The 576,716-nt window shown below is 40.7% G+C and overlaps 1 protein-coding gene, 1 long non-coding RNA gene, 2 other non-coding genes and 1 pseudogene across 8 annotated transcripts; 3 read left to right on the forward strand and 2 right to left on the reverse strand.

The window, feature by feature from the left end:
* Positions 1-731: 731 nt before the first annotated feature.
* LOC133087003 (ferritin heavy chain-like) lies at positions 732-20,928 on the reverse strand (annotated as a pseudogene).
* Positions 20,929-21,953: 1,025 nt separating this feature from the next.
* LOC133087953 (uncharacterized) lies at positions 21,954-23,066 on the reverse strand. The gene is made up of 3 exons (XR_009700471.1): positions 22,984-23,066; positions 22,600-22,650; positions 21,954-21,998 (listed from the first exon to the last, which is right to left on the reverse strand). It is a non-coding gene; the product is annotated as an uncharacterized LOC133087953 (long non-coding RNA).
* A 478-nt stretch (positions 23,067-23,544) lies between these two features.
* Positions 23,545-294,127, forward strand: COP1 (COP1 E3 ubiquitin ligase). Of its 5 annotated transcripts, none has more exons than XM_061185680.1 (20): positions 23,545-24,153; positions 52,109-52,168; positions 61,795-61,892; positions 68,419-68,483; positions 69,166-69,285; positions 86,801-86,869; positions 99,182-99,241; positions 99,957-100,033; positions 117,461-117,518; positions 142,709-142,823; positions 146,706-146,841; positions 173,371-173,514; positions 175,875-175,983; positions 176,371-176,452; positions 193,215-193,331; positions 224,764-224,881; positions 227,597-227,721; positions 228,777-228,937; positions 291,558-291,602; positions 293,766-294,127. In XM_061185680.1, the coding sequence occupies exons 1-20, from the start codon at positions 23,735-23,737 to the stop codon at positions 293,781-293,783; spliced, it is 2,196 nt and encodes a 731-aa protein (XP_061041663.1). In that variant the 5' UTR covers positions 23,545-23,734; the 3' UTR covers positions 293,784-294,127. The 5 variants fall into 5 exon arrangements, with proteins under 5 accessions (XP_061041663.1, XP_061041664.1, XP_061041665.1 ...); XM_061185679.1 differs by having other exon boundaries at positions 23,546-24,153; positions 68,419-68,495; XM_061185681.1 differs by lacking the exon at positions 291,558-291,602 and having other exon boundaries at positions 68,419-68,495.
* LOC133089311 (small nucleolar SNORD12/SNORD106) lies at positions 188,068-188,150 on the forward strand. The gene has a single exon (XR_009700684.1). It is a non-coding gene; the product is annotated as a small nucleolar SNORD12/SNORD106 (small nucleolar RNA).
* LOC133089310 (small Cajal body-specific RNA 3) lies at positions 254,100-254,240 on the forward strand. The gene has a single exon (XR_009700683.1). It is a non-coding gene; the product is annotated as a small Cajal body-specific RNA 3 (non-coding RNA).
* Positions 294,128-576,716: the final 282,589 nt, after the last annotated feature.

Below are 576,716 nucleotides of genomic sequence, written 5' to 3' on the forward strand. Positions count from 1 at the left end.
CAGGTTTGTTGGTTTGTTTGAACTCCTATATATCCTGGCTCCTCCCTTACCTCTTCAGTGTAGTCCCCAGAGCTATCTGAGAGGTTGCCTCCTGTAGCTGAGTCTTCAGCAAGTCCGCCGAATAAAGCATAATCCTCAACTTTTAGGTTGTGCATTTTTTTTTCCATCAACACTTTCAACTTCAAATTCAAAGGAATTTGCATTTGGCTTTTCTTTATAATTTCTATCTCATTATTGTTATTCTATTTGATGCCACACTGTCATCATATCTTCCTTACATCTTTAATCATGCTTTCGTTTAGTTCCATGAGCATATTTATAATGGCTACTTTGAAGTCTTTTTCTCTTAAATCTCTCATCTACTTACTCTCACAGACAGTTTCAGTTGTATGTATAGGTCACAATTTCCTGTTTTTTTGCACGCCACAAACTTTTTTGTTGAAAAATAGACATTTTTCATAATATATTGCAGCAACTGCTATACTGCAATACTGGTCCTCCCAGCCCCTTTCCAGGGCTATTTTTGTTATTTGCTTTTTTTTTCTTTTCTTTTTTTTTTTTAAGAGGGGGGTGGGTACCAAATTACTCTATTTGAAAGAATGGTACTAACGAAAAAACTTAGGTAGATGTTTTGGTACAACTTATAGAAAAGGTAAAGGAAACTCAAGCATGCATGCACTGCCTTGGTGACCAGGGAAGTCACCCATGGCTACAGGAAGCCAGCCTAAAGCTTAGCTCTCGTTGTCACTGTTTCCCAGGGCGTGCTTGTCAAAGAGATAACTCTGCCATGCCAGATTCGGAAGGGCCCCCATCTTTCGCAAGTTGGTTACATGGTTACTCAATTCTTTAATGGATTTCACCTACTCACTCAGGTAATGGGTCTCAATAAAGTCACACAAATGGGGGTCATTTTTGTCAGTGGCCATTTTGTGCAGTTCCAGTAGTGACTGATTTACAATTTTTTCCAAGTGTAGCGCACATTCCATTGCATTCAGCCCATTCTCCCAGTCTTCACAGTCTGGTTTCTTGATATCCTGAAGGAAGATTCCGCCACCTCTCTGGTTCTGCAGCTTCATCAGTGTCTCAGCATGTTCCCTCTCCTCAGGAGATTGGTGAAGAAAGTATTTGGCAAAGTTCTTCAAAGCGACGTCATCGCTGTCAAAGTAGTCTGACATGGACAGGTGGCGTAGAGCTCCAGGTTGAGCTGGCGGTTGATGGCGGCCTCCGAGTCCAAATGGCAGCTCTGGCGCACCTGCGAGGGGACCGCGGTCCTCCCTGCAGGCAGCTGAGGAGAAGAGGCTCGGGTGCTGGAGCGGACGTGAAGGCCCTTGAGGCGGTGACGAGGCGGGCTCCCTCCAAGCACTGTTGAAGCAGGAAATCGAGGCGACTCTCCAGCGGAGACCGTGAATTGTTTTTTATTTATGTATATAAAAGTCTTCTTTACTCACTACTCACTGAATACGTGTGTACTTTCAGTACTATTTCACTTTTAGTCACCGTATTTGGGAGTTTTCCCCACAGCAAGCAATTGTGCAACGCCAGCTGGGTGCCCTACAATTTAATTCAGTTTTGTATCTACCTGGAGTCAACATCAGATCCCACAGGTTAAGGACACAGCCTCACAAGACTGCCCCCTTCCTTCCCCGCCTCACTTTAGATACTACTTACCAAGTTCAGCATATTACCTGTACTTCTGAAGGACTGACTGGCTATAAATCAGAGGGTTCCACAACCTCCTCAGGTTTGATTAATTTGCTAGAGCACCTCACGAACTCAGGAAATCAGTTTACTTACTAGATTACCAATTTATTACAAAGGATATTAAAGGATACAAATGAACAGCCAGATGGAGAAACAGGTAGGGCAAGGTCCCAAAGGGTTCCAAGTTCAGGAGCTGCTGTCCCCATGGAGTTTGTGGTATGCCACCCTCCTGACACATGGATGCGTTCTTGTTCACCAACCTGCTTTTCAACCCTCTAATTACCCTGATTGGTTCCCCTGGCAACCCACCCCCATCCTTAGGTTATCTAGAGGCTTTCCAAAAATGTCCTCACTCACATAAACTCAGGTGTGTTTGAAACGGTTTGTTATGAATAACAAAATGCACCCAGTTTACCTTTATCACTCTAAAACTATTGCAGGAATCAAAGACAAAAACCAAATAAAACAAAAGATGCCCCTACTGCTCTAATCACTTCGGAAAATACAAGTTTTGAGAGCTGAGAGGCAGGAATCACAGACAAGCACCAAAATATATATTTCTTATTATATCTCAATATCACGGGCCACCCCCTAGTTTTTGAACACAGATCCCTTACAGCAAAATGATCATACCTATCAAAGCACTTACATTTGGTGTAACATTTACACTATAGAACAGTTCTAGCAATAGTACTTACTGTTAAATAACAAAAATTCAAGTGAGGAAATTTGAAGATCCAGTTGGCTTCATTAAATGACTCATGAAATGGGCACCATCCAACCTAGCAAACAGAAGGAGCTTCATCTAGCTGCAGAAAAGGAAAGGTTTTCAGTTTTTTTAAGGCAGAGAGGGAGCAGGAAAAAGGAAATTATTAGCAAAGAATGCATTGTTTTAGGTAAGGCCACTCTCCTAATGGGAACGGAAGGGCCTGTTGGCCAAATACCTCAGTGCTAACCAGGTAATTCCAGGTTGACTCATTAAAGGTTACACTTCTGCGGGAGGTTGTAACTGCAATTAGGTTAGGTATTAAGTCTTGGTTTGCTGATGTGGGGCCTTAACACAAGTGACTCCATTTCAGACCTGTTGTTTAACAGAACCAATACAAATATGCCTAACGTTTGAAGAAGCCAGTGTGGGGTAGGGACAGATTTAAAGAAACAACTAATTCAACTAATTTAAAGAAACAACTAATTCAACTAATTCATCCTATAAAACCATTATAAACATCTTCATATTTCATATTCTTGCATTAGTTTGATTATTTTTTTCCCTTGATCTATTGCTATTTATACCTTATGATAAACTTGTGCAGAACTATTTAGCACAGAAATCAGCTTATGGTTAGCTAGATCTAGTTCCTCCTTAGGTATTACATCCCGAGGAGGCTTTAACTTAATCTCACAATACATTTGATCATCAATATCAGTATTATAGGACACATTGACATGAGGCAGTTGCATCTTTCCAACAATACCACACTGCCATATGGTCAGTGCAATTCAGCTTCCTTACAGAACAAATCGGTAAGGATTACAGAGGTGTATGCTTTGTGTTCCCAACAAGATCTACCCTTGCCCACATACCAGAAATTATTATAAAAAGACAGGTATCATTACAGCTGGCCATGGCTTAGTTTTATCTGGGTTAATTCAAGTTAATTGGAGGGAAAAGTCAATCACCCTCCCCATCTCGTAGGCTTGTACTGAGACTGGTTTTCATTGTGTATAAATATAGCAGAGCCCATCTTCCTCCAAAGGGGAGGACATGAGCAGTATTTAGAATAGTTCCTATCCCTGCTAACTATACTGCAGGATATGTTTTATTTCAACTTATTCTGGGGGCAAGCACAGTCATTATACATTGGTGTAAGTTACAAGTGCCCACAGAGAACTTCCATAAGCTCGCAGGCCTTAAGATTCCCACAGGTGTGCCCCCTTGAGGCTCAGGGACTAGGATAGAGGACCATTGCTTCCTGAGCACTTCAGCCTCTATCCATATTAAAATAGTCAAGAGGACCTGTCAGGTCAGGGTGCAGGCCCTTTCCCAACCCTGGGTTCTAGCATTACCAAGCATTACTTGTGGAGTCGGCCTGATGCAGTTTGCTGGTGCTTCTTTATCTCTCCAAGCTGCCTCTTATCCTTTACCTTCTGCCTGGAAGAGAACTCCCTCTAATATGCCTATTCTAGTGAATAAATCTTCTTTCTCTGAATGCCGCTCCTCATTAAAAGCAAACTCCGCTTGTCCCAGGATACCTAGACTGGCATCTATCTCCCCTTTTCTGACTTGTGGCCCATTGTTGTTTAATCCACCATGCACGTTGTTGTTATCGCCTATTAACAGCCTGGGTGCAGTTAGGATACATATTTTGTAACCAAAAATATTGGGCACCCCGTAATAGGGTTGGTTGGTCAAAGCCAGCTGTAATTTAGTTTGAGTATGTCGTAAGCCCTCCCACAGCCTTCCTGTCTGAGTGGGACTGTTCCCCAGGGGACCCAGATCCACCACATGATGCCCACTGCTTTAATCCCAGTAGGAACCCATTGTTTCTCCCCATTCTGCTTATAGCTTTCCATCCACAAAACCCAGGACGATTGTGTTTGTGCATAGCACACCACACTGTGGCATGTTGGGCAGGCTGCCGTTGTATTCTGTCTATTATAACCAGGGACCTTTCTAAGCATTTGCTCATCAAGGTTTATAGCTACACAGTAATCAGTCTGCTGGGAGCCATCCACCACAGGGTCTGAAATTCCAGTAGGAAGCAGTTCTCAGAAATCCCTTCCCAAATGATATCTTTTATAGTATTGATAGATGGAGCCTGAAAACTAGTCAAAGATACTGGAACATTATTAGGGCTTGATTTAGTCAGTAACATTGATCCTGCTCATCAAACATATCCTATGACCAGAACGTCTCCCAGACTCAGGTTTGCAGGCTGCCATCTGACTTTGTCAGGTATCAAAAGCAGGGGTGGTCTTGGCAAACATAGCTTTGCCCGTCTGGGCATCTGGTATAATTATGCTAAGAAATAATATTATTCTCTTTCTCTGAGTCTCTCTTGAGGTTGGATTTCTCTCATTGCATAACCCACTTATACACTCCTTTACTCTCAGCTATTATTTCTCCTTCTCTCATTTGTCATTTATTTTCATCCAGATTTTTCCACATTTGGAAGGGACATTAAGTTCAGCCACTGTGCTGGTCCAGATTGCTAGCAGCAACACTAGTCTAGCAAGTGCCTCCCCACTCAATTTGTTACGTGATTGGCTGGATTATTTTAGTGAAGTCTAGTCTCCCTGCCAACTCATGTGCATACACACACACATAAACACACATATACACAGTGTTAAACTTCTCATATTGCTCCTTAAGGCGTGACAGTTTTGGATATGCCCACAGTCACTCTGGGATGAACTTGTTCTCTTCCTCTCTTTCCCTGACCACACCCAGATGTCCAACTCCACTAACTGCTCGTTAGTTGCTTTATTTATTTATTTATTTGCATCGAAGTCCTGGGGCATAAATTGCTCTATAAACTAATCCCATCAAACTGTAACTCCTTTAAAGAAATAGTTTCTGAAGGTAGTGTTCTATATTTTTTTCTGACTCCAAAAGGAGTCCTCCCAGCTGTCCTGTTCCTCAGTCCTCTCTCGTAAACCAGCCAGCCTACAGTCTGATCTGTATCCTTATTAAATGCATGGGTCTCTATCCAACTTCCTCTCATCACAGCCTCTACTGTTCAGGCCCATAGACTTGAACTCCTCCAAACTCTGCTACAAATGAAGTCATTTCCTTTGGGAAAAGATCAGGAGCTATCTGTTTTATGGCCCACTTCTCTCCCCAGGAAAAATTTCTGAGCCCAAGCTCTGAAGCTAGGGTTGGGAACAATGGCAAGTTTCTCTCTGAGTGACACCCCTGCTGTAAAAACTGAGTGCTCAGTGAAGTGGGGGGGAAGCAAGAGCCTGAGACCCTCTCAGCTTGCCTCTCTTGGCATGGAACAATTGCTCCTAAGCTGGGGCAAAGACAATTGGGCCCCAGTCTTCTCAGCATGCTGTGACAAAGGCCCTGGATTTCTCTTAACTCACACAATAGCCCCTACTTCCTAAGTTGGCAGTCCTTTAGGTCTTTAATACGTCATTGGCACAGCAGTACCACAGACACCTACACAGATTCCTCTGATATTAATAGAATGTCTCAGTTCACTCTCTTTCTGCCTACTGCCATCAGGATGTCCACATTTATAAATTATTCCCTCCTAACAACCAAAAATTCTCCAGTTAACTCAGTTGTGGGAAGTTGGCTTACCTGCCTGTTTCCATTGGAAAGTATGAAAAAATCATGTCTTCACTGACATGCAAGGCTTTCTCTTACCAGAATGAGGGATCACTTTCTCCCCAGGCTCTATTATACTTATCCATTCCTAAAAGATAGTGAAACCGAGCAGGCCCCTGTGGGACCCTCCTGGGTAAAAAAGCCTTTCCATGTCCCCTGTTTTCTTGCTTATAGGAAAAAGGCTTCAGCCTCCTAGAGCTTCCCTGAGTTCCAAAGGTCAGATTCAAACAATTACTAATTATGGAGGGAATGCAGAAACAAAGGAAAAGCAGTCAAGAAACAATAATGGAGAAACAAAGCAGAGTCCTGGTTCCTCCTCAAGGGATATACATAACAATAGATCTTTGAGTTCTTCTATAGGAACTAAGCCCTCCACCCAGGTGAAGGTTGGTAACTGCAGGCTGAGCACAAGATTTCTGGAACACCACCCTGTTACTTCGCCACCAACCAATCAGTAGAAAGTCAGACACCCTGTAGCCCTCACCCCAAATTTTGCCTTTAAAAACTCTTCTCTGGGGACTTCCCTGGTGGTGCAGTGGTTAAGAATCCACCTGCCAATGCAGGGGACATGGATTCTAGCCCTGGTCCGGGAAGATCCCACATGCTGCGGAGCAAATAAGCCTGTGAGCCACAACTACTGAGCCCACATGCCACAACTACCGAAGCCCACGCACCTAGAGCCCATTCTCCACAACAAGAGAAGCCAATGCAATGAGAAGCCTGCGCACCACAACGAAGAGTAGCCCCTGCTCGCCACAACTAGAGAAAGCCTGTGTGCAGCAATGAAGACCCAATGCAGCCAAAAATTCAAAAAGCAGAATAAAAAATAAAGAAATTTATAATAAAAAAAAAACTCTTCTCTGAGATCCATTGGGGAGTTCAAGTCTTTTGAGCATAAGCCACCTGCTCTCTTTGCTTGGCCTTTACAATAAACCATTCTCTGCTCCAAACTCTGACATTTTGGTTTGTTTGGCCTCACTGTGTGTTGGACTCTTGAACTTGTGTTCGACAACAATAGGACTTTCTGAGGTTTATTATAATAAAAACAAGGTAACACTTTGAAGGGTAGCAGAATATGTCATCCCAAAATATGCCTCTTTGGCATAAGGATTAATTTGAACTGATTATTTTTAAGAAACTGTAGATATAGGAGAAGCTCTGAAAACAGAGTAGAAATACACTTTTGTAAGAGAAATCTACATTTATAAAGGAAATCTACATTAGAAATGGAGCCTACACCAGGAAGAGAGTTATTTCTAGAGATAATTTTTTCACTTGAGAGACTTATCTGCACAGCAGGGTAACCTTTATTTACCAAACACTTTCTCTTCTCAAGGAACCAAGAATTGACTTTTCCTCTTTGAAGCCACATAAGTATATAATTAAAATCATTATTTTTCCTCCTGTTAATCTGTCTCCTTACTCCAGGCCCCTACACTTTGGCTCACCCTCAATCTAAGCCAGTATACATCCCCTCCTGAGAATAAACTGGCCTCAGGTAAAATAAAATATTCTCTGGTCTACTACCTGAATGTGCCACGCATTCACACACATCCTGTTCCCCACACCTAGCTCTTTCTAGCTTTGTTTACTCTTCTCTTTTTGCCTAACTCTGGAGTTGCTTACAGATAGTAACCTCCCTCCTCAATTTGCAATAGTTCATTTCCCTCTCTTGCAATAATCCTTTCTAATACAGTCTCAACTTCACTAAATCCAGATTTGATTTTTATTCCAGTCTCATCAATGATTTCTCTTGGTATTGCCTACTCTGTGACATCCCAAACATAGGGTTTTATGTTTTATGGCTAACCTTGAGTTAATACTCAGGATAAAATAGAGACACCACATAGAGTAGAGCAGATTGCTGCTGTCCCAGCTGAGGTCATCATATACCATCCAGCCTCCAGCCAATCCAGCAGACACAGGAGAGAGTCCAAGTGAGACCTGAAGAACTTCCCAGTGGAGCTCAGTAGAAATTGTCAGCTTGTAAAGTCATGGACTCAAGTGACTGTTAGTGGTATTGTTTTAAGCGTCTAAGTTTGTGGGTATTTGTTATGCAGCAGTAGATTGATGATACATTGACTGAACACATGAATGAAAGAATGAACAAATGAATAACATCAGTCTGGAGACTGTATTCCTTCCCAAGTAGGAGGAAGGCAAACAAGGACTTCCAAAACAGATTGCAACTGGGGCTTCTGATCTGAGATGATATATAGTATATAAACTGACAAGGATGAAAATATGACTTTTGAGTGTATTTTTGAAACTTCAGTTGCCATGGGGGTGTTTGGAAGTGTATCAAATATATCACCCACCAAAAATATATGGAGTCACGATACTAAGAGGATATTAGTGAGTTCTCTGAGTCATGCATTCACGCTAGACTAGAAATTATCTTCATGATATTGTAAAAACTCAAAATCACAAAGGAAGTTGGATAAGTCTTTAAGGTATCTTTAAAATATGGGAGCATCTTAATTCAATATCTATTTAGTAAAAAATATATGAACCTTGTCCTCTATATACCACACACTTTGCCAGATGCTGGGAATAGACCAGAAAAGACATAGTCATTGCAATCAAGAATCTGACAGTCTAAATTTTAAATACATAATGTATACAAAATTTTTCCTATGTCCAAGAGATCCAAGTTTTAAATTATCATTTATTTTGTGTAGGAAAGTTTATAAATTCTGATCTCTATCATAAACATCTGAGTCAGAGTAATTCAAACTTTTCATGGATCTGGAGAGAGATAGAAATGGAGAAGATCATGGGCTTTTGTCTCATTAAAGCCAATGCTGTCCCAAGCATTATTTTTTTTTAAATTAATTAATTTATTTTTTGGCTGCATCGGGTCTTCATTGCTGTGTGCGGGCTTTCTCTAGCTGCGGCAATCAGGAGCTACTCTTCATTGTGGTGCGCAGGCTTCTCATTGTGGTGGCTTCTCTTGTTGCAGAGCACGGGCTCTAGGCACGTGAGCTTCAGCAGGTGTGGCACGCGAGCTTCATTAGTTGTGGCACACGGGCTTAGCTGCTCCGCAGCATGTGGGATCTTCAGGGACCAGGGATCGATCCGGTGTCCCCTACATTGGCAGGCGGATTCTTAACCACTGCACAACCAGGGAAGTCCAAGCATTATTTATTCCACTCAGTGTTTTATTTCAAATTTACTCTCTGAGTTGTAATATGCTATGAACATTGTTAGTATACTTAATTTACCGAAGTCACTAATTATGATACCACATTGCCAAAACCATTGATGACAAATTGATTTTTAAAAATTTTTGTTTCTTCATCACTCTAAGCAATCAGAATGGATGATTGGTCAAACTAAAACTGATATTTTTATGTCATAAATTATAAATATTTTTCTGGAGTTTTGTAGACAGAGAGTTCCTATAATTTTACATATGAATCAATAGAGAACCAGAAAATTTAAATGGCCTTCCCATGTTCAAACAGCTAGTGGGTAGTAGAACTGAGGAGGGGATCCAGTTATTCTCTCTTGTCATGAGAAGTGTTCTCTCTTTTATATCATGTTTTCTCTGATTGTCTAAGGTTGCCTACTTTATGGTGACTTCTCCCCTTCAGAATACAGTATTAAAAAGTGGTAACTTGGCAAAATATAATAAAGATGTAAATACATTTATATTCATTTATACTTTCTGGGAATGTGCTTTCAGGAAACAAGAGAGATGCAGAAATTAAAAAAAAAAAAAGAATCTGACAGTCTAGTTGAAAGATACTGACGATTACAATGTTAAGTGCAATGAGAGCAGTAAGAAATTTATTGCCTGTGTAACTAAATACTTTGGGTCAGTGCTGATATCAGGTATGGCATGATTCAGGGCTGAAACGATTGGTTAGAATTTCATTTCTCTCCATTTATTAATTTTGCTTTCGTCTATGTTGATCTCATTCTTGGGTTCCACATGGTAGCAAGATGGTATCAACATGGTGGCAACAGCTATGACTTCTTTGGCTTCAGATCCAAAGAGAAAGGAACAAGCTCTCCTTCCTAGACGTCCCAGGAAAAGCTCTTCTTTCTTGAGTAATTTATCCATTCCTGAACCAATAACTCTGCTGGGAACAGTGGGGGAGGCACTAAGAATGTGATTCACTGATTTAAGTCTGGATTATATGTTAAATTTGCTGGAATTTTGAGTTTTGGCTCTCTCTCCCATGGACTCAGTCTCATGGACTGAAAAGGATAAAGGGCACAGATCCCCACATGTCACCAGCTTGTGGGATCTTAGTTCCCTGACCAGGGACTGAACCCATGCCCTTGGCAGTGATAACGTGGAGTCCTAAGCACTGGACCACCAGGGAATTCCCACCACATCATTGATTATGCATTCTTTTCTTATGGGAAAAAAATGGAAATAAACTGTGAGTCTTAATACAACATCATTCTCTGGAAAGTCCCACCAAGTACACCATTAAAACAAATGGAACATATAATTTTGCACAGTTTCTATGAATAAAATCTCTATTCAAATTGTAACAGTTTACTATTAAAAATGGCTCCTGGCCATCTATTAGTTCACTAGGGCTGCTATAACAAAATACCACAGACTGGGTGGCTTAAAAGACAGACATTTATTGTCTCACAGTTCTGGAGGCTAGAAGCCTGTGATCAAGGCATCAGCAGGGTTGGTTTCTCTTGAGGCCTCCCTCTTTGGCTTGTAGATGGCTGCCTTCTTGTTGTGTCCTCACGTGGTCTTTCCAATGTACATGCCCCTGGTATCTCTGTGTGTCCAAATTTTTTCTTCTTATAAGGACACCAGTCTTATTGGATTAGGGCCCACCCTAATGGCCTCATTTTAACTTAATCACCTCTTTAAAGACCCTATCTCCAAATGTCATATTTTGAGGGATGAGGGATTAGGGCTTCAACATACAAATTGGAGCGGGGAGGAATATAATTTAGCCTCTAATATTACCTTCTGACCTCATTTCTTCTCTCTCTTTCTCTCACTTTCTCTCTCCCCCTAACATGCTGCTCCAGCATACTGGCTTTTGAGCTTCAAATACTAAGCATTTCCCCTGCTCAGGGTCTTTACACATGCTCTGATAATCCCTGCCTAGAATGATCCTCCCCTGCTGTTCCCTTGGCCCACTTCCTCTTTTATTTCAGATCTCTGCTCAAACATTAGTCTCAGAGATGGTTTTGACCAACTTAATCAAAATAGCATTTCCATCAGTCAACTTTGTTTCACAGAACTTGGCTACTGACTTAAATGTTAACTTATTTTTTTACTAACACATAAAACACATGAGGAAGGAACCTTGTGTAAGTACTCTATCTCCAGAACTCAGCACAGTGGTTGACACATGGTAAGTGTCCGACAAGTGCTTGTTGAATGAATGTATATAATTACTGAAGAATAGAGAAAGACTGACCCACTGAACCTCCTACAAATGAGTAATTAATTTATGATTGGATGTTATCTACTAATCATATCTGTCTCAGGAACCAAAAGTTATAAAAAAAGAACCAAGTGAAAATATTTGGTAGGAAAAGTATAATAATCGATAGGATAATAGCAGATGGATGCAGCCATAAAACACATTAGTGAGATAAGATAGACAAACTCTACTAGAAGGTAAAAAATAAACAAAGAGAATATAAGTATAAAATTATATACATATATATATATGTAAGAGGTAGAGAGGATAGAAATAAAAGTACTTAACTGAAATTTCAATTAATCGAAATCTTAGAAGGAAAGAAAAAGGAGGAAGTATGTGATGAAATATGCAATGATCAATTTTCCAGAATTAAGGAAAAATAAAATAACTCAGATTGAAAAGGTACATAGATTGGTAAATGAAAGAGGTAAGAAAAAAGGATGTATATTAACAAATTGAAGGATAAAAACCATATGATCATCTCAATAGATGCAGGAAAAGCTTTCGACAAAATTCAACACCCATTTATGATAAAAACCCTCCAGAAAGTAGGCATAGAGGGAACTTACCTCAACATAATAAAGGCCATATATAACAAACGCACAGCCAACATCGTTCTCAGTGGTGAAAAACTGAAACCATTTCCACTAAGATCAGGAAAAAGACATGGTTGCCCACTCTCACCACTATTATTCAACATAGTTTTGGAAGTTTTAGCCACAGCAATCACAGAAGAAAAAGAAATAAAAGGAATCCAAATCAGAAAAGTAAAACTGTCACTGTTTGCACATGACATGATACTATACATAGAGAATCCTAAACACGCTACCAGAAAACTACTTGAGCTAATCAATGAATTTGGTAAAGTAGCAGGATACAAAATTAATGCACAGAAATCTCTGGCATTCCTATACACCAACAACGAAAGATCAGAGAGAGAAATTAAGGAAACAATACCATTCACCATTACAACAAAAAGAATAAAATACCTAGGAATAAACCTACCTAAGGAGTTAAAAGACTTGTACTCAGAAAACTATAAGAAATCAAAGATGACATAAACAGATGGAGAAATATACCATGTCCTTGGATTGGAAGAATCAACATTGTGAAAATGACTATACTACCCAAAGCAATCTACAGATTCAATGCAATCCCTATCAAACTTCCAATGGCATTCTTCACAGAATTAGAACAAAAAATTTTACAATTCGTATGGAAAGACAAAAGACCCCGAATAGCCAAAGCAATCTTGAGAAAGAAAAATGGAATTGGAGGAATCAGGCTCTGTGACTTCAAACTAGACCACAAAGCTACAGTAATCAAGACAGTATGGTACTGGCACAAAAACAGAAATATAGATCAATGGAACAGGATAGAAAGCCCAGAGATAAACCCACACACATATGGTCACCTAATTTACGACAAAGGAGGCAAGAATATACAATGGAGAAAAGACAGCCTCTTCAATAAGTGGTGCTGGGAAAACTGGACAGCTACATTTAAAAGAATGAAATTAGAACACTCCCTAACACCATACACAAAAATAAACTCTAAATGGATTAAAGACCTAAATGTAAGGCCAGACACTATAAAACTCTCAGAGGAAAACGTAGGCAGAACACTGTATGATATACATTACATCAAGATCCTTTTAGACCCACCTCCTAGGCAAATGGAAATAAAAAAATGGGACCTAATGAAACTTAAAAGCTTTTGCACAGCATAGGAAACCATAAACAAGACGAAAAGACAACCCTCAGAATGGGAGAAAATATTTGCAAATGAAGCAACTGACAAAGGATTAATCTCCAAAATTTACAAGCAGCTCATGCAGCTCAATATCAAAAAAACAAACAACCCAATCCAAAAATGGGCAGAAGACCTAAATAGACATTTCTCCAAAGAAGATATACAGATTGCCAACAAACACATGAAAGAATGCTCAACATCATTAATCATTAGAGAAAGGCAAATCAAAACTATAATGAGATATCATCTGACACTGGTCAGAATGGCCATCATCAAAAAATCTACAAACAATAAATGCTGGAGAGGGTGTGGAGAAAAGGGAACCCTCCTGCACTGTTGGTGGGAATGTAAATTGATACAGCCACTATGGAGAACAGTATGGAGGTTCCTTAAAAAACTAAAAGTAGAACTACCATACGACCCAGCAATCCCATTACTGGGCATATACCCTGAGAAAACTGTAATTCAAAATAGTTATGTACCACAATGTTCATTGCAGCTCCATTTACAATAGCAGGACATGGAAGCAACCTAAGTGTCCATCGACAGATGAATGGATAAAGAAGATGTGGCACATATATAGAATGGAATATTACTCAGCCATAAAAAGAAACGAAATTGAGTTATTTGTAGTGAGGTGGGTGGACCTAGAGTCTGTCATACAGAGTGAAGTAAGTCAGAAAGAGAAAAACAAATACTGTATGCTAACACATATATATGGCATCTAAAGAAAAAAAATGGTTATGAAGAACCTAGGGGCAGGACAGGAATAAAGATGCAGATGTAGAGAATGGACTTGAGGACACAGGGAGGGGGAAGGGTAGGCTGAGACAAAGTGAGAGAGTGGCATGGACTTATATATACTACCAAATGTAAAATAGATACCTAGTGGGAAGCAGCCACATAGCACAGGGAGATCAGCTTGGTGCTTTGTGGCCACCTAGAGGGGTGGGATAGGGAGGGTGGGAAGGAGATGCAACAGGGAGGAGATATGGGGATATATGTATATGTATAGTTGATTCACTTTGTTATAAAACAGAAACTAACATACCATTGTAAAGCAATTATACTCCAATAAAGATGTTAAAAAGAAATTACACTGTAAAAAAAAAGGAAAAAGGATGTGATCTCAGGTTTAAATATTAAGAGGGTGAGAGATGAAGGTGGGGAATGATGCAAATACAGGCAGTCTTACTCTAAAGCCTGAACCCCATTCACTATGACCTAAATGTCACAGTACACTGATATCACAAGGTTATGAAAAAGGTTATATTAGGCTCAGTAATGATATATCAAAAATATTAGCTATTATTTGATAATTATTTTATATTTAATCTTCAATTTATGTTGAATATATATATATATATTTTTTGCATGGTGTGAAGGACTTCATTTATAATCCTTCTCAACAATTTCCCCAGCATGATTTACTGAATAATATTAGCACTGTCTCTAATATTTATATATCTTACTTTTTTTTTCAGTGCTCGCTAAGAATTTGAAAAGCATATTGAAATTTTTGTGAATTATTAGCTAGGGTAATTTGCACTAGTTGCTGCAATATACTTTCACATTTCAATGACTCTTCCTCGTTCTGTGTGAGCTTTGGGAGTGGTTCCCCTGCTACTTTGGGTGGTTCTTTCCCTAACTATCCTCATGCAGTTTCCTCACATGCTTGCCCTAATCAGTAGTGAGCTGAAGACTTGAGGAAGAAAGTCTTCAGATTGTTGGAGCTCTCTCTTTGCATAGCCCTTTCCTCTCTGCAACTCTGCCCTGAAAACGCTAGCCACTGGATTCTCAGCCACTTCTCAGACTCCCGCTTCTCTTTCCTTATCTGAGACCTGGGTCCCCCTCCCTGTAGTGTGGCCTGGAGCTGTTCTTCAGGCAGTAAGCTGGGGCAGTTGTAGGGCTCACCTCACTTTTTTCCCCTTTCTCAGGGATCACTGTTCTGTACTATCTGATATCTAATATCTAAAAGCATTGTTTCATTTAGTGTACCCTTTTTAGTTGTTTCATGTGGAAGGACAAATTTGGTCCACGTTACTCCATATTGTTCAGAAGAAGAAGTTCCTCGGGTGTGTAAATTGGAGTTCATTCTTAAGCAATCTTTTTTTTTTCAGACTGTGTAGAGCATGAGATTGTGTTCCCTAGAAGCAGAGCCTGAGATGGGAATTATTATGAAAGTGATTTAATGAGGGTTTGCTCTCAGAAGAACAGGAGTGAAGGAAACAGGATAGGGTAGGGGAAGAAAACTAGGCAAGATTGAGGTCTCAACTGGAGACTACTTTCAGTCTAGTCCTCCAGGGAGCCCGGGAGCACCAACTACACTGCAAAGTTGGTCCCAAGGAGGATGGATTTTCATTTACCCTCGTGTCAATCATTGGCCATTGGCTGCCAGGGTGGGAGGGGTGGTAGAGGGATAGGAGCAGGCTAGTAAGGTTAACATTCCAATACACAGAAGAACAATTTTCCAGAGCCCCTTGCTCCCAGCTCCAGTATCCACAATGGCAATCCTCCAGAGAAGAAAGCAGCTGTCAGCCATTAGCAGCCAACACTCAGCAGCTGGGTGCCAGGTAAACAGAATCTGGGTTGGGCACCATCAGTATCTACAATAGGTGGTAAGAATTTCATGTACTTTGATGTATGAAAATATTTTTATTTTGCCCTCACACTTGACTGATAATTTAACTGGTTTAAAAACTTTAGGCTCAACATAGATTTCTTTCAGAACTTTGAAGGCATAGTTTTCTATTAGCATGTAGCTATAAGACATCTGTCTTAGCTTGGGCTGCCATAACAAATTTCCATCGAGTGGATGGTTTAAACAACAAACATTTATTTTTCACATTTCTGCAGACTGGGAATCCAAGATCAAGGAGCTGGCAGATTTGGTGTTTGATAAGAGCCCAGTTCCTGGTTTGTAGATGGTTGTCTTCTCCTTGTATTCTCACATGGCAGAGAGCAGGGAGAGAGAAGGCAGCAAGCTCCTCTATCTCTTCTTTTTTTTTGTTTTTAATTTATTTATTTGTTTTTATTTTTGGCTGTGTTGGGTCTTCGTTGCGGTGCACGGGCTTCTCATTGTGATGGCTTCTCTTGTGGTGGAGCATGGGCTCTAGGCGTGCGGGCTTCAGTAGTTGTGGCACGTGGGCTCAGTAGTTGTGGCTCGCGGGCCCTAGAGAGCAGGCTGAGTAGTTGTGGCACCCAGGCTTAGTTGCTCTGCGGCATGTGGGATCTTCCTGGACCAGGGCTCGAACCCATGTCCCCTGCATTGGCAGGAGGGTTCTTAACCACTGAGCCACCAGGGAAGCCTCTATCTATAATCTAATTAGCCCCTAGCACTAATCTCGTTCATGCAGGCTCCACCCTCATGACCTCATGATCTCATGATCATTTCCCAAAGGCCCCACCTCTTAATACCATCACACTGGAGGTTAGGATTTCAACATATGAATTTGTGGGTGAGGACACAGGCATTCAGACCATAACAACATGCAGTGTCAATCTGATTCTCATTATTTTTTTTTTATTCTGTATTTTTAGATTTTTGGCCACATCGTGCGGCATGTGGGATCTTGCCTGGGAGTGAACCTGTGTCCTGGCCAGGGAGTGAACCTGTGCCCCTGCAATGGAAGTGCGGAGTCTTAACTACTGGACCTCCAGGGAAGTCCCTGATTCTCATTACTCTTAAGTAATAGTTAACTTCCTCTATATTGAAAATAATTTAGTATTTCCTTTTTATCTCTGATGATCTGAAATCTCATTGGCAAAAACATTTTTTTCATATTTTTGTTTGGCATTTGTTGGGTCATTTGATCTTACCGTAAAGTTTTTATTCTGGTCTGGGAAGTTTTCTTCTAACATTTTTGTCTATTTTTGCCCTCCAATTATCCCGTATCTAATACTCAAACCCCTGGAAATTTATTTATTTATTTTTATTTCCATGTGTTTTTAAAAATTATTAGACTTCATTATTTAGAGCAGTTTTAGGTTTACAGACATATTCAGCAGAGTACATACAGCTTCCATATCTCTCCTCCCTGCCAACAGTTTCCCCTACTATTAATGTACTACATTAATGTGCGCTTTTAATTTTATCAGTAGATTATGGATTATGTGGTAGGCAGATTAAAGCCCCAGGAAAGACGTCCCCGTCCTAATCCCCGGAACCTGTCAATTGTTAATGGTACAAGGTAAAAGAGATTTTGCAACTGGAATTTGTTGACTTTAAGATAGGGAGGTTGGGAATTCCCTGGCGGTCCAGTGGTTAGGACTCCATGCTTTCACTGCCAAGGGCCCCAGTTTGATATCTGGTTGGGGAGCTGAGATCCCACAAGCCTCCCAGCATGCCCCCCCCACACCCCCCCCCCAAAAAAAGATAGGGAGGTTAATTTAGGTTGGTTCAATGTGATCACATAGGCCCTTAAAAAGTAGAGGAAGAAGGCAGAAGATTCAGAGAGATACGGTGTAAGAAGGTCTTGACCCACCTGCTGGGGCTGGTGATGGAGGAAGGGGGCTGTGAGCGAAGGAATGCAGGTGACCTCTAGAAGCTGAGACTTTTCTTAGTAAAGAAAAACGAACATCAGTCCTATGATCACACAGAATTCAATTCTGCCAACAACCTGAATGAGCCTGGAGGCAGAATATTCCCTAGAGTCTCCAGAAAGTAAAGTAGGCCTGCTCACACCTTGATTTCAGTCTTCTGAGATGCAGGCAGGGAAACCAATGAGCCTAAATTCTGTTACTATAAACTCTTAAATTTGTGGTAATTTGTTTTGGCAGCAACAGAAAAATCATACACTGCTAGTGGTCCTGCAGTGGATACCAGTACTCAATTAGATTTTCAGCATGGAATTCAGCTTGTAATTTCTTCAGAGGTATTATCAACATTGGTTACATCTTGGTACCAACCAAGCGTTTGAGAGTTATGTAGTATTATACAGCAAAGGAAGAATGAAGAATGGTATATGATACTCAATTTTAATTTATGATTTGGGTTTAACTGACTCAAAACCATTACATGCTCTTGTATCAGTTCAACTATCATCAGAGATCACCCAGATTTAGCCAACCTCAGCTGTGGAACATAGGGTGGAGTGCTGGGATTTTGGCCAGCAGCTTTACTGCTTTGACCTAATTTTTCTAAACTGAAGATGAGATAATACCAGTTTCTACTGTTTCACAATAAATTGATAAGTGCAAATGCAGTTGATGAACTGGTTTAATGGAAGATGCCCAGGGCTCTGTGTGGGAGGACTCAATGAGGGTTGAGAAAAGAAATACCTGCTATATCTGAGTAGTCACATTTAGAATATAAGAATTACCATAGGAACTCAGGAAAAAGAGGAAACATATTGGCAGATGGAATATTTTGTTTTACTTGACATCACCTTCAAAGGTTAAGAATAGACTCCCAAACTAACTTCTCTTCCAACTTGATATAAATCTAATTATAATCATTATACCCAAATACTCTTCATCCTTCATTCTAGGTTGTTTACACAAATTCATAATTCAGTGCTACTTTAGCATTCCCAGTTTCTTACAGAATTCAATGGGTGATAGGAGTGGGTATTGGAGGAGATATCATAGTATGATTTGCCAGCAAGTACATCCTAGTATACTCAGGGTACTAGGCAGAAAGAAATATCACTCATGATCTAGGAAGAGACTTGATGCAAATTACAGTGGATAAGGTACTGTTTTAAATCTTTCTTGATTCTAGCTATACATACGTTCCCAGATCTCTTAGGTATGTGACACTACATGCATGGATGGTCAAATCCCAGGGGCAAATGACTTGCAATGTTATATGCTTCAGTTTCAGTGTGAGGTGTTTTTTCTTTGGCTCTTTAATATTACCTGGTCTCCACCTCATGATGACATCAATTGTTCTGTTTTTGCAGAATGCATTAGACATCATTTTGGTTTACGATCTTTAAGTGGATCTAAACTTACCTAAACATAAACTTATCTAAACATAAAAACAAGTTTATGTTTTTCTAGTCAATGTTGGCTTTTCCCAATCTTGTTTTTTGTTTTTTTTTTTTCAGCTGACTAATCCTATTCAGTAACTTGCATTCACATTCATACAGCTCTGCCTATAATTCTTCATTGTTACAATACTTCTGATTGGCTTAGGCCGTATTTTACAAGTACTTTGACTAAAATTGCTAGCAGTGGGTTGCAAAAGGAAATTAACTTCTTTTAATAGGATGACTGACTTACTAAGGTATTAATGCTGTTAGTTTACCTTCTCTAAAAAGTGCTTGTAATTTTATACAGAAAGACTAGAAGGGCATAAAAGCTAATGATGCAATTCCAGCATTGAAAACAGCGTGGTAGACATTTTCAGAAAAGAGTTGTCCTCAAATTATAAGAAATTAGTTCTCCACAGGTAACTATCTACCTCTGGTTTTAATGTATAAATTGGAGCTTTTAATTTTACCAGTGGATTATAGATTATTTTCTGCTATATGCATTACTATGTTATTGCGTTTCATAAACTTTTCTATTTCTTTCCTTCCATTCACATGGACAGAAAATATTTTTCTCCTTTTTCTTCTCAATTTAGCTGTTCAATAGCATGTTTATTTCACATCCCTTATGTTCTTGTTACAGGGCAACCACATTAAATTAAAAAAAAAAACTTAATAGAAAGCAGTCATTCATTCACAGATTTGGTTAGACAGCATACAGGGCTAACAGGAAGCAAACCCTTCAGGTGAGTCAGGCAGATAAAGCTTTTTAGGGAGGATCTTTTTGGGAGATTGGTTACCAAAGGGCAGGGTTAGTTGAAGATGGAAACCACTGGCCATATTTCCCTAAAATATTGTATTTAGATAAGACACCTTAGAAATAGGTCTGGGAAGTTCATTCCTCTTGGTAATTCCATTCCATCTTAACTACATGAGACTTTACTTTAAGAGAAGTGTTTTTGTAGAAGACTGGAATTATTAGGGCTTAGTTTTTATTTCACTTTTACTTTTATTTTTCATTAATGTTCTCTTCTCTTCTCCTGTTAGCTACTTGTCCTGAATTGGCTGACTTCCTGTGTGTGTGTATGTGGGTGTGTGTGTGGGTGTGTGTGCGTTTTGCCATTCTTCCTCTTTTCTCTTCTGCTTTCCCAGAAGATCTTGCCATTAGAAACTAGAAAGGACTGTGTACTTTCAGAATAGTCTTTATACATTTATCTGATATAAAAGGGAAATTCTATTGCATCACATTCCCTCAGCTTCCTTTTGTGAATTCAGATTTTACTGAAGATAGGTTCCAAAGAGATACAAATAAGCACTGATAATTTTTTCCTAGGAGACTTCTCAGCTGGGGTCATATCACTTTCTGTCCCCTGAATAAGATAACGGAAGGAAGAGGCTATTTTACCTATTTCTCCTATACTCCCTACAATACTAATCACAGTATTTCTCAAAAGGTTACCTGCATCAGGTTCACCTGGGTGATGATAAGAATGCATATTCATAGGTCCTAGCCCAGAACCATAGATTCAATATCTCTGGAGACAGCGCTCAAGAACCTGAAGTTTTATTTCAGTTATGTGCTGAATTTTCTCCTGTGCCTTAGCCTAAATTTTCAGTCACTGGCTAGACATGCTTACTTGAATGTATTTTCATCCCACGCTCACTTAACACATCCAAAATTAAACCATCCACTGTCCATCTCTAATTCTGTCATGCTGGTATACCTGAAGCCATCATTGGAGTCATTCATCCTCGTGTTCCCTCATTTTTACTTAATCAACTTACTGGCCTTTGTGCCAAGCACTGGGAAAGACAGTGATGAACAAGACAGACATGGGTCATGCCCTCAAGGATCATGAAGATTCTTTTACAGAGAGTAACTTAATCCTGTAGATTCTTTTGTGTTTGTTTGTTTTGTTTTTCAGAATACTTCTTTACTTTCCTTGTCTGCACCCTAATCTAGAATCTCATCACTTATGCTTGGACTGCTATAATATTTTCCTAATTAGTCTCTTTGCTCCTAATCTCCCAGCTCTTCTCAAAGATTAATCTGCTGAAAATGTAATCTTCAAAACACCACTTTCAATATATTTATCCCCACTTAATGGCTTCATTATTTCCAATTGCTTGTAGGCTATTTTTCAAAGTAGAGTCAAGGCTCTTTACAATATGGCCCCCAAATGAATTTTTACTGAATGAACTCTTTTACCCCTATCAAATAGACATCTGAACTTGATGTAAGCATTTTTTACTTATTTATTTTCTGGGCTCATGACTTTAATTACACTTTGACTGACCAAGCCATACTTGTCTATTCAGGCCTAACTTTCCCTCCCTCAGCATGGCTGGCCCTAAGCACTTGCTCTTGCTTCAGTTCCTATGTTGATTCTCTGTTTTACATATTAAGCATGTGCACCTTGGTAATATTACTCATCTTTCTATGTATTTTTCTAATTCTTCAATTATTCCATAAACTTCCTGAAAGTAGAAGCAATGTTTTATATACATCTTTATCTCTTCCTTGCCTAGTCCAGGCCTATATGTAATAAATGTTCAATAAATATTCATCAAATTCTTGACATTCATTTATTCATCCATTCTTTCATAAAAAAATTATGGAATGCTTACTGAGAATATTGTCCTCTTTTGCATGGAGCTTAAATTTTAGTTGGAAAGACAGAGTTTAAGCAAATAATTAAGATAAAAATGAGATCAATTGCTTTATTTGTTTGCCAAGAAAAATTTAACAAGCACTTACCATAGGCCAGGAATTGTGTTACTTGCTGAATTCGCTGGGAATACAAAGCTGAACTTGATAGGCTAGTAGAGGAGAATTATACATATAAGCTACTAAAATACAATGTTATAAGTGCAAACAAAATATCCTAGGGGCACAAATGGGGGCAACTCTTTCTGCCGAGGAGTCAGTAAGCCTTCACATTTTAGATGGGTCTTGAAAGTGAATTTAAACAAAGGGTTGTATAACACAATATTCATAAAAGGAAGGTGGTTGTTGGAAATCTGACATGCCCATTCTTATATCATTATTCTGAGCAGAAACCTGATCTGGGAACATGAAGGTGAGCAGCTAAGGCATACTTGAGCCTTACAATGGTTCACTGCCAGGTGAATGGCTAGCTATTGTTGCTGGGCCTTCATCTAGGCCCTTCCCTGGCCCTGGCCCCTCAGCATGGACAGCTGTTCCTAGGAAAGGCCGTCTAGTTGCCCCGATAGTCTTCAATACCCAGAACAGAATTAACTCTGAGATCTTTCCCTCTGATAATCATAGAATGATAGTATTGTAAAGGATACTGAAAATCACAGTTTAGTTGTTTCTAATTTACATCCCCCAGAATCTTAAGGAGTCTCAAAATGGCAAATGAAAATCTGTAATCAACTTTCAATATTTCAAAAAGCCTACCATAAATTCCATCTTCTGGTGGTATTAACTGCCAGGTTTCCTTGTTTTGTGCTGAAAATCATATCAGACTCACGTTAGACGGAGGTTTTAACTGAGCTGTGGTCCGATTAAGCATGATTTGTTTTCCCATTATTATTATGCTTAATTTGGTAAATAACTTTTCAAAACAAGAGATCATGGTCGAACGCATACAATTGGTGACACTTGCTACAATGTTTGCAATTTACAAAGCACTATTCACTGACTTCAATACTGTGGAACGGCTAACAGCAAAGCCCAGAGTCCTTGACTCTCAGTCCAGTGCTCTTTTCAACTGCTCAGAGCTTCTAGATTCTTTCCGCGTGCCCCAGTCTTCAGGGCCTTCAATCCCCGATTCGGAAGTACCTGTCGTGCCCTCGCCACTGGGTCATACTGCCTGCCTCCCAAGCGACAGCTACCGCTCCCGGTTAACGTTCAGGAATGCAGTTCGCCCTCACGCATGCGTGGTGCAACTGCCCCGCGCCGGCTCCGCTCTTCTTGGCCTGGAGCGGGGACTTTGGGTAACCCGCAAGGGTCGGCGCCCAGGGCGCGCGTGCGCAGTCGCTTTTGGAGCGCTTTCCCCCACCTCCCCTTTCCCCAACCCTTTTCGCCACCCCTACCATCCGTTCCTCTCTCCGCAGCCCTTTCACCCACTGAGACGGCCCTACCCTCGGGCACGTCACGAAGGAAACCAGCTCTCGACGAGGGCGGCGGTCGCTACTAGGCCGCCGCCGCCCAGGGCACGTTGTGCTTGTCTGAGCGCCGCCCGGGCCGTGTCTAAAGTTGTATCCCCCGCCGCTCCCGCCCCTTCCGCCGCTCGCGTGCCCGCACGGCCGGCCCACGGAGCGCCCGGGTTGGCTGCGGCGGCGATCGCGGCGGCGGCGGCCTAGAGAGCGGTAGTGGTTCCTGCTCTTGTTTTAATAGTTCCCTCCGCCCCCTCCCGTCGGACGCTGTTGTGTGGTTGCCGTACAAAAATCAACTTTATTGTTCCTCAGCCCCACCTCCCGGCGCGGCGCGCCTACTCAGGATGTACTGAGGCAGAGGGGAGGGAGGCGGCGGCGGGTCGCAGTCGCAGTCCCTCTCCTCCGAGCGCCCGGCCGGAGGGGAGGGAGTCACGATGTCTGGGAGCCGCCAGGCCGGGTCGGGCTCAGCCGGGACCAGCCCTGGCTCCTCTGCGGCCTCCTCGGTGACTTCCGCCTCCTCGTCCTTATCATCTTCCCCGTCGCCCCCTTCCGTAGCGGCTTCGGCCGCGGCGCTGGGGTCCGGCGGGGCGGCCCAGGCCGCGGGCTCGGGCGGCCTCGGGGGCCCGGGGCGGCCTGTGCTGGTGGCGGCCGCAGTGTCCGGCAGCGGCGGCGGGAGCGGCGGCGGGGCGGTGTCCGCGGGCCTGTCCCGGCTCAGCTGCGCAGCCAGGCCCAGCGCCGGCGTAGGAGGGAGCAGCTCCAGCCTAGGGAGCGGCAGCAGGAAGCGACCTCTGCTTGCCCCCCTGTGCAACGGGCTCATCAACTCCTACGAGGACAAAAGCAACGACTTCGTCTGGTGGGTTGGACGAACAGCCTCCTAGCCCTCTCTGCGTTAGGAGTTTCTGCTCTTGGGGCTGCTGGGGTCCGGGGTGAGGGCGGTCTGTTGGGCGCTGTGGCGGTGTCTGCAGAGGCATTCGAGCGTTTGCAGCGGTTGGTGGGCTGAGGTGGAGGAAGGTTGGAGTCCTGAGGCAGGGTGGGAGTACTAAAGAGGTCAGTGGTGGTGGGGAGAAGTGAAGGGAGGTTAGGGAATAATAAAGAAGGGGGGAGATGAAAGGCCAAATAAATGGCTGTGCATGAAAAGGGAAAGTTGGCCACGGAGGTTGGGCCTTGAATTTTCTGCCTCGCTGGTGAATTAGGTACCCTGTCAGTCCGCATTGCTCGTTGAGGTGAATTAAACTTGTAAAGGGAGAGGATTAAGCTTCCCGGGATGCTGAGGGAGGGAGTTGTGGGTCAGAATTTGCTTATTGAAGCATGGTAGATGATGCTCTAAACATGGGTATGGCTGTTTTAAGAAGTGGTATTTGATGTAAATATCCATCGTGTGTACGTGTAAATTATCTCCTTCCGCTTCAAAGGCTGGGTCACTTTTAAATCTGTTGTTGAGGCTCCTGTAGTCAAGAAAGTCTGTTGACAAAAACTTACACCTCTCAGCTGAATGTCTTGAAAGAGGGGGCCACGTTTATTAGGTATCATCCATGTGTCAGATGTGACTGCACTACACTTGTATTAACACATCAGCGTATACTGGAACTTCGGATTTGAGAAAAGCTAGGAATTAGACGTGTTGTCATCGTAGTTAGCATCTTGAATGCTACGCAGTAGTCCTCAGTTATGACATTTGGCATAGAGGGATTATACATACTAAGTGAAAGATGGAGTTGATTGTCTTGCTTGAGAGTGTTTCGATTTTCGCTGGGTTTTGTGTTCAATATCCAATTCAAATGGTAAGATTGCAAGAAAGGATTTGCTTTTAGCTGAGTGAGAACTGGTAGGATTTTGTGCTTTTCCTCTGGAGGAAGTTGTTGATAGACTAGAATACTAGTGATGTAGGAAGTTGGCTTGCACTATCACTATAGGGGAAGTTGATTCACTTCAGGGTTGAAGGTGGTCTGAGTTGTCATTAAATATGATAAGACTAGAAGTTGGGACTGTAGGAAAGTTATTAATTAGACTTATAGTTTCTAGTTCTTGCAGTAAAAATATCTTTATTCATACTTTTGCTTTTGTCATAAATTATTCTGGATTCAGAAGTGATTCATTTTTCACTGAAACTGGGCTATAATTGTAATTGTTATTTATAAATAACTTGAGCAGCTCATCGTTGGGTATAAGATGTGTTTGTGTTCATAGCCAGTAGAGAATCCCATAAGATAAAGTAGAAGCTAATGAAACAAAGTGAGGGTTTGCACAGTTTGTCTTTTTTAGCCACCGTTTGCATTTCACTTTTTAGTAGGTTAAAAGAAAACAAACACGCCAGCATCCATATAGGTACACTAAGATAGTGTAAAAGGTGTGAGAAAGAAGGAAATTAATCATTCATTCAACAGATATTTCTTTGGCACTCACTGTCTGCCAGGCACTGTTTGCACTTCATTATACGTACTATAAGCCATTTTATAGGAAATTGGAGAGGGATGGGAGAGTATAAGCAGCTGGCACTAAGTTTTATTTTTTAGGGGTAAGATTATTAAAATTTTTATTAGTCTGTCAACTAATTTTTAAAAATTAAAATCCGATCTCTTGAGTCTTAACCATGTTGTTTAGATTTTTCTGCTTGCTTTTATATTCCAAGTGGAAGTGTCCAGTGAGAGTCATGAGTTAAAAATTCCGAATATTTCACTTTCTAAGACTCTCATAGTCCTCTGTTTCTTTTTCTGGTGAGGTTGAATATTCAGAAGAGTTCATTAATGGAAATCAGTTTTCCTCATTCTCAAGCTAGATTTGATTTGGCCAAGCATTTGGGGTAGGAAGGTGAGGATTAGGCAAGGCCCAAGGAATCCTTTTCATTTCTAATTGGCTCTGGGTGGTTGGTCTTGTCTGCTTCAAGGTCAAACTGTGAACCAATCCAAATTATTCTAAGCTTTTACATCTAAATGAGGCTTAAGTTTGAATAATGATAATTCCTTATTCATCACATTTTAAAGATATGTTTATACTTCATGTTTCATTTTATCCTAGAGCAATTCTGTGAAGTTATATAGAACTTCCAACTTCAATATAATACTAATATAATTGTATTCTCATTGAGGTACAGAGAAGTTAAGTAACTTGGTTTCAGATTGGACAGCTCAAGGACCAAATTAAAACTCATATCTCCCAATTCTCAATTTAGTGCTTTCTTTGTATGGAATTTAAAAATTTCATATCTATAAGTTGAAATACATGTATTTAGCCTCGTGGTTCTTAAATGTGGTAGACTGAAGGGAAACAGCTGTTTCATAATCACAGGAGATAAATGTTTTTATCCTTAACTACTCCCTCCCCTTGCCTGTCTGCCTGCCCATATCCCAACAGGACAAAACTGAATTGGAGGCTGGAGTGGGCAGTGTAGTTTGCAGAAGCTCCCTTGGTAATAATGACATGTCCTCTTCCCCTCCTTGAGAATGGTTGATTTAAGGTCAAATGCCTAATTATCAATAATACATATTGGCCTCTCCTGACTCATATTTGAAAGTAAGTTTATATTTAATTGCAGAATTGATGAACATTTTAGGGATTTATAGTTTTTACTTTAATATTTCTTTCAAACAAAGGATTGAAAGTATCATCAAGTTGCAGATAATTCTAACAGTGTTTTATAGATGGAGAATCTGTAGTACAGTAGAGAGTGGTATATAGCTTGAAGTTGGATAAATCTCTGACATTCAAAGGAAGTCTTTGTTACTTTGGTTTTTCAAATTTTTCTTACATGATTCGTTTAAATTATGAGTATAGCCTGTGTTTGGGAGACTTCTTTCTTTTATGTTATCACATTACTACTGCCTCTGCATTAGCTTTTCCAACCCCCTGAAATAACCTTTTCTACCTCTTCAAGTCCCAGGTACTCTCTGAGTTGTAGCAGAAGTAAGTATTTTTAGGTAGATAGTAAGCCCCTTGTGGGAAGGTTACCTCTGCCTGATGAAATGTAGGTAGAATCTACATGAAGTCCATCTATCATTTAATAAATTCTCATGTCAAACTATTAAAAATGGACTATCCTGAAGGAGCTCACGATTTAACGTGAAGAAAGACTTTTAATCACATAATTATAGTATCACATCCTGGCATTATTGCTTCTCTTAGTACCATGACAGATGTTAAATACTCTTCTGAATTCAGATGTTGTCTCACGGTCCTCAACATAGCACTGCAGGCAGCCACTACCTATTAATTACATTTAGCCCTAAAGATGAAATCTGTTGACCATTCTTGCTACTATAACTGTTTTCCAAACTATTAAAAAGTGAAATAAAATAGCAGATATCATAGAACCTGTCATTATAAAGATAGTTTGATGAAACTTTTGGTTACATATTTATGTACAATGTATAAGTACTTACTGGGTATGAAAAGATAGTTTGATGAAACTTTTGGTTACATATTTATGTACAATGTATAAGTGCTGACTGGGTATGAAGCCTCAGTTTAGTTTAAGGATGGACTTTTGGCTCAAAGCTCAGTTCGTATAGTTAATAATTGTGGTATCAGTATTTATATCAAGACGTTTTGGCTCAAAGCTCAAGTTCTTAACCACTATATTCCTTTGCCTTTCAGAGGCTGGAGATTTTGTTTAAAATCACCTTTATTAAGATATAATTTGCATACCATAGCAGTCACCAGTTTTAAGTGTATAGTTCAATGAATTTGACAAATGAATGCATCTGTTTTACCACCCTAATCAAGATATAGAACATTTCCATCACACTAGAAAGTTTAGTGTGCTACGCCTTTGCACTCAGTCTTCGAACCTCATCTCTGACACCTGGCAACTGGTCATCTGTTTTCTGTCAATATAGTTTTGCCTTTTCTAGGATTTTATATTAATGGAGTCATTCAGTATGTAGACTTTTGTGCCTGACTTCTTTTATTTGGAGTAATGTTTTTGAGATTCAATAATGTTGAATGTCTCACTAATTTTCTTTTAATTGCTGAGTAGTATTCCATTACATGGATATAACGTGATTTCTTTATATACTCATCAGTTAAAAGATATTTGAGTTTCTTTGTTTCTAAAGTTTTCGGTGATTGTAAAGAAAGCTGTTGTAAACATTCACATTCAGGTTTCTGTGTGGACCTGTCTTCACATCTCTTGGGTAAATACATAGGAGTGTATTGCTGGGTTGTATTGCCAAGTGTATGTTTAGCATTATAAGAAACTGCAAAACTGTTTTCTAAAGTGACCATCATTTTGCATTTCTACCAGCAATGTATGAGTTTCAGTTCCACATTCTTGCCAACACTTGCTGTTTTCAGTCTTTCAAATTTCAGTCATTCTAGTAGGCGTGTATAGTAGTATCTTATTGTCATAATTTGCATGTAAGTCCTAAATATTGTGATGTTTTCTCCCAGTCTGTTGTTTTCTTTTTAGTTTTCTGAGCAGTCTTCTGAAGTGCAAAAGTTTAAAATTTTAAGTCCAATTTATGGATTTTTTTCTTTTACAGTCTATGACTTTTGTGTTCTATCGAAGAAATTGTTGTCTAAGTCTTCTTGTATACTCTGGAAGCTTTATAGCTTTTTTGTGGTTAGGTATATAATCATTTCATGTTAATTTTTATATACTGTGTGTGGTAAGGGTTGAAGATTTTTTCCCTCCACTGTAGATGTCCAGTTATTGTAGCACCCATTTGTTGAAAAGACCATCTTTGTTCGTTGAATTTTCTTGGAACCTATCTCAAAAATTAATTAATTTGTATAAGTTTATTTCTGGTTTATTATTTCTAGTTATTATAGTTTATTTATTTCTAGTCTTTATTCTGTTCCATTGATCTATGTGTTTATCCTTATGCCAGTACCACACTGTCTGGATTTCTGTATCATTGTCGTAAATCTTGAAATCAGATAGTGTAGTTTTGTTCCTCTATTTCAAAGTTGATTTAGTTATTTAGGGTGTTTGCATTTCCACATAGATTTTAGCTTACCAATTTCTTTAAAAAAAGCATGCTAGGATTTTAATTTAAGTTACTTCCAATCTATGACTCAATTTGGGAAGATTTGACATCTTAACAATATTGAATCTTTGAGCCATAAACATAATATCTTTCTCCAGTTATTTAGGTCTTTAATTTCTCTTAGCAGAGTTTTATAGTTATCAGTTTTTGGATCTTGCACATGTTTTGTTAAATTTACTCCTAAGTAGTTCATGTTTTTGATGCTGTTGTGTTATTTTCATTTCTAATTAAAAATTGCTGATTTGCTATTCAATTTCTAATTGTTGCTAATATAAAAATAAAATTATTTTTGTGTATTGACCTTGTGTCCTGTGAATTGTTTAGTTCACTTATTACTTCTAATAGTTTTTTGGTAGAACCGATGTGATTTTCTGAGAAGACAATCATGTCATCTGAAAATCAATATAGTTTTACTTTTTTCTTTTCCAATTTTATGCCCTATTTACTGATTTTTTTAAAGAGATATTTTGTATTTTTATTTAAGAGTGATATTGGTCTATGGTTTTCTTATACATATATTTACTTTATATATTTTGGTTTTGATATCAGGGTGTATTAGTTTGCTAGGGCTGCTATAACATAATTACAGACTGGGTAGCTTAAAAAATAGAAAGTTATTTTCTCAACAGTTTTAGAGGCTAGATGTCCAAGATCAAGGTGTTGTCAGGTTTGGGTTCTTCTGAGGCTTCTCTCCTTGACTTGCTGATGGCCACCTCTTGTTGTGTCTTCACATGGTTGTCCCTGGGTCTGTGTGTTGTCTGTATCCTAATCTCTTATAAGGACACCAGTCATATTGGGATTAGGTCCCATTTATATGACCTCATTTTACTGTAATTAGCTCTTTAAGGCCCAGTCTCCAAATACAGTCTTCTGAGGTACTGAGGGCTAGGATTTCAATGTATCGATTTGGGAGAGGATACAGTTGAGCTCATCTCTGTCTTCTGAGAGAGTTTGTGGAATTGGTATGTTTCATTCTTAAGTGTCTGGTAGAATTCATCAGTGAAGCCATAGTTTTTGTGGCAAGGTTTTTATTTACTATTTCAGTTTCTTTAATTGATAAAGGGCTATTCAGGTTCTTTATTTCTTAAGTGAGCTTTGGTAATTTGTCTGCTAAGGGATTTCTCCATTTCACCCAAGCTATTGAATTTGTTGGCATAAGTTCATAATACTTTTTTTGTTTTTTGGAATTTTATTTTATTTATTTATTTTATACAGCAGGTTCTTATTAGTTATCTAGTTTATACATATTAGTGTATATATGTCAATCCCAATCTCCCAATTCATCCCACCACCACCACCACCACCCCCCCCTCCCTGCTTTCCCCCCTTGGTGTCCATACATTTGTTCTCTACACCTGTGTCTCTGCTTCTGCCTTGCAAACTGGTTCATCTGTACCATTTTTCTAGATTCCACATATATGTGTTAGTATACAATATTTGATTTTCTCTTTCTGGCTTAGGCTTTAATACTTCTTTATGTTTTAAATGTTTGTAGGATTTGGAGGGATGTCCCTTCTTTCATTCCTGATACTGGTAATTTGTGTTTTCTCTTTTTTTTTCCTTGAACAGTTTAGCCAGAGGATTGTCAGTTTTATTAATCTTTTCAAATAACTGGTTTTGGTATTATTGATTTTCTAAATGTTTATCCATTTTCTATTTCACTGATATTTGGGTTTATTTTTATTTTTATTATTCTACTTTGAGTTTCATCATTTTCTGGCTTCTGACTGCAGAATCTTAGATTATTTTGACCTTCTTTTCTAAGAAAAACATTTAATTCTATTAGTTTCCCTTTCTAATCCCAGCATTAATTTTCATTCAGTTTAATATACCTTTTGTCATTTCCACTGATATTTTTTTAAACTTTTTTTTGGTTATTTATTTATTTATGGCTTCGTTGCTGCGTGCAAGCTTTCTCTTGTTGCGGCAAAGGGGGTCTGTTCTTCGTCGCGGTGCGTGGGCTTCTCATTGCAGTGGCTTCTCGTGTTGCGGTGCACGGGCTTCAGTAGTTGTGGCATGTGAGCTAAGTAGTTGTGGCTCGTGGCTCTAGAGAGCAGGCTCAGTAGTTGTGGCACACGGGCTTAGTTGCCCCATGGCATGTGGACGCTTCCCGGACCAGGGTTCTAACCTGTGTCCCCTGCATTGGCAGGTGGATTCTTAACCACTGTGCCACCAGGGAAGTCCCCATTGTGATTTCTTATTTGAAGAATGGATTATTTAGAAATGTTTTAATTTCTAAATGAGAATTTTCTGGATATCATTCTGTTATTGAGTTCTAATATAATTCAGTTTTATTCAGAGAATATGAATTTTGTGAATTCAGTCCTTTTAAATTTATTTAGACTTGTTTCATGGTTCACGATAAGCTTTATCTTGGTTAATGTTCCATATGTATTTGAAAAAAAATGAGTTTCTGCAGTGTGTAGACTGGTATATTCTATAAATGTCAAGTTTGTTGATGTGTTAAACTCTGTATACTCCTACTGATTTTCTATATACTTGTTCTGTCAATTGCTGAAAGGGGTGTTAAAATCTTTAACCATTCCAAGTGTAATTGTGGGTTTTGCTGTGTTTCCTTGCAATTCTGTCAATTTTGTTTCACGTATTTTGAAACTTTATTAGTAGGGCACATGCATTTAGAGTTGGTGGATTGATCCCTTTATTATTTTGAAATGTCCTTGCTTATTCCTGGTAATATTTGTTGTTCTGAAATCTATTTAGTCTGTTAGCATAACCTCTCCAGCTTTCTTTAAGTGTTTACATGGCATGTTTTTTTGTCCTTCACTACTTCTATATCTGTTTTAATTTTTAAAGTAGGTTTCTTGTAGATAGCATATGTTTGAGTCTTTCGTTTTTATTTATTATGACAATTTGCCTTTTAAGTGGCTTGGTTAGACTTTTTGCATTTTAACATAATTATGATGTGCTTGGTTTTATGTGTATGTCTTGCTTGCTCTTTGTTTTCTGTTTGTCCCCTCTCTTCTTCTATTCCTTTTTTGTCTTTTTTCCTTCTTTTCCTGCCTTCTTTTGGAGTAATTGGGTGTTTTTAAGATTTCTGTTTTGTTTCTACAGTTGGCTTATTAGTGATAGTTGTGTGGGATGTGTGTGTGTTTTGGGGGGGAGTGTTTGCTCTAGGGTTTCAGTAGTGACACTCTTTGGCCATATTTGGTTTCCTGATCCAGCCTACTTTTTGCGGGGGGGTTGGGGGGACGGAACTCCAGAGATTGGTTTCCCTGCTTAGCTTTTCATGCCTATCACTTATCACTTGTATTAATCACGGAGTCCTTTTTTCCCTAGACTATGTGGTCTCGTTTTTTTTTTTTTTTTAAAGAAAACTCTGCCCCTGAAGCTAGCACACAGCTATTTTGAATACCCCCCCTTTTTTTTTAAAGATTTCATTGTTAAATTAGAGTCTAAGAAGTTTGCCTTCTATTCCTTTTCTTCCTTACCTTTCCTATCCTTATTCATAGAATCCTGTGACATAAGCCAAAGTTAAATGCAGGTATTAGTGGAGATAGGAAAAAAATCTCATTGCAAAATACCAAATAAATTTAATTTTTATTAAAAGAGACTTTTAAGATTTTTAGGGCTTTTTATCATATCAAATGAAGCTAGGAAGGAGTGAGATGAATGGACAGAGGCTGGAACTTAACTGCTGCCTATGAAGATTGGTGCTAGGGATCTAGTGTTACCAGTGTAGGTGCTAAAAAATGATTTGAGGTTTATTATTTTCCTTTTCATTTATTTCCTTGTCTTTCCGTCCTGAATCCACCTGGGGCCAGTTGAGAATGGAGGATGGCTTGGGGATGGTCACAAAGCAGCTGGTTTAAGGGGAAGGAGGCAGCTAGAGAAATGTCAAATTTTGTACATTTTGAGAGGAAAGAAACATTTCTGTGGCTACTGACTTTTGCTGGGTGTCTTTCACTCTTGAAAGGATGTATATAAATTTCAGCATATTCAAAGTAGTTTTTTTCAAGGTTTTCTATATGTTTAGTGATTTGAAATTTCATGGTCACAGTGATGCATGTAAGTATTTGTTTCCTTTATCTCCTGAGATCATAGCATGAGGCAAAGGGCACTGGACTTGGCATTAAAAGCCCTGAGATTTAACTTCCGGCAAATGTATGTTTGACTTTGAGTATGTTTTTTCATTTATAAATTGAGATGTAATGGTATTCCATTATAGGATTGTGAGGTTTAGATTATATAATGCATGTATAAAGACATTGCAAATTATAAAATCACGGAAAGGAATCAGGTGGTGTTTGCCAGGATTTCACATTTGGTACCAAAATATGAAAGTGGTTCTTTGGTTCTGTTAGGTAAGATGTAACCACTCCCTATTTTCCTAAATAACTCTAAATTGTACCTGGCTCTGAGTATCTTGGTGATGTTATGTTTTTTAGTACTTAACCTTTGAAAGATTGAATGCTTGGTTACTTAGAACCAGTACTACCATGAGACAGTTGACACATTTTGTGGAACTGTAATGGAGTTAGTGTCAGTACCAAAATATGTATGGATTGAGTAATGTCGTTATTATTGTACCATTTATTATTACTATACCATTTGATAAGTTTGGACACTGCTTTTGAAGCAGGTAATACATTAAAAAGTTAGGCAGAGTATAAATAAGGCACTGATTAAAAGTTTAACTTGAGAGTCAAATTGATTGCCATCAGACCCTTGCTTAACTGAGATGATGTGCCTTATAAATAGAAAATAGTAGAATTAAATAATTTTCTGTATCTATATCTATTCTGCATTGTTGGTTTTTAAATGCAGTTAAATGACACACATAACCTTTTGGCAAGCTTAAGGTTGTGCAGTATAATATTTACCTTTAGTTTTGGCAGTTGGTATGAAAATGTCTTCTTCACAAGATTGAACTGAAGATCATTATTTTAATAAAACAGTGACAAGATGAAAAGTTCAAATAATCACTACTAATAATGGTTTGAATAGTACTAGGTTCACTTTGTGGTCTATCTAAAGTTCTGTGGTAAGGTTGCAAAATCAGATGCCTAAAATGACCATCTAATTTTCTCTTAAATCAGTATCCATTATGCTTATTTGCTCTTATGTCTTTCTTTTTCTTTATTTCTAAGTTTTTCTGAGTTCTTTCACCTCTTTTCAGGTAAGTTTTTCTTCCTAATACTTGGTTTCTGAGGTTATCTAATTGAGAATTTTCTTTATCTTTCAATGCTTTTGTCATTTTCTTTACTTTTTTTAGTACATCTTAAAATATTAGATTTTAATTTCCATTTATCTTGTTTTCCTGTTGTGCTTTCATTGTTTCTAGGGATGGTATTATGCTCCATATTCAACTGTGAACTCTTTGTGCTGCTTATGTTTTAGAGTGATTAAACATAAAATATGTTTCATGTTTATATTCATTGTTACCATTTTTAGAGCTCCTTTTTTATTTCTTTGTGTATATTTGCTGTCCCACTTTGTATTCCTTCTTCCCTTAGAACTTACATCAATATATCATGCAGTGAAGGTCTGTGTACGATGAATTCTCTAAGTTATTTGTATTTGAAAATTACTTGTTTTGTCTTCATATTCAAACTTTTTTTTGCTGGGTATAAAATTCCAAGTTTAAAGTTTTTTTCATGCAGTATTTTGAAGATGTCACTCCATTGTCTTTGGCGATATATATACAGTGTTTTTTAGTATCAGGTATACAGCAAAGTGATTCAGTTGTACATATATATATATCCTCTTTCAGATTCTTTTCCATTATAGGTTATTACAAGATATGGACTACAGTTCCCTGTGCTGTACAGTAGGTCCTTGTTGTTTACCTATTTTATGTATAGTAGTTTGTACCTGCTAGTTTCAAACTCCTAATTTATCCCACGCCCTTCCTGCCCCATTATCCCCTTTGGTAATCATAAGTTTGTTTTCTGTGTCTGTGAGTCTGTTTCTGCTTTGTAAATAAGTTTATTTGTATCATTTTTTTAGATTCCGTGTGTAAGTGATATCATATAATATTTGTTTTTGTCTGACTTCACTTAATATGATAATCTCTGGGTCCATCCATGTTGCTGCAAATGGCATTATTTCATTTTTTTATGGCTGAGTAATATTCCATTGTATATATATACCACGTCTTCTTAATCCATTCATCTGTTGATGGACATTTGGGTTGTTTCCATGTCTTGGCTATTGTAAATAGTGCTGCTATGAACATTGGGGTGCATGTTTCTTTTCAAATTAGAGTTTTCTCTGGATATATGCCCACGAGTGGAATTGCAAGACCATATGGTAACTCTATTTTTAGTTTTTAAGGAATTTCCAGACTGTTTACCATAGTGGATGCACCGATTTACATTCCCAACAGTGTAGGAGGGTTCCTTTTTCTCCACACCCTCTCCAGCATTTATTATTTGTAGACTGTTTAATGATGGCTGTTCTGACTGGTGTGATATCTCATTGTAGTTGGGATTTGCATTTCTAGTAATTAGTGGTATTGAGCATCTTTACATGTGCCTGTTGGCCATCTGTATGTCTTCTTTGGAGAAATGTCTGTTTAGGACTTATGCCCATTTTTTGATTGGGTCGTTTTTTGTTTTTTGTTTTTGATATTGAATTGCATGAGCTGTCTGTATATTTTGGAAATTAATCCCTTATTGGTAGCATCGTTTGCAAATATTTTCTCCCAGTCTGTAGGTTGTCTTTTTGTTTTGTTTATGGTTTTCTTTGCTGTGCGAAAGCATATAAGTTTGACTAGGTCCCATTTGTTTGTTTTTCTTTTTATTTCCATTTCTCTCGTAGAGGGATCCAAAAAGATATTGCTACGATTTATGTCAAAGAGTGTTCTGCCTGTGTTTTCCTCTAAGAATTTTGTAGTATTTGGTCTTATATTTAGGTCTTTAATCCATTTTGAGTTTATTTTTGTGTATGGTGTTAGAGAATGTTCTAATTTCATTCTTTCACTTGTACAGGTTTCCCAGCACCAGTTATTGAAGAGACTGTCTTTTCTCTATTGTATACTCTTGCCTCCTTTGTTGTGGATTAAATGATCATAAGTGCATGGGTTGATTTCTGGGCTTTCTATCCTATTTCTTTGATCTATATGTCTGTTTTAGTGCCAGTACCACACCGTTTTGATTACAGTAGCTTTGTAGCATAGTCTGAAGCCAAGGAGCATGATTCCTCCAGCTCTGTTCTTCTTTCTCAAGATTGTTTTGGCTATTTGGGGTCTTTTGTGTTTCCATACAAATTTAAAATTTTTTTGTGAAAAATGCCATTGGTAATTTGATAAGGGTTGCATTGAATCTGTAGATTGCCTTGAGTAGTATGGTCATTTTAACAATAGTCTCAACCTTGGAGAAGTGACCCTCCATAGGAGACGTCTTACTCATCCCAGCAGTGCACTCCCCTCTCCACCCAAGGGCCAGGTGCTAGACGGTCCCAGGGTAGAATCTGGCCTGCTTTTGCAGACTTGGTCTGCAGGCTGTGGGACTGTCATTTTCTTGCTTCTGGTGTCTGCCTTCTGGTGGGTGAGGCTGGTCTAGAGGCTTGTGACACTTCCTGGTGGGAGGGGCCGATGCCTGCCCCCTGGTGGGTAGAACTGGGGCCCTCTGGTAGGCAAGGCTGTGCCTAGGGGCATGTCTAGAGGCAGCTGTGTGCTTAGGAAATTTTTAGGTAGCTTGTCTGCTGATGGGTGGGGCTGTGTGCCTGCCCAGTTTGTTGTTTGGCCTGAGGCATCCCAGCCTTGAAGCCTATAGATGTTAGGTGGGACCAGGTCTTGGTGCCAAAATGTCAGCCTCTAGGAGAGAGCTCCCTTGCCCTTGGTCCCGGTGGGTGTGAGGTTTTGTGTGTGCCTTTTAAGAGTGAAGTCTCTATTTCCCCCAATCCTGTGGAGTTCCTGTAATCAAGCCTCACTGGCCTTCAAAGCCAAATGCTCTGGGGGCTCTTCTTCCTGGTGCTGGACCCCTGAGCTGCGTGACCCGACTTGGGGCTCAGAACTTTCCCTCCTGTGGGAAAACCTCTGTAATACAATTATTCTCCAGTTTGTGGGTCACCCACCTGGGAGGTATGGGATTTGATTATATCACGAATCTGCCTCTCCTACTGGTCTTCTTGGGGTTCCTTCTTTATGTCTTTAATTGTAGAAAATTTTTCTGGTATGTTTCAGTCTTTTTCAAAGATGGTTGTTCTGCATATTGTGATTTTGGTGTGCTTATGAGAGGAGGTGAGCTCAAGGTCTTTCTATTCCACCATCTTGGCCACTCCCCCCAACCCAGTTTTTTTAAATGGGCAAAAGAGTTGAAATAGATACTTCCTTTATGGAGTATTGCAGCAACCAGTTCCCCTCTTTGCAGATGATCCATCACCTCTAAAAGTTGGATAATGACTATTACTGGTTTACTGTGAAAGGATATAACTCAGGAACAGCCACATGGAAGAGATGCGTAGGACAAGGTATTGGGAAAGGGTGCAGAGCATCCACGCCATCTCCAAGTGTGCCACTCTCCCCAAATCTCCAAGTGTTAACCAATCTGGAAGCTCTCCGAACTCTCTTGGCTAATATAGTTTCTGATGAGAGGTCTGCTGTATTCTTATCTTTGTTCCTCTATATGTGATGTGTCTTTTTTCTATGACTGCCTTCAAGATTTTCTCTTCATTTTTGCTTTTATCAGTTTAAATGCATTGTATGTGTCAGGGTGTTTTTTTTGTTTTTTAAAATTCTGGTTGGGTTTTTCTGAACTTCTTGGATATGTGGTAAAATGTCTTTTTTTGTTGTTGTTACTTAAAAAAATTTCAGCCACTGTCTCTTCATGTATTTCTTTTGATTCATTTGATACTGACCCACAGCCCATAGATGCTGTTTTCTTTTTTTCCCTTTGTGTTTTAATTTGGATACTGTCTGTTGACATCTTCTGATTCACTGCTTCTTTTCTTAACTTGTATTTCATGTATTAATGAACCCATGGAAATGATCCTTTGTCTCTGATGATGTGATCTTGTGGAGTTTTACCTTGGGCATGTGTGACTAGTATTCAACAATGAACTTGATGAGAACACTATGTAGATTTTTTAGGATTTTCTTCTTGTAGCTCCTCCGTCTCTGGTGTTCTGCCCTGTAAATTCTTTCCCCTTTATCCTTCCTGAACTCAGCAAGATGGTGGTGCTCTGCTTTTGTGCTCCCTCCTTAGGCCTGTGAAACTTTCTGTGAAGGCAGAAAGCTGAATCTATGATAGTGTTCACTTCATTTGTTCCCCTTCCCTCAGAGATCTCAGTACTGTGTTGCTTAGTGTCCAGTGTCTAAAAGCAGTTGCTTCTTTTATCTTACCCCCTCCCCCATCTTCTAAGTGTGTATAGTAAGACAGTAAGTTCGCATCAGTTAAATTTTGACCTCAAGTGCTAATCATGAGCTAATCATGTTCACATTGTTCATTCACCACCCAAGGCTCCTCTTTTGCTTTGTTTTACTTTGTCATATTTCTTTGATTCTAATTTTTGCTTCATTTACACTTTGACATATTTGAAAATTGGGTTATATGTTATAGATGATGGAATTAAGAAAAATTCTTCTTGGCTAGGTGGCAGTTGGAGATAGCTGTCATTTCATACAGATGTGTCAGCAGAGAAAATGCCTGCCTCAAAATATGAATCTATATTTCAGCAGATTGGAAGAAAGTCTCTCAGACAATTGTGAATTACTATTTTATTCCCTGTGAACTAAATGTTTGAATGTGGGAGAGAGAGGTGGAGGAGATTTTGGAATTTGGTGAATTAGAAGTGTTTAACAACATTCCTAAAGCTGGAGTCAAATGTAGGTGAGCTGACTGAACGTAAACTTGGCTTACAATCCCAAGAACAGTAGCTTTTAGTTAGTTCTATTATGGATTCTCTCAATAAAGGATACTTTACCAAAGTAATAGACAATATTATGTGGAAAAATCTGTGTATCAGTGACTTAGTCAAAAAGTGATTCAGGAATGTTAGACCCTGAAGAATGAGACTTTGTTGGAAAACCTAATTATTATTATTATTTTTAAATTTTATTTTTATTTATTTATTTGGTTGGTTGCGTTGGGTCTTCATTGCTGTGCGTGGGCTTTCTCTAGTTGCTTCGAGCGGGGGCTACTCTTCGTTGTGGGGCACAGGCTTCTCATTGCGGTGGCTTCTCTTGTTGCAGAGCATGGGCTCTAGGTGCGCGGGCTTCAGTAGTTGTGGCACATGGGCTCAGTAGTTATGGCTCACGGGCTCTAGAGCGCAGGCTCAGTAGTTGTGGCCCACGGGCTTAGTTGCTCTGCAGCATGTGGGATCTTCCTGGACAAGGGATTGAACCCACGTCCCCTGCATTGGCAGGCAGGTTCTTAACCACTGCGCCACCAGGGAAGTCCCGGAAAACCTAATTATATATAAGTATATGTGTGTGTGTGTGTTTTTTCCACAAGAGTGGTGTATGATAAAACCTGTTTAAGTCTAAAAGAACTTTTTAGAAAAGGGTAAAATTCCTAACTGATAAGAGAGTATTATCATAGTTTAATTAGCAGAGTTGTTTCTTTTTTAGTTGCATATGATGGTACATCTTATTATTGATGTCATTTTTAGATTCTGTTGAATAAGGTATTATATTCCTCCCCTTACTTCATTTCTTATTCTCCTGACCTCTTCTCTTGGTTTTCTATTCTGTTGTGATTTATATATGTTTTTGAATGTATGTATACCTGTGAAATAGATTTTTTTGTATTTTAATTTTATGTAAATTGTATTGTGTCACAGATCTTATTTTAATTTCTATTTTCACTGGACAAAATATCCAGCAATGGTGCTCCATGTACCTTTGGTTCATTCCTTTTGACTGTTGCATGATGTTTTGTAGTATATATCTAGGTACATTTTATTTCTCCATTCTAGTAATTTTGAGCATTAAGGCTGCCTCTAATTCCCTACTGTAACAAGAAGTATCCAGTTTGTTGCAAGTATCCTCATAGGTATACCCTATTGACAGATGTGGATGTTTCTCTCTTAGCTGTACACACACATACACAGACACACACAGAGCCACATATATATACATAAATGGAAACACAGCTATACGTATATATTTACATATATGTACACACATGCTACACATATACTCCAGGTTGTGTATATGTTTATATCTGTAACTATTTACAAATAATCTCAAGAGTGGGATTACTGGGTCATAAGTATATGAATATGCAATGTAGGTTGCTAGCTAGAGTAACTCTTCATGAAGATTCTTGTTTCTCCATATCCTCCCTAACATACTTGGTATTCTAATTTTCTAATAACTTAATGGGAGTAAAGTGTTATTTTATTATTTTAATTTGCATTTTTTGATTACTAGTGAGTTGGAACATCTTTCCACGTACTTGAAAGGCAGTGTGTTTTCCCCTGCTGTGAATTAGGAATTGACATTCTTTCCCATTTTTTCTATTGGATTTTCTGTCTTATATGTTGATTTACAAGAATTGCTTGTGTTATGGTGCTACAAGAGACATGAATGGTCACAGCAGGGGCTTTAATCCATTTGTGATTTCTTCCCCCTTTTTGATGCTGCCACTTTGTCAGATGTCCATAAAAAGTTTTGAGGGGCGTCCATAAACATTTTTGGGGGTCTGTATAAAGTTTTGGGGGTTGTATAAAATTGCAGGTGTCTGTATAATGTTTAGCCTGGCTGCCAATTCATATACTTGCTATGCTTGTACTTATGCTTAGGTCTTCTAGCTCATCGTCCTTCAATGCTATTGATAGGCAGAGTAGAAGGGGTTCTAAATTGTTTGTTTACAGTTTTTCCCAGAACCTACTCTGGGTATGTTCTTGCTATTCAAAATTGGGAAGAGCTGGGAGCTGGGAATTCCCTGGCAGTCCAGTGGTTAGGACTCACGCTTCCAACTGCAAGGGTCACGGGTTCAGTCCCTGGTTGGGGAACTAAGATCCCACCTGCTGCACATCATGGCCAAGAAAAAGAACAAAAACAAAAACATAAAACAAAATTGGGAAGAGTTAGTTGTGTTTTGTTAGTTGTGTTTTGTGTTTGTTTCTCCTCTGTATTTCTATATTTCCTGCATATTTCAACCCTTTCTTGGGAAGGGGAGTGATCAGTTAGTCCTTTTCTTCCTTTATTCTATTGTAGGCATTTCTTCAAAAAAAATTTTTCTTTTTGAAGTACAGTGTCTATTGAATGTGTATCATAAAGTCAAAAAATTGTAACTCAAATCACTGTAAGTCAGAGACCATCTGTACAAGCTTTTTGCCCAGTTTTTAAATTGGGTTGTTTATTTTTCTGTTGTTGAGTTGTAAGAGTTCTTCATATATTCTGGGTATAAGTCTCCTCTTGGATATGTGATTTGCAGATTTTCTCTCCAGTTATGTGGGTTGTCTTTTGAGTTTTTTCACAACGTCCTTTGATGCACAAAAGTTTTAAATTTTGAATAAGTCAAATTTATCTATTTTTTCTTCTGTTGCTCATGCTTTTGGGGTCATATCTAAGAAACCATTGCCAAGCCCAACGTCAAGAAGATTTATTGTGCCTTTTTCTAATAGGAATTCCTTCAGGTTTTTAGCTTGGGTGGATTCTACTCTTCCCACATTTGTATCATTGATACAGATTTTTCCATTTTTTTCTTTTTGTGTATTCTGCCATTTATTTAATATTGTAAACCAGGAATTGTACTAAGTACTTAATAGATATTTTGTTAATCAGTACAGTGATTCTGTGATGTAAATATCATCCCAGTTATACCAATGAGGAAACAGGGTTAGAGAGATTAAACCACTTGTCCAAAGTCGGAAAGCTGTAGGTAGCATAGCTAGGATTAATTTCAGTTGAATTCCATTTTTATTGGCAGTCTTGACCTTTAATGTGGTTAAAAAGCTAGCTTTTGGTGAAAAGAATGGAGACTTTCTTCTCTTTAATTCACATGGTATTCAGAAGCCATTCCTTAAAAACTGCTTGTTGAAACTGATCTGATAGTAATTTTTAGGTACTGCATGCAATTTTTACTATTAGTGGAACATATTATATGACAAGTTATATCATGTCCTGCTCTTTGTTTTTTTTTTTTTTTAAAATAAACTAATGGGTGATAGAGCTCTATGTGAAATAAACCTATTGTCAATTCTTTTTGTTTTCAGGCCAAAATTTTGATTCATTTTTTCCTCATACCCAACATCTAATCCATAGGAAACCAAAGCTCTACCTTCAAACTATATTTAGATTCTGACTAACCCTATTGCTATGCTACCCACTTAGTTTAATCCAGCACCCAAATTATTATAATAGCTTCTGTTTCTACAATTGCTTTCCTTAAGTCTTCTTTCAACATATAGGGTAGAGTGATCTGGTTCATCACAGTGTCAAATCATATCACTCCTCTGTTCCAAATCCTTCAGTGAATTCCTGTTTTATTCACTGTAAAAGCCAAAGTCCTTAACTTGATTTAAGGAAGTTCTTTGATATGACCCCTTGTTACCTCCCTGGCTTCATATTCCACTATTTTCCCACGTGCTTATTCTACTCTAAACTGACCATCTTGCTAGTCTTTGAACATGGCACCTCAGGACATTTGCACTTACTCTTACTGCTAGGTTGTGGTTGCCCCAGATTTTTGTGTGGATCATTTTCCTGCTATCTAGAAATAGTTACTCAAATGTCAACTTCTCATTGAAGCTTCTCTGACTACTCTATGTAACCCAACCCAACACTTCCTATCCCCCTTCCCTACTTAATTTTTTCCTTATCATTTATCACTATCTAGCCTTACTGAATAAGGTCTTTCTTATTTATCTCATTTATTATCTGTCTTTTCCACTAGATTGTAGAACCATGAGGGATTTTTGTTTGTTTTATTCACCTCTCTGTCCTTGGTATCTAGAACAGTGTCTGGTATATAGTCAGTACCTTTTATATAATTTGTTAAATATGTGACTGTTTTAAGATTTTTGGAATTTTCTGAGAGAGTATTGATAAGTATTCACAGTTGATTCATTCTGGTTGCTAAGGCCAGTCCTAAAATATTTATTGTTGGCACTGTTGGAAGTCTAGACTGAGAGATCAGTCTGTTAAGATATTTTGCATCTTCTAAGCTTCATTTAATGCAGTATAAAACAGATGTGATGGTATTGTTACTCAGACTTACAAGCATACTTACTTTGGGAACAGAAAGATCTCTTCCCCCAAATCTTAAAAATACTTTATTAGCGGTTTAAAAGGTTGGTGTTTTAATATCTAGACCTTCTGTAATAGAAGAATTGGAATGTTTACTCTTGTTCACTTAACAGTTGAGTTTTAGAAATTAACCATTATTGGGACAACAAAGTTTCATCCAAAGGAACAGTTTTTTAAAATCAAAATAATATATGGAGTTATTAAGACAATGTGGTGTTGGCAAAAGAGTAGACAGTTCAATATGAACGAACAGAGAGCCCAGAAATAGACCCACGTAAATGTAGGCAACTGATCTTTGACAAAGAAACAGAGGCAAAACAGTGTAGAAAAGATAGTCTTTCTAGCAGATGGTGCTGGAACAACTGTTCATCCACATGCAAAAAAAAAAACAAAACAAAACTAAAAACAGACCTTATCCCTATTCACCAAATTACCTCAAGGTGTATCACAGACCTAAATGTAAAATGCAAAACCATTAAATTCCTAGACGATAACAAGGGAAATCTAGATAACCTTGAGTTTGGTGATGACTTTTTAGACACAACACCAAAGGCATGATCTATGAAAGAAAGGATCAAAAAACAGAACTTCTTGAAAACTAAAAATTTCTCCTCAAGGTGAGAGACACTGTCAAGAGAATGAAAAGATAAGCCACAGATTTGGAGAAAATATTTCTAGAAGACATATCTCATATAGGATTTTTATCTAAAATATACAAAGAATTCTTAAAACTCAACAGTAAGAAAGCAACCTGATTTATTTATTTAAAAAAATTTTTTTAATGTTTATTTATTTATTTATTTTCTTATTAGTCACCTATTTTATACACATCAGTGTATACGTGTCAATCCCAATCTCCCAGTTCATCACACCACCACCCCCACCCCCTGCCACTTTACCCCCCTTGGTGTCCAAACGTTTGTTCTCTACTTCCGTGTCTCAATTTCTGCTCTGCAAACCGGTTTGTCTGTACCGTTTTCTAGGTTCCACATATATGCATTAATATACGATATTTGTTTTTCTCTTTCTGACTTACTTCACTCTGTATGACAGTCTCTAGATCCATCCACGTCTCTACAAATGACCCAATTTCGTTCCTTTTTATGGCTGAGTAATATTCCATTGTATATATGTACCATATCTTCTTTATCCATTAGTCTGTCGATGGGCATTTAGGTTGCTTCCATGACCTGGCTATTGTAAATAGTGCTGCAGTGAACATTGGGGTGCATGTGTCTTTTTGAATTATGGCTTTCTCTGGGTATATGCCCAGTAGTGGGATTGCTGGGTCATATGGTAATACTATTTTTAGTTCCTTAAGGAACCTCCATACTGTTCTCCATGGTGGCTGTATCAATTTACATTCCCACCAACAGTGCAAGAGGGTTCCCTTTTTTCCACACCCTCTCCAGCATTTGTTGTTTGTAGATTTTCTGATGATGCCCATTCTAACTGGTGTGAGGTGATACCTCATTGTAGTTTTGATTTGCATTTCTCTAATAATTAGTGATGTTGAACAGCTTTTCTTGTGCTTCTTGGCCATGTGTATGTCTTCTTTGGAGAAATGTCTATTTAGGTCTTCTGCCCATTTTTGGATTAGGTTGTTTGTTTTTTTAATATTGAGCTGCATGAGCTATTTATATATTTTGGAGATTAATCCTTTCTCCTATGATTCATTTGCAAATATTTTCTCCCATTCTGAGATTGTCTTTTCGTCTTGTTTATAATTTCCTTTGCTGTGCAAAAGCTTTTAAGTTTCATTAGGTCCCATTTGTTTATTTTTGTTTTTATTTCCATTACTCTAGGAGGTGGATCAAAAAATATCCTGGTGTGATTTATGTCAAAGAGTGTTCTTCCTTTGTTTTCCTCTAAGAGTTTGATAGTGCCCGGTGTTACATTTAGGTCTCTAATCCATTTTGAGTTTATTTTTGTGTATGGTGTTAGGGAGTGTTCTAATTTCATTCTTTTCCATGTGGCTGTCCAGTTTTCCCAGCAACACTTATTGAAGAGGCTGTCTTTTCTCCATTGTATATATCCTTGCCTCCTTTGTCATGGATTAGTTGACCATAGGTGCGTGGGTTTATCTCTGGGCTTTCTATCCTGTTCCATTGATCTGTATTTCTGTGTTTCTGCCAGTACCATATTGTCTTGATTACTGTAGCTTTGTAGTATAGTCTGAAGTCAGGGAGTCTGATTCCTCCAGCTCCGTTTTTTTCCATCAAGACTACTTTGGCTATTCGGGGTCTTTTGTATCTCCATACAAATTTTAAGATTTTTGTTCTAGTTCTGTAAAAAATGTTATTGGTAGTTTGATAGGGATTGCATTGAATCTGTAGATTGCTTTGGGTAGTATAGTCATTTTCACAATATTGATTCTTCCTATCCAGGAACACGGTATGTCTCTCTATTTGTTGGTATCATCTTTAATTTCTTTCATCAGTGTCTTATAGTTTTCTGCATACAGGTCTTTTGTCTCCTTAGGTAGGTTTATTCCTAGGTATTTTATTCTTTTTGTTGCAGTGGTAAATGGAAGTGTTTCCTTAATTTCTCATTCATATATTTCATCATTAGTGTATAGGAATGCAAGCGATGTCTGTGAATTTATTTTGTATCCTACAACTTTACCAAATTCATTGATTAGCTCTAGTAGTTTCCTGGTGGCATCTTCAGGATTCTCTATGTATAGTATCATGTCATGTGCAAACAGTGACGGTTTTACTTTTTCTTTTCCAATGTGTATTCCTTTTATTTCTTTTTCTTCTCTGAGTGCCGTGGCTAGGACTTCCAAGACTATGTTGAATAATAGTGGTGAGACTGGACATCCTTGTCTTGTTCCTGATCTTAGATGAAATGCTTTCAGTTTTTCACCATTGAGAATGATGTTTGCTGTGGGTTTGTCGTATATGGCCTTTATTATGTTGAAGTAGGTTCCCTCTGTGCCCACTTTCTGGAGAGTTTTTATCATAAATGGTTGTTGAATTTTGTTGAAAGCTTTTTCTGCATCTATTGAGATGATCATATGGTTTTTATTCTTCGATTTTTTAATATGGTATATCACATTAATTGATGTGTGTATATTGGAGAATCCTTGCATCTCTGGGATAAATCCCACTTGATCATGGTGTATGATCCTTTTAATGTGTTCTTGGATTCTCTTTGCTAGTATTTTGTTGAGGACTTTTGCATCTATATTCATCAGTGATATTGGTCTGTAATTTTCTTTTTTTGTAGTACCTTTGATTTTGGTATCAGGGTGAAAGTGGCCTCATAGAATGAGTTTGGGAGTGTTCCTTTCTCTGCAATTTTTTGGAAGAGTTTGAGAAGGATGGGTGTTAGCTCTTCTCTAAATGTTTGATAGAATTCACCTGTGAAGCCATCTGGTCCTGGAGTTTTGTTTGTGGGAAGATTTTTAATCACAGTTTCAATTTCATTACTTGTGATTGGTCTGTTCGTATTTTCTATTTCTTCCTGGTTCAGTCTTGGAAGGTTATACCATTCTAAGAATTTCTCCATTTCATCCAGATTGTCCATTTTATTGGCATAGAGTTGCTTGTAGTAGTCTCTTAGGATGCTTTGTATTTCTGCGGTGTCTGTTGTAACTTCTCCTTTTTCATTTCCAGTTTTATTGATTTGAGTCCTCTCCCTCTTTTTCTTGATGAGTCTGGCTAATGGTTTATCAGTTTTGTTAATCTTCTCAAAGAATCAGCTTTTAGTTTTATTGATGTTTGCTATTGTTTTCTTTTTTTCTCTTTCCTTTATTTCTGCTCTGATCTTTATGATATTTTTCTTTCTGCTAACTTTGGGTATTGTTTGTTCTTCTTTGTCTAGTTCCTTTAGGTGTAATGTTATGTTGTTTATTTGAGATTTTTCTTGTTTCTTGAGATAGGTTTGTGTAGGTATAAACTTCCCTCTTAGAACTGCTTTTGCTGCATGCCATAGGTTTTGGATCATCGTGTTTTCATTGTCATTTGTCTCTAGGTATTTTTTGATTTCCTCTGATTTCTTTAGTGATCTCTTGGTTTATTTTTTATTTTTTAAATTTATTTATTTATTTATTTTTGGCTGTGTTGGGTCTTCGTTTCTGTGCGAGGGCTTCCTCTAGTTGCAGCAAGCGGGGCCACTCTTCATTGCGGTGCGCGGGCCTCTCGCTATCGTGGCCTCTCTTGTTGCGGAGCACAGGCTCCAGACGCGCAGGCTCAGTAGTTGTGGCTCACGGGCTTAGTTGCTCCGTGGCATGTGGGATCTTCCCAGACCAGGGCTCGAACCTGTGTTCCCTGCATTAGCAGGCAGATTCTCAACCACTGTGCCACCAGGGAAGCCCAATCTCTTGGTTATTTAGTAACGTATTGTTTAGCCTCCATGTGTTTGTGTTTTTTATGTTTTTTTTCCTGTAATTCATGTCTAATCTCATAGCGTTGTGGTCAGAAAAGATGCTTGATATGATTTCAGTTTTCTTAAATTTACTGAGGCTTGATTTGTGACCCAAGATGTGATCTATCCTGGAGAATGTTCCATGCGCACTTGAGAAGAAAGTGTAATCGGCTCTGTTTGGATGGAATGTCCTATAAATATCAATTAAATCTATAAGGTCTGTTGTGTCATTTAAGGCTTCTGTTTCCTTATTAATTTTCTGTTTAGATGATCTGTCCATTGGTGTAAGTGAGGTGTTAAAGTCCCCCACTATTATTGTTACTGTCGATTTCCTCTTTTAGAGCTGGTAGCAGTTGTCTTATGTATTGAGGTACTCCTATGTTGGGTGCATATATATTTATAATTGTTACATCTTTTTCTTGGATTGATCCCTTGATCATTATGTAGTTTCCTTCCTTGTCTCTTGTAACATTCTTTATTTTAAAGTCTATTTTATCTGATATGAGTATTGCTACTGTAGCTTTCTTTTGATTTCCGTTTGCATAGAATATCTTTTTCCGTCCCCTCACTTTCAGTCTGTATGTGTCCCTAGGTCTAAGTTGGGTCTGTTGTAGACAGCATATATATGGGTCTTGTTTTTGTATCCATTCAGCAAGCCTTTGTCTTTTGGTTGGAGCATTTAATCCATTCACATTTAAGGTCATTATCGATATGTACGTTCCTATTACCATTTTCTTAATTTTGGGACTTTGTTTTTGTAGGTTGTTTTCTTCTCTTGTGTTTCCCACTTAGAGAAGTTCCTTTAGCATTTGTTGTAGAGGTGGTTTGGTGGTGCTGAATTCTCTTAGCTTTTGTTTGTCTGTAAAGCTTTTAATTTCTCCATCGAATCTGAATGAGATCCTTGCCGGGTAGAGTAATCTTGGTTGTAGGTTCTTCCCTTTCATCACTTTAAGTATATCATGCCACTCCCTTCTGGCTTGTAGAGTTTCTGCTGAGAAATCAGCTGTTAACCTTATGGGAGTTCCCTTGTATGTTATTTGTCATTTTTCCCTTGCTACTTCCAGTAATTTTTCTTTGTCTTTAATTTTTGCCAATTTGATTACTATGTGTCTCGGTGTGTTTCTCCTTGGGTTTATCCTGTATGGGACTCTCTGCGCTTCCTGGACTTGGGTGGCTATTTCCTTTCCCATGTTAGGAAAGTTTTCAACTATAATCTCTTCAAATATTTTCTCGGGTCCTTTCTCTCTTTTCCTTCTGGGACCCGTATAATGCGAATGTTGTTGTGTTTAATGTTGTCCCAGAGGTCTCTTAGGCTGTCTTCATTTCTTTTCATTCTTTTTTCTTTATTCTCTTCCTCAGCAGTGAATTCCACCATTCTGTCTTCCAGGTCACTTATCCGTTCTCCTGCCTCAGTTATTCTGCTGTTGATTCCTTTTAGTGTATTTTTCATTTCAGTTATTGTATTGTTCATCTCTGTTTGTTTGTTCTTTAATTCTTCTAGATCTTTGTTAAACGTTTCTTGCATCTTCTCGATCTTTGCCTCCATTCTTTTTCCGCGGTCCTGGATCATCTTCACTATCATTATTATGAATTCTTTTTCTGGAAGATTGTCTATCTCCATTTCATTTAGGTGTTTTCCTGGGGTTTTATCTTGTTCCTTCATCTGGTACATAGCCCTCTGCCTTTTCATCTTGTCTGTCTTTCTGTGAATGTGGTTTTTGTTCCACAGGCTGCAGGATTGTAGTTCTTTTTGCTTCTGCTAGCAACCTGATTTAAAAATGGACCAAAGACCTTGATTGTCACCTCAGCGATATACAGATGGTAAATAAGCATGTGAAGAGATGCTTCATATCATCATAGCCATCAGGGAAATGCAAATGAAAATAACAATGAAACATCGCTAAAACACCTATCAGAATGGCTAAATCTTGAACACTGACACCACCAAATACTGAGGAGGTTGTGGAGCAACAGAACTCTCATTTTTTGTTAGTGGGGATAAAAATGGTACAGGCACTTCGGAAGACAGTTTGGTTGATTTCTTACAAAAGTAATCTACTCTTAGCGTATGGGTCAACAATTATACTCCTTGGTATTTACCCAAAGGAGTTGAAAATTTAGGACCACAAAGAAGCCTGCACAAAGATGCTTATAGCAGCTTTATTCATAATTGCCAGATCTTGGAAGCAACCAAGATGTCCTTCAGTAGGTGAATGGATAAATAAACCACAGTATACCCAGTCACTGGAATATTATTCAGCACTGAAACGAAATTAGCTATCAAGCCATGAGAAGATATGGAAGAACCTTAAATGCATATTACTAAGTGGAAGGAGCCAATCTGAGAAGGCTACATACTATATAGTCCCAACTATATGACTTTCTGGAAAAAACAAAACTATGGAGACAATAAAAAAATCAGTGGATGTGGGTAAGGGGAGAGAAACGAATAGGCAAAGCATAGAGGATTTTTAGGGCAGTGTAAATAATATGTATGATATTATAATGGTGGGTATATGTCATTATACTTTTGCGTAAACCCATAGAATGTACAACATGAAGAATGAACTCTAAGGTAAACTTTGGACTTTGGGTGATTATGATGTGTCAATGTAGGTTCATGCTTGGTTAAAAAAAATGCCCTGTTCTGGTGAGTGATGATAATAGGGGAGGCTGTGCACATGTGGGGGCAGGGGAGATCTCTATACCATCCTTTCAGTTTTGTTGCAAATGTAAAACTCCTCTAAAAAAATAAAGTCTTTAAAGGGGGGGGGGGATAAATATTGCCTCTACTCTGGGTTTTGGGCCTTAAGATACCTGCTTGAGCACCCACTGTACCAGTGTGAAATGAAATTTGTCTATCTCAGATCTGTTCTTCAACATCGTGTAGTTGCAAACTGAGATCACAGAGCAGCCTCCACAGCTCATCCACATGTTCTCAGGAGGGAGCCCCAGCCCTGCTTCCTTAACTTCATCAAGCAGGAGCAAGAAGGACTTTGTTCCAAAAGAAAAATTACCAAATCCCCACATTCAGGAGATTTCCCTTTATTCTGAGTCTGGGAGAGTAAAGACTGACAAAACCAGTGCAGTCTAAGCCAGCACACTATACATGATGAAACTCTGAGCTTGTGCAACATTGAGATTTTATAACTTATTTATAACCTCACATTCTAAGGTAGTATTTATGCCCAGGAAACTTTTCTTGAAGGAAATGGGTAAATTTTCATTTACAGTTTAATTGTCACGTGACATCAATAAGCATTGGATTTGTATACCAGTAACAGGAAACTCAATAATTACTGGTTTAAAGAAGTTAGGATTTACTTTTCTCATGTAATGTGTAGTCCAGAGATTGACAATCCGTGGATGATGCAACTGCTGAAGGATGTTATCAAGGAACCCATATCCTGTCTTCTTAGCTTATGGTTGTTGTCTTCATGATCGCAAGATGGTTGTATCTCTGGAGACTTCATCAGAGTTTTTGGAGGGAGGAAGGGGGAAGGATAAAGGGAAATTGCTTCTTACAAGGCTTTGCATTTTTCTGGTAGCCCGTACCCTCTCAGAGATTGATAACCCCCTTTCCTTGGCCAGAACATGTGGCATAGTTGGTATGACTTGATATTTAACTCATGGTATCTGGAAGTAGTATAGAATAGTGGTTGAGAACATGGATCTGAGTTTGAAAATTGGCTGTGTTACTTCCTAGCTGTGTGACTTTTAACATTCTGTGTCTCAATTTCCTTATCTATAAAGTGGGTCTAGTAATAGGTACCTATGCTGTTGAAAGGATTAAGTGAGTTAATATATGTCATTGTTTTAATGGACATGCATAGTTTGTGTTAAGTATTAGTTATCATTAGCATCGTCACTACCTAGAAAAGTTATTGAGATTGGAACTGTAAATTTATCACTCAGGAAATTCATTTTCTTTGAGATAGGAAATAGAGCATTTAGATGGTTTTGTACCAGGGATGATTGAAAAAGATGGTAGAACTTAAGCACTCGTGATTGCATCTATCAAAATTTATGGTCAAGTTAAAGTATTGGAGTCAGTTAAATTATTCATTTAATTCATCTTAGAACTTGGTGGTGCTTAAGGCCATCTTGAACAAATTGTCATTTTACCAGCAGTCCCCTAAAGTTCATTCAGCTCAATAGAAATTTCATCAATAGAAAGTTTGAAGACTTAGCTATGTATTGAAATATGATTTTGTTGGTATTGTTACTGACTTTTTCCAATTTTTAATCACTCTACTTAAAAAAATGTATTAATTATTTTTCTATTTTGTTTTTAGCCCTATCTGCTTTGATATGATTGAGGAAGCATACATGACGAAGTGTGGCCACAGCTTTTGGTAAGATGATTTTATTTAGTGAAATTGTCTTTTGACAATTTTTAACTTGTGTGTAAATGTAGCCAGTGAGAAGTTATGTTTTTAAAGCTACTGTTGCTTATTTTGAATCATATTTCCTTGACCGATATACCTTTACAGGTTTGACAGCTCAAGGCAAACATGTGGTTGGTGGTATAATTTCTGTGAAATACTTAGATTTACTATCAGCCTTATAGATGAAACTATAATAATAAACTTTTGGGTTTCTTAATTGTTTAAAGAGCTTTGACTGCTGTTTTAGGAAATTGGGGGGTGCTGGGTAATTAGGATGAAGCATGAAGCACCTTTAACTCACTTGTGGGGGATAGATGCGAGGGCCATTAAAGCAGGCTGGAATGTCATTGGAAAAGGATATTAGAGGATTAAAAAGTTCTGTGTTCTTTAACACTTTGCTCAGTGCTGTCTTTAGGTTATATGTCATGCTGATCTGTATATTTTAAAAGATTTTCAGTTGTGATAAAATATACTTATCTTAACATTTACCATCTTAACCATTTTTAAGTGGAGTAATATTGAGTATTGTAACGTTGTTGTGCAAATCAGTCTCCAGAACATTTTTATCTTGCAAAACTGAAACTATACCCATTAAACAACAAGTGCCATTTCCCTCTTATCCCAACCTCTGTCAATCACCATTCTACTTTTTGTGAATGTGACTACTCTGGATACCTCATATAAATGGAATCAAACAGTATCTGTCTTTTGTGACTAGCTTATTTCACTTAGCAGAGCGTGCTCAAGTTTTATCCATGTTGTAGCATGTGTCAAAATTTCCTTCCTTTTTGAGGCTGAATAACATTCCATTGCATATACAGTTGGCCCTCTGTATCTGCGGGTTCAGCATCTGTGGGTTCAACCAACCACGGTTCCAAAGTATTTGAAAAAAAAATTCCAGAAAATTCCAAAAAGCACAACTTGAATTTGCAGCTCACCGGCAACTATTTACATAGCATTTACATTGTATTAGTTATTATAAGTAATCCAGAAATGATTTAAAGTATACAGTAGGATGTATAGTAGGTTATATGCTAACACTACACCATTTTATATAAGGGACTTGAGCATCCTTGGATTTTGGTATCTACGGGGGTCCTGACAGCAATTCGCTGTGGATACTGAGGGATGACCATATATATCATATTTTGTTTGTGCATTCTTCTCTCTATGGACACTTGGGTTGCTTTCAGCTGTTAACTATTGTTTATAATGTTTCTTTGAACATTGGTGTATAAATAGCTTCTTGAAATCCTGCTTTCAGTTCTTTCAGGTATATACCTGGAAGCAGAATTGCTGGATCATGTGGTACATCTGTATTTAATCTTCTGCAGAACCTCCATACTCTTTTTCATACCTGCAGTACCATTTTACATTCCCACCAACAGTGCACAGGGGTTCCAATTTTTCCACATCCTTTCCAACACTTGTTATTTTCTGTTTTTTTTTTAATAGTGGTCATCCTAATGGGTATGTAATTTGTGTATGTTTAATTCCTTTAGTTTATTTACCTATTTATTTGATTGGGGGTGGTATATTCTACTTGCAATCAGTCATCTCCCTAAATTATTTACCCTCTTTGTTTAGTATTTCTGTTGTGTTCTAATATACCTTATTATTCTAATTCATGTTGAAGTTAGACCCACAATTTTATACTGAGGTTGAATATGATATCTGGTAGGTTGATATGCATTAGTGAAGATGAGTATTGTTACCAGTTTGTAAGTCCTTTAGTTTGATCTGGAGTGCAGTGCTTTGTTGATAGGTATATCCAATCTGCCAGTCATTTAAAAAGAAATTTTAGAATAAAAATAGCTTTCTTAGCTTGCATTATCTATGTCCTTTATTAAAATAAAAGTTATTAAAATGATAAGAACAATGTATACTGTTGGCTATAAAAACTTTCATTGTACAGAAAGGTATAATATGAAATGTAAATGTTTCCTTTCCCCTAGCCTTTCTTTTCTACTTCCTCAAAGATTATCTCTGGTAAGAAGTGATTGTGTATTCTTTCAGAATCTTTTTGTTGGTTTTTAAAAAAAGGCCATCTTGCCTTCTTAAATGATTTTTATTTCCTGGTGTATATTGCATTGACATTATTATCATTTGTGAATCACTTTCTTCTATATATTGCTACTGAAATTCTGGTCATGTGGATCTTGACACATGTATGGTTTTGGTCTTTTCAGGCTGATTGTTTAGCAGTAGTGTTCTCTTTGGTCCATTAATTGATCCAGCACCTTAGCATTCCATAGGAAATCATATACTTCTCTTAGAGACTTTGGATTTTGATTATTCTGGAAAATTGGGTGATTTATGGTAGGCTTTCTCAACCTTGGTAGTATTGACATATTAGACCAGATAATTCTTTGTTGTGGGTAACTGTCCTTGGTATTTTAGATTGTTTAGCAGTATCCCTGGCTTCTGTAGTAACCCAGTAACAACCCTTCTACTCCCAGTTGTGACAACCAAAAATGTCTCCAACCATTGCCAGATATCCCTTCGAGGACAAAGTTGCCCTTAGTTGAGAACTACTGATATAAAGCTAAAAGAGCAAGTTCTTGAAGTTGGTGGACCAGGAGTCTAGGTCTGGGTCTAAAACTTACTTTTGTCAAGTCAGTCAACATATCATCTGCTGCTGCTCTCTGGCCCCCAACCCCCATTGTCTTCCTACCCTTTCACCTCTCTTCTTTCACAGATTGGAAGGTGTTGAAGTGTGAAACAGATTGTAAAGTGAGGTTTCCATTTTTCCTAACTGCCCTTCTCTAACATATTCACTGTGGCATTTAAAAAAGCTTAACAGTCTGCTGAATCAGTTCAGTGATCTTGCTTCACTGTGTTGTGAAGTACAATAAATTACTGATTGACTTTATAACTAGACAGGCCTGGCCTTTTCAGTGAGTCCTGTAATCTTCATGGTGTGAGTTTAGTTCGTTGGTTTCTTAAATACCTTCTTTTTACCTTCAAATAAAAATAAAGTTTAGATCTTTGTTACAATTCAAGTTACTTTGTTATACTCTGATGTGATTGTGTTTTTTTAAAAAAATATTTATTTATTTTTATTTATTCATTTTTAGCTGCGTTGGGTCTTTGTTGCTGTGTGCAGGCTTTCTCTAGTTGTGGCGAGTGGGGGCTACTCTTTATTGTGGTGCGCAGGCTTCTCACTTGTGGTGGCTTCTCTTGTTGTGGAGCACAGGCTCTAGGGTGTGGGCTTCAGTAGTTGTGGCTCGCGGGCTCTAGAGCGCACGCTCAGTAGTTGTGGCGCATAGGCTTAGTTGCTCCGTGGCATGTGGGATCTTCCCGGACCAGGGATCGAACCCGTGTCCGCTGCATTGGCAGGCAGATTCTTAACCACTGTGCCACCAGGGAAGTCCCTGTGATTGTGTTTTAAAATACCTACCAGAAAGCAGGTGTTGGTAGGATAGGGATGATAACATTCGTAGGAGCCAATAAACCTGGAAGCTGACAGTCCCATTGCCAGGCTTGTTAAACTGTGAGACATTTTGTTCTTTTGTTGAAAGCAAAAGCTTTTAATTATTTACCATGAGACATGAGAGGCCTGTGGAACTTCAGTCATTAACAGTAGCCTGTTGTATCAACTGTTTGCTAACTTGAACCCTGGCTGGTTACCTGGAGCCAAGCAGTATACCACTTCAAGGCTTCATCCAGATTATTAACACTAAATCAAATTGGGCCATATCAACTGTTTATTCCTTGTCCCACTTAAAAATGATAAGTCTTTCCTAGTAACAGGTTGGAGACATTATAGCGGGAAGTTCTTTCACTTTAAATCATTCCCACTTCACAGTGAACCTGCTATTAGCTATAATCTAACTGAAACTCAATGATATAATTTTAAAAATCTGGCTTCTGTATGACATAGAGATGAGGTTTGCTCTTTCTCTTTCCCCTTTGCTGCCTCCAGCTTGTCCCCCGCCCTCTGCTTCTCAGACCTCATGTATGTCAGCTCCTGATTTACTGTTTGCTTCAATACAAATTAGTTATAATTAACAGGGTTCCTCAGTGTTGTCATCTTGCAGCATACCTGTGATCAAGCCTGGGTGTCAGTTTGCCTTTTGGGACTTTTGACTAATCCATCATCTCGTACCTTACCATTAGTTTTTTTTTGTACCTGGTTCTTATATACAACCACTGGTACTGATTTTTTTTTTTCTGTTCTTTTTATAGTTCCTTCTTTTTTGAGAATTTTCTAATTATTCAGTTTTCTGTATCTACTCATCCCTGTTGACACAGACAGAAAAATCAATTATATTTTGTAGGTAGGTATATACTTAATAGAAGAAACAGAGCAACTGTATACATCTGTGGAGGAATATTCATTCTTTGTGGTCAGATCTACACATATCAGGGGACATAGGTACCATTAGCACACTGTGGTACTGAATAAATTTTTTTAAGAGTTGCAGTGTGAGTAGCTATTGAAAATTTCTCAGGTAGACCCAAAATATATATCCTTCTTATCTCTTTTTGCCCACCTATTTCGATCACTAGTTTAGGCATATACTCTTCTTTTGGAATCCAAAACATTGCATTTGGGCTGATGATGGTCAAGGAGATAGATGAGTGAGAATGAATTAGAGTTACTGTATTGAGACTTTCTCGCAGTGTTTTATATGACCCAGAAGGCAGCAGAAGTATGTTTCTTTTTTGGTTATATCTACTTTCTCATGCATTCAGAATTTATTGAGTTCCAACTCTTTAACAGGATATTGTGCTAGATATTGAGGGTACAGAGATGAGTAAAACAAATCTCTGCTTTTAATGAGCAAATAGAAGAGGGGCTGACAAACACATACACAGATTAAGTACAGAATAAGACAGTTACTATTTCTCAGACTAGGGAGGGTCTACCCAAGGTGGTAGTGAGGCAATAGATGTTATAAAATAAGCTTGATACATCTTGTTATCACTGCAGTTTTATACAGTGGCGTGTAATTTGATTCATTTAAATTTTATAGTATAGATGGATGTTACCAAGTACAATGCAGAAAAGTCATTTGAGCTTCTGTTTCTGAGGACAGTTCTTTCTGGTTGTGTCCTAGACTATTTTTTTCTTCTAGGAGAGGATGGTCTGGTAGTAAGCTTACTGACAAGGGATATGATTAGGATGCTGAAGAAGGGAGAGGAGAATGTTCTATTGGATTCAGGAATAATTTCTTGTATATTGACACACTCTTTCTCTGGCTTAACAATTTAGCTTGTTTTCCTTGTCATTTTATTTGCTCGTTTTCTGACTACAATTTCTTTTCAAAAGCCATTTGCTAAAACCCCAAATGTCTTTCTTCTGCTTATCTGTCAATCCCTGTCTCCTGTCTTTAATAACTTTCTCATATCCTCTCCTTCATGACTTGCTTTATTTGAACTTGCAGGGTGTTTTTGTTTTTGTTTTTTTTTTTTTTTTGGCTGCACAGCACAGCTTGTGGGATATTAGTTCCCCAACTAGGGATTGAACCTGGGCCACAGCAGTGAAAGCACTGAGTCCTAACCACTGGACTGCTAGGGAATTCCCTGCAGGTTTTTTTTAAGGATTAAATCTTGTCATGTTGGCATGTATCCTGGTAATATTAACTCATTTCCTTTTCCCCTAAGCAGACTATAAATGTTCCCATGTTGGAGCTCTTAATCTATTGTATTTGCATATCTTCTTTATGCTTTTCCCTTGCAATAAAATGAAAAAAAATTTAGTATGTTATTTCTTTCATTGAAATTTCCAAGTAGGAAGTTTCCTCTCAGATATGGAGCCTATCTTTTGGTAATATGGTATTCCTAGCCTTGTCATAGTTGCAGGAGCTGAAGATATTGTTTCTGGAACACTGTGCAAGTCATTTGTTCTGTATGTAATATTTGAGTACCTGTTATATGCCAGGTGTTTAATCTTTGGGCCCCTGTACTGTGCCAAAGACCACTGCTACATTGATTCCCTATAATGTCCTTCTTTTTGCTTGTCTTGCAAGTAACAAATGTGAGATGAGAAAGTAGATGATAACTAGAACAGAGCAACCTGATGGATGTAGCGTTTTGTTTTGATAAGGTGGAGGGAAGTAGGTAGATATAAAAATCTGCTTCAGTTTATGAAGCTGAAGCAAATTTATAGTAATTTGGACACAGGATAAAAGAGGTACTGTCTTTTTAGGGATCATCTTATATGTAAATCACCCTTTTAATTTCTTAGAAGTAATTTTTTTCCCTGATTGTTAGGAGCAGTACATGTTTACTATAGACACTTGTAGACACCTACAAAGAAAAAGTTTCCCATAATTATATTACCCAGTGGCACATACTGTTAACATTATGGTGAATGTCTTTTTCGGTTTATTTTAAATGTTCACATTTAAATGCTTTCAGTTTTTGTGTGGAATCTTTAGGATTTTCTATATGGAGTATCATGTCATCTGCATACAATGACAGTTTTACCACTTCCTTTCCAATCTGGATACCTTTTATTTCTTTTTCTTGTCTGGTTGCTGTGGCTAAAACGATTAGAACTAATAAATGAATTGAGCAAGGTGCAGGATACAAGATCAATATACAGAAATCTGTTCCATTTCTTTACACTAACAATGAAATATAAGAGAAAGTAAAAAAAAAATCCCATTTAAAATCACATCAAAAAACTAAAATACCTAGGAATAAACCTAACCAAGGATATGAAAGACCTATATGCTGAGAATGATAAAACATTGATAAAGGACATTGAAGATGATATAAAGAAATGGAAAGATATTCTCTGCTGTTGGGTTGGAAGAATTAATATTGTTAAAATAGCAATATTCCCCAAAGCAATCTACAGATTTAATGCAATCCCTATCAAATTACCCATGATATTTTTCACAAAGCTTGAACAAATAATCATAAAATTTATATGGAACCACAGAAGACCTTAGACTTGCCAAAGCAATTCTGAGGAAAAACAGCAAAGCTGGAAGCATAACCCTCCCAGACTTTAGACAATACTACAAAGCTACAGGAATCAAAACAGTGTGATATTGACACAAAAACAGATATATGGATCAATGGAACAGAATAGAGAGCCCAGAAATAAACCCACACAACGATGGTCAGTTACTCTTTGACAAAGGAGGCAAGAATATACAATGGAGAAAAGACAGTCTCTTCAGCAGGTGGTGTTGGGAAAGCTGGACAGCTGCATGTAAATCCGTGAAGTTAGAACACTCCCTTACAGCATACACAAAAATAAACTCAAAATGGCTTAAAGACTTAAATATAAGACATGACAACATAAAAATCCTAGAGGAGAACATAGGCAAAACATCCTGTAACATAAGTTGCAGTAATATTTTCTTAGTTCAGTCTCCCAAGGCAAAAGAAATAAAAGCAAAAATAAACAAATGGGACCTAATCAAACTTATATGCCTTTGCACAGCAAAGGAAACCGTAAACAAAACAAAAGACAACCTACAGACTGGGAGAAAATGTTTGCAAGTGATGCAGCTAACAAGGGCTTAATTTCTTAAATATACAGAGAGCTCTTGCAACTCAATATCAAAAAAAACAAACAACCATTCAAAAACTGAGCAGAAAACCTAAATAGACATTTCTCCAAAGAAGACATACAGATGGCCAACAGGTCACCTGAAAAGATGCTCCACGTCGCTAATTATTAGAGAAATGCAAATCAGAACTACAGTAAGGTATCACCTCACGCTGGTCAGAATGGCCATCATCAAAAAGTCTACAAATAAATAAGTGCTGGAGAGGGTGTGAAGAAAAAGGAACCCTCCTACACTGTTGGTGGCAATGTAAATTGGTGCAGTCACTGTGGAAAACAGTTTGGAGGTTCCTTAGAAAACTAAAAGTAGAGTTACCATATGACCCTGCAATCCCACTCCTGGGCATATATGTGGAGAAAACTGTTAATTCAAAAAGGTTCATACACCCCAATGTTCATAGCAGCACTATTTACAATAGCCAAGGCATGGAAGCACCCTAAATGTCCATCAACAGATGGATGGATAAAGAAGATGTGGTATATATACAGTGGAATATTAGCCATTAAAAAGAGTGAAATATTGCCATTTGCAGCAACATGGATGGACTAGGGATTATCATACAAAGGAAGTAAGTCAGGCAGAGAAAGACAAATATTATATCACTTATATGTGGAATCTAAAAAATAATACAAATCCACTAACTTACAAAACAGAAACAGACTGACAGACCTAGAAAACAAACTTACTACCAGAGGGGAGCGATAAATTAGGACTATGGGATTAATAGATATACATTACTATGTATAAAATATATAAACAGCAAGGATTTGCCATATAGCACATGGAACTATATTCAATCCCTTGTAATAACCTATAATGGAAAAGAATCTGAAGCTGTTCATCTGATACTAACACAATATTGTAAATCAACTATAGTTTAATAAATAAAATTTAAAAGTTTTAAAAAATACACATACATAATTTTTTAAAACAAATGGAATTGTATCCACTGTGTTAGAGGTTATTTTTATTTAGTAACATAATTATATAGTGACTTTTTTCCTAATGTCGATTTGATATTTCTTTGGGGTTTAGTTGAATGACATTTTCAAAGTTTTTTGTTATAAGACAATACACAATTGTAAAAAACCAAACATTACAGAAATATATAATCTAAGAAGGCAAAAATTTCTCATAATCATATTTCTCCAGCTGTACCTATTAATAGTTATTAGATTATTTTTCATGGCGTATAGTTACATATTACAGTGTGATTTTTATTGGCTGTATACATTGCATTGGATTGATGTTTACAAATTTATGTAGTCAATTTCCTAGTGTTTTGGTTTCTTCTAATTTATTTTGCTATTTACAGATAACTTTGAATTGAACATCTTTCTACATATATATATCTGCTTATTTCCATAGGATAAATTCCTAGAAGTAAAATCACTACGTCAAAGAGGATACACAGCCTTAAGGTTTTCCATACAACTTGCCTTCTAGAAAGTGGCAGTTCCTGCAGCAGTACATGAAATTATTCATATCTATATGTACTCCTTAACTCTGACAGTTTTTTCTTTATTTTTCTATTCTGATTGATAAAAACTAATATATAATTTTAAATCAATTTTTCATCCTAATGAAAGTGATGATTTCCCATGCTTATTGACTAATTTTTGTCTTGCTGATTTTTCTGTTCTTATTTTCTTTTCATTTGAATGAGCTCTTTTTGTATTGAGGATATCAGCACTCCAAGAATACAGATAGTCTGTTTGCTTAACTAAATTACAGGCATTTGTTTTTCTTGGTGTTTTTATATACTGTTTAAATTGCATAAACTTAAAAGCTAGTATATCTTTTAAAATGTTATATCCAGTAGGCTTGTTATTTGAGTTTATTTTTAAATAATATTTTAAAATAACTTTTGTATACTATTATCTAATAAATGCGCTATGTATCTTCTTTATAGTATAAAAGTATAAGCTGAAATAAATTTGATAACTGCTAGATAACATGTTGAAAATGAGGAATAGAAAACTAATAGGCATTATTTTGTGACTAGTTTATTAATTTATCACTGATTTAATCAAGCTATTTTATTTTTTCTCTTGTTAATAGCTACAAGTGTATTCATCAGAGTTTGGAGGACAATAATAGATGTCCCAAGTGTAACTATGTTGTGGATAATATTGACCATCTGTATCCTAATTTCTTGGGTGAGTCTTTGGAATGGTTTTTAATTTTTAAAAATATTTAGTTCCCAAAAGGGTGTGTTAGCACTAATTTATTTAGAGAACGTAGCTTAGAGGTAAGCAATCTCTCTCTCCTACTCACCAGGGTGCTTTTCTCAATCTTCCCCGGGTTGTGAAATTGATTCTATACCATATGTACCATATCATATTATATTTAAGTTTCATTAAAAAAAAATTGGTACAACTCTTAGATTCTTACGTTGATGGCTGGACAGAATGTGAGGCTAAAGGAGAATGCCAGAGTTCCAGATACCTGTCTCTATATCATGTTGTGTGTTCCTGTTGTTTCTACTTCTGGGGCAGAAGTTAGAAGCAATGGAGGAAAAGGTTAATGGAGAGGCGGAAGGGAGATAAAACTTGTATATGAGGACTCCTAGATGGGGGAAGAGAGTCTGTGACCTGGGGAGGCAATTGAAAAGTAAAACTGGGGAAAGAAAGACATGGATATGGAACTTTTGAGGGAGGAATGGTGACTGGAGAAGAGAGACACAAATAGGGAACCCTTAAGGTAAATGGTAAGTGATTGGGAATAGTATCTAGTCAGAGACCAATTATGAAAAATCTAAAAATTCTACATGTTGAAAAGCCTAAGATATTGTGGAAAATCTTTAGTTTGAGTTTTTGGGAATGAAGATTAATTTTCCAAAGATTAATTTTCAGGTATGGGTAGGCATGAAGTAGGGCACTATTGGGTATGTATATCAGAAAGGATAATTCTTCGTTCTAAAGAGTAACACACTCAGAGTTAAGGATGTGATGTCTACTTGTGTATTAGATTCTGACTTGCCAGTGCTTTGGTTGCAGTTTGATTTGTTTGGTGGTTTATAATACATCATGAATTGGAACCTTTTCAGCCATGGCTTTCCTTTTTTTATCTCTGCTCTAAAATTACATTGGCTTCAATCCTTTTTTCTCTTTCACTCTTCAGTACAATCCAATATCTTTTCATAAAGGAAAATCATCAGATGATTGCATAGCAGAAAGGAACCCTGAAGGAAATATTTTGAAGATTTTCTGTTGGAATACCAAGTTCTTCTAGGTAGATAAAGTCTTGTGGCAAACTAGGAGAATGAACTTAGGAAAAGAAGAAACACTGAGTGGTATGATACTCTGTGGGACTGGACTTCATGAGCTAAGTTAGGTGAAATGGAAACCGAAGTCCCACAAAGCAGAACCCTTTGTCCATGAACTGACAAACATGGATTGATGCTGCTTTGTGCATCTAGAATCACTTTTCTATGAGTTGTCATAACTTTCGAAAATTACTTCTTCTTTTGGAATGGTTAAATACAGAAAGGAATCCAATGGTCTGAAGATTTTGGTATTGATATTTACCAAATTTAATGAGTCCAAATTCTGTTATGTGAATTTCTGAATAGTGAGAGAGAGAGAGAGAGAGAGAGAGAGAGAGAAAACACCATTATACTGATATGGAAGGAATATGAAAATACAGCACTAAGATGTAAAGTAATTTCATACTTCATATATTCTCAAATGTATATATTCAGTGAATAGTGAAGTCATAATTACTGATTTCCTAAGCTAGAAATTATCTTGGCAATGATACAGTTTTTTTTCTTTTTTTAAAAAAGTATTTATTTATTTATTTATTTGGCTGTGCCGGATCTTAGCTGTGGCACGAGGGATCCTCACTGCTGCACACGGGATCTTTGTTGCGACATGTGGCCTCTTAGTTGCGGCATGCGGTGTCTAGTTCCCTGACCAGGGATTGAACCCGGGCCCCCTGCATTGGGAGCGCGGCGTCTTAACTGCTGGACCACCAGAGAAGTGTTTTTAACCTTCTCTTTATATGGATAAAAATTTTTGGTTTTGGATAATTGGAGTGTGTTTTATGCCCGTATTTGAAGTCTTTTAATTATAGTGCAGCTTCCAGTGTGATTATTTATGTCAGCCATAGAAATAACATTTCATCCTGATATAACTATTTCTGTTTTACTGCCCATCACCCTTTCCAGTCTTTACCTTTGTACAGATGGTCAAGATGGTCTAATCCTTCGGTTCCCGTGCACTCAGGATGCTACTAAGATCTGTTTCTGAAAGTGGAATATCATTTGTTTTTTCTGTACTGAAAAAACTATTCCCATTGCTTTAGTCTGAGACTACATGATTTGTGTAGTGCCTGTAGTTCTTGGTTGGATTAAAAAGACCTTGAGCCTTTTAAAAGTAATTTCAGATTTCCTCTTGAGCATGGTAAAATAAGTATAAGTTCTATGATTCTGAAGTGTTCTTGGTAGACTTGCACCTTTTTTATTGCTAGGTTAGGACCCTTCACTTTTAATGCTTTATGTTTACCTTAGTCATGGATAGAGGGCTGGGCTACCCATTTTCTGTAGCAGTGGTCTTCAAACCTTTTTGCTTGGGTGACCCATATAAAAATTCTGAAAAATGATGTACTTCTTCCCACATTGATGCCACATTTTAAATGAGCATCCACATTTTTTCTTTATAAGTTTAAGTGTTTGTAAAGGATATAATTTTAGGAGTGTTGTAAATATGGTTATTTAAAAATAAGCTTTTATCTCTTTTTAAAATGTATCCAGTAGAATCTGAATAGTATAGTGATTTGATACTTATTATTGATTCAAAAATAAATGCTTTTCATTAACAATGGGAAATTTCATTCTTTGTCTCTTTGAATTTATACTTAAATTGCATATTGCTCACATAATTTTATCCTTATATAATATATTTTCATGCTTGAAATTCTTATTGATTTATCTGTCATACTTTTCTGTAACAGAAAATAGAACTTATAGACCTTGAAGTTTCTTTTGAACATAATTTTCTATTAAGTATTTTAAAAATCTTAAATGTTTTATCTGAGTTGTTATTGTAATTATTAGACATGCAATTGATCAAATAAATATTTACAAATTTTATAAAGTATTCGACATAAAAATTTATTGAAAATCGGCTGCTTAATGTGTGATGGTGTCCTTCTCAATTAGTTCCATTGCCATTTATGGTTATTACTAGGACAAGGATTCAGTTTCATTTGTATTCTTTTTATTTATTTATTTAGGATCATCACAGCTTTTTAAAAAATTGAGATATAACTGACATATAATATTGTGTAAGTTTAAGATTTTTCCTTTTTATTTTTGAAAGGGTAAGTCATGAGAAACTTTGCTTACGTAAATAATTTGATGGGGATTGAAGGAACTTTGTTCCTGCTACGTCACTTAGTTCTTTGATCTCCTTCTGAATTATGTGCTTCAATAAAAGCACTTAGTCAAAAAAATTTTTTTAATACCCTATTAACAAGTCCACTCCTTTCTTCAATTTTAATGAAAGCAAAGAATTGGAAGCCAAACACTCAAGTAGGATTAGGTTTTCTGGTCATTAGAGTCATGCGCTTTTTTGTCAAGACAGATATTTTGATTTTTCCTTTCATGCCCTAAGCACTACAGTACAGTCCCTCGTTTTTGGTCTTCCTCTACCCACCCCCCGCTCCAAAAAAAAAGAAGGCACACTCTCACTCTTCACCTTTCTATCCCCTTGGTCTTGAGAACTCTCTCTCCTGATCCTGGAAGGCTCATGTGGGGTGAGGGGGTGTCTCTCCTCCCACCTCTGCAGTTGCTCTCCTACACTCCTGCCAAGGCTTAGCTCTCCCAGTCCCTCAGTGATGCATGATCTCTCCAGCTACCAACCCCTGCCCCCCACCCCCCAGCAATCTCTTTTCTAACGTTCTCTGTGTATAAAATTTGTAAATTGAATAGTTTTATCTCTCTAATGAATGACCCTCTTATTCTTTAATGTAAAAGGCAACATACATGCAAAATTTAAAATCCTTGTTTAAACAAATGTAGGCAGCTCACATAATGTCTTTACTACTGCCAAGTGCTTTCCCAGGTGCTTTATGTATGTTAACTCATTGAATTCTCAGTCCTATGACATAGGTAATTGTTGTCATCCTCATTCCTCCAGCGAGGAAACTAAAGCACAGAGAAGTCAAGTAACTTGTGTAAAGTTATACAGCCAGTAAGTGGCGGAATTGGGATTTGGTCCTAAGCAGTCTGGCTTGAGTATGTGCTTTTACTATACTATCCTGCCTCCGAAAAGACAATTGCTAGAATGAAAGCTTTAGCAGTAGAAAGGCATTATTTGTGCTTAGTACTATGGCTATTATAAGGATCCAGAGAATTATAATTATGGATATAGAATATTCACGTTCAGTGGTATATGAGATTTCTTGGTAAAATCCAATGTGGTGCACATATTTAAGTATTACAATTATTTAAGTTACAATTTTTATTTAAAAAGCTAATTCTATAACTGAAACATTAAATTCTTATTCACATACTCCTCTTTATTCCCACTACGTTATTTCAAGTTCTCTCCTTTATCTTCCCTGGATTATAATAATAACTGCTTGTGAGATACCAGGCTCTTCAGAATCAGGCTCTGATCTGTCTACAGTTCCAGCCTTAGTTCTTAGCCCCTGTTAATCGTTGACAAAATCACTCTGACCCTGTATTTCAGCTGTATTGATTTTTTTTTAAATTATTAGCACCTTTAATTATTATTTATTTTATTTTATTTTATTTTGGCTGTGTTGGGTCTTCGTTTCTGTGCGAGGGCTTCCTCTAGCTGCGGCAAGCGGGGGCCACTCTTCACTGCGGTGCGCGGGCCTCTCACCATCGTGGCCTCTCCCGTTGCGGAGCACAGGCTCCAGACGCGCAGGCTCAGTAGTTGTGGCTCACGGGCCCAGTCGCTCCACGGCATGTGGGATCTTCCCAGACCAGGGCTCGAACCCGTGTCCCCTGCATTAGCAGGCAGACTCTCAACCACTGCACCACCAGGGAAGCCCAGCTATATTGATTTTAAATCATCTTATCTCCTGCTGTTTTATGACTTTATCCCCTCCACACACACACCCTTTTTTTTGGCGGCGGAATCTTAGTTCCCCGACCAGGGATTGAAACCAGGCCAATGACAGTGAAAGCGCTGAGTCTTAACCATTGGACCGCCAGGGAATTCCCCCCACACACCCTTAATGTGAGTTCTTTTCCACTTCTCTTCCTGTTTAGTAAGTCCCTGCGTGCCTGTTATGGCCCAGTTCTAATGTCACCTTCTGTGTGAAGCCTACTTGTTAATATTTTAATTGATCCTTGTCCTTTGTTCTTTTTAAATCTATTTCAATGATAGTACTGATTATCATAACTGCTGCATCACATATATTTGTCTTCCTACTCTGAGTTGCTTGAGTCTTGGATTAAGTCTTAGTTAGGTTGAGTCTTACTTATCTTTAAAGCTTGGCTCCTAGTGTGGCCCTGGAACCTCTCTGATTTGTTCAAAAATATTTGTAGTAGATTGTGGTATAGTGGGAAGTATTAGATAGTTGGGTTTGTTTCCCAGCTCTGTCTTGTATTGTATGTCACCATGAGTAACTTCCTTATGCTCTTTCTAATATTTCCTCATCTCTAAAATGTGAAGAATAACCCATAGGATAATGTCTATAAATGAAAGGCTAATAAGGTGACAAGCTTAGTGCTAGTTGTCCTTTTCTTTATCAGTTTATTTTTTTTATCAGTTGGGTGTTAAAAACAAAAGAATCCAATTAAAAGTGGCTTGAACATTAAGGAAAATGTATTGATTTATACAGAAAGAATTTTTAGAATTAGTTAAGTTGGTATCTCAGTGATATTGTCAAGTTCTTTCCATCTTTCTGACCTTCCGTCTCCAGCAGATGTGTTGGTCCTTTGGCTAGCTCCCCTCAAGATTGCAAGATGGCTTTAAGCAGTTCCAGATATCATCCCTTAATGAAGGGAGAAAAATAACTTGTTTTTCTTCTATCCTTCTCTTCTGAAAGACAGCATACCTTTCGTTGGTCAAAACTAGGTCACATAGTTTACCCTCCATCAATTGCTGGCAAGAGTATATGACTAGATTGGCTTAAGTTAGTCAAGATTCATACCATGGGGCCAGTGAGGGATCTAGCCTCTCTGAAAGTATGTGACAGTTGGCATTCTGACATTTGGAAAAAAATCATATTCTTATTTTTAAAAAAGGTTAGAATGGTTTATGGATAGGTAACTGACAGTGTTTGCCATGATATTTATAGAAAAGTCAAACAAAAAGAACAACAAATAAAAATCTTTAGTGCCTACCTCATAGAATTGGCCAGTTACCCTGTAGAGCATGGCACAGTCTCATACGGTGAAGACTTGTCTTTCTCCAAGTGCTGATAGTGTCATCATTGAGACACGTAAGAGAAAGTACATATTCTGAAGAATTCTCCTCTTGCAGTAATGGTAGTGGTAATAATAGTAGTAGTTGTAGTAGTAGTAGCTGCGGCAAAACTGTTTCTAATTTGAAATAAAATAAAAACTTAGCATTTTCTGCTTAGCATTATTTAAGGTTTGGGACTTTTTAAAGTTAAATAGAATCCATCTAAATAGAACAATTGGACGATACATTTAATAAAAATGTAGATTATGTGTGCTTTTTGTTTTGTTTCTATTTTCAGTGAATGAGCTCATTCTCAAACAGAAGCAAAGATTTGAGGAAAAGAGGTTCAAATTGGACCACTCAGTGAGTAGCACCGTATGTTTCAACTCTTATTACTATTTTTAATTATTACTATTTTTAATAAATCTCAATTTGCTGTTTTTATGGGTTTAATATTAATTAGGTATTATTGATTTTTCTTAAAGGAGATTTAAGATTCTATTCAATAAAGAACTTTCTTACCTGCATTGTCTAAAATTTACTCTTATCTTTTGAAAGGTCTGGTGGGATTATATTGAGTCAGAGTTTGCTTGTAATACATGACATTTGAAGAATTATATGGCAGGGTGAAACTATGGATGGTAATTTGAAAAAAAAGACTCTCAGTTTAAGAGGATTAGCCCAAATTATTGAAGCAAATGAGCTTAAATTAATACCGTACCAAATACAAAGTTGAAAATATGGTTAGACAAGTAATTAAAATCCAGGCACTTATTTTGAAGAGAATTATACCTTTAGAGATGCTGACTTAACATGTCTTAAATATGCCTTTCATATCCATTGTTTAAATTTATTTAAGGGAGAAATAGTGATTAAATTATGATTAGAAGGCCTTGGGGAGACACTAGCTGGGAAGGAATAGGTTGGAATGTTATAGTTTATTTTTGATATGTTATCTAATAAACATATTAGGAAGTAGCAAACATTTATTTTTGACTCTCTAAAACAATTGTCTTAGGAAGTTGTGTTTCTTCTTTGTTTTTAGAATGGCCACAGGTGGCAAATATTTCAGGATTTGTTGGGAACTGACCAAGATAATCTTGATTTGGCCAATGTCAACCTCATGTTGGAGTTACTAGTGCAGAAGAAGAAACAACTGGAAGCAGTAAGTGGCCCCTGAACTTTAAAAAATTTTGTTTTAAATGGTGCTCTTTCAGTTGCATTGAAAAAGATCTAGAAATGTTTAAAAATAATAGGGTAGTGTTACTCAGTCCATCCAGTTTTATTCAACAAGAAACATCTGCAAGCTACTACTTCTAACAGGTTCCCCTTTTTCAATTCAAAGAAAGAACAAATTCCTTATAATACAACTTACTTTCAATGGCCAGTTTGTATTAACAAAAGCTGAATGTTAAGATCATGAGAAAGTACAGTTTCATTTTAATAGGGAACAATTATATTGGTTATTTTTTCTTCTAGTGAATCTTCCCCTCTTCACATATGGGATTTGGAGGAGAAAACAGTGATTATTTCTATCTACATAAAATCCTTCCAGCAGGTGTCGATTGGCAGTAACAGCAGTCTGTGGCTTAACTAAGGGCATTTAGAAAGATGGGAACTGGAACGAAATTGTATCCTGTTTCATGTAATGGAATCTAAATAAATGAAAAATTGCATTTATTTCTGGTAAATAAATGTAAACAGTATAAAATGGGAATTTGCATGTGTTCGTTAGAAATTGAGTATGCTTCATTATAAAGAATATATACCTTAGCACAAGCAAATACCCACCCTGACCTAGCTTAAACAAAAAGGGGATATAAATTGACAGAATAAGGGACTGAGTAGCTCACACACATAAAAAGGAAGAGCTTAACAACCAAATGTCGGGAAGATTGGAAGCATCACTTCTCTGGAGACTATATGGAAATGAAATCAGACACTTGAATGTTGTTGGGAGTTTTTCTTTTTTACTTTTCATGACTGTTTCTTTAGGACAGGTCTGATTTTCTTTTCTCAGCTTTTATTACATGGCGGATAATGTGGTCACCTGTACTTCCTCATTTATATTTATGTTTTTTGATCAAAGAAGAAAAAGAGCTTTGTAGCTTGATTTTTAAAAATTCTGTGGATAGATTCGGATTAACATAGCTTGGATCTGGATACCACTTAATAGAATGGGAATCTCTTAGTAGGAGAAAGGAGTAGGTGAGGTTGAGCTGACCAAAATGAGTCTCCCATGCTGTGTCTTTTTTGTGGTGGGAATTTCTCCTGTGTTTTTGGAGGGGGGCGTGGGGGGGACTTTATCTTTCATTTATTTTTTTCTTTCAGTTTTGTTGAGATGTAATTGATGTATAGCACTGTGTAAGTTTAAGGTATACAGCATAATGACTTGATGCATATATTGTAAAAGATTACCACAGTAAATTTAGTTAACATATGTCATCTCATATAGATACAAGAAAAAAGAGGAAGAAAAAGTTTTTTTCCTTGTGATGAGAACTTTTAGGATTTACTCTCTTAGCAACTTTCAAATATACCTTCCAGTAGTGTTAACTATAGTCATCATGTTGTATGTCATATTCTCAGTACTTATTTATCTTAAAACTGGAAGTTTGTGCTTTTTGACCTTCATTCAATTCCCCCATCACCTGCTCCTAGTAACCACAAATCTGATCTTTTTCTGTGAGCTTGGTGTTTTTAGTTTTTTTGTTTTCTTCTTTTAAGATTCCACATGTAAGTGAGATCATACAGTGCTTGTCTCTTTTTCTGACTTATTTCATTTATACTGCTCATGAAGTCCATCCATGTTGTCGCAAGTGGCAGGATTTCCTTCTTTTTTATGGCTGTATAGTATTCCATTGTATATATACCACATCTTTATCCAATCATGCATTGATGGACACTTAGTTTATTAGCATATCTTGGCAATTGTAAATAATGCTGCATGAACATGAGGGTGCAGATATTTCTATGACATAGCAATTTAATTTCCTTTGGATATATACCCAGAAATGGGATTGTTGGATCATATGGTAGTTTTATTTTTAATTTTTTTAGGAACCTCCATACTATTTTCCATAGTGGCTATACCAACTTACATTCCCACCAGCAGTGCACAAGGGTTTCCTTTTCTCCACATCCTCACCAGCATTTGTTCTTTCTTGTCTTTTTATGGTGGCCATTGTGACCTGTGTGAGGTGATGTCTCCTTGTGGTTTCGATTTGTATTTCCCTAATGATTTGTGAGGTTGACCACCTTTTCATGTACCTGTTGATAATTTGAATATCTTATTTGGAAAATCCTTTGCCCATTTTTAAACTGGCTTATTTGAGGGTTTTTTTGCTATTGAATTATATGAATTCTATATATACAGTATTTTGGATATTAACCTCTTATCAGATATATGATCTGCAAATATTTTCTCCCATTCCGTTGGTCGCATTTTCATTTTGTTGATCATTTCTTTGGTTGTGCAGAAGCTTGTAAGTTTGATATAGTCATACTTGTTTATTTTTGATTTTTTTGCTTTTGCTTTAGGTGTCATATCCCAAAAATTGTTGCCAAGACTCTCCTATGATTTTAAACATAGTTTTCTATTAGCATCTACTGTGTGCAAGATGTTGTGTTAAGGGTAGTGGAAAGGACGGGATTCTGCTATGTGTGTGTGTGTGTTGGGGGGGATAGGGTGGAGTAGCTGAGGAGATAAACTAAAGTAAATATTTTCACATAGTGGTAAGTGATATAAATATACTTCTCTATGATAGACTGAACAAACATATGTAGTTATCTTACTCCCTTAATGCTATTAAAATGACAGTAGAGATGAGCTTCAAGATGGTGGAAGAGTAAGACGTGGAGATCACCTTCCTCCCCACAAATACATCAGAAATACAGCTACATGTGGAACAACTCCTATAGAACACCTACTGAACGCTGGAAGAATACCTCAGACCTCCCAAAAGGCAAAAAACTCCCCACGTACCTGGGTAGGGCAAAAGAAAAAAGAAGAAACAGAGACAAAAGAATAGGGACGGGACCTGCACCAGTGGGAGGGAGCTGTGAAGGAGGAAAGGTTTCCACACACTAGGAAGCCCCTTCGCGGGCGGAGACTGCGGGTGGTAGAGGAGGGAAGCTTCGGAGCCACAGAGGAGAGCACAGCAACAGGGGTGCGGAGGGCAAAGCAGAGAGATTCCTGCACAGAGGATCGGTGCCAACCAGCACTCACCAGCCCGAGAGGCTTGTCTGCTCACCCGCCAGGATGGGTGGGAGTTGGGAGCTGAGGCTACGGCTTCAGTCGGATCCAAGGGAGAGGACTGGTGTTGGCTGTGTGAACACAGCCTGAAGGGGGCTAGTGTGCCACAGCTAGCCGGGAGGGAGTCCGGGAAAAGGTCTGGAACTGCCTAAGAGGCAAGAGACTTTTTCTTGCCTTTTGGTTTCCTGGTACGCGAGGAGAGGGGATTAAGAGCGCCGCTTAAACGAGCTCCAGAGACATGTGCGAGCTGCGGCTATCAGTGCGGACACCAGAGACGGGCATGAGATGCTAAGGCTGCTGCTGCAGCCCCCAAGAAGCCTGTGTGCAAGCACAGGTCACTATCCACACCTCCCCTCGTGGGGGCCTGTGCAGCCTGCCACTGCCAGGGTCCTGTGATCAAGGGACAGCTTCCCTGGGAGAACACACGGCGCGCCTCACGCTGGTGCAACTTCATGCTGGCCTCTGTCGCCGCAGGCTCGCCCCGCATTCCATACCCCTCCCTCCCCCCTGCCTGAGTGAGCCAGAGCCCCCGAATCAGCTGCTCCTTTAACCCCGTCCTGTCTGAGCGGGGAACAGACACCCTCAGGTGACCTACATGCAGAGGCGGGGCCAAATCCAAAGCTGAACCCCAGGTGCTGTGCAAACAAAGAAGAGAAAGGGAAATTTCTCCCAGCAGCCTCAGGAACAGCGGATTAAATCTCCTCAATCAACTTGATGTACCCTGCATTTGTGGAATACCTGAATAGACAATGAATCATCCCAAACTGAGGAGGTGGACTTTGGGAGCAACTATATATATATATATTTTTTTGTGAGTGTGTATGTGTATGCTTCTGTGTGTGATTTTGTCTGTATAGCTTTGCTTTTACCATTTGTCCTAAGGTTCTGTCTGTCCGTTTTTTTTTTTTAAGTATAGTTTTTAGCGCTTGTTATCATTGGTGGATTTGTTTTTTGGTTTGGTTGCTCTCTTCCTTCTTTCTTTTTTTTTTTTATTACTTGTTAAATTATTTTTGATAATTATTTTTTATTTTAATAACTATTTTATTTTATTTCATTTTATTTTGTTTTATTTCATTTCATTTCATCGTCTTTCTTTCTTTTTTTCTCCCTTTTAATCTGAGCCGTGTGGATGACAGGATCTTGGTGCTCCAGCCAGGCGTCAGGGCTGTGCCTCTGAGGTGGGAGAGCCAAGTTTAAGACATTGGTCCACCAGAAACCTCCCAGCTCCACGTAATACCAAACAGCGAAAATCTCCCAGAGATCTCAATCTCAACGTCAAGACCCAGCTCCACTCAACAACCAGCAAGATGCAGTGCTGCACACCCTATGCCAAACAACTAGCAAGACAGGAACACAGCCACACCCATTAGCAGAGAGGCTGCCTAAAATCATAATAAGGTCACAGACACCCCAAAACACACCACCAGACATGGACCTGCCCACCAGAAAGACAAGATCCAGCCTCATCCACCAGAACACAGGCACTAGTCCCCTCCACCAAGAAGCCTATACAACCCAATGAACCAACTTTACCCACTGTGGGCAGACACCAAAAACAACGAGAACTACAAACATGCAGCCTGAGAAAAGGAGACCCCAAATGCAGTAAGTTAAGCAAAATGAGAAGTTAGAGAAATAACACAGCAGATGAAGGAGCAAGGTAAAAACCCACGAGACCTAACAAATGAAGAGGAAATAAGCAGTCTACTTGAAAAAGAATTCAGAATAATGGTAGTAAAGATGATCCAAAATCTTGGAAATAGAATGGAGGAAATACAAGAAATGTTTAACAAGGACCTAGAAGAACTAAAGAGCAAACAAACAGTGATGAACAGCACAATAAATGAAATTAAAAATTCTCTAGAAGGGATCAATAGCGGAATAACTGAGGCAGAAGAACGGATAACTGACCTGGAAGATAAAATAGTGGAAATAACTACTGCTGAGCAGAATAAAGAAAAAAGAATGAAAAGAATTGAGGACAGTCTCAGAGACCTCTGGGATAACATTAAATGCACCAACAATTGAATTATAGGGGTCCCAGAAGAAGAAGAGAAAAAGAAAGGGACTGAGAAAATATTTGAAGAGATTAGAGTTGAAAACTTCCCTAATATGGGAAAGGAAATAGTTAATCAAGTCGAGGAAGCACAGAGAGTCCCATACAGGATAAATCCAAGGAGAAACACGCCAAGGCACATATTAATCAAACTATCAAAAATTAAATACAAAGAAAAAATATTAAAAGCAGCAAGGGAAAAACAACAAATAATATACAAGGGAATCCTCGTAAGGTTAACAGCTGATGTTTCAGCAGACACTCTGCAAGCCAGAAGGGAGTGGCAGGACATATCTAAAGTGATGAAAGGGCAAAACCTACAACCAAGATTACTCTACCCAGCAAGGATCTCATTCATTTGACAGAGAAATTAAAACCTTTACAGACATGCAAAAGCTAAGAAACTTCAGTACCATCAAACCAGCTTTACAACAAATGCTAAAGGAACTTCTCTAGGCAGGAAACACAAGAGAAGGAAAAGACCTACAATAACAAACCCAAAACAATTAAAATGGTAATAGGAACATACATATCAATAATGACCTTAAATGTAAATGGATTAAATGCTGTAACCAAAAGACAGACTGGCTGAATGGATACAAAAACAAGACCTGTATATATGCTGTCTACAAGAGACCAACTTCAGACCTAGGGACACATACAGACTGAAAGTGAGGGGATGGATAAAGATATTCCATGTAAACGCAAATCAAAAGAAAACTGGAGTAGCAAATCTCATATCATACAAAATAGACTTTAAAACAAAGAGTATTCCAACAGATAAAGAAGGACACTACATAATGATCAAGGGATCAATCCAAGAAGAAGATAGAACAACTGTAAATATTTATGCACCCAACATAGGAGCACCTCAATACATAAGGCAAATGCTAACAGCCATAAAAGGGGAAATCAACAGTAACACAATCATAGTAGGGGACTTTAACACCCCACTTTCACCAATGGACAGATGATCCAAAATGAAAGTAAACAAGGAAACACAAGCTTTAAATGATACATTAAACAAGATGGACTTAATTGAAATTTATAGGACATTCCATCCAAAAACAACAATACACTTTCTTCTCAAGTGCTCGTGGAACATTCTCCAGGATAGATCATATCTTTGGTCACAAATCAAGCCTTGGTAAATGTAAGAAAATTGAAGTATCCAGTATCTTTTCTGACCACAACGCTATGAGACTAGATATCAATTACAGGAAAAAAATGTAAAAAGTGCAAACACATGGAGGCTAAACAATACACTACTTAATAACCAAGAGATCACTGAATAAATCAAAGAGGAAATCAAAAAATACCTAGAAACAAATGACAATGAAACCACGACAACCCAAAACCTATGGGAGGTAGCAAAAGCAGTTCTAAGAGGGAAGTTTATAGCAATACAATCCTACCTTAAGAAAAAAGAAACATCTCAAATAAACAACCTAACCTTATAGCTAAAGAAATTAGAGAAAGAACAAAAAAGCCCCAAAGTTAGCAGAAGAAAAAATCATAAAGATCAGATCAGAAAAAAATGGAAAAGAAATGAAAAAAACGATAGCAAAGATCAATAAAACTAAAAGCTGGTTCTTTGAGAATATAAACAAAATTGATAAACCATTAGCCAGACTCATCAAGAAAAAAAGGGAGAAGACTCACATCAGTAGAATTAGAAATGAAAATGGAGAAGTAACAACTGACACTGCAGAAATACAAAGGATCATGAGAGATTACTACAAGCAACTATATGCCAATAAAATGGACATCCTGGAAGAAATGGACAAATTCTTAGAAATGCACAACCTTCCGAGAGTGAACCAGGAAGAAATAGAAAATATGAACAAACCAATCATAAGCACTGAAATTGAAACTGTGATTAAAAATCTTCCTACAAACAAAAGCCGAGGACCAGATGGCTTCACAGGCGAATTCTATCAAACATTTAGAGAATAGGTAACACCTATCCTTCTCAAATTCTTCCAAAATATAGCAGAGGGAGAAACACTCTCAAACTCATTCTACGAGGCCACCATCGCCCTGATACCAAAACCAGACAAAGATGTCACAAAGAAAGAAAAGTACAGGCCAATATCACTGTTGAAAATAGATGCAGAACTCCTCAACAAAATACTAGCAAACAGAATCCAACAGCACATTAAAGGGATCATACACCATGATCAAGTGGGGTTTATCCCAGGAATGCAAGGATTCTTCAGTATACACAAATCAATCAATGTGATACACCATATTAACAAATTGAAGGAGAAAAAATATATGATCATCTCAATAGATGCAGAGAAAGGTTTTGACAAAATTCAACACCCATTTATGATAAAAACCCTCTGGAAAGTGGGCATAGAGGGGACTTACCTCAACATAATAAAGGCCATATATGACAATCCCACAGCCAACATCATCCTCAATGGTGAAAAACTGAAACCATTTCCACTAAGATCAGGAACAAGACAAGGTTGCCCACTCTCAGCACTATTATTTAACATAGTTTTGGAAGTCTTAGCCACAGCAATCAGGGAAGAAAAAGAAAGAAAAGGAATCCAAATTGGAAAAGAAGAAGTAAAGCTGTCACTGTTTGCAGATGACATGACACTCTTCGTAGAGAATCCTAAAGATACTACCAGAAAACTACTTGAGCTAATCAATGAATTTGGTAAAGTAATGGGATACAAAATTAATGCACAGAAATCTCTTGCATTCCTATACACTAATGATGAAAAATCTGAAAGTGAAATTAAGAAAACACTCCCATTTACCACTGCAACAAAAAGAATAAAATACCTAGGAATAAACCTATCTAAGGAGACAAAAGACCTGTATGCAGAAAATTATAAGACACTGATGAAAGAAATTAAAGATGATACAAATAGGTGGAGAGGTATACCATGTTCTTGGATTGGAAGAATCAACATTGTGAAAATGACTATACTACCTAAAGCAATCTACAGGTTCAGTGCAATCCCTATCAAATTACCACTGGCATTTTTCACAGAACTAGAACAAAAAATTTCACAATTTGTATGGAAACACAAAAGACCCCGAATAGCCAAAGCAATCTTGAGAAAGAATAACGGAGATGGAGGAATCAGGCTCCCTGACTTCAGACTATACTACAAAGCTACAGTAATCAAGACAGTGTGGTACTGGCACAGTAACAGAAATATAGATCAATGGAACAGGATAAAGAGCCCACAGATAAACCTATGCACATATGGTCACCTTATCTTTGATAAAGGAGGCACGAATATACAATGGAGAAAAGACAGCCTCTTCAATAAGTGGTGCTGGGGAAACTGGACAGCTATATGTAAAAGAATGAAATTAGAACACTGCCTAACACCGTACACAAAAATAAACTCAAAATGGATTAAAGACCTAAATGTAAGGCCAGACAGACACTATCAAACTCCTAGAGGAAAACATAAGCAGAACACTCTATGACATAAATCACAGCAAGATCCTTTTTGACCCATCTCCTAAAGAAATGAAAATAAAAACAAAAATAAACAAACGGGATCTAATGAAACCTAAAAGCTTTTGCACAGCAAAGGAAACCATAAACAAGATGAAAAGACAACCTTCAGAATTGGAGAATATATTTGTAAATGAAGCAGCTGACAAAGGATTCATCTCCAAAATTTACAAGCAGCTCATGCAGCTCAATATCAAAAAAACAACCCAATCCAAAAATGGGCAGAAGATGTAAATAGACATTTCTCCAAAGAAGATATAGATTGCCAACAAACACATGAAAGAATGGTCAACATCATTAATCATTAGAGAAATGCAAATCAAAACTACAATGAGATATCATCTCACACTGGTTAGAATGGCCATCATCAAAAAAATGTACAAACAACAAATGGTGGAGAGGGTGTGGAGAAAAGGGAACCCTCTTGCACTGTTGGTGGGAATGTAAATTGATACAGCCAGTGTGGAGAACAGTATGGAGGTTCCTTAAAAAACTAAAAATAGAACTACCATACGACCCAGCAATCCCACTTCTGGGCATATACCCTGAGAAAACCATAATTCAAAAAAGAGTCATGTACCACAATGTTCATTGCAGCTCTATTTACAATAGCCAGGATATGGAAGCAACCTAAGTGTCCATCGACAGATGAATGGATGAAGAAAATGTGGCACATATATACAATGGAATATTACTCAGCCATGAAAAGAAACGAAATTGAGTTGTTTGTAGTGAGGTGGATGGACCTGGAGTCTGTCATACAGAGTGAAGTAAGTCAGAAAGAGAAAATCAAATACCGTATGCTAACACATATATATGGAATCTAAAAAAATAAAATAAAATGCTCATGAAGAACCTAGGGGCAAGACGGGAATAAAGATGCAGACCTACTAGAGAATGGACTTGAGGACACGGGGAGGGGGAAGAGTAAGCTTGGACAAAGTGAGAGTGGCATGGACATATATACACTACCAAATGTAAAACCGATAGCTAGTCGGAAATAGCAGCATAGCACAGGGAGATCAGCTTGGTGACTTGTGACCATCTAGAGGGGTGGGATAGGGAAGCTGGGAGGAAGGGAGATGCAAGAGGGAAGAGATATCATGATATATGTATATGTATAACTGATTCACTTTGTTATAAAGCAGAAACTAACACACCATTGTAAAGCAGTTATACTCCAATAAAGATGTTAAAAATAAAATAAAATGACAGTAAAGGGACTTTTAAAAGGCAAAAGAATGGGAGAAGAGACAATGGCAGCAATGGATGAAAAGTAATAGATTAGGAGATCTGAGAAACCTGAGCCAGCAGTGGGGAAGAGCTAGGAACGAACCCTATTTATATTGTGGAACAAAGGCCTTGGAATTGGGAGCATGAGATAGCTCACACAGTAAAGGCTGAAAACAGGACGATTTGTTGAGAATCTGATTAAGAAGCAGTTGGATTCTCTGATCCCTTCCTGTACTACTCATAGCAAATGATTCTCCCTTTTGCACCGTAAGAGAACACTAGAATTTTTTTTCCGTGGTGGTGGTAAAAGAGAGACTTTCTGGACTATTGCACCACAGGCTCACTTAAGGGTGTGTATGGGCTATTTACTGAAGATAGATAAGTTTACATACTGAATATGAGAGCTGTTAACCTTATTCCCCCTTTGACCTGTCGACATTAATCTTTGCATGCTTTTTGTCTCTGTCTTAGAATTGAAGAAGTACAAGTATCTTAGTTTTAGAACTCAGGTCTTTTCTGTTATTTTTTGATGAGGGAGCCAGTTCAGAAGCAAACTTCCTGTCATAGGTATAACATTTTTCATTATTGTTTTCCTGTTTTACTTAGCATTATTATTTAACTTGATGAATATTTCTAACATACAGAAAAGTACAGAAAATAATGAGACTCTTGACTTACCTTCTTTCAGTTTTAATAAATAGTAACACTTTACCATATTTGTCTTAGGTCTGCCTTTTGAGAATTAAATATTTTTTTATACTTAAAACCCTCTCATCTCATTCCATTCTCCCAGAGTAACCACCATATGAAGTTGGCAAGGATCCTTCTGAAGCGTGTATAAGCTTTTATTAAACATATACTTGCATCTACAACCGTACATAAAGTATTGTTTGTATGATTTAGAAGTTTATATAAAGAGTTTCAAACTGTAGTTATCTTTTTGACCTATCCTTTTTTGTTTACTTTTTGAGGTTCCTGCTGATAAATATAGATTTAGTTTAATTATTTTCACTTCTCTATAGTAATCCATTGCATGAACATTTCTATTCCCCTGTTGATGTGCATTTAAGTTGTTCTGAATTCATAATTATGAGTGTCAGTACTGCATTTAGTATCATTATTCATGTCTCCTTGTGCTCATATATATATACTTAGTGATTTAAGGAGTGGAATTGCTATTCATAGGGTTTGAATGCCCATTTTAACCGTATTAAATATTGCCATATTGCTCTTCTGTGGGTTTGTACCATATCAACCCTTGGTATTTTTTTTTAGTTTCTGCCAGTCTGATAGTTGTCAGATGCTTGTGTTTGTGTGTGTGTATGTGTGTGTTTTGTTTTGTCATTTTGTATTTTTTGTATTTCTGTGATTACTAGCAAAGAGAATTTCTTCATTTGTTTGTCTGTCTTGGTTTCTTATTTGATGAATTGCCTATTCATAGCCTATACCCATTTTCCTAATAGATTGTTTCTTTTTTCTTATTGATTTGTTAGAAGTGTGTGTGTGTGTGTGTGTATTTTGGATATTGCTACTTTGCCAAATGCTATTTTGGTAATTGAATTCTAGTTGAATTGTATTGTGGTCAGACTGATTTATATGATTTTAGATTGAGTATTTTTCATGATTTCATTTTATTTGTCTCGTTGGCTTGTCAGATAGAACATTTTGTTCGGTTTCTTAGTGGTTGCTTTTGGGATTTTAATATAATTGCTATTACATTGTACTTTTGAGTAATATTATCTTACTTCATCAGTATTAGAAGAACCTTACAACAGTATACTTCCATTTCTTCTCTCTCAGCCTTTGTACTATTTTTTGTCAAATGTTTTACTTCTTTATATGTTATAACCCCCCCACATAAATCATTATTAATTTTGGTTTAAACAATAAATTATGTTTTATGGAGATTTTTTAAAAGTTCTATATATACATATATTTATCATTTCTGGTGTACTTCATTGTTTTGTTTTCCGGTCACTCTTTCATTCATTCTTTCGTGTGTGTTTTTTAAAAATAAATTTATTTATTTATTTATTTACTTACTTATTTACTTATTTATTTATTTATTTTGGGCTGCGTTGGGTCTTCGTTGTTGCACGCGGGCTTTCTCTAGTTGAGACGAACGTGGGCTCCTCTTCTTTGTGGCGCGTGGGCTCCTCGTTGCAATGGCTTCTCTTGTTGCCGAGTACGGGCTCTAGGCATGCAGGCTTCAGTAGTTGTGGTGCACAGGCTTAGCTGCTCTGCGGCATGTGGGATCTTCCTGGACCAGGGATCGAACCCGTGTCCCCTGCATTGGCAGGTGGATTCTTAACCACTCTGCCACCAGGGAAGTCCCCATTCATTCTTTTGAATTCCATCTGTAATTTTCCTTCCGCCTGAAGGACAGCTTTTATCATTTCTTTAGTGTAGATCTGCTGGTGATGAATCTTTCACCTTCTATATCTGACAAAGTCTTTATTTACCCTTTATGCCTGAAATACAGTTCCAAATGAGTATAGAATTCTAGATTTACTTTTTCTCTTTCAGTATTTTAAAGATGTTGCTCCATTGTCCATTGTCTTGCATTGTTTCAGATGAGAAGTCTTTATCCTCAGAATGAAATGTATTTCTCTCAGTTTAAAATGTTCTTTTTGTGGTTTTAAGTATTTTGACTTTGATATACTTTGGTATAGATCCCCCCCCCCGCCATGTTTCTTGTTCGTGGGGTTCTTTGAGATTCTTGGATTGGTGGGATTATAGTTTCCGTAAGATTTGGAAAATTTTTGGTCATTATTTCTTCAAATATTTTTCTGTCACCTTTTCCACTTTGGGAACTCCAATTACACATCTGTTAGGTTGGTTGAAGTTATACCACAGCTCATGCATAAACAGCTGTGCTTATTTATGTTTTATCTTTTTCCCCTGTCTAGTTCATTTTGGATAGTTTCTATTTCTGTTGTCAAGTTCACTACTTTTTTCTATAATCTTTTGTCTCTCCTTAACTTGGAGAACACATATAGGTAGTTATAGTAACTTTTTTATGGCTGTATTTGCTTATTTTATTATTTGTGTGATTGCTGCATCTGTTTTTATTGATGGATTTTTTTGCCTTATTTTGGGCCGTATTTTCCTTATTTGCATGCTTATTAATCTTTTGATTGGATGCCAGAAATTGTACATTTTACCTTGTTTAGTGTTGTTATTTTTGTATTCCTTTACACATTTCTAAACTTTATTCTGGCATGTAGTTAAGTATTTTTGAAATAGTTTGATTCTCTTGAAGCTTGTTTTTTAAGCTTTGTTAGGTAGAACTAGAATAGATTTTTGGCAGTCTCATTGAGTGTTCTACCTGATGCCTGTGTATTTCGAAGTTTTTCCACCTAGCTCCTGGGATAATGTATTATTTCTGGTCCTTTGTCTGAAATTCATCCATTCATATAACTAGCCTGCTGTTTTGTTGTTTAAAGTAGGAATTCTATCTTTCTCATTGCATTTTAGCCAGTAACTTCAATTTGTTTGCTTTTGGTCCATTGAAATTTATTGTGATTTTTTTTTTATGGCTCACTATATGGTCTGTTTTGTTAAATGTTCACCTTCATTTAAAAGCAATGTGTTATTTGCTGTGCTTTATAAATGTAGAGTTTGTTGATATTGTTCAAAAATTTATTTTCTCCTTGCTCCATCAATTATTGATTGGGGTATGTTAAAAATACAATTTTTGATTGTTTATTTTTCATGGATTTCTGTGATTTTTACTTCATGTATTTTGAAGCCCGTTATTAGGTGCCTACATGTTTAGGATTGTTATGTCTTCTGGATGAATCATCCCCTTTGTCACTATGAATTGTATATGTTTATTGCTGGAAATATACCTTGTTCTGGAGTCTGCTTTTATATTTTCTGATGTTAATATAGCCTCAGTAGCTTAGTTATGACTAGAGTTTCTATGGTATATTCTTCTGTACCCTTTTACTTTCATTCTGTTGTTTTTATATTTTAAAAATGTGTCTCTTAACTGTATGTAGTTGAGTTTTTAATGCAATCTAATAAGCTCATTAATTCAAATACTTAAGTTCATTTAAATGTAATATATAATAATTATCAATGTGGTCAGGTTTGAGGTCTACCATGTTGGTATTTGTTTTCTGTTTTTCCATATATTCCTTATTTCCCCTTTCTCCTTTCTTGCTTTCTTTAGAGATCATTGAGTTTCCAGAGTTTCATTTTAGTATACCATCTTCTCTATTTTTCACATATTGCTTATTATTGTATTTCTAGTGGTTTCTCTAAAGATTACAAAATGCCTTTTTTACTTTTCACAGTCAACCTTGAGTTTATAGTATGCCACTTCAAGGACATTGTATTCACAGTCGACATTGAATATACAGTTGACCCTTAAACAATGCAGCTATTAGGCGTGCTGACCCCTGCAAAGTTGTAAATCCGCATCTAACTTTATAATCAGCCCTCCATATCCACGGTTCAGTATTCATGGGTTCAACCAGCTATGGATCGTGTAGTACTGCAGTTTGTATTTATCGAAAAAAATCCATGTATAAGTGGACCCATGCAGTTCAAACCTGTGTTGTTCAAGGGTCAACTATATACCATTTTATGGAAAGTGCAAGACCTTATAGTATTTCAATTTACCAAGCTCCTGCCTTTCATGATTCAAATTATGTTATAAACCCCACCAGTTATTTTTGCTTTTAACAGTTAATAGTCTTTTGAAGAAATGATGCAAAAAAAGAAAAAAAAAAAGACCCTTTTAAACCAAAATATTTACCCTTTGAGTTGTCTCCATTTTCTCTTGTAGATCTGAGGTTCCATCTGAGTCATTTCCCTTTTGTCTGTATAATTTTCTTTACTATTTCTTGTATAGCTGATAGTTTTGTTCTGCATAGAAGTCTAGTTTTTTTTTTCTTTTAACACTTCAAAGACATATTTTCATTTTCTATTTGCTCCTTTGTTTCTGATGAAATTTTCAGTCATTCTTAATGTTCTTCCCCTAGTGTATCCTTTTTGGCTGCTTTTAAGATGTTCTTTTTGACATTAGTTTTCAGTTTGACTGTGATATTCCTAGCTTTCATTTAAAAAATATTTATCCTGCTTGTGTTTCACAGAACAGGAGGATCTGTTTGTTGAGCATGTGAACCATTATTTATTCAGCCCTGTGCTCTCTCTCCTTTTCCTTAGGATTCCAGTCATATGTTTTATTGTTTCATATTATCCCACATATTTCTGATGCTCTGTTTTTATTTTTTCCTCTCTCTGAACTGGGTTAAGTAATTTATATTGAACTGTCTTTGAGTTCGTTATTCCTTTCCTCTGTTCTGTCCATCTGTTCCAAACTTCATTCATAGTTTTTTTATTTTTATTTTTTTATTTCAGACTTTTTATTCTTCATTTCTAGGTTACACTTTGTTCTTTCAGTTCTTTTCTAATACTCCATTTTTTTTGCTCATTTTGTCCATTTTCTCAATTCTTTTTTTATTTCATTTTTTTATACAGCAGGTTCTTATTAGTTATCTATTTTATACATATTAGTGTATATATGTCAATCCCAATCTCCCAGTTCATCCCACCACCACCCCCCCATTAATTCTTTAATAATATAGAGACATATTTTAAAGTCTTTTTTGCTCATTCCAGCAAGTGTGTCATCTGTGAACTTCATTCTTTTGCCTGTTTTTTTTAAATTTATTTTTGGCTGTGTTGGGTCTTCGTTGTGCATGGGCTTCTCATTGCAGTGGCTTCTCTTGTTGCGGAGCATGGCCTCTAGGCGCATGGGCTTCAGTAGTTGTGGCACGCAGGCTCAGTAGTTGTGGCTCGCGGGCTCCAGAGCACAGGCTCAGCAGTTGTGGCACATGGGCCCAGCCGCTCCGCGGCATGTGAGATCGTCCCGGACTAGGGCTCGAACCTGTGTCCCCTGCATTGGCAGGCGGATTACCAACCCCTGGGCCACCAGGGGAGTCCCATTTTGACTGTTTTTTTCTCTTGACTTTTCCTACTTCTTTCCCTGTCTTGTAATTTTAAAGTTGTATTCAAGAGCAGTACAGAGACTAAAGTAGTTAATACTTTCTTCCTGAATGGTCTTGCCTTTTCCTTTGTCAGGGAGCAAGGATAAGACACTGACCTCTTTGGTCTAATCAGTAATTTAGCTGAGTTGGTGCTCAGTTGTTGCTTGAGCTAGTTTCAGTTCATTGAAAGTGAAGTGGGGAATTCTATGGCAGTCCAGTGGTTAGGATTCTGTGCTTTCATTGCTGAGGGCCTGGGTTCATTCCCTGGTCAGGGAACTAAGATCCTGCAAGCCGAAGTGGCCGTGCTTTTTTATAGTATGTGCAATATCTCAGTGAGTCTTCAAATTTTGACTGGCTTATTCTTATCAATCTATAAACATACAGATTCCTGGAATCTTTTCTAGAGTAACAGAATCATATAAAATCCAGCCCAGTGTCTATTTTAAGAAATGCCTCAAATAATTCTGTTGCATAGCCAGGTAAACAAAAGTTTTATTAATCTTTCTTATTTTTGTTTGTTTTAGAAATGCTCCACTGGACTTTTTTATTCTTTTAAAATATGTATAGGAAAGTTGGAATTGTAGTTGTTCATAAACCATGTCTTATTGTTATTCCACTTTTAGCTTTTGATATTCTTTTTATGCATATTTGTCAGATGTAGCTGAAATTCATTGGTTCATTGTGTAAATTTTAATACTAAAAGGTATCTTTTTGTAATTTTATTTTATTTTATTTATTTATTTTGGCTGTGCTTGCAGGATCTTAGTTCCCCTAACAGGGATTGAACCCACTCCCTCGGCATTGAAAGGGCAGAGTCCTAACCATTGGACCACTAGGGAGTTCCCCTGTAATTTTATTTTTTGATAACAAAAAATGTTAAACTTATAATTACCATTTATCTGTTACATCTTTGTTTCAGTTACCAATGTGTGTTATTTACCCTCCCTCCACTTGATAATATTAAAATTTTGTTTTAAAATTTTTGAGTTTGACTGAAATCTTTCATAGAAATATATTAATTCTCACATCTGTGTAAGTAATGACCAGAAATAGTAAATTAGATTTCTGAAAAGCATGAATTTCTTCCTATTTATTATGCTTCTTACTCCCCTGCAAGTTAAATTCTTATGGGGAAAGTGATTTCAGTGTCTAGAAACTACATTGGCTCCACTGTGTTTTTGTTTTTTAATTAAAAACAATTTTTTTGGCCACACCACACAACATGCGGGATCTTAGCGCCCCAACCAGGAATTGAACCCCCACCCCCTGCATTGGAAGCACAGAGTCTTAACCACTGGACCCCCAGGGAAGTCCCTCCACTACAGTTTTTGTCTTGATGTTTTATTAGTTTGGTTGGGGAAGAGAAAGCCAGGACAGATAATAGAATTGCCATTTCCCATAAATAGTTTTTTCTGCATGGTCGATGAGAAATGTAGTTGAAAACACCTGTTGTTTTCAAGTTAGTTTTAGGGGAAATGGCTTGCTTTTAAAAATGCCAATTAGCAAGTGGAAAACTTACTAAATAGAAATGAGACTAACTTAAATGGATGAATTAAGTTGCTTCATACTGATTATACTGTGGTGTTAAAGAAAACTTTGAACTCAAAGTTATATTTTTAAAAGAACAATTATAATTTTCTATTATAGGAATCACATGCAGCCCAACTACAGATCCTTATGGAATTCCTCAAGGTTGCAAGAAGAAATAAGAGAGAGGTATATTATTTTGTGTATTTTACATAATGTGTCATTTACTATTGTTGACTCTTCCCATTTTTTCCCCATTTTTGTGAAGGCATTTCAGGTTAAAAATTTTATTTAAACATTTAAAAGCATTTGAGTTTTCAGGAGTTTTATTTTTTTTAAGCGTTGTTATTTTAACTTCTTTTACGTTTACAACTTGATATTTTAAAAATCCCTTTTTGGAGGTGTGCTAAAAAGTTTTCTATAGGAGTGAATATAATGATGTTACCTCAAAGCTATAAAGAATAGATAGTGGAATTATCAAATGGCAGTCTAACTTTCACCCTGAAAAGAAAACGTAGGAAAATTTAGATAATGAAGTCTTAAGTAGAGAGGGTTACAATTTTCCTATGATTAAAATACATCTTGGGGGGTGGAAACAAGTAAAAATACAGCTACCTATTTAGAACTTGGAAAGTGTAAGTCATGCAGGATAACTAAAAGATTACTTTTTATTAATAATTTTATAACAGAATGTCCTAATTTAACATTTAAGATTCCTCAGTCATTTCACAATAGTATAAAATACGGGAAAATGAAAGGCAAAATCCTGTGTTCTTGGTAGCATGCTAAAATAACTTTGAAAACTGTTTTATATTTAAATTCCCAACTGTTATATTTTTACTTTCAGTTGTCTAATTAGGACATTTTTTACTCAAAAAAATATAACCATATTTGTTAGGTTCCAGGCCATCTTTATTATTTTTGAAAATAAAAAGATGAGAACTTATTTTGATGAAGTACTTTAAGAGTGCATTGCCAGAACTTTACATTATCTTAGTTTGATATTTCTCCTTTTTTTGGACTATTCATGATGTCTGTTTTTAACTTTTTCTTTGTTCAGATTGGATTTTTCTGTGTTATGCTATTGTTGATAGCTAAATGTTCTTTACCTGGTTTATGATTGTATTTTTCTTTAACTTTTGCTGAGGTAGCAGTTGTGATTTTAATGTTTTAGTGTCTATTAAAAATTATCTTCAGTATGAATTTGAGTTTTATATATTCTTCTTGATTTTTAATTTTATTTTTTTGGTGGGTACTTTAACTTCAATTTGCATAAGAATCACCTGAGGATCTTCTTAGAATCCAAGTTCTGATTAAGAGGGTGTGTGTTTGAGCCTGATAATCTGCATTTCTAGCAAGCTCCAGGTGATGATGCTATTGGTCCGTGGACCACACTTTGAGTAACAAAGCTGAACATTTTATAGCATACGGAAACAAAATTATTAATTCAGTATGTACACTCAACCGTCTTTGCTATAGCAAATTCTTTGGAAAAGTGATAATTTTTGATATTCCGTACATACCTTCTCTCCTTTCAAAACAGAATGTGAAATTGTTTTGCCTTAGTTTTATGTGGTTCTTTTTACCTTAGACTTTGAACTCATCGAGTGAGATTTGGTACATAGGAAATTACCTGATAATGAATCAATTAAGTGAACAGTCCAAACATACGGATATCTGGGGGTTAAATGAAATGGCTGATCACTATGTATGATCTGAATTATTTAAGGTTTTCATTAGCCTCTGAGGTTTTTCACACTTCTCTAGTGTCTGTTAATGCTTGCAACATATTTAGATTTGAAATTGTCTCAGGTAAGAAGGATGCAGCATATAACTATAAAATAAACGACTATGAACGTTCTGGGACTTTTACTAGCAAGCTGACAAGTTAGCCCGCCACAGTTTCATAGATGCTGGCAGAAGACATGAGTCTTCTGGGTTGGAAATAAAGTCTTGATTACTCATGGCATATCTGGCAGCATCAGCTTCATGACCTGCAAGTCCCTCAGGGGCGGTTTAGAGATGGGCCTTGGTAGATTCTGCATATACAATGGATATATATTACAACCAAAGAACCTTGAACTTAGGATACCCCAGTCTTTTAAAGGGGTCTGCTAGCAAATCTGTTCAGTGTTTGCCCTGCAGGGAGACACTATTTTTATTTTATTGATCAGAAAACAAATCTGCCCTCTCTCCTGGAGGAAGTCACTACTTCTGTCTTGCCAGGGTGTTCACTAAACAAACATCCTTGAAAAGATAATTTGGAACAAAAGTTATCAAAAGATGTGCAGAAATGGGAGAGATCAATGGAGAATGTTTCCCAACGATAGCTCTTCCTTGTTATATTAATTTGTCCTCTCTCTGATGTGGTGGCCCGTGGCCTCCAATAACTCCTTCTGTGATATTGCCTTTGATCATATAGCCCTTAGTATCAGTGTTCCTATATTTTTGTTATTATGTCTGGGTTAATTGTGCTTTAGAATTTTTTAGCTTGAGTTTAGTTTGAATCTTATAAGATCCTTGTGAATGATGGATTTCTTTTCTCTCTTGGATCATATTTTCTTATGGTAGGCGATTTAACCAAGAAACATACTGGTTCCAAGTACTTCTGGATATTGGTGCCTCTTAATATGCAGTGATTATACTGTTATTAATACATTTTGGTTTTCTTGTTTTTAGTGTATCCATAATTGAGTGATTCTGAGTATTTCAGGTTTAATTACACAAGGGACTCTGAGGAGCTAGGTTAACAAAGTTTTAAAACTTTGAAAATTTGGAGCTAGGTTAACAGACTTAAAAACTTACCAGTTACTTTGATTAAATTTCATAAATTTTTCCGTGATTGGAGTCAGGTACACTACAGATTTGGAAATAGTAAACTTTAGTCTAGAAAATGTAGTTGATTTAATTTACTCATGATTTAGTACAGACAGAATGAAGTGAGTGGTTATTTTTTTTTGCATATATTATGAAGTATATATTTGTGTGTTTAATCCTCAAAGTGAATATGGTTGTTAAAGGTCTTATCTCCTGTAGTATAATTTATACTTGAACTTATTCAAGCAAAATACAGACTGACCGGGAGACAAACTACTGCTTCTGATTTTTTTTTTCCTAAGATTAACATGCAGACTTTGAAAATTAACTTTGTGATTTTATGCTTGACTTTTAATTGCGGTTATGATGAGTCTAAACCAAGACTATGAATCTGCTTTTCAGATTTAACATACTTATTTGTTCCAATGTCACATCTTGCTGTTAGAATCCTACATTTAATTTTTATTTGTAATTTATTTTTTCCTTGACTCTCCTTTGAATATTAAGAGAAAGGAATGTGCGAGGCACATAGTAGGCATTTTCATTAGTTATCTATTGCTGTGTAACAAGTTACCCTCAAATTTAATGGCTTAAAAACACCATTTAATATATTGTGTCAGGAATCTTGGTGCAGAGTAACTGAGTGCCTTTGCTCAGGGTTTCTCACCAAGCTACGCTCCAGATGTTGGCCAGGGCAGCAGTTATCTTAAGGTTCGACTGGGATAGGAATGCTTCCAAGTTCACTTGTTGGCTGTTGGAAAGAGATACCATATTCTTACCACATGGGCTTCTCCATAGGATAACTTACTGTGTGGCAGCTGACTTCCCTCAGAGGGAGCAAGAGAGGGTTTTGAAGACAGCAGTCACATGCTTTTTGTAGATTAATCTTGAAAGTTACATCTCAACAAGTGTTCTGTTTTTTCCATTAGAAGCAAATCTTTGGGTCCAGCCTACACAAAGAGAGGGAATTACACAAGGGTGTGAATTCTGAGGTGGGAATCTTTGGAGGCTTTCTTAGAGCCAGCCTACCACAGCACTTAATAAATATATGTTTTTAAATGAACATGTTATTCTTTCTTCATGGTCAGATTGAACAAAAGGGCTTTGGGTTCCATGTAAAAGCCAGTCTCCTCTGTGCAAATTTGTACCAGCATTTGAACAATTGCCTTATATTTCATACGATTTAATTTTAAAATATACTTTTGGACATTTGTGGTACCTGTTTAATTCATTGTAATAGGACAGTTTTGATGAGTCTTGGTTTCCTTTTGGTTTTGTTTGGAATTTTATTTTGAATATTTGAAAGAATTGCATTTTACAATGTTTTTATATGAAATAAAGCACAGAAAACTTCGTAAAACGAATTTACAGTTTAAAGATTCATAGTAGAGTGATCATCCATGTAACCATCATCCTGATTAAACAATAGATTTTTGCTAGACCTCCTGAAGCTCCCTCCCTACCCTTTCCAAATTATAGCCTTCTCCCTTGCCCATTAGGTAGTCAATATTCTGATATTTATAGTAATCACCTGTCTGTTTTTCTTTATTGTTTTGATGCCTAAGTATTTATAAGTCTCTTCTTTTGAACTAATATAAATTCACTTTTGCATTATATAATGTTTTGTTCTTGTCTTTGGCTCAGTGTTAAGATTCATCCCTATTGTTGTATATGGCTATAATTGATTCATTTTTGTTGTTGTATAGTATTCTATTAAATGAATACACCCCATTTTTGTTGTTGATGGACTTGTGAGTTGTTTTTGGTTTTGAGCTGTTTACAAACAATGTTACTATCTTATATATTTATCCAGGTATATATTAACATATATCTCTCTATGCTACATATGTAGAAGTGGAATTAATGAGTCATAGGATATGTAAATCTTCTAATTTAATAGATAATGCCAAACAATGCCTGAGCAGTTGTATTGGTTACTCTTCCTACAGGCATTGTAGGAATGTTCCTATTGCACTATATTCTTGCCAGTACTTGGTGTCAATAGACTTTTTTCAGTTTAGCAAATCTTAGGATATGTATTGCTATCTCTTTGTGGTTTTAAGTTGCATTTCCCTGAGACCAGTGAGGTTGAGTACACAGTACTATGAATTGGCCATTGGGATTTTTGTGTATGTGTGAAGTACTTGTTTAAAGCTTTGTGCATCTTTTCTATTTAGTTGATTTTCTTATTGGTTTATTGTCTATATATTCTAGATAAAAGTTCTTTGTTCTATCTATCTATCTATCTACTTATCTGTAGCAGATCTTTCCCCCCTCTAATTGGGCTGCTTTTTCCATTGTCTTAATGATGTCATTTGATGAGCAGAAGTTTCTGTCTATAATAGAGTCAAATTTATTAGTCTTTCCTGTTATAATTAGTACCTTTTATGTTAGGTAAAGAATTCTTCTCCACCTGAGGTCATGAAGACATTTTGCTGTATTACCTACTTGAATCTTTACCTTTTATTTTTCATACTTGCATCTGTAATCTACTTGGGAATTTTTCATATGGGTGTCCAGATGTCCAAGCATCCTTAATTAAAAAGTCCATCCTCTTCCCATTGCTTTGAAATACCGCATCTGTCATACATCATGTGTCCATACATGTGTGGGTCTGTTTCTAGGCTCTCTTCTGCTCCACTGGTCTGTTTGTCTATCTTTCTGGCAATACCGCATTGTATTAAATACTAGAACTTTAAAGTAAGTTACTATTCTTTTTTAGGAAAGTCTCAGCTATTCATGGCTCTTTGTATTTCTCTATAAATATTAGAACCAGCTGATACATTTCCATGGTACACCTGCTGTGATTTTTATTGGGATTACTTTGATTCCATAGATGAATTTGGGAGAGTATCTTTACAATATTGAGTCCTCTAGCTTTTGAACATGGTATTTCTCTCTGTATATCTAGGTCCTTAAGAATGTCCTTCAAAATTTTGATGTTTTTCAGGGTATTATTCTTACACATCTTTATTTTAGAGTTGTTCTTAGGTCTTCAATAATTTTTATGCTATTGTAAGTGATGTCTGTGTCTTTAATTTCAGTTTCTTATTATTCATTGCTGGTATATAGAAATGCAGTTGATTTTGACACTTTTTTTTGGTATCCAGCAACCTTGTTAAAATCATTAATTCTAATAATTTATTTGTAGGTTATTTTATGTTTTCTGTGTACACATCATCATCTGCAAATAATAACAGTTTAGTTTCTTTCTTTATGATCCTTATATCCTTTATTTATTTTTCTTGTCTTACTCTGCTGGCTAGGACATCCGGTACAATGATGAATAGAAGTGGTGATAGCGGGGCATCCTAGTCTTGGTGCTGATCTCAAAGTGAAAGCTTTCGACGTGTCACCATTAGGTATGATGTTTTCTGTAGGTTTTTGGTAGGTATTTTTTTTATCATTCAAGGAGCTAAGTTTCTATTCCCAGTTTCCTAAGAGGATTTTTTTTTCTAAATTATAAGTGGGGGTTGAGTATTCTCCAAAATTTTTGTGCAGTTGAGATGATTTTTTTTTTCATTATGTTAAACTGGATAATTACATTGGTTTAACATTAAAAATCAATCAACTTTGCACCTAGGGTGACCAACTGTCCTGATTTTCCCAAGAGTATTCTAGTTTTATCACTGAATGTTCTGCATTCTAGAAACCCCACCAGGACAGTTGTTTGCCCTACTTGCCCTCCTTATTGCATCTGTATTCATTAATGAGGTTGTTCTTTAATTTTTTTTTTTACACTGATCTTGTCCAATTTCGTTATAAAGATAGTTTTATCAAATGAGTTGAGGAATGTACCCTCTTCTTCTATTTTCTGGAAGAATTTGTATAATCTAGGATGGATGTCTTTGCTGAATGTTTAAGGATTTTGCTGGAGAAGCTATCTGGACCTGTTGTTTGCAGAAGCTTTTAAAGTATTGATTCAGTTACTGCTTATTCAGATTTTTGTTTTACATACCATTTTTGACATGTTATACTTTTTCTAAGTGTTGTCTGTTTCATCTAAATTTTCAAATTTATTGGTATTAGCTTGGTCTTAATACTAAGTTTTTAATGTCCCCAGAGTTTTTAGCGATGTCTTTCATTCCTGACTCTGCTTATTGGTGCTGTGCATTTCTCTCTTTTTTCTTGATCAGTTCTTGCCAGAGATGTAACAATTTTGAGTTTTATCTGGGAACCAACTTTCAGTTTTATATTCTCTATTTTGTTTTCCATTTTATTAATACCCTCTTTATATTACAGTTTCCATCCTTCTACTTTCTTTGGTTTTATTTTGTTGTTTCTTTTCTAATTTGTTAATTTGGATATACATATTAGTAGGCAGACTTTTTTCTAATATAGGCATTTGAGGCCACAATTTTTCTTTTAGTTGCATCTAATAATTATGATATGGCATTTTGTTTGTTATTCCTTAGTTCAAAATAGTTTCTAATTTTCATTATAGTTTTTCTTAGGCATGTAGGTTATTTAGAGATAAACTCATTACTTGGATGTGGGGATTTTCTTTTTTTTTTAATTATGGATTTCTGTTATAATTGCATTGTTATCAGAAAATAATTAGTTTTTTTCTTAATATGATATTTGCATTATCACCCGTTAGTTCATTAAATTTTGAAATACTTGTGCTTGAAAAGAATGTGTTTCCTGCAGTTGCATGGTGTGGTGTAAAGTTCGTTAAATGTATGGTGAGAATTTTTTGCATCCTTACTGAGTCTTTGGTTCCTTGTTATATCACTTAACTTATTTGAGGTGATTTTCTTATAGACAGCAGAGGTTTTTCATTCACTTTACCTGACTCAAAAGTCTTAGAATTTTGTATTTAGACCATTTACATTTAATGTAAATTTAGAGTTTAAGCCTGCCATTTTATTATTTGTTTTATGTTTCTTTTCTCTTTTTTTGTTCTTATGTTTTTTTCTTTAAGGGTTACTTGAATATATTTATATATTTTTAAAGACTTTGTTTTTTAGAGCAGTTTTAAGTTCACAGAGTTGAAAGGAAGCTACAGAGATTTCCCATACACACCGTAGTAATATGCATTTAAGTTTCCTCCATGTCTTCATGGATTGAAAGCTCATTTCTTCTTAGCACTGAATATTATTCCATTGTCTGGATGTACCACTATTTATCCATTCATTTTCTGAAGGACATCTTGGTTGTTTCAAGTGTTGGTATTATTAATATAGCTGCTATCAATGTGTTTTTTGGGAATCTTAAGTTTTCAACTCCTTTGGGTAAATACCAAAGAGTGTAATATTGGATCATATGATAAGAGTATGTTTAATTTTTTAAGAAACTGCCAAACTGTCTTCCAGAGTGGCTGTACAATTTTTCATTCCTACCAAGAATAAATGAGAGTTCTTGTTGCCACACATGTTCATCAGCTTTTGGTGTTGTCAGTGTTTTGGGTGTTGGATGATCTAATCAGTGTACAGTGCTTTCTTTTTTTTTAAATTTTTTTTAGTGCTTTCTTGTTTTTATATCCATATATTAATTTTGCTACTCTTTTTTTAACCAACTTTTTTTCTGAAAGTGTATCAGTATTCTTTTGTTCAGTTTTGAATATGTCAGATAATTGAAGAAGTCTTGGCAGCTATAATGTATTCTAATTATATTAGCTCTAAAAAACAAAATACTGAATTTAATTCTTAAACATATTTTTATCAAATCATAGTGATGGTCAAATAAATGAGTGCCAATAATACCTACCTGCACCAAAGCTAATGTCAATAAAAGGGGGCTCTATTTTTGAATTCTTTTATGTTTTAGTCTTAAGGGATTCTGAGACTTTCTTTCTTCACTTTTTAAATTTAAATTTTTTAAAAATTTTCTTTGGGTTTTGGTACAGTATGCTGTGTTAAGAGAGTGCTTGCTGTTGATGGCTTAGGACTGTGCTCTCAAGTAGCATTTCTCCATCTTATGTATTTATTATTATTATTTTTAGTAGCCCCCAAACTCATAATAGTGTTAAGGCAGATTTGATCCAGAGGTTTATCTATTATCATTCCCAATTTGTGATCAATTTTCATTTAGATAATGACAGTTCAGCTTTATGGACTTCCTTCATATATCTCCAAAACATTCTTGGACTCTCATTCATGCTTTTATTCTAGATTCTGCCTCTCTGGCTTATGAAACATATTTGCAGAGTGAAGTTAGCCCAATTTTCTTTCTGCTTTTTAAAATGGTTATCCTTTGTCTTTCTTCTATTTCCTCGTACTATAATGTCTTATATTGATGCCTGAAAGGAGAACACTTGTTTTCATTATTCATCACCACTCTCCATATTTCTGGCCACCAAATGTGTAGGTCATTTCCCACACCAATTTTCCAGTTCTCTTTGGACACCAACTGAGTGTCCTACAGTTCAATTCAATTCAGTTCAGTTCTATCTAACACTGTCTACCTGGAGTTAGCCCCGGATTCCACTGGTTAAGGACTCAGTCCCACAAGACTGAGCTGCCCCTTCAGATGATAATTGCAAGTCCAGGAAGTCACATGTGCATCTGACCTACTGGCTCTAAATTGGTAGTTCCCATGTCTGCCTCCTTGGGTTTGATAATTTGCTAGAATGGGTCACATAACTTAGGAGAATAGTTTACTTACTAGAGTACCAGTTTATGGTGAAAGGATACAACTCAGGGGGCATGGAGCTTCCATACTCTCTCCAGGTGTGCCATTCTCCAAGCATCTCCATGTGCTCACCAACCTACATGTTCACCAACCCAGAAGCCCTTTGAACCCCTTAAGTTAGTGTTTTTTATGGAGGCTTCATTCCATGGACATGATTGATCGGCCATTGTTGATTCAACTCAGTCTCCAGCCCCTCTCTCTTCTCTGGATGTTAGAAGGTGGGGCTGAAAGTTCCAACCCTCTAATCACATGGCTGGTTCCCCTAACAACCAATCCCCATCTGGAGGCCCTACAGGAGGCTGTATTTCTTATTATAAATCAGAATAACACAATGTCTTAATAATTTAGAGCTTTAAACTTTTTCAGAATTTTGTCTTGAAATGTAAACACCTCATTTAACATGTGCTCTCTAAATAGTTTCCATTCTCTGAAATTTAAGAAAAAATTTCTTGTCTTGACACCTTTTCAGACTTTTTCACATAAGTAGGTTACATCATTTTATCGATACACTATACCTATGTATTTATTAGGGCAGCCCTTGTACCTTGGTTGTTTTATTTTAAATTGAACCATATGAAATTGCTGCTTTTGGAAGTAAAAATTGTTTGGACATTGGTAGTTTTATGTAGTTCATCTAATATACGGCCTTCATATATAGTAATGGATGTATTATCCAGCAAAGCTTTGGGGCACTGGAAGGATGGGACATTATCTTCAGAGGGTTGGGCATTAGCATTTAGTATTTTGAGACTTCAGGTGATACTGGGTTTTTTTTCTTGGTACTTCAATTGCAGAAGTGGAATGAAAATTGTTAATTTGATCTTAAATATGTATTATGTATCATATAAGTGATATTGGCTGTCTCTGGATGTTGATATTTTAGATGTTTACTTTCATCCTTCTCTTTAAATGTGTTTTGAAAACAATCATACTAAAGACCCCGTCAGCATTTGTTTAAATAAGGATTTCAGCAGTGGAGCATTTCAAGCTAATTAAATGAAAAAAGTTAAGGGGTGACCATGGGATGTTTTGCTGAATTAGAGGTTAGGATCAGCGGAGTCGAAAATGGCTATGGACCAAAAGGCAAAAGGATTTAATGATGATAGGAAATAACTGGGATATTTGTAGATGTCTTAGATCTGTTGACAGTGATTTGGCTGCTTGGACTGAGCCAGACCAGAGTGTTTTTTATGTTAGAGTGGAAGACTAATTATTGGGAATGGCCAATGAATGCAGTAGAAGTGGAAGTCCCCATCTAGTCTGGGGCATGAGAGAATTTATCACTTGACCAACTTTTATTTGAAAGAGTTCCAAGGCAGACTGTGTCCTTGAGGGAGAGCAAGGTTTCAGTTAAGGTAGGAGTATTGTGTGAAAAATTTTAGGGTGGAGTAAAGTTTATTAAAGTAGATGGAAGAATTGAAAGAATTTGACAATGCTAATCACTTTTTTTTTTTAACCCCCTCCCCCTGTCCCCACCATGGTTTCTGTGATACTGTGCTGTCTTTTCTCCTGGCTTTTGCCCTTGCCCTTGCCCTTATTGATGGTTGACATAGAGCTGCTCCTTCTTCCTTTGCCTATCTCTTAACCGTTGGTGTTCCCTACACCCAGTTTTTGTTCTCATCTCTTCTGACTATACTGATTGACATTGGGTGATTTCATTCATTGTCATAAATTCAGATTTATTATTTCTCTTTCTCATAGCTTTTAGGTCTTTGTGTGTATTATTATTTACTCTGTTTATTCTGTCTTTTCCCACGTTTTTTCCACCTGGCAAATTACTGTTAGTCCTTCAAGGCTCAGCATTTCATTTAATTTCAGATCCTATTTCAGTTATCCAGTTGCCTTTTCCCTCTCCCCAAGTTTTCCATGTAGGTTAGGGGCAGTCTGTGTACCTTTAATTCTTTGTACATAATATCATCATAATGTTTTCTATGATATTTCAACTATTGGTTTACTTTTTGCCATCTTCCCTAGACTGAGTTCCATGAGGGCAAGGGCTAGAGTTTTCTAAATCCTGTTCTTCACAGTGCTTAGCAAAATGCTTAGGATTGGCAAATATTTGAATTAATATGTTACCAACTATGTATGTATTGCCACAGAAGAAAAGGTGCTTAAAAATCTGTTTGTCTGCCATGTATTTGCTGAATAATCTTGGACAAGTCACTTAATCTTTCTGTGCTTCATTTTCCTGTGTAGTAGTTCCTATTTCACACCTGGCAATCGATATTACATAAGTATTCATTATTGTTATTTTACATTTTAAAAATTGGCTCAATATATTTGGGTTAGATTACGACAGCCACTTATACGTAATAGTGATAGAAATTTAAATTTGATAGTGTTTCTGAAAAGCAGTTTTGTTTTATGCAGTGAAGATTTGCTGACTATTTCTTTTGATTGAATAATTTCATTTTTAGTAATCAGTGAAATTTGAAATGCAGACTCATATGTTCCAGAATTACTTATGATAGTTTGCAAACAACTTAAATCTCTGATGGTTAAATATATTGTTGAATGTGATGCAACAATTAAAATGTTTGCATTTTAATGGCGTGGAGAACAGTTATGGTGCAGTAGGTAAGATATCAAAGATAAAACATTATCTTAAATATGTTTTAAAAAATGCTTAAGAGGCTAACTTGTGATTGCTTTGGGGTGGTAGAATTTAATCTCTGAGACTTATTTTTATTTTTAAAATGGGGTTAACTGACATGCTGACATTAATTGCTGACAATTAAATGAGGTAATTTGAAAATTCTTCGGATGTCTTCTGTTTTTATTAAGTCATATTGTCATTGTTGTTCATCTTTAATATTTTTATTATAAAGCCAATCCTTGTATTAAAATACTGTTTTCTTAAATATTAAGTCTTTACATTTACTTTTTAACATAGGAACTTACAGCACTTTTTTGTCTGCAGTTTTTCACCCTGACAACCATTAGTGCACATTTTCCTAGAAATCATTTTGTAAACGTTAAGTTATTTTATGATTGTGGTGACGCTTGTGTGGTTTGGTTTAGGCTTTTTATTTCCTCCTCTCTAATCTACAGCAACTGGAGCAGATTCAGAAGGAGTTAAGTGTTTTGGAAGAGGATATCAAAAGAGTGGAAGTAAGATATCAAGAATTTCTCACGTCTCTAGTAATTTTTCAATTTCATGAAATTTTTGCTTTTCCTTTAAATTGCTGCATTAAATTTATGGGATTGGTCTCCATTGTATAGAAAGTCACAGTCATAATTTATGCAGTAATAGTTTATTAGGAGGCCTTTTCCTCTAGTTAATGATCAAAGTTAGAGTTTAATCCATTGTTTACTAGAAAGCTAATATTTGAATCAAGAGGAATGCTACTTAATGTTTGCAGAGAATATTTTTAAAGTAGAGACTGACATATCCTGTTTTTCTGTACTTTGGAGAGTTGAACCTAATGATCCAGTTGCCATACTGTCATATTTATCTTAATATTTATCAATAGGGTCTCACCTGGATTAATGATTAGCTAGTTCACTGTTCACATAGTGTACTGTACATCTCATTCAAATTATTTACATTTGTCTTTTTCTGCATTCGGTAGCTTCATTAGTGATGAATATTTATTAAAGTGTTTCTGGTTCTTTAAGAATGTGTATCATAGAAAAGGCTTGTCTCTTAACTTTCAGATATCCTTGCTTTTGTACTCTGTGGAAAGGAAGCCTTGAGAAATTTGGGTGTTGAGACAAAAAGGGACTGATAAAACCTGGGATTGGAAAGGAATATAATATCATAACTCCTTCTGATTTATACATCTTCTCTTTGGAGTGTCTATAACTCTAATAATTGTGCTTCCAGGAAATGAGCGGCTTATACTCTCCTGTCAGTGAGGATAGCACAGTGCCTCAATTTGAAGCTCCTTCTCCATCACACAGGTACAAAGCTTGAAACTTGTAATTGCTTAGGATTTATGTTGCAGAGTGCACATATGGTATTAGTCCTTGGGAGCCTTTTCCATGTAATGTACAAAACCCCTGAGAAATTACTTTGGTCATGATCTAGAAATGAGATTGAGATAGCCTGTTTCCTTAATGCTTTGAATTTTCATGCCAGGGACAGTTAGTGAGTAGAATATTATAATACTGTGAATTCACTTTTGGATTAAAAGTTTGGTGGATTTCTTAAAATAATGGCAGCTTTAAATACTTTTTGAATTAAAATCAGATGACATTAAAAATCTGTAAGTGGAGAACATGAAATGGTAATATTAGGGAAGAATTAGATAAACTAATACCTTTAACTTTTCCACTAACCGGTTGAATTTTCTTGCAGATCTCGTTCCCCAGATTTAAAATGAGGCCATTAGATAGATCTGTTAGTTTAGATATCCCTGGTATTTTCTTTATAACTCCCCATTATTAATTTGTCTTCCCTTCTGTACCCTCTATTAGAGCAGGAATTACATCTGTCTTGCTCGTGACTGTTCCCCTAGGTTTTAGAGTAGCAGTAGTGACTGGCCTCCTTCAGTAAGTTTTTGTGAAATATAGTGAATGTCTGTGGTCCCTATATAGCTCTGAAGTTCTGTTTGAAATATCTACTACCTAAAATTTGAATTTGAACTTTTTTGCTGTGTTCAAAGCAAGAGCAATTTTACATGTTTTTAACTTGCTAATCCATTTAAGATAGTGGTCTAATGTAAGCTTTTCAGACAGATAGTTTTAGGATAACACATGGATTATCAGGCAGTCCAATGACAGTACTAGAGATTACACTAACCTTCAGAGCCAGTGTCAGTTCAGGAAAGCTATTTTAGATCTAGTTTGGGGCAATATGTGGGGAAGGGGCACAAGGGATATTCAGTTAAAGAACATTCCTGGGATGTTTGATATTTTTCATTAACCGTTTTATGGAGAATCCTCGTGAGTACTAGGTGATTCTGGGGTCACTTTACCAGTGTAATTCAGCTTGTTTTTGTCCATATTTTATTTTATTTGAAACACTTGGGAATGACTCAGCTGTGGGATATTATCTTTAAGCTTAACATTCACTTCCTGATATACATGGAATCTTTGTCAGTGGAATATTTATTATGTGAGTGCATGCAGGCAAGTAAAAGTTGTCATACCACAAAATCTTCTCTAATAAACTGATGGTTCTCATCGTCCTATGACTCTCTGTCACAGCCTTTAACAGTAGTGTTTCTTTCTGTCTGTGTGTCCAGGTCTTTGTTAATCTTATTGATGACTTATAATAACTTGTTGACAATATAGTATTATATTCACTTAACTGGCTCTGTTTATTTATTGCCTCTGATGCACTGGGCACTGTTCGAAGTGTTGAATCTAGCTGGCAAATTTCCTGCCTTTATGGAGCTTACCTTTTGGGGGGTGTGTGTGTGGAGGTTGGGGCAGATGCTAAATAATCAAAAATATAATATACTAGTAGTACATAACATGTAAGTAGTACCCTAGGAAGGAAATTAGATGTATTAGAGAGCTGACACATGAATGAAGTGAAGAGATAATAAAAAGTCATGGGGGAGTTTTGAGTAGGATCTGTTTTAGATTTTAAAATATTTACTGGGGTTCCCATGTAGAGAGGATAGAGATTCTGTGTCCCTCTCAACCCCCTGCCATTGGAAGCTAGGAGGAACATTAGGAACATTGCAAGGGTCCAGAAGAGAGGAAATGGTGGAATTTTATTGGATTTTATAGGATTTTATTGCTGGAAGAGAAGGGAAGTGGTTGTATTGTAAAGTAAAATAGCTGATCTCATAAAAGATAGAGGATTTCATGATGTCTATGAAAACTTCGTTGAATCGCTAAAATCGTATGGAACACTATTGTCAAATGAGATTTGGGCAGAGGTGAGACTGGTTAACAGTTGAAGATGGGAAAATAGACAAACATGATATTTTCTTCGAAAGAGTGTTTTGATATTTTCTTGAAACAAGTAATTTGATTATCACTCAAGGTTTGAGAGAGACACTTGGGAAAATGATGTGGCTTTAAATATTCTTGGGAAATGACCCTTAAGATTTGGATGTGAAATTAAACATGGGAAGAATGTTATGTTATACTATCAATATTTAAGTTTTTTTTATTTTTAAGAAATAGCATGTAGTTGAATTATAATTTTTCCCTCATAATTATTAGCTTCATTATTTAAATGCCAGACAGATTTTTTTTTTTATTTCTCACTGTAATGTTTTGGTCTCGCTTTTAATTGGTTTACTTTAAAAAAAGACTTTTTGTGGATTCTTTTTTTTTTTTTCTTTCTATAATGAGGACCTTTTTAATAAGATCATTAAATCCCTTAGATAGATTTTGAGTTTATGGTCAGGTTTATGTATAAAATGAAAATAAAAAGAAAAGACATATAACTCTTACCACCCCCCATCAGTTTGTTTTCTTTTCTTTTTTTTTTTAACATCTTTATTGGAGTATGATTGCTTTACAATGTTGTGTTAGTTTCTGCTGTATAACAAAGTGAATCAGCCATATGCATACATATATCCCCATATCCCCTCCCTCTTGCGTCTCCCTCCCACCCTGCCTATCCCACCCCTTTAGGTGGTCACAAAGCACCGAGCTGATCTCCCTGTGCTATGTGGCTGCTTCCCACTAGCTATCTGTTTTACATTTGGTAGTATATATATGTCAGTGCTACTCTTTCACTTTGTCCCAGCTTACCCTTCCCCCTCCCTTTGTCCTCAAGTCCATTCTCTACCTCTGCATCTTTATTCCTGTCCTGCCTTTAGGTTCATCAGAACCATTTTCTTTATTTTTTTAGATTCCATATATATGTGTTAGCATACGGTATTTGTTTTTCTCTTTCTGGCTTACTTCACTCTGTATGACAGACTCTAGGTCCATCCACCCTCACTGCAAATAACTCAACTTCGTTTCGTTTTATGGCTGAGTAATATTCCATTGTATATATGTGCCACATCTTCTTTATCCATTCATCTGTCAGTGGACACTTAAGTTGCTTCCATGGCCCGTCAGTTTGTTTTCTGTATACCATGATTAGCTGTAATTGTCATATCCTATCAGTTCTCTTCCTGCTGCCTTGTTTAGACCCCAAGTATCTCATGGAGTCGAGCAGTGGTCTTTTAATTATACTTCTACAGTGTATTGTGAGAAATCTGCTCTTACTTTCCTGCTTAAAATCGTTCAGTTACTTTCCATTGCATGTAAATTGGTTTAGATCTAACTCTTTTGCATGGCCTTCCATAATCCCCTGTACCCTGCCTACTATTTTTGTGCTTTAGAATTGAATTTAACTTCCCAAGCAGGATGTTAGGGTACCTTTGCTTATATTGTGTTTTGCCTAGAAACTCCTCCTGGATTCCTCTCTGTTTTTTTTTTTTTTTTTTTAATAAATTTATTTATTTTTGGCTGCATTGGGTCTTCGTTGCTGTGCGCGGGCTCTCTCCAGTCGTGGCGAGCTGGGACCACTCTTAGTTGCGGTGCACGGACCTCTCACCGCGGTGGCCCCTCCTGTTTTGGAGCACGGGCTCCGAGCACGCGGGCTTCAGTAGCTGTGGCACGTGGGCTCAGTAGTTGTGGCTCGCGGGCTCTAGAGCACAGGCTCAGCAGTTGTGGCACATGGGCCTAGTTGCTCTGCGACATGTGGGATCCTCCTGGAGCAGGGCTCGAACCCGTGTCCCCTGCATTGGCAGGTGGACTCTTTAACCACTGCGCCACCAGGGAATTCCCCTGGATTCCTCTCTTAAGTAGCTATCCCACCCCACCCCACCCCACCCCACCCCAGCTGCTCCCAAGAATCCAACCAAGGGTGAGCTTTTCTCTATTTTTTTTTTTTAATTTTTTAATTTTTTAATTCTAATTTTAATTTTTGGCTGTGTTGGGTCTTTGTTGCTGTGTGCAGGCTTTCTCTAGTTGCCGTGAGTGGGGGCTACTCTTCGTTGTGCTGCGCGGGCTTCTCATTGTGGTGGCTTCCCTTGTTACGGAGCATGGGCTGTTAGGTGTGCAGGCTTCAGTAGTTGTGGCACGCAGGCTCAGTAGGTGTGGCTCGCGGGCTCTAGAGCGCAGGCTCAGTAGTTGTGGCACACGGCTTAGTTGCTCTGCGGCATGTGGGATCTTCCCAGACCAGGGCTCGAAACCATGTCCCCTGCACTGGCAGGCGGATTCTTAACCACTGCGCCACCAGGGAAGTCCCTGTGTGTCTGTCATTTTTGCCAAAGGTCCAGATGAATCAAACGAAGGAAAAAGCAAGGGGTCACTTTATGGATGTTAGAAGTATTTAACTATTATAAAGAATATATATATATATAAAAATAACGGTGAGTTAGTACCTTGTGAATTTGTATATTTTATCATTTCAGTGAATAAACTAGTAAAATTCAAGGAATTTGATATTGTGTAATGGCTCCTGGACTAGGTTAAGAAATTCCTCTTTAACTCACCCACACAGCTCTATGCAGTTATCCTTACCCCCGTGACATGCCCCCTCCCCCAAGTCATTAAAAAAAAAATGTGTGATGGGGAGAGGGTGGTTGGTGGTTAGGGATGGCTCTTTGGTATAGTGGATGGAAATGGACCCATCTTCTCTGTTATTGCATATTGGGTCTTTGGCTGGATTATGACCACTGACCAGAGCAGTGTTAATGGCTTCTTCTTCACATATTAATGCTTAAGTTTTTGGTACTTTTTGGCAATTATTATTAGTTTAACTGCTTTGTTTTACTTGGGAAGATAACTTTTTAAATTTTATTTTAATTTTTATTTATTTATCTATCTATTTATTTTTTTATTTCATTGTCTTTTATTTATTTATTTTTTGGCCACATTGCGTGGCTTGTGGGATCTTAGTTTCCCAACCAGGGACCGAACCCTGGCCCTTGGCAGTGAAAGCGCGGTGTCCTAACCACTGGACTGCCGGGGAATTTCCTAAGATAACTGTTTTGAAAACGTAGGAATTGAAATGTTCTTACGGTCAAGTCTAACTCTAATCCTTACAGATTTGTCCCTAATTTATTATATATTTTAAACAAATCTTCTACATAAACCTAAAGAGTTTTTAATATAACATTTATTTCCCTTTATCCAGGAGGGGAATTATACAATATAGGAAATTTTCCATACACAGCCTGACACTATTTTCCATACAGTAAGTCTCCTACATACGAACGAGTTTCGTTCCTAGAGAGCATTCGTAAGTCCAATTTGTTTGTTAAGTCCAACAAAGTTAGCCTAGGTACCCAACTAACACAATCGGCTATATAGTACTGTACTGTAATAGGTTTATAATACTTTTCACACAAATAATAACATAAAAAACAAACACAAAAAATAAAGAAAACATTTTTCATCTTATAGTACAGTACCTTGAAAAGTAGAGTAGTACAGTACAACACCTGGCATACAGGGGCTGGCATCAAGGGAACAGGCAAGAAGAGTTACTGACTGGAGGAGGGAGAAGAGGTGGGAAATGGTAGAGCTGAAGGATCATCAGCACTAGGAGTCGGAGGGCAAGCTGCTCACTCCTGAGTTTGATGGCACAGGTTCTGGTTCCTTGCTGGATTCAATTCTGTCTACTCTCTTGAAAAAACAATCCAGTGATGTCTGGGTAGTAGCTCTTTTTTTCTCGTCATAGATGACACGGTAGCACTGGATTGCATTCTGAACGGTAGCTGCAACCTTCATGTACCGTTCTACATTCAGGTCCTATGCCTCAAAAACTAACAGTGCCTCCTCAAAGAAAATCCCCTTGCCATTTCCTGTATCGTGAATCTCTTCGGTTCTTCAGTTACTTCTTCTTCCTCTTGTCTCTCTTGGTGATTCTTAGCAGTACCAGCTACATCACCACTGCTTTTACCATTGCTTCTGGACATCCTGGGCTTGAAATAAACATACTGTACTACTGTACTCTATATAGTACTGTACAGTAAAGTACACAAAAGCACAACCACTTATAGAGGAGGCATGCGTGTGACAATGTACACCAGACACGTGAACTAACTTATGTGATTGGACATGAGAACACATGTTTGCATCTTTGAAAGTTCGCAACTTGATGGTTCGTATATAGGGGACTTGTATTTCCAAGGTTACATGATTATGAACAGATCTTAAGAAATCTCTACTACACTTGCATTTATTGTTGCGAGTACTGAGGATTACTTGCCTTAACTCTGACCCTATACCATGCAGAGGATGCCATAGGCGATGGAGGATACTGAAGAATCTTATGGAATTTTCAACTTGAACAAACACAAAGAAACACAAACACAGAAAACAAATTTCCTTGGCAATAATGTAAAGGATACTCTTCATACATCTGTAGTTTCTCATTAATTTGATAGGTAATAGAATTGCAGCAAGTAATGAAAAATTTTTTTGAAATAGTTCAATTTCCTTTATTTAGAATATTTGAACAATTCTTCAGTCACTCAGACAGTTTTTGGAGGTGTATCAGGCATGTATAAAACACAGTTTTAGGCACTGGAGATACAGCTGTGAATATGACAGACCCTAGAACTCTGCTCACATGGTTATATAAAGGACGGAAAATAAGTTATGCTGTCAAATTAATTATTCTGCTTAAAATGTGGTGTAAATAGACTTTTTGATTCCAGTAATTAAAATAATCAAAATGCATTTAACTTTAAAACTTTAGTAATTATGTTTGATGAGTAGGTATTTCAGGATTTTTGAAAAACGTCTTTGGGTTCTTGTTATAAACTGTAATTGTCGCTGCTTGGTGAAGATACTACCAGTCCTTTCTAATTCTGAAATCTGAGGTGTGAATAGGACAGATTTCGATGTGCATGAGTATCAACCAAACCTCTTGTTTGACATGCAGATTTTTGAACCCCACCCCCAAAATCTGATCATTAGGTCTGAGGTGAGTTCTTGAGATTCACATGTAGGCCTGGAGGATCATACTTTAAAAATACGTAAATACTGGTTTAGTGGGCAGTGAATATGTCTGTATTACTGACATGTTTTAAAAATCTCTAAGTAAGATATACTTATTTTCTTTTTCATAAAAGAAAGCTCTGACATTCAACACTAAAGTTTTATAACTATCTTAAGTTTATTTCATCTTTGGGGAAGATAGGGTAAAATTTTCTATTTATTTTACTCTCCACTTTGTAAAGTTACATATCCTTCTGTAATGTCTTAAAAATGCCTCGAGTTATGTTCCTGGGCTTGAGAGAGCCAAAACAGTTAAAATTAAGTTTCTTGGAAGGAAGCAAATTATTGGTATTTAACAACCATTCCCTGTTGATTCCAATCGTATTACTGTGATTAGACCCTCTTGCTTATGGCCTTGTGCGCTTTCAGGTTAGAGTCGTGTAGGAAACTTTTCACCCCTTTGCTTATTATAGGTGTACCTTGATTCTGGGAGGTCAGGGATGGGAGAGGCTGGGAAAACCAAAGCTATACATTGTAACCCTAGCTTAGATATAAGGATAATTGAATGCAAGCATAAAATTTCATGTGCTGTCACCATTTTCTATTTCTGCTGTTTACTGTCTCTCCCCTACCCAAGTTCCAGTATATTTTTCCCATTCAGATCCTCTACCTTTGAATCTTTTGTTGCTATTTTTGGAATGCTTCCTCTGCTTTCTTTGTTTTTAAAACCTTTTTCTGAGATGATTTCAGAGACCTGGGTTTTTGTAACACTAAGATTTGTGGCAATTACATCATCTGATAATTAAAAATTTCTCCTCTGCGAATTATAACTAAATTGTAACTATTATAACTATTCCCACTCATTGATAAGTGGTTAGAATATAACGGAGTCAAATGCAACACTTAGCCTAACAAACTGGGACTTTTATTATCCTTGTTGGAGACAAATGAGTTTTGTCAGTCTTTTTCTTTTGAGCTTATTATTCTGTTTTTGAAATTCTACCAAGCAAATTATTTACTTCCAAAGGCAGTAAAGCAGTAGATTCAGACCTGTTCCAGCTTTCAGAAATTTTCCATCACATTTGCTTTTCACATCTGCCAGCAGTAAGTTTCTCCCTGAGGAAGCTCTTATAATGAAAACTTTAAAATGAATTGCCCTTTTGCTTTTCTTTTTAAACTTTAGTAATATTATGGAATTACAGACCTTTTAAAAGGCAGCATAATATTAGGTTCATACAGTCCTCCTATGTACCGTATATCTACAACCCTTTCTAACCATCTACCATTAAAAGGGGACAAAGGGTGTTGGGGGAAGTTTTTCCTGGATATTTGAAATACTCTGATAACTTCTGTTCTTTGAAGAATAAATTGAATCTCTTTTTCCTAAAGATCATAGATATGTACTCTGGAGCCCAATAATTTTATTATTGAACTACCCTTACGTTCCTGAAGTAAATCCAAAGCTTGTATGATATATAGGTTTTCATAACCTTTTTGGGAAACCTTTGGAGTCAGATGTGTTTCATTATGTAGTGTTATGTCTGTGCCCCCATACCCTTCCCTCCCCAATTTAGAAACGTAACACAGTACATATGCCATATATTACATATACTGGAGGAGGAGTAAAACACGGTTCCATATAATCAAGCACATTAATATTTCAGCATTGAAGCATGCATGTTAGCAGTCAGTGAGATAAACGGTATCAAATCTGTTCAGGTCAGGTTTTCACTTCAAAAAGTTACAAAAAGTGTTTGATTTTCATAGTTTTGGGTTTTAGGAACTGAAGTTTTAGGTAATCTTTTTTTTGTTTTGTTTAACATCTTTATTGGAGTATAATTGCTTTAAAATGGTGTGTTAGTTTCTGCTTTATAACAAAGTGAATCAGTTATACATATACATATATCCCCATATCTCTTCCCTCTTGCGTCTCCCTCCCTCCACCCTCCTTATCCCACCCCTCCAGGTGGTCACAAAGCACTGAGCTGATCTCCCTGTGCTATACGGCTGCTTCCCACTAGCTATCTATTTTACATTTGGTAGTGTATATATGTCCATGCCACTCTCTCACTTTGTCCCAGCTTACCCTTCGTCCTCCCCATGTCCTCAAGTCCATTCTCTAGTAGGTCTGCGTCTTTATTTCCATCTTGCCCCTAGGTTCTTCATGACCATTTTTTTTTCCTAGATTCCATATATATGTGTTAGCATACGGTATTTGTTTTTCTCTTTGTGACTTACTTCACTCTGTATGACAGACTCTAGGTCCATCCACCTCACTACAAATAACTCAATTTCGTTTCTTTTTATGGCGGAGTAATATTCCATTGTGTATATGTGCCACATCTTCTTTATCCATTCATCTGTCAGTGGGCACTTAGGTTGCTTCCATGTCCTGGCTGTTGTAAATAGAGCTGCAATGAACATTGTGGTATATGATTCTTTTTGAGTTATGGTTTTCTCCGGGTATATGCCCAGTAGTGGGATTGCTGGGTTGTATGGTAGTTCTATTTTTAGTTTTTTAAGGAACCTCCATACTGCTCTCCATAGTGGCTGTATCAATTTACATTCCCACTAACAGTGCAAGAGGGTTCCCTTTGCTCCACACCCTCTCCAGCATTTATTGTTTGTAGATTTTTTTGATGATGGCCATTCTGACCAGTGTGAGATGATATCTCATTGCAGTTTTGATTTGCATTTCTCTAATGATTAATGATGTTGAGCATTCTTTCATGTGTTTGTTGGCAATCTGTATATCTTCTTTGGAGAAACGTCTGTTTACATCTTCTGCCCATTTTTGGATTGGGTTGTTTGTTTTTTTGATATTGAGCTGCATGAGCTGCTTGTAAATTTTGGAGATGAATCCTTTGTCAGTTGCTTCATTTGCAAATACTTTCTCCCATTCTGAGGGTTGTCTTTTCGTCTTGTTTATGGTTTCCTTTGCTGTGCAAAAGCTTTTAAGTTTCATTAGGTCCCATTTGTTTATTTTTGTTTTTATTTCCATTTCTCTAGGAGGTGGGTCAAAGAGGATCTTGCTGTGATTTATGTCATAGAGTGTTCTGCCTATGTTTTCCTCTAAGAGTTTGATAGTGTCTGGCCTTACATTTAGGTCTTAATCCATTTTGAGTTTATTTTTGTGTATGGTGTTAAGGAGTGTTCTAATTTCATTCTTTTACATGTTGCTGTCCAGTTTTCCCAGCACCACTTTTTGAAGAGGCTGTCTTTTCTCCATTGTATATTCTTGCCTCCTTTATCAAAGATAAGGTGACCATATGTGCGTGGGTTTATCTCTGGGCTTTCTATCCTGTTGCATTGATCTATATTTCTGTTTTTGTGCCTGTACCATACTGTCTTGATTACTGTAGCTTTGTAGTATTGTATGAAGTCATGGATCCTGATTCCTCCAGCTCCGTTTTTCTTTCTCAAGATTGCTTTGGCTATTCGGGGTCTTTTGTGTTTCCATACAAATTGTGAAATTTTTTGTTCTAGTTCTGTGAAAAATGCCAGTGGTAGTTTGATAGGGATTGCATTGAATCTGTAGATTGCTTTGGGTAGTATAGTCATTTTCACAATGTTGATTCTTCCAATCCAAGAATATGGTGATCTCTCCATCTGTTTGTATCATCTTTAATTTCTTTCATCAGTGTCTTATAATTTTCTGCATGTAGGTCTTTTGTCTCCTTAGGTAGGTTTATTCCTAGGTATTTTATTCTTTTTGTTGCAGTCGTAAATGGGAGTGTTTTCTTGATTTCACTTTCAGATTTTTCATCATGAGTGTATAGAAACGCAAGAGGTTTCTGTGCATTAATTTTGTATCCTGCTACTTTACCAGATTCATTGATTAGCTCTAGTAGTTTTCTAGTAGCATCTTTAGGATTCTCTATGTATAGTGTCATGTCATCTGCAAACAGTGACAGCTTTACTTCTTCTTTTCCAATTTGGATTCCTTTTATTTCTTTTTCCTCTCTGATTGCTGTGGCTAAATCTTCCAAAACTATGTTGAATAATAGTGGTGAGAGTGGGCAACCTTGTCTTGTTTCTGGTCTTAGTGGAAAGGGTTTCAGTTTTTCACCATTGAGGACGATGTTGGCTGTGGGTTTGTCATATATGGCCTTTATTATGTTGAGGTAAGTTCCCTCTATGCCTACTTTCTGGAGGGTTTTTATCATAAATGGGTGTTGAATTTTGTCGAAAGCTTTCTCTGCATCTATTGAGATGATCATATGGTTTTATGTAATTTTTTTGAGCCCAATATTTTTATTTTTTTAATTTTTATTTTAATATTTATTTATTATTATTTTTAAAAATATTTATTTATTTGTCTGCTTCGGATCTCAGTTGCAGGATCTCCGTTAGGGCGTGCGTGATTTTAAGTTGTGACATGCAGGCTCTTAGTTGCGGCATTCGGGATCTAGTTCCCTGACCAGGGATCAAACCCGGGTCATCTGCATTGGGAGCGTGAAGTCTTAACCACTGGACCACCAGGGAAGTCCCAAGCCCAATATTTTTAAAAGCCAAACTGTATATTGCTGAAAAGGCCATTGAAATCACCGATGTTTATTTGTATAAAATCTGTTGTATAAAATTTGTTGTAATATCTTGTTGAAATTCTTACAAATACCACAAGATGAGTAGTAGTACTGTCTATTCTAGTGAGTCCAAGACACTGTAGAAGAAAAGATTTCATGTTAATTTTCAGTTGAATTTTGCATCAAAATCAGGAAATTATTACTGTCCTAGAGAATTGCATTTGCAAAAGTTGTAACTGTCAGAGTAACATACATATGTGTATTAGGTACTGTTTTGTAATTTACATGTATTATCTCATATAGCCCTCAGAATAAATGCCGTGTGTTCTTTTCATTTTACAAATGAAGTAAATTGAGTCATAGAGATGAAGCGTTTTGCCCAGCATCACATAGTTAGTAGCATAATCAGTATTCTAAAGCAGACATCCTTACTCTGGAGCCTGTAAAACCTTGGGAGGTAAAACGGTTTTGGAGATCATCGAGTTAATAATAAAACATCAAAAAGAAGATCAATAGAAACTTATAGTGCAAAAATGGCAGGGCAGTGATTCTTCAAGAAGAGAAAACATATGTCACTTTGGCAGTCTTACATAAGGATTCTGGAATTATACTGCCTGGGTTCAAATTTCAATTCCACACCTTATTAGCAGTTTGACCTTAGGCAAGTTTATTATTAACTTCTGTACACCTCAGTTTTCTCATTATTAAAATGAGGATAATAATACCTGTCTTGACTGATAAAATGTGGTAATACATGTAAAGAAGTGAGAGAATAATACCTGACACATAATAAGCACTCAGTAGATGGTAGCACTCAATAGATGAGTCATGTTGATTTTGTATGATTTGTTTGAATAGTTTTGTCAAATGTTAAAGGGTATGTGGAATTAGAAAGGAAAAATCAAAACTGAAGAGTGATTTCTGGTATCTCCTGAGGTGTCTGCAAAACTGGGGCCAGGAAAATTTTGGTTCTTTAGTAAGTGGCGTTTACCATTAATTTGAAATTCAATGCTTCTATATTAAGTAAGTGACAGAAAAGCATTGTTTTGAGGAGAGCAAGTGATTTAGCTTTCATCTGTTTATAATACTGGGGATTACTGCCTTGGTAGAAAGGGAATAAAATAGTCACAAACTTTACTATTTAAAAAAAATTAAAGTCATATTTGGTTTTAATTAGTCATTATTAAAATTTATAAGTCAGATTATTTTCATGTTACACGTTTCTCACATTGCTCAGTTTTGGGAAACTGGTTCAGTAATTTTACGTAGAATACTGGAAAGGAACGGGGTTTGGCAGTAGCCCCATATTGTTTATTGAATGTAGAGTTTATTCTGTCTTAAGTTTATACTAATGGAAAAACAAATCAGTGACAGAAATTAGTCTAATTTCATGTGTGTACACAGATTTTTTTTTTTTTTTGGTTCATTCAATTCCATTATTTATTTAAAAACCTCATAATGTTATTTTCTTTATGTTCAGCCTTAAATTATCTCAATACATTTTATTTTGCTCACATAATTAAAATCCTCTATCATTTAATTAATTTTGTGCCTATTGGTATTTGAATGTGAATTATCCTTTTTCAAGTAAAAGCCCAGTCTAAAACTAGTTACCCACTATTTTTACCAAGAGTGAAACACTGTTTTCTCTTAGCTTCCTATTCATTATAGATATAGCTTATATGTGAAATTGACTTAACAGTCTTTTTTTATTATTTATTTAAACATATTTTTTATTTCTTTTTTTTAAATTGAAGGATAGTTGATTTTCAATGTATTAGTTTCAGGTGTACTGCAATGTGATTCAGTTATATATATATATATATATATATATATATATGTACACACACACATGCACACATATATACACAAATACACACATAAATACATATATATACACACATAAATACATATACATATATATTCTTTTTCAGATTTTTTTCCCTTATAGGTCATTACAAAATAGTATAGGTCCCTGTGCTGTACAGTAGGTCCTTGTTGATTATCTATTTTATATATAGTGGCGTGTATCTGTTAATCCCAAACTCCTAATTTATCCCTTCCCCCCATTTCCCCTTTGGTACCATAAATTTGTTTTCTATGTATGTGAATCTGTTTCTGTTTTGTATATAAGTTCATTTGTAAAAGTCTGTCTTTTAATTACAAAGTATATCTTTGCCTTTGGAAGCAAATAATTTAAGTGACAGTAAGTAGTTTTGTGACATCTACTTGCATAACTGTGAATTTCCCTTGTAACTTGGATTAACAGCTGTATAGTTTTCATATGTTTTTAGCTGAGCTCCTCGTTGTCACTAGCAAGAACATTAAGAATTTTTTTATCATCTTATTTTCCCCATCATGAATAAAGTGTATTATTCCTAACTCAGTTTTAGTTACTATCTTGAAATTTTCTTCTTGCCCTTGCCATTTTTGGTGGCTTTATTTTTATAATTTATTTGAAATAATTTCAAGTTATTTATTTGACATGTATTTGAAATAATTGATGACTCTCATATTTATAGGTTGCCGTTTTTTTCACTTTTCTCCTTAAATTATGTCTATGAAGTGGGTTGGGCTAATCCAGGATTTCCTCACTCTTCAGTTGTAGAATATGATGTGCCTAGGGAGCATAGCATGGTGGTTCAGTGTAGACTCTAGAACCTGACTGCATGGCTTTGAATCCTAACTCTGCTATTGGCTAACTTTGTTAACTTGGGCCAAATGCATAATCTGTCAGTGGCTGAGTTTCCTCACTTGAGAAATGGGAATAATAATAGTGTCTACCTGAGTTATGAAGTTTAAATTACTCAGGGCAATGCCTAGAGCATGGTAAATGCTCAATAAATGATAGCTATTAATATTGCTGTTGTCATTACCATCTGTGGATTGTCGCTAACTCAGAGATAAGAAGTAGAATAGCACCAGAATCAAGAGAACCCAGCCCAGGCAGTGCTTTCTAATATTCTCTTCTAATCATGTTACTTTATACACACATAGAAACACACACACACACACACACGCACACACACACGCACACACACACATTTTAAAAAGCAGAATTAAAGGGATTTATTTTCTCAGATTGCTTCTGTTGCAGTTGTGTATGCATTAATAAATTTTCTTAGTGAATAAGATTAAGATCTGAAATAAAATAAATTTCAAACTCTGCAGTTATTATTAATAAAATACCATTTAATACCTGTAATTTCAATACCTTCAACAATCTGATGAGTACTATTTTTAAACATGTATTTGAAATGTAGTGTTATCTCACTATATACACTGATATATCAATATCATTGTTCCAGCCTGCAGTCAAAGAAGTCTGAATTACAACACCATAAAATAATTATATCTAGAAATAGTTCTGTTCTGTCAACCTCTAAATGTGCAGCTTCATAATTTTATTAATGTTTATACAGATAATAGGGAATTGGGTTTCATTAGTGGAAGGAACACAGATTTTTTTTTTAACATCTTTATTGGAGTATAATTGCTTTACAATGTTGTGTTAGTTTCTGCTGTATAACAAAGTGAATCAGCCATATGCATACATATATCCCCATATCCCCTCCCTCTTACGTCTCCCTCCCACCCACCCTATCCCACCCCTCTAGGTGGTCACAAAGCACCGAGCTGATCTCCCTGTGCTATGCAGCTGCTTCCCACTGGCTATCTATTTTACATTTGGTAGTGTATATATCTCAATGCTACTCTCTCACTTCGTCCCAGCTTACCCTTCCCCCTCCCCATGTCCTCAAGTCCATTCTCTACATTTGCGTCTATTCCTGTCCTGCCCCTAGGTTCATTAGAACCATTTTTTTTTTTTTTAGATTCCATATATATGTGTTAGCATACGGTATTTATTTTTCTCTTTCTGACCTACTTCATTCTGTATGACAGTCTCTAGGTCCATCCACCTCACTACAAATAACTCAATTTCATTTCTTTTTATGGTTGAGTAATATTCCATTGTATATATGTGCCACATCTTCTTTATCCATTCATCTGTCGATGGACACTTAGGTTGCTTCCATGTCCTGGCTATTGTAAATAGTGCTGCATGAACATTGTGGTACACGTCTCTTTTTGAGTTATGGTTTTCTCCGGGTATATGCCCAGTAGTGGGATTGCTGGGTCATATGGTAGTTCTATTTTTAGTTTTTTAAGAAACCTCCATACTGTTCTCCATAGTGACTGTATCAATTTACATTTCCACCAACAGTGCAAGAGGGTTCCCTTTTCTCCACATCCTCTCCAGCCTTTATTGTTTGTAGATTTTTTGATGATGGCCATTCTGACCAAGGAACACAGATTTTTGAATGCATGGCATTTCCTCATTTTTAGCCCTGTTAGTCCCTGGTTAGAGTATACTGAAAATAGCATGTGATCCTGTCATATCAGTTCATGACTCTGTGCAAGGAAAGTGAGCATTGGTTATATTTCATCAAAAGAAATTCATTGCAAGATTGTGTTAATTGTTTAATTTGTAGTATAAGTGCTTTGAAGGGTCTTTCTTACATAAGTCTTACTATAGGAACGGTTAAGAACACAGTGAATATCTATTATTATGTATTGCTTTATAAAAAAAGACTACTGTGAAGACAGTTGCATCTCATTTATTATATTTTTGAAAGCGTAAGGTTGTATGTTATTGACGAATTTTATTAATAGAGGGTAAAATTTATTGAACATCTACCGTTTTTTGGCATTGTACTGAGAAATTAACCCACTTAATTAAATCTTATACCTCTCTGAAGTATCTTACTCATTTAGCAGATGGAGAAGCTAGAGGCCAAATAAGATCAATAACTTGCCCAGAGTCATTTAGCTGCTAACAGGTGAAATTCAAACCCACTCTGTACTCTTAAGAGTGCCTCTCATATTGTAACCTTTGTGATTATTTGAGAACTGAAGTGAATAATGATTTTGTATATTTATGTAAAGAGACGCACTGAAATTAGTACACTTAATTGCTTAAATTTCATTAGGGTAGACAAAAATATAAACATTTCTATAATAGAAATAGGGAAGAATTTTTAAAAATGTAAAAAACTGTTGATCTGTCATGGTTGATATATAAGTTATATCATTTTCAGGTGTTAATAGTCCTCATAGGCTAATTTATTTAAAGAAGGGTAGGAGATAAGAGTGAAGTGATAAGATAGATATGGTAAGATAGAACTCTTAGGAAGAAAAGCTAGTCGGGACTTCTAGAGGTTTTTCTAGGGTTAGGTAGGAAAATGCACAGAGAATATAATCAAATAGAAAGAACCAATAGAGAAAGTAGATTATGTTCCACTAGGGCAGAGGTAATTAGAATATAGACTTTGGGTTATGGAAGAAAGATTATTGGTATTTTACCATTTCTTCCATTCCTTTGATAGTTTTCTTTCACGTGAGGTGATTATCATAACATTTTGGAGCTTGAAGGGACTCTAGATATAGGTAGAGATAGCTAGTCTCCACTCATCTCACTTTGCAGATACGGAAACAGTTATTATAAGGTATTTGTCCAAGGGCAGTAGCTCTAGTGTCATAACAGGATCTGTTAACCATAGCTTTTGATTTCATGCTTGTGCTCTTTTCCCAATATTCTAAGTCCTCTTTTCCTTAGAGTTCAAACAACTTATTAACCTATCTGAAAATGAAATTGTAGGAAATACTTCTATATATACACCTATCTTATGATTATTCCCTACTGACATTCTTTCAAGGTGGGTATATTTAAGGTTGTGGGATGAAGGGGTAAATTGTTTAAATATTTACTAGTTTTTTGTTTATGGGATATGTATTTATTTGATGTCTAATTAAATTATTGGTAATAAATATTTTCTTTGCTTAGAAATTAGAAATATTGGATTTATATATGATATATTTTAGATTTACTTTTTCTGTTGCTAAGAGAATGTAAAAACTGAAATCACATTTTTCTTTCTTCATTTTGCAGTAGTATTATTGATTCCACAGAATACAGCCAACCTCCGGGTTTCAGTGGCAGTTCTCAGGTAAATGATACATCTAACAGTATGTTCTAGTGGTACCATAAATATAATCACCTGAGTTGTAAAATCACAGATGAGTTTACTGGAATGTCCTGTCATAAAGACAGCTGTTTTGAATGCTGTGGCATTGATTAGGACTTGAATAGCTCTGATACATAATCAGATATATATTTGCTCATCACTGAGTTAAAAAATTTTTTTAATATACTGGTAACATCAGACCTTGAGAGGAAGGAAATACCATAAGAGGAAATTATGAGTAATCAGGGCATTGTTTCTCTCAGAGATAGGAAAGTTGTAATTTATTGATGAATTACCCATTATTATGTTGAAACATGTAGCTTTTCTGTGGAAAGTAAACTACAAGCTTGAGTAAAATAGACTCTGGCTTCTCCTTTTCTTTAATTAATTGTATGATTATTTTGATTTTTACTGTCTTCATCTCTGACTTGGGTATGCTGATATTTGTCAAATATAATTTTTAGGCCAGACTTTTTTTTTTTTTTTTTTAAACTTTTCACATTGAAATAACTTCAGACTTAGAGAGAAGTTACAAGAATGGTAAAAAATAATTCCTTTATATACTGTATGCAGATTATCCACATATTAACATTTGATCACATTTGCTTTATCATTCTCATTCTGTCTCTCTTTTACATATACACACGTAAAATTTTTTCTTTGGATGTTTGAGCAGGGTACAGACATAATGTTCCTTTATCTCTAAATACCCCAGTGTATATTTCCTTAAAAACAAGGATATTGTCCTATGTAATCACAATATAACTTTAAAATTCAGGAAGTTAATGTTGATATGGTGCTATTATCTAATCCCTGTATCTTACTCAGTAGATTTTACAAATTGTCCTTACAGTATCCTTTATAATATCCTTTTTTCCTTAAAAGGAAAAAAACATAAGGCATTCAAATAAGGCATGTTCATTTGTATATTCATTTTATGTGATAGTGCAGTTATTTTTATCAAAGTGGAAAGAAAATTCTTTCGGATCATACAGCTTTTATTTGTGTTTTTCTTTCCCCACTACTTAAATAACTGCCTCTATTACTTTTATGGTTAGTTTGTGTAACTACTCTGTATATCCTGTGTTATCTTCAACTGCATGCTTGGATTTGGCCTATTGTTTTTTTATAGTAAGTTTATAGATTGGTTTGTATCTGTTTCTGAACAGCCATGAAAGCACCAGATCTAGGTGTTTTTTTAATAAGACAATGGGATATATCAGGAGAAATTTTTAAGAATTAAATTGAAACATCCTTAAGAACTTGAACAGGAAAAGCAGTCTCTGAACCTGGAAACAGGCTTGGCATTCACAGCTGGGCCTTGATGTTCTCCTTTTGAACATAATCTCACAGAACATCAACATCAGACATAGTCACTCTGGGACGGTGATGAAATGAAACAAAAACCAAGATCACTTCATAAACTTATTAAGCACATACAAAAAGAAGTCACTGTGCAAGCCATATAAAATACCAAACACACCTCTATCATGGCTAACATGAGCAGTTGCTGTTTCTTTACTAATTACAACTTTAGTCTCACTGTAGTTTTCTGTTCGTCTAGGTAAGATTTATTAAGGTACTCAATCACAGAATTATCCCCACTTCTTGACAGTATCCAATCCAGAGCAAAGCCTTACTTCCTTGAACCCTCCCCCAAATCACTTAACATGGGCCTATATCCTATAAGTAGTTTGTAACATCCTCTTACCTTAACCTGTAGTGTGCTGTATTCTTCACTGCAATGAGCAATAATAAAATTTGTTCAACTACAGGTGTGTTCCTATTGCTCTTTGGCTGCAGGACTTTGACAAAGTCTACATAGAGGAACAGAGAAGATTTTCTACTATTGCCATTTATAGAACATTAATATGGAATTTCTAGCAAATTCCATAAGCTAGAAACAATAGAAATTGAATAGAAAAAAAAAAAGCAATCAGAATAGTGGGTTTTTTTTTTTAATTTTTACTGTTTGCATATAATAAAGGAGACTTCTGGTTTGAGATTGTACACTAAGCCAATGTAATCCCTCCAACTTCCACCCACTAGAAATCCCATTGACATGTTGCTATCCTCACACTGAAAACTTAAAAAGAATTTATAAAGATAAAAAGAATACTTAGGAAGTCTACCTAACATGTGAGTCACTGTATGCAGAGTAAAAGCGTGCTTTTGGGTGAAGTAGTCTGGGTCTCTCAGGAGACTCCAACCTTAGTATCTGCTGGAGGACAGGGAAGTTGCTGAGGAGGAAGACCTACTAGTGCTTATGGGATAGAACTAATATGACATACTGTGCCGAAGTCCTTAGGCTTCATTTCTAGGTATACTCTTTAGAAGAGACAGACTTAAAACAGATTGACACAGAAAGACTTGAAAACAAAGGAGTAGTTGAGGATAAGCCTGGCAAATATAAGAATGGTAAGGAATACAACAAAAACAAACAACAAAAAAGGAAAGAAAAGTACAGACCAAAGTAGAACTCAAGGAAAAAATCATATAAGACAGATACAGGTTTTCACATAATGAAAGGTATAATCCCACAAAGTAGTAGTAATTTGTGTGACATAATATAAAGCATTGGTATTTATATAAAGCAAAACCTATTAGAAATTTTCAAAAATTGATTAAAAGTTAAACATGGTAAGAGATTTTAAGGTATAGTCATCCTTCAGTATCCATGGGGGATTGGTTCCAGGAACCCCTGCAGGTACCAAAATCCAAGGTTGCTCAAGTCCTTGGATAAATTGGTGTGTATTTGCATATAACCTGGGTAGCACATCCTCCTATATACTTTGTCATCTCTGGATTACTTGTAATAACTAATATAATGTAAATGCTATGTAAAAAGTTTTAAATATGATGTGAATACTGTGTAAATAGTTGCCAGTGCAGCTGCAAATTCATTTTGCTTTTTGGAACTTTCTGGAATTTCTTCTTTTTTTGGGGGGGGTGTGTGTGTGGATTTTTTTTGTCTGCGTTTGATTGAATTTTTAGATGCAGAACCTGTGGATATGGAGGGGCTACTGTATAATTCAAGAAGTAATTAAAGTAGAAATAAAAGTATTTAGGTAACATTTATTTTGCATTTACTATTCATGGACATTGCTCAATGAACTTTACATATATTAACTACTTTAATTCTTAGAACTTCCCTATGAGATAAGTACTATTACTATTATTTTCTATTTTATTGAGGAGGAAACTAGGGCAAAGAGAAGTTAAGGAGGTTGCCCAAGGTAATATAGCAGAGATTTTAACTCAGGCATTATGGCTTCAGGGCAGGTGCTTTTAAATATTAATTTATTCAACCAAAAGTTTTTTTGAGTACATCCTATTTACCAGACACTATTATAGGCTCTGGTTATTGAACAAAAACAAAACAGACAAAAATTCATGCTGTAGGGGCTTCCCTGGTGGCGCAGTGGTTGAGAATCTGCCTGCCAATGCAGGGGACACGGGTTCGAGCCCTGGTCTGGGAAGATCCCACATGCCGCGGAGCAACTAAGCCCATGAGCCACAACTACTGAGCCTGCGCATCTGGAGCCTGTGCTCCGCAACGGGAGAGGCCACGACAGTGAGAGGCCCGTGCACCGCGGTGAAGAGTGGCCCCCACTCGCCGCAACTGGAGAAAGCCGTCGCACAGAAACGAAGACCCAACACAGCCAAAAATAAATAAAATAAATTAAAAAAAAAAAATTCATGCTGTAGCCAAACTTTCATTCTAGTTGGAGAGATACTAATAGTAATAAGAATAGATTACCTTTGAACAAAGAGGAGGTGAGGGAGCAAGCTATGTGAATATCTCCGGGAAGATCTAGGCTGAGTGAAAATAAGTACATAAGCCTTAAGGTACAAGAATGCCAGACACAGTCCAGAAGTCCAGTATGGCTGGAGAGGAATGAGGAAGGAGGAGAAAAATAGAACTGAGGTAAGAAACATGACAGAGGCCACTTTGGTGCATGATTTTCTTACGTCATTATAAAGACATTGGATTTTTTCTTTGTTTGAGATGAGTCAAACTTGGTTTAATAGGTACTTGTCTCACTTTATACTTTGCATCAAGGGATATACATTACTTATAGTAATCCTGGAGCATTTAGAAAACTGGATTGATTCTAAAACAGAATAAATTGTACCATTTACATTCTCTGAATCAGAACCTCAAATAGGTAACTACTGAGACAATCCGGAAGAGAGTAAACTAAAGACTTCTCTTAATACCTTTGTGTTAAAGAGTATATAGACGTTGCTAAAAACAATTCAGAAAATAATGCTAGTGAAAATATTATATATCAAAATTTATGAAATTTTGGTCAGAATTTTCCTAAAAAATTGTATCATTAAATGAATTCATTTTTAGATGCGAATAAAAATAAATGAACTAGGCATTGAACTCAAGAAACTGGGAAAAACTTAAGATGGCAAATGTAGAGAGAAATAAAAAAGATACTGTATGTTACAATATATAATTGAAATTGGCTATTATAATATTGACTAGATTAAAATAACTTAGTGCTGATGCATATTAATAAAAATAGCAGTCTTAATAAAATGTATAATTTTCAAGGAAAATAAAAAATATTAAAATAGGGTAAAGCAATTGTTGAACATTTTGAATAGACCAATAACCATAACTTAATGTGATTCCAATTAAAAATCCTCAAGAATATTTTTTAAAGGTCGGTAGAGAGTGTGCCCAATTGACTTTAATGGTTATTTATAGAATGAATGCTTCAGAGGTATAATAATTACAAGGGCAATTACCCATTAAGTTATTATAATGTATTCTAAGACTGCTGTAACAAAAGGGGCACAATAAAAAATGTAAAATCTAACTGAAAGGTAATTAAGAGTTGACCCTATGGTGAAGGTGGATATGCAGATCAGTGGTGAAAGGGAAGGTTTGTTTTTTGAATTTTAGTTTATTTATTTTTTTATAGAGCAGGTTCTCATTAGTTATCCATTTTATACATGTTAGTGTATATATGTCAATCGCAATCTCCCAATTCATCCCACCCACCCCCACCCCCTGCCACTTTCCTCCCTTGGTGTCCATACATTTGTTCTCCTCATCTGTGTCTCTATTTCTGCCCTGCAGACCAGTTCATCTGTACCATTTTTCTAGGTTCCACATATATGCATTAATATATGATATTTGTTTTTCTCCTTCTGACTTACTTTGTATGACAGTCTCTAGATCCATCCATGTCTCTACAAATGACCCAATTTCGTTCCTTTTTATGGCTGAGTAATATTCCATTGTATATATGTACTACATCTTCTTTATCCATTCGTCTGTCGATGGGCATTTAGGTTGCTTCCATGTCCTGGCTATTGTAAATAGTGCTGCAGTGAAACTTGGGGTGCATGTGTCTTTTTGAATTATGGTTTTCTCTGGGTATATGCCCAGTAGTGAGATTGCTGGGTCCTATGGTAATTCTATTTTTAGTTTTTTAAGGAACCTCCATACTGTTCTCCATAGTGGCTGTATCAGTTTACATTCCCACATTGCAACAATGCAAGAGGGTTCCCTTTTCTCCACACCCTCTCCAGCATTTGTTGTTTGTAGATTTTCTGATGATGCCCATTCTAACTGGTGTGAGGTGATACCTCATTGCAGTTTTGATTTGCATTTCTCTAATAATTAGTGATGTTGAGCAGCATTTCATGCGCTTCTTCGACATCTGTATGTCTTCTTTGGAGAAATGTCTATTTAGGTCTTCTGCCCATTTTTGGATTGGGTTGTTTGTTTTTTTAATATCGAGCTGCATGAGCTGTTTATATATTTTGGAGATTAATCCTTTGTCCATTGATTCGTTTGCAAATATTTTCTCCCATTCTGAGGGTTGTCTTCTCATCTTGTTTATAGTTTCCTTTGCTTTGCAAAAGCTTTTAAGTTTCATTAGGTCCCATTTGTTTATTTTTGTTTTTATTTCCAATACTCTAGGAGGTGGATCAAAAAAGATCGTGCTGTGATTTATGACAAAGTGTTTTCTTCCTATGTTTTCCTCTGAGAGTTTTATAGTGTCCGGTCTTACATTTAGGTCTCTAATCCATTTTGAGTTTCTTTTTGTGTACAGTGTTAGGGAGTGTTCTAATTTCATTCTATTCCATGTAGCTGTCCAGTTTTCCCAGCACCACTTTTTGAAGAGACTGTCTTTTCTCCATTGTATATCCTTGCCTCGTTTGTCATAGATTAGTTGACCATAGGTGCGTGGGTTTATCTCTGGGCTTTCTATCCTGTTCCATTGATCTGTATTTCTGTGTTTGTGCCAGTACCATATTGTCTTGATTACTGTAGCTTTGTAGTATAGTCTGAAGACAGGGAGTCTGATTGCTCTAGCTCCGTTTTTTTCCCTCAAGACCGCTTTGGGTATTTGGGGTCTTTTGTGTCTTCATACAAATTTTAAGATTTTTTGTTCTAGTTCTGTAAAAAATCCCATTGGTAATTTGATAGGGATTGCATTGAATCTGTAGATTGCTTTAGGTAGTATAGTCATTTTCACAATATTGATTCTTCCAATCCAAGAACATGGTATATCTCTCCATGTGTTTGTGTCATATTTAATTCCTTTCATCACTGTCTTCTAGTTTTCTGCATATAAGTCTTTTGTCTCCCTAGGTAGATTTATTCCTAGGTATTTTATTCTTTTTGTTGCAATGGCAAGTGGGAGTATTTCCTTAATTTCTCTTTCAGATTTTTCATCGTTAGTGTATAGGAATGCAAGAGATTTCTGTGCATTAATTTTGTATCCTGCAATTTTACCAAATTCATTGATTAGCTCTAGTAGTTTTCTGGTGGCATCTTTAGGATTCTCTATGTATAGTATCATGTCATCTGCAAACAGTGACAGTTTTACTTTTTCTTTTCCAATTTGTATTCCTTTTGTTTCTTTTTCTTCTCTAATTGCCGTGGCTAGGACTTCCAAAACTATGTTGAATAATAGTGGTGAGAGTGGACATCCTTGTCTCATTCCTGATCTTAGAGGAAATGCTTTCAGTTTTTCACCATTGAGAATGATGTTTGCTGTGGGTTTGTCATATATGGCCTTTATTTTGTTGAGGTAGGTTCCCTCTGTGCCCACTTTCTGGAGAGTTTTTTTCATAAATGGGTGTTGAATTTTGTCAAAAGCTTTTTCTGCATCTATTGAGATCATCATATGATTTTTATTCCTTAATTTGTTAATATGGTGTATCACATTGATTGATTTGCATATATTGAAGAATCCTTGCATCCCTGGGATAAATCCCACTTGATCATGGTGTATGATCCTTTTAATGTGTTGTTGGATTCTGTTTGCTTGTATTTTGTTGAGGATTTTTGCATCTATATTCATGAGTGATATTGGTCTGTAATTTTCTCTTTTGTAGTATCTTTGTCTGGTTTTGGTATCAGGGTGATGGTGGCCTCATAGAATGAGTTTGGGAGTGTTCCTTCCTCTGCAATTGTTTGGAAGAGTTTGAGAGGATGGGTGTTAGCTCTTCTCTAAATGATAGAATTCACCTGTGAAGCCATCTGGTCCTGGACTTTTGTTTGTTGGAAGATTTTTAATCATCGTTTCAATTTCATTACTTGTGATTGGTCTGTTCATGTTTTCTCTTTCTTCCTGGTTCAGTCTTGGAAGGTTATACCTTTCTAAGAATTTCTCCATTTCTTCCAGGTTGTCCATTTTATTGGCATAGAGTTTCTTGTAGTAGTCTCTTAGGATGCTTTGTCTTTCTGCGATGTCTGTTGTAACTTTTCCTTTTTCATTTCTAATTTTATTGATTTGAGTCCTCTTCCTCTTTTTCTTGATGAGTCTGGCTAATGGTTTATCAATTTTGTTTATCTTCTCAAAGAACCAGCTTTTACTTCTATTGATGTTTGCTATTTTCTTTGTTTCTATTTCATTTATTTCTGCTCTGATCTTTATGATTTCTTTCCTTCTGCTAACTTTGGGTTTTGTTTGTTCTTCTTTCTCTAGTTCCTTTAGGTATAAGGGTAGATTGTTTATTTGAGACTTCTTGTTTCTCAAGGTAGGCTTGTATTGCTATAAACTTCCCTCTTAGAAGTGCTTTTGCTGCATCCCATAGGTTTTGGATTGTCGTTTTTCATTGTCATTTGTCTCTAGGTATTTTTTGATTTCCTCTTTGATTTCTTCAGTGATCTCTTGGTTATTTAGTGAAGTATTGTTTAGCCTCCATGTGTTTGTGTTTTTTACATTTTTCTGCCTGTAATTGATTTCTAATCTCACAGCGTTGTGGTCAGGAAAGATGCTGTGGTCAGGAAAGATGCTTCGTATTATTTCAGTTTTCTTACATTTACTGAGGCTTGATTTGATGTGATCTATCCTGGAGAATGTTCCGTGCGCACTTGAGAAGAAAGTGTAATCTGCTGTTTTTGGATGGAATGTCCTATAAATATCAATTAAATCTATCTGGTCTGTTGTGTTATTTAAAGCTTGTGTTTCCTTATTAATTTTCTGTTTGGATGATGTGTCTTTTGGTGTAAGTGAGGGGTTAAAGTCCCCCACTATTATTGTGTTACTGTCGATTTCCTCTTCTGGAGCTGTTAGCAGTTGCCTTATGTATTGAGGTGCTCCTATGTTGGGTGCATATATATTTATAATTGTTATATCTTCTTCTTGGATTGATCCCTTGATCATTATGTAGTGTCCTTCCTTGTCTATTTTAAAGTCTATTTTATGTGATATGAGTATTGTAACTCCAGCTTTCTTTTGATTTCCATTTGCATGGAATATCTTTTTCCATCCCCTCACTTTCATCCTGTATGTGTCCCTAGGTCTGAAGTGGGTCTCTTGTAGACAGCATATATATAGGTCTTGTTTTTGTGTCCATTCAGCAAGCCTGTGTCTTTTGGTTGTAGCATTTAATCCATTCACATTTAAGGTAATTATTGATATGTATGTTCCTATTACCATTTTCTTAATTGTTTTGTTTTTGTAGGTCCGTTTCTTCTCTTGTGTTTCTCACTTAGAGAAGTTCCTTTAGCATTTGTTGTAGAGCTGATTTGGTGGTGGTGAATTCTCTTAGCTTTTGCTCATATGTAAAGCTTTTGATATGTCTATCGAATCTGAATGAGATCCTTGCTGGGTAGAGTAATCTTGGTTGTAGGTTCTTCCCTTTCATCTCTTTAAATATGTCATGCCACTCCCTTCTGGCTTGTACAGTTTCTGCTGAGAAATCAGCTGTTAACCTTATGGGAGTTCCCTTACATGTATTTGTCATTTCTCCCTTGCTGCTTTCAGTAATTTTTCTTTGTCTTTAATTTTTGTCAATTTGATTACTATGTGTCTCGGCGTGTTTCTCTGTGGGTTTATCCTGTATGGGACTCTCTGCACTTCCTGGACTTGGGTGGCTATTTTCTTTCCCATGTTAGGGAAGTTTTTGACTATAATCTCTTCAAATATTTTCTCAGGTCCTTTCTCTCTCTTCTTCTTCTGGGACCCCTATAATGTGAATGTTGTTGTGTTTAATATTATCCCAGAGGTCTCTTAGGCTGCCTTCAGTTCTTTTCATCCTTTTTTCTATATTCTCTTCCTCAGCAGTGAATTCCACCATTCTGTCTTCCAGGTGGTCACTTATCAGTTTTTCTGCCTCAGGTATTCTGCTATTGATTCCTTCTAGTGTATTTTTCATTTTAGTTATTGTATTGTTCATGTGTTTGTTTGTTCTTTAATTCTTCTAGGTCTTTGTTAAACATTTCTTTCATCTTCTCAATCTTTGCCTTCATTTTTTTTCCGAGGTCCTGGGTCATCTTCACTATCATTATTCTGAATTCTTTTTCTGGAAGGTTGCCTATCTCCACTTCATTTAGTTGTTTTTCTGGGGTTTTATCTTGTTCCTTCATCTGGTGCATAGCCCTCTGCCTTTTCATTTCATCTATCTTTCTCTGAATGTGGTTTTAGTTCCACAGGCTGCAGGATTGTAGTTCTTCTTGCTTCTGCTGTCTGCCCTTTGGTGGATGAAGCTATCTAGATGCTTGAGCGAGTTTCCTGATGCGAGGGACTGGTGGTGGGTAGAGCTGGCTGTTGCTCTGGTTGGCAGAGCTCAGTGAAACTTTAATCCGCTTGTCTGCTGATGAGTGCGGCTGGGTTCCCTCCCTGTTGGTTGTTTGGCCTGAGGCGACCCAACACTGGAACCTACCCATGCTCTTTAGTGGGGCTAATGGCTACTCTGGGAGGGGTCACGCCAAGGAGTACTTCCCAGCACTTCTGCTGCCAGTGTCCTTGTCGTCATGGTGAGACACATCCACCCCCTGCCTCTGCAGGAGACCCTCCAAGACCAGCAGGTAGGCCTATTTAGTCTCGTATGGGGTCATTGCTCCTTCCCCTGGGTCCCAATGTGCACACTACTTTGTGCTTGCCCTGCATGAGTGGAGTCTCTGTTTCCCCCAGTCCTGTCGAAGTCCTGCAATCAAATCCCGCTAGCCTTCAAAGTCTGATTCTCTAGGAATTCCTCCTCCTGTTGCCGGGCCCCCAGGTTGGGAAGCCTGACGTGGGGCTCAGAACCTTCACTCCAGTGGGTGGACTTCTGTGGTATAAGTGTTCTCCAGTTTGTGAGTCACCCACACAGCAGTTACGGGGTTTTGATTTTATTGTGATTGCGCCCCTCCTACCGTCTCATTGTGGATTCTCCTTTGTCTTTGGATGTGGGGTATCTGTTTTGGTGAGTTCCAGTGTCTTCTTGTCGATGATTGTTGAGCAGTTAGTTGTGATTCCAGTGCTCTCGCAAGAGGGAGTCAAAAGGGAAGATTAAGTAAATTATGAAGTGTTAGCCAGGATACCATTTGCAGGAAATTTAGCTTTCTGTTTTATCTGTTACTGTAAGAGTCCAGGTCAGCTAAATAATGATTTAAATAATAATAGAACTATAGAAAAAAAGAGGGCTGTATATAAGAAAGCACCATAAACAAGCTTTTAAACCCAAACTGGGAAAGGTTTTGTCAGTTGCTTCACATTGCTTCAAAATGAAAAAAGTTTCTTAAACCAATTTCATTCTTTTGATGAAAGCTCCAAAAAAAATTTTTTTAAAAAGATGAAGAACATGGGGGAAAAAGGCAAATTCAGATGGTCAGCTCACATATGAAATAATACTCAACTTCCTAAATAATAAAAGCACAATATGAAGTAGTATAAGGTACCAAAGAAGTCACCTAATAGGTATGGCTAAGGATGTTTCAAAATGGGAACTCTTCTTACTTGCTGTGTGCATGTACATGTAGTGTTGAGGGTGGGATGGGGGACTGAGAGAGGGGGAAAAGGGGAGGGGGGAGAGAGTTGGTTGTCTTCCAGGAAGACTATTTGGTGATATATACATATGAGAAACGCTAAAAATGTGTGATTTGGTAGTGATAAACATAGGAATTTCTTATAAGAAATGATTCAAAGTACTATGTAAAGATTATATACCAGTATTATTTATAAAAGCAAACATTCTAGAAAATAAATATCCCCAGTCATAGTAGAATAGCTATGGAAACTATGGTACAGCTATCGGGTATATTATTTTACTACTCTTAAAAATAATGTTTATAGTTGAAATTGAATTGAAAAAAATGTTAACAATATAATGTAGGTGAAGCCAGAAACAATTTTTTTATGCCACTGAAGTTTTATAATTGCCTGTTCATCTTGCTTTAGAGTTTTTATATAAGGTTAGTACAGTTAGTAAAATCAGGAAATTTAATGTTAATGCAATATTATTATCTGAGATAATGTAGTTAAATTTCAACAGTTTTTCCACTAATATTCTTTTGTAGCAAAAGAAAAAAATTTTCCTTCTCCAGTATGAATCCAGAATCACTGGTTACATTTAGTTGTCATGTTTCTTCAATCTCCTCTAAATTGTTATAGTTCTTTAGTTGTGCGTGATGTTGACATTTTTGAAGAGTATAAGTTATTAATTTTGTAGAACGTTCCTTAATATGAGTTTGTGTGATATTTCCTTATAACTAGATTCAGAGTATCCATTTTTAATCAGGAATACTACAGAATCGATGTGGTATCCTTTGTTAGTTTGTCGTATCTGGACCCATATGATATGAGTTTGCTCAGTACTGGTGATGTTAGCTCTGATCACTTGATTAAGGTGGTGCCTGACAGATTTGTCCACTGTAAATTTACCATTTTCTCCCATTTGAGCATCTATTAATAAATCCTACTTGAAATAATTATTAATGTGTTTTGCCCAAATGATAATTTTTAATTCATTTTTTCTTCCACATTTATTTTTTTAACTTTTTTATTGAAGTATATTTAATTTACAGTGTTGTGTTAGTTTCAAGTATACAGCAAAGTGATTCACATATATATATGTGCACTTTTTCAGATTCTTTTCCATTATAGGTTATTATGAGATATTGAGTATAGTTCCCTGTGGTATACAGTAGATCCTTGTCATTTACCTATTTTATATGGAGTAGTTTGTATATGTTAATCCCAAACTCCTAATTTATCCACCCCCACTCTCGTGCTATCCCCTTTGGTAACCGTAAGTTTGCTTTCTATGTCTGTGAGTCTATTTCTGTTTTGTTAAATAAGTTCATTTGAATCATTTTTTTAGATTCCACATTTAAGTGATATCATACAGTAGCATCTTTCTCTGTCTAACTTCATTTAATGTGATAATCTCTAAGTCCATCCATGTTGCTGCAAATGGCATTATTTCATTTTTTTTAATAGCTGAGTAATACTTCCACATTTATTAGTTAGCATTTCTACTGAAAGGATCTTTCCCTCCCTCCCTCCCTCTTTGTTTGTTTATATGGTAATGGAATCATAGAGTTTTAATTTTTTCTGTTAATCATTTTGAAACTCAAATTGTTCCCTGTTTGTCTAGTTGGAACTCCTTCAAGCTGATTTTCATGTTCTTATCATTCTTTAAGTAACTTCTTACATTCTTAGATGACAAGATATACCAGCATCATTTTGTACTTACCTTGCCCCGGTCCTGGAATCAGCCGTGTATCCAAGAAACCCTGTTTTCTTTTAATGGAGAATGGTATTTCAAAACAAATATCTGGGTTTTAAGTGTGCTCATTGCACTTAGAGCGTCATTGCTTGTAGGCCTTCTCAGTGGACAGAGCTAGGAAATATGTATATCTGTATATATAACATATTATAATATGTATCCATTAATTATATATTAATCACCTTAAGTGTTTGATGAAAGGACTCACAGGAATCAAGCAGTTTATACTTCTGGAACTTCATTATAGGCAAAGGATATAGTACAGCCAAGCGGAAGAAGAGTACTCATTGAAAGGGATATGAAGACTTTAGGCACAGTCTTCTTTGTCCTTCTACCACCGAGTCACAGAGGAATTGCTTTGTCTCCAGGTTCAGAACCACTACTAGCTTGCATCTCAAGCACCTTAGTAATGGGAAATTCAAATTTGGCTTGAGGTCGGATCTCTTATTTTAAGCTAGTCACATGGGCAGTGCATTCTAGTTATGTGACCAGCCATTAAGTTACAGGCTCCACTGAAATCAGGTGAATCATAAATTCACTTATTATTACTAAACAATGCTGACAGACTGATGCAGTCTGCTCCCAAACAACTCACAGGCCCATGGTTATGGAATATCATTTATCTTTATTTAGTACATTTTGTGGGCTTCCCTGGTGGCGCAGTGGTTAAGAATCCGCCTGCCAATGCAGGGGACATGGGTTCGAGCCCTGGTCTGGGAAGATCCCACATGCCGCAGAGCAGCTAAGCCTGTGCACCACAACTACTGAGCCTGTGCTCCAGAGCCCGTGAGCCACAACTACTGAGCCTGCGTGCTGCAACTACTGAAGCCCAGGCTCCTAGGGCCCGTGCTCCGCAACAAGAGAAACCACCGCAATGAGAAGTCTGTGCACCACAACAAAGAGTAGACCCCACTCGCCGCAACTAGAGAAAGCCCGCGTGTAGCAATGAAAGACCCAATGCAGCCAAAAATAAATAAATTAAAAAAAAAAAAAAAGAATTGTTAAAAAATAACAACATTTTGTAATGTAGGTAAGAATCAGCTGTTCTGGAGATAACCATGTGGGCAATACAAACTAGCTGAGATTAGTCTATGCTATTCAGTTTACGAACATAATATTTATGTAATCATATATGTAAATAACATGTCTGTGTTTCTGTATCTGTCATAAAAACTATGAGTTCATACTGATGAGCTCTCATTGCAGTTCACTATCACAGGGTTCGTTGTAGCTTTACATTGTACCCTTTCTATATCTCTAATTCTCTTTTCTGACAGAAACCTAGCTCTCATTATCAAAATACATTTTACTTATTGTCATAGTCTTACTATATATATATATATATATATATATATATATATATATAAACTAGTATGGAAATTACTAAGAAAACAAATCTACTAACTAGTGATAAATATTTATTTAAATTTCTTTTTGTCTTTAGTCTGAGAGAATATAGTGTGAAAATATAGTGTGTTCATAGTTTACTTGGTTTTGATTGTTAATTTTCATCAGTATAAACTGTGATATTTCTTTGAAATACAGTTAAGTTCATTTGCTTCTGTTTGTGTTCCACCCCACCCCATTTTTATGACATACAGACTTTTTTGAATATGTGAAATATTAACCTGATTCTAAAAGTCAGAGCTATGCAAAAAGTCATACTCAATAAATACCACCCCTCCAGCCCTTCTACCAATTCCCATATCCTTTATCTTTTCCCACTACATTGTTTCTTAACCCCTGTTGGTAACCAGTTTTATTAGTCAGGTTTTCATGATACATATGCATATTCTCTTATTTCTTTTTTCTTACACAAAGGGTAGCTTTCCTAGTGATTCTCTGCTGCACTTTGCTTTTTTATTTTAACAATTTATCATGAAAACAAATCCACAGAAGTTCATAGAACTCTTCCTCATTGTTTTTATAGCTGCATAGGATTATTTAATCAATTTGTTACATAAAAACAGGTAGTTTACATTATCTTGTAATTACAAGTAGTGCTGCAGTGATTCACTTGTGCATATGTATTTTCATATTGTTGGACAGTGTATCTTCAGTGTAAATTCCTAGACATGCGGTTTCTGGGTCAAAGATGTAGATGGATGAATGGATGGATGGATGGATGGACGGACGGATGGAGAGACAGACAGAAATTGATATTGCCAAATCATCTTCTTCCCCCAAATAATTGTACCAATTTTCATTTTCCCCAGCAATATATGAATGTGCCTGTTTTCCTAGAGTCTTTCTCAGAGCCTCTCTAAAAGAATGAGTTTTACTTTAAAATTTTTGCCAATCTGTCAAGTGAGAAATACATCTCAGGATAGTTTTATGTTTCTGTAATTATGAATGAAGTTGAACAAACATCATATGATTACTGGTATATTAATATACTTATTAGTGGATTATGTATTCATATTTCTGGCCTATTTTTTCTATAAAGTTTTTTATCTGTTTTCAATTTTTAAGATTTGGCGGTATATTAAGAATATTAGCCCTTTATCTGTGATAAATGTTGCCTATATTTGCCTCTGTTTTTTTTTTGAAACACTTCAAAATTTTTAAATTATTATTTAAAGTTACCAATCTTTTGTTACCTCTGGGTTTTGAGTCATAGTTCAAAATATCTACCTGTAACTAGGACATAGAGAAATTTACCCATGTTTTCTTAAAATACTTGTCTCATTTCATTTTTTACATTTAGATTCCTGTTCTGTTTGGAGTTTATTGTTGTGTATATTTTGAGGTGTGGATCTAATTTTATCTTTATCCAAATGTCTAGTCAGTTGTCCCAGCCCACTTTTTAAAAATCTATCTTTGATCGAGTGTTGTGATATGCAGCCTTTCTCATATCAAAAGTTCTGTGTGTAAAATGGATTTATTTCTGGTCTTTCTCTTCTATCTGCTGATGTGTTTCTCTTTTCACTGTCACCTCTTTATGGTATGTTTTAATGTCTGATAGAACTAATTCATCCAACCCCCCAGCACTTCTTTTTCAGTGTTTTACAGAATATTCTTTCCTGTTGGTTTTTTCACATGAACTTTATTATTTTTTAAATTTTATTTAATTTATTTTATTTTTGGCTGTGTTGGGTCTTCGTTGTTGCACGCAGGCTTTCTCCAGTTGCAGCGAGCGGGGGCTACTCTTCATTGTGGTGCGTGGGCTTCTCATCACGGTGGCTTCTCTTGTTGCAGAGCACGGGCTCTAGGCACTTGGGCGTCAGTAGTTGTGGCTTGCAGGCTCAGTAGTTGTGGCTTGCGGGCTCTAGAGTGCAGGCTCAGTAGTTGTGGTGCACGGGCTTAGTTGCTCCGCGGCATGTGAGATCTTCCCAGACCAGGGCTCACACCCGTGTCCCCTTCATTGGCAGGCGGATTCTTAACCACTGGGCCACCAGAGAAGCCCTCACATCAACTTTAGTATCAGTTTCTCTAGCTGCATAAAAAAGCTTCTTGGTATCTTTATTAGAACTGCCTTTAACTTATAAATTACCTTAGGGGGAATTGATATGTTTTTGATATTAAGTTGAGTCTAGGTTTTATTTATTTCTTCATAAGTTTATTCCTAAGTTTCTTTAGAGTTGTAAAAATAAATTTTTAAATTTTGAGATAATTGTAGATTCACATGCAGTTGTAAAAATTAATACAGAGAGAGCCCATGAAAATTCCCTGGTGGTCCAGTGGTTAGGACTCGATGCTTCCACTACTGGCAGCCTGGGTGCGATCCATCCCTGGTTGGGGAACTAAGATTGCACAAACTGCGTGGTGCAGCCAAAACAAAACAAAAAGCATTAAAAAAAACAAACAGAGAGAGCCCATGTACCATTTACCCAGTTACCATAATGGTAACACACGAACAATATTGAGCTTTCCAGTCCATGAATATGGTATATCTTTCCATCTATTTTGGTCTTTTAAAAATTCCTCCTGGCAGTGTTTGTGTTTGTAATATAGAGGTCTTCCATGCTTTCATTAAATTAATTTCTAATTCTTTTTGATGCTATTATTGATACAATTATTTTACAATTTTTATTTTCTAATTTGTTGTGAATATATAAACGTACAATTGATTTTTGTACGTTAGCCTTGTTTCTTATTAGCTTGCTAAATTTATTAATTTTCTTTCTAAATTTATTAATTCTAGTAGTTTTGTAGATTCTCAGCAATTTCTATGTAAAATCATATGATCAGCAAAAAGATATTTTCACCTTTTCTAATCTTTGTGTGTTCTCTTCTGTTTCCCCTCACCTCTTCCCCCCTTTCTCCTCTCCTTCTTCCCTCCCCTCCTCTCCTCTCGCCACATCTCCCTTCTCTTCTTTTTCCTCTTTTTCCCTCCCCTTTCCGCCTTATACTTCAACTTATATGTTAGCTCTACATTTTGGTAGATGCCCTTTATCAAGTTGAGGAAGTTTCCTTCTGTTCCTAATTTGTTGAGAAATTTGAACATGTATAGGTGTTGAATTTTGTCAGATGCTTTTTATGCATCTCTTGAAATTTTTTTTTAATTTAATTTTATTTATTTTTTTATACAGCAGGTTCTTATTAGTCATCCGTTTTATACACATCAGTGTATACATGTCAATCCCAATCTCCCAATTCATCACACACACACACCCCCCCCACCCCGCCGCATTCCCCCCTTGGTGTCCATACGTTTTTTCTCTACATCTGTATCTCAATTTCTGCCCTGCAAACCAGGCAGAAATTTTTATATGGATATCTCCTTTATTCTGCCCACTTGATGAATTGCATTCATTGATTTTCTAATATGAAAACAACCCTGCATTCTTGGACTGAACTCCATTTAGTCACGATGAGTTATTCTTTTTACATGTTGTTGAAATTGATTTGCTGTTATTTTGTTGTGGGTGCTTGTTTTCATGAAGGCGCTTATTCCCCTTCTTCTTTCCTTCCCTTCCCCAGTGTCCTTGTTGGGTTTGGGTATTACAGCTATGCTGGTCTCAGAAGACAAATTGGGAAGTGTTTTCTGAAAGAGTTTGTGTACAATTAATGTTATATCTTCCTTGAATATTTGGTAGAATTTTCATGTAAAAGTATCTGGGCCCTCTCTTCTGACGTATATGCTGGTTTTCGGTGTATTTATTCTGTCTTATTCTTGAACCCCATAAATTAGATATTATAATTAATGTATGTAAACAATATTTAAAATCACTTACTTGGTTACTAGTTTCCTTGCTTCTCTTTCATTTTGTGTCTCAGACCTTCTGGTTTGTGTTGTTGAACTTATCAATTACATGGTTTCAGAAATTTTTTAAGAAGTAGCTTATTGGTGATAAACCTTGTTTTCATTTACATGAAAAAATACTTTGCTCATGTTGTTGCAGGACAGTTTTGTTGGAATCTGAATTTTAGGTTGGGGTTATTTTCTTTCAACTTTTTAAGGATAAACAAAGTTTACTTTGTTCTAACTTCTCTTATTGCTTTTGAGAAGTATTTTGCTTGTTTAATTGTTCCTGTTAGGTAAATTAACTTTTCCCTTTGTCTGATTTTAAAATCTTTCTGTTTTGTACAAAAACATAGTTTTGCTTTAGTGTGTCTAATTGCAGATTTTTTTTTTTAAGTTAACTTATTTTTATTTTTATTTATTTTTGGCTGTGTTGGATCTTTGTTGCTGAACGCAGGCTTTCTCTAGTTGGTGGCGAGCGGGGGCTACTCTTTGTTGCAGTGCGGGGGCTTCTCATTGTGGTGGCTTCTCGTTGTGGAGCACGGGCTCTAGGCGTGCGAGCTTCAGTAGATGTGGCATGTGGGCTCAGTAGTTGTGGCTTGTGGGCTCTAGAGCGCAGGCTCAGTAGTTGCGGCGCACGGGCTTAGTTCCTCTGCGGCATGTGGGATCTTCCTGGACCACGGCTCGAACCCGTGTCCTCTGCATTGACAGACAGATTCTTCACCACTGCACCACCAGGAAAGCCCCGCAGATTTTTTTAATTATCCTTCTTGATAGGAATAATTTCTATGTCTGTATTCATGTATGTTTTCAGTTCTGGAAAATTGTCAACACCAACTCTTCAGATATGTCTTCTTCAGTCTGTTACTCTTTTCTGGATCTCTGGGGGCCCATATTTTAAACCTTATTATTATTTTCTTTTTACGTTTCTTTCTCTTTTTTTTTGAATTTTATTTAATTTATTATTTATAGAGTAGCTTCTCATTAGTTATCCATTTTATACATATTAGTGTACATATGTCAATTCCAATCCCCCAATTCATCAACCCCCGACCCCCAACCCCCCCCCGCCACTTTCCCACTTGGTGTCCATATGTTTGTTCTCCTCATCTGTGTCTCAATTTCTGCCTTGCAAACTGGTTCATCTGTACCACTTTTCTAGGTTCCACATATATGCGTTAATATACGATATTTGTTTTTCTCTTTCTGACTTACTTCACTCCGTATGACAGTCTGTAGATCCATCCATGTCTCTATAAATGACCCAATTTCGTTCCTTTTTATGGCTGAGTAATATCCCATTGTATATATGTACCACGTCTTCTTTATCCATTCGTCTGTCGATGGGCATTTAGGTTACTTCCACGACCTGGCTATTGTAAATAGTGCTGCAATGAACATTGGGGTGCATGTGTCTTTTTGAATTATGGTTTTCTTTGGGTATATGCCCAGTAGTGAGATTGCTGGGTCCTATGGTAATTCTATTTTTAGTTTTTTAAGGAACCTCCATACTGTTCTCCATAGTGGCTGTATCAGTTTACATTCCCTCATTGCAACAATGCAAGAGGGTTCCCTTTTCTCCACACCCTCTCCAGCATTTGTTGTTTGTAGATTTTCTGATGATGCCCATTCTAACTGGTGTGAGGTGATACCTCATTGCAGTTTTGATTTGCATTTCTCTAATGATTAGTGATGTTGAGCAGCTTTTCATATGCTTCGTGGCCATCTGTATGTCTTCTTTGGAGAAATGTCTATTTAGGTCTTCTGCCCATTTTTGGATTGGGTTGTTTGTTTTTTTAATATCGAGCTGCATGAGCTGTTTATATATTTTGGAGATTAATCCTTTGTCCATTGATTCATTTGCAAATATTTTCTCCCATTCTGAGGGTTGTCTTCTCATCTTGTTTATAGTTTCCTTTGCTTTGCAAAAGCTTTTAAGTTTCATTAGGTCCCATTTGTTTAATTAGTTTTTATTTCCATTACTCTAGGAGGTGGATCAAAAAAGATCGTGCTGTGATTTATGACAAAGAGTGTTCTTCCTATGTTTTCCTCGAAGAGTTTTATAGTGTCCAGTCTTACATTTAGGTCTCTAATCCATTTTGAGTTTCTTTTTGTGTATGGTGTTAGGGAGTGTTCTAATTTCATTCTATTCCATGTAGCTGTCCAGTTTTCCCAGCACCACTTTTTGAAGAGACTGTCTTTTCTCCATTGTATATCCTTGCCTCGTTTGTCATAGATTAGTTGACCGTAGGTGCGTGGGTTTATCTCTGGGCTTTCTATCCTGTTCCATTGATCTGTATTTCTGTGTTTGTGCCAGTACCATATTATCTTGATTACTGTAGCTTTGTAGTATAGTCTGAAGTCAGGGAGTCTGATTCCTCCAGCTCCGTTTTTTTCCCTCAAGACCACTTTGGCTATTTGGGGTCTTTTGTGTCTTCATACAAACTTTAAGATTTTTTGTTCTAGTTCTGTAAAAAATCCCATTGGTAATTTGATAGGGATTGCATTGAATCTGTAGATTGCTTTAGGTAGTATAGTCATTTTCACAATATTGATTCTTCCAATCCAAGAACATGGTATATCTCTCCATGTGTTTGTGTCATATTTAATTTCTTTCATCAGTGTCTTATAGTTTTCTGCATACAGATCTTTTGTCTCCCTAGGTAGGTTTATTCCTAGGTATTTTATTCATTTTGTTGCAGTGGTAAATGGGAGTGTTTCCTTAATTTCTCTTTTACATTTTTCTTCGTTAGTGTATAGGAATGCAAGAGATTTCTGTGCATTAATTTTGTATCCTGCAATTTTACCAAATTCATTGATTAGCTCTAGTAGTTTTCTGGTGGCATCTTTAGGATTCTCTATGTATAGTATCATGTCATCTGCAAACAGTGACAGTTTTACCTTTGCTTTTCCAATTGGTATTCCTTTTATTTCTTATTCTTCTCTCATTACCATGGCTAGGACTTCCAAAACTATGTTGAATAATAGTGGTGAGAGTCGACGTCCTTGTCTTGTTCCTGATCTTAGAGGAAATGCTTTCAGTTTTTCACCATTGAGAATGATGTTTGCTGTGGGTTTGTTGTATATGGCCTTTATTATGTTCAGGTAGGTTCCCTCTATGCCCACTGTCGGGAGAGCTTTTATCATAAATGGGTGTTGAATTTTGTCAAAAGCTTTTTCTGCATCTATTGAGATGATCATATGGTTTTTATTCCTTAATTTGTTAATATGGTGTATCACATTTATTGATTTGCGTATATTGAAGAATCCTTGCATCCCTGGGATAAATCCCACTTGATCATGGTGTATGATCCTTTTAATGTGTTGTTGGAATCTCTTTGCTAGTATTCTGCTGAGGATTTTTGCATCTATATTCATCAGTGATATTGGTCTGTAATTTTCTTTTTTTGTAGTATCTTTGTCTGGTTTTGGTTTCAGGGTGATGGTGACCTCATAGAATGAGTTTGGGAGTGTTCCTTCCTCTGCATTTTTTTGGAAGAGTTTGAGAAGGATGGGTGTTAGCTCTTCTCTAAATGTTTGATAGAAATTCACCTGTGAAGCCATGTGGTCCTGGACTTTTGTTTTTTGGAAGATTTTTAATCAGAGTTTCAATTTCATTCCTTGTGATCGGTCTGTTCATATTTTCTATTTCTTCCTGGTTCAGTCTTAGAAGGTTATACCTCTCTAAGAATTTGTCCATTTCTTCCAGGTTGTCCATTTTATTGGCATAGAGTTTCTTGTAGTAGTCTCTTAGGATGCTTTGCATTTCTGCGGTGTCTGTTGTAACTTCTCCTTTTTTCATTTCTAATTTTATTGATTTGAGTCTCTCCCTCTTTTTCTTAATGAGTCTGGCTAATGGTTTATCAATTTTGTTTACCTTCTCAAAGAACCAGCTTTTAGTTTTATTGATCTTTGCTATTGTTTTCCTTGTTTCTATTTCTTTTATTTCTGCTGTGGTCTTTATGATTTCTTTCCTTCTGCCAACCTTGGGTTTTGTTTGTTCTTCTTTCTGTAGTTCCTTTAGGTGTAAGGTTAGATTTTTTATTTGAGATTTTTCTTGTTTCTTGAGGTAGGCTTGTATTGCTGTAAACTTCCCTCTTAGAACTGCTTTTGCTGCATCCCATAGGTTTTGGATTGTCGTGTTTTCATTGTCATTTTTCTCTAGGTATTTTTTGATTTCCTCTTTGTTTTCTTCAGTGATCTCTTGGTTATTTAGTAACATATTGTTGAGCCTCCATGTGTTTGTGTTTTTTTACGTTTTTTTCCCTGTAATTGATTTCTAATCTCATAGCATTGTGGTCAGAAAAGATGCTTGTTACGATTTCAGTTTTCTCAAAATTACTGAAGCTTGATTTGTGACCCAAGATGTGATCTGTCCTGGAGAATGTTCTTTGCACACTTGAGAAGAAAGTGTAATCTGCTGTTTTTGGATGGAATGTCCTATACATATCTGTTAAATCTATTTGGTCTGTTGTGTCATTTAAAGCTTGTGTTTCCTTATTAATTTTCTGTTTGGATGATCTGTCTTTTGGTGTAAGTGAGGGATTAAAGTCCCCCAGTATTATTGTGTTATTGTCGATTTCCTCTTTTATAGCTGTTAGCAGTTGCCTTATGTATTGAGGTGCTCCTATGTTGGGTGCATATATATTTATAATTGTTATATCTTCTTCTTGGATTGATCCCTTGATCATTATGTAGTGTCCTTCCTTGTCTCTTGTAACGTTCTTTATTTTAAGGTCTATCTTATCTGATATAAATATTGCTACTCCAGCTTTCTTTTGATTTCCATTTGCATGGAATATCTTTTTTCCATCCCCTCACGTTCAGCCTGTATGTGTCCCTAGGTCTGACGTGGGTCTCTTGTAGACTGCATATATATGGGTCTTGTTTCTGTATCCATTCAGCAAACCTGTGTCTTTTGGTTGTAGCATTTAATACATTCATGTTTAAGGTAATTATCGATATGTATGTTCCTGTTACCATTTTCTTAACTGTTTTGGGTTTGTTTTTGTAGGTCCTTTTCTTCTCTTGTGTTTCCCACTTAGAGAAGTTCCTTCAACATTTGTTGTAGAGCTGGTTTGGTGGTGCTGAATTCTCTTAGCTTTTGCTTATCTGTAAAGCTTTTGATTTCTCCATCGAATCTGAATGAGATCCTTGCCGGGTACAGTAATCTTGGTTGTAGGTTCTTCCCTTTCATCACTTTAAATATGTCATGCCACTCCCTTCTGGCTTGTAGTGTTTCTGCTGAGAAATCAGCTGTTAACCTTATGGGAGTTCCCTTGTATGTTATTTGTTGTTTTTCCCTGCTGCTTTCAATAATTTTTCTTTGCCTTTAATTTTTTCCAGATTGATTTCTATGTGTCTTGGCATGTTTCTCCTTGAGTTTATCCTGCCTGGGACTCTCTGTGCTTCCTGGACTTGGGTGTTTATTTCCTTTCCCATGTTAGGGAAGTTTTCGACTCTAATCTGTTCAAATATTTTCTTGGGTCCTTTCTCTTTCTCTTCTCCTTCTGGGACCCGTATAATGCGAATGTTGTTGCGTTTAATGTTGTCCCAGAGATCTCTTAGGCTGTCTTCATTTCTTTTCATTCATTTTTTTTTATTCTGTTCCGCAGCAGTGAATTCCACCATTCTGTCTTCCAGTTCACTTAACCATTCTTCTGCCTCAGTTATTGTGCTATTGATTCCTTCTAGTGGATTTTTCATTTCAGTTATTGTATTGTTCATCTCTGTTTGTTTGTTCTTTAATTCTTCTAGGGTTTTGTTAAACATTTCTTGCATCTTCTCGATCTTTGCCTCCATTCTTTTTCCGAGGTCCTGGATCATCCTCAGTATCATTATTCTGAATTTTTTTCTGGAATAAACCTTAGTATTCTGTCTTCTATGTCTCTTTTCTTCTCTTACAAATTTTTCTGTCTTCTTGACTTTATTCCTTCATTTTGAGTTGTTCTTTCAGGTTTATCTTCCACTTTGCAAATTCTCTTTTTATCCTCCAAATCTAATACTTGTTCTTTTGTACGTATTTGTCCTCAAATCCGATTGTCCTCTTCTTTCCCTTTTTCTTCATCTTATATTTTGTTTACCATTACCTGAGTTCAGCTTCCTGTTTTGTTGTTTATCTTTTGGAAAATAGTCTTTTTTTCTTGTGATCCAAGCACAGCTTTAAAATAATTCTTACTTACCATCTACTTTTAGCAGGAGTTCACTTCAGATAAGTGTTTTTTGTTCATTGTAGTAACTTAATATTTCTTAGTTAATACATTTGCAGTTCTGGTATTCTTATTGGTGAACTTATGTCATCTCAGGATCTCATTATGTGTCTTATCTCTTTATCTGTTAATGTGCCACAAGCATAATAGTTAGTAACCATTTGTGGAAGAATTTTCATACCCTTTTAATTAACATGGTGTTGGTAATATTATATATTTAGGATTATCGACTTTTTAAATAAGGTTTATATGCCAGTGTATTTCAGATTTGTTGTTGTTCTCTAAATATATATATATGTGATTTAGTTATTTGGGTCTTCTAATGTATATGTCAAACTATTTAGTACATACATATTAAACTACCCCTTCACCTAATAATCAGTGTTAATTTAAATACCTATTTTGTACAGCCAAGCAGTGTTCCTATTATTCACAAGGTATAGGGTGCAATATAGGGATGATGAAGCAGTAATTAGTTTTCTTTTGGTAATTGTTTTCTAACAATTGATGCATATTAAAGTAAAATTCTCAAAATTCTAAATTTCAGAATAGCCCTTATAATGGATTCTATCTCCATTTAATTTGGAGAGTTGAAAGAAGCTTCTCATTTTATTCTCATAAAATTGGCCTATTTTCCCTTTAAATTAAGAATTCGAAATGTGGTCTAAGAACTACGGGATTTTGCTATTTGTAATTATTTTAATGTGAACTTTTGAAGTTAAATATTCAAGCATTTGGATATTCTGTGTAGAAAAATAGTATGATTTGTTCTGAGTTACAAGTGTCTTTTCTTGTTATCACCTTAGACAAAGAAACAGCCCTGGTATAACAGCACATTAGCATCAAGACGAAAACGACTCACTGCTCATTTTGAAGACTTAGAGCAATGTTACTTTTCTACAAGGATGTCTCGTATCTCAGGTACATTCAGGACTTCTTAAAATATCTCAGGTTCATATTTCATATCCATATCTAGCTTCTTATGCTGGATTTATGGAAAGCAAAAGTGTCTATTTTCAACATAGTCTAGCACAGCATTGTGGAGGTTCTTAGACATCTTGGAGAACATTGCTTTTCCATATCTATTTTTGTTCTCTTTCTTTATTTGGGAGTTTTTAATCTGTATATAGTGAGCTGTATAAAGTTAAAAACAAATCAGCCATGAATATGTAGCTAACAAAAATAAGTTCCATTCAGTTGCCTTCTATTCTTCAACATTTATTAAGTTCTAAGCACTATCCTCTGTGCTAAGAATAAAAAGATGAAAGTACTTGTACCTGTCATCAAGGAGTATTATGAATTTAGTGGGGGAAAGCAATAGGTGAATAATTCTATGTGATATTTTATGTTATATACATATGCAAAGGGTATTAAGGGAATAGAGAAAAATATCCACTAATATAACTGGGAGTGAAAAAACCGTGCCACGTTGAAAATGGAGAAATGTAAGAGAATGATTCCTGTAGGGATTTCAGAGATGTTGTATTTAGTCAAGGCTAGTATTAATTAACTAAAAAAGGTAATTAGAAACATATTCAAAGTAGAGGAAATAACTTATGCAAAGATTTGTACACAATAGCATAGAATATTTTTATTGCTATAGAAGAGTAATGTAGTTCTGTGCCCATTTTCTTAGTTCTGTGATCTTTAGCCTTTCTTGGTGTCTTTGCTCACCAGTGCAGTAGGGACATTTATACAGACCCAGCAGGGTTTTTTTTTTTAAGGTTTATAGATGATGCATGTAAAATACAATGCTTGGTATAAGTTAGATTCTCAATTAATTGATGTCATTTGTAATACACCTGCTCAAAATGAGGACCGCCAAGGAAAAAAATGTCTGATATTTTATTAATTGTTAAAAATTTTGCCTTGGTTTTCTCTTGAATAGGCATGTTTGTATTATAATCCGCACATTATAGAGAGAGAATCTTTGGAGAAATTTGCCTCAGGACTGGAGGTGGCAGAAAAATGTATATAGATTCACATAGCATTTTTCCTCTGAAGACTAGAAGAAAGCCAAACTTTGTTTATAAGTGTGTTTGAAATTAATAGTCAACAGTTTTCATACAGATGGAAAGCTCTCATTGTATTGTCTTGAGAATTGAGCCCCTTATTAAACTTCTGTAATAGTCTATAAACTATAGTAGAAAGCTGTAACATTGAAAGTGGTCTGAGACCTACATTCTACTGACTGGCAGAGGGTTCATGTTAACCCTTTCAGATGTTATTTGTTGGTATGATGTTGAAATACAACCACAGGCAAATGGCAGACATTAAAAAAAGCGAGAGAGCAAGATGGGAAAGAGAAATTGGAGTAGGCTATTGATTAATAATTTGTAAATAACTATAGCATAGGCATGCTGTAGGATAGTAAAGGTAATCACAAACCAATTTAATTTATTTTGGAGATATAGCTTTATAGGGAGGTAGACTAGTAAGTTAAAACCAGGAGGAAGATTACATTTTTATTTTTGTAGACATGGCTGTATTGTACTTAACACATGTTGTCTTTAGTTTTTAGGAATCTCAAATTTAACTTAACAAATTTGCACAGTGTCTACACTAATCATATTGCTGAATATGGAGTCCCTCCTAGTGTCCTTGGCTGTAAAGAGGAAATTTAAACTTCTTTGTAATGGGGTACCTAAGAGTTTGATTGTCCTTTTGTATATTTTCAAATGAGAATCCACTCCCCATCCCCAACTTTTATTTTCATCTATGAAAATGAGACATGAAGACTAAGAAATAAATGCTTTGAACTCTTAATTGTAATTGGAAGAGAAGCTCAATTATAAAGCATTAGAAGAGAGAAGAGACACTGAACACACTTTTGCAAACTAATCTGTAATTAGGAGAGGTGATACGCCATCAGATATGTATGGGTATTGATCATAAACCAACCAAGCAAACAAAATCCTACCTTTTTACAACCAGATAAGTGAAATCTAATCCCTATGCTTTCAGATACTGAAATAACTGCTTTTAGTGTTATTTTGATAACTTCTGTTGAAAGTAGGTGTCAAATGAGTGGATATGATGGCCAGAAGTTCAACTACCCTAGAAAAGGATTGTGATCTTCTACAGAATAGACATTCTTGAATGCTTGTGAATTTTATGTACTTAGGGATTGATGTCAAAATGTTGAAAGAATATATTAATATTAAAACAATTTTTAAATGGCTAGCTAAAGTAACTGTCTTTTCAGTATTTACTACATTAAGTAGCTCACAGTAATAGGGTTATATATAAAAAGAACCAGTTACATGGTTGGATGCATGTTGTATCCAAACCACTTTGCTGTACAGTTGATACCCACCCCCCTTTTGCAATAACCTATGTTTTATTTATAATTTGTTGAATTTCCTGAGAATAATTTTTGTGGACCAAGTACTTTAGCTCAATAACATTTTGATATTTCATGCTAATTGGGTTTGTTCCTTTTGCGTTTTCTTGAATGGAAATACTACAAAATTGAGCCCTTTTAATGTGGGTCGTTAGATGACTATGTTAAGTTAGTGTTTAAATCTTTAAAATGTAAAATATTAGGGACAGAAGCTTACTTAGTTTCCTCAAATAATTGTTTGTTTTTCTTTATAATAATTGTTAGATAAAGTTCTTCATGTCAGCAATTCAAGATAACTGGAAATCTCCAGATAAAATAAATAAATTCTTTATTATATATCATATAGTAGAGTAATAGTAACTCTTTTGACTTAATGATTCTTACAGCTTAATTTCTTTTTGCTTACTAGTATTTTCAGAGGACATTTAAGAAGGGAAATCACAAAAGTTTACCTTAAAAAAGTTCTGTGTGTGTTTGTATGTATATGAGCTAAGAATAAGGAAGAAGGTATGAAAACACAGTGTTGTAACAGGCTTATTTCAAGTTTCAATATAGAAAGCTAACTAAAGTAATTGTGTTCTTTTCTTTCTTTGGAAGGGAAAACGCAAGTCCAAACTTTAAGCGGTTTTGAAAAACAATGTTTTTATTCATGCTTCCACTGTAGGCCTGTTTCTACATTGGAGAGTAAATTAGCTGTCTTCTCAGGTCCTTTATAACCTGATTTTGTGTTTTAAATTCTACATCATTTAGTTATGAATAGTTTACTGAAATGGACTTTACTCAAAGTATTTGTAAAGAGTTCTATTGGATGGAATTATTGTTTTCCATATTCCACCAAGACATTTGAGTGAACCTATTTTAAGTTTGATTTTGAAAATTAATAATTCATACACTGCAGTTTTTTACTCTCGTCCCATAATTGGATTTGAAACACTTCAAAGTATTATGTGAACAAATATTTCACTTTCTTTTTACTTAAAAATCAATTTTTAATCTAAATTATGTTATTATTAATTGTGTTTTGACTATAAGTAAACATGAACATGAAGATGTATCCCTGTAAACATGTTCCTTTAACAAATACTCTGTCCAGTATATATACTTGTCTCTCCACCCTCACCTTCTTCACTGATAAGGGATTTTGTTTTAATAAATGATTTAACTTCTCTTGATCAGAGGTACTTTTTTTTGTTTTTGCAAGAAATTATTGCTTAAAAAAGAAAAAGAATTCACAGTATGTTCTTACTGGTGTTGAAAGAGACAGTGTCTTTCAAGAACCACTGAGAAAGTTTTCTTAAAAGTTGAAAGATCAGCTCATTAATTTGTATATGTTAGTCCTCTCTAAGTACTCTTGAAGAGTTGTTGTTTGTGTTTAGAATATAGTTTTTAGTCTGTGGATATTGCTCTTTGACTTATGTTGCAGTTCAATTCATTTATTTTATTTTGTTTTCTTCATATAGATGACAGTCGAACTGCGAGCCAGTTGGATGAATTTCAGGAATGCTTGTCCAAGTTTACTCGATATAATTCAGTACGACCTTTGGCTACATTATCATATGCTAGTGATCTCTATAATGGTTCCAGCATAGTTTCTAGGTAAGTATGGGGCAGCATACTATTTTCTTACTATTTTCTTTTGCAGGAGTGTCTAGAATTTAATTGAATTTGAGAAGCAGTTATAGTGTTATGGTTAAGAGCCTCTGTTCTGAAATCCAGGTTGCCTGCCAATTTTTAGCTCTGCGGTCTTAGGCAAGTTTCTGAATCTCTTTAGTCCTCAATTTATCTCTAAAATGTAATGATTGTTAGTATCTGCCTCATAGGGCTGCAGTTTGTTTTCTTGTAATTCTTTTGTGTGGTTTTAATGACAAGGTGTGCTCCTAATAAATGCTCTCTCCTCTTCAGTTTTTTAGAAGAGTTTGTAAAGAATTGGTGTTATTTCTTCCTTACATATTTTGTACAATTCCCCAGTGAAGCCATCTTGGTCTTGAGTTTTCTTTGAGGGAAGATTTTTAAATACAAATCCAATTTTTAGAAGAAATATAAGGCTAATCAGGTTATCCATTTCTTCTTGATTGAGCATTATTTTTAGTTTGTGCCGTTCAAGGAATTTGTCCATTTCATCTAGGTTGTTGAATTTATTGGCATACAAGTGTTTATAGTATTCCTTTATTATCCTTTTGATGTCTTTAGATTCTGTAATGATTTTTCCTTTCTCATCCTTGATTTCAGAAATTTGTTTCTTTTTTTTTTTTTTATACTTAATAGTCTGGCTTAGAAATTTTCAATTTTACTTATCTTCTCAAAGAACCAGCTCCTGGTTTATTGATACTGTCTATTTTTCTGTTCTCTGTTTCATTGATTTCTACTCTTAACTTTATTATTTCACATTTTCTGCTTTCTTTAGGAGTAATTTGCTCTTATCTTGCTAGTTTCTTAAGGTAGAAACTGAAGTGATTGAGTTGAAACCTTTCTTCTTTTCTAATATAGATAATTTGTGTTATAAATTTCCCTCCAAGTGTTGCATTAACTGCATCTCACAAATTTTGATGTGATTGATATCTTTTCTTTTTTCCAAAAATTTTTTTATTCTGGTAAAATACACATGACATAAAATTTACCATCTTAATAAGTGTACTGTTCAGTGGTATTGAATGCATTCATAATACTGTGCAACTGTCATCACCATCCATCTCTTTAATACTTGACATCTTGTAAAACTGAAACTCAGTACCCATTAAACAATAACTCCTTGTTTCCTCTTGCCCCCAGTCCTGGCAACCACCATTCTACTTTCTTTGTCTATGATTCTGACTATTGCAAGTATCTCATATAAGTGGAATGGTGCAATATTTGTCTTTTTGTGACTGGCTTATTTCACTTAGTGTGGTATCATCAGTGTACATCCATGCTATAGCATATGTCAGGATTTCCTTCCTTTTTGAGGCTGAATAACATTCCATTGCATGTATATAACACATTTTGGTCATCTGTCTGTCTGTCAAAGGATACTTGTGTTGCTTCCATGATTTAGCTACTGTGAATAAGGCTACTATGAACATGGGTGTAAAACTATCTCTTTGAGACCTTGCATGCGATTCTTTAGGGTATATACCCAGAAATGGAATTGCTGGATCAAATAGTAATTCTATTTTTAATTTTTTGAGGAACTGCCGTACTGTTTTCCACCAGGGCTGTACCATTTTGCATTTCTACCAGCAGAGCCTAAGGGTTCCAATTTCTCCACATCTTTGCCAGTATTTATTTTCTGTTTTTTTGATAGTAGCCATTCTACTGGGTATGAGGTTAGGTTTGATTGCTTAGATTTGATTTGAATTTCCCTAATGATTAGTGATGTTAAATGTCTTTTCATGTGCTTATTGGTCATTTGTATATCTTCTTTGGGAAAATGTCTTTTCAAGTCCTTTGTCCATTTTTGAATCGAGTTTGTTTTTTATTGTTGGTTTCAGGAGCTTTCTATATATTCTGAATATTAATCCTTTATCAGATTTATAAATATTTTCTCTCATTCTGTGGGTTGCCTTTTTACTCTGTTGATATTATTGTCTGTTGTCAATGCATACAGTTTAAAATTTTTTATGAAGTCTTATTTGTCTATTTTTTCTTTTGTTGCTTGTGCCTGTGGTGTCATATCCAAGAAATCATTGCCAAATCCCAAGTTGTGAAAAGAGTTTTATGGTTTTAGATTTAGGTTTTTGATCCATTTTGAATTAATTTTTGTATATAGTTTTAGGTAAGGATCTAACTTCATTCTTTTGCATGTGAATATCTAGTTTTCTCAGAACCATTTTTTGAAAAAACTGTCCTTTCTCCAGTGAATGATCTTGGCACTCTTGTCAAAAATCCTTTGACCATATATGCAAGGGTTTATTTCTGTGTTCTCTCTTCTATTCCATTGGTGTATATGTCTGTTTTTATCTATGTTTTTTGATTACTGTAGCTTTGTAGTAAGTTTTGAAATCAAGAAGTATGAGTCCTCTAGCTACTTCAGGTCCTTTGGAAATCCGTGTGAATTTTAGGATGGGTTTTTCTATTTCTGAAAAAAAAGTCATTGGGATTTTGATAGGAATTGCATTAAATCTGTAGATCACTTTGGGTAGTATTTGACATCTTAACAATATTCAGCCTTCCAGTCCATGAACATGGGGTATGTTTTCATTTATGTCTTAGTTTCTTTCAGCAATGTTTAGTACTTCTCATTGTACAAGTCACCTCCTTTGTTAATTCCTAAATATTTTTTTGATGCTCGTGTAAATGAAATTGTTTCTGTAATTTTCTTTTTAGATTGTTCATTGTTATTATATCAAAGATATGATATTTTTCATTTTCACTCATTTCAAAATCTTTTAAATTTCAAATTTGATTATATTTAGACTCATGGACTACTGAGACATTAGTTTTCAAATATTAGGGTTTTCTAGTTATCTTTTTGTTATTAATTTATATTATTTTTATCTTCATCATCTTGACCATTCTTTAGAAATTTTTAATAAATTTTCTAATATACATAAAGATGGAAAGAATAGAATCCTTTATACAGTCATCTCCCAGACTCATCAGTGATCCAAATTTTGCTGTACTTGCTTTGTTTTTACTCTTCATTCTTACTTTCTTTGCTTAAGTATTTTGAAGCAAATCCCAGGTATTATGTCATTTCAACTGTAGATTCTTAAGAATCTCTATGTCTTAAAATATGGATATTGTATAACCATGGGGCTTTATCACCTCTAACACAATTAGCAGTAGTCCCTTGGAATCATCAAATTGCTAGTCTATGTTCAAATTTTCTAGAGAGAATGAAGAAGCCTTAAAAAAGATGTTTTTGATGTGGATCAGGAATTTGGCAATTTTTACCTTTTTAAAAATTACTGAAACTACATGTGCTTTTCCATTTTCATGACTGAGGTTTTTATTTATGTATATGAATATTGATCTTGAAATTCAGGCCATTAGCTAAAGAGACTATTGCATTAAATCTTTTATTGTATTCAAGCTTGTTGTTTAACTTGGTAACAAGACAAAAATCATACATTTATTTATTTTTCTATTTGTTGGCAGTGTAAGTTTTCCTAATCAGGCACTGGAGTGATTAAAGTTTTAAAATGCAGTAAATTGTGGGTTTTGTTTAACTAATTAATTAAATTAGTAATTAACCTATTTAACAAAAATTCATTGACTACCTAGTGTGGGAGAGGCTGGGAGTGTAATCATGAACAGGCCAGCTTTGATGCTTGGATTCAGGAGAGCTCTCAATTTTATTTCAGTGCCTTTATAGAAGAAATAATACTGATCTGGTATGTACACATTTATTTATAATTATATGGCTCTACCCAACTGAAATGTAATACAGATTAGAACTCTGTTGTAATAACGATTAATGTCCCTGACCATTGTGAATTCATCCTATATTGTATTTCCTTCTCCATTTAAAAATGAACAAAAAACCAAAAACAAAATAAAAATTTCCTTCTTAACTTCATATTACAAAAGCAGCATTTCTAGTTAGAAAATGTAGGATTGGTTATACATCTCTAGGTATTCAAAACAGAGTAAGAACTATTCTTCATTCCTGAAAGCCATTTTAGCTTGATATAATGTAATTCTGTTTTTTAAAAAATAAGTAAACCTTGATCATATAAAGACATTTATATCAGAGTGCTGTGTTTTCTGAGGCAGACATTTACTGTTATAGGAAGACTTAAGATTTCAGTTTAGAAATATAACTTACTGAAAGTGAGATTAGTTATATCAAAATATTTCAAGCAAAATAAAAAATTTAAAGGTACCTTTAGTTGTTTCATCTTCATGTTGACATCCATTCTTTTCTCTTATTTACATTGAATTAACATTTCTGAAGGAAACATTTCCAGTTTAAGAAGTTTATCAGGCAGAACGTTTGAAGGACTATAGTAGGCAGCAGCAAAGGAACATAGTATCCATAGTATATTGAAGGGACTTTGAAACTTTCACAATCCTGGTGATTTTTTGCTTTTTCTAGTTTCTCACATTCAGACACATCATTGATAATAAATTCATTTTAAAGGCTTTTAATTCCTTGCAAATTAGGACATTTAACGAAGAATTTCTTTTGGGAAGAGAGGTGAAGACGTGTTAGAGATGACAGTGTTGAATTTGGTGCATTATTTCATTACATTGTAAAAAAAACTATTCTTACTGTAAAATTGCATGACATGTATTTAGTGTTGGTCATTTATTGCAGTGAGAATCTCACTGAGAGAAAAAGCTGAACCGGAAACTTTCACTTTTAAAATATGTCTTCCTTTGCTTATGGATCACTTTGGGTTATTTAACACCATACTCATGAGTCCACAAGGTGGCAGCATTTGTTTACTTTGACACTGTCTCAACTAATAGACAATAGAAAAGGTATGAAATCAGAGGCTTATAGTGAAGTTCATTCTCATAAATACTAGATGGTCCTAGGTTAACGTCACCAAGTAAGAGAAAGGATAGAGAACTTTTCTTACACATAGCAATAATGGAACATTTTGCATTTTTTCTTGAATTAGGTATTCATGACCACCAGAGAGGAATGAAACTGCATTGTTTAAACTTACTGAATACTTAGTAGCAATGGCTGTTGAATTCTTGGTTTAAATGTTGCATACCTAGATTGTTTTGGTTAAAATTGTTACACACTCCCTCTGTAGTTTACAGATTATGTTAACATTTTTGCTTATATTTTCTCAAACTCTTGAATTAGACTTACATCAGGCATTAGTAAATTCATAAGAAGAAAATGATTATATATTGTGGCATTTTTTTGCTGCTGGTAATGTAGTGTTTGATTACTTTTCTTCAGACACCATTGTAAGTATTTTACATGACCTTGTAAGTATTTCACTAACTCATTTAATCTTTACTGTGGAGTAAGGCATTGCTATTAATCTCATTCTACAGATGAGGAATTGAGGTAGAGAGAAATTTTCTAACTTGTCCAAGATCAACACAGTGCTAGTAAATGACAGAACTAAGATTTGAACTAAGACATTCTGGGCTCTGTGTTCTGCTGTTCTGTTGTCCCTTCAGGATCTGTTGAAACCTTGGGAAAAGTTTCTGAAAGCACTTTACTTTTGAGACAAACAAAAGAAGTAATTCTTTTGAGTTTCTGATACTTTGTATCCCTATTACTGTCTTGTCTAACTTGGCCTCGATAATGAAAATTTTTTATTTTTAATTTAATGTAGATATGACGTTCCAGTGTCACTTTTGCCATAGTTTGAAAGTATTCAAATTAAATATTTATTTTTTTGTAGTAGCCAGTTATAAGGATTGTTTTTTACTAAACTTCAGTTTATAATGACAATCAGTGCTGATCCAGGTTTAGGGTACCTTTTAATATATTCTTTGTTGTAGAATGCCATGAGTTTTAAATTTGTACTTAAAAATAGGTTGCCTCCAGGTAATTAATTACTTGGTAAGGAAGAAGTATGATTTTTAGGATGACTTACGCACTTCTCTTTTTGTCAAAAGATATTTCTGTTAGTGTCTAAAGAGCTATTGGGCCATCTGGGGTTGATGAGAAATGGGAGGAGTGGGAGTGCAGAGGAAAGGATTTTTTTTTTTTTTCAGAATTTGGCCCAGGACCAATTTTTTAAAGCAGTAATTTAAAAAATTGTGTTCTAGGCTTGACGCTTCATCAGGGAGGGAGTCTTATCTGCCTTATTTCCTGCTGCATCTCCATGCCTGGCACATGGTAGGTGCCCATTAGCAAATAGTTGTTGAATGAATGCATGAATGAATGGAAAACTTTCTGCATGCTCTGGGAGGACCCAGAGCAGGCGGGGCTCTAGGAGTTGTCTACCTTAACCTGCTTTTACATATTTGCTTTCTGATAAGTATTCCTTTGAAGAAAGTATCCCTAGGCTAAAAAAGAAGTCTGTAAATCACCAATGACACATGACAGAAAAATAAGTTAATGTTAACAACTTAAAATAGAAGCGTCCAAGATTGTCAGCATGTGTTAATGAGTTTCCTACTTCTGTGACAATTCAAGATACAGGCTAAAGATGAAATACACACAGTCTAAGTTTAAGCGTTAGAAATTGCTACATCCTCTCTCTTCCCCATAGCCTCTTTCCTACCTTTTTCCTCTTCTCATCTCAATTCCTCTTATTTTTCCTGTTTATTTTCCTTTGCCCTTGCTTACGCTGAGGCTTGTCAGTAGCACATAGTGAAACCATAAACTCAAATCATTTTATGCTTATTACCACAAAGAAAGTGTTAGTTAGGCTAGCATTTGAGATTTTAGTAGACTAGTAAGTTTGTCACTAATCAGAACATAAAATAGATGCCTACAACAAAGGCTTAGAATTAGAATGCTGCCTTTTATTCATGATAAAATTATTTACCTGGAGAAGAGTAGAGTTTGTTAGCCTAATGACTGTCTTCAAATAATCAAAGTAAAAGAGGAATTAGAGTGGTTCTGTTTGGTACCAAGAGATAAAAGTAGGACTAACGGCTGGAAGCCACATTTTAAGGTTAATATAAGGAAGATCTTTGTAGTCAGCAGTGTGTAGAAGTGGAATAGGCTTCATCGGGAGGTAGTTGCCATATGCTCTTCTTAGTTTTTAAAACTAAGCTCTAGTTTTTCTTTTCTTTTTTTTTTAATTGAGAAAAATTTTCTGCAATCCTGAGATCAGTTATATGTATATGTTCACCTGTATTTTTCTAGGATATTGTTTTTGTTTTAACTTTTCAAAATTGTACCTATTCATAACAAATACTTTAAGTGCTGAGAGTACAAATAGGAGTGATACACAGAATAGTGGAGAGACAAACCGATAAGCCAATATATAGAATAAAGTGTTGTGAGTGCTATGAAAGCATCTACTGGGTACAACATGGAGAATGGATTTGAAAGAAGCAAGAGTAGGAAGTAGGGAGATCCAATATATAGGTGGTTGTTGAAACTGGCCAGGCATAGCATCAATACATGATGATGGCTTGTGACCTGTACTAGGGTAAGGTCAGTGAGGCTTAGGTGAAGAAGTATTTAAAAAATATTTGGGGACTGGGGACTTCCCTGGTGGTCCAGTGGTTAAGAATCCTTCCTTCCAATGCAGGGGATGCGGGTTCATCCCTGATCAGGGAGCTAAGATCGCACATGCCCCAGGACAACTAAGCCCATGCACAACAACTACTGAGCCCACATGCCACAACTAGAGAGAAGCCCATGCGCCGCAGCAAAGAGCCTGCGCACTGCAATGAAAGATCCCACGTGCTGCAGCTAAGACCTGATGCAGCCATAAATAAATAAATAAATAAGTAAATAAATAAATAAATAAATATTTTTAAAAATATTTGGGGACTAAGGTAGACAAAACTTGATGATTGATGGGTGTTGTCCTTGAAGGAGAGGAAGATAGCTTCCAGGCTTTAGGCTTGAGGAGCTCACCTGAAAAATATTGGTGTCATTTACAGAGATAGGGATACTGGAAGAAGAGTAGGTTTAAAGGTAAGGAGGCACATGGGAGATTATGCATAGGCTCTTTGGTTGTACAGAGAAGAGGTCTATGAATATGGGAATTTGTACAGTTGATAATTGACATCATGGTTGTAGACTCATAGAGCGCCAACATTTAAACATCAGGTAGACGAGGAGGAACCCGTAAAGCAGATCAAGAAGGTTCTCAGATGAAAATGAAAACTAGGAGAGTTTATTGCCATGAAAACCAATGAGGAAACATGAGATAATTTGTAGAATTAGATCATGTACAGGATTGAATCCAAAGCAAAGTAAGACTTTTTGCTTTCATTAAAAGGGAAGGGGCTTCCTAGGTGGCGCAGTGTTTGGGAGTCTGCCTGCTAATGCAGGGGACACGGGTTCGCGCCCTGGTCTGGGAAGATCCCACATGCCGCGGAGCAACTAGGCCCGTGAGCCGCAACTACTGAGCCTGCGCGTCTGGAGCCTGTGCTCCGCAACAAGAGAGGCCGCAATGGTGAGAGGCCCGTGCACCACGATGAAGAGTGGCCCCCGCTTGCCACAACTAGAGAAAGCCCTAGCACAGAAACGAAGACCCAACACAGCAATCAATCGATCAATCAATCAATAAATAAATCTTTAAAAAAAAAAAAGGGAGGACACTTCCTCCTCCATAATAGGAGGGAAGGAGAAGAGAATGGGTTCAAAGGCAGGCATGTTTGTATATTTAGTGACAAGGAGATAAAGGAGTTCTTCTCTTAAGAGTTTATGCTTTTTCCATATGTCATCTCAGAGTGACAGGTAGAAAGGGTGGTTAGCGTTCATGTTTGACTGTGAAAGAGAAAGATATTATATGACGAAAATGATTAAACTTATGGACCGTGGAATTTAAACTGCAGACTGAAGGAAATAAAGATAGGAGAGGTCTGAGAAAGAGGCAAAAGTGGTGGAATCAGCTTTGTAGAGGACAAGAATGAAGGGTTTTGAGAATAGAGAGTAAGTGGCGGGGGCGGGGGTGCTATGGAGACTGTGGTCAGAGAGGTATTTGCATCTTTGGCAGGGAATTCTTTTTCATCTTTGTACTTGTAACACTGGGTAGTTTACCTGATATCTAATGGGCTCTCCTGTTTGTTGACTCAGTTGTAGAATAAACTAAAATGCAAGGTAAAAAATAAATAATAAATGCTTGTGGGGATCTGATAAAATGCTGAGGGAGTTGACTAAAGAGGGAGTTCACTTTAGGCTATGACTTTCAGGTTCCTGGAGGTATTTGAAGTGGTTCTTTTAAGTTTTTTCTTCTGAATTTCTATAGATTATTATTTCTCTGCTTGATTTTTAAGATAGGAAGTGCCATTAATATACTTTCTGCTATTACTTCATTGTGTTCAAAATCCTGTCTTTGTAATGTCTTGTTAAAGTTTGTGGTAGAAGTAGTAATTGTTGTTAAAGGCTGGCTATCATTGTACTTGCTTAAGTTTAGGGGGAAGATAAAGCTTGGTTTGCAACTTCTCTGGATAAAATATGTGGAGGAGAAATAAGGGAATATAATTATTCACACGTGTTGAATGATATAGACTACCTCTATAGGGGAAGGCCTTTGTAAATCTTTATAGTAAAACTACTAATTTGGAATGGGGACAAAGAAGACCAATTTGAATGAGTGAAGTCTCATGTAGTTTAAAAAAATAATTTTATTTATTTCAGCTATCTAGCCTAATTAGCAGTAGTTTCAATTCATCCTTTTAAAATGAGATGTAATGAGAACTTATTTGAAATTTTTTAGCATTTTGTGTGGCACACTGTAACTACTAAGTAAATGTTAGGCAATATTCTTACTGTTTCAGATTTACTAACATGCCTAAGGACAATGGTTCTCAAACTTTGGTAGGCCTCAGATATAGCTGGAGGGCTTGTTAAAACACAGGTTGCTGGGCCCACTCCCAGAGTTTCTGATTCAGTAGTCTGTGCTGGGGCCAAGAATTTCTAACATTCTCAGGAGATACTGATGCTGCTGGTCTGAGATGGCACTTTGGGGACACTGTCTTAGGTTAAGAGCTTTACAAAGAAGATATTTACTTCCAGTAGAAGAAATTTACTTCTAATAGGAAATATTTATCATTTTAATTCTTTAGGAGAAGACCATCATTATTTATTTTTTATAGTTTATGAATCAAAGAAAATAAGGTTAAAAAAAAAACCCATTTAGTCTATAGTTTCCTAACCAATAAGTTGTCATAGTGTGCTGTGAATGGGTTGCATTTGTACCAAGACATTTATTCCTTCTGTTCTTGGAACAGTTGAGTGAGGGCTGGGTTGGAGAACCAGCTTATAATCAACTGTCCTAAGGACAGAGGGGATTAATCACATGTTTAACTTAATTTGTTTTGCCTGCTGCACAGTGATAGGGAAACTCTGGCTTAGAGAACCAAGAACAAATAAAGTATCTTATTTTCTCTCCAAGTTGTTGTAGTAATTTTTGGTGAACGAAGTTTATAGTGAAAATTGGGGTTGAGGTCTTTAACATATAAAATATTGATATTTCATGTTAATAATTACCCTGCAAAGCTGAGTTCTTAAAAGGAAGCCTACTTTTACTCTTGCTGGAGGACCATCTCACTTTGATATAGAAGTGAGTCACTGGGCTGCCAGTAAGTAGGGTACACATTTTGGGGGGTTGAGAGGGAAGTTTTGAACCTTTTAAAATTTGAAAAAAATATGTTCTTAAATGTAATCTTTTTATTCACTCTTTCTTACACTTTTGACTTAATCAGGAGGTTATGTAGGGGAGGAAAAATCCGTTTCCATCTACCTTTCTGAGGTTTTGGCTGGGATCCCTATAACAAAAGACAGATTAACAAAAGAAAAAGAAGTTTATTAATTTATATATTTCATATATACATGAGAGAGACGCAGGGAAATGAGTAACTCAGAGAGGTGGCTTAGAACTCTGGCTTATGTTGCATCTTTAACAAACAACAATAATCTGTAGAATAAAGACAGGACAGAGAAAAGCAGTTTTAGGCTTCCAAGGACAGCAAGCTGTGGAAAGGTAAATATACAGAGGGAACTAGTTTGTTTGCAGATTCCTCTAGTGCCATCTGTGGGCTGGTAAGAGTCTAGAGTGTCCAGTAAAGAGCATTTATACCCTGCTTTTAGGCAGAAAGAGGGGAAGGATGGAGAGAGCTTTTTCTTCATTTGCTGCTTTTTGGTTGCCTTCAGCTCAAAATAATTTTTATGTCAAAGAGGCATATTTGAGGGTGACATATTCTGGTTTCCTTCAAATAAAATCAAAGTCTCTGTCCATCTTGTCACTAGTGTGAATTTAGTAGGACTGCAGTTAACTGCAACTTAGAAATAACTGTGATATCAGTATACAGAAAACATTCTGGTGAAGTGTTTTATAATATAAATATTTGACAAAGGCAACTTCAGTGTACCATTATTTGCCTTAGATGTGGTAATTTGCCTATATATTGCTAACATCAGACATTTAAAACTTAGGTAAGAATGGCTGTTACTCTAAGAGCAGTTGTACACATGTACCATTTTGATTTTTTCCCCTTTATCTGAGTTAAATCTACTGTTCGTAATAGTTTCATATTATGCTCACACTTCACCTATACAGAATTTAACCTCTGGCAGTCTCATGGCTGAAACGTAGTCAGTAACCAAGGCTGAAATGAAAAATAAAAAGGCTTTAGAACAAAATAAATGCTATTAAATTAATGACTAAAGCTCATACATTCACAAATGGCCAGCTTCTTGGGTTACTTCATGTCTGTTGACTTTTTTATATACAACCCCTGTAATCTTAGTTGTCTGGTTTGTGTCTCTTCAAATTATGAAGGGAAGGGAAATTTCAATAGATAGGTTCAATGACAGCAGCAAGAAGTGATAGCTACTAGCTTGACAAAGGGAAGAAACGATGAAACTGCAAATAGGAGCTAAAAAATAAAGCCGTTTGTTTCCATTGAATATGAGGTCAAGTGGTTTGCCGTATCTTAGACTATATCTATAGACTCTGAGATCACTGAGATGTAATAGAGTGAGTGTGGTGACTAACGTCAGTAGGGCTGTTCACCTTACTATGCTCAGTGTGTTCATATAAAGATAGTAAGGAATATATTACATTTGACAGATTACACTCATAGGGAATCAAAAGTTGGTTCTGAAATGTATTTAACTAATATTTACTGGGCACATACTCTTGTCTTAGAGCAATGGACACATATGTCTATAGACAATGTCCAGAAAATACTATTCTATTATCCTTTAAAAATAATTTTAAATGTAAATACCGCCATTGGTATAAATGTAATATGAAAAAATTCATATTTCTTTGTAATTACTTTAAAATTTTTGGTATTTGTAAGTTTCAAGTTTTGCACTGGTTTTATTTATATAAAAGAAGACATTATGAATAAGAAAAATACTGACTTTTATACCTAGTACAGGAATCAGCAAACTATGGCCCATGGGACTCGAATTTGGTCCATCACCTATTTTTGAATGGCCCATGAACTAAGCATGGTTTTTATATTTTTAATTGGTTGAAAAAATCAAAAGAAAAATAATAACATAATGATGTACAGTAACATGACTTATAATAATGACATGAAATTTAAATTTCAGCGTCCATAAGTAAAGTTTTGTTGGAACACAATCATGCTCATTCCTTTACATATTGCCTATGGCCGATTTTGAACTGCAACGGCAGAGTTGAGTCATTTCAGTAGAGACCTGCACAGCTTCTCTGACCCTTTTACAGAACAGGTTTGCTGACTCCTGACCTCATAGATTTGCTGAGGCTCTAAGGACATACTACTACATTTGATTAAAGTTCTGTCATATTTGGGGGGGCCTTAGTGTGTCTATGAAAAAAAAAAGGGTTTGTATCGGATTTTCTGATCTCTTAGTGATGACTGGCTGACTATTTTATATGCTTCATCATTACTTAACACAAATGACCTATCACTCAGCCTGTCGTACGGTAAGCACTCCATCATTGGTTGAGTGATAACTACAGATTTTTAGTACTCTTTTAATTACAAATCCTGGTTTGTTCAGCGGAAAGTTTCCTATGTGTCTTTTAAAAATTATTTATCAAGTGGAGCTGAAAAATGCCTTGAAATAAGACAAAAGCTTGCACTATGATTAGCTATATCATACTAATCTTGAAACACGGATGCTTTTCTACCACTAATGGTTTTTGTGTTTACATTCTTTCTCTTACCTTTTCCTCTCCCACATTAATAGGTAATTTTTGTTGATAGCATCTAAAATTATAAAACACTGTTCTTTGATCCATCCTTGAGAGGGCTTAATTTGTTGTTCTATTATTTACATAACTTAAGTTTAATAAATGTAGAATCACAAATTGGGTAGTTTTAAAAATCACCCTTGTTGAGGTACAATTTACATACAATAAAGTGTTAAGTTTTAATTTTGGCAATTGTATAAACCACAATCAAAATACAGAACATTTCCAAAAATTTTATTTCCTGCCACTTTGCCTTTAATTCTCCAGACTCCTGTCCCAGGCCACTGGTTATCTGCTTTCTGTCATCATAGAATAGTTTAGTCATTCTGGAGTTTCTTATAAATGGAACCATACAGAATGTACTCTTGTGTGTCTAGCTTTTTTAGCTCAGCGTGTTTTGAGATTCATCCATGTTTTCTGCATCAGTAGTTAGTTAGTTAATTATTTAGCAATATTCCATTTAATGAATATTCCACAATTTGTTTATCTTCATGTGTTGATGGACATTTGAGTTACTTCTAATTTTTGACTATTATGAATAAAGCTGCTATGAATATTCACATACAAGTCATTTGGATATTCACATTCATATTTATTTCTCTTGGGATTGAAATTGCTGGGTTGTATGATTAGTTTGTGCTTAACATTTTAAGAAACTGCCAAACTGTTTTCCAACGTGATTGAGTTATTTTAACATTCCAGTGAGCAATGTAAGAGAGTTCCATTTGTCCCAAATCCTCAGTAACTCCTGGCATTGTCAGTCTTTTTATTTGTGTGTATATAGTGATATTTCCTTGTTATTTTACTATATGTTTCCCATACGACTAATGCTTTTTAATTTGCATATTGGCCATTTGTATATCTTTTATGAAACATCTATTCAAATCCTTTGCCCATTATTTAAAAGTCAGGCCCTTAATATCATTGAATAGTGAGAATTTTTTATGTATTCTAGATATCAGAAATATGTATTGATAGTATTTTCTCTGAGTCTGTGGCTTGCCTTTTTATTAATGGTGTCTTTCAAATAACATAAGTATTTAATTTTTATGAATTCCAGGTCATCAGTTTTTTAAAATGATTTAAGCTCTTTCCTTCAGAAATGTTCACCTGTCCCAAATTGTGAAGATTTTTCTCCTTTTTTTCTTCTATAATTTTAATAGTTTTAGCTTTCACATTTAAGTCCATAATCCATTTCAAGTTAATTTTTTTAAATTAATTAATCTATTTATTTATTTTTGGCTTGTTGGGTCTTTGTTGCCGTGCACGGGCTTTCTCTAGTTGCAGCAGCGGGGGCTACTCTTCGTTGTGGTGCGTGGGCTTCTCTTGTTGCGGAGCACGAGCTCTAGGCGCATGGGCTTCAATAGTTGTGGCATGCGGTATCAGTAGTTGTGGCTCACGGGCTCTAGAGCGCAGGCTCAGTAGTTGTGGTGCACAGGCTTAGTTGCTCCACGGCATGTGGGATCTTCCTGGATCAGGGCTTGAACCCATGTTCCCTGCATTGGCAGGCAGATTCTTAACCACTGCACCACCAGGGAAGTCCCCAAGTTAATTTTTATTAGATTGTGAAGTAAGGGTTGGAGTTCAGTTTTTCCCCCAATATGGATATCCACTTGTTCCAAGCATTATTTGTTTAAAAGATGAATTTCCCATTGGCTTCTGTGTTTAAAATCAATTGAGCCAGATATGTATGAATGTACTTCTTGACTCTCTGTTCTATTGTATTGACCTATATGTCTGCTCTTAGACTGGTACCACACTCTGTTGATTATTGTAGTTTTATAATAAGCCTTTAAATCAGGTAATGCAAATCCTACAACTTTGATACTCTTTTTCATAGTTGTGTTTGCTATTCTAAATTCTTTGCATTTCTGTAAATATTTTAGAACAAGAGCTCTCCCCCCTGCTCTCTCTCTCTCTCTCTCTCTCTCTCTCTTTTTTTCTGCTGTGATGGTTTGAAAGGATTAATCTAGTAAGAGTCAAATTTTCTCTATTACATTTTTCTTCAGTGGTTTTGCCTACTTGTTTCTATAAGAAATATGAGATGAGTTTCTGATTTTATTAAAGTCTGTCTGGCTAACTGATATTTTGGGGACACACTTTTATATATTCATTATGAAATTTTTTCTAGATTGTACATTTTCACTTCAGATTAGCCCTCTGTAGCATTAAATAGTTTCTTTTTATCGTAGTTATATGTTTTGTGATGAAGCATCACAGCAGTGACATTAATGATTTAATATTGTAACCTCATTGGTTGCTTGTAAATGCTACCCAAGGATACAGAACTGAAAAGTTAGATGTATCTTCTACTTCAATTTCAAAAGTAAAGAATTGGAACTTTTACTTGCATATCGTTCCCTCCACTTTACTAAATATAGACACATTCCAAAAAGGACAAAATGTCATAGTAGCTTTGGGGACAAAAGATATTTTGTTTTTTAACTATTGTGTTTTTCTCTAGTAGATGTTTTTATAAAATCTTTCTGTTAATCTTTGCTTCATAAGTTATTTTCAGTTTTCCAAAGTTCTCTAATAAACACCATCTGTCATAGGATATTGTTATACTGTGCACAGAAAGGTGTTTTAGGACAGATGAAGAGTCTACAACTAAGTTAATTTAAGTGAGTATAAATTATAACTTGCTGTAGACTTAGATGAGAAAAATTTGATAATCAGTATATTGATCTTAAAGTGCCTCAAGTTGCATCTTTAATTTTAAATGCTTTAGTAGAAAGACATTTTATCACAGTGTAAACACTTGGCATTCACAAAAGTGTTCCAGAATATATGTCAGATAGTGTACATATTTGTTTTAGCTATTCAGTGATAGCCAGAGGGGACAGAAAAATTAAAAATTTTAAAATAGTTGTTTTAAAGCAAGATCTTGTGGCTTTATATGGGATTAAAACTAAAACCAGCAGCTAATGAAAATAATCATACAAATATATACGTAGACTTTAAATGTGGCTTCACTTTAGTGCCTACAGAATAAATTCAAGTGTATCCATTCATTCAAGACAGGGGTCAATAAATTAAGACCTGCAAGCCAATTCTGACTCACTGTCTAATTTTGTACAGCAACAAGCTAAGAATAGTTTATATATTTTTAACATGTTGAGAAAATATAAAGAATAATTTTTTGTGACGTGAAAATTATATGAAATTCAAGTTTCAACATCCATGAATAAAGTTTTATTTGAACATTGACGCTCTTCTGAAATAAAATTAATAGATATTGCAACCTATACACACATTAAGAAAATTATAGTGTCCTAACTGTAATATAAGGGAGAAATAAGAGGAAAATAATTTAAAATCTAATGTATATTTTAATACATAAATTTCTTGATATGACTGCATTAGACAGTATAATGGAGTCGTCAGATACTTGAACCTACTTATAATAAATAAGTTTGGAACGGTCAGTGAATATTAGAAATGCATGGCTAGTTTGTCTTTATATGTATAATGGGATTCATGTCTATGCTCAGATAATTATTTATAGGTTTTTCACTTACACAAGAATGAGTGGTAAAAATATCTTTGAATGTATATATTCTAAGATAATCAATGTAATCAATAGGACGGGAAGAGGGAAGGCAAAAATAATTTTGTCCTCTGTTCAGATTAGAGACTTAATAGATACATTGAATCCTTTATTTCTTTCTATAGTAATTCATAAAGTCATAAAAATAGCCACTAGACAGAAATACTACAGTTCCCATTTATGAGAATAGCACACAGAAAGCAGAAAGAAATCAAATGGTCAAAGATATTTTTTAATTAAAAATGCAGTTGGGGACTTCCCTGGTGGTCCAGTGGGTAAGACTGCACGCTCCCAGTGCGAGGAGCCCGGGTTCAATCCCTGGTCAGGGAACTAGATTCCGCATGCATGCTGCAACTAAGAGTTCGCATCCTGCAACTAAGAAGTCCTCATGCTGCAACAAAGATCCTGCATGCAGCAACTAAGACCCAACGCAGCATGCATAAATAAATAAACAAATAATCACAAAAGAGAAATAAAAGCAAACATGTCCTTGATAAAAAATGTAAATAGGCTAAACCTCCCATCAAAAGGAAAATACTTTCACATTAGATCATAATATGAAGCATAAATCTGTACTATATATAAGAGTTCCTAAAACTTGGAGCTGTGAATGTTGAAAAGTAAGGTTTAATTCAGGCTAGAAATCATTAAATCTCATTTTCTCTCCACAGCTCCCCATACCCCCCGCCCGCCCCAGCACTTCATAATGATCAAGATTCAGTCCATGATGAAGTTTAAGTAGTTGTAAATATCATTATGCATTGGAAAATTTCTTTGTTAACTGTAAGACAAAATAGAAACACTAGTTGTATGAGACTTTAAATCAGATCAGATCTTAGTTCATGACAGGCCAGACATTGAGTGGACTAAAAATAAAACTATAGAAGCCCTAAATAACATAACAAGTTAGAAGACTTATACAAACATGTATAAAGAATATGACTTCTTTTAAAATGTCCATGGGACATTAAAAAATGTACAGAGTGATATATCAAATGTCAAATTACAGAAAATAAAAATAACAGAGACAGCATTCTCTGATCACAATACAGTAAGATGAGACATTTATAACTCAATAAGAAAACAGAAAAAAACCCACCACATAGAAATTTAAAAGCTATTTTGGCAACTCTAGAGTCAAAGTGGAAATGAAGCCACTTTGGTGAAGCTTTTATATATTTGAACCTATGGGATGCAGCTAAAAGTGCTCAGAATAAAACTTCTTGTTTTACGTTCTTAACTAATGAAGAAGAAAGCATGAAAATAAATTAAATATTTAATTGAAGATGTTAGAGAAAGAACAAAATAAACCTAAGTAAACTAGAAGGAAACTAATAAGGTAAATGTGAAAAAATGAATGAATTATAAAAAAAAAAATGATTTTCAATCAACAAGCTTTTTAAAAGAAATAAAAGATGCATGTTAGCCTAATCAAGTAAAAACTAGGAGAAACTTCAAGTACATGAAATAAGAATTGAAACTAAGGAAATAACTACAGGTACACTGAAAGAAAAAGTAATAAGGAACTACTTTGCTGAAATCTATTGCAAATAATCTTGGGTTCTTAAATGACAGAGATTATTTTGTAGGCAATGTAGATAATCTGAACTGGCTGTAGAAGGGACAAAACTCCACACAGGCTAATTACAATGGGAAAATTAGGGAAAGTTGTCAAATAGAAAATAATAAACCTAACTGGCAATGTAGGAGATCTAAAAGAAGAAAAATTTTTAAATACTGCTGAGGAAGCAAAATTTGAACAAAGGAAAGATACAGGATATGCCTAAATGGAAAGGCTAAGCATCACAAAAATACTGTTTTCCTTAATTAGTGTATGAACTTAACATGATTGCCATGAAAATATCATATAGGATATATTTTTTTTGTTTTTTGGAAATAAGTTGGTGTTAAAAATATAGTTACAAGATGCTTGGGAAAATTCTGAAGAAAACAGTTAATAAAAGGACACTAGTTCCTACAAGATGCTATAGCATATTATGATGAATCAGTAATTAAAACTGTGTGGTACGAGTCCATGAACAGAGAACGTCTACAGTTATTCTTATAGGAACTTAGTTTATATGATATAAACTGCATTTCTAATAAATGGGGAAAAGAGATTATTCAGTAAATGGGGTTACTAGGTAGTGATGTGGGAAAATATAAATTTACATCTCTTCTCACAGTTTAAAATAAATTCCAGATGGAATGAATATTTAAATGAAAAAAAAGAAAAAGAAACTGGCAAAGTATTAGAAGAAAATACAGGATATAAGTTTTTTAAATCCTATGGAAAAAAATAAAGCAGAGGGAGATAATTCAGCGAAACAGGGGGTAGAGTGTAGAAAGCTGCAGTTTGAAACAGATAAGACCACTTCAGGGTCAGAGACTATCAGATGCATTGGCCCGGAGGTGGGATTAGGTTCGGAATTTCCTAGGTTTACCATAAGGCCAGTGTAACTGGAACAAGGGAGAGGGGGAGGCAAATCACATACACCGTTTTATAATTACTTTGCCTTTTTCTTGAGACCAGGTAGAAAGCCATTAAATGATTTTGAACCAAAGGAATGTTGATTGGACCTGTTTGAAAATAGACTGTAAGGGTCAAGTATGGAAGCAGGGGTACCAAGAAGGAGCCTATTATGATAATACAGACATGGGATAATAGTAGCTTGGATGAGAGTGGTGGCAGTGAGAAGTGGTTAGATTCTGTATGTATTTTGAAGGTTGGGCTGAAAGATTTGATGTTAAAGTTAATTAAAAGAGGGATGGGATTAGTTAATAAGATGAAGAAGATTTTGATGGGGAATTCAAAAACTCATTTTAGGACAGATTAAGACGCCTGTTACATTAAAATTGGAGCTGTCAAGTAGGCATGAACCACTAGTGCAGAGAGAGGTCTTGTATGTGAGATAAACATTTGATAGTCATTAGTGTATATATTTAAAGCCTCAAGATTAGATGTGATTCCCCAAAGAAGTCCATGGAGATTAAAAGGAGGTGAGGGACAAGGACTGAGCTCTGGGATGCTTGAGTGTGAAAGTGGAGACAGGAGGAGGAATGAACAATGCATACTGTGATGGAGCTGCCAGTGAGGTGGGAGAAAAGTCAACTCTGTTGAGGAGGACGGAGTGATCATCTAAGTCAGGTGTTGCTGATATTCAAGTAAGATAAGAACTCAGACTTGACTATTAGATTTAGCAAACTGAAGGTCATTGTTGACCTTGATACAGCATTTTCAGTGGTGGAGGTGAAAACTTCATTCCAGTGGGTTAAAGGGAAAGGGAGGAGAGGAATTGGAATTGGTGAGTATGGACAACTCTTTTGGTAAATTTCTGCAATCAGAAAGGAAAGGAATAGGATGGTAGCTAAACAGAATTAGGGTTGCAAGAGATGTTTTGTTTGTGTTTCACTTAAAGGAAGAAAACATATTGAAAGGCTTATGGGAAAGATCCAGGAGAATGGAAGAAATGAATGATACAGGAGAGAGGTGGAGAATTGAGGAAGCAATCCTAGAGTAGGCAAGCAAAGCTGGGATCTAGTGTACAAGTAGACGTGTTGGTCAGATCTAGGAGCATGGATCCTTCACTCAGCGACCAGAGGATGTGATGGTGGTAGTCTTTGGAAATTACCTTCTCATTCTTTTTTTTGTTTCTTTTTGATAAACTAGAGGGCGAAATAATCTGTTGAGAGTGATTAAGAGGAAAGATATATGGGAAATTTGAGAAGAATGAAGAAAGTATGTACCTTTCTTTTAAGCAAATGGGAAAGTATATGGGACAAGGGAAATTTACCATAAACCTAGGCAGTGTTAGGGCTCCACCTGAGGATGGTGATCATGCATTTAAAATGTGATGGGAGAACATGTTTTTTTTCTCTAGCCATGTTCAACTGTGCCAGTTCAAGCGTAGAGTGAGTAGAGAGCTAGATTTAACTAGGGTTAGAGTTTTGCCAAAGAAGTTAGGTATAAGAAATAAGAGAATTAAAAATGGTAAAGGAGTACAGAGTTATATGTGAGGGAGTCCTAATTATTGGCTACATAACTTGTGGTGGATAAAGAAAAAGTGAATGTGGAAGGCATGGAGGAACAGTGGTGATAAAATCAGTGAATTTTTAGATCCCCATGGGCTTAAAGGCCTGAAGGATTGTTGGAGCCAGCGAGTTAGCTGGAACAAATGGAAGTGGTTGTCAGAAAGCAGTGTGTCATAAATTGAAATTACGGAGGGAATGAAGTTATTGGTAATCAAAAAGTCTAGGGTATGATCATGGTTGTGAGATGGAAGTGAGCAGAATAAAAGATCTTTGGAGAAGGGAAAGTCAAGAAACTGATAGACTAGAGTATTAGAATAATCATCTATAAGAACTCATGGATTGGTAGAAGGAGTAACAAGGATCAAATTGCATGATATAAGTTACAGGAGATTTTGAGCCTGGCAGGTTTTAGGGAGGAGGGAGAATGGCTGGAAGAAGCTGTGCATAGCAAGGAGGACACTGACTTTATCTCCAAGTCTATTTGGACATGGAATGTGAGAGGGCTTTAGGGGAATCGGCATTTTCAGGGAGGAGCTGGGTTTCAGTTAGATTTAGAAAATAAATGGAACATTCAGAGACGAAATTGAAATTATTAGTGGTGTTAATCTGGATGGAGAAAGGTTTAGCTTTATTTAACTATATTAAAAAGCATGTGATTTTTAACCTAGCACTTCATAATCCAGGTATATTTAAGGATATTCTTGCATATGTGAAAAATGACATGCATGGAAGGGTATTTATTTTATTGCAGCATTGTTTAACAGTGAAAGACTAGATAGTAAATGTTCCTTGCTAGACTGGTTAAATAAATTATGATATACCCATATGTTGGAACATCTGTACAACCACTGGGGAAAAATGAGGTAGCCCTAATATGTACTGATGTGACATGATTGTCAAGATACTATTAGGGGTGGGGGGAAGAGGGTGATGTGCAAATCAGTATGTACAATATCATCCAATGTGTTTAATTAAAAAAAAGAATATGAATACACATATGCTTATTCATGCATAGGGTAACTCTAGCAGGATGCACAAACTGTAACTATTAATTGTCTCTAGGGAGGCCAGTCGGGTGCTTATTTGGCAAGATTGTGAGGGAGACTTGTTTTTCTCTGTATGCTTTTTGAACCATTGCCTATACATATATGTATTTTTAAAAATAAAATAAGTTTTAAGAAAAGATTCAAGCCAGGTTGTGAAGGATCTTCGGTAATGGAGTTTGGATTTTTCATGGTAGTAAATGAAGATAATTATGTGAATAGAGCTGTGTTTTAGGAAATGTTACCTAATATCAGTCCTTCAAATGGATTAGAAAAGATAAAAGTCAGGACTGGCAGACTTGTAAGGAGGCTATTCCAATAGTCCAGGTTTGTGTTAATGCATCTTTCTGCAAATGTCTCAAATGTGTTTTGGTTTAACGTCCTGGTTTTCCGTCAGCTAGGTCAGTGTTTGGCACATAGCAGGCACGCTGGTTATTTGATGGATGAGAATATTCAAGCATCATCCATTTTCTTCCAGTGGGCCTTCGTAATCATTGACTCTTGAATTCCTCTGGCATGTTTTGTTCTTATCATTTGGCATTTGCTTATTTTAATAATAATAATAATAAATTTTTCCCACTAATTATAAACCCTGTGAGGCTACTTTGCTCTTTTTTTCTCCCTCCATTTAAATTGTTGCACAGGATGAATTATGATATGTCATTACTATCATATATAAAATGTAGTAGGTACCATTATTTTATGTTATTATTACTGTTTATCTTGCCTTTGTGTGTGTTCCTTGAAGACTAGCCCTTTTGTTCTCATTAAAATGGGAGTTTTGCATAGTGATTGAGAGCATAGACTCTGAAACTAGATGACTTGACTTAGAATTATCCAGTGAACTTTGAGCGAATTACTTAACGTTAGTATACCTCAGTTTCCTTATCTATACAGTAGAGATTAGAAGATTAAATATATTTTATGTAAAGTGCTTAAAACAATTCTTGACACATAGTGTTAATTATGTTATGGAAGTTTTCGCCGTTACTGTTGATTTGGAAGAAAGTCAGTTGAATAACCTCAGTTCTTATGTACTTTACCTGTGTTTGTGTTCTTTAAAGTTCTGCTCTTTTCATTAAAAAGGCCATTTCTGAACCTCTCTTTGTTTCCTTGAAATTATAGCAGCCCCTGTCTCTTGGAGCACACTAACATGGTAATTAATTGGACCTTTAACAACTTTGTTCACTTTACATTTTCTTTTTTTTTTATTTATTTTTTATTTCATTCTATTTTTTAAATTTATTTTTGGCTGCATTGGGTCTTAGTTGCGGCACGCGGGCTCTTCCTTGTGGCGCTCGGCTTGTCTCTAGTTGTGGCATGTGGGCTTCTTTCTAGTTGGGGCACGCAGGCTCCAGAGTGTGCAGACTCAGTAGTTGCAGCGTGCGGGCTCCAGTGCACATGGACTCTGTAGCTGTGGCACACAGGCTTAGTTGCCCCGCGGCATGTGGGATCTTAGTTCCCCGACCAGGGATCGAACCTGTGTCCCCTGTATTGGAAGGCGGATTCTTAATCACTGGACCGCCAGGGAAGTCCCCACTTTACATTTTCTTTTGATAAATTGGATTCTAGTGTTCAGGGATATTAATTCACCTTGTTCGCTAATACATGTTTTATAATTACAAAGAAATATGACAGTGAGAATACTGACAAAATTCCCTTCTTGAGGTATTGACGTCTTTACATTGCTTTATGCTTTATGTACTAGATGTATGCATTAATCAGGTGTCCTGTGTGGCCTGTTGCCTTGATGCTTAATCACGTGACTGATGGCCCTTTTGACAAAGAATACAGCCAGTTTCCCACAGCTGAATTACATTTTACAACTGCTTAAATAAATCACTTTTTAAAAACAGTTGAAACAATCCAAGTGTGAAAGACAAATGCAGTTTATTTTCATGTTTAATTAAGTCCCCATTCATATAATTTTTCAAAATGTTTATTTTTTAAATTTAAAAAGTTCTATGAAACTGAATTTATTATTGCAATTAACTTTCATAAACCACTTGTTTTATTACTGGTGATAGTGGATAGCAGAAATGAATTTTGTATAACAAGACTTCTTACAGTTCTTTTTTGAATTTCATTGCACAAGCAAGTATGTTTTAATTTGTTTACCTTTTATTTCGTTTTTATTTCAGCCTAACTAATCATTGTTTATTATTTTTGTTTGTTTTATCAGATTTCATAAATTAAAACAGTTGAAATACTGTATTGTGAAATAAAAACCCATCTATTTTGGATTAGCTCTCTGCACCTGAAAACTACATTATTCTTTTGAGTTATTCCATGATCCGTTTCTAGAGTCTAACTTTGTTTTCTTTGGGAACAAATATGATTAAATCTGTGTGAGGTTGGGAACAAATGATTCATGTTTGGAAGTACTTAAATTCTGAGTCTTAATTACGTGGAAGTACTTGCATTTTTTTTTTTTAAAGGAAGCTGTTTGTCTTCTTTTTCCTTTTAACCAGAATTTACTAGAAATAATACTATTCTTTATACTTTTTGATCAATATTTCTATTAAAATCTTGTTTTTAAACTACAGAGAACCTCAATATCATAGAATATTAAAAAAGGATACTCTCTAGGTCCTTGTAATACTAACATATTAAGAAGAAAACATAACCAGAATGTAAGAAAATAATAGCAGTAAAGTCAAAACAAAAAGTTAATTTTTTAGTATGAGAGTTAATAATGATCTGATATAGCTAAAAAGTAACCTTTGTTGAAAAAAGAGAGCTGTGTTGAATAACGGGGTAGCAAAGGAAGAAATAATAGACTCAATTACTTATTTAATACCGTCAAATCCATTTGTTTGACAGCATTTTAATTTATATGCCAGTTTTCTTCCTGCAGTATCTTTTGACTTTTATTTTAATAAATTAGTGTTTAAACTTTTTTTGTATTAAAAACAAATAATTTGGAAGTGGCATGTTGACATTTACTGGTACAACATTTGGAATGTTTTTGACTTATTAGCCATGCATGTTTGTAGGAGGAGGAAAAGTATTTAGAGATAACATAACTGGTATTCCCTTGAAGTCTCAGCCATAACAAGATTTCCTAAGTTAAGGATAGGATTTCAGTTCTGATAACTCTGTCCTTTGACAGACACAGTAATATTTCTCCTTCTGTGGCGTGAGGCTGTGAGTATAAATTGAGTTGGGATAGATGAATAGTTGCCATCGATACAGTTATGTTGGATTAGAGTCCGCAGGGCAGATGACGTTAGCTGAGACAGCAGTTCAGCTGAAATTGTTGTACAGATAAATCTATTGCATTGCTACATAGTCATACTGTATTGGAGGGAGCATTTGCTGAATTGTGCAATAGTCAATGACATTTAATCAAATTCCTTTAAAAAATTTATAAAATTAAGGAAGGATTTAAAGCTATAATGAAAACTGAGCATTTAAAAGTGTATTTTTATGGGAAGTATTCTTAATGTGTCCTTATTTTCCTTATTCATTATCAGCTTAGCAAAGATTCTTACTATATTATTAACTAACCATATATTTTTTGGTAAAAGTATATCACAGTTAATCTATGCAGAAAAGTATGTCATGTAGGTATTTGTATGCATTTAGTAAATGCTTGAAATATGCAGAGTACTAGCATATCATTTTAGCCACTTACAAGATGCTTTGGGCAAGTTACCTCAACTCTAGTCCTCAGTTGTCTCATATGTAAAATGTGGTTAAATTAATACCTATCTCATAGGGTTATGATGAGAATTAAATGAGTTAGTATGTGCAGTGGTTATAGTTAGTGAGTGGTCAATGAATGTTTATTATTATTATATAATTAGTTGAAGATCAATAAGAATTCTTATGTATTCTCTAATTTTATGAATAAGCTTCTAGAAAGATACTTAACTCATTGAGAAATAATGTATGTGATGATTCATTTTACTCTTAATTCCATTAGGTCACTTAGTATTCTTGCTGATTATGTAACAACTTTTTTAGGACTCCAAGTTGAGGTCTATAAAGGTGAATAAAGCCTTGTGCTCTGCTTTGAAGTAGCTTATTTTGAAACTTGTATTAAAAAGTCAGAGAGGGGTGAATTTCGTAAGTAACTTGAATTGGAGAGATTTTTAGTTTTTCCCTTGTTTGTTTGTGGTTCATAAATCAGAGAGATCATATTTGATTGGGAGATTAGAAATGGATTGGGGGAAACATAATGATTATTCAAAGTTTCCATTCTTATGTGTATTTTATCCTTTTGTCATCACCTCTTCCTTAATTGCTTCAGTAATTCAGCTTGTGTACTCATTTATTTATTAAAATAACTTTAAAAATTGTGAAATCCTATCATCCCCATTGTATGGTAGGAAGGGAAATAGCTAGAATTTATGAAAAGATTTATTGGCAATTCTCTTTTGACGTATTTTTAATATACCAAACTATTGAATCTTCCCTCACTACTTTTACAGTATAACTTATTAGCCTTGACAGTTGGGTATGTTGTAATATGGTTACTAAAGCCAAGTTGAAAAACATGTCAAGTTACTAGGAACACAAGAACCATCTATGGTTCAGAATTGTGTAACTGTGCACAGTTCTCCACCACTTGTAATTTTATATGCCTTGATAATGACTTAATCTGGACATAAGGCCTAGTACAATTTGAGGTTATTTCAAGTAGATCTATTATCCTTGTAGACAGAATCACTTTAGAAATAGAAAAAAAACAAATTCTGAAATGTTGTCACTGTAAACATCACAAGGGGAGGTAAATAGTCTTACTGACCCACATATGTACTTTTTCCCTTAGTATTGAATTTGACCGGGATTGTGACTACTTTGCAATTGCTGGGGTTACAAAGAAGATTAAAGTCTATGAATATGGCACAGTCATTCAGGATGCGGTGGATATTCATTACCCTGAAAATGAAATGACCTGCAATTCCAAAATCAGGTATTTACATTATTTCCTTGGCATAATGCAGTGTGTATATAACAGTTAGTATCTATAATTAGTATGAGTTTGTTATGGTACCTTTTCATGAGACTCCTTACTTATTCATGGTGAACACTTTAATTGTATACAGAGGATACGTCAGAATATCTTTTTTATCGACATGGGTTGCTTTTTCCCTGTGGGGGTTAGTAGTTAGTGTTTTTCTGTTTGCCAAATGAAAATCCTCTTTCTTTCACTTAATCAAATAAAGGTCTTTATTGTAGATGGCCTTTCATGGGGTATTGCATGAAGGATTACTGTAGCCCAAAGAATAGTGTCTCAGAGTCAAGAATTTTTCCTCTAGCATGCGTATATCTAAACATTATAATTGTTTACAGTTTTAAGAATTCTTTTCAGAAGAACATTTTGCTTCTTTTCATGAGGGCATAGTATTTAAGTTTCATGTATTAGGGATTAGAGTTCATAATGAGTGCTTTTTAAATCTGGAGTACCGTTAAGGCTGCAGAAACTGGACCCTACTTCTGATCTCCACCCCCGCCCCACGCCCCACCCCCAAATCTTGGAGGAATCCTAGAATCTGTATTTTTAAAACAAGCTTCCCTGTTTTCATAGGCACTGGCTTAAAAGGGAGTGATGTAAGGAAATCACTTAATAATAAATTTATTTAGAACTTAGAACATTTTCCAGTCATCCTTGTACCTTTTTTATCTGGATGAATGACACATATAGTCTGTGTGTATATGTGCTCCTTTTAATAATGTTAATAATATAGCAAGTATTGTAGTCTTTATTTGTTATAGCTTTCTTTTTTGTTTTCTAATTCATTCATAAAAATGGTAGGCTGGTAGTGCTCATTCATCAGTGGTGCTCATCATTGAGAATCTGTTATAGTTATTAGTTTATATACTTTATTCCTAAGTGAAAAGAATACAACGTGAGTAAGACATAACTTTATTGAATTCCTATGTGGCAGGCATTGTCCTAAGTGCTTTGTCTTAAGCTGACCGTTGTTGCCCCATTTTATACACAAGGAAGCTGAAGCACAAAAAGTTTCATTAACTTGCTTAAGATTGCACAGCTATTCTCTGGAGGAGCCAGGATTCAAACAGAAGTCGTTTGGTTCCAGAATCTGTGCTCCTAACCATTTCATGCTACTCATTTATAAAATAGAGGCTCTAATAGTAATACCTATTTCATAGGATTGTACTTTAAGTAAATCCACATAATGCACTCAGCACAATACTTGGCCCACATCAAGTAAATGTTACTATAATGAAAATATGGATTAGAGGGTTTACCTTTTCTGTCTTGACATATGTAAAAATTATGGCAGTACTGTATGCACCTTGGAATAAAGAGAAAGAAACAGTTCAAGGCTGGAAACTATGGGCTTGGGGCTGAAAGGATCAATATGTAAGCTTGCCTAAAACCAATTTGGAGCACACCAATTGTGAAAGTGAACTAAATTACCCAAAGCCGCAGCTAGTAAGTTGCAGATCTGGAATTTAAGCTCAGGTCTATCTAAATCCAAGGCTCTTAACTGTTCCATATAATTTCTCCCAGAAATTCTAATAAGTATATTTAAAGTTGCAAATGAACTCTTCCAACCCCTAAAATTTAGCATGAATGCAACTAGTAGAGAGCAAAAAAGCTTTGTGTTCAAATGCTTGGAAATCACCTAGGTTGATTGCTTTGCTTTCTAGGTGACTTTTTTCTTTAATATACATTAGCTTTACTGTATGCATGATGTGCATATGTGTCTAACCAAAAGAGTGTATTTTGAGATGTCACATTCTCAGTTTTGAAACATTTGAGAATAGCTGAAACCATAAATGTTAAAAGTTTAATTCTAACTGTTAAATGCATTTAATTGAAATTTCAGTTGTACACTTATATTAGTTAAGATTTGGGTGTGAATACAGATATCCAATTCAAACCAGTTTATTGGTTTATATGATTGGGCACAACTGGATCCAGGGGCCTAAACAGTCTGATTAGATCTCTGTCATTCTGCCGTGGCATGTTCGTGCCCTCTTGGCCTCTATTATCTTCACTTACAGACATGCTTTTCTCACGTATCAAGGATGGCCAGTAGTAACTTTAGGCTCATCATATCCATCTTCCAGCTCGTGACAAGTGTGAAAAGTGGTTACAGGTCATAACTTAGTTTCAATGGAAAAATCTGGGAATTATTTGATACCTTTCTTCCCAGATGTATTGTGGGCAGAATAATGATTGTGAACTCATGTAAACCATTTTGAAAGGGTTCTAATCTTTCTGAACACATCAAAATTCTTTGTACCCATTGTTATTTATTTTTATGTAAAATGAAGCTTAACTGTATTCCTTTCTTTCAGCTGTATCAGTTGGAGTAGTTACCATAAGAACCTGTTAGCCAGCAGTGATTATGAAGGCACCGTCATCCTATGGGATGGATTCACAGGACAGAGGTCAAAGGTCTATCAGGTAAATAAGGATACTAGTTACTTGTTTTAAGAATCACATTTTCAGTTTTTAATAATTGTAGAGCTTCATGTGTTTTATAGTTACAAATTTAAAGTCATTATTTAGCATTTCCTATACTATGTAATTCCGAAGAGATGCTTCTCTGAAGCATCTCTTCAGACTTTTTGCATTTGTAGAATGTATCAATGAATTTCCAAAAGCAGTAATTTTGTAAATGTGTATATAAAAAGTTTAGGAGCTACTTTGCATCTCATTTGTTTTCATAGCCAGTTCTTTTCCCTCCCACCATAGTGACAAATTGGTATCAAGTTTGTTTGTTTGTTTTGCTTTATTTATTTTAAGATCTATATTCTGTTTGAGACTACTTTGTCTTCCTTCTCCATCCAGGAGCATGAGAAGAGGTGTTGGAGTGTTGACTTTAATTTGATGGATCCTAAACTCTTGGCTTCGGGTTCTGATGATGCAAAAGGTACTATTTGAGTCCCCTCCCCCAACTTAATTCCTTTTACTGACAGAGATGCAGATATTTATTGAAACTCATAACAATCCTTTGTGATTACTGATTATTCTAAAAATAATCTACTAAGCACAAAAATCTATATTTCTTGGAGTGAAAGAAAAATGAATATGCTGCATCTTCATTATGATAATGTTTTCTGGGTTCATGCCACACTGTGACATTTTTATAACCAGTTCCTTTATATATACCATGAAATGAACTTTAGACATCTCTGTATTTTGAATTATATTAAATTCTGAGTACATACCAAAATCTTTTAATGAAGTTTATCATGTTTCAAGGCAAAAATTCTACATCTCTTTCTGCCAATTTTTTTTTAAATAAATTTATTTATTTATTTATTTTTTTATTTTTGGCTGTGTTGGGTCTTCATTGCTGTGTGCGGGCTTTCTCTAGTTGTGGTGAGCGGGGGCTACTCATCGTTGCAGTGCACGGACTTCTCATTGTCATGGCTTCTCTTGTTGCGGAGCACGGGCTCTAGGCGCGTGGGCTTCAGTAGTTGTGGCACGTGGGCTCAGTAGTTGTGGCTTGCGGGCTCTAGAGCGCAGGCTCAGTAGTTGTGGCGCATGGGCTTAGTTGCTTCACGGCATGTGGGATCTTCCCGGACCAGGGCTCGAACCTGTGTCCCCTGCATTGGCAGGCGGATTCTTAACCACTGCTCCACCAGGGAAGCCCTCTTTCTGCCAATTTAATTGACCTCTCTCTTCTATTTTTTTTGGTATATCCATCTTTACTATTCATTATTTTCTGTTAACCTTACTGTCTTGTTTTGGCCTGGTTCTTCTCATCATTAGATTTATAAAGCCCTGTTAACAAGTTTCTTTTATCTTAGAGTTAGTAGCCTTAATTTCTTTGCCCTTTCCTTCTTTTCAACATGTAACTTGCAGACTAGTGGATAGGCAAGGGTGGCTCTACCATTGAAAACTTTATTTCACAATGATAGAGCTGTCCTATTCTGTAAAAGGGAAATGACATGACTGGCTTGACCCCCAAAAAGTTTTAGATCAAAAAGTAGCAAGTTGTTTACCCACAGTATATATAGATTGTAATACTTTGCTTCGCAATTGCTTTAAGAAATTATCTTCGAATTTCTGAATTATTTAGAGCATTGTGCTACAATTGACATTTTTATGTTGGAATACAAAGTTTCATTAATTAAACTTCTTTTTTTTTTTAAATAATGGACTGGGGTAGCCTTTATTGAGAATACTTGTGTACTTCCTCAGGAAAATAGAAGTAATTTAAGTAGGAAGAGATTTTTTTTTAATTACTTACTGATTTTATTTTTTTTAATTTATTTATTTTTGGCTGCATTGGGTCTTCGTTGTGGCGAGCGGGAGCTACTCTTCATTGCGGTGCATGTGCTTCTCATTGCAGTGGCTTCTCTTGTTGCGGAGCACGGGCTCTAGGTGCATGGGCTTCAGTAGTTGTGGCACGTGGTCTCAGTAGTTGCGGCACACGGGCTTAGTTGCTCCGCGGCATGTGGGATCTTCCCAGAGCAGGGATTGAACCCGTGTCCCCTGCATTGGCAGGCAGATTCTTAACCACTGTGCCACCAGGAAAGTCCCTTGATTTTAAATTGTATTAAGATACACATAAAATAAACCATTTTAACCATTTTAAAGTATACTGCTCAGTGGCATTAAGTACCTTCACATTGTTTTGCATCCTTCACCACTGTCAATCCATAGAACTTTTTTCATACTGCAAACCTGAAACTCTGTTTCAGAAACTGTTTCTGTTTTACTGAAACAGTAACTCCCCATTCCCCCTTCACCAGCCCCTGGCAATCACCTTTCTAATTTCTGTTTCTTGTGACTGGTTTATTTCACTTAGCATAATGTCTTCTAGGTTCATCCATGTTGTAGCATGTGTTAGAATTTCGTTCTTTTATAAGACCGAAAAATAATCTATTGTATGAATATACCACATTTTGTTTCATTCATTGATGGATAGACACTCGGTTGCTTCCCCTTTTTGGCTATTGTGAATAATGCTGCTATGAACATGAATGGCAAAATATCTCTTCATATCCCTGCTTTAAGTTCTTCTGGGTATATACTCAGAAATGGAATTGCTGGATCATATGATACATACTTAATTTTTTTAGGAACTGCCATTCTGTGTCCCACAATGGCTGCACCATTTTATATTCCCACCAATAGTACCCAACTATTTCCATTTCTCCACATCCTTGCCAATACCTGTTCTTTTATTTTTCCTTTTTTTTTTTTAATAATGATTTTAATGGGTATGAAGTGGTATCTTACTGTGGTTTTGCTTTGCTTGCATTTCCCCAGTGATAGTGATGTTGAACATTTTTTCATGTGCTATTAGCCATTTGTATATCTTCTGAGAAGAAAGGTTTATTCAAGTCCTATGCCAATTTTTTAATTGGGTTTTGTTGTTATTGAGTTTTAGGAGTTCTCTATGTATTCTGAATATTAATCCCTTATCATGATTATCAAATATCCATTAAATATGATTTATTGATAGTGTGCTTTGATGCACACAATTTTTTCGTATTGATGAATTCCAAATTGCCTGTTTTTTTCGTTTGTTGCCTGTGCCTTTCGTGTCATATTCAAGAAGTCATTGCCAAATCCAATGTAATAAAGTTTTTGGCCTATGTTTCCGTCTAACAGTTTTATAGTTTTAGCTCTTACATTTGTGGCTTTGATCCATTTTGAGTTCACTTTTGTATATGGTGTAAAGTAAGGGTCTGACTTCATTTTTTACATGTGAATATCCAGTTTTCCCAGAACCACTTGTTGAAAAGATTGTCCTTTCTCCATTGAAAGGTCTTAGCACCCTAGTTAAAAATCATTTTATCATATCTGTGAGGGCTTATTTTTGGACTCTATTCTTTTCCATTTGTCTATATATTTGTCATTATGCCACTACCATACTGTTTTGATTACTGTAGCTTTGTTTTGAAATCAGGAAGTGAGTCTTCCATTATTTTTTCTTCTTTTTCAGATTGTTTTGGCTATTTTAGGTCTATTAAGATTCCACATAAATTTTAGGATGGATTTCATTCTATTTCTGCAAAAAAACTTCATTGAGATTTTGTTACAGATTGCATTGAGGCTTATGGATTTAATTGATCTTTTCAAACCAGCTTTTGGTTTCATTGGTTTTCTCTATTGACTTCCTGATTTTAATTTATTGACTTTTGCTCTAATTTTTATTACTTCCCTTTTGCTTACTTTAGATTTAATTTGCTCTTCTATTTCTAGTTTCCTAAATTGGAAGCTCGGATTATTGATTTTGCATCTTTTTTCTTTGCTTAATATGTGCATTCAGTGCTATAAATTTTCCTCTGAGTGCTGCATCCCACAGATTTTGATAAGTTATATCTTCATTCTCATTTAGTTCAAAATATTCTTAAATTTCACTTGAGGTTTTTTATTTGACTTATGTATTACTTAGAAGCATGTTGTTTGATCTCCAAGTATAATTCCATTGTGGTCTAAGAAATACATTGTATGATTTCCATTCTTTTAAATTTGTTAAGGTGTGTTTTATGGCCCAGAATGGATGAATGTTGCATGTGACTTTGAGAAGAATGTGTATCCTACTGTTGTTGGATAAAGTAGTATGTAGATATCAATTATATTCAGTTGATTTATGGTGTTGTTGAGTTCAACTGTGTCCTTACTGATTTTCTGCTTGCTGGATCTGTCCATTTCTGATAGAAGGGTGTGACATTTTTTAGATTCTACATGGATCTATGTATTTCTTCTTTTACTATACCACATTGTCTTGATTTGTAGCTTAAGTCTTGAAATCATTTAGTGTGAATCCTTCATCTTTGTTCTTGAAAACGATTTTAGCTCTTTACTTTCTCTGCTTTCCCATAAACAGTTTAGAATCAAGTTGCCAGTACCTACAGAAAATCCTGCTGGGATTTTGATTGAGATAGTATTGAATCTATAGATGAATATGGGATGAGTTGATATCTTAATGTATTGAGACTTCCATTCCATGAACATGGTTTATCTCTTCATATTTAGTCCTTTCTAGATTTCTCTTATCGTAGTTTTATTGTTTTATAGGGTTTTTTTCAATTAATTAATTATTTATTTATTTATTTATTTTTGGCTGTGTTGGGTCTTCGTTTCTGTGCAAGGGCTTTCCCTAGTTGCGGCAAGCGGGGGCCACTCTTCATCGCGGTGTGCGGGCCTCTCACTATCGCAGCCTCTCTTGTTGCGGAGCACAAGCTCCAGATGCGCAGGCTCAGTAGTTGTGGCTCACGGGCCTAGTTGCTCCACGGCATGTGGGATCGTCCCGGACCAGGTGTCGAACCCGTGTCCCCTGCATTGGCAGGCAGACCCCCAACCACTGCGCCACCAGGGAAGCCCTGTTTTATAGTTTTTGAATGCAGATCTTGCACATTATTACAACTAAATAGTTTAATATTTGGTGCTATTGAAAATGGTTTTTAAAATATTAATATCCATTCATTTTTTACTAGTTTATAGAAAAACGATTGATTTTTTAAATATAAATTACATTTCAACAACCTTGCTAAAGCACTCTTTACTTTTTTTTTTTTATAAGTATTTTAATTAATTAATTAATTAATTTTATTTTTGGCTGTGTTGGGTCTTCGTTTCTGTGCGAGGGCTTTCTCTAGTTGTGGCAAGTGGGGGCCACTCTTCATCGCGGTGCGCGGGCCTCTCACTATCGTGGCTTCTCCCGTTGCAGAGCACAGGCTCCAGACGCGCACGCTCAGTAGTTGTGGCTCACGGGCCTAGTTGCTCCGCGGCATGTGGGATCTTCCCAGACCAGGGCACGAACCCGTGTCCCCTGCATTGGCAGGCAGATTCTCAACCACTGCGCCACCAGGGAAGCCCGACTTTTAAGAGATTATGTGTGGAGATTCCTTGGGCCAATCATGTTGGCAAACAGAAACATTAATACCTTTTCATTTTCAACATGTGTGCCTTTCATTTTTTTTTTTCTTGCTTTATTGTACTTGCAGAAACTTCCAGAACAAGAGTGGTGACAGCAAATATCCTTGCCTTGTTCCTGATCTTATGGGGAAAGCTTATAGTCTTTCATCATTAATATGATGTTAGATTTAGGTTTTGCATGAGGCATTTTTTTTTTGTCAAGTTAAGGAAGTTCTATTCTAGTTTGCTGAGAATTTTTTATCATGAATGGATGTTGAATTTTGTCATGCTTTTTCTGTATCTATTGAGATGATTCTATTGTTTTTCAATATCATGAACTATAATGATCTGGGTTTTTTTTAATTAATTAATTTTATTTTATTTATTTTGGCTGTGTTGGGTCTTTGTTGCTGTGCACGGGCTTTCTCTAGTTGCGGCAAGGGAGGGCTACTCTTCGTTGCGGTGCGCAGGCTTTTCATTGCAGTGGCTTCTCTTGTTGCGGAGCACGGGCTCTAGGCACGCGGGCTTCAGTAGCTGTGGCTCATGGGCTCAGTAATTATGGCTCGCAGGCTCTAGAGCGCAGGCTCAGTAGTTGTGGCACACGGGCTTAGTTGCTCCTCTGCATGTGGGATCTTCCCGGACCAGAGCTCAAATCCGTGTCCCCTGTGTTGGCAGGCAGATTCTTAACCACTGCACCACCAGAGAAGCCCTGTAATGATCTGTTTTCAAATCTTGAGGTAGCCTTACATTTCCAGAAAAAACCTCATCTTGGTCATGATGTATTATCTGTCTTTTCTGTATTGTTAGATTTGATTTGCTAGTTTTTTGGTGGGGATTTTTACATCTATGTTTATGAGGGTTATTTTTCTATTCTTGTAATATCTTTTTGTATCAGGATAATGCTGGCCTCCTAAAATGATTTTCCTTTTCTGTGTGTGTACCCCTGGGTGGGGTGGGTGGAGGGAAGTGATTATTTAGAATTGTTACTGTTTAATTCTTAAATGTTTGGTAGAATTTGTCATTAAAGCTTTCTGTCCTGGAGTTTTCTTTGTTTGAAGGTTTTAACTAAGAACTTAATTTCTTTAGTAGATTTAGGACTGTTCAATTAATCTATTTCTTTTTGAGTGAGCTTTGGTAGTTTGTATCTTTCAGGAACTGGTATTTTGTGTCCTTTCTTTTTTTTATTATTTATGTACTTAGATCAGTGTGATGTTAGGTTTATCAATCTTATTGATCTCTTCAAATATCTAACTGATTTAATTGGTTTTTCTGTTTTTCTGTTTTCAGTTTCATTGATGTTTGTCCATTAATTTTTTCTTCTTGCTTTGGGTTTAATTTCTTCTTTTTCTCGGTTGTTACAGTTGAAGTTTATGTCATTGATTTGAGCATTTATCTTTTCTAATATAAATATTTTTTGTTATACATTTCCCTTTAAGCACTACTTTAACTGATCCCACAGGTTTTCATATAATGTGTTTTTCATTCAATTTAAGATTACATCTGTGACTTCCCCAGTGGTCCAGTGGTTAAGACTCCCAGCTTCCACTGCAGAGGGCACAGGTTTGATCCTTGGTCAGAGAACCACATGCCGCGCGGCACAGCCAAAAAATAAATAAATAAAAAATATAAAAATAAATAAAATTACATCTAATATCTCTTGTGATTGTCTTGCTTGGCTAAGAATTATTTTAAAATATTTTAACATTTTCCATCTTTTTAAAAAAATGTCAGAGCTCTTACTGATACCGATTTATAGCTTAATTCTTTTATAATTAGAGAACATATTTTTATATAATTTTAATCCTTTTAAATTTGTTATGATTTGTTTTGTGGTCCAGAATACAATCTACCTTGGTACATATTCCAAGTGCATTGAAAAAATCTATACTCTGCTGTTTGATGGAGTGTTCTATAAGTGTCAGATCAATCTTGTTGATAATATTTTTTTGATTTTCTATATCCCCCCTTTTTTGGTCTCCTTGTTTTATTAATTATGAAACAGGAGTGTTTTATTTCTCCTTTCAGTTATCTTGGGGAAGAGGGTGTTTTGCCTCATTTTGTGGGGAAGCTGTATTGTTAGGGTCAGGAACATTTAGACATGTTATATTTTCTTGGTGAACTGACCCTTCTATTAGTATTTAATGTCACTCTTCATCCCTATTGATATTCTTTCTTCTGAAACTGCTTTGTTAGATATTCATCAAACCAGTAATTTCATTCTTTTTTCCTTTGGGATTCCAACTGCATGAATGTTAAACCTTTTTATTTTGTCTTATAGGTCCCTGAGACTCTGTCCTTTTCTTGTCAATATTTTTTCCTTTCTTCAGATTGAGTAATTTCTCTTCTGTCTTCTCATTCACTAACTTTTATGTGTCCATCTCCCTTTTGCTATGAATTTACCTCAGTGAATCTTTTATGTAAATTACTGTAATTGTTTTAAAATTTTCTATTTTGTTCTTTTTCATGGTTTCTATATCTCTTCTGAGTACGTCTATCTTTCCATTAATTTTAAATGTGTTTATTACTTTTACCCCATGGAACATAGTTACAATAGTTGCTTTAAAATCTGTTTTATAGCATTGCTCTGTTGATTGCATCTTCCTTTGAAAATTCTTCACATTTTCCTGGATTTTTGTATGTTGAGTTATTTTGAGGTTATATGTTAAGTATTTTGAATATTGTACAACTCTGGGTACTGTTTAGATTTTCTGGAGAGTGCTTTGTTTTGTTTTTTTTAAATCGGGCAACCAGTTGGTTTAGATTTTGACTGTAAGTTCTATCTTGCCTATGTGAGTGGTTGTTTTACTGTCAGGTCAGTTTTCAAAGCCTTTGCTGTGCTCCATTGGTTTGTCTGATGCATATGCCAGTCAGAGGTTAATCTGGAAATTAGTAGGTCTTTTCAAACGTAGTTCAATGCTCATGACCTTTGCCATTCTACTTTGTGTCCATCTTGCACATAGAACTCAGAAGTAACTACAAGATTTATGCTGTTCATACACAGAAGTATGGGATCTCCTTTTCCAGTGCTTTCTTTTTGAAGTTTCTCCTGCACACTCTTCATCCCCCAGAGTCTTTTTTACTGAGGGTTTCTCAAGAAAGTAGGGTTTTCTGTACAGATGAGTGACTCCTTTTTATGGCCATGGAGATGGAGTTTCTCTTGGTGCATTAGCTTCCCATACTGATGCAGCTCTGTGACTAAAGCCCTCCCTTGGGGAAAAGTTGAAAGAGTAAAAGGATGAAACAAAAGAAAAACAATGAAAATTACTCCCAAACCTCTGGCTTGCAAGAACCCCTTTTATTAGTCTTATGGCCAGATACACAGGGATTTTCCTTAGTTTTTGCTGATTGAGGTACTGACTTTGCCTCTCTATGGGAGAATAGAGGGAGGAACAAAACGGTGTTCTCACCTCCATGTTGGCCACTTCTTAAGTCTTGAATTTCCTCCCCCGAATGACTGGTTTTCCTTATTATTCACATTCCTCAGAGAGTCACTTTCTGTTTTCTTGATAATTGTCCAGAGTAAACTCACAGTGAGAGAGACTGACAGATTACTCTGTCTTGGTTGGTACTAAAATTCCCAAATGCATTTAAGCCTCTCTCAAAAGTGTTACAGGCATACCTCGTTTTATTGCACCTTGCTGATACTATGTTTTTTACAAATTGAGGGCTTATTGTAACCCTGTATAGAGCAAGTCTATTGGCACCATTTTTCCAACAGCTTTTGCTCATTTCATGTCTCTCTGTCACATTTTGGTAATTCTCACAAAATTTCAAACTTTTTCAGTATTTTTATATGTGTTATGGTGATCTGTTATCAGTGATCTTTGGTGTTTCTATTGTAATTGTTTTGGAGTGCCACACACTGCACCTATATAAGATGGCAAACTTAATCGATAAACGTAGTGTGTGTTCTTATTGCTCCACCCCTGTCCGTTCCTCTGTCTCTCTCCTTCTCTTCAGGCCTCCCTATTCTCTGAGACATAACAATGTTGAAATTAGGCCAGTTAATGACCCTCCGTTGGTCTCTAATTGTTCAGTTGAACAGAAGAGTTGCACATCTCATTTTATTATTTATTTATTTTTTATAAATCGAAGTATAGTTGATTTACAATGTTTGTGTTAATTTCTGCTGTGCAGCAAAGTGATTCAGTTATACATATATATACATTTTTTTTATATTCTTTTCCATTATGGTTTAACTATACTGAATATAGTTCTCTGTGCTATACAGTAGGACCTTGTGATTTATCCATCCTATATATAATAGCTTACATATGCTAACCCCAACCTCCAACTCCATCCCTCTCCCATTCTCCTCCCCCTTGGCAACCACCAATCTGTTCTCTAAGTCTATGAGTCTGTTTCTGTTTCATAGGTAAATTCATTTGTGTCATACTTTAGATTCCACATATAAGTGATGTCATATGGTATTTGTCTTTCTCTTTCTCACCTCGCTTAGTATGATGATCTCTAGGTCCATCCATGTTGCTGCAAATGGCATTATTTCATTCTTTTTTATGGCTGAGTAGTATTCCATTGTATATATATGTACCACATTTTCTTTATCCATTCCTCTGTTGATGGACATTTAGATTTTATCCATGTCTTGACTATTGTGAATACTGCTGCTTTGAACATAGGGGTGTATGTATCTTTTTGAATTATAGTTTCGTCCAGATATATGCCCAGGAGTGGGATTGCTGGATCATATGGCAACTCTATTTTTAGTTTTTTGAGGAACCTCCATACTGTTTTCCATAGTGTCTACACCAACTTACATTTCCACCAACAGTGTAGGAGGGTTCCCTTTTCTCCACACCCTCTCCAGCATTTGTTATTTGTAGACTTTTTGATGATGGCCATTCTGAGCACTGTGAGGTGGTACCTCATTGTTGTTTTGATTTGCATTTCTCTAATAATTAGTTATGATGTTGAGCATCTTTTCATGTGGCACATCTAACTTTAAATCAAAAGCTAGAAATGATTAAGGTTAGTGAAGAAGGCATGTTGAGAGTCAAGATAGGCTGAAAGCTAGGCCTCTTGCACCAAACACTTAGCCAAGTTGTGAATGCTAAGGAAAAGTTCTTAAAGGAAATTAAAAGTGTTATTCCAGTGAACACATGGATGATAAGAAAGTGGAATAGCCTTATTACTGATATGAAGAAAGTTTTAGTGGTCTGGATAGAAGATCAAATATTCCCTTAAGCCAAAGCCTAATCCAGAGCAAGGCCCTAACTCTCTTCAATTCTGTGAAGGCTGAGAGAGGTGAGGAAGTTGCAGAAGAAAAGTTTGAAGCTAGCAGAGGTTGGCTCATGTGGTTTAAGAAAAGAAACTGTCTTTACAACATAAAAGTGCACAGTGAAGCTGCAAGTGCTGATTAGAAGCTGTTGCAAATTATCCAGAAGATCTAGCTAAGATAATGAAGGTGACTCCACTAAGCAACATATTTTCAATGTAGATGAAACAGTATTATATTGAAAGAAGATGCCATCTAGGATTTCCATAACTAGAGAAGAGAAGTCAGTGCCTGATTTCAAAGCTTTAAAGGACTGGCCGACTCTTGTTGGGGCTAAAGCAGCTGGTAACTTGAAATTGAAGCCAGTGCTCATTTGCCATTTTGAAAATTGTAGGGCCCTTAAGAATTATGCTAAATCCACTCCGCCTGTGCTCCTTAAATGGAACAACAAAGCCTGCATGACTGCACATCTGATTACAACATGGTTTGCTGAATATTTTAAGCCCACTGTTGAGACCTCCTACTCAGAAAAAAAGATTCCTTTCAAAATAGTACTGCTCATTGACAATGCTCCTGGTCATCCAAGACCTCTGATGGAGAGAGACAATGAGATTAATGTTTTTTTCATGCCTGCTAATACAACATCCATTCTATAGCCTATAGATCAGGGAGTAATTTCAACTTCCAAATCTTATTATTTAAGAAATACATTTTGTAAGGCTGTATCTGCCATAGATAGTGATTCCTCTGATGAATCTGGGCAAAGTCAATTGAAAACAGAGAAATTGTTCATGAAAGGAAGAGTTAATAGATGGGACAGACTTCACTGCTGTCTTACTTTAAGAAGTTGCTGCAGCCACCCCAAGCCTTCAGCAACCACCATTCTGATCAGTCAGCAGCCATCAACTTAGAGGCAAAACAGTCTACCAGTAAAAAGACTCAGATGATGGTTGCCATTTTTTAGCAATAAAATATTTTTTAATTAAGGTGTGTAAAATTTTTTTTTTAGATATAATGCTACTGCACATTTAATAGACTGCAGTATAATGTAAACATGGATTTTACATGTATTGGGAAAACAAAAATTTTGTGACTCCCTTTATTACGGTACTTGCTTTATTGTGGTGGCCTGGAACAAAACCCTCAATACAGGAATGCCTGTATTTACTGTTTCTTAAATATATTTATCACTCCTTGACTGTTTGGTGATTTTACTTATAAAATATAGCCTTTATAATAATTTTATAGTAAGAATATTTTAAATTAGTTTTAATGTATTTTACACAAAAATATTTAACATTTTTTATATTTGTTGTTTAATCAGTTTTTAACTATTATTAACAATGGAAGTTATTTTTTCATTGCATAATTGAATACTCAGTCCTTACAAATAATATTTTTCTGATCTGTATATTTTAAAAATAGTTTAATTCCTCATAAATGATGACTGAACTATTTTCCCCGACAGATCAACCATGTTGATCTAACTTCTCTAAGCCAGTTATAAGATAAAGAGTTTAAAAAATAAATAAATAAAAACAGTTTACCTCCGATTATATGTGCACATATTTGCATGTTAAAGAACTGTCAATACCTAGCAAGGTAATCAGAAAAGAGTTTCATGAGCCATTTTATAAGTTCTTTTGGGAAAATGTATTTTCCTTTTAAAATACATAACCTAAGAGTCATTTCCAATAAATAATCTTGCTTTTGAAATAGAATAAGCACATTCTTTAAAGGTTTTTTCCCCTCCACATACGAGTTTGAAGAATTTAGGCTTTAGGACACCCTAAATTTAGCCTGATTTATTCCAGATTTTCATAGTTGTATATGTTAATGTAAATGTAATATAAAAGTGCTGAATTTGAAATCTTGGTAAATTTTAAAAATTAATTTTACTTAACTCATACTGAATGAAATGCTTCTACTTCTTATCATCAGAGGACTAAAAAATGAACTGCAACATAATAAATAAACAGCATTATGATAACAGTTATCATTCCCATAAGTTATAACTCTACTAAGTATAATATCTCCTGGATCCAAATGAAATTAAAAGGCTTGTGTTGGCCAGCATCCCAGATGGACCCCAGTGATCTTTGGCTTCTATTATTCCCATACTTGTTTAGTTCCCCTGCTTCCCCATTGCTCCAGTCTGCATGATACCAGAATACTGTAGAAGTGAAGGTATGTCCCTTCTGAAATTAGTTTATCTGTCTTCATCATTCTCTTTCCATTCACTTGGTTTGGGAGAAGCTAGCTGTGTCATAAGCCCAAATGGTGGGGAACCGAATCCTCATGCCAAGAGCTGTGTTGAGTGAGCTTTGAAACGAATCCTTCAGCTCAGCTTTACTGTGACCTCTGAACCTTGAGACGGTGAGCCAAAAGCACCCAGCCAAGCTGCTTGGAGATTCCTGATTCTCAGAAACTATGTGACATAGTAAATTTTGTTGTTTTAAGTTGCTAAGTTTTGGGGCAATTTGCTGTGCAACAATAGCTAACTAATGCGACAAGGCCTGTTTTCTCTTTGATGAAGTTTAAAAGAAAAACTTATGTTTGATAATTAGCATTGTCAAAGTACACATCTTTGTGTTTAATCTTTTACACTTTTTTAGACTTATCAAATAGTATAGATGTTTATGATAGTTTTGGGTGAAGCAGCATTCTCCCTTTTAATTCATTCTGTTTTCTGTAGGATCTAGACAGTAGTTCAGAAGTGCCTTCAGGAGTACCAGATATGAATCATACTCATACTTGCACATTCTCACTAAAGACAGACTTTCTTACTGTGTCAAACTCCTGGGCCTGTTTCCTTTATCTTTTACAATGAATTCTTTCTTAGGAAGCTTTGTGCAAATAGATATACAGTGGACCCAGTCTGAAAAGCTCAGAAACATAAATCCTGCACATTGAAATTGGTACTGACATTATTATAGATATGTAATGTGTTCTGTTTTTGGAAAAAATAATTTTGAACAAAAGAACTTACGGAGTGTTTAACCCAGACTGTAAAGATTTATAGATGATAAACCTCACCAATCCTCTAGGGTAGTTGGATTTTTTAAAATTCAGGACTTTTTAATGGGACTTAAGATTCAGGTGATACTCAAAAAAACCAGAAAAACAAAAAAACAAAAATCTTTTCTTTACCTATTAACATTAATCAAACTTGTAATAAAACACTTAGTTATAAGTAAAAAATTCATTTCCTAAAGGCAGCTAGATAGTATTCAGAACAAGGTTTTTTTTGTTTTTTTTTTTTTTTTAGTCTCCTACATTTTGACATGATTTTCCTAAGGGTCACTATATTGATTTTTTGCTGAGTGTCACAGGAGACTATATAAATAAGGGCAATGTGTTTTGTTTGATTTAATTGCCTTAGCTCTTCATCTTGAGGATATTTTCTTTTAAATTCGCTTTTGTTTTTTCTTGCCAAAAGGAATTTTCACAATAAATGTTGAGACTGTAATTTTGTAGTTAAAAGAAATTCTTACTATCAGACTTTTAAGGAGAAAGGAACCATAGTTCCTTATTGTGAAGAACATCTCATTTATATTTGTCTTAGACATTTTCTTTTTTTTTTTTTGGCCACACCACGCAGCTTGCGGATCTTAGTTCCTCTTAACAGGGATCAAACCCAGGCCCCTGGCAGTGAGAGCGCCAAGTCCTAACCACTGGGCTGCCAGGGAATTCCGTCTTAGACATTTTCTTCTGGTACTTTTATTGATTTCTTTCTCCAAAAGATTATACTATTTTACCTTTTGACCTATGATGTTATCTTAGGATATTAAGTTGATTTTAATGTTATTTCATCATATCTGTTGTATTAGTTCCCTAGGACTGCCATAGCAGTGTACCACTACCTGCCTGGCTCCTACAATAGAAATTTATTCTCTCACAGTACTGCAGGCTTAGAAGCCCGGAGTAAGGTATTGGCAGGGCCATTCTCCCTCTGAAGACTCTAGGGAAGAATCCGTCCTTGCTGCCTTCCTAGCTTCTGATGGTTACATAGCAGTCCTTGGCATTCTTTTACTTGTAGCTGCATCCAATTTCTGCCTCTCTCTACACATCGCCTTCTTCACTCTTTGCCTCTGTAGCCAAGTCTCCCTCTCCTTATAAAGATATAAGTCATTGGATTTAGGGCCCATCCTATTCCAGTATGACCTCATCTTAACTTGATTACATCTGTAAAGACCCTATTTCAAAATAAGTTGACACTCATAGGTACCTAGTGTTAGGACTTCAACATATCTTTTTGGGGAAAACAATTTAACCCACAATACCTGTTCCATTTAATAACTAATAACTTAAGAACAGCATTATATTCCTTGTGCATTTTTCTTTTCTATGCTTTATATATTCAGTGTATCTTTATAGTATTTTAAACCTTAGGTATCCTTACAGTTCAGACAGTTATATTAGATTCTAATATCTTACTTGTTGAAAATTATAACCATGGTGGTTACCATTATGTCTTATTTTTAAAATGTAAATGATTACTCCATTGAGAAAATTACTTTGAAATAAAAAAGAAGACCTCACTTCTAAGTTGGCTGTTGTTCTGTTAGTTCTGGTTCATTTTTGTGACTACTCATATTTAATAGTCATAAAACACTGATATATAGCCCTTGTTTGTAAAGGTTCTTAGTGATTAGTAGTGAGGTTATGGGATTAGTAGGTGCTCCATAAATATTTGTTGTGGATTAACTTTGGCTTGCCACACTGTTAGAGTACAGTTCTACCACTTGATATTCTAATCTATAAGTACTATTTGACATGCAGACTTTTAATTACAGCTAGCCATCTCATCTCAGAATTGTGTATCTTAATTGCCTGAACAATTGTATGCTGACTGAAATAGCACATGATTCCTATTGGAAAATAACGTGAAACAAATCAAATATTTCTATTTAAAACTGTTATTTTTTTGTTTTAGTAATGAGTATCTTATGTTTCTCTGGGAAGGCTAATAGATTCATCAGGTTTTAAATAACTTTTTTTAATGATTAATTTTTATTCAGAGGTTTCACATATTTAAAGAAATTTTCTGTTCTTGTGAAATTCTATTCATAGAAGATAAATGATCCTGTTCACACAGAGGAAGTCTCTATTCTTATGAAATAACATTCATAGAAGTGGTAGTTGTTGGAACCATTTCTGTGTTTTTCACTCCTATTTAAAGATCACTGTATTAATAATCCTAAAAAGATTCTAAAATTTTATTATGCCTCCAGCTCTATATTTTGGTTTTCAATTCTGCTTTACACATTAGAATCACTCAGAAAGCTTTTTTTTTTAAATTAATTTATTTATTTTTGGCTGTGTTGGGTCTTCGTTGTGGTACGCGGGCTTCTCATTGCGGTGGCTTCTCTTGTTGTGGAGCACGAGCTCTAGGTGCGCGGGCTTCAGTAGTTGTGGCACGTGGGCTCAGTAGTTGTGGCTCGCAGGCTCTAGAGCTCAGGCTCAGTAGTTGTGACGCACAGGCTTAGTTGCTCTGCGGCATGTGGGATCTTCCTGGACCAGGGCTTGAACCCGTGTCCCCTGCACTGGCAGGTGGATTCTTAACCACTGTGCTACCAGGGAAGCCCCCAGAGAGCTTTTTAAAAAACCACCAATACCTGGACCCCATCTGGGCACTGTCCTGACGAGACATTGGGACCCATAGAACGATGGGTTAGGAAGGCTTTTGTTGTTGTTATTGTTAATGTTTGTTATTAATCCTAATGTGCAACCAGGATCGTAACCTATATCTTGAAAGTCTATTTGTATTCTAGTGTCTACTAAGACATTTTTGTTTAAAAATGATATGCTTGCTCTGGTAACTCACAAGATAACATCTCACTTTTATACTTCTGTTTTCAGATCTGACCGGCTCTGATCAGTCAGCTTTTCCCTCCCTAATCCTTACAAATCTCAGTATATACCATTGGAATGGACTAAATATCAAATATTAAAGCAAAATTTTAAAGTTTAGCTAAGCAATTCTGTCACCTGTTACTTTAGACGTACTAAATCATACAACTAAGTTCCCATGTAAAATTTTAAAATCATGGAATTCTTAATTGAAAGATGAAATAAGAACTGATCCCACGTACTTTAAAAGATATTTGTGTATATATCATATATACAATCTGATATATATCGTACATGTGAAAATGTGTGTGTACGTGTGTATGTGAGGTTCTCAAAAGTGTAATAGGTTGGACGATAAACCATGTAGTTGCCCTACTCATACACACACACACACACACACACACACACACACACACACACTATTTAAAGAATACTAAGGCAAATACACATGTATTTCAGATTGCTTTTTTTTAACCTGTCTTTTATGCCTTAGTTATGAGATATATTGATTATATAATGTTTTCTGACTTTGAAACTAAGCTCTGTTGGTTTAAATATACTGTTCTATTATTCATTCATTCAGTTTAAACATTTTTGATCCTAGTAAACCAAAATGCTTAGATTAGTATGAAAAGACAGCTGTGGCAATAAGCAGACTTTCTCAGTTACAGAAGCATTGGCCTATGTATTGTTTATTTTCATTTTTATTGTTCCTTACTCTTAGTGAAGCTATGGTCTACCAACCTAGACAACTCGGTGGCAAGCATTGAGGCGAAGGCTAATGTGTGCTGTGTTAAATTCAGCCCCTCTTCTAGATACCATCTGGCTTTCGGCTGTGCAGGTAAGAAATGAAAGATTTGTCTTCTTTTCTGGTAGGCTTTCATGACTAAGATAAAAGAACGTTTTAAAATGAATAACTTTCTTTGTAGGTTTGAACTTTATTTTCATTATTATACTCTAAATTAGAACTATGTAGTATGCCATTTTTACTCATTAATTGCTGTGCCTTAATTTCAGTGTTCTGTCTCCCATGTCTAATACATAGAGATGGGTTTATTGATTATTTTTGTTGTTGTTCCTCTGAGTCTTTGCATGCATGAATAATGCTTATTTGTTTACAAACTTAGGTCATAATGATGTTTAAACAATAAAGCTGTATTGTTTAGACACAGGAAACCTTTTTTTTTTTTTTTAATTAAAGGAAACCTAATAATTCCTTCAACAATTATTCATTGAGTGCCTACTGTGCACAAAGCACCCATCTAGGGGCAGTGAATAAGACAGATAAAGTCTTGTATTGTGGAGTACATGCTAACATAGTAAGTACTCAAAAAAAAATCATACCAAGGAATTTTTTGTTAAAGTAGTTTTCTTAACTAGGGTGACCAAATGTCTGGATTTGCCTGGAGCAGTCCTAGTTTATATTATATTTGTCTTACCATCATAATTACTGATAGGGATTTCTTTCATTCTCAAAAGTGTTATGGGTTGGAAGATAAATTATATGGGCACTTTTACTCATAATTCCTTTGTCTTCTATATCTGATTTCCTACCTTGAATGTTTACTAAAGCAGTAAACACCTGTAATTTAACTTTAGCATTGTTAAATCTCCTTGATTCTCGATTCCTTTTTTTATTGATAATCTCGAGTAAAAAAAAAAAAAAAAGATAATCTAGCACCATATCATGAACACAATATTACCTTTTAAAAAGGTAAATTTAAATCTTAATGTGTCATAGCATCTTTTCCTTATTCCAACTTACTATTTATTTGACTTGCATACTGACATAATTCCATAATTAAATTCCAGGAGGGTATGGATAAACATGTATATGTGGGTAGAATTCTCTTTTCATTAGCAGATAGATTTTTTTTTTTTCCCACATGCTGCTCTTTTCCATTGGGACCTACTATTCCCTTATTTAAATCCCTGTTTTGTCTCTGACTAGAAATGTTACTTTGGGCAAATTGATTAACTTCTCTCCCCAAGTTCCTTATCCTTAAAATAGAGATAGCCTTTTGGGTCTCTTACAAGGATTATGAAAGGAAGATGCTGTCTGTAAAGCTCTTCGAACATGATGCTCAATAATTACTTAGTTATTATTATTAATTAATATTTTATCAGTCATTTAATTAGAGTAGCTTTTTGAGTTTTTAATATTATAAACATACCAGTGGCCATCATTTTTTTTTTTTTGGTTCTGAGTTTTTCTTTTTTAACATCTTTATTGGAGTATAATTGCTTTACAATGGTGTGTTAGTTTCTGCTTTATAACAGAGTGAATCAGCTATACATATACATATATCCCCATAGCTCCTCCCTCTTGCATCTCCCTCCCATCCTCCCTATCCCACCCCTCTAGGTGGTCACAGAGCACTGACCTGGTCTCCCTGTGCTATGCGGCTGCTTCCCACTAGCTATCGATTTTACATTTGGTAGTATATATAAGTCCATGCCACTCTCTCACTTCGTCCCAGCTTACCCTCCCCCCTCCCCGTGTCCTCAAGTCCATTCTCTACATCTGCATCTTTATTCCTGTCCTGCCCCTAGGTTCTTCATAACCTTCTTTTTTTTTTTTAAGATTCCATATATATGTGTTAGCATATAGTACTGTTTTTCTCTTTCTGGCTTACTTCACTCTGTAGGACACACTCTAGGTCCATCCACCTCCCTACATATAACTCAATTTCGTTTCTTTTTATGGCTGAGTAATATTCCATTGTATATATGTGCCACATCTTGCTTATCCATTCATCTGTCGATGGACACTTAGGTTGCTTCCATGTCCTGGCTATTGTAAATAGAGCTGCAGTGAACATTGTGGTACATGACTCTTTTGGAATTATGGTTTTCTCAGGGTATATGCCCAGTAGTGGGATTGCTGGGTCGTATGGTAGTTCTATTTTTAGTTTTTTAAGGAACCTCCATACTGTTCTCTATAGTGGCTGTATCAATTTACATTCCCACCAACAGTGCAAGAGGTTTCCCTTTTCTCCACACGCTCTCCAGCCTTTATTGTTTGTAGATTTTTTGATGATGGCCATACTGACTGGTGTGAGGTGATACCTCATTGTAGTTTTGATTTGCATTTCTCTAATGATTAGTGATGTTGAGCATCCTAACATGTGTTTGTTGGCAATCTGTATATCTTCTTTGGAGAAATGTCTGTTTAGGTCTTCTGCGCATTTTTGGATTGGGTTGTTTGTTTTTTTGATATTGAGCTGCAGGAGCCGCTTCTAAATTTTGGAGATTAATCCTTTGTCAGTTGCTTCATTTGCATCTATTTCTCCCATTCTGAGGGTTGTCTTTTCGTCTTGTTTAGTTATTCCTTTGCTGTGCAAAAGCTTGTAAGTTTCATTAGGTCCCATTTGTTTATTTTTGTTTTTATTTCCCTTTCTCTAGGAGGTGTGTCAAAAAGGATCTTGCTGTGATTTATGTCATGGAGTGTTCTGCCTATGTTTTCCTCTAAGAGTTTGATAGTGTCTGGCCTTACATTTAGGTCTTTAATCCATTTGGAGTTTATTTTTGTGTATGGTGTTAGGGAGTGTTCTAATTTTATTCTTTTACATGTAACTGTCCAGTTTTCCCAGCACCACTTATTGAAGAGGCTGTCTCTTCTCCATTGTATATTCTTCCCTCCTTTATCAAAGATGTGGTGACCATATGTGTGTGGGTTTATCTCTGGGCTTTCTATCCTATTCTGTTGATCTATATTTCTGTTTTTGTGCCAGTACCATACTCTCTTGATTACTGTAGCTTTGTAGTATAGTCTGAGGTCCGGGAGCCTGATTCCTCCAGCCCGTTTTTCTTTCTCAAGATTGCTTTGGCTATTCGGGGTCTTTTCTGTTTCCATACAAATTGTGAAATTTTTTGTTCTAGTTCTGTGAAAAATGCCAGTGATAGTTTGATAGGGATTGCACTGAATCTGTAGATTGCTTTGGGTAGTAGAGTCCTTTTCACAATGTTGATTCTTCCAATCAAAGAACATGGTATATCTCTCCATCTGTTTGTATCATCTTTAATTTCTTTCATCAGTGTCTTATAGTTTTCTGCATACAGGTCATTTGTCTCCTTAGGTAGGTTTATTCCTAGGTATTTTATTCTTTTTGTTGCAATGGTAAATGGGAGTGTTTCCTTAATTTCTCTTTCTGATTTCATCATGAGTGTATAGGAATGCAAGAGATTTCTCTGCATTAACTTTGTATCCTGCAACTTTACCAAATTCATTGATTAGCTCTAGTAGTTTTCTGGTGGCATCTTTAGGATTCTCTGTGTATAGTATCATGTCATCTGCAAACAGTGACAGCTTTACATCTCCTTTTCTGATTTGTATTCCTTTTATTTCTTTTTCTTCTCTCATTGCTTTGGCTAAAACCTCCAAAACTATGTTGAATAATAGTGGTGAGAGTGGACAACCTTGTCTTGTTCTTGATCTTTGAGGAAATGCTTTCAGTTTTTCACCATTGAGAATGATGTTGGCTGTGGGTTTGTCATATATGGCCTTTACTATGTTGAGGTAAGTTCCCTCTATGCCTACTTTTTGGAGGGTTTTTATCATAAATGGGTGTTGAAATTTGTTGAAAGCTTTTTCTACATCTATTGAGATGATCATATGGTTTTTCTCCTTCAACCTGTTAATATGGTTTATCACATTGATTGATTTGCATATACTTAAAAATCCTTGCATTCCTGGGGTAAACCCCACTTGATCGTGGTGTGTGATCCTTTTAATGTACTGTTGGATTCTGTTTGCTAGTATTTTGTTGAGGATTTTTGCATCTATGTTCATCAGTGATATTGGCCTGTAGTTTTCTTTCTTTGTGACATCTTTGTCTGGTTTTGGTATCAGGGTGATGGTGGCCTCGTAGAATGAGTTTGAGAGTGTTCCTCCCTCTGATATCTTTTGAAAGAGTTTGAGAAGGATAGGTGTTAGGTCTTCTCTAAATGTTTGATCGAATTCACCTGTGAAACCATCTGGTCCTCGGCTTTTTTTTCTTGAAAGAGTTTTAATCACACTCTCAATTTCAGTGCTTGTGATTGGTCTGTTTATATTTTCTGTTTCTTCCTGGTTTAGTCTTGGATGGTTGTGCTTTTCTAAGAATTTGTCCATCTCTTCCAGGTTGTCCATTTTATTGGCATATAGTTGCTTGTAGTAATCTCTCATGATCCTGTGTATTTCTGCAGTGTCATTTGTTACTTCTCCTTTTTCATTTCTAATTCTGTTGATTTGAGTCTTCTCCCTTTTTTTCTTGATGAGTCTGGCTAATGGTTTATCAATTTTGTTTATCTTCTCAAAGAACCAACTTTTAGGGTTATTGATCTTTGCTATTGTTCCGTCATTTCTTTTTTTTTTTTCTTATAATCATGTCATGGGGAAGGTCTTATTTCTTTTTTTTTTAATTTAATTTTTTAATTTAATTTTATTTATTTTTTTATACAGCAGGTTCTTATTAGTTATCCATTTTATACATATAAGTATATATATGTCAAACCAGTCTCCCAATTTATCCCACCACCACCCCCCCCACCGCCACTTCCCCCCCCTTGGTGTCCATACGTTTGTTCTCTACATCTCTGTCTCAGTTTCTGCCCTGAAAACCAGTTCATCTGTACCATTTTTCTAGGTTCCACATATATGTGTTAATATACAATATTTGTTTTTCTCTTTCTGACTTACTTCACTCTGTATGACAGTCTCTAGATCCATCCACGTCTCTACAAATGACCCAATTTCGTTCCTTTTTATGGTTGAGTAATATTCCATTGTATATATGTACCACATCTTCTTTATCCATTCGTCTGTCAATGGGCATTTAGGTTGCTTCCACGACCTGGCTATTGTAAATAGTGCTGCAGTGAACATGGGGTGCATGTGTCTTTTTGAATTATGGTTTTCTCAGGGTATATGCCCAGTAGTGGGATTGCTGGGTCATATGGTAGTTCTATTTTTAGTTTTTTAAGGAACCTCCATACTGTTCTCCATAGTGGCTGTATCAATTTACATTCCCACCAACAGTGCAAGAGGGTTCCCTTTTCTCCACACCCTCTCCAGCATTTGTTGTTTGTAGATTTTCTTACGATGCCCATTCTAACTGGTATGAGGTGATATCTCATTGTAGTTTTGATTTGCATTTCTCTCATAATTAGTGATGTTGAGCAGCTTTTCATGTGCTTCTTGGTCATCTGCATGTCTTCTTTGGAGAAATGTCTATTTAGGTCTTCTGCCCATTTTTGGATTGGGGTGTTTCTTTTTTTACTACTGAGCTGCATGAGCTGTTTATATATTTGGGGGATTAATCCTTTGTCCGTTGTTTCATTTGCAAATATTTTCTCCCATTCTGAGGGTTCTCTTTTCATCTTGTTTTTAGTTTCCTTTGCTGTGCAAATGCTTTTAAGTTTCATTTGGTCCTATTTGTTTATTTTTCTTTGTATTTCCATTACTCTAGGAAGTGGATCAAAAAAGATCTTGCTGTGATTTATGTCAAAGAGTGTTCTTCCTATGTTTTCCTCTAAGAGTTTTATAGTGTCTGGTCTTACATTTATATCTCTTATCCAGTTTGAGTTTATTTCTGTGTATGGTGTTAGGGAGTGTTCTAATTTCATTCTTTTACATGTAACTGTCCTGTTTTCCAAGCACCATTTATTGAAGAGACTGTTTTTTCACCACTGTATATATCCTTGCCTCGTTTGTCATAGAGTAGTTGACCGTAGGTTTGTGGGTTTATCTCGAGGCTTTCTATCCTGTTCCATTGATCTCTATTTCTGTTTTTGTGGCAGAACCATATTGTCTTGGTTACTGTAGCATTGTAGTATAGTCAGAAGTCAGGGAGTCTGATTCCTCCAGCTCTGTTTTTTTCCCGCAAGACCGCTTTGGCTATTCGGGGTCTTTTGTGTCTCCATACAAATTTTAAGATTTTTTGTTCTAGTTCTGTAAAAAATGCCTTTGGTAATTTGACAGGGATTGCACTGAATCTGTAGATTGCTTTGGGTAGTATAGTCGTTTTCACAATGTTGATTCTTCAAATCCAAGAACATGGTATATCTCTCCATCTTTTTGTGTTGTCTTTAATTTATTTCATCAGTGTGTCATAGTTTTCTGCATACAGGTCTTTTGTCTCCCTACCTAGGTTTATTCCTAGGTATTTTATTTTTTGTTGTTGCAGTGGTAAATGGGAGTGTTTCCTTAATTTCTCTTTCAGATTTTTCGTCATTAGTGTATAGGAATGCAAGAGATTTCTGTGCATTAATTTTGTATCCTGCTACTTAACCAAATTCATTGATTAACTCTAGTAGTTTTCTGGTGGCATCTTTAGGATTCTCTATGTATAGTATCATGTCATCTGCAAACAGTGACACTTTTACTTCTTCTGTTCCAATTTGTATTCCTTTTATTTCTTTTTCTTCTCTGATTGCCATGGCTAGGACTTCCAAAATTATGTTGAATAATAGTGGTGAGAGTGGACATCCTTGTCTCGTTCCTGATCTTAGAGGAAATGCTTTCAGTTTTTCACCATTGAGAATGATGTTTGCTGTGGATTTGTCATATATGGCCTTTATTATGTTCAGGTAGGTTCCGTCTATGCCCACTTTCTGGAGAGTTTTTATCATAAATGGGTGTTGAATTTTGTCAGAAGCTTTTTCTGCATCTATTGTGGTGATCATTTGGTTTTTCTTCTTCAATTTGTTAATATGGTGTATCACATTGATTGATTTGCGTATATTGAAGAATCCTTGCATCCCTGGGATAAATCCCACTTGATCATGGTGTATGATCCTTTTAACGTGTTGTTGGATTCTGTTAACTGGTATTTTGTTGAGGATTTTTTCATGTATATTCATGATTGATATTGTTCTGTAAATTTCTTTTTTGGTAGTATCTTTGTCTGGTTTTGGTATCAGGGTGATGGTGGCCTTGTATAATGAGTTTGGGAGTGTTCCTTCCTCTGCAATTTTTTGGAAGAGTTTGAGAAGGATGAGTGTTAGCTCTTCTTTAAATGTTTGATAGAATTCCCCTGTGAAACCATGTGGTCTTGGACTTTTGTTTGTGGAAGGTTTTTAATCACAGTTTCAATTTCATTACTTGTGATTGGTGTGTTCATATTTTCTATTATTTCCAGGTTCAGTCTTGGAAGGCTATACCTTTCTAAGAATTTGTCCATTTCTTCCGGGTTGTCCATTTTATTGGCATAGAGTTGCTTGTAGTAGTCTCTTAGGATGCTTTGTATTTCTGTGGTGTCTGTTGTAACTTCTCCTCTTTCATTTCTAATTTTATTGATTTGAGTCCTCTCCGTCTTTTTCTTTTTTTTTTTTTTTAATTTATTTTATTTATTTATTTATTTTTGGCTGTGTTGGGTCTTCGTCTCTGTGCGAGGGCTTTCTCTAGTTGCGGCGAGCGGGCTTTCTCTAGTTGCGGCGAGCGGGGGCCGCTCTTCATCGCGGTGCGCGGGCCTCTCACTATCGTGGCCTCTCTTATTGCGGAGCACAGGCTCCAGACGCGCAGGCTCAGTAGTTGTGGCTCACGGGCCTAGTTGCTCCACGGCATGTGGGATCTTCCCAGACCAGGGCTCGAACCCATGTCCCCTGCATTGGCAGACAGATTCTCAACCACTGCGCCACCAGGGAAGCCCTCCGTCTTTTTCTTGATGAGTCTGGCTAATGGTTTATCAATTTTGTTAATCTTCTCCAAGAACCAGCTTTTAGTTTTATTGATGTTTGCTGTTGTATTCTTTGTTTCTATTTCATTTATATTTGTTCTGATTTTTATGATTTCTTTCCTTCTGCTAACTTTGGGTTTTGTTTGTTCTTTCTTTAGTTCCTTTAGGTGTAAGGTTAGGTTGTTTATTTGAGATTTTTCTTGTTTCTTGAGGTAGGATTGTATAGCTATAAACTTCCCTCTTAGAGCTGCTTTTGCTGCATCCCATAGGTTTTGGATTGTCATGTTTTCATTTTCATTTGTCTCTAGGTATTTTTTGATTTCCTCTTTGATTTCTTCAGTGAAGAAATCAAATGTGTTTGTGTTTTTTACGGTTTTCTCCCTGTAATTGATTTCTAATCTCATAGCGTTGTGGTCAGAAAAGATGCTTGATATGATTTCAGTTTTCTCAGATTTACTGAGGCTTGAATCGTGACCCAAGATGTGATCTATCCTGGAGAATGTTCCGTGCGCACTTGAGAAGAAAGTGTAATCTGCTGGTTTTGGATGGAATGTCCTATAAATATCAATTAAATCTGTCAGGTCTATTGTGTCATTTAAAGCTTGTGTTTCCTTATTAATTTTCTGTTTGGATGATCTGTCATTTGTTGTAAGTGAGGTGTTAAAGTCCCCCAGTATTATTGTGTCACTGTCGATTTCCTCTTTTATAGCTGTAAGCAGTTGCCTTATATATTGAGGTGCTCCTATGTTGGGTGCATATATATCTATATTTGTTATATCTTCTTCTTGGATTAATCCCTTGATCATTATGTAGTGTCCTTCCTTGTCTCTTGTAATAGCCTTTATTTTAAAATCTATTTTGTCTGATATGAGAATTGCTACTCCAGCTTTCTTTTGATTTCCATTTGCATGGAATATCTTTTTCCATCCCCTCACTTTCAGTCTGTATGTGTCTCTAGGTCTGAAGTGGGTTTCTTGTAGACAACGTATATACAGTCCTGTTTTTGTATCCATTCAGCAGAACAAGATTTTTGACATAAGGGTAACGGTGTTTATTAATTGTCTTGTTAGTTGATTACTACATGATGTTTTCTTATTGAGTAGAAAAAGGTAGAAAAACCATTTTTTTCCAATTCATCTTCTGTAAAGCCAGTTTGAGAGAACACTGTAAGACTAAAGTAAATAGAACTACTAACAATCTGTGGTTTTAATAGAATGGTAGAGTTGCTTGCTTACTTACTTGAAGCATTTTGCAAGTTTTAAAACTGTAATTAGTATAACAGATAGGAAGTGGGGGTACTCCTAAGTTATACTCTTTTAAGTAATAATAGTTTTGTTTTTCCCCCCAGAAGTTAGTGATATAAATCAAAGGTAAGATTCGTATTATTCTGATTCAAGATTGATATTTATACTAATAACATATTCACTGGGAAGGAATAATGTTTCTATAACAAACAAACAGGAATTCTGAAATATTCTATTTAAACTGTGTTCTCAACAAACATTTTCAGTTTTGGTTGCTGTAAACTCTTTGTTACTCTCAGCAAACTAAACAGTTCATACACATAAACATATACCATTTGTTTTCCCATTTTCAATACTTTCTAGTTTTTGTGATTTGATATGTGATAACTCTTAGTCTTCAAAAGGAAAAAATAACCTTTTTGTTTGGTTTGGTTTTGTTGATCAATTAATTTTTAAGTACTGATATTACTTTCCTGACTCTCAAACTTGCAGTGGTTTCTTGTTGTTTAAAGAATAAACACAGAGCCCTTTGCTTTCTGTTCTAGGCGCTCCATGATTGCCTTCAGTATTCCTTATAGTTGACTTATGTTGTTTATTCTTTGAAAATTTTCACTCAGAAGAATTTTTATAAAGCTTCATCTTTCATAAAGATTTCTTGATTCTCAGTATAGTTGAGACTACGTATCTTACATATGTATCTTCCACTTTTAAAAATGTATGTAATCATTTAAAAATTGTTTATATTTAATTATACAAATAGTACAAGGTTAAATCCTCATTCTCAACTTTCATATGTTACAGATAAAGCTTAAGTTCCCCTTGATCACACATTATTAAACTGTCTCTTCAGAGGTACTTTTTAAAATACTTTTACAAGTGTCTTTCCAAAGATAGGGAGCATTTTTTGTGGAGATGGCCAATAAGTATTTTTCTTTTTTAGAATATTTTTTGTTTTTAAAAATCAAGATGGATTCTAAAAGATGAACATGCACATTATGTAAAATATACATAGTTTTAGGTTATCTTTAGATCTCTGACTTGAATTTTTGGACTACCTTCTGCTCTTCCATGCCCTCCTCCTATATCTGTCCCCAAAATATAATTCATCCCTTTCAACTTAAGAACCTGGTGTTTAGTTTAGTTTCATTTTATAGAGCTAACATGGAGAAACTTGATAGATATGTAAGTGCTCGGGATATCTTTTATTACATTTTTTCTGTCTTATTTATTTAATGGGAAATATTTTAGGTTTGTTAGGTTCATAAATCTGCCTTGTTTTTTATTTTATATAGTGGTTGCCAGTGGGGATGTCTTTTCCTTCACATTTAAATAAATTAAATGTCTGAATATTTATTTAATAAATCTTAATTAGCATCACAGCATTCATGAACATGTGTTTCAGTTATCTATACTACATCAAGGACATTTTGTTTTCAAGTTTCTAAGTAATCTGTGTGAATGCAAATGGAAGTGGCGTGCATAACGCCAATATTCAAGAAACAAACTATTCTATTATTTTGTTGTAAAATCTACTCTTGATAGTCTAGAATTTAAGAACAACTTTGAGGCACCTAGTAAATCTTTCACCTGTTTGTGTCTGTCTTGCCTTCCAGGCTGTAAGTGTCGTTTAGCTAGATCTTTTTTAAAAATCGGCTTCACAGGAAATTTTATATTCATATTAAATGCAGAGATATTTTAAAGTCAGGCATTTATTATTCAGTTGTTACTAATATGATAGACATGATCATTCATTTTTTGAAACTAATATTGAGCAGTCACTACAAACACGGGGAAGTACAAAATACATGATACGCTTTCTAGAAAGATCATAAAAATAATAGAAGCAAAGCACAAAATTCAAATTATTATTGGGGTCGGGGGGGAGGAGTAGAATATTTGGCTAATCAAAAAGAAAATGAGAATGGAAAGGGGGGGAAGCATAGAAAATTTGGGATAGTTAAAAAACAGAAAATAAGCTGATAGAAATTCAGATGTATCTAATTATTGTAAATGGAAACGACTTAACAGCTGCAAGTTAAAGGTGCAGATTAACAGACTAGATAAAATGTTCAAAATGCAATAATATACTCTTTACAAGAGACACATTTAAAACAAGGATAAGGAAAGGTAAATGAAAACAGTTTTATTTTGGCACAGGAATAGACTAGTGGAACAGAACCAAAAATAGACTTACAAATGCATGGATATTTGATACCTGGCAAAGATCGTATTGCATAGGAGTTTGGAAAATATGGAATTTTCATAGTTGGACAATTGGTGTGGGAAAATGATGTCGTAATTCATACGCCATACAGTACACAATCGATTCCAGGTGACCAAACAACCTAGATGTGAATAGCAAAACTATAAAGTATTTAGAAAATGAGTTAAGAGGGAATATCTTCATGATCTTATAATAGGGAAGGCTTTAAGATACAAAAAGTATAAGCCGTAAATGAAAGGTAGATAAATTTGGCTACAGTAAAATTAAAAACTTCTGTTTACCAAATAATACCTGGAAAATAATTTCTTAAAAGGTCATTAATTTAGAGAAAATATGTAGAACACATATAAATGACAGAAATCTTCATATCTATATTACATGAAGAACTCTTTCAAATAAATAAGGAAATGATAAATACATCCTACAGCTTTGCTCTTCAAAGTATATTCTGCACAGCATCAGCATCAGCATCACCTAGGAGCTTGTAAGAAATGCAAATTCTAACACCCTGACCAAGACCTACTGAATCAGAATTTCTGAAGGTGGACCCCAGGAACCTGTTTTTTAACAGGCTCCCCAGGTAATTCTTATGCACTCTAAAGTTTGAGAAACCTTGCCCTAGAGAAACATGTATTTAAATAATGTATGTAGTTGCATTATTTGCATATTCACACTGTAGAATGTATTTAACAGTGAAAATGAATGAACTGCAGCTCCATGAACTAATGTGGATGAGTAACAAGCATGAATGTTGAATGAAAGTCACAGAAAAACACACATTACAATTCTATTCATGAGCATGCAAAACAAACTACACTGTTTAGGAATATGTACATTGACCATAGGAATATGTGGTCAAACCATTAAAAAAAAAAAAAAAAAAAAAAGGAAATAATTGTTCTAACTTCAAATATATAGCAGTTACCTCTCAGAAGGAGGAAAAAAAAATGTGATGCACAGGAGGCTTTAATATTGTAGTTGTAACCACTGTAGTAGTTACAAAGATGTTGAAACTTTTCACATGTTTTATAAACTGTCTATATACAGGCTACTTTCCAAATCAGAAAGAAATTTTTTTAAAAAGATGGAAAAGATGTAGACTAATTTAAACAAATGCTAAAAATTTAGCATATAGAAAATTCATAAAATATATCATTAAATACTTTTAAGATATTACAATAGAAACTTCTTATAATTGAGTTTTTGGCAGTTATAAGTGAAAATGGTTTAAGTGAATAAACATACATGGTAGTCTCTCTTAAGTTTTTTTTTTTTTTTTTAATAAAAGATTGAGACTTTATCAATTTTTGTTGTTTCTCTTCCCAGTAAGCCACTAACACTTCAGTTTCAGCTACAGCATTTATGTTCCTTTCTGCAAGCACCTACAGACAGCTAGGATGGGTTATGTTTAAGGGAATTTTTAGAATAAGCTTAATGCCAGAGTAAATAAGATTGTCATTGTTTATTCAGATATTCACTCAATAAGAGAAGGTTTTTACATCCTGATATATGTGATTTACTTAAAGGGTTCCAGAAAATGTGTTTTTCCTCATTGAGGTTTTAAAAAATTGACTTCTAAATGTGGCTTACTGTTGTAGATTATTGTAAATCTGTCATATGAAATACTTTAAATATTTTTGAAAACCTGTGTTAAAAAATTGAAATCATTTTTTCTGAATTTAAATATTTATTTGGTGTTTTCACATTTTGTTTGCAAGGTTAGTTTTTTTTTTTAATATATTGATACTAAACACAGTAGTAGAGTGATGAATCATGTAATTTATAGATTATTTCTTTAGTGGGAGAATTAGAATGAGGATTGGAGAAGAGGCTATATTATAAAGGGCTGCTCCAGAAAATATAAAATTTAGGTACTAGTGTCTGAGTTGGATATCATTAGACAGAGACCATGTTTAAAATATTATCTTAAAGGGCTTAATTGAATTAAATAAAATGTGACTTTTCTTTTTCCCCCTAGAGATCTTAGTTTAAAATAGAACATATAGATTGCCATGTCAGTATTACAAACCAAAAGCTCGAAAGCCTATCTAAGCTAGCTTTGTTTCCGTTCAGTGATAATTATTTCATCTTTCTGTGACCGTCTAAGGTGTAAATTCAGTGCTTGCACCTCTTAGTATTTTAAGAGTCACTTCTTCCTCTAGTGTTTCTGAATTCATCTTAAGCTATATAAACTGTTTTAGACTCTACAAATTTTACTTTAACAACAGAGCCAATTTAATTGGTCTCTATTAATCAATATTAAGCTATTATAAGATGCTGAAAGATTTGTTTCAGATTTTAATATTTATATTAAATTGCATTTTTGGTTTCAGTTCTTTATCCTTCCCTGTATTTATGTACTTTGACACTAAACAGTGCTTTCCCACTGTGGCAAACAACTCCATCCTGACTCTGGACTTGGCCATGTGACTTGCTTTGGCCCAAGTGATGGTTAGGTGTGAAATTGACCAGAAGTTTGAAATATGCTTTCACAGTTGGGCTTGCTTACTCTTACCCCTCTGCCATCACCATGAAGAGAACATGCTCAAGCTAGCTACTGGTCCCAGGGGGAGGAAGAAAGCCACTTGGAGTGGCACTGACTTGCCCCAGCCAAATCATCCAACATCCAGACAAATAAATAAGCTCTACTGAAATCAGCCAACCCTAAGCTGTCCCTCAGATCTGTGAAAATAAATGACGGTTCTAAGCTACTAAAATTTAGAATAGTTTGTTACACAGCAATTTTGTGGCAATGGCTAATTAGTACACTGTTCTGGGAAATTTTATGATATTGAATGAATAAAGGCTATTTCTCTACATAATTATCAAGGCTCTAATCATCTTCTGTTTATAAAAAATCATCACTTATAGAGTATCAGTTTACTTTAGCCAACTATATCACCTTCCCTGGATTCTACTTGTCTGAAAGCACAGGAAAAAAATCTACGTAAAAATACTCTGCTACGTTTAGGCACATGCTTTACAAAATCTTCACATATAGAAGTACATGCTTAAATACTTGACATGTAATCTGAAGCAAAGGTCTCCAAACTGGAGTAAGAAAACCCTGATGGAGCACTAAAACCATTTAGGGTTTGTGTAGAAACTTACAGATTTAAGAAAATCAACTTTTAGGTCCTCAAATTTCGTATGTAAGTTGATATGCCTGACAGTGAAGCCTGAGGTATCATGCCAGTTCTCCTTTTCCACTTCAACTTTTTTTTTAAAGATTTTTTTTTTTTGATGTGAACCATTTTTAAAGTCTTTATTGAATTTGTTACAATATTGTTTCTGTTTTTTGTTTTGGTTTTTTGGCCGCGAGGCATGTGGGGGTCTTAGCTCCCCTACCAGGGATCGAACCCGCACCCCCTGCATTGGAAGGTGAAGTCTTTTATTTTTTTTAAATTAATTAATTAATTAATTTATTTATTTATTTGGCTGCGTTGGGTCTTCGTTGCTGTGCACGGGCTTTCTCTAGCTGTGGGGAGCGGGGCCTACTCTTCGTTGCAGTGTACAGGCTTCTCATTGTGGTGGCTTCTCTTGTTGTGGAGCACAGGCTCTAGGCGCGTGGCTTCAGCAGTTGTGGCACTCGGGCTCAGTATTTGTGGCACGCAGCCTCTGGAGCGCAAGCTTCAGTAGTTGTGGCGTACGGGCTTAGTTGCTCCACGGCATGTGGGATCTTCCTGGACCAGGGTTCGAACCCGTGTCCCCTGCATTGGCAGGCGGATTCTTAACCACTGTGCCACCAGGGAAGTCCCCAGAAGGCGAAGTCTTAACCACTGGACCGCCAGGGAAGTCCCCATACTTCAACTTTTATAATAGCTTTTTTTTGTTTCACAAGAGAAAAACATATTTCTCATTATCATGAACCTTAACATAGTACATTTTACCAGGTTGTAAAAACCTCAGGATTATCTGACAAAGGGATGTTTCTTCTTAATGTTGTTACTAGAGTAACTTGCTGTCATTCTTTGTCTTACAGGTATTTCTATTAAGAGTGAAACATGGCATTAGAAAAAGTATATTTTGTACTTTGAGTTCTTTTACTTTAGGTATTTGTTGAGTAAGAGAGTGAAAGTGGGTGAAGTTTTTTTTTCTTTAAAGGACTTCTTCTGAGTATTGTCAAAAAACGTATGCATTGTTCCTTATTCTCAAGCTCCATGGGAGCAAAGCAAAGAAGCCATTAGTACCAAATATTGAATGTAGATCTTCTTACTTCAGTTGGACAAATAAACAGGTATAATTAATACTGGTCCATAGTCCATTATCTGCAATTTGAAAATATAGAAAGCTCTGAATACCAAAAACTCATTTTCATTTGCTGGCGTGATTAGATATAGAGCAGAGCTACTTATCTTTATATATCCTACTTCATGTAATTGTTCATAAGTTTTCCAGTAGAAATATTAATGTATTTGATTACAGAGTGTGGACACAGACCTTACTTGGAGTGTTGCATAATATGAAGCATATTTCCTTTCAAAATCTGAAAAATTCAGAATTATGAAACTTATCTGCCCCAAGTGCTTGGGATAAGGGATTGTGTTTCTGCACATTTGATTTGATGTTGGTAAACCCGTTTTAGTACTTTGCAAAAATTCTGATTTTAAAATACTCTTCATTACTAGGTAGCAAGGTAGATGGTTCTAGTTCTTTGTATTCAATAAAAAATTAAAGAGTGGTCCAGTAAAGATGTCAGATCATTAAAAATATTTTTGATAATAAATGGCTGTGTGATTTTTGGCACAAACTTGGGATTTAAAAAATTGAATGACATTACTGTGAGGAAATTTTACATTTCTATGACGATATCTGTATAAATATATAAATGAACTATAGGAATAGAATTAATGCTGAACAATAAGAATGGAATTCTAAGAGTAGGTAATATTCATTTGTAGTTACCAGAACACAGTCAGTACAAAAGGCAGCGGGAGAGGGTGTGCCACAACCTGTATTTCTAATAAAATACTACTTCTGTTTAATAATTACCAAAATTTGTTGTTTTTTATCAATTGTATACTGATAATTTTAATAGTAACTCAAGTGGAGAAAATATCTTACAATTAGAGCATTTTGGTCACAGAAAATTAAATTAATGTTTGTATTATATACATCCTTTTTTCAAAGAAGAGAGAATGCTAAATAAGACTTAGTCTAAAAAGACAGTATAAAATCAATGGAATACATTTTATTTTGCAAGGGGGACGAAAATACAAATTCAAGGAAAAGATTATGTGAAGTTTTCCACTCTTAAAGAATATCTTGTTTATGTATATTTTTTAGTGGATGATGTTTGACATCAAATTACTGTGGTGTTTAGATTTCATTAGATATACTTAATTCATATTTTAAAATGTCATTTAAATATGTTATAAATGGCAAATGATGAAAAATTTTAGACATTGATTTAAAAATTTATGAGGTTATAGTTTTTTAGTATTCTTTTAGCAAAAAATTAGAAGTCTACTTGGTTAGTTAATTTTGGGACAGATATAGATAGATCATTGTAGGTGGCAGAGAATCAATGAGTGGCTATTCCTAGTCAAAAATTAGGTGCTAAATGCTTTAATTGTTAGATTAGTCTTTAAATGAGTTATTGCACAACATTAAACAAAATAAATATTTTTAATTGTAAAGAAATATGTATTTTTATGATATAAATCAAGGAGTTTTAGTAAGATGTGGATTTTTTCATAAATTCATGCATGAATCTGAAAACCTGAACTCTCTCAACTATTGTAGAGCCATCTGTGGTTGTAGAAAGAAGTTCAGAATCTCAGAAACTTTTTTCCTTGCCTGTACATACACTGACTCTTGCTTGCTCATGTTCTCTAGTGCTCTCTCTCAACTCCCCTTACTTCTTTTCCATCTTTTTATCTTCCTCCCTTTTATTTCCTTCTCTTCTTCCTCTTTCTTCTTCCCCTCCATCTTTTCCTTTTCACTTCTACCCTTTTTCTCCCTTATCTTTCTCACTCACATATTTCTCCTCTCCTCCCTCCTTCCTTACCACCCTATTTCCCTTCTTCTATCACTCCCGCTCTTTCTCCTAGATTCATTTTAAGATGAGAAATGTTACCCTCATCTTAAAAACAGAAAACACTATATGAGCTACAAAATTATAACTTTTCTTGACCCCTGCCTGTCAGAGAGCTGAGGTCACAAGGCAGGGTAACTGAATTCCAAGGAATGCCAAGCCCCTCCAAGGAAAGATAGGACATATGAACAATTTCACCATTTGCAGACCACAAGAGGAAGAAGTAGCCACCATAGAAGCTGGTAAGAAGAAATGAGCTAAAATGTTAACGCATTCTTAAAGGCTGTGGGCTGGCATAGCAGTGTAGAATAATTAGAAGTCCAGAACAAAAGAGGAATGCACACTTATTTATAAGCTTTTCTCCATGGCCCTCTACTGGCTGCTCACAAAATGAATGAGGCAAGACAGTAACCTGCATCAGTGGCAGTCAGAAGTTCATGAAGTGATGAGTTCCTGATGAAAGACCAGCACAAAATAATCACCTTTTTCTCTAGACCCTCTTCTCATATCGAGCAGAAGCTTTAAGCTCTTAGGAGAGAAGCAGGAAAACTTCTTGGGCTCAGGATCCTGCATCATACAAAGCAGAGATCTACTACCACTGATTGAGTGGCATGAAAACTCTCTCTTGTCTAAGACCTGCCTCAAATGCTATGTAGAATTTGCCTGCCGTGATGGTGAGGGGTTGGAATGCTTAAGAAGCCCCATACCAGAAACTCAGGCATGTGCACCCTTCCTAGGACTCATGATGGAACAGAAGAACTGAGAACCCCTCTCCAAACAGAATCCTACCACCAGAAAAACAAGAAAGAGTCCTCTACCACTGGGGGAGGGACAGTAGCATGGAGAAAGACCCTCTCCTAGGCTCTGACATGCAGGAATTGTTGAAAAGTAACAGTAGAGCAGGAATACTGAGCAGAGTTTCTCTTGCCCCAGGACCACACTAAGCACAAAGTGATGACAGCTCATTGCTGGAAAAATTTGAAGTCTGTGATGCACTTAACAACAGTGAGCTTAACAACCAAAACCAAAACTCAGCTCAACCACTGACTAGGTTAGTTGATTCCATCACACTAATGGCCTGACAGAAAAAGAGGTACTCATTTCGAGGCAGAAATACTGTTTACCTCAGAGTCTACTGTTCTATGTATGATCTCTTACCTTTAATTTAAAAGTACGTGGTATACAAATAAGTAAGAATAAGCATCCTGTTGTCAAGACTCAAAGGACTCATTCGTTTTATAGATAACCCAGATGTTGGGGTATGAGACAGAAATTTTAAAATAAATGATTACATGTTAAAAGATCTAGTGGGAAAGATAAACAATGTGCTTGAAAAGATGAAGAATTTCACCTGAGAAATGCAAAGTATTTTTTAAAAGTGAAATGGAAATACTAGAAATACAAATCTTAATGTCAGAAACAAAGACTTCTTTGATGTGCTTATCAGCAGATTGGATACAAACTAAGAAAAAACTAGATGAACTTGAAGATAGGTCAATAGAAATTATCCAGAGTGAAACACAAAGAAAAGAGTGGGAGGGAAAGACAGAACACAGTAGCGAAGAGTTGCTGGACAATGTCAAACAGTCAAACACACTTGTAATTGGAGTTGTAAAAGCAGAAGGAAAGAAAAGGAAAGAACAAATATTTGAAGAGATAAAGACCAAGAATTTTTCAAGATGGGTGAAAGATAACCAACCTTAGATACCAGAAGTTCACTGAACCTCAAACATGATAAAAACAAAAACAGACCAAAAATACCTAGGTATGTCATAGTCAAAATGTCCAAAACAAAGAGAAATCTTGAAGACAGAGAAATATTATATACTGTGAAAGGTAAAAATTATAGCAACCCTCTCATTATAAACTATACAGACCAAAAACCAATGGAACCACCACACATCTAAAGTGCTAAAAAGTTTTTTTAACCCCTAATTCTATATCCAGCCAGAAAATCTTTTTTTACAAATAAAAACAAAGATTTTTCAAACAACCAAAAACTGTGGTTTAATTAACTCCGGAACTGTGATAAGTTTAAGATGTTAATAACCCTACTTGCATGGATGGATGGACAGATGGTTAGGTGGAGGATGGATGCATGGATACAAAAAGATGGTTCTATTCCAGATATAAATTGCAGAAAATAGAAACAAAAGCAGCCACTTGATTTTGTATAACTCTAGAATACTGAATTCTGAATAAAAGTATATTAGAAGACACATAGAAGACACATAGTAGGGGTGTGTTAGTATTAGGAAGCTGTGGTCATTCTGGGTTGAAACATCTGTGAGACCACCAGGTAAGTGATACTTAGCTGCACTCTGGATCCACAAATAGAATGTTATGATACTGATCAGCCTAAGCACAATGAACTTTGTAGTCTCCACTTTAATTACAGATCTGCTTATCCAATGTGTAACATATATCTAAAGATTTCTTACAGTCCCTAAAAGGAAAGTAAATAGTGATTAGAGGAACTAGACCATGTGCCATTAAAAAAAAAAAAAAAAAAAAAATTCCCCCCTCTATCACATTAATCAGTATACCTGGAATTCTTTTCATCAGAATTATATCATTGATTTTTTAACTTCACAAACACTTATTTTTAAAATAACTTTGTATTTGTTACTATGTATACAAAAATAAAAAATAATCTTACCCCTCAAGATGTCACAGTTAGGTAAGGCAGACAAGCAAATAAGTTTTAGTATGTTGTAAAAAATAGCATTAGAATAGTGTTTTTACATTCTGAGACATATCAGTCTTTTTTGAGAAGCTGAAACATTATTCATGTCTGGACCCTATCATAGACCTACTGAATTAGAATCTTCAGAGAGGAGGCCAAGCATTTGTATTTTGCAATTGCTCCTTATATCATTTTCATGTGTACCCCTCTGTCTTCTCCTGGGACAAGAATAACTATGCTAAAAATATTTACAGGTTCCTGAATTGGTGGAACAAGAATTTGGAAATGTAGATATAGGCTAAATAATGAAGACCCTTTATATGTCATAGTAAGAAAGCTGTTTTTGTCTGATGAACATAATTGAATTAAAATACTAAGTCTCTGTTTTAATAGCATTTAGCAAAACATAAGGACCAAATCTGTCTAGTAAAAGAGAAAAACCAAATTGTTTTTTCTTATGAACTATTATTATTGAGATAATAGGATTCATTATGACTTTAAAAAAAGCATAAAGGAGGTCATTAAATAGACTAAACCCCAAATCTACATTATCTTTTGCACTTAAATTCTCCATTTTAGATGAGTTTTCAATCATTTACTTGCATGGAGCCTACCTATTATATTACTGCTATAGAAAGACACTTGCTATAGAAAGACACTTAATATAGAAATATACTTTATATTAATAAAAATCCCTGGGTTGGATGAAAGTACCTCTGGAAATGGAGAGACAGCTGTGAAATACACCAGAAAAGTAGTTACTTGACGTAGTGAAGGGTTAATCAGTCTTTTATTTTGAAACTTGCTTCAAATGGTTATACCAATTGAAGTAATAAGATTCTCAAAAGGGAGTTCTGGTTCTAACAGTGTGATAGACTAGATAAACTGAAAATCCTCTGTCAATAAATATTTTATTTATTTTACATAAACATTATTTTAGGTTAAATATATAAAATATTATTTTAGATGCATAGCTTATAAAGTATTGAAATCACAAAGGGTCACAAACAAAGCAGAATATAAAAACCAGAGAAGTAAACATGTGAGCTGAAGTTATGTTGCCTGGTGGTGATGGAAAGTTGCTGGCCTCAGTAATCCAGAGACCTGGATATTGAAGAGTTATTGGGGAGGGAACAGGTGGTGTGGACCTGGGAAGTGTGTACCTAGGGTGTTGTAATTGCCTATCTGCGTATCTACATGGGGAAATCTCCAGAAACTTTGTCTTAGCCTGGGCTCTGAGTGGTGGAGAGGAGCTGGACCCCTGAGAATTCTAACCACTGACTTCATGGCATAGGATGCTGCTTCTTCCTGCCCCCACCACAGAGAAACAGACAAAAGAAGAGAATTAAATCAAGAATTGAATAAAATACAAAGAGTGAAATCTTGTGAGCAAAGAAATTCATAAATGTGGGTAAATCTTAGCATTGACTGTATAAAACAACAACAATAATAGAAAAATAAGACCAATTTGGACGTTTTAAAAAGATGGAAGTAAAAATTTGGACAATCAAAATGTAACCCAGGTTTTGGAGGAGTATTGATGAAATGGAAAACAATCTAAGGTTTTTGTATAATCTGTGTAACAATATTAATTAACTTTGTCCTTCAAGTCATATGTTCATTCTACAATTTTAAGCATAATCATTAAAGAATAGAAATAGAATCTCTACTTCCAAACCTACAGTAGGAGAGAAAACTCAATCTGTATTAAAAATAACAATCTATAGCAGGCAGGAAACGAGGAAATGAAGAACCATAGAAAAACCCAGGATAAAAAGTAAAAACTAAGGTGATGAGAGTTAATCCAAACATCTGACTAATCTGAACACAGTAAATTGAAACAGATTAAATTTACCAGTTCAAAGACCAAATCCCCTGATTGGGTTATTTTATTAAAATTTTAAAAGTTTTCAGCTAAATGCTGTATGAAAACTATTTAGTTGTTTTTTTTTTTTTTCTTTTGGTTCTTTCCTACTACCATTAATTTAGACAGCCATTTTGTGAAAAGAGATTGAAGTAAAGCAGATCAGTAAAGACTGAAGCAAATTAATTCTCACAAAATAAATATTCACATATTTTTACAGGTGCTTGGTTTGGCTATATGCAAACTTAGCAAACTAGGAAATAATTTTCTACTACGTTGAGGAAATAATTTTCTACTGCGTTTTGAGTATGTATTTCAGTCTTTTATTTCTAGTGTGGGCATGCCCATTTTATATTTCTAAAGCCATTTAGATTTGCAAGACATTGCCTCTGAATTTAGATTTATGATGTTTGAATAATTTTATAAAAATCTAATTTTTTAAAAAATATCACCTACTAAGCAGAAGAGGAAAACAGATCCTTAAATTTCCCTGGTAATTAGCACACATTTTATTATGTAGAAACTGATTCTAAAGAAGGCAAACCGTAAAACCAGGAAATTTTGCCCACATTTTGTGCTTATTTAATGTTTTATAAGCCACTGTGAATATTTTAGATTGTGTGGTTTATGTTTATCTGTAACCTACTACAGTAATATAGTAATAAAACTGTATATTCTACAAGTAATTCATTGTGTATACTTTCAGATGAATTCAAATAACAAACACAAACATTAAAACTTTTCTATACATGATACATATTTTTCTGCGTTTCCAAGTGATAAGCTTACAATGATATCATTGTTTAGCCACTAATGTCTATGTATAGAACATTGTACTGGGTCGTATTAGTGAGTATGAAGATTTACACAATATTTTCCCTGTTGCCAGTCTAGTTTTAGAGACAGCACAAGAGAAACTCTTTTAGAGGAAACACATTTTCTTCCATCAAAGATAATTAAAACCAACAAATCATGAACATACACAAATAGATATTATTGGAAAAAATAGGTGTTATTAATATTTTGAACTGGATTTGGGGGTGGTCATAGTAGCGATTTGTAAAAGTTTTTATTTGCCCATGAACTTTGGAATTAAGCATTAAAAATTCATTAATATACTCTCTCCCTACCATAAAAAGAGATAGATTTGGGAAAAAATAAACGAAGTCAGTTTTTCATAGTGATCAATAATAAAATTATTAATTTTCAAATTCTGTCTCATCAGATTTCTCAAGAGTTAGCATGTGGGAAGGAAAGCCAAATGTAGGGAGAGAAGAGGCTTAGAAAAGGGCTCCTGTTCCTCCTTGGGCTCTAACCAGAGCAGCTCTTACTTTAATCGGTTTTATATCCTGAGGTTCTAAGTAAGTTAAGCCAGAGAGGATATTGTTATAAATGTTTCTGCTACTTTTTCTTAACTGAGATTTTGTTTTTGTTTTTAATTTTGGGAAAATATGTTGATACATAACTGAGACTTCTTTTTAAAGACTTTTTTTTTTTTTTTAGTACAGTTTTAGGTTCACAGCAAAATTGAGAAGGAGATAACAGAGAGTTCCCCTATGCCTCCTGCCCTACCCATGCATAACCCCCCATTATCAGTATCTCCCTCCAGAGTGGTACATTTGTTACAATTGATGAATATACATTGACACATCATAATCACCAGTTCACTTGTGGTGTTGTACGTTCTATGGATTTGGACAAATGTATTCATCATCATAGTATCATACAGAGTATTTTCACTGCTCTAAAAATCCTCTGTGTTCTACCTTTAAGAACCTGATCAAGCTTCTAGAAATAAATCTGACAAAATTATGGAGGACTCCTATGACTGAATCCTTCTGGAATTTTTAACTCTCAGACTTGTCCACACTGAGCCTTCAGCAATTCACCTGTTACAGTTCAAATTTTTGTACCGAGATTCTGGTTCCCCATGGCAATTTCTCCTTGTGAGTCTCTGCTCTGATAAGCTATGACTCCCTGTATTTGCTTTTGGCTTTCCAATCTTTGTGTCAGCGGTTGACCTTGGCCCTCACGTCTCTTATGGATCCTAGAATAGTTGTTGATTTTTTAGTCTGTTCACCTTTTAGTTGTTGTTAGGATGGAGTGTTAACTTCTAAGCACCTTATGTGTAGAACTGGAAAACTTATTCGTTTGTTTTTAACTGCTGCTGATTTGATGATTGTGGCTTAATCTCTAATGTACAGATAGATAGTTGCTACTTCTGTGACACTAGGGGAATATCACAGTTGCTTGTGCATCTTTTGCAGACTGGTAAGGAGGGGTGACTCATAAAGTGAAGCGTACATAATAGTGGGCTAAAGTTAATATGTCTTTCTAGGGTTTTATATACGGTAAAAAAATAAGCAATGACAATTTCTGATTCTTTCTCAAATGATGAACACAGATCTAACAACCAGATTCAGAGCTGGTGTTAAAAGCAAATGCTCCCAAAGTATTCCATGTGCATTTGTATCATTTAACTTATAGTTGCTTGATCTTTCTGTTTCCAAAGATTAGCTTTCTTTCAGATCTCTGAGGTGGTATGTTAGGATATCATCAAAGGCTTAAAGGAGGTAAAAATGATTTAATTATTGTTTTTAAGAACAGTAATGATAGCTATATGAGATAAATATCAGTAACCAGTGGACCTGTTTGTTTTTAAATACTAAAGTTATTTGCCCTGCCTAAGGAAAGCTTTCTAAGGATTTCTCCAACTTGCTTTCTCATCCCAACCCTATCTTGGTGATATCCAAAAGCTGGAACATTGAGAATTTTTATAAATTCTCAAGCATCTGGGAAACCTGAAAATAGAATGGAGGATTTTAAAAATTCAGTTTGATCTCTGATTGGCCATATTGTCTTCTTGCTTTTTGGAACGCAGTTTAGAGTGGCTGTGTCATAAACTGTATTTAAAAACTTTGACTTATAGTTATAGTTTATTCTTACTTTAGTAGAAGGTAATGAACCTTCTACTAAACCTGTTTAACCTGTTCATTAAACATTAAGTTCAATAAGATATTTCTACATCTATTCCAGACAAATTATTTCCACCCTATTATTTTAGCATATCAGCAATGATTACCTTATTAATGGTGAAACTGTGTTTGTTTGGGTGTTTTGCTTTGTTTTGGTTTGGTTTGGTTTATTTTTTTTAGTATCCCTATAGGAAAATTATTCATTGTACTGGAAATTGTTCTTTGTTGGTATTCCTCTTCATGGTTTTACAAGTAGCATAGTTTGATTAAAAAATTGAAGAAAAATAAAAAGATTCTGTTTACATTGACAAGGCCATGGGGACATTTAACTAAGCAATCAAATTTAGGGCCACCAATGGAACAAACATTATATGCCTCCTGATGTGATGCAGTAGGAAGGACCATCAGTTTTATAGTAATCTTGTCAAAGCTATGTAATAAGAGCATAATAATGAGAAAACATTCAGACAAATTTAGACTTGTGGAACACTTCGCAAAACAACTAGCCTAGATGCTTCAAAAATAATAGTATTATGAAAATGTTATATATAAAATGACAGTCATAGAAACTAAATATAGTGTGTGACCCTTTAGCAAAATTAAATAAATAGTTTTCAGGATATTTTTTAAACAGTTGGGATATTTGAATACAGAATACATATTAAATTCTATTCTCATGTCAATATTAATTTCTTGAATATGACATATGATATTCTTGAAGAGTTTTCTTCTTTTTAGAAGGTGGGTGCTGACATTTTTATGGGTAAAGTATCCTGATATTTAAAACTTACTTTCAGATGGTTCAAGGGGAAAAAAAAGTACGTGTGCTTGTTTGTTTTTAGAAGGGAGAATAAAGCAAATTTTGTAAAATGCTTACAGTTGGTGAGTCTAGACTGAAAGGTACAAAGGTATTCATTGTATTATTCTTTCTACTTTTCTGCAAATTTGAAATTTTTCAAAGTAAAAAAGGGGGAAAAGAAAGGGGGATCATATACTAAATCTTCAAATTATTAAGACTATTAGAATTATAGTGACACTTCAGAAAGACTTCCCTTTTATAAAGGAAAGAATTATTGAGGACTTCACCTACTTACCTAAATTATTTATATCATAATATTGCTAAAGTATATGCACAAATGTACAACTGAAGATCACCTTTGTGTGTTCCTAGCTCTTAAAGCAACTATAAAGTCAAGTCAAATTATAACTAAATACAGTGAAAATATAAAACCAAAAAAAGAAAAGAAACCCAACATGATAACATAATAACAGTAACGTGATAGCTAGTATATATTTTGCTGAAAATAAATCGCACATGGTAAGCTGGTTCTGAGTACTGCAGTACAATTTCTTTTGAGGCTGCCATGTCTACAGAAACACCTGCATTTCTTTTTTTTTTTTTTTAAACAACTTTATTGAAGTATAATTGCTTTACAATGGTGTGTTAGTTTCTGCTTTATAACAAAGTGAATCAGTTATACATATACATATGTTCCCATATCTCTTCCGTCTTGCATCTCCCTCCCTCCCACCCTCCCTATCCCACCCCTCTAGGTGGTCACAAAGCACCGAGCTCATCTCCCTGTGCTATGCGACTGCTTCCCACTAGCTAGCTATTTTACATTTGGTAGTGTATATATGTCCATGACACTCTCTCACCCTGTCACTTCTCACCCCTCCCCCTCCCCATATCCTCAAGTCCATTCTCTAGTAGGTCTGTGTCTTTATTCCCGTCTTGCCACTAGGTTCTTCATGACCTTTTTTTTTTTTTTTTCCTTAGATTCCATATATATGTGTTAGCATACTGTATTTCTTTTTCTCTTTCTGACTTACTTCACTCTGTATGACAGACTCTAACTCCATCCACCTCATTACAAATACCTCCATTTCATTTCTTTTTATGGCTGAGTAATATTCCATTGTATATATGTGCCACATCTTCTTTATCCATTCATCCGATGATGGACACCTAGGTTGCTTCCATGTCCTGGCTATTGTAAACAGAGCTGCAATGAATATTTTGGTACATGACTCTTTCTGAATTATGGTTTTCTCAGGGTATATGCCCAGTAGTGGGATTGCTGGGTCATATGGTAGTTCTATTTTTAGTTTTTTAAGGAACCTCCATACTGTTCTCCATAGTGGCTGTATCAATTTACATTCCCACCAACAGTGCAAGAGTGTTCCCTTTTCTCCACACCCTCTCCAGCATTGTTTCTAGATTTTTTGATGATGGCCATTCTGACCGGTGTGAGATGATACCTCATTGTAGTTTTGATTTGCATTTCTCTAATGATTAGTGATGTTGAGCATTCTTTCATGTGTCTGTTGGCAATCTGTATATCTTCTTTGGAGAAATGTCTATTTAGGTCTTCTGCCCATTTTTGGATTGGGTTGTTTGTTTTTTTGATATTGAGCTGCAGGAGCTGCTTGTAAATTTTGGAGATTAATGCTCTGTCAGTTGCTTCATTTGCAAATATTTTCTCCCATTCTGAGGGTTGTCTTTTCATCTTGTTTATGGTTTCCTTTGCTGTACAAAAGCCTTTAAGTTTCATTAGGTCCCATTTGTTTATTTTTGTTTTTATTTCCATTTCTCTAGGAGGTGCATCAAAAAGGATCTTGCTGTGATTTATGTCATAGAGTGTTCTGCCTATGTTTTCCTCTAAGAGTTTGATAGTGTCTGGCCTTACCTTTAAGTCTTTAATCCATTTTGAGTTTATTTTTGTGTATGGTGTCAGGGAGTGTTCTAATTTCATACTTTTACATGTACCTGTCCAATTTTCCCAGCACCACTTATTGAAGAGGCTGTCTTTTCTCCACTGTATATGCTTGCCTCCTTTATCAAAGATAAGGTGACCATATGTGCGTGGGCTTATCTCTGGGCTTTCTATCCTGTTCCATTGATCTATATTTCTGTTTTTGTGCCAGTACCAAACTGTCTTGATTACTGTAGCTTTGTAATATAGTCTGAAGTCAGGGAGCCTGATTCCTCCAGCTCCATTTTTCGTTCTCAAGATTGCTTTGGCTATTCGGGGTCTTTTGTGTTTCCATACAAATTGTGAAATTTTTTGTTCTAGTTCTGTGAAAAATGCCAGTGGTAGTTTGATAGGGATTGCATTGAATCTGTAGATTGCTTTGGGTAGCAGAGTCATTTTCACAATGTTGATTCTTCCAATCCAAGAACATGGTATATCTCTCCATCTATTTGTATCATCTTTAATTTCTTTCATCAGTGTCCTATAATTTTCTGCATACAGGTCATTTGTCTCCTTAGGTAGGTTTATTCCTAGATATTTTATTCTTTTTGTTGCAGTGGTAAACGGGAGTGTTTTCTTAATTTCACTTTCAGATTTTTCATCATTAGTGTATAGAAATGCAAGACATTTCTGTGCATTAATTTTGTATCCTGCTACTTTACCAAATTCATTGATGAGCTCTAGTAGTTTTCTGGTAGCATCTTTAGGATTCTCTATGTATAGTATCATGTCATCTGCAAACAGTGACAGCTTTACTTCTTCTTTTCCAATTTGGATTCCTTTTATTTCTTTTTCTTCTCTGATTGCTGTGGCTAACACTTCCAAAACTATGTTGAATAATAGTGGTGAGAGTGGGCAACCTTGTCTTGTTCCTGATCTTAGTGGAAATGGTTTCAGTTTTTCACCATTGAGGACAATGTTGGCTGTGGGTTTGTCATATATGGCCTTTATTATGTTGAGGAAAGTTCCCTCTATGCCTACTTTCTGCAGGGCTTTTATCATAAATGGGTGTTGAATTTTGTCAAAACCTTTCTCTGCATCTATTGAGGTGATCATATGGTTTTTCTCCTTCAATTTGTTAATATGATGTATCACGTTGATTGATTTGCATATACTGAAGAATCCTTGCATTCCTGGAATAAACCCCACTTGATCATGGTGTATAATCCTTTTAATATGCTGTTGGATTCTGTTTGCTAGTATTTTGTTGAGGATTTTTGCATCTATGTTCATCAGTGATATTGGCCTGTAGTTTTCTTTCTTTGTGACATCTTTGTCTGGTTTTGGTATCAGGGTGATGGTGGCCTCGTAGAATGAGTTGGGGAGTGTTCCTCCCTCTGCAGTATTTTGGAAGAGTTTGAGAAGGATAACACCTGCATTTCTTACTCAGTCTCCACAGTACTTTTCTCATTCCAGCTACTGAAAAATCTTTTTGCAATACACAATGACATAATTTAACCTTTACTTATACCCCTATATCTTTTACATATTACATCCCCTTTTGTTTTTTTTATTAGCCTGAGAATGAGGTAGTATATCATTATACTGTAGTATGCTATTTTATAGTATCATTATTTTCAGCTTATAAATTAACTTGAGAAATTAAAGACTTATTTTACTAAAATGTTTTTCAATTTTGAATTATTTACTGCAAGAGAGAAGTTTACTGTCTTTTACTGATAAATTTAACATGAGCACAGCGGATGAAGGAGGATTTTTTTCTTCCATTTTTACTCTAACACATGCCGAACAGATTACAGCTATACATTTGTACTTCCACAGGATAAGCTGAATGCTGTCATTTGAGGTGATCACTTAATGCAATTACAATAATAAACATAAACTGCAATGTGGGAATACTTTTCCATATAAGCAACAAAAATACTGGCAAATTTATAAAAATGAACTAACATTATAGTTATGGAAGCTTTGAAAACCAGCAGCCTTGTTGTCACCACTGGGGTAAAAACTGGTTTTGGAGCTTCTCAAAAATCCCCATTTCCAGATCACTTTCACTATTCGACCTGACTTACAACTCACTAGAAAAGAAAAAGCTCCATTTGCAAGATGTTGTTTCTGTTTGACCTGATTCAGAGTCTCCATGGGAAAAGACCTGTACCCAGGGTATTGTTGAAAACAATCAGATGTAGTATCACAACTATCAAAGGCTGTGATACCAGTTGGGGCAAATAAGAGCAAAACAATTTTGAGGAAAAAGAAAAATTTGAGGACTTTTTCTTCCCAATTTCAAAATTACAAAGCTGTAGTTATTAAGGCATTGTTGTACTGGCAGAAGAGTAGACATCTGTGGATCAGTTGATTAGAATTAAGAATCCAGAAGAAAATCCTTATTTATAGTCCATTCATTTTCAACAGAGGTGCCAAAGCGGTTCATTGGGGAAAAAGTCTGTTCTCAAATGATACTGGGACAACTGGATTCATATCCATCCATGTGCAAAAAGATGACCTAAGACCTTTACTTCACACCATACACACAGAAATTAACTTAAAATTGATCACAGACTTAAACATAAGAACCAAATCAATAAAGCTGTTAGAAAAAAAAATAGAAAAATCTTTAAGACCTTGGATTAGTCAGTTTTCATATTTGCAACACCAAGAGTGTGTTCTATGAAAGAAAAAAAGATAAATTGGACCTTATCAAAGTTCAAAACTTCTGTAGTTATCTAAAAAGATAAGCAACAGAAAGGTTGAAAATATTTGCAAAGCACATTTTGGATGTGTATCCAAAATTTTCAAAGAACTCAAGTAAAGGAATTGGAACCATCATGTATTGCTGGTGGGAATGTGAAATGGTACAGTGACCAGTTTGTCAGTTTCTTAAAAAGTTAAACACAGAATTATCACGTGACACAGTAATTACACTTTTCAGATATCTACCTGAGACCTAAATAAATGTCCACACAAAGATTTGAATGTGATTGTTTATAGCAGCATTATTCACAATAACCAAAAAATGGAAACAAATATCCATAAACTGGTGAGTGGACAGACAAGATGTGGTATATCCATGCAATGGATACTGTTCAGCAATAGAAAATAATAAACTGCTGACACGTGTTAAAACATGGATGGGCTGCAAAAACATCATATAAAGTGTAAGAAGCCATGCATACATAAAAGTCACATATTGTATGATTTCATTTATATAAAGTGTTCAGAAAAGGCAAACTTATAGAGGTAAAATATAGTGGCTGCCTAGGGTGGTGGGTGGTAAATGTGCATGAGGGATCTTACTGGGATGAAGAAAATGTTCTAAAACTGATTTATGGTGTTGGTTGCACCACTGGGTAACGTTACTAAAAATCATTGAATTATGTACTTACAGTGAGTAGATTTTTATTATATGTAAAATGTGTCTCAAGAAAGTGTATTTTAAAAAGCAAATGTGGGGAATAAAATTATATTGCATTTTGTTTAACCAGAAACCCAAAATGTTTACATTACTTTTATAAAGCCATCAAAATGTAAGGATACGTTAAAATTTTTCCAGTTATTTTGAATCCTTAATACTGTTTCTAGAGCCAGGATCTCAAGAAATATCAGTGGAACTCCCTTTCAGACTGACATTGGCATATGTATATACACTTTTTTACACAACCATAGTCTCCTAGATTCAAAACAGAAAACCTGCTGTATCTTCTTATCTTTGAAAAGGAGTCATTGCCCTTAGTTTTCTGACTGTTATAGGTGGGATGTTGTTTCTTAAACATTTGATGAAAAACACCCAAACCAGTTAAAATAAGCTTTGCCTTCCATTTCTTCATTTACTACATTTTTCTCTTTTTGTTTGTTTTGTTTTATTTTAGATCACTGTGTTCACTACTATGATCTTCGTAACACTAAACAGCCAATCATGGTATTCAAAGGACACCGAAAAGCAGTCTCTTATGCAAAGTTTGTGAGTGGTGAGGAAATTGTCTCTGCGTAAGTATTACCCTTTTCAGAAGTTGAGCTTAACATGCCATCATTTACCAGTTTGTAATGTCACCGTGGGTTTTGTGAAGAATAACACTGTGGTATATGCACTTTTTCTTAAATAGTAGATTTTTATAACTTGTCTAATTAAAATACATGTATATTCTAGTCTGTATTGCTCACTTTTATATGTTATTTGTGAATAAAATCCAGATGATACTATTTTTTAATGTTGCCCCCTTAAACATTTGAACTTCAGATTGGATTTCAGCTCCTGCTCCTTAAAAAGAGAGAAGCAATATAGTCGATGCAGTAGAATGAGAAGTGTTTTATTTATTTAAGACCACTAATATGTTATTATATATTTATCTATATTGCAGTATAGTAGTATCATTTTTGGTTTTAAACAATATTTGGTTGACTTTCATGATTCCATGTTATTTGATCTCCCTATGATTTCATGGTGAGTTTTAAATATGTTTTGAAGAGAACTTTCTAAATATGACTGCTTACACCTGATGAATATCCTTTGAGAAACCTTCTGAACTAAAGAATCATAAAATAAGCTTTTAGTTGTCTTTTATTTTGTTGAAGGAAACAAGGTGTCAACCAGGTAAATCTCAATTGCTAAAATACTGTTGAGTAAGCTTTTCTACTAAGAGACAGTCTCTTCTTTCTGTTATCCATATCATTGTTCTCTTTATTTTGTATTATTCTAGTAAATACCCATTCTCAGTCTCCTTTTTTTCATACATATTATTTCTTCTCAAGCCTAATTGTACATTGTTTTCTTTCTTTCACATAGTTTCTAATATCTCTTAGGAGATTATTAATGCCAGTGCCTTATACTTGGGATCTCCCACCACATCTGCCTCCATACTGGTTGCTCTAGATAAGAACTTGGTAATTTGAGTTGATTTAACAAGGTAATTTGAATTGAGTTACAAAAAGGGAAAAAAAGAAAGTGAGAGCTGAGCTTTCTAAGAGGAGTTAATAGAGGAAATTAGTTCACAAATCTAAATTAAGTGGTAACCAGTCAAAAAGTATACCATCTTTAGGAGTAATAATGGGCAGTAAATAATTAAAATTTTATTCAGATTCAAATATGAATGATAGATTATATGTTAAAAGTATTTTTCTTAAATTACAGATTTATAAGTGTTGAATCAATTAGTTTGATTTCAACTAGTTGAAGTATATGTATACTTAATTGTATGAATTGGAAATCTTAGTTGACCTTTTTAATGCAGATTTGTGGTTTGTATATTCACCAGTCTTTTTTCCTTCTTAGTTTTTATAAATCATGATGATTTTCCTCTTGGACATATTTGTGTTAGAAGTATGTAAGACATTTACCCACAAGTATGTTTGAAAATATTAAAAAGTAATATTAAACTATATACATATTGCTGCAGCCTCTGAATTCTTGGACTATGCACAAACACACACACACACACACACATATAAAGGGATTTTCAGTGCAATATTGTTGAGCAAAAAACAAATTTAAAACAACATAAATGTCAGAAATTCCCTGGCAGTCCAGTGGTTAGCACTCTGCGCTTCTACTGCTGGGGCCTGGGTTCAATCCCAGGTCGGGGAACTAAGATCCCGCAAGCCACGTCGCATGGCCAAAAAAAACCAAAAAACAACATAAATGTCTAAGAATAGATGTTATGTTGAAAAATGATGAGAAGCAATAGAGAAGTGTTTGGAGTTTGGCCTCTGAAATAAGACAGTTTCAATCTTGGCTCTACTATTTACTAGCTGTGGTACCTTGAAAATATCCTTAACCTTCTAAATCTGTTTCCTCACCTCTGAAATGGAGCTAATAATACTACTTATGTTGTGAATCTCTGAATAAAATAATCTATGTAAAACATTTAGCGTGTTGCCCTATGCTATGAATGTTAGAGCAAGAGAAAAGATGATTTATTGTATAGTCATTAATAAAGATATAGAAACATATTTATTTTACATAAACAATGTAAAACAAATTGTTGAACGAGGAAGAAGCACTTTACAAAATAATATATGTTGTATGATCCAAATTTTGTAACAAAAAGTCAGAAGAAAACAAAAACATGGTATTTTATTCAAATCCTAAGACTGTGTGATAGGATTAGCAGTGATTTTTATATTCAGTTATTTTTTGATTAATAGCTGCATTTGCGTATTATTTTATTAAGATAAACTATATAGACCATTCAACCATTCATAGTATTCCACCCCTGTAGGTACAACTAAGCTGTGAAAATATCAGTAGTTTATATTCAGTATACTAATATAATTCAACAGTTGAAAAGTAAATCAAATCAACTGGAACAACTGAAATTAAGCACAACTGCCAATAGAGCTCTCTTGTTGTTTGATGATGATGGTATGATGGCTAATGTTTGTTACTTCCTACATGCCCAGGTACTATTGAAAGCATTTAAAATGAATTAATTTAATTTTTGCAGTATCTTATAGAATTCATCTAATTCTGTAAGATAGGAATCATTATATTTCACATTTAACTGATGAAAAAATTGAGGCCAAAGAGGTTGTATAACTTTCCTAAGGTCAAAAGCAAACTAATGGCATATTGACCATTCTGAGTCAAGACAGTGTAGCTCCAGAGTCTGCATTCTCAACCACCAAGCTGGATTGCCTCTAATTAGTAGTGATGGGTTTCATGTAATGAGATCTTAAAGTTGTTCTAACTTTTTGTGTTTATCTCAGTTCAACAGACAGCCAGCTAAAGCTGTGGAATGTAGGGAAGCCATACTGTCTACGTTCCTTCAAGGGTCATATCAATGAAAAAAACTTTGTAGGCCTCGCTTCCAATGGAGATTATATAGCTTGTGGTAAGTGAAACTGTCGTTTCCTGGAACTTTTAAATAGATATCTGTCACTGAAATTGCATTCAGTGGAATAGACTACATACCAATTCAGGAAATGATCTATACATTCAGAAGGTAGCATGTTGAATTTTCCTCGGATTAGAAAAAGCATTAGCCCTTCTCTCCTTCACTGAGCACAAGCCCTGACCACATGAAATAGCATAAGATTGTTAAATACGTTTTGTAGTTGTTCTCCGGTAAAATATAATTTCTATAGATGTTATGTAGAAGACAGAAAATATTAGTTTCTGCTGATATCTTAATTTTGGAGACATTTGTCTTCTAAAGCTTGATGTTCATTTTCCCCTATATAATGTTCCCTTCAATAAACAGTCTGTTTGGGTAGTCTTGATCTGTTATTCTAGGACTTTCATTGTTGATAATTTATACAAATTTAAATTAGAAGTAGAAAAATCAAATTTGGTACTGTTCAAATGCTTTAATACATCTGATGCCTGAATATATGAACGTTCGTCAGTACTTTCAAGTGACTTGGCCTTTTATTCAGTAAAGTTGACTATCTCTACATATATATGAACCTAAACCCTGTCAAAGCAAATCTCTTACTTTGATAGACTGCTCAAAAATATAGGTTTCTAGACTACTCATCTTTTATTGGGGAATGGGAAATAAGTTTTGTAGATTATTAAAATCTGCCTTTTTAAGTGCTATAACTTTATTCCCCTCTAGATAAAAATCTTTATAAATGTAATTCAAGGTCATGCTATAATAACACACTTCTGGTTCTTCTCTAGACCTCTGCTAAAATGATTTTTGTATCAGTATTGTTATATCATTTGACAGTGGGTTATTTCTTTAGATTTGGAAAGTATAAGTTTTTTTCTGTGAATCCTTTTCTCATATGATTCCCAAGAAATCCTGGGCTCTGGTCTTTCATATTTACCATAAAAGATTATTAGTCTTTGACCTTAAACATTGAGTGATAGTTACCTTATGAATGTGATATCCTAATTCTAAGTTCTCCCACTCTAAAAAAATTATTTTTAAATTTTTTTCAGGCAGCGAGAACAACTCTCTTTACCTGTACTATAAAGGACTTTCTAAGACTTTGCTAACTTTTAAGTTTGATACGGTCAAAAGTGTTCTGGACAAAGACCGAAAAGAAGATGATACAAATGAGTTCGTTAGCGCTGTGTGCTGGAGGGCACTGCCAGATGGGGTGAGTTTTTATATCAGTTTTTTCACCTTGGTGTCTCATATAATGCATTGTATTTACGTATACACAGGTAAGTTTTTTTAAGTTTAAAATATAAATTGATATGTTATATACATTTTCTTTTTTGCTTAGTATTGCATCACCAAAGGAAACAGGCATTTTAGAAAGTAGTCATTGAAGTGTCACTAATGGAACAGTAATTGGAATGTCACTTCATGCTGACATGATGTCTCTCCTGTGTGCCCATAGCATCATGTACATACCTCTGTTACAGCATTATCACATTATCTCTATCTCTTCTCCCATAGGACTGGAAATTTCTCCAGAAAACACACTGTGTCTCATTTTCCTTATTAGTCACATGCAATATAGGCTCAGTAAACATTCAGCTGAACCTGGTATTGTATTAGAAGGAAAACAATTGATGTAGGTAAAGGAGAGAGTGGCCTGTATATATACCTAATTAAATACTATTTCAGGATAGAATTGCTCTCTACAAAATACGTTTATACAAGAATATTTAAACACATTCAGTTAACAAGCAAGTTGCACTTCTAGGTTGCCCCAAAAAAAAGTTTCCTCAAACTTTTCATTTATTCATACATTTTAAAGTACAAGCTTTCTCATAAGTTATATGAAGAAATAATCGTTTTTATTGTCTTGATTTTGTAAACATTAGTCATGCATTAATGTCATCTTTTTAAAAATTAGCTTTTTAGGTGCTGACTTGGTTTTAGTTTCGACACCAAAAAATTCTACTTGATGGTTACTTTAAGACATCTGAGTTCCAGGTACAGTTTAATTAGGTATATTCAAGCTATCTTGTTTACAGTTCTGTTACTCAACTTCAGTTTTGGCAATGGCAGACTAGGTGATTTGGACCAACTCTCCCTCTAAGTAGAAGTGGAAAAGTTAGACCAAGTATTCAATATATATATTTTAAAAACCAAAACCTGTTTTAAGTCATTGGAAAGTAAACAAGATAGGAAAGAATTACCAGTCTAGGAATGTGAGCCTGGCTTTTGAGTATTCTTTTCCCCTGGGAGCATTTGCCAATTTTGGTAGAATGGCTGAGAGCACTTATGGTAGCTTCACGGGGGCACAGGGAATGGAGTCTAGTGCTCACCACCATATGGGTGAACTCACCTTGGTTTATGTCCCCAAAGGGCTCTAGTCTAGGGTAAAGCAGTAGAAGATAAGCCCCCAGTGATTTTGCAACTCAACTTCAGATCATATCAATCCTGAGTAAATTGAGGTGATCTTAGATTGCTAGTGTTAGCAAATGCAAAATTAAATCCTCTCTGCAAGAAAACCTTCTAAAGAAGATCATCTCAGAATTTTATTTTTTTCAAAATTGCAAATATAACTAGGACACAACAAAAAATAAACAGACATAGGAAAAGGCAAGACGACATGAATAAATTTAGTATAAGCATTGAACAATAGAAACAAAATCACAGCAGCTCTGGATATTATCAGACATAGCCTAAAAATAACCATGCTGACAAGATGAAAGACAAGGTTGAAAATTTCAATTGGGAAATGAAAAGTATTTTTAAAATGAAAATTCTAGAACTAAAAAAATATAATTACCAAAATTAAGAACTTAGTGGATGGGTTGAGTGGAAGATAAGACACAGTTGAAAAGAGAATTAATGAACTTTTAGGAAAGTTAGAAGAAAATATATAGAAGGAAGCATGAGAGACAAAAAATGATGGGAAAAAAAGAGAACAGAGATAGAGCTTGAAGTAAGAAAGTTGAACATATTCAATAGGAGACCTAAAAGGAGGGGAGAGAAATAATGCAGCCAAAGCAGATATTAGAAATCATTATTGTTGAAAGCTTTACAAAATTGCTGAAAGACAGTAAGGCAGAGATTCAATAAGCCTTCATACCCCAGAGAATAAATGACTTGAAACTTACATTGTGAGTACAGATTTAATATCAAATCTGGACCCTGAACAGACCTAGGCCTGCTGAAAATCTGACCTTGGGTCTGCCTTCTCATAGCACTCTTCTGTGGAAATAAATTAAGACAAATAAGGAATGTTATGTGCTAAGAGCTAGTTATCTCTTAAATTTATTATGAACCCTCATCTGTATTGCCTCTGGACTGAGAGAATTGTGAGTTGACATGTTGGCCTTACATCTATGCAATGTGAACAATACAAGACTGGCAGGAAACCAAGGCACATCTCTGTATTGAGGTGAACCACCTGCACTTCAGCTGTCCTTGGCAGCTGTGCTCACTCTGTGTGGTTTGATCTAAGAAGCTATGCATGTGAATAGTTGCTTGGCCTCCTGATGAGTGTGAAGATGCTGTGCATGCTGAATATCCTATCTTATATCCTTCTATAAAGCTAACTAAGTGCTAGATTAAAACTAACTGCGCCTGATCCTGTGACCCCTGTTGGTGGTGGGACACATCATAGCGAAACTGCTGAAAATAAAATACAATGGGGGATTCTTAAAGGAAGGCAGAGAAAAACTGTCTTCAAAGGATGAGTGATTAGGCTGACAGCCAACTTCTCAATGAAGCAGCAGAAATCAAAAGATAGTGGAGCCAGATCTTCAGTGTGTGAAGGAAAATACCTGCCAATCTAAAATTCCATATCCAATGAAAATCTCTCAAGACAAAGGTAAAATAAAGACATTTTTAGATGAATTAAAATGAAGATTTTGCCACCAGCAGACTTACACTAAAGAAAATTTTAAAGGTAATTCTTAAGGCAGAAGGAAAAAAATGCAGAAAATGAAGACAAAGGTAAGACATGCAGAAAGGAATGTAAAGCAATAGAAATGGTAAATATGCAGTAAATCTAAATGCATGTTGACTGTATAAAGCAGTGATGTCTTGTTGGACTTAATACACACATAGAATTAAGTACTTGACAATAATAACATAAGTCAGAAGAATAAATGTAATTAAAATGTTCTCAAGTCCTTGTTTTGTCAAGGAAGGTGGCAAAAGAACTAATTAATGTTAGACTGAAAGGATGCATATTGTAGTTCATAGGATAACCCCCAAAGTAAGTTCTTAAAGTATGCTACCTAGACCAAAACAGCAGCATCACCAGGGAACTTGTTTATTTCACAATAAAAAGATTGAAAGTTCTGTAACTCACTTCAGTACCATTCCAGATTTAATTTAAATCTGACTTTTATATAACTGTCACTTTGATTAGCTACAAAAAATAACTTCGTTTCCTTATTTTAGGTGAGGCAGAAGGAGTGAGACACTCCTTTGTTCATTTATTCAGCAGATACTTAGTATGTGCAGTCATAGTTTTAGATCCTGGAGATAAACTCTGAACAAAACTGTAAGAAGTCCTGGTCCTCTTAGGAGACTTAGAATCTTATGTGCTGGAGCAGACAAAAAAAATACATATATATGAAGGTGACAAGTGCTTTGGGGAAAAACTAAGCAGGAAAGTGGGATGGGGGTGCTAGAGTAGTGAGTTGTAATTTTCAATTGGTGGTGACAGAATTCCTTACTGAGTAGCTGAATTAGAGCAAAGACTAGAAGGAGATGAAGATGTAATCCATGTTTAAATGTAGGAGAAGAGTATTCCAGGTGTAGTAAACAGTTCAAAGGTCTTGAAGTAAGAATGCGATTAGTGTTCCAGGAACAGAAAGAAGGCCAGTGTTGCTGTACTACAGTGATCTAGGTGGGGAGTAGTAGATAATTTCAGAGCAGTGAAGAAGAGCTGTTTCAATAGAGCATGTTTACCGTTGTAAGGACTTTTGTTTTTCCTGGGAGTTGGGAGCCGTTGTAAGATTTTGAGCAAAGTAGCGATACAATATGACTTAAATTTTTTAAAAATCAGTTTGGCTGTTTTGTAGAGAACAGACATAAGGGATCAGGAAGGCTGTTGTAATAATCCAGGTAAGATTAAATAGTGGTAAGCCAGTGAGAAGTAGTCAGATCTTGTTCATATTTTGAAACTGGAATAAATACAATTGCCAATAGATTACATGTGGAGAACGATAGAGAAAAGTCTAGGTTGACACTGAGGTTTTTTCCCCAAGCATCTTTAAGAGTGGAATTGCCGTTCCTTAAGATGGAGAAGACTACCAGAGGAACTGTCTTATGGGAGAAGATCGGGGGAGAAGACCAGGATTTGACCTCTAGACCGGCCTGATTTGAGAGTTACTAAAAATACTAAGTGGAGATGTCAATTTTGGATTCACAGGAAAGTTGTGAACTGGTTAAGTTTGAGGTATTACTTGCCGTGTAAGTGGACCTGCCAAGTTGGAGTTCACAGCAGATTGTGGGGCTAGGCATATAAATTTGGTAGCTGTCAACATATGATATTTAAGCAAGAAATGGGATAAGATCTCTCCAAGGGAGTGTAATCAGAGATTAGAAGTAGTATGAGTACCTTACTTGAGGGTACTTCAATGTTCAGTGATTTAGGCAATGCGGAAGAATCAACAAAAAGACTGAGGAATAGTTATCAATAGTAGGAAAACTGATGCCTGGGAAGCCAAGTGAAGAAGGTTTTTCAAGGAGGAGGAATTGGCCATTGATATGAAAGTCTAGAAGAGGGAAATCTATAGAGACTAAAAGTAGATTAGTGGTTACTTAGGGCTGAGGCGGGCGAGAGATAGGGAGATGATAGCTAAAGGGTACAGGGTTGCTTTCTGACATGATGAAATATTCTCAAATTGAGTGTGGTGATAGTTGCACATATCTATGAATATACAAAAAACCATTGAATTGTACACTTAAAATGGATGAATTGTATAGTATGTGAATTATATCTCAATAAAGCTGTTTTAAAACAATAAAAATAAAGCAGTAATGATAAAATTTGAATATCTCATTTTGCAACCTAACCAATGGATCTGAGCATCCAGCTACAGCATCACAGAGAGAGAGAGAGAGATGCCATACATTGGGCCTCCTGACAGAAGAGACCCTATGAAGTCAACTAAACCCATGTTTGATTAAGCCTCTAAACTTAACCGCTTACAGGAAATACAGAGGAAAAAGGAATATGGTAAAGAACCATGGTAATGAAGGAGAAAAATCCCCAAGACTATCAGAAATTGTTAAGCAGTCAAGTTTCTTCAACACATAAATTGCAAGGGAGAAAAAGAGATGAAAGGAAACCTATAAATAAAAAAAGATTTATAAGACATGACAACTAAAAAAAAAAAAAAAGTAGGAATTGGTTAAGCTTTGTCAGATGCTACTAATACAAGTAAGATGAGCAAAAAAATGACAGGAGTGGTAAGACAAAAGTTTGACTGGAATGGTTTTAAGAAAGAGAGGAAAGGGAGACAGCTGGAGATGGTGAAGTGCAGAGAACTGTTTTGGGGAATAAGAAAATAATACAATGTTTAATCTCACCTAGATTACTTTTTTTTTTTTTTAAACATCTTTAATGGAGTATAATTGCTTTACAATGGTGTGTTAGTTTCTGCTTTATAACAAAGTGAATCAGTTATACATATACATATGTTCCCATATCTCTTCCCTCTTGCATCTCCCTCCCTCCCTCCCTCCCTATCCCACCCCTCTAGGTGGTCACAAAGCACCGAGCTGATCTCCCTGTGCTATGCGGCTGCTTCCCACTAGCTATCTGTTTTACATTTGGTAGTGTACATATGTCCATGCCACTCTCTAACCCTGTCACATCTTACCCCTCCCCCTCCCCATATTGTCCAAGTCCAGATTACTTTTTTAAGACATGAAATCAGTAGCCAAACATTTCATTGTCTTTCTATGCTTTATTTCTATCCTACATAATTTTGATCACAAGGAAGAGATCAGTTTAAGGGCACTTATGAAATAGGTTAACTTTGAAAGTTTTTTTAGTGTTTGGACATATATTAGTGGTATATCAAATCTACTGTATGAATGAATAGAAAGCATAAAACTATTCAGTTAATGATGGTATAAAAATTACATATATCTTTATGTTACCATTTATGGTAGTGATTTAGTCATAGAGAGGGAATGAGAAATTAAGAATGAGTGGTAGAGGAAGAGACACAAATACAAATAGATATATTCTCTTAAGACAGTATCTTGGTTTTATAAAAATTTAGGATATTTTCCTGCAGATTAAATTTTTGTCTAGCCTTGTTTTTTCCTATAATCTAGATACATTTATTTTTCTTTTTGGCTACTTCTGGCTGAAAATGAACCAGTAATCTCAAGTCCTGTTTTGAGTAATCAGCCAAGATTATATATAATTTCTACTCTTTTTATTTCTACCATTCTGCATATAAAACGGAAAGAACGCTATACACTGCCCTGTTTTAAGATGCTGGTTAAGTTCATTGTATTGCGTTTCTCCTTTTATTTCACAGTGCTGTGGAAGTTAGCAGGATGCTTCTCTCCCACCTTCATCTTTGCCATGTAGTCTACTTTTTCTTCTAGGCTTACAATATTTGCTTTTAATTACTTCTGTTTAAAGACAGAGAATATGTCTAAAGTTGTTTCTTTTAATCTGAGGGACAGTACTTTGTCCTTTCTCTTTTTCTTCCTAATACTTTCCCTGTGTCTAAAAGCACTTTTATTCAGTCACTTTAGGGTTTGCTGACCGTCTTCTGTCCTTTGTTCTGTAGCTTTGCTTGCGAAGGTAGTGGCTCCAGCATTTCTACCATTAAAGTGCCACAACCTCTTGTACCACATTTACTTTTCAAAGGAGTTTTAGGATAAGTTTTGTTTGAACTGTATTGAAAATGCTTCTTTTTAGAATTTTTTTTATTTTACAACATAGGTCCTCCCTAGAATACTTAGAGATGGTAATAGTTACTCTATACTAATGAAGAATGCAGAATTCTTCATTTTATATTTTGTTTTTACTTTATTATTTTAATTAATTTGAAGATATTTTAATTAAACTTTAGTAATTTAGAATTATTGACATATGGATATTCTGTTATTGCCAAATTCTTAGGATTTTAACCCCCAAGAGTAAATCTTATTTGCATTGCCTATTTCAGTTTTAACTTCATGATTTTTTTTTTACAAAAAGGAGGAATTTATGAGAAATAACTACTTGGAATACCACATATCACTCTATTTTTATTTGGGCTTTGGAATTTAATTTCCCCACTGCTTATTTTTTAAATATAGCTGAAATGAGCTTGTTTAACTTGATGTAATAAGAGAAATTTACTATTCATTTATTTGAAGAAACAATTGTAAATTCTAAAACTGTGTACTTGAATGTATTATATCCATATATGATTGAACATCCAAATACATTCCATTTGAATAATTACCCTATCTTTGAAATAAGTGTAGTTTGCTTTATTTCCATATACAGCAGTCAATTATACTTTTGAATATAGAGAATGGTGGGCTATTAGACTACAGTTTCAATTCATTTTGTGACTTTACTTCCTTGAAAAGTACCTCATAATTTATTTTAACCTCTTGTGTCCAGATGTAGTAACGTTTGCTCTCTGATACTTACTGGACACAGCCATTATCTGGATCATTAAAGTCTGTAATCAACAGTTCATGTTTGTTCTAGTTTCAATCTTTCTTTCTAAAGTATTCTGTTTACTCACAATTTCTAGCAGGTATTAATGTAGACTAACAGAAGATTTATTTCTTCCTTCCCTCCCTCCCTTCCTCCTGAAAGGCAGTAGTGATATGATTTGGATAATTCATTAAGTAATTATCCTTAAAACTAATTTAGAGTTGATTCAAAAAAAGTTTTTTGCAGCTTTATATTAGGAGAGTATGGAGTCAGAGTGATTGAATCTACCTGGCAAGCGCATTGGTGGAGAATATTGCGATCATCTTGGAACATTATCTCTTAGGTTTTGTTTTGTTTTGTTTTTTAATGATTATAGTAGCTTATTACTGACAGAAACAATTAGAAGTGAATACATGTATGTTTTAGAGAATTTAGAAAAACAAAAAACAAGAAAATATCAGATAACACTTTTCCCATAAATAAGTAATATGAACATTTTAATGTAATTAACCACGTAATTTTTCCATTCAAAGGAACTTTTTTCCCAATAACAGTGAATATTTTATATATTATCATGTATTCTTTACCTTTTGCCTTTGTCATGAACATTTCCCAGGTCTGAATATATTTTGTAAAGAGTGTTTTCAATGGTTCCATATTATTCTAGTCTAAGGATTTACCATAACTGGTATACCGTTGTTTTGTTGAAGATACTCATGTTTACTTTTACTACTTCTTGAATATTTTTGCAATAAATCTTTAAATTTCTAATTAATTCTTTAGAAGAGAACTTGAGATTTATTAAATGAATAGCTTTATTCATATAGCTTCTGATAAAAACTGATAGATTGCCTTCTAGAACAATCTATTTCCATTTGGTCTTGCACTGAGAAAGTCCAGGGGTTTCAGTTTGACCATGCCCATAAAACATGGAATATAATGCCAGTATCTTTGCCAGTTTGAAAATATCTTGTTAGTAAAATAATCTTTTTTAATCACTTGTTTCCATAAACAATTTTCTAAAACATTAACTTTTGATTTTTTACAAATTGTGTGCTTACATACTGAGAACTGGTTTTTTTGTTTGTTTGTTTCTTAAGAAATTCTTGCTTGAAAAGGAAATACTATGCAACTGAGATATTGTTTTATAATTATAGTCCTTTGGCAATTTGGTATTAGTCATTTATATCTATTCCATTATTTCCTACACCCCACATCCACCTTGAAAGTAATGCTACAAAGCAAAGGTAAATTTGGACAATATTGTTATTCTTTATTTCTGTCATATCTTTTTTTATCATCACTGCTTTATTCAGAGATTGGAAGTTAGGTAAAGGAGATTATATATGTTCTGTATCTGTGGAACAATTCTGTGGCGTAATTCTTATCTGAAACTATTGGAACGAAATATAAATTAATTCAAGAATGCAAGTTACTTTCTGTAAAGTGATCATGTCTATGTAAAGGGACACCATATTTTTGTTGGAGGCAGACCTTGAGTCCATGGTGACTCCCGCTGAGGCTGTTACATCGTACAAGATTATCTAGCCTTGGGTCACCAATTCTAAATAGATATCTAATGGTAAAAGGCAATGCTTGTAAAGGACACTTAAGACTCTCATAACTCTTCAGGAGTGACGTGTGTGTGTGTGTGTGTGTACACACATTGTATCCTCAGAAAAAGCTTTGGTTATTAAGGGTGGGGTTTTTTTCTCTTGTGGATTGAAACACCAGAAGTCATATTGGAAGTTTCTCTAACTCAGTAGTGAAGGATGTCAGGATAATGATTTCCCTAATTTCCCTCCTTTGAAACCAAATCCAGCAAAACTTAGCCTGGGAATTTGTTAACAATGTTATCATCCGTACTGTACAAAGTTATAATTATATTAGGCAAGGGCATCTTTTTTAGTCATACAGTGAAATATATTCTTTCTGTCCTTATTTCTAACAAATAAAACTTTATATAATGAAACATTTATTGTAAAGTGTTTTTAACTAAAACTTTGTGTTCTCATGGAGATCTTTTCTTCACCTAAATCTCTCATGATTCCTATCCATTAAAAATATTTCCTGAATGAATTAATACACTGCCTTGTACTGTTATTTGTGTTCATGTCTCCTATCCTCTGCTGGCTTGCAAACTACTTGAAAAAAGGCATCATAGTGTATAGAGTAAGAGCAAAGACTACGGAGCCAGACCACTGAGGTTCAAATCAGATTTTCCACTTACTAGCTCTGTGACCTTGCTCAAGTTCCTTAAGTACACTGTGCTTCAGTTTCTTCATCTACAAAGTGCTAATGATAGTAATAACCTCCCTTTAGGGTTATTATAATGTTAAAATAAGTTAATGTACATAAAGGGTTTAGAATAGTTTTTGACCTATAGCGAAAGTTAAAGTGTTTGCTATTAGTAACATTCATTTTTAAATTACCACTAAGCAGATGGTTTGCACATAATGTATCATTAATATATAATTTTTGTAATGAATGATACAATCCTTCAGACTTGTCCTTTATCTTGTTTGTTGCATGATTAATTAAATACTGGTTTTTGAAACCAAGGAAATGCTGGAGTAGAGGTGATAGATACTTCTAATACTTAAAACTCAGTGGTAATATCAAGACTACATCAATTTAAGAAAAGTAGTTTTCCTGACATGAACATTCATGGGTACCTATATAATTATTTCATAATTACCATTTTGTCCTTGGGATATAACCCCCAGGCTTTTGCATATTTTCAAAAGCAACAAAAATGTTAAAGTGCCTGCACCTATGGAGGAATTGGTATTTATTACTGGTCCTTCCCTTTCTCCATTGCATTTGTGCTATTTCACAATTCAGTCTTCCCTCAAAAAGACTTACATATCTGTTTTCCAATTTATATATGCTTTTATCCAAGAGATAGGCATCCCTCTCTGACTTACTAAGCACTGTGTATAAAGCATCAGATTGCACTAAACTAAGGAAGCTAAAATATATGTGAAAAGCCAGTCTTCGTCCATTAAAATGCAGAAGGCATCTATGATAAAATTTATTTATCACAGTGATTCTCAAACCAACTGATCATCAGAATCACCTTGGGATCTTTCAAAAAATATACATAACAAAACAGTTCTTTTCTTAGACCCCTGAGTCCGTACTCTGGGGGAGGAGGGGAAGAGAGAAGAGATTTGTATTTTGAAAAGTTCCCCAGGTCTCCATAGAAAATTATGTGAACAGTCAAGTTTGGAAACAGATGACTTAATGTTACCACTGGAGATTTGTACACATGATAACCAAGAGGCATTAATGGTTCTCAAGCATCTGTTAAAGGGGGGATAATTATACTTATGAATACCTAATGTCTGTTAGATTTTGCTACTCCCTTACCCTTTTCAGGAAGAAACACACAAAAGAATAAGATGCGGTCTTTTTTCTTTTCTTTAATTAAAAAAAGCTACCTTTAATATATATTGATTTCCCACATTTATAAACTATTTCTTATCCTAAATTCTTCAGTGAACACTGAGATGACAACATAGGAACTTCTTTTTCTTTCTTCTCTCCTTTCTTCATTTCTGTTTCTTTCTTTTTCTTTTATCTTTCCTTTCCTTTCTTCTTCCCTCTAGCCGGATGGTTTATAACACTTTAGAAAATTTTCCTGACTGGAAGAGGGCCAATCTGAATGAACTCTTGTCTGTCTTGGGCGTGGAAGGAAAGAAGATTCTGAGCATGGACCCTGACTTCCAGGAAGACTGTGGCTCCCATCTTCTCCTAAGTGCCCCACTCATCCCTTAGTGTCCAGACTAGAGTGGGGTGGGGGAGTAGAAAATAGAGGAGACAAGAAGGTTGTGGAAAACTGAAGCAAACCTGTAATTTATCTCTTGTCTAAATTTCATTAAGTTCCTTAACCTTAAGGTGCACTACTGTATTGACAGTTCCTGTGAAAACATTTCTTGCATTAAATATTTTATGGTGAAAATGTAATGAAATCAACAAGATAATTTAGTGGGTCTATAGGTCGACATTTTAAATATTTCATTGTTTTCATTTTTATATGTACTGTAATGGAATTTGACTTATATTAGAATGGTTCTTATAATTTTTTTTCTCGTTAAATACTTCTTTAAAAATAGTGTTTGTCCTGAAGTATGCCAATTTTGAAGAATAGAATCGACACAGATCTTTAAGCTACTTGGTTTTGGGTTTTGTTTTACCGTTTTTAAGGGAAAAAAGAAATACACTAATTTGAGAGTGCATTCTGAATTATGCCATTAACCTATAAATAATTTTCATTATTATCCCACCATGCTTAAGAGTGTCCAAAATATTTTGAGATGGGAAGGAATTTAACTTTGGTTTCTAAATGTTTATCTTTTGATAATTCCTACAAATTTCCGTAGCAGTAGTGAAAGGAAAGAGAATGAATATTGGGTATCATTTCCTTGACTTAAACATTTTTAACAAATACTACTTGAATTGGTTTCATATGCTGAAGTGCATATATGAAAAAATGTGATTATTCTTTTCTAATAGAGTAAAAATACATTTAACAATTACTTAAAGCAGAATTAATCAAGGGCAGCAACTGTTTAAGAGAAAAGTGTTTCCTGCTAATTCAAACTTGCATCTTATCTGGGGAAAAGAAATATATTTTTGTATTTTACTTCCACAGTCTCACATTAATCTCTGTGGTTCTTATGACAGTCTCCTATATTTATATGATCCCTACAGGGGTTTGTGCCTTTCATATCTCTTATTACTCCGTTGTATCTTAAATCCCATTTTATGCAGCATTTTTCCACATAAAGCTATCAGAATTTGGCATTGGCTATTCCCAGAATGGTAGAAAAGTTATTACTACTGAACACAGGAATAATTTGATTATGTAGAAAAGTCAGTCTATTACAATTGCTGTAAAGAAGCCATTTAATTTTGTGCCTGTTTAGTCCTTTTTTATTCTGTAGATAAAAAGATCAACTTCGATGAAAATATAGATTCTTTATTTGAACTGTGATAGCCAACCAAAAAATGAAGATGAGGTAGAAGATAAATCTAAATTATTTGGTTTTAATGACAAAGTATTTACACATTGTTGAGAATTAAATAGGTAGTTAGTTATGCTTGTATTTGCCTTGAAGATCTTTGACTCTCTGATGAAAGTAGGAAGCTTTAGGGATAGATTGTATAAAACATCAATCTGACTTCAAGATTCAGTTCCATTTTGTTAATTTGCTGTTTTAAATCCTAAGTATCTAGAGCTATGGCTTTGTGATTCACCACACATATCTTTGTGAGTTGCTTTCCAGAGATTGGGAGAGAAAAATAGTAGTAGTTGTCTTTTCTTTTAGTGTATTTTTATTTCTCACAATATTCCAAACATTGGTTTATTTTAGGAGACCCAAGAGTTTATCTTTTAAAAAAAATTGATAAGAATTATTTTATCTCTCAAAAAAAGTCCTTATGGATTGTATGGTAGTAGTATCACCTGGTAAATAAGAATTAAAATACTTTATTTCGTGCCAGAGTATCTAAATATCTTTGTCTAGTTTGAAATATGTAACTGAATATATATAATCCCTATTTTTAGCAGCCAAGAGTCATTTAAGTTTCACAAATCATACTCATGAGCCCTTATAATTTTTTACTAACCAAATTTGTAGTTCATATGATAATCCTTGATGTTTGTACTAACGGAAGACAGTAGTGGTTCAGATTAATCCAAAATGTCAACTAATAAGAATGGATAATTGATCTAGAGATTTATGTGAGTATTTACATTTGAAAACATTTTTATCTTATATTTTGAAAAGAATAAATTATAAGAGGGTTTATGCCTCTTCCAATTAATAAGTTAGCCTTGGAACTTCAAAGTTCAATAAGGAATCTCTATTTATAAGGAATATTTTCATTTCCTCAAAGTTTCTGTTTTGTAAAGGGTTAAGACCTTTTAATTCTATGCCTTTTACATTTTGTGGGATTTTAAAGATCTGACAACTGTGTTTCCCTTCAGTAATGGAAAGGATAAATTATTGATAGCAAAACAAATTGTAGGTTCCTTTTGGGGATTTCACTGGTCTTATTGGTAGGGAAAAGCCTGGTTACCCTGTAGATTTTACATTCTCCATAAGAGTACTCATCATTTTTAAAAACCAGTTTTCAGTCATTCTCTAATGAAGTAGAGTGAAGAAAACCACTTAATTTTGACCAGTGTGTGTTGTTCTATATATTTAGTGCATGCTTTTACTTATTTCTCTTTTTCCTTTTCACTCTATCCTTTCCAAATCATTATTTTAGGGATATGGAGAAAAAGATCACTGTTCAAGGTTAATAACTTGGAGGTTTTGGGGTTTTGGTTTCTTGTTAGTCTTTGTGTAAATGTCATTAACTTTAAACGTACTCATTTAATACAACTAATGTGGGGGAAAGATTTTGTTTTGTTGATAATATTAGTAAATTGTTGGAAGGTGTATTTTTTCTATTGGATAAGGTTTATCAAAAACGTAAGTTACTTTTGAGCTTTTTACGTCCTGTTTTTTAGATGTAAGGGTTTTCATCAACCTAAGTTAAGAGTGAAACTATTGGCTCGGAATAGATGCGAATAAACCTTTAGGAAGAGATTCTCTCATACAGTTTAGGTGCCATGTTTCTTTCTAATTGATAAGTGGCAACTACTTTTTAAAATAAGCATGAGGTTTTTTTGGTTCTTTGCATGAACAATTTGCGTTTGAATTACTGTGCAGTGTTCTTTTATTATTCTTGTTAAAATATACAAGTTATATATCAGTAGAGTCAAAAAAACTACAAGCTTCCTTCTCAGCCTGTTGTAATGTATAAAGTAATGTCTGACCAAGCAGAAACTTATTTTCAGCACTTGGACCCTCCAAATCCAGTTATATCTTATTCAAGAAACCTAATGACCTTTCTTAGCCCTTAACATCTTTGCTTCACAGTGTTATGTATTTCTCCACTAATCAAAACTTTTACAAAATAGAGAATAGGGAAACTTGACCTGTAATTCTACCACCTGAACAGAACTGCAGTTAACGTTTTGATGTTGTCCTTTCAGTTTTCAGCCTACAATTTTAGTTTTACAGTATGTACAGGTATATTTTGTATCTAGCTTTTTACATCTAACTACATCTAAGCATTTTCTCACCTTGCATCATAATATTAATAGAAAGCATTTATATATACTATCAATTACTATTTGTCTGTTATTATGAAACACTTAGGCTACCTCTGATTTTTTCTCAATTCTAAGTTTGTGTTGTTTTCAGACATATTGTTTTTCCCCTTTTATCTTGTAATATTATATTTGTAATATAAAATCCCATAAGTGGAGGGAAAAAACTGGAACAAAGTGTTCAGATATTTTTTTAGCTTTTAATATCTATTATTATTTTGATTTCCAAAAAAGACCAATTTTTAAACTTCAATTTCCTTTAACTGTGCTAACACTGGTTTTGGGGGAGGGGAGATGATGGTAGGATAAAGAGAGATGATTCATGTGTATATGTTTATATTTTCATGTAGCTCAGTCTTTGAGATCTGATCTCTAGGTATAAACCTTGGTTTTGTCACTAGTTATGATACCTTAGGAAAATTCCTTATCGTCTGAGTCTACCTCTTCATTTTTGCAGTGGGTTAATATGAATATTTAAATACAGTATTTAAAGTGTTGTTAGGAAACAAATGAGATCATGCACATGGAACATTTGCACATAGTAAATAAATGGTAGCTACTACGGGTAATAAATTAATGTGTAAAAATTGGAAAATTAACATTTGGGTATCCTGTTTCAGTATCTTGCTTACTATTTTGCATAAGTTATCCAAATCTATTCCAGGTATTTCTAGACAGAGGGAACAGCATGTGCAAAAGCTTGAGAACATGAAAGAGTGCAGTGTGTTTGGAGACTGCTAGTACTTAACGGCATAAGTGGAATGAAGTGAGAAATGGTAGATTAGGAGGAGTGATTTTTAAGGGTCATTCTAGACTCTGTTAAGAACCTTGAATCTTATCTGTGCAACTGTAAAGGACTGTAGAAGAGTGACTGACTTCAACTTTGTATTTGTAGTTTTAGTTGTGTTAAAAAAAACCCCACAAAGGTAGTGCTAGCAGAAGTGCAAACCGTAGGCTAGAATAGGAAGGCACCGCTGACAGGGTTTTCCTTTTGGTTCAAGAATTTGGAAGATACGTTTGAGGTTAAATTGGCAAGATATGCTGTTTCATTAAAGGGATGATGCCTCTAGGTTTATAGCAATTAATTAGCTTTTTTTCATTTTAGGTAAGTCACTTAACATGTTTGAATTTCATTTCCCTGTTTAATTTGAAGGAGTTGTATACTAGATTTCTGTTTCCCAGTGGCCATTTGTAAGACCAAATATGCTTATAGTAAGACCATATTGTTTATATGTAAGTCAACTAACAAATCAAACTTTGTTTTACATCATGTGTAGCAAACTGTCTGAGAAACTCTTTGGTTTGCATTATTTCTCTCTTGATTCAGCTGTTAAACTCACTCACAAATGAAATAACTGCTTCCAATTCCAGGGTGTCCTTTAACCCCAAGGAAAGAAATCCTCTGCCAGTTGGACATAACTCACCTCAGAATAGAAACTTTCTTGATGTTGAGAAGATGGGGCAAAAAGTTTACTAAAGGCAGTTTTCAAAGAAAAAATGAATTTTGACTATTTTTAGAAATTCTTATTGAGTGAATTGCAACACCTTCCAAGGACTATAGCTCTTACACATGAATATTTTACAAATAGCAGTGGTAAGAAAAATAAATATAAGTCATTAAAAAAAAACTCTCAGATGTTTTGAATGTCCTTTGTTCCTATGTTCTTTACTAATTAACTCTTAATGTGATATTTCTGTTACTGTAATTACTGCATTATTTTTTGCATTAACTGGCAACTTCACACCATCAGTGAATGTTCTGATAGACTCTTACTGCCACAGATTAATAGAAAGTGTTGTATTTTAGTTTATATTGCACCTTAATAACATCTGCTTCTGTCATGTTCCTCTAATGAAGAGTTTCTGTTCTAATCACTTAGTATCTTAAAGGATTATTATGAAATGGAAAAACCATAGATTGATGCTGTTTTCCTTTCTAACGTTGCTCTGAAGTTTTGATTGTACGACTTAACCTATGTGTAAAATGAAAGCACTGATGCAGAAGTGTTCACATTTTGTACATATAACTAATAGTCTTTAAATATTTTCATGAGTTAGCACCCTTCTCACTGCTCTGTTAATATTGAAATACTAAAAGGGATAGAATGAGTGGTAATTCTGACACTTCATACTAGTGCTGAGTTAGTTCATACAATTGACTAGTTTTCCAGGACTGAGCTTTTTTCTTAAAGCTCCTTATTAAATCAAATGTGTATATCAGGTTAGCAGTTACCACTTTTGATTACTCTTTATGGTCCTTTGGGGCTTTTCGGTTCCTCTAGTACAAAACTCTTAACTTTGGATTCATGGAACCCACCCCACAAGGATCTTCAGGGCCCAGTAAAAGCATGTGAAAAACTAAAAGAATATGAAAAACTCACTTTGGATTCATGGAACCCACCCCACAAGGATCTTCAGGTCCCACTAAAAGCGTATGAAAAAGTTTGTCATGTCCATGTAATTATTTTTCTGGAAAGAGAGTTTATTGCTTTTATTGGGTTCCAAAAAGGGATCAAAACATTAGTAATTAAAAATCAGTGCTGAAAAAATGTAGTCTGGCAAGTGTCTTGATAGGGCTGTGAATTAAATTGTACTAGCAATACCAATTATTAAAAATTATAAATATTTTTTCTGCCCTCACTTTGAAGTTTACATTATTTTTTTAAAAAGTTGTATTGAAATATAGTTGATTTACAATGTTTCAGGTGTATAGCAAAGTGATTGTTACACATATACATGTATGTGTGTGTGTGTGTGTGTATACATATATATATATATATATATATATGTGTGTGTGTATTCCTTTTCAGCTTCTTCTCCATTATAGATTATTACAAGATATTGACTATAGTTCCCTGTACTATGCAGTAGGTTCTTGTTGTTTATCTATTTTATATATACTAGTTTGTAGTGTGTATCTGTTAAACCCAGATTCCCAATTTACCCTCCCCTCCCTTCCCCTTTGGTAACCACAGATTTGTTCTCTATATCTGTGAGTCTGTTTATGTTTTGTGAATAAGTTGATTTGTATTGATCTCGAAGAGACAGCAGCAAGTGGTCTTGAAGCAGGGTCTTAGTTCCCTGCCCAGAAATTGAACCTGGGTGGCCTGGCTGAAAATACCAGGAATCCTAGCCACTAGACCACCAGGGGTTAGAGGCTGGAAGCAAAGTTCCCCCGGCTCTTGCCCATTTGAAAACTGAATTTCTCAAAGAGGCAAAAACTGCAAAAACAGGCACAAAGTTTACTATTAGAGACAGAGCATAACATGCGGGAGAGCACACAGAGAAACAGTTTATTTATTTAAGACAGAAGCAAGGCAGGAATACACACCCAGAGAGAAAGGGTGTGGGTGTCCTCCCTAATGAGGAGCACAGTAAAGAAGGGGTTAAATCATTTATATAGGGCAGTTCTTCCAGGTCTTTGTTTACCTTTGGCCAGTTATCTTGTTTCTTTTTTCACACCTGACCTGCCCTAGAAATCTCTCCAACATGCATGCACATCTTTTTGCCAAGATGGATTTCAGTGCAGAGGCCTGTGGGAGATTTGACAACATTTATTATGGGGTCGTTCCCCTCCCTTTTTGACCCCTGAGGAGCTTTCCTGCACATGTGCAGTTGGGGAGGTAATAGATGTGGTCGTCTTATTATCTCTTTACTCTAGCAGAGCTCAGCTCCGGCCCTAACTTTGTCTTTGGAGTGTCAGGGAAAACAAAGCTCCAATTTACTCCGCTCGACAAACTCCAGCTGTCCAGCCCAGGGCCCCATCTACCTCCTATCTCAGTATCATTTTTTTAGATTCAAAATACCTTTTTTTCCCATCTAAGATATTAAATGTGTTTGTGAAAATAAGTTTCAACCTCAATTAGCTATCTTTAAAGGTATATTTTCTAGGGTTATGCCAAGAGTTATTAATATAACTTTGAATAAATATAAAGCATGTTTTAACTTTTAACAGGAGCTTTGTGGGAAGAATCGTTTATAGTGAAATATCTGAATTTGAAATAAAAGGACTGTATCTATAATTTGTGTCCTGTCTTACAGTCTGTTGATTCAGTATGCCTGGTGATAGATTCTGCGAGTATTTATAGGGAATATAAAAAAAAGAATGTGAAATGAAATGTTTGTGTTATATAGGTAAAAAGTAACAAAAAAGGATGTTGAGCTATTTATATATATTGGCTTTTTTATATACTTGCTGTTTTTGTAAATGGAAAATCATTTATTGTTGTGTGCATAATTGCCTTACTAACTGCTTTGCATTATCATGAGTTTTTTGATGTAATAATCTTGAAACAAAAGATCCTTCCTTGGAAAACTTAGTAGGTCAATGGTTAAGAAAATACAGTAACTATACATTTTGCATGACCAGTTACACACATATTTTTCAGTAAGATTCTTTTTTCTGTTTAAGTACATAAAGTTCCATTTTCATTCCTCTCAAAACAAGTAGGACATGATAGAGACATAGTAGATGCGCACCAGGGTGGTTTTAGGAGAGGGTCGCTAGTCCCTTCCTCCAGCCAACACCACATGAGGTTTCTCAGGATTCTCTCCAGTCTTCCCTGGTGGGGTTCATGGAGGAAAAGTTTGAAGAGGATTGTACCGCCCGCCCCCCCTGCCCCATACACACACTGTTTACAGCAGCAGGGGCCTCACGTGCTCATGCTAGCTACCCTGTAGCATTTTCTTAAACATTAATCTCCCTACTGGCTTATCCAACTATTTCTGTGCCAGGTAAGCAAATACTCTGGTATTGTCTCTCCCCGCAGCTGCCAGTTTCTTCTCATTTTAGCTTATTGTGCCTGTGACTCAGTTCTCTAGTAGTTTCAAGAAATGTCATTAATTTGAGGTTGTCTAGCTCTTGTCGTAAGCACAGGAGCAGTACTGTTTCCAGGTTTCTCCATCTCTAAGCTCAGCTTTCTAGTTTTTAAGACTCGTATGACGTCTACAGATATAAATAAATACAAGGGGTTTTTAATAATCAGTTATCATAGACTTCTGTTCTTGCTCTTTAAACTTGTGTATTGTCAGCATATTTCAGAACTATGTTAAGAGTAAATAGATGTTTTATTTCTTGTAACATTTTAGAAATGATTACTTTTTCAAAATATGATTTATAGTATATATCCATCCGTAACCACCACCCCCCCCATATCACATGTAATCATTCAGTCTAGTGACAAAAGTAATCTCAATTACAAAAGGCAATCCAGTATCTGAATTGGTAGTGGCAATGGAATCATCTATTTAAAATTAGTTTTCTAATGAAAGTCTCAATATAAATTTAGCCAGAGGCAAGAATTTTAAAAGTGTGAGGAAAATATTTAGGCTATCCAGAAATTGTGATGTGACCTGATCTTAACCATTAGGAACTTTTTAATTATTTAATCTCAAATATTGGGTGTTTCTATAAAAATTTGCCAGATTTATTTTATGCAGCTGACAGGTGTGAAGACACACATTCATGCCAATTTGGCATTCTACTTATGAACTGCTGTAGAAATTCCAATAATATAGGCTATTGCTATGACTTACTATCACAGGAAATGTTGGATTGATTTTTTTTAATTTTATTAAGCACAGTCCTATTCTTTGGCATTTTATAAGTTCAAAATCAAATTTATTCAAGTACAAAGTTATAACCATTAAAAACTGGAGTCTTAAGTTTTGGTATGTGATCTAAGCACAAATGTGATCTCATTTTCTTTTTAACATATCTTGAATCCATCATCCATTTCTACCCCTGCTACTCTGACACCACTAATTCAGGCTTTCATCATTCCCTGCAGTTACTTCTCAGTAGTCCCAGGCTCATTTACCCTGCGCTGCTTAAACTCCTTCAGTGGAGTCCCAATGCTTACAGAATAAAATCTAAGCTTCTTGATGTGACATCTAACAACACCCTCCTTCATCAGGCCCCCCACGTACCTCTCCAGTATGGTCACCTACCACGTGCATAGACATTATTTTATACCTCAGCAACACTGAACTGCTTATAGGTCCTCAAACACCCCTGATGGAGTTTTTAGTTTGTTTTTTTGGATTTTAACCTTTGTGCCTTTGACTTTGCTGCTCACTGTGCCTAGTTACCCTTTCCTGCACCTCTCTTTGTTACATATTGTAATGTCATTAGACTGGAAGCCCTTTAAGTACAGTGCTGGGTTTTGTAGCCACAAAAGTAGTGGCGCGTTCTTTGAGTGGATGGCTGCCATTTGATTGATCTAGCCGTACCTTTTGCCCATCGTTGAAATGATTTATATCATATTTCTAATGGAGTATCCTTCAAACTTTTTGAACACTTTTGGTGACAGGGAGCTCCTGATTCATAAGGAAGTCCATTGTATTTTTCCTTATCTCTAAATCTTACAGAGTTACCCTATAAGAACAGCTCTTATCTTTTTTTTACCCATCACTTCATAAACAGTAAATATCTTTAAATGTGTAATGTTCAAGAACTTGTGGCTCTGCATACAGTAAAGGTCAACATTTTTTGAATAATTTTCATTATTCAAAAAACTCTTTACCTCAGATTTACTTGAACCCTTTGGGGGTATAATGTCGCTTGAAAAAGTAGGCAAAGAGTTCAAAACTGTATTCTGTGAAGTTGTGCTGATTTCATGTACTTTACACTTTCATGGACTAGTTTAAAATATGGGAATAGGAGACTGAAAGGAAAGAGAAGAATAAGACAATTACTAGTGTATGTAAACTACACTAGTATAGGTAACAACCCAATATTGTTTCCCATTCCATTTTATTTCTTTTAAATTCTCATAGATTTCCATTTGGGAAGTTAACTTTACTTCTGAATTTCTGTGAGTCACTTGTGTAATTCAAATACCAGTACTGAATATAATATCTTTTAACCAAATAAATTTATATAGGTTTGTAAAAGTATTATGAATAACCTTTACATGTATAATCATTCTCATTGAACTCAAAAGCTTTCATAGGTTAAGAAGTCTTGTCCTATTTATCTTGGTATTATGTTGGCCTTGCATGGGATCTGGTAAATAGGCACTCAGTAAATTAAAACAAACAAACAGACAAACAAGTAAATCTTTTCTCTCTACTTCCCTCTCACCAGCCCCCTGACCAAAAGTAGAAAGATGCAGATTTCTCCTTTCTTTGACTTCAACATTTATAGACAGTTTCCAGTATCTATACTAGTGTTTTTCAAAGTATGGTCTACTGATCATCTACTTCAGAATTACTAATTACCTGGGTTATGTATTAAAAATGCAAATTTCTAAACCCCAGACTTACTAAGCCAGAGTTTGAGGGAGAGACCCAGGAAGCTCCATTTTTTTTTGTTGTTTTTTTTTTATGGGATGCATAATTCTCTTTCATTTTATTAAAAAGCCTAGAATTACATGAAAGAAGCAGATTTTCATTCCCTACATAATCAGCCTTGTGGAAATTTATAGAGATCCAATAGTGTTTTCATCTGGGAAGGGGGAAGAAAAGTGTTTTTAAAGTGTTTCTAACAGTGACCACCACAGACCTGTTCTTCATTTCACAGAAGTTGTTAGGTACTATCTCAAACCCTTCCAAGAGCCACATAGGAGGCTTTCCAAGGTTCCTTTGGAAGTTGGTCACTTTGGAAGCTCTAAAGACCAACTGTAAGGGAAGCATTGGGTAGTAGGCTGGGGTTCTTGTTGATCTCCTCAGTGGCAGAAATAAAGGCTAGAACATTCTTCTGGTGCTTGTGGAAAATCAGGATCTTAAAGCTGATCAAAGCTTTAAGTCAAAGATCTATCTCCCAAAAGGTAAAGATCTATCTCCCAAAAGGCTGCACATCCTTACGTTTAATCAGCCTAATTTGACCAAATGTTTATCAATTTATGATAAAGGATACAACTCAGGAACAGCCAAGTGGAAAAGATGCATAGGGAAAGGTATTGGTGGGGGTGTAAGGCATGGGGCTCCCGTGCCCTCTCTGTGCAAGCCATCTTCTCATCACTTCCATGTATCACCAAGCCAGAAGCTCCAGAACCTCCATTTTTAACACACTACTCATGGAATTCATATGTAGTAAAGTGCTGTAAGATATCAGTTTTTGAGTTTTTTCCCCCTTTTTATATTTGCTTTGTAAATATTTATTGAATTTAACAAATTAGATTTTATCAACCTATCTTTTTTCTAATTATTCATCAAACAATACTTTTTTTCAAATATCTCCTATATTTGTCTCTTTTCATTCATTTTTGCGTTTCGTCTCCTCATTCCTGTTTCTTCTTTTACCCCCACTCCCATAGATTACTTCTAATCCCTTTATGTCCTTAATCATTTTACAGAGGAATTCAGATAGAGTTAAACATTGCTTATTACTATTGCCTTTGATTGATCCAGAAAAGTTTCTTTCAAACTCAATATTTGCATGTAACTCCAACTTGTATATTTGACCCTCATTAAAAATTAGGGGAAAATTTGATAAATATATTATCTGAACTTGTCAATTATTTTATCTTTTTCACTTCAGATACCTTTATCTAGTAAAAAAAATTATATTTTGCCCTCATTATTTAATATGAGCCTTTAAAAAATCCAATTCCAATTATAGAAAAAAATACAATAGAAGAACTGATTCAAAGGTTAGCTCAGAATTAAATTTAGTAGTAATGAATTAAGAGGTCAGCCTTTAAAATAAGTATAATCATAGACGTGATTTTTAATTGTTACTCCTCTCTCTGCTTTTTTTTTTTTTTTTTTAAATTACTCATCATTCTTTTAAATTTTATTTATTTATTTATGGCTATGTTGGGTCTTCGTTTCTGTGCGAGGGCTTTCTCTAGTTGCGGCAAGTGGGGGCCACTCTTCATCGTGGTGCGCAGGCCTCTCACTATCGCGGCCTCTCTTGTTGCGGAGCACAGGCTCCAGACGCACAGGCTCAGCAATTGTGGCTCACGGGCCTAGTCGCTCCGCGGCATGTGGGATCTTCCCAGACCAGGGCTTGAACCCATGTCCCCTGCATTGGCAGGCAGATTCTCAACCACTGCGCCACCAGGGAAGCCCCTCTCTCTGCTTCTTTAATGATTCCTCTTTCCTTGTGTATTTGATCTTAGGCATCATATCTAAAGTGTTGCCTGTGTTCAAGATTTTCAAGAATCTAGAATAACGCTACTTGTCCAACCTTATTTCTGTTTTTTTTTTTAAGCACAAAACATCTATTAGAAAATTTTCTTCACTGTCCCATCCTATTCCTATTTTTACCTCTGAACCTGTGCTCATCATTGTTCCTTATATAACTTTATTGCCTTGTCCTCTCTCTCCCATTTATCTAAATCCTCTCATCCTGTCCCAACGCAACCCCTACTTTTCTATCCCTCTCTTAACCATTTCATTTCCTTGGTTTCTGGTTTCTCACAGGTACTCATGCACTTACAGAATGTACTGTACCAGCTGTCATTCAAGTATATTTTTCTCTAAGGTTGTACTTCATTAGTGTTGCCTTAGTTATATTTCTTGCTTCTACTTTGAGAGCAAAAAATGTCAACACTAGCAACTGCCATAAGAAAAGGTACTTCGTTTTCTAGGAAAGAGTTACAGTTAAGATAAAATTTAAGTCTTAATCTGGAGAGCATACATTATGTTTTTAATCAATTTTATAAGATCATAAATCTGGTGATGAAAATAATACAGTAGTACAGTCATACTTGAGAAAACTGCCCTTTAATTGTAAAGAAATTTAGGTTACAACGTCTTAATAAGAAAAACTGCCACTTATTTGTTTGGTGCCTAAAATATGCCAGATCTTTTTTGGTTAGGTAAGTTACTGTGTTTTCTTTGAGTCTTCATAAAAATTCTATGAAGTACTTAAGATTATCTGTTTTATAGTTGAAGAAATTGAGTTTCTAAGAGGGTTGGACAGTACTATGGCAGAACCAAAATGCAGGTCCAGTTCTCCTTAAATTAATTGGTGTTTCTACTGTGTTACATGGTATTCCTAAAATAGTACAGAATTCTTGGAACAGCTTTGCCAGAGTACTCTAGAGGAATTTTGCAAATAGCGCCCTTAGAAATGCATAGTTCCATGCTCAGAGACCCTCGTTTATATTAATCAGCAATAAAGAGTCATTTTTCCCTGTCAGATATGCCATTGCAAGCACATTGTTCTCAAGCTTTATTCAGGAGTGCTTCCAAGGTCAAGAGGTATTGATACGTGAGGGAAGTTGTCTGGCATTGCAAGGAAAATTAAGTTGATTAGGCTGCTTGGTGAGAAGGGAGAAGACTTAGGAAAGATTTGGAACGAAGGAAGGATCGTGAAAATGATGTGATATTCTTGTGTATCTCAATCCTCTTTCTCTTGTACATGGCTTTTACAACCTTTTCTTCCTGAATAAGGATCATTTTGAGTTTGTATGCTAAGTGTACCTTTTTAATCTTTCTATTCTCTGAATCATGGTGTTTTTTGGGGGTTTTTGTTTTTGTTTTTCCTGTAGCTTATTTGAATGCATAAAGTGTATTTAAAATGAGGATTTGATGCAGACAGGAGGTTGGTATAGAAAAGACTGGATAACAAAAGGCTTCTTAATAATGAAGCACAGCAAAAATGGAACCTGCAGGAACCAACCATGTGGACAAATGAAAAAATGCCTTTTGTCTACAAATTGCAGTGATCCTACATTAACATGGAGGTCTCTGTCTGGCTTAGGACAGCTGGCTAAGTCTGATCGTTCCCCTCCATACAGCCTTTAAAACCAGCACTCCAAGTACTGCTTTCCTTGCCATTTTGTTTACTATCTCTACTGATTAAGTGTACTACATTATTAACAGACTACCAGGTGCGGTTACTTCTGCATCCATCTTAACTAGTTTTTGAGGTATATTATCGTTTCTACAAAATAGATATTATTATTTTTTTGTTTGATTAAGGAAACTATAACCAGGAAGTAGAATGAACACAGAAATATTATTTTTCTGAGGGACCACATTGGCTTAACTAATCCAGGGTTATCAGTAAAGGTCAATCAATATTTTAGATATGAAGCTATTTAGAGTTAGCTTCCGTGAATCATTAAGAATTGATTTGTCATTAAGAAAGTGATTTTTCCAAAATACAGTTTATGTAATCTTATAAGTCTATAACCAAATTTCAGGAATGACTGTTTCCGGGGAAAAGCTTGCTACCAAGTATTAACGTAGTACTAAATTTGAAATCTTAGTTTTTCATCGTGTGTGTTCTGCAGTAAGTTGTGGGGAGGGGTACGGGAACAGGGGGAGGAGCTGCCGTGGCATTTCTAATGCACTGAGGTGTGATATACAGCACCAGGGTATGTAAGCCATTGCTGGGTTTATTTATAACTAATTGTGTGAGAATCCTTGGTGGTGGTTCTGAAATCCCAAATTTCTGATTCTGACCGTTTATTGCATTAGACCATTGTTGAATAAGTAGTCTTATTTTTCTAGGCTCTTTAGAAGTCTTTAGTCTACTCTGATCTTCATTTTAATAAACGATTTCATGATTTTTTACTCACTTATGTTATTTTTGCTCTGCACTTTTATGGCCAAGGATATACTAAAAACAGGGACAATCAGATATGTAATGGTATAGCTGTACGATTTTTTATGATAGGTTGGTGCCTATGCCTGTTGTTAAATTTTTTTTTTTATTGAAGTATAATTGACTTACAATATTACATTGGTTTCAGGTGTTCAACATAGTGATTTGATATTTTCATACATTACAAAATGATCACCATGATAAGTCTAGTTAACATCTGTCACATACAAAGTTATTATATTATTGATTATATTCCTGTGCTGAATATTACAATCCCATGACTCATTTATTTTATAACTGGAAGTTTGTACCTCTTAATCTCCCTTACCTGTTTCACTCATCCTCCAACCCCCCTCCACTCTGGCAGCCACCAGTTTGTTTTCTCTACCTGTTAATCTGTTTCTGTTTTGTTATGTTTGTTCCTTTGTTTTGTTTTTTACCTTTCACATATAAGGGAAATCATACAGTATTTGTCTTTCTCTATCTGACTTATTTTATTTAGCGTACTACCCTCTAGATCTATCCATGTTGTCGCAAATGGCAAGATTTCATTCTTTTTTATGGCTGAGTAATATCCCATTGTGTGTGTGTGTGTGTGTGTGTGCGCGCGCGCGCGCATGCCACATCTTTATCCATTCATCTATTGATGGGCACTTAGGTTGCTTCCATGTCTTTGCTATTGTAAATAATGCTGCAGTGAACATGAGGGTGCATATATCTTTTCAAATTAGTGTTTTTGTGTCCTGTAGGAAAATACTTAGAAGTGGAATTGCTAGATCGTATGGTAGTTAAGTTGTTAATATTTTTGAGGAACTGTTTTCCGTACTGTTTTCCATAGTGGCTAGACCAGTTTACATTCCCATCAATGACGCAGGAGGGTTCCCTTTTCTCCACATCCTTGCCAGCAATTATTTGTTCTCTTTTTAATAATAGCTGTTCTGACAGGTGTGGAGTGATATGTCACTGTGGCTTTTATTTGCATTTTCCTGATGACTAGTGGTTATATCTTTTTATGTGTCTGTTTGCCATTTTTATGTCGTCTTTGGAAAAATGTAAGTTCGGGTGTACTGCTCATTTTTTAACCAGATTGTTATTTTTCAATGTTGAGTTGTATTAGTTCTTTGTATATTTTGGATATTAACCCATATCAGATATATAATTTGCAAACATCTTCTCCCATTCAGTAGGCTGCCACTTTGTTTTGTTGCTAGTTTCCTTCACTATGCAAAAGCTTTTTAGTTTGATATAGTTCCATTTGTTTACTTTTGCTTTTCTTTCCCTCATCTGAGGAGACATATCCAAAAAAATATTGCTAAGACTGAAGTCAAAGAGCATACTGCCTATGTTTTCTTCCACAAGTTTTATGGTTTTAGCTCTTATATTTAAGTCTGTATCCATTTTGAGTGTATGGTGTGAGAAAGTTGTCCAGTTTGATTTTTTTGCATTTAGTTGTCCAGTGTTTTCAACACTGTTTACTGAAGGGGCTTTCTTTTCCCCATTGTATATTCTTCCCTCCTTTGTCATAGAATAATTGACCATATAAGTGTGGGTTTATTTCTGGGCTCTCTATTCTGTTCCATTGATCTATATCTGTTTTTATGCCAGGACCATACTGCAACTTTCTAGCATACTTTGAAATCAGGGAGCATGATACCTCTAGCTTTTGTTCTTCTTTCTCAAGATTGCTTTGGAGTTTTTTGTGTTTCCATATAAATTTTAGAAGTTTTTGTTCTAGTTCTGTGAAAAATGCCATTGCTATTTTGATAGGAATTGCATTGAATCTGTAGATTGCCTTGGGTTAGTATGGCCATTTTAACAATATTCCTCTAATCCATGAGCATGGTATATTTTTCCATTTGTTTGTATCATCTTCAGTTTCTTTTATCAGTGTCTTATAGTTTTCCAAATACAGGTTTGTTTGTTTTTTTTAAACCTCCTTAGTTAGATTTATTCCCAAGTATTTTATTCTTTTTGATGCAATTGTAAATGGAATTGTTTTCTTAATTTCTCGTTCTGATAGTTTTTTTTTTTAAACATCTTTATTGGAGTATAATTGCTTTACAATGGTGTGTTAGTTTCTGCTTTATAACAAAGTGAATCAGCTATACATATACATATATCACCATATCTCCTCCCTCTTGCGTCTCCCTCCCACCCTCCCTATCTCACCTCTCTAGGTGGTCACAAAGCACTGAGCTCATCTCCCTGTGCTATGCGGCTACTTCAGCTAGCTATCTATTTTACATTTGGTAGTATATGTAAGTCCATGCCACTCTCTCACTTTGTCCCAGCTTACCCTTCCCACTCCCTTTGTCCTCAAGTCCATTCTCTACGTCTGCATCTTTATTCCTGTCCTGCCCCTAGGTTCTTCAGAACCTTTTTTGTTTTTTTTTTTAGATTCCATATATATGTGTTAGCATACGGTATTTGTTTTTCTCTTTCTGACTGACTTCACTCTCTATGACACACTCTAGGTCCATCCACCTCCCTACATATAACTCAATTTCGTTTCTTTTTATGGCTGAGTAATATTCCATTGTATATATGTGCCACATCTTGCTTATCCATTCATCTGTCAATGGACACTTAGGTTGTTCCATGTTCTGGCTATTGTAAATAGTGCTGCAGTGAACATTGTGGTACATGACTCTTTCTGAATTATGGTTTTCTCAAGGTATATGCCCAGTAGTGGGATTGCTGGGTTGTATGGTAGTTCTATTTTTAGTTTTTTAAGGGACCTCCATACTGTTCTCCATAGTGGCTGTATCAATTTACATTCCCACCAACAGTGCAAGAGGGTTCCCTTTGCTCCACAGCCTCTCCAGCATTTATTGTTTGTAGATTTTTTGATGATGGCCATTCTGACTGGTGTGAGGTGATACTTCATTGTAGTTTTGATTTGCATTTCTCTAATGATTAGTGATGTTGAGCATTCTTTCATGTGTTTGTTGGCAATCTGTATATCTTCTTTGGAGAAATGTCTATTTAGATCTTCGGCCCATTTTTGGATTGGGTTGTTTGTTTTTTTGATATTGAGCTGCAGGAGCTGCTTGTAAATTTTGGAGATTAATGCTCTGTCAGTTGCTTCATTTACAAATATTTTCTCCCATTCTGAGGGTTGTCTTTTCATCTTGTTTATGGTTTCCTTTGCTGTACAAAAGCCTTTAAGTTTCATTAGGTCCCATTTGTTTACTTTTGTTTTTATTTCCATTTCTCTAGGAGGTGCGTCAAAAAGGATCTTGCTGTGATTTATGTCATAGAGTGTTCTGCCTATGTTTTCCTCTAAGAGTTTTATAGTGTCTGGCCTTACCTTTAGGTCTTTAATCCATTTTGAGTTTATTTTTGTGTATGATGTTAGGAGTGTTCTAATTTCATTCTTTTACATGTAGCTGTCCAGTTTTCGCAACACCACTTATTGAAGAGGCTGTTTTTTCTCCATTGTATATCCTTGCCTCCTTTGTCATAAATTAGGTGACCATATGTACGTGGGTTTATCTCTGGGCTTTCTATCCTATTCCATTAATCTATATTTCTCTTTTTGTGCCAGTACCATACTGTCTTGATTACTGTAGCTTTGTAGTATAGTCTGAAGTCAGGGAGCCTGATTCCTCCAGTTCAGTTTTTCTTTCTCAAGACCGCTTTGGCTGTTCGGGGTCTTTTGTGTTTCCATACAAATTGTGAAATTTTTTGTTCTAGTTATGTGAAAAATGCCATTGGTAGTTTGATAGGGATTGCATTGAATCTGTAGATTGCTTTAAGTAGTATAGTCATTTTCACAGTATTGATCCTTCCAATCCAAGAACATGGTATATCTCTCCATCTGTTTGTATCATCTTTAATTTCTTTCATCAGTGTCTTATAGTTTTCTGCATACAGGTCTTTTGCCTCCTTAGGTAGGTTTATTCCTAGGTATTTTATTCTTTTTGTTGCAGCGGTAAGTGGGAGTGTTTTCTTAATTTCTCTTTCAGATTTTTCATCATTAGTGTATAGGAATGCAAGAGATTTCTGTGCATTAATTTTGTATCCTGCTACTTTACCAAATTCATTGATTAGTTCTACTAGCTTTCTGGTAGCCTCTTTAGTATTCTCTATGTATAGTATCATGTGATCTGCAAACAGTGACAGTTTTACTTCTTCTTTTCCGATTTGGATTCCTTTTATTTCTTTTTCTTGTCTGATTGCTGTGGCTAAAACTTCCAAAACTATGTTAAATAATAGTGGTGAGAGTGGACAACCTTGTCTTGTTCCTGATCTTAGTGGAAATGGTTTCAGTTTTTCACCATTGAGAACGATGTTGACTGTGGGTTTGTCATATATGGCCTTTATTATGTTGAGGTAAGTTCCCTCTATGCCTATTCTGTGGAGGGTTTTTATCATAAATGGGTGTTGAATTTTGTCGAAAGCTTTCTCTGCATCTATTGAGATGATCATATCGTTTTTCTCCTTCAATTTGTTTATATGATTTATCACATTGATTGATTTGCATATATTGAAGAATCCTTGCATTCCTGGGATAAACCCCACTTGATCATGGTGTATGATCCTTTTAATGTGCTGTTAGGTTCTGTTTGCTAGTATTTTGTTGAGGATTTTTGCATCTATGTTCATCAGTGATATTGGCCTTAGTTTTCTTTCTTTATTACATCTTTGTCTGATTTTGGTATCAGGGTGATGGTGGCCTCGTAGAATGAGTTTGGAAGTGTTCCTCCCTCTGCTATATTTTGGAAGAGTTTGAGAAGGATAGGTGTTAGCTCTTCTCTAAATGTTTGATAGAATTCTCCTGTGAAGCCATCTGGTCCTGGGCTTTTGTTTGTTGGAAGATTTTTAATCACAGTCTCAATTTCAGTACTTGTGATTGGTCTGTTTATATTTTCTATTTCTTCCTGGTTCAGTCTCATGATAGTTTATTATTTATAGGTAGAAACACAACAGACGTCTCTATATTAATTTTGTATCCTGCAACTTTACCAAATTCATTGATGAGCTCTAGTAGTTTTCTGGTAACATCTTTAGGATTTTCTGTGTATAGTGTCATGTCGTCTGCAAACAGTGACAGTTTTACTTCTTCTTTCCAATTTGAATTCCTTATTTCCTTTTCTTCTCTGATTGCCATGGCTAGGACTTCCAATACTATGTTGGATTAAAGTGGCAAAAGTGCGCATCCTTGTCTTGTTCCTTATCTTAGAGGAAATGCGTTCAGTTTTTCACCGTTGAGTAAGATGTTGGCTGTACGTTTGTCTTATATGGCCTTTATTATGTTGAGGTATGTTCCCTCTGTACCCACTTTGTTGAGAGTTTTTATGGTAAATGTATGTTGAATTTCATCAGAAGCTTTCTCTGCATCTATGGAGATGATCGTATGATTTTTCTTCTTCAGTTTGTTCATGTGTTGTGCACATTGATTTGCAGATATTGAGCCATCCTTGTGTCCCTGGGATAAATCCCCCTTGTTCATGCTATATGATCATTTTAATGTATTGTTGAATTCAGTTTGTTAATATATTGTCAAGGATTTTTGCAGCTGTGTTCATCAGTGATACTGGCCTGTAATTTTGTTTTTCTTGTGATACCTTTGTCTGGGTTTGGTTTCGGGGTGATGCTGGCCTTGTAGAATGCTTTCAGAAGCATTCCTTCCTCTTCAGTTTTTTAGAATAGTTTGAGAAGTATAGGCATTGATTCTTCTTTAAATGTTTGGTGGAATTCACATGTGGATCCATCTGATCCTGGACTTTTGTTTGTTGGGAATTTTCTTTATTACTGATTCAATTTCATTACTGGTAATTGGTCTGTTCATATTCTGTATTTCTTTCTGATTCAGTCTTGGGAGATTGTACATTTCTAGGAATTTATCCATTTCTTCTGTGTTGTCCATTTTATTAGTGTATAATTGTTCATAGTAATTTCTTATGATCCTTTGTTATTTCTTTAGTGTTGATTGTAACTTCTCTTTCATTTCTGATTTTATTTATTTGGGCCCTTTTTCTTTTTTACTTGATGAGTCTGGCTAAAGTTTTTAAAATATTTTTGATAACCACCCCTGATAACAGTACATGTTAGGTATGTTCTAATTGTGAATGCAAGTTCCTTCGGATACCAAATAAAACGATTACGTCCTACCAGAAAACAAGTAAGTTGGGGGCAGAGAGGAAATATGGTAATCTGATGATTCTGGTGTAGGTAGGTCCTCTGTGTGTGTGTGTGTGTGTGTGTGTGTGTGTGCTGTGTGTGCTGTGTGTTTCTGTCTATACATACATATCTTTCCAAATGGACACTTAGACATGATTTTTTACTACTTTGAAGTTTGAGAAAGTTCTTGCTGTATTAAGTTAGACTTTCAAAATAGCCAAACATCTTAGAGGAAGCCCTACAAAGAAATTATACTCACTAGACTAATCTGTATATGTGTATATGGCTGTATTCCCAGAGAGAGAAGCACGTTATACCAAATTATGTTTAATGAATGCTGATTTTCATACTTATTTGGTAGAGACAGATTCCAGTGGTAAAATTTAATGGGCTGTCATTTTGTGTTTATATTCATGATCACCTTCGGCTCTTTTACCTTTAGATAAAATTTGAATTTCATATGCACTTATGTCTTCTGGCTGATTAATGCTGCTGTTTCTTAAATCTAGTCATGCAATGTAAGAGATATCCAGCACCTAGAACACCATCTGTTTGCCATAAAAATATGTGGTCCACCTTGTCTTAGAATGATTATAAAAAATCTTCAACATGGAATACTTTCATTATTTATAGAAAACTCTTATTTATAAAGCTTAAGAATTTTAGAATTGAAAATATAATAAGCCAGCCAGCAAATCTAGAAGTTCTTTCGATTAGCAGTGTAATTCATTTCCTCCTATTAGGTAAGTTAGTTATAAGAGTAGGTATTTGTTTAAATGAGTCAAAAAGAGTTGAAGTGTGATGACGGTAATATATTTTACTAAAATAATGACCCATTATTCTGTTAATCATAGATTATGACTATATGTTTCTATTCATAATAGTCTTTATAGTTTGGGATTAGAAAGGGACCCAGTATCATCCTAAGAAAGGATACCAGTGGGGAGGAAAGAGAGCATTTGTGTTTAACTGGGTAGTCTTGAAAGTGTTCCCTTGTGACAAAGAAACTCCAGTCTCCAAGATCTTAAATTGGGTTGGAGGGGTGGGTATTAGCCTGGCACCGCCACTGTCTGTACTGACTACATAGTATACTCCCTTCCACCTTATTTCTGTGGCCAAGTCCTTTTCTCTAATGATATTACTTGAAATCATACTTGTGGGGAGATAAATAAAAGACCAAATTCTTCATATAATAAGCCTTTTAGGAATCTAGGTATATGAGACTTGAGATGTAATATCCATATATAATGTCTGAGAGATGAGGTTCTCCCATACATATCAAATGCTCACCTAAGACTCTTTTCTCCTTCCCTTCTGAGTTTATAAATTCAGGTCAGGGCCAGTCATGTGATAAACTTACCAAATCAATATGCTAAAAACCATCAATTGGTGTATTTTATCGGTCTCCATATGTTGATCATGGCTTTGCTATGCTATAGTTGTGTGTATGGTTTTGGACAAGTTATTAAGTCCCTTTAAGACCATGTTTTTCCTTTGTTAATTGAGGATAAAAATAGATTAATATCTGTAATAGATACAACAGATTGGTATGTGGATTAAGTGAAATAATTTATATAGTCCTTAACAAAGTAACTGGCCTATAGTTCTCAACAAATAGTTATGTGATGATGATAGAAGTTTGTTTTTTGTTTTGGGGTGTTTTTTTTTTGTTTTTGTTTTTGGTTTTGGTTTTGTTTTTTAACTATCTCTGTAAGGTAGTAAAATGAGACAATGAGATAAGTAAAATAAGAACCTTAGATTCTAGGATCACAAATTTTATTTATTGTCTGTTTTGAAAATACAGTTCAAACAACCAATTCACTCAGTTTTACATCCTTTATAGAATGCAGGAAGGCTGACTGTAACATTTTAAAGAGCAGGACCTCTTATTGATAGATTGTGGTTTTGTATTCATTCCCTCTTAGACATATTTACATACATTTTTACTAAGTCATTTCTGAAAAACCACATGCTGAGAGAAAGGTCAGGGACAAAAAATACTGTTTGTCTTACCAGTGGCATTTATTTAAAAACCATTGGAGATCATCTTGGAACCAATGTTTGAATATCTTTCTGTGGGCTCTCCCCATGTGCAGCATAGATCTATGTCTGTATTAAGGTAAATAACCACTCTGGGTAAATTGGGGGACTCTCCTTATAAATCAGATCCAGACAAAAGTGAAATGCGTGTAACTCCGAGATCCAAAAACAAGAGAAACTCTGGCACAAAAACAGAAACATAGATCAATGGAACAAGATAGAAAGCCCAGAGATAAACCCACGCACCTATGGTCAACTAATCTATGACAAACGAGGCAAGGATATACAATGGAGAAAAGACAGTCTCTTCAGTAAGTGGTGCTGGGAAAACTGGACAGCTACATGTAAAAGAATGAAATTAGAACACTCCCTAACACCATAACAAAAATAAACTCAAAATGGATTCGAGACCTAAATGTAAGACCGGATACTATAAAACTCTTAGAGGAAAACATAGGAAGAAAACACTTTGTCATAAATCACAGCACGATCTTTTTTGATCCACCTCCTAGAGTAATGGAAATAAAAACAAAAATAAACAAATGGGACCTAATGAAACTTCAGAACTTTTGCACAGCAAAGGAAACCATAAACAAGACGAAAAGACAACCCTCAGAATGGGAGAAAATATTTGCAAACGAATCCACGGACAAAGGATTAATCTCCAAAATATACAAACAGCTCATGCAGCTCAATATTAAAGAAACAAACAACCCAATCCAAAAATGGGCAGAAGACCTAAATAGACATTTCTCCAAAGAAGACATACACATGGCCAAGAAGCACATGAAAAGCTGCTCAACATCACTAACTATTAGAGAAATGCAAATCAAAACTACAATGAGGTATCACCTCACACCAGTTAGAACGGGCATCATCAGAAAATCTACAAACAACAAATGCTGGAGAGGGTGTGGAGAAAAGGGACTGCACTGTTGGTGGGAATGTAAATTGATACAGCCACTGTGGAGAACAGTATGGAGGTTCCTTAAAAAACTAAAAATAGAAGTACCATAGGACCCAGCAATCCCACTACTGGGCATATACCCAGAGAAAACCATAATTCAAAAAGACACATGCACCCCAATGTTCATTGCAGCACTATTTACAATAGCCAGGTCATTGAAGCAACCTAAATGCCCATCGACAGACAAATAGATAAAGAAGATGTGGTACATATATACAATGGAATATTACTCAGCCATAAAATGGAACGAAATTGGGTCATTTGTTGAGACGTGGATGGATCTAGAGACTGTCATACAGAGTGAAGTAAGTCAGAAAGAGAAAAACAAGTATCATGTATTAATGCATATATGTGGAACCTAGAAAATGGTACAGATGAACCGGTTTGCAGGGTGAAATAGAGACACAGATGTAGAGAACAAACGTATGGACACCAAGAGGGGGAAAGCGGCAGGGGGTGGGGGTGGTGGTGGGATGAGCTGGGCGATTGGGATTGACATGTATACACTGATGTGTATAAAATGGATGACTGCTAAGAACCTGCTGTATAAAATAATAAATTAAATTAAAAAATTTTAAAAAAAAAGACCTTGAGGGCAGGCCCCATCTGCCTTGCTCATGGCTGCATCCCCAGCACTGAAGCTAGAGCCTGACACTGAGCTCAGTAACTATTTGTGGAACAAGTGAAACAGCTGTGCAAAGCCTGACCCTGGGTCCTGGCGTCCCTGAAGACAGAAAGCCTGGGTAAAAAAAAAAAAAAAGAACAAGAGAAACTTGATAAAAGAGAATCTCTATAAGTGGTTTTAATAGAAGAATGATTCTGCCTGTCAGGAAATCCACTACAGCTCCATAAGGTGAAGCAACAAAATGTTAGCACTTGGAGTATTTTCTTTCTTTGTATTTAAATCAGAGGGTACCATAGGGAAGTATATAAAGGCTTTGGGATGGTTTGAAGGAAATACAAAGGAGTGGAAAAATTGGACAACTGAATAGTATCACTTAACAGAACATTGATGGAAGAAAACCTCCTAAGAGTCTCTGCATATTATATTTGCGTTTCATCTCACAGGAGAGGAAGAGGATGCTCATAAGGCAACTGTAGGTCATAAATAAACAGAAAAGCTTAAAGGGCAAATTCATTTGAAAGTGTTCTGTGGCTATAGGTTCCTGAATGAAAATCAGATTCAGCTGTACACAGAATCCATGAACTCCTACGTGAGGAGAAAAGCCATTTTAATTTTCAAGATGCATTTTGAATACAAATGTTACCACCCTCTCACCCCACCTCAAAGAAAGAAAAAAGTGAGGCAAGAGGCTCTACTTCTATTTTTGTGTTTATAACCTTGGTATGAAAAGAACCTGAAGTATGTATGGTCTTTTATTTGTAGTAACACTGCAGTCGTACTCCAAATTAACACTCTTTATTGGCAATGAGCAAACAAGATATCTGTGTTCATGAAAAAGAGAATGAGCCTCTATAGAGAGAATATTAAGGAATTAACATATAAGGTAGATTGTGATATAACAGATATAATGTGGTTGTTATTGTTTGAAGGCTAGTTATCTCAAATTTTTATATACTTCTTTCTTCATATATTTTTAATATTCCTCCTTAAAGACATATGTATATCTTTAAGGAAGAATATTAAATTCAGCCATCTTCTACACTTCTCTGTGTCCCCTAGGGAATTGTATTTGCAGGTACTGTATGTCGTACATAGTGATTTATCTTTTTCATCATGTCAGGTGCTTGTCTAAAGGGCTTAAACGCATGTACAGTTTTAACTTAGTGAACACTTTAAGAAGAAAGTTCAGTGCCTGTAGGACAAACTTGAAGACAGACCGCTTACATTAGTTTTTGCTAGCTATCTCAACTGCAGCTCTTGCTTTTAGAGGACAAATGTGAATAGTATTTCAGTATACTTCACATTTGCCATGTCACTAATAGTGTTCTATCACTTGAAGGAGAGACTCAATTTTAAAGATTATATGTCTAGGTGTTTTTTTCCCCCCAAAAAAGAGCTTCAAGGAACTTTCCTTCCTTAGTTTTATAACACAGACCATAAAGTTGTTTTGGGGGAGAAAATGTTTCTGAAATTTTTGAGATCCTTATTGAGCAAGGTTGTGCTTTAAACATCTAAATGGTGGGTGGAGGCGTGTGTCATTTCTAAGTTCTGTCTTAGGGTGGTGTTCTGATTAAGATTACTGGAGTCAGGTTGCCAGGTTTCCTTCCTCTCTCCTCTAAATATTAGCTTTGAACCTTTGGGAAAGTTACTAACCTTTTCATGCCTCAGTTTGCTCTTCTGTGAAATCAGAACAATGCTATCTTCTACGTAATATTGTGGAATAAAATTAGAAAATATATAGAAAGTATTGAGATAGGTGGGGAACTCAAGGTAAATGATTATTGATAAATAATAAATGTTGCTGTCATCTTCAATATTTTATACATTAATCGACATAGCTAGATAGCTACTTGTTTTTAATTGATCAAATATTAATTTTGCAATGTAAAAAATATAATGTCTGCATTTAGATGGTTTACAACCTAGGAAACACAAATATTTTTAAACAAATAACTGTGGTATAAGCCTGAATGAAAGAAATCCTTACAAGAGAATTATCACTGAAAATATTGGTCCTAGAGGGGAGAGATTACTTCCAAATGGGAGAATTATAAAAGGCTTTATGAAGATACTGGCTTTTGTGCTGGTCTTCATAAATACAAAAAGAGTTTCAGAAGGCTTAAGACAATGAAAGGACATATCTGGACAGAAGACCATAAACCAGCATCTGGTTACTACCAACCAGGCAGTATATAATAAGTGTTATCTTAATTCAAAATCATCACTATAAATCTTTTAAGTTATATACTTTTGATGTCTGTTTACAAGTGAAATTGAGGTTCAGAGAGGTTAACTCATTTACCCAAGAGAACACAACTGAATAAGGAGTAGTAGAGTTGAAATTTGAATCCAGGTCTACCTTACTCCAAAACACATACTCTTTCTGCTACACTGCCTTCAGGTTGGAGAAAAGTGTGAACAAAGGTGTGGATAAGGGAAACCGTAGCAGATGTGTAGGAAACTTTTAATATAGTACACGTAGGAAGTTGCGATAGAAACTCTCTTGGGGAATAAGGCTGGAGAGGTACCAGAGTATACAGTCTGGAATGCCATACAGAAAGAGAAGTTTGGGCTATCTTCTATAGGGAGTAGTAAGCTGCTAAAGCCCACTGTACAGGGAGATGAGGTTATCACATGAGAATATTTTCATAGCAGTTATGTAGAGTGCATTGTAATGAGAGGAGATTAGAAGTAGAGAGTTCAGTTAGATAGGTTATTAAACGATTTAATCAGTATTTTTTCTGTATTCAGTTTCCTTTTAAAAATGTTAAAGTTGACCTCACATATTACAAACATGTTTATTTAAAGGTATTTCAATATATTCACTTCAAAAAAATCTTTTGAACTATTTTGAGGATACAGTTATTATCTCCCACCTACTGGCACACAACTTAAATTTTTTATTTTTTTACTTTTTCCAAGAATTTCAGTTGCTGAACTTAATACATGTGAATTGAAGAGTTTTGTTAAGGGATAGGATTAAGGATGACCCTAGGGCCTGGGGCGTGGGGTCAGGGGTTGAGACATCACTGAGGGAATAGAACACCAAGAGTAAATCTAATCCTATCTTCTCCTTGCTACTGACTCCTTGTTATCCATAAATAAAATCCTGACTCTGGTATAAGAGAGTTAGTTTGCATGTTTACCCCAACCTATTGTTCTTATCTCATCAACTAATACACAGGCTGATTCAAAATTTCTCATCACCCCAAAGCACCATTTTCTTTCAAACTCATGGCATTTCCATGACCATGTCCCTTTGCCTAAAATATCCTCCATCTAATCTCTTGAGAAATCTCAACTATTACTCTTCCATGTTCCATTTGTGGCCTTGTCTGTGAAACCTCTCATCTCTCCCACTTTCCTTCTTGCTTCCTCAGTTACCCTTTGAACTCTGTATTTCTTATACTATAATAATACACGTAGTAGTTTTCTTTTTAAAAGTCCATTTCCCCTTCTAGTTTATAATCTCAAGATCAGACATCATGTCTCATTTATCTTCAGAACCCCAGTAACCAGCACAATGCTTGGCATGTAATATCTACCCTAATGATGATAAATGGATGGATAATGATAGATGAGTTTAAATGGCATGAAATTAATTAACTTTATGGTGAAGCCACTATCATATCCTGAAAGTGCTGGGATAATGGACATTTATTCTCTCTGTAGAAGCAATTTGGTGAATTACCGTATCACCTTGGAGATGTGGGAAAGCTTTTTCCAGAAGCTTCTGTCAAAGCTAAGTTCTAAAGGCTGAGTTAGCTCCAGGGACTTGTGCAAAGGCCCTTTATCCTACAGTTTTGACCATTAGGTAGAGTTGCCTCTGAGGTCACTAATATCATCTAATGCCCAAATCTAATAACCTGTTATTATTAAACAATCTTTCATCTTCTCATGATTTTTGACAGTTTTGACTACCTTCTCTTTTTTAAAAAGAACTTTCCCTCACTTAAAAACAATCACTTATAAGATGCATTCTATATGCCAGATACATATGTGTCTCATTTAATCATAACAACTCAGCTCAAGTTTTTCTTTTTTTCTTTTCTTTTTTTTTTAAAAAATAAATTTATTTATTTATTTTTATTTTTGGCTGTGTTGGGTCTTTGTTGCTGTGTGCGGGCTTTTCTCTAGTTGCGGCGAGCAGGGGCTACTCTTCGTTGCGGTGCATGGGATTCTCATTGGGTGGCTTCTCTTGTTGCAGAGCACGGGCTCTAGGCGCGCGGGCTTCAGTAGTTGTGGCTCGCGGGCTCTAGAGCGCAGGCTCAGCAGTTATGACGCATGGGCTTAGTTGCTCCGCGGCACGTGGGATCTTCCCGGACCAGGGCTCGAACCTGTGTCCCCTGCATTAGCAGGTGGATTCTTAACCACTGCGCCACCAGGGAAGCCCTCAAGTTTTTCTCCCTTCCCTCTTCCCTCTTCCCTCTTCCCTCTTCCCTCTTCCCTCTTCCCTCTTCCCACTTCCCTCTTCCCTCTTCCCTTTTCCCTTCCCTTAGCTCTATTAGCTCAGTTTTCATTAGCTCAGTTTTATTTTACAGTTGAGGAGACTGAGATTCAGAGAGGTTTGGTAACTTGTCCAAGATGACATAGTTTGGAAGTGTTAGAGCTTTGAACTCAAGTGTATCTGACTACAGTGACTGTGTTTATTCCACTCTGCCACTTGAGCTCTCTGTATAGCATAGTGTGTCTGCATATTTTGTTAATTTGACTTTAGGGATACAGATTTAGGCCCATTTCGTTCTGATGGCCAATTACTAGTATGTCCCAGAATACAGAAGTGAATTCTGTGGAGCTGCTTTTTTTGGTAAGAGAGGCCGAAAGACCTCTCTTAGGTGATCAGGGGGCTTAGAATTGAATATAAAATATAGCTTGTCACTTTAACAAGGATGAGATTCCAAATTGGAAGTAGAGTTGTTTGATACCCTAAACTCAAACAAGATAAGAAGAGGAAAGAATCAGTAGATAATTACCATACAATTGAACTTCACAGTAATGATGCTAATTTATCTGGAAAGATTTCATATCTAATCATAGTAATTGCTTCAGGGACTCAGAACAGGGAGGTGGGAGATGCTCACTTCTCTATTCTTTTGTACTGTTTGGACTTTTACCACACATGTATTCTGTCTATTCAAGTAAACCAATTTTTTATTTTAAGAGAGAAGGTATCATAACAGTCCCTGAAGGGTGGTGCATTATTGTCCCCATTTTTAAATCCAGCAATGTTGCTAAACTCTTATCAATTTTAATTACTCATTTCTACATTTTCTTGTATTTTTTTATGTACACAATAATATGATCCACAAGTAATGAAAGTTTAATCTACCTTTCCAGTTTTGGTACCTTGATACATTTTATTCATTTTGACTTATTCCAATGGCCAGGAGCTTTAGTATAATACTGAATGGAAATGTTGATATCTGGCATCATTATCTTGTTACTCACCAAAGGGAAAACTTTTGAATATGTCATGATTATATATGATTTCTGCTTTAGGATTTTTGTAGATACCCTTAGAAGGAAGTTTCTTTTTCAGTTGTCAGCTTGTTAAGATTTATTACCATAAATGAATGCTGAAGTATATTATTGCTTTCTTTTGTACCTATTGAAGATGACATATTTCTCTTTGAAATATTGATGTAAAAATAGGTAACATTTTTTTTCTAATGTTAAACCAATCTTGCATTGTTGGAATAAGCCCAACTTGTTTAAGATGTATTATCCTTACACATTGTTAAAACCGACTTCCTGCTATTTTGTTTAGGATTTTTCCATCTATTTTCATGAATAACATTGGCCTATAATTTTTCTTTATTGCATTGTCCTTGTCAAGTTTTGATTTTATAGTTACATTAGCTTCATAAAACAAGTTAGGGAATGCTCCTTTCTTTTCTTTCCTGTGGAAGATTTGTGTACGATTGGAATTACTCCTTTCTTGACTATTTGATTGAAATTGTAGGTAAAATCATATAAGCCTGAGGTGGAAAAATTTTTTGACAGTTGATTCTTTTTTTTTTTTTAAATGCCTGTAGGATGATTCATGTTTTCTATTTCTTCTTGATCAACTTTTTATAGGAATTTTTCCACTTGGTTTAAATATTTGATTTGTTAATATAAAATACTTCCATTTTTTCTACAGAATTATTTATTATTCTCATTCTGAGAGGAGAAGTCAGTTTAACATAATGCTTATTAACATTTGGAAAAAAACTAAATAAGGAAAGGGGTATATTCTGATTTTGTTTAATAGGTATCTATTTCTTCAGGTTAAGAAAAAGTTGTTTATCATCATGAGTACCAAGGCTTATACATAAAACCATCCTTATTTTATGGGAGTGTCTGGTCCATGAATATGGTATATATGTCAGTTTATTTAGGTATTCTTTAATATCTCTCAGTGTTGTTTTATAATTGTCAACACGTAAGTCTTACTTATATTTTAGGTTTGTCTCTAAGCAGTTTATACTTTGATGTTATTATAAGTGGTGTTTTTTAAAAATTTCATTTGCTAAGTATTCACTGCTAGTTTATAGAAATAAATTGATTTTCATATAATGACCTTATATCTGACAACCCTACTAGGTCAGTGTATTAGTTGTAGCAGCTGTTTTGAAGATTTTTAAAGATGTTCTACATAGGCAGCCATGTCATTTACAAATAAAGACAATTCTTTGACGATTGCACTGGGTAGGACCTCTAATATAGTGTTAGATAGAAGTGATGAATGCACGCATCCTCCCCTTGCTCCCAGTCTGAGAGAGAAAGAGTTTAACATTTCACTATTAAGTATAATGTTAGCTGGAAGTTGTTCATAGGTATTCCTTATCACCTTGAGGAAATTCCTTTCTATTCTTAGTTTCCTGAGAGTTTTTATTATGAATATGTGTTGAATTCTGTCAAATGCATTTTCCATGTCAATTGTAATTACATGATTTTTCTCTTCTATTCTGTTAAAAATGTTAATTACATTCATTGTCTAAAAAAATTGTTAAACCAACTAGAATATCTGGATAGAAACCACTTGGGCATGATACATTATTCTTTTTATATATAGCTGATTATGTTTACTGAGATTTTGTTACAGGTTTACACGTCTGTTTATAAAGGTAACTGGTCTGTAATTTTTTAATAATGTCTTTTGCTTTGTTTGACTTGCAAACTGAATTTGGAAGTGTTCCTTCCTCCTCTATTTTCTGATTTGTTCTTTGATTTGGGGGAATTGCATCTTTCATAGGATTTATTTATTTCACTATATGTCAATTTTATTGGCATAAAGTTGTTTCTATTTATTCTCTATCTCTTTTAATATCTGTAGGATGTCTAGTGATATACCCTCATTCCTGATATTGTTACCTTACATTTTCTCTCTCTTTTTGTAGAGATTTATCAACTTTATTTCAAGAACTAGCTTTTGGTTTTAATAATTTTTACCTATTTTTGTCTTTTTATTTTATTGGTTTCTGCTTTTTATTACTACCATATTTATACTTGTGTTTTCTGTAATTTGCTTTTTCCCTAGCTTCTTAAGTTAAGGTGCAAGTTATTACATTATTAATGTTAAACTTTCTGCTTTACTAATATAGACATTAAGAGATACAATTTTCTGTCTAAGCACTGTTTTAGCTGTATTACATAAGTTTTAATATATTGTGTTTTCAATATCTTTTAGTTCAATACTGTTTCTCATTTCCTTGTGATTTCTCTTTTGAGCCCTGAGTTACTTAAGAATGTGTTTTTAAATCTCCAAATATTTGGAGATTTGTGCCAGGTGTCTCTTGTTATTGATTTCTACTCTAGGTCTGTTTGGTCAGAGACCACACTTGTATAGTTTCATTCTTTTAAATGTACTGAGATTTGTTTAATGGTCTGGCACATAGTCTGTCTTGGTAAATCGTTTACAGGCACTTGAAAAGAATGCATATTTTTGCCATTTAAGATTTTATGTAAATATTAATTTGTTCAATTTGTTTCTGATACTATTTTTCATCTTTTATATCTTTTTTGACTTTCTCTCTACTTATTCTTTGAACTATTGACAGAAGAGTATTGAAATCTGCAAACACAAGTGTGGAGTTATCTGTTCCAATTCAGTTCTGTCAGTTTTTGCTTTGTGTATCTTGAAGCTCTGTTTTACATATATACGCATTTAGGATTTTTTTAAAAATTGACCCTTATTTAATTATAAAATATTACTCTTATTCCTGGTATGTTCCTTGTCCTGAAGTCTACTTTTTCTTTTTTCTTTTTTCTTTTTTTTTTTGGGGGGTGCACCACACAGCTTGTGGGATCTTAGTTCCACGACCAGGGATTGAAGCTGGGCCACAGCAGTGAAAGCTCCAAGTCCTAACCACTGGACTGCCAGGGAATTCCCAGAAGTCTACTTTTTCTTTTTCTTTTTCTTTTTTTTTTTTTATTTATCAAGTACTAGTTCATTTATTTATTATTTTTTAAAATTTTTATTGGGGTATAATTGCTTTACAATGGTGTGTTAGTTTCTGCTTTATAACAAAGTGAATCAGCTATACATATACATATATCCCCATATCTCCCGCCTCTTGCGTCTCCCTCCCATCCTCCCTATCCCACCCTTCGGGTGGTCACAAAGCACCAAGCTGATCTCCCTGTGCTATGCAGCTACTTCCCACTAGCTACCTTTACATTTGGTAGTGTGTATATGTCCATGCCACTCTCTCACTTCGTCCCAGCTTACCCTTCCCCCTCCCCATGTCCTCAAGTCCATTCTCTATGTCTGCATCTTTATTCCTGTCCTGCCCCTAGGTTCTCTAGAACCATTTTTTTCTTTTTTTAGAGTCCATATATATGTGTTAGCGTATGGTATTTGTTTTTCTCTTTCTGACTTACTTCACTCTGTATGACAGACTCTAGGTCCATCCACCTCACTACAAATAACTCAATTTCGTTTCTTTTTATGGCTGAATAATATTCCATTGTATATATGTGCCACATCTTCTTAATCCATTCATCTGTCGATGGACACTTAGGTTGCTTCCATGTCCTGGCTATTGTAAATAGAGCTTCAGTGAACATTGTGGTACATGACTCTTTTTGAACTATGGTTTTCTCAGGGTATATGCCTAGTAGTGGGATTGCTGGGTTGTATGGTAGTTCTATTTTTAGTTTAAGGAACCTACATACTGTTGTCCATAGTGGCTGTATCAATTTGCATTCCCACCAACAGTGCCAGAGGGTTCCCTTTTCTCCACATCCTCTCCAGCATTTATCGTTTGTAGATTTTTTGATGATGGCCCTTATGACTGGTGTGAGGTGATACCTCATTGTAGTTTTGATTTGCATTTCTCTAATGATTAGCGATGTTCAGCATCCTTTCATGTGTTTGTTGGCAGTCTGTATATCTTCTTTGGAGAAATGTCTATTTAGGTCAGAAGTCTACTTTTTCAGATATTAGTAGAGCCATCACAGCTTTCTTATGATTAATGTTTGCATGGTGTATCTTCTTCTCATTTTAAAAATCTTTTTTTTTTTTAATTTAAAGTATGTTTCTTACAGACAGCGTAGAGTTGCTCTTGCTCTTTTATCAAGTCTTATCATCTCTGCCTTTTAATTGTAGTATTTAGACCATCTACATTTACTTGTTGGGTATTTGTCTGCCATCTTGCTATTTGTTGTCTATTTGTCCTATCTGTTCTTTGTCCCCGTATTCCTCATTTTCTTTTTTTTAATTGAGTATTTATAATTCATTTTATCTCCTTTAATAGCTTATTAGCTATACTGTTTCTTTTACTTTTCTAGTGGTTTCTCTAAGGTTTATAATATTCACGTTTAACTTATCACAGTCTGTCATCAGATTATACCACTTTGTATTACAGAAGAACCTTCCAATATACATCTATTTTCCCCTTCTATCCTGTGTACTTTTGCTGTCCTATATGTTACTTCTGTTTATTATAACATAACATAATGCATTGTTATTATTTATGCTTTAAACAGGCAATTATCTGTTAAGAAAATTAAAAAACAAATAAGCAAACATCTTTTATATTTACGCACATATTGATCATTTCCAGCACTCTTCATCATTTTGTTTAAATCTGAGTTTTCATGTGTTATAAGAACTTCCTTTAACAGTTCTTACAGTGCATATCTGCTGCTATCTCAGCTTTAGTTTGTCTCAAAATATCTTTATTTTTAAATAATATTTCTAGGTTGACAGGTTTTTTCTTTCATCATCTTAAAAAGATATATCGTATTGGCTTGCATTGCTTCTGCTGACAAATTGGTGATCTTGTTCCTCTATTTGTAATTGTTGACCTAAAACAGATTGCCAGTTATTTCTCTAGCAAAAATGGGTTTATTCAGGATCATCAAAGAATTGCAATTCAGAGTTTGCAACTATGGTGAGTCACGTGCAAGTCCCCAACAAAATGGAGAGGAGAACTCTTTATAGAGGGGAAAAGGAAGTTGTGAGGGCTATAGTAAACAAAGAGTCTTTGTCCTTTTATTGGCTGAGTTGTGACTGTCTCTCATTGGCTGAACTGTTGGCAGGCAACAAGAAAGAGTCTTTCTTCTTCCTCTTGGGCTCTGCTCTCGTCATAGGGTGTGAGAGCTGCCCCTTCTGGTCTTCCAACTCTATTTTAATTGAGGTTTCTATTTAAGTCTTTTACGTTTCCCCCTTTTGATCAAGATCTTTCTGTGAAAGCATTGCTGAACATGAATCAGGTTTTCCAGTTTCAGAAGTTTTTTCCCCTCGATGCCAGGAAAGACTTTTCCTGGTTGTAGTGTCTCACATCAGAGGGAAAGTGCAGAGATTGGAAATCTATTGAGGTCACATTTGAGTAACAAGGAGAGATAGGAGGGAGACCTCTTACGCACTTTTTAATGTAAAGACCATATGGTGACCAGTCCCTCCCATCAGGAAACCTGCACAAGCCCCTTAGATAGCCTCATCCACCAGAGGACAGACAGCAGAAGCAAGAAGAACTACAATCCTGCAGCCTGTGGAACAAAAACCACATTCACAGAAAGATAGACAAGATGAAAAGGCAGAGGGCTATATACCAGATGAAGGAAGAAGATAAAATCCCAGAAAAACAACTAAATGAAGTGGAGATAGGCAACCTTCCAGAAAAAGAATTCAGAATAATGATAGTGAAGATGATCCAGGACCTCGGAAAGAGAATGGAGGTAAAGATTGAGAAGATGCAAGCAATGTTTAACAAAGACCTAGAAGAATTAAAGAACAAACAGAGATGAACAATACAATAACTGAAATGAAAACTACACTAGAAGGAATCAATAGCAGAATAACTGAGGCAGAAGAACGGATAAGTGACCTACAAGACAGAATGGTGGCATTCACTGCTGCAGAACAGAATAAAGAAAAAAGAATGAAAAGAAATGAAGACAGCCTAAGAGACCTCTGGGAAAACATTAAACACAACAACATTCGCATTATAGGGGTCCCAGAAGGAGAAGAGAGAGAGAAAGGACCTGAGAAAATATTTGAAGAGATTATAGTCGAAAACTTCCAAAATATGGGAAAGGAAATAGCCACCCAAGTCCAGGAAGCGCAGCGAGTGCCATACAGGATAAACCCAAGGAGAAACACGCCGAGACACATAGTAATCAAATTGGCAAAAATTAAAGACAAAGAAAAATTATTGAAAGCAGCAAGGGAAAAACGACAAATAACATACAAGGGAACTCCCGTAAGGTTAACAGCTGATTTCTCAGCAGAAACTCTACAAGCCAGAAAGGAGTGGCATGATATACTTAAAGTGATGAAAGGGAAGAACCTACATCCAAGATTACTCTACCCGGCAAGGATCTCCTTCAGATTCGATGGAGAAATCAAAAGCTTTACAGACAAGCAAAAGCTAAGAGAATTCACCATCACCAAACCAGCTCTATAACAAATGCTAAAGGAACTTCTCTAAGTGGGAAACACAAGAGAAGAAAAGGACCTACAAAAACAAACCCAAAACAATTAAGAAAATGGTCATAGGAACATACATATTGATAATTACCTTAAACGTGAATGGATTAAATGCTCCAACCAAAAGACACAGGCTTGCTGAATGGATCCAAAAACAAGACCCATATATATGCTGTCTACAAGAGACCCACTTCAGACCTAGGGACACATACAGACTGAAAGTGAGGGGATGGAAAAAGATATTCCATGCACATGGAAATCAAAAGAAAGCTGGAGTAGCAATACTCATATCACATAAAATAGACTTTAAAAAAAAAGAATGTTACAAGACACAAGGAAGGACACTACATAATGATCAAGGGATCAATCCAAGTAAAAGATATAACAATTATAAATATATATGCACCCAACATAGGAGCACCACAATACATAAGGCAACTGCTAACAGCTATAAAAGAGGAAATCGACAGTAACACAATAATAGTGGGGGACTTTAACACCCAGCTTACACCAATGGACAGATCATCCAAAATGAAAATAAATAAGGAAACAGAAGGTTTAAATGACACAATACACCAGTTAGATTTAACTGATATTTATAGGACATTCCATCCAAAAGCAGCAGATTACACATTCTTCTCAAGGGCGCACAGAACATTCTTCAGGATAGATCACATCCTGGGTCATAAATCAAGCCTCAGTAAATTTAAGAACATTGAAATCATATCAACCATCTTGTCTGGCCACAGCTCTATGAGATTAGAAATCAATTACAAGGGAAAAAACGTAAAAAACACAAACACATGGAGGCTAAACACTACGTTACTAAAATACCAAGAGATCACTGAAGAAATCAAAGAGGAAATCAAAAAGTACCTAGAGACAAATGACAATGAAAACACGGTGATCCAAAACCTATGGGATGCAGCAAGAGCAGTTCTAAGACGGAAGTTTATAGCTATACACGCCTACCTCAAGAAACAAGAAAAATCTCAAATAAATAACCTTTCACCTAAAGGAACTAGAAAAAGAAGAACAAACAAAACCCAAAGTTAGCAGAAGGAAGGAAATCATAAAGATCAGAGCAGAAATAAATGAAATAGAAACAAAGAAAACAATAGCAAAGATCAATAACCCTAAAAGCTGGTACTTTGAGAAGATAAACAAAATTGATAAACCATTAGCCAGACTCATCAAGAAAAAGAGGGAGAGGACTCAAATCCATAAATTAGAAATGAAAAAGGAGAAGTTACAACAGACACCGCAGAAATACAAAGCATCCTAAAAGACTGCTACAAGCAACTCTATGCCAATAAAATGGACAACCTGGAAGAAATGGACAAATTTTTAGAAAGGTATAACCTTCCAAGACTGAACCAGGAAGAAATAGAAAATATGAACACACCAATCACAAGTAATGAAATTGAAACTGTGATTAAAAACCTTCCAACAAACAAAAGTCCAGGACCAGATGGCTTCATAGGTGAATTCCATCAAACATTTAGAGAAGAGCTAAAACCATCCTTCTCAAACTCTTCCAAAAAACTGCAGAGGAAGGAACACTCCCAAACTCATTCTATGAGGCCACCATCACCCTGATACCAAAACCAGACAAAGATACTACAAAAGAGAAAATTACAGACTAATATCACTCATGAATATAGATGCAAAAATCCTCAACAAAATACAAGCAAACAGAATCCAACAACACATTAAAAGGATCATACACCATGATCAAGTGGGATTTATCGAAGGGATGCAAGGATTCTTCAGTATACGCAAATCAATCAGTGTGATACACCATGTTAACAAATTGAAGAATAAAAACCATATGATCATCTCAATAGACGCAGAAAAAGCTTTTGACAAAATTCAATACCCATTTATGATAAAAACTCTCCAGAAAGTGGGCATAGAGGGAACCTACCTCAATATAATAAAGGCCATATATGACAAACCCACAGCGAACATCATTCTCAATGGTGAAAAACTGAAAGCATTTCCTCTAAGATCAGGAACAAGACAAGGATGTCCAGTCTCACCGCTGTTATTCAACATAGTTTTGAAAGTCCTAGCCACGGCAATCAGAGAAGAAAAAGAAATAAAAAGAATACAGATTGGAAAAGAAGAAGTAAAACTGTCACTGTTTGCAGATGACATGATACTATACATAGAGAATCCTAAAGATGCCACCAGAAAGCTAGTAGAGCTAATCAATGAATTTGGTAAAGTTGCAGGATACAAAATTAATGCACAGAAATCTCTTGCACTCCTATACACTAATGATGAAAAATCTGAAAGTGAAATTATGGAAACACTCCCATTTACCATTGCAACAAAAAGAATAAAATACCTAGGAATAAACCTACCTAGGGAGACAAAAGACCTGTATGCAGAAAACTATAAGACACTGATGAAAGAGATTAAAGATGATACCAACAGATGGAGAGAAATACCATGTTCTTGGATTGGAAGAATCAATATTGTGAAAATGACTATACTACCCAAAGCAATCTACAGAATCAGTGCAATCCCTCTCAAATTACCAATGGCATTTTCTACAGAACTAGAACAAAAAATCTTAAAATTTGTATGGAGACACAAAAGACCCTGAATATCCAAAGCAGTCTTGAGGGAAAAAAACGGAGCTGGGGGAATCAGACTCCCTGACTTCAGACTATACTACAAAGCTACAGTAATCAAGACAATATGGTACTGGCACAAAAACAGAAACATAGATCAGTGGAACAAGATAGAAAGCCCAGAGATAAACCCATGCACCTATGGTCAACTAATCTATTACAAACGAGGCAAGGATATACAATGGAGAAAAGACAGTCTCTTCAATAAGTGGTGCTGGGAAAACTGGACAGCTACATGTAAAAGAATGAAATTAGAACACTCCCAAACACCATACACAAAAATAAACTCAAAATGGATCCGAGACCTAAATGTAAGACCAGGCACTATAAAACTCTTAGAGGAAAACATAGGAAGAACACTCTTTGACATAAATCACAGCAAGATCTTTTTTGATCCACCTCCTAGAGTAATGGAAATAAAACCAAAAATAAACAAATGGAACCTAATGAAACTTAAAAGCTTTTGCACAGCAAAGGAAACCATAAACAAGACGAAAAGACAACCCTCAGAATGGGTGAAAATATTTGCAAATAAATCCACGGACAAAGGATTAATCTCCAAAATATATAAACAGCTCATGCAGCTTGATATTAAAAAAACAAACAACCCAATCCAAAAATGGGCAGAAGACCTAAATAAACATTTCTCCAAAGAAGACATACAGATGACCAAGAAGCATATAAAAAGCTGCTCAACATCACGAATTATTAGAGAAATGCAAATCAAAACTACAGTGAGGTATCACCTCACACCAGTTAGAATGGGCTTCATCAGAAAATCTACAAACAACAAGTGCTGGAGAGGGTGTGGAGAAAAGGGAACCCTCTTTCACTATTGGTGGGAATGTAAACTGATACAGCCACTATGGAGAACTGTATGGAGGTTCCTTAAGGAACTAAAAATAGAATTACCATATGATCCATCAATCCCACTACTGGGCATATACCCAGAGAAAACCATAATTTAAAAAGACACATGCACCCCAATGTTCATTGCAACACTATTTACAATAGCCAGGTCATTGAAGCAACCGAACTGTTCATCGACAGATGAATGGATAAAGAAGATGTGGTACATATATACAATGGAATATTACTTAGCCATAAAAAGGAACTAAATTGCATCATTTGAGACGTGGATGGATCTAGAGACTGTCATACAGAGTGAAGTAAGTCAGAAAGAGAAAAACAAATATCTTGTATTAACGCATGCATGTGGAACCTAGAAAAATGGTACAGATGAACTGGTTTTCAGGGCAGAAATTGAGACACAGATGTAGAGAACAAACGTATGGACACCAAAGGGGGAAAGCTGTGGGGAGGTGGGGTTGGTGGTGTGATGAATTGCACGATTGGGATTGACATGTATACACTGATGTGTAGAAAATTGATGGCTAATAAGAACCTGCTGTATAAAAAAAAAATTGTGATCAAATGTATTCTATTCGAAAGAAGCAAAAATAGACCATATTTACTGTCTAAATTATATAATAATTTAATGAAAAAAAAAAGACCATATGCTATCAAGATCATAGACATTGGAGATCATCTGAAGTGTTATGTCATCATCAAAGGTTGTTTAGACAAATTTCCAACAGGCGTGGTCCAGATACCTTGGGAAAGCTGTTTCATCAGATATCATCTGCTTCAATTCTGGGAAGTCTTTACTTTCAGGTCACCAGATGATATACAGGTCCAGTTAGGGTTTGGTACTTTTTTTTTGGGGGGGTGTGTCATGTGAATCAAGAGTCTATTCCCTGGGGTTTGGAAGCACAAGGGTTGTTTAGCAGTACCTGATAGGGGACTTTCCAGCAAGGTTGAAGAGAGTCTTTCTGGGAGGTATCTTTTCCAATAGATGAAATCTCTATGTTGCGAAGTGTGAATGCTTAAGGTCTTCATCTTCTGGGAGTACATTGTGAAAAGATTGCTGTACTAAAACATGGTTACTTTTAATAGAAACAATTGAGTTTCCTTTTATCAGTTTTGGGTAAAGAAGCAGGAGCCAAGGGCATTGAGCATCCTATGACTATCTCAAAGCGTGAGAGTTTTTGAGTTCCAAAAGGGGGTGGATCTAAGATTTAGGAAGACCAATGGCAGTGCTTTTGGCTAAGGAATTTGGAGGGCCTTTATGAATTTTTCCAGTTTAGTCTTAGTAATGCCATTAGTGCATTCGACTAAACCAGAGGATTAACAGTGGTAAGTGTAGTGAAAGTGTTGTCAATCCAGCCAAACAGTGCAGACTTGTTGAAATACCTAACCAGTGTAATGGGTTCCTTGATCATTATGAAGTTCAAGAGGAGTTCCCAGGTAGGGATAATCTTTTCCAAGAGCACTTTAGCCACAAAAGAGGCAGTAGCCTGTCTGTAAGAAAAGGCTTCAGTCCAGTGTGAAAACATACAGACCATGACTAAAATATATTTATTTCCACAAGACAAAGAAAGTTGTATGAAATCCACTTGCCAGACCTTGAATGGTCCATTAGGTAGTCTGGAATGTGTGGGAGCAGAATGAACAGGCTACCCTGTGTTGTATTTTAGACAAGTGGGACAAGTGAAGTAGGCACTTTTTGCGGCCTTTTTAATGTTTTCCCCACCAATATTGATTCATGAATGCTATTATTTTATCAATAAACCAATAGTTTAATGCATGTACAGTGGTTTGGAGTGGGAATTTTAGAGTCTCCAATAGGACTGGATTGTTACCTGGTCCTAACCAGAGGTTTCTCTTTTTATTGAACTAATAACTGTTTAATTTCCAATCTTATTTTTCCTTTTCTGAGGTCAATTGTTGGACTTCTGTAGCCAGTTTTTCTAAGTTATCATTTGGAGAAATGTCCCTTTGGACCATGACAGGGGTATCACTGCTCTTGGTTCCTTTAAAGACAGCATACCTCATTAAAGGGGATCCCACAGATAGTGGTGTGCTGAATTGGGCGATTGGGATTGACATGTATACACTGATGTGTATAAAATTGATGACTAATAAGAACCTGAAGTATAAACAAACAAACAAAACAACTAATACTAAACTTTCATTGGGTTATTTGTATGGAAATATATTAATATAAATGTTTCAGACATTACATGAAATTTCTAAAAATCTTATATGTTCTGGTATAATGTTATAAGTCATAATCCTAGTTATTACTTTAAAATGTATATCTCAGAAATAACTAAAAAAAAAAAAAAAAAGGGGGGGGATCCCACAATGATTTTTTTGGTGGCCATAATGGCTATAAGGCAAAGAAGTTATCCCCATGCCACAGGGTCCAGTTGCTGCCTATAATACCCTCTGGGTTGATGGTGGTCCCTGTGTTATGGGGTGAGTACCCCAGGCACATTTCCTTTTTTTCTTTTTTTTTTAATTATTTTATTTATTTATTTTTGGCTGCGTTGGGTCTTCATTGCTGCACACGGGCTTTCTCTAGTTGCAGCGAGCGGGGGCTGCTCTTCGTTGCGGTGCACGGGCTTCTCATTGCGGTGGCTTCTCTTGCTGTGGAGCACAGGCTCTAGGTGCACGGGCTTCAGTAGCTGTGGCACTCGGGCTCAGTAGTTGTGGCTCGGAGGCTCTAGAGCACAGGCTCAGTAGTTGTGGCGCACAGGCTTCGTTGCTCCGTGGCATGTGGGAATCTTCCTGGACCAGGGCTCGAACCCATGTCCCCTGCATTGGCAGGTGGATTCTTAACCACTGTGCCACCAGGGAAGCCCCATTTCCTTCCTTTTCACAAACAAAAAGGAAAAAGAGAATCTGGTAATTGGGATGCCCAAGGGTAGGTAGGTTCATCAAACTCTCCTTTAAGGCCTTTAAAGGCTATGTCATCTGGTTTTTCCCATAAAATTGGTTCAGGGTTGTTGCTGTTGTCAAGTAAAACATATAGAGGTTTGGCCATAAGAGAGAAATTTGAAATCCAGCTTTGGCAGTAACCAACTAGACTGAGTTTGGGGTTTTGATAAACTTAGGACACCATGAAACCTTCTGGATCTAGGTGTAGCCCTTGTTCTAATATTAGATACCCTAAATATTGAGTCATCATCTGGGCAAGCTGCAATTTTTCCTTGGCAGCCTTATGTCCCTTTAATGCTAAAAGCTTTTGCAAGTGGATGCTATCTTGTGAAGAGGCTTGAGAAGGAGAGTAAAGAAGCAAATCATCCATATATTGCAACAAAGTAGAACCTCTAGGGAAATTTATATCATGCAGATCAGCCTTCAGGATTTGTGAGAAGTAAGGACATTCAGTAAAACCTTGAGCAAGCATTACTGCCCAGGTGAGTTGTTTTTCTTCCCAAGTAAAGGCAAAATGGTATCGGCTAGCTTCAACTGGAATACTAAAGAATGCATTATATAAATCTGTTACAGTAAAGAATTTGTTTCCAGTGGGAATAGATGTTAGTAACATATGAGAGTTCAGAACAACAGAGCATGGAGGGATAATGACATTGTTTATCACTCAAAAATCCTAGACAAAACCCCACCCTCTGCCCTTAGGTTTTCTCACCAGTAAAATGGGAGTATTACAGAAACTAGTACAAGGGATAATGAGACCTTGAGCCTTGTAATCTATCAGGGATTTTATGCCTTGAAGAGCTGCTGTATTACTTAAAAGATATCGGTTAATTTGGAGAAGAGGTTTTGAGGAATCTGTTTGAACCTTGATGGGAGGTGCACTGTGAATTTTGCCAATATTAGTTAGAGATTTTGCCCATAAGGAGGGTGGTAGCTGATTCAGTAGTGACAGATGATCAGTGTTTCCAGGGTCAGCTCTAGTACCATCAGAAATGGAACAAATAAAAGATGTCAGAGTCATTTGTTTTTTGGGGTTTTTTTTAATAAATAGATTTATTTATTTATTTATTTATTTATGGCTGTTTTGGGTCTTTGTTGCTGCGTGCGGGCTTTCTCTAGTTGCGGCGAGCAGGAGCTACTCTTCGTTGTGGTGCGCAGGCTTCTCAATGCAGTGGCTTCTCTTGTTGCGGAGCACCGGCTCTAGGCACGCGGGCTTCAGTAATTGTGGCTCACAGGCTCTAGAGCGCAGGCTTAGTAGTTGTGGCACGCGGGCTCAGTAGTTGTGGCTCACGGGCTCTAGAGCGCAGGCTTAGTAGTTGTGGCACACGGGCTCAGTAGTTGTGGCTCGCGGGCTCTAGAGCACAGACTCAGTAGTTGTGGCACATGGGCTTAGTTGCTCCGCAGCATGTGGGATCTTCCCGGAGCAGGGCTCAAACCTGTGTCGCCTGCATTGGCAGGTGGATTCTTAACCACTGTGCCACCAGGGAAGTCCCTCATTTGGTTTTTATAAAAGTAAATTTAGGGATTTCAAAAGTTCCCTATAATGGCCATTGATGTTCTAAATTGTCTTTGGTTAGGTTGGTCCATTTAGTTAGAAATGTGCATGAAGAAGGACCTTGGTTTTTAAATATAAAATTGGCCAGAGTCCCCTAGGGCGGGAGACACCCTCAAAATATTTAGGTAACTGGGATCCAAGTTTTTCTCTAGAATAAAAGAATAATTTTCAAACAGCCTAAACAGCTCAAATAGCCCAAACAGCCTGCAGACGTAATATCAGCCAGTCCTAAGGGAACAGTCTGGTACAGAAGGAGCCACGCTGAAGACTGCACAGCTCTAATGAAACAGCCTAATTCTGAAGGAGGCAGGCTGAAAGCTTAATAGCACAGTTCCACTAGAGCAGCTCAGTCCTGAAGGAGTCAGGCCAAAGGCTTAACTGGCACAGTTCCAATGAAACACCCCTGTTCCAAAAGGAACAGGCTGAAGGCTCACAGTTTCAGTCAGAACAGCATGATTTCAATAATCAGCCCAAAGTGCCAAATGAGTACTTACCTACAGAACAGGGACTTAACCAGAAAGGACAAAGCCTTACAATATATCCTGAATAAAATCTTGTGAGCTTCAAAACCACAAAGAGGGTGCAAGCTCAAATCCAAGAGAAAGACTTACCCTCAAACCCCAAGGTCTGCAAGAAAAGCAGTTAGTGACAATGGGTTCAGTGTGGGTACTGCACCTATTTGCTCACCAGCCTTGGAGTTGTTGGGGGATCTTGTCTGGATCCCCATATGGGCCACTGAAATGTTGACCTGAAACAAATAGACCGTCAGTTATTTCTCCAGCAAAAGTGGGTTTATACAGGATCACAGAATTGCAATTCAGGGTCTACAATCATGGCAAGCCACATGCAAGTTCCCAGCAAAAATGGAGAAGAGAACTATTTTATAGAAGGGTAGAGGAAGTTGGGGGAGCTATAGTAAACAAAGAGTCCATGACTTTTTCTTAGCTGAGTTGTGATGGTCTCTCATTGGCTGAGCTCTTGCCAGGCAAGAAGAGGGAGTCTTTCTTCTTCCTGCTGGGCTCTGCTATAATCATCATAGGATGTGGGAGCTCCCCCTTCTGATCTCCCTACATAATGTGTCCTTTTTTTCTCTGGCAGTTTTCAAGATTTTCTCTTTTTCACTCATTTGTAGTAGTTTATGATGTGATGTCTTAACGTGGTGCTGTGCTTTTTTCCCACTGGAATATTGAACTTCTTAGATTGTGGGTTTACAGTTTTCAAATTTGGAAAATTTTTAGTCTTATATCTTCATATACCTTTTCTGCCCCTTCTCCTTTGTTTGGGATTCCAATTACACATTTACTAGATTGTATATTGTCCTACTGTTCACTCAAATACTAATCTATTTTTTCTTTCTTTCTTCCCAGACTTTTCTCCCTCTGCTTCAGTTGGGATTTTTTTTTTTCTGTGTTGTCACATTTATTGGTGTTTTATTCTTCACTGTTTTAACTATTGTTATGCCCATCCAATTAATTTTTCATTTCAGATACTGTACTTTTCAGGTGGAGAAATTCCACCTGAAATACTTCTGTCTTCCATTTCTCTTCTCATTAAGTTCATTGTTTCCTTTTAAATATTTGAATATAATTATACTTGCTTTAAAAGTCCTCATTTGCTACTTTTATAGTCTTTGTCATTTCTAGATCTGTTTCTGTTCATTGAATTTTTCCTCATTATAGGTCATGCTTGTTGCCTCTTGAATGCTACACATTGTGAATGCTTTATTGTTGAATGTCTAGATTTTGTTGAATTTTTTTAAGAGTATTGAAGTTTGTTTTGACAGAAAGTTAAGTTTTTGGAGATAAACTTGATTCTTTTGACACTTGTTTTTAAACTTTATTAGGATGACTCTAAAGTAGCAGTTAGCAAAACTTTTTCTTAAAGGACTAATATTTTAGTCCTTGCAATTAAATATTGCAAATATTTTACACTTTGCAGGCCATATGGTCTTTGTTGCAGTTCCTCAGTTCTGCTACTGTAGTGCAAGAGCAGCTATAGACAATATATACCCTCAGTCCTTGGTATGCACAGGAATTGGTTTAAGGACCCCTGACAGATACCAAAATCTGTGGATGCTCAAGTCTTTTATATAAAATGGCATAGTATTTACATATAATCTAGCACATCCTCCTGTATACTTTGTCATCTCTAAATTATTTATAATACCTAATACAATGTAAATGCTATGTAAATAGTTGTAAATGAAATGTAAATAGTTGCCAGCAAATAGCAAATTCAAGTCTTGCATTTTGGAACTGTATAGATTTTTTTTTTCCAAATATTTTTGATCCACTGTTGGCTAAATCTGCAGATGTGGAACCAGAGGGCCAACTGTAAACTAATGACCATGGCTGGGTTCTACTAAAACTGAAATACAAAATACAGGCAGTGGGCTGGATTTGGTCCACAGGATCAGTTTGCTGATCCCTGGTCTAGAGAAACATTTGCCTTAAGGCTAGTTTAGCCCTACTGATAAGGCATGACCCTTCTGCGGACTCTGCTAAATGCCCTGAATGTTCATTGAGGGCATTGAATGTTCTCTTCACTCTGGTTGGTCAGAACTCAAACATCTCCTAACCCTGTGTGAACTCTGGCATTTGATAATGTAGATTCTCAGTAGTTGTACTTTCCCTGTTCATTGTTATTTGCCTGGCTTTGTGTAGTTTCACCCTATGAACACACAGTTGTTTATTCTGATGTACAATCAAGGGGACCCCAGTACAGATTCCTGGAACTCTACTTTTAAGTAGCTTTCTCTTCTGTGGTACTTTGCCCTACAAATTCCAGCTGCCCTACAGATACTCTGTGCTTACACTTCTGTCTCCTCCACTTAGTCTGCTGTGGTCTGCTCAGATTCCTCTGGGCTCTATTTGGATTCCCCTTCCCTTGCTGTGTGTTCCAGAAGTTGCCTCCAGGCAGAAAGCCAGGGTGATGAGAGGACTGACCTTTTCTGTTTCTCCTCTTGCAGTGATCACAGTCCAGTGCTGCCTGTTGTCCAGCGGTGTCTCATGTATTTTGTTCAGTTTTCTAGTTGCTTAAAGTAGGAGAGCAAATCCATTCCATTTATTCTGTCACAGCCAGAAATAGAAGTTTTTTAAATTACATATTCATATATCTAGTGAAATTGCTTCACATTTAAAATCAATTATCTATCTCTAGGAATAAATCCTCCAATTGCAAACTAAGTGAATAATTGTTAATTCTCAACTTGCTCAGGATTTTAATGTAGTAGCTATAATGGCACTTTTATAGGCAAGCTGGCAAAGAGGAAACTGTTCCAGTGGATGCTAGTTTTGTTTTAGTATAAGTTAACGTATATCTCTGGCTTTATAAGCAAGTTGGTATATGTTTTTGTATGTGTCTTCTACTTTTATAAAAAACTTGCTGCTGATTTTTCTATTGTCTTTTCTTAATCTCTTAATCTTAAGAAGAAAATAGTAGTTGCATTATTATCTTAACCTTGAGGAGGGCTTTGCAGCAAAACTGCCAGTTTCCAAGAAAGAGGGAGAAAATAATGAGAATTACTGGCTGGCATTTTAATTTTATTTAGCAAGTAAAAACAACCCATTCAACCAGAACTTATATTAGGGCTCTGGCAGGGTACAGCTACAGCTAAGACTTACTAGTCATTCAAAATGCAAACAAGGATCACTCAAAACCTACAGTGATAACCTTGTACATATCACTTCTGTACCTCTATGCTAAAGTAAAATACCTGGTTTTGTTTTTCTGTTGCATGTAAAAATTCATTTATCTTAAGCTAATATCTAGCTATCTGAAAGACAGTTTAATCCTAAATCCCTTTTTAATAAGTTCATGGTCTTTGGAGGGAGGGGCATACTGAGAAGTGAAGCTATTATTTTTCTTTCATTGTTCGTTAATTTGAATAGTTTTGAGTGTTTCTAAAATTTCCTTGGACACTCTGTCACCTATATGTTAGTCCTAAAAGACGATTCCAACTGAGCAAATCACTTTCTGCGTTGGCTTATTTGTAAATGAGATATTTATCTGTCTCCACAGGAAAAGGTGTTTAGAGTTAACTCTGGTAGCACCTAATATGGCCACCTCTTAATGCCATAATAGTCCTCGGGTTATAAAAAGACATCGTTTATTTATGTTGGGTAGTCATCAGATGTCTTCCTTCTTGGGTTTAGTGTAGTAATTGTACAGACTTCAAATCCCTCTTATGTAGTGATCCAACTGGATTTTTCTAATATGTATTGAGCATACTCTTTCATACTGTATGGTAATATATCACATTTTTCAAACATTCTTCCACTAAGAATTACAAATTTGTGTCATTCATAATCTCTATAACTGGCAGAAGTGGATTCCCCCTTACCCTCAGGGTGAATCTTCATCTCCACCAGGTTTTTCTACCTTCTTCTGCATTAAAAGGTGACTAGAACCAAAAGGGCAGAAAGAGAGAGAGAGCTTTGGCTTATAAATTTTTCATTATCCTGACATTATGTGTTCCCATAGCAGAGGGAGCAATTCTTGGTGACTGCAGCATCTAATGATGGTAGTTGCTTTCTTGGAGACAGGAGTCTTTCTTCAAACAGAAACTAGATTGATCTGTTTGTAGCTTCGTTTCTGGATGGTGCTCACAGAAGAATCATTTCTGAGTTCTCTGGTGGCAGTTGTGATGTAACATAGCTTGTTTAAAGTTCTTGCTAGAAAGAAATCCACATTACACCACAGTGCCTCTTTTTGTTTTCTGAGGCAGACATAGAAATTCCACCTCTGGAGCAGCTCAGAGTGAGTTATTATATTCCCTAAGGATACCTCAAACTCACTCCAGCCACTTTCTGAACTCAGTTTACTAAAAGAGTTGTTAAATAAGGGGCATTTGGGAATATCCCTTATTCCAACCACACACCCCCCCCCCAATATGGAAGTATTAATTCTATGCACATTCAGCCCCAGTAATAGCCCATAATTCCCCGAAGTGGATATTAAAACTAATTCTACTAGTGAATGTTATATTACCTGTGTTACTATTTTCAAGAATACATGTGCTGATTTAAGGGAAAAGCTCAGCTAGGAAAATATCAGTGTAGGGGAGAAAAGTATTCCCTAACCCTCTTAGGGTCCTTGGCTGGGTCTGAAGATTATGCTGACAGAGACAAATTAACAGGAGAAAAGCATACAGGTTTATTTAATATGTTTTACATGACATGGGAGCCTTCATAAGGAAATGAAGACCCAAGGGTATAGACCTGTGTATTTTCTGCTGTGTTTGTGAAGAGTGGGTAGTCATGTAGCAATGTGATAGGTTCAGGGGTGTGAGGTAATTGCACTCAGGAGTAGTAAGCTGCGGGAAACTTGGCAAGGCCTGTCGATTTGGATTCTTCTTAGCATTCCTTTGTCGTTGGAGATAAGGATGCTCCTTTACTCTGGTTATAGGGAGGGCACCTCCCACATGAGGGTTTTATGAACTGTTTTAGGGGAAAAGGTGAGGGATATGGGAGGTCAGAGTGACCTTCCTGCTTCTGCCATTTTCTCAAACTCCTTTGGCTTGAAATATTCAATATGCCACGGTGCCATATTTGGGGGTTGTGTGTTCCAAACTCCATCATCAGCAATTCCCATGCCCACCTCCAGAAGAAACATATGTCTTTATTCCTTCTTGATACAACTGACCATTGATGCTATCACCACTGACTGCATTCAAGGAATATTCTGATCCCCCAAATTTGGGGGTTAGTGGAAGAAATTATTTATTTCCTCTTCACCAGTAGCAACAAGGTGAGCATTTTTCAAAAGTAACTCTACTAGGAATCAAAGAGAAAGTTAAAGGATAGAAATGTAGAAGTTTGTAGAGCACAGATGCCTTGTGTCAAAGAAACTAAGGTTTAACTCAAATTGGCTGAAATAACTTTCCCAGAATACAGATCAAGAGTTTTCTTTCTTCTCTCATCACTTTCTGATGAAACCTGTAGGGTATTCAGACAGATCCTATCCTTCAGTGAAGTTTGACCACTTTCTCTGTTTCTGAAAGCTATTATTTGAACTTGGTCTTCCCATCAGCCATATGGCCTCTATGGCAGTTTTGAGTCTGTTTACCTCCTTCTGGCTGCCTGCTCTTAAAAGCAAAAAGACTTGTCTACACTCCCAAGCTCAGAGTCTATTAGACTCTGTTTCCAGTGGAAGGCATGTCCTAGCTCTTCCTATTCAATGAGATTCTCTCTGGTAAACTCAGTCTTGTCTATTTCTTTTTCCACCCTTTCTACCTTCCAGAGATAGTTTTTTCTTAAGGCTTAGAATATTTTAAAAAATATGTTACCACATGCATTCTATTTCAAGTAATCACCAAGGTTGTTAAAAATGCATATAGTGAGTGATAGAATAATTAAAAAGAAAGATAGCCTTTTTTCTCCCAGATGAATATTCACATTCTGTTTCATTTTGTTTTTCTAATACCGAATAGCTAGCAATAGAGGTTTATGCCAATTACTGGTGTCTTATGGGAGAAAGTGAATGAAGGGGGAGTTTTCTGTGGAAAGGATTGTGTACTTTGTTTTTCTCAAGTTATTCTTATTTTTATTTCAGTCTTTGTTTCTCTTGGCTTTCCTCCTAGTGGCAATCTGTTTCTCTTTTATTTTTCTTTACATTTGAAAGTTTCCTACTCTGCTTCCAACTTAATTTTTTTATTAAAACTTAATCCTCAAAATATTGGATTTTGTATTTATAATTCGTAGTTAAAAACGTGTTAAAGTTGGTTTTCCAGTTTAGATTGTATTGGCGTCTTAGGGTGAAGTGAAGAAAGAAGGATGAAGATTAAATTATTCTCCTGGACTGCCCTCCAGGAAATCCTTCTCTGTACTCTAAAAGTTCTTGTTCTTTTCTAGGAGTCCAATGTGCTGATTGCTGCTAACAGTCAGGGTACAATTAAGGTAAGCTATTTTATACATCTCCATTTTTAGGCTATAACAGACTATAACTATAACATGGAAATGCAGAGTTGTACTAAGCCTTAGAGAGCATGCCAAATCATGGGTCTCTGTCTGCTTGGAAATGGCTTTGATTGAAGGGGAAAAGAATAGGTAGCTTGCAACTATGGGGAAGATGATAGTACTTGTTAGAGGTTATACGAATGCTGAAGAGATTGAAAGGCGGTCAGGATGAAAAACAGATGAAGACCGTTAAGCATTCACGGCGGGGCGAGCACTGCTGAGCTTCTATCATGCCAGTGCAGCTACCCCACAGGGTGTTCAGGGAACACGGTCCAAGGTACAGCAGCAGATGCTTAGACGTTCACCAGGTTTTAAAATGTCTTACTCTGATTTTACTCTTCTCTTCCTCGTGTTTCTCTTCCTTCTCTTCCATGACAAGGAGATTTTTCCTCAGTTGCTAGGGGAAGAAAAGGTATTCTAGTGTTCCGTTGAAAATTGATTGATCATGTGATCATGCCATTGGTGTAATCTGAAAACTTTAATGTCTCTTTACTCACAGTCTCATTCCCAAATTCATATATAGTTTTCCACATACTTTGTAGTTAGGAGTTCAAGGAAGTAAAAATTTTATCTAGTTATACCATTGGATATTCAGCACTTGGGCACAATACATTGGATAAATAAATCCTGAGCTAAGCAGTTAGCTTTTAAACAAAACACCATTTTGGAGGGGGTTTTTAGTACATGGGTTTGATTAGCACTTATTCTGTGGGTACCAGTTCTTTCCACATATTCTCTGCTGATACAGAAGTGTCAGGATGTATTTTTTAAACAATATGTATCTATTTTCCTGCCAATTAGCATTAATTTTGCCATGGCTTCCTTCCACTCATCCTGAGTGGAGAATGACCCAGCAACCAAGAGAGCAAATCCAAGCCTCACACATTGTCCTACAGAGATGAAATGAGCAAACTCAAAGCAGAACTGCACTGTTAGCTGGTCAAATTAATTTACATGGTATACTTCTTTTTATGCAGCCAGTTTCTCCATTTGGAAAGCCTCATTAGAGAGCCAGGGCTGTGTTCTGGAAGCCTCAAGCAAGATGGTAGAAGGTCTTGGAATCTGTTTTAAGTGGCTCTCTATAGTCTCTCAGTTTTTCTTTACTTTATTCTCATGGCAAGGCATGTATTGAAAAAGCTGTACTGTATTCTTCAACAAGTTTGGCCTTTGAGGCAATTGGGATTGCTAATGTATCTACAGAAAGCTCAAAGCTACATACATACTTACAGGATCTCAGCGACAAATCTAAGATTTTTGTTCAACAGCATTGACCTCTTATGAAAAGTAGCCTGCTTGGCAAATGTAAAGACAAAAAGCATTATGAAAGCACAGATATAAGTCAAGCCTTAGCACGGCAGAAGATAAGTTGCTCCTTTAATTCTTTGCCACCTAGAATTACAGTCTCCATCTAACATAATCCTTTTTGACAGTGCTCATAATTGTCCGCATGTTCGATGTCCTTTCTCAGCCATTTCTTCTACTCTTTTTATAACTGATCATTGCTTCTTCTTATTTTTATTTATTTTTTGTACATCTTTATTGAAGTATAATTCTTATTTTTAGTTTTAGCACAACTTTTTCATATGATAAGGTACTACTTTAATAGCTAACAAAATATCTCGACACCCAGATGCTTGACTAGAAAATAAATGAAGCAATAGGAAAAGACAAGATTTTAGGTCCTGTATACCTTGATCACTATAAAATGTTTATCAGTGCAAGAAGTAAATGGATTAAAATTCTAAACAACAATACTTAAACTTTTTCTTATGAATGTGGAAAGATACCAACATAATATTCCAAAAATGTTATGTTCATGCTATGCATCAGTCAGTTCATTTATCTATATGTTTTATGTAGTTTATCTTGAAGGCTCCTTTGTTGACTGTGGAGATAACTAATCTGAAAGAGTTCATGCAACTATTGAATTGAAAGTAAGAATGGATTAATGTCTAATCCCTTAAAATTCTTTGATTTTAGCCAAAGCAGTTGGGAAAAGTCTACTTGATTTGGTTCTTCATTTACAATATAATAAAGACTGATTAAACTCTTCCTATATTTTAAAACTATTTTATTATATTGATTCTTTTTTCTTCCTATTAGGTGCTAGAGTTGGTATGAAGGGTTTACTCAAGTTGAATTGTACTTGATCCGGCTGAAGTACATCTGCAGCTGACAATAAGAGAAGACAGAAACTGTCATGTGATGTCTCTCCCCAAAGTCATCATGGGTTTTGGATTTGTTTTGAGTATTTTTTTCTTTTCCTTTTTTTTCCTCCTTTATGACCTTTGGGACATTGGGAATACCCAGTGAACTCTCCACCATCCATGTAACTCTACGGACTTTGCTGCTGTTGGTGGTATGGTTATCTAATTTTTGTGATAGGGAAACAAATTCTTTTGAATAAAAATAAATAACAAAAAATAATAAAAGTTTATTGAGCCACAGCTGACCTGGGAAATTTTTGTCCAATGTGGCAAGAGATAATTTTATCTTTTCAAGAAGTAGCACACATGAACTATAGTATAATGTACTGATGAATAATTTTTAAGGTCCATATTTCCCCACCTCTTTGGAATTATGCATATCAACATAAAGTGTATGGATTCTTTTCTGTGAATTTAATGTTTACAGCAGGTAGAAAGATTAATTACTTTATGAAGTTCTCTCTTCATTCTCTGACCAGATTTATATTATCAGCAAGTACCAGATTCCTCAGTCCCTCTGGATCTGGCCAAGGGTCTAACATTTTGACCTGTTGAGACCACATTCAAACAGAAAGGGAATATCAGTCTGTGACAGCTATCTCTGTCTTTTCCTTTGAAATGTTACCCATAAGGCCCTAAATAAGCCCTAAATGTAGACAAACCAACTTATTTTATAAAATCATGGCTATCTGATAGTCATAGGTATTAGTACCATTGTGGGGTGATCAACTTTGAGCAAAGGTCAGCAAACTTTTTCCATAAAGGGCCAGATAGTAAATATTTTAGGCTTTGCAGTTCATATGGTCTCTGCCACAACTACACAACTCTGCCATTGTGGCAGAAAAGCAGCCACAGACAGACCATATATAAACAAATGGGCATAAGCTGTTTATGAAATAGGTGGAGGCCCACAGACCATGGTTTGCCAGCCTCTCACTTAGAGGAAAAGAAATTGAAGCCCTATTATCCAAATTTCCAAGCCATATAATCTCTTAGACTGTCTAGTTAATTTCACACATTGTTTTCAATTTGTAAAAGGAAAGAACTTAAGAGTAGCAGGTCAAGCAAAAGTAATGTGAAGCTTTCTGTTTGAGTTACTTTAAGTCTGAACACTTTTTAGAAAAAGATATAAACAGAATTATATGCCACATGTATTTTATAAAAATAGACACTTGGAAAAGCTTGGTGTGATAAGTATATGGATAATAAGGGTGATCAGAATATCCCATGTATCCCTCTATTTAAAATTATTGAAACCTACTGCAGGTCCACATTTCATTATCTGAAGCCCTTGGGCCAAATGCGTTTTGGAATTTAGATCTTTCTGACTTTTAGGAAAGTAATAGGGTACATATACTATGTATTATATAACACCCGCCAACAGAGTCTAGAGCAATACTGTTTTCAAACACATTAATATTTCTGCAGCAAAATGTATGAATGTTCACATTATATGAGATTAATAAAGACTAAAAATAGTCTTGCATTAGTTCAGGTCAGTTTTTACTGCCAAATGAGTCAGCCTCAAACTTAAGTGAAATTTTTCAGTTTTTAGAGCTTCAAGACAATTATATCTTAACTAACTTCTGGGAGATAAGACCCTGATAACTTTTGGACTCAATTCTGAGAGAAAAAGTCACTATCATTCAAAAGTTACACTTGTCATCAACCAGAACAATGTCAGTTGGGCTTTTTTCTGAGATTAATGAATGTCCTTTTGCAAAAATGTAGAAAGAATATTCACATGTAGATTCTTCACTTAAAGAACTTTACTTAGGCAGATATGTCCAGAAAGTCATCAAAATAGAAGCAGAGAGTTAATGCCTCTTTGAATGTGTTTAAATAGAAGCAGATTATTATGGTTTTTGTTTGGTCTGACTCTTTTTGTTTTATTTCAAGTTGTTAGCATTGTAAGGTTATGTTAATTTCCATACATTTGGAAGGTTGCAATAAGGTACCTTTAGTTATCAAAGGGACTCAATTTTTTAATAACTTATTATTTTAAGAAGGCAGTGTTGTTTTATTTAAATTTGTGTTTAACTCTCTTTCTTGTAAATAGAAACCATTTTAAAATTTGAGTTAGTCTTTGCAGGATGTCAAAATCAAACAAATATTACTGTTTCTTAGAAAAATAACATATTAGTTAACTAAAGCTTAAAGATAATATACATTTTAACACCAAAAAAGCTTCTAACTCATGAAGAATATGGGTTTTTATATTTTAATCTAATCTTTATTTCAGTGTATTTGTAGGGGTTTCTTAGACAAAGTTGCCTTTGTTCTTAGGTACACAACTCATGCATAAGAAACATTAAGGACGGAAAAACTTTGAAAAGTTCTTGTAAGAAGATTGAGCTACTAGACATCAAAAATTTTATGGGACCGTGCCACGACCTCAGAAAGATGAGCATGGCTGGACCATTACTAGTCAAGGAAGAGATGAGTGTGGGATGAGTTTGAAGAGGTGTAGGAGCCCAAAAGCTATGTGGAAACTTCTAGGGCATGCTTGAAAATTTGAATTTTGTTATAAAAGCAGTTAAGTGGAAGTGTTAAATGGAATGACACAATCTCATTTATGGTAAATGGATAGATGGGGGCAAGAGTGCAGTTAGGAAGGTGATCAGTCAAGAGTTAATGGTGGCTTGGACTAGCATGATCCAACCTAAAAACCTGTTTCAGCTTATTAGAGTTTGTCTTAACTCCTATATCTTGGAAGATTCTTGATTAATTTTTAAAGTCATTTTCTCATAATATGTATTGACAACAAAGAATGCAACTCAGCAGATTTATTTCTTCAGTGGTTATGCAGTCCTCAACCAGCAGCAAGTCACTTGGGAACCTCATGACCCAAATTCCCTGTGTGCTGTTTTGAGGACACCACTTCTCTAAGCTAAGCAAAACTAGAAGCTGCCTACCCTTGGTTCTAAATATAAAGGTAATTTGTCATTGCCCTTAATGTAATTATGCCCACATAACTGGGATTAATAGTCAGGAAAAGTCTGCTTACTTAGAAATGAGACGTGCAGAAGTGTTAACTTAGATCCTGAGCCTATTGTATTACATGTGTTTCATGACTGACATTAATACTTAAAATAGTAGCACCTTGTAATTCCTACCAGAGCAGTTAGTAACCAACTCCTGTGTGGCTTCTGGTTAACATGTTAGGCACTCCTGGATTCTTGGACTAAAGAGAAAACCATAGTGATCATTCTAGAAATATTTGTTGAGCTCCTGCTTTGTGTAAGCAAGGCACTATGTACTATATATATACTAAGCGTATGAAATAAATAAGACATAATCACTGCCCTCAAAAAGTTTATTGTCCAGTGGGAGAGACAGATAAGTATAAATATGTAAGTACCATAGTAGACATAAATTTTAGATGTACCAGAAAAATATATAATCTAGAGTGGTGGGAGATTAGGATCAGGATAGGGGACTTAGGAATATTTTTCATCTCAGCTGAATCCTGAAAAGAGGTAAAGGAACATTCAAGACAAAGGGAAGCAAAGAAAAAGGCTCGAGTAGCTTCTAGTAGCCAAAGTTGGAACAATTTGAGCAAAAAATAAACTAGTGTTGGATTATAGATTATAACCCAAAATATAAATATCCATGAGTCCATGCTTATATAAATAAATGATTGAATAAATAAATGAAAAGTTTCCCATGCAGAATTCCACATTACATAGCTATTCCATCCTCAAGGAGATGGAACATAATTCCCCACTCCTTAAGGACGGGCTGTGCATAGTGACTTCCTTCCAAAGAGTCCAGTATGGAATGAGAGAAAAAAAAAAAAAGATTAACTTTACAGTGGAGAAACCTGACAAATACTACCTTAGCCAGGTGATCCGGGTCAACATCAAAAGTTATGTTGTGTTGATACTATGTACTCTGGATATCATACAATGAAAATGACACTTTAACTCTGTGATCTTCCTCCCCCAAATTCATAAATCCAGTCTAAATGAGAAGAATATCAACTAAATCCCTAGTGAAGGACATTCTACTAAATACCTGACCAGTATTCCTCAAAACTGTCAAGGTCATCAAAACAAGGAAAGTGAGAAACTCACAGCCTAAGGAGACATGACTGAATGTAATGTGATATCCTGGATGGGATCCTGAAACAGAAAAGGACATTACATGAAAGCTAAGGAAATTTAAACAAAGTATAGACTTTAGTTGACTGATCAGTATTGATTCATTAATCAATCAGTATTGATTCATTAATTGTAACAAATGTACCATACTAATGTAAGATGTTAATAATAGGGCAATTGAGTGTAGGCTATATGGGAACTCTTTCTTTGCAATTTTTCTGTAAATCTGAAAGTGCTGTTCTAAGGTAAGTTTATCAAAAACAAAGGTTAAGAGGATAGATTCAGTATGTACAAAACAAAGTTCAAGACAGTAGTGTGAGTTGAAGCTGGAGAAGTACACAATAAACCACAGTGATCTGTTTCAGTGACCACTTTCAAACAAAAATGGAGGCAAACATGGAGTTTAGAGGAGTTTTAAGTTACAGTCTCAACTTTAAGAAATTGTATAGTTTTGCAAAAATAAACCTCTGTACTCCATATTTATCTCTAAATTCTACTTAGAATGATATGCTAATCTCTGTTAATAAATAAGATTATACTATACAAATTCCATTGTCATTCTTATGATTTAGTCACTAAGACATCTGAGTGCCTACAATTATTTATTTCTTTTCACTTGAGATCATTACAGCTTCTCAATATGAGAATTAAGAAATCTTCCCATTTGTTTATGGTTTTAATTTGCCCTCCTTTCTCTGGGAGTCATTTGTCCTTGATTAGTTTTCGAATCAAACTCCCTAGTGCCCAAGTTCTGAAGGAGATCTTGCATTGGAAGTGGGTAGGGATTCTCATGAATTCTAAGTTAAACTTCCCAAAGGTGGTAACAGTCTAGGTTAATCAATTATTGTGTGATATATTTTGCAGTCTCTCTGCAAATGATTTTATGGATTTTCCTATATGCCCTGCTTTCGTCCTACTGTCAGTACTAATCTGTGACCAGAGGTTTAGGAGCCTTTTGGAAGAACCACATAAAAAATAGTCTTCAGGATTTTCAAGGGAAAGAACCAAGGCAAACACAAGTAATTGTATATTCTAAATGTAAGGCTTCACCTTTAGTTTTATACGGATGAAAGAATGTTTTATTCCAGAAACTTTTTTGTGAGTGAGCTTCAGTGGAATAGCAGCCTAATAATAATCCAGTTCACTCCCAGTTTGGTACCCTCAGCTAGTGGTCTGTAATGGATATGGGCTGTTGCTCAAAAGAGATGAGTAAGGTCCGATAGCCATTTGTGTAGGGTGGCTCTATTCATTCAACAAATAGTGCCTATTATGAGGTAGTCTCTTCCAGGCTAAGACTTTTTCTGTAAAGAGCCAGATTGTAAATATTTTAGGCTTTGTGGGCCATACGGTCTTTGTCACGACAACTTCACTCTGCCATTGTAGCATGTGAAAGCAGCCCTAGACATAATGGAAACAAATGAGTGTGGCTGGGTTCTAATGAAACTTTATGAATGGACACTGAAATTTGAATTTCAGTTAATTGTCATGTATCACAATATTTTCAAAAATTATTTCCCAAGCATTTTGAAATGTAAAAACCATTTGTTGCTCATGAGCCATACAAAAATCCACCAGCTGGATTTGGCTTGCAGGCCCAGGTTTGCTGACCTGTATTCTAAAGTGCTCACCATACAGCAGTGACAGGGGAAAAGAAAAAAGAAAACCAGGAAAAATCCAATTGCTCCTGAGCTTGCATTCTAGTAAATAAAAGTATTTCTGCAGTAATGGGGTTCTCTTTCCATAATGGTGTGTCTCTACCACAGGAACCTGGAAGGCCATTTTGGAGGGCACACCACGTGACTAAAGCTTTTTTTTTTTATAGTTGAGGTTTTTCCTTTTTTTTTTTTTTTTTTTAATTTATTTATTTAGTTTTGGCTGTGTTGGGTCTTAGTTTCTGTGTGAGGGCTTTCTCTAGTTGCGGCAAGCGGGGGCCACTCTTCATTGCGGTGCGCGGGCCTCTCACTGTCGCGGCCTCTCCCGTTGCGGAGCACAGGCTCCAGACGCGCAGGCTCAGTAGTTGTGGCTCACGGGCTTAGTTGCTCCGTGGCATGTGGGATCTTCCCAGACCAGGGCTCGAACCCGTGTCCCCTGCATTGGCAGGCAGATTCTTAACCACTGCGCCACAAGGGAAGCCCCGACTAAAGCTTTTTTGTTGCTGGATTGATAGCAGTTCCACAGGAGTGCGCACAAGCAGTGTTGACGTACCTTGGTACGTGCATTTGCACAGAACCAGGGGGCACTCTTTCTGCTAAAGCTCAGTAAACAGCAAGACATTTTAGACGTTTTACTGTTTGAATGGAATATGAAGATCTTTACTCCTTGAACAGAGAGACCTGAGAGGTTTGGGGTTGAGATTATGTTCACTGAATACTCTGAAAGGTTTATGCTTAAGGCAGTCTGTTGTCCGTGGGAAAGCAGAGGATATTTTGCAAAGCTGGCTCCCCCCAATCCCCCCGCCCTTTCCTTTCTGGTTCTTTCATCCTCAGCTATTGAAATTTCTTTTCTGAATGTAAAAGAAGCTTCTCAAGCTCATAGCACTTTCATGGAGACTTGGAACCTGACTGATGTTTCCTTGGAATGCCTGAGTCTCTTAGAAGTATTCATACATATTTTATGGCAAATTTTGAGGGTTAAATTTTGAAAGATGCAACGAAATGACTTTTTTCCTAAATTAAGCAAATTAACCGCTGTTAAATGCCAGCCCGGTTAGTAAGCACTTTATATTTTTTCAATATTTTTCACGTTTAAAGACCAAACTCTGGTCAGTGTTATACCATAAGAAAGAGTCCTCATTTCCACTTTTCAAATTCTGTTTGGCCAGTCCCAGGAGAGACTTCTCATGAGCTCTATGGTTCCCTTGGGAAAGGCACCCTTCTATTCTTAGAACTGGGGTGTGATGTTCCTGTGTTACTGAATTGCAAAGCTTTGCAGTTTCAGTAATATATCTTCTCTGGAAAGGCCTCTGGCACTCTTGGAAATTAAAAAGCATTCCTTGAATACAGGGGTAGTATTAGCATATGCATATTAAAATTGTAACCACTCTTCAATTTCTTTCCATTATGAAGAATAATGAAGTATAAATTATAAAAATCGCAATCAACAACAAAAGGATGGAAGGTTGAAAGGTTAGATTAGCTGTTCTGGAAATTTCAGTGTGTCCGTAAAATGGCTTTATTCCTGTGCTCTCTGAACATGACATCTGCCTGTGAGCTGACCTGCCAAGAGGCCACCATCATAGCTGCCATGAAAAGTTAGGTTAGGAAAATGCCCACAGTGAAATTTCTGAAATGTCCCTTCTCCTACCACATGCTTAGTGCATTCTCTCCCTAGAGAAGATTTAGAGTAGGATTTAGGTGACTGCAGGCTAAAAACCTGCATCACCTTTACTGGGGTCTTTTCAGTCTCATTTCTCTGCACAGGCAACAAGAGTAGAGAAGGGAGGGGGAATTGTGACTGAAGGCAAGAGAAGAGATTGGCTATCGTGGCAAACAGTCACATCCATAGAGCCACAAGTGGAGGCCAAAGATGTTGTCCCAAGGTTTCATTCCCCAGGAAGTGTTCTTACCTTCCAGCATCGAGCCACACTCTGTTTGTCTAATCGCATCGTAACAAATCTTTATGGCAGAAGAGGAATGTCTCTTTGTCTCTCCCTTTCCTCACCTCTCCTTGGTATATGAGGGTAAGCAGTCTAGTGACACCAAGTGTTCATGTAACTCTGCATTCTTGTTTCTCCATTATCTGAGAATCTCCAGAGGACCTTGACATTAGTTTCGCCTTTCCTCTGGACTGAGGGGGATGGAGAGCTAAGGCCATTAGAGCAGAAATCCAGCCCTCATGACCTCAGTCGCAGTACATTTCATTAAGTAATCCCTTCTTTTTTCCTCTCAGAGTCAAAAAGCCAGTCCTCTCTCCAAAGCAACCAGTGAACTGAACACCCTACTCAATGTAGGAATTCCTCATAGGGCACCATGATTGGTAGTCTTGTAGTCTCTACTGAAGTACCTCTAGCATTTGAGAGAGCTCACTGGTTCCTGAAACATCCTGCCTGGATGGTTCTAATTGTTAGGAAGTTTTTTTCCTAGATTGAGCTGAATTCTATCTCAATGGAATACCCCTTCCCCACCCCACTAGGCCTGGTTCTTACTGCTAGGTGTTCTGGAAAATATCAAATAGTACAGGACATGATCCCTTCATGGAGCTTTAGGCAGATAAGATACACACCTGTGAAAATAGTTCTTATATAGCATAGTACTCCTGTGAAGTAAACATTATTTTTTTTAAACAAAACAGATTCAAAAGGGTTAAATTAATTACTACGTATAGTGAAAAGGTTATTAAAAGGGCAGATTAGAGTGTTAAATGGGTTGTATAGAGGATGTAGGATTTAAGTGGCACTCTAAAAATATTGAACCATATGTCTAGATTACTTCCGCTGACCTGCTAAATGACACAGGTGAGAGTTATCTTCAAGGACGAGAACAGGTACACATCTCGACCCTGTCAAAACAGCGAGGAATCTTCTAGTTTTGATGATAAATTAATTATCTAATGCTATTCATCTGATAATTTATGGCAGAAAGGACTTCAAATAGGCAAAATAAAACTCTGAACCTATCAAGTTGCTAAAACACTGAAAGCCACTACCAACATTGGTGGGTGACATCTCCACCTGAGAGAACATCAGAGGTGATCAGACAGCTATTGGTCCTAAATGATTTAGACACTCAGCTGCCAGAAGGCAGGGACCTAGATGGAATCATTCCTTCAGATCTATTTCAGATCTGAAAATATGATCCTGATTCATTGATTCAGAGGGAGAGAAAAATGGGCAGAATACTTGTCTGCCTACTGCAAGGGCAAATACAAATTAAAAAGAAGAGGCTTAATACTTCCTGTTGAAAATAAGGGGAAAGACTTCCTCTCCTTTTTCTTTCAGAATTTCTTTCTCTGTCCTTTTCAAATATGTATAACTCTTCATAATGGCTAAATAAGCCTCTTGCCAGCCTCATGACTCAGGAATGTGGGAATTAAAGGTGTTTCCTCTTTGACAGAAACCTCCACCTTTCTCTGCTGTCTCATCCCCTCTGCTCCTCCTGCCTCGCTTTACCCTCCCTGCCTCAAACTGACTCCTGGGAATGTGTAGATGATGATCTTTTAGACAGTGGTTCCCTTGGTGAGTGGTTTCCCTAAGAAAGATTCGACTTTCCTAAACTGATAATGTGTTACCTGCCCTGCTTGAGGATGCAGAATCGTGTGCCTGCTGGCCTAGCCCTGAGTCCACTTCATGTCCTAGACCAGACTCCACCTCCAGGAGTCCCTTTTTATACACACACCATGTAGCTGGAAAGGCAGAAATGAGAAATGATCAAGATCCTGGGATGATTGAGAATTGTGTCCCCATGAACACAATTCATGATTGAGAATTGTGTCCCCATGAACAAGCCTGTGAAGGCAGCAGGATGGAGAGTAATCACACTAGTTACTTGGAGAAAGAGAAACGAGCAAGGAGCTAGGCTGATAAATACAAATATGGGAAAAGAAACCAAGGTGCCATATAATCCTACCTTTTTCCTACCTCAATGTGAAGAAAACCAGCCCTTCTATTCGGATCTCTAGCAAAGCTGACGCAGCTGAGAAGCTACCCAAGCCCCTCGGACACAGGAAATGCTGAGTTCCTGTGCCCATCTCCCCTGCTGATGTCATTCATCTAAAGGCTTTTTTCGCTCCCACGCTCCAGGAAGATCCACAAAAGTTTGCAGTAGTGCTCCTCAGCATGTTTTCAGTTTACAGCCCCGCATGGGGATGTGCACTAGCTACTGTGGGGTCTTCTGGGACCAGCAGATTTTGAGTATTTGATGGAGCAAGCTCCTTGTGGACCGGAAAGTGATCCACCTAGAAGAGGGCATAGTGCTGAGAGAAGTCGACTCTCCACCACTCCCTACAACCACGGAAGAATTGATGGCATGAGAGACCCGTTGAGAGAGGTTGCTGATGGCAGGACTGGACACCTTTCCAATCAAGGTGAGCTGGGAAAAGTTGTGGGCAGTGTAAGCAGAAGATGTGAGTCCTCTGTTGACTTCCATCCTCAGTTTGTTGCTTTCTCTAATTTTATGGGCATGGACCCAGGGGCAGATCAAATCCACACTCTAGTCTTAACAACCTTTCTCTTGGCTCTCTTGCCACCTCTCCAAACCCAAATTAAGGAAAAGGTGGCAGGATGGCAAGCATAGACTAGTGTTCAAATCTTAGCAGCTGCTACTCAGTTTGGGGATAATCCAGAGAAAGACAAAGAAGAAAAGGAGAGATTAAAGACTGCTGTGTTGGCTGCTTAGTTAGAACTCTTCACTAAAGGGAATAAACCCTACTCTGGCCAACCTATGAAGACAGCAAAGGAAGAGGAGAAAACTGCTTTGCAAAATGCCAGGGTATTGGAAGGACCATAAAGGGAAATGGGAGCACGTGGAGGTTACAGAGACAGGCAGATCCCTTTGCTAGGAAATACTTGGCAAATGGCTCAGAATGGACAGATTGAGGGAATCTCAGAGGTGGGAAGTGAGGAACCAAATATGTCAACAGCTTTTATTTGGGTTATCCTTGCCTTTTCTGGTAGATATTGGTGCTACTTATTCTGCAACTTCCTCAGAAATTTCTCACTTTCCATCTGACAAAAGATAGTACAAGCTGTTGGTGTTTCGGGTTAGCCCTCTTGTTCCTTTTCCTCTGTGATTCCCATACAGACAGGTGCCTTACTGAGGAGCATGTGTGCTTTACTTTCTCCAGATTCTCCTGTAAACCTATTAGGGAGAGACCTGCTGTGCAAATTGAAGGCCACTATATTCTGTACTCTGGATGGAGTGTTCGTGGAGCTCCCTGAAAAAAGGGGGGTGCAGGTGAATTGGTTGCTATGTAACCTCTGGAAGAAAAGGGGGATGGCAAAGAGTGGCAGTTTCACACCATGCTGGAAAAGCACCCCAAAACAAATTGAGGCATCACTCAGAGCCCTAGGGATTAATGGGATTGGTTTAATTCGAGATTTGGAAACAATAAAAATAGCTTACAGGAAAGATAAGCTATGGCCATGTATAAACAATATCCTTTGTCAAGAGCTCAATTAGAAGGAATAAAGCTGAGTATAAAAGAATTAGAAAATTAGGGATAATTAAAAAGGGACATTCACCCTTTAATACTCCCGATACTTCCAGTAAAGAAGGAATGTAAATGTGATAAAAATACTCGATCACTATATAGATTTGTAAAAGATCTTAGAGAAATAAATTTGTTGTCACATTAACCCCTGTAGTCTCTAACCCTGCAACTATTCTGACTTCAGTACCATTGTCTGCAAAGTATATTTCTTTCTGATCAATCTGTGTTCTGCCTTTTCTTTTTCTGTCCCTCTAGTGGGCAAGGCTAAATTTTTGTTTCCTTTTACTTATGAAGGAACCCAATATTTGTGGGAAAAAAATTCCTTAAGGGTTTCAAGACTCCCCTACTATTTTCTCTCTTCATTTACAGGAAAAGTGAGAAACAATTTGTCCCACCAGAGGGATCCGTGATCATACAATGCATAGATGATTTGCTGGTAGCCTCAGAAACTAAAAAACAACGCAGAACTGCTACTTTGGCTTTATTGCAGTTCCTTGCTTCATGGGATCCTAAGGCCTCATTAGACAAAACTGCAGTATTGCCAAGCCGAAGTAAATATTTAGAGCATCTATTGTCAGCTGAAGGCCTTAAAGTGTCACAATCCGGGAGTCAGCCAAATTTGCATATAAAACAGCCAGCTACAAGAAAACAACTTGGACAATATTGGAGACTAGTTGGGTGTTATAGATAATGGATCCCAGCTTTTGCCAAGCATGCATAACCTCTGACAGAGCAATTCCATGATAACTCTCCAGAACCCCTGGTCTGGTCCTTAGAATCTGAAGAGGATTTTGAACAACTGAAATTGGCTATAGCCTTTCCCCCAGCTTTGGGGATTCCAGATCTTGAAAAAACCTTTCCACTTGTTTGAACATGCACTACTACTTAGTAGAGTATTGACTCAAAAATTGGGACTAGGCCATAGACAAATAGCTTATTTCTCAGATTTTCTAGATGCTGCAGTACTGGGAATGCCTAGATGCCTCTGAGCATGGCAGTGGCAGCAGCCACCATTCTTAGTGAAAAGGCCCAACCTCTTACCTTGGGTCATTTGACTTATATGCATGTCCATCTGCTGTGACAGTGATCTTACAAGTGCATAAACCCAGCATTTGTCAGTGCACCATCAAGCTAACTGTGAGTGAGCATTGGTATCCAGTCCTACTATTGTGCTTGGGAGGTGCAGTCTCCTAAACCCTCTTTCAAGATCCTGTCAAGTAGATGATCATGATTGTACATTAGTAATAGAAGAATACACTAGGCCTCGACCTGATTTATCAGATGTCTCAGATCAAAATACAGATTTGATCATGTTTGCTGATGGGTCATGTACCCAGAATAAGAATGGCAACTTAAGCCTTCCTTATGTAGTGACTTCTCACGAAATCTTGGAGGCTTATGTTCTGTCTGGAATTAAATCGGCACAAGCTGCTGAGTTAATAGTTACTAGAGCTGCAATTTTTGATTCTGGAATTAAAATGAAAATTTATATTTGTAGTAAATATGTGTTTGGTATCTGTCATGCAAAATTTTTTTAAAATAGAGGACTTTTGACTTAAATGAGAATGAAAAAAATCTCATGTCAAATCGAAAGCTGATTTGTTAGGGGCTTTACAACTGCCTGTTCAGATATCAGTGGTTCATTTTGCTGACAGCTGCAAAAGCTGCTGTTAAAACATAGCAGAGCTCCACTTTCTTTTTTTTTTTTTTAATTAATTAATTAATTTATTTATTTATTTTTGGCTGTGTTGGGTCTTCATTTTTTTTTTTTTGTACGAGGGCTTTCTCTAGTTGTGCCAAGTGGGGGCCACTCTTCATCGCGGTGCGCGGGCCTCTCACTATCACCGCCTCTCTTGTTGTGGAGCACAGGCTCCAGACGCGCAGGCTCAGTAGTTGTGGCTCACGGGCCCAGTTGCTCCGTGGCATGTGGGATCTTCCCAGACCAGGGCTCGAACTCATGTCCCCTGCATTAGCAGGCAGATTCTCAACCACTGCGCCACCAGGGAAGCCCCGCTCCACTTTCAATACAACAAGAAATGTTTGTTCATTTTTAAAACCATGCTTTGCAAAAGAAAATGGACAAAAAGAATATAAAAGGGGCTAAAGGAAATTTGACTGGACTAGGGGAATTACCTAACACAAACTAGTGCCCTTTTGCTTGGTTGATGTTGTGTCATCAACAAAATCACCTGAATAAAAGAGGTATTTTAAAGGCACTGAACTCATACTACACTTACCACAAAGGTAAAATTATTCAAAACATGTTAAAAAAAGATGTGTTATTTGGAGATGTGTTACTTGGCAACAGAATTCTTTACAGGCCACTCCCAAAGTAAGCACAGAAAGTTCTCCTTGACCAGCTTTAACAGGAACCTGGTGGCCGTTGGATTTCATAGAAGTAATGCCTGCGGAAGATAAGAGACTGTGTCTACTTATGGTGTGTACCGTGTTCGGGTGGTCTGAAGTGTTTTCCTCTTCAAAAGCCGGTGTCCGGGCAGTGGCAGAGGCTCTCTTACTATACTGAATCAGAGGAAGTCACTTTATTTCTACATTGTCCAGGAATTATACAAACGTTTGCAGATTCCTATAAGCCCCAGTCCTCTAGACAAGGAGAACAAGTGAATCAAACTTTAAAACGAAACAAAAACACCTTGAATAAAATTCAGCATCTAGCAGGTTAACATTGGCCTAGAGCTTTATCACTAGTCTTGTTAGAAATTAATTAGAACGGCCCCTGCAAGCAGGCATGGAATGTCTTCTTTTGAGCTTATGTTTGTCAGGCCTATGAATTTGGGTCTGAGGCCATATTCTGTGTCCAGTTTAATGGAATCCACTCATAATTATGTTCAATACTTAAAATTGTGTTCAAGACTTCTCTTTTCCCAGAAACCTTGAGACTTAAAGTCACAAAGATCTGAAAGGACCTGCCAAGAGGAAGTCGGCCACCCCTGTCAACTGGGAGACTTCATCTACATAAAGGTGTTCCAGAAGAAAGACAGCTGTCACCGAGTTGGAAGAGACCCCATCTGCTGGTGCACACCCATAGGCTGCCAAAGTGAAGGGACAACTCAGCTGGATTCATGCTTCCCATGTGAAGCCAGCACCACAGGAGGACTGGGCTGTGGTTCCCTCAAAGGCCCTAACACTTAACTTTTCCAGAGGAACCGGTTGGTATTGACCTCAACTGAAAAGAAATAGTCTAGAAAATGTATTACTCTTCTCATAGGCTGCCTGGCTGTCCTCCTCACGGCCACGATTATTCCACTTACTTTGAAAATCACATTCCACTTACTTTGAAAATCACATTTACAAGAAAACAAACCCTACTCTTTCTTTCTGCGCTTCCAGTAACGGTCCCCACACCACATATTTCTCATCAGCTCTAAATTGTACTCTCAGTATGAACACGGTCTGGACTTAAGTCCAGTAGCCCGATTATTAGCAGAGTCCAAGTGGGACCATCTTTAGTAGTGGTTTTTGATAATAACAAAGAAACTAATTAATATGCACCCAGGTACTCAAGCTCTAAATTTTACACACACACAAAAATGTTAACTGGTTTGTTTGGAAAGATGATGTAGAAAAGAAGAACATCTAATTAACAAACAGAAAGACTGAAAAAGACTGGTCTAATGGCACTAGTTTAACGTTGGGTTATTCTGTATATACTATACTGAATATTTAAATTCATCTTTACATTAATTGCAATTCTGGTAATTGCTTTGTTAGCATTTTACTATGGACTTACTGGATATTTAGGCAACTGTAAGTTGCCCAGAGAAAGGTAGACACCACAATGGAAATAATTAGAAGATTATAACATTATTATTTTATAGTAACACAGGGAGGAAATTGTAAGGACAAATAGAAATTATAAATGAGGCTTGGGACTTCCCTGGTGGCACAGTGGTTAAGAATCCGCCTGCCAATGCAGGGGACACGGGTTCGAGCCCTGCTCCGGGAAGATACCACATGCCACGGAACAACTGAGCCCGCATGCCACAACTACTGAAGCCCGCGCACCTAGAGCCTGTGCTCCGCAACAAGAGAAGCCACCGCAATGAGAAGCCCGCACACCACCACGAGGAGTAGCCCCCGCTCGCTGGAAGCCCACGCGCAGCAACGAAGACCCAAGGCAGCCATAAATAAATAAATAAATAAATAAATAAATAAATGAGGTTAAATCTCCATGTTGAAAATAAGGGAAAAGACACATGCTTTTTTCTTTAAGAACTTCTTTCCCTGTCCTTTTCATATGTGTATAAATATTTATAATGGCTAAGTAAGCCTCTTGCCAGTGTCCCAGTTCAGGAATGTTTTCTCCTGGACCTGGGAGACATTTTTTGAAACACAAACGTCCAAGAAGCTAGCTCCCCTGTCTCCGTAAGACCCTAACTTCTGTGGGCATCTTGCTCCAAGTTGCAAAACTACCTTTTGTTCTAAAGATATGAGGTTTGTTTCTCCTCCAGATCAAGCCAACACAAGTGGTCTCCCCAGTTACCAAAATAAAGTTAGAACGAGCTATGCATGACACAGATGTTGTCAAGTTCTCTTACTTGAAGACTAGTGATTGATCACCTTGGGAACGTGTATGTAATGGGCCGTGTCCACTTGGCTAGATGAGGGGGAGATTCCTTTCTGTCTTTGCAGTCTCTTAGTGGATTGCCTGTGATGCACATCACATTGTGGCTTCACACCTACTCAGTCATCGCAGGGGTTTCTTTCTCTACTACCTTTGTGGAGAGGATGTCTGGGTTAGGTGACCTTGTTTATAATTATATTATATTGTATTATAATCATATTTCTCCAACACTCTCCAAAATCATCAGCAAATATGCTACCTGTGGTATCACTATATTCTTACATATTCTTGTGGAAAAGGTATGAATTCCACTCCAAACAGCCATATGGTGGTGTAGCTTTAATACCTACCACCACCCAGCCTGCAGATGACGTTAAAGCACAGGCCTCACCCAGCTTCAAGAAGAGTGCTGGCATGTCACTGTTGTTTTCTTTCTTTTTTTTTTTTTTTTTATTTTATTTATTGATTTTTGGCTGCATTGGGTCTTCGTTGCTGCGTGGGCTTTCTCTAGTTGTGGTGAGCGGGGCCTCCTCTTCATTGCGGTGTGCGGGCTTCTCATTGTGGTGGCTTCTCTTGTTGCGGAGCACGGGCTCTAGGCACGTGGGCTTCAGTAGTTGTGGCACGTGGGCTCTAGAGCACAGGCTTGGTAGTTTTGGCGCATGGGCTTAGTTGCTCTGCGGCATGTGGGATCTTCCTGGGCCAGGGCTTGAACCCATGCCCCCTGCATTGGCAGGTGGATTCTTAACCACTGTGCCACCAGGGAAGCCCTGTTTTCTTTCTTTATCTCTCTTCTTGTATGTTCAGATCCCGTTAGCGTTCTCCAGAAGAACGCTCCTTCTGCCAACCTCAGGTGTGAGGCATTCATCTTTCATGTGGCAGGACTAGGTCCCCAAAGCTCCTGGAATCCAAAGGCTTGATTGGTGGCAGGCTCCCTACGCCTCCTCTGAGCATTGCTGTGACCCCAGTTTCCTTTGCCTTTTTTCTGCAGAACTGTATTGGCTCCTCCTGCAATGAAGCTCTGTGTGTCCCCCTCCTTCCCTCATTTAGGGACTTCTCTTCAAAGGATCAGGCTAAGGACCCTTGGAGGAAAGGGACATGACCTTAGTCATCCCCTCACTGGTGATCTTTGCCCCATCCCTCCTAGTTTGTTCAAAGATATTTGCTTTCTCAACTTGGTTTTCAAAGTCCTCATAAAATGGGCAAGCCCTACCTTTCTCCCCATTCGACTTCTGCTCTTCGCCCTGACATTTGAGCCTCTAACACCCAGCAGTGACACATAATGGGCACCCAGGTATTTGTTGGATAAATAAACGGTTTCTAGCCTCTGTACCTACCACCCTAGAACATCCTTGAATCTCCCATTACTCAGCCTGCTCACAAGCTAAGCCCTCTGCCAGGAAAGCCCTTTCCCCGTGGAAACCGTCCATGATTTCACAGCCCACTCTCCCTGCCCCCTTTCCCCCACCAGCACTACGTCCACCGTGGAAATCAGCCTCTGCCACGTACATCCACAGCACTCTGTGTTGGGTGCCATGAAAAGGGTGGATCTGTGATTTACGTAGGCACACGTGTCCCCACCACACGGGGAGCATCACAAGCGCTGCATCTGCCGTTGGTTCCCTGTTGAATTGCCATATGCCTGTGTGTAGCAGGCGATAGGCGAATGTTAGAACTGAATTGCTGTTTCTGCCCTTTCTGCGGGAGAGGAATGCACGGAGTCCCCAGCCTTCTCTCCTCTGACCCAGCAGCAGCCTGTGCGGGAGCTGCCCTTCAGCGGAGCGAAATGAGAGATTATGACCGCGTCACAGCGCCGAGGCACGTTCGTATTGGGTTGGCCCAAAAAGTTCGTTGGGGTTTTTCCATAAGATGTTCCGGAAAAACCCGAACGAACTTTTTGGGCCACCCCAATATTTACAGGCTGGGTTTATTTATAGACCAGAAGAGTTTGACGGTTCTGCTTCAGTTTCCCTCGCTTTAGCCACGCGGGGAGAGGAACCCAGGCAGCCCTCCCACCTTCCAGCTCCCCAGGCACCCAGGGAGGCTCTGGACGAGCCCCACCTGGGGTGCTGACCATTCTGGGCCCTGAGTCTTGGGCACCTGAGATGCTTGCGAGGCCGCAGGGTGTCTGCAGAGCCTGAGGTTCACCTGGAGGGAGGAGCTGGGTACGTGTCACCAAGTCCCAGCCCTACTGTATCTAGAACAGGACCAAGTCGGTAGCAGGTGTTCCGTAAAATGTGTTGAATAAATAGTTGCTTCCAAGATAGTTGATTTGTTTCGTTTTGTTTTGTTTTTTTCCTATTGGGAACTCCATGTGTCCTGTTCTCACAGGTACCTGCATGCTTCAGCTAAGTTTTAACCTGTCCCCACCTGGTCTGTCAGCATTATCCTCTTTATGTCATGTCCTCCTTGGGAAGTCAGAGGTGCTGCCAGTTTCCATAAAGGAAAAGATGGAGGGTGTCAGTTTCTGATTCCACCACGGTCTGGGAGGCACCAGAACTGATAACGCCTCCAGCCCTCCTGCCTTATTTCCCACTAAACTTCACGCTGTCAGTGGAGCGCTCCCTATGGGCAGCCACTGTATTTTTCATTTTGTTTTTTGTGTTGTTTTGTTTTCTTCCCCAGCACCTACTGTGGTACTTGGCACACAGCAGGCGCTCAAGACAACTTTGTGACTGAGAACTAGGTCCCACACCCTGAGAGGCATGCTCCCACCAGACTGCTGGAGCGCCAGGGCCTCGCCACTCTCCCTCGTCCATTGGCCCTCCTGTGGCATGAATGTGGCATCCTCAGGAAGGTCCCCTTGCCAGCCCACCAAAGGAGCCGCTATCCCCAACACACACACACACACACACACACACGCTCTATTTTCCCAGTTACTTCTTTCAGAGCACCGTTCACCAGCTGAGATGGCCAAATACGATCGTCAAGATCAACTAGTCCATTTTACAGATGAAACCCAGGCAGGTTAATGTGCATTTGCCCCCAGATAACGGCTGGTTACTGGCAGAGGAGGAACAAGATGATGAAAACCTGGCTGCCAGGAGGGTCTCCTTCCTCCCCACCCTGAGACCACCTCGTCGGCCCCTCTCGGCTTCCTGGAAAGAGATCTATGAAGTAGCTCACACCTGGCGAGGGCGGTTCCTGGTGGAGCCGAGCAGGGTGAGGTAAGAAGCACACATCCTCCCCCCACCTCCCCTCCTCGACCCTCCATCCACCTAGAGGTCTGGTGGTGATAAAGGAGTTCAGGGTAGCATGTTCAGGACCCATGTGGCCGTGCTCTCTCATGCAGCCAGTTCTTTAGCTGCAGCTTCCCCTGCTCACTATCTTTTTTTTTTTTTTAAGTGGATAGAGAGAGAATTTCTGAGTTCGAGTTTGAAGTGGGAGAGTTGACTGACCTGATTAAAAACTAACCTCTCTTATGGCTAGCAGGGGGTGGGGGGAGAGGGATAAACTGGGAGATTGGGATGGACATATACACACTACTATATATAAAGTAGATAACTAATAAGAACCTGCTGTATAGCACAGAGAACTCTACTCAATGCTCTGTAATGGCCTATATGAGAAAAGAATCTAAAAAAAGAGTGGATATATGTATATGTACAACTGATTCACTTTGCTGTACACCTGAAACTAACACAACATTGTAAATCAACTATACTCCCCCCAAAATTTTTAAAAAACAAAGAAAAACTAACCTCTCTGTCCATGTTCAGGCCGCCAACCAAACTGTGGTTTGATTCCCCTTGAGTCAACTGCCCACCCCTGGTTCGGTCACCTGTAGCTGGGGGGTGAGGGTAAGGATGGAGACGAACAGTCAGGGGCACGTGACGGCCCAGCGGCCCATTCCACAGGGACTGGTTTGCTTTGCTTTCCTTCTTCCTGCAGAAATGGCAGAAGATGGATTCCAGCTCAAATCTGCCCTTGCCTTCTGGATCCTAGACCCACTCACTTCCTACCACCTCTACTCCCACCCTCCTTCCTCCACTCCCTACCCTAGAGACAAGAGAGAGGGGCTCTGAGCAACTGTCCAGGATCTCCCCGGGTGGGGCTTAAAAGCAAAGAAAGAGGCATCTAAAAGCAAAACAAAACACAAAGCAGTCCTGGCTCCGATGATTAATATTCATTTAGGTCTGGCTAAATTTGCAGCTCCCAGAGTGTCTGGGAGCAACATAGTTTACAAGCATTGGACTCAAACCCATCATTAGGGCCATTACATCCAGGAATGCATGGCCACCTTGGAGAACCATCAGTGTTTCTGACTCTGGTTAGGAGCAGAGAAGCCAGGCCTGGGAGAGTCCTACCCCTCTCTGCATCCCCTAAGGAGGCTCTCTGCTGCACACTTCCCCACCCTTTCACCAGAGGCCTGAGCAGGCTCCAGAGGGGTCACCTGGAGCCCCTTCGCTTGTCATCCCAGCACTTTTAAGCACCACACTTTTGATCCCACCCCCTCCCTATATGCCCATGACCTCACACTGAAGAGCACTTGCACTTCTCCCTGGACAAAGCCAGTGACATACAACCCATCCACACATGCCCTGGGGCTGCGTTCCTCCCTCTGGCCTAGAAAACGTATCAGAGCAAGAGCAGTGGAAGTGACCTTATTATACAGACTAGCCTGAGTGGTCTCTGACATCTGATATGTGTATGTCTGAAATATTTCATAGTTTTTAAAACATCATTGCTAACTTAGGTTCTGAAACTGTGTTTAGTAGCTGCTTATTTGTGACACAACTGGCAAACTTGACACCTTATAACTTGGTTGAGAAAGATGCCGTAAAGGATTTCTGTGCCGGGAGGACAGACAAGATGTAGCAGGGCTGCATTAAGACGTTTGAGCCCTGGCACTCACACACTAGGTGCTGGCGACAAAAAGAGAGTGAATACAGCGCCTGCCCTTGGGGAGCACCGCACTGAGGGTATGTTTAGAGAGAGGTGTCTCCCACCTGCCACCATAGACAATTCAAGTTAAGCGATGGTACACCATAAAATAACAAATGACAAAAACACACTTCTATGCTAAAAATCAAATGTCTTCTTGGACTGAAGCTTTGGCTTTTCTAGATGCCTGTCTTATCTTTTTGTTGGGTAACCCAGTGCTGATCTAGACTGTGGGTTCCCTGAGGGCAAGATGGGGGGTGTGACAATGTTCCACGTGTCTTACGGCTCACCTCACCCAGGACCTGGCATGTACCATGTGCTTCCTACATCTCTGTGAATAGAGTTGAACTAATTGTTCCTGGGTGGTTGTATTGATGCTGGAGGGGAAATGGTCTGAGAAACCCTTTTCCCATCAGAAGTCAGTTTTTTCTCATCTCTGGAAGTACTGAGGGGACCTGAGAAAGTGGGCAGTTACAGACATGCTCCCATCTGTAACTCACGGCTCATTGGCACATTTGCTGGACACCTCATCAAGGGATGATGTGGCTGGGCTCGCCACTGAGCACAGTTTGAGGCAGGACTGGATTCAACATCTTTATTCACCCACCTGCTTTCCTACTATTTGCAGCTTCATATCTTTGTGTCTTGAAGGCTTTTGGACCACTTAAGTCTCCTCCTAAGGGGCAGCCCCTTAAACTCTTGTCAACTTACACTTTAGATAACAGTAACCTCAGCTGAGTTTGGCAGAAATAAAAGTAGGCCCAGGAGAGTGTGGTAACGTGGGTTGCCTGACCCAAGCCCCATTCCTAACCTATTTCCTACCAGTGCCCTTTCCCATGATGTAGCCAGGAGACACAATTCTAGCTAATAAGACACAGATGGGGGCTTTCCTGGTGGTGCAGTGGTTAAGAATCCGCCTGCCAATGCAGGGGACATGGGTTTGAGCCCTGGTCCGGGAAGATCCCACATGCCATGGAGCAACTAAGCCCGTGCGCCACAACTACTGAGCCTGTGCTCTGGAGCCCGTGAGCCACGACTACTGAGCCCATGTGCCACAAATACTGAAGTCCGGGCGCCTAGAGCCCGTGCTCTGCAATAAGAGAAGCCACCACAATGAGAAGCCCGTGCACTGCGATGAAGAGTAGCCCCCGCTCACCGCAACTAGAGAAAGCCCGTGTGCGGCAATGAAGACCCAACACAGCCAAAAATAAAATAAATAAAAAAAGAATAATAAATAACGAATAATAAAAAATAAAAGACAAAGATGAAACTCTACTGTGAGGTTCCTGATCCTTTCTCCATTCTTCCTGTTGTGAATAAGAATTTGATGGCTGGTGCTTCAGCAGCCATATTGCAATCATGAGGGAATGATCAGAAGACCCTTAGAGACATTAGCGCTGAATGAATGGAGCCACCTAATTAGCACCAATAGTAATTATCCACCTCCAGACTTCTTGTTAAGTGAGAAGAATAAATCCTTATTTCAACCTCTATCATGCATTTTCTCTTATTTTCAGCCAAAGCTCTATTGACAAATATACATAGACATCTGGAAAGTGGGAGGGGGAGCACTGCCATAGCCATGCTTGCCTACAGGGACCGAAAATAGTCATTCCCAGAGTAGTGTCTAGGTTCAGACTTGCTGGATAAAAGACAGGGTCCTGAGTGACTCAGATCCCTACTCTGAGACATGATTTCCAGGACAGCTTGGTGTCCTGAGTGCCTGGAACATAGTTGGTGCCCAAAAACGTACTGCTTATAAAGTGATGCTGGGACCCTCATGGTCTGGTTTCTGAGTAGCACCCTATTTAACAACCAGTGTGTCACTTAAAACTTTACTTGACTGTCTTGAAGGGAGATAGGTAGACCACAGCAAAAATTCTTAAAAACCTTCATTTCCTCTCATAACTGCTTCCCTCACACACTGTGGTTCATTTTCTCATGCCCAAATCTCTCTAGGGGCAGGGGGGTGGTGAGTGGAGAGTCGACATTGACCCCTGAGCATGGCTGTCATCCCTGTCCCAATAGGCCCCTCTTCTCTGTGGCCCGGCTGCCAAGCAGGGCAGGCCTTTCTCTGTGGGCAGGGAGAGGAATACGCCACGTGGCACGGAGCACGCCTCCCCTAGTGATGTACGAGGAAGGGGAGTGGAGAGAAGAGAAGAGGAGGAAGGAGTGGGCTCTGTTCTTCCACTGACACATCCTGAGCCCTGGACAGGTCACTCCCCACTGCAGGCCTCCGTCTCCTTATCCCTAAAGCCCAGCTTTTGGTCTGACTTGTAGCTAAGGGCCCTTTCCCACTTTTCAGCGTCTGGATTTATCTCATGGGGGTGTGCCTACTTGATCTCTTTTGTCTTTTTAGCTTCTCCAAGGAATTCCAAAGTCATACACGGAATGTATCTTTGACAAGCACAGGGTGTTACCCCAGGAAACGGAGAGTGTTTAGAAGAAGGCAGAGCTGGGATCCGACCCTGGTTGTCTGGTGCCAATAGCTGGGCTGCTCCACTGCCTCCTGCCGGGTGCCTGGTTCCCAAGGGCCTCTCCTGCCCGCTTCTGGGCACTGGCTTGTTTGTTGGCATGTGAGGGAGGGAGGGATGGAGAGGGCAGCGCCTGCAGTCACTTGTTCATCCTGTCCACAGCTCTCAGGACAGGCTGAGAAAAGTGAAATAGACAGTATGGTGCTGGCTTTGGTGTTGGACTCCGTGGAGCCAAGTCCTGGCCCCTCTGCTTACTGTGTCACTTTAGGGCAAGTTCCTAAATGTCTCTGTGCCTTGGCCATCATCTGTAAAATGGGGACATGCCTATCTGGTGGCATTCTTGAGGACTATGGCACGGAAAAGCCTGTAGAGTAGTGTCGGGCTCTCAGTAAGCCTCTCTCGGTGCAAGCTACAAGTTGATGGATTATCAGCAGATTTCGTTCTCCCCGTTCCCCCTGAGGTCTGGGTCTCATGTTGCCAGCAGCTTCTCTAGAGAGGAGGAAAGATGCTGTGCTTTCCGCAGGCTGCCTGGACCGCGGGGTTGGGAAGTGGTCTATTCAATATGAATGAAGTGGGCATCCGACAGGCCAGAGGTAGGAAATCACTTTTAAAAAACAAAACAGCCACACTTTAAAGACCTACTGCACAAGCCCTAATCCCCAGAAGAGAATATGGTGAAAATGCCTTTTAGAAAAGCCTTAGGGTGGTGTACAAGGGTATTGTTTAAACAACCAGTTTATCTTGATTATGCTATCTAATCCAAGTCATCAAAATTCCTAGAAGACAATTTAGGAGGAAAATAATAGACAGGAAGAGGAGGACCAAGGGGTTCCCGGGAAGCCTCAGCTGCTCTCTCTGTGACAACTGAGGTCAGCAGTGCCTGGGGCAGGGTCTGTTAGTTCATTCATTCATTCATTCATTCGTTCCATAGTCATTAGGTGCTTCCTATGCACCAGACAGGGGACAAGACAGACTAGATCTGACCCCCATAGAGGTCACATTCTCCCGAGAGGAAGCACTAAATAAGTGACAGATGCCAATACCCTCAGTAATAAAAGCGACAGGGGAGTCGTGGGGGTGTTGCTGGGATAGACAGGGGCCGGGAGCTCCAGCTACTAAAGGTAGGCGGGTGAGGCTTTTCCGAGGGTGATGCCTGGAGGAACCAGAGCTGAAAGAGAAGAAGAACGGCCTTGGGGAGATTTGGGGGAAGAGCTTTCCAGGCAGAGGGAAGGGCAGGTGCCAAGGCCCGGGGGCGGGAGCGGGACTGCAGGGGCCGCTGCACAGACCCCCGGCTGGCAGGTGAGAATGTCTCTCCCCTAGCGGGGCAGGGCAGGAGGGACAGAAAGAGGGCCCAGGGTGGGCCTGGGAGGGGGTGGGGGAGCGCGGCAGATGAGGGGCCATGGGCAGGCTCAGGTCTCAGGAGCCTTGCAGACCATAGTAAGGCCTGGGCTAAGGTGGTGGGACCCCCGCAGGTGGGCGCAGGGAGTCCGTTCAGTCAAGGTCAGCAAACATTCCGGGGCACCAGCTGTGGGCCGTACTCTGAGCTAGCAGCAGGGACGGGAACCTCTTCAGCTCTCTCCTGTCCCTCACAGCGGCTGTTTCAGTCCCTCACCTCTGCCCTCAAGCTTTTGCCTGAGTCACCACCCATTGGGGGGATTACTGTCTCCATCACAGAGAAGACAGAAGTAGTAGCTGAGACTCCCTGGCTGCGTCTGCTGCCATGCCTCTCGCTGGAGTAGTGAGCGGGAGTTGTCTCCTCGCCCTCCCCCCATGCCTGCAGCCTCACCCCAGCCCTCAGCCCTGCCCTGCGCTATTGATCCCCCTCCCTCCTCCCTCCTGCATCCTCCACCTCTCCCTCTGCACAGCATCCTTTCCCTCTGTGTTTAATTATCCTCAAATGTCTCTCACCCAGAAAAGCAAAGCAACAACCGAATCACCCCACTTTAGCCTCTGCTCCATTTCCCTTCCCCTCACGGGAAAAGAGGGGAACATTGAAAATGTTGCCTGCCCCCTGTGTCTCCACTTCCTCCCTCCCCCGGCAAGCCTGGCCACGGGTAGCACGGACAGCGGACAGCGTGTTGACATCCACCAGGTCCCTAGCAGGCTCGCCTCCCCAGCCTCTGACCTTCTGGAAAGCTCTTCCTGACCATGGCTCAGCTGCCTGCCCCTGCCGGCCTCCTCTCTGTATCCAGCTCCCCTCCTAGAATGCATCGTAGTCGATGATACTAGTTTCTTTCATTGTCTCGGCCACCCAGCCCTGCCACCACTGGCTGTCGGTTCCATGATAGGGACAGTGTGTCTTAGTCCCTAGCCTTGCTCCTGGCACAAAGTAAGTGCTCAAAAAACATTTAGTAAATGGATCAATGGAAGGCATGCTCTCTGCTTTAGGGGGTCGACTTTTATTGGAAGAGACAGGCAGTACACACACCATTACGAATACCAAGTGTAAAGTGTCAGAAGTGGTGCAGATCTTACACAGGCCTGCGGAGGCCAGGGGAGCAGACCCAGTGCGGGAGCCCAGCCTGTTCCTGCTCCGGCAGTGACGTCCCCATGTGTCTGTGAAGCTGCCTGTTGGTGGCAGTGCACCAAACGTTGCCCAGGACAGACAGCACCGGCAGCTGGTTCATGCTCTCAGTATTCTGAATGTAAATGGAGCTGTGTTTGTATGATAAATATGCAATTCAACAATTCTATATGACACTGGAGAGGGAAACAGCCTGATGGCACAGCCCATCTGGCAGCTCCAGCACCAGCAAATGCACTTGCGCTATCTTCTTCTCAGTATAGGTCCAGGACCCGTTTTTATCAAAACTAAAGTCCATGTCACAGGCTGGAGAGTTGCTTTCATGCTCCAGATCTGCCTGGTTTTGCCCTTTTTGGCTGTGTGATCTTAATTCTCTGGCCCTTAGGTCCCTCACCTGTAGAAGGGGCGTAGTAATAGCATTTCCCTTATGGGCTTGTTGTGAGCATTAAATGAAGTAATACGGGTCTGCACTTACAACAGTGCCCAGCCCATAGAAAGACCTAGAAAGCACCAAGTGTTATCTGTGACTGTGCTTTCACTACCTCTGTGATTTGGGACATTTGTGATCCTCTCTGTACATGTGTGAACACTCTTTACAGGATTTGAAAAATGCAGGCTGGTGGTTTCCTGGGGGCCGTGGATTAGAGATTGGTGCCCTTGGGAAGTAGGGTTGCCAGATGTAGCAAATAAAAATGCAGGGTGAGTAGTTAAATTTTAATTTCAGATAAGTGGCAACTAATTTTTTAGTACACATATATCCCATGCAATATTTGAGATATATTTATACCATCACTGCCAGCCGGGTTTTTTCAGGGCATGGCCCTCTGACCTGATGGCCTGTAGTGATGCGCACGTGGACGAAGAGACAGGAGCCAGGGTATAAAACCTAAGGGCCCATCCCGGAGTCTCTAAGCACTCTTTACTGTGTCCCCCAGTGCTCTGTTGGATTGACTGACTGACTGAATGATGGAGTGGGCCTGAGGCTTGTGGGTGTGACTTGAGGGGACTTGGAAGCCTCTATTTTACCCCAACATTTCTAGCTCATGTTTCCCTGGAGGTCTGCAGAATTTATCACCAGAGGACCAGTCCTCCGAGCTATCTGTCCCCAAGGAGCCTCCTTCAAAGTGGAGTGGCCCTGGAGGGTGGCCCTGTACACATACACCAAGCCACCATCAGCCACCAAGTTGACAGTCTCTGTGAGCCTCCCGGGGTGTAGTTAAGCTGGGGGGCTCTCGGGGCTCCATCAGAGATTTGAATCTGGACCCTCCAGGCACCTGGATGTAAATCCCACCTCCACTCACTGAAATGTGTTTATTCTCCCTCTATTTCCCCACCTCCCATTTCAGCCTGGCAGCCTCAGAAGTTGCTGCACGCCTTGGTGCAAGATTTAACGTGAACTTGTGCCAAATGCCATTGAGGGCACCAGGAGAGGGGAAGGACAGGGCCTCCCCTAGAACAGCCTGGGGCAGAATGAGAAGCTGGGAACTATTTGGTGAAAGCAAATTGGGAAGACAGCGAGAGCTTAGAGGAGCTTTCTGGCTTCTTCCTGAATGTTCCTGGGCCTTAAGAGTGATGTGGGCCTGAAGGGATCATGAAGGCAGGAAAATGGGTGTCTCAGTAGTAAACAGTATAGACAGATCAACAACAACAATAACAGTTATTGAGTGCTCTGTGCCTGGCCCTGGTCTATATATCTTACAGGTATTAACTCACTGCCTCCTCACAGCAGCTTCTTCTGTTTCCCACAAGAAAACTGAGGGGTGGACCGTTCCACTGAGGAGCCACCAGAAGATCTTCCTTGAAACCTCAGATTGTGGAAGATCCTGGGTGACAGGAGCAGCTTTTATACTGACTGAGGGTAAATTTATTCAAGTTGGACGAAATGGAGACTTGAACTTCACTCTAAGAAAAAAAAATGTGATATTCTGTTTGTCAGCTGAAATTCAGACTCTCCGTACACATTCATTAGGAATATGTGGTTTCAACTCCGCTTTGTCTGCTTTTTGATCTGGCTTGGCAAGTGCAAGGAGGGAGAATTCTTCCACCCTCCCAAGGGAGTGGCTGGGAGGGGTTCCCCATCAGAGCATCCCTGGGCGGGGTGCAGGGGTTGCTGGGTAGGAGGAGGGTGGCAGCTGCGTTACATGCAAGCACCAAGCAGAGCCCAGGGCCCACAGCTGCGTCTCCCCAGAAGGGCTCGGAGCACCGTGTCTCCAAGGCCACTAGGGGCAACGTCAGCCTGCGGTTCCCAGGGCCGGCCTCGCTCCCTGCCTCAGAACCCGGAAGAGCTTTTCCAAACACGCAGATTCTGATACAAGGCTGGAGACTCTCATTCCGTGGGTCTGGGGCAGAGCTCCAGGAATCTGTGTTTTCCTACCCCAGCCCACCCCCCAGCTGATTCTGATGAGCCAGGGATCCAGGTCCACCTCCTGCTGGCTCCTCCCGGTCCCTCCCCCGTCCCAGCCCCCTGACCGCCTGTCATCCATCCATTGCTTCGCAGGAGGTTCTGAACGCTGGAAAGTTCTTTCTTACGTGAGCCAAAGGTCGGCCTCGCTCCGCCCCCTCTGCTCCACATGACGCCCCCCGCCCCCCCCCACCCGCTCCTCCCTGGGGGCCAGGCTGCACTGCCTTCCAGCACCTTTTCACCTGCCAACCCTTCACCTGGGAGGACCAGTGAGGGTCGCAGCCTCCCACACAGCCCTCCTGGACTGCCACCTGGGGGGCCTGTTCATGGGACACGTTTGGCTCCATCCCCGTAAAATACACCTGCCGTCAAACCTGAGCCTCACCCTCCAAAGGGTCCGGTCAGGAGAAGAGGCAGAGACCCCACCCCCCGTGCAGGCACCGCCCTTCGGATGAGGCACATTTTATGTCGAGAAGCTAATGACATTTCTTTTCTTAGGTGAAATGTTTTATTGATCACAACTGCTGTATCAATTGCTTAGGACCTCAACAGCGTCATGGAAGTCTGGGAAACGATCATGCTGACTTAAAATGGCCCCATACAATAGTACTAGCAACCCTCAGGGAAGGCTTTAAAAAAAACAAACAGGTTGGAAAATGGCTTACACGAAGCAAACACAGCACCTGCTGTATCAACTCAGAATAGTCCTAGCCTCACTCTCACACTCGCCTAGTTCCACAATTGCTTTTTCTTACCTTAACATTTTTATTTAGTTGCACCCAGAGTGTGTGTACTGCTTTATAATTCTGCCATTTTCATAAAGTACCATTTTCTTACATCTCTGCAAATTCTTCCTAATTATCATTACGGTGACCACACAGTACAGCGTCCTTCGGCCTGGGTTCAGATCCCTGTCTTCCACCAGCCTGCTGCAGACGCCCAGGCTAGAGCTCCTCTCCATTCCCTTATCACATCTCCATGTGCCCAACCCTTATGTCTGGTCCATTGTTCTGTCCTCCGGCACCTGTGCTCTTAACCATGATGCATTCCTGCCACTTGGGACAGTAATAGGATGTCACACCCTTTATGCCATTGTCCATTGGGGACCCCAAGAACAGCTATTTGAGATGTTACCTATTAGGATACCCTCTGCCGATAACCACCATTGCTTATGGAGCTAGGCTACCACGGGCCAGCCAAGGGCTGGGCACCTGGTTTACCTTATCGCAGGCAATACTCCAGGCAACCATGAGATAGCCACACACAGCTCCTCATTACAGATGAGAAACGTGGGGCTCAGAGAGGTTCAGCAAGTTATCCAAGACCACACAGCCATCACAAGACAGAGCAGGGCCTGAGATGCAAGTCTGTATAGACTCTCAGCCTATGCTTATGCCACTGTTCTACAGGGCGCATTCCAGGAAGCGTGATCTGGCTCACTGGGTATTTGAGCCCTTGTAAAAATGAACTTCAGTATAATGGAGCTGCAGCAAACTTTGCCAATTTTGTACTTCTCCATTCCAGGCTGAGAGACACGCGTTTTCTCTCTTATGATGTGTGAAAGACACGCCTCTCAACCCACTGTGCAGATGGAGCCCTTGAGGCACAGACACAGGAGGCAGCTAGACCAGAGAAGGATGGAGGATTGGCACTCAGACCCCACAGGCCCAGAGAGCAGGTGGAAGGTCAAGGTGAGGGTGGGGTCGTCGGCGAGAGGATGCCCATGGTGGGCGGACCCGTCTGCAGTTCAGCCCCTGGGAGCTCCAGGCGTCAGAGCCAGACCCTCCCACCTCTGCCCCTTGTCAGGAACACCCTTCGCCCCGGCTGTGCCCTGCCCATTGCTGTCCTCACCGCAGGCCCATCTCACACAGCCCTCCTCCCGGGCCTCTCCTGACCGAGCCCGCTCGCAGCAATCACACGCTCCTCTGAACTCCTCTGCAATTATAATGTCAATACTTCATTTGGCAATGAATCATACCCTGCCTTGTGACATCTCTTCTATTCCATGTTGAGCTGTTATTTAGAAGTGCAATTGTTTAAGTTCCCATGAGCAGCATATGCTGCCTTGCTAATCTAGCCGGGCTTTTTGTTGTTTATTTTCCGGCAGTCAATCAAACCAGGAGGAGAAGTTTGAGGCCCACACTGAGGGGTGGGGTGGTGGTGAGGGGGGTGAGCCGGGATCCTCACTGAGGGGGCGATAGGGGCAGAGAGTTGGAACCCTTCTGACAACAGCTTCTGGGAGAGCTAGACAGCTTATCTCACCCCTCAGCCTCCTTCCCTCTGGATTCCCCAGTTATATAACAGTCTCGGGAATTTTCCATGCATGTATAGTCTCCTTGACTGCATTACATTTCCTGTGGGCAGGGACCATGCATTCTCTTTTCACTGAAGCTGCTTAACGTGATGAGGCGAACTCTGAAATTAGAGAGACAAGTCCCAGACTGGAGTCTGGGCTCTGCCACCTCCTAGTTGGGAGACTGGGGAAGTCATTCACTTCTCTCTGCCTCAGTTTCCTCATCTCTAAGATGGGGTTAAAATGCCTATCTTATGCACTTGTTATGGGAATCCTGAAACAAACTCATCAGCGCTCTGTGCATTCTAAGAGCCTTACAAACACAACTCCTTTCATCTTCACAGTAACTCTTATGAAGTAGATTCTGTTACTATTTCCATTTCGCACAAAGAGATTCATGGGTGAGGGGCAGGAGGAGCATGGAGAGGGTGCTCTGGGGCGCACAGGGAAGGCCCACCAGCAATAATGGTGCGGGATGAGTTTCCATGCCTGTGGGTGTCTGGGTGTGAGCGAGGGAGACGTGGTCGGAAGGAGTGGTGGATGGGAGCAGGGACTGGGTGAGGGGTGATGTCTGAATGTCCCACAGAAGTTTCCAGGCTTCAGGTCTGGTGTGGGGTAGTAAAGGGTGACAGTGGGGAATGTCCCAGGCTTAAGCAAACTCCAAGATCAATGAATTTACTTGGGATGAACTTGACCAGGGCCGAGAGGAGCAGTCCGAAGTGAGGTCACAAAATCCTGGGGAGAGTGAAGTGAAAGAAAGGGGGGCAGGGGAAGTTTTCTCCATGCCCGTCCCTTTTGAACCCTAGATCCTCCTAAAGCCAAGGCCCGGAAGGGGCCATTGTAATAGAATTCCAGGCGGGAAGGGAACTCTCACTCTTTTTAGCCTGATCAGGTGCGGGGGTTACACAAGTATGAAGGTCACCTTTGGTTTTCTTTTTTTTTTTTTTTTTAATAAATTTATTTATTTTCTTTTATTTATTTTTGGCTGAGTTGTGTCTTTGTTGCTGTGCACGGGCTTTCTCTAGTTGCAGCGAGTCGGGGCTACTCTTCGCTGTGGTGCGCGGGCTTCTCATTGCGGTGGCTTCTCTTGTGGCGGAGCATGGGCCCTACGCGTGCAGGCTTTATTAGTTGTGGCTCGCGGGGTCTAGAACGCATCCTCAGTAGTTGTGGCGCACGGGCTTAGTTGCTCTGCGGCATGTGGGATCTTCCCCGACCAGGGCTCGAACCCGGTCCCCTGCAGTGGCAGGTGGATTCTTAACCACTGCGCCACCAGGGAAGCCCCACCTTTGGCTTTCTTAGACGCCCTCACAACACCCAGAACAGCATGCCCTCTACTTCCCCCTCTGCCCCACCCTCAGGATTGGAAGTGCCCTGTTTTCCCCTTCCCCAAATGCAGCCACCTAACCAGGCCATCAGACAGGGACCGTGACCATGTGCCAGGACAGAGGCAGATGGGATTCTGAAGAGGAAAAGAAGGTGTTAAAAAGAGGGAGAGGATGGGAAGGGAGAGGGAGTGGCCCTGGGGGAGGCTCCCTCCTGACCCAGGAGATGGATGGCCAAGTGGGATGCCCAGGGATTCAAGACCAACTAGGACCCGGGAACACCTGATAAACTGGGAAAGCTACCTGACCCCAACGCCTTCAGGATCCAGTATAGCAGCCACTAGCTACATGTGGCTACTGAGTCCTTAAAATGTGGCTTTTGAAAATTGATATGTGCTGTAAGTGTAAAGTACATACCAGATTTCAAAGACTTGGTATGAAGAAAAATGTACATCTCATTATTAATTTTTATATTATATGTTGCCATGATATTTAGGCTATATTGAGCTAAGTAAAATATACAGTTAAAATTACTTGCACTTGTTTCTTTTCATTATTTTTCTTTTTTACTAGAAAATGCAGAAGTGGCTCACAGGATAGTTTTTGTCAGGCAGGGCTGCTCAGACCCTGTGGCCCCCAGGAGGTTGACTGGCTAAGGGGAAGGTGCTCTGTCATAGACTTTACCCTATCCCCCCTTCCTCCTGAGCAAGGTCACAGGAATTAAAAGACTGCATGGAACATGGCCTTGACCTACAGGGAGAGAACAGTGGGAGGGAGGGTGGGAGGACACGAGGGAAATGGGTCCAAGAAAAATAATTCTGGTTCTCCAGTCTGTCTGGTTGCCATCTACAAAATCCAAAGCACTGTTCTAGAAGCTATGGGGTTAAAGAGATGAGAAAATGCAGCCGCTTGTTTCTTACAGTCAGGTAGAGGGTGGGTGACGTTGAGGCATCTTAAATGAGCCTCTGTAAGAAAGTCATCAAAATAAACACACAGCCTAGGGGCCCTGCATGATTCAGAAGCATCTTAACTGGAAGGCAGGCGCTGGAGAAAGCCGGGACGCGACATCAGAAAAGAAGAGAAGGGGCCTAGCATCTGTTTAGAGCCCCTTGTCTCATTTGATCCTCAGAAGAAAATCTTGTCTGATGTTATTGTTTGATGTGTGATGTCTGATCCAATCACAGATGAGGAACAGAGGATTCAGGGAGTAACATGCCCAACGTCAATAGTCACAACCTCCCAGAAGATGAGTTCTTCTCTAGGCCCTTCTTACTGGCTTTGTGAGCTCAGGAAACTCGCTGGACTTTACTGAGCTTGTCTCCACCCAACTCTAAAGGCTGTGGTGAAGACCAGAGGACACGGTGAATGGGAATAGAGACTGGAAGGCCTCCGTGTGCAGCTCCACACCCATCATGCATGTCCACTCCCAAATGTGTCTGCCTGGCCTCCATGTCTAACAGGCATCTTAAACTTAACATAAGGTACTCAAAATTAACCCACAAGAGTCGCCTCCAAGCCTTCTCCACCTTCTAGTTGCTGAGGCCAAGTCCGTGGAAATATCTTTGACCCTTTTTTTTTCTCAGCCCCTTGCTGAGCCACCAGCAAATCCTATTGGCTCCTACCTTCAAAATACACCCAGAATCAGTACTTCCCTGGAGGTCCAGTGGCTGGGACTCTGTGCTCCCAGTGCTGGGGGCACGGGTTCGATCCCTGGTCAGGAAACTACGATCCTGCATGCTACGCAGTGTGACCAAACAAATGAAACACCCAGAATCAACCACCACTGTCACCGTGGCCTGAGCTGCAGGCGGCTCCTGCCCAGGATCCTGGCGAAGCTTCCCAATTTGTCTCCTGGCTCCCATCCTTGCCTCCTTGCAACAATACTCCACGCAGCAGATGTGTGTTTAAAACACATCAGATCCTGAACTTCCTTGAATGATCCCGTGGCCCTCAGAGTAATGGCCAGGCACTGGGGCAGCCCTCGGCTACAGTCTGATCTCCCGTCAGCTCCCCACCTCACCCTCTGTCCCTTGCACTGTCTCACTTCAGACACTCTCACCTCCCTGCTGCTCCTCAAATACAGCAGGTTCGCCCCACTTCAGGCTTCACATTTGCCGGTCACTCCTCCTGGATTGCTCTGACCCCAGACACCTGCCCTACTTGAGTTTTCACCTCCTTCAAGTCATACTTAAACTTTCACACTAACCCTCACCTAGGACTCTATCCTTTCCGTATGCTTTATTTTTCCTCAGAACGCTTAACACTTCCAATACATTCTATAACTTCTTTCTTTCTCTCTGATCCAACTGCCCCTCCACCACACGTTGGTTAAGAATTTCGTTTCTTTTTTTTCCCCTGCCATGTCCCTGAGTTTTAGAATAGTGTCTGGCATGTGGTAGGCTCTCAGAGAATGCTTGATGAATGAGTGGCTGAGCTGCCGCCACCCCAGCCGTGCAGGAGGGGTGAGTGTAGGCCCTGCAGCGCTGGGAGGGGGGCCCCGGGCTCCAGGGAGGTCCAGCCTGCTGCTTCGGAAATGCCGAGCCTGCCATCTCACCCTCCACCATAAAGACACGTTTCTCCCCTTCCGGCACAATCAGTTCAAAATCTGTAAAACAGAGTCTCTCTCTTGCTCTCTGTGGGAGCCCCTTTCTTTGGGTAAACCCTGCAAGGCAGGTCTCTCTCCAGGCTGGGTAGGTCTGCACACTTGGTTGAGGCTGGATATTTGGGAGGCCAGGGGAGTTTTCCTGGTTCAGTTGGAGCACAGAGCAGAGACGTCTGCCCCCTAGGGCAGGGGCAGCCTGAGCTGCCAGGTTTGAATGGGAGGGCTCTTGAGAGGGGGGCCCAGGAAGGAAGCAGAGGCCGGCTGCAGAAGTGGCCTCCCGGGACTCTTAGGGAGACAGGTGTGGGGAGGTGGGACGGGGCATGGAGATGTTTCCCCAGACAGGTAAGGTGACAATAAATTGGGACCATCTGTGTTGTTGTTAGACCTTCCAAGTAGAGCCAGATTCCCAGAACAAAGAAAACAGCCCTTCGGAGAGAGGAGAGAGAGAGAGAGAACACAACAGCAGCAAGCAACCTGCACACACACACACACACACACACGCACCCCTCATCTAATCATAAAAACATATTCCAAACAGGTTCCAGAGCTGTCTTTGAGAGGGATGTTTGAAATATATATATACACACACACACATCCCTGAAATGTTAACTGTCAGATCTCTCAGGAAGTGGCTCTGCTTGAACAGAGTTTCCTGGACCTTCATTTCATGACTGTTGAAAACAGAATTTTTATAAGACGAGGCCAAACAGAACTGGTGACAATTGTTCTTGAAGGCTCTTTCTTATTTTTTTACACCAGTCGCATTTCTCTCATGCCCAAAGCCACCATGGCTCTTCTGGAAGCTCAGAGGCATTTTTCTCATTACAAGGTGTCAGGGGGATGTGGAGGGGGAGGCGATCGTGGGGACAGGCCCAACCTCAGGTGCAGTGAGAGAGTGCAGAGCAGCGATCAGAAGTTCTGATTCCCGCAGGGCAGGTGAGCTCGGCCCCTAACCACCTTGAGCCTCAGTCTTCTCATCCGTGTAACGGGAATAATGCCCAGGGCTAAGGTGAGGCTTTGAGGAGATAGTGCATGTAAAGGGGCAGTGAGTCGTCAGGTCCTTGAGAAAGACTTTGCTGTGAGGACCCTTTGCTTCCTGAGCATGGAGGCAACACCAGGAGGCTTCGCAGCCAGGAACTTCTCTGGCCTCTTCTTGACAAAGAAGAGGTGGGCTTGGATGCAGGTAAGGAAAAAGAGTGGAGGGGGATGAGATGAAAGAGCTTGGGGCTGTTGACAGGGAGGGAAGGGACCAGAACAAACATGTGTTTAGAAATCTCTCTGTGTCAAACACTGAGTGTGACACTTTATTAAATCTCACCCAAGCTCCCCACCTCCCTGCCAGGAGACTGACACCCTCACCCCATATTCCAGAGAGGGAAGCCAAGGCTCAGAGTTGAAATACTTCGTCAAGAATTACAGAGCTGGGATTCAATTCAAACCTGTCTCTTCTTGGCCCCGATCCCACATCTAAACTGGAAGGTCATCAGTACACTTGGACTCTAGCCCCTCCTCATCCACTGATTGCTGTGTGACCTCAGGTATATCGTTTCCTGTCTCTGAGCTTTCTCCCCCACACCTGTAAAATGAGAGGAGCAGGCTAGAGGACCACTGTAAGTCTTTACTATGGGGACTGTGCTATGGTCGGGATACTCACTGTCTATCCCTGTGGGAAGATTATGACTCCTCTCCCTCTGTGGCAGGCTTGACCATGTGACTTGCTTTAGCCAGTGAAATGTCAGTGGAAGCTATGGGGACTAGGTCCAAGCGGAAGCCTGGAGAACCATTGCACAATCCTATCATTGCTTCTTCCTCAGCCGGGTAGGGCTGCTCTGCATCAGCCCTGGTCCTGGAGTGGAGAGGATGTGGAGCAGAGCTCTGCAGACCCACCAGGAACACGAGGGTGAGCAAGAAAGAACTCCTGGCTGCTTGAGCCACTGAGATTTAGGGCCATTGGTTACCACTGCTGGACTTAGCTTAAACTGATGGGTACAATGATTACGTGAGGAAAGGCGGAGGAGAAAGGGAGGACAATGCCCTAGGGACTGATTGACTCTGACCTTGCTTGAGTAAACCTGGGAGCCATGGAGGGAAGGGCAGTACCTAGGAGTTCCCCTGAGATGTAAATGGCTCACTGAGTTACCTGAACCTCTATTGATCTTCCAGAACAGGGTGTCCAAAGACTGTGGGACAGACAGACAACACTGAGGGTGGGGAGGGACGCCAGCATCCCAGGAACAGTGGGGCAACATTGTTCTTACATGGTGTGAGGTCAGTAAACACAGGAAATAGACGAGAGATGGTACTTAGAGGATGTTGCAAGATATTTCTCTTGTTTCTAAGAGGAAACAGTATTTTGGAGGTAGGGGAGCCTCTCCAGGCTTGTTTAGGACTGTTCTGTTATTTGACAGGTGAGGAGATTGAGGACCTGGGGGTGCTGAATGGCTTGTCCCAGGTCACACTGTGAGTCTTTGTTGGAGCTGGGACTCGGGCCTGGGCCTGATCAATGCTAGTTCTGGTTGCATCTTTTCTGTTTCCCTTTAGTGATTAACAGTGAGACTTTTCCAAAGAAAAGGGCAAATTATTTGACTTGAGGGATAACAAGGAAGGTGGGAGCTGGGGTTTGGGTTCCCCCAGCCCACTGGGAAAGTGATGTTTCGGGGAGACAGATTAGGGAGACAGGCCACCGAGTAAACCTAAGGTGCGGGCTCCCCAGGAGGAGAAAGGAGCAACCCAGCTACCTGGTGTTGAGGGCCTGGAACACATAGGCTTCAGATCCCCCGCTTACCGCATCTTACCTCACACCATCAGAAGATTCCCAATAATTATAGGAGCCATTTGAGGTTCAGGGAAGTTAAACAACTCGCCAAGATCTCAGAGTTTATAAGTGGCAGAGCTGGTGTTTGAAGCCAGGTCTGCATGATCCAAATATCCTGCTGAGGGAAGGTGGTCGAGAGAGCGTGGGAACGGACCCAGAGCAGGAGGAAACGGTTACTCACGCCCAGGCCCCCTAGGTCCCAGTAGCCCCAACTCAGAATGGTTGTCAGAGCTTTCAGTCAGCAGCTTCCAGCCAAGACCCCCTGGAGCTCACCCAGAAGGGCTCAAGCCCCTGGCCAAACCAGCCTGGGATCCTTAGTCACATTAGCTTGTGTGGCGTGGCCAGAGTCTCCCTGGTGGCGCCCCTGCCGCCCTCGCAGCAGCTGAGAAGGAGCCAAGGTTGCCTGTTTGTTCTTGGCTGTGTGGAAACTTCCATTCGGACCCCTGCAGCCCCTAGGCCACCTGCATGTGACAGACCCCAGCCTATATATCCACCAGTACAGGAGACCTAGAGGGCAGCCGAGGGAGGGCTTGATGGAGCTTGGCTTTGGCCCAAGGGCACGTTTGTGGCTGGACATTTTCTCCCAACTAATAAACAAACAATCATTATTTTTCTCCGGCCTAATGGAAGCTGGCCTCAGCGCCCTCAGCAAGAGAGCCATAATACTGGGTTATCGACAGGCAGGGAGCGCTTCATAGGCCACAGACCGATGAGGATCCGAGATGGATGAGGGCTGTGCTGTGGATTATCAGGGCCCCTCCAGCCTTCCCAGGGGGGCTCCCCGTTCTGTATTTTCTCTCCTGGGCTGGACTCCAAGAGCTCCCCAAGAGATTAGCTGGATTGTGGGGAGGACTGTGCCTCCTGCATGCACGGCCCTCTGGGAAGGAACGTGTGTGTAACTGTGAGAAACAGGGCAGGCCATCCAAAGTGCTTGACTTCAGCCACAAATCCCGGGTACGCCAGTCACGGCTCTATTTTTCTTCTACAGCCGCGCAAACTAGCAGACCTTTCACCAGGGTAGGAAACAGCAACCACAGAAGGAGTGCCCTCTACCCATTCTTATCCCTTAGTAGCCAGAGTCAGAGACTGAAGGCAAGTCCCTCTCGTCTGGCTGAGCCCAGGGTCCTTGGAACGTCTTGTTCCCAGGAGTTGGGGCAGAAGGAGGGAGGTGACTCCTGCCCACCCAGGAGTCACAGTGTGACCGCACTGTGCGGCCAGAGAGTAGAGTGACGAAGCAAGAGGGAACGGGGGAGGCCAGCCGGGCAGATCTAGATCCATGGGGCCCCGGCAGTTCAGCCACATCCCTAAAATCGTGGGCAAGCTTTTGTATGCATGGTCCATAGCATCGAGGAGATTTTCAAAGGGGTCGATGCAAGCTAAGCACCAGGATCTGGGCCACCCCCTCTGCTTTACTGATGTTGGGGGTAGCTCCTGATGGTACTTAACTGCACAGCTGTGAGAAGAGGCCCAAGCTTCGCCTCGCCCCACCCTCCCATCCTCCGGTGTCCAGTGAACAGCTCCGTGTCCTGTTTCCCAAACACAGGGGCACCTCATGCTGAGCCAGGGAAGCCCCTGAGGCCCCATCCCATCTGCCCACCAGGCCACGACCTCCAGACCCTCCTGGGGAGGAAAGCCCAGCCCCACCCATTCCTAATCTTCAGAGAACCAGAAGGGATGATCGGCCCGCTAGGGCAGCTCCTGCTTGCCCTTGTTGAGAGCCCACCAGGCTCCCACTGGGAGTGGCCCAGGCTGCATGCCTGCAGGGTGGGCCGTGTGCCCTGTGGGCAGTGCTCCTGGATGAGGAAACACCCAGTGGCTCTGATGTCGCTGAGGAGCCTCCACTCAGGTCACCCTAAAGGAAGGACTCACAGTCTGGGTTTAATGATGGCTTTCGGAGTCTTGAGGAAAGAGTCTCCAGGATGATTAGGGCCCTGGAAATGGTCCCGGGGGGGAGATGGAGGAACTGGAATTAGCCTGAAGAGGGGCAGGTCTGGGGTGAAGGGATGAGGGGTTTCTTGTGTGTCGGACGGCTGCCACGGGCCAGTTTCCTCCTTTGCCAGGAAAGCCTTGGGTTGGGCAGTGAGTTGGGAAGTCTCAGCTTCCTGGGGGAGACAGGTGCTTCCAGGTGGCATCAGTGAGGGGAATTGCCATCTCCCTTCGGGGTCACTTTAACAGGTGAGAGCTCCATTGACTAGAATAGTGTGTGTGCAGTCCAGGTGGGAGACTGGACAGGATGACCTCCCAGGCTTCTGTCAACTTCTGATTGTGGGCGGAGGGGTCGGGGCAGCCGCGGGAGGGGCCCCTGGTGACAGACAGCAGGGCTGCCAAACACGACGGGGCTGAGCATGCGGCTGCTGCAGGAGCCGGGAGAGCCAGATGGACGAGCTCAGCTGCTTCCAGGTGGAGAATAACAGGGAATCAGACCAGAGCTCGAAATGGCACGACCTGCACAAGATCATCAGCTGAACTGAGAGTCTGGGAGAGGCTGCCGGGACAGGCAGGGAGCCGGGAAGTTACAGGGTTACAGGCAGCGGTGGAGGAGGCTAGTTTGGGGAAAGCCTCCGGGTAGCCAAATAAAGTGGTGGCATGAGCCTTGAGGGCAGGGCAGCCTGGGCTCCAGCCCCCGCCCAGCCCGTCACGGTTCTGTGATGTTGGGCATACTAATTCTCAAGATCTGGTGTGTGATTCAAGAAACAAAGAGTCCAGTCAAGGCTTTAGAGTCCTTCCTGACGTCCAGTTCCTGCCCCGGGCTCCTGCCCTGATTCCTAGACTCCACCTGGATGCCTGATCTGCGTTGCACCTGGCCTTCCTGGCAGGGAAGCTGTAGACGGTGATGGGGCCCCCAGGAACCACCACAGCAGCATCAGACAGCAAGATAAATGCAAGCTGAACATTTAGGCTTTGGGGACCAAAGTACGAATAAAAGGATAATTAGCACGTTTCTTTTTTTTTTTTTTTTAATAAATTTATTTATTTTTATTTTTAGCTGCACTGCATCTTCGTTGCTGCGCACGGGCTTTCTCTAGTTGTGTTGAGCGGGGGCTGCTGTTCGTTGTGGTGCACAGGCTTCTCATTGCGGCGGCTTCTCTTGTTTTGGAGCACCGGCTCTAGGCACGCGGGCTTCAGTAGTTGCAGCACGCAGGCTCAGTAGTTGTGGCTCACGGGCTCTAGAGTGCAGGCTCAGTAGTTGTGGCGCACGGGCTAAGTTGCTCCGCGGCATGTGGGATCTTCCCGGACCAGGGCTCGAACCCGTGTCCCCTGCACTGGCAGGCGGATTCTTAACCACTGCGCCACCAGGGGAGCCCAGCACATTTCTAATTGCTCTTTCCCCCTGTGAACAACAGGCACAGACACAAAGTGCCCGAGTCACACACACACCTTGCACTAGATGCAGGAAACAGGAGTAAGCAGAGCACCCAGACGTGTGTGAGTCAAGTCGAGGAAAACTGGAAAGAGCTGTGACCAAATCCAACCCACTTAACATTTCCAGGCATGTCTTTCTCTGTGGTTATTGTCTTATCAAAGATTTATATCTGTCTCATAAGTATCTTTAAATCCTTGGTCTCTTGTGAGACCTAAAGCCAAGAATTGACATTTTTTTCAATGTAAATAGGAAATATTACAGAATGAGTTGAGGTCAGTTTTTTAAAAAATTGCTTTCCTGACTTTTAACCCTGCAGTCTTGCTGACTGTTTAATTCTCCTCGCAGTGGCTCAGGAACAAGCCTGTGACTGCTTCAGTGTGACACAGGGGTTTCAAAACAAACCATCCACCTCTCCAAATAGTGGCTCAGGCCCACCGGTGCCAAGTCACAAAATAAACCCAGTTACCAGAGGGAGGGCGGATGGGTCTCGAGGGAGGGTCACCAGCTATGGGCGCATGGGGCAGCCCCGGCCTCTACAGGAATCGCATTCATATCTCCCATGTCAGTCAGGTGCTGGGCACTAGGAAGGCCTTTCCCGGGGAACCAAGTCTGTGATGCAAGCTGGGTCTGCGTGCCAGTTTCCAGGCACAGATGAAACCCATGATGTCTCCAAGGTCATTCTGTGCAATTGCTTTGCACCCTTTATTGAACAGCTGCCCTGGGCCATGAGAATATTATCCCAATACTCACAGCTGTGTGGGGTTGTCTCATGAGCCCCCATCAACAAGGCAAACGCCGAGGCACAGGGAGGCTTAGGGTCTTGCTGAGGCCACACAGCTCTATGGCCACCTCTGACTACAGTCCTAGGAGTTTCACTGGAGACCAAGACCCCACCCATGGCCACTGGAGAGCCTGGCCCATGTGCTGGTTTTTACATCTGTGTTGGGGAGCTCAGACTCCAGGATATGGGGTGGAGGGTAGTGTGTGTGTGTGTGTGTTTGTGTGTGTGGTGTGTGTGTGTGGTGTATGTGTGGGTGTGTTGTGTGTGTTGTGTGTGTGTGTGTGTGTGTGAGGTGGGTCTCTGGGGTAAAGCGCAGGAAGAGAGGAGAGGGGACTGAGGAAACAGATGGAAAGGAAGAGAAGTGAGGACCACGTACCTCCCCTTCTTCCCCTTCTGTCTCCCTTGAGTCCCAATTGTCATCTCCTTGTCTCAGTCCTCCCTCTCCCCTCCTCTCTCTTTTCCCCCTCACCTCCTCTCCATCCCTCAGCTGCTGTCTCTGCCTTGGGTGACCTCCAGGGTGATGGAGAGGCAGTGGGGAGGCCCTACCTGATAGCAGCTAGAATGGCACAAAGACACACCTCCGTGGCCAGCACACAGGGGACGGAAGCCACCCAGGATGTACTGAGAATTGGGGCTCCCTTCTTCAAAGACGTCCAAGCCTGAGGTGGCCAGCTTCTAGAAACTCATAGTGAATCTTTTAGGCTGATGAAGCAGGCAAAGTGTGGTGCCTCTGTGTGTGTGTGTACAGGGGGCACAATTAGCTTCATCACAGACAAGCTGTTGTAGGTCATCTTAAATATGGAGCCCCTCCTGGTGCATTTAAAACATGACTCAAGCAATTGGATTAAGAAGATATGATATATACATACACAATGGAATATTAGTCATAAAAAAGAATGAAATTCTGCTGTTTGCGGCAACATGGATGGACTTAGAGAATATTATGCTTAGTGAAATAAGACAAACAGAGAAAAACAAATATGGTATGATATTACTTATATGTGGAATTTAAAAAATAATACAAATGAATGTATATGCAAAACAGAAACAGACTCACAGACCTAGAAAACAAACTTATGGCTACCAAAGGGGAAGGGGGGAAGAGATAAATTAGGAATATGGAATTAACAGATACAAACTACTATATAGAAAATAGATAAGCAACAAGGATTCACTGTATAACACAGGAAACTATATTCAATATCTTATAATAACCTATAATGGAAGAGAATCTGCAAAAATACTGAATCACTACGCTGTACACCTGAAATTAATATTGTAAATCAAGTATACGTCAATAAAAAATATTTTAAAAACCTGCTTCACGCAAATGGTGGATGGATGTTCCATCTACACACCCACGTGCAGAGATACTGAGAGAGGCGCCTATGGATGAGAGAGCTGAGCAACTACATCAGTTTCTTTGCTTTTCTGAGGATTTCCCCCCTTCTCTCTTTAGGCTCCATTTCCCCAAACCATGCAGGTATTCGGTTTCTATTCCTCACTGAAGGACAGCGTTCTGCGCGATTGCCTGCCTCCTGCTCTGTGGGCTTAGCGGACTCCGGGCTCCCCGCGGGCAGGCCCGTGTCTGTCCTCACCGTGTTCCTCCAGGCCTGGCGCCCTGCCTGGCAGAGCAGAAGCTCAGAACACGCTTCAGGGAGAATGAACATCAGCCCTCCCGCTGCATCCTCCTCCCTCTGGCTCATGCCCCCTCCTTCTCACCCCCAAGCTCAGGGAAAGTGGTCTTATTTTCTGTCTTTGCCTTCTTCCTCCCTGCCCCCTGCCCTCCCCCCGCCCCCGGCACCGGGGCTCCAGACAAGCTTGTGAGGTGTGGCGTGGCCCTTGGGGATGCGGCAGGAGGTGGGGAGCTGGTGGCCCTGCTCAGTGTCCAGCGCTGCTGGACTTCCAGGGCTGCTGCGAGGGGCTGTTTCTGGATCAGAGGACAGGGCTGCTGGGGCCGGCCAGGCGGGTATTTATAGAGCCAACCTTGCAGAGCTGGGATGCTCACATGCCTGGAACCTTCCCTCATCTCAAGGTTTCTAAAGATAGAGCAGTGTGGCATCTGGTATGAGACAAGGTACACTAATTCCTTGTAAATCCACCAAGAATTTTCTAATAAATGCTGACGACTTTTCCGGTGCTGCTTCTTCCTTCTCCCCTTGCTACTCTGCTCTGTCCTGCCGCTAGTTTCAGTTATTGGTGGATGATAGTCAGTCCACTGCCAGGGAGACTGAGGGATCAAAGGGGTGAGCACCTTGCTTAGGATGAAGGTCCCCAGCCCAGGGCTAGAATCAGCAGCAGGGGAGGGAAGGGGAGAGCAACTCACATTTTTTTTTGCCATTTGCGAGCACTGTGTTGGGTGCACTATGACATCTAATCCTTGCACCATCTCTGTGAAGTAGGTGTTCTAATGCCCATTCTACAGGTGGAGAAACTAAGGCTCAAGGACTTGCTTAAAACTGCTCTAAACTGGTGGAGTTAAGAAGCTACTAACCCCACTCAGCCTAGGACCCTGGGGAGGAAGGTAAGAGAATAGCATCACTTGTCTACATATTTCAGATGTGCATTTGGAATCCTTATGCCCAAAGCTAGTGGGCTTTAAGGCCATGTTGGGTGATTGCTCTTCTCTCTCATCTTTTGCACTAAACTGAGAACAAACCAGGCTTGGTGGAGCACAGCTTCTAGGGGTGACAGATCTTCCTCTTACCCCAAATGGGAGACCCTTTTATGTACCATATAAAATGCCCCATCCCACTACTTGTCCATCACCATTGAAAAAACGAGGATATAAAACAAATGGATGGATAGTTACTGAGCACCTACTGTGTGCTGGACACCATCTTTGTCCCATGAGAACACATATTGCTCCATCTCCTCCTGTCCTCCTGGCAACCCTGGGACGTAAGTGTTTTCCCTCCCGTTCGCAGGTGAGGAAATTAGGGCTTGGAGAGGTGAACTCACTTGCTCAGTGTCCCCACAGATCTAAGAAGCACAGCCGGGGTGCCCAGCTCTGGACCGTCTGCCCCAGTTAGGGCCCATTGATTTCCTGGTTCTGGCAGCATCTGGGCGCGGCAATCACATCCAGCACTGCCTGTTTTCACCCCTTCTCAATCGACCAGTTCATGTCTGACAGCATCGCCTTTGTAGTGGGTAATGGGACCTGATGGTTAAGGTGACCCACACTGATCCAAGCTGCAGTCCATTTGCCCCCATCACAAGCACATGGTGCCCTCCAACTCAGGCTTGGCAGGGCAGACATCACACTCTTCAGAGTCTGAACGTGCAGCTGAGTGGCCAGGGCTGCTGCAGTGGGTGGTTGGAAGCCTGCCTCGCTCCAGGCCCGGGGAGCTCCTCTTGAGGCCTTGACTACCTGACCTCCATGTGCCGTCTTGGCACTTCTCCTGGGAAGTCAGCAGCAGGAGGCCAGGGTGGCATGACCACCCACGAAAAAGGGAACTTGTCCTGCAGCTTCCCTGCTGAGAACGTTCCAATCTGTCCTTTCTGATGACTCAACCTCCACTCATCTTTAAAGGCCTGTCTGAGGCCCCCTCCTCCTGGAAGTCTCATTTCTCCCTTTCTCTCCCTACTAGATCATGTGTTGTGTGCTCTACACATTCTGGAACTATAACGTCAACGAATTCTGCAAAGCACAGTCCAATCTCCCAGCCAACTCTGGAATTCCTTCCCCAGCATCCTGCAGTGTCCATCCTCTGCTTGGCTCCTTACCCCTCAAGGCAGCCCATTCCTTGATGAGCTAGCACTAAGCATTCCAACAGTCTTCCTCTCTTTGAGCAGAAATACATCTCTGGTGTCTTGTACTGACACCTGCCCTCTGGACTTGGTCCCTGGGCAGCCTCCAGGTCTTTGAAGAGAACTCTCAGAGCCCCTCCAGGTCTTCTTTTTCACAAACAAGACCAGGACAACCTTGGCAAAAGTGTGATCCAGTAGAAGTGAGAGGGAAGTAAACCTTGAAGGTGGTGTTGCTTCACGTACATACTCTAGCCTGGGCTCTGGAGAGTGAGCTTCTTGACAGAAGGGTCTGTTTTGTATTTCTGAAACTGAGCAAGACCCCATGGGGCCTTCCTGGGGATAGCCCCCACGTCCCCTGCCTCTTGTTTGTAGAAAAACTTTAGTCTCCTAGGCCTTCCCCAAGTTCCAAAGAGAAAATTTATTCAGAGAAGTGAGAAAATGAAGAAACAAAGGAAAACAGTCAAGCAAGACAAAAAAATATAATAGTTTAGCCATAAAACAAAGTGAAGGACTTTTAGTTCTTCCTCAAGCATTCTAGATTATACCCTGGACCATATCCTTGAGTTGTTTTACAGATACTAAAACCGCCACCAGGTGGAAGAAGTAAACTGCATGCTAACCACCAGCACGTAGACCCCAGGCTGGTTGGAATGGAAAAGTTGATGATTGAGATTTCTGAAACATCACCCCGTTACCTTACCACCAACCAGTCAGAGAATTGAGCTCAAGCTGATCACACACCCCATGACCCTCTCCCTAACACTGTCTTTAAAACCCAACCCTGAAAGCCATAGAGGAGTTCAGGTCTTTTGAGGATGAGCAGCCCATTCTCCTTGCTTGGCGTCCTGCAGTAAACACTGGACTTTGCTTCACTACAACCGGTATCAGTAGATTGGCTTTGCTGCACATCGGGTGAGCGGACCCAGATTTGATTCAGTAACATTCTTGTTTTCTAGACCCCATTCCTGGAAAAAAGTGGGTGCCCACACAATTCATTCATTAAATCTGAGGTCGTTCATTTTATTCACTAGTTCATTCACGGTAGGCAGGTCCTTGGCTTCACAGCTTGTGTTTGCAGAGGGCTCCATGCTGCCAGCACTCCCCAGGCCTCCTCCTCAGAGAGAAACCTGGTGAGCCCAGTCACGGTGGGGACTTCCCTCCTCTGGACCTCGGTTCCCTCTACATAAAATCCTGTAGTTAGGCTAGATTCTTGGCAGTTCTCCCAGCTGTGACATTCTCGAGCCTTGGGGTGGGACTTGCCTACTTGGCTCTCTGGGACACCATTGCTGGCCTTCTGGAGTGGTGCTGGGACCATTAAAACCCTGCCGCCAGCAGGTGACTCCTAGCACAGCTGGGAAAGTGAGCTGCTTCTTCTGCCCTGATAGCAGGCGCTGGAATTTATTCAGGAATAACAAACAGGCCAGAAACATTTGCATAAGGAATCACGCAGAACAATACATGTTATTTAAACCATCTCTGGTTGGCAACAGAAGCAAAAAGCAGCTGAGACAAATCTGCAATGCAAATCAGCCTTCTCTGGAGCAGAGCCTCAGCTTGTTTTGGGGAGTGGTGGGTGCTGCAAGGGACTGGGAGAAAAGAAGCCTCACTGTCTCCACCTCCCCAACTCTGCTTTCTCCGCCTGCCTTTCTCCTGCTCACGTACATGTTCTCATTTCTCTCTTTCCCTCCCTTCTTCAGAGATTAATGGAGACAATTTGTCTTCTAATGTGACTACAGCTTATGAATTCGTTGTCTCACTCTAATCTTTTAAATTATCCACATAATAAAATATGTATCCAGTGATTTCAGGTCATAATTTGATCTTCTAGGGAAAGTGGGGAGGGGGTAGGGGAGCTGAAGCGAGCCCTTCGCATAGTTTGCTCCTCTCCATTTGTCTTTATTTGTCATTCTTTTTTTTTTTTTTTTTGCTTACTGCTCTCTGACCACGGCACTTCCTTAGTGCGTCTGAGGTCCCACCTAGGGCACAAGAAGGGCCATTGCAGAACGCCGGGGGGCAGAAGGCAGCCCCCCTGGGTGTCTCTCTCCTTCCTGACCTCAGGGCCCCCTCTCTTAATAGCAGCAGGAAGATTTCTGACTCCTCAGGGGCCAGCCAGTTCTAGAAAACTAGGCTTTGACTACCTAAGGGCCAAAGGGGTCTTTAAAAGTTCACTGGTCTGGGCGTTGCCCCTCATCTGCATGACATCCAAGGACAACTCCCTGCAAGACACACCCGTCAGTCCTTCTGGGGAGTGTCTGGCAAGCTCACCATCACTTCGCTGGGGATCCCCCATGTTGACTGCCCATCAGGGCCATTTGAGGGAGGACTTCCCACTGTCTAGTCTGAGAGAGGTACCCCTGGAACTGCAAACCCACCCCCGGCCGTGCACTCAGCCTGCTCCCCTCAAAGCCCCCGTATTCTACGTGAAAGTCAGGAAGGCCACTCCTCGGGGCCACTGTGTACAATTACACACCTGGTGTCCTGCCCATGGGTGGGTTCTGAGCCAAGGGACGGGCTGGACCGTGGTTCTGGAGGTGCCTGCCTAGAGGGGGAGCCTTTTTATAATTTGCACTAAGGCATCATAAGGGCAGGCTTGGTCCTGCCCTCAGCCCCATTTTAGTTTGCTCGCTGTGTCCTGGGCTCCACAGTGGCCTTGCCTGTGCTCATGACTCGGGGCATCCATGGGCTAGTTGCTCCTTTGGCACCTGCCCTCAGGCCTCAGGCTGAGGCTGCACACCCTCGTCCACCCAGCAGGCAGTGCCGGGGGCGAGCACCGCCTCAACGTCTGCCTCCGTCTCCTTTAGCGATTCCGCTGTCTTAACAAGCACCCCGTCTACACCTGCCGCACCGTCAGTGTAAACCTCTCGCGCGACGGGACAAAGAATCGCCCAGCTTCACCCTCCGAGGAGCCTGTGAAATAAGAGGCTGCGCACTGCTGGTGGGAGGCCCGTGAGCCTGGCGCTGGCCTGGGGAAGAGCGGCCCAGAGAGGGGAGGGACGGGACTTGCGTTCTCAGGGGCAGTGTGGAAGGTCTCAAGCAGACGAGCTGCAGGATGAGCCACAGGGGCTGCAGGCGACCACCGGGGCCTAGCAGGGACTCCGGACAAAGGAGGGAGGTGATGATCAGGAGGTGAGTGGGGAAAAGCCCAGGTGTAAGGTGAGGCCAGGACTGACTGAGTCAGGCCCTCACTCTCTTATCTACAGAAACCAGAAAACAGAGTCTTTATGGAGCTCATTTGGAGGCAAAACCTGCCCTGAATAAGGCTATTTATAGTCTTTTATTTATCCCCGCTTGGCGTGAATATTCATGGGTCTCCCTGAAGAGGTATTAATGTGCCTGATTGCAGGGAGTTGGTCCCGACCTTGCTGGGATGTTAGACACCAGAGGGGATAAGCAACATGTCACCTCCCTAAAACCTGAAGCCTGAATTCTGAAGCACATCAGGCCCCATGTGTTCGGGATGAGGGGTGTGGGCCTGTGATGTATGTGAAAGCACGTTATGTGCAGGAGGGGGTGGCGTTGTGCACAGAAGGGCAGGGCCAGATGGGGCAGCGTCTTTGAAGGAGGCCTGATTGGGTCAGGGAATGAGAGGATGGAGTGGACCAGGTAGGGGCAAGAAGGGTAGAGAGCAGAGCTCGGTGAATAACCAGAGGGCAGAGGCGGGAGCTCCTTTCTCTTTTTCCTGGAATGGTGATGAGTTTCAAGTTAGATATTTCTCTACCAGAAACTCTGAAGAAGGCGCTGCCAGGGTGGGCTCTCTCCCCTGTGAGAGCAGGCTTAGATTGTAGGAGAAGAGGCTTGGGAAGAGCTGCAGGGGTCCTGACCACTGAATGACAAAGGGCTCAGGGCGGCTGATTTGCGTCTGGGGTGCCTGCTGGCTGCAGGCCTCTTCTTGGTCTCTCCGACATGAGGAGGGTGCCCCCTGTGTGGGGCTGCAAGGAAAACACATCAGTACCCAGGACAGATGAGCCCCCAGGCCCTTTGCTCAGGGAGTCACAGAGGGTGGGCCCTCGGGCTTGGGGCTCAGTGGATCTCACTTGGGAAAACAGGGCTTCAGGCAATGCCCTTTCCAGAACCAGGATTAAGCCCTCCCCGGAGCGTCCCCCTCTGTCTCCCCATCCTACCCTCTCCCTCTCTAGGTGAATTTCCTCACCTTGCAGTCCCAGGAAACATCCCGGCTCAAGTAGACTGTGAGGTAGGGGAGCCAGAAGAAGCAGGAAGTGCATCACGCGGTGGTTGTGATACCCCATGCCTGGGACCCTCTGGGCAACAGGAATTTCTCGGGAGACCATTCTTTTCTCTGCTTCCCCTGAGGGACAGGCAGCACCTTGACATCAGATGTACAAGCTGTAATTTTTTTCCAAAGAACACTCCAGACTTGGGCTGACCTCAGAGAACATTCAACCAACACCCACCCCCCCGCCCCACCCACTTACAGGGGGAGAAACTGAGGCAGAGCCAGGGGAAGGGGCTCTGGGCCCGACATCTGAGTTCCTTCTCCTCCTGAATCCTGTACGGTTGCTCCCCACCAGCCCCCTCCCCCAGTGCCTCCCCTCCTCATTTCAGGCTAAAAAAAAAGTCTCCTTCCTGAGGACTCACACATTTTAAATATTTGGAGAGTGTTGTCATGTCACTCTGGCTGTTGCTTAGCCCAGCGGTCCAGCAGCGCATATTTAAAGACTTTGTTTTTGGTCTCACACAGGCTTCCCTGCTTCCCTTTTCCCTTCCTCCCATCCCGTGGTTGCCCAGCTGGTCTCAGGCCTCTTGCTCCAGAAGCCAGGGAATGGGGATGGGCTGGCCTCTGGTGGTGTGTGTATGTGTGTGTGGGGGTGGGTGGGTAGTTCTCAGGGTTGCTGGGAACAGGGAAGAGCCTCTGACCACCCTGAGCAGGACCGAAGCCCTGTGGGCAGCTCAGGGTTTCCCAGAGACCCTTCACGTCAGTGAGGAAGTTGGAGTATGGCCTCTGAATCCAGACTAGGCAGTGGAGTCCAGCTCTTGTGTGATCCTGGGCCAGTCACTCAACATCTGAGCCTCAGTTTCCTCATCTATAAAATGGGATAACAATTGCCACCTTAAAGGGAGATCAGGGCTAGGACCTCCGTGGTCACCTGGATCTTGTGACTGATGGCATCTTCTGACACCCAAAGCAGGACAGACTTGACAAGGCAACTTAGAAGAACAATGGGGGAGATTATTTGAAACTGGATTTTCCATGAAAAATCCAGAATGCATAGTTTGGTTGTTCTTTGCATTGCTGAGAATAGGTACTTAATTATAGTTATTAACTAATAAATGTAATTATTTATTCTGCATGTTTTAGTTTAGTTTAGTTTAATTTACATACTACATTTTTATTTAATTCCCACAAGTATTAGGGCAAATATTATTGTTATTATTGAGATTCTCATTTTCTGGATGAAAAAGCTGAGCTCGGAAAGGTTAAGTGACATTACCAAGGTAATCTAGTGGACAGAACCAAGGCTAAATCACCAAGCCTTGTCTTCTTGGCTAGTTAAGGCTTGTTCCATATCACCCCATTCTAAAACTGGGAAGATAAATCACCTCCATACCTACCAAACCCATTCCCTTGTAACGATTTTATGCCTTCCAGAATTGGAGTTAGAATAGATAGTAAATTGTAGTATATTCACACTATGGAATACTATACATCAGTGCAAATAAATAAGCTAGCCACATGTATCAACGTGGATAAGCTTGAGGGAACATATGCTGAGAGGGAAGTCAGTTGCAGAAGAATAAACACAGTGTGATACCAATATATGTTTAAAAGAAGTGAATCAGTACCACATAATACTGTGTGTGTTCACCTTACAACTCAGGAAGTGCAATCTTAGCCATTCCATCAGAAGAATAAAAACTTAAGTTCACACAGAAGCTTCTACACAAATGCTCATAGCATCTTTATTTGTAACAACCCCAAACTGGAAACAATCCAAATATCCTTCAGTGGGTGAATGATTAAACCCACTGTGGTACATCCATTCACCGGAACAGTGCTCAGTAATGACAAGGAACAGATTAGTGATAGATGTAACAACTTGGATGGATTTCAAGGGCACTCTATTTAGTGGGGGAAAAAAAGCCAATCTTATATGGTTACCTATTATATGATTCCATGTGTATGACTTAAAATGGCAAAATAATAGAAGTGGAGAACAGATTAGCGGTTGCCAGGAGCTAGGGAGGGGAAGAGAGACGATGGCCGTGAGTGTGACCGGGATCCTTGTGATAGAACTGTTCTGTATCTGACGGCGGTCGTGGTCACACAGATTTTCACAGGAGGGAAACTTGCATGGAACTAAATGCACACAGACTTGCACACATGCACCTACACACACACACACAAATGCACGTCACGCTGGTGAAATCTGAATAAGGTCAGTGGGTTGTTCCAACATCAATTATCTGGTTGTGATATTGTGCTAAAATTTTGCAGGGGTGACCACTGAAGGAAACTGGGTGAAGAGTATACAGGCTCGCTCTGTTATTTCTTATAACTGCATGTGAATCTGCAAGGATCTGGAGATAAAAAGTTAAAAGAATAATGTAGCATATAAAGACACAGGGGGATAGTAAGAACCTAATTTAGGATGGTAGCAACACCTGGGCAGGAGGCAAGGGGATGGGATGGGCTTACACTGGTAGTTTTCAACACATTCGTTATTTCCTTTAAGGGGGGTGGTGTGTACACAGTTGCTTACGATATATGATATTTCTTTAAGTGAATTATTCCATCATTAAAATAATAATACAATTTAAAAAATTCCCCGTGTTTTAAGAATGAGAACTGAAGCAGAGTAAAAAGGATTCAAATCTGGTTGTGAGTCTGTCTCGTCCTGTTCTTGTGTAAAGTCTTTTTTGAGTGAAAAGCTGCCATCTTCTGCTATTTGGCAGACAATACTTGAAGTAGCCCTGGAGCTCTGCAACATTGAAATGGTGGATCTGCACATCCCAGCCAGGTCCACCACTGGCATTATTGCAGCAACCTGATAAAGCTCTTACAAACAGGTGATGTTATTATAAGCAGCATAAATCAGGGCCTGCTGCACCATCTTGCCAGCTTCTCAGAGGGCTCTTGGAGCTGAACTTGGCCCCCCAGACTGAAGCAGGGACAGGGAAGTAGAGCGGGCAGGGAAGGGGTAGGATGGGAGGGAGGGGCTGGAGGGCGAGGGCCTTGCTGAGCTGGGGATTGTTGGCAATCAGTGAGGACCAGCTGAGCAAAGCCTGGGGAAGCAACGGAGTGTTTCCCGGGAGGCCTGGGATCGGAGCCTCAAGATTTTGTTTGGAAATTGCTAGGATCTTGTGTCTGTCAAGTGTCATTACTGCATTGGGAACTGGGCCGGCCTTGAGAGCCAGGCTCTGTCCTTGCCTGGCTGGCTCACCGGATAAATGACGTGGGGACTGAGACTCAACAACACTTAAATGGAAATAGCAGCAGCAGCCTCCAAGGTTTCCTGCTTCAGCTTGGCTTTGAGTAAAATACCTCATTATCCCCCAACATCCTTTGTCTACCTGGTGGCTGCTATAGCTCAATCAGGCCCCCAAGGACGCAGGTGATAGAGCCCAGACCTAGGGCCAAGGAAGGCAGCACACTTTGTCTCAAAAATCAGCCACTGGCCCTAAAAAATGCGACAAAAGATTTAGGTAAACCTTGAGAGAAGAAGGAAAGAAACTCAGACTGCCTTCAGTTTTGCCCACACTGCCTTCCTGGTGACTACACCATTTTGGTTTTCCATCAACGGAGTGATTAAAAGCTGGGGAAAGAGGAAGTGAAAGGATAGGAAGGCCAGCCGAGAGTCAAAGTCAGTAGGGATGTTCTAGGGTGATGTGTGTCTGTTCTGAGTAAGGGGCAGGCCCTCAGCAGGCCTACCACGTACAGTGGTGTGGGATGTGCACTGCCCAAATCCAGGAAGGGTCGTGCACAGCATAGTGTACGGGAACGGTGTCTCCTGGAGTTGGGCAGCGCACAACATGAGTGGTGGCGTGTGAGTGGACCTGGGAGGGGTCCAAATGCAGTAACGTAAAGCTAACACCTGTTAAGCAGCTACCCTCTGTCAGGCACCTGGGGAGGGGTTTTATGTATGTGACTTGATCCTCACAGCAATTGGACAGATTTTGCCCACTGTTATAGATGCAGCAGGGAAGATGCCAAGTGTTCAATTCCCACGTAAAGCGGCTCTGTTTTCCATTGACTTATGCACAAGTTTCACACAGTATTAAAAGTGTGGGTCTTTGTAGGTATCCATGAGCACACATGTACCAGAGAGAGAGGTTGAACAAGCCATAGGCTGAGTCTGGATTCATCCTGGGTGTTGGTTATGAGACGCCTGAGTCCTCACTTTTCCTAGGCCTACAATTCCCTTCAAGCCAATCTTTCTCTACCTGAGTTTCCTGCCCCCTTTCTCTGCCTCCAAAGGGCTGGGAAGCTAGGTGGGGTCATGTCTAATGACAGTAGCTGTGTTTCTCGGAATCAGGGTGGGAAGCCCACAGGTGGTGGCTTTCCCCTGTGCTCATCCACACCCAGGGAAGAGAAAGCTTCCAGCTGTCTCTGCTTTGGCCTTTCTCTGACAGAGGCTCTGGGAGCTATCTTGTGGGGACCACGGGAGCTTGTATGATGGCTTAGCATCCCCAACTGCCTGCATCCTCAGGTCCGGGTGGAGGGGTTTTCCTCAAAGACCATGGGTCTTCTAAGGGAAGTATGATGAATCTCCTTCCGTAGGTAAGGTGACTAAGGCTCAGTGAGGTTAAGCAGCTTGGCCTAGAATATCTAACTAGTACCTGAGGTACTAGCGGAATCCAAACCAAACCTGAGTTTGACTCAGGCTAAACCCTGTGTGACATGTTGCCTCCCTTCAAAGTCTGCAGGTGGCTCTTTTTCCCAAGCTGAAAAGACAGAGGAGCAGACCTTCACTGTGGGTGATGACCGGCCCCATCCCAGGACTGCTCCCCCTCTTAGGACATTAGAACCCCTCCTCCCTGGAGCCCTGACCTGCCTCCACCTGTCCTCCCCACCTGTGTTCTCATTTACAATACCTTTGGGAGGGGCCCAGTGCAGCGACATGTCGCTAACATCTGTTCAGCAGCTATTCTGCATCAGGCACCGTGTGAAGGGTTTGAGGTATGTGATTGAACCCTCACAGCAATTCTGCAGGCAGGGATTTTGCCCACTGTATAGATGCAGCAGGAAGATGCCAAGTGTTCGCTTCCCACATGAAGAGCCCATCGAGACTCTCGCCGACACGGCACGTCTGGCCACTTATAAGATGGTGGGAGATGGGGACGGGGTGCTTCTATCATCCGTCAGCTGAAACTCAAGAAGGTCACAGCTCCTTAAAAATCTACCACCCACCAGCAGCCCTACCTTCTCATCCTGGAATATCAGAAAAGCTTGTGAGAAACCTTCCAGGATGCCCTCACATCAGAGGACCCCAGCCCTAGTTAGAGGTTCCATGCACTGGGGGACCAAGAAGAAAAGTCAGGTCCCTTTCTGCAGAGCAGGTCCCTGGGCTACCACCTTATTCTCATGCTCCTCTTCTGGATTAAGGTACCCCAGCTGCTGTCCTCTGAGGCTCTATTTGGAAAGCAGGAATGATTACGGGGTTGGGGGAGTCTTGGGGAAGAGACCACAGACTCCGAGCAAAGGGCAGGTAGGCAGCACTGATGATTCCCGGTTGGCCCAGCTGCCATCCCTCTGTAATCTCCAGGGTTTATCCTCTGGACCAGCAGGGCTCCCTCTCAGGGTTCTCAAGGAACCCAAGGGCCTTCCTGCCTACACTCCAGGCAAATCCTGTATTTTAGAGTGCTCCCTTTCTCTTTGCTGGAGGCTCCCAGCCTACGCTGAGTCCAGCAGCCGCCCTTCTTTAGCCCCTCTGTCCCCACAAACTAACACGCCTCTTTTTACTTTCCATCTCCTCTGTTAGCCGCATCCAAACCCCGGGCTGGTTCGTCTCCTCTCGGTCCCCGCCACCTCATCTTGGATTTCAGGCATCCCAGGGTGTCTGTTTGTATCATTCTGTTTTCAGTGGGTTAACTTCTTCCTCGTTATGCACACTGCTCCCCACACCCACACTACAGCCGCCTCTCACGGTCACGGGGCGGTTCTTCCAAAGAGTTCATAACACGTGTAGAAGTCTGATCCCCTACCTGCTCCTTGTGAGCCGGGGAGGGGCAGGGAGAGAGGGAATAGGAAGGATTTCTACTTCACTGCATTTGTTGCTTGCCAAAGAATTAATCAGTTATTTGACTCCAGATAACATGGTAATTAATAATGTAATAAGATGCAATTTATAGGCACTCATGCCTGAAGGCCTCTGGTCCCAAGGCCCTTGGTAAAAAGCAAAATTAAAAGCATCCATAATCTCAAAGAGGACAACATGACCAGAGCTCACGGAGGCTGAAAAGAACGGGGGGCCTCTGATGCTCCACACTCAGTGGACAGCAGCCCAGGCTCTCAGCTCGCAAGAGAACCCTCCACCCAATATCTAGGCTCAGCGGAGTGGGAAGTCAGTCATACGCACGTGGCCGCCAACCCCCCTCAACAGACTCACAAGAGACTCCTAAGAAGAACCCTCTCTTATTGGAAGGGGAGGTACAGGAAAGTCACAGCCAGGTATCCGTTGGAATCCCAGGTCTATGGTTTAATGGCTACTGACCTTGGATATCTCTCTGCACCTCAGTTTCCACTTTACAGTGTTGTTGTGAAGGTGATTGAGAACAGCTGCAAAGCCCTTCTGAGTTTACCAAGTGCTTATTCGTGGGCATTATTTCCTGTAGTTCTTTAACAGCTCCCTGAGGTTTTACAGCAGACTGCCTGCCCAGTATCTACGCTCATCTGCTTCCTTCCTAAGAGTCTCCTCCTTTTACCCCCCGGGGGCAATGTGCAAAGCTAAAGACATTTCCCAGCCTTCCTTACAGCTACGAATGGTCAATGAGATGTAAGCAAAAGTTGTTGGGGGGTGGGGTCCCAGGAAACTTCTTTAGGAGGCTGACTCAGCTGCGAGTATGCCCCTTTGCCCATCCCTTCTTCCTTCTAATTTCTACCTAGGATTCAGACATGATGTACGGTGCTCCGACAGCCTTCTTGGACTATGAAATGAACTTGGAGCTGGAAGCCATGTGCCAAGGATGGTGAGATAGGAAGATAGCAAGAGCCTGGAGCCTCCAATGACTATGAAACTGCCATAGGAGCGAGAATGACCTACTTCTAGATTTTTGTTACATGAGAGGACAATAAACCTCTGTCTTGTTTAAACCAATGCAATCCATCTTCTACTGGTAGGTGTGATTATCCTGCCTTTCAAAGTGGGAGATTGCTGCTAAGCAAAGTTAAGAGACTTGCTCAAAGCCACCTTTTTTGGTTGAAGGGGCCATAGTCACATTTCCTGAAAGAGAACATTTCCAAATGTTTTTCAGTTGGCAAAGATCCACAAATTTTAAATATCAGATGATGTTCTTCTTTTGCCTGAAGATCGAAGCATCTTGCTGCTTTTCAGAGCTGCCGTTTCCTGAGGGCTCTTTTTATCTCTTTGGCTTTCTTTTTTACTTCTCCCTCCTCTTTGCCCTTGGTCCTTCTGCCGTTCAGTGCTTCCCAAAGCCTTTTACCTACCAGTAGGAGAATTCTGTTTGGCAACCCTGAGCCCTGGACTAAGTGTGTGAAGTCAAGGACAGTGGCAGCCCCTGCCTTCAGCCCCTGTCCCTGGAAGAACTGAGACAGAGCGAGCCCCTCCCTGGAGCTCCCTCTGGAGTTTCACAGCCCTCGCTCCCCAGCGTTGCAGGCAGTAGAGGACTTGTCTTCCTGTCCTCAATCAATCAACCTCCTCCCACCTACTTGCATGTAGAAGGAGTGGACAGATATGCGTGAATTCTTGGAAGTCCGTGGAACTTCTTGGAAGTCCATGAGAGGTTGGCAGTGGGATGACAGGTGGCCTGGCACAGGAGGATGAGCTGGGGGTCACTCAGGCCCCTGGCCCTTTGTGGCAGAGAGAGGAGCAGACTTTCCCTGTCCTGGGAAGATGTGAAATTTAAGAAGGAAATGCCGGGTTTCCATAATGCCTCTCAAAATGAAGCTTTGAAATGGATAGGCGGCTTTTGCCATCCTCTGATCCATCCATGGGCTAAAAAAACCCTGCATGTTGGTCTTCGGTTTGGCAGGGTGGATTCAAGAGTGCTAAGTCAGACAGGGGCAACCTAAGAGAGCCCCCCAGAGTGGAGTTGGAGTGTACAACATGCGAGGGGCAAGTCCCATTCTCGGTCCTGGCTGGTGTTTGAATTGCCATGTGGTGGGGGAGGGCGAGGTGGAGATGTCCTCAAGAACGGGGCACTCGGAATATAATAAAGATATTTTTTACTTCTATATAAAGTATCCCGAAGGGAGAAAAGAGGTTCATATTGAGTTTTTCACTCCTCACTCAGCCCCGGAGCAGAGGAGCTGGGGAAAATGTTCTCTCTCCTACTGATCCAGCAGGCAATTGAAGCAAAGAGTAGCCATAGCCAACACAGACCATCTGCTGTGTCAGGTGCTGGTGTGTTTCACACGTGTTAACTCATTTCATCTTTACAATAACTGTCTGCAGTAGGTTCTATTATTATACCCATTTTATAAAAAAAAAGAACAGTAAGAAACAGAGAAGTTTAGTAACTTGCCCGAGGTCACAGAGGAGGAGACCCAAACTGAGACAGTTTGTGTTCTTAGCCATTACAGGAACTGCTTCTCAAACAATGCTGGACTTTGGGGTTCCGGGAAAGCAAGGAGGCAGAATAACTTTGGTTCAATCCCTAGCTCAGCCATTCACTAGACTGGTTTAATTAAAATATTAAAATCTATTTCATATGTGAAATGCCTGGACCCACTCATTCCATGATAATCCATTACTTTTGAATATGATCTTGTTTTTCTCCAGACAGGTGCTCATTTTGCCCCTTCATTTGAACCTCACAACCTCCAGTGAAAGAGCGAGGTCAGATGTGATTATCCTCACTTTATATATGAGAAAAATGAGGCCTAGCGTATTTCCTGAACTACTTCCAGAACATTCTACTATCTCTCTTTCTTACCTTTTAAATATCAAATCTTTTAAATGGCTCGAACAGTACAGAAGAAAGCAGAGCAGCTTTCCCACACCCTTCCTTGGAATTCACCGTTATTAGTATTTTAGTATCATGTCAGCATTTTTTTCTAAACACAGAGCATACTCATGTATGATTTTTAACGAGCACACACGTGATCGTGCTGCAGTAATTGCTTGCCTTGTGCACTTCACAATATGTCACTGACTAGAGGTCTGCTCCATTTTTTTTTTAATGGCTCCATGATATTCTACAGCATAGATGTATTATTACTTATTTATCCCCTCTCCTCTTGTTGGTCATTTAGGTTAGTCCCAATTTTTATGATTATAGTAAATGCTGTAATGATTACTCTTACTCATACATTTCAGTGCACAAGTTCACGTGGTTTTTGTAAAATGAACTTCTAGGAGTGTAACTCTGGGTCTAACAGTATGAACATTTAAAAATGCTAAGTTCTACCAAATTATTAATCCAAACAAGTTTTGCCAAACGCACATTCACACAGGGTCTAAGAGTAGCCATTCTCTATTCTTTTGTCAAAGCTGAGTATTTTCAATTTTCTAAGTTTTGATTTCTCTAGTGGGTGAAAAATAACACCCTATTGTTTTAAATTGAATTTCCCTGATTACGAGGTTGAGTATCCTTTTGATATACTTATTAGCCATTTGTATTTCTTCTTCTACAAAATCTCCTTTGTATCCTCTCCCTCTCCTTCCATTGGGTTTTGGCTTTTCTCTATTGATGCAAAGTAATGCTCTATCTTCTAGACATTGATTTTTGTTGTTGTTGTGTATTACAAGCATCTTCCCTCTGGTATTTATCTCTTGTCTTTTAACTTTGTGATATCTTTTAACTTTGTGATGTCTTTTAACTTTGTGATATCTTTTGATGTAAAGCTGCTTTAAATTGAGAGTATTGCCTCTCAGTTTTTCAAATTATGAGATGTTCCAAGCTCATAGACAAATATAAAAGATAATATACAACCTGTATACTCAACACCAGCTTTGTAAAACCTTGACATTTTGCTACGTTTAAGTATCCCCACCATCTTGTAATTTTCATTTGCAGTTTACTTTTACCCTTTTTAAAAATGAAAAATAATATTTATTTTTTTCAGTAAATTGCAATTGCATTTACTGACATGTTTTATAAATTTCTCTGCTCCCCATTGCTTCCTGGGGTTCAGATCTTCCCTCTGGGTTGACTATTTCTAAATGAAGTACATCCTTGATAGTGCTTTTAGTGAGAGGCTGTGGATGTTAAATTCTTTTAGTATTTTTTAATGGCTAAAAGTGTCTTTATTTTGCTTGCACTCTTAAATAGTAGCTGTGGCAGTAACTGTTAGCTGCCCAGCCCACATCTTGTCTCTCTCCTTCCTTAGAAATGGAATTGGAACACTGATTTTATTTAGGGCAGCTGTATGCTCAGCAGAAAGCCTATGTTTTCTAGACTCTCACAGCCATGAGTGGCTAATGAGATAGAAGCAGAAAACACTGAAGCGGGGAGATCTTCCTAAAGGGAGCTGACTTAGCTACGAGGAGCATACTTTTACCCTTGTCCTTCTTTTGTGGGACACAGGAGCCTTCGTGGGACAATGAAGAGAGAAGCCACAAGCTAAGGAAAGTAGAGCAGAAGCATGGGAATGGACTTGGGTTTTGTGATGCCCCACCCACTCCTGGGCTGCCACTTCCATGCCCCCTTGATGTGAGACAATGAAGCCTTTATTTGATTTGTTTAAGCCTGTTATTAGGTCTCTGACGCTAACAGCAAAATTCAGTTTTAGGTTGATATTTGGTTTCCTCTTACCCTCTGAGGCTGATATTCTATTGTTCTTAGCATTGGTTATTATGGACGAGAGGTCTACTGTTAGTCTAATTGTTCTATCTTCCTATCTGATCATTTTAAAGATTTCCCCATGACCCTTGTTATTGTTTTTTAATGCATCTGTGACTGGATTTATCTATATTTATCTTACTAGATTTTTAGAATGCGCTTTCTGTTTAATGACTCATGTTTTATCCAATTTGGGAAATATTTCAATAATTATCTCTTAAAATATTGATTCTCTGCCATTCCTTTCATTCGCTCTTTTTCTAGAATTAGATAAATGTTAAAACCCCTCTCTCAATTGTTCCTTCTTGTCGCTTAACTGCATTACATATAGTGTGTGTGTGTGTGTGTGTGTGTGTGTGTGTGTGTGATTCTGGGTGAGTTCCTCAGTTCCTTCTTCTAGACTATGAAATATTTCTTTAACAGTGTCCTGAGTTTTTATCAACTATGGAATTTGTAAAATTTGTTGACATTTTTCTTTAATATCTAGGATTTCTAATGAGTTCTCTCTTAGAACTAAATTTTAGGATTTTAGTATCCTTATTTTATTGCTGCCTAGTTTTGTTTAATGATATCTTATTCTTTACAATATGGAAGTTATAGCTTCCCTTTTCTCTAAGAACATACTAAAGATACTATAATTAAAAGCCTTTGTCCAACTGTTGTACAAAATTAGTTTCATCTAAAACATTCTTATCACAAATAAGAAAATTTGTAACTATGTGTCATAATGGATGTTAACTAGACTTACTGCAGTAATCACTTCAAAATATATACATGTATCAAATCAATATGTTGTACACTTGAAACTAATATAATGCTATATGTCAATTAAATCTCAATTTTAAAAAAGTTGTACCAAAAAGATAGAAAAGCCATAGCTAGTTATTAAAATACTATTGGAAAAATACAAATAGAAGGATAGTTGCTAAATACATGCTCTACTTCTGCTTAGAACTATTTATAGCTTTTTACTGAACATAGAGTAAAATTATAAACCTAAGCAAGGTTTGCATGAACTCACCCCTGGTTACTATACAACCTCATATCTCACCAATACCCTCTTCACTCTAGCCATACCGACCCATGTTTAGTTCCTTAAACACAAGACCTTTCCCACCTCAGGGGGAAAGGTCTTTGCACATACTGCTCTCTTTCTGCAATGCTCTTTGCCCAGTGCTTGAAAAGCCTGGCTTTTTTTGTCCTTCATGTCTTAACTGAAAAGGCATCAAAATGAGAGCAGCGATTATCTATCTCTACATGGTAGAATTTGATATAATTTATTTATATTTCTTTCTTTTTATTATTATTATTTTGTTTGGTTTGGATTTAAATTTTTTTTACTCCATATACATTATGTTTTAAAAAGCAAAAAGGCACAATAAGTTATTTTAATCTTTGGTATGCTTGAAATGTGCTTGGCAAGAAAGAAAATATTGATATTACATTTCTCCCTAATGCCATTTATCGAAAAAATAATTTCATCAAGAGTGAATTTGTGTTACAAATGCTTTGCTGGCTGTCTGTATTAGCTTTTTTTTTTTTTTAATTGAAGTATAGTTGCTGTACATGTATTAGCTTTTAATTTCTTTATGTATATTGGGATTTTGGTTTGAAGGCTCATTTTGAGTGGGAAGTTTTTTGTTTTTTGTGCTTTTTTCTCTCTCCCTCTTTTTTTATTCTTACCCCTCTCTATCTAGCTTTTTTGTGGTTGCCCTTACCTGACTAGAGCTGCCAGATGAAATACAGGATGCCCTGTTAAATTTGAATTTCAGCTAAATAACAAATGATTTTTTAGTGTAAGGAAGTCTTGAATATTGAATCAGATGTGCTTATAAAATTGTTCGTTGTTTAGCTAAAATTCAAATCTAAATGGGTAAGCTGCATGTTTATTTGCTAAATCTGGCAACCTTATACCTGACCTTCTATACCCCTATCCAGAACCAGATTTTATTTTTCACATCTTTATTGGAATATAAATGCTTTACAATGTTATGTTAATTTCTGCTGTACAACAAAGTGAATCAGCTATACATATACATATATCCCCATATCCCCTCCCTCTTGCGTCTTCCTCCCACCCTCCCTATCCCACCCCTCTAGGTCATCACAAAGCACCGAGCTGATGTCCCTGTGCTATGCAGCAGCTTCCCACTAGCTATCTATTTTACATTTGGTAGTGTATATATGTCCATGCCACTCTCTCACTTCGTCCCAGCTTCCCCTTCCCCCCGCCCCCGCCCTCAAGTCTGTTCTCTACATTTGCGCCTTTATTCCTGCCCTGCCAACCAGATTTTCTTATGGGGATCTGGGCTCCATATGATAGTTAGGGCATCAAATAAATAAATACATACATACATAAAGTAAAACAAAACAAAAAAAGCTGCCTTTTTAGGGTCATGAGAAAATTCTTGCTACCTGAGAAATGAGAATTTGCTCTTCCGGGATAGGACCTTTCTGCTGCTTACAACCTGTAAAAGACTGGTGCTGGAGGCTCAGCCCTTCCTCAGCTCTCCCCGCAGCCTCAGAACAGCGCCTTCTCTCTGATGTCACCATGATCATCAGTTGTAAATCCACCCAGTCAATAGAGCATTGTCTGGTACACAGGTCAAGAGAGTTAGATGTTGTGAAATCGTGATTTACAAAAGAAAGAGAAGAGGCAGTTCCTATCCCCAAAGAGTTTAAAATCTAGTTTGAAGTCCGAACAAACACAAGAAAAAAGACAAGAGGAAATTTTCAAAGCGGAAGCAAGAGTCAGTGTTGACCAGTTAGACTGAGTCTGATACTGAGGAAAGCAGTGAATTGAGACAGTGTTCCAAAAAAGGAACCAATATTTACTGAACATCTATTATAAGCTCTCTTGATCATCTCACTTAATTCTCATTACAGTTTTATGAGGCAGGACTGATCATCCTGATTTGATAGAGGAGGAAATGGAGGCTCAGAATTATTAGATGTCTTGTCCGATGTCACAGGATTGATCAGTAGGTCTTCTAACGCCACACGCCTTTCACTAAGCCATGGACCGGTGCTGGTTAGTTAGTGCTGGGAAATGTTGGGAAGGGAGGTCAAATAATAGTGGTCACATTTTAAGACCTTAAAATACAAAGTTAGAAAAACATTACAGCAAATCTTATTCTAAAAGGACTACCCTGCAACGTTTTCCATCAGTTTTTTCCTGGGCTTTCCAAGAGACAGACCTTAGATGGATCAAAAGGTATTGACCAAGGTCTTGGTAGAACAGGAATGGAGTTCAGAACTATGACTGTTGACTTTTTTGGTAGTCTGTTTAGATGTCTATCCCTGACTTCTTTGAGCCCTAGACTATTTCTGGAGGGCTTATAGTAACTTGAATCACCACACTAAATGCTGTTATGAAATAAACTGGATTTTGATGAATTCCCATGGAAAGTGAGTTATCATGTTCTGAGAGAGCTGGGTGCTGTAACGTTTATATTCCCGAGCTGGGAATGACTATGTTTCATCAGAGTGGCAAGGATACCAGCAGCTTACTTCTGTCTCCACAAATGTGTGGCAATGAAGTTTACGGCATCACCCACCGTCAACCTTTATGCAAACACAGCTCTTTTCTGGTGCCTTCTCAGCCTCTTCCATAGAATGGGGAGCACAAGACAGAGATAATATTTGCTACAAGTTGAGTTTGCAGCCTGCCCACAAGTAAGATAGAGATTTCACAAGTGCTGCCAATGTAGAAAATGATAATATTTATGTGAGGTTATTCTGAGGACTGAATTGGGGGAAGTGGTAAATTGTGCTGGAAACAAGTTGGGAAACCTTACAACTGTGTTTGTGGGCCTGAACTTTTTTCAAGTGTAGGAGAAATCGGAGAGGCAGAGAACGTTTTCCCATGAGCTTGCCCCTCCCCGCAAACAGCCTTGAGAAAAGCAATAGAGGGAATTAAGCCAGGAGAGTACAGACTTAAATTCTGCCCACCACTACTTCTCAGTGTAAGCAAGTATGATTAGGAGATACGACTGAAGCTAATCATAATAGGACCTGATGTTTGTGCTTATAATTTTCCATTTCCATTCACTCGTTCTCTTATGCATGCATTTATTCAGTAAGTGTTTATTGAGTGTCTACTATGTATCAGGCAGGTTAGTGAGGCCTTGGAGACGATGATGAGGAAACACTGATATGGTCCCCACCCTGATGAAGCTTATAATTCAGTGAAAGGGGCAGGTATTTATGCAGTCAAAAACCACTGTGAGATTACTACCAATAAGAGTTCATGGTATTCTAAAGCTCTATTCTATGTATCAGGAACTGTTCTAGGAGCTGAGAATACAGCAATAAACAGGGAAAAATCCTGTCCTCATTAATTTTATGTCCTAGTACAGGAGACAAAACACAACTGAACATAAAATTTCAAAATAAACAGAGAATGTAATTTCAGTGCTATGATATATAAGTGCCATGATAAAAACAAAGCAGAGTAAGTGGTTAGAGTGTGACTCTAGGCAGGATGGTATGGAAGGGCCCCTCTGAAAGGATGACTCTTGAGCAGGGAACCAGAAGAGCTGAGAGAGAATCCCACAGAGATCTGGAGGAAGATCATTCCAGGTGGAGAGAACAGCACGTGCAAAGGTCCTCAGGCTGGAAGGACAATGGCTGCATGTGGAAACAGACTGTAGGTGGGCAACAGTGGTGGGAAGGGGGTCAGCAGGAGCCCGTTGCAGGAGCCCAGAAGGGAGATGGTGGGGGCTTGGGCCCGGATGATGGTGGTGGAGGAGGTGAGATGGTGTGAGCTTTGGAATTTCTTCTATTATAAGAGGGTTCCACCTGGTTAGGGAGGTCAAGGCAGACTTTCCTGAAGAAGCAACATTTACACTGAGATCTGAAGGCTGAGTAGAAGTAGCTAGGTGAAGACGGGCGCAGGCCCTGTGAGGGAGCAAGTCAGGGCTGAGGCACTGAAAGAAGATCTGGGTGCCTAGGCAGAAATGAGCAGGGAGGGGAAGCTGGAAAGATGGGCAGCACAGACCCCGTGGGGCTGTGTGAGCCCTGTGGAGGACCTTGGGCTTTTTTCTAAGGGTAGTCAGGAGTCATGGAAGGGTTTTCAGCAGAACAAAACTAACAGATGTGTGTCTTGGAAGAGCTTCTGAATGCAGGAGGGAAGAAGCTCCCTTTTCTTACTGACATTCACCCTCTGAGGGAGGCTCTCCTGTACCCATTTTACAAACAAGGAAACCGAGTCTCAGACAGTTGATGGCACTCGGCAGGGCCCAGAGCAATGGCTGACTCTGGGGTCCAGAGCCATTGCCCTTTGTACCTGTTTGCCTTTATTGCCCCTTCCCCTCAGCCCCAGCAACACCCCTACCGGTGGCCAGAGCACTCAATAGTGACAATACAATTATGGTTATTTCTGCCTGTTCGTTCTCAGTCTGGGCATTACTGTGTCCCCCTTTCCACATTTCCAGGGCTTTGACTTCTTTCTCTGCGGTGGAAATTTCCAAACTTGCAGGTGTGGTCTTCATTTTCCTACCCCAATTTGCATTTTAGAATTAAGCATTATTTTTTTTATGGAGTCCAGGAGGAGTAACATACTGTTACTAACATTCATTCATTCCTACCAGCAGCACCCCTCTCACCTTCCCTTCCTCTCTCCCTCAGACTTTTACTGGACTCCATCTATGCACCTGGCATCAGGTTCACAGAAATTATTCTTGTCCAGTTTGGAGAAAAAGATATGAAAACCAACTGTCACAGATTAAACTGATAATGATGTGTGAAGAAGTTGGCCAGATGTTTCCCTTGCTGGAGACCCAGGGAAGGTAAGAGGTGAGGAGAGAGGCAAGATTGGGTCAAAAGAGGGAAAAGGATGCAGAAAGAGCTTCCCAAAGAAACTTGCAACTTGGCTGCAATCTAATCCAATAGGAGACACTGTATAGGAAAAGTCTCTTTAAAAATGTTCTCGGTCCTTCCTTTCCTCACAGATTGTGATAACAAGGAAGATGTGGGCTGACAGAGGATGAAATTTTCAGCAGCTATGGAATAAGAGGTCCAGAAACGGGGGCTAGTGCTTCTTGAGACCATGTGGTGAGAGAGACCCCGAGAACAGTAGATGATGGGAGGCATGGGGATGGGGTACCCTCAGTCTTTCCCACGTCTGCCTCTTCTCCCCTGCCCTGCCAGGCACGAAGATCAGTTGATCTTATGGGGTAAGGAGAGCCGCTTGGGTGTTATTGTTTCCGGTGGCTTCGAGTTGTGTTTATTTATTTACTGATTTATTTTGCCAGACTCAGGTTGATTGACAGGACTCAGCCAGCCCCTGGGCTCTTCCAGCCCACCGACCACAGTGCACAGAGAAATAATTAGTTGCTGAGGTGTCGGGAACAGATGTCCAACTGACATCTTCCCTTCACCAGAGTCAAATTCAGCAGTTTTCCTGCCTCCCGATAAATTACCAGCCTCGTGCTGCCTTCCTCTCCCCGCCGCCTACCTGGTAGGGCTTTTCTTGCTCATTAAGAGCAGAGCCAACCCCTCGGCCTGACCTTGATCTATAATGTGTCCCCCTTTTCCCCTTTTCAGCTTTTTCATCTTATTTATTCCTTTCTGATGGGCGTGGGAAGGGGAGAGTGCGGCTTGGGTAAGCTCTGATTCCCCCCCACTAAGAAAAGCTGGGCTTTCACTGTTTCTCTTGGAGACCTCGGGAATCGGTAGGCTGTTAATTACTTCCTATCGGGGCAGTAACGTTTGTCTCCTTGGGGGCATCCTGAGGCTTTTTTGCAGATGTGATCAAAGTAGGGTGCACTTCCGAAAGCCATGCTCTGTTCTGAAGAGTATACACCTTCTGTGTTCCGAAACCTCTAGAAAAGGCAGGGTGGAGTATTGGGGGGTAAGGAGAGGAATGACTGGGGCTGTGGAGGTGGTGGAGAACACTTCAGAATACAGAGATGTGCTAGGCATGTGCTTTAGAGATGTCAGTTGGGGCTGACAGAGTGGGTAATAACAGGGCTGGCAGGAAATTTGTTTATTCATTCACTCAGCTAATATTGGTGGAGCTCTTTTATGTGCCAGGCATGGAGCTAGGTCCTGGGGATGCTGGAATTAGCTGCGTATCGTCCCTACAGCTGGCCGGCTGGGGAGTCTGGGGAGTCATACTAAAGAAGTCGACCTTTATTATCAAGGCGCTGGAGAGCCTCTGAACAAGTTTAAGAAGGGGAATTATGTGATCCAATTTGCATTTTAGAAAGATCACTCTGGAGGCCAGGTGGAGGAGGGATTGGGGGTGGGACACTGAAGGACACCAGAAACCTCATGAGAAAACTCTTGTAATAGTCTGGCTGAGAAAGGACTAGGGTCCAGCAGAGGCTGAGGCAGTAGGTATAGAGGGAAAAGACGTTTTGGAGGTGCAGTCAGTAGGACTTAGAGGTTGGGGTTAAAATAGGTTTAAACCTCTTATCTTACAGCTTAGAGAAAGTTCAAGGATCTGTTTCAGGTCCTGTAGCCTGTAAGAGTTGGCAGAACCAAGATGTGACTTCAACTCCCTGACTTACCCCTGAGGATTCTTTTCACCACTTAGAAGCGGCTGCCTCCCCCCCAGACGAAGACCCGGAAGTTGCCTCCCCTTACCTTACCTCACAGAAACTCAGTACTGGAAGATGTTCTTAAAGGTGGTCTCATCCAACAGTTTATATAATCACCAACCCTGTCTGCAGTCTTCCCTCTTCCCACTTCTTGGGCTGCGCACTCTATCCTTGGAAAGCTTTCTTCCAAAACTATACCCAAGTCAATCTCCAACAGATTCTGCCCATTATTGTTAGTTCCACTTTGGGAGGTCACAAAAACCAAATAAAACACAACACACAGCAGATTGGAAAGCTCCTGATGGCTAGTGAATTCTCCTCCCAGAACCAAATCTACTCGGGAGAAGGATATGACTGCAAACTTTTGTCAAGCATCAAACATCAGGCATTGGGAGGGTGGGTAGGTCACCTTCTAAGAGCAGTCACTTGACTGAGCCACCCCTATCACTGGGTGAGGGCTCTTGTCATCTGGGCAGTGCAGGAAACACTTTGATAAAACATTGCACACTCTAACTCCTGGATTTCTTGATTTCACACCCAGTATCTCCCACCTCCTGCTGTCTGCAATGTACAAAACAATCCACCAGGACCTTGTTTGTCCCTGTGAACTATCCCCTCCTACCTGAGGGTGAGGAGTGAGCCCGTGTGAAATCAGAGAGCTGCAACTCTGCCGTCTTCACTAAAACTCTGCAACCAATCTAATTACCTGATTTATCGGCTTAGATACAAACAACAGTTAGGCTCCAGTTCTAACTTTTAATTGGCTATACAGTAGTGTGCGATCATGACCTCTTACTAAACTCTTCCCATTAAGCTTTCATGTTTACATAGCACCATAAATTCAGCTCATCAGTCTTCTGGAAACTTCTCCAATTTCTGCCTCTTTCTGTGGAGCCAATTATTTCCCTGTTTGTCTTGCAGGTCTATTTGAAGCCTGACTTCCTGAACTATAGACACAGAGCATGTGAATCAGCTCTTCCCTCTTCCTACTGCCCAAACTGGAGATGCTCTAGGTCTGCCCTTTGCCCCATCAATTTACTGCTGCAACCATCCCCTGGTTTCCTCTTCTTCAAGCATCTCTTGGTCAATGAACCCTTCTCCTCCTTGGGTCACTTATGACTTTCATTGCTTGGACCTCTTCTCAGCCAGGCAGTGATATATTTCAACTTTGTTCAAAGGACCCTGTGCCCCTCTCCCTCCTGAAGTAACCCAAACTTATTAATACAAGTTTTGCAGCAGAAAAAAAAGTAAATAAAGCGTTAAAAGCTCAGGAAAAACATAGTGACAGAAATGAAACCAACATATCCCCACGCCAGGGTTCAGGAAATAGAGAAAATATGCCTGGAAAAAAATAAAAGAAAATTTAAAGCTTATTGATAATAATAATAATAACAAACACAAATAGGTGGAGGCTATAGTTACATAATAGATATCATAAAAATGGAATATTTTTAGAAATGAAAAAGATACTAAAATTGACTCTGGATGACAAATGTGTGAGATGTAGGATAAGTTGGTAAATTAAACAAAAACATAGAAGGATTAAATAAACAGATAATTATAATGCATGAAAAAAATAATAGACTAGCTGTACAGGAAAATTCACTCTATAGAGAATAGGAATCAAGAAAGCTTAACAAATAAGGAAATAGTAAATAAAGATATAATGGTAGAAAGTTTCCCAGAGTTTTTTAATAAAGAATTTAATCTGTATAGAGTCCCTTTTAGAATTAATTACCAGAGAAAGATGATCAGAAAGTATCATTGTAAAGCTTTAAAGACAAAGAAAGTATATATCAAGTAAATAAAAAGGAGAGAAACAGAATTTAACATCTCTGGGATCTTGCAACCTAAACGACAGAAGCAAAGGGGATTAGGAAGGCATGTAAGATTATTAATTACAATGTCACATAGCTGCACTCTTACACTCCAATCAGAAAGAAGGAAAGCTCCTTTTTTTTTTACATATATAAATTTATTTATTTATTTATTTATGTTTGGCTGCGTTGGGTCTTTGTTGCTCCGTGCAGGATTTCTTTCGTTGTGGCGAGCTGGGGCTACTCTTCGTTGGGATGCGTGAGCTTCTCATTGCTGTGTTTTTTTTTTTTCTTGTGGAGCACAGGCTCTAGGTGTGCGGGCTCAGTAGTTGTGGTGCACGGGCTTAGTTGCTCCGCGGCATGTGGGATCTTCCTGGACTTTTGAATGACAAGGCAAGTACAGTAGATGACAGTATTCTCCAAGTTAACTTACAGTTTTGATCCTATTAAATAAACAGTGAAGATATGGAAACTATTGTAAATTATGATACATAAGAATAAAAATAATTTGGAAAGCTTTGTTCATTTCTTCCATAAACATTTAATGAGCTTCTACTGTATGTCATGCTGCTTGCTAGAAACTTGCACTCACAGGTATTTTTTATTTCACAGTGACAATTATTAAGATGCTATAGTACTGACTTAAAAACAGAATACAGGTCATTTCATTGGGCGATAACAGAGATTCCAGAAATAGACTGTAAAGAGGAAATATTTTAAAAATATGTGACAAGAGCAGTATAAGGAACCACAGGAAACACATAATTGTATATTTTGTTGGGATCACTAGAAGCAACGTGGAGAAAAATCCAGATCCATAACTTACACCATATAGCACTGTATGTCTGAGTGGATTAGAGGCACAATATTGAAAAAAAAAAAAAAGAATAAAATAGAATCTTATCCTTCCTAACTGTGGAGGGGAGCTGATTTCTTCCTTGCTTGAATCATAACATTTTCATTAATAAAAATGTCAGGTTAAGATCCATATAGAGTTAAAACTGCATGAAAAACAATAAAACCCAGATATTAAGGAAATGAATGGGAAATGCGTATCACAGATAACAATGGAGAAAAACCTGTGAAAAAGTTTTATATTCTACATAAACAGAGAGCCTACACACATCTACAAGGCATAAAACCACATGTCTATTGACTCTGTAGCTGGAGAATGTAAACAAATATCAAATGCAATAGTAAACTCAGTGAGGAAGATGACCCATGTCATATGTAGTTAATTTCTTTTTTTAAAATTTTTGGCTGTGCCACACGGCATGCGGGATCTTAGTTCCTTGACCAGGGACCGAACCCACGCCCCCTGCAATGGAAGCACAGAGTCTTAACCACTGGACCGCCAGGGAAGTCCCTGTAATTAATTTTTAAAAGAGAAAGATAAAGCAACTGTGAGCTCCCACTTCACGTCTATTAGCAAAAGCAAGCTAAAATAATAAAACCCAATGCTGGTGCAGCTCTCTGCAGACAGGAGTTCTATCACCAGTGTCAATGTTAATATTCTGGAGGACAGACCATAAGTAACCCATAGATGAGGCCATCTTCAGGCTTGTGTTTCCCCTTCTGGGAGAGTCTGTTATGTATGGGAACACTGCTTGTAATAGTGAAGACCCAAATCCTCACAAATCAAGGAGAGGTTAAGTAACTGGAACCTCAACCATTCAAAGAAATATTATAAAACCATTGGCCACAAATTGAAAGTTATTCAGATACCTGGGAAAAGTATATACAGAGATTTTAAGAGCAAAGTACAGAATGCAAGATCCACTGAGCATAACAAATTTGAAATTCCATGTATTTATGGAAATCCATAGAAGAGACTCTAAGAAGTGGTGATGGCTGGGATGATAATAAAAGCCAGTGTTCATTGACCCTTTATTTTTGCCATGCTCTGTCCTTCATATGCAGTAGGCATGCTCTCCAGAGCAAACATGCAAAGGTAAGTAACTTGCCCAAGGACTGTGGTGTGTCTCAGCTAAAAGCCTGGGGAGTCATCATCAGAGGGAACCCCACTTTCCTAACAACTCCCCCTCAGCTCTGTGGCCGAGGCCACATGGAATAACAGCCCTGTCCTTCTCCCTCCTTTCATATATACAAGCCCCCAGCCCCATGACTGTGGAATTGTCTGTGGTGTTTACTGTCCTGTGACCCCCTTTTCCAGCGAAGCCATTTCCAGAAGACTGGGCTCCACGGCATTCTCTTCTAACTCACTTCCCTTTCATGCAACCTCCTCTTTCCCAATGAATATTTAGCACCAACCTTCTTTTAAATTATCCTAAAAGCATTCTTTATAATCAGGCTCTCTGTCTGAGCCAAACATCTCCTGGAAGGCCCTTGGCCTCCCCACGCGCCTCCTGCACGCTTTCATCACATTCCAACAGGCAGAATAGAAGCACTTTGGAATACTTAGACAAGGTTTCCTCGCAGAATATTGCATTTGAGGTCAGGCGACCAAAGAAGCGTGAGCTGGGATGCAGCCCTCCCAGGGTTAGTCAGCCACCCCCAGGGTTTGGGGAGCTCCCTTTCTGCCGTGAAGCGTGTCTGGGCCTCGCATGCAAGTGCGGGAAAGACTCCATCACAAAGCTGTTCAGTCCACATCAGGGGTTGAGAAACTAAGGCCCTCTGCCTGTTTTCATACAATCTGCTAGCTAAGAATGCTTTTTACATTTTTAAATGGTTGGGAAAAAAAGCAAAAAGAATATTTCATGTGTGTGACATGAAACTAATGTGAAATTCAAATTTCAGTATCCATAAATAAAGCTTAATTGTGTACACGGCCACACTCATTCTGTGCCCATTTGGCCCATATGGCCCTCAAAGCCTAGAATGTTTACTACCTGTCCATTCACAGAATCTTTGCCAACTCCTGGTCTAAAGGAATGTCTGTTCTCCTTGAAGGCTGCCCCCGCGCCCTGACCTGCCAGCTCAGTGCCCGCCTTTGTAGGGTAGAAGGAGCCCGAGGCTGCTGTGGATTCATTGTGCCCCTGGCCTCAGCTCTCCTGTCTAGGTCTCAGTGGAAAGCACTCCTGCTCTCTTTCTTTTGGACCTTGCTATTCAAAAACCTCCCATCCCCATAACCAGGGAGTTATATATATTAATATACATGGTGTTTATTTTCCTGTGACTTCTTTTTTTTTCATTCTAGGGCCATGGAATGAGTCCCTGCAGAGGAAAAATAGTATTTGTCACCATACAGCCACTTATTTACCCATGGCCCAGAGAGGGGACCTGGATGGAGAGATGGAGGCTGGCTTTAAAGGGCTTAGATGTTGCCTCGCTGGTAGAAATGGAATGACTCGAATGTTCCCAGTGCAAGAGATACGCGCTTGGTGTCCAGTGGGAGTTGAATCATAACCATCAGAGCAAGCCAGCCCACTTTCTTCATCAAGAATGTGACGAGATCCACCCACTGGTCTTGATGTCAAAAGCTTGGCCTCTGTGCACTGGTGCAGAATCAAATCTCAGAGACAGAGTTTTGGGTGAAGTAGAAATGAATAGCTTTATTGCTTTGCCAGGCAAAGGGGGACACAGTGGGCTCCTGCCCTCGAAAACTGTGTGTCCCCACCCAGGAGGATTTGATGAGGGGTTTTATAGCAGTGGTTCAAGGGTGGGGTTGCTGGTAAGATTAGGGTGTGTGCAGGGCCTCCACTCCCTTCATCTCCTCTCAGGTGGTGTTCTCCTAATCTTAATGAGCTTCTCTGGTCCCTTTAGTCTTTCCTCAGGTGGTTTCTTGGCTGCTTCTCCCTCGATTAGCAACTGTTCGAAACTGCCCTTTGTAACTCAGGGAAGGTCATGGAGGCTGGAGTCTTGCCTACCAGAAACAGGCAACAAAAAGGCCTCCGGGCAACAAAAGGGCCTCCGTGCCCACGAGTCCCACAGGGCCTCCCTTGGTTTCAGTCTCAGCACACTAGAGGTCCTTTTTTTTTTAAAAAAAATCTCCTGTCTCCCAACCCTTTCCTTGGAACTCTCAAGAAGAGGTTTTCACTTTAATAAAAAAAAAAAAGTTAGGTCCTGCTCTCAGTCCAGAGAATTTATCTTACAAAGATGTCTCAAGAGAATAGAGAAGCACTATGACTCATTGCAATAAGGTAGATATTGTGACAAGAAAGATGTTAACATCTTCGTGAAGGCCCTGAGGGGAAATTTGCATAAAATAGTCTCTTTGTTGCTTAAAGAGCCACTGATGTCTTATTGAAAAAAATCAAAACCCAGTTTTGTTAAATATTCAGTCTGGGAATGATTTGGAGTATTTCCCTTATCTCCTGGGGGTCTTTTTTTTTTTTTTTCTTGACAGAATCACAGATGCTTAGAGTTGAAAAGGTCCCAGTCATCCCTCAGCTCATTTTCCTTGAGGGCCCTGGGATGGGCACACTGTCTTATTCCTTCTGGAACCCATGCTTCCTGAAGTCTTGGAAGAACCAGAGGACAGAGACTTGGAACTCTGAAAAGATAACAAGAAATCCCTTTGCTCAAGCCTTCCTCCATTTATACACTCATCCATCTCTTCCTTCAACTCCATTAAAAAAGAAAATCTCAGTTGGATTTGGAGTCTCCTGAAATTTATTTTTCATTTTTGAAATTTGCCTGATATTTTGGACAGATTGTTTCTTGAACACCCCCAGTGGCAGGGAGCTCACCACCTCTTAAGGCAGGAAATGTTACTTTGGGCAGGAATCTGCCTCCCACTTACCTCCCCCAGTGGTTTTAGCCCTTCCTTTGGGATTAATGAATGACTTCTTCTTTGTGGCTGCTCTTCATATGGTTGTAGACAATGGTTGTATATCTTCATAGGGCCCTACAATAGCAAAGTTTTTTAAAATTTTTATTTTGTTTTGGTTTTTTTTTCCCCAATCATATAGTAACATTAAAAAGTTCCACTGAGCCCCATCCCTCTAGCTGCTTTCTGATGGTGTCACAATGTCAATAGATGTTCCACAAGAGAACATCTCCATCCCTGAAAGCCAGGTGGTTCTCTTTCTTAAGCAGATGCTCCTCCAAAAGGAAAGACTGAAGGAAAAGCAATGGCTAGACCTGTATCATCCTAGGGTTTGAGGCAAGTCACCCGAGGGCAAAAGACTTCAGCTGCAATGGCATTTAATAAAGAGCTGAATTTACACTCTGCACCTTACTGGGAGATATGGCAAGTTCTTGGGGGAGCTGGGCTCTATAGCTGTAGCTGGTGTCAGGCATGATGGGAAGTTTGGGGGAAATGCTTGTATCCTCCTGGGTATCAGATACCCAGGCAGGGGACTTTGCTGAATGCCAGGAGATAAGGGGAGCCGAGTGTCCTTGCTATGGGACAGGGACATTTGATCAGTGAGGGATCATTGGAAAGGATGAGGAGGGGGAAGGTCCTAATCAAACCAAGTCAAGGTTTTTAGCCTTTGCCAAAGCCAGGAGGTGGCTCAGAAGTGGGTGGTGAGCAGAGGTTTCCTCCCTCATTCATTCACCCAGCCACATCCCCCTCCCCAGTCCAAGGAAGTCTATTTATCACTTCCACACATCCAGAATGTATTTTTTAGCAGAGCGCCAGCAGCACCAAAGGCAGCCTGACTGCCCGTGGGCACCAGGAATCGTTACTATGTTACCTGCCTCTGCCCCGGTGTCCCAGCCGTGCACCCTGGCCCACGGCTGCAATCATTATTCTTTGCAGAGATTCTAGGGGGGACAAGAAGCAAACAAAAACAAATGGCCAGCCCTTCTGTGGCCCAGTTTCTAAGGCAGGACATCTATATATAGCCCTTCCAGAGTAGGTTTGCTGCAGGGGTAGCTGGAGGCCGAGCCAGACCACAGAGGAGAGGTGAACTCCCAGTGGAATATTCTGGACTCCATTTTATTTCAAACCAACAGCCAATCTCAATGTGACTTTATGAATCAGGGAGAAAACCCTGTAAAATGATCCCTGTGTTTTTCTCCTACTTCATGGTCCTACCTTGCTCACTGTCTTATGAAGAGAGTACCAGTGTGATGGCCAGAGTTTGTCCTTTACACTTCCCTTTCCTGTTTCCTCCTTTTTACTAAATGAGCATCCAGGGGCACACAGAGCACTGACAGATATGCTTTGACAACTGTGGCTCTAGATCTGGAAAGGACTTCTAGACCTGGAAAGACCTTTGTGGTCATGTACTCAACCCCTGTGTTTTTTCAAATGGAACAAGGATGGGGGGCTGCTGAGAGCAAAGCCTCTCAGATGTTAAGAGAGACCTGGGGTACTTCAATTTTTCAAGGCTCCTTGTATATTAAAATAAAAGAAACAATTATAAATGAGAGTTATAAAAATTGTACAATATCTCAAATGTTTATATTTTATAAATTAGAGCTCTTTACAGAAAACAGACAATGCAATATATTTTAATAGTCACAAAACCTAGAAAAATATTAATTCACAGTCATCCTGCACTACAGGCAGTGTTGTATGGTCACAAAATCAAGTCTAAAAGTTTGAACCATGAACGTCTTCTTCCTTCAGTCCCATCAGTGTATCTTTAGGACTGTGTATAACTTTTTTAAGAGAAGGTCAAAAGTCTACTTTTAGGGCATAGTGAATGTAGAGGCCAACTAGCTCTCTTGCCCTCTTTGTCTCTTCTGAGTTCTTCCAGAAACCAGCTGTGTGATGTTGACCACCTCATCTTCATCAGGGTAGAGGACCTAACTTTGCGTTTTTGGCTTTCTTTGATTTAATATCTTACTAAAGGTCTGCTTGTTTAAAACACATAAAAATCGAAACTTTTATTTCATGCTGGAGTCATCAATGAAGCAAACCTGGGGCAGAGGAAAGATCCTGGTCATAGCAACCCACCGGTTTGTGGTAGTCACCTCCAAGATGGTACCCAATGATCCTAACTTCCCATATACCCTCCTACATTGTGTAGGACTGGCCTCATTACCAGCAGGATACTGTGGAAGGGAGGAAGTGTGAGTCCCAAGGCTGGATTGGCAAAGACATTGTGACTTCTGCCTTGCTTGCTCTTGGAGCCCTCACTCTGAGTGAAGCCAGCTGCTGTATCCTGAGGACACACAAGTAGCCCATGGAGAGGGAGGCTTAAAGGGTAATGAACTGAGGCCTCCTACCAACAACTAGCACCATGTGAGTGCACCATCTTGGAAGTGGATCCTCCAGCCAGCCCCAGTCAAGCCTTCAGATGACAGCAGCTCCAATGGACAGCTTGACTGCAACCTCCCAGGACACCCTGAGCCAGACCACCCATTGAAGCCACTCCCAGTTTCCTGACATTAAGAAACTGTGTGTGAAAATAAATGTTTACTGTTGTTGTAAGTTGCTAAATTTGGGAGTAATTCATTATGCAGCAATAAATGACTAATATCGTCATTTTACATACCATACATAAGCAACTAACCTGGGTCACCTAAGTTACTGCTTATAGTTATAAACCACCTTCTCCTTGTCTGGCCTGGTGTCTAAAATTCTTGCACTTGAAGGTCATTCTCTTCTAGACATCAATTTTCAGGAGTGTCATCTTAAAAGGCGAAGACCTCTGTACATGCCTTTATCTTAACCCTTAAACTGCAATGAGCTAACCTCTGAATGAACATTAGTTCATAGCCAGCTGAGAGGAGAGTGTTCCTGGGAGATGGGACTTGTGGGTAAGAGATGGGAACAAACTTTTGCTGTTGATTAGAAAATAACTGAGTATAGACTCAAAGTCAGACAACCAGCTTGAGTTCTTGCTTCATCTACAGGCTGTGTGGTCACAGGCAAGCCATGTAACCTCATGAGCCTTAGTTTCCCCATCTGTACAATGGGAATGATACAAGTATCTAATTCACAGTTTGCCCTCACTCTTCCCGCAACGAGGACAAGCAATAATAAGACATCAAAAACATTTTATAAGTCAGAAAGCTTTACACAAAAGTTAGTTTATTTAAGTATAATCTCTAAACAGAAAAGTCAGCTTCCCAAGATGGGTTCTTCCCCCATTTGTTAAGTGCCTTTTCTGTGCCATGAATTATTAGGAGTGGGGACATACAAATGAATAAAATAAGTTTCTTGTCCTCAAGGGGTTCACAGTACTTGGAGTTATAAATAAGAAAACAGGCAATCATTGTAGAGTGTAAAAAGTGCTAAGCACAGGGTAATTGATTCCTTTCTTCATCAAACATTTATTGAGTGCCTTTCCCCACAAGGTAATGTGTTGGATGCTATTGATACATGAACAATGATTAGGAAGCCCACTGAGAAGCCTGCCAGGAGACGGTATCATTGAGCACGATCATAAAGTTTAAGGAGGAGCGAGCCCAGTGAAGTTTAAGAGTAGGGTAATACAAGTGGGGTGCATCAAGGCATGAAGGTGAGCACCAACATGGTAAATTGGGGCTACTTCTCCCTTCTCAGCACCCCGGGTAAAGTCAACACCATGAAGAGAAACCAGCCCTGAAGGATGGCTGGAGAGTTTGGGGTGCCTGGCTGACCCAGAACCTTGTTTAACCAGTTTACACTGGTCAACAGTGTGCCTGATGCCCCCAGTGGGAGTGCCTGTCAACTCCCAATTACCCAACAGTGTTATCTCAGCCCAGCCCTCCTGCTTCTGCATGGTTATGGGTCCGTGTGCACTGTGAGTGACTTCGAGAATACCTACTAACTTAAATATTAGCCCAACCAATAATTAGGTTAATTAAGCTAATAATCAGAAGGATGGATTTATTATGCAGGAAGTCATCTAGGGTATGCCAAGGCCAATTAAAATTAAAATTAAAATTAACTGCTGTTTGGGGTTCCCTGTATCCCTGACCTCTCTGTTGGCTCAGACCATCCATCCTTGACTGTGCACATTAAGGAAGCCCCTTTTCCTTCATGCTCACATCTGCTGCTCAGAGCTTACAGCTGCCAAGGTGAAGTGGAGAGAGCAAGTGTCCTTTGGGGTCACAAGCCCATTATTTGATGCAGAGAAATGTCTCGTTGCCTCCAAATGAGCAAAGTAAAAGATCATCTGATTTCCTTTCTTCATCAAGATGGATGATTTCCAAGTGTTGAAACTGAACTAGACGCTTAAACCCATTTCCTTCCAAGGCCCAGCCCTGGCACCGTCGTCTCCCTCGGCTGCTGTACTCAGCCCTCGGCGACAAGCAAGATGAGCTCAATACGAAAGGGCATTTAATTTGATTTCTGGGATAATGTATCCCCCAAAGGTGCAGATTCCCCTAAGGAAATAAGATGAGCTTATTATTCACTGGATAGAGTTATCCAGACATCCCTGAGTACAGGAGGGAGCAGAAACAAGTCATATAAATGGGTACTAGGAGTCTGATATCTTTGCCCAAATAAGACTCATTTTTTTGAGGGATTGCCCTTCTGGGCAAGGAGCCTGAGGGTTCTGTGTCAAGACTCCTGCTTGTCTCTTACATACATACCAGCCTCTTCCAGCTATCGCATCCTGGTCAACATGCTGTGCTGTAAGTCATTTCTACTTAGGATAATAAAAGTGATGATTCTTCATGCTGATGGGGAAGAAAGGCTGTTAGCTTCTCTCTTTCAGTTGGTTCTTGTTGTAAGCTGCTCTGGGTCTCCATCTCAGCCTCAGACTAGCTTGTCCTACTCTCTTCTCTTTGTCAAAGTTCCCAAGAACTCAGTTTTCCCAAGATGGGCTCTGCCCACTAGCCACTCTTCCCCTGGGGTTCTTCTCCCATTGAGGTTCATTGTGAAGGGCAGTGCCGCCATCTCAGCTTCCTCCTTCCTTTTTACCTCCAGAATGACAAATACCTGGGCCCCCTTTGCCTTAAACCATTTGCTACAAATCCTGAGCTTTGGCCTTCAGTTTCCATTCCTGAGTGTATGACTCAGCAAACTCCAGGATGTTTGGCCCTCTCACTGGTAAATGATTCACTCACAAACAGCAGCCTTGTAGCATATGTGGATGAGATTTGTGTCTCTGCAAAATCACACATCTCCACATGTCAAAGATCTTTGGGGCTGCTGGTAAATGGTAGGTGATATTGTTAGCTTCTTGCATGCCAAGGGTCTACTGAATTAGAGTGTCTTTGGTCTACAAAGTATAAACAGGAGATAAGGATTTAATTGGGAATGGCTGCCATTATTATTTGTCAATGCAAAAGATAACTAGAATAAAGAGATACCAGTCCTGGGAATTTTCCCAAGTATATCTTATGCTCTAGTAGTAAAGCTTCAACCTTCTTTGGCATCCAGCAGTGCTTCAAGCCCTGTTGCTTCTGTATCCAAAGTCTCATTACATTGCACTGTCTGGGGTATATAGTTGTCAGGTGGCTGCTTTGTTTTAAGGTGACTTTGAATGTGGATCTGGTGTTACTTCCTTGGGAGAACCAATCACACGTGTATAGGAAGAAGAAGGAAATGTTAATTACCAGCTAAAAGATTTTTGTCTGGAAACTGATGATGTTGGACCAAATACAGGGAGATCAGACAAAATGCTGTCATAAAAACATAGGAGAGACGGCTAAGGCCTGAAATACTGCAATAGTAGTGGGGTTGGAGAGGAGGAGGTGCTTCAGAAAGGTGCTTAGTAAGTCAATATTTTCCTGGCAATGTCCTGGACTTGATCTTAGGAGCCATTTCTTACTTTTGGCATCCTTTGCTGTTTAGAGAGGCTGAGAATTTTCAGAACCATAAATTCCCAGTTCCTTCTTGTTTCACAGTCCTTTCTTAAATATATCCTTCACTTTTTACATTTCCTATCAATACTGTAGGCACTTGGCCTGTAGATATCTCCAGCTAGATCACCCAATCCATTGGGTATATTTTTTATTGTCCACATTACTGCAAGTGACAGTATTGCTAAACTTTCTGACACTACATAACAAAGATCCCCTTTCCTCCAATTTCCAATGCTCAATGAACTATGTGAAATTGCCTTGTTTATAGGTTAAAAAAATGGTTGAATATTGGAAATTTCATATAGTTCGACCTAGTAGATACCTCATTTCTGTTAGTTTTGTAAGTGGGAGGGGTTACTGACAGTTGGCTTCTATTTAACATGTTCTCAACCTTGCCTGCACTCTGGAATCACCTTGGGGAGATTTTAAAAAATCACGACACCCAGGTTGCTCCTCAGAGCAATTAGATCAGACCCTCTGCAGGTTCAACTCAGGCCTCATTGGTTCCAAAAGCTCCACCAATGATTCTAATATGTAGCCAACTTTGAGAACCATGGATTTAGGGTATGCAAGTAGCTTATTTTCTGGGAGAAGACTATCCGAATGTCCCTGTAGCCTTAAGTTATTTGGGACAGTACCCTGATTCTCCAGCGCTAACACGGACCTGCAAGTTAAAACGTTAAGGTTAGAACTCCCATTTTAGAGAGCAGCATTTAAAATTTGACTGAGGTAAGCACTGGAATACGTTGTTCTGAAAGTAAGAACTTAGAGCAGCTGTTCCATCACTCAGTGATAAATTAATTTCCCTTATGTGAGCCTCTGGTGCCTATGATTTTAAGGGTTCTCTGGAGGACTAATGGAAAATTCACTTTTTTTGAAGCGTTCCTTTTTCATCTGTTGGATTTGTGACTTCCTTAGTTTTGTGGGCTTTTTTGTCAATCTTTTCCCTTTCACTTTTCAGAAAATTCTTCTGGTGTGGACTACTAGTTGGCGCCTTTCTTGACTTTCCAGTGCTGCTTTGAATTTGTTTTTATATTTCTTTTGTCACTACCTGATTTTGGAAGAGAAGAGAGGCCATATTATGTGTTCAGTCAGTTAACACTTACTGAACATTTACTATGTGTCATCTTCTTTTCTAAGAGCCCTACATCTATCAGCTCATTAGCCTAACTTGTGAGGAAGGTGTCATTATTTGTATTCTCAGGGTTCTCCAGAGAAATGGAACAAATAGAGAAAAGATTTATTATAAAGCATTGGCTCACACGATCATGGAGGCCAACAAGTCCCAAGATGTGCTGTTGGCGAGCTGGAGACCCAGCAGTAAAACAGCAGAGCTGATGGTGTAGTTCTAGTTCAAGTCCAAGGGCCCGAGAACCAGGAAAGCCAAGAGTGTAAGCTCCAGTCCAAAAGCCAGCAGGCTCAAGACCCAGGAAGAGCCAATGTTTCAGTCTGAGTCCTAAGGCAGGAAAAAGCAATGTCCCTGTTCAAAGGTCGTGAGACAAGAGGCATTCTCTCTTACGCAGGGGAGAGTCAGCCCTTTTGCTCTACTCAGGCCTTCAACTGATTGCATGAGACCTGCCCACATTAAGGAGGGCAATCTGCTTTGCTCAGTCTACCAACAGAAATGTTAATTCCATCCAAAAATATACTCACAGAAACACCCAGAATAATATTTGACCAAATAGCCAGGCACCTTGCGGCCCAGCCAAGTTGACACATAGAATTAACCATCACATTTTTATCTTATTTTATAGATGAGGAAACCAAGGCCTGTGAGGAGTTAACTCAACCCAAGCTCATGCAGCTACTGAGTGGTGGAGCTGGGATTCAAACCCAGTTAGTCTGGTTCAACAGTACATGTTCTAAACCACTACAGAGATTACCTCTCTAACTATAATGCCTAGTTTTATGTGCACTGTGAGGTAGGCCAGGGTAGAGCAGGGAACTTGGGAGCATGTTGAATGTTTGGAAAAACTGCTCTAAGTAAGGAGAAAGAGAAAGTTCATTAGGGATAAAGGAAAATATTACCACCCACACTGAGAACACAGGTGAGGCTGGAGGGCTGGGGTCAGTAGCGCAAAGTAGCTTTCCAAATCAGAGCTCTAAGGGCTGACCATATTTCTAGAATGGGGTAGGACCAGTCTCCCTAGTTTCTCTCTTCACTGTGGTCCCTTAAAATAGAACTACAGAGCTTTTATGCTCTAAGGGTTCTATTGCCAATACTTAAGAAAGGGCAAGGATAAAGGGGTTTGAGGTATTTTTTTTTTTTTTTTAAAAAGCAAAACTGGGCTTCCCTGGTGGTGCAGTGGTTGAGAATCTGCCTGCCAATGCAGGGGACACGGGTTCGAGCCCTGGTCTGGGAAGATCCCACATTCCGCGGAGCGGCTGGGCCCATGAGCCACAACTACTGAGCCTGCGCGTCTGAAGCCTGTGCTCCGCAACAAGAGAGGCCGCGATAGTGAGAGGCCCGCGCATCGCGGTGAAGAGTGGCCCCCGCTTGCCGCAACTAGAGAAAGCCCTCGCACAGAAACGAAGACCCAACACAGCCAAAAATAAATAATAAATAAATAATAAATAAATTTAAAACAAAAACAAAAACAAAAAAACCCCACAAAACTGTAGGAAATAAAAAGGTTCTGGAACCTTACAGCATTCTTATAGGAACTTATCCTGTTTCTGACTCCTTTCCTATGTTAGTAACTGGAAGACCTGATAGTTTCCTGCTCTCGTTTTCAATTTATGAGGGTGGAACTCATCAAACCTTCTCTCTCCTTCAGTTCACTGGATTCTTTAGACCAGCAATTTAAAAATGTCAGAAGCATGATTTTTTCTAGACAAAATTTTACTCAGTATGCTAACATATAAAACACATAAAGGCACCATTTTATAAGTATAAACATATTTAATAAATTCATACTTACACCTTTTCCTAATTATTACAAAGTCAACCAAAGAGAGTACTGAATCTATTTTGATGAACGCAAAAACTGGAAATCATGATAGTGGCTGACATTTGCAGTCTTATACAAGTCTCAATATCCAATTTATTTCTGTAATCTGTTTTGGATATACAATATCAAGAAAATCCTGATTCAAACAGAAAGTAGCTTACCTTGCAATTCAAGATTCTCTTCGATCAAACTGATCCAAAGCATTAAAGAGGATTTGTAGGACTTTTTTGTTTCAAAGTTGAATCACCAACAACTAACAGCAAGCTCACTTCCTTATCATAAATATAAAAGTCATTCAATAAACACTCCACCCTTACAATAAACACTAAGCCTATCAATTTTATAACAGTAACACAATGAAAAGTGTTCTGATTTTGTTATTGCATATTAATTATGACTCAGTACAGGCTGAATAAATGTGCCTGAGCCTCGTTCATAGCTATAAAAAAGTGCCCAGAGAAGAACCAACCATTTACCAGACACAAAATCAATGTTTGTTGAATGAATGAATGAACAAACCAAACTTGCCTGGTCTCTCATGGAGTATTGGATTATATATACATTTTTATTTTTACTTTTTGATTTTTATTTGTACATGTTTGAATTTTAAAAAGATCGGTGCAGAGCTACAGACATCATAATCAATGACTCATTTACAAGCCCTTCAAATATATCCCCCGATCTGTCAGTACAAGTTTTTCTCCAAGGTCTGCATGAAAACAAGTTAACTTGGCAGAATGGAGTTAACCCATTGGTTGGTTGTCTTCAATATCAAAGTTAGCACAGAGCACATTTGAGATTGTGTTGAGTCTTATTAGAGTTAAAAAAAAATTAAATTTGAGTCAGAACATTTGTGGAACCCAAAACATGTCATGGAACTCAGGGTACCCTTGGGTTCCAAGGAGCATGGTTGGAAACCACTCCTGAAGTGTATGTAGGCCACTTTGTCCATGAAGGCCCCTCTCTCTACCATGAGAAGCTCTGAAGCCAGCGAGGGCACACAAAGGGTAGAAAAGAGTAACTATTCAATTGTCCCTACCTTGGATTGAAGAACTTGCCCATAGCTTACTAAAACCATTACCATTTCATGACTGATTTTTTTTTTTAAACCTCTCTCTATGTGCCAGTCACTGTTATAATAACTTTACATTTATTTACTCACTCATTTAGTTTTTGAAATAACCCTATTTAACAGGTATTATTATTATTATATCCACTTTATAGTTGAAGGGGCAAAGGTAGAGAAAACATATAGCTGGGCAATGGCAGAGCAGGGATTTGTCCTGTGAGGACTACGTCTGAAGTCTGTCCCCAGAACCATGACCTCACACTGACAAATGATGGAGCTTCCTGAAAGCAACTTGTTGGGCTAAAGAGGAGAAATTTGCAGCCTCACATTCACTTCTACATTATTTCTTTATTTTGACTTCAGTAATAATAATGACAAGAATGCATTTAAATATATTGGTCCAAACCATATTGGGTACATTCAGGGCCATGTTTGCTATTTCAGGACAATCGGATCTACAAATTGATCGAAACGGCCAGCATGTCAATCTCAAACGCCAGTTCTGAGATGTTATTTAAAAATTCTTTAAAGGTATTCTATTTACTTGAAGAAAAGATTCATATTAAAGATTTTATTTAATGCAGGAAATTAAATACAAGTTAAATGCACTATTGTGGGAGGGTAGGTGTGACGACTCTGCTCTTACAACAATTGTCTTTTTGTTTTTGCTTGTTTTTAGGATACATCTATAATTTTTATTACAAAACCATTCTTTTGACATCAGTGGGTTCCAGTGATAGCAAAATACTGTGAGTGTGGCATAGCAGCTCTAATGTGACAATTGCATTCCCTGCTTTCTGAACCGAAATTTAAGTTACCTCATATCCTTTACATACAGGTTACCTGCAATCGTTAATGCTGCAAATCCTGACACGTATACCCCTTAGGGAGGAGTTGAGGCTAAGGGATTGGAGACAATGATTGTTTTGATGTAAACTATTTGGAAACCTTTGTTCATACAGCGTGGCTTGAAGCAATTTGGCCTTCTGGTGGCACAAACCTGAACACAGAATCCCATAATGCCGCTCATAAGATGATTCCAGATTGTGATTTCGTTATTTTTGAGGTTATGATTAACACAAAAGTACAAAATTTAAAAAATGATGTAGAGATTTTGGGGGGTACTGGAAATACATCCAGGGACAGCCCCACCTCTAGGTATCCTAAGATTCTGGTTTAAGAAGCATACTCTTTGTACTGTTTCCTTGAGTTTCAGTTCTCCAAATGAGGGACTGACCCCAGCTCCATGGAAAGAGATGAGAAAAAGCTTCTATAGCTACATACCGTACATCCATCTCCTTTAGTGGGAGAATGGCAACACTGAGGTTCACCCTTGGATAAGGAAGCAGGGAGGAGTTATATGTGAGTCAGACAGGAGCTGGGAGATGAAGGCTGGCAGCGCCTCCATGGGCCCATCTGACGGACCCAAATGTCCAAGGATGCTGTTTGCTCTGCAGCTGTATAGGTGAGAGGGGAATCTTCACTCACCACCCCCAAATCAAAGAACAGATGGAGTTTTGACTTGAAAAGGCAGCAGAGAGGCATCTGAACTTTATTTTATTTATTTATTTATTTTAATTACCATTTTTCTTAACTGAGCTGGAAGTGGTACTTCTGTTTGATCACCTGGGAGGCCCTAATTAATGTGCACTCAGCACCGCACACGCCTCTGTGGCATCCTTGATTAGAGTTAGCTGTTGTTTATACCGCCCTCAGCCCAGTGGCTTGCTTACACCTGAGCAGTGCCCTCAGCTTCCTCAGCCTAAAGTCGGGTGTGCCACCCTGGAGGCCCTTTAAGCAGAACTGAACCAGAATGCAGGGAAAAGCCCAGCAGCTCCCTCCTTACCACTTCCAACCCCCAGGAGACTCCTAGTTGCCACTGCGGTCTGGTCACCAGGTCCACGGATCCCCTGGCTTCAGGATCGCACTCCCCATGCCCAGCTTCTGGCCTCTGTCATCTTGTTCAGTCTCAACTCTGACAGGTGCCTTCAACTTCAGATCTTCCTGCCTCTGGCGAAAAAAACACCACTGCTGCCACTTTGCGGTTTCCTAAAGCACGTCTTCCATGTCTTTGGTAATGGTATCCTTCTGCTGGAATATTCTTTCCCACTCTTTCTATTTGACCAACACAGCTTGAAGAAGCCTACCTACTATTTCTCCTTCACACTCCAAGGCTGAGTTGGATGTCTCTATTCCATGTTCCCATAATGCCACATCCTGTTATAATCATCTTTTTAGATGTCTGTCCCTCTCACTCAACTTTGAGCTCCTTTTCTTTCTCAGCATCCAGCACAGCATCTGGCATGTAGTAGCAAGTACCTAATATATGTTTGTTGGATGGGCAAACGAACGAATGAATGAATTAATAAAAAGCTGTCTTGGCCTAGAAGGCCCCACCTTCCTGGCCATATCTAGGTCTCTCAAACCAGGCAAGGAGAATCCAACCCTATTCTGGTCTATTTCATCATCTTCTCTCTATCAAGCATCTAGGCCCATTACACAGGCTTACCCTCCATAGGAAATATCCTGATATTCACCTTCACTCTCCTATAACTAAATACATTTGAATAATGGTGATGTTGATGAAAATAACTACTACAATAACAATCCCATCCATTTATGTAGCATTACATATTTTAGATAGGTTTAATGTGAATTATTTAATGTTATAGGCTTTTTAAATGCCTATTTAATTTAAATAAGTGGGGTTATTATTCTGTCTTCGTGGAGCAGGAATCATTCGAGGTCCTGGGAGGTTAAAGTGAGTGTTCCAGTTCATACTGGAAGGATGTTTTATGATTCCTTATTTTGGTTTTATTTCAATGGAATCACACCACATGTGATTTTAGGTTTTTAGCTTTCTGTCACCTAATGTGAATTAGTTTTTTGGATCATTTCTATGAGAGTTATTGCCAACTTTTTCAAATATAAAGATCACTTTTAAAAAAATTATATATACATGTATCTATTCTTTTTCAAATTCTTTTCCCATTTAAGTTATTACAGAATATTGAGCAACATTCCCTGTGCTATAAGTAGGTCCTTGTTGGTTATCTATTTTAAATATAGCAGTGTGTACATGTCAATCCCAAACTCCCAGTCTATCCCTCCCCCCATCCCCCCCGGGAACCATAAGTTCATTTTCTAAGTCTGTGAGTCTGTTTCTGTTTTGTAAATAAGTTCATTTGAACCATTTTTTTAGATTCCGCATATAAGCGATATCATATGATATTTGTCTTTCTCTGTCTGACTTACCTGACTTAGCACAATAATCTCCAGGTCCATCCATGTTGCTGCAAACGGCATTATTTCATTCTTTTTAATGGCTGAGTAATATTCCACTGTATGTATGTACCACATCTTTTTTTTTTTTTAATAACATCTTTATTGGAGTATAATTGCTTTACAATGGTGTGTTAGTTTCTGCTTTATAACAAAGTGAATCAGTTATACATATACATATGTTCCCATATCTCTTCCCTCTTGCATCTCCCTCCCTCCCACCCTCCCTATCCCACCCCTCTAGGTGGTCACAAAGCACTGAGCTGATCTCCCTGTGCTATGCGGCTGCTTCCCACTAGCTATCTATTTTACATTTGGTAGTGTATATATGTCCATGCCACTCCCTCACCCTGTCTGTACCACATCTTATAAAGATCACTTTTGTCAGCCTAAAAAAATCTTTATAATGGAAAATTTGGCACAAAACAGAGAGAAAAAATAAGGAATCCCTATGTACTCATTACCCAACTTGCTAACATTTGCCAAGATGGTTTCATCTATCTACGTGCCCTCCTGTCATTTTTTAGCATAATTAAACACCAAAACCATTATCCCAACTAATGAAATTAACAATAATCTCATAATATAATCTAGTGCCCAGGCTGTGTTCAAATATCCCCAGTTACCTCAAAAATTTACTTTTCTGTTTGTTTCAGTATCCAATCAAGGTTCATACATTGCATTTGGTTGATACCTCTGTAAATTTGTAACAGTTCTCCCACTTGTTTTTTTATAATGCCATTTATTTGTTGAGAAAACCAGGTCATTTCTCTACTAGATATGCTAAGAAAGAATTATATAAAATGCTCAATTAAAACCATGAAAGGCAGATAAAAAGTGGAAGACAAAAATAGAAAGAAAAAATATCCAACAAGGGCAACAAATAGAAAACAGTAACAAATATGGTAGTTATATTACTAATCACTTTGAACATCATTGGTCTAAATGCACCAATTAAAAGACAGAAATTGCCAGAGTGGATCAAAAAACAAGACCCCACTGCATGCTGTCAATAAGAAATCCACTTTGTATATAATGACACATATAGATTAAAAGTAAATGGATGAAGAAAGATATATCATTCTAACAGTTTTCTGGGGGAAAAAAAAATTGTCAAGAAATAACTAAAACAGCAGTAAAACTCCAAGGGGTTGACCCTTGGATTTATGTCTCTAGAATAAAGATCCCTGGAAGACTGCCCCATCCGGGGGCTTTACGCTGAGGATTCTGACCATCTTCAGAAAGGAGGAAACAGCATATACCCGATACCTGGATCAAGCAGACAATGGAGTAAATTGTTCCTGTAAATTTCCACCCAAGACCCACAAAACAAAATCCAGATTTCCTAAGCCATGGGTGATCATGGTTTAATTTGCATTTCTTGTTCTTTGTTCTCCTAGCTAGTTATTCTTTCCTCTCAGCTAGTTTAAAAAATCTGCTCACAGCTACTTGTTAACCCTTAACTGTGACGCCCATAGGCTCCTGTCTTCATACTACTCTTTGCATTTTAGAGTCTAATATCTGGCTATGATTTGCTTAGGATTTGGCTAAAATATACAATAAAACCAATTGTTGGCTTTATACTCATTTTTCTTTAGTTGCCATCCATCTTTTTTCAGTACCAGCCCTTTGTAATGAGGCATTTGGTTTCCTCAGCCATTTGGTGACTTTTTAGATGGCAAACATCAAAGATGGCCAAAGAGCTAAAAATCTAAGACTTGCTGTCACATCACACCTGGGAAGGAAATTTCCTATTTCTGCTGAAACAACACCTGGGAACCTTTTATGGGAACTGGCCTATGTAACTGAATGCTCCCAGAAGCAGACCTTGGAAAGAGATTATGAAACATATGGGCCAGGGTACCATAAACGTTTGGGAGCTGCATTACTTTTGCAGACCCTTCCAGAAAGGCTCACAACTTAAGCCCAATTTCCTGCTCTTTTGTTTCAGCTCAACCTAATGATCTCTTTTCTATAAATCTCACTGGCTTATGCCAGACCACTCTTGTCAAGTACTGCCAAAACAAGATTCAACAACTTCATAGGGATATTTTGGCTGATTACTGATCATCGGGAGGCTCCCAATAGCTAGGACTGAATTTGTGGCCAAAAAGCCTACAACTCACAAGCCAGATGGGGATTTGTTATCCTGAAAAACAATAGTCTCTGTTATCCTGCCTTCCAATAGTCTCTGATATCACCCAGAATTTGTTTTGGCCCATCCATTTTTCCCTCTTGGAAGAAGAGATTTTTAGATAACTCAAAAAACTAAGCCTTGATTTGATACCCCAAATTTTAGTCATTAAGGAGAATTCTGAACTATTTTGTTTTTCTTCCAGCCTCTTTATTTCATATTTTAAATAAAGGCCCTCAAATCCTGGAAATTTCTATATATTATGGCCCATTCATTGACTGGGGCGCTGGATCATTATGAAAGCCATAGAAGTCCTGGCTCAAGAAGGTTATAAGATTGGACAGATGGTGATTCACAACAGAGAAACCCCAGATATAATATTGGCCTTTCAAGGTGGAACATGGGCTATCTCAGGGGGAGAATGTTGTATGTAAATTTCTAGAGATCTGGGAGACTAGCATAAAAAATAGGAAAGTAGGTAACTAATAACTCCATATATGGTTTTGTAAGCTGTTCCATCTGTAATGGGTCTTTTCTCTTGGACATACTTGGCTCCTCGCTTAGCAATGGACTGATCATAATTCCGTTCTTTGCATTAGTTATGCTGCAGCGCTCAAATACTGATGTGCACTTGCTGTTCCATCAAAAGACCCAACAAATGATCAGCCAGCAAAAAGCAGTGTATCAGTTTTCTAGCACTGCCATAACAAGTCACCACTCATTCAGTGGGTCAAAACAATACAACTTTATCATGTCGCAGGTGTGTAGGCCAGAAGTCTGGTCTGCTTTGATTGTTTCAGCTGCTCAGTTTTCAAAAGGCTGAAATCAAGGTGCTGGCAGACTGGGCTCTTATTGGGGGACTTCAGGAAGAATTTGCTTCCAAGGACATTCAAGTTGTTGCCAAAATCTAATTCCTTACAGCTATAAACCAGAAGGTCCCGTTCCTTGCTGGCTGTCAGCTGGAGACTACCCTTAGCTCCTATAGGCCTCTCTTTGGTCCTTGCACATGGACCCCTACATCTCAGAGTCAGCAAAGGCATGTCAAATCCTTCTCACACTTGTAAACTTTCTTACTTCCCCTGCAGCTGCATCTCTTCTGCTTCCAGATGGAGAGAGTTTTTTTTTTGGGGGGGCTCTTGTGATTAGACTGGGCCCACCTGATGATCCATAATAATCTTCCTATTTTAATGTCCGTAACCTTAATTACATTTGCAAAGTTTCCCTTGACACGTATGGAATATAACCTACTCACAGGTTCCAGGAATTAAGGCATGGCCATCTTTGAAAGGCCATTTTTCTGCCTACCAGAAACAGGAAAACCTGATGTTTATAGAGGTAGAAATAGCTACAATCAGAATCTGACACATGATCATGACACCTCAAACAGCAGGGCAGATCTGGGTAGATCACAACCCTAGAAAGTAATGGTTTATTTTCCAGCTTAGGCTGGAGAATGGCCATGAGCGGGGACTAAGAAGTGAGACACCTGTGACTGCAGCCTCACTACATACCAACTTAGGCAAACAGTTTTCTTATATGCACAAACAGCTCTCTTATCAGAATAATAATTTGCTTACCTAAATAAACAACTTACTTATCAAACAAGAGAGTGCCTATCAAGATTCACATCAAAGCCCTCTCTTTACTGTGTCCACTAAACTTAAACTATTATGTCAGGAGCTTTGCCTAATTTTGTCTAAGTCCTTCCCTTAAAAGACCCACCTTAAACTCTTTGAGCCCAGACCCCAAAGTGCTACAGATACTCTTCCTTCACTTCCCCCTTTTGGAACACTGCTAAGGCCCTGACAAGATGGTGCTCTTCTTTCTGCAGTAAATTTAATAAATTCTGGTTTGTTTGTTCAACAGTTTTATCTGATGGGCTCTGAGGGGCAGTTGACACTCCTATGAACAGCCCATTTCTCCTTGATTCTTGAGAAGCAGGAGTGGGCTTGGGAGGAGGATACAGCAGAGACCCATCCAAGGCCTAGCCAATATCCGTAGCTTTAGCTTGTGTCGTTGGCAAGATGGAAAGCCTGAGGGGCCATTTCTGGATAATCATTAAAGCTCTGCCATGCTTTGACAGCTCTGCGCAAACTCTCGGAACCCATCTTATCTGCACAGCACCGTTGCACTGTAGCCTAGGGCAAGCCTTCCATTGTCTGAGGAGAATGCCGTTGCGTAACTGTGTCATCTGGGCGCGGGAGTGCTGCTCAAGTCTGGCTTCCCCCCGAAAGCCGGGTGAGTCTGAGGGAGAAAAATGAGAAAACAGTCCTGTCTTTGGGACAACACCCAATTGTGGGGGGCTGGGAGAGGGTTGTTCACTGGGCTATGAGCTTGAAAGATCCTTAGTGTTTCCAACTTCACTCCTGAAGGGGGACTCAGGCAAGAGTTCAAGAAGTGAGGCAGAGGGTCTTAGGACAAGGCCTGAGAACTTCCTTGAAGTCTGGAGGACGTGGATAGTGATGGCTGATGGAACTAGGCCTTGTTTTCACCTCTGAGGACTCAGGGATGCAGGTTCCTTTCAGAATGTTCAGATCTTGGGGGCAGGGGAAGTTGGGTATCTTGGTGAGGGGAGGAAGGATGGTTAGAAGCTTGACTTCTGTTCATGGACTCCTGACTACTCCCTAGAAAAGAGGAAGTTCATTTCCTTAGTGGTCTATCACTGAGGAAACCCATCTCCCTCATCTTTTGTTAGAACGAGATTCTGGTCCATTGTTCCTGAGAGTTGCGGGCAGCTGCACAGCTCTCTGGGCCTGAGGTGAGGCCATGTGGTCCCTGCTCGGCTGGGCCTGTTCTGAACGGGAGGTGCAGACAGGGCATCCACACCACTGCCATGATGGAGCCAGCCTCTTGGGCACCATTGGCTCTGCACGCCCTCTTCCTTATTCCTCCATTCCAGAATAAATAGCCCAGAAAGGAGGAAGGAAGAAGACAAAGAAAACAAAAGTTCAGAGATCCTGAAGCTTCAGGGCTGAGACAGGCTGTGTCCTCCAAAAATTCATCAGTTGAGGTTCTAATATCCAGAACCTCAGAATGTGACTCTGTTTGGAGATTGGGTCTTTAAGGAGGAAATTAAGGTAAAATGAGGTCATTAAATTGGGGCCTAATCCAGTGACTGGTGTACTGATAAGAAGAGGGAATTTGGATGCAGGCACATACACAGAGAAGACCGCGTGGAAACTCATGGAGAATATGGCCATCCACCAGCTGAGGAGAAAGGACTCAGAGAAATCAACCCTGCTGAGACCTTCATCTCAGACTTTTAGCTTCTAGAATTGTGAGGCAATAAATTTCTGTTGTTTAAGCCACCCAGTCTGTGGTCCTTTGTTATGGCAGCTCAAGCACACTAATACAAGAGCTTGAGGCTGTGGGTACCTGGAGGAGTTGGTAGAACGGAGGGGCATCATCAAACTATCAATTAGGGCTCTATTTGTAGCCTTTTCTTCTGTTATTGTGACTTTTCTTCCTTCCTGTCTCCTGCTATTTCTTTTTTGTCACCCTTTCCTTTTTATTACCAATGTTTCTACTTTGAGATTGGAGTATACAACAAGTGTTGACTCAGAGATTCAGAGAACTGATTTATTCTGGTTTTTTTTTGGTTGTGTTGAGTATTTGTTGTGGTGCGTGGGCTTCTCTCTAGTTGCAGTGTGCGGGCTTCTCTCTAGTTGCGGCATGTGGGTTTTCTCTCTCTAGTTGTGGTGTGAGGGCTCCAGGGTGCATGGGCTCTAGTTTGCAGCACACAGGCTCTCTCATTGAGGCATACGAGCTCAGTAGTTGTGGCGCACGCTGGCTTAGTTGCCCTGCGGCATCTGGGATCTTAGTTCATGACTTGGGATCGAACCCGTGTCCCCTGCATTGTAAGGCGGATTCTTTACCACTGGACTACCAGGGAAGTCCCTGATTTATTCTTTTTTTTTTTTTTAACATCTTCATTGGAATATAATTGCTTTAAAATGTTGTGTTAGTTTCTGCTGTATAACCAAGTGAATCAGCTATATGCATACGTATATCCCCATATCCCCTCCCTGAGTCAGAAAAAAAAGGAAAGAAAGAAAATAAAAGTAAGAAATGAACAATAAGAGGAAGAAAGGGAAAGGCTAAATACCACATAAAATTAAACTTAAAATATAACATAAAACTTCCTTTTGACTGTAACTGTGGGCCTTGGCAAGTTGAATGGGGACAGGGAGAATGGATATTTAGGCTGAGGGGTAACAATTCTTAAGTGTTAACAAAACATTTTGCTGGAGGAAATCTTAAACTCATCAGATCCAAATTTCTTGCTTCTGAACTGTTGATAAGATTCCCCTCAGGTGGTTGACCGCATTTTTCTTCCCTCATCTAGCTTGGTTGGAACAGTGTTGGTAGGTAATAGTGTTTGGAGGTATCAAGCCAGGCCAGAACCATAGAAATGATCCTGTTAATCACAGCAGTGCTATACTCCACCGCTGGCCCCGCTTTTGTCTGGCACCTTCCTGCATCACCGATGTGCTCAGTGTATCTGAAGAGGGTGCAGAAAGGGACGAGAGGATTTGGGCGTACCCAGGTATGAGGATCCCACTTTGCTACTTCCCCACCAGGGGGGAGCAGGAAAACAAGATGGTACATTCAGTGGAGGCCCAGGGGTCCTTCAGTTGACTCTGGTGGAGACCAACCACACCACCTTTGAGAACCCCTCCCCTGGCACGGTGGCCAAATCTGAACCATCCCGAACCAGGGCAGGCTAGCTGTAGAATGTTCATCTGAAGTCAATCTTCACTTCTTCCGGGTCTCTGCTCAGTGTCACCTCTCTGAGCCCACATTGACCGTAGCGTATAAAAGATCAATTTCCTCTCCACTTCCAGGGACTCCCTTTTCTCCTTACCTGGCTTTATTCACCTGACATTTTATGTGTGTGGAAGTTTTTTTGGTTGTTGTTAATTTTGTGGGGGGGGAGGGGATCCGGATCTGGTGGTTCCCTCACTGGAAAGTAAGTTCCATAAGGGCAGGATCTTTGTTATATTTACTGCTATATCCCTACCATATGCCTGGGACCTAGTAGTCAGAAACGTTTCCTAAGTGAATGAACTAACAACACTGGAACATTTATTCAAGTTATTATTTCAGCTAACCTTACAGACAGGTAATCTAAGGGAATCAGAAGCCCTGAAAAACTCCACTGTGGAACTCCATTTCCCCCTACTCCACTGTAGGGGAGGAAAAAGCTTTCTTTAATTCTTGTAGGGTTCCTGGCTGGGTCTGAAAGTTAAACGAAGACAGATTAACAGGAGAGAAGCATACAAATTTTCATGAATGTTTACAGGTACGTGGGAGCTGTCACAAGAAAATGAAGAACTGAACAAGTGACCAGAGCAGGACGCTTTTATACCTTTCAGACAAAGAAACAATAAATGTGTGAAGTATTGACAAGACAGAGGGGTTTGTGCTAGAGGTAGTAAATGGTGAAGAAGTAACCACGAAGACAAGGGTTAGTTCGACAAGCTTTGTTTGTACAGATTTCTCAGCCCCCAATTCCCCATTTCTGGTAGTAAGAATGTCTCCCTTCCTCCTGGTACAGGGAAAGTACTTTTCACATGGGAGTTTAATGATCTGTTTCAGCGAAAAAGCGTTGAGGGGGTGTCAGAATGACTTTCCTGATTCTGCTGCTTTCTCAAACTTTTTCAGCTGAAGATATTTAATATGCCAAGGTGCCATATTTGGGGATAGTGTGTCCTGAGCCCCATCACCACTATGTATATGTTTATGCAGGTGAAATCAGGTTAATTGTTTAATAGTAATAATAATCTATGCTTCTTTATTTGAAAAATTTGAAAAAAATTTTTTTTTTTTTAGTGTTAGTGAATCTACATCTTTTTTTCATTGTCTACTCCTTGAATCTCAGCTGCAGCTTTCCAACCATTCGAGAGAATTTACCAAGTCATAGGACTAACAAAAAGCAGCACCAAGATTGCACCCTTACCTCCCACCAGCCAGTGCTTTTTCCACTCTGTGTCAGGATCCCAGCAATGTGGAGGGGTCTAGCAGTGCACAGCTCCTTCCCCAACCCAGTCCTTAGATGCTGGTGGACCCAGGGGCCTAGGAAAAGCATCAGTCCATTCTTTATTTATTCAAAATATTTTTTGAACCTCTACTAGTGGTTCATTAATAGAAACTAGGAAGTCACTAGGTGGTCCTGATTTTGGGGGGCAAGTCATAAAATCCAAAACGAGGCATTTTGAGTTTTAATTTAAATATTGGACCCAAGTGGGAGGATCTCATAGGCAGTGGGGAGTAAAATGCTCAGGAGAAAGATCAGCCCTGAAAATGGAGAGTGGGGCAGGATCCTTCTGGAAGGCGATGGATTTACAGGAACAAACACGCTTTCCATCTGTGAAAGCCTGAAAACCGCCACCACCTTAAAAAAAAGTTTCCAAGGGGAAGGTTTTACAAGTTATTTTGTATACCAGGTAATTTCTAGACAAGGTCAAAATAAAGGCTAAACAAAACTCCAGGCCCTTTTGAAAATTACCATGCTCACCTCACCACGCCTTCTAGCCTGGGATTTGTGCCTCTCTGCAGGGTCCAGCCGAGAAAAGCCAGCCTGCCAGGAGGGTGATCAGGTTTCCGGGCAAACAGGAGGCTTATTCCACACCACAGGCTCTGTGTGAACAAGCATTCTCCCAGAGACCAGAGAGGTGGGAGGGAAGCCAGAATCTTAACAAGGGCTCGGGGGAGGGAGAAGCTTGTCTGAATCCACGGTGGTGGGGGTATTTTAAAAACGCTTAGGCCCTCGAGGTTTCAATAGCCTCTCCCTCTAGTGAGGACCACTCTTAAGGTAAGCTAGGGCCACTGAACTGAGAGGGTGGGTCTGTCTGATGTGTTGGGTGGGTTCAAGATTGCAACTGCTGGAGGCCTGGAGGCTGAGCAACGAGTGGTGAGGAGGCAAGAAGAGGACAATCAAAGGATTCAGAGCAGGAGGAATCAGAGAAAGGCTCAGGGATTCCGAGGGAAAGCCCGACTGGTGTGGAGGCAGAGTGCAGGGGAGTCTCATACAGGAGGGTGGGGTTAAAAGTCTTGATGCCTGGAGAGGACGAGGGGAGTGAGGCTATGTCAGGATGGGAAAAAAACCTTTGGACTGACTGCCCCACTGTGGTTATGCAACCACCTAAAACTTCACTCTTTTGAGGATGAGATGCGTTATAAATAATTTATTTTAGGAATTGGTTATGCGAGAGTCAGTCTTAAAGAGAGTTAAAGCATTTCACTGAAAAGTGGTTAGTTTAAGGACAATGTGTGGCCGCATCCTCAATGAGCAGGAAAAAGAAAATCAATGGGACAGAAATGAACTATTTTCCATTCATTGATTTTGTTGCCCTTCAGAGTCACGTCCACTCACTCAGTTACTTTTCACCCTTTTGTGGGCTCCTTGTGGGGAGTCCTGTCAACACCAGGGCACCTCGGAGACACGTGGGGCCAGGACTTCTCCCCAGAGAAGGCGCCAACCGCTCACCAGGCATGTGGGTGTGTTGGCCACAGGCCTGCCACCCTGCATTTGTGAGGGGAAGGAGGCATGCGTGCGGGACCACTGGCACAGCCCTGACTTTGCTGCTGCTGCCACTTTACCTCATTATCTCCTGCCAAGCCCCCACCCAGCATGTGTCTGCCCCCCTCCCCAGGCCCTGGGTGGCCCTGGGTGGCCCTGGGTGGCCCTGGGGCACTGCTTCCTGCTCTCACCTTGTCCTCACTGTATTCCTAGGCAACCCTTCCTCTTTTGCATGTAGGCTCCCTCCACAAGACTTACAGTGGCTCTTTCAAATTTTTCTCATTCCTCTTAACCTCCAGGTCTATTCTATTTCTGGGGGACTTGGGCAAATCAAGACCTTGTTAAAAAAAAAAAAAGACCTTGTTGTGACTTTTTTCACCTTTTGGTCTCCTTACCGACGCATTTTATCTCCATGTTTCAGAGAAGATGAAGTCGAGGAGACCTTGGGATATTGATTGCAAAAATGCCCTCAAGTCTTTTCTTTCCTATATCTATCTGTGCCCCTTGCAATGTGCTTTTGTGCTTCCTCCACAAGAGGAACCACCCTGCTCCCCTCGAATCGCGAATGGCTTTGTGACTTCCTTAGATGGCATGTTAGCTCGAGAACAGGCCTTAAGAACTTGTATGGGCTTCTACTCTCTCTCTCTCTCAGAACCCCTCTACTGCCGTGAGCCCAGGTGAGCCTGCTGGAAGATGGGGGACGAGGAAGAGGGAGGGCGATGGTGTCCCAGCAGAGTGATCTTAGACCAGCCAAGCTCCTAGCCAACTCAGCAGCCGACCACCGATGTCTGAGCAAACCTAACTGATACCAGCCTGGCCTGGTCCAGAAAACAGAACTCCCCAGCCTCCATGTAGACAGGTGATACAAATGGAATGGAATGTTTTAAGTGACTGAGTTTTGAGGTGCTTGTTTTGCAGCAATAGCTAACTGGTACAGAGAAGAATTTCCTTTCTGGGCCTAATCTGTTCCCAGACACCTCCTTTTTCATCTCTGGAGAAGCCTGGCTTGCTCTATCATTTCTCCCTTTTCTAAGAGCCTCTCCCCTAGGGCTGCCTCCTCTTTGCATGCCTCTGAATGCAAAGACAGACACACAAGCTGGTGGTGTGCGGGGACAGCACACCGCCTCTTCACAACTCCTGCACTCCTTTGTGTCTCCTTCTTATTGATGAATCTGATGACCTCTGATCTCTAGCAGGGTGGCCTCCATCCTCAGTGTCCTTCCCAAGGGCCACTGACCAGGCCACTTTCTCTCCAGAGCATCAATCAAGGTCATTTTGGAGTCAAGGTTTGAAGGCCTCCCTGTGGCCACTGCCACACTCCCAAGGCCTCCGCTGCACAGCCCTCTCCTCTCCTCTCCTCCTTCTTCCCAAGCTGGGCCTTCTCTGACCACCCTGTTCCTTCCCCTCCTGCAACGGCAGACACTTCCAATTTTCTATCCCATGCTTCCCTCTTGCAGTTTAATTTACTTTAGGCAAATGACTCACAAACTCAATCTCAAGTCCTGGCCTTAATTTCCATCTTATGATGTTAAAGGTCTAATTAGACACTTTCACTTGGCTGCCCGGCTGTCACTTCAGACTCAGCATTTCTGAGATGATCTTGCCTTATCCTTTTAAAACTACATCCCCCCCACCTTCTTTATTTCTACCACTTTCACTAGCGTTTTCCCTATCAGGCAAGCTTGAAATCTTTGCTTTCTCTCCTGCTCTAGGCCCCATACAGTTTGTGGAGACTTTGTGGAGGTGCACCCAGTTTTATCTTTTCCACCATCAGCATGGGCACCTCTCTCATTCAGGCGGTTATGATTTCTGGTCCGACTATCAACAGGAGTCATCCAATGCCTCTCCCTACATCTAGTCTCTTCACCAGCAACTCACGCTGACATTCCGGCCAGATCATCCTCCTAGAACATCGGTTTCATCTTGTCACCCTTCTGCCCCAAAACCTTCCATGGCTCCTATTTTTCTTTCTCCACCTGATTTCCCAGTACACTTCCTTGGAGAGCTATTTAGAACTAGGCTATGGGAGCCCCCCATGTGGGAGAGGGGGATGCAGGAAGATGTAAGCTGCCCCAGCTCCTCCTTTACACGGGGTCAGGTTCTGAAGCTTTCATCCTATTAAACTAGCCCTGGAAGCTGAATCCCACAATGAAGTTCTCAGTGGTGACTTCTGAGCTACAGACCCCTGCCCTCCATGATGTCCTTCTCTGATAATGAGTCTCCTTTACCCAGGGCTCCCCATGTGTCCCTCTTTGTCTGCACTCTGGTCTAACTTCTCCCTTTCCTCATAATCTGCCTGGACAACAGGTGGATCTCCCCAGCCCTTAAGGTTTAGCTCCAATTTCTTCCAGCCGCCACTGCAGGCCCTGTGGAATTGCAATGCCTGCATCAAGATGGTCCTCCTTTCCAGGATGTGTACATTTTCATTGCTGCCTCGCCCTGAGTGCCCGCCTCTGTGGAATGAGCTCATTTTATGGATCATCACGTTGGTCCATGGCATCAGCTGCTTCTCTCTGTCCCACATTGACCCCGCTGGGAAATGCATCTATTTTCTTTGATTCATGATCTTTGCCTGTAGAGCAGACTTCGATGCCAATTTGGAAGGTGCTTATTTATACTGCAGCATCCACATCTTCAAATTAAACAGTAGATATTTCCTGTTCTGAAAAGCTTGTTGGCCATCTGCCCCTCAGGCTTTTTCGAAAGCTTCTTTGCCTCTCCAGAGCACCCATCCATCCTCACCCCTCACTCCAGGCTGGGCCCCTGGACCTTGAACTCTTCTTGCTCTGTTTATATAGAGCCTGACAGAAGGTGCTAGAGAAGCAAGGCTCACCCTTGCTTTATCCATATCCATCAGAGGCTCAGCAAAACTGAGAGCTTTCATTTAACCACACACACCCGCCTTGGAAAGCTGCTGTGGTCTAAATCCCCACTCTGTCCTCCCCCCACCATGCAGCAGTTCCTTCCCAGGTTTGGGGTTTACCCTGCTTCTTCCAGCCCTTGACTGATAATCCCATTCCTCATCCTTCCAGGCTGGCTGCCACTGCAGCTCTGAAAATCATGTACTGCCACCAACTGTGAGAATGATCTGCAAGTTCAAAGCTTCTATGTAGACCTGGGAATTTGGCCTCCTGAACCTGGTCCTGTTTTCGGGCCCTGCATCTTTCTGAGGCAAGCTTGCTCATAGGGAGAAACATGCCTTCCCATCTGCAGGCAGAGTTCCCCCAGATTAATTTACTGCAGGTTGAGAGCAACTTGGCTCCCTGCCTCTGGCCCCTGACATGCTTGTATGCCTGGCAATGGGCTTAGAACATGGGCTCTCACCTCTGAGTCCCAGACAGTGATGTCTCCTGCAAGACACAGTGAATTAGGCTCTTTGGGGGTCTGGGAACTTAGCGGACTGGCTTCTTTCAGAGTGTTCCTATGACGTAAACGTACGTGTTTTTCTTAGATTTAAAATAGTCATTTACTTGGATGAGCTCATTTTAAAAATGGCTCTCATCTTTTGGAAGGCAAGCTGCAGCTTTACCATTCATCGTGGACACTGTAACAGGGACAGAGTGTGGGCCAGTTGGACTGTGGTATTGTCCCTGCTTAAAGGGACTCCAGATCCTTGGCCTTAAAATGAACATTTCTAGCTGCTTAAATTTAGAAACTGGTGTTGGGTTTGCAAAGTAAGGGCTCACAAATTGCACAGTGGAGCACGAGCTGTAAGTCTAGCCTACGAGGTGCAGGGAGATCACGGCCTCCGCACTTAACCGGGAGCCAGTGATGGGGGCTCCGGGCCCCTCCTTCCCCTTCCTTGGCTCACGACTGCTGGTGGGGAGGTCTAATGGATAATAATAGGTCACACACACAGCTAGTCTGTTGTCTTCCCATGCTCCCCACACTAGGAACAAGATGGAGGCCCTTTTTCTCCCAGTCCCTCCTATGTGGATCCATATTTTGCTCCTGCTGTCTTTGTGACCTGACTCCCAGTTGGCCAGAGGGCCACTGCAGCTCCCACAACTTCACTGGGCAACAGACAATGATGTCATGTGCTGTGCTTGTTTTTAACGGCTTCTTAAATTTCTGGTCCCATCCTAGCACTTACACAGCTATTTCTGCTGAGTGCTTAATCGGTAGGTCCAAGATGTGGGATAGAGGCCATGCGCAAAGGAGCAATCCTGCTTGTTGGCTTTTTACATTGGATGTGAACTTCTGTGTGCCCCATGCCAGCTCATCCTGGTGCCTGCCTTCCTTTACCTCCAGAGCAATTCAATAGAATTCAATAAAGAACGAATGTTTACTAAGGACACACTCTGCGTCGTGGGCTGGTGCTAAAAATGTGCACCTTATTCTTTGTGTTTTAAGAATTTAGAGTCAAGCCTGGGAATGGAGAAATACAGCTGTCAGAAGCACTGAATGTCAGGCCCACCAGACTCTGCCCTTCATTTCACAGCCTGAAACACTCAAAGAGTATGGTTTTGTGGGCCTGGACATGACCTTTAGCTGAAAAAAACATGTATGCACATACACACATGCATACAACACACATATTTATATATGATGTTCTTTTTTTCTCAACTGAAGTGAGTAGAACTGGAAAGAAAATCTGATCGCTCAATGAATTATGGAGGGAATCACCACTGGTATGATGTCAAATTGGTTTATCACATGAGCTGGTCGTCACCTCGGAAAGCAGATATCTTGGTCTTTGGAGGAAAGAAGATCAAGGGTCAAATTCCAGCTTTACCAGTTATCAGCTGGGACATGGGGAGAGTTAATAATTTTGCCAAGCGAACATCGACCCGGTGATGACCGCTGTTATAAGCCCTATACACAAACCATTGCATTTCATCCACAAAACAACCAACCAGGTAGATACCAGAGCACTGGCTTCACTAGGCAGTGATGGGGGTTAAAGTTGGCAATGCTGAGGGCACCAACACAGTGCCTGCAAACCCACGGTAAACACAGCTAGTCTTTGCACCAGTAGGGTGGGACATAGGACAGGTAAACTCTGATGGTGTACACAGGACAAGCTGCCACTGGGGCCTGGGGTGCTGGGGTCAGCTCTGAGACCCTGGGGATGAGGGTGGGAATTGGAGGAGACGGCTGTGGTCAAACAGGCTCTGGGCAGGCACTCAAGGCATCCTCTGCCCACGTCATAAGTTTGTCTATCTTTGTGCCTTGCCGGATGCTGGCCTGGTGTATCAGTCTACTCAGGCTGTCATAGCAAAATACCATGTCTGAGTGGATTAAACAACAGACATTTATTTTTTTCACAGTCTGGAGGCCAGAAGTTCAAGATCAAGGCGAGGGCAGTGTTGGTTTCTGGTAGGACCACTCTTCCTGGTTTGCAGACGGCTGTCTTCCCCCTGTGTCCTCACACAGCCTTTCCTCTCTGCATCTCTTCTTATAAGGATCCCAGTCTTATTGGATTAAGGTCCTACTCCTATGTCCTCCTTTAATCTTAATTACCTCCTTAAAGGCCCTATCTCCAAATACAGTCACATGGGGCATTAGGGTTGCAGCATACACATTTGGAGGGGGACACAAACATTCAGCCCATCACACCTGGTGGTACCAGGAACAGACCAGCAGTCCGCATCTACACATGCTTTGCCTCTTCAGTAGAAAGTACTGGTTAAGAGCAGGAAGTCTGAGGCCAGACTGCCTGGGTTTTTATCCCATCTCTACCACTTACTCTCTGCATAAACATGGGCCCATTTCTTAACCTCTTTGTGCCTCAGTTTCCTCATCAGTGAAATGGGAACAGTGATATTCCAGCCTCATAAACTAATTGTGTGTATTGCATGAAATAAAGCATTTCAAGCTATTGGTGCAGAGCTGGGCAAGTATTGAGCACTCTGTGAATGTTTGTCAACAAACCTGAACCCAAGGGAATGGGTTGTTATTCACTCAAATCTGTTTTGACTGAGTATTCTCCCAGCCCGTGTAGCTGCCTGGCCCTATTTCAGATTATGCGTGTGTATGTGTGTGTGTGTGTGTGTGTGTGTATGTGTGTGTGTGTGTGTGTAAGGAGGGGGAGATATAGATCAGTTTAAAGACACAGGCTCTTCCCTCAATAACCTGCAAGTGAACATTGACCATGTTTTCTCTGGGCACTTTATATCCAGGAAACTATTAAAGAGGAACAAGGATATTGTTCAGCATCTGTGGCAATTTCCCTGATGTCATATCCAAGGGCTTTCTAACTCTGCAAGGTCAGTCCTTCTTACATTTCCCTGGGAAGGAAGTTCAACAGGGCCCACTTACAGTTGAAGAAATCTTGATTTAACCCCCCACCAGGATCTTATGACCCAAATCCTCCCTTTAAGGAGTTTTCTGAGTGGAGATTTTCTCTTTCTCCCCTATGGTTTTGTTATTGACTTTTGCCTGTAGCTGCATAAAGATATTTCATTTCTATTCTAAATCTTTCCAGGGAAGATACCCTACATCTTTCCCAACTTGCTTTCTTATTAGGGCCACAGAGCAGGTCTGTGCATGTTTTCTAGTGCACCTGGTCATTTACTTCACTTTCTTTTTTCCTGGGAGTTAAGTGTATTACAACCCTGGGCAATTGTATGCCTTGGCTTTTGCCACCCAGCCACCACCCCTACACACCCAGGAAGCTTATTCCCCATGCATTTTGTTTCTAGTTAATTAACTAATTATTTGAGCACTTGTTGAGCATCTGTAATGAGCTAGACATTGTGCTAAAATGTGGGAACACAGAGGTGAATCAAGGCAGTCCTTACTCAGAATCTCATGGGGAGACAGAAAAGGCAACAGATGCAGAAGAGAATGACAGGTCCTATAATGAGTGTTGTGGGAAACCGTGTGTGGGGAGGGAGCAACCAAATGAAACCAAGCATTCAAGGAAGGCTTCCTGGAAGAGCTGATGCTTGAGCTGAGTTTTAAAAGACGAGAGTAGTTTGATCACCAAGGAAAGAAATAATGGCAGGAGTCATTGCAAATACAAAAGCTTGGAAGCACAAAGGTTTAGCATGGCTGCAGAAGACGAGGCACAAGAGATGGCCAAGATCGGCTTTTTGTTGCTCATGGTGGAGATGACATTGTTCTTATTTCCAGATGGGACCACGAAGAGGTTACCCCTGGTCACGAAGTTAGGTAGTAGCAGAACTGGATGGAGGTCCAGGAACTTGAGCATAAACCAGAAGCTAGAAGTAGGAGGAAAAAGGAATTCTCACTGCTTCTGCATTTCCATATTATTCAGGATGGCCTTTCTTCCCTCCTTACTTGACTTCCTTGGCTTAGAAAAATTACCCTTTTATTCTCTTCTGAGGACTTACTACTTTTTCTCTATAAACTCTGCTCTGAGCAATGTACAAACCAGCTCTTTCTCCTATCTCATCTTAGGCACTGCCATCAAAGGCACTAAATACTTTTGGTGGACTTAGTCATGTTCCTGTGCTCTGGCCCAGCACCCACCCTCTGGGTAAGATATATTATAAAATAAAGGTGCTAACTGTAGTTCTGCATTAAGAATTCCTCCAGTTCCCCCAGATACTATTCTCAAGGGCGAATGGGCACTTTCAATGTTCAAACAACATTCCTCAGTGCCTCCCATGTTCCAGGAGCTAGGCTAAGAGTCTGGGATACAGAGATGAGCAAGGTATATTTGCTTCCCTCAGTGAATTGACAGACAGACCCACAAACAGAGCATTTCCATGAAATGAAAGGTGGAGGCCTCTTCTCAGACACACTGAATCCGATGGTCATGAGTAGAGGTGGGTCTTGGAGGTGGTCATGGACTCTGCATTTTTACCAGGCACACCGGGTGATTTTTCTGCTCACTGAAGTTTGAGAACCACTGTTCAAATGTCTAGGAAGGAATTGTCACTCAATCCTAATTACTTTTCCTGTAAGAATTATACATATGTTCTTCATTTGAGATGCTGGATGTTTAAGTTCCAAAATAATCCCCAAATGTAAAAACAGGGCTAGTCATTTCTTAATGTTTACTCTGCTCCAGGCGTTGGACAACATGCTTTACTTTAATCCCAGTTAATTGTCCCAACAATTTTGTGACATCTGCATCATTACCCCACTTCACAGATGATGGTTAATGAAGTTAAGGAAATGCTGGTAAATGTCTCTGACTCAAGCCCCTCTGTAATATACCAACCAAGGCACCTACCTGTCTTCCTGGAGCTCCTCGTTTCTGTGTATAACTCCAGGTCAACCATCCACATCCCTTTCCTGCCCCGAGGCCTCCTGGGAGGATGAGTCAATTAGCCTAGCAGTTGCCGGTGTGATGGAGACATGGCGGAGAGCTTGGTGTGTGGCAGCAACGGGCTGGAAAGCCAGTGGCCGAGGCGACCATGGAGAGGGGATCCAGTGACCCTCAGCTTCCTGCCCTCCCCTGCCCTCCCAACCCTGTTTGTTGTCTTCTCCATCTCTGTGTTTACATTCCACCTCGTAATTAGCAATCAGCCTTTTCTCAGTGATTATTCACCGTCTCAGCTGCCAAAAGTCACTGGCTCTTTGGCTCTATGCCTTCCAGTCAGAATGTCGCCCAGCGCACGTGCTGATCACCCAGAAACCCCTCGCTTTGCAGCCAGCTCAAGCATCGTGCCCTCAGGTGCAGCTGCCCTGCCTGGCCCGGCCAGGGGGACTGTCACCTGAAGTCTCTCCATGGGACGCCAGGCTTTGTAGATTTTGTTGAGATCTGCTTGTGCCCACTGGATAGGGGTCAGGACGGCTGCCTCCTGTTCTCACTCAGGAGGAGTTCGGCAGGTAGGGCTCCCACTAGCGTGTCCTTGCGGAACTTGCTCTGTTCAGGACGGAGCACTGGAGAACATATGGCGCCAAGAGAGCCCCTGGGAATAGACTTATCAGCCAGTTTCTCGCCTGCTTACTAAGTAACTGCAAGGTGGAGGGCTTTTTAAAAATATACATACTAAAGGTTTACAATGTAACCATTTAATGACTGCAAAAGCCATTCTTTCTTCTTGGTCCTCTTTCTTCTCTCTCCTCTCCCCTATCTCTACATTTTATCTTCCTCTTTGCCAGTGCAGTCAGTTTCCATCTCTGAGCTTTCTCTCCCTTCCTCCCCCACCTTTTAATTATACTTTGACAGTCCTCGGATCCTTGTGTAATCTGGCCAGGAGCTCAATTTGATTTCGTGCCGTTCCTACAAGAGGGCGCGCTATGATAAAAGAAAAGCATCAGAAACAACTGAGGTATTTTAGGACACATTTCCTGGGCTTCTGCAAGCTCCTAGAGGGCATACTTTATTTCTTAGTATTCTGTATATCTTTTTCATCCCCTTCCCTGTTACTAGTGTTTCAAACGTGTGCATTTAATAAAAGGGTGAATGCAGAAGCAAACCAGAGCTCAGGTTCTGTGTCACTTGGAACCAGCATTTGTTGTCCCTAAAAGGATTGTCTCCAAGTCATTCTTGGGGCCCTCATCACATCTGAGGTTTTGCTGGTTGATGAGTGGAGAAGACAGTGATGGGAGAGTGAGAGCTTTCCTGTTCCATGTGAAGGTCCTCTCTGTGGCTCACACGAGCAAAGCCTACAGCACGATGCCATCTTCTGCTGGGGCCTTTGAGCCACCTCCAGCAAGCTCCTCTCCTACACACCAGTCTGATCCTGTCCCCAGTGGCAGAGGAGGAGAAAAAAATGGGAGTGGGAGGGACAAGGTGAAGGGATGTGCAAGGGGTACAAATGTGTCAGAGGGCCTCTTAGAAGAGGACATAGTACATGAGGTCAGAGAGAAAAACCCAGAGATCCACCTATTCAGTTAATATTTATCGAGGCTCTACTATTTGCCAGACATAGTGGTCAGTGCTGGGAATACAATGGGGCAAAAACGATCCCCGTGTAGGCTGTCAGGAATGCATCTTCTAATTCAGAGTGGAGTCGCCCAATCTTTACTGTGCACACAGATAATCTGGGCATCCTGCTGTCATCAGGATTCTGACTCCGTAGGTCTGAGTGGGGCCTGAGACCCCGTATCTCTAACAAGCTTCGAGGTGGTGCCTAGGCAGTTGGTTTGCAGACAACACGTTGAATACCAAGGAGCAAGAGGAGAAAGTGAGTCTTAAAAGGGCTGAAAATCCTGGCGAGAGGGGGAAAGCCCAAACCGAGTCAGCAGCCAAACTAGACGGGAGAACAGTTTAGATCCAAAGGAAGGGTAAGCATTTGAGGAATCAAGGAAGCAGTAAGTAGTCATGGAGGGAGACAGAGCTTGATACAGAAAGGAAAACAGAGAAAGAGAGTGGTGGTAGGAGCAGGGCGGGAGGTGGAGTTTGTGAATTCTGGAGATGAAGGTTCAAGACCTAATGCTGCTCTTCCTCCTGATACAGGTTCATAATAAAAGCCGGGCCAGGACTGACAATGCCATCGGCTGAAGTCAGACGACCCAGGATGCCAGGGATGGAAAGGCCTTCTGAATTTGGGCCTGGCATGTTGGAAGAAGAAAGGGAAACACAGAAGATGGTCATGTCAATAATACCCTGCAAATGTATGCCAAGTGTAGGGGAGAGCCAGCACGGATTAGTGCGAAGCACCAGTTACAGAGAGAAACGATGCATCCTTCTATAGCCAGGGAGACTGGCTATAGAGCTCTGTAACTCAACATCGGTGAACAAAGTCTAACTAGTTCTTAAGGGACCTCCTTAAATGAAGAGATGAAAATGGTTTGTAGTCAGCCTGATAATATACAGGTACCGTGGACCTTTCAAGATGGCTAAGGCTACCTGAAAACAGCCCTTCCTGACACAATTGAAATATTCTTCCCGTGGTTTAAGCCATGAATTAGTGGCATCTGAAGGAATCAGGCTCTCTTGTCTCCCCAGCTCCATCTCCATCACTACATCTCTGGCAGAGGGGGTAGTGGAGCCAATAGCAGTTCCAGAAAGTGGACCAAAGATGGTTCTATATGAATCTTCCCTCCCCAGTTCTCCCTCCCCCTTCTCACTTCTCTCCCGCCTCAGTGTCCAGTGAGCCCATCTGGCAAAAATAACACAGTGATGAGATTCGGGGTCCTGTGTCTGGCTCTCAATAATCAGAAAAGTCTATGCAGCCAAGTGTGAGATCAGTGCCTCTGTCACCTGAGCTCATTGCTGTTGAGAAAGCGCATCATTGACTTGGGGAAGGAAAGATCGCATCTGTTTACATCTGTGCCTGACCAGTCCTATCTTCCTAGAGCTCTTTGCTCTTTCTCTCCCTTGCCTCCCAGGCGGATTTTCTCTGGGTCTCTTGCTCTCATCAGCAAATGACACAGTTGTCACTAGAGAAAGAACAGCAGGCAGGAAAGGAAAAGGCCAGGGTTTACTGTGCCGGCAGCGAGGTACACAGACACTCCAGTGGTTCCTGAAAGAGGCCTCCCCTAAAGTAGAATGCAGATGGGCCTGCTGTCCTCTGTTCCCTTGAGGAGAACGCTGGAGCATGATGGAGACAGGTTAGATGAGAGGGAGATATTCTGCAAGGGCACGAGTTGTTGGGACTGTAGCAGACCATAGGATCATTCTAGGATCTAGAAAGATAGGGGGGGATTTTCATTCCTCTTGGGGATACTGGGAGTGTGATCCCACCTAGAGACCACATGAGGTTACTTCCTCCTCTGATGCTGGGTTTCTCCTACCTGCATCCTTTGGAGATGGCCAGAGATCCTTCGTCAGCTGCAGGACTTTTGGAATCCCTGCCCCCCTGTCAGGCTTTGTCCTCCTTGGTGCAGGGAAGCATGCCCTGGAGGGGCCACAGGGGTAGGACACCTGGTCCTGGGCACAGTCCTGCTGTACTTTCTGCTCAAGCTGCTGAGGTGGGGCACCCCGTCCCAGGGGTGGGCTCTCTGGGTTCGGGAGCCAGACAGCCACTGAGGACAACCCTCTTTAGTCCCTGCTATTGACTCCTGTCCTTCTTCTTAGGACCCCAGGGTAGCACTCAATCTACGGGTGCAGGATTCCCTCTGCCCATGTGCCAGACTCTGAGTTAGGAATTATGGGGCCCACGGAGGAGCAAGAGACCTCATTCTTATGTGAGCACCTCAGGAATATTCAACCTACCTAATAAGACCAACCGTACTCACTAATAGGCAAAATCCAACCTGCCAAAGACCATGAGCCCCACACGAGGGCGAGATGTTATCAGAACATGAGTGGCTGGGTTGGAGCCAGCTCTGGCATGAAGGACGTAGACAACCATTGGAGTCATAGCACTTCAGTTGTGTCAACCAGCTGACGGTTTAGGGCCTCCAAACCCCTTGAAATGTAGTTGAAATTGCTTTGAATAGTCTCCTATTTCCATGGATTATTAAAGTGAAAGCCTTTTCCAAGATCTTGACTAATCTCTGAAGCAGTGGATGGGTAGACTTTTGGCAAAATGAAATTTGTATTGTCCTTACTCCCTTTACCTCTCGGATTCTATTTTTCTTGAAGGACATCTCCATCACTCTTCATTAATCCCAATGTGAAACTTGGATCTTTTTAAAGTCCCTCCTCTCCAACTAAAAAAGTCACTCTCTCTATTTACTGTGCTTTTGGTAGGTTGTACTACGGACCTTGGACAGCACCACCGGACAAGACGGACCTGCCATCTCTGGGCTCCCTTTTTCTCCCCTCACTTTCTCTCTCCCCTTCTCACTCCCTGTCTCTGAGGCCTCCTATCCCCACTTCCATCCTCAGAGCAGCCTCTTCTTCCTCAGAGCCTGATGCCATTTGATTTCTAGGACATGGGGAGAAGGACCTTTTTCCTATCAGAAACACTTACCTAAGTCTATTCCCAACAAAAACTGCTCTCTTCTGAAGAGAGACTCAGCTACCAGCTATTACAGGAATACAAATTCCTCCATTCTGCCACCTTTTAGTTGAATGGACTTTGGGGATCATTCTCTTTTCAGAAATAAGGAACCTGAGACTCAGATTGTTTGGTGAGATAAGAGGTGACAGGGATGTACCATGTATTGGAAGGATCACAAGTTTGGGGACCAGGCAGAATTAGTTTGAATCCCAACTCTGCACCTTACTAGTTGTATAACCTTGGGTCAATTACTTAATATTTATGAGCTTCAGTTTCCTCCTCTGCAACTCCTACCTAGCCCTCTTATTGGGAAGAGTAACTAAGATAATACAATATCTAGTACAATGCCTGGCGTAGAAAACGTACTCTGTCCGCAGTGTATTTGGCCCAGGGTTACAGACTGGTAGTGCAGGCCATGTTTCCTGATGGCCAGGGCACTGCCTCACCGTGGCATCCCTACTGTATCAGCAATTTATTGCATGGAATTGGCTTATGCAATTGTGGGGACTAGCCGTGGAAGTGTGAGATCAAAAGGGCAGGCTGTCCGGGAGGGCAGACTGGAACTCCCAGGCATCGTTGGAGTTCTGTCCACAGATGGAATTTCTTCACCCAGGAAGCCCCAGCTCTGCTCTTACGGCCTTTCAACCGATGGAATCAGTCCCACCCAGATCACTGAGGATAACCTCCCTTACTTAAAGTTAGCTGATTATGGACTTCAATCTCACTTACAAAATACCTTTGCAGCAACGTGCAGGCTAGCGTTTGAGTGAATAACTGGAGATTGTCGCCTAGCCAAGTGTGACACATAAAACCAACTGTCATACCCACGAAACTGCGAGCCCCTGCAGCGCAGGGACCATGATTCCATTTCTGCATTCACAGGCCTGGCGTCAAGCTGCCACCGGGCAGGCATTCAGTCACTGTTTGTTCAAAGAAAGTATTAGTGGAGGTCATATTATAGAGTCCCTGAGGGTCCTTCAAAGTAGGTTGAGTTTTATCCTAAAGGCAGTGGGGAGCCATTGCAGGACCTTGAGCAGGAGTGGAAGGGATGTCACTGCTGCTTCCTCTGTTGAAGCCCTGTGCCAGCAGAGAGCTCCTCTCCAAGAAAGGGAGGAATGATGTCTGATGCCCGCATCCCTCATGGGTGTATTGTTCCTGCTCGGGAGACATTTCTCTCCAGTTCTTTCTAAAGGGTAGAGACTCCCTGGGGAATGTGTTCCAGACAGGCTGCTATATTTAGCCCTCTGTCTTTTTCCAAAAGCAAAACCAAACCGTGATATTTTACCCTACAATTACGCCCGGGGTTTTGAGGAGAGTGAGTCCCCCGTGTGGCTGAGGCAGAGAGTTCCCTCTCAAACGTGACCGTGGTGGCTCCTTTCTCACGGCTACTTCTCTGGGAAGGGGGGTAGTTAGATCATTCCCACTGAGGGCTGGATCGTGACTTGGATAAGGCAGCCCGTGGGCACGCAGGCCCCACGTGCAGAAAGGAAGTGAGAGCAGATGCCGGCCCCACTGGAGTCCCCGCCCTCAAGTCTCCTCTCAGGGTGAAATCAGCCACGCTACAGTAGACACGAAGCAAGGGCTCTTCACATCTTGAGCAGAAAGCAAAGAATAAGATAGCTAACTTATGGCTGTACCTCCAAGCACCTACACAACCTTCACCACCTCAGAGCCTCAGGACAACCCCATGGGAAAATCCCTGGCTGCACGGGAGAGCCAGGGATGCTACGGGAGGATGGAGTAAAGTAGAGGAGAGAAGAGCATTCAAGGCAAAGGGACTAGAATATGCAAAGTCACAGAGCTGAAAACAGCATGGGATGGGGCAGAAAACGAGACTAGATCCATGTGGCTGGAAGGCAAAATGTGAGACCACATGGCCAGCGTCCTGGCCTTTATCTGGGGAAGGGAGTGGCATGGTCAGACTTGGTTTTACAGATACTTCTGTCTGCTGTGTGGAAGAGTGGAGGTTGGTTTGGAAGAAAGCAAGACCAGAGGCACTTAGGACTAACTCTGCTGTGTAGGTGAAAGTTGACGTGTCCTTAACCTTAGAGAAGAGAGGGCCAATTAAAGAAAAATTTGAGAGAAATTATCAGGCCTTGAGGATTTGGATACCATTTCCTTAAACATTTTGAAACAGCACAACTGATATTGTGACATTCTTTCTTCTATCTAGCCTAAATCCTTCCCCATGTGATGTAAGCAGATTCCTAGCACAGCCTTTTAGTCTTCCCACTGAGTGCTACCTCTTCACAGTTTCAGGGAAGCCTAGAGCTGAGGCCCTCAGTGCAACCTCCATTCCATTCTGTTGGAGCTGATGCTTGTCTCCGATTCACTAAAATGTGCCAAGTATAGCTGGTGTGGGAAACCTTGGCTCAGTGCCTGTAAGTGTCCCTGACTCTTCTCCCAGGCCTCTCAACCCACGCTTGGCTTCTCATCGGAGCCCTTCGCAGTGTCAGATGAGCATGCCTGCAGGGTCCTTTCAGAGTCGGGAGGGAGCTGTATTCCATCAGATAGATTAACTGCCTAAACTGGTGTGCCGAAGCCCCAGTTAGCACACGTCTGCCAAAATCCCCACGCGTGATGCAGGTCAAATCCTTACCCTTGGTGGACATCTTTTGCAAGCCCCAGTTAGCACACATCTGCCAAAATCCCCACGCGTGATGCAGGTCAAATCCTTATCCTTGGTAGACATCTTTTGCTCAGGGGAGCTAATAATACTCTCACTGTGTGGTTCTCACTGGAATCTGGTGGATCCAGAATGTGCCTAGGGAAAGCTAGTCCCCAGGTAGGGTGATTCACGGGGCGTGGGCTGCTGGGGCAATGGACATGATGTGACTGCTTTCAATTCTGTCCTCTGAAACCTCCCATCCTCTCCCTCCCACGCTTGGGAGGCTCTGGAGCTGAACGTGAGGGTGTCCAAGTAAGGCACCTGGACCCTGCTAGATGTCCCTCATCTCCAGACAAGCGAAAGGGGAGGAATCGGCTTTTTCTTCTCTGCCCATCCCCAGCCCTGAGGATGAGACCACAGCATTCCAAGCTCACTTCCACCTTACCCTCGGGAAGAGATGGAAGGCTGCTTGCTTATAGCGCTGGTCCTATCAGGTGCTAATTGAAGCCCTGGGCAAGGAACGCTTCCTCTTCTGGGAGGCAAAGAGTGAGATATAAAGGTAATGCTTAATGGAGGGGGCTGAGAGCTAAGTAGGCAGCCCTGAGGTACTTAATGCAGCTCCTCACAGCAAAACAGTAAGGAAATGGGACTTCTGAGAATTTCCTGAAAAACCTAAAGCTCTTTTTTAAATAGCAAGGAGACGTTCTGACAGCGGGCAGGAAACTTCTCGGATGCTGTGTTTCCTTCAGGGGCATTGAGCCTCACTTCCAAGGCACCTACCCGCCCTCTGCACCTAGAGTTGGGGACCCTCTTTATGGGGAGCCTCATATTGGTCTTTAAGCCCAAATCCTCAGTTTCCCTTTGCCCACATGGAGGTGAAAGAGGAGTCTTTGAGCAAGAACAAGGGATGTTGAGGGAGCATCAGGGAATACAATCTCCTTACTCTAGAAAAGCAGTAAAAGAGCTCTAGGATTTTCAGTATGCTTTCACATGCATTTGATCCTCAGAGAGCCCCTTGGTAGATGGGGCAGATATTATGGTTCTATCCCCATTTTAAAGCTGAAGAAACTGAGTTGAAAAATGGCAAATGTTGTGGAAAGAGAATTGGAGTGGGGATGAGACATGGGTTCCAGTCTTTGCCATGGCTAGACTTGCCAAGTCTCAGAACCCTCATTTATGAAATGAACAACCAGTTGGGTGAGATCTGGAGCTTTCAGACTGGAATTCCAGGAACCATGAGTGCCTCTGAGCTCACTCAGGGGGTGGAGTGGGAGCCAGGAAGCCAGAACTAAGAATTTCTATGCCTGCTTCAATCAGAACATTCCAATTTTATCTGTTATATGTCAGGATTCCATATGGAATGCCATTTGAAGACAGAGTTTCTGAGTTTTAAAAGTTTGAAAACTGCTGGACTAAGCAGTGTCTAAGGTCCCTTCACTTTTTATTTTTGTTTTTTATTTATTTATCTTTGGCCGCACCGTGTGGCCTGTGGGATCTTAGTTCCCAGACCAGGGATCAAACCCATGTCCCCTGCAATGGAAGAAGGGAGTCTTAACCACTGGACCGCCAGGGAAGTCCCGGTCCCTTTTTTAATTCTGTGACTCTCTTGAGTCAGGTGTCCTCAGCCATGATCCAATGCCCTTTATATCCCTTCTCTCAGACAGGTGGGTGACCAAGAAGCAGGACAGCATCTCCTCCCCGGGTGGGAGGTCTGCCTCGGTCTGGTCGCCTTCACTTTGCTCAGAAGCACCTTCCCCGTGGAGATGGAGTGTGGACTGATTTTTCCATCTCAATGTCTCCCATGCCTATTACATTGCAGGTGGTCACTTATGAGGGTGGGCAGCTCTGTTCCAAGCGGAAAGGCTTTTAGAAGGACCCGCTCTTCAAAACATTCACTTGATTTGACCCCTGATCTGGAGCGGAGAAGACAGTAGAGCAGTCTGTGGGGCTGAGAAGGGGAAAAGCCACTAGGGCGCTGTCTTTAAGGTCCAAGACCAATAAGTTAAGACTAAATTGGTACTAAATTGGTAGCCAGTGAGTGGAGGTACCATTTGTGAAAGTTTTCTGCTAGTAAAGGGAGGTACAAATAAGGTAGTGGGTGGTCAAAATATCTGTTTAGCCCCATGGTTCCCTGGGTTTTGCCGTCTTTACATCTTTTGTCACTTGCTTTCTTCTTGTTCGAAAATAAAGGGAGTTTTAGGGCTTCCCTGGTGGCGCAGTGGTTGAAAATCTGCCTGCTAATGCAGGGGACACGGGTTCGAGCCCTGGTCTGGGAAGATCCCACATGCCGCGGAGCAACTAGGCCCGTGAGCCACAACTACTGAGCCTGCGCGTCTGGAGCCTGTGCTCCGCAACAAGAGAGGCCACGATAGTGAGAGGCCCGCGCACCGCGATGAAGAGTGGCCCCCGCTTGCCGCAACTAGAGAAAGCCCTCGCACAGCAACGAAGACCCAACAGAGCCAATAAATAAATAAATAAATAAATAATAATTAAAAAAAAAAAAAAAAAGAAAAGAAAGGGAGTTTTGATAAAGGTGAGATCTCCTGGATTTCTTCAGTCATTGGTGATAGGTGGTGAGAGAGTTAGGTGACTTCTCAGGGTACTCTCTTTACTTCCTGTGCAGCTGTTCTCAGTCTTGCTTTCCACTCTAGAGTAAGGTGATGATATTGAGACGTGGGAGGTAACACTATGGCACTGGGAAAAGAAGGATCAGCGGAGTGGGTGTGGCAGACAGAAATGAAGACATCAGCCTGGGCTCTGCTTACGACACTGGGAATGTGAATGCCCCCCAGAGGCCATCACCACCACCGAGTCCCACTACAGTACAATAAAAATGACCTCAAAGTGCTCTCTCCGTCTCTTGTGGCAACTTTTGTGTCTTGTTCAAGACTCAAAGTCCTGATGGAAAATATGTGATCGGCTGAGTTTAAGTGAATGTTTGGTCCCTGGCTATCCAATTAGTGAAGAAGTTTCTTGGCCCCTCGGCTTCCCTAGTGGGAGGTGGCCAAAGAAAAGGAGACCCAAACATTATCCTCTGTCATGATTTCACAAGATAAGGAAGAGGAAAGTCCACCTAAAGAATTTGGGACGTGCAGCAGAAACTACTAGCTAACTTACAAAGTTCTTTCCTCTTATTCCTGGGCACAGAGTCGGACTGTTTCCCAGCCTCCCTTGCAGTTGGGTGTGGCCACGTGACTGAGTTCTAACCAATGAATATGAGGGGAATTGATGCCATTCTGCACACATCACTTCCAGGCAGGCTCCCACACGTGCTCTTCCAAGTTCCTTTCCCGGCTGGTGGCTGCAGTGGACATGATCACCCAGTGTGATCTTGAGAGCCATATGTTAGAGACAGCAGATCCATAAGATGAAAGGAGCTTAGGTCTCTGAATTACCTCCTGGAGGAGAGGTGCCTCTTTCAGCTGTTAGGTGGAAAAGACACATTATGTTAAGTCATTGAAGTTTTGAGGTTTCACTGTTACAGCTAACATTACCTTAAATGAATATAGGGTGCTATTAGGAAGCGGGATGGAAGCCAGACAGTAAAAAAAATTTACACATCTCCACCTGGAAGAGAGGCAAGGTCGATAAGGGTAGTTGGGATCAATCAGACCGTAGAGGGCCTTGAAGGCCTAGATATCCAACAATAAGCACAAGACGTTGGCTCCTCATTGGTCATGATAACAGCAATCAGCAGAGCAGCAGTGCTCTCTGAATGTAAGGTGGCCTCCTGTAGGACGGTTCAGACAGCTTTATGAACCCTCCAAGAGATGCTTTTCTTAGGCAAGCAAGAATATCAGCAATTCATCCATGTGGCTTGGCAACTTGGGGATGACCTAGCAAGGATGAAAAGGGGCTACTGATCAGAGCCATCAAAGTGATGCTTTAGAATGTGCCAGTTCCTCAATGACCTAGGGTTCCCTATACCCCTGTCCTTGCTTTACCACAATACATATTATTTTCCCTTCTCTGGTTACAGGTCCAGAAAGAGTACTAGGCTGGGAGTCAGGGAAACTGGGTACAAGTCCTTATTCTGTCACAAGTGGTTGTATGGCCTTGGGAAGTGTTTTCACTTCTCTGGGCTGTAAAATGAAGGTGTTGGACCAGTTGGTTGCTCAGTGATTTTTTCTTCCCATTCTATCATTCTGCCAAGATGGATTTCTAAACATGATGCAGGTCTCTTGTCCCAGGGAGGTAAATAAACAAGCACCTGGCTCTGTGCAATACCTCCTTGGATGCAATGATCCGTGCTGCCCCAAAACTCAGGTCCCAAAGTCCGTTTGGCAGCGTTACTGAGCTTTCCCCGAGGCATGGCACCGTGAGGAATTACAGAAGAGGAAGGCAACTATTTCTTCAAAGAGCTTGAATTGAATGTGAGTCTCTTGACTTCTAATAGTGCTGTAATGGGTTAGGAAATGGGTTGGTATTTATGAACTGCCAATTTGGGAGGAGGGGAATAGCGATGTAAATAAATTCCACAAGGGCCCTAAAACCAAACCTTCTGGGTCTAATCAAGTGTACAGGTGGCTGGGGTTTTGATTGCTTGAGTTTTTTTGTGCTCTAAGGCATCCTTACTTCAACTGAGCCTGTGCTTTCATGAGAAGGCATGGATGGATTGGAAAGAGAGAGCTGAGAGGCCTCTGGTGCCAAGTTCCCGCTGAGAAGGAATCTGAATGTCTCCCCCTTCAATGGCATCCTCCTTCCCAGGTTGTTTGGCTTGCTATGGCGTGGGGTGGTACCACCCCTAACAGTGGGCTCTCCCAGCTTACAAGGGGCTGAAATGGTCCTGGGAGGCCCAGCCTGGGGCTGCGGCAGCCTGGAGCAAAGAAAGTGCTGTTCTCTCTAGAGCCTTTGCCCTTTGTGTCTTCCCTTCAAGCCAGTAGCAGTTTGTTCTCTGGGGGCGTCTCTGCTCAGCGTTGTCTTTAGTGTGTTTGCTCCGCAGGCACTTTTGGGGTGTCTCTTCCAGCTTCTGTGTCAGTCTTAGGGTTACTCTGCCACAGGAGACTTTGCTCTAGGATCAAAGGTCCAGTGTTAGGAATGTGTGGATCTTGGTCAGGCAGGAAGCAGCTCCAAGTCTAGGCTTTAAAATAACTTCCTGTTTTTAGAAGTGTGTGTGTGTGTGTGTGTGTGTGTGTGTGTGTGTGTGTGTGTGTGTATTGGGAAGGCAGGGGTGTGAGAAGGGCAGTGGCTATGGGGGAAAAGTAGAGATCAAGGAATCGTATTCTTTCTCTAGGGCTGCCGTGACAAAGTATCACAAACTGGGTGGCTTAAAACAACAGAAATGTATTCTCTCACAGTTCTGGAGGCTGGACACCCAAAGTCAAGCGATCGGCAGGGCGTGCTTTCTCTGAAGTCTGTAGGGGAGGATCCTTCTAGCCCCATGGTGGTTGCTGGCAATCCTGGGTGTTCCTTGGCTTGTAGACATATCACACCAGCCTCTGCCTCTACCTTCACAGGGTGTTCTCCCCAGATGTCTCTGTGTCCCAATTTCCTTCTTTTTGTAACGACTCTAGTCATTAGATTAGAGACCACACTAATCCTATATGACCCCGTCTTAACTTGATTGCATCTACAAAGACCCTACTTCCAAATAAGGTCACATTCACAGGTAGCAGGGGTTAGGATTTGAACATATCTTTTAGGGGGCTACTATTCAATCCACATCAGGAAGGTACCTACTTAAGTAGGGTTCTCACCAGTTAAATCCTTTGAATGAGGTGAAAACTCTTTGATCTTTTATTTCGCATAGGTATTTTTTTTAATAAATTTATTTATTCATTTATGTATTTTTGGCTGCATTGGGTCTTCGTTGCTGCACGCGGGCTTTCTCTAGTTGTGGTGAGCGAGGGCTACTCTTCGTTGCGGTGCGCAGGCTTCTCATTGCAGTGGCTTCTCTTGCTGCGGAGCACGGGTTCTAGGCGCGTGGGCTCCAGTAGATGCGGCACACGGGCTCAGTAGTTGTGGCTCACGGGCTTAGTTGCTCCGCGGCATGTGGGATCTTCCCGGACCAGGGCTCGAACCCATGTCCCCTGCACTGGCAGGCGGATTCTTAACCACTGCGCCACCAGGGAAGTCCGGAATAGGTATTAATAGCAAATAATTTCCTGGTGCCAACTCCATATCTCATTCCTCAAGGAGTCATTCAAAATGAATCAAGAACTAGAAAAGTGAGAGAGGAAGCTACTTTTCTGGTTGTGGTTGTTGTTGTTTGCCGAAACAAATTCTCATGAGTAAAAACCGAAAGGTGAGTGGCTGGCCCTTCCGTGTGTCCATTATTCATTCATTCTCTCTGGTGTTGCACGGCTTACTGTCGGTCATTAAATTTGCTCAAGAAGATTCCTGTCCTTGAAGACAAGAGCCATGTCTCAAATTTCCTGCATCTCTGAAGCACATAACCTAGTGCTGGATGGACACAGTGGATTCTCCGTGCCTGTGAAAGGATAGATTTATTACGAATTCTTTCCACTCCTGTTCCCATTGTGCCTATGTAGTCATTCTCTCCCCTTTGAGGGCCTCTTCTGAGTGAAGGATGAGGGTCTCGGAGTCTTCAAGCCAGATCCATGGGCTTCCTGTGCAAGTGAGGTTGGGGGAGGGGATGGTTTGAGTTTGGTCCCATTATTAACAGGACGCTGTATTCCTAGAGCTCTTCCTAGCTCCTTAGAGCCCTTCATTCACGTCGCACTTAGTCTTTCAGATCAGGACTCACCAGTCCTCAGTGAGTTCCAGGCAAGGACAGCCCAGGAGATGTCTGCATTTCATCCAAGGACCTGCTGTGGCCTTGAGATCATAAATGGAGGTGAGGTGGGGACTTGTAGGATATTAGAGCTACCTCATCAAGAAAAAGTAAATAGATAGAATTTGATAAAGCCAATTGTGTTCTGCCTTGGGAATGGTTTTGACAAAGCTAGCAGGCTACCTGCATCATAACCTTTATCTTATCCCACACCATTTGGGGCATTTCTGTTTGTCCCTAGCCCCAGGCTATTGTTCTTAACCAATCTCCCAAAGCAAGAACTGTGGCTATAGTAAACACATTCAGAGCTCCTGGAAAAGCTGAGTGGGGAGGAGAAAATGAAACCACAGGGTTTCTGTCTTTGCCCTCTGCTTAGTCTTTGTTAGACCGGCTGTGTGGCTCTGTCCTCTTTGTTTTAGGCCCTGCCATTATGCTTTACTTTCATACCCGCAAAAATACATGGGAGGCCAAAATTAAGTTTTAATTGACCTATTTGAATTTGTAGCCTCAGTTTTACCTGAGTTTGGTCTAGCACTCAGGCCTGTTGGGATGTCCACTGAAGCAAAGCTCTGAAAGGCTTGCGGTAGGAAGGCTGGGGACTGACTCTGAGCGGAGAGAGAACACAGCACCCGCACTAGGTTCAAGGACGACGATCCATCCCCAGAAGGGAGGGGCCATTTGGAAGACAGCCGTGATCCTCCACTCAGATCGCCTCATTTGGCCCCCAGAGTCTCACACCTGAACCTCAGGGGGATGAGGCTGCCAAGTAGGCATTGTAAATACCCAGAGTTATTTCTAGATCCTCCGAGAGGCACAGAGAGCCCAGCCCGACCACAGCCTCGGGGCTGGTGACGGATGCTTTGGCAGAAGCTTTGCTGACAGCGTTGGAGGTTTGGGCCATGGTGTTGGCTCTGTAGGAAGCAGTGGTGGTGGCCTTGGTGCTGTGGCTTGGCCAGGGCAGCCCTGCCCGTGGAGGTGAGTGGTGCAGCAGAGGCGTGAGCCCAGTGTCAGTGGCCGCTTTTTAGCTTCCTGGTACCAACATTGACAGAAGCATCACCTGGAGAACACCAGCCATCCTATGGGGACAGAAGTGGGAATCAGTGGCATTGCTGCCATTTGGAGGGCGACTAGAGACACCACCCTAGTGAACCAAATGTGAAGCTGAGGGAAATGGCACAGGTACATACAACTAAGATGTTTTCTTGGAATCTGTGAGATGCCAACTGACGAGGCCTGGATGGAGGGTAGAAGGAACTAGAATTCCCATGAATGCAAGGGTGTGGCGTGAAGAGAGCCCTGTTTTATGCCTGTGGCCACTGTGCTACCCGTGGAGGCTGGTGGGTCACACTGAAAAGCTGGAGCCTTCCAGCACTCAGCTTGAGTGGACAGAGACACGCTTCAATCAAACCAGATGCCAGGGATCTCAAATGGAGATGCCTTTTTGAAAAAGGTTGACATTGCTGAAAATGTAAAGGAGGTGTGGAACGTACATCCTTATTGAGAGGTCAAGGAGCCATGGGGCCCTTGCAAAGATAATAACGTTCTAGAAGAAGAGCTGGGCATGTCCCCTTGATGCCCACCTGGTGGCCTCATCAGAAAGCGGGGGAATAGTTTTCTCTTCATCCCAAGCCCTTGCTCTTCTTTTAACAAATTCCTTTCTGTTCACTTTCCAAGGCCAAAAAAGTATTGGCATGATTTTTTTCCCCACAACTCGATTTCATTCCATTCAGTTCAATTCAACAAATATTTACTGAGTGAGGCAGTCCTGAGCCAGGGATGCGGAGAATACACATATGAGCCAGATGCTATTTTTGCTCCCAAGAGGTTTATAATTTCTGTGGGGATGGAGGTGGAATAAGATGAGTGCACACATGTCAACCACACACACACACACACACACACACACACACACACACACATCCCTTTCAAGGGTCATCTCCCTCTAAAATATATTGGGAAAGAGAAGGGGTCAATGAGGAAATTGCTGCTGCTCTTCTCAGCATCCCTCAAGGAGGCTTAGATAGGACACCTTTCTCTCCCCACTGTAGGGGGAGGGATGGGAGGCGGGAAGCACCCTGCTTGTTCTGTCCCTTTCTCCTCACAAGATAGCTCAAGGCCGTGTGAGGTTTACTAAAAGACTAAGATAATCAGATGATGCTGTGAATTGAGCCAGAAAGATATGTTCAAAATCTAACCCCAGCTTCTTTTGAGTGTGATCTTATTTGGAAATAAGGTCCAAATGTAATCGAGGAATCAAGTTAAGGTGTGGTGGCCCTTAATCTAATAATTAATGTCCTTCTAAGAAGAGGGAATTTTGGACCCCGACAGACAGACACAGAGGGAAGAACTCCATGTGATGACACAGGCAGGGGTTGAAAGGTTGCAGCTGCAAGCCCACTAAGAGGTGAGGAAGGATTCCCTCTGGCACTTGCAGGGGGAATCCTTCCTCTCCTCTCCCGAGCTCCTGGGGGTTGCTGGTTCTCCTCAGCGCGGCCCTCTGATGACTTGATGTTGGATTTATCACTTCCAGAACCAAGAGACAATACATTTCTGTCGTTTTAAGCCAACTGGTTTGTTACAGCAGCCCTAGGAAACCAACACTGGTAGAATCACCACATAGCATGGGCAAAGTTAAAGCTGTAGCCAAGTACCACTTTTCAGCTAGCTGAGGAAAGAAAATTACTCAAGGAGCGTAATACTTCCTCAGAATCCTGTCGTTGGCGCACCTGAACCCCACTCTCACTACCTTGTCCTCAGGACTGTGTCTTTGTGAATGTCCCACCTTGGTTATTATTCTTTTGGTGGCTCTCCACACATCCAGATGTGGCCCATAAGGACCAGTCTTTCCCCAGGATTTGTCACCTCCCCCAGTGGTTCATTACTTCACACTTGCTTTATTCACCGTTCAGTGACATCCTGGGTGAGAGCCTTTAGCAAGACAGTCACAAGACCTGCCTCCCTGCAGGGATGGTGGCTTGGATGGACATACACCCCCGGTGTGTGACACCTTTGGGCTGGCGCCCCAGTGTCCACTGCAGACTACTTCATATTTGCTGTTGCCTATGGGTCCCACACACACACACACACACACACACACACACACACTCACACTCACACACACACACACACACACGCAATCAGTAATGCTCAGAGCCCTTACATTCTCTCAACTAAGGGTGGCAAACTCTTGGCTTGGGGTTCTGACTGAATTACATATGCAGTGCTCTCTTCACTTGTCCGGAGCCCTGAGCCTCTTACCACGTGAGCAATTGATAAAACAAAAAATAGTTAGTGACACATTTGGAATGTGAGCTCTTTGGAGGAGAAGACATTTTAAAAACCTGCCAGGGTTTTAGTCTAGATTCAGGGTGCATATTTCTTCCACTCTACAAGCCTAAGAACTGAGCAGATGCCAGGGGTCCACCATGATGGGGAAGTGGGTGATCCTATTATTATTGGACATAGTGATCTGGGATGGGAGAGAAATGAAAAGAATTTTTTTTTTCATTTCTTAATCCGTCATTTCTATTTCCATCCCCTCTTCAGGGATAGTGCCACACTCGTGTCACCAATCACAAGATACTGTGGCCCTGAGGCAGCCCTTCCCCAAAGTACAGAGTCCCAGAGCTGGAGAAGCAGAGGATGGGGCCCACCATCCACCGTCCTGAAGGCTGGCGGGTCCCCACCTGCTGGCCTGCCTGGAGAGCTGACATCCCAAACCATGCTGGGCTAAGGAAGCCAATGCCATTCCCACCCCCATCCCATAGCCCAGCTCTGTTCAAATACCTCATTTTCTCTCCTGGACTTTCTTGCAAATCCTCTGTTTATCCTGCTCTTTCTCTCTCTCCTACCTGTTGACTGGCAACCTTTCCACCCTGGATTTCTCACTCTACCGCCCACCCCTTTTCTTGCTTGTACTTACTATCTACTTAGTTGCTCTTGATACCAGATACTTTGGCTTTTGATTGTAGGGCATTAGATGGATTTATAGATATCAGTTTACTGCTTTCTAGATTGCAGTCAAACCCTCTTAATATCACTGTTATTTAAGCGCACTGCCCCTTTCTGCCCAGCCTATGGGAGCCTTGGGCCCTGACACTTCCCCGCTGGCCCTCTGGGGGGCGCCCTTGGCGCTGCCTGGCTGCCCCGTCACCCCAGATCCCCTGGACATTTCACCCAGAGCACTAGGCTGCTGCGTGCTCACCTACAGCGCACCCGGAACAAGCACTGCCTCTCACTGAGGGTTTGCCCCTCTCTTAAGCGGAATTTTCTTTCCTCTTGTTGTTATTAAGCTTAAGAAGGGAGATTCTGGATGACCCAGGAGAATAAAAAAGAGGTGCATGGAACCTCTTCTGGGCTTTGGTCCAGCTCCCTTTTGGAGTAAAGAAAGTATGTGTGTGGGTGGTGCGGAGGCGGTGAGGGAAGGAGCCTTCTGCTTATCGTTGGATGAAGTCGTCTGATAAGCAGTGAGCTGGGGCCAAACTCCACGAACGGAAAGCCCAGAACAAAGCATTGCTAACTGAATACGGCTTTGTTTTCAGCTTTGTTTCAACCTCTCCCTCCCTCAGTATTTTTATCTATGAAATGGGGATAATAGTGCCTAATGAGCCTGTTATGAAGAAAGAATGAGAATATATATGTATATATATACATATATGTATATATATCCTTTCTTTGGACTTTCTCTCTCTCTCTCTCTATATATATATGAACAACAGTATCTGGTAAATGCTAAATAAATGTATTTATCATCTGACTATGATTGCATAGGAAACACAGCCCTAGAGACATAGGCCCTCAGGTTCCATAACTTACTTGCTGTGTGAATATAGCCCATTTTTTAATAGTATATTGCTATCATTTATTATTTATATTAAGCTTATATTTTTAACACATTATTCTTTATAATCAGTGAAGTGTTATCTCCGAGCCCACACATTCTCCCCAGGAAGTGGGGTCGAAGAGGGCTGCCCTGCGTCCTCCGCAGGGTCGTGTGAGATATCCATGCGCGTGCAGTGAGGCGAGGGTCTGGGCAGATGCAGGGACCGCTGCTTCTGGCAGGTGTGCAGTGGACAAACATTGGCTGCGTGGATGCAGCCCTTTCCCACGCCAGCCCGTGCCCCTCCGTCCTCGTGTGTCATCCTGGCAGTGGCACCGCCCCCCGCCCCCCAAGACCCATCAGTGCCGGGAACCTACTAGAACTCGTAACTACTGCAGTCAGCACCAGTGCTTTCCTATGGGAAGCGAGGATAGACACCGGCATCAACTAGTTCTCTGCTAGTTGTGTCACTTTGGGTAAGTCTTCTCACCGCTCTCTAGTTGTTGGGGTTGAGCCAGGTGACATGTGGGCTCTGCCAGCTCGAATGTTCTGTGAATCTGAGGACAGATTCAAAGGACAGATGCTGAGTCCGGCTTTCTCAAGTTTGGGGACTTGTCCTCAGTAATGACACTGAGGCCCTAAGCCTGGACGAAGCCCCCTGGCTGCACGAACAGATGCACATGGAAACCGGGGGGAGCACATCATTCAAGGGCTGGATGGTAGCCTGGTGGTCAGCAAGAGCCCTTGCCAGGCAATGGGCCACAAGGACAACAAAGGGTAATGACCCATTCATGGGTTAACGATGACCCTTCCGTCCATGGAACATGGTGACTTAACCTGGCCAGTGGGGGCACAGGGATACACCGTTAGATTTCCCTGAGAGATCCCTGGCCAAGGAGGGGACATGACATGACCAGTTGTGCCAGGGTGGCTGTGTTGCTTCCCTTCTTGGGACCTCGGCACCTTCATCTGTAAAATGGAACCAACAGTGGTTGGAAAGATCCTGAGGCTCTTTCCAGCTCTGACATTCTACAATTTCATTACCTCCTTTCTTCTAGATACCTCTGGCTAGCAGCCCAGACTAAAGTTGGTTTCTCCGTAGGATTTTTTTTTTTTTTACCTACTTTCTTACCCAGTCTTTTCATTCATCTTTATTCTCTGGTACAGGATAAATGTATACTTTTAGCTACTTAGAAAACTCTTTTCCTCCATTTTTCTTCTTAAACATTTAAATAAATGAAATCTAGTATGTAAAGTGTTTAGCACAATGCCTGGCTCATAATAATGTATTCTTATGTGTGTGTGTGTATATATTCTCCTAATATATATATATACCTTCCTCTTTTTCCTCTAACCTAAATATCTGTGTCATTTAAAATACTTTTTATTTTTTAAAACCCAAGCCACTTAGCTTGTTCTTTGCAATAAAAAGATCTCTTTTGAAAGCAGCTCCTACATTTACGTTCCCAGCATGGTGGGCCCCGGTCACTTCAGGGTACCCAGCACTGTGTCCGATTCTGACAAAGGCAAGTCCCTGTCTTCAGATTTGACAAAGTTTCCAGGAGCATGTGCTTTCTAGAGATGCAGCCTTGGCTCAGTTCAGGTGTGATGTGTGAAGTTGGGATGTTGATACAGGAAGGAACGGCTTGCCTATGAGGTCAAAGAAACTCAAAATCTGACTTTAAGCTGTTGAGTTAACGCTTTCCAACAGCGTTATTCCAAGCGAGAAAATACAACTCCATCTCAGATGGGGCTTAAGCTTGCTTCTCTGAATCTGGCCTACCCTCAAATTCGCACACACAAAAAAGTGATCTGGGCTCCAGTTCCCCGGTGTTAACAGTGAGGAAAACAAGATACCTTTATAGACTATTTCTGAGGTCCTTTCCTCCCTAGATGCTTAGACCCCCCCCCTGCAGCCTCACATCCAATCCTCAGAACACATTCTAAGCGGTGCAGAGCCCAGAGGAAAGATTATTGTTCTCATTTTTCAGAAGAGGAAACGTAGACTCAAGAGGCTATAAGTGGATGGTGAAGGGGAAGGAAGCGAAAGGAGACGGGCCTTGGGGAGAGTGGCAGGTCCCCGGGTGGACGGAGATTAGAAGTCGTGCCCTGTGAGCCGCCTGTGTGTGGCTTCCAAAAGTCTTACAGACTGACTCCTGGAAGGGGTGGGAAGACTAAGAAATAAACCAGCCTGGATACAACCAGCCTGATCCCCTTCTTTAGAAGCCCCACAGAGAAAGCACATTGCCTTTGTATTTCTTCTCACTGAGCCAGCTTTTCTACGTATTAACAGAAGCATCTAGAAAATGTCATGGCAGGGCAGACCCAGAGCTTACACTTTGACAGCTGAAATAGGGAGGGATGGGGGGTAATAGGGTTCACTGTCTCCCATGACAAGGACCTTCTATCTCCTCCCCAACTGAATCTTGGAATCTTAACACACTCTGGCCATATAGAGGGAGGAAGTCAAAGAAAGCAGGGTGGGGTAGAATGTGGGAGAAGACTGAAGAAACAGAACTGGAAATAGCCCGAGAGGGGCTTGCTTCTTAAGGAAGGAAGAAGAGGACAAAAGCCACCAAAGGGAGAGGGAAAAACAGAACAGCGGAGAAGAGGATGGCTCTTAAGAGTGATTGATAGATAAGAAAGATGAAAAGAGATACCGGCAGTGAATATGAAAGGCCTTACAGAAAAACAAAACAGGAAGTCAAAGTGCCACTGGGTGCTGGTGATGCCTTTCTGAAAATTGGAAAAATGTTCTTTTGGCCAGTCTGGTGCCTCCAGCAAAATTTGTTCCATATTTATGGCACTCGAGCTAAAGTAGTGGCCGACCCTTGCTTTAAAGGGTAATAACTTCTAAGGCTGATCCAGATTGCTCCTGCCAGAGGGGACTCAGAGACAGAGGCCCTGTGGCTGAGGGATTAGCAGGGGTCCCAGCATGCCAGCCTCAGGGAGGGGAAGGAGGGGAGGAAGCAAAGAGGGATAGAAGGGTTGGAAGGTGGGCGATCAGATAAAAGGCCGGTTTGTGCAGTCTTCCTTCCTTCACTTATTCCTTCACCAAGGATTTGATGAGCTTCCTCTGTATGTCAATCACTGTTCTTGGTGCCATTATCTCGCTTCATCTTCACTATAACCCTACAGTATAAATATTATTTTCTCTGTTTTACAGATGAAAAAACAGGAGCTCAGTGTACATTTCTGAAGGTAGAAAAGGGAAGGTTTAAATTCTGTTCTGCCTGATTCAAAACCTTATTGCTCACAATAAAGCATGCTATGAGGGAGCTAAAATGACTAGGATATAAAATATGCTCTGAAGTGGCGATATCTATTGAACACATTTGCAAGAATCAGGTACTGTTCCAGGCTTTGGGGGGACAACACAGGCAGAGGCCCTGCCCTCCTGGAGAGTAGCAGGCAGAGTGGGGTATCGGACAATAAGCAAACAGAAAGATGGATTATAAAATGCCAGCTGGGGGCTTCCCTGGTGGCGCAGTGGTTGAGAGTCTGCCTGTCAATGCAGGGGACACGGGTTCGAACCGTGGTCTGGGAAGATCCCACATGCCGCGGGGCAACTAGGCCTGTGAGCCACAGTTACTGAGCCTGCACGTCTGGAGCCTGTGCTCCGCAGCAAGAGAGGCCGCGATAGTGAGAGGCCCATGCACCGCGATGAAGAGTGACCCCCGCTTGCTGCAACTAGAGAAAGCCCTCGCACAGAAACGAAGACCCAACACAGCCATAAAATTAAAAAAAATTAAAAAAAAAAAATGCCAGCTGGGGTTAAGGGGTATGAAGCAAAGTAATGCTGGGAGGGGGCAAGGGAAGATGGCAATACCGCTGGCCATTTGAGAGGTGGCTTCCGGGAAGCCTCTCTGAGGGGTGGCCTGTGAGCAGGGGGCGTGCAGGACCAGGCTATGCAGATGAGACAGATGCTCAACAAACAGCTGTTGAGTTTCTCCAGCGTTTTCAACACTGCTCTTGAAACTTTCATACATTATTTCATTTGATCTATACGTACAGTACTATGGGGAGGGAGCTGTCATTATGCCCGCCTCTTTTTAAAATGAGGGAATTGAGATGTGGAGAGTTAAGTGACTAGCAGAGGCCACACACCTTATAAGTAGTTTAGCAGAAGTAGGTCTGTCTGACCCCAGGTCCAGGCTCTCATCTTCAGACCACAGAGGCCTTCCCCTCTCAGGGCAGAACCTGATGAGGCCCCCAGAATCAACTCCATAGGGTCCCATCAACATTCAGCCAAGCAGGAGCCAAGGGGCAGGTGCTAAAACTGGAAAGCATATTTATTCATAAAGCCAGGACCAACCAAAGCAAAGAGCAAGGGGGATTTTTTTTTTTTTTTTTGCCTGCATTGGGTCTTTGTTGCTGTGCGCGGGTTTTCTCTAGTTGCTGTGAGCGGGGGCTACTCTTCATTGCGGTGCACAGGCTTCTCATCGCGGTGGCTTCTCTTGTTGCGGAGCATGGGCTCTAGGTGCACGGGCTTCAGTAGTTGTGGCACGCGGGCTCAGTACTTGTGGCTCACGGGCTCTAGAGTACAGGCTCAGTAGTTGTGGCGCACAGGCTTAGTTGCTCCGTGGCATGCGGGATCTTCCTGGACCAAGGCTCGAACCCGTGTCCCCTGCATTGGCAGGCGGATTCTTAACCACTGCGCTACCAGGGAAGTCCCAAGGGGGATTTTTTTTTTTTAATGTGTGTATTCAAAAATGTTTGCTAAATAATAGCTAGCATGATGGAGCGCTCACTGGACAGTAGGTGCTGTTCTAGTGCTTTCCGTGAATGAACTCACACCCTGCACAGCCACCCTATGATGAAGGTACAATGATTATCCCCTACTTACACTTGAGGAAGCCGAAGAGGAAGGTACCTTTTCCAATCTGATAGAGCACAAGGGCCAGAGCAAGGATTCAAGTCCAGGCAGGCCAGGGTGGGAACGAGCTTTCACTCTTACTCTCCACAGCCCACAGGGAAGGTAAGGGCTGAAGAGAGGGAGGTGTGAGCTGGGCCATCAGAGGTGGGAAAGTTTTGGCTGCCACAAAATCAGACTGAGAAGCAGAGGAGGGTGGAAGATCTCAGAACAGTGGCAACGAGCCAGAATGGCCCCTGGCCCCCCCAGCCCCTTATGCTGCTGCTGAGGAACCTGGGATGCAAAGCAGCAGGGGGACAGCGGTTGGAGAAGGGAGGAGGCCTAGTCTCTTGGACTAGAGCTTTCCCACAGGGGAGAGGACTCAGGGAGGAAGGTGGCCAGGGGGGAAAATGGGGGACAAGTATTTGAAGTGTCTAATATTGCCAACACAAAGGAAGATGAAACCTAAGATAAGGCCTTCATTTTCCTGTTCGGAGACCAAAGGAAATGACTCTTAGGGTTACAAGAACAAAATGAGAGTAAGAAGTTTGGGAGGAAGGAAATCCATACCTGGGACGGCCAGCGGTGGGGAAGAGTTGCAGGGGGTTGGGGGGTGGGAGGTGGTTTTGACCCTAGGCTGCCCCACGTGGTGTGGTCTTGGAGCAGGAAAGTCACCTGCCCTGAGTCCCTGAACTTGCCCTTGTCTATAAGGGAGGGAAAGAGGCCAACTGTACCCCATCTAATCCTTTGCTGCACGGAAGGGAGATGTCTGCTTTGCTCTTGCTAATTCAGTGTGGGGAGGCTGGCTCACTCTCGGTGTAGATAACGATTCCCGCCGGTATCAGGCAGGCTGCAGGGCCAGGGGCCTAGCCGCATCACTCCTTGGCTGGCATTCCATCACCCAGCGGCTCATCACCCCAGGCAGGTGGCAGCTGGCCAGGCACCCTAGACGCAACAGTCGAGGCATTGGGCAGGAGGAGGGGCAGGGTTCCTGCCTCACACACGCTCAGGGCTGCAGCCTCCCAGGATCACAGGACTCTGCTCAGAGCCCTCTGAACCAGTTGTGCCCAAGCAGGAGCCAAAGGACAGGGAGGTGTTTGAAGGAAATGTTCCAGGCTGGGGTTCTGGAGGCTGGTGGGGACGCGGGGGGAGGTGAGGGGAAGAGCAGATTTGTCAAGGAAGGACATGGGCCCTGGGATTGCCATTCTTACCCAGGTAGGCACTCCACTAGCAGGGCAGCAGAGCCCTGTGATGCCAGAGGTCCTGGGCACAGCATCTTTCCACCCGGAAAAGCACAAGTAACCACATGGGCTTCAGAATAAGCGTGTACTTAGAACACCAACAAGCCCACCCCATGCCTCCCATGTTCCACCATCTTCTACACTGACATAGCAATGGCTGCCTTATCATTTCTCTTTGCACTCCCCAAGAAAAGAACTCGGGCCTCATACAGTCTGTCCTAGCAGATTGACGAAAGATGTGTTTATCCTCCTCCCGCCCCAATGCCCCAGAGGCATCTTCACTCATCCCCCATTCCCACTCCTGCTCCCATGCTCCAAGCTCTTATCTGTTCTTAGGTTTCAGTCAAGTGCTCCTTACCCCAGAAGAAAGCATACTGCTAAGAGGAATTTGAATTTTCCCAGAAACCTTAGAAGATTCAAACGTTAAGCCAGCTTGACAAAGACTCAGCACAAATTAGCTTAGGCAAAAGAAGAATTTACCAGCTCATCTAATTGGAAGGTTCAGGACTGGCTGGATCTAGGGGCTCATACAACATTATCTTGGCTCCCTTTCTTCTCATCTTTAGCTGTTTCCTGCTGGGTATTGGGATCATGGTCTTTAATTGTGGATGGGATTCCTCCATAAGGCAAGGGAAGATGGGCTATAGCCAACTCCAGAATTATATGCTCCCTGTTTGGCAACTCCATTAGAAAGAGAGCTCTTAATCCATTTCTAAGAAAGATTCTGATTGGCCCTGCTTGGGACATGTGCCCAGCCCTGAATCCATCACTGTGTCTAGAGTAGGTCAAGTGTCCATGTTAGTGCCTGGGGTTGGGGATGGGCAGGTTCTCATTCTAGAAAAAAAAAAGAATAGTTGGGGGAGAGGTATTCAACAGGCAAACTATTAACTACCACTGTCCTCCACAATGATATCTGCTGTGGCACCACAGTAGGAGAGAGATTTGGGGAAGGGGTCCCTTCCCACCCATTCCACTAACACATTGGGCAGATCCTGACTCTTCAGTGGGTTGACAGCTTGGGATTATCCAAGCTGCCTGCCTTCTTCTCTAGTTCAGACAAGCCACCATGTGCAGGGAAAAGCTCTTCTTCTAGGCTCCTTGTACCCATCAGTGCTCTAAAAACTTCTTGAGGCCACTTCCACCTGCTCCCTTCCCAACCAGTGTCTGCCTGGAACTCCAGCCTTCCTGTCTGTGTGGCAGCCAGCTTGCTCTCCAAGACCCTTCTCAGACATCATCACCAGTGTGCAATGAGGTCACCAAGACCTGATGAGTCAGGCGGGGACCGAGCCCAAGCCTGCCCTGGCTTCAGGCGGACAGAGTCTTCTCTATCTCCTTGTGAAGGTCAGCTTTGAGCTGCATTATCCTCAAGGTCATCATTAAGATTCCTCCCTCTACTAGTCTCAAATCCTTTGTCAGCAAATCCCTTAGCCATTAGGTCAATACGATCCCGCATCATCCATTTGGAAGGGAATGGACGAGTCATTTCTTGCAACCACCCAGCTAATCCTTGAATCTCCCTATAGTGTCCTAAGAAGTGGCTGTCCTTCCCGAGCTGGGTCACTCTTAGGAAGTCCCCGTTATCAGGAAATTCTGAGTGCTGGCAACTTCTACTCTCTTCTCTTCCTTTTCTCCATGGGCTCTGGGAGCAACGTCTAGCTGCAGACCCTCACTTTAGAGGCCTGGGGGTCCCCAAGGCAGCTTTTTCATGATAGTCTGAATATTTGATTCCAGATTTGGTGAGCTCCCAGCCATGGCAGGGTGCCCCCTAGTCCACACATGATCAGAGTCTGTGGTGTAGGAGTGGGGACAGGGCTCCATGGGAGGCAGTGGGACCCTGAACCAATACTCTTGTCCTCCTTCCCTCCAGTGCTGGGATAATCTGACCAGGCTGAGCTGCTTCATCGCTTTAGGGGAGCCAGTTATTTCCAGGGCTGCTGTGTCTAACACTCCTGGGCCCCCTATGTACAGAATGTGGCCGTGAATGGTCTGTTTTAATTAGATGTGAAGGTGCATAGCTCACAGCAGGGCTCTTCTGGAGGGTAGAGTCATGTTAAGATTGCATGGGGTGGCCAGTGTCTTCACCTCTGCCAAGGGGAAAAATTTAGGGTGAGAAAGAGAGAAGAGAAAAACAGTGTCTCCAACCTGGAAGAGACATTATTCTATGTGTGATACTCTCCCCCTCAACCTACCAGACTTATTTGGGTCTTCAGTATCTCTCTCTCTCTTTCTCTCCCCTCTCTCACTCCCCTTCCTGACTTTCTCCTTCTCTTAGACCCAGTCCTGGCGTGGGAGTGGACAGAACTCTATAATGTATTGCTAGATGCTTCCTGAAGGCGAATCGTGTCCTGGCCCTGAAGGAGTTTACTTCTTTATAGAAGGAAAGGGCAATAATTTATAATCCTATGTAGCTGTGACCAGGTAAACACAGACTTTGGGAAAGGAGAGAAGGCAAGGTCAGAAGTTGTGTAGGAGGGATGGACTGGGAAATAGGAAAGCTTGCTTGGGCACAGTTCCCTGAATAAGATGGGCTTTGAGGTGGTGATTAATAATCTAGATTTTGCCCGCTGCTCCTCTTCCCTCTCTCCTCCATGGCCAGAGCCCCAAGGCCATCACGTATTATTTGGTGTTTACATCAAAATTCCTTCCTTCTTATGCTCATTGAGGTGGGGTACGATGTTGGTTTAGGTCAGCCTGGGAAGTGAGGGCTTCCCATGTCTATTCTGGACTTGCCAGATTCCAAAGCAGAATTCTAGGTTCCCTTCCCTTTTCTGTAGAAAAGCCACAGCTGTACCTTCTGAGTCCCTGTGTCCAGACCTCGAGTTCTGGAAGGGTGGATCCCAGAGGCCTTCTGGAATGCTGACCGTGGTATAGATTTTCCTTGGGAAATCACATCATGGAGGTGGACCACACTGTGGCTCCTGATCTCTGGAGACAGCTGAGTGCCTGAGGAGATACTCAGTTTGGTCTAACAGCATGGATGAAGAGCTAACACCAATGTGAAGGAGGGCTTGTGGGCTGGAGTTTTGGGTAGAAAACAAACACCAGGGGCCAGTGGTTACCGCCTTCCAAGGAGGAGACTGTGATGGTGTGTCTTTGTCTCTAAGAGTGCATCAGAAGCTAAGGAACCAACAATTGATCTCAGTCCCCACATCAGCTTCAACTAACACCTGATTTGAGTTGTTATGAGTTGTTGAGTGTTTTGTGTATCTACTGGATACAAAGCAGTTTAGCCACAAGGACTGACTATAAAACTTGATCCAGGGACCAAGGAAATAGAGTTGGGACTCTGTCCTCTGTCTCCTGTTGATAGTTTCCATCCGGCCACTATCATGTTCACACAAATGGCTCCAGATCTATATCACCAACCCCAGGTCTCTAATCTGAGCTCCAGAGACATACTCCAACCACTGTCAACATCTCTATTATGATATATACTAACATCCTCCCCAAACTTGACACATCCAGAACCAAATGTATCCATGAACCTCACTTTTCCTCCACCCCTCCCAAACCTGTCCATTTCCCAAAGTTTGACATTCTTCTGTCTACAGTGATCTTTTACTCTCTGGTCCCTATGTCTCCCTCTTCTTCAAGACAACTCGGATCTTCTGTTTTCTATGTATGAGATGCCTGAGTGCCATAGAGCACAGCCTGGTCTGGCTAGGCTCTGTCTCCTGAACCCCTAATCTTTAAGGTCTTGATGAAAATCCACTTCCCATGTGAAGTCTCCCCTAATCCCTGCCAGGCAGAAGGACCTCTCCCTCCTCTGGGCTCCCATAGCACTTATTCTAAACTTCCTTTCTAGCCCTTGCTGCATTCCTCCTCCCTTTCAAATACGAGTCTCTAACATCTTAGTATCTCTGAAATATTCCTACTTCCCTGTACATTTAGTAATCTCACATCTACCAGAAACAGTTCTGTTGTTCTGAATTTTTCCTTTTTTTGTACTGACTAGTGCCTTCTTGGGCCCTTCTCATTGAATAGTAATGGATCACACTTCCAGCTTCCTTGTAGATGCCACCAGAGCACTCAGTTACTGGAAGCATTTTATTGAAATCGTGTGTGCACTTCCCAGGGATGAGAGAAGACAGCGTGGAGCTTCCCAAAGAGAATGACTTTAGAGTCACATAGATGCACAATTCATTTGGGTTCTACGCCTACTAGATATGTGACCTTGATCAAGCCACTTAACTCTCTGAGCCTCAGTTTCCCCATTTATAAGTAGAAGGATAATGCTGACCTTGAAAGTTCCACACTGTGCTCTCTCTCACCTCCTGGCTTGCACATGCTATACCTTCCACTTAACTCTCTCCCCTCCTCTTTGCTGAGATAACTTCTCATTCTTCAGGCCTCAGCTTAGATGCCACACTCCTCAAGAAGCACCCCAGTCCTCAAAGATCAGGTTGGTTGTCTTTTCTACATGCTCCTTTATTACACTGCATTTGCCTATGTCTCAGCCCCTGCCCTCTGGAACTGAATGGTCTTTCCTACCCCTCCCTCTCCCATTGAGGAACCAGAAACTCCATTAGGACAGGGACCATGCTTTGTTAACCATCACATCCCATCTTGGTCGTGCTCCATTCACTTTTGATCCAAAGAAAGTCAGAAAAAGTAAGCCACATTAGGTAAGGAATTCGTAATTTTGAAATTCTGAAGAAAATGTTAACAGCTCAGTAAGTGTTTGTTACCTGAGTACATTGCTGTAGATCAGGTCATCAGATTGCTGGCTCCATCCTTGCACCGTGTTAGGCACTAGGCAATAGTCTGCTTTTGGTACAGAAATCAAATAAAATGTCCTCTGAACTGATGTTAAAGCCCAATGGTGTCCAACTTTATGAGATTTACATTCAGTTTTGTATATGTGAAACTAGCCACATCACCAAGAAAATTAGTTTTCTTAGAGGATTCTCATCACTAATAGCAATTTCCACAGTTTGTTTGGCACCCACAGTTGTAAATAATTTTAAAAACTCAAGCCATGTATAAAATTATTTTAACTATCTAGACACTTCATCATAAACAAAAATAATGATAGCTATGGTGCTATCTTCTATTTATTTCAGATGCTGTTGCTTCTGAAGTGTATATTTACTGATATATTGGTTAATAACATGAGCTCTGGGGTCGGATGTCTTTCATTCCAACACCACCATTCACTAGCTGTGTGATCTTGGGAAAGTCATTTCATCCCTCTGCACCCCAGTTTCCTGGTCTATGAAGCAACAATAGTAACATCTGCATTATAGGGTTATTGTATGGATTGAATGAGCTAATAACTCTAAGGTCTTATTACAATGCCTGATACCTGCTAAATACTCTATAAATGCTAGCTATTATTATTTGTTAGGGGTGAATCAAACATAAGAAAAGTGTTTGGCTAGGATACCTTTAAATTCCCTGTCAACGCTGCAGTTCTACGTCTCTATATCATTCCAGTCCCTCCGCATTCCTATTCAGTAGGGAGGGGGCAGCATTACCCACATTTTACAGACAGTGAAATTGAGCCATAAAGAAGCAAAATGTCCAGGAAGCAAGTGGCAGTCTGAAACTAGAACTCAACTTTGTAGATGTAAATACTAGGACTCTTTCCAGGAGACTGTGAGACAGTACATTTAAAAAGGAGTGTAAGACATCCCTTGGGAGCCTGTGAGAAGTGACCCCTCATTGGCCCTTCTGTGCTATGGTTCTCCATGGATGCTCAACAAGGTCACTTCTATCTCCATCTCTGGGTTGATCTCAGGCCAAGTCTCCCCAGGTGGTTTTCTTATCTGCTTTCAAAAAAGTCTTGTTAGGGCATTAGATGAAGTGCTGGCTAGATACTCTCTCCTTGGTTTCCTACATTCCCTGACTCTTTAAACACTCCATTCCTGGGTTGTCCTGTGTGTAGACATAGCTCACCTGGCTGCAGACCCTGGCTTTTTGGAGACTGTCTTTTGCTGAGTCAGGACCTTAAACTACTTGGGAACCCTACAACTGATCTTCTTCCAAAACATCACTCCCCAACCACTCACCCCCACCCGATTTCACATTTTTACTTCTGCAATCATGAGCAAAGGATTTGCAAAAGCTCCTGTCCTCTCCCTCTTCCTCCACCCCCCTCTCCCTTCCTATCTGGGTTGGCTAGAGGGAGGACCCTGGCTCTACAGGACCTTGTCTGTGTGGAAGCAGCCCCTAAGAGTTTGTGGGTAGGGAGCTTGTTCCTGTGTCTGAAAGAGGACTCAGGATGATTTCCTCTTCTGTCCACTAGGGGGCTGCTTGTAGGGGGATGGAAAAAACAGAGGCTTAAAAAAATATATCATGCTGCTGAAATTTCAGCAAAAGAGGAAAAGAGAGAGCGCGTGAGAGAGAGAGAGCGAGAGAGAGCAAAGCCGTCCCAGGCTTCCTCGTCTCTTTCACGTCAGAGGCAGGAACCGACTGTACTAAGGCTGTTGGCTCAGCACGCAGGGACGGAGAAAGGCGCCGACACAGAGTGAGAGAAGAGGGGTCCTCCCTGACCCAAGGAATTACCACGAGTGGAGTAAAGCCACCTGACTTTTCGAGCTTATTTTGGTTGCCTCCTCTTTCTCCTTCCACTCTAGCCCTGCCAGCTTGGGTTTCATTTCTTTCGTGGAGCCTCCTCTCATCCTCCCAGGAAACGAGGAAGGGAAGAGAAGAGAGAGAGAGGTGGGCTCTCTAGGTGAGCGCATCAGCTGGCTGCAGCCCGAAAAGACAAGAATTCTCTACACAGGAAGCTCCTCTAGCTCCCGTGCCACCCACCCCCAGCCCGGGTAAGTCCAGCGCACTTGCTCCTTCGATTTCCTCGCTAGTGTGATTTCAGCACCACGGAGAGCTATGAGATGCATTTTGGTTCCTGTGTGTCTCTTGTGTTCCTGCAAGGCGTTTGGCACTAAGGTTACATCTATCTCTCTGCTGCCAGTCGAGCCGGGTTCTGCGTAGGGAAAAGAAAGATGCCAAACTATGTCTACCAAATTAAAGGGGGATGTGGACTCTGGCCTTAGGGGTGTGTGTGTGTGTGTGCGCGCGCACGCTGTTGCATAAGACAGGTGAGGTCTGAGCTAAATCGCCAGTGGGTTTCTGTGTGTCTCTGTGTAGGGCTGTTTTTCTTTTTCTATGTAGATAAGAAGGAGGGTTTGGGGAATTAGTCGTGCACCTTCTTTAACTCTTTCCCGACAAGCCATCCATGGAGGGGAAGTGTTGCAAAGGAAGCCTGGGGGGTTGAGAGCGGAGGTAGAGTTAAAAGTTATGCTCCTCTGAGAGAGGTTGAAGGAGGTGGTTTTTAAAATGTCAGTTTCCCCAGGATTCTCTGGGTTCTTGCTGTGAAGAGAGCCCAATCTGACCTTTTACTTTCTCTCCTGGTGTGAAACCATGGCACGTGGGCAGGGGCAACAAGTAGGCATCAGGCTGGGGTGGTTTGGGGGCTGAGGTCCCCCTGCCTTCATGGTGATAGGAAAGTGTCAATAGCTTGAGCTTTGCAGAGGTTGGCCGTGCGGATTATACTACGTTTGCAAGGAGGCAGGAAGTGCCCTCCACTTTTCTGTCATACTTGACTATGTGTGGTTGGAAAGAGGACAAAGTCTGTTCTGCCTTGTTTTCTGCCAGTGAAAGATAGCCCAGGAGAAAGATTTGTCCCTACATGTCTGGGGAAGCAGAAGTGAATCTAGACTGGTCCTGACTCAGGAAGGCTTGAAATAGTGCTATGTCCTCCAACACTGAAAGGCTCCACAAATGGGCTCGTCATTACTTTAGACTTCATTGCTATGACTTTTTTGCAAGGTACGGCTTTGTCTCCTCTGCTTCTGGCCCCTCTGAAATATGTTCAATTAATTCCCCGCAGCTGCCTTGGTTTTGCCTTGGAGACACTATCTGCCTGTCCCTGCCCTTCAGTCCTGCCCACACCTGCTCAGGTGGGGCCATTCAACAAGTGTTTTGAGGATTTCCTTCAATCATCTGACTCTCCATGGAGAGCATCCCAAAGGGGGATTTTTAAAGACGTGGTTTCTTGTAAGAGCAAAGCTTGCCTCAAGTTGGCCCTTGACTGTATAAGGTTCCATTCATTTTCTTCAAGCATGTTGAGGCAGGAGAGAGGCAGAGGTGGGAGGTTTCACTCCTTCCAACTGCCAATAAACTCTAGGGTGGTGACTCTCTGTCTTGCTTTTAATTCAATACCCTGGGTCCCTCCTCCAAGCTGAACAAAATACTCTCTGCCTCTGGTTGGGGAGGCTTCTCGGTGAAAGACATAGCCCTCAGTGACATGGCATCATTGTTTGTTTGTTTTTTCTTAAACTATGCTTACCATTGGATCCAGAAACCTCAGCATCTCCTTAGAATGTCAGAAAATAGAATAATGCAGTGAGGAAAAGAGTGAAATCAGAGGTTGTAATGGTAGGGGAAAAAGATTGAAATAGACAAAGCAGAGTATCAGAAACCAGAACTGACTCATTCATGTTTCAACTCTCCCAACCCCTTCCTTTCTCAAAATCTCCCAGCTTGAACAAGAGAGTAGATGGCTTTCTGCATGACTTGTCTCTGAAGGTTTAAAAAAATCCATGCCCTTGCAGTGGACCCTATCCAAAGCCACCATTTATTCCTGAAGTCACCATACTTAGTGGTCATTATTTTATTAATGCCCTTATATTCTCTCTTAAAGAAGTGCTCAGTGCCATTACTGGTCCCATTTAATAAATGGGGAGACGTAGGAGTTTAAAGTGCTAAGCCAGAGGGTAGCAAAAGCGGAAACAGAACTTCTAGTCCCCTAATATCTCATCACCTGTGAAATGCAGAAATGCTCATGCGTAGGAGAGAGCAGGGATGAATTGCTCCCCAGCGGACAGATTTGCAACCAGAGCCTTTTAAAGTGAATTCAGTGTGCAGTAATGGCTCCTCCCTGGCGAAGAATGAGAATGGACCAGGAGTCTCAAGGTGTTGCTGGCCTTTAGTTCTCAGCCAAGAAGATGGCCATGAGCCATGGCCAGAAAAGTGAGGAACTCTCTGGACTTACTGTGAAGAGAGAACCCCAGGTTGGTGGCCTCCAGGCTGAAATGATGTCACGCACCTGCTTGCCACACTCACTTTGCCCCAGAAATCCCAGCTGAAGGCACCCTTCCATGCCTTGGATTACCATGGTGTCTTGGTAATGACATTACCAAGGTGTCTGATGACTTTTCTCTCCTATGAGCCTCCTTTGGGAACACCTCCATTGAGTTCTTTGGGGCTCAAAATGTGGGAGGATGACTAAGAAGCAGGAGAGGGTTGGGCTCTAAGCACCTACAGAAACCCATGGAGAGGAGTGGGGGACTGGACATAAACCCACCCTACATATAAAACCTCCACTCCCCTGGCAGCTCTAGCCCTCACATCAGGCCAGCATTCTGGAAAGAAAGCCAGTGTATTTTCACATCCAGCCATCTTTCACTGAGCAGGAGAGACTCTGCTGGGCTGTCTCTGAGATCTGGGGGGACGAGAGATGTGGGAAAAGGTGGAGAGAAGGAAAAGGTCGGCATCCCACCCTATTTTCCACAGCCATGGGTTGCCATCTTTTACCTGGAGAAGGCCACTGTTACTTTTTTAAAAAAAAGTTTTAGGTATAATTTGCATATACTAAAATTATACTGGTCTTAAGTGTCAAGATTAGTAAGTCTTGACAACTGTGTATATCCATTTAACCACTCCCCCAAACAAGATATACAAAACTTCCCTTATGCTTCTTTCTGATAAATCTTTCCCTCCTCCAACCCCATCACTTTCTGACGTCTATCACCATAGCTTCAACTGCTACATTTTGCAGTGGAAATGTATTGCTTAATGTGTCATGTAGACACTAGACTTCTCAGAGAACATTTCAGAGGTCTGATGCTACTGTTACGGGGTGAGTAGCATAGAGGTGGGGGAGGGGTTTATTCCTTGTCCAAGTTTATGGTCATGGTGTTGGAAAGTCAAGTGGTCATTTCGAGTGGTGTGTGTAGAAGCCAACAAACAAGCCCAAATAGGAACCATGGAAGCCCCTGTAGGTCTCTGCCTCCGAGGTGACCTGAGTTATTTGATGGTACAGTGCATGGAGAAGATGTTGAAAATGTCTATTAAAAACTTGGAATTCAGCATTCAGGTGGTTGGGCATGAGTCATTCCATCTGGGTTCTAGGAGAGTGAGGTGAGGTAAGAGTACCCGTGTGAACTTACTAGGGAAGAGAGAGTAGAGTTCACTGTGACAGTGCTTATGCCAGGAAATTCAGTCCCATCCACAAAGCTTGTGGCTTAGGAGGTTGCGATTTCTCCTTATTTAAGAGTGGCTTTAGAAGGTACCTTGCAGAGACTCATGTATTGATACTGTCACATCATCATAGCTCCATCAAGAGATGTCACCATTCATCCTGCTCCCCTCCCTGGTTGTAGGACAGAGTAGGAAGTCTCTATTCTATTTTACCATGAAGAAGCAGTGGCATTATCAGAAGGTTTTGATGACTTTGGTGAAAAAAAAAAAAAATACACGCACACACACCTGTACGTAACCAGTCCTGATACCTTGCCTGTCCAATTCTCTCCCACCCTATATCTGTGGATGCTCTATGATCAGGGAAATTTGGATAGACATAGGGCATTTTGTGCACAGCTTGAACTAAAATATCAGAGTTTCTGGAAGATCAACCAATAAATTAGAGTCTTTAGTAGACCTCAAAATTTGTCCAAGTAGGTAATAGTGCTGTTTACATGCTTGGTGGGTAAGCATGTCCTCTGCCTCCTTCCACTCAGAGACTACTAAGCACCTCCTTCCCAGGCTCTGCCCCTTTCTGGGTTCATCTGTCTCAGAGAATGCACCCAGCCAGCTCATTTATGGGAAGGCTCCTTCCTGAGTCAGCTGTCTCAGCTGGGATCCCACAGAGGGGAGCATAGGTTGCTAAGCCACTGGGACATGGCAAGTTAGAAGAGTCATGGTGAGGATTCCTTAAGGTCTAGGTTTGTGCAGAAACATATAATTTGATCTCCACAAAGCCAATTCTAGTAGATGATTTGGGAAAAGTGCAGAGACACACCTTTGTCTCATCTCAATTATAGGCTACGTTAATAAAGATCAGATGAGATTCTCCACCTAACTGGAGTTTCATCTTCCTAAGAGCAAGTCCAGTGAGAGGGGGAAATTGGAATAGAGGTGTTTAAATGCTATTTCCAATTGTATATGAGACTCACCGCATCTTTACCTTGGAACATGAGTTTGGACTGGAACTGTATTGATATATTTTGAACATAGCAGGTAATCAATATGTCAGTTGGAAAAGGGAATTTAAGCAGTTTTGCCCTCTTTCCTTTCTCCTCTTTTGTTTTCTTGTGATTAAGTATACATAACATAAAATTTACCAGTTTAACCATTTTCAAGTGTACAGTTCAGTGGCACTATGTACATTCACACGGTTATGCAACCATCACCGCCATCCATGTCCAGAATGTTTTCATCTTCCTAAACTGAATCTCTGTAGTTTTAAACAATAACTCTCCATTCCCCTCCCCCCAGCCCCTGGCAACCACCATTTTACTTTCCATCTTCATGAATTTGACTACTCTTATACCTCATATAAGTGGAATCATACCATATTTGTCCTTTTGTGTCTGGGTTATTTCACTTAGCATAATGTCTTTAAGGTTCATCCATGTTGCAGCATGTGTCAGGATTTCATTCCTTTTTAAGGCTGAATAATATTCCATTGTATGTATGTACCACATTTTGTTTATCTCTTCATCCATTGATGGAGATTTGGGTTGCTTTCTCTCTTCTTTAATTCTGGCCAGTTACCTTTACTTTTCTCTGCAACCAAGTGGGAAAGGGAGACTCTCTGGTCATAGGTCTCAGTGGGGTTGAAATTCTTCCCTTTCCCTATGAAGGAAGACCAGGCAGTTTGCTTTCTGGAGTCAAATCAAGGAGAAGAAGTGGGGGTGATGTACTCCCCACCAACCCAATGAACTAGGTCTGGTTCCTATACTCTGACCCTTGCTGGTAAGTGTAAAACAGACACAGTTCAAATAAACTGAGATCCTAAACTCTTCTATTCCCCCACTGAAGTGCCCCAATCTTAGCCCAGAGAGGTACCAGGAGACAGGGAGAGGTCAGCCCTCACCCTTGGTGGGCACGTCTCTGGGTTGTTCCCGGCTTATGCATTACACGGTGAGATTCCAAAATGAGAGATGGAGTTCTGGGGCCAGGGACAAATAAGCCAACAGACTCATTACAGTTTTACAACCCTGGGACCTCTGTCCTTAGAGCAGGCACTGCCAAGCTCACCCCCACTTGGCTCCCATAATAACATCTTATCCTCTGGCTGTAGATGATTCAATAAAAGGTTATTACCAGGACCCAGGAGGAATTCATTTAATCTGGATGAGTGCTCATCATACTATATGGTATGCAGATAAAGAGGAAAAAGCCTGGAACATTGATCCCAGGACAGTATCAACCCAGAATGGCTAATGTTTGACAACAGCTCAGCAACGTCTGTGGGCTGGAGTCTAGTTTTTCATCCGAGTCCACCTAAGAATTCACATTCCTGGACCCTGGTAGCTTGGATCTTTCTACTGTTTAATGATAATACTAGCTAACATTGACTGAGTCCTTGCTATGGGCTTTAGCCAAGTGCATGGCACAGAGAATGCCCTTAATAAATGTTTGCTCTTGTTACTATTAATAAACGCTTTATCTACTTTAAGTCATTTAGTAACTAAAACATATGACGTATACTATTATGCCCATTTTACAGATGAGGAAACAGAGGCATCATAATTTATGTGACTTGTACAACTTTTTACAGCTAAGTAGTGATACAACAGGAACTCAAGCCCAGGTTTGAAGCGTGTGCCTTAACCTCTTTTTTTCTTGCTTTTATCACCCATTTGGCAGTTAACGAGGGCTCTATTGTGATTCCTTTTAAGTATCTTTAGAGGAATCTTACATCTTGCATTATTGCTAATCTTATATGTGAAAATCTAGGTGCCTCTCCACCAAGATAACCAATGCTATGAAGGCTGGGAGAGCCCAGCACAGGGTCTGGCACATAGTAGGGCCCAAGAAAACTTTCCCCTTTTGCTGTTGGTTCAGCTCAACCTACGTACAGGAGTTCCTACGCTTGTTTCCCTTGTTATAACGATGCTGATGATGGTGATGATGATGGATATTATGTATGCTGTGTTCATGATGTGCCAGGCACTATACCAGGCTGGGCGATAGAGTATTGCACTTGATTCTCACCATAATGGGAGAAAGAGCTCTCATTTACTGGAGGTTGCTATGTGGAAGGGGCTGAGCTAGGTGTTTAATCCTCATGACAACCCAGGAGCAAGGTTGGCAAGGAAAACCTTCTCCCGCCGAATGAGAAGGGAAAACCCTGGTCACGGCACAACTTGAGTTGAAACAGTTGCTTTTCTCTATGAAGACCACAGCGGACAGAACACATAGATGAAGAAAACAAAGCTCCTGAATTCAGAGAGGCTAAATAACTTGCCTGAGGCTGCAAAGCTAGTAGGTGGCGGGGCTGTTTTTGATCTCTATCTGATTGAAACAGAGCCCAAGCTCTTTCACTCCTCTCTGTTGCTCCGGTCTTAGTTTTAGCCGTACCTTTGCCACCCTGGGGCCACACTTAAAACAAGAAGCAAGAACTGGGGTTTTATTACCAGGAAGCATGGCTTCAAATTCCTGCTCCTGAGAATCTGAGAATCTGAGGTTCCTCATCAGGGCTTCTTCACTGACCCCCCCCCACCCCAAAAAAGCCTATAAAGATCATCACATCTTTAAAAGGTTCTTATGAGAATCAAGTGGGGCACAAGTACACAGTGCCTAGGACAGCACCTGGCGTGGAGCATGAACGAATGTGCCACTAGCTATTTCCTGTGGCCTGGGGACTGGGGGCAGCCTAGGGTACTTGGCATTGTAACAATCTGACAATTATCTGTGCTGACCTGGATCTTATATTCTCCTCAAGTGCTCATGGGCTGGGCAGGCCCTTGTTTTACATCACTTTGATTTTAAGAGCATGTGTTGGCTATTTTTTCTTCTCCTTTAGCACCAAGAGCCGGGCAGGCTGATATTTAAAAATATCTGAAAGATGCCTCTTGCCAATTAATTACATGGAAATTGTACTAGACTGAAATTAATTTGAACCTTAAGGAGCCACTGGATGTTTGAACCCCACTCTACACTCAGCTGGAGACTGTGAACCTTTGGGTGTCTTTTCTCTTGCTTTCCCCTCCCTCCAGATTATTCTGCCATTCTGGGTTTTATTTATGAAATGTTTTCTCTTCCTTTGTAATTATCTTTTCATAAGAAGAACATCTAACAGCCACCTCCTGGCTGGAGTAATTGTTGGAATTTTTTGACGGTGTGCAATTTCAAAGGCTTGGGTTTATGTAGATTACCTTGAATTTATCTCTGCAAGCCCATCAGGAGAGAAGCAGCTGCCTGCCTCCTGAAGTATTGTAAACCCCGTGGCCACTGAGCACCTGCATCTGTGTGGATGCTCTGTTTATCTCAACGGATTCTGTAAAACAGATACCTTCATAAACCAGGTTTTGCCAGCCTGCCCTGCCGTCTCCCCTGAGCTTGTCAATACCAAGGTCGGCAGTGGGGCTCTGGCCCGGGGACAGGTGTGGAGCGGAAGTCAGCTGACAAGCCCCGTGTCCTCCCCCTCCTCCCGACAGCCCGGCCAGCTGCGAGCCAGGGGTGAGAGGGCGCGTGCAGACAGGGAGAGGGCAGCACCAGGGCCAGAGAGCCCAGGCAGCAGAAGGGCCAAGGCCCTGAGGACCAGATGAGAGCCCTGCAAGTGGTTGTGTAGCAAAGGGCAGAGGCCACGCAGTCGGTAAAGGGGCCATCTCCTGTGATCCAGGCTGCGCAGCAGGGAGACGGAATTTATAAACCCAGCCATAAAGCCTCCTGTTCAAAGCCGTATACATTTATAGAGATATAAATGAAGTTTAACGCCGGTGAGACTCACTATAAAAGCAAAAGACTTCATCTGTATCTATACTTCGGGTGCAGATCAGTTCCGGGCTCCCTGCCTTTCTCCAGCCCAGCCGTGTGCACGCGCCCACGCGCCCACGCGCCCACGCGCTCACACGCTCACACGGGAGGCCCAGCTGCAACCCCGAGCAGCCAGCGGCGGGGGGCGTGGGGTAGGGGGGGCGTGGAGAGGAAGAAGGTCTTCTGAGCATCTGCAAGTGAGGCACCGGCAACGATGCTTTCCCCTTATCTCCGAGGGCTGTTTAAAAGCAGAGAGGAAAAAGAAAAAGGAACAAGTACTGCCAAAATCAAGTGGCTTCAAACAGTCAGGAGTCTGGCTTTAAATAAAACAATTTGAGGAAGGTTGGCTTTTCATCTGCCTCGGAAGCTGCCAGGTTTCTGCGCCTCATAGCTCCAGATGGGATACAGCGATGAGACTGCAGGGCCGGTGCTGACCAGCCCCTGCCTGCCTTGCCTCCCCTACTGTCCCTGCTGGACAAGCAGAAAAACGCCCGGTGAAACCTTGGCCAACCAGGGTTTGAATCCTGGCTCTGCCACTTACTGGCTGTGTGGCCTTGGGGAAGTCACTTGATTTCTCTGAACCTCAGTTTCCTTACCCATGAAAGGGAGTAAATAGTTCCTACATCTCAGAATTGCTGTGCGGGTTAAATGAGATGTCATTTTCTGTGTGAAGTCTCATAAGAGCCGGTAGCACATAGAGGGTCTTCAATCAGTGGAGTTCTCTCTTGATGGAAATGTTTATGGTGGAAGGGGTGCATTCTGAGGGTGGAGGTTAGAGGTCACACGGATACTTTGACATATATTCCCCCCATGGGGTGGGGGAGACTTCATGTGGCCTGAGACTGGCTGCAGGAGCAAGTACAGTCCAGAGACAGGCAGGGGACTTGAACCCTGCCTTCTTTTCATCTTGCCACCAGTTCTCCTCAGTCCTGCAAAGACCTCTGGGCTAGAGCACCTGGGGCAGCTACTCAGGGGAAGGTTGACTGATAGCCCTTATCCCCCTGGGATTGCCCTTGTGGTGGGCCTGTTTGTATCCCCATAACTGGCTCCCTGGAAAGATCAGGAGCTCATTGCTGCCCACCTGGGGCACAGGTCCCTGGGGAATATGTCTTTGGGTAACTAGGGATGCCCTTCCAGACCTGACACTCAAGAGGTCAACAAACCATGTCAAGGGCGTGGCATCCTCTGTCCATCCTCCATCCATGATGGGGCAAGTGGAATATTCCAGAGGAGAGGAAAGGGTGCTGTTGATCTGGATCCTGATATGTAACGGGTGGGGGTGGGGAGGCGACCACTATCTGTCACTCTCTTATTAAAAATGGTCTGAGGCACAGCGTAAGAGTTATTAAAATGCAGAGGAAGAGTGTGCCTTACCCTCCTCCCTACCCCTGCCCCTTTTTTCATTTGTATTTTATCAGCTTAATTTAGTAAGAGTGAAAGCTCAGGCAGCCATCCTTGGAGATGGGGAGGGAAAGAGAATAACACCACCAGAGAGGGCCAGTGGTGGCTTCCCTGACAGTGTCCTCCTTCCAACCCCACAGAGGTCCCCTTCCAGCCCCTGCAGCACCTCTTCTCTCTGGCCGGAGTGGAAGAGACAGGGACCAGTACAGAGCTCTCTGTCTGCACACACAGCTTCCATTGCTTCCATGCTTTCCAGACGGGGTCCTGGGGGCCTCGGGCGACCGCATTTGACAGACTGGCCAGGGGATCATACCTGACATCCCCCTACTCTGCTGTGGTGTGAAACCTGGGAGGAGACCCAGCTCCTGTTCCCTGAAATGTTTTGCCCTTTTCCTTCTAAGTTCTTAAGGTCAAATGTTGCTAAGGGGATTATTTGCCAATGGCAAAACGCTGCTAGAAAGGGAAAACAGCTTTTTCATTTTTGAAGTTTTGTGTCTCCCCCTGGAGTTAGGCTCAGTAACTGTCCTGACCAAGCCCTGCCAGTGACCAGGTAGGAACCGAGGGGAGTGGTTACCCAAGATCGTCTACGAGGACGTTAGGCTCTGCTGGGTTCTTAAGTCACCAACTGGATCCAAAATAGCTCCATGTCTATTTTTAGTACCATAATAATCACTAACACCTACATGATAAACATGATTGCCAGGCAATGATCTAAGTACACATAGAAACTTACTAAATCTATACAATCACCTTTTGAGGGAGATACTATTATTGTCCCCATTTTACAGATGGAAAAATCAAGGCACAGAGAGATTGCTTAATTTGCCAGAAGACACATAATAAATGGCAGAGCCAGGATTTGTACCCAGAAGCTCTGTGTACTTAATTACCATGTTGTCCTGAGTTCCCGCTGGCCAGAGAGAGATACAAAACCTGGAGAATCGTAGTTCTCACAAGCTTGGTTTGAATCACAAAGGTTGGTTTAAAAATAAGGTCGGATCAGTCACTATTTCTCTCGGGGGCTCAGTGCTGTCACTTCTTCCACGCTCCCCCCTTTGGGGAGTCCTTCTGTTTTTTCAGCAAAGCCTCATCTAACACTTTCAGGATGAGAAAAGAATCCAGCTCTAAGCAAGTGAGTTTTCTTAAATGGATTTTCCTTCATCCAATCTCACAAAGTGGTGTCAATTCTCATCTACCCACAAAAGCCTCATTCACTTTGTGGTCTATCCACTTTGGGGATTATTGGGGCCACAGGTGTAACTACCCATTCCCCTGTGGGCCACTTCTTTTTTTTCTTTTTTTTTTTCTTTTCTTTTTCACATCCTTATTGGAGTATAATTGCTTTACAATGGTGTGTTAGTTTCTGCTGTATAACAAAGTGAATCACTATATACGTTTATCCCCATTTCTCCTCCCTCTTGCGTCTCCCTCCCACCCTCCCTATCCCACCCCTCTAGGTGGTCACAAAGCACCGAGCTGATCGCCCTGTGCTATGCGGCTGCTTCCCACTAGCTATCTATTTTACATTTGATAGTGTATACATGTCCATGTCACTCTCTCACTTCTTTTAACTCAGATCTGCCGCCATGCAAAATAAAATTCCTGTAATGGATCCTCAAATGATCGGTCCAGCTGGGAGGACTATGGCAGGCAGATGCAGTAAAGCTCAATTTGTTCCTGTGGAGGTTTCTTGTTCAGCTGTGAGGACATAAATTGAACATCAGTGGCAGCCAGGACCACCAGAAGATTGCAGGGGAGGCAGCTAGTGTTGGCTGGGAGGCAGCAAAGGGCAACTCACTGCAGCCTATGCCTATCCTGCTGTGTGGCCAGAGATGGAGATAGTGGCAGAATATCAGGCAAAGGAGCAGGGGGGCTGTGCAGTGCTTTAGAGCCGACTCCCAATGTTCCCGATGCAGCAACTCACCGAGCCAAAAGACAAGTTCATCCCAGAATAAAAGCACTGGGGACCAGGAGGCCTGGGAACCCCAACACACGCTTGATTAGAGGCTAGTGTTTAGCTCTTGCATTGGGGCTGAGAGGGGCAACTTGGGGAAAATGCACATCCCAGCTCTGAGTGAGGTTATTCAGGGCTGAGAATCCATCCCAAGCTTGGGCCAACCACCCACAGGCAGGAAGACACAGAGTTAGGGAGAAATAGCAACAGTTCTGAAGACTGTGGACTTGAGCTTTGATCCTGGCTCTGCGTAGCTCTACCCCCTTGATGAGCCCACTTATCCTCTCTGAGCCCCTGTTTCCTCAACTCTAAGATGAAGAGGATGATAGCTCTTTAAAATTTTGTGAAAATTGAGTAAGGTAACGTCTATGGGGCTTCTGGCACTTAATAGGTATTCAATAAATGTTGATTCCCTGATTATTAGCAACAATAATTTTTTGCATTTTTGTTGTGCTTCATAATGTTCATAGTCTATTACATATATCACATTTGATCTGCAAAACTGTGTGTGAAGGTATGCAAAATGACTCATTAATGACTCCCATTTTATAGATGGTGGAATTACTGTAGAGTTTCAGTGGCTTGTCCAAGAGAGCACAGGTAGTAAGTGACAGAATGGAGATCACAACTCTTGCAGTTTTGGGCTGAATCATTTTACAGCCATTTTTGTTGCTCTGGGATTGGGCTGGTAGTTGAAATCAAAAGGTTAAGAATACCCTCTGCCTAGATGCCCAGAAGACAGAATCAGCTCCTGCGGCCTCTGTAGCATATCTGGGGGGCTGGGCAGGGCTCGGGGTTTCCTTTAGAGCCTTTGGCATAAGGCTCGCAAGCTCTTTCATTTCTACAGTGTGTTCCAAAATAGATCCCTCAGTGTATTTGTACTGAATGCTACAGCAGCCAAGTTTCCTATGGCCAGATAGTCTTGGCTTTCCTACCTCCCCCTAGCCAGCTGTCTTGGGAACCTGAGTCACTCATCACAGCCACTACACAGGGATCAGCTCCCACCTCATCCCACCAGTAGCAAAAGAACACAGAGCTTGTGTCCAGCAGCCCAGTAGCCTCAAATGTAGACTCCACAGAGAAGCCTACCCTATTAATCTTATCTGAAATAGCTCTCCTTGACATCAAAAGCAAAGGCAACAAGAGCAAAAATAAACAAGTGGGACTAACACCAACTAAAAAGCTTTTGCACAGAAAAGGAAACCATCAGCAAAATGAAAAGGCAACCTATGGAATGGGAGAAAATATTTGCAAACCACATATATGATAAGGGGTTAATATGCAAACTATACAAGGAACTCATACAACTCAGTAGCAACAAAACAAAACAAAACAAAACAAAAACACCCAACACAACCCAGATAATCCAATTAAAAATGGGCAAAGGACCTGAATAGACATTTTTCCAAAGAAGACATACAAATGGCCAACAGGCACATGAAAAGATGTTCAACATCACCAGTAATCAGGGAATGCAAATCCAAACCACAGGGAGATACCACCTCACACCTGTCGGAATGACTATTATCAAAAAGACTACAAGTGTTGGGGAGCATGTGGAGAAAAGGGACCCCCTGTGCACTGCTGGTGGGAATGCAAAAACTGGTGCAGCCACTGTGGATCCTCCAAAAATTAAAAATAGAACTACCATACGATCCAGCAATTCCACTTCTGGGTATATATCCAAAGGAAATGAAAGCACTGTCTCAAAGAGATAGCTGCATTCTCATCTTCATAGCAGCATTATCCACAATAACCAAGGTATGGAAACCACCTAAGTGTCCATCAGTGGATGAAAGGATAAAAAGGATGTGGCATTCATGTATATACAATGGAATATTATTCAGCTATATAAAAGGAAATCCTGTCATTTGTGACAGCATGAAACATGGAGGGTATTATCCTAAGTGAAATAAGCCAGACAGAGAAAGATAAATACTGCACAGTATCAAGTTGAACTCATAGAAACAGAGTAGAGAGTGGTTGTCAGGGGCTGGGGGTAGGGGAAATAAAGAGAGGTTAAAAAGTAAATAAAATAGCTTTCCTTGTCACTCTCCTATTTTATTTTTATTTATCTCATTTATCACCAGCCAGCATAATATATATTTATTTGATTTCTTCCTTATTGTCTGTCTTCTCCCAATAGAATATAAACTCTCTGAGAGTAAGGACTTTGTCTTATTCATAGTTGGATTCCTAGCCTGGCACAGTGTATTTAGTAAATACTGGCTGAGTGAATGAATGAATGGATCTTCATCCAGTATCCTCTATTTCAACAAGCTGTTACTAAAGACCTACTTTGAGGGTTTCTGTTAATGGCTGGATATGGGATTGAATGAGACATGGCTCCCTGTCTTTGAGGATCTCCCAATCTGGTTGGGGTAGAGGAGAAGGCACAAAGCCACCATAGTGGCTGCACCAGTTTTTGCATTCCCACCAACAGTGCACAAGGTTTCCCTTTTCTCCACATCCTCTCTAACACTTGTTATCTTGTCTTTTTGATAATAGCCATTCTGACAGGTGTGAGGTGATATCTCCTTGTGGTTTTGATTTGCTTTTCCCTGATGATTAGCTTTTCCCTGATGATTAGCGATGTTGAGCATCTTTTCATGTACCTGTTGGCCATCTGTGTGTCTTCAAAGGTAGGTAACCACCTCACAGCAAAAGGAAGTGTTAATGTCTAGGAACCAACTGTGTGGAGGTGGTGGGAGGGGGTGAGGTGACTTACAATGCTTGTTTGCCCCATTAATCAGAGAGGGAGCAGAATATGCAAAGGCTCAGAATCATAGAAAGGGCATGTCAGAATGTGGCTGAGAAACGTGAGGTAGCTGGAACACAGAATCATTGAGTCATGGTTGTGGGGTGGTAAGGATGGTGGGAGATGATACTGAAGAAGGAGATTAGAATTTGGGCCTTCCTCTCAGGATACCCATGGGGAGAATTATCAACTGCTTGGGTGCTTTAGGTGTGGAATCCTAAGCTATGTTGTAGGATGCAAGCTCGTTGCCTTTTTCATCGGAGAATTAAAGGCACAACCTAACTGAATTTTATTTGCTATTGAGATATTCTCTTATATTAACCATATCTTCTACTGCAAGATCTCCAAGCCAGAGAGTGAGGGCAGGGACTTGTAGGTGGGTGGGCAAGACCTGCAGAACCTCCAGATCTCTCATCTCTGACAGAACACTGGGGGACGCTGTGCTGCTCTCATCTGAAAAACACAAGGCCAGTTCTCAGCCACCCGCGCTGCTTTCTCTACTTCTTCCTGTAAAAATGACAGCACTCTGATTGGTGATACGGAGGTTAAAGGCGAGACTGTTTAGTGAGAATGAGGGATAGAGAACGAAAGAAAGAAAAGCCCTGAGACCAGAAACCTTGAAGGCTCATTCTGTTTCCTTTAACTGTGACTTGTTTAAGAAAATGGCTTGTTCTGTTTCTTCAACTCCTTCTCTTCTGGAAAGAGGATGTGGCTGGAAGGCTTCCACGCCAAGGCTCTGGTCCGGGAAACTGCTTTCCTATTGATTTGTGTGTCAGCAATGCAAATGGGGGTATTTATACTGTGGCTGAGCGCCTAATAAAAATTTAAATTATCGTTTAAAAAAAACCGGAAAGGAGGAAGAAAACTCATCAAGGAACAACCTCATAAGAAAAGTAAAAAAAATAGCCACACACACAAACCGAGGTCCTCAGGAAGGGAGCTGGAGACCAGGATTGTGAGGTTTGCCAAGATGTGCCACAGGCTGTTTTATTTTTCCTTTTAAATGCCTGTTCCTCCCATCTGAACACCTTTCCTAGGCTCTGTGGCTCTGACTTCAGACCCTGGCTTCATCACTCACTCGTTGTGGGGCTTGGGCAAAGGACAGATGTTTCTCTCTGAGCCCCCCTGTTGCATATATAGGAAGAAATAATGGTGTCTCAAATGACAACACATACGCGGAGCTCTTGGAGCAGAAACTAGCACATAGTAGGTGCTCAAAAAATGTTTATATCTTAACCCCCTTTCCCCTTTGCAGATCCCCTATTCAGATTCTTCCTTAAAAGCCATGCCCTATAGCCTATTAAAATCTGACTGCAGCCACTGCTGTCTTACTTGAAAGGCTCTGAGCCACTAAATCACACCTGTATATAAATGATTGATAATGAATTAATAGGTTAGGCGGTGGTACTAATGAAAAGCAGAAGGAAAGAAATGAAGGAAGCTTTAATGGCAGAATGTCAGAAAGCGGTTATAAACCTCTGTAGGGATATTTTTGGGGATAGGGTTTCTGCAGCATCCCTTATATCATGCCTATTAGGAAACCACCTCTCTGGTCAACTGTAAGGACAGGTGATACATAGGCCAGGAAAGCAGGGAGTGGGTCTCTCAAACTTTTATGACAGCACCAGAGGGCTCACCTACTCCCAGGACCATATCCTTGCCCTCGACAGTGCCATTAACTGCACCTTCTTCAAAGTCCTGATGTCAAGCTTCCCAAGTCTGGCTGCTCTTCTTTTTCTTCTGCTCTCATGCTTCAACTCCACCAATTACACCACTGCACTGACGTCTCCAAGCCCCTGACTGGGCCTCTTTTTTCACTATCCGTTGTTTGGCTTTACCAGGCTGAGATTCTAGCCTCTATCTTTAGCATTAATCCCTTGCAAAGCCTCTGTGGACTGCTTCTCCTGTACTCACCTGGCAGAACCCTACCTCGTTAAACTCCAGGCCATGCTTACCTCTGAACAAGTACACATTACTAGAGAAAAATAGATAGCTGTGTGGACTGTTGTTGCTTTACAATTATGACCATAAATCCCAAGTGGATACTGGAAACAGTCTGGCAATTCCACGACACTTCTTTAGCACATTTACTTTCCACTCTCCAAAATCTCAATTTACATCTCCTTTCTCCAAAGACTGCCTACCCTCCCTTTTTAATTTCTTCCAGTTGATGACCTTACTTGGTATTTTTACAGACAGGTGCTGCTTCATCTTCCTGCCACTGACACCACACCTCTCGCTGTCAAAGTGTCTGTCCTCTCTGTCTTCCCTCCTTATTCATGGGTGCCGGGCCCGTGCTCCTCGCAAAGGCCAAACCCCCTCTTGTGTTGTGACCTCAGCCCCTCACGCTTCCTAAGGACTTCATTCCAGCAATTATCACCCCTCCTCTCTTGAATCTTCAATTTCTCCCTCACTACTTCATTTTCCTATAAGTATATAAATGTTCTCTGATATTCCCTACCTTAAAATACATGGAAGCCTCTCCTGATTCTACTCTCCTTCCAGTTTCCACGCTGTTTCTCAGCTCTCATCTACAGCAAAACTCACTGAACGTGTCACTGTTATCGATTCTCACTTCCATTCTCTCTTCACCCAATCAGGCTTCTATCCTGACCACTCCACAGAGAACGCTCAAGGACACCAGTGGTCTCATGTTGCCAGATCTCATGGTCATTTCTTCACTGCTTTCATAGTTGACCTCTCAGCATCACTGGACAGTCATCTCTTTCCTTAAACTACTGTCTTCCCTTGGCTTTGTTGACATGCACTTCTTAGGTTTTCCTTCTGTCTCAGGGGCCAGTACTTTGCTGGTTTCTCTTTCTACATTCAACCTTTAAAATTTAGAAGACTCTAGAATTCAGTCATGAGCCTAGAGAAGAGTCTAACTTTCACCTAGGGACCACATACCACTTGTACACCAATGGCTACCAAATCCATGCCTCTAGCTCTAACGTCTTTCTGGAACCCAGCTTAGAGAAACCAACAGTCTACCTGGTATCTCTACTTTCATATTTAATAAAGTCCTCCAACTTAATGTGTCTGAAGAGAATTCTTGATTCATTGATGTCCTAAACTTGTTCCTCTTTTAGTCTTTCGCTTCTTGGTAGAAGGTGCTATATCTACCTAGTTGCTCAAGTAAAAAAGCCTAGAAGTCATCATTAACTTCCTCTTTTTCCTCACACGCCACTCCATATCAATCCATCAGCAAGAGCAGTCAACTCTACCTCTAAGCACTTTTCAAATCCTTCCTCTACTATGAATGCCCACGGCTCTCCCTTGGACCACTGCAAAAGCCCCCAACTATTATTTCTGATTCCACACTTCCCCTGGAGCCAATCTATACCTAACACTAAAGTGATCTATTGGAAATTTAAATAAAATAATATTCCTTCCTTTCTTAAAATCCTCCAATGATTTTCCTTATACTTAAAATAAAACTCAAATGTCTTACATGATCAACAAAATCTTCCGTCTATTTTTGACCTCCATTTCATAGCTCTCTCTACTACTCACTCTGTTACACTCTTATTGGTTTGTCAAAAATGTTGACCTCAACCCCTCAGGACTTTTGCCATACCTGTTCCCTAGAATTTAGAGAAAGCTTAGGAAGCATCTAATTCAACTCTCTTATTTTATAGACAAGGAGACCAAACACAGAGAAAGGAAATCTCATAGAAAATCAGTGGTAAAGCCAGGACCAGTTGTCTTGATAGCCAGTATGATGCTCTTTCCACTAGAGCATGCTAGGTGATCGCTACCCTCTGAATACTTCATCAGTGTCTCATCTTGTGAGTTGCAGAAACCTTCACCTTGGTAGAAACATGGATCTTGGATTTGGTTCAGTCTTGGTTGTGATTTTAAGCAGGTTGACCCTAAGCACTATTGTGGGAATTATAGTCCTTGAAAGTTACTATGGAGAGATTTGGGATTTTTAACAAATGTCTCATAAATCCAAAATTCCTGGGCAATATATGACTCCTTGGGAAAAGAGTCACCATTTTTTGACCCCACATGGACTGTTTAATAGACAACAAGGTCAAGCTATCATTAGAATTCCCTTGTCATTCCTTAAGAAGGTCCCTTATTACAGCCTGATTCCTTTCTCTGCAGTCATCCACAAGTATTTTGGTAGAGAGGATCTTCTTTTCAGTCTAGCATAGATCTGTGGCCTCTTCATGCCCTTATTTTCACTTGGCTGTCACTCCTTACATGCCACATTGGGGCTCATTCAAGCTGATTTCCCCAGTCCCGCCCTCTTCCACCTCTCTGTTGATTTGCCTATAATCAAAGGCTATTTGTATATCAGATTTCCTTCACTGAAAAACAACCATTGCTTTGAAGAATTTCATATCATGTAATCATATAAATTATTTTGAAAAAAAAAAGAATGTTTTTAAAATACCCAGGCTTGTGAGAGAGTGGCATGGACTTATATACACTACCAAATGTAAAATAGATAGCTAGTGGGAAGCAGCCGCATAGCACAGGGAGATCAGCTCAGTGCTTTGTGGCCACCTAGAGGGGTGGGATAGGGAAGGTGGGAGGGAGACGAAAGAGGGAGGAGATATGGGGATATATGTATATATGTATATGTATGTATACATATGTATATGTATAGCTGATTCACTTTGTTATAAAGCAGAAATTAACACACCATTGTAAAGCAATTATACTCCAATAAAGATGTTTAAAAAAAAAAACTCACACACACAAAAAATGGGCAGAAGACCTAAATAGACCTTTCTCCAAAGAAGACATACAGATGGCCAACAAACACATGAATAGATTAAACAACACCACTAATTGTTAGAGAAATGCAAATCACTATTATTGTCTCCTTTAATAGGGAGAATAGTGAATAGAAATACAACATCACTAATTATTAGAGAAATGCAAATCAAAATTACAATGAGGTATCACCTCACACCAGTCAGAATGGCCATCATTAAAAAATCTACAAACAGTAAATGTTGGAGAGGGTGTAGGGAAAAGGGTACCCTCTTGCACTGTTGGTGGGAATGTAAATTGATACAGCCACTATGGAGAAAATTATGGAGGTTCCTTAAAAACCTAAAAATACAACTACCATATGACCCAGCAATTGCACTACTGGGCATATACCCAGAGAAAACCATAATTCAAAAAGACACATGCACCCCAATGTTCTTTGCAGCACTATTTACAATAGCCAGGACATGGAAGCAACCTAAATGTCCATCAACAGAGGAATGGATAAAGAAGATGTGGTACATATATACAATGGAATATTACTCAGCCATAAAAAGGAATGAAACTGATACATGGATGGACCTAGAGACTGTCATACAGAGTGAAGTAAGTCAGAAAGAGAAAAACAAATATCGTATATTAACGCATATATGTGGAATCTAGGAAAATGGTATAGATGATCTTATTTGAAAAGCAGAAATAGAGACACAGACGTAGAGAACAAATGTATGGACACCAAGGAGGGAAGGGGTGGGATGAATTGGGATATTGGGATTGACATATATACATTATTGATACTATGTATAAAATAGATAACTAATGAGAACCTACTGTATAGCTCAGGGAACTCTACTCAGTGCTCTGCGGTGACCTAAATGGGAAGGAAATCCAAAAAAAGAGGGGATATATGTATACGTATAGCTGATTCACTTTGCTGTACAGTAGAAACTAACACAACATTGTAAAGCAACTATACTCCAATAAAAATTAATTTAAAAAAATACCCAGGCTTTGTTATAATTTGTGATCACATTTTTCTTCTTTTTCTTTTATATTCTGTGTCATTGGCCTTACTTTGGGCTTTTAAAGTCTACACCTCAAATGCAGATCTTGCTTAAGTGTTTGCTGACCTACTATCAACAGAAAGGGTGTTTGCTTAGTCCCAGAACATAAACAGTGTTGTATATGTACTTTCTCTGACCACAGACAGCAAGGAGAAATGTCCTTCCTTGTGCAAACTGTCTGGACAACACCCTCTAACTCGTTGTTGACTATATGTACTTTAGGAGATGGGCGGAGGTGGGGGTATCTTGGGTGTCATTTTACTTTCACATTGAGGTTCAGGCCCAAACTGCAGAGAACCTCTCCACTAAAATTTTTAAATTTAAAAAATATTAAATAGCAACAACCTGAACTTCATTCTACAGCTCTAAAGATGCCACCAGTTATATTACTACTCTCTATTTCTTGGCCTTCTACAGTCCTGCAGGATATAACATGGAGTGGACGACCACGTCATCTGCTTGAGTGAAGATTACTTGGCTGGCATTGGTTTGGCCATTTATTCCTTATCTGGGTATTCTTTGAGATGTTTGTGAAGATTGGTGTTTTAGCATACCCAATAGCACTGGTAACTTTATATGTTCTTCTTTCGTCATATTTACTATCATTGAAATAATGCATTTTCTGCTTCATTTACTTGCCCATTCTGAGAAAGAAGTGCTGGAATCCCCAGGGTGGCTCCTAAATGCTCTAAGCTGTTGGTCCTCATTGCATTTTTTATGTACTTGGCACCTCAGAAGCTTTCTCCCATCACTCCAGTTCCATTTCTATGACATATTCTGGACACAGAAACAGACACAGTGAAGAGTCCTGAGGTAGGAGACCCCCAACAGTTCCAGGAACTATCCTAGGTTCTGAACATCCACCAGTGATGGCGACCTCTGAGCTCATGAAGCATGCATTCTAGGGGAGACATGCAACAAATCCATTGTCAAGTTCTGTTGACTTTACTTCCTCAATCTCTCTTACATCTGTCCATTTCTCTCCATCTCTAACCTGTTAATACTTTATTCAAACTAACATCATCTTTCTCTTCTATGGTTAAAATAAGCCCCTCACTATCCTTCCCTCCTCCTCTCTGGCCTTCTTCTAATCTAATCTCTACACTTTAGACATCTCATCAATATGTATATCTGATCATGTCACTCCCCCACTTAACACCTTCAAGCACTTTCCAGTGATCTTAGGACATAAACAAAACCCCTTAGCAAGGTTCTGCATGGTCCCCCTTCATGCCTCTCTCTCTAGCTTTGCTCCTCCTTCCTCTCTGGGCTCCAGCCACACTAGATTGCTTTCAGAGTCCCCCAGGCTCCCTAGGCTTTGTTCTGTGCTATGCTCTTCCCTCTTTGCCTCCCTCCCTTTCCCTCCATCCTATCTCTCCACACTTTCCTTCCTCTGCCTAATTCATCTTCATCTGCAAGTCTCACCTCAGATGCCCCTTCCTTCAGGGAGCCATCCCTGGATCCCCAGACCAGGCCAGATGCCCTTGTTACATGCTGTAGTGGAAAACTGTACATTTCTCTTTATCATTTAAAATTGTTAAGTTGTAAAATGTAACATATACACAGAGGTGTACATAAAACCCAAACATAACATTTAATCAATAATAATTATTCAATTTTCCTGTAATCACCTTCCAGGTCAAGTAATAGAATATCACTATCTTAGAACTTCAAGGACACCCCTATATGTCTCTTCCTGATCACAAACTCTTCCCTCCTCCAGAGATAACTGCTTTCACTGTTTTCCTGACTTCATGGTCATAATTTACTTACTTTTAGCAGGTTTAAAATTTATCAGCTTAGTACACCTGAAACTAACACAACATTGTAAATCAACTATACTCAAATAAAATTTTTTAAAAATTAAAAGGAAGAATTTATCAGCTTAGAAATCTATCTTTTTATAGTTTATATATATATCAATTTTATCAAATTTGATCAAAATATTAAAAATAAAAATATCAAGTTTCATATGAACACATCAAATCTATCAGTTTAGAAATATATACATGTGTACATACTGATAACATATACATAGGATTATTTAATTAATATCCAGTTTCCCAGTAGTTGGTAGGCTCCAAAAGATCAGGGATAGTGTCTATTTTGTTCACTTTGTATTCCCAGAGTCTTGCCCAGTTCCAGGAAGTCCTCAATAGATATTTGGAGACTGAGTGAATGGAGCTGACCCCCAGGTGAACTCTGGATAAGGGCTGAGCTATTAGGAGGGTCCTGATGAGGACTGCTTTTCAGAAGGGGGCTACAAACTAGGGGTTAGGGTATCCACTGCATATGAGGGTCATGTGCAAGAGCAACTGCCACTCTCCTACCAGAAGCTTTAAATAAATAAGAAAGGTGACTGACTAAGCTATCTGGGGAAGGAATTATATCAGTTTGTCTATTTGTGCATCTGTTTATTTATCTAACTATCTATTTATTAATCTATCTATCCCAGCATGTAATATTACACAAATACACACCCATTAAAACATACTAGAAATATAGGACATCGTAGAAGAGCAGGGTGGGAAAAAATGATAACTGTCTCATAAGCAGGCATAAATATTAGCCTCCATTCATGACCTACAGGAATAAACCTGTCCCTGTCAGCAACTTAGACCAGAAGATGGTGAGAAAATAAACTGTGTCTCAGGGATTTGATTCATGAGGGAGAAAAACCGTGGCAGGATCATGGAAACACATGAATTATTCACAATTTAAACCAGGTAAGGGAAAAGAGGAGGAGGGAACGACCAGGAAACACACATCAAGAAAATGAAGCTCTCCATGGCCGGGGAGAGGCCAGGAGGGCGGCAGTGAGAGCAGCCTAACACGAGGGCTGAACCAGGAGTGACAGAAGGAGGAAAATAAACTTGTCCCTCAGACAGGTGAGCTGAGAACACCGAGCGGGAGTGAAGGTGGCTTTACAGTCCTGGGGTGGATAAACTGAAGCGGTGTCCCCTATCTACGAAAGCCAGGGAGCCGCAGCCTGGCACTCATGACTGAGTTGAAAAATAAATCCTGGTGCCAGGTCCACTGCTGTCCTGTGATTACAAAGGAAGGGAAAACCTGGTAGGCAGAGTGGGGGAGTTGGGGGGTAGGGGAGTGAGAGTGGGGGTCGAGAGGGGTAAGGGGGGAGAGGGGGGCATCACCTCAGGGAAGCACTGCTTTTCCCTTCAGTTGTGTGTGAAGAGGGTGGAGAGCTGGGGAGAAAAGATGAGGCTTGTTCCTCAACATAAAGGTAGATTTAGGGCTGTGCTGAATTGGGACAGAGTCCACCGTGAGTAAGAGACCTGGAGGGGAAGGTAAAGCTGAGCGTCTGGAGCCCAGTAAATGCAGGAGTGGAATGAACAAGTAGCCAAGTGATCTTCATTCAGGAATAAGGACTACGGCTAAGTTGCTTCAAGGGAGAGTCAACCGAGAGGCAGCCAGGTGGCGTGTGGGCAGACCCATCTGGTTTAAAGACCTGGGTGGGGCGAACACAGCCAGTGCACGCTTGGTTGTCCACTAAGCACAACTCAGTGTGTCTCAAGTATTTGTTGAGCGCTTACTATTTGTCAGGCTGAGTGCACGGAAATAGGTCTGCTCTCAAGGAGCTTACATTCTCACTCAAGGAGACAGATAATAAACATGTAAACAAATAGTCAAATAAGATTATTCTAGATACTGAAAAGTGCTATCTCTGAAAACAATGAAATAAGGTAGTGTGTTAGAGACAGCTGGGCATGTGGGGAGGCAGAGGGGGGCGACTGCCCCCACAAGGTGACATTTGAGATGAGCCATGAAGGATGAGCAGGAGTCAGGCGTGTGCATGTCCGTGAGGAGCATAAAGCAAGGAGTTCAGAAGGTAGTCAAGCAAGGAAGACGCATGCAACCAAGAAGACAACTCAAAATCCAGCTCACGTGCCTCCCCGAGCCTCAGTTTCCTCAATCTGTAAAATGAGAGGGCTGGACTGGCTGACTGCTAGTGTGGCACAGGGTCTCAGGAAGTCTTTATGGAAAGGTGGAACTTGACCTGGATCTTGAAGAAAGAGTCTCAAAGCGCTAGTGAGGTCATTTAAACCAGTCCCAAAGGTTTATAGCTTTCTAAAACCTCTAATGAGAGCAGACAGGAATATCTGCTTTCCCTCTGATTGACATATGGTCCTCCCTCCTCCAGGCCAAGCTCAAAGTCCACTGCCTCTGGAAGCTTTATTGAAACTAAAATCGACCACTTCTTGCTTCCATTGCAAAATACCTCTGTTTGGCCATTTATCTCATTATGCCTTCTGAAATAATTAATAGAGCTACCAGTCTATTTATACATCTACTTCCTCTATTTGTTTGTAAATGCCTTGTTAACGTCTGAGCCCGAGCACAGTGTCTGGCTTGGGCAGGTATCCCGTGGAGGCTGAAAGACAATGACCTGTGGATGGGAGGTGGATTAGTCTGCCCAGGCTGCAGTAACAAAATGCCACAGACTGGATGGCCTAACCAACAGGAATTTACATCACAGTTTTGGAGGCTGGATGTTCAAGATCAAGGTGCTCGCTGATTCAATTCTTGGCAAAGACTCTTCCTGGTTTATTGATGGCTGTCTTCTTGCTGTGTCCTCATGTGGTGAGGAGAGAGAGACAGCTCTGGTCTCTCTTCCTCTTATAAGGACACTAATCTTGTGGATCAGGCCCCACCCTTATAACTTCATTTAACCCTAATTAATTCCATAAAGGTCCAGTCTCCAAATACAGTCACATTGGGGGCTGGGGTTTCAACCTATGAATTTGGAGGTGACACAATTTAGTCCAAAATTGTAGGTGAAGATGTGAGTGATAAAGCTCTAGAAAAAGCCCAAATCTCCCTTTTTGGGCAGAAATGTGTTACTCGGCATTGTAGTCCTGGAAAGGACCTCATCCACCGTGCAGGCCCTGCCTCTCCATGAACTATTCCCCTTTGTTAAGGCTGGGGCATCTTCAGCAGTGTTTTTTTTTTTTTCCCCTATGACCTTGTAGAAATGAAAAGATTTAGGAGAAAAACACATTTGACTGCACTGGGGTCCACCATGGGGCAAATAAGGAGAATCAGATCCTTGTCTGAGCACTACTTTTAATAATGGAGAGGGTGTTGGGAGAGTGGAGTAGGAAGGAAAAGTTGGTCTATATCCTACAACCCATGTAACCTTGAAAAACTGCCCCCAGTGACCAGCTCTGTGGGTTCTGTCTGCTCTGCCCCTTGCTTTTGCCTGTGACATTGGCTGCTTCATTCCCCACCCAGGCCTTTAGTTCCTCCACTTCAAAGGGGCAGGGGTGGTCCTTGCCACCTGCCTTCCTCTCCTGGTTTTATAGGATGAACAAGATAATGTTTTTTAATTACTAGTGCTCCTTGGAGCGCAAGTGCTGTGAGTCAGGATAAAGGACTTGTCTAATCTAGTTGCTTTCAGAGATTATTCATCCAGAAACATAAATGAGCATTTAGATGAGCATGGAAGCTGGGGAATGCAGGCCACTGAAGACTGTGGCAGAGGGGTGACTGGGGAGGGGCTGGGGCAGGGGGGATTGTTAAAGGCCAAGGTGGGTCTAGAATCAGGTCCCCTGAGTCTGTCCAGTGCATCTTCAGGATGCAAACATCACCCCTATAACAGAGTTCATGTCTCCATTTCCATCACCATCTCAGGACACTGGGCAAGAGGAATATTCCTGACCAAGGGCTTCCCTGAATTTTACTATCAGGGACATGTATTTGCCCCCTTCTCTCAAGGCCTGCAGCCTGCGCAGTTGCAGATAAGGAGGTCACGGGAGTCTGTAGTTGTTTGTTGCTGTGGCCACCCAGGCCTTTCTGTGGTCTCATTTCCCTGTTCTCTCTCTTCCTTGTGTCTCTCTCTCCATTCTCCTCTGGTCCCACAGCCCTCCTTGTCTCTGGCCCTCACCCTACAAAAGCTTGGGTGAGGAAAAGCCCAAAAGGGGAGGATGTGGGGCAGAGACCAGCCCACATGCCTAGAACCCCAAGCATCAGAAGAGGTGGCAGCTCCGTCCAGGCTGCAACCCACCTTTTGGGCTTCAGACAGGGGTATATCAGGGGAGCCAGGGCATGATCTAAGAAGAGCAGGCTACTATTGCTTAGCAGATGTCCTCAAACCGTCCTTCGCAACACTCCCATTGGAAGATGCGCTCAACAGCTGATGCCATGAAGCTGAGGCAGCGTGGCGCAGTGGTTAAGGTCTTGTCTGCAAAATTCAAATCTGAGGTTCACATCTGTCATTACCAGCTGCGAGAATGTAGGTAGGTTACTTCACCTCCCTTAGTGTTCCCATCAACATGAGGCAACCGATATGAGGATGCAAGAAGTTAATACACGGAAAGCACTTAGAATAGTCCTGCAACAAAGTAAGTATTCGAAAAACTGTTCGTTAATTTTGCTGTTTTTCTTGCCTGGCCCCTGGCTGCTCTGGAAATGACTACAGTCTTGCAGCAAAGATGTCCAAACCCCAGCATCCCTCATTAGAAAAACTGTGTTGGGGATGAATGGCTCCTTGAAGTTCCAAATTTTGTGCTCCAGAATTCCCCAGGCTCATGCTCCTCTCTTGCAAAATATATTTTGTTAATTCATTAGGTGGCTGTCCTAGAAGGGACCAGCTGCTACACACAGACAATAGGCACTTTTGGTACTTACCATACAGAACCCTCTGCCATGCATTATAGAGGGGTGTAGACAGGATCTCGAGGCCCAGGCCTTGTTCCTGGAGTGCTGGCTCTGAGAATGTCTGCTGGGGAAGCTGGCTTTCTTGATTATGCAGGTAACCATGAGAGGGCAGCACACTTCATTAGCTCTGTGTGTGTAGGTGTGTGTGTGTGTATGTGTGGTGTGCACTCACTCGCATTCACCCATAAGGCCAGTCGCATGAAGACAGTGAAACTGTGACATCCATGCTCTTGGCTTTGACACCTGACAAAAGGACATGGTTTAAATGTCACAGCAAGGGCCTGTGACAAGGGTAGTTAGGAAAGCAGATGTCTCTGTGTTTGACTACACTGTAGGTGGGGCTGGGCCCATTACCCTAAGTGCCACACTTCTTAGCGAATTGATTTTCTAATTTGGAATTATTTTTAGGAGGAGTGAAAAAAGTCTATGATAAAAATCCAAATATATTCATTCCTTTATTCAACACTCACTTACTAAGCAGTTAATTTTTCCAAGCCACATGAGTAACATAAAAGGCAAAAATTGTTATTTTAAATTAACAATAATAATTATTAGCACTTCCATGAAATGGATAGGAACCATGATTGCCATTCTGCAGAATAGGAAACTGAGATTTTAAATAATCTATCCAGACTTTCATAACCAAAGTTTTCTTCCTGAGGTGTCAGAATGCAAACTTAGCTCTTCTGGCTCCAAGTCAGATGCTCCAAGGAATGGTTTTGGTCTTTCTAGGAGATGACAAGTAGATAAAGGGGATATAATAAGACTGTAGACCACAGCACAAGGAAGACCAGGGCATATGTCATGAGTAGTATGTGAATAAATACTGTAGGAGTTCTGGGGAGGGATCCGGAAAGGTTCCATGAAGTGATATTTGGACTGAGCCTGGAAGGATCGGGAGCGTTTCCACCCTCGGAGGGAAAAGTTGAGGTCACCTTAGGTAGAAGGAAGGGTGGGGTTTAATTACAGAGGAAAGAATGGACAGAGGGTGGTTGCACATAGCAAGTAGTCCAGGTTGGCTGGAGTAGCGTTCTGTATTAGAGTCACCATGGTAGCCTCTCAAATGGCGAGCTCCTGGGGCCCACATCCAGCTATTCTGGTTTAATTGGTCTTAGTCTTTGGTCTCATCAGTGTTGTTTTCTAAAAGCTCCCTGGGTGATTCTATTGTGCAGTTTGGATTGAGAGCCAGGAGCACTGAGGAAGGACTGGGGTGTTCCAAATAGAGGCCATCACAAGCACCCAGGTTCGATATAAACAGGCTCTGAATAAAGGTGGTAACAGTGGGAAAAGAATGGGAGAGATGGGAGAGAGTTCCTTGAAAGGCAGTGCCTCTAGGCTTGATTGCCCGAGGGATTGTATAAGTCAGAATGACTGAGGTTGGAGCCTGGGTGCCATTCACAAGAATGAGAGTTATAGGATGGAAAACAATGAGGTTGCAGTGGGCAGAACGTGCGAGGAGGATGGTTTTACTTTTAGATATCTCAAGTTTAAGGGTAATAATTCTGGGCTATCAGACAGGAATGCCCAGCTAGAGCCATGTGAGTGTAAAGCTTGGGCCCAGACCTGGAAACGGGGAATCTTGAGAATTCCCCTCGGTAGAAGTGGTGGTTGAGATGGAAAGAGTGAGCGAACTTGGAGAGAAAACAGAGAGAGAGAAGAGCAGAGAGCTCATCTGGGAATGCCTATGTGTGGGAGGCAGAAGGACAGAGAGAAGCTTAGAAGCCATTCCTAAATAGAGAACTGTTCCATTTGCATTAGCCAATGTCTGCGTGGGGTGGGGTGATGGGCAACAGAGTCATTTTTCATGGGCCTGGCTGCCTGCGACTCGAAAATTGATCAGCTGAGTCAATAGCTCTGTGCTCAGCAGCTGAGCTCACTTTGCCATCATCCTTGGCCTCTAAACCCCAGTAGCCTGAAGGAGGAATCAACTCCAGACCCACACAGGTTATGAATTCACCCATCACAAAGAAGTCCTTTATTCTGAGCCATCCCAAGGATGAATTCCTGTTTTCCTGAGGGAGAAAATTCCATCAGCCCTGGCTGTTGGAAGGGGATCCCGTGAGAGCATTTCTTATCCCAGCATCATCCTACATAGTCCCTGGAAGGAACCCTGAGGATTTCCCTGAGATCCATCCTTTGAAGATGAATGAACTCTGGCAGCAGAGAAGAGAAGGGCAATAATCAGGAGCTTGTCAGCCTTAAGGGGCTTGGGGCCAGGGAACAGGACCCCAAGTCTAGGCAGATGGCCTATCAGGCTTCATCTGGAGGTCAACAGAGGGACCATCAACTCTCAGACCCTCAGATTACCTGACTTTGGAAAGAGCTGAGGAGGTGGAAGGAAAAGAATGAATATGCCATGGAGGGAGAAAGAACATTATAGCATCTATGGGCCCCTCATAACCTAAAAAGAGTTTGGGGAAGCCTTTGGGGGCAGCATGAAGCCTGAGGGGCCATGGAATGGGTACCAAGAACACTGTCCCACCTCTCCATCAGCCTAGCCAAGCAAACACACACCAGTGTGATTTTAAAGCAATACTTCCCATCTTTTAATGTGGGCATCGTGCTAAGCACAGCATCCGATTCAGTACCTCTGGGTTGGGGCTTGAGCATCTACACCACTAACATTTTCTCAGAGGATGCTGACGACACTGGTCCACAGACTACACTTTGAGTAGCAAGGTCTTAGAGACAGTTGACTGAATAAAAGTCAGGGAGAGAGAAAAAGGGCTGGCTTTGTGTCCAACCATGCCCCCCACTGGCTCTGCCCCCCACCTGCCCTTTTGGGACTGCCTCCCCCCATTGCCGACCAAGGAAAGGGACCTGGGAAGGAGGTGGCAGGAACGTGGGCAGGTGATTTCAGAAGGCTCCACCCAGGCTGAGTCACAGACTCCAGCCTCTCATCATTGTGCGCATTACCCAGCGCCTGGCTGTCTCAGTTTATTGGCTGTTGAGGCTTCTGGCTCAGGCCGAGTAATTACAGTTGAGGCCCTGATGAATTGGGGGCCAGTAATTAAAGTGCCTATTGATTTTCTACTTAGGAGCTCCCTGTAGCTGGAAACAAAAGTCAGGAGGGGAGTGAGATAAACAATCCAGGCAAGATATTTCAAAACAGGGGATTGTTCAGGGTGCATTAGCTGGGCCTGCAGTCGCTGAGGAGGGGCTGTGAGGTAATCATTTATCACTGGCCCATCTACCTAGAATTTGAGAATTGATCAGCCAGTCAATATGCTTCTGGGGCGTAGTGCCAGCAGAATAGGGGAAGAAGGGCTGTCTTCTGCAAAGAGTTCATCTTTAGCTCTCCAAACCATGAATCTGTCTTGTTTTGCTGCTTCATTTGGCTTATTTTAATTATGAATTGAAGCAATTGCCTCATTTATATCATTTACCTCCATGGGGCAACCATGGGCTTTCTATCACTAGAAATATGGCTTCTGGTGGCACCTGAGGCCAGACACTGGTGAGCATGGGCTGGGGAGAGGGGGACTGGGGGGGGAAAGGAAGGTCACAGACGAAGGGCTGAGGGCAAGTCCTGGGGGCTGGAAAGGGACTGGATACAAAGAGGGTCCTGGAGGCTGACCGGGGCCAGAGGGTGGGAGGAGTCTCAAGGAGAGGACCAAGCCAGCCATTGGAGAAAAGAAACTATACAAGCAGAGGACACAGCAGAACCTGGAGAGAAGATGGGAGAAAAGGGCCATGAGAGAGGGAGAAAGAGAGGCCCACTCTGTGTGACAGTCTCTAGGTCCATCCACATCTCTGCAAATGGCACGCTTTCATTCCGTTTTATGGATGAGTAATATTCCACTGTATATATGTTCCACATCTTCTTTATCCATTCCTCTGTTGATGGACATTTAGATTGCTTCCATGTCCTGGCTATTGTAAATAGTGCTGTGGTAAGATGAACCTATTTGCAAAGCAGAAATAGAGACACAGACATAGAGAGCAAACACCAAGTTATGGGGGAAAGGGGGGTGGCATGAATTGGGAAATTGGAATTGATATATATGTATATACACTACTATGTATAAAATAGGTACCTAATGAGAACCTACTGTATAGCACAGGGAATTCTACTCAGTGCTCCATGGTGACCTAAATGGGAAGGAAATCCAAAAAGAGGGGATATATGTATACATATAGCTGACTCACTTCGCTGTACAGCAGAAACTAACACAACACTGTAAAACATATACCCTAATAAAAATTAAAAAAAAAAAGAGAGAGGCACATGAAACAGGAAGAGGGTTTTTGGTGGAAACGTAAAGCACATTTAAGTCTTATTTAAAGATTGCTTAAGTTATTTTGGGGCATTTAACTCTTAATTCGTCTTCCTTTCACTGAGGTAATGTGAAGTATGAAAGAGAAACTAATGAGAAGAAAGCCTAACTGGCAATTTTATTTTAGTCAGCTCCGGCAGCTCTCTCTTCCTCCTGTCATGCTGGGTCACTTGATCAGGGATGAGATTCTTTTGTTTCTTGGAGAAATGTTGCTCTTCTCCCCAGCCTGTTCCTTTCTCCCCTCTTCACTGCTGTAGCTGCTTTGGCTGCTCAATGATAATGAAGTGAGATTAGGATCTGGGTTTTGAGAATGATTGAAGCTGGGCAAAGAGAAGCATTTTAGCCTCATGCGTGTTGGAACACAGTTACCCGTTATCCCAGTCAGGGCAGACAATGGGGTGGTGGGGAGTCATGAGTTGTGGAGAAGTAAGTGGGCTGTTACTTGTTATAAGTTGGATTTTTTAAAAAATCCTATAGAAATGCTGACTGGATTTATTCGACGTATTCAACCTCATTGCACAATGTGCTTGCATTGGAAAAAAGTCTTCTGCGAGTATGCCCGATAAATGGCCAACAGGGGTGGGAGTGGAGCTGAGAGGGTGGTGTCTTGTGTTAAGTAGCCGCTGTGTACAGATGGTTGTACAGTGGGCTACACACAGGGGCCCTGGTCCTGCCCTCACAAAGCACAGAGGACTATAGGGCTTCCGTCTTATGTGTGACCATATTTATCTGACTCAAATCTCAGTGGCTCTCTAGTCTGCAAAGTTAAGTTCCAAAGCCTCACAAGAAAGACCTTCCTTGGTTGATCCCAGCCTGTCCCAGCATCATCCACTTGCTTCCTGATATGCTCCTTTTGCATCAGCCTGCCAGGTCCCAACCATCCCACTGTGTTCTCCACCTAAGCAAGTGGCACCACCCTTCCCCCAGTCCCCCTGCCATCGTGGATTTTTCCCTGATGACCCCAATTCAATGGGTTGCCCAGCCTTGTCATGCTACCTGGTCACTCTTAGACCCTCACTCCCTCATCACCTCTTTTTTGGACTCCTGGGGTATTGTAATGGCCCCCTCACTTGTCTCATTTCACCCCTTTTTGACTTCTGTGCTATCCTCTGAACAATGTATTCAAAATAAATACCTAACAATGTCATTCTCAATTTTTATTGGCTCCTCACTGCCTGCAGAATAAAATTCTTTCCAGTTGTGTGAGCTTGGGCAAGATATGCAAGTTTGCTAAGCCTAAGATTCCACATCTGCAAAATGGGGATTGTCATGGTTGCCTCCTGGGGCCATTGTGAGAAGTAAATGAGATGATGTGAGTGATGTGAGCACATGGCTGGGCACGTGGAAATTACCAGTAGAGGGAGAAGTAGATGGTGGTGATGGAGAGAGGAGGAGGAGCTGTATTTCATTGTTATTATTGTGGAGGAAAGTCTTTACGATCTGGAGCTAAATATATATTTCCAGCTTTGAATTTTCCCCCGAACTCCAGATTTAGACGTGTGTGTGCATGTGTCTAATGGACATCACAAATTTAAGTTCACAGTTGAACTCCTCATACTCTACCTCCCCATACATGCTCTATCCTCAGTTTTTCCCAACTCAGAAAATGACAATTCTTTCCCGCCAGTAGCTCAGAGCAAAAGCCTTGATGGCTCTCTTTCTTTCATCCTCCATATCCAACCCATCTGTAAATCCTCTTGTCTGTACATTCAGAATCTATCTAGAATCCATCCCCTCTCACCACTTTTACTGCTCAGACTCTGGTCTCAGCCACCATCTTCCTGCCTGGATTGTGACAATGGCCTCCGCCCCAGCCCTCCCGCTCCAGTCCTGACCCCTTCATACTTTACTCTCTTCACAGCAGCCAGAGGGCTGTTTTCACAGCAGAATTGGAATCACTCCTCTGCCCCCAAACCTTCCAGTGGGGCCATTCCAAGACACTTCTCAATCTGACCCTTCACCTGTAACTTCATCTCTTACTGCCTGGCCCCTGGTCACTCTGTTCTAGCCAAACTGGCCTCCTTCCTGTTTCTCCAATGTGTTAGGCAAGCTCCTGTCTAGGGCTTTTCACTGGTCATTCCTCCCTCTGCATGAAACACTCTTTCCCCAGATGTCCACATGCCTCACTGTCATCTCCTTCAAAACCTTGGCTCAAATGACACGTTCTCTATGACACCTGTTCTGGTGGGCTTATATAAAATAGCAACCCCTACTCCATCACTCTCAATCTGCCTTACTTGGTTCTCTTTCCTACACAGCACTTAACACCTTCTAACATAGTATACAACCTACTTATTTATTATTTTAAAAAACATATCTCCTTCCTGTAGACTGTAAGTTCCACGAGAGCACTGCTTTTGTCTAATTTGTTCACTGTTTTATTCAGTGTATAGAATAGTGTCTAGCACATAGTAGATGCTCAACAAATCTAGTTTAATGAGTCTTTTACCATTCAGACTGCCCTCCAGCACCAGTATTCTATTCCAAGGAGCTCTCTTTCGTGCACATTGGGACCTCTGTTTACATCTATTTCTCTAAGACTGCAAGTTCCATTTCTCCTCCAGGGCTGGCTCACAGTACTATAGATAAATATATTGATACACTGTTTGTAAGTAACTTGTACAATTAAAGATGCAAATAGAATTTTCTTTCCTAAAGTTCCTTCCAAATGGACTAAGGCTCCATTTGTCTGAAATGGTTGGCTGGCCACCGAAACACTTCCCCCTCAAGGGCCAAAGCATGCCCCCATTACCTCCCCACCAAGTCCACAGTTCATTTGTCTGTTGATGTCACAGCCACAGATCTTGAAGCATGGGGGAAACCAATGTCGGAGGTGGACATCTGTCTCTGAGCCCTGAGGCATGTCCTTTTATTTAGGGCAGTGAATCCCTTTGACATTCCCCATAGGAAGTAAGAGATGGAAAAGTGGAGAAGAAGAAGTTTAAATGACTTATGCAAGGTCACATGCTGTGTATCACCTTTGATGGAGAGCAGAAGAAATAAAGGACAGCTGTGAAGCTATGTCTGTGTTGTCTGAGGCCATCTTACAGAAGGTCTGGGCCCCAGGAGGAAGTGATTATACCTTATTTGGTAGGGAATGGGGAAGCATTGAAGTTTTTGAGGAGAAAAGTAACATGACAGAAGTCAAAGCTTTAAGAAAACTAGTTTGGCAATGATAAGAAAGGTAAACTGGGGACTTCCCTGGCAGTCCAGTGGTTAAGACTCTGTGCTTCCACTGCAGGGGGCACAGGTTCGATCCCTGGTTGGAAAATCAAGATCCCGCATGCCTCGTGGCATGGCCAAAAAAAAAAAAAAAAAAGGTAAATAAAAGGGAGAGAGTCTGAGACCAGACTATTGCCTTGGTCTCTAAGAAGTGGTTAGGGCCTGAACTTGGAGTGAGGAATGCAAATAGGGGCAGGGTGAGGGACCTGCTGTAGCTAAATGATCATTTAGAGGGCTGGGTAACTGGTGGGTCTCAGGAGGGCTCTGCACTAAGACCTCTTCGTTTGTCACCCTGTACACTCTCCCAGTAGGATCTCAGCCATTCCCATGACTTCAGCCGTCAGCCATATTGCCACAACTCCCACATAGGTAACTCTAGCTGTGATCTGCCCCTCGCCCATGGACATTTCCTAAGCAGCTCCCTGGGAGACCCCACAGGGACCTCATGCTCAGCAGGTACGGGACTGAACTCACTATCTCCACCCCTTCTACCCCCATGGCTCAAGTAAGTCTGTCCAGCCAGGAACTGTGAAGTCATCCTATGTCCTTCCCTTCCCGTCTCCATTCACTCACCAAGTCCTGCCAATCATGCCTTATACATCTATGAAATCTACCCACTTCTTTGTCTCTCCTGCCACTACTGGAGTCCTGGCAACCACTTTCTCTTCCCTAGACAACTGCAGTAACCTCCTACCTGATCTTTCTTCTCTTGACATTCTCCAGTCCATTCACTCTAGTGACGTGTTATTTATTTATTTTTAGTATAGACGGAGAGATCTCTGAGCCATGCAAACCTAGTCATACCATTTTTTCCTACTAAAACACACCAATAGCTTCCCATTGTCCTTAGAATAATCTGCTAAATCCTTACTATGGCTTCAAAGCATCTCAACCCACCTCTGTCTCTTCCTCACTTTACATTAGAGTGAGTTGCAGAGATGTTGCTGTCACCTGATAACTCTTGAGCTCTCTGAAAGTGGAGGTCACGTCTTTCAGCAGAGGGGAGGGTGTATTAGTCATTGTTCTCCAGAGGAACAGAACCAATAGGAGATAGATTGATAGGTATCGTGTTTACCCAGGGTGAAGCTCCAAGTACATTTATTTTTCAATGCTTACTGGTAAAATTATTTCTTTCTCCAACAAATGTGTTTACTTTCCTGCCTTTAGAAACTGTACTAACTACAGAAATCCAACTAGTTAATAAATGATAGATTTTTCTGGAGTTTTAGGGTCATGTGGACTCTGGTCATTCTCTTTGAAGCAAAGGTGGATTTTTTTTTTTTTTAAAGGGAATAGTTTTAGTTAGTTTGTTTGTTTTTAATTTTTTATTTATTTGTTTATTTATTTTTGGCTGTGTTGGGTCTTCGTTTCTGTGCGAGGGCTTTCTCTAGTTGCGGCAAGCGGGGGCCACTCTTCATCGCGGTGCGCGGGCCTCTCACTATCGCGGCCTCTCTTGTTGTGGAGCACAGGCTCCAGATGCGCAGGCTCAGTAATTGTAGCTCACGGGCCCAGTTGCTCCGCGGCATGTGGGATCTTCCCAAACCAGGACTTGAACCTGTGTCCTCTGCATTGGCAGGCAGATTCTCAACCACTGCGCCACCAGGGAAGCCCAAAAGAAACTCTTGATTTCTCCTTGGAGAGAGTATGTGTGTGGGCGAAGGTGAGGGAGGGGGTCTCATGTTACAAAGAAGGTACATAGTATTGGAAAAGTATTGGTGAGGTGACACTTGCCATACAGACATCATGGAGTGGTCGTGAGGACGGCGTGAGATAACATGCTTGAAAGACCCTGCAGCATGGGGCCTGGCACGTGATGGATGCTCACTTCCTATTCCTATTCTGAGGCTGGGAACACAGAAATGTGGGCAAAAACATAAAGTGATAGCAGCTATCCTTGCAAGGTACTGATGTTTAACGAGGGGAATTCAGTTTTCTTTTTTGCTCCTAAAACCCAATGATATGCATTTTATTCCTAAAAATTAAGGACACAACAAAATAGTTCATTAAATGTGTTAGTTAGCCCAGGTTTTACTCTCGGTTATTTCTCTCCTCATAATTAGAACAGGGAAGTGTGATTTGGAGGGAGGAAGCCCTAGGCGGCAGATCATTACTCTTCTTGCCTAACCCCAGGAGGGCACAGGGAAAGTGCTGCTGTCACAAGACCCTGTCCTTATGGTGGGAGCCGAAAGGATGGAGGTGGACCTGCCTTGAGGTCAAACAAGTTCCCACTGTGAGCCCAGGGCAGGGGCCTGTGGCTACAGCTCTGGTTGAAATGGGTTTTCCATGTTGCTGACTCTTGGTAAATGGAAAATAATCTTATGCTGTGCTAACACTTTCCCAGCATTGCTGCATTCAACAGGATGGAAAATTATACCTAGGTTTAAAAAAAAGCGATTCAGGGCTCTTTGTACCTGTTCTTAGTCATTAAAAATGTGTTTCTGGAGTGCTAAATTTATAGTTAATTGCACAGTTAATTCATTATGTAGCAGTGTTGTTCTCCTCTATAAAACACCAAACTAAAGTGAACCCAACCAATTACTTGAAGTCTTAGAGATATCACAAAAGGAATGACTTAATTTAGTAAATAATTTTAACTAAAGTAATTATTTACTGAAAGAGAGAGTTTGCTGAGTGCCTCAGGAGACTACGTGCTATCGGCTTCCTAAAAAAACCTTCCATGTAGTTCTTGATTAATTACTTACACAAACAACATTTTATTTACTTTGAACAAATTGGGTTTCAAAATGAGCTCATAAAATATCAATGAAGAGACCCCAGCAGGACTTTGTGGTGTGTTTCAGGTCTGTGAACCTGTGGGGAGTGGTTTTAATTCTGACACCCTCTGAAGGCAAGTCACGCAAACTGTCCTGTATCATTGTTTCTTCATAAATGAGGCATTTCGTTCCATACCGTGGTATGGACAAGATGATCCCCTGTTTTTTGGTTTGGTTCTTGTTTGCCACATACTTCGAGGTGTCACATACATAGCAGGCACTCAAGTAAATACCAGATAAAAGAAAATATATAGCAATACCAGCAGCAGCACTTAAAAAATATGCATGTCTGTCAATTACAGAATAGGAATCAATAGCATTCAGAGAACTGTTTTCTAAAGGTAAGAGAACTAAAGTATTTGGGAAGTAGAAGAAAAATGGCTAAATGAGCCAGTGATTTTCAACTTGTCTGGAATCGCAACCTGGAATTATGAGTGTTCCTACAATGCTCTAGGGCATCCGTTTATTTTAAAAATTAATGTGAGCTATAAGAGTGTTCTATGAACTTTGTGTAAATTGGAAATACACTGAAGTATTGAAAAGTCACAATTAGGGATCATTGCTCCAATTCTTGAGCATCTCTAGGTCTTAGATGACAGGCTGGGAGCAATACTAGTGAGGCCAAGCCAACAGGAGCTCCTCACTACATGTGTTTGTTTCTGATCCCTGCAAGGAGGAAAGAATAGCAGTAGAGCCTTCATCTCTGGAAGAGACAGCCATCTAATCCTGAGGCGCAAAGAGCCAAGAAAAGGACCTTGAGGATTAATCTTTAAAAACAGCCCAATTTTACTTGGAAAGGTTTCTTGGAGGTGACCAGCCATCCTCTTGACTCATTTGAAGTGCTGTGTATGTAGAAGAGGGATTAAAATTGACCTGTGTGATCCCAGGGTGTCAGGGAACAATGGGTGGGAGAGTCATAGAAAATGAGATCTCCATTCAGGGTAAGGATGAAATTTCTTAGTACACCAGGAAATGGTGTGTTCTCATGCTAACGTGTTCAAGCAAGGACTGACATCCACAGTGCAGTGATGACTTAAAAGAGCTAAGCCAGGTGAGGTGGGATGATGGCAAGATGGTCGGGGGTGGGGTAGCTAGAGGAGCCCTCTGGTCCTTACCACACCCTTTAACATGTCTGAACATGGTTCTCCAGATCCAGGGCAGAGTATTTAGTAGGCAATGCTTCCTTTTGATTTGGACCCCAAAGTTTAAATACAGTAAATCCCCTACATATGAACCTTCAAGTTGCGAACTTTCAAAGATGCGAACGTGCATTCCATCAACGTCAGGCGTGAGTGAAATTGCAGCTCGCCCTCCATCTCCTATTGTTGACGATCCTTCAGCTCTACCACCCCCCACCTTCTCTCCTTCCTCCAGTCAGTAACTCTTCTTGCCTGTTCACTCGATGCCAGCCCCTGTATGCCAGGTGTTGTACTGTACTACTGTACTTTTCAAGATACTATACTGTAAGATTAAAAATGTTTTCTTTATTTTTTGTTTGTTTATTTTTTAGTATTATTTGTGTGAAAAGTATTATTAACTTATTACAGTACAGTACTATACAGCCAATTGTGTTATTTGGATACCTATGCTAACTTTGTTGGACTTACGAACAAAATTGGACTTACGAATGCAGAACTCATTCATATATAGGGGACTTACTGTATAACTTAGCCCATACCAAGTCCTCCTTTGCACCCAGGCCTGAAATATGCCATTCTGATGTTTGATACTGAATTTAAAGTCAACCAGATCCCTGTGGTTTCCTTATCTGAACTGCTACCAAGATAGATCTCTAATGTGTTGACCTTGTAGAATGGATTTTTAAAAATCAGAACTTTATACGATTATATTTTATCTCATTAGCTTCAAACTATGATGTTATTGGCTTGGGAGAGGGAATGGGTAATTTTAAATGCTGATTCTATCCTCTAAGGCAATAAGTGCTCCTCCCTTTGTGTCTTCTCTGGTTTTGTAGGCATGCGCCTACATTTTCACCCCAAGTTAGGACAGAATTTGGCAAATCTTGAGACCTTCCTCCAGGTAAAACAATCAGAGGTTGAAGAGGTGGAGAAAACCTTAGTGGATGTATAATTCAACTTTTTAATTTTACAGATAAAGAATTTCTATATTTACTAAATGAATAATCTTGGGGCAATGTTGTTTGGCCAGTTACAAACCAACCTATCTATGTTAATATCCTGACCACATTTTTCCACTTTGGCCTTGAAACATTATTAAAAATCTTGCCAATCATTCAAACACATACACATACACACACACACACATTGGTTTGTTATCTATTTTTGTCTTATATTGGCTTCAGTGGATCAACTTTTCATTTCCAAAGGCTCACAAGCCATCTCTTTATTCTTCTAGAATTGAGATCAATCCTCAGTGTAAAGAATTCTAGAAAACAATGTAGCTGCTACAACAAAGTTGTTTAATAATTGCTTTTTAAAAAGATTTTGGCAAATAAACATAAATTCAATTCAGAATATGTTTTAAACTTTGTTCTAGAATTTGGGAATCTACAATAGCTGAGTTCAAGGCTTTACTGTGCTTCCCCAAATTTCCCAAAGCCAATGTGCCTTTCACCAGATAGAATTTCTCTCTCCTAGCGTGTGGTTTTGCTTTAGGTTCGACTGGGGAATGGGTGGCAGAAACCAAGAAACTTGGGAGTTAGTGATGGTGAGAAATTGCTAAATCTGTAGACTAGGGTGGACCTTGTCTGTCTTAAGCACTGGACGAGCTCAGCACTGGATGACCAGCTTCTGAGACCGTCCTGCCCTCTGGACTCTTGCTCCAGCCGCACCCCCATTAAGCTCTTGGTATTTTGTTTTCACCTTGTTGAAGAAATAAAATGCCCTCTGGTTCCTTCACCTTCGTCCTTTGTCCAGACAGACTACATAAGAACCTAAAGGAAATTATCCCAAAACAGAAGGGAGCTGTTGATAAGCCTCCGTGGACATCTGTGAAGGCACACATCATCTGAATGACAGGTTTGCATGTAAACAGCCACAACTCATGAAAATAGTTTTTAATCTACTTGAAAGGCATATTCTCAGAAGGAAATCAAGTTCCCTCCAGGTGTGTGGAAGCTCTTTGAAAGCGGAGCTGTTGCAGCAAAAATACAAGCCATTATGAGATTCTACTTTTCATGACCCTTTTCTTCCTTCTGTATCACTTTCCCCACCCCTCCCCATCTGTGAATTTATCTCTGGAGGGCTTTTGACTGGCGAGAGACAGGGAAACAGGGAGTTAGGGGAATTAGTTCTCTTCTTCCCAGCAGATCAAGGCCAAGTTCCATCAATTGGGCACTGCTTGACTTACCACTGAATGTCTAATTTTGTTTCTCATCTTTTTTCAAGACTTTCCTTCTCTGGGAAGACTGGCCATCCCATTGCTTCTCCTTTCCAAGCCTCTGTGCCACTCTCCAACTCTCCCCCACCCAAATTCCGGGGTTCTTGAAAGGCTCAGCTTCTGTGCACTGTAGCACACACTAATCCTTGACTTGAGTAGTCCCGTTGTGTCATGTTATGGTATAAAGAATTTTTAAATGAAATTAAAATTGTTATTGTGGTACAATAGGCATAACATACAACTTACTATTTTAACAATTTTTAACATACAGCTCTGTGACATTACGTACACTCACATTGTTGTGCAACCATCACGTCTATCCACCTGTAGAACATTTTCATCATCCCAAACTGAAACCCTATACCCATTAAACAATAACTCCCTATTTCCCCTTCCCTAAATTTTAATTATACAAATAATAGAGGAATGCATTGTAAAAATGGATAATGTTTATACTAAATAACGTTTGTATTAAAAATAGTACAAATACGGTAAAGTCCGCTTTTGACTATCACACCCAACACCAATACCTCCCTTAGAGTTAATGACTGCACTTACCTCTATACATAAATATAATATAAGGTTTTGTATGTAGCTTTTACACAAATGATACATACACAAATGTATCATATCAAATATCACATCATCAGTGATATTCACAATGATATCATGTCACTGTTCTGATACTTGCTATTTCCACTCAGCCATATGTCTTGAAGATCATTCCATGTCAGTACCTAGAAATCTACCTCATTATTTTTAACAGCTACCTAGAGATAGACCCAGAGAAGTTAAGAATCTTGTCCTGGGGCATACATTGGCAAGCGGTAGAGTCAGGATGCAAACGCTGATAGCCTGCCTTCTGAGCCCATGCCCTTACCCACAATGTCATTTTATCTGATTGCTGCCCATCTAATGGGTTAAACATGGTGTCTCCTGGGTGCTTGTATTTGCATTTTCCTGATTGCCATTTAGAGGGAGCATCTTTTCATATGTTTATTAGCCATCTGAATTTTCTCTTTTTGTGTATTGCCTGTTCCTATCTGTTGCTCCTTTTCCTATTGGATGGTTTATTGATTTGCAGTTTAAGAAATGGCTCTGTCTGATTTCTTTGGTGAAGGATCATTATTTGTAACTTAATTAAAATGATCAGTAAGCCAAGTGTTAACTGAGCCTAGACTCTACCTGAGTGAAAGGCAGGATAAATGAAATTCAAACATTCTTGCAGATATTCAAGACATTTTCATATAAACATGAACATTCAATCATTCGTTCATTGAATAACTTTTCAAATTGTGCTGTACAAAGGAACAACACATATCACAGAAGGGTTAGTAGAGATCTTATTCAAAACAAAGAGCTATTAACCTTTACTAAATTGATCTATAATGAATGCATTACTAAGTGTTTTCACCTGCTTTTGTCAATGGCCCTCTACTAAAAATATGGAGACTGTCAACTAACATAAGAATCTGTCAATGTAAATATTAAAGCTTATATATTTTTAGCCTTCCAGAGAGGAAATTACTCTCAGAGAATATTTATTTTAATCCTCTCTCCCTTCTTTCCTTCCTTTTTTCTTTTTCTTTTCTTTCCTTCCTTATTTAAAAAAATTTCCTGGAATATCAAACTATGCTTCTCTGTACAGAGCAGATGCTAAGAATTATGGATGTATATTTTGGATGACTATATTTGAGCAGGAAACTGTCTGTGGTAGCAAACTGAAAACTTTAGGAATAACTGTGCTTTTTAAGTGAGAGCAGATCCAAAGGATTCTATGTCTTTCAAGCACGTTTTTATCCCAAGCAGAAAGAAGAAAGCTACATCCTCATTTGGTATGGCTCCAGAACAGCCCTGAAATGCAGAACATTTAATGGCTCCAGATGTTTATCTATGTGTATTGGGCAGGTGCATCCAAAGACACTGCCATTCAGATGGGAATGTCTTTTTTTCCTGGAAGCTCTTTTTCAGTACCCACTCTGCGTGCACACGCACCCGCTGTGCCTAGAGGTAGGGTTATTGGGAGTGTATTTCTGACCCTTTACCTCGTCTCAGCAGGAGATAACCGACACTGCCCCATTCTCCATTTTAGTTGCCCTGCCCCTCATCTTCCAAGAGGCTCAGTCCAGGCTGCCTGGTCTTTTGCCAAGGCTGCCTTTCTCCCGGTCCGTGGATCTGGAGGAAGGACGGTGCTCATGGATCCCCAAAATCAATGTTTCCAGGGACTCTCTTTCTTTAGAGTACAAAGAAAGCTGTCTGGGTGACAACCCAGAGGTGGCACGTCAGTCTAAGAATAGCTTGAGGCACTGTGCGGGCATCTCAGTGGGTGGAGTGGCGCTGAGAACAGGGTCTGTGACGCGCCTGTATTTACTTGCTTCTGCTCACCACATGCATCTCGTGACTTGCGCTGTGGGGTCCCAGTGTGGCGCCATTTAGTGTACATGGAAGATGTAATAGCCACAAAGTGTGCTTTGGAGTCGCCCTTAGAGTGTCTTCCTTTGAAAATATCCCTGGAAAGTGAGTAGCTTGACTTGCCATTTATAGAAGACAAAAATAATTCAGGGATAGGACTGTTTAATCAGTCTGTCAGGAAACAAAATTGACTTAGCATATTTTGTGTTACAGGGAGCTCTCTCTACTGCACTATAGACTGACTGCCAAATACCTGTGTTCTGGGGCCTCTAGTCTGGCAAGTGAAGTCACAGTCTTGGAATTGGGAGGCAGGCCTGAGGGTCTCTGGATCAGTGCTTCTCATATTTTAATATGTATCAGAGTCACCTGGGGAACCTGTGAAAGTGCGGGTGGTGACTCCATGGGTCTGAGTGGAGCCCAGATTCTGCATTTCCAACAAGCTCCCTGCTGAGCTCCACGAGGCTGCTCCCCTACCAGCGCACTAGGGCTGTTCAGAGCCCAGGCTCTCGCCCAATGTTGGAATTTCTTCTTAATTGGAAGCACCGTTAGTAAAAAGTTGAAAGAATATTGGATTGAGTGTCACTATACCTGGGTTCTAGCTTTGCCACTCACTAGTGGGTAACCTTGAGGGAACCACCTGTAGAATCCCTGCTCCAAACTTCATTATTACTCCCACTTCAGCCTCAGCCCTTAGCTCTAAAATCCCCACCTCTGGGCTTCCCTAGTGGTCCAGTGGTTAAGACTCTGCGCTTCCACTGCAGGGGGCTCCGGTTGGATCCCTGGTTGGGAAACAACATGCCTCACGATGGAGCCAAAAAAAAAAAAAAAAAAAAAATCCCCACCTCTTGTGGGTGCATCCAGTGGGATCTCTGCAGGCCTGCTGGGGGCTGGGGATGCAGGACTGCTTGAAGGAAGGCTTTGCTCTAAATGGTCCCACTGTTGGAAGGAATATTTTTTTGGTTTTGTTTTTGATTTCTGTTTTAGGAGAAACCGTTTTGAGAAATAGGCACTGGGGCCTTATTCAAGACCAGGGTGAGAGGACATGTGGGTGGGGTGAGTGGATCTGTGAAGTCCCTTTTGATGGTGGAGAGAGGAGAGTGGGAAGAGGAGCTGTGAGACAAGGGATGAGACAAGAGCACAGTGAGAGGGAAGGACGAGGAAAAAGATGGGAAAAGGGCACTGCAAAAGCAGAAAGTAGGAGCTGGTGCTAGTTGCAGAAGGCGATAACTGGAGCATGGGCCAATGTTTTGGCAGAAGCAGAAAAGCATAGGGATAGACTGGAGAGATAGTGCCCGGATGACATGTCAGGTTTTATCGAGGGACGTGGGGTGAAAGGAATCTCAGAGGGAAGGAGAAATCAAAGGCGCAAGCTGCCAGGGGCTGAAATGGTGTTTATTTGGTTGGGAGGCCTGAGAAATCAGGCTGGGGGAGGAGAACGAAGCCTTTGAGGTGACGTTTTGTGACGGCTGAATTTTCAGGTATCGATGAGTGGGAAACATGGGACAGAGAGAATCAGGCGGTATGTGAAGAATGCCAAATGGATAGAAGAAAAGAGCCCTTTAGTGGGAGACGAGGAGCCTGCCTGGTGTCAGCAGAGGTGCGATAAATGGGATCAAAGGAGGCCCCGGTACCCCCTCCGTGGTCTGCTCGCCCCAATGCTCTCCAAGCCCAGCTCTTGCAAACCCCGTGCCTGTGCCCATGTTAACAGTGGCCGCTGGACAGGCAGTGTGCACAGTGCAGGCTTCCTGAAAGCACAGAAACTTCTCTGGGGTTTAGTCCATGTGGAGAGTCCCTGCGTGTGGAGGAAATCAGGCAGCTGCACTTTGCCCACGCACTTCTCTCTAAGGTAGCAGCACCCAGATCTTAGCAAAGAGCTCAAAGTTACAGGATAGTAAACTAAAAAGCAATGACTTCACTCCTGAGCTTGGTCCTGTAGCTGGATTACAGTGGCATCTATGGAAATGGACTTCATAGAATCCCAATTATGGACAGCATAATTGACCAAGGACCCCAGATGATGCACTCCTTGAAATCTATTGGTACATTAGCTGGAGCCCATGCTGCCCACGGGCTGCTCCCAGCCAATGACTGTGTTGGGGATGCCAAGGCAGACCAGTTCCTGTTTCTTACAGGTCTCTGATAGATGCTTCCAGGTAGAGGACTCCCTGACAGGCTTGCCAACTTTAAACCTTTGTTAGATTGCCCAGCTATCTAAATGCTTCCACTCAACCTACTCTCTTGCATGGTGGTCGGACAATTCTCCCAGCCTTACCCAGCTCCCTCCCCATTCCCTCTCTCAGACATCTCCCTTAATGAAATTCTTCTGTGTTTAGTCCGGTGACTTCTGCTTCTCTGAGGACCCACACGAACACAAGAGGGGACCAATAAGGGCAGAGGGAATGAGCCAAATTTGTATCAGTTAATGCTGTAAATATCAGAAAGGGAAAGGGTTCTTGGAAAAGCACACAGGTAGAAGAGAAGGAGGGGAGCCCCAGATATGGGAGGTGTCAGGGAAGATGATTCTGGGAGTCACCCACTCCCATTCTCATTCCATTGAACCTCCAATTTCTACACCCATCCATAATCTCCATTTTAAGCCTTTCCATCTCTGACCACCACCCCCTGACTTCCCAGCTCACTCCCTTTTGCCTCCCCATCCTAACAATTCTTCCACCTTTTCCAAAACGCACAACCCATTGACCCCGCTAACTTTGCACTCTTCTCCCCCCTCCTGCCGTGCTCCCCTCCTATCCTGCTTGGGTGCCCTTGATCTTCATTGCCATCCCTCCCATGCATAAACTCAATTCCTTCCCACATCTTGTCTTCCAGTGTCCTGGCCAGCAAATCCCCAACCTTGGTTAAATCCAACTCTTTGCCTACTCCACACTTATATAAATGCAGCTTAAAATGGCTGGACAAAAGACCCCCCCAAACCCAGCAATGATGTCACTTTACATTCATTGCCACAGACCTCAAGTTAGCCCTTAGCTCTGCTGGGCAATACTACTGCATTTTCCTAGTCCATTCACTCTCCTTCTCTCCTACATGACAATCTCTCACCTCCTCTCTTTGCAAACTTCCCCCCTCCCTCTTTACTATCACTGATTTTCCTTCTCTCACAGTCTGCTCCCTCTCAGTTTTGGCAACTCCATTCTTCCAGTTACTACGGCCAAACCTTGAAGTCATCCTTGATTTCTCTTTGTCTTACGTCCTCCATCAAGCTGTTAGCAAACCCCATTGATTCCACCCTCTAAATGTCTCCAAAATCTAACCAGTCTCATCCCTTCGTCTGTCTCCATCAACTTGCACCTGGCTTCCTGCAGTGCCTCCTAATGGGTCTTCCTTCCTCCAAACTTGCCTCCCTACCCCCAGTCTATTCTAAGCACACTACTGGAGTGATCAAGTTTGATTTCCTGCTGATAACCCTCCAATAACTTTCTGGCTCACTTAGAGTAAAAACCAAAGCTGTTACATCAGAAGGCCCTCATGCTCTCCTCCTCACGGCGCTAATCTGATCTCTTGCTCCTGGCCCGCTTTGTTCTTTCTTCTCTAGCCTCACCTGCCATGCCTCCTTGACCCTTAACTCCAGCCACACTGGCCTTCTCACTCTTCCTCAAACACACCAAAGACTTCAGCATCTTTGCACTTCCTCTTCCCTCCTCCTAGAAACCACCCCCCCCAATCGAATTCCTCCATTCCTTCATGTCTGCTCTTAAGGGTCACCTTTCCATGAGACCTCCCTGACTACCCATTATAGAAGGGCAAGGCCCTCCTTCCCACACGAGCATTCCCTACCCTCTATGCCCTGCCTGGTCTTTTCTCCTTACTTAGCACTGATCACCATTGACATGGGACATGTTTGCTTGTTTGTTATCTATCTTCCTTAGCTAGAATGTAAATTCCACCAGAGTAGTTTCATTGCTTCACACAGGAGATGCTCCATAAATAGTTGTTGAAGTGATGAATTAAAGAAAGTTGAAAGAGGTGATGGGATTGAGCTGATGGGAGAAATACAAAAGGGGGAAGATTTAGACCATAAAGGAATATTTCCTAGGAAAATATGTTGATAGGGAAAGGCAAGAAACCTAGGGGTAGAGAGTCAGAGTTCATCATGGTGGAAAGGCAGGGCTGATCCCAAAGTCAGGATTCCTTCCACAAACATGAAGCTGTCTCTCTGAGCCTCAGTCCCCTTAGCTGCAAAATGTGGGTGGGAGTAACCTACCTCTCCAGGTTACTGTGGGCCAAGTCCCTCTGATTTACCCAAGGTGGAACTGAGGCTGAATATCAGCCACCATCTGCTTCTTGCAAAATTAATGAAACCAGGGAGAACCCTCTAGGTAAGGGAAAGAGTCCCCAGGGTGGAGAAGTTTGCAAGATTTGAAATACCTGTAGCAGAGAATGAGGTGGCAGGCACACTCAGCCCACTGGTGGCTGGGCTGGGCTTTTCCCTCCTCTGTTTGTAGCCAGAGGAAAGATCCACCTTAAGGGAAACAAGTAGTGATGTATTTCTGTATTCAGAACACTGACATTGCTCCAGAAAGAAGTGAGAGGAGATTATGCAGGAAGGGAATTGAGTCTGTCAGGAGCTTCAAGAAAGGAAAAAAAAAAAAGAAAAAAGATGTAGAAAGGAGCTGTTTGTTGCTCTTTGTTCAGGTTTTTATCTCGAGAGTCTGTTTATAAAAATGTTCTCTCTTACCCAGACTCTTTTGCTCCTGCCTGGACGTCTCCCCCCTCCACCCCCCACCCCAACACTTCCCTTCCCTGCTCTTGTTTGACTTAAAGCTCTTTCCTTGATTAAATAATGAATAAAAGCTCTTCCCAAGTCTGGCCTTCCTGGTGCTAGGGAGAAATTACAGATATATGTACATAGATATACATGCAAAATAGCCTGAGATAAAGAGGCTTAAGATAAATAGGTTTCTGGTGGGGTTTTTTTTTCTTTTAAAGAAATGTCATTCATAAAATACACTTACAAACAACACAGATTCGAACTAGGGCAAAGCAGCCTGAGTGCAGCTAAGCAGTCTGATTAAACAAAATGCTTGGATTTAAAAGCATGTATTTTTATTTAAAATTACGATATTTACTTTTAAAAATGGGTTGGGGCTTTCTCTTCTAGGGTCACTATATCTGTCAGGTACTGAGCTACCCATGTTATTGTCTATATAAGGAAGGATTATCCAATTCATAACCAATGTTTCTCTTTGGCCTTCTTTTCATCAGTTTCGGTGGGTCAGGAATTCAGGAGTAGCTTAGCTGAGTGATTCTGATTGAGGATCTCTCATGAAGTCACAGTCAAGACCTTGGCAAGGGCTGCAGTCATCTGAAGGTCTGTTTGGTATTACAGGATCTGCTTACAAGATAGCTCGCTTACATGGCTGTTGGCAGGAGGTCTCAGACCTCCCCATGTGACCTCTCCATAGGGCTCCTTGAGGGTCCTCATGATACGGCAGCTGGTTTCCCACAGAGCAGTGATCCGAGAGCAAGAGAAGAAGAAGGAAGCCATAATGCCTTTTAAGTCCTAATCTGGGAAGTCACTCACTGTCACTTCCATTAAGTTCTATTTGTTAGAGACAACCCATTAAGTATAGTCCACACTCAAAGGGAAGAGAATTAGGCCCAGCCTTTTGAAGGGAGAGGATCAAAAATTCTGTGGATATATTTTAAAATTACCCACAAGCCATGGAGGACTTTGCAGCCCTATTAAGATGCATTCATTTACTAGGGCTGCCATAACAAAAGCACCGCAGACACAATGGCTTAAACATTAGAAATTTATTATCTCACAATTTCAGAGGCTAGAAGTCCGAGATCAAGGTGTCAGCAGGGTTCACATCTCCTGAGACCTCTCCTTGGCTTGTAAATGGTCCTCTTCTCCCTGAGTCTTCTCCCTGGTTGGCCCTCTGCCTGTCTGGGTCCAAATTTCCTCTTTTTATGAGCACACCCGTCACATTGACTAAGGGAACTACCCTAATGACCTCATTTTAACTGAATTACTTCTTTAAAGACACTATGTCCAAAGACAATCATATTCTGAGGTATGGGGTGTGGTGTGACTTCAACATATGAATTTTGGCAGGGACACCATTCAGCTCACAACACAAGGATTTTGGTATTTATTCTTTGAGCAATAGGAAACTATTGAAGTAAATGTAGGTGTGGTGAGGGTGTGGGGCACCCCCAGATTTACATTTAGAAATTCCTCAGGTTGCAGTGTGAGAATCTGATTAGAGAGGGAGCCAGGTGAAGTTTGCCTGGAAATCTTAAAGTGGTCCAAGTGAGAGGGCGTGAGTTTGGGGATTAAGGTGGTGGCAACAGAGACAAAGGGAGGTAGATAGATTCAAGAGACTTTGGGAGGACTGTGGCTAGATTGACTATGAGCGTGAGAGCAAAGGAGAGCCAACAATGATGCTTGGATTTTTGGCTTGTACCCCTGGATGGTGGTGAAGCTATTGCTGAGATAAAAGATGATGGAAGAGGTCCAGGCTTGGAGGTGGTGGTAGGAGGATTATGAGTTTGTTATTGTTGTGTGGTGTTGAGGAACCTGGTAGTGAACCAAGGAGAAATATCCCTTGGGATGTTGTGGGCTGCTCAGTTCTAAGACTCAGAGACATCTGACTGCAAAGAGAAGCCTGTGAGTCATGGGCAGAGAGGTAGTATCTGAAGAGAGGACGTGGGTGAGGTTGGACAGAACTAACGTATGAGTGAGAAGAGAAAGGGGCCTAGGACTGACCTCAAAGAACTCTGGTGCATCTGAGCACTGGATTTTTAAGCCTTATTCTTCTATTTTTCACATACACTGAATTTGAAGGTACAGCTTAGCTATGTCTTTATGGAACTTGATACAATACATAGGAGAAGAGGTGAAGGGCAAGAGAGCAGTCTAGAGGTATTTCATCTTGGTCCATGATCTACTACCCAAGAATATTTCTGCCCATCTCCCCTAGTGCTAGGCACATGGAAGGATGCTGTTTTCTCCCTTTCATGCATGTATGCATATGTGCTAAAAAAGAGATGAAATCAAAGTGTTCTCAGACGTTCAATCTGGAAAATTTTAGAACAGTCACCTGTGGGACACAGGTAAGGATACAGCGTTTGCCTTATCCCCAACTCTTCTTCTGGGTCAGGAGTGATCCAGGAAAGGGAGCTTTGTGGGTGATGAGTGGAGATGCGGCTCCTGGGAGACCTAAGTCTGACAGGAAGGGAAATCAATCATAATAGGAATGAGGTTTTTCTCTTTTCTCCCCGAGTTAGACAAACCCTCCTTGGATAACCACATTTGCCAAATGCGCCACAGGGAAGGATCTGTGGAAAAGGGACTCTAGGGTGAACAGATCATTTCAGAAGAGGATTTCTGTCAGGGGACAGTCTGTGCTCCCTAACAATGATGACTGATTCAATGTCACACGTGGGGTTGAGCACCCTGCCTGTGTCCAATATGTGTGTAGGACACGTCACGGGTGGAGGAGGGCGCTTGATGAAATAAGAAAGAAGTAGGAATTGTGGCAACTCTGGCCTCAGAGATTTCTGATGAGATAACAGAGAACATACCTAGGCTATACATGAGAATGTAAAATTTAGGGGAGTGCACGCTTTGGGAAAGATGGGCTCTTTCAAAGACTTGGCTTGAATTACCTCTAACATCCCATATATGTTACCATTTATCATGTTGTAGTTTGGTGTCTGAGTCCTATCACTTTGAATATATGCTCCACAAATGCAGGGGTCTGTGTCTTTGTTCAATGATGTAGTTCAAGCACCTAGAATGGGGCCTGCACATAATAGATGTTCAATAAATATTTGCTGAATGACTGAATGAACATTCTTCAGACTTCCATGAAGCAGGATGGAGGTGGGTCTCCCTATATGTGGGGGCAGCTCTACAGGGCCTCACCGGTGCATAATAAGGGATCTCTCTTTACCCTATTTGTCTTTGTCTGCATACATTGGAGGAAAATAGGGCCTATCCCAGGGGCTTGTGAAATTCATGACACTTCTTCCCATGTCTCCCATGCCTTTTTTATGAGACCTTCCTCTTTGCTCCCCCACTGATGATCCCATTTAGGGCAGAATCTCATCTGGCTACTTCTACACCTGCCTACCCCTTGTGTGCTCTTGGAAATGAGCCCCCTGGTTTATAGCTGCAAAATCAAAAGCTTTGTTCTTCAGGTATACAAATTTTGTACTCTGAGCAGATGGGAAGATTGGTAGAGGGAACTTGGAGCACTCTTCAATTATGTTGACCATTGCTAGGGCACATTCCATGTGCAGACGTACTTGGTCCATTTCAGATGGATGTGACAAGAGCCAGAACAGAAGGGATGCTGCAGCCAGGCTCACTTCCCACATGGCCCTGCTCCTGTGCCTGCTCCCTGGAGGACCAGCCAGGGCCATGTCTAGCTGCATAAGATCATGTTCTGAGCATATCCAGTGGCAGAGAGCCTGGGTCTTTTCTAGGACCTGCAGTGTTCTGCCCCAGACCACATTCACCCTCGCCCCTACCTACAGGCTCTCCTTGATGTCCCCTGCTCTTGCATGCCTCTGCTCCAAGGTTAATTGGCATCTCAGATTATTTTTTTCTCTCCTAGCCCCTTTTCAGACACCCAGGGTTACATTTCCCTCCCTTCATTGTTATTTTCACCTCTGGTAATAACGTTTTTTTTTTTTTACTTATTTTTAAAAATTTATTTATTTTCTTATTAGTCATCCATTTTATGCACATCAGTGTATACATGTCAATCCCAATCTCCCAATTCATCCCACCACCAACCCCTCCCCACCTGCCACTTTCCCCCCTTGGTGTCCATACGTTTGTTCTCTACATCTGTGTCTCAATTTCTGCTCTGCAAACCGGGTCATCTGTACCATTTTCTAGGTTCCACATATATGTGTTAATATACGATATTTGTTTTTCTCTTTCTGACTTACTTCACTCTGTATGACAGTCTCTAGATGCATCCACGTCTCTACAAATGACCCAATTTCGTTCCTTTTTATGGCTGAGTAATATTCCATTGTATGTATGTACCACTTCGTCTTTATCCATTCATCTGTCAATGGGCATTTAGGTTGCTTCCATGACCTGGCTATTGTAAATAGTGCTGCAATGAACACTGGGGTGCCGTGTCTTTTTGAATTATGGTTTTCTCAGGGTATATGCCCAGTAGTGGGATTGCTGGGTCATATGGTAATTCTATTTTTAGTTCTTTAAGGAACCTCCATACTGTTCTCCATAGTGGCTGTATCAATTTACATTCCCACCAACAGTGCAAGAGGGTTCCCTTTTCTCCACACCCTCTCCAGCGTTTGTTGTTTTTAGATTTTCTGATGATGCCCATTCTAACCAGTGTGAGGTGATACCTCATTGTAGTTTTGATTTGCATTTCTCTAATAATTAGTGATGTTGAGCAGCTTTTCATGTGCTTTCTGGCCATCTGTATGTCTTCTATGGAGAAATGTCTATTTAGGTCTCCTGCCCATTTTGGGATTGGGTTGTTTGTTTTTTTAATATTGAGCTGCATGGGCTGTTTATATACTTTGGAGATTAATTCTTTGTCTGAAGATTCATTTCTAAATATTTTCTCCCATTCTGAGAGTTGTCTTTTCATCTTGTTTATGGTTTCCTTTGCTGTGCAAAAGCTTTGACGTTTCATTAGGTCCCCTTTGTTTATTTTTGTTTTTATTTCCATTACTCTAGGAGGTGGATCAAAAAATATCTTGCTGTGATTTATGTCAAAGAGTGTTCTTCCTATGTTTTCCTCTAAGAGTTTTTTAGTGCCCAGTATTACATTTAGGTCTCAAATCCATTTTGAGTTTATTTTTGTGTATGGTGTTAGGGAGTGTTCTAATTTCATTCTTTTACATGTAGCTGTCCAGTTTTCCCAGCACCACTTATTGAAGAGGCTGTCTTTTCTCCATTGTATATTCTTGCCTCCTTTATCAAAAATAAGGTGACCATATGTGCGTGGGTTTATCTCTGGGCTTTCTATCCTGTTCCATCGATCTATATTTCTGTTTTTGTGCCAGTACCATATTGTCTTGATTACTGTAGCTTTGTAGTATAGTCTGAAGTCAGGGAGTCTGATTCCTCCAGCTCCGTTTTTTTCCCTCAAGATTGCTTTGGGTATTCGGGGTCTTTTGTGTCTCCATACAAATTTTAAGATTTTTTTTCTAGTTCTGTAAAAAATGCCATTGGTAATTTGATAAGGATTGCATTGAATCTGTAGATTGCTTTGGGTAGTATAGTCATTTTCACAATATTGATTCTTCCAGTCCAAGAACATGGTATATCTCTCCATCTGTTGATATCATCTTTAATTTCTTTCACCAGTGTCTTATAGTTTTCTGCATACAGGTCTTTTGTTTCCCTAGGTAGGTTTATTCCTAGGTATTTTATTCTTTTTGTTGCAATGGTAAATGGGAGTGTTTCCTTAATTTCTCTTTCAGAGTTTTCATCATTAGTGAAATAGGAATATAGTGAATATAGGAATGCAAGAGATTTCTGTGCATTAATTTTGTATCCTGCAACTTTACCAAATTCATTGATTAGCTCTAATAGTTTTCTGGTGGCATCTTTAGGATTCTCTATGTATAGTATCATGTCATCTGCAAACAGTGACACTTTTACTTCTTTTCCAATTTGTATTCCTTTTATTTCTTTTTCTTCTCTGATTGCCGTGGCTAGGACTTCCAAAATTATGTTGAATAATAGTGGTGAGAGTGGACATCCTTGTCTTGTTCCTGATCTTAGAGGAAATGCTTTCAGTTTTTCACCAATGAGAATGATGTTTGCTGTGGGTTTGTAGTATATGGCCTTTATTATGTTGAGGTAGGTTCCCTCTATGCCCACTTTCTGGAGAGTTTTTATCATAAGTGGGTGTTGAATTTTGTCAAAAGCTTTTTCTGCATCTATTGAGATGATCATATGGTTTTTACTCTTCAATTTGTTAATATGGTGTATCACATTGATTGATTTGTGTATATTGAAGAATCCTTGCATCTCTGGGATAAATCCCACTTGATCATGGTTTATGATCCTTTTAATGTGTTATTGGATTCTGTTTGCTAATATTTTGTTGAGGATTTTTACATCTATATTCATCACTGATATTGGTCTGTGATTTTCTTTTTTTGTAGTATCTCTGTCTGGTTTTGGTATCAGGGTGATGGTGGCCTCATAGAATGAGTTTGGGAGTGTTCCTTCCTCTGCAATTTTTTGGAAGAGTTTGAGAAGGATGGGTGTTAGCTCTTCTCTAAATGTTTGATAGAATTCACCTGTGCAGCCATCTGGTCCTGGAATTTTGTTTGTTGGAAGATTTTAATCACAGTTTCAATTTCATTACTTGTGATTGGTCTGTTCATATTTTCTATTTCTTCCTGGTACAGTCTTGGAAGGTTATACCTTTCTAAGAATTTGTCCATTTCTTCCAGGTTGTCCACTTTATTGGCATAGAGTTGCTTGTAGTAGTCTCTTAGGACGCTTTGTATTTCTGCTGTATTTCTGTATTTCTTTGTATTTCTGTTGTAACGTCTCCTTTTTCATTTCTAATTTTATTGATTTGAGTCCTCTCCCTCTTTTTCTTGATGAGTCTGACTAATGGTTTATCAATTTTGTTTATCTTCTCAAAGAACCAGCTTTTAGTTTTATTGATCTTTGCTATTGTTTTCTTTGTTTCTATTTCATTTATTTCTGCTCTGATCTTTATGATTTCTTTCCTTCTGCTAACTTTGGGTTTTGTTTGCTCTTCTTTCTCTAGTTCCTTTAGGTGTAAGGTTACATTGTTTATTTGAGATTTTTCTTGTTTCTTGAGGTAGGCTTGTATAACTCTTAGAACTGCTTTTGCTGCATCCCATAGGTTTTGGATCGTCGTGTTTTCATTGTCATTTGTCTCTAGGTATTTTTTGATTTCCTCTTTGATTTCTTTAGTGATCTCTTGGTTATTTAGTAACGTATTGTTTAGCCTCCATGTGTTTGTGTTTTTTACGTTTTTTCCCCTGTAATTGATTTCTAATCTCATAGCGTTGTGGTCAGAAAAGATGCTTGGTATGATTTCAATTTTCTTAAAATTACTCAGGCTTGATTTGTGACCCAAGATATGATTTATCCTGGAGAATGTTCCGTGCGCACTTGAGAAGAAAGTGTAATCTGCTGTTTTTGGATGGAATGTCCTATAAATATCAATTAAATCTATCTGATCTATTGTGTCATTTAAAGCTTCTGTCTCCTTATTTATTTTCATTTTGGATGATCTGTCCATTGGTGTAAGTGAGGTGTTAAAGTACCCCACTATTACTGTGTTACTGTCGATTTCCTCTTTTAGAGCTGTTAGCAGTTGCCTTTTGTACTGAGGTGCTCCTATGTTGGGTGCATATATATTTATAATTGTTATATCTTCTTCTTGGATTGATCCCTTGATCATTATGTAGTGTCCTTCCTTGTCTCTTGTAACATTGTTTATTTTAAAGTCTATTTTATCTGATATGAGTATTGCTACTCCAGCTTTCTTTTGATTTCCATTTGCATGGAATATCTTTTTCCATCCCCTCACTTTCAGTCTGTATGTGTCCCTAGGTCTGAAGTGGGTCTCTTGTAGACAGCTTATATATGGGTCTTATTTTTGGATCCATTCAGCAAGCCTGTGTCTTTTGGTTGGAGCATTTAATCCATTCACATTTAAGGTAATTATCGATATGTATGTTCCTATGACCATTTTCTTAATTGTTTTGGGTTTGTTTTTGTAGGTCCTTTTCTTCTCTTGTGTTTCCCACTTAGAGAATTTCCTTTAGCATTTGTTGTAGAGCTGGTTTGGTGGTGCTGAATTCTCTTAGCTTTTGCTTGTCTGTAAAGCTCTTGATTTCTCCATCGAATCTGAATGAGATCCTTGCTGGGTAGAGTAATCTTGGTTGTAGGTTCTTCCCTTTCATCACTTTAAGTATATCATGCCACTCCCTTCTGGCTTGTAGAGTTTCTGCTGAGAAATCAGCTCTTAACTTTATGGGAGGTCCCTTGTATATTATTTGTCATTTTTCCCTTGTTGCTTTCAATAATTTGTCTTTATTATTATTTTATTTATTTATTTACTTATGGCTGTGTTGGGTCTTTGTTTCTGTGTGAGGGCTTTCTCTAGTTGCGGCAAGTGGGGGCCACTCTTCATCGCGGTGCGCGGGCCTCTCACTATCGTGGCCTCTCTTGTTGCGGAGCACAAGCTCCAGACGTGCAGCCTCAGTAGTTGTGGCTCACGGGCCTAGTTGCTCCGCGGCATGTGGGATCTTCCCAGACCAGGGCTCGAACCCGTGTGCCCTGCATTGGCAGGCAGATTCTCAACCACTGCGCCACCAGGGAAGCCCTAATTTGTCTTTAATTTTTGCCAATTTGATTACTATGTGTCTTGGCATGTTTCTCCTTGGGTTTATCCTGTATGGCACTCGCTGCACTTCCTGGACTTGGGTGGCTATTTCCTTTCCCATGTTAGGGAAGTTTTCGACTATAATCTCTTCAAATATTTTCTCGGGTCCTTTCTCTGTCTCTTCTCCTTCTGGGACCCCTATAACGCGAATGTTGTTGCATTTAATGTTGTCCCAGAGGTCTCTTAGGCTGTCTTCATTTCTTTTCATTCTTTTTTCTTTATTCTGTTCCGCAGCAGTGAATTCTACCTTTCTGTCTTCCAGGTCACTTATCTGTCCTTCTGCCTCAGTTATTCTGCTATTGATTCTTTCTAGTGTAGTTTTCATTTCAGTTATTGTATTGGTCATCTCTGTTTGTTTGTTCTTTAATTCTTCTAGATCTTTGTTAAACATTTCTTGCATCTTCTCGATCTTTGCCTCCATTCTTTTTCCGAGGTCCTGGATCATCTCACTATCATTATTCTGAATTCCTTTTCTGGAAGATTGCCTATCTCCATTTCATTTAGTTGTTTTTGTGGGGTTTTATCTTTGGCCTTCATCTGGTACATAGCCTTCTGCCTTTTCATCTTGTCTATGTTTCTGTGAATGTGGGTTTTTTTTCCACAGGCTGCAGGATTGTTGTTCTTCTTGTTTCTGCTCGGTAATAACGTTTTTGACTGTGATGTATGTCATGGGAACCCAAATACTTTGCCAACAGAAAGTGCAAAATTGAGCCTAATTAGGAATGACAATTAATTATATATGAAATAATTTCTGAGGGACTGCAGAGATGAATAGGGTAGGTGTCTCAGGGAAGCCCCCTCAGAAGAGGTAAGAGTTGGATGAGGTCTCGAGAAGGGATTTGGAGCAGTTTTGGGTGGCAAGGGATGGCCCAAGTATCATGTGATGTGTTTAGCAGCTGGGGAGGGGATGAGCCTGAAGAAAACGTTTCTATAGGAGAATAGAGCCAAATAGGAAACCTGATTACTCTCCAGAGCTGCAACCTGCTTGTCTGTCAGCTAAGCTAGCAGCTTTCCCCTGATCTGTGCATTGAAACTGACAAAGAGATTAATAAACCAAGTTCAGGGCTGAAAAAGGACAGGACCTCCGGAGAACTCAGTCAGGACCTGTTTGAGGCTCAGAAGCTGATTTGTAGGGCACAGAAAGAAGGAACTGGGCATTGCTTATTCAATGAACACAGAGGAAGAAATACCATTGATTTCACTTTTAAGTAGCTTCTCTGTGCCTTGGTTGTCTCGTCTATAAAACAGGGAGAATAACAGTGTCTCCCTCTTTTCTTTTTCTTCTTCTCCTTCCCCTTCCCCTTCTTCTTCTTCTACTTCTTCCTCTTCCTCTCCCTCTCCTTCTCCTTCTTCCTCTTCTCCTTCTCCTTCTTCTTTTTCTTCTTCCCCTTCTTTTCCTCTTCCTCCTTCTTTGATCATCATCGTCATCATCATCATCATTATTCTGAAAACGTTTCATCTCTCTGCTTCCTGGACATCACAACCCCCATGTTTTCTCCTTACCCTACTGACCTCTCTTTCTCAGGCTTACCTTCCTCTGCTCTACCTCTGAATGTTAAGGTGTGGCAGGGATAGACCTGGACCTCCTTCTCATCTACATCTGTACATTCTCCAAGATGATATCCAATTATTTATATAGAGGTTTAATTAACATCTAGAGCTTTAAAATGGCCCAAACATAACCCTTGACTCCCTACCCCAAGCCTTCCAATCAATTCCTCATTCAACCCTCCCCCTTTTCATAAATGGCACTGTGATTCACCAGGTTGCTCAGTTCCAAAACCCGGGAGACTTTCTTGATTCTCCTCTCTCCCTTACACCCCATATGCAATCCATCAGCCAGTCCAATTTGCCTACTTCCTAAGCCTGTGTTCATGTCTGTCATTCCCTCAGTGACTCCACCCCTCCCTAAGCTACTGTCACAGCAGTCTCCTAACACCCGTTTCTCCCTTTGTTCTACTCCAACCCTTCTCCACACAAAATCAGAGGGAACTTCAATTGTATCTGATGGAGTCCAGTGACTTCTTATCACAATTACATACAAATGGCTTCCTCTGGCATATAAGCCAGGGGGACCCAGCTCTGCCTACCTCTCCCACCTCATCTCCCACATTTCACCCCATCAGCTGCTAAGTTTCAGCCACACTGGTCTTCCTTCCTTTCCTCAAACCCACCCCGCTCATTCCCACCCTAGGGTTACTAGTAAGTGCCCGTGAGGGTCATGTGGCCAGCTTCTCCTTGCCAGTCATGACTCATTCTGAATGCCAACTCCTCAAGAGGACTTCTGGTCACTCCATCTAAAAGTAGCCTCCCAATCATTCACTTTCACATCAACCTATATTAACTCTCTGCACACGCTTATCACCAGGCAATATTTTCTTGTGGGTGTGTTTGTTTGTTGTCTTACAATGTCCCCACACTAGAACAGAGACCTCATCTGTCTTAGTCACTTGAATATCTTCCACCTATCACGGTATCTGGCACATAGTAGGTACTCAATAACTGTATTTTACACTTATTGAATTTTAAAAAACACAAGGCAGTATAATTGAGTACAAGTACATAGCGTTTTGGTCCAGATATAAGCTAAAACCAGGTTCTTTCTGTGTGACCTTGTTACCCTTCCTGTAACCCTGATAACAGCTGTATGACCTTGAGCTTCCTCAACCATTCTGAGCCTTGATTCATTCATCTGTTACGTAGCAATACCACTTACCGTGCTGAATTTTGAGATGATTACATGAGATAACGAAGGCATGTAAAACAGCGTATCCTGACCATTATGGATCCCCCCAAAGTATTACCTATTTTTATTAATGTTGAGCCTCTGAGTGGCAATGAAAACTGCGACCTCAGGTGATGGAGAGAAGGACCTGGGGATAGAGAAGCCCTCTGGCCTGAGCCAGAACAAAAGCAGAGTGAGGGAGAGAAAACTCAGCCTACAGCCTTCCTTCACTCCCCCTGGCTGGACACCCTGTTGTAATGCTGCTGCTGGCAGTGCCGTTCAAACGTACATAAATATTGGTGCATTCTAATGGCACTGGATGGAGGCTGATAAAGGCAATGAGAGACAAGATTATTGATGTCTGTCTGAGGGCCTCTGTGGGACCCAAGCCAGGGCTGGAACAAGGATCCAGAAGTTGCATCAAGCCAATTGATTCTCTGTCACCCCAGGAAGACATGCATTCAGGGGTGCTGGCAGCCTGACAAGCAACTGCCTGCTTTAATGAAAGCACACAAATAGCCCTCTCCCACTGTGGTCTCCTTTCGTGGCAGCCTGTAGGCCTCCAATCTAAAAGGTAGTTGGCACTTTGGATTTATATTGATGAAAACAATGGAAGAAAGCCCAAGGTAGGCAAAGGTATTTGGCCATGCTCCTGGTGTCCCTGGGGAAATGGGTGCTCTTTGTGGCAGGTTTTCAATAGCAGGGACATAACAGAGGGGCACTGGAATGCCACCTCAGGGAGCTCTGGGTGGCCAAGTTGCTGCACAGTTTAGTGGAGAGCAAAGAGCTCCAGGTGGGAACCAGGAGAGGGTCCCAGAAGAGCTGTGAACCCAGCTCTGGTCCTCTCTGGGCTTTATACTCGTCATTGGTGACAAGGTCCCTGACGTTTCATGGAGACATCCTGGGCTGTGAGGCCCACAGGGAGCCCAGGACTGTCATTATCTGTTTGCTTGCCTTGTCCCTACTAGACTGTGAGCCCCTTGAAGTCAGCAACTCTGACTCAGTTCATCTCTGGATTCCCCAGGGCCCAGCATGGTGTCAGGCACCCACAGGTCACTTGTTGATGTTTGTTGGGTAAATGCATAGACTTTGACAACATCCTCTCTGGCTTCTATACAGAAGATAAGCCTTGGCCTTGTAGCATGGAAGTAACTCTCTGAGAGGGGCAGAAAGGTGAGGATGCCAGTGACTCAGAGAGAACTGTCCCGTGGGTGGAGAGTTACTGAAAAAAACTAACAGAAACCTAGAGTCTGGTCCCCACCCCATTCTGATTTAACTGAACAGTAAACCCTCACCGCTGCCTCTGGACCATGTTGAATTGAGCCAGCTTTAAGCATTGCCTGTGGCAAAGGCAAGACCTCCCAGGCCCACCCAATGGGCTGCCATTTCCTCCCCCTCCGACTGGTCCCACCTCCCTCTACTCAGTGAACGAAATGGAACAAAACATGGGTCTGCGAAAAGTAAAGGCATTGGGGGTCTACAACAGACTCACTCGTTCTCTTACTCATTCGTTCATTCATTCATCTACTCAACTAATGTTCCTTTAGCATCTGCCTTGCTCCAGGCCCAGAGATTTCCCAAGCAGTCACACAAAAAGGAACAGCAAGCTTCATCATAGTTATTTAGAGAGCTCACCACCTCTTTTCCTCCAGGCCACTTCTCCAAGGCAGGGCTGATTCTGAAGTTCTCACTCTCTGAGGCTGCAACTCCAGTGGAAAGCAGGGGTGCTTGTCCGCTGCAGTCCACCTCTGGATGAGGGCTCCTACCTGCACCAACCTAGGATGCCCTGGAACCCTGGCACACAGCAGAGCTAGGGGAGACCTTGGCACAAAGCATCCAGGGGCCTAGTTACTGAAATATCGAAAGGTGCTCATGAGAAATTAGCTTCCGCTCTCTGAGATACCTGCTCTACCGTCGTGCTCATGGTGGAAGCTGGGGGAGGAGAGCTCAGCACTCTGGCGCATCTAATTTAATTTATAATTTATGTCACAGCAGCAATTAGTATGATTGTTTACATTCCTTCTTAACACTTTGCCCAAATCCCTGGGTGTTTGAGATGGCTGGTGTATTCATGCCCAACTTGTTGGAAGGTTTGTGTGTTCTGGGGGAGGGGAGGGTGTGTGTGGGGGACTGACAGCAGAAGATGGGAGGGCCAGGGAGTCCTCAGCCTGAGCCATCTGGGCTGTGTCTCGCTTGAAGCATGGGATCCTAACAGGGGTATCTGTCTCTCATTGTCTTTGGCTCATGTTTTCTTGGTGCGGGGAGCAGGGACTTGACCAGGAAAGAAAGGAAGGGCATGAAAGATATGTCTGGGAAGGAAGAATCTCGGCACGTCTCATGTCTTGTTCATCTGGGGCTTAACCACCACCTGCCTATGTTGAGAAAGGTTCAGAGATGGGGGAAGAGGCGAGCTGGAGGTTGCCTGGGAGAAAAGAAGGAAAATAAAAGAAAGTAAGGAAAATAACATGTTGGTTTATTTTGAATGCTGTGTTCTTTCTGTTACAGCATGCTTCCTTTCTGTGGGTGTAAGGAGTTGACAAGGCTAACGTAGACCGAGCTTTTGGAAAAATAAGTGTTTGTAACAAGACCGTAATGCAGGGATAGAGGCAGAGTGGTGGAGGACAGAGTGGGCAGAGGGGTTGTTGTAGGACTCAGGGTATGAGTGGGGCCATCAGAGGCAGGAGAAGGGTGCAGTGGAGAGGAGAGAGGGACCGGGGCAGGCAGAGCCGAGCACCACGAGGTCTCTCCTACTCACTCAGGGAAAAGAATCAAGAGTCCTGATAGTAGATGAAGGCTGTGAGATTTGCAATCTAAGGTTGGTTAGGAAGTCTCTGTGTCTGTATTTGGTCTTTTAAATTAATGATTGGTATAAGTGTTGGTAGTGTTTTCTATGACACTTTTTAATGACTCTATGGTAAGAGTATTATTTGTCTTATATTTTAAATATACCTGAGTGTTGGGAAAGCAGGAGTAATAAGCAGTATTCCATGAAAATAATTCCTCATAGGATTCCACAAAAACATAGATGCATAGAAAAATCAACTTCTGAGTTTTTCTTCTTATGGAAAAATACTCTGTGTGTGTATGTGTATGTGTGATGTGTGCGTGTGCCTATACGCAGTCAAAATTTAGACCCAGCTGCACACCTGGTGGTAGCAAGTTTCTTGCGAAAGGGACCATATTGCTGATAATCCTCCTGCCAGACAGTGAGTATTTTTCAAGGCCACTTTTCTCATTCCTTCAGGTCCAAGTGAAATCTCTGAGCAACACACATGAACCACAGTGTCAGGGAGAATAAAGAAATGTCAGTCAATAGAAGCAAACATTAGGTTTGTTTGAGTAAAAAGGAATAAAAGACACGTGTTAGCTATTTCCTGATGAATTAATGACACCATTTAACAGAGGGAGATGGTTTCAGAGATGATTAGGAATCTGGGAGAACTGGGTGGATGGCTGATTTAGGGAGGAATCAGCCGTCACTTGGACATACTTAATGTGACGATGCCTCCAGTCCCGGGGCATGGACTTTGAATGTTTTTTCCAGTAGAAGTCACAAATCGAACCGAGCCAGCCACACTCCATTTTCCTGTCCCCTTCATGCCCAAAGGCACCCAGTTGAGAGAATATTGGCCAGGATTCAAGGTCACGGGCAGAATAAAACTCATGGACTCCAAAGCGGTCAAATTTATGAACTTAACCGTATTCCCACAGTTCTCTAACCAGTGGAATTAACCAGGCAGAGATTCCTGGGAAAGTGGCCTTCAGTGTGACCTGTGCATCAGCATTCAATAAGTATTGTTCAAACAGATGAATGAACTGTTAAGTGAAGAAGCAAATCGTGGTGGAGAAAGGTCATAGGTCAGTTATTGGATTGTGCGTAAGAAGAGGATTGGTGAAGTTTCAAGTGCTTTCCTTGACTACCTAGGAAAAAGCAAGCTCGAAGTAGATTGAAGATCAATTACTGAGGGGCAGAAAGAAGTACGCTCTCAGAGAGCAAAATGAAGAAATTCAAGAGAAGAGGGAACTCCAGAATTCCAGAGAAAAGGGATACCCAGAAACGTGGAGTCTCAGAGAGCTGAAAGAGAATGAAGACTCAGACGCAATGTAACTTAAAATTTATTTATTTATTTATTTATTTTTGGCTGCGTTGGGTCTTCGTTGCTGTGCGCGGGCTTTCTCTAGTTGCAGCGAGTGGGGGCTATTCTTCGTTGTGGTGCACGGGCTTCTCATTGCGGTGGCTTCTCTTGTTGCAGAGCACGGGGTCTAGGCACGCGGGCTCAGTACTTGTGGTTCACAGGCTCAGTAGTTGTGGCTCACAGGCTATAGAGCGCAGGCTCAGTAGTTGTGGCACACGGACTTAGTTGCTCTGTGGCATATGGGATCTTCCTGGACCAGGGATCAAACCCGTGTCCCCTGCATTGGCAGGCAGATTCTTAACTACTGTGCCACCAGGGAAGTCCCTGCAATGTAACTTAGAGGGGAAGAACCAAGGCTGCTTGACATAATAAGAAAACAGGAAAAAAGCCAGCAAAGGAGGGTCACATGTCTAAAATCCACAGAACTTTAACTGATTCGGGGTTTCCCAAAGTCCTGAGGAATGCCGGTGTGCGGTGTTAAGATGCATCACGTGAATAAAAGGGCTTCCGTGTTCAAAGCAGTCTGTGAAACGCTGGTTTAGACAATGATGAACAGAATCGTCTCCCACAGACCTCAGAGCCTTTAATACAATCATGTACACTGTCAGTCTCCATAAGGAAGATACAGTGCTGGCATTTCGCAAACTTAGTTGATGATAGAACACTTTTTTCATGGAGCATTTGACAGAGTGGTTATTCAAAGAAATAATTCAGGAAACTTTGAGTATGCTTCACTCATGTTGGGTCTCTTTGGATTGTGGCAGTGTGGTGTGACAGGAAAAACATTAAAGAGGGAATGAAAGTTCTGGTCCTTGCCCTTGCCACCTGCTACCTGTGTGATTTTGGACATTATGCAACCTCTCTGGGCTTCCATTCCCTCACATGCCAAATTATGACGAGCTAGATGATATTGAACTCTTATCTCAGGCTTTATCATTCTAATCAGTTCCCTTCGATTATTTGGAACCATGTGTACATAATGGGATGGATAGGTGAAATCCATTCATCACTTAATTGATTTTCTGTCTCCCTCACTAAACTGTAAGTTCTGGGAAGGCAGGGTCTGCTTCTATTTTATCTGTGCTGTCAGAACCGTAGCGCTTCACACAGGGTGGAAACACAGTAGAAGTGTGGTACAGTAGGTTGAATGAATGAATGAGTGGCTTCATATTTCATAAGCCATCATGTCATGCTTGCCAGAAAAGGAGATGGACTTTCAGCCTTCCTCCAGCCGTGGAGTCAGGCTGACACACACGTCCAGCACAGAGGTGCCACGTGGACACTCTCCCAGACAGGGCTGGCCTGGCATCGGTGTGCATAGGGACCCTTGCACCTCTAGCTTCCTGAGTCTCCCAGAGGCCAGAGGCAGGCTCTAGAAAGAGTTAGCATCTTCATTTTCAGGAGCAGGGTGGCTCCTTCCCCACTATGGGACTGTGGCTCCCACAGTCACTCTCCTGTTTGTGCAAGAGCGTGAAGCTCACAAATTTCCTTCTCACAAGACCAGAGCTGCCTGAACGCAGAGATGACTGCTTCATTGTCAGCTTCTGCAGACTTGGTGGCTGGCAGTGAGAATCTATTTTCTGTCACTAAATTAATCACTGTTGGAAGCCAATCTCCTGGGGTTTCCCCAGACCCACACCAACACACAGTCTCATGCCACTTTCCTCGGTCTGTCCTTTCCATCCTCCCTTCCCTTTTTGCCTCCCAACTCTCATACCTTCCCTCCCACTGCAGGCATTTGGGCTGAGGGGGAAGACAGCCAGAGGGGTGCTGGAATGGTACCTGTACATGTCTCTTTGTGAATGTCCAGAAGATGTGACGTGACCACCTGCCTCGTGCTGGACGGGGTCGGACAGAGACGGCAGCTCAGTTCCATCTGCCAGCTCACCCTTGACCAATTTAGGTGTTTTCAGGGTCTTTTCTGGAGAAGGGTGGTGACAGTAGAATCACTCCTTTAGGAAAATTGTTCCAGTAAAAGCAGCTCTGACTTGGAGATTGTGGGGTTGGTCACATCCAGACTGAATTTGATCAGTATTGGTAACACATTGCCACTTACTGCCTGTAAGGAGCTGAGTATTAACCTGATTTTTCTAGGACAAGACTTTATTATCTTTCTCTATTAGACCTCTGTGGGCTCCTTGCTCTCTTATGGGAATAAGCTGTGTGTGTGTGTGTGTGTGTGTGTTCGTGCGTGTGTGAGGTTAGTAAGGAGAGAAGAGCACGGAAGCTTGTTCTATAGCAGACCATCTACAGACTGAATGTTTATGTCCTCCTAAAATTCATGTTGAATCCTACCTCTCAAGGTGATTACATTAGGAGGTGGGGCCTTAGGGAAGTTATTAGGTCATAAGGACAGAACTCTAATGACTGAGATTAGTGCCCTTATGAAAGACACCCCAGAGAGCTCCCTCGCCTCTTCTACCATGTGAGGACACAGTGAGAGGATGGCCATCTATGTATCAGGAAGCCAGCTCTCACTAGACACCGAATCTGCCGGCATCTTGATCTTGGAATTCCCAGCCTCCAGAACTGTGTGAAATAAATCTGTTTATAAGGCACCTCATTTATGGTATTCTATTACAGCAGCCTGAACAGACTAAGACACCTTCTTTGGGATGCTATGAGCACTAGAAGCCACTCAAGTAAATGGAGAAAGGGGGAAGCAGGACCAGCTGTCCTGGGCCCATAGACCCCTGCCCTGTTGGTGCCAACCCCTTGCCCCCAAACTCATCCCTGGTTTCTGGGAGCAGTACTTTGGAGCAGTTTGAATCTTGTTGCAAACAGAGAAACGGTGGCCTTATTATTTTGTGGGCTTTCACTATAGCTCTAGCTACACATGGAATGCTTCTCGGAGCAGTAAATTTTAAACTTTTGGCCAATCAGAAGAGGGAATCCGTATCATTGCATCACCCTCATGTAGTGTGTGTGGGTCTCCAGAGGCAAAGGGCAGCAGGCTCCTGCACCCCTCCTATTGCCGCAAGAGTCTGAGAGGATGATTCCTTGGTACACCCCTTTTCTGCCCACCCCTGCCCTGCAGAAGTCCCAGCAATCTGTGCGGGAGTAGGATGGACATCCATCTCTGGGCAAACACCTTTCAGGAGGGTTATCCTCTCTGCCAGAGTTCTGGGATCATGTCTTATTCACAAGGACAGTCTCAACTGAGCCCATCACTCCATCCTACGCAGAAGATGGCGGGAGTCAGGGGAGGGCTGAACTGCCTTCCAGTGAAAGTACATTTAAAGTAGAATCTGGAATTAAAGGAAATCCATGCTCCTTAAGGAAACCCGACGTAGATTTAGATGTGGGAAGAGGGGAGGGTCTGAGCCACTCTGAATGTAAGCTTTCCTCACCTCTTCGAGCCTGCGTCTTGGTCTAGAACACGGAATCCTAATCCCTGCTCCGTAGGGTCATTGAGAGGATTTACGAGCTTATGTGTATAAGGACTTGGGCCCTGGGGAGGCTCGCAGTAAGTGATAGCTATGATTATGATATTCATAACCACAAATGAGCATTGGCAGTAATTAATACGTTTTAACTCTTTCAACGTGTTCTTCTGTTTGTTGCTCCAGGTTTAATTCCAGCACCTAGAGCCTAGTTTAGCAAACTGGAGATTTAAGATCCTGGATTCCTACATATTTTTTTTCCCTCAGGATTAAAATCATCCTTGGCGGTGGGGGGGGGGGGGTCTCATGTGATTCAGGAACCATCTCTGGTGACAAAATGCCATTCAGTGGGCAGCCCCTAATGAGAGCATGGAGAGTGCTCAGGTGTGCGGGGACCCTTGCGTTAGCAGTAGCTCTGGTCGGCGAGGGTGGATGGAGAGAGGTGTCCGTCCTCAGCTCCCTACCTTTGGCCCACCCTGAGCTCAGGAGAGCCAGCCTCAGGTTGAGGGCAGGGCCCTGCAGCAGAACATCTCCAGTCCCTTCTACCTTTCTCCTTACATCCTTGCCTTTCCTCCCAGAAAAAGTAGTAGCCAGTGACTCTGCCCCAGTGACCTTCCTGTATCCAGTTAGCGGTGTGTGACATCTTTTCCAGAGCAAGTCATTTCTTAAGTTTCACATCACTTTGGGAAGAATAAAAAAAGCCCACCCTCCGGATGGCAGGAGAGAAGAGCATGCGGTGTGAGAGATGGCACATTGAATTCAACCCCCCTTCCTGGGCTTTATGGCAGATCAACAACAGCGTGATCTGCAGACTTCCCTCACAGTTGGCGCTTCGGCTGCCTTCCTCCGCACCTCCCCACGCCTGCTCCCTCTGTGCTGGTGCAGCTCACCAGGAGAGCCAGCTCTTCCTTGGCTGTCTTTGGCTTCAGCCTCCTCTGGGTCCTGCTGGCATCCCCAGCAAGTCTACCACCCTTTGCAGCTTCAGAGTCTATTTTGACACTGGCCTGTGTCTCCTGCCCCCTCTCCTTTATTGGCTTAGACTCTTGTCTTTTGGGCTGATCCATTGCAGGGAATCGTTCTTCACTCCTTAGCCCCATTGCTCACAACAAAATGGTGTTGACTCCAAATAATAGATTTGTAAATAAAAAGGGAGGCTCACCCTTGGCCATTGCTTCTCCCTGCCCCCATCCTTCTTGTTCCCCTTTGTCTGTGTGCACCTACATCCTGTCCGCACCTGTAGCCCCCCGAAGGTCTTCCTACGTACTGAGCACTGTACTAAGTGTTTACATATTATCTATAAAACTTCAGTCTTCATGACAGCCCCATGAGGGAGTACTAACATTATCCCCATGCACAGAAGGGAAACCGAGGTTCAGATCAGTCCCCTAATTTGCCAAAAGCTGCACCACTAGCAATTGGTAGCGCCAGGATTTAGACCCAGACGGTCTTGTCCCAGGGTCTACGCGAATCTGTTTCTTTACGCAAGAATGCATACAAGGCAGACAATGCTGCTCTTTTGTTTTTAGACACACGTGGGCATTTAGTCCTCACACTCAGACCCCATGTGCACACAGTGCCCTTTGTACCTGCCTGTCCTGTCTGTTCCTGCCCCCTCCTCCGATCTCCTTCACTGTGTCTCTCTCCCACTCCTTGCCGCTCTGCGCTCTGCCTCTATCCCTCTTGCATTTCCACAGTCCCAGCGCTTTGCTGCAAGCTGTCTGCCTTGGTACAACCTCTTAGTCTCCCTGTCTCTCCCCTGCCTTGGCATGGATGTTTCAGCTGTTAGTCTGCCAGCATTTCTCCTCTATGCCTCTGTCAATATCTCTTTCTCTCACTGTCCCTTTCCCATCTCAACACCCTCCTGCCTTCTCCTCATTCCCTCTCTGCCACACTTCTCCTCTGTCTCCCTCTCTTGTTCATTTAATGGCCCCATTTATTATATCAGGATGCAACCAAGAGCATCTCTGTTTGTGCCCCTGCCTACCCCGCTCCACCCCCTCCTCCCCCCGCTGAGACTCTCAGCTGTAGATGGGAACCAGGTTCAATCCAAGCCCTGTTCCTCGCCAAAGAATAACTCAGGAACCATGGAGGCACAAGACAGAACATCTCTGTATTTCAAGAGACATCCTGGTCTCTTGGGAGAAAATGACTTCTCTTGGTTTATTTATAAACTCTGGGGCTGGGGAGTGACCCGCATACAGACAGAGCAGCTGGCTGGTGATTGGGTGCAGTTGGGGGCCTACGTGGTCCTCGGCTAGGACCTCCTCTCAAAGCCAAAGCCAGGTTGTGTTTAGGTGGAGGCTACACAGTCATCACAAGGTAAATCTGTCTTCCCCCAGTGCCCTCAGGCAGACAGAGGCAGGATGATGGAGGAGCTACGGATTTCATGGAGGGCAGTGACTCGTATCCGTATCACCCGTGCAGGTAAAACACTGAAGCCAGAGCAAGAAAACAACTCGAGTTGGAAGCAGAATCCAGGCCTTTCTCCTCCCTCTGGAGAATTCTCTGCTCCTCCACGTGGCCTCCTGGTCCTCACATGGGTGGCCTTGAGTAGAACCCACTCACATTTACTTGCTTGACCCTGGCCTCTTCCAAAAAATCTTCAAATCTTCCAGCCTCACTCCAGTCCCTTCTTTCCTCAGTACGGTCCCCCCACCCCCATGCAGTCCTTTGTTTTTAGTCTGTGCCTTATTGATAATGGTCTGTGACATTGTCTTCATGGCTGGGGATAGTGCCTCATAATAGAATGCACCTGTAACCGGGCATATGGCCCACCATAATTGAACTTGGGTATTTTGATGGTGGCATCACGTTTTCTATTAATGTTGTCCCTCCCCCTTCTCTTACAGTTAGTCTAGCATCCAGCACACAGTAGGTGTTTAGTAAATGCTCCAGAGGGCCTGCACCTGGCCAGAAACTTGGAGACCTCTCACCAGCGCCCTAGGTGTCTGGTCCAGCGTCCTGTCCCACAGCAGGGAGGATGCGTGATGTCTAGCAAGCTTCAGCCCAGCCTCAGTAGTGCTGCAGCTTTGTTCCCAGTCACCAGCAATGTAGGCTGGGGCTGTTTAAGCAAGACTGCAAAAAGGCCCCCCTTATTTTACCCTGACCCTTAAGAACAAAATTTATCAATAGCAAAATATACAGAATTAGCTGGAAGAGCTCTCTTTTCTTGAGCACCAGAACAGGCCCACCTGACTCGGAGATTCACTGGGAATATGGACAGACACAGTCGTGGGAGAAGGGAGGAAACTAGTCACTCTGGAAATGAGAGGGCAGCACAGCCAGCCACCCCAACCAACCACCTGTACTCTGTTGGTGTGGGTGATCTTGCCTGAATGTGTTTCCTAGTCTCCCTGCCTTCCCAGAAGTGCAAGGCCATGGCCCCGCAGGGCTTTTCCCTCTAGCTCTCCAACCCAAACCACTGTGGTTTCCTACATGGTCTTCCTGTCTCTGCCAAGCCCTCGGTTGTAGGCCTGTTGTGTTTATTTAATCGTCAGTGCCATCTTTGCCCCTGGATGCTGTCTTTGAGATCTCCCTTTGCCCAGTGCCCTGCAGCTGCAAGCTAGCCCATTCCTAGGTGCTTCTCCCAGGACTGTCTCTGGGTTGGGAGAGGAACGGAGGGCATGAGAAATCAGACAGGAGAGGTAGGCAAGCAGGGATGCAAGATCATCCCAACACAATGTGCTCCAGAAGGGGACCCCTCTCTGTGAATTGAGGAGGGGCAGGAAGGTGGCCAAGCCTGCAGACTGGTCCCTATGGCTGGGAGGGCAGGAGACAGAGCAGTGGGTTTCAAACCTGGCCATGCATAAAAATGACCTGGGGCATGTTTAAAAAAATACAGATGCCAGGGCCCCACCTTGGGGATTTTAATTCAGTAGATCCAAGGTAAGGAAAGGGAATCTAATGTTTAAAATCTTCAAGGAATTCATGGAAAAGACTCTGACAAATACAGGTTTCTGGTAACGACTATACGGCTGAACTGAATGAATAAGCATTTTCAGAACTCTAATGGAAAACTGATGAATTCATAAAAGTGTTAACAAAAGATCAAGATGGAAAAAAAAATGAATTACATGGGACTGAGTGAACTGATGAGGATGATTATAATTTTTGTGACTTTCTGTTTGAATAATAAAAAAAAAAATCCCACAAGGACTCAGAGGCAAAAAATATACAAATCAATTTTCACTGCAAAGTAAAGGAGCTGTTACAGTGGAGGATTACTGGACTGAATGTCAATATTATGACATAGTATGAGTGTGTTTCGTGTTTGGTAATTGCAATCATTGTTGCTTTTGTTGTGGTCATCCATTTACAATGCTTGGTGTCAGTTTATATCTCTTGTAAAAATAAAATACAGTGTGTGTGTGTGTGTGTGTGTGTGTGTGTGTGTGTGGAAAAAAAAAGATGACAATGATATATCATAAATAGTTCTAACTATTAAGTAAAATGGATTCAGTAAAATGAAATTTCAAAAGGCAAAAAAAAAAAAAAGATTTCAACTGGAATAAAATAAAATAAAATGCACCCAACCCCCTACTAACCTCCCGCCACATCCAGGTTGACCTGTGTCTGGGAGGCACAGGAATATACTCATTTCTCCCCCAGCTCACCTCCCTGGGGTGTGGGGGGGGGGGGCAGGAGACGGGCATCACTTAGTTCCTCCCTCATTTATATACTTCACCCATCCTTTGTACTGCCCTTTTTAGGATGGCTGAGGATAAGAAAGAAGAGATTTTGTGTATCAGACTGGATTGGGGAAATAATTGAAAGAGTCACCATGATAGCCACCAATCAATCACAGGCACCATGAGCTACCTCTTAAGTCTTATAATTGATGCCCATTAGGAATAGCTTTTTCTTTATGTTCTTCTAGAAAAGAATGAACATTTGAAGGTGCCTAATGCATTTCTCTGTGGGAAAGCATTCATTTCCGCTGGCACTTACTCCTAGCCCTCTGGCTTCTTCCTTCCTCTTCCTTTGTCACTCTTGATATTCCTTATTCTACCTAATAAAAAATACCTTTCATTTACCTTTCATTTCTGTAGCCCTTTACAGCTTTCAAACCTCTCTCCTATGTATTATTTCTTCCCAACAACAATCCAGTGAGGCGTGCAGAGATTTTTAATTCCCAGTTAATAGATGAAGTTCAAAAACATTCAATGACTCTGGTAAGGTCACTTTAGCAGTAAGTAGTAAATACGGGCTCTGTTCTCCTCACCCGAGGCTCTGCTCTGCCCACTGCCAGGGCTCTGCCTCTCTTAGGCCTTTTCCTGGAACTCCTCCCCCTCCCTGCTGCCTTGGCTTTTCCTCCCAGGATAAAGTTGTCAGTCAAACAATGGTTCAGAGGTTTTCTGCTGCAGTGAAAGGCCTGCATGTGATGCGGTGGAAGGGCCTGACCCTGATGTGGCCCAGAGCAACGAAGGAGTGATGTGCTCTGACGTGGGGACGTTTCTCCTGCTGTCGCTGCTGCAAGAAAGTAAGACCACAATGGCAGAGGGCCACTCACCTGCCCAACTAAAGAGGGACAGTGTTGCCCAGGGCAGAAGTGTGAAGAGGCAATGGAGGGAAGTCAAGGAAGAAGGGCTCCGAGAAGCCCAAGAGGGAGTAGAAAATACCCATGAGAAAGCCTCACTGAATGTCCTCTGGCCACATTTTGGACACTGTCCCCCTGACTTTGCATTCCAGCTCCATATGCCCTCTGGCAGTTGAAGAATCAGTGCCATTAGATTCCTGCCTGCATTTCAACTCTTCTTTCTGGGTCTCCCCTCATACCACTCTTTTTAATGAAAAAGCACAATGTGGGGAAGTGGGAAATCACACCATTGGGAATCCACATGCTTGACCCCAAGGCCTGTCTCTGCTACTTGTTACCTGAGTGGTCTTAGGCATAACTGGACACTTACCCACAGAACCTCAGTCTCCTCACCTGTAAAATGGGGACAGTGGTAGCTGCCTCCCAGTGCCATGGTGGGTGTGAGATCATGTGCAGAGGAGCTCGTGCTTGCTTAAGATCTAGGAGATCTGGGTCCTCCTCGGGGCTCCATCTCTAACTATTGCATAACTCCTTGTGCAGGAAGGTCCCAGGTTCCTTCTGACATGAGTATTGAACAATTCTATATACGTTAGAGTTCCTGAGAATGGAAAGTGTCGTACAAATGTACAAATATATTAATTAATGATAGACAAGTGAAGTAGACAAGTGAAGGAGAGGGAGAGAGAGCCTCCATTCACTTCTTGGTGGATTTTCCTCTTGCTCAACTTTTTTGTTTGTGGCTGATGCGTACTCTGGCCTTTCCGGCTGTGATTCTCATCGTCAGTCTCTCTTTCGAGTCCAATCAGGGGACCCATCATTGTTTCAGTCCCAAAGAGAGTGGCCCTGCCAGCTGTCCCACCCTCTGCACACAGCCAGGTGTGCATGGTCCTGTCACTCACCGGGTTAGTTAGGAGCTGCCCAGGCTTCTCCATCAGTGGTCATCACCACACGGCCTCGAGTGGGCTGGAGCTCAGCGAGGAGGGGTGAGGTCCGTGTCCTGCTTCAAGAGGCCCGACTTTCTCTCTCCGGAGACAAAAGGTAGTTTAACTTAGCCTACCCGCCTCACAGGTTTCCTGCAGAGATTAATGCAGACGAACGGTGGCTGAGCCCTCGGTGAGATATCAAGTGCCTCGGAACTGCTAAATCACAGCTTTCTTGCCCTAATCTTATCACCTGCCATTAAAGACCAGAATATGAAAGGCTCACATTTGTAAAGCTCAGCGCAGTACCTGCAACTGTGCCGCTGCAGAGAGACTCAGAATAGTTCTCCTTCCCAGCAGTTACTATGACACCCTGCACATGGGGATTAATACCCCCGCACCACCGCCCTGCGCATTAACGCTGACACTGAGCCTTCCCTTTTGCATCCGCCCACAATTGGGTGCGATGTCGACGGCATCCAGTGTTTCCGGGACGCCTGTCATCCCCCAGAGTGACACCACTTACCCAGGAACCTGGCCCAGTGTCCTCCCACAGCCTCTCTGCACACTCCCGTGCATGGGGCCACCTGCCAGAATGGAAGTGACAGCTGTCTAACAGCTACAGCCGGCTCCTCTCAGGACCTCGGGAGGATGGTGGGATTTCGCTGCTCAGATAGCAGCAAGGCCCTGCAGGAGACAAGCCCCTATTTAGACAGGAGGGTGCCCACGTGTCAGTCCAGCTCCCTGGGTGTTTGCGGACGTGCTGCGTTTGCACATCAGCGCTAGCGATTTCATCTGTACCTGCATCTTGTGTGTGTGTGTGCATTTCTGCTGTGTAGACCCACAGTGACACCTGCGTGCCCGTGTAGACAGCATGTGCGTGGGAGCGTGTATATGCTGCACATTCGTGAGTGTACCTGTGCGGTTCAGAGGAGATATGAACACAATACTTGTGTTCCAACTGCTATCTGCATGACACTGGGGTTCAGGAAGGGTGAAGGGCCCATGGCTCCGGGTTGGCAGTGCCAAGCCGTGCCACCCTCGGTGAGGCAGTTCCAGTAAAAAGGCTTATAACACTCTGCAGTTACCCGTACAGCTTTAGGGCATCCACAAAGCCCCTTTCGCTCAGGCATTGTTAACAAGCCGGAGGCGACAAGCCGACGTGCATAATGGGACAGAGTGAGAGGCTGAGAAGAGGGTCCTTGTCCCCTGAATGCTCAGACAATGTTCTGCTTCTGCCTTGTAAACTTGATGCGGTCTCCCTGTGCTGCGTGTCTGGAATCCCTTGCCCCCCAGAAAACACAGGCTCAGTAGTCATGTCCCACCCCCATCGCCCCAAATCCCTCTCCCCATTCTCCCTTTCCCTTCTTTCCTCTCTTTCTGAGCTCCCATTGAATGAGATTAGTCACAGTCTTAATTAACTGTGCTGGTAAGAGCTCTATTAGGTATTAAATGTTTGTCACAATCCAATTAAAAAATCCATCACAGTAGGACAGGTTCTCCGAGGTCCAGCCGATTGATGCCGCGGGTCCTGGTGCTTTCCTCTCTGCTAGGGGATGGGTAAGAGAAGCAGAACCCAGAAGGCCAGAGGGGCAGGCGGCCTCAAAAGCCAGGGGTGCCTGGGGGAGGGGCTGCTCAGGGAGGCCGCCTGGTCTGGAGCAAGGACAGTCCGAACATCCCTAATGCGTGGAGTATTCAGACTATCGTAGGTTGATCAGCCATCCCAGCTTGCCCGGAACTGTCTCAAAGAGGGTGGTTGGTCACCTAGCCTACAGCATCACAGCTTCCCCTAGCCCCAAAGGGCAATGGGGTGAGGCCAGTGGTATGTATGTGTGTGTGTTTGCATGCATGGGCACATGTATGGGGGTTGGGTGTGCTATGATGGAGAAGGGAAAGATTGATGGCTTACGCCTGATGGGAGGGCTTTTGGCTCAAGCATAAAGAATGGAATTTGATGGAGTTAGGCTGTGGCTTCCAGGGGTCCAGCTCTAGGCCAGAGCTGCCGTTCAGAACTGTGCCATCTATTCCATTTTAAAGAGACTTGCTCAGGAGGAGAGCTATGTCGTGGAAAAAAGAAAAGGAAATGAGCATTCATCCCTGGGTCTCCAGTCTTTCTTCCTGCGCTTCCTTGGCCCTTTCTCCTTTTCCTTAAACCTTTCCCCAGGTGGGAGCCCCCCCTCTGCTCCTCCCTGGCCAGGCTGGACCCACACAGATCTCCCGGCTCCCTGACAGTTGAATCGACGGCCAGTTTTAGTGTCCCCAGTTCCCTGCACATCACGCCGACTCCCCCACTTCCCCTTGGAGCCAGGACGAGGAAGAGGGGAGGCCTACAGCATTGATAATCCACAGAGCTGGGCCCCAGGGTGAGATAGTGAAAGGGGTGAGGTACCCCCAGCACCTCCCAGCCTTATTCATTCTGTGTGCTTTGCCACGTCAAGTCTCCTGACGTATTTTCTGAGTTTCTTGTTCCTTGCGTGCATCTTTTGTAGCTCTGTTAACCAGTGATAACTATACAATTGGTGCTTCTTATTATGATTGGCATGCCAAAAATGTCTTTTCACCCTCAATTCTTTCTCATTCCAACCCCCCCCGCCCCCATACCAGCAGATCTTAAAACTCAACCTTCTAAGAAGACTGTCTGGATTTATCTGGCCAAGGGAAAGTGTTTACTCACTCAGTCGTGAGGTCCTGTGGGGCAGGAAGCATGACTCATTCATCTGTATACCCTCAGCTCTCAGCACGGAGAAGAGGTTCATAGCAGGCACTTAAAAGTGTTTGTTGACTGACTAAATGAACGAGCTCACATCCAAGACACCCTTTTTTATTCTTCAGGGCCCCACATATGCTTGCCCCTCTGCTTCTGCATAAAGCAAACATTTAAATATTGGTCCAGCACGTACTCATCCTTCTGAATGCTTCTACCTTCCCTATCAGAATCATCTTGTCTACCTTAGCTTATAAATCTCTGAAGGGCAAGACCCCTGTGCGCTTAATTGTCTCCCCACAAGACTAGGAGCCATGCTAAGTCTCTGGACAAACGAACGTCCTTCATTCTTTCATTTGTTCTTTAACCATCCAGCATGTGCTAACATCCTGAGCCAGGACAAGCTTAGGCTTGAGGAGGACAGGAAGGAAATGTCACATTCTGCCTTTCCCTCCAAGAGCTCACAATCCGGTTGAGGGGACAAGACATTCACAGGAAACAGTGAAGCGGCAAATCAAGGCAGATTTAAATTAAGGGACCCCAGTGAATGATGCAGACAAGCGTGCTTTAGGAACTCAGAGACATGCGAGGGCCCCGTGGTTCCAGTGCTCAGAGGATGCTTCACAGCCTGAGCTGGAACTCGGGAGATGGGAGGCCCTGGGGCCGTGCTGAGGCAGGACGTTGTTTCCAGGCTGAGCATGAGGTAGGCAGACTTGGAATCAGAAGTAAGTGTGTTGATTGCGGGAAAAGAGTGGAGACTGGCCTAGTGGGAAGCAGCATTTCGGAACTGAAAGGGAATATGAATGGGAACTGATGACAATGGTAAATCAGACCCAAGCTCTGCAGGATGCACCTGCTTCTTTCTCCATCACAAACCTTGAGCTAGCTGGGCACCCAGGGTCACTTGGCACCAGGGAGACATTTGGAAGGTTTTCAGGGGCTACCAGCAAAAGGATTTGTGGGGTGTCTTCTGACCTGGTTAGAATCCACCTCTCTGAATTCATGGGGTTCGGCCTGAACACAGGCTGGCCTCACTGAGAAGGCGTGCAGAAACTTCCTCTGGTGGGGAAGTGATGGGCTACCAGCCAATGGGTATTAAGTGACAAAGACAGTTTATCCTCACTCAGGGAGAAGGGCAACACTTAGGACTGTCCCACCTTTGACTCACTGCACTAAAAACATAAAATCAGTGATGGAACTCAGCACATCTCTTTTCCTACTGCAGCACCAGCCCCTGGATCGTCCTGAGTGGGAGGCCGAGGTCAGGGTGGCTGCTGAATAAGGATGCCAGACCCGGGGGAATCTCCTTCATGTCCATGTCGGACACACACAGATAAGGCTGGGGGTGAGCACCGGCAGACCAGGCGGCTGTATTCAGATTGCCACTGGTCCCCTGTTAAAATAGTGTTAAGATCGTTGGCTTAGTATATGAACCTTTGATGATTTGCTCCCCCCCCATATGTCTTTAGACCCATCCCACTCTTTTCCCATCTTCCTCTCTCTCTCCATCCATCTGAAACCATTGCACTTTCCTGAACGTATCATGCTCTTTCTTAACTTTGTCCTTCAGAATTCAGGTCAATGTCATCTCCTCCTCCAGGAAGCCTTCCCTGGTTCAGAGGTTATGTAGATGTTTCTCTGGGTTCCCCCAGCACCCTGGGCATGCTCAGCTACTTGCTTATCACACTGTTGTATTTGGCTGTTTACTCCTGTAGGAAGCCCTGTGCCTATACACGGTAGGTGTTCAATAAACCGTAGCTGAATAAGAAAATGAATACGTAATCACAAGATTGAAAATTTATTTACTACCAATTCTCTGGGTTCACAAAATGCCAACCTAGGCTAAAACCACTTCCATTTCCCTCTGTTTGTTCAGATGCAAGCCCCTTTCCCTCTTCTTTTCCTCCCTTCGGTGTGAGACGGCAGGACCAGCCATCCACCAGATTTCTCATGCCAGGCTTCATGTCCTGGATTTGAAACTCTCAGACCTGGAATGGCTAGATCCTAACGTTATGGACATCCCCAAATGGGCTGTGACAGCTCTCAGGGGTTAATGAAGTAACCAACTTTGTGCCCCTTCAGGCAGGAAATATTGCTGGGGCAGAGGTCACAGTATCAGTGAAATGAACTTCATGACCTCAGTCTGGTGCCCATGTAGATTCCCCCAGACTCTGAGGGGCACTTTGCCATTACAGTTGGCTGACTGGGCTTAGGAGAGAGGAGAGGATAAAAGTGGAGCTGAGGCTGTGGGTCGGGCTGAAAAGACCAGAAAGCTTGGCATGGGGTGAGCCACATGACGACACACTGTCCAGGAGGGCCCAATCTGGCCCCTGAGATTCTCCCTCTGCCAAGTGCTGGAAGAAGGCAGACCCTGAGAGTCCCTGCCCCTGAGTTTCAGAGTTGGAGATGCTCAGATACCAGACAGGTGAGCGGCAAAGGGGTCATTCATTTCTGGGGCATAAAGCCAATGACTCAGATTGCTGTGTTCTAAGGGAACCAGCCCTTCCTCCTCTTTTCCCACCCGCCACCCTGAGCCCCCTTCCCGAAGCCAACTCTAAGACTCCACATAGAAGATCTTAGAGTTTTCCTCTCCACCCTCGCAGGTGACTCCCTCTGGAAACCCCAGCTCAGTTGTTTCATTAACATTAACACTCTTATAGAGCCTATTTTCAAAAACTTAAACTGGGTTTCTACTGATAAAAATCCAACTGGGTAATTACATGTCCTACAACAGACGCACCTACAGTTTTACTAAAAAAAATGATGAATGGTTTATCCCTGAACTGGGGCGCAGTGTGCTCTATGGAGGGGTGGGAAGTGATCCCAGGGTGTCGACCGCTCCGTGGCTGCCCTATTTGATGTGGGTGACAGCGTGTGCATTCAGAGGGCAGCCAGCAGTGGGATCAGACAAGCTTTGGGGTTTTTGTTCGTGTGTTCATTCAGGAACCATGCCGAGTGCCAGGCACCGTGCTTGGCAATAGACCTTCCCAGAGAAAGTTTCCTGCTCTCCATTACAAGGAAGAGGGGCGTTCTAGTGGAAGCAATAATTATAATGGTTACTGCATTTTATCTTCCAAGAGCTTTACTGTCATTATCTCTTCAGCACTAGTGAGATAATTAATTATCGTGTCCTGCTGCCTGCTGAGAAAATGCGGGGAAAGTGAAGTACAAGCTGATGTGCTGGCTTCTGCGAGGGGCTGGCCCCTAGTGCAGGTCTCACGCAGCCCCGGGAGCCACCTCCGCTGTAGAGACGCAACACTCTGGGACAGAGCAAAAGGACCTGCCATCCCAGGAAGGTTATGCACACTGGGCCGAGGAAGCTGGGGCAGTGGAAAGACGGCAGGCTCTGGTGTAAATAGATCTGAGTTCCAATTCCCAGCCCGCCTCTTGCCATCTGTGTGAACTTGTGCAAGTTACTTGTTTCTTTTGCCTCTGTCGTTCAGTTTTAAAAGGGAGGTGATGCTGCTCGCTTTGTAGAGTCATTGAGATCATTAGAGAGAACGTGTGTAATGTTAACACGGTGCTGGTCATGGGAGGTGTTCACTAAATGCAATTATTATGCTTATTACAGCTGTGTCCAGTGTCGGTCCCTGACTCTTTTTGAGATGCCAGGTGGCAACATCTATGACTGACAGCAAGACTTGCTTCTCCCCTTTGCCTTGTCCTAGGAGAGTCAAGTCACTCTCCCAGGGTAGGATGCCTCCCCACTACCCAATAGGCGAGTCTCAGCACAGTAAAAGCATCCCCCCCCCCACCCCGAGCAGGTCAGCAGGAGGCAGACACTGGGGCCGAGGGTGACAGGAGTCATCTCTCCTCCAACAAGTAACCTGAAATTCACCAGATCACTTTTAAACTGAGGTCCAGCAAAGCGTGTGCCTCTCCTTCTCACTTCTTTTCTCTGGTGAGATGCTTTATATGTTCATTTCACTTGTACAAACTTCTTCAGTAGACGGTACACAAGAGAGGCCCCCAGCCCCCATTCCTATGAAGAAGGACCCTGAATCCCATCCAGAGAAGGCTGATCTAAAATTATGGATTAAGGACTTCCCTGGCAGTCCAGTGGTTAAGACTCCGTGCTTCCACTTCAGGGGGCATGGGTTTGATCCCTGGTCTGGGAACTAAGATCCTGCATGCCGAGTTGCACGGCCCAAAAAAAAAAAAAAACCAAAACAAAACGAAAAAAATTAAAGGTATAGATTAGACCAGTGTCTTTCAAGTGTCAGTGACAAGCATATGAATCACTTGGGGCTCTCGTTAAAAATGCAGCTTCGGATGCATTAGGTCCAGGGCAGGGCCTGAGAGTCTGCATTTCTAACAATCTCCCTGGTGACGCTGACGATGCTGATCCGTGGCCATACTTTGAAGAGCTAGGCATGGGTGGATTGTGTCTCCTTGGCTGACCTTCTTTCTGCTGACTGGTGCTCTCTCTCAAGTTCTTCCGATTTGTCCTTCCGTTCCCAGCAGCTAAGGGTGGCCGGATCCCTTTGCAATATACGAGAAAGGTATATCTGACCAAGAGTGTGCAGGCGGGAGGCGAGAGGCAAGTGGGCTGCAGGGACAGTCAAGCAGGGGTGTGAGAGGAGAGAAGCAGGGCCCAGAGCTCCCTGTGCCGGGAGCATCTCACACAGCATCTGCTCTGAGCAGACTCCTTGACAACGCTCTCTTCTCTCTCTGCCTCATCTCCCAGTTTGCATTAGGTTTTCCTCCGCAGTGTTTCTGTACTGGAATTACCTCTTTACTTGTATGTCTCACCAATTAGACTGAAAGCTCTCAAAAAAGGATCTCGTTCCACTTTGTGTTCCCAGCACATGACATAATGTTTGGCACGTAGTAGGTGCTTAAGAAATGTCCATGAATGAATAATCGATGACTTATCCACATACAAGCTGGATGGGTTTCACTTTCTGGCCCCTTTATTCACTTGTATTCTATAACGTTTTATAAAGGATTAGGTGTGGACTGGGGTGTAAACTAAAAGATAAAACATGGTCATTGCTGTCAAGGGGTTTCTAGGCTCATGGGGAGACCCGCTGTCCATAATGAACAGTGTGGGCCTTGGTTTGGGAGAGCTCAGAAGATGGAGGGACAAGATCTGTCTTGAGGAGTGGGGGAAGGTGGTATAGAGAAGGTGGTGTACGGCTCAGGCCTTGAAAGACGGGCAGGTTTTCAAATGGTGAAGAAGCATTCAGGAAGCAGGAACAGTGTGGTAAAAGCATGGAGCTGGGCAAGTTTAGATTCAAAAGCAGGGCTCTGAAGCATCCAGAGTGGACCTCCAAAGGTGTGAGAAGTGAATATTCTGTTAAGGGCAACCTCAATCCCAGCCAGCCAGACCCTTATCCTGCTAGGAGCGAGGAAGCAGGATTTACTGATGACATACTTGACAGCACGCACCTTGATGTCCTGATTTCCCAGCTACATTAGACTAGAATGCCAGGCAGCCATGAGGTGCTCTCTGGAGCCATCAGGACCTGCGATGAGGATGGAGAGAAGTGAGGAGGATGGAGAGAAGTGAGGAGGATGGAGAGAAGTGAGGAGGATGACTGGCCTCACTCTGTGGGGCCTGGAGCCTCCTTCAGGGACCCAAGGTTGACCTAGAGCACTGGGGTTTGGAAATAGGGCTTCTAAGAGGCATCTAGGAGACATAGGGGGCTCTAGTTCCATGACAGCACATCTGAAAGCTGCTCGATACAGCTGTGCAGGACCAGCTGCCCTTGGCAGCCATTCCTAGCCACTCCTGGCAGGTCCATATGAAAGAAGAAGCAGGAAGGCAAAGAACCAACTTCTTTGCAGAAAGACAGGTGAGATTGTCCAATGCCCCATCTTACAAGAGGCACTGTACACAAGAATTGCCCCAGTCCACTTCGGGCAGGCCCCATAACTTCTCTGAGTCTTAGTGTCCTTATCTGTAAATGGGTATAATAAATATTACTTACCTCTCAGAGGTGTATGAAGCTCAAGTTCAATTATACATGTAAAGCCTTAAGATAGGACAGGTATTCAGTAGAACTTTAATACCTGACCATTTTCTTTATTTTTATTCACTCCTGGTAAAGTAGGAGGGCTTCCCCAAAGAACTGGTCCCTTCCAAGAGGGAGAAATGACCTTTGTCATTAGTGGAGTTCTGGCACGTGGTAGGTACTGGGTGACCAGGAGTTCCTAAGGTTAGCCGTGCTGGGCTTTCTTCAGCAGGCTTAGGCACTCCATCTCCAGGTTCCATTGCACCATTAGGGTAATGATGACTGGGCACTTGCTATTTATGACCTGCCTTCCCCACTGGACTATAAAGTACTTAGGACAGAAAGAGGTGAAGGGAATGCTTTCCCCATCATCTCCAGTGACCAACACAGTGCCTGGCACATGGGAGACACTCAATAAATGCTGGATGAAGAAATAAATAAGCAAGTGAGTAAAAGACTGAGTGAGAGACATTCACCTCCTTTTCATCAATAGAATCATTCTCATTGCTTCCCAGAACAAATGCTCTGTGCTGTGAGGTGACTCCAAAACTCTGTTAACGTTCTTATTCCCACCCGGATGGAGAGAAGGGAGCCCCTCTTGGACCCTTGCTCTCCAGTAGTGGTCCTCTGAAGGCCCCTCCAGGACATGAGTAGACAAGGTGGGAAAAGTACTGGCTTCTTCCTCCGCCTCACACACTCTGCCTGCCCCCTGGATCCCAAGGAACACCACAGCCGTCCTGAGGTTCCCCACCCAAAGGCAACGGTGTCTTCACATAGAGGGAAACCAGTTCACAGATAGCTCAGGCTTCAGTCATACAGTTAGAACACGAGGACTCAAAAGAAACTATAGAGGTCAAGTAGCCTCATGCGACTTCCTAATGTTAAACAGAAGCCCCGCAGGGTAATGACAGCATATTAGGGTTATTACCCAGGGCTGGGAGGAAGAAAAACCGTGCCACAATCATTTCTTTGTTTCAAAGCAATGTCCAGCATTTAGAAGATCAAACTGCATAATGTCACCCTCAAGCAGCTAATGTTTCTGCTAGTGTGACTATCAGTTATGTCATTCACACTCTTAGGTGCAGAGAAAGTCCTATCCGCCCTCTTCAAATCCTATCCTTTCGACAGTTTTGTATTTCTGTCTGGAAGTTTCATTTACCTTCACTAAGCAAACTCGCTCAGGTGTGTTATCTTTGGGCCATCGTTGGGAGTATCTTCCTTCCTGTTACATTTGCTTGGTTTTGATATTTTAGGGCTTGCTGCCTGTCAACCTCACACTCCAGCTTCTTTGCTTTTGCCTTTGCTTTTTGGCGGTCTATGCCGATCACATTTACAAAATTATATTCTGGATACAATAAACAGAAGAGTTGGCCTAGCCTGAATCTTTTCATTGTTTGTTATCTGAAGTGTTGACACCCTTTTCCTGTGCCTATTAGAGTAGACAGTTTGTTTGGGAAAAGTTCACTCAGTTGTAGGGAGCCTTGGTAATTGTAAAAAACAGAAGATTCACAAAGGTTCCAGATGGTCTCAGAAATTCTGAAGTCTCCAGTTTCCTCAGACTAGCCTGCCATGGGTCAAAGGAGCTTTGCCCTGACCACCTCACTTTCCCCTCTCCTTAATTCCCGGTCTCAGAAATGCTCACAGCAGCTGTTAAACCAGTCCACTCCTACTGCCCCCTCCTTCCTTCCTTCCATCCCTCCGCACTGCAACCAGTAATGTCATATCTGGTACAGTGGGTGTTTAGCAGAGAGGCCTCTCCAGCCTCCTCTTGGACACAACACCTGCTCCTTTCTGATGGGAACTAACCGCAGATAGGGCAGATGACCAAGCCAGACTCTCCCCCCAGAGACAGCCTGACCACCCCACGCATGGAGGAAGTGTAGGTCCAGGTTTTTGCCCAGAGGCAGGCTGGCTGCGATTGGTCAAGGGGAAAAACAGAAAGAATTGACTATTCAACTGATAGCTATTGAGGGTCAGGAGGGACCTCTCAGACCACATTGTCAAGCCTCCCTCCAAACACAGCAGTGACCACATCTCCATCCTCACCCTGGTGAGGTCCAGTGTCAACTCACACACCACCCACATGAGCCCGCTGCCTTCCTCAGAGGCCCATCCTTGGACAGTTCTAAATACTGGTGAGTTCACCTTTATTTTAGACAGGAGTCCATCTCCATGCAGACACACACATCTCTAGTCGATGTGTCCTCTGGGATCCCACAGAAGAATGAAATCCTTCAATTATTTGAAGGCATCCCTTTAATTATTTAACATGGATGCCCTTGGACTCTGAGTCTTCAGTTCCTCAGACTAAAAGCATTTTGTTCTTTCAGCCAGTCCCTGTAAGTCACAGTTCCCACTTCTTTGCCATCCTGGGCATTCTCTTCTGAACATACTTTTTGTCTCCTGTGCCATTGAAAGGGTGGGATCCAGGCTTGAAAACCACAGTCCAACACAGAATAGTGTAGAACTGTCACCTCCCTTTTTCTAGTCACTGTATAATATCCAATCTAGAACCAATTCAAGCTTTTCCCTGCCCTTATATGTGTGTGTATGTGTGTGTGTTGTGTGTGTGTGTGTGTGTGTTTGATACCGCATCACATCATTGGTTTATAGTGAACTTACAGTCAATGAAAACACTTATGCCTTTTCTCTATGTGCTGCCGACAAGCCATTCCTCCCTCATCTTTTACTTGAACAGTTTGCTTCACCTTTCTTGTATTACTAGTAAATTAGCAGTTCAGGATAGCCTGTGCATGTACTACAAGAGACTTCATTAGTAGATTCCCCCTGCCCCCAGCTTCTAGAGTCTTCTTTTCTTCTTCATACTCCTTTTGGAACAAGCCCTAGCTATGAACTGGTCTCGTTGGTACTGGAGTCTCAACTGTAATTCTCTGAGGGGGAAGGAAGGGAGTAATGCCCTGAGTGAGGGGCCAGAGCCCCTGGGTTCTGGCCCCTCACTCAGGGCAGATCCTCGGTCAAGAGGGCTGCTTGGGGAGCCAAAGGAGGCCTCTCTGGCTCCTGGATTCTAATATCTCCTTGACAATAAGGTTCAGGCAACATGGAGTCTAGTAATATCAAAGAATAATAGTATATGTCATTTTTTGAGCAGTTACCAAGGGCTGAATACTATGCTAATGGCTTTACATAAACTAAGTCATTTAATCCTTTTAAAAAATCAACTAGGTAAAAATGAAACCCATTTCACAGATGAGAAAAGTGAGGTTTGGAGATATTGCTAGTCTAATTGGGATTTGAACACAGTTCTGTCTGAAATCAAACCTCAAATCTTAGCCATTCTACTTGGAACACTGTAAGTGTTCACTCTGTAGACATGATCTCTATTCCAAGCAGCTGAGCAAGGTGAGACCCTGAGGCGTACAAGAATGCGAGAGGAAACCGTCATAGACCCTCTTGGCTCCCCCTCCCCTGCCCCCTACACCCAGACTGTGGCAAGTCTTGCAGGATTAATGGAATAAATGCCTTCCTTGGACCCAGAGGACAGGTAAGACATACCCTCCAACCTCATTCTGTTAGACATCATAAAGAGAGAAAGAAGAATGTCCATTCCTGCCTGCCTCACAGGCTTGTATGAGACATAATCAATTGATCAATCATATACTACTGACCCCCTACCAGATACTCAGCAGCAAGCCAGACCCTGAGCCACGTAGAAGAAGCATGAGGCTAGGTCTGAGCCCAGCAGGGCCCTAGTTGGTATACAAGACTTACACACCAGAAACAGCAAAAGAAAGAAACAGGACAGTAAATTACCAGGAGCCAAATTCTGAGAAGTGGGTGCTCAGAGCTATAGGAATTAGTTCACCAGGTTTTGTGGAATAGGTGGGACTCACAGGAGGTCCTGATGGGTGGATGGGTTATGATATGAAGGTTGGAGCAATTGTGGGGAGAGTCTACAGGAAGAGGGAAACAAGACATATGTAAGGGTGCTTTGGAAACCAAAAGAGTCACGCAGTAAGTGCAAGGTGTTATTAAATGTCATATAATATCGTGGTCACTCTTACCCAAATCTGGATCCTGAATCCATCGTCCCTCCTTGCTCACCTGTGGTTTCTGGTCCTAACCCCCCTGCTTCAATCCCAGTCTCTTGCTCCTAAAACATGGAGAGGCAAGGTCTTGGGAAACCAAGTTCTTCAGGATATTTACCTCTAGGGTTGGGTGGTATCAGGGCTGGGGATAGAAACAGGAACCTCTCCCTCTGGGCTTGTCAAAAGAGTAGCTTTGTTGGGTCCTAAATTTACAAACAGTGAAAGCATCCCCTCAAGACCAGAGAGTTGCTGTCGAGGAAAAATAAAAAGCCTCAGCAGCATGTGGAATGTGAGGGTGGGAAGTAGGCTGGCAGGGAAGACAGATAGGCTGGAGAATGAGAGGGTGGCAAAGAGGCACAGGAGAGGAAAGGAGCCTGGAGGGACCAGGAGAAGGATGGGGAGGGGGAGGAAGGACGGAGAAAGAACAGGTAGGTGTGTGTGTGGAGGGGGAGGAAATGGAGAGGGAGAAAGATAAAGTCAGAAGAAACAAGCGTTCAGCAGGGGGAAGGGAGGGAAGATGTGTGCCGTGTGTGTGTGTGTGTGTGTGTGTGTGTGTGTGTGTGTGTGCGCGCGTGTGTGTGGCAGCTACCTTAATCTCTTTAAATTTGTCCTCATTGATTAGGGATTTGCAACAAAATCCCTTGCTCTGGGAAGACATTTGCTTCACTCCTGCTTTGCTGTCAAACCGAGGGAGGCCTCTCTCTGGGTGGGGCTGGCTGTGCAGAGCAAAGCAGGATGAGGAGAGGGTCTTGGTACCCTTCTCCTCTCTCGATGCCCAGCCCAAATCCACCTTGTCAGGGAAGCCTTCCACGATGTCCCTGAAAGAAAGCGCTCCTCCAATGCCCCCCCACCCCCACCCCACCCCCACTCGGAGCTCCTGTTTCATTATCTCATTTTCTCTATATCTTCCAAAATGTAGTAGCTTGTGACAGTGACTATTTTATCAATTCTCATGAGTCCTAGGGTCAGGAATTCAGACAGGGACAGTGGGAATAGCTCAGCTCTGTTCCACATGATGTCAGCTGGGGCTGGGATGTCTGAGGGGCTTGTTCTTTCACGTGCTTAGCACCCCTACAAGGAGGGCTCCACTAGGTCATTCATTGAACATTCCTTCCCACTGTTGACTGCTTCCCTGGTTCTCCTCCATGAAGTCAGGTGGATAGCAGGAGATCAGGAAATGCAGGTTGGAGGAATGAATATGTGGCTAAAGAATGGACTGAAAGAACGCTGACTGTTTGAGGTACCACCCAGACCCAAGGGCTCTGAGTGTTGTGAAAATGCCGACACAGCCTGTGTGTGTCAGGCTCTCCCAGCCCGCCTCGGACTGGGAGTGAGGAGAAGAGGCCCAGTGTCTTTGGGGCGAGCTGTGGGGTAGCCAACGTCAAGGCCACTCCCAGGAGCATGGCTCTCACCCCTTGGGCCCTGCATCATCTGGAGTGTCCTCCCCTATCTCTGAAGCCCCACCTCTGGTTCTGCTTTTTCTAGAAGCTGCCGCTGAGTCACCCCCACTTCCAGGAACTCATTATTAGCTTAGCTCTCCGTCATTTGTCAGAAGCTCCATGAACCCAAGGAGCTGTGTTCTTTGGATTCTTTCTCACTTACTTCTAATTCCCTCCTCGGTGTCTGTGATAATACTGGGCATTTTTTTTTTTTTTTTTTGAGATTCCCATAAATATTGAATGAACAGAAACTTGGCATTTGTGGATGGCCTATGCCTGTTTTTAAAGGGCTTTCGTAACCATCTTCCCTTAATCCTCCTTGGTCTAAGTCTGGGAGCGATACTGGGCATTTTACTGATAGAGAGATTGAGGCACACAGAAAGGTGAAAAGATTTGCTCAAGGTCACACAACCTTAAGGTCAGTGACATTAAGGAGTGGATCCGTGGTGAAATTCTCTTTAGGCTGGCTGAGTGGGTGACCTTCCCACAGGGCCCAGGGCTGCCTCGAGAGCTGTTTCCCATTCATGGTGCTGGCTGGGGCACTGTAGGAGCTAATCAACAGCTAGTGACCAAATGGCAGAGTTATCGATTTGTTTCACTGTGTCCCGGTCTCCCAATCATGTCTTACTCCCCTAGCTGGTCAGGAGGTCTCATTCATCTCTCTTGTGGCTCTTCATCAGAGCTTTCTGCTAGCTCAACCTCCTCATTTTAAAGGTGTGGAAACTGAGTCCAGGGAGGGCACAAGACTGATTCAGAGCCACTCAGGTTGTTAGTATCAGTGTCAGGAGGAGAAGCCAGGTCTCCTGCACATACTCTACATCTGGGTCAGGAGTCACCAATTTTCTAGCATTCTCTCCTAGTAAGATGGGACTCCAGATCCACCTTCAAAATTTACACTCAGAAAAAAACTGGTGAAAGAAAAATTTAGAGTAGTGATGAAGGGGTGAAAAAAAAAGCAAAAAACCCCCCAAAAACAAAAAACCTCTCTCCCAACCTGGCAAGCATCACTTAGATTGAGAATCCCTCACTGCACATTTGCTGGCTTCCTCTGGTCCAGCTCAGATCAGTGGTGCCTGAAAAATGCATTTGCAAGCACCCAGTACAGCACCTCATGCATAGCTGGTGCTTTAGACTTGTTGGTGTTCTTCCCTCTCTTCCTCCAATCTGATCTGTTTCCTGAAATGGGCTCCAGGGATTGGCAGGAGAGTGAAGGAGAAATTCTGTCTCCTGGTATCGATTCTGGAGTAAGGAGAATTCCCTATTTGTGAGCCTCTGCTTTCAAGGAATCAATGGAAATGTGTTTATCAGAAAGTCGGAAGGCAGCTGTGCTCACCAGTGCTGCACCTAAATTTATGGTGGTGAGCACACTGTGGCATATACGGAAGTCCAGATACAATGTCGTATACATGAAACATATATAATGTTATAAACTAATGTTACCTCAAGGAAGGAAGGAAGGAAGGAAGGAAGGAAGGAAGAAAAGTGAAGAGAAGGGAAGGGAAGGGAAGGGAAGGGAAGGGAGGGGAGGGGAGGGGAGGGGAGGGGAGGGAGGGGAGGGGAGGGGAGGGGAGGGGAGGGAAGAGAAGAGAAGAGAAGAGAAGAGAAGAGAAGAGAAGAGAAGAGAAGAGAAGAGAAGAGAAGAGAAGAGAGAAAAGAAAAGAAAAGAAAATTGGCCTGGCCCAGACAGGGTTTGAGTGGTGTAAACCATTGGAGGAGGAGGGAAAGGGAAGAGGTCTGATCAGATCCTGGGTGTCGGTTCCAAAAAAGTTCTAACCACTGAGACCACTTGAGACTGTTATCTTTATTTGATGGAAGGTTTCAGAAGCTGCTCGGCACCTCCCCACACAAATGTCCTGTTCCAGGCCAGGTCTTTGCCGCTGGTAATTCAGCGGCTGTGCCCCCGCTGGGGAGGGGTGGGTCACTCTGGGCCCTCCTGGAAGTCCACTCAGAGCGCACAGCACCAACTGACCCACCCTCAGGGCTGTCTCCCCCCTAAAAGTCTAAGCTCCAGACCCTCTTGTCCCTTCATGTCCTCAGGGACGTGGAGGAGTGAGTGGACTCCTGTGGACTGGCTTAACAGCTCCGTGCCTCAGTTCTCCTCCTGGAAAGCCCGAGGGAAGTCACGCCTCCTTGTTGCATAGTTCTGGCCCTGACTCCATGACAGCTGAGAGCTGGGCCTGGAGGGGCAGAGTCAGGCTGTGGGGAGGTGAGAGCCACCACCTGGGTGGCTGCTGGCCTGACACTTTGCAGGTGAGCGTACAGCAGCCCTGGCTCCAAACCTGAAGGTGTGGGAACACTGACCGAGAGCCGGAGCCCTGGGGCGGGGTGCAGGGGGTGCCTCGGACCCCTGGGGGCTTGTGATGGGACTCAGTGGTTGAGTTGCAGCCATCTGCGTGCTGCTGGGTCACCGAGGGGAGGCAGTTGCTTTGCTGTTGCTTCTGCTTCTCTCCATCCCCTCATTAGCCTGGAACCTGCGAACATCCGTCTGATAAGAATGGTCCAGGATTCTTCTGAGAACCAGCCACCCTAAAGGGCAGGCTCCCCTCCTTCCTCTCAACCCCTCCATCTCTCCCATCTGCGTCTTTTCTTCTTCCTTCCCCACACCTCTTTACCTCCTGTATCTTCCTCTTTCTCACCTCTTTCCTCGAACTTTCTGCCTCTCTGTCTCATTCTTGCACTCGGTATGCACAGCACAGCCTCCTACAACAAACACACAATAAACGCACAACCGCACACCTACATCCTCTCTTACAATTACCTTAGTGCATAACCTCACTCACATCCTTTACATACAACCACATGCACGCACCACGCACACAGCTTCAGGCTCACACAGGCGGCCACGTATACCCTCCCTCACAAATGCCCCTGTGCCCACAGAATCCTCATCTCACCTCTGGCAGCCCCGGTGTAGGGCTGACGAGGTGGACAGCTCTGCTCTCAGGGGCTGTCACTGTATGAGGACCAGTCACTTCTCCTCCAGTGATGCCTCCTCCCCTAGCCTGGGCTAACTGGGACAGGAGGGCATGCAGGCAGCGAGTGAGCCAACTTGAGGCCCATCCGGGGAGATGCCTGAACTGGGCACCTCAGTAAACACAGGACCCCTGAGCAGTAGCTCTGATTTCAGGACTAAATTGTAACCAGGAGCTGGACTCTGGGGCAGCTGAGTTAATGGAGTTGGGAGATTTTTACTGAGAGGTCACTGGTTCAGACCCAGCTCTGGTCAGCAGGAACTCAAAAATAGTTTTATCTGACAGCTAATGGTCTTCCTGCATTAGCGGGAGGGGGGTCACCTGCCTGCCCCACCATGCAGGCAAGGTCATTGCTGGTCTGTCTGTGTGGCACCTCGGGGTTGGTGCAGGACCGGCTTAGAGCTTGGGGAGCTGATGGAGGTTTGGGACGAATTAGAAAAAGATACATACACACACACACACACACTGCAACCCCCCTTCTCCCCTCCTCTTGCAAGAACAGATTTTTAAAAGGTGCCCTGTCTGGGCAGATTACTCATGACTTGGTGCTTTAGTGCCATTCTGCTTCTTTCTCTGGGAGGTCACCCTCTTGCACAGGACACATGGATTGGTGAACAGAACACTGGCTGGATTCCAGCACCTTTGATCCCTGAGGCCGGAGATGTCGGGCAACACAACTTGCAGGCCTATACACGGCAGCCCTGAGCAGGCACCTCCATAACCATCTCCCACCCAGCCCCAATGAGCCTTCTCACTGCTCTTTTTAATGACAGCTCAGAACTAAAGGGCACAGACCTCTCCTAGACCTCTCTGCTCCTTTCCCCTCAAAGGCGAGGACGTCGGTGAGGTGTGATGCCCGAGCTGTCCCTACTCAGGGAATGACCAAAGCAATACACTCACGTAAGGTTACGGCTGGCTCTTTGCTAACACCAGTGGGAGAAACAGCAATAATAACTATCACGACAATAGTTAAATTGCAAATAATCCTTCCCAGTTTCCAAAGTGCTTTTGCACACATGTTCCATCCTCCTTGAAAGGAATCATGATAATGAGGATCTCGCAGCCCTCACTGGCATCTTTCTATTTTGAGGGGCAGCCCAGTGCAGTGGCGAGAGTGAAGAATCAGGACGATCTGGGTTTGAACCCCAGCTCCTTACTATTACTACATAAGTGACAGTTTTATAGCCTCTCTGAGCCTCAGTTTAATTGCAAAATGGGCACAATACTACTTGCTTTATAGGCTTATTGGGAAAATGAAATAAACTTTTTTTTGGTCCTGGGATTGGACATAAGATGAATTAATAAGAAAAATTATGGAGCCCAAATAAGGAATTAACTTTCTGGAAGAAGCAGAGATATAACAGGGTGGGTCTAAAGGAGACTGGACTGTGCTTCTGATTCTCTTCATGGAACATTTGCAGGGCACAGGCTGTCCATCAAACACTGTGACAGGCATGGGCTGCAACCGTGGACAAGCTACCTTCCCTGCCCTGCAGGGTCTCAGAAATGACAATCCCAATGCACCCTAACCCTGGGTCAGTCATCGGCATCAAAACAGAGGCATGGGACCAAAGCAGGAAGAGATCACAGCCACTGGGGGAAGAAGAAACACTCAGTTGGAAATGGTAGAAGAGACTTCTTGAGATAAATCTTAAAAAGAGTGTGACAGATGGAGGCTGGATGAAAGGAAAGAGGTAGCATTCCAAGAAAAGGGAAGAACTTTGACACAAGTACCCAACGTGGAGGAGTGAAATAATCCATATTCGCCAGACCTTGGGATACGTATACCATGTTGCGGCCCTCAAGGCAGTGATGGGGAAACCGTGTGGTCCTCACAAAAGACTGGAGTTCTCCAAATTTCCTTTTCAATATCTGTCATAAATATTGTATTTTACATATTTTAAGGTCTATCCATTTTAGTTTTTTCAATTTTATTGAAACATAGCTAGTCACAATATTCTGATATTATTATTTTTTTAATTCTGTTGTGCCTAAATTTCCCTCCTTGAATTATTTATTTATTTACTTGTTCGTTCATTCATTCATTCATCAGCTTAGGGAAAAAGCCTCTATGGGTTTGACTCTCCACATTTGCTACTCATTCCTTCCCTCACCCCAGTTGTGACCCTTCCCCTCAGAGAACATGTTAAACAAGGCTCTTTTCCAAGAGCTTTCTCTTTTACTTCCAAGGGCCTAGCCCTTGTCTTTGTGAATATGATGCTGGAAGAGGTGTTAGTAATGAGGTGGGAGAGGGGCAGTAGTCAGCTGGGGGAGGGGTGGTTGCTGTATTGTCCCCACAGTTAGTTTCTTATTAGTCTGTGTCACTTAAGCCAGCCCTACTTGCTGCCAAGGTAACTGTAAGCAGTAATGCAAACACAGGCATTGTAGTTACATCCAAATACTTGGTTATGAAGTAGCCAACTCAGTAATGCAGATTATGCTTCTATTAACTACTTTTTAAAGATTACTATCAAAAGGAAATGACAAAATTTTAAAATTCCCTAGGGTTCTGTTCATCCCAGTTTGAGAAGCCGTCTTGAAAGATTTCTACTTGCACGTATGCTTTCCTCCATTTATTTTTAATATTACTCCTATATAATCTTAACACATGTTAACGTAATCATATTTTACCAGCTTAAAAAAAGAAGAAGGAAGGTTATCCAGGCAGAGAACATGACCCTCGCCAAAATATGGAGGCAAGAGAGGGCAGGGGTGAACGTGAGGAACACCCAGTGCAAGTTTCTAGAACACAAGTGCTTGAAGAATGGGCAGCAAGGGTGGACAACAGAGCTGTGAATGAACGAAGGGCTGCAGAGACACAGGGGAAAGTGAGGACTGCAGGAGGGTCGCTGGATGGCCAGTTAGGAGCAGTTTCAGGAGAGTAGGGGGAGGGTGGGAGGTCAGTCTGCGTGGAACTGAGTGCTGGGTTGTGGAGAAGAGACACCTAGGGGTGGAAGGCTCTTTTCTGGGTGGTCCTTCTTGTTTAGATCCCATCTGCCTGCTGGGCTCTGTACCAAGTGCTGTGGCTGCATCCGGAAACAAGAACGGTGGTGTCTGCCCTCATTGAGCTTACGGCCTAATGGTGGGGATGGACACTGCGTAAGCAAGCAGCACAGTGATGTAATAATTTCTAAGCATGGGGAATAAGCATGGAGTCCTGAGGAGGAAATAAGCAGAGGGATGGCATGAAATCTAACTGCAGGCGCAGGTCCTTTCCATAGGGAACTGCTATGGGAGGTGACTCTAAGCTGAGACGGAGGCAGAGAAGGAAAGCTTGGGAAAGAGCTTTTGAGGCAGAAGGAACAGCGGATTAAAACTCTGAGACGGATAGTTGATGGGCGCGCTCAGGGGAAAGCGGGGAGGCTGGAGCAGCAGGAAAGAAGTGAGCGTGGAGCAGGGGGTGGGGGCTCCGATTCATTCTGGTGTGCTGGGGAGCCCTGGGAGGGCGTCAAGCAGGGAGGAACACCCCTAAACATGCCTCACACTCCCTCTGGCGACGGGGAGGATTGGAGGTCACGGGGTAAGAGTGGAAGCCAGGGTCCAGTTTGGATGCCGTTGTGGTGCTCCAGGCACAAGATGAGGGGAGAGAAGTGGGCAGATTGGGGAGGTACTCTGGAGGTGACAAGGATGGCCCAGCATGGGACTTGGACAGAGCATGAAGGAAAGGGAGAAATCAAGGATGACTCCTGAGGCTCTAGGCTGAGCAACTGGGTATATAGCTCCACATTTACCGAGATGGGAAGATTAAGGGTAGAGCAGGCTGGGGGGACGGGTGGGCAGAAGAGCCTGCTAGTGATAAGGAGGAGAGGGTGACTTTAAGGAAGGGCAAGGTCGTTTTATTATGATGGAGAAGACGGACTTTGCTTGCAATAGCAGGAGAAAGGGCCACTGGACAGGGCAAGTTGAACAGGCAAGTGTGAGAAGGGGCAGCTGATGGGTGAGGGGAACACAGGGTGCGTGGACTGGGGAGTGAGCTGTCAGAGAGAGGGAGGGAGAAGGAATGGGGAGACATTTGCGATGGCGAGAACTGAAATTGTGCCCGGTCTTCTCAGGATGCCGAGCCATTTGCTGTCATGTGATGGTGGAGTGAGGGGTCGGTGTGAGGACCAGGTTACCCCTTTAAGTTGTTTGAAACTGACTGAGTACCTGAGTCTGTGTTCCCAGGATTACATTACATCTCACCTGGTGTCACATGGGGCCTTCTCATTCCAGCAGAGCAACTCAGTTTTTCAAAGTGGAGCCTTCCATTCATTAAACATTTATTGAATGCTTACTATAGACCAAAAACTCTGAAGGTCGGAGGGTACAAACATAGCCGAGGCATTATTCCGGGTCTCAAGGAACTCACAACCTAGTTAGGGATGGTGACAGCTGAATGAAAACTCGAACACCAGACAGAAAAAAAAAAAAAAAATGCTAGGAAGGAATTATAAGGAACAGCTAGCAGGAGAGGAAGTTAAATATAAGTCCGATGGGCAGAGGGTGTCACGGATCACAGCAGGCTTGGGGAGAGGAGAAGGTGGCTGGAATTTTGCCTACAGGTGAAGGAGGGAGAAGGCATTCTTAAAAGGGGAGCAAAGGGAGCAAATGCTGACTACTCAGGCCATCTGCACTGCACACAGCTGGAGAGGGGGGGTCAGCCAAGGACTCAAGTGGAAAAGGCAGAAAAACCAGGGGGTTCTGCCTTAGAAAAGAAACCACGCCAATTAGCACCCAAGCAAAGGGACTGATGGGGCATGAACTCTTGGGGGCCACCTTGGGGCTTCTCCTTCCTGACCCACACCCCTGGAATCACACAGCTTCCAGGTAAGGGAGACCTCACTGCCAAGAACACCTGAGCACTGGAGGATTCCTGTCTGCCTAGGAATTGAGGCTCTCCAAAGCACAGTGGGGACTGAGGTTAAGACTAGTTTCATTATTGTTACCATCATAATTGGCATTTCACACATTGCCTGTTATCTCCTTCTGGTGTCGAGCAGCTTGGAAATGTTCTGCCTGTGATTTTTTTCATCTAAGCAAAACCATTTATTCCAGCTTCCCCTCCTCCCTGTATTTTGCTTCTTTCTCCTAAAAGAGAGCTCAGGACCACGACCTTTTTTTTTGTTTAGCACAAAATCATGACAAGTGTATTTGAGAATATTATAACAAAGAAAGGCATAATGTGGCTGAAAGAAAGGCTCTTAAGGAATTAGATAAAACCCCACATTCCTAAATTTTAAATCAGTTTCTCCCCCAAGAAAATACACTTGAGTGATTTTTTTGTATGCGTGAGGAAAAATTCTACTTGTTCATAGGTGAGAAAGAGCTCTAAAAACACATACACACAATGTTCCCTTTTTTGCATTTGCCAAACATTTTCACCCAGGGCGAAATCAGTTGCTATTTTAAACAAGTTGATTTTTCCGGAGGATGCTGTAAAAATATTGTTGCAGGCAGAGCCAGCCTGGGGCAAAACAGTGTGAACTGAGGGAAGCTTGACTTTGGTGTTTTCCTGACTCCTCTTCCCTGTTCAGGGTCTGACCTCCGTCAGCACTGGTCCCATCCTGCCTGCTGAGGGCTTAGAGCTACGATGGAGAGGACGAGGAGTCTGGGAAAGTGGGGTCGCCTCTGACTCAGCCATTAACCAGCTACAACCTTGAGCAAATCTCTTCTCTTTGGGACGTAAAATGAGGGTATTGGACATAAAATGAGGGTATTGGACCACAAAGGATTAAAACTCAAATGATGATCCCAGGACAAAGCAGGTCATGTAAACGGGTGAAGCAGACCTGGCAGAAGACAGGGAGTGGTGGGGACTGGGGCAGAGTAGAGAAAGCCTGCCATGACTAAGGGGCAAGGGCTGGTTCACTCCAGCCGATTGTTGCCATAGGTAGGGTTAGCCTGGTGTTGTCAGAATTTCTGATTTTTCAAGAGAACCAAAAATATGAATTTTATGTTATGTTAAAATCACATATCAAACCACTCTTCAGGTCAGAAAACCATAATCCAAAAAGATACATGCACCCCAATGTTCATTGCAGCACTTTTACAATAGCCAAGACGTGGAAGCAACCTAAATATCCATCGACAGAGGAATGGATAAAGAAGATGTAGAACGTATATACAATGGAATATTACTCAGCCATAGAAAGGAATGAAATTGTGCCATTTGCAGCAACATGGATGAACCTAGAGATTATCATACTAAGTAAAGTAAGTCAGACAAAGACAAATATCATGATATCACTCATATGTGGAATCTAATTAAAAAATGATACAAATGAACTTGTTTACAAAACAGAAACAGACTTACAGACATAGAAAACAAACTTATGGTTACCAAAGGGGAAACATGGTGGGGGAGGGATGAATCAGGAGCTTGGGATGAACAGAAACACACTACTATATATAAGATACATAACCAATAAGGACCTACTGCATAGCACAGGGAACGGCACTCAATATTCTGTGATAACCTATATGAGAAAAGACTCTGAAAAAGAATGAATACATGTATATGAATAACTGAATCACTTTGCTGTACACCTGAAAGTAACACAACATTGTAAATCAACTATACTCCAATAAAATTAAAACAAAACAAAAAGCAATACATCTCCAGGCCTTATCTGGCCTACTGTGCTAAGTGTGTGACTTCTGGGCTAGGTGATCTCTATCAGTGGCGATATCTCTGGTTCTATCAGTAGTAGGGAGGGGATAAATGTTCTACTGTCTTTACTGAGTATTTTAACTGCAACCTCTTAAACACGGGAAGCCCTAAGAGTGAGTCTCTAATGGTGGAGCTGGAAGCTTTATGATGGGCCACTGGGAAAGTTGTTTGCAGCTCTGCGCCTGCACCCCTAACAGATTATGCCATCTTGGCAGTTTGGTGCTCTGCCCACACATAAGACCAGCACTATTTATGTGGTTTCCTCCTAGTAAAAAGTGACCCATTCAGTGCAATCAAATCCACATGCAGAATTGACTTTACGTCCTGAGTAACACTTTAACAAAACAACTGCCTGAGTCAGATGGGAGCCCCCCTAGTGGCCATAAGGTGGGGAATTCATAGAGACCTGAGTTATAAGTGAGGAGGAGACAACTGTAGGGTGAGTCGTTGATCATATAATTGTACACAACTAGAATATCTTTATTTTAACTCCCTGCCCCAAACACCTTCACTATTTAATATACGACTAAAAACTCACCTTCTTGCCTTGGCACCCAGGAATTAGGGAAAATTTGGCACTGCCCAAAGCCCTTCTAGCGGCCTTTACTTAGTCCAGGCAAGAATAATGGTTGGGTTTCTTAACTTTCATAACAAAATATCTGCTTTGTCATATTTGCATGTCTGATGTCTAAAGCATAGGACTGTTTATTCAACATTCCAGTATTTGCCCGTCTTCACTACGAAAAAGACTGCTTTTTAATTCCAGACAAAAGCCAAGTTGAACTAACTGATAAATTTTAAGTTAGATCAAAGTATACACCAATCATTTATTGTTTAATGTTTATTAAGCTCTCTCCCTAACTCTCGTTGGGTTGTTCAGGAAGCTGTATTCCTGGACCATATTAACCTCGTTCCCTGCAGAAACATCTTCACTGAGTTGTGTTGGCTATCATGCCCATGACATTTATGGAAGGCCGTTTTAAGAATCAGCCAAATGAAGAACATTTTCTCATTTTCTCTAAAAACTATTGCGGAAGATATTGTCCATTATGTTGTTCAATGTTCCTGACACAAGGGTGCACATTATAAATCCCTCTTAGAATTCAATATCAGGGAAGTATTTGCTTCTCTTGGCACAGTAGAATGCTTCTTCTTAAGTGATCATGAAGTTGCTACATGCTAGACCTCATTTTCCGTTTTTGCCTTGGCTGCTGGGAATCTTAAAGCCCGCATTTATGCTGGTGGCAGCAACGATACATTCCCAAATTGGGAGCAGAATTATCTTACTGCTTCATTTTCTTGGTGTTGACTAATTTTTGTTTTATTTCTTTTCTGCATATATGTGTTTTATTATATGCTGATTAAAGTAGTTTTGGAAGTAAGCAGTACATAAATTATGCATACATTTTATGATCATTTAAAAACATACGCTATGCTATTTTATTATTGTTTTCAAATTACTTCATTTGTATCTCTTTAATCTGCTCAGCTGGAATTATAATTTTTAAAAATCCTTTCAATTGTACTTAACACAGAGCTTCACACTCAGTTAGCACTCAATAAATACTTGCTCATTTGTTCACTTCACCATTGACTAATGGCTCATTCCCAAGCCACTGAAAGAAGGAAGAAAGCTTAAATCATGTAAAGAATGAAAGTTTATTCATAAATGTGAAGTGAGAGAACAGACAGGTTTCACACACTTTCTCCCTCCTCTGCAAATGAGTGGGGCATCTGACACAGCAAGAAGTGTGACTTACCCAGGGAAGGCCTGGATTCTGGTAGGAATTCCTAATGTGCAAGGACACTTCAAGACCAGAAAAAGGGTCTCCTACTTAAAGATTTCCTGTATTTAGCAAATATACATTAAGTGTTTACCATGTTCCTGGCACCATGCCAGGTTGGGGAAGACAGAGATGAGGGGAGTGGTCTAGTTTCTGGGGTTGCATAGAAAAGCAGACAGACCTCAGGCCATTCACAAAATGGCCCCAGGACATTGCCATTAGGGTCATCTCTCTCTTGGAGTTGTCCAGCTTTGTGGAACTGGGCAAGGGATGCGGAGGAATGGTGACAATGGGGAGTCAACCACTGGTCTACTTTATAATGAATGTCCCCATACAGCTCAGGCTTTCTTCATTTTCCAATTGTTGGACCAGTAAGTCCAATACCACCATGTTCTTGACCCTTCTGCCCACAGCCATGATCTGGCTGGGCTGAGGAATGACACAGCTCACACCAGAGATGGAGAAATGCATACTTACATGCAGCTGAGGATTATGAGGTGGCACTGATTAGATCTGCAATAAATTCACTAGCTACCTCAAAGCTAAACAGTCTGCATTGCCAAGGGAGGAGTGTCATTTTGTTGGGCAGTGTGTCTTTTAGTGCACGTTTACATAAATTGTTTACTGACCCTGTGGGGTAACATGACTACTTAGTTGCTAACACACCCCCAAATTTGTGGAAACACTCTCTTATAACTTGCATACTGCTAACTCACTAGGCAATACACATCTTTGATTTTTTTAGTAATAATATTCTTGGGAGAAAAGCAAATGATGGTCATAATTTATTTCAAAGAGTGTTTAGTAATTTAGCATATATCTGTGAAATGTTACTTAATCCTGGGTGGTCTGTGTGCATAATTATGTTTTAATTTGCACATGATTGCTGACTCTCATATCACCTAAACAATCAGCATGCATCTAATGACTGGCTGTTGTCTTATAACATTTTGTTTTCCCCTTTGGAACTATTGGAAAGAGACCATCACATCCCACAACCATCTGCAATATTGCATATGTATTGCTGAATATTGAATAGGTATTATGAGTATTGAATTTGGCTGCACTTCTGCAGTCATATTTCGATGTATTTTTCATTGCCTACTGAAAAGAAAATGAGAAGGGGGGAAATAGTTAAAGTTCTCTGCGTTCTGCAGAATTGCCCTTGCCTTTCTGTATCTCTCTTCCCATCCTTTGTTTTGTTTTCCCCTCTGTTAATAGTAACAGGATCTTACCTTTGCATAGTACACTTATTTTAAAAGCGTCATCCAGTAAAGTATGGTGTTTGGTCTTTATATTGACTCTGTGAGATGGGTAGGCTTGTCAAATATCCATTTATATAAGAAAAAACTAAGGCAGAGGATGTTGGTGACTTATGGTGACTAATATCACTATTACTCAATGATAGCCTAAGAGAGGCCAAGAACTCCTGGTACCTACTTCCAAACACTTCCCACTCAATAGCACTGCCTTCTAACTAGAGGATGATGTAATGGGAGATAATTCCTGTCAAAACTTAGAGTATATCTCCAGGATGTCAAGAGTGATTATGGAGTTGAACCTGAAGGGCCAACATCTATATAAAAAATAGCCCACTTACGGTGAAGGGCCAGGAATATGCATGTGTTTCTTTTTCTGGGTCCCCTTCTCTGATAGAGGACATTTGAGCAGAGACCAAAATAAAATGAGGAAGGGAACTATGTGAAGAGCTAGGAGAAGAACATTCCTGGCTGAAAGAACAGCAAGTTTAAGATTCCCAAGGTGGGAGTGAACCTGGAGGCCAGTGTGACTGGGATGGGGTCCTGGCCAGGGATCCTGAGTGAGGTTGAAAATTTAGCTGGGACAAGATCACAGAAGGTCTCGCAGGTCATTATGAGGTCCTCGTCTTTTCCTTTGTGGGAGCTGGAAAGCAAGTAGAGGAGTGACATGATATGACTTGGGATTTAAAAGAATCACTCTGGCTGCTGTGTAGAGAATAGACTGTCTTGAAGCAAGGGTGAAAAGAAGGACATCAGTTTCCAGGAGAGATGCTGGTGGTTCAGGCCAGAGTATGTGCAGTGGAGGTAGAGGAGTGATCAGGTTCTGGATATATCTTGAAGGTAACATTGGTAGAATTTGCTGATGTAGGTGCTGAGAGAGAGAATTCAAGAAGAAAATATTTCATTTAATAAAACTCTAGGTTTCCATAGAAAGAGTAAGAGTTAAAAGAAAACAGCCTAAGGAAAATTGATACATCTGTTTAGAAAAACAATATTCAGATGCAAGCAAGTAGGGATTATGGCCTAGTTCAGCCCTATGGGTGAGTGACTTGTTGGAAGATGGACTCAGTCATAATTGTTAGAGTCTTCCAATCAATCAAAGGCAGGATCCTGCTAAAATGTGGGTTACATTCTACTCTCAGGTGGAGGGCTTTGGTGCCCTAACTTTTCCTTCCTCCAACGTTCCAGTGTGTGGGTCTTTGTGACCTGCAACCAACTAGTTCAATAAGTTTTTGCCTTTCCCCCAACCCTGGGGCTGAAGTGCAGGAGTGGGATTTTTCTGAGCGGTCCTTCTGTGCTAAGACCTAGCCTGAGGCCACATGCATAAGAGTCGATTCACGTGAAGTCATCTGAAGGAGAGTTGGTCCAAGTGGGTTTTGGGATCTTAATATAAGAATGAGAGAGAGCCTGACATTTCCCCAAGAAAGACATTGGACATTCTCTGGAAGTCATTGAGGAGTGTCCCTGCCCAAGAGAGTCACAACTGGTTATTGTTAAGGACTGAGAGACCTCATGTAATTCATCCTCCTGTCCAGTTGAACAGCAGCACATCTGTGCGACATCTCTTCCAGCAGGACTCTGCATAAAAGGAAGTTTGTTCTCTGTGTCTCCACCCCATCTCGAGATCTCAGCATCAGGGTCTTAGGTACATTACTGAAAGGTCTGTTCTCCCTGTTTCACAAGAACCTGACACAGCAACCCAGCTGTAAGGGTTATGCTTCCGTAGAGAAGAGCAATTAGATGCTCGTATGCAACTTGACAAGTGACGGGGGAACCCTGGAAATCCATGAGTCTCTTCTAAGGTTCACTGGAGATGGGGGTGGGGAAAGGAGCTTGTCACCTCTGGGGAATGACACTTACTTCCCCCTCATTATAGTCAGCACCTCCTTCTCTGTAGAGCAGTGTCTGTTGGTGATCATGAGACGCATGTGCAGATAAGAAGACTGAGCAAAGAGATCTAATCCAAAGACACAGCTGAGACAAGCTTTAGACAATGAAAAGGAGCTCAGACAACGTTAGATTTGACATTTCCACCTTAGTGGAAGATTTCTTCTCGGAGCCACACTGATGTTCATCTAACTCTTAATTATCCAGGCACTGATTAACTGATACCTGGCTTACTCTGGCCCCTGAAGATGAACCTATCATGAAAATATAAATGTACTGTCTCTCACTCATTGTCACTCAGGCATGATTAATCAGGCTGTGGATTATCCAGGGCTTCTTTATATTTTTAATTTTTTGCTTCTCTCTGTCTATGATGATTTTTTAAAAGATTTATTTATTATTTATTTATTTTATTTATTTATTTTTGGCTACGTCGGTTTTTAGTTGTGGCATGCGGGATCTTCGTTGAGGCATGAGGGATCTTTTCTTTGTGCTGTGCGGGCTTCTCTCTAGTTGTGGTGTGCAGGTTTTCCCTTCTCTAGTTGTGACGTGCAGGTTCCAGGGCACGTGGGCTCTGTAGCTGTGGTACGGGTTCCAGAGCGTGTGGGCTCTGTAGTCTGTGGCACGTGGGCTCTCTAGTTGAGGCGCGAGAGCTCAGTAGTTGTGGCGCGCGCGGGCCTAGTTGCCCCTCGGCATGTGGGATCTTAGTTCCCTGACCAGGGATTTAACCCGCGTCCCCTGCATTGCAAGGCAGATTCTTTACCACTGGACCACCAGGGAAGTCCCTATGATGATTTTATAAATCAATCCAATCTCCCTCCATCACAGGATGGGTATGAGCAGAAAAAAGAGGTACAGCTTAATGTAGTCTATATGTTTGTGAGTTCGTAGAAATCATTTGGTGTAGGAGAAACTAAATGGCTTAAAAATGATATTGGATTCAAGTTTTAATTATCCATGTTATTTCTGCTTTCATTATTATGGATCCCCGAACATTGCAGTAACTGCTGCACAGAAGACAACTGCACCATGTAACAACTATGTCTGCTCTGTAATCATATTCCAGCATGCCATTCATCAGGGACCATTAGAACTCAGGATGCTGGGGAGTAGGAGAAATAAACAGAAGACAAGCTCAGAATGCTGCCTTGAATGTCCCAGCCATCTTTCATTAACATTTTCTTAAAAATTGGATTCATACAAACTTAAGTCTAGTCTTTTTTATGAACGTTCAGAATCCAATCTGTAAGATCCACAACGGAACCACACTTTCACTCTCTTCATATTGGTATAAGTCGAGTTGGTTTTAAGTCATACTCAATGCATGTTAGCTATGGAGGTTCCAGAAGGAACTCATTGTTGGACAGTCTTGCCATCTTGTGATTATGTTTTCCAGACACTGGCCTGAAGCATCAGGTCTGGGATGAGACCTATTCCAACCAAGCATGGGTTTGTCAGGGCTGATGAGGCTCAGTGTCCAAACAGAGAGGCCACCCTGGTGAAGAGTCACACAGCAGAGAGTGTTGTGGTTCCAAAAGCAGGGGCTGGGGCCCCAGGAAAGACCTCACATGGAGGAGTTTTGGAAATCAGGCAGAAGACAGTATAATCATTATGCAGGAATCCTGTCCATGGGTGACTGGTCCTGGCCTTGGAACTGGGGTGCAGGGGCAGAATTCTAGTCCTAGAAGAGGATAAGGAACAGCAAGAGAATTGGGTAGTCAGCAAAAATTAAATGGGCATCCAGTCCTGGGATCTGGAGCCTGGGAAAGAGAACAGGGGCTTTTAGACCTAAATTGTGACTCAGCTGTTAGTGGGAGAGTTGACATATATACACTAATATGTATAAAATGGATAACTAATAAGAACCTGCTGTATAAATAAATAAAATAAAATTCAAAAATTCGAAAAATAAAAAAATAAATGTGCTTATAAGTATAAAGTGCTTAGAACATAGTAAGCCATTTTTAAGTGTTAGCTGATAGAAGTATCACCGCCATTATTATTTTCATGTGACTATCCCAGGAATACCGTCTCTCGTTTCTGACAACAGAGGAGGCAGTGCTTAATACTAAGTACCTCGATCTCAGTTCAGCACTGGGTGATGGATGCTAACCCCAACTGTTTTGCATGAGGCTCTTTAGCTGCTGCCTTTCACATCTCTGGATTGATCTGGGCATTGGAACAAGAATGGTCCATCAGGTGGAGGGAACAGAAGGTCCAGTTGTGGGGACCTGGATAGAGAGGTGAGGAGCAGGGCTGGTACCCATGATGTGGCCTGAGAGTAGCCTAAATAGGTGACTCCCAGGCCATCACAAGTAATATATAGCTCTCAAAAACAGAGCATGCCTGATTTCTGTGTGGGGAAACATAAATCTTCTTGGATTGAAATTGATTTTTTATATTTCTAGAATAAACATTCAGGAATCCAAATATGGACAAAGCTAACTCTCTTCTCAGTAACCTATGGGCCTCTGTGGACTGTAATAGTCCAAGAAGAATAAGATCTGTTGTTCGACTGAGGATCTCCTACAGCCAGGGTGGGCACAGCATCGTATGGGCGTGTGAACGATGGGATGATTACGGAGGACTCCTGTAATTAATTCCGCCTCCATAAAATTAACTCCGTCTGAAGCACACACTACCATCTGTATCCGTGCAACTGGATTTGGGGGAGTTTTTATTAAAAATTCTCAAATCAGTTCAATTCAAGAGAATTACCTCCTTGCCATTCCATATCTCCTGCCAAGCACTTGATAAAATGTGTTCTACAAATGTAGATCTGGAGTCATGATAAGAAAACTCACTCCTGCTGAATATTGGAATTACCTGGCTGATGTGGCAGGAGAACCTTAAAACCAGGACAAATCCCCACTGGAGAATTTCCAAACTGTTAGAGATCATCCATCATCCTGGGGCAAAGGGAAAAATGAGAGACGCTTCAGTTTACCCACATATTGGTGAACATCTTCAAGATGGAACTGCCCAGGCTGCTCAAAATTGGATAACTTCCAGATATGTCAGGTCTAATCAAGACCTCTGAGTCAGTGCTGGCCTCTGAGTCAGACCCCTAGTGCTAGCATGGACTTCCTGCAGGATGAACGCTCTCACGTACCTTTAACTTCAGCATGCAGCAGACCTCTTGTTTTCTGTGGATCTTGTTAACTGTCTAAGGAAGCAAGGCTAAGAGCCTAGCCAGCCTCACCAGCACCTACAGAGGAGGCAGGGGAGTGACTGAGTAAGAAGTAGTGACAGTGCTAAGGAGCAGTGACAATAGGGGCTTCGCGTGGGAGTGTTTGCCATTGAGAGAATGAGGAGGGCTGGGGCAAACGAGAATAGCCATGGCAACCTCTTTTTGAGTATTTTTGTCTTGGGTTTTTTTTTTTTCCGTACTAAGTAACACTGTATGAAATTATAACCTGCCCTGAAAAAGCAGTGGTTTATCATACTAAGAGCATCAGATGAGAAGAGAAAATGTAGGACTGACTCCTGGTGCTATAGGAGTTATTGAGCACAAGCAAGGCATTTTCCATGTCTGTGCCTCGGTTTCCACACCTGCACCTTAGAGACAGGGAGTACTAGAGGACGTGTTAGGACCTTTCTAACTCTGATATTTCAAGTCCCTGAGTCCCGTCCCTTGCCCCATATACTAAGCCTCAACCAACACCCACATTTTCACTCCACTGAACACTTGAGATTTCCTCTGATACATTCTACTCTTCACACACACTTGGGCCATGGAGATAAAACACTTGCCTGAGATAGACAGACAATCATTTAGCCAAGAAAACAAAATGTGAAAGAAGATGAAGGCCCACCAGCAGAACAGATGGCTCCGCACACAAGGCAAAGAGAGCCACAGGTGAGACAGAGGGTAGGGCTGATGGGGGAGTGGGATAAGAGGTGTCGGGAGGAGAGGTGAATGGAATGGAGGAAAGAGGCACAGCGGTGACAAGTGCAACAAGTGTATCATCAGCGTCGGCATCATCTTACACGGAGAGACAGTCATTTAGGGGAACTGAAACTCAGGGACATACAGCCCTGCCCTCCTCCCCAGCTTCCTCCCTGCCCCCAACTGAAACAGCAAGCGGTTTTCAAAATCAAAGTGGGGGACTGCCAATCACTGAGTGTACCATCATTCACAGTGTCAAGTGGTTTACACCTATTAGCTTATTTCATCTGCATAGTGACCTCATGGGTTGGCCTTATTTCTATTATTATTATTATAATTCCAGTTCTATGAATGAAAAAAACAGTCGGGAAGGTCCACTCAGCTAGTAACTGCCGTTGCTGGGCTGAACTGGGTTTGGCTGACTCTTAAGCCCACATCCTTCTCACTGTCCCCTCCTGCAACCAGCCCACTTCTGATCTACGGCACATCAGTTTTGGTGCATTTCCTGGTCTTGCTCTTTCCTTCCCCCCCTCCCCTTTTCTGAGACAAAGGTCCCAGCAGATTGGAGCATAAGGAGGTCTTTGCTTCACACTTTCCTCTTCTTCTCTGCCTCCCTCCCTCCCTTTTCTGGCCAAAAGTTCCATTTATAATACAGAATGTACGAAGAGACCATCCATTCACCGCTTCCCTAATTTTTCTGGTATTTGCGATTAAATCAACTCAGAGGCTGTGGGAAGATTTGGTAATTAAATAATTTGGGTAACAGAATATTTAATTAATTGTAATTACACATGCCATCTTGAAAGTCATTTCTATTTTAATTTTAGCACAAGCTGGATTGTACGAAACATGGCTTTTCTTTGCCACCAAAACCCATCTCTTTCTTCCCATCTTTCTCACCATTCCTCTTAGCCCTGGAGTCTTTACTTCCTTCTTTCCTTGTATTTGGAGGCACAGGCACTCAAAGGGTACCAGCCACAGCTGAGTCCTGTGTGCTAGGGGTAGTGGAAACCAAAGAAGAACATGAGGCATAGTCTTGGCCTACATGATGGAGGAGACAATCCAAAAACGCATTAAAATATGAAGAATACAAAGGGCCCTGTGGACGATAATCCCATGCCCAGTGCACTGAAGAGGATGGAGGTGGGTTTGAACCAGGCCTCGAGATATGTGTAGCATTTGTATGGATAATGAGAAATAGGAGCAAGTTCCTGGGAAGAGGAGGGTTGGGATCTATAAAAGATGATTTGTATTTCTTTTCTCCTTACGCTCTTCTTCATTTATTCACTCACTCATCCACTCAACAAAGATTTTTGAGCACTTGTAGATGCCAGACTCTGATCACTAAAATGTCTGTCCTGAACCCAAGGAAACTCCCTGCCACACGCTGCACCTTCCCATCTGAGCTCGATGAGGACAGCAGAGCCATGCTCCATTCTCCAGGTGTTTCTGGTAGGTCCAGTGCCACCGAGCCCACCTACTGTCATGGAGAGTTGAATTTGTCCACTGCCGGCTCTGACAGTCCTGGTTGTGTCCTCACCTGACTGAGGCAGAGCCCTGCCTAAGGAATAGGGCTTAGCTCACAACTGAATGAGGAGCACAGGAGGGGAAACCCACCTAGTGGGTCCCCAGGCTTTTTGCCGTTCCCCTACCGAGCATCTTCCTTGGACTCTGATGTTCTAGGGCCCTGGAAGGCTCCCTGAGGTGCCTTGTCTGGAATGCTGAGACTTGACATCCTATCTTGGCCGGCCTGAGCCTCATCTCAAAGCCGGACCCTGAATCTGCTCTGGGGAATCTGTATTTTCTGACTTCCATAGTTTTTGCCCTCTCTACATCTTCCCATTAGGAGGAATTTTGGTTTCACTCTAAAAGGGAACCTGAGACTTGTGGCTCTTCATTCATTTGTTTCATGTATCCATTCATTTGTTCATAAAACATGTGTCAAGCAGCTTCTGTGTGTCAGGCACTGTGCTGGGTTTTGTGGGATATAAATGAGTACACGGCTCTGTTCTCAAAAGCTTTGTAGATAAGTGGAGTTTACCAGATGTGAAAAATCACAATTCAAGGTAAGCTAAGCTTCGCAATACAGGATGACAGAAGATATGCCTTACACAGCTGGGGGAGCTGAGCCAAGTCTTGAGATGAGTAATAAATTATCGTAAGGCAGAGAAGAGGAACTGAACGTTCTAGATAGAGGGGACAGCTTGTGCAAAGGCATGGAGACAGGTGCTTGGGGAGTGGTATGAGCTTCTTCCCTGTAAGGAGTTATATGGCCAAGAACTAGACCCAAGACTATTTGTCCCTCTGAGGGAAAGGGTCATCATAACCTTGTATGGGAAAGCAGCATGGTACAGTGACAAGACCTAATTTAGTATCAGAAGTTCTGGATTTGTGTTGCAGACACCAGATGCTAAGGGTTTGAATTCTAGCTTCGCCGTGTACCATCTGTACGGCCATGGCAAATCACATATTTCCCATCTCATTTTTGTCACTTGTACAACAGACCAATACGATCTCGTAGAGCTATTCTTGGGACTAAATGAAATAAGGTGCATGGCACTAAATAGCATTTAATAAAGGTTAATATTACTTTTATTTTTAATAAAACTTTTGTAAAGTATTAGGTGCTTTACAAATATAAAGAATTGCATATTCTCTGCACGATCTAGCCAAATGTCAACCCTAAATGCATGGTTACCAGCATTTTTAGATTTTAGATAGTTTTGTGGTTTGGCCTTGTCTAATCTCACAGGCCCTATTTCCCAAGTGAAATCAAATAATTTAATGTTGAAATAAGAGTTTGTGTTAGAGCAGGGATGACATCAAGGATCATGTTGTAAGAGCCTGGATGGCCCGCTGTTTCAACCCACACAGACACCTGATAGAGTCCTCAGTTCTCTGCAGTGAACTGGTGAGTATTGGGAACAGAGAAACCAGCTCTGCTCACACCATCTAGAATGATCTGATTTGCTGAGCACTTTTGCCAAAGCTGCTTAAGCTTTGTTGTTAAGCCTGCTTTTCTTTTGTTTGCAAAGTTTCTCAAGTTCAGAGGCTCCATTGATAATGAGGCTGCATGAGTATGCTAGCTAAACAGCCTGCTTTCCGAGGGCTTTGTTGAGCTTAGGTGATGCTGCCTTTGGAGGTCCAGGCCGAGGAGCTTTCACAAACCCGAGATTCCTCTTCACGGTGTCCCTTGGGGCACTTCGGTGTTATTTATGTCATCCCACCCCTGTCATCTCTAGAGCAAAACTGTGTTAGTGCAGATCATATATTGATACTGGTAGCAGTGATGGGCGGTGATGGCCATACATGCCTCCTGGTTTTTCTAAATATTTCATTTTTAATCAAAAAGCATTCTGTGCTTTCTAGAATACGTAAAACAGTGTAGAGATGTATAAAGAAAGAGCTAATATCCTTCTGACCCTTCTGGTTCCAGTCAACTGAGATCACAGTTCAGTGCATGTGTGCTTCCACAGCTTTCTCTGTGTTCACTAACACACACACATTTACACACACACTCACACACACAACACACACACATTTTCCTGTTTGATTTGGTAAATGAGATAATTCACTACATATTACCCTATAATTTGCCCCTGACCTATAGACCTACAGATATAACTCACAGACCTATATATATTATATATTATATACACATGTATTTCTGTAATAAGGATTCATAATAAGGGGTTGCTGATCAGACCTGTGCAATTTTAATAGGACATTCCAGGTCATGTTCCACAAAGATTGCACCATCAACATTTGAGAACACCCTTTGCCTACATCCTTCCCAGTCCTGGATAGTGTCAATCTTTTTAGTTTCTACAAGTCGGAAGAACTAGACATTAATGAAATTAATCTTCTTGCCCCCCTCCCTTCCCTCCAGGGTAGCCAGATGACCATTGTCTGGGTGCCAAAGGATCATGCAGAAGCAGGGCCCTCTCCTGACTCTCTTGCTTGACGAGAATTCAGCCCGTTATTCACAAGCTGTCCAGCTCACCTTTGTTTTGCCAGTGGGGCTCAGCTGAGTTCTCAGGAAGAGTTAGAAGCACAAGTAAATTTAGTGTGAAGTAGCCCTGACAGCTCTAAAAGGTTGTGTTTTATTCATCAAAAGGAGGCCTAACGCTGGAGCTAAATACCGTGGTAGGAAAGGATTCCCTAAACACCTGAAGAGGCATTTGAAACAGAGGCCAAAACTCCCTTGTCTGCCAAACCCTCCTATTTGCTGAAGATGAAAGAGAAAGAAAGAGGAGGGAAAGAGAGAGGATGAGTCTGGAGTCCTGTCCTTAACCCTTGTAGGGTTGTTGCAGGACTATCAGTGCAGTAGACACAGCACCTAACCCCAGGCCTGCTACATGGTGAACACTTCATAAATTGTGATGGATATTATTATTATTAAATGACAAAAACGACATAAAATTCTCAACTTGTGATTTGTTACTCATAGACACTTCCTCAACAAGCTATGATTTCAGGACCGTTTCTCTTAAAAGGCTTTATTGATTTGTGGTTTCTAGAGATAGGACAAGAGTCTCTCTTTTCTTCATGCCTGAACCAAAGGCTCTTCTCCATAAAGCAGAAGGGGACCTTGCTACTCGTCAGCTCTGTCCTTGGAGTCCATGTAACCTTCCACTCCTGATTTTTTTTTTTTTTTTTAAGCCACGGAGTCCCTAGAGTCTTCTAGCTGAAAGCCCCGTGTTCTGAGACTTGGGCGTGCTGTTCAGCAGCCATGCAAGGATGCCTCCAGGCCCTGGAGGGCCCTGTGTATTAGGGGTGGCCTGGGGAATGACCCTTGGGCAGAGGTCATATCACAAAGTCCCGCCCTAGGACTTAGTACGTACCTGAAGTTCATTCCAAAGAGCTGATAACTTATCTGCACAATGAGGAACCATATGCTCAACTATGGCCACTTTTCTTTTCTATACACACTTTTCATTGTCTATATATTTATACATATTATGTGTGCATTTCCATTCACTTGCCCTACTAATGATTGCATTTGCCTACTTTAGCTCTTAGGACCATGCAAGAATAAAGGTGAACTTCTAGCATCCCAAAGCTATTTTTTAGCAATCATCTGGTTCTTGCTTCTAACTTTATTTTCAACCCATAAAATTTCTTGGCTTCCCAATCTCAACGTTAGCCCTTTAACCTTTAGTGTTGGCTTTGGTCTCTCAGGGCAGATGCTGAAGTTTTCTCAGGCTTTCAGGCTCTTGTAGCCCCTTGCCACCCCCTAGGTCCACCCCTCTGATGCTCAGTGCCTGACCCCAGCCTCGTGACACACCTTCATCTCTCTATAGCAAGAAAAATTGTCCTCAGTGATAAAATGCATTGGTCAGTTCACTCCATTTCATCTCTGCCGTCCTTCCTCTATATTTCTGCATTTCCTGTGTCCACAGGCTGTTTGCCAGGGATCCTTTATAGTGCACCATCATGGCCTGACATCTTGCCTGCTCCTGGAAGCCCAGGATGAGGGCTGTGAGCCTGGCATTATTTTCAGCAGTTAGAAACTTTAAAGCAACCCAGTTTCCCCTGGGAACCTGTAATAGAAACATCTTAGCCTGGGTCTGTAGGACCGTTTTAGTACCTCAGTCCAGCTGACTACATACTAAAGCTGAGGGACAACAAGATCAGTTGCTGAAGATGGAGGAAAGGCAAATCATCTCCACTCTCAGAGCCCCTGAGTGCCGCAGACAGCTGGGGCCGGATGTGCACGCCATGCAGGAGCTCGTGGGCGCTATCGAAAATCCAATATAATCCACTCCAACTGGGCTATTACACTCCAGCCCTGATAGGATCACACTCTCAGAGCACAGGGTAAAATTAAATTTGAGAGAAAATGAGATTTCCTTTGTTTTCTGCAGAGTCCCTTAGATAAGCGTTCTCCACGACTTGACCTTGATGGCTGCAGAAGCCCGGTTGCAGGCCCAGAGGGATCTGATAGACAAATTGAATGAATTGGTGATTCCTTTGCTTGACTACTTGGCACTACCACTGGGGACAACGGCCTCCTCTTTCCATCTCCCTCCAGGCCAGGCTTGGGCAAAATTGCAAAGAACTACAGAGGACGTTTGTCTCCATCCCTTCTCTGTGGCTCCTCCTCCCTCCCTTGTCAATCCCTGCTCTTCAGCTATCAAATGGCAGCTGCACGCTCCAATCCCAGTGCCCCTTTTCACTAGCTCTCAGCTAGATACCTGACTCAATCAGCTCAGCACATTTGAGCTAAAATATTAACAGTGGCAAAGAAAAAAATGGTTAACTCTTTACCTCTTCACTCGTGGCCTTCGAGCAAGGGATATCGAAGCCACGGATTTCAAAGATCCTAACAAGACTCTAGGAACCAGTAGGAGAGGTTCCCTCCACCCCAAATCACAACACTTGGGCCCCCTCCCCTAGGGAGAAAGATAAGCGCTGAATGCATGCTTTCCTTTCGGAGTGTGGGCTGCAGGCAAGCTGCATCAGAATCTCCCGGGATGCTGGTAAAGTGCATATTTTCTGTCCCTTGTCCAGAATAAGTCAGAATCTCTGCCATGGCTTCCAAGAAAATAACCTTTTTAATCTGCCTTCCATGAGATTCTGAGGCATATTTTGAGAGCCTATAGACCTGGCTATAGGCCTGGAGGCACTTCTCCCAGTGGTTCTGGCTCCTTCAGACCATCACCTATATAATGGGTTATTTCAAGAGTGTCAGAGACAGCCGGCTCCTTTGACCCTTACAGACTTCCCAGTACTCCCAGTGGCTACTATGGTAAGGACCAGGGACTTCTCAGAAACCTGCAGCTTCCACTCAGCCAGCAATCCTTTGAGACTCTCGCCAAGAGGAGAAGTTGAGTCTTTCCAGAGAACATATCTGCACATGCGAAAATGTTAGGAGAGCCTCAGGTTAGCTTGAAATATAGGACTGATCTTACTTAACGGTGGGCAATGCTGATGATAATCATAATTACAGTGACCATTTATTGAAGGCCTGTCAAGTTCTAGGCCAGGTACAGGTCATTCGTTGTTATGACTTCATTTAATCCTCACAATGTTCTTACGTAGTATTATTATGGTTTTTGTTTTGTTTTTTTTTTTTTTTACAGATGAGGGAATTGTGGCTCAAAGTCACATATCTAGTGACTGTGCAGTAGTGGACTTTGAACCCAGCTCTATCTGAATCTAATAATTCCTTCCAGGTCTACACAAATGTATAGAGCCAAAGCTCTTTCCCATACACTCTTCTATTTTGAGTTTACACCAATCCTGTGAGGCAGACAGCAAGTTTTACAAATGGGAAAGCTGGGGATTGGAGGTGTTAAATCATTCCCAGCCAGGTACTGGTAAGAAGCACCATTGGAACTTAAACTCAGGGCATTTACTCTCAATTCAGGGCTTTTTCATTCATGATACTCTTCTCTGTTCTCCTGCTTCATGCATCTCAAGTTACATCCAAGAGGCAGCAATACTATTGCTTTTGATTGCCAAATGTGTGCGTTTCCTACGGCTGTCATAACAAACTACCACAAACTCTGTGGCTTAAAATAACAGAATTTAATTTTCTCACAGCTCTGGAGGCCATAAGTCCAAAATCAAAGTGTTGGACTCTCTCTGCTCTCCCTAAAGGCTCTAGGGAAGAATTCTGCCTCACCTCTTCCAGCTCCAGGCATTCCTTGGTTTGTAGCTACATAACGCCAGTCTCTGCCCCCGTCTTCGCATGGCTTTCTTCTCTGTGTTTGTGTTTTCTCCTCTTGTGTCTCTTATAAGGACACTTGTCGTTGGATTTAGGGTCCACCTGGATAATCCAGGATAATCTCATCTCAAGATCCTTAAGTACATCTGCAAAGACACCCTTTTTCTAAATAGGGTCACATTCATAGGTTTCAGGGGTTAGGACATGGACATGTCTTTTGGGGGCTATCATTCAATCTACTACAAGTAATTAGTATTCTAAGACACACATACTCTAGGAAGTATGAATATACTAAGCTGATTAGAAAGCACATACAATTCTTCATTTTGATTCATCTGCCAGTTTTCTTCCCAAGTGCCAAGTGAGGGCTGCCATGGAGAATGATTTTTTTTTTTAAATTGAACCATCTTTTTCCCTTTATTTATTTATTTATTTATTTATTATTTATGGCTGTGTTGGGTCTTCGTTTCTGTGCCAGGGCTTTCTCTAGTTGCGGCAAGCGGGGGCCACTCTTCATCGCGGTGCGCAGGCCGCAGGTCTCTTCACTATCGCGGCCTCTCTTGTTGCGGAGCACAGGCTCCAGACGCGCAGGCTCAGTAGTTGTGGCTCACAGGCCCAGTTGCTCCGTGGCATGTGGGATCTTCCCAGGCCAGGGCTCGAACCCGTGTCCCCTGCATTAGCAGGCAGATTCTCAACCACTGCGCCACCAGGGAAACCCGAGAATGATTTTTGATGAGTATTGGGAACAGGGAAGGATTCTTTTGCAGCAAAAGAGTCTTAAGGTTAGAGCAACCTGGGCAGGTGGCTCTGAAATGTCAGAGCCCAACTAGAAGGCAGAGGAGAGAGGACGCTACCTTAGCGCTGACGGAGCAGTAGAAAGGGAGCTGGACTTGGACGGAACGGTTCTGGACGCGGCTAGTTCACAGCCATGGCCTGCCTGGGTGGGATTCCGGGGGCTTTCACACAGCTATAGTTATTGAAGTCTACATCTGGATTGGGGGAGGAGAGAAGGGCGAGAAGACAAATGTCACCATCTTACTCTCGTTCCTGTTTCAGATCACTTCATCCCGAAGGGCATGTACCAGGTTTGGGGGTGAGGCGAAGGGGGCAGAAGCCCCCAACGCCTGTGCTGACCACAGGACCAGGCTCTCTGCAGAGGGCGGACAGTCAGCTGAGAGCTGCTCTGATGATGCCCTTCTGTGACTTCTCTGGCACCCGCTCTCGGAGGGGTAGGGAGGCTGGAAGCAGTAGGGAGCCCTTCCACAGCAGCGGAAACATTCTCTAGGGGGAGTGCAGGATTGCCACTCCCTCGGGGAGGCTCTGTACAGAGCCGCTCCCACTTCCCACAGCAACTGGGGAGCCTGGCCGGGCTAGGGCAGGGCTGGGGCCTCTGAGAATTCCCTACACTGGACTCTTGCAAGCAGCAGAGCCGAGAAAACTTATTTTCCCTAGATGTTTCTGGCATCCACCTCAACCCAGAGCTGTGCCACCCTATGCCCGCCTTCATCAGCATTTACACATTCCCCACAGACCCCTTTGGGTGGTCCAACCTCCAGTTCTGATGTATCCTTGTATCAGTGATATTCTGTTTTCCTGACCCTTGGAAAGGGATGTTTTTCAGGCAGAATGGGCAGAAAAATCATCCTGCTGTTTTTCACAGTTGTGGGTTATTTGAGAAGAAACAAAAGAACATCAAAAAGGATTACCAGGGCTGACATGGAAATCATAGAAATGAAGTTTGTGGCTACTGGAAGCTCCTGGGGAGCTTTCCTAGATAAATAGAGGGCTTTTCCTCCCAAAGCTCTTAAGCTGCAAAGGGTGGTTAACTTCTTGGCGTCAGAGCATCAATACCCCTGGTCAAGCTGAGGATGAGACCCCAGAGATGCTCCTGAGCTCCCTGCCCCCCACCATCTCACAGTTCCCCAGAGCTGGGGGCAACTAGGAGATAGGAAGTTCTCAGCTGAAGGGTGGTCTCCCCTTCAGAAGACTAAAGAAGAAGCCTCCACACTGTGATTGTGAAGTGGCACACAAGTGTCTTTGGAACGCTATTATTTCCTTTGTCCTTTTCTCCATGTGCCTCTTGGTGGCTCTCCCTCTTCCACCCCAGGAACCTACTTCTTCACCTTCCCTTCAGCTTCTGTGTGAGTTTCCTGTGGCTACAGTAACAAAGATCTGACCCCTGCTTACCCTGCTAGCTGTACTCCTGTTTATGAGGTTCTCCTAAACACGAATGAGTACTGGGGATGCCACCTGCTTGAGCTGGGCCATGCACCTGCTGACACCTGCTCCACGGCTACAGAGGAGCATTCGGCAAAGAACTGAGAGGGTGGAAGGCTTGTCTGCCTAACGTGCTCCTTCCTGATTCAGAGTCTCCAAGACTCATTCATTCTCCAAATATTTGTTTAGTGTTCGAAGTTCTCCACTAGGTATGTAAGCTACAGAAATATATCATAACAATAATTCTTAACATTTACCCAACACATATTATGTACAGAGCACTATGCTTAGTGCTTTAGGTGGATTATCTCACTGAAGGCTCTTAACAACCTTAGGGACTGAATAACATTATTATCCTTATTTCACAGAGAAGGAATCTAAGCCTAAAGAGGCTAAATAACTTGCCCAAAGTGTTTCAGCCAGGAAGCTGTGGAGCTGGGATTTGAACCAGGGGGGACTCAATCCAGGACCATACCCTTAACCTCTGGGTAATACAAATATGTGCCTCCAAGGTGCTCATGATCTAGCAGGAAAGATAGGACAACCATAACTCAGAGCAGGTGGAGGGTTTCTAAATGCTTAGAGAAGCGATAAGGAGGACTGGATATAAGGTGGGGAGCAAGAAAAGAGAAGGGAAGTTTTGAATGATGTCAAATTTGAGCTGGACATTGAAGAGTAGGTAATATTTACAGGAGCTTATCAAGCACTCTCCATGTATCAAATGTCATGCACACAATAGACTGATGAACCCAGTTAGCTTTGTTCCATCCCATACGTCAGGTGGGTTATCTGTGTGACTTTTCTGGTCTCTTGAAATTAAAATGGTCCTGTAGTAAAACGAGCCAATGATGTACTTGCTGCTCTAGGCAAAGCCCTGGGAGGCCATTCCTGGGCTGGGTCCGTGCACAGAGTTTTGTGCGCTGCAAGCTGGTAAAGGCTCTATAAATACTTAGATTTTCCCTTTGGCCCTTTGGGCAGCAGTGGATGGGGGGCTCGAGAGCAGTGGCTGCCGGTGGGGAGGCTCTCATGGTTGAGTATTGCGTCTGTCTTCCATTAGGAAGCTGGACAGCCTGAGATGGCTCAGGAGGGATGTGGAGTAGCAGCCCGTGATGGAGGAGGGGACCGAAGGGAATGGGACTTTGGTCACTAAGAGCTCCTCCCAGCATCCCAGGGCAGCAGGGTCTCTTTTCATGGAGTCCACTTCCTCTTTAGTTGCCGGAGAAGTTGCCCTTCCAGTCTAACCCAGCTGGGAAACGAGGCCAGCGAGGCATAGCTGCACACTAATGATCAGCCAGATGGAAAATCAGATAGGCATGTCGGTGCCCAACTGAATCCTCAGCCCTCTAAAATGAATCACCACCTGTGTGCCAGGCATTCCTGGGCAGAAGGTGAGGGCAGTGTCTGTTGAATGGCATTGCCCAAAGTGGAACCTCAAATACTCTTTGTACCCAGGTCAGCCGTCCCCCCAGGCAACATGTCCCTGGAGTGACAAGCAGGTGTGGGCTCCTCAGTAGATTGCAAAGCAGGTGCATTCAGGGCAACCAGGTTGGAGGTTCCCACTTCTTGCTGGAAGCAATGACCCCACGGCTTTCTGTGAGAGTTCTCCCGAGGCAGAGTTCCCCAGCTTGAGAGGGGCATCCCCACAGGGTGGGCAGGAGTGAATAAATGGCTTCCTCTTAGCCAGCTGGGATGGACACCCCTTGTGACACAGAGCTGCAGTTTAATGACACGGAACAAAAGCAGAGAAGTGGGGAACCAGTAGCATCCAGTCGCATCCCAGAAATCACAGTAAAAAGGAGGTGAGGGGAAAAATAACCAGCCCTGCCTGGCTGATGTGTAGTGTCTGCCTTGACACCACGTTTGTATTCATGGTTTCTCTGAAGAGGAGGATGTGGGCTCTCATGATATCATTTTCAGTCTCCAGGCCAGAGATATAATCGCCTGCCATTACTCCTTAATTACATGGTAACTACCAGGCCATTACTTTCTAACTCCAGTCAAATTGCAACTCACTTCTGATTAGCGGGCAATAAACATTCGCAAACAGGGTCCAAGATCTATTTCCATAAAGCCTACTGCAGCTTAAGAGAAGGAATGCAAACATACAAATTGGTGACTGCAGGGCGTCTGCCCCAATAAGAATCATAAAGAACGTTGGTTGAGCTTAAATGATAATGCAGAAATTTGAGGTTTGGAGCCCAGAGTCTTGAATTCAGATTCTAACTCTTTTATTCACAAGTTGTGTGATCTTTGCCAAGCACTAAACCTTTCTGGGGATCAATTTCCTGATCTAAGATGGGTAAAATCAACAAAAACTACCTTGCAAAGGTAAAAATGAAAAAAGATTATATTTGTGAAAAGTTCTGTGAAGTAAAAAAAAAAAGGCTGTGTAGTTGTTAATTATTACTAATATTTTCAGGGTGAGGAACATTCTTTCATAACATAAGAATGTGAAACTATTATTTTGAAGTCTTCAGCCAGTGCTTCTCATACTTTAATGGGCATACAAACCTCCTGGGGAAACTTGGATTCTGATGCAGCAGGTCTGGGTGGTGCTGAGATTCTGGATCCTACAAACTCCCAGGTGGTACTGATGCTGCTGGTCTGCAGACCACACTATGAGTAGAAGATCTAGGCCATCCTGAGTCAAAGAGCCAGCTGTGAACCATGACAGAAGGGAGGGCAGAATGATCACATGGTCCCTGGAGGGAGCTAGCACCCATCGCGAACTCTCCTCCTGGTGCGGACAGCAGCATTGCCTGCGAAGACTAACACAGGCGGGACCCCGACACTCACACCTGACCCAGGGTCAGGTCCTCAGTGTGAGGGACCCTGCATCTAAAAGGGTAAATATTGGGACTTCCCTGGTGGTCCAGTGGTTGGAACTCTGCGCTTCCAATGCAGGGGGCACGGGTTCGATCCCTGGTTGGGGAACTAGGATCCCGCATGCCACACGGTGTAGCAAATAAATAAATTAAATAAATAAATAAAATAAAAGGGTAAATCTCCATGGAGAGAGGACACCAGGCAGGTTCTGAAGAAAAGACTGTTGATGATTGGCAAAGGAGTTCCTATATCACAGGGGTCCCCAACCCCCAGGCTGCGGACCGGTACCCAGCCGCGGCCTGTTAGGACCTGGGCTGCACAGCAGGAGGTGAGCGAGGAAGCTTCATCTGCGGCCCCCCCCTCGCTCCCCATCGCTCGCATTACTGCCTGAACCATCCCCCGATCTTCCGTGGAAAAATTGTCTTCCACGAGACTGGTCCCTGGTGCCAAAAAGTTGGGGACCGCTGCTATATCAGAAAACTCTCAGCAGATAAGACAGCGTGGTGATTCTGGACAGGGGCTCCCGATGGACCACTGTGGTGGAAGAAGGAGAGAAAGAAGGAAAGAAGGATGGAAGGAATGAAGGGGGGAGGGATGGAGGAAGGTAATTAATTTATTTTGGGAATGGTGGAAAGAATAGACATTGCCTACTTCACATTTTTGTCAACGGTTGGCACTGAAAATCCCAGAATTATAGATGGTTGAAGCTGGAAGGTGTCTTTGAAGTTATCCTTTTCAACATTTCATTTCAGTCCCGAACACTGAGACTAAGTGCTTTTACCGCTGAGTTGGTGGTTAAAGCTGGGACAAGATCCCAGTTTTCCCAGTTCTCAAGCCTGTCTTATTTCCCATGCTCCTCATACCGAGTAAATGAAACCTGCTTCTTGGAATGTCCTTACATGCCCAGAACTCAGAAAGAAGGGAGGCAGCTGGAGTACAGCTGAGGCCACCAAGGACCACTCCCCTCCTTGGCTCCTTGCTGAGTGTCTTGGTTCCCTCAGCTCTGAACACCACCTATTTTACTTCCAAGGGAAGGAATTGTGTTCCTTCTGTCCCCATCCTACAGCAGAGAGAAGCCAGCTACCCCTGAACCTCAAACCCTCCAAGTTCTGATTAGACTAGTGCTGTGTTTTGCATGCCTGGACCCCACAGGACACTAGCATCACCTGCCAGCATCCGGAGGTGTGGGCACCTGGAGAGAGATAAAAAACAGTGCCACTTTCTCAAGGAGACATCTGTTCCCACAGTGCTATGGTACATCTCAGGCAATGCAGCCATGCCGGGTGGGGGCGCTGCACAGGCAGGCCAGGAGAAGGAGTGCTTTGGCAGCGAACTCAAGGGCGTGGTGAATGGCAAAGTGACCTGATAAAACTGCAGCTCTTAGAGAACACTTCTGAGCGGAACCCTTAGAATCCAGAAATGCCCTTCAAGATGGCATGGTGATGGACCACCTCTCCCAGGTGATGGACCAGGACACCAGCTTGGCCCGTGGCCCAACTCCGGGCAGGCTCCTGGTCCCACATAGAAAGAGTCAGGGACCCTGCGGTGGAGCAGAGCAGAGCATATCCACATCCTTTCTTCAAGTCTTTTAAAATAACCTTAATCTACGTCCTATAATATGTACGTTAGGTGAGCAAATTTAATATAAACTCATATTACAACATTACTTTTGAAGCTCCTAGCAGTGAGCATGGAAAGTCATTAAATATCCTTTTAGCAAAGGCTCCGGTGAGATTCCTAATGACTATGTAGAAGAAAGTCTAAATATACATAAATTTGGGATATTTTAGAAGCCTAATTGAAGGGTGCACGCACGCCATGTTCGTGGTATAGACTGTAGATAAGAGTGTTTAAAGTTTCAGGTTTGTTTCTTATCTCTTTTCAGTTCCACCAAACATGTCATTACAGGGAAGGCCAACTCTTTATCTTCAAGTTCCTCTCTCTACTCCTCACGCAGGAAGACGCTGATGCTTGGGCAGGTCAGGAGGCTGCCCAAGGTGACTCAGTGAGACAGGGTTGTCCCGGCCCAGAGCTCACACACCTCTGAGTTTACACTAGCAGTGTGGGCCTGGGTGTGGACCTCAGAGCGCACCCCCTCCAGGCGTGGGGTCCCTGCTTGCATTAGTGGGCAGGACTTGGTAACCTAAATATCACCGGGGTGTCTCCAGGCCTGCAGACTAAGTCCGACCTCTCCTGTCCCTGGCTCAAGGTTTAAAATCAGATCCTCTGAGTAAGGGGCAGTTACTATCTCATCATCTGCCCAGGCCTGAGGTCCAGGCTTGGTGCTCAGCATCCCTTTAAGGGGAAGCTCATAGAGCAAACTTACTGAAGGAAGGAAGCTCCCAGAATCCCCTCCGCAGTTCAGCTGGGAGATGTCGACCAGATGAAAATAGAATCTGGTTTCAGTCCTTTTAGGCTCCGGGTCACACCGGCCTCATCCAGAGATGAAAGGTTCACAATTTGATTAGCAGCTCTCTTGGCCCATATTGACCCTGCTGTCCTTTCCTTAACTCCATGAATGTAATTAAGCCATTTCCCATCCTTCCTCCCCTTCAGTGTCAGGAAGGAGGCTGTTTTCCCTGGCTAGGTGGCAGGGTCCCCGATGAGTCCAGATGGCCCTGTAGCAGCCACCCTCCAGGCTGTCCACTAAAGGAAGGGAGCCCTGTGGCCCTTTTCTTTTCAGTAGTTTTGTTCACTGCCCTATTGTCCGTTGAACACCACACACATAACCAGCAGCTGTGCAAGAGAACCTGCTTGCTAAGTATCTGTGTGTGCTCATGTCCAGCCAGGATGAGACCAGATTTATTCTGAGGAGCCCCCATGACAAGGCACCCTTCCCAAAAGGCAGAAAATACCAAGGAGGAGCCTTTAGAGAGGATGTAGGGGAGGCCTGGAGGACACATGTTTACCAAGGAAGCTGCCCCAGGTCCCTGCCCAAAGTGAGTTCCAAGAGCGTGTGCTAGAAAGAGTCAGCATTCGGGACTCTGTGAGCAGAGAACTTTAAGAAGATGTCTTTAATTGCTCCAAATTTTTAAACTAATTTGAGCTGATATTGATGATGAGAAATTCCTGGAAATGATAGAAGAAATAATCAAGAAAGAAAGTCATAAAGAGAAAAAGATTCCCGGGAGGAAGTAAGAAATCAAAACCTCTCCCAGGAAGATGGTGAGAGGGAAGACATGGCTGGGAGCAGAAGAGAGAGAAGATCTGCTTCCTCTGGCCTGGGTGCCTGGCTCACTCACAGCCGAATCTCAGCATCAGCTCAGCTTCCCTCCTGCCTTCCCTGGCTCACTCCCCATCAGAGCTGGGCCTCAGATTCTTTTCCCTTCACTCCCCTCTCCTCCCCACCTTACTCCAGTTTGACAACAATAGGATTTTGATATGGCATTCTCAGTTCTTTAGTGACACAAATTACAAAATGAACACATACGCAAGATGTAGTAGTTAACACTCATTGAGTGCCTGCTGTGTACCTCACCGCTAATAATAACAATACTCATGCAAGATAAATATAATATCAATAATATTGCCCAGGTTAAGTGACTTGCCCAAGACGACACACCTAGTAAATGACACGGCTAGGGTTTGACTGGGTTCCTGTTTCTCCACAGCATGTGCTTTCTCCCAATAGCATAAAAGCTCTCCTATGGAGGTGATGGGGATTTAAATTGTGATACTTCTTGGGCAGAGACAGTCATGTTCATCTTTATAGTAAGCATTTATAATAATAAGGATTGGATATAGATTGACTATGCAGACAGCCTGATTGTGATCCAGCCTCCCTTGGCTTTGCCGACAACGTTTTCTCCAAGAAGGGAGAGGGCAGTAGCTTGACAAGGTGAGAGCACTAGCCTGACTCTAAGATCTTAAGCGGAGGTCAGAGGGCTACCTGGCCAAGAGGTGGTAATGACACCGTAGTAACAATACACTCATGCCATGTCATGTGTATCACAACAAGGCAAGCAAGCGGGAGGAGAAAGAGGACCTCTAGTCTCAGAGGACAGAAGAACAGACAGGCTACCAAGGGAGGAACCAAAGTTGACAATGAGACCAGCTGCTGCACTGGAGTCCGGAGGAACCTGGTAGGGTGTGCTGACAGACTGGCTCTGGGGCAGGGTTGAGTAGGAGGGGATATATGTGCTGATGTGTAGGATTTCCCTATGCCCACTGTGTAAATGCTCCCACCATGGCCAATTTCAAGCTACCAATGTGATGTCAACTGGCTCACAAAATTCCCCCCCCCCCATTTGGCAATTGGCTTTTACCAGCTGGAACCAGGAAGGTCCCAAGGCAAGGACTTAGGCCTTGGGCAGCCAAATAGGACCTACCTACAGAGACTCAGAGGTCTGGAGGGGTTTACAGGAAATTGGAAGGATCATGCCCTTGCATGATGGTACTTCATGATTGGAGCACCGTTCTAGAAAAATAGCTCTAGCTTAAACAATGCCCAGAGGAGAGTCCCTACCTACAAAGTCTTTCCTGGCAATCTTTTTCACTTTCCAACTCTCATAAACATACAGCTCTAGGTATCTGAACTAAATACCTCTAGTCACAAATTACTGATGAATCCATTTATTTATCAAATACATTTTAGACTTCCAAAGTGCCAGGCACTGTGTTGGACCCATAAATTCTCAGTCCCACTTGACTATACACATCTTGAGGGAAGGGGTCATCTTCACACCCCAGCACATAGCACTGTGCCAGGCATGCACACAAAATTTGTAGATTTGTTTTGAATGATTGGAATCAAGCTCATTCATGGGAAAAAATTATTTTAAAGGAAAACAACGTATCTTCAGAGAACTAGGAAGAGTTTATATCATTTCCACACTATCTGATTCTCCTCTCTTACTCAGCCTTTCTCTCACCTCATAAGTGGTCTGGGACCTTAAAGACATTGCAGAAAGATTCAGGGTACATTTGTCAAGGTTAGAAGGTCCTTAATTCATTTGTAAAACAGCTGCATTATTTTACATATTAAGAAAGGTGGACTTTCTTTTTTTTCTTCTAATTGAAAAAAAAAATCTATCAGTGGCAGCAGTGGAGGGCTCAGAGGGATGGAAAATCCCACTGCCTATGGGCCCAGCCTTTGAATAACAGAGCAGAGGCCTGATGAAAGAGGCCATTGCCCACAACCCGAATTTCCTCTGCAGTTAAGTGGGGTTCCTATAAAAGTCACCAGAGGCGCAAAGATGGGACATGAAAGAAAGATACTCAGATTTGAGCAAAACCACATAGGTCATTTAAAGCCTAGAGGGCTGCCTTTGCTGGAACATCTTTTAATCCAAGGCTGTGTACTAGAAAATGAGGGGTGGGGTGGGACCCAAAGGGGACCCCCGCCCACCCATATCTCTGAAACTTAGTTAGGGGCTGTGGAAGGGCAAAGGTGCACGGTGAGGGCATCCAGGCCAGAGCTCCCCTTACTTCCCTCACAGCACCCACCGTAACCTGCTTCTCCACAGTCAGGATTGGGTGGGTTTACAAGCTCCTCCCTAGGAAGGACTCTGTAGCTGATGCCTAACAGATAAAGAACTACATTATCCAGCCTGTGACCTCTAAGGAAAGAATCATCTAAAGGGCCCCAAGGAAGGCTGGGCATCAGATATAAAACATGAAACATTTTCAATTGTTACTTGTCTGCTCTGTGTCATTCTCCCCACCGCTGCCACATTGATTTAAACTCAATATACAGCACTTTAGTATTTTTTCATATCTCTATTACAGGATGAGTTGTGTTGTGCTATATTACTTTATATGTCTGTCTCCCCTGCTCTCTGGGAGCTTCTCAGTGGCAGGGCCTGTGCGTCTCTGTGTTTCCAGTGCCTGGAACTATCCCGAGATATAGACAGTGTTCTATATGTGCTTGTGTAGTTAGTGAACCAATTAATTCATCTCTTAATGGGTCAGGACAAGAAGAAAGAAGGGAAGGGAATGGAGACTAGGATAGGTGCTTGAAGAGCAAAAAATACACTTTAGAAAAGGGGCCAGTGTGGACATCAGTCCACACCAACATGACAAAATAAAGATCCCCAGATGACCACAAGTCTCTTTCTTCCCAAATGCAGGACCCAGTTAAGTTACTCCGCAACTTTTTTTTTTTTTTTTTAATCTATTTATTTTTGGCTATGTTGGGTCCTCGTCTCTGTGCGAGGGCTCTCTCCAGTTGCGGAGAGCGGGGGCCACTCTTCATTGCGGTGCGCGGGCCTCTCACTGTCGCGGCCTCTCCCGTTGCGGAGCACAGGCTCCAGACGCGCAGGCTCAGTAATTGTGGCACTCGGGCTTAGTTGCTCCGCGGCATGTGGGATCTTCCCAGACCAGGGCTCGAACCCGTGTCCTCTGCATTGGCAGGCAGCTTCTTAACCACTGCGCCACCAGGGAAGCCCTGCAACTTCTTAAGTTTAAAAAAAAAAAAAAGTATCCGTGAAGAACTAAGCAAAGGGAAAGGCAGGAGGAGAGGATTTTCAACAGAAACATCTAAGAGTGACTTCCTAAAAATTGAATTATAGTTCTCTACAATATTGTGTTATTTTCAGGCTTACACACAATTATATATATATATATTTTTTTTTTTTTAGGTTCTTTTCCATTATAGGTTATTATAAGATATTGAATATAGTTCCATGTACTATACAATAAATCCTTGTTGTTTATCTATTGTATATATAGTAGTGTGTACCTGTTAACCCCATACCCCTAATTTATCCCTGCCCCCTCTTTCCCCTTTGGTAACCATAATCCTGTTTTCTATGTATGTGAGTCTGTTTCTGTTTTGTAAATAAAATCATTTGTTATTTTCAATTCCACATATAAGTGATATCATATAATATTGTCTTTCTCGATCTGACTTATTTCACTTAGTGTGATAGTCTCTAGGTCCATCCATGTTGCTGCAAATAGCAATATTTCATTCTTTTTTATGGCTGAGTAGTATTCCATTGTATACATATGCCACATCTTCTTTATCCATTCATCTGTCAATGGACACTTAGGGTGCTTCCATGTCTTGGCTATTGTTAATAGTGCTGCTATGAACATTGGGGTGCATGTATCTTTTCAAATTAGAGTTTTCTTCTTTTCCAGATATATGCCCAGGAGTGGTATTGCTGGATTATATGGTAACTCTATTTTTAATTTTTAAAGGAACCTCCATACTGTTTTCCATAGTTGCACCAATTTACATTTCTACCGACAGTGTAGCTGGGTTCCCTTTTTTTCCCCACACCCTCTCAAAGGGTGACCTTTAAAGCAGAAGCTGGGCAAGAGCAGCTGGGCGGCTGGGTTTCCAGGACAACCAGGAGCCTTATGCAGGCTGGGTGACAAAGAGGTGTAATAATGTTGCCCACATAAAGGGAAAACTCCACTGAGGCCTCAGACTCAAAGCGAGCACTCAGGAATCTTGTCCTTTCTCCCTCCCCCTCTCCTTTCCTGCCAGACGTCAATCCCAACTTGGTAAGGAGAGACTTTATTAAAAAGGATTAGTTTAAGGGTAGGGAATGAGACTCCTGCAGCAGGGAGAGCGCTCTAACTGCAGACCTGCAAGCATCCCCAGAGGAGGCAAGGAGAGCTTTCCTTTTACAGGGAGGAGTAAACAAGACTAGAAAGGACCGGATGTGAGGAGGTGGGGTGAAAGGTGGCAGGATGGGACAGTTGAGCAGAGAATGACCCTGAGGCCAGCTTATTCTTAGGAGGGGCTATGACGGAGTTACTGTATGCTGACCAAAGTTCAGCGATCTGGGGGAAGGAGGGAACTTGGTCAGCAAGCCTTTTGTTCCAATTGATTAGTGAGGATAAGCGATTCAGTTAAACACTTATGAGGCAAAGAATGGGAATCTAGAGGGTCTGTATGTAAATAGGTGGGGGGAAGGCATTCATGAGTCATAGCTCAGTCACCTGCAGAAGGTGGTTCTTTCTCAGAACAGGAAAGGTTGCAGGCATTTCTTACCTTCACTGTTTTCCAGGATCACAGGGCTCAGGTAAAAATCAACATTGCCAGGTGTGAGAAGCTTTCTTTACCTTTATCCCAGTCTGCAGAGACCAGGGCAGTTTTGTTAGAGATAGGTTTTTTCCTAAGGTGGTTGGTTATATTATTTGTCTGGAATCAAACTTCTGCTTAGGTTCAAAATTGTTTAGATCTCAATCTCCAGCCTATTTTCCTTTCACTTGGCTGCATCTCATTAGTTGTTAAAATATGTACTCAAATTCCATATGTTCTCATTAGCAAGACTATCCCTGTCACGGGACAATCCCTCAGTTGAGTGATTTTTTATAAAATCATTTAAATTCCTTTTGCTTTATGTATCTCTGTTCCCATCAAAGAAACCTTCCGATTAGGAGTTGGCTTCTCATGTAGTTTGACTACAGGGAGAGAATGTACTAATCAGGCAGCATTTAGTGCTTTGGTTGTATGACAATTACCTCTCATTGTAACTTAATCAGTTGGCCTTCTGACATTTACCTCTGTCTCACATGCATCTCAGTTAACACCGGCCGGCCCCCAGGATCCAGTGTCACTTGGCCAGTGACAGAGACTATCTCTATACCTGCAAAGTAAAAGCCAAGTCCAAGAGTATGGGGACATCTGCAAGGTACCCCCTGAGGATGACACCTTAGATGTTACTATGATTATGTCCACCTACCATTTTTCTAAAACACTCAAATCTCTTCAACCAAAGACTGTTCAAAGATCCCCCAAATCAATTCAACCTCAGCAGCCACTGAAAAAGGAGAGGAAACATGGACCCCATTCACAGTGGGATATTTTTCCCTCCTTTTTATTGATTTATTGCCTCTTATCCTCATTCCCCACTCCCATTCTCTTACCTGCATAAGAAATGATTCTAATGTGTTTGATGTATGTATATGTTCTTGCAAACGATGTGTGTCATTTATTAGTATTTTATATTTATGGAAGTCAAATTGGGCTACAGATATGATTCAAGTTTTTACTTTCTCTACTTCACATGAAGTTTGAAAGCTCCATCTGTGTTACTATGTGTACCTCCAGTCTATAGCTTCCTCTTGCTGCAATGCTCTCCAGGCAGTGTTTGGCTTATCCATCCCCCATGATGGAAACTCAGAGAACCACCACCACACTGCCTAGCAAACAGTGCTATGAGGAGGAGCCCAGGGCATGCCTCTTTGTTGATCTATGGGAGGGTTCTTTGGGATCTATGCCCAGGAGCAGATTTGCTGGATCCTAGGTTTTGTGTACTCAGGGTAACTGAGGATTGCCAGCTTGCTGCCTAGAATGCCTGCACCAAACCATACTCCCACCTAAGGGCATGAGAGTTGCCCACATCCCTGGCAACGCTTGGTGTCATCCAACTTTCTAATTTTTGTCACTCCCACGTTTTAAACTGGTGTCTCATTCTTTTATTTTGCGCATTTCTGATTATTAATGTGTTTGAGCAGCTCTTATGCTTATCATGCTTTGGGGTTTAATCTTCTTTTTATTTTCTATTCTGATCCTTTGCCCATTTTTCTGTTAGATTATCTGCCTTTTTGTTGTTGATTTATAGGAGGTCCTTATACAGTCTATATATATCAGTTCATTGCCAATTTTAGACATTACAAATATTTCCTTCCAATATAATCTGTCAGTTTTATCCACATTGTCTGCAAATCCTTAATTTTCAATCAGATTCAACTGTTTTACCTTATGCTTTAGGCTTTTGAAGTTTTAAGAAGTCTCTCCCCACCCCAGCGTCACAAAGTGATTCTCTTACATTTTCTTCTATTAACCTTCTAGTAATCGTTGCGTTTACTTTTTTAATCTGTCCATGTTGTACTCTGTGTGTGATGTTCATTTAAAGGAATCCAGCTGTGTTTTTCTCCAGAAAGATATCTGTAGCAAATGTCTAAGTCAAATAAGTTCCTGAAATCTGCTAGTTTTTCAACACCATCTTCTAAGCAATCTATCATCTCCCCATTGATCTGTAGTGTCATCTTTATCATACAGTACATTTCCATAGCAATGTGTACTCTCCCCGAAAGTTTACTGATTAGATTCACTTGTTAGAGAGTAATAAGACTTCAGAGGGTTTCTTGAAAACAGAAACGACAAAGGCTTCTAAAATTTCTAGGGTGAGCTGCAATCTAAGGAAAACCTTGTGCAGACAGCAAAGCTCCTTGGCCCTTCCCAGGGAGGCATCGTGGCTGCAGGTCTGAGAGCCTCTGTTGTCTTCTGTCTACAGAGCTGACTGGGCTCAACAGCAGTCAGTTTTAGTTAATTGGCTGCAGTGTGTTTGAAATGTTCATAATTCCTCGTATAATACCTCACTCACCTTAGGAAAATCTCATAAAGTAAATTAGTAGCATCTCAATTTTACAGGTGAGAAAACAGGGTCACAAAGAGGTTAAATTAATTTACACCTGTCTGCCCAGCAGATAAGGTCCAGAGCTCAATTTGAACCTAGGTGTGCTTAACTCCATTACTGATGACCCTGCCAGGTTATACTGTCCTTCACATCCATTTCTGTTCTTCCAGACAATGTCTACTGAGTTCTGACTACTGTAAGACAGAGTGCTTGGTGCCAAAGTATTCGTCAGATGAGAATTCTGCCCATAAAGAGCATCCAGTCTAGTCTGGAAGATAAGATGTGCCCATAACAAGCACAATATAGGTTAGAAAAAGAAGAGGTGCCTTAGGGGACCACTGAGTTCTGTAGTTGCTCAGAATTTGGAGAAATGTTTCCAGTCTTTACCATTTTTTAAAGAAGGACCCATCCTACTTAGGCATGATACAGTTACTGTTCTTGGAATTTAAAGAATACTAGTCATGCATGTATTGGGGAAGTATATTCAGGTATGCTGTTGTAAAGTCGAAACTGCAAAAGTAGGTGGTAAAAGTACTTATATGTTGCTCTGTATGGTAAGAACCAGTCCTGTCGCATCATGTACATGATTACTAATCATTTTTCTTCCCCTTTACAGTGCAAATAAAGATTTGAGTTCTAAACTCATAAAAAAAAAAAAAGAAAGAAAGAAAAAGTACGCATCCCATTAGATTTCCATGTATCTTGTAGTCACAACAAGCTTGGATGTTAACTATAGGGTTGCATAAATGCTTGGCAAAACTGTAGTGACAGAGAGTTCTTCTAGGCCTTTAGGAATTAAAGAAGATAGCTTCCATCTTGCAGGAAATGCCCTTTTCACTGGAGCCATTGCAAGTTTGGTGTTTCACCTACCACCTAAAACCACTCGGTCTCAACAATTCTCCATCATTGGCCAAAGGAAAGTTTACATATAGGCCAGCAATCCTGGAGGTATAGAAAGGAGGGAACAGGAAGAAAAAGGATAGGTAGATATTTTATTAACAGAATAAACTCTAGTAGCTTTTCAGATTTGAAAAGTGACATAGGGTAGTTTCCCCAGAGGCAGACCCCAGGACGAGGATTCATGTGAAAGTGGTTCAGGAGAACCTAGTGTGAGAGAGAGGGAAGCAGGACGAGGAGAAGCAAGAAGCCAAGCAAAGGTGACATTCCAGGCACAGTCCCAGGCTCAGCCTGATCCTGCAGAGATGCTCTGGAGTGTGCAGGACATCTCAGAGTTTGTGCAGCCTTGAGACAATGTTGCTAGGGTTCTCACACTCCAGCATACATCAGGCATTGGCTAAGAGCCCGAGGGAGATGAGGTGATGGAAGTAAACTCCCCGGTAGCACCAGTGGTCCAAGGGCTGTCCCCAGAAGAGAACTGAGCACAGAGAAGTAAAGGCTCACAGAAGCTGGGGGAGCAGTGGGGCTTGGGCAGAGCATCACTACGACCACTGTGAACAAGGGTCTGCAATACATCTGTAAGTCAAGTTCAGGAATTCTGCCAGCTTGTAGCCATTCCTAGGGGTCCTAGGAGTCCCCCCCTCAGTTTACAGGAGAGAAAGCTGAGGCACAGAGAGGTTGAAGCATTTGCCCAAAGTGACAGAATTACAATTCGGGGGCTTCTGAATTCAAGTCCAGGTCTCTTTCAAGTACATCTCACCACCTCGCTTCCTTGCGATGACCACAGTCCTTTGAACTTGGAGGAACACGTGCAACACAGTAGATCATATTTTTCATTTATGCCCCACGTTTGCCTTCTTTTAGGCATCCATACTTGCAGGCCCCAGCTGGCCCACAGAGCCCTGCTTGGCAGCCCAGCAGAAAACAGACTATTCCCTTGACAGACGACCCAGCAGTCATCTGGGAGACTTATCTAGGTAGTTAAGGAGACCTTGGTGCCTGAAGAAGGCACTCAGAAGATGACAGGTCTGAATAGTCTGACAAACTTTTATTGCCCCCAAATCTCCAGTCCTGTAAGTCATGAAATAAATCTCAGCCCACTTCAAATAAATTATTGTCTGTTTAAGAACGAAAGAGCGGATGAAGCAAAGCGCTTACAATCTGCTCCTGCCTCTTCTTTCGCTCAGCTCAATATCAAGGCTTTTTCTATCCAGAGCTCTGGCTAACCCTTCCCAACACCAGCTCTCTCCTGCCAACTCTCGTGAGAGATAGCTGGGCCAGACAGCGGAGAGCAATCAAGGGGTTAAGCCTGCTTTTGAAAAATGGTGAAGACAACCAGGCAGGGAGGAAAGAAACTCTGAAAGATGAGAAAGCTGTCATGCTTGCTGGCTGGGCACATGAAGTGACCAGCAATTCCTTAGAGCACTAAAAATTTATCAGCAAAAGGAAAAAAAAAAAAAAAATCAATTGGCCAGATAATCTTAGAAGGAGGAAGAAGGGAAAAAAATGCAAGTGACTAAGGGGATGGGGAAAGAAATTTAAAGAATGAAATAGGGATATCTCCTCTGGTCTCCTATGACACCATCTGTGCTTCCTTCATCCTTGTATTAAACAGACAGAATTATAATTGCCCATTTGCTTATCTATCTCCCTGGCCTCAATACCATGTTCTGGGTGACAAGGACTCTGTGTTTTTCGTTCACCCTTGATATATGCCAGGCCTAGCACAATGTCTAGTATGTAACAGATGCTCTTTATATATTTGTTGAATGACTAAGAAAATAAATGAAGGAAATGGTGTTTTTTAAGGGCCAGTATTGACCAAGGCACAGTTCTAGACACTTGACCTCCTTGAGTCATATAAATCTCTCCACAATGAGATAGATATTATTATAGTCATTTTGTAGATAAGAAAATTGAAATTCAGAAATTAAATAACTTTCTTGAGGCCAGACAGCTAATAAATGGAAAAGCTGGGATGCAAAGCAAGTCTATCTGACTCTAAAGTCTATGATTTTTGTTGGATTTACTATTTATGTACAGACAGTTCTTTAAGATGTGAGGTCTGGCTGCCCAACCTGAGAATGAGCTATTATCCTCCCTCCCTGTGTTGCCCGCCATTTTGTCATTCTACCCTTCACCTACACTTCCTCCATTTGGTACACTGGAGAAAGAAAAAAGGTGAAATCCAAGCCAAGCCATTAATTATACATTGTCAGGCTCTTCTCTCTGGGTGTTTAATTTGTGTATGTTTCTTCTCCCCTCAAGGCTGTAAACTCTTTGAGGGCAGAAGCCACATTTTGTGTATCTCTGGCTGCTTCTTCTCCAGGCACTTATAGGTATGATCTGAGTCATAGGTGGTCATGTCCCCCGGTTGGCATCACAGCAGAGGGTGACAGAATGAGGGCGCCAGGGACTTGGGGGGCTGTGGCACATAAATGGGTGGTGCATGGGAACTGCCTTTGAAAGCCCCACTGAAAACAGAATCAGTCTATCAGTTGTACACAAAACAGACTGGTTCTCTAAGGTCAAATGGGACTTAAAGGAAGAGGAGGGAAGAGGATGGCATAAACAGAGCTTCTCAAAAAAATGGAGCACAGTGGAGTCAGACAGTCTGTCTCTAACTCCCTCTCCTTCTCTCTGGGTGGCCAGATAGCATCGGGCACAGAGGAGTGTTGTGGTTTTTTTTTCACTACTGCCGTACCTTCCTCCTGTGATCTTGGGTGACCTTTTCTAGCCGGAGACTTCCTAACTGCAAAAGGAGTGCCAAGGCCAACCCATTTCTCCAACCCAGAGCTCCTGGGAACCCCAGGTCAGGTCTTTGATGTAACTGTGACCTCACAGGACTAGTCAGGTACTGGGAGAGGAGAGAGCTCTTGTGAAGATCAAGAAGTGTTGAATTAAGCTTATGATTAGAGATGCACACCTGAGCATTGACCAGCTGAAGGGCCATCCGTCTCAGCCGGGCTGCAGGGATGGAGAGTGATTAATGCAGCTGGTTAGTGGGCTGGCCCGCCCTGGCCCACTGCCTCCTCTGGATGCTGTTTGAAGAATTCATTAGGAGAGGGCAGCAGGGAAGTGGGGAAGAGCTGCAGTGTCCTAATCTCCCCTCCTCTACCCCCTCCAGTTTGGCTTCTTCAACCAAGATGGTCAAGGTGGTCAGGGTCCCCTAGGTCCTCATGTTGGGAGCAAGAGATAATCAGCGCTGGTGTATCATCCCCCAAACCACATGGCAAGGTGAAAAGCTTTGGAATATGCTCCTTTATTCTGTTTACTTTAAAAATAAAAGGGGGCTTTGTCCTCTGTGCTGACCCTGCTGGAATCTTCTCTGGCTGTCTGTTCCTTGAAGGAGTCTGTAGTCTAGACAAACAGACACCAGAATAGATAACTTCAGTACTGTGCGATGAGTGCAGGGCACGGGCTGTGGTGGGAGACCAGAGGAGGGGCTCCTAGAAGGGGTGAAGAGGTGCTGGGTTGGTTAGAGGGATCCCCATACCTCACCACTCATGGATGCTAAGTCCAGAGTGATCCACACAGACTGCCAAGCAGATTAACCCCCGCGATGGGGGCGGCGTCAGCAATGGCTGTTACTTAACCATTAGACTCACCCTACATCACCCCTGTGATTTTTAGTCTGAATTCTTCCAAGTTCCATTTTCAGGATTCTGTAAAAATCTAACACTTCTTGCCCCTACTGGTGTCAATGTAATCACTGCTGCCGTGACTGCTGAGCAGTGGAAGGAGTGATCAGATCAACCCTCTCCCAGGTGGAAAAAAAATCTTTTATTAATGATTAGACTATCTTTTAAAGTTTTTATAAATTCTTGCTAACTCCTTACTATTTCCTTTGGGAGTGGGAGTGACTGGGCTTGAAGCAAACTCACTTTATTGATTTCTCAGGCTGGATAACTTGACACCAAACACCAAGGCAGGAGCCCAGTTATCTCAATGCTTTATTTATAGGAAGCAGGAAAGACTAGAAAAAGGTCTCTGTCACTGGAGCAAGGAGATTTATCCTTTAGTGCCAGGTCTCTAGCGTAGAGCTGGTGGATCTTGGGTAAATCACTTTTGTTACCTACTGCACTAAAACAGACAAACAACACACATTTAGTGACACCAACTTCCATTACTGTGCTATTTCTTGTCCCCGCAGAGCTAATGCACATAATTTTCACAATTTCTTTATTTCATTATTTATGTATTTATTTATTCCTCCCTCATTCCAGGAAGGATTTGAGAAAGCTTACAGGAGAAAAAAAGAAAAAGGAAAAAGAGGTTGAATAAAAATACATGACAGGGAAAATTAGTACTCTAAAATACGTGCCGTAAGTTTCTGTCTGTTTATTAGAAATAGGCTGTATGTTGATCTCAGAGCTTTCTGTGGCCAAATGAAGTCATGGAACCTGAAAAGGGAAAGTATCCCAATCATTCTGTAAAAAACAAACAATTTTTCCTGCTTCTGAGAACTAACAGAGATTTCTCTCTTCGATCTTAATAAAAGAACATTGGGAGACGTAGCAGCTGACATCCTCAACATCTTCACGAGAGTGAAGACATCGGTAATTTCTTTAGGCTGTTAGTTGTATAATTCCTCAATGTAAAATACGTAGGGTCAGCAAGGAATTCAGTAAAAGATACCCTATATGTCAGGAATCAAAACAATATGCTACAAGTAGGCATCGCTCTGCTTTAGGCTTGACCTGCTGATAAACTTAGTATTATTTAGACCAGTTTTTCCTCAAAGTGTAGCCCTGAACCTACAGCATCAGTATCACCTGGGAACTTATTAGACATGCAAATTTTTGAGCTTCTCCCAGAATCAGAAACTGAATCAGAAACTCTGGGGCTAGGGCCAGGGAATCTAGGTTTTAACAAACCCTGATGCAATTTGAGGACCAGTGATACAGAGGAAGGAGTAGATGGCATGACCTTCCCACAATTGTAGGAACACTATGTTTTGCCTCTTATCTTTTGATTAGTGTTGGGCAGCAAGTAGTTTGAGGATAGAACATTTTTGGCAAGAACCTGGAGAGCACATACTTATGTTATCAATTAAAAGCAGATCCATAAACTTTCCAAACCACTCAGAGGGAATTCTGGGTGACCTCCTCCCTCTTCTTCGTGCTGAGTCTCCCCAGAGGTCTTCCAACCTCCCTGCTCTGTACAGAGAGGTGCCAGGGCAGGCCAGCGGCAAGGGGGTGGGGGTAGGGGTAGATGTTTCCTCCAAAGATGCCCTCATGATGCGGTGTGCATCTCTTTCTGGCTTCTTTTAAACTGTTCTTACGTGTGTTGCATGCATATTTCTTCTTTCTTCCCCACCATCCCTCCCATCTCTAAAATTCTACGATTATTCCATTAGAGAGGCATAGAATAAAAAAGAGCCCTAAAGCTGAAAGGGACTATAGAGATAATGTAATACAACCTCTTCATTTTGCAGATCAGAAGTAAGTCGAGAGCAGGAACAGTTTCCCTCTGTGTATTGCTTAGCTCAATACGTGGCACATAACATGTTCTTGGTGACTCTTAGTTGAATCTGCTTGTTGACTGTATGTAGTGTTTCATAATTGTCACATGCCTTATACCATTTATCCCCACAAACACTCGCTAAGTATTATTATCCCCATTTTCAGACGAAGAAAATAAAGTTTGAGTAGTTGGATGCTTATTAAAGTTTCACAGCTTGTAATATTACGCATCCAGGCTGGAATCCTCTTTGACGCTTTTACCTTTTCCTTCTGACATGTACCATCTCCCCAGAGGCCTAGAACAATGCTAGTCACACACTGCCCCCTCACCCCCCAAAAGTATATAGAAACGTATAAAACTGAATGCTCACTTTTATGTAAATAGTGGCCATGGTCAACTCCAGTTAACTCCAGGAGACAAAGGCAAGGGCCTTGGCTTTTTCAGCGACTCAAGACAACCTCCCCATACATGTGCCTCTGAGTAGGGGTTGGCGGTGTGATCTGACCAAAACTCCACTTGCTGCAGATGTAATTCAGGGAAAGGTGGTTTTTTACCAGACTCCTCTAAAAGGTGTAGCTACTGGACTATCAAAATCAGCTGAACATAAACCGAAGATGAAGGAGAAAAAGGCATTTCCACATTTTCATGTTTCTGAATTTGTAGGCATATTTCTGCACACATACAAATATGGGTAAATATGTAGAGACTGAATGTCATTTCTAATAGAGGCAAAGTGATTTGACCTCCTCAGCAAAATTAATCTAAACAAATGCTGCATAAGGTAGCAGAAAGAGGGTGACAAAATGTCAGATTGAGGAAATGCAAGAAATTGTTTCATTCAAGACCATAAACACAGACTCAGAGGTTTCCTTGGCATAAGTTTTTAATCCAGTACCTGCATCTGAGCGATATTTCTTTTTTTTTTTTGGTTCAGGTTAGCATTTCCTGTGACCTTCTCAAAGGTCACAAGGCTGATGATAGTCCATAGGGTGCCTTGGTGAAATTTAAGAAAAGGTGCTCCTTCCTCCAGGCAGGCTTAGCTCCAACTAGGGAGCATGGCTGGGAGAATGGTACACGGACTGAACTTCAATTCCTACTCACCTGTCTGTCAGCTGGCCATTCTTGTGCAGGGCACAACCAATGCAACTGTACATGGCAGTGTTTCTTTATGTCTTTATGTGCAACCCCTGTGTGTACTGCAGCTTACGGCCATCCAATGCAATAAGGTCAGCATTTGGGGTACAGATCACATGTGGGCATAAACAGAAGCCTTGCTTTCTGCTAAACCAAACCACCTTTAAATCAAATAGATATTGGTAGCCAAGAATGATGTATGAGAGTGTGTTTGCTGAACTATCCCACATACAGTGGAAGATCACTTCCTCCAAGCCCTTTATTTTAGAAGACATCTCATTAGACAAGTCCAGATTGATATTAATAATACTAACGATACTAATAGAGATAGCGAACATATATTTAATGCTTACCAAATTCCAGGCATTATTCTAAATACCACATGTATTAACTCATGTAATCCTCATAACAGCTCTATAAGGTAGTTATTATTATTACCCTCAAGCTAATAGTAAAGCTGGGATTCCTACCCGAGTCCAGCTCCAGAGTCTGTGCTATTAAGCACTGTGATGCTTATGTAAAATGCTAGAAACATAAAGGAGGCCAGGAGAGGTAGGGATGTAGTCAAACCGATGAAGTCCTACTATCTCATCTGACCAAACCCTCCACCCTCCTGGAGGACCATCCTAGTCACCCAGCCTGGGTAAACCTCTCCAGGCTAAAGGAGTGCCTCCTTCCTGAGTACCATCCTCTCACCATGAATCCAAATGTCCCATGCTATCTGGGAAGAGCGTTTTCTGGTTTCAGGTAGGACGGAAAACAGCTGTGAGACCCGCACGAACCCAACAGGGACTTAGAGGAAGCCTGGGCTGTCTGCAGACCCTGCCCCAGTCTCCCCACCACGGTCCCACCCCAGCCCCTGTGAGGAGCCAGCCTCAGCCCTCCGGACGTGGCCGTATTCACCCGCGCTTGCCCCCTCCGGCACACAGGTGGCGGGGTCTCATTACCACTAATGAACGACACTGGCACAACTGAGCGTGGGCTGAGACCCCATTAATCCCTCTCTCCGCAGCTCAGCCGCACAGGTGAATTACGACTCCCAAGTCTTCGCATTTCTCCGTAATGCTCTAATGGCCTGCTTCTGTTGCCATGGCAACACTGACAGCTCCACGGAGCCCTCTAAGTACCTGAGGTGAAAGCAAAAGGGGCATGTTTGTCTCGGTGGGTCGGGCCACTTTGGCATTGCTGTGATGGGCTGGGCTAAGGCTATGCAAACCCCCGGAGCTCCAGAAAGTGAGGCAGTGATCCCTGGGACTCCAGCTGGCCAAATTGAGACTCTTCCTGTCATCTGATGCACCTGCCGCCAGGCCGTAGTGCACAGGCTGGAGGGGGACTGCTCTCCCTGAGTCCTGCTCCATGACTCCCCAGGCCTCCTCTCATCTCTATGGGGAGAGAGGGTCCCCTCCCACAAGTCAAGGAAAGAGTCCTGGAGTGGAGTCTGGTCCTCCAGTCCTACTTCCCCACTTCCTAATGTGTGACCTTAGAGAAGTCCTTTGGCTCCTCTAAAGCAGGAGACACCTAGGAGTGCAAAGAGTATTAGGGTTAAGGGAGCATCTCCTCTCTGCCCAACAGCATTTCCTGTGCTGCATGTCTGCCCTCCTGGAGCTTCCTGTTCATTAGAACATTCCAGAAAATGTAAAGACTTGGGGATCTTGGGATTGGTTACAGAGCGACAGTGATTCAGATATGCCACTGAGCAGTTGTTTCCTGGATTAATGGGGTCTTATTCAGGCCTTGGCTGCTTGAGTGTCTTCCTTAGGGTGAATGATACACTTTACTGAAATCCAGTGTCATATGGATCATATGAAACCCATATTCTGTCCTTGTATGGCTGACCTAATTACTAAATGCAGAGTCCATTCTTCTTTTAAAATGCATCTTTATTCATTTTAACCTATATTCTTAGACCCTCATAATCTTTTAAAATTTCAGTTCCAACAGCCACCATGCCCTGTTTCCATCATATACTCTATGCTCATGCCCAAGGCCTGGAAGACAAACAAAAACATACTTCCTAAAAATCACAACTGTATTTCATTAGCATGAATGCACACCATGCTTAATATGACCTTTAACTGTGTCCCATGAAAAATAGCAACATTAATTCCAGTGAGTTGATTTATTCTTATTTTTTCAATGATGTAACTAATGATGTGATCTTGACCAAGTCACTTCATCTGTTTGGCTTTTAGTTTTGATAGATGCTCTATAAATAATAATTAAATTGAACTGTAGTAAGGAATTGAACTAAATGAGGTCTACAGTTAAATCACCAGTAAGGACTCTCTGTAGATGATAAAGGTGAGGTCCATAAGAGATGACCAAAGATTATCTGGTTCCTTGAGAACTCCTTGAGAAGTTGGATGTGAAGATACTAGCGAGCCCAATGTCTTATTTGGTTTTTACTAACTCTTCTATCTGTTCTCTAGTGAGGACACAGAATGGAAATGAGAATTCTGAGCCTAGAGGAATAATGTTACTGCAGAAGAGTCAGGAGTTTCCATTCTTTTTTTTTTTTTTTTTTTAATTTATTTTATTTTATTTATTTTATTTTTGGCTGCACTGGGTCTTTGTTGCTGCGCGCGGGCTTTCTCTAGTTGCAGGGAGCGGGGGTTACTCTTCGCTGCTGTGAGCAGGCTTCTCATTGTGGTGGCTTCTTGTTGTGGAGCAGGGGCTCCAGGCACGCGGGCTTCAGTAGTTGTGGCACATGGGCTCAGTAGTTGTGGCGCACGGGCTTAGTTGCTCTGCAGCATGTGGGATCTTCCCGGACCAGGGCTCGAACCCGTGTCCCCTGCATTGGCAGGCAGATTCTTAACCACTGCGCCACCAGGGAAGCCCAGGAGTTTCCATTCTTATTAAAGTTTCTTCTCCCCCCGACTGCCATCTCCTGTCCTTTGGGGCCAAGCCAGTTGCCCTGGAGGTCCATGTATCGTTGCTAATTTACAGGACTTGTCCAGTTAACGACCCCCCTTCCCATATACACACTCCCAATTTGCTCCTCAGCAAGATATTTTTACCTCAGTATCCCAAACAGATAGGCCCCTCCCCCCATCTAAAATCACCACCAGGTATAGATATTCCACTAGTACATTTGTAAATGGGCCCCAGTGTCTCAAAAGTAAAGGAAAGCCTCTGAAAATTCAGCTCTTGGGTACAATTTGAACTTGAGCACAACCAAGTGCAGCTGGACGTCTTGAAACTAAAGTGACATTCATGCATTCAGTAATACTCGCTGAATGCCTCGTCTGTCCACTGTGTCCCCAAACAGTTTCCAGATGGGAGGACCCAGACATGGTTTCCCTGTGTGTGAGTCTCTGGAAGCCGTGCAAGGACACGTGGAGAACGAAGTCCCTCCAGATGGCCCCCCAGGAAACACTGTTCGTCACACAAGACCCCATCAGCATTCTGCAGACCAGAGCTTTATTTCCAGCATGGTGGGGACTTGGCCTGAGATTACGGGAGGAGGCTCATCTCACTCCTGCCCCACCCGAGGGAACCTTGTACCTCAGGGATAATCTCTCCTGTCATTACCTGCCTCACAGGGAGGTTGAGAGAATTTAATGAGATAATGTTTATAAAGCTTTCTGAGCTCCTTGGAAGAATGAATGGTGCTATATAAATGCAAAACATCATTATTACAGAGATCACAGAAGCATTCACTCTAGTTAAAGGCAAGCGGGAGGAACCCTGATTCTGTTATAATCTCCTATTTTCTGAGAGCTGATAACACACTGAAATATGCATCCCTTTTCCAACTGAAACTCTCCACCTTTATAATCCGCTCAGAGGTGAAATGTTTGGGGAAAATTTTAGAAATTTCTCTTCAGTCTCTTTGAGAAGGAAGAACATTAAATAAGCACACTTCGCCTGCTTACAATAGAGCCATTTTGACCAAAATCATTCAAAAAGGCTGAGCTTTATGACTTCAAATTTATTTGGTCTTTAGTCCCCACTGAGATAAATGCAGCAGTGTTAAATCTGAAAGGGGAAAATTGGTTTGGCAGGGTTCTAATGTTTGAAGCTGCCATTCAAGGGTTGCTGAACAGAGGCAGATTTTTCCATATAATGAAATCGTTTCTTTCTAGAGAAATTATTCCAGTGATTTTCCCACACTGGAAAATGAGGCTTGTTATTTTGACAATAATTCATCCTTCCAATTTAGAAAGATCATTGATTTTCACAAGACTCTCAAAGTCCTTTTTCTTATGTAGAATCAGTCCCTGAGTATCAGAAGAGAGCACTGTAGGTAAACACTGTGTAGGTATGCACTGTAGGTATCTCAAACTGAAATGATTCTGGGGGCCAGGCAGGCAACATTAGGGAGTGAAGTAGGACAGGTATCATGACAACCAAGTGTGGCCTCTGGAGAGGAGGAAAAACCTTTTCCTTCTACCCTCTGATGCTGAATCTCAGCCTCTGTGCACCAGTGCCGAACTGAATCTTGGAGACAGAGTTTTGGGTGAAGTAGAAGAGAATAGCTTTACTGCTTTGCCAGGCAAAGGGGGACACAGCAGACTTGTGCCTCTCAAAAACTGTGTGTCCCAACCTGGGAGGATTTGGTGAGGAGTTTCATAGCAATAGTTAAAGGGTGGGGTTGCTGATAAGATTAGGGTGTGTGCAGGGCCTGCATTCCTTTAATCTGGTCTCAGGTACCCTGATGAGTTTCTGTGGTTCTTTTTTTTTTTTTTTTTTACAATTTAACAGTTGATTTTTTTTTTTAATCAATTAATTAATTTATTTATTTTTGGCTGTGTTGGGTCCTCGCCTCTGTGTGAGGGCCTTCTCCAGTTGCGGCGAGCGGGGGCCACTCTTCATCGCAGTGCACGGGCCTCTCACCATCGCGGCCTCTCCTGTTGCGGAGCACAGGCTCCAGACGCGCAGGCTCAGCAGCTGTGGCTCACGGGCCCAGTTGCTCCGCGGCATGTGGGATCTTCCCAGACCAGGGCTCGAACCCCTGTCCCCTGCATTGGCAGGCAGACTCCCAACCACTGCGCCACCAGGGAAGCCCTCTGTGGTTCTTTTAATCTGTCCTCAGGTGGTCTTCTTGAAGAGCTTCTCTGGTTCCTTTAATCTGAAATTAAGAATGCTAACATCTTCCATCTGTTGGGGGGTTTAGTTTTGTAAAGAGCTCAAAGATATTGTTATGTGTATCCCTTGAGGTGGAACCAGGACCCTGACTCAAGCCTGCACTATTGTTTCTTGGCTGCTCCTCCCTTGTCTTTGCGTCCTCTCCCTTCCCTGATTAGCAACTGTTAGAATCTGCCCTTTGAAACTCAGGGAAGGTCATGGAGGCTGGAGTCTATTCCCTACAAACAAGAAACAGAGGACAAGGAGAGGCTTCCGTGCCCAGAAGCCCCACATGGTCCTGCTCAGTTTCACCTCATAGGTTCTTGGCTGGGGCTCTGCAAACCAGACTAGACAAGCTAGACAAAAGACAGATTAACAAGAGAAAAGTCTAGTAATAGTGCATACACATGGGAGGACTCAGTGATGAGAAACTCAAAAAGGTGGTTAGAACTTGGGGCTTAGATAGCATCTGAAAGAAGAACAATAATTTTGTAGAGAAATGACAAGACAAAAGAAAAAGGGTTTAAGCTTTTAAGGGCAGTAAACCTGCCTGTGGGAAGGTAAATACATGGGAGGAAACTAATGGAAGATAAGGTTTAGTTAGTAAGCTGTTTTTGTAGACTCTTTTTTGTGGACTCTTTCTTGGTGCCATCTAGTCTGATGATGTCATCTAGTCTGATGATGTCATCTAGTCTCCAGTGATGAAGTTGTTCTCTCCTTCCTGATGTGGGAAGTGAGGGAGAGTGAGACACCTTTACAATGAGGACTTTTCTGCTTTCAGGCAGATAGGGGCAGGCAGTGAGCTCATCCTGTGTCTGCTTTTTCTTCATTGCCTTCAGCTCAGAATAATCCTTATGTCAGAGTGGCATATTTTGGTGGGGCATATTCTGGATCCCTTCACCTCCATGTTGGGGAGTAGTAGGAAGTAGAGGGGGTCATGGGGAATTGGAGAACATACCTGAAGTATCCATCACTCCTCAGCTCCAGCTACCTCTTGTGCCGTACAAAAACTGTTCTTCTGGCTTTTCAAGGGAAGCCAAAAATCAGTAATTCTATATATACCATCTCCCAATTTTAAATGTTATTCACAAATTCTTTTTTATTTTTAACACTGTGTAGCCAAACCAGATATCTGGCCCATGGAATATTGTTTTCAACCTTGAATTTAAACTAATGTGAATTTTCCAATGAAACTATAGTGGAGGAGAAATATGTTTTTCTCTCTGTGAGACCCCTAGAGTATCCCAATAACAGAAGACTCATAGAATCCTGACAGCATCTCCTTTTCCAACTTGGTGTTCCCCTTCCTCCACCACAAGCTGCTTAATTTCTCTCTCTGTGCCTTGATCTCCTCATTTATAAAATCAGTACAATAAGACCACCTATTTCACTGGGATACTGTGAGTAATAAATGAGAGAATATATATGAAATGCTAGCACACTGGCATGCGATGAATACTCAATAAACCCTATCTGTTATTATCATTGGTTCATTTTTTAACTAGCTAGACCATGGCCTGGGAATCAAGTCCACTACCCTTCTTTCCATAACGAACACTGTCTCCATTGCTTAATTCACCTCAGACCAGTTCAATCCAATAATTTTGTGTGCCTAACATAGACTTAAAACAAAAAAAAAGATGGGACAGATTTTTGAAAGACAGCAGTCCTGAGAGTTGGAAAATGGGAAATAGTGGCAAAGTCAACTGAGTCCATGCAAATTATCCCAATTTTACCCTCACAGTCAGCTTCTAAAAGGAATGTGAGATGTTCGGCTTCTCTAGCCATCTATTTCTTTCCAGAATGTAATCTTTGATGCTAAATTCTTATGGCTGGGGAAGCATGAGATAGATGAGAAAGTTCTGAAATGGAGCTTAATCTGTATTTCAGTTTAGATACACGCTTGGGCATGTGAAAGACTCCTTTTGTATTTGCTTTCACATCTCACTTATAAAATGAGCAAGTTGGCCTGGACAACTTTGGCTTTATTTTTCTGAGTCTGTGTCTTCTCTTTATATCTTCTTCTACATAACACATTTCCTACCAATACTAGGTAATCCAAATAGCTATTGCTGATAATAATTCCTATTCTAAAAGAGTTTGTATTTCACTTGGAAGGATAATATTATATACCTGAAACAGATAAAAATACAGGATAATATATGATTAAATAAGAATAAACTGTACAGTGAAATGCTTTATGAGGTAGAAAGGGAACCATAATTTAGACCAATAGTAATAAGGGAAAAATTGAATAATGGGTGGGTTTCTGATGGTCAATTAAAAAGGGAGAAGGAAGAGGGCATTCCAAGAGGAAATAACAGCAAGAGCAAAAGCTAAGAGGTGGGAAGAGTGTTTTTAAAAGTCCAGGAAGCCTTTGCTTTTTCTCTACTGACAGATATATAAATTCAGAGGAATGAAAAAAAAAAAAAAATCAAAGTGGCATAATTCTTACAGGGCCTAGAATAACATTTCCAATCCCCACCAGGAAGACTCTGGAAAATTACATTATCTAATTGGTGCACTCAACTTTTCCCTGTTTCTTTAGAAAGCGTGCCACGGAGCTTGAGAACTCTGGGAAGATTTTTAAAACTTTACATCAGGAAACGGAAACCTCCTAAGAGATGCTAAAGTAACACCGATGGGAGATATGTGAGAAAACAGATACCCCTCTCATGATGGACTCTCCCCAAATCTACCATGTGGATTTATGGGTGAATAATCACTACAGAAATAAAGTCTAATAACAGAAATTCAGCACTACTGCCAGCCCCAAGTTCTGAAGTCATCAGTGTGAAATATCTGCCTATACTTCATCTGTTTGGGAAGACCCTCGCTGCTGTGTGGGGAACTCAGGTACATTTCTCTATCGAAGAGAAAACAAACGATTGTGAGCCCTCCTTGCCATGCAGAAGACGCTCACACACATCTCCTCTGCACAAAGGAACAGGGGACAGAACCCAAAGAGGACCCTGAGCTACCCATGGACAGGATCTGTGAGACAGGCTCTTTTGAAATGTAATTTTATTGATTTCCATTCAACCAGTAAAGGAAGCTCATGTTGATAAGGGAATTGAGAGCAGATCAAACAACGCTAGCTGCTGAAACTTGCAACTCCTGAAACCTGGGCTGACAGGGGTGCTGAGTTTCTTTCATTAGTCTCCATTTTCATGGCAGTTACTTGCCCATAAACCACTTGGTATATTTCAGGAGGGCCTGATATGAGAAGGGTCTCTCTCTTCTCACTGCTTTTGGAGATGCAAACTGCTGGCTTGGGTTGGATCCGATTGGGGTCTCTACAGATTGGCATTTTAGCCTTTTCTATTTCTCTCTCCGTTAACTGGCTCAATGTGAGGCTTGGCTTACAAGGACAGAGTCAACAGTGTGAAGAGCTAGGTTGGAGGGTAGGCAACCAACTTGAACTTTTCCGTAACCTCTATCAGCACCCTCCACTCAATTCCACAAAGACACTAAGTAAAAGTAAAATGCTTTCTCCACAAATGCTTCAAACTTCAAGATGAGTCCCTTAGCCTTATAATCAGACTGCTACTTTTAATTCCCTCCTGTAAAGAAATTCTGCCACTCTTGATACTCTTTAGAAGAGGTTCGACAGTGGGTGTCAAAGGAGAACCCCCGGTTGGAGAGGTACAGTGGATAAATGCTTCCTTCCTGCCATGGCCAAGGATAATACCAATATATCTTCCAGCACCGTACATAGGTAGATACCCACTAAACAGCAGCCAGAAGCTCCCAGAAGAAGAAACAATGGCCCCCCAACTCCCCTCCAAGAATTGTTTGTTTGGCCATTAATGTGGAACAGACAGGAGAGAAGGAAAAGTTTGGGCTCTTAAAATCACACTCAGCCTGAAACGAACAGGAAATTTTTTTCCCAATCTTAGAGACTAAGCATAGGGAAAAAAAAAAGCCTGGGTTCTCCTCAGGATCTAGCCCTGAGCTGTGTGACCTTGAGGGAATCACTTAACCTTGGTAACTTCAGTTGCCTTATCTGTAACACATGTGATGCTCTCCACTGAATGACGGTTAATAGCAAAGTGAAATGGTGGTGTAAAGGGCGAAAGTGACTGACCCTCAGGAAAGTGCTGCCCAGATGAGTGATGGGGAGACAGAGTGAGCATGGAGACCACCTGACACAGCCCCAGAAGGAAAAGGGATAGAGCCACCAACTCCTCCAGCCAGGTGTCCCTCAGGTTGTCTACGTGGAGGGTCATCCAGTGGGGCGCCATTAATAATCACACCAGCAACAGACATATACTGGCACTGACCCCAGACAACCTGAGATAATGGAGCTCCTTAGCTGTCCACCACCATGAACCAGGGGAGGGAAATACAGGTTGTCTTGAGTCAGGGAGTTATGCTCAGCCCTGGAGGAAAATCCCACCAAAGATGGTGTGTGGACCAGAGGTGAGCCAAGAGCATCTCTGCAGGCTGAGGCCTTATCTGGTGTGTACAGATGTCTTATCCAAGCCCAGGGGAAGACACTTCTGGAGGGACCAGAGGCTCCACCCTGCTCCAGCCTCATTCCTGAACTCATCATCTTGGCAGAAGCTAGAAAATCCCCCAAGCAGAGATACTCTCTGCCTGTTTCTTGCTCATCTTCTCTTTTCCCAGGAGACACAGGCCTTGTGCTTCTGAGTTTTCTCTCTCAACCAAATCTTGAGGCTGATGATGGAGGTTGCACTGCCCAAGGCTCCAAGGGTCACGAGGGGAAGCATTAGTAAAAATCTCTGCCTTCAAGTTGCAAACAACTGGGACCAGGAATGGGAGGATTGGAGTTGAGGGGACTTGTAGACATGAGTGGCCAGGGAATTTAAAATAGCTATATATTGTATATTCACACACTACAGCAAGTGGTGGGTGCTTAGGGGCTATCATACAGATGTCAGAGGACAGAGCAGACCATGGGCACCGAAGGAGTTGTTGGGTGCCCTGGAGAAGGCAAGACTTTCGCAGAACCTTGCAGGTGGGTGAGACCTGGGGAGGTGCAGAAGGCAGGCAGGGAGGGTGCCCCAGCAGAGCAAAGGCTGGGAGGCCAGCTGT

Source organism: Eubalaena glacialis, chromosome 3 (genome assembly GCF_028564815.1).
Source record: "Eubalaena glacialis isolate mEubGla1 chromosome 3, mEubGla1.1.hap2.+ XY, whole genome shotgun sequence".
In the NCBI taxonomy this organism is placed as follows: domain Eukaryota; kingdom Metazoa; phylum Chordata; class Mammalia; order Artiodactyla; family Balaenidae; genus Eubalaena; species Eubalaena glacialis.

Bases quoted from the DNA above. Each gene is read 5' to 3' on its own strand.
- COP1 (XM_061185679.1), top strand. From the start codon at position 23,735: ATGTCTGGGAGCCGCCAGGCCGGGTCGGGCTCAGCCGGGACCAGCCCT. The intron at 69,286-86,800 runs GTAAGTGGCCCC...TTTCTATTATAG, and splicing joins AGAAGAAACAACTGGAAGCA to GAATCACATGCAGCCCAACT. The intron at 193,332-224,763 runs GTAAGAAATGAA...GTTTTATTTTAG, and splicing joins TCTGGCTTTCGGCTGTGCAG to ATCACTGTGTTCACTACTAT.